Genomic DNA, 491,760 nt, shown 5'->3' on the forward strand with positions numbered 1-491,760 from the left:
TGCTCAAGATTTAGGAATCTTGACTAAACATTAAAAAAAGCTTGGTTATTATTTAAAATCTTTGCAAAATATTTAGATATCTTGATAAATATTTAGTCTTAGCTAAATAGAAATTAGAATGAAACTTAATTTTTAGAAACGTAGCTAAATATTTACATTTAGGACATTCCTTTAAAAAAATGTATAAATAACATTCAACATTTAGATGAAATATTCAACATTTAGATATATTTGACGAATATATTTCACAAGTATTTCTCTAAATCTGCAGAAGAAATCATGTTTTAGAGCTAAACGTGGAGAAATGTTATTTTCACAGTGTGCAACTTCACAATCGGGGCCCCATATTACATTGACAACGACCTCCTGTTGATACAAGATATATAATAGGAGCGTCATCAGTGTGTGAAACACTCAAGACTGTCATGAAAAGCCATTGAAATGAAGCCAAGCAAAAGAAATGAATATATTTTAATCACTACAAGTTTTTTGCATTCATAGTTCCTGTTTTAAGTTATTAATGTTTTTTTTGTTAATCTACACATTTTAGTTCAAGTTTGTTTACAGTATTTCCAGAAAGAAGGGTTAACATATAATTTTGATAAGTGTTTGTGTATACAGAGCCTGTTTGGGTGCGTCTCAAAGTGATAATCTGATGCCTCCTCTCTCCTATCTCCTCCGCACCAGAAGTGCTCTCTGAGTCATCATTTTGAAGACTGTCCCAAAGTGATAACTGCGCTTGGAGGATGGAGGAGACTGATCAGAGGAGCTTTGATCGAGGAAACACAAGAGCTGGCTTTGTGGAAGTCTTTTCACTGTCAGACACGCCCCCATATGGAATATCACTCTCTGATTGGACGCTGCAGCTTCCTTCTTTTACTAAACTAGGTTATATAAATAAGTTTCAGAGTTAATGATCAGATGGGCTCTAGATAAAGGCGAAATAGTTAATAAATAATCTAACAATGACACGTTTTACCGGCGAAGTGATCTGTGAGATTCTAAACAGCACACAGAATACGTGTTTGTGAAACAGGTTTAAACTGTTTATGTTTTATTAGAGTTACAGTGCACATGTGCAGACCCAAAAACAGCTGTTAGAGCTGAACAGGTTTATTCCAAGGTCATTATAGTTAACTAAAACAAAACTAAAAACTAAAATTTAAAATACATTGCAGTTAACTCAAACTAATAAAAAACTAGAAAAGAAAACAAAAACGATAAGTAAACTAAAACTGTATCTTGTGTTCACAAAACTAACTAATCAGAGCATCTGTAATAGTTTAATTGCATGTGAGTCTGACTTTAATTGTTACAGAGTCTAAGTTTCTCATTATTTAAGCTTATATTAAATTGTTTTATATATTTTTTTGTTTATATTATTTTATGTAATTTATATTAACATTATAATTATCTATTATAATTTATGTTTATATTTTTCATATTTAGTTAATATTATTTTCATGTGTTTAAGGCAGCAGCCAACAGTTCAGTATCAGCATTGACTGAGCAGTGAGCGCTATGTTGGACTGGAAAATAAAAAGTATTACAAAATGTTTACTCTGACCTTTTTGAATCCTGCACCTGGTTAATAAGGTATGAAAAAACTAAAACTTAACTTAAACTTAACCTTGTTGCAAAAATAAAAACTAAATAAAGACTAGAATGCCCACACTAAAACTAATTAAAACTAAACTGTAATGGAAAAAAATCAAAACGAACTCAAACTAAACTATAATGACAGATCCCAAACTTTTATAACCTTGGTTTATTCATAATACACAATTTAAAGAAAGAACTATAAGCATTTGTGATATTTTCTTTAATTGCAAAAATCAGAAAAACACACAGACCAAGCGGCGTTCATAAAGATTCCACTAGAGGGTGGCAGCAGCAATGCAAACAACCACATGCACAACAAATCAACAATTAAACAGGGATTTTTCCTCTGGAACCCCAAAAGATTCATAATTAAATAAATAAAAACAAAATTTTGAAATAAATACCATTTCAATAAATAACAGACGAATACATAAAACGGCCATTTGATTGTGAAATAAGGCAATGTTATTATGAAATATGTTTTATTATTCTTCAATATCGAATTATTATGATAAACTATTTCATAATGATTATTTTAACAATTTCATACTTTTTTTAAATATACTTACTTACTTTTTACTCATTTTCCAAGCTTTTATAAATTAAAGGATAATAAAACATATTTCATAATAACATTGCCTTATTTCACAATTTAATTGCCATATTATATGCTTGTTTGTTGTTTCATCAAAATGGTATTTATTTCAAAATGTTGTTTTTATTTATTCAATTATGAATCTTTTGGGGTTCCATATTTTACAGCAAAAATAAAATGCTTTATTTTCTTTTATCTTTATATAGATAGCTTTTCACTTGTCTTTTATTTATTTATTTATTTATTTTTTTTCATTCAAATTGGTTTCTTTGTCTTTTATTTTGAATTTGTTCTTAGGATGCTGTGTTTGTTGTGGTTTGTAAAAAATTATATAACTTTTTTGTCATAGAGAAGAAAAACATACAAACGGAATACATGATGGCAAAGATACGTGTGATATCAGGTCCAGCTGCTGTAACTTTTTTTTTTATTATTGAGAGAGGTTTTAGTTCCGTGCGGTCACTGAAGGGGCCATGCACGTGTGAGGAACGCGGAAATACGAGCTTACGGAAACACCCGAACGCACCACTTCTCCTCTGTGCGTTACTGACGAAACATTCCTGTCATCTGAATGTAAGAGGACACCTCTTCCTGGTGTGGAGCAATAATAATGGGCTGATGATAGAGACAGAGAGAAGGTAGAAGTGCTCCGGTCGGGTAAGTCATCGCTCTCATGTGTTGTTCTGATTTTTTAGGGGAGTTTGTGTAAATAGTGTCGACGCTGGCACATTGAGCCTTGAGGAGAGATGATGCTCACTCTGAGGTCTCACTAAACCGATATCAGACTCTGAAACTACCTGTAGGAAATGTGTTTCTGTGTTATTCTGGCTGCCATGCAGTGCTGCCTTCTCTGAGGAGTTTTCTCCTTCCTGCACTCTCGCTATCTTCTCATAATTCACAGTAATGAAAACTTCAGGTGACAGAAACTTCACAGGCACAGATTGACCTGCATTCACCAAGTGTTAAATGGTTTCATCCGCTCTGTAAAGTAGTTAAAGCTTCACATCATGTCTGTTTTAGCATTTTATGTGTGTCCTGTGGATGTGCAGCACTCATTTTAAGTAAAAGTGAATTTATTGGAGGTTTCATGGTTCACAAGACAGAGCATTTGGCTGCCCAGTTGCACCACACTGCAAAAACCTGAAATCTTATCAGGTTTTTATCTTCTTATTATTAGTAGAAAATGTAATTTCAGACTTAATAAGAGCCACATTCACCTAAATAGTCCATAAAATGTCTTGTTTCAAGTCGTTTAAAGACAAAAATAAGGTCTAGTTGATTGTAACAAGTTAAAAAAATCTGCTAATGTAACAAGAGAGAAGTTACTTGTGTGAAGACATTATTTTACTTTTAAACAAATTTCCTAGCATTTTTTTCTTGTTCCATTGGCAGATATTTTTTACTTGTTCCAAGTAATTCAGACCTCATTTTTGTCTTCAAATAACTTGAAACAGGACATTTTTCTGGACCGACCAGTTGAATGTGGCTCAAATCAAGTATAGTCAGACAATTTTTACTTAAAATAAGACAAAAACACTTGATAAGATTTTAGTTTTTGCAGTGCAGCCTAAATGCTTAACAATTGTCCACAAACTAGCAATTTATTAAAACTGATAAAAATCAAGTGAATAATTATCTAAAACAGAAGTTTTTTGTGTTTATAAATTTTTACATGTGATGTCTTAGTTTTTTTATTTTCAATAAATTTGGAAATATTTTTTTTTAATTGGAAAAAAATGTAATTTCAAAAAATTTAACAAATCTCCAAAATCTATGAAATTACAATAAATTGCTACATTTTTCAAAATTTTAAAGTTTCATAAACTAGCATACTTTTTCAAAAAAGTAATTAAAAAAATGCAAAAATTCCAAATATTTTAAAATGTCATACATTTGCAAAAAAAAAAAAAAAACTTTTAATAGCAAAAATGTATTAATTTTTCAAAAGATATCAAAATTTGCAAATTTAAATTATTTGCAAAAATTTGCTGTAATTTAAAAATTCAGAAATTTGCAAAAGTTTTAAAAAAGTGCAACATCTCTATAAAAATGTCTAAATTTGAAAAAAAAAAGTCAAAAAATTGAGATTCAAAAAATTTGCACCAAGTTAAAAAAAGGCAAAATTCTCAAAAAATTGGAAGTTTATCGCAAGAGGAGATGCATGTTTAGTTTAACAAAATGCTAACACATTATTTTATTTGACGTTAATTTTTTTAATCATTAACACCCTCTGTAGGAAAAACAAAAATTCTGTTTTTCGAGCATAAATCTACAAGGAGCCACTGCAAAGGAGTCAAAGAGCCACATGAGTCTCCAGAGCCACAGGTCGAAGACTCTTGCTTTAGTTGTTAGCCTAAGCTAACCGCCTAATGGTGAAAACAGTCCATAGAAGTTTATCACAAAAAGATGAAACATTTTGTGAACTAATGTGTTCACTAAGGTGAAGTATCAGTCGTGTTTGCCGCTGCTAGTTTATAACATACATACTGACCATGGACTGTATAATACATGGACGTAGTCTGGCCGATGTCACCCGTCTGTTTCTGAAACGGTTTCTGAAAGATAACACAGCTTCACATGACAAGCTATGGTTCAAGCTATTTCACAAGCACTGATAAAATAATGCCTCTGTTAAAATCTCATTTTTTCTTCTGTCTGAAACTGTTTGTGTTTTACTTACAGGAACAGCAGAGGCACCATATCCAGTCTGAGGAATGTCTCCCGTAAACAAACCTGCAGAGGATGACGGCTCTTTTTCGTCAAAGGTCATAAACGTTGTGTTTATCCTCCTGCTGCTCGACCTGCTGGGGTTTACGCTCATCCTACCGCTGCTGCCTTCAATCCTGGACCATTATGCACAAACACAGGTGACTGAACTTCACTGTTGATCACTTGATTTGGTTGGTGAATGTTGGTGCCAGATGTTTAAAGAGGGGGTACTCTGCTGTCTCATGTTTTAATCATGGATACAGAGTAAAAAAGCTGGATGTTTGTATGAAATGTGCAGATTTTTTGGATGGCTACATACTCATATGTTGTAGAAATCCATTAATCTGTCTGGAAACTACTACTCAAGAGGGCTGGCCAATCAGAGAGAAGGGGGTTTGTGGAGCAGGGGGGTCTTAAAGAGACAGCAGCGTTTCAGACAGAGGCTGAAAAGTAGGGATTAGGGAGCCACTTCAAGGGCAATAGAGGGGCAGAATAAAGACTGAAAATATCCCAAAGCCCCCTCTTTAAACTCTTTGTCCTTGTTCAAAATCATAAGTGGAACCAGCAGTGGAAAAGATGCTCTGCTTTAAAAAAATCGTGCAGCACGCTGGACTGAAGATGAGCAGGATTTGATAGCCTGCAGAACAAAGGGGGCCTTGTCAGTCCCATAAAAACCATAAGGAACTCATGCATGATGAGATTAGACTGTGTGTGTGTGTGTGTGTGTGTGTGTGAGAGAGAGAGAGAGACAGAGGGAGTGCTGAGTCATGCTGAACTGACCTCTTTACTCCACTTGTCCGCGTGTGGAGTTGTAACGTCTGTTTCCTTGTGGTGCAGGATGTGGTGTACGAGTCCCTGCAGGGGGTCGTGGACTGGTTCAGGGAGGCCGTGGGGATTCCTATGGACAAGAAATACAACACGGTCCTGTTTGGAGGTACATCAGGCTGATTGTTTATGTGGAGTTTCATCTTTTTGTCACATGACCAAGCCTCACTCATGCGTCTGTCGTTGTCTCTCAGGTCTGATCGGGTCTCTGTTTTCCCTGCTGCAGTTTCTGGCCTCGCCTGTGACTGGTGCTCTGTCAGACCAGCACGGCAGACGACCCTTACTCATTCTCACTACAGTAAAGAAAATGTTCATCCACATCTCTGGATTATTTTGAGGATTGAGGTTTTTTGAGGATATTATGTCATTTCAGTCCCTCTGCTCTGATTCCTTTTTTTCCAGTTAGGCCTGATGTCCTCCTACGCTGTCTGGGCAGTTTCCCAGAGTTTCACCATGTTCCTTTTGTTCCGAGTCATCGGGGGCATTTGTAAAGGAAACGTCAGTCTCTGCACCGCCATCGTGGCTGATTTACCCTGTCCTAAAGCACGCAACAGAGGGATGGTGAGCACACGGTGTTGTCTTTGTTTAAATCTCCCATAATTCCACTGATTATCCTTAAAGTGATACTCCGGGATGGAACAAGTTGGGTCCTATCACAAGGTTTAGGGCAGAAATTACCCCTACAGCAGTGTTTTTGTGCAGCAGAAGCCCAGAGTGCTCGCACCAAACACCCCCTCCCTGCTCCTCTGCCGGTTTCCTCTGCACTCAGATGGGGCCATATTTTACTTGACCAAAAACACAAATAAACGGACTCCCACCGAAAAACTCTGATAGCGGTCTGCATTCACGCTTTATCTTGAGAATTAGAGGACTGATACACTAAGCGGCGAGCGCCTCGTAGCCAGCTGTGGCTCTGCAGCGGAGGTAGCGCCGTTTTACGACACGATGAAAACTATGCCTTATTTAGCGGTGTTTTTGTGTGAAAGTAACGCGCTGAAAATTCTCTAAATAAAGCGTGAATGCAAACTGATATCAGATTTTTTCAGTGGGAGTCCGTTTATTTGTGTTTTTGGTCAAGTAAAATATGGCCCCATCTGAGTGCAGAGGAAACCAGCAGAGGAGCAGGGAGGGGGTGTTTGGTGCGAGCGCCCTGGGCTTCTGCTTCTTCTGCCCTAAACCTTGTGATAGGACCCAACTTGTTCCATCCCAGAGTATCACTTTAATGTAAAATAAAACCCTTTTGCCGTGTGCAGGCTATGATCGGCATCGCCTTCTCGCTGGGGTTCACCGTGGGACCGCTGATGGGCGCCTACTTCGCCCTCAGCTCCAGAACAACAGGAAGCGTCTTCTACCAAACGCCAGCTCTGCTCGCCTTGGCCTTCAGTGCAGCTGATCTGCTCTTTATTTGGCTGATGCTGCCAGAGACGCTCACCAAGGACGTCAAGGTTAGATATACAGACTTAAACAGTGAAAACAGATGTTTTTCCCCTTTACATGTGTCCCTACAATTTCAAGAGGCTCTAGGAAGAACTCTGACATTTTTTATGGTATTTCCTCTTCTTTCTTCCCCACTGGACAATTAATTTCAGCGAGTTTTACTCATAGACTTTACAGAATGTGGGCATACACTCAAGAAAAAAAAGAAACACAACACTTAGTTTTGGGAGTTTTGGGGGGGCAGAATAATTTTATTTTGGAGATCCGCCAGTTTTATACGAACCCTACATCCATTTCTAATCCTCAGGCCAACTCATTCAACGTTTACACATTTTCAAGTCCAATAACACAACTAAACAATAGAAAACCCCCAAACCAAAAGTGGCAGGTATTGCATTATACTGTCAATAGGTCACGTGACCTCCGTTGGCATCCTGGACAGCGTTTTTTGTCGCCTCATGGATCGGCAGTAGTGTCTCAGTTGATCCTGTGGAATTGCCGCCCATTCTCCCACCAGTGTCGCCCTCAGCTGCTGTTCACATTTGCGGACACGCAAACTGAGCAGATCCCAGACATTTTCAAAGGGATTTAAGTCTGGACTAATGGCTGGCCAAGGCACGATATGGACGTCATTCTCCTCCAGGAAGTTGGTGCACACACGGGCCCCACGAGGTCGTGCATTGTTGCACTGGAACAGAGCTCCCGCCCCAACTTGGTCAAGAAAAAGTAGCACCACAGGCCTCAGGATCTTATCCCAATAACGGGGACCATTCACATGGCCGCAGAGGCGATTACGGATGGTTCTGGCTGACCTTGGCCTGTGGTGTGTTCCAATAGTGTCTGCTGCAGACCTGGTAGCAGGCGGGAACCTGTTACGGAGATGTGCCAGCCGGTTGGCACGGTCTTGTGCAGCTGATGTTACACGGGGGCGACCAGTACGAGCGTGGTCATTAGAGGAACCAGTGGCGTGGTATCGCTCAGCAAGACGAGTAATGGTAGAGCAGTGGACTCAAATCACCCTGACGACAGCAATACAACCCAGTCCAGCTTGGAGCATGCCAATAGCTCGATCCCTCTCTGGTTGCAACAATCGTGGCATAGAATAGAAATAGAATAGAAAATACTTTATTTATCCCCGAGGGGAAATTCAGGAGTCACAGCAGCAATCAAGAAAACAAAAGTAAGAAAGTGCAAAAAGGTCCACAAGAAAATAGACGACGACAGCCAGTTCACCACTCTCCAGCCCAGCCAGCCTCCACCTCCACAGGGTCCAGGACTGAGCTTCTGGATCCTGTCTGCTCACAGCAGGTGAAGCTCTTCCAATGTGGCGCCGGTGTCCGATGTCAGCTCCGTCAGCCACATCCGTGAACAGCACGACGCCACTCAGCCCTCCGGCAGCCCCTCTGCCGCTGGGCTAGCTCGACTAGCTCGGCTAGCTCGTCCATCCCACCCGAGACAGATCCACAATAACGATGGATGGAAGGACAGGTCCACGTTGTCATCTCCCAGCTCACACCTGAGAACCAGCACATCGTCCTCACCTCCTTCTTCTCACCTTGTGGGAAACATCAGGCCTTGCACCAGTTAGCATTGACATGCTACAGGCTGCTAACAGCTGATTTCACATGTAAACAATGCAGCCATGGTTACATGTAGTTACATGTAGTTGGTGGGAACGTTGTGGTGAAGATGACTTCATATCTGGAACTGGTTTCCATTTTTGTAAACTTCCTTAGCCATCCATCCCTGACTGCTCGAGGTTTTCTCCAAAGAGCTCTGGAGCACTCTTTGACGATTTCTGACTCGACCAAGTCATGGACTAATGTAGTTTGGTCTTTGTTCTGGGCTCTTTAGAGTCCAGTTTGAAATCTTTATCCTCCTACCCCTGCAGACTTGGTCTGGACTGTGAGTCTCTTTGAATTTCTTGATGATACCTCTCATTCCCCGTCTTGTCTTTTGGGAAAAATGCTGTGATAACCCCGTAAATTTTTCTCCTGCTTTTGAAGCGTTACCAGTTTTTTAAAAGTCCCGTCCAAAGTGATTTATTAATTGACACTTAAAAGCTGTGAGCGTTACAAAGAAAACTGAGTTAGACTGAAGTTTGTTCCTTTTGTTTCTTCCTTTCTCCACAGGCTTCCTCCTCAGGGTTCGGGGACCCCGGCGACCTCCTGAGTCCGTTATCTCTCTTCCATTTCTCAGCTGTGTCTAAGACAGAAGATCCGCCTTCAAAAGAAAGTGAGTGCTGCACATGAACTCAGATTCCTGGAAGGAGATTACACCCATTTGACCCACTTATAGGGAGTGATTGAACTTTGGCTCGCTGATTGAAGGTGTGCACGTGCTTACAGGAATGCAGAAGCTTCGAGTGCTGGGCCTGGTTTATTTCTGCTACCTGTTCCTGTTCTCGGGTCTGGAGTTCACGCTGAGTTTCCTTACTCACCAGCGCTTCCAGTTCACCAGGTGTGACTCAGATAAAGCTGTGAGCTCCTTCACTTACAGTAAACTCACCTGAGAGCAGCTTTATGAGTGTTTTATCTCTACCCAGCATGCAGCAGGGGAAGATGTTCTTCTTCATTGGGGTCATCATGGCGTTAATCCAGGGGGGCTACGCTCGCAGGATCAAACCCGGGCACCACATTAAGGCGGTTCGTGTGGTAAGGGAACCTGATATTTACTGAAGGGTCAAGACTGTGTCATTTTCTCCTTTGCTGATCTGTGTTTCTCATCCTCAGGCGATCCTCATGTTGATCCCAGCGTTCATTCTCATCGGACTCTCCTGGAATATGCTGATGCTTTACGCCGGCTTGGCTTTGTACTCATTTGGTGAGCTCACAAGTTAAACCTTTTTGTGCTGGATCAATTTAAAGCAAAGGCTTGGATTATGAGTCAATGAAAAAAGAGTAAGAAAGACTTTTGGTGGATTTAGAGAAATGTTGAATGCTTTGCAAATGTATTACATTTTTCTTAATTTTTGTACATTTTTTAAATTTCAAAATTATTTGAAAATTTGAATTTTTTTTAAACTTCAATAACTTTTTGAATGTCACATTTTTTTTAAATGTTGCAATTTTTATATATATTTTTTTATTTAAATTCTTTTTAAAATGTTTGCAATTTTCGTTTATAATGTTTGCCAAATTTTTTCAATTTTATCAATTTGAAATTTTTCCTTTTTTCAAATTTTGAAAGTTTTGAAATGTTTGCAATTTATGTTCAAGATTTTTGCCAGTTTTTTCAATTTTTTAAATTTCAAAATTACTTGAAATTTTGCAAATTTTTGGAATTATTTTTTTTTTAAATTTCATTTTTTTGAAATTTAAAATTTTATTTTTTTCACATTTTTGAAATTTTGATTCTTTTTAAAATATTTGCATTTTTCGTTAAATTTTTCCAATCTTTTCCATTAATTAAAAGTAAAATTTTTCCTTTTTTCAAATTTCAAAAGTTTTAAAATTTTAGCAATTTTTGTTCAACATTTTTTCCTATAGTTTGCATTTTTAGTTTTCAAAATTACTTTAAATTTAGCAAATTTTTGGAATTTAAACATTTTTTTAGAATTAAAATTTTCTTTTTAGTGTTGCAAGTATTTGAAATTTAAAAAATTTAATTTGGTCTCAGACCAGTTTCTCCGCCAATTTTTTTGGAGGGCTAGATTGGGGTCAGATCAGCCTGAAATTCCTGTAGTGTGAGCCAGGCTTAAGGGGGAGAGCTAATAATAACACCAGAAAAGCTGCCAGATTTGTCACTGTCTTGTAAAAGAGTCCCTGGAGGGGTCGGAAAAGTCGTTGAATACAGCATAAAAGTCGGTAAGTTGGCAACACTGAGGAAAATGTAGATTCAGACATCATCGGGAAAACAGAAAGAATGACAACCATCTAAAAACGTGAAAAGAAGAGGACCGAGCATTGAACCCTGGGGGACGCCTTGTGACAGAGGAGCTGATAAATCTGATATTTAATTGAGTATTAGTCACCGGTTTTGCAGCCATAATGTATCGGGACACTTTCTGCTGTAATAAACATTACTTTATCATTGTTGACATGTAACATGAGACCCCTGCATCTACTGATTATCTTAAACGTTTGTATCTTCACACAGCTGCTGCCATCGTCGTTCCATGCCTGTCTACACTTGTTTCTGATCACGGTGAGCTCCTGTGTTGTTCTTGTCAATAAAGGCATGCAGACCTGATCAAAATCATCTGATCAAAAGTTGAAGACCACAGGCTGTTAAAGCCAAAATCTGCTCAAAATGTTCATTTCCTGTCAGGCATTCACACAGTCTTGCCCTCCTGATGACTAAAGCTAAGAAGCTGTCTCTTCTTGAATGTGGTCGGATCATTGAGCTGCATCAGCAAGGCCTCACTCATTTTTTAACTGGGCTTCAGATTTGGATCAAGTCTGTATTATTTGATCATCCTTCTGTTTCTGATCGTGTCTTATTGATACTCCTCCAGGCTCGGCCAATCAAAAGGGCACAGTGATGGGCATCCTGCGTAGTTTAGGAGCTCTGGCCCGAGCACTGGGACCGGTGGTGTCATCCTCCAGTAAGAAACACAGATGACAGTAGATTTTAGTCGAATATTTTGTATGTTTATCTTAATATAAAGTTCAGTTTGTCATCAACTGTTGTGCTTTCTTCACAGTTTACTGGATCGCCGGCGCTCAAACCTGTTTTCTCCTCACATCAGCCTCTTTCATCGTACCCCTGGCTCTCCTGAGAACAGCTGGAAGACTAAAAGAGGAGTGAGGGACACAAAGACTTGAAGCAACGGTTTAACTGTTTACACCTGTTGGGAGAGAAACGCACTGAGTCAGGTCTTTGACGCATTACAGAACAAATAATCGGATGTATACTGTCTGCGCTGTTTTTGCCGAGGATCAACACTTTGAGCAATATAACAGAAAAGAAAATGCCAAACAGAGCAGTTTTATTTTTTAAACAGAGATATGAGTGAACAAAATGCCTTTAATCATGGTGATCAGGACATGTTTAACCGTGAAAGGTTTTAAAGTTTTGAGTTTTTACGCTGCAAAAAATGAAATCCAAGCAAGTGTGTCCGCCTTATTTTAAGAAAAATATCTTTAAAAAGTTATTTTAACCAGTTTTCATGGAGACATTTTCTAGATTTGCTGGTGAAGTGGCTCATTTTAAGTCTAATCAGACAAATTTCACTAAAAATAAGACTTCAACGCTTTTTTGGTTCCTTTTTTTGCAGTGTAGAAACACAATTATGCTTGTGCAACATTGTTTTCCTTTTTGTTTTCCTTTTTATAATGCAGTATTTTATCATTCACTCCATTTTTTTATAAAGTAGCTTTTTATTTTACATCACTGTAAATGTATATAATATATTTTTGTTGTGGGGAAAAAAAGAATAAACAAAGAAATTTGTCAACTGTGTCTGGAAACTTTTTTTTTTCATGAGTGTAAAAAAATATTTTGGTAAAAAGAGAAAGGGAAATGAAGTCTATTTAAGTATATAAGATTGATTTTCTTTTTTTGAAACCATTTGAGAGTCAACTTTGCCGTGTGCTTTGGATCGTGAAGACTTTAAACCAGCTTCAACATGCCTTTTCTTGAGGAATGGAGTCTTGCAGGCTGAGTGTCCATCGAGGCCATGGCGGTGGAGTGCATTGCCTGTTGTTTTCTCTGTAACAATTGTACCTGCTGCCTCCAAGTCTTTCTGGAGCACTTTCAGGTCGGTCCTTGGCTCGTTGAGTCCTCTTCTGACTATCTTTCTGACTCCCTGGTCAGAAATCTTCAAGGAGCTCCTGTGCGTGGCCTGTTGATGGTAAGGTGGTGCTTCTTCCACTTGTGAATAATGGCCCCAACGGTGCTGACTGGAATATTCAGGTGCTTTGATATAAGTCTGTAACCAGTTCCATTCTGATGCTGAGCAACAATCAGGTTGTGAATGTCTTCAGAGAGCTCTTTGCCTTTACCCATCATGAGGAGTGTGGTATTTAACTGCTTGGTGAAAAAACACCTTTTTTATAGGACCATCAATTTGCTCTAGCCCAGCTGATGTTGGTTTGCACTAATTGGAAATTCAAGTAATAATTACTGACAGATTTCAGGTGGTATGGTGCATTTCCTCACCAAAGTATACAGCCTTTCCATGGTGTGTTTAATACTTTTTTCCTGTGTTATCGTACTTAATTCCACATAATCATTATTTATGGACCTGAACGTTGTGATTTCTTTTCATGTGTGGATTATACTATGAATACTATATTATACTATAACTTTATATTTATAATCTATACTTTTTATAGATTTATATATCTAATAGTTTTTTGTTTTTTTTTTTTGTTTGTTTTTTTTTTTTTTGGGGGGGGGGGGTGCATTCAGTGGTTTAGACTTCACCCTTCTCTCTTTGTAATTTAAAATATAGAAAATAAAAAATAAGACAATTTCAGCTTCTCTTACATTGAAACGGTGACTGGTATATTATAAATTAACTATTGATGTATTTAACAGTTACAATTTAAATGTAAAGTCCTTTTGTAGAAGAAGGAACTAAATATTTTTGTTCGTGTCTTTTAGTAAGTTTGACTCATTCCGTCTTTGACCGCAGGGTGTCGCTGTTTCTCCTTATCATTGTTGACATCACAGCTGTTAGCCTCCAACTCCTGCTATGCTATCAAACAGGTTGCTTAGCCGCAGCCAAGGCGCTGTTACCTTACATAAATGTGACGTTTCTGTCCGGAACAGCCATAAGACTGAGTGAACATGCGGAGACGTGACGGCAAATAGGAGAAAAACTACAAAATGGAAAAGGTAGATCACGAAATAATGAAGCAACGGTTGTTTTAGCCTGCTAGCACGTTAGCTCAGAAGGCTAACGAACGGTGTTTGCAGTCAAATGTAATCTCTCTTTAATCGAACTTCTGTTCCTGTTGACGTGTTTGTTGCACGTTATGAACACACAAACAAGCCGTTTGCTTTAGGTTTATGTTAGTTTGAAGTTTGACTCTTTTTTTCCAGAAGTTACGACGCTGTATGGGTGAACATTTGGAGCTAGCTGCTAACTTTACATCAGTTAGAGCCGTTAAATCAAAAGTTCACCTGTTTACTTTTTATTGGAGGGATTTAGAGTCTGAAACGCGGTTAAATCATTCAGACTCGAATAAACTAACTGTCACAGGACATGGATTTACTGAGTCAACACCGTGACAGTCAAAGGTCGTGTTGGTGACAGATTATCTTCACTCTTTCCAGGAGAGGAATCCTTCACCTGCTGTCCAAACCCAGCAGAGAGGACAGAGGAAGGAGCCTGCAGAGCCCCACACTGCCTCAGATACACGCGTGGTTCTGCCAAATCCTCATGGTCCTCCTCAGAGTCTGAAGGGGTAGGAGAGAAAAATCCCACAACTAACCAGATTATTGCTAAACTAACACACGGATCTTCACGAAATTCTCAGGAAATGTTCAAAATGGGATACGGAAGAAGTGATTAAATTTTGGAGGTGATCCTGATCACCATCTGGATCTAGGACTTTTTTAAAGGATTCTTTATCATTGTGAGATAGGACTGTTTTCACCACATGTGTATATAACTCCACCATAATTAGTCGGATGCTTTGCAAAACAATACAAGACAAGGTCACCATCATTTCTGACAGATGTGAAAGTACGATCCAGATCCTGGCAAAATTCTGGATACTAAGATCTAGAATAGTAAATATGTGCTGGGTCATCATAATTTTCAACAATGTAAGGAAACAAATTATCGTACAAACCTGCAGCTAACACCAAATTGTAGCAGACAGTCTGCTGAAAGGAAGTATAACATTAAAGTAGGACTAAAGTGTTGCGTCAGAATCACAATATGCCTGGTGGAAGTTTTCTAGTTACATGATGTGATCTGAGTCCTTGTAATCCATATTAGTTTGAGTTTGACCAAAGCTTCCAGTTAATGGTTTAAGACAAAACATTTATCATGTCAAGAGTAGTTAAATCGTAAAATATAAAAAGGAGATGGATGTTGTTTTAAGTAGTGGATTAAAACTGTGATGAATTGCATTTTAATCGCATATTAGTTTTAAGCACAAGAGCAACATTTTTTCACTGAATCAATTGAAATACAGTCACCGGCCACTTTATAAGGTAGACCTTGCTAGTACTGGGTTGGACCCCCTTTTGCCTTCAGATCTGCCTTAATCCTTGGTGGCATAGATTCAACAAGGTCCTGGAAACATTCCTCAGAGAGTTTGGTCCATATTGACATGATAGCATCACACAGTTGCTGCAGATTTGTCGTCTGAACATCCATGATGAGAATCTCCCGTTCCACCACATCCCAAAGGTGCTCTATTGGATTGAGATCTGGGGACTGTGGAGGATATTTGAGTACAGGGAACTCATTGTCATGTTGAAGAAACCAGTCTGAGATGATTCCAGCTTTAAGACATGGAGCGTTATCCTGCTGGAAGTAGCCATCAGAAGATGGGTACACTGTGCTCATAAAGGGATGGACATGGTCAGCAACAATACTCAGGTAGGCTGTGGACTTTAAACCATGCCCAGTTGGTACTAAGGGGCCCAAAGTGAGCCAAGAAAATATCCCCCACACCATTACACCAGCAGCAGCAGCCTGAACCGTTGATACAAGGCAGGATGGATCCATGCTTTCATGTTGTTGAGGCCAAATTCTGACCCTACCATCCGAATGTGGAGCAGAAATCCAGACTCATCAGACCAGGCAACGTTTTTCCAATCTTCTATTGTCCAGTTTTGGTGTTGCTGTGTGAATTGTAGCCTCAGTTTCCTGTTCTTAGCTGACAGGAGGGTCACCCGGTGTGGTCTTCTGCTGCTGTAGCCCATCTGCCTCAAGGTTGGACGTGTTGTGTGTTCAGAGATGCTCTTCTGCAGACCTCGGTTGTAACCAGTGGTTTCAAACCTGAGAACACGGTGCACTCTGACACACCTCTTTAAGACTTTTCATATGTGTGAATGTCTGATTTTTGTGCAGGAAGCAGTCAGGTGTGAGCCTGAAGCAGAGTCCATCAAACACAAACGGAGTGCCAAGAGGAGGAGACGTGTCGAGGAGTCACGGCTACAGCAGCAGCCGTCGTGTCAGGGAGAGCAGAGGGGATTTCCTGCAGAGAGACAGGCCGGTACGAGATCCACAAGTTCGGGTCTGTTTCTCAATGAGGATCGAATGATTACACCAATTAACTATGTATGAAAATTAAAGTTTTCGTCTACGTTTACAGACATCAAAAAGCAACAATGACTCTCACACTCAAGGGAGAGCTGCGGGCAATAACCAACTGGATGCTCATAAAAAAGGTATGTGACACATGATGTGGAGGTTTTTCCTTAAAGAGGGGGTATTCTGCGTGTCCATATTTTAAACATGAACAAAAAGTAACAATTCTGGCTGATGAAATCTCCAAAATCTGTCTGTAAACTGTTCAAACACCAAGATCTGCCCATTAGCTCCGCCCCTAACAGGCCTCCAGAGGGCTGGCCAATCAGAGTGAAGGGGGTTTGTGGAGAGGATACCCTTAAAGAGACAGCAGCTACGATGAACAATTCCAAAAGAGGCTGAAATGATGCTATTTGAGAGGGAGAGAGATTTTTTTTATATGAGCTACTACGGGGTCACCAGAGGGACAAAATAAAGACTAAAAAAAAAGCACAAAACCCCCTCTTTAAGCACCTCCTTTTTTCCTGTAGGTGTCCGAGGTGCCAGATCTGCTCCAAACTCAGCAGGGAAGCCCAGACCAGCACAAACCCCCCTGATTCCCTTTGAGGTGAAGATGACAGATTTCCCAGAGTTATCTGGCGTTACGCCGGACCGAGCAGGTCCTCCCCAAATTCAGAGAGAGTGTTGGGGTCCTCTTTCTCAAAGATCCACGCCTGCCTGGAAGGTGGGTGCACCAGGAATGCAGCACGTCGCCTCTTCTGTGAGATGAGGCTCTTATCAAATCATAACTCTCCTCTCCTCAGTTTGACAGGAGAGGATCCCCCACGCTGCCAGACCCCCAACGAACTGCCACGAGTGTCCTTCCAGAGTCCTCCTCTGCTCCACCAGGTAGAGGAAACTCCTCAGCGCTTCTTTAATGACTGTAACACAGTGTCAGGAGGTAATCATCATCGATTATTAATGTCTGCAGATCAGCCTGTGGTGACGTCCTGGGCTAACGTCGCGTCTCAGCCTCCGAAGAAACCTGTGGAGAAGATTATCAGCAGCAAAAACATGCAGGTCAGAGGGCAGCTTCGACTTTAGACTCTCAGCTTAGAAGATTGATTTTAAAAGTTTCCTCCAAATCTTACAAGTATTTACCGTAGACTGAGTACGGAGTGGACAGTGTGGCTCCACCACTTACCGTTGTTATATTTTGAAGCCAAAATTCCCCCGTCACTTGAAGCAGTTGTGCAGCCAGAGTCTGTGCATTAAAGACTGTGAGGGATTCTGGGAGAATCTGAGTGGAGCTGGGTGACAAAAAAATATATATATTTTTTTCTTTTGAGATTCTAATCACTTCTTGACTCTACCTCCTGACATATTTTACAATCCCTGAAAAAATACACAAGAACGGCAGCTGTCAGTTATCCTTAAACATGACATAAAACCTCATTTTTAACCTCTTTTAAGTAATGAAAATGAAACTACTCAGAAAAAAAGAACTTGAATACAAGACAGAAAAATGATGTCTTCAAATCACCACAACAATCAGACATGAGAAACATTTCTACTAATTTTCTAAAGTTTGACCACAGCCCATCTGGAAATAATTGGGCGATGGATTTTTTGACCTATACTGCAGCCAGCCACCAGGGGGAGTAGTTTTTGTGGAGACAGTCTGTGGTATTTACTCACAGAAGTCTTGAATAGTTTAAAAATCCATTAAAAATGTCTCATTTAAGAAATTAAAAGACAGAAGTGACACATGAAAAGCTTGTAAAAATAAAAAAAAACATTAGTTTCTGATAAAATGTGTTTTTGTTTTGATTTTTATCAGAGGGAGGAGACCTCTGCCGATCAGGAGGATGAAGCCCCGGGGAAGAAGAAGCGGAAGAAGAAGAAGAAAAAGCCCAAAGGTGGTGAAGACGCAGAAGCAGAGATAGAAGTGACCGCTGTGTATCAGGAGCCGCCAAAATTTGAGGTCATTTTTAATTTTTTTTACTCAAATCAGAAGATTTTAATGACAAAAACCTTGGATGAAGATGGTTTCATTGGTTTCCAGGATGAAGAGGAGTTTCCCGGCTTGAGCTCAACTGGGACCAGTAAAACGTTAACGGGCAGCAGCGCAGTGAAACTATGCAACGAGGTAAACATCACCGGTTAATAAATATTAACTGGACACGAGACTGCACAAAAAACAGAGGAGTTTTGAAAATGTGTTTGTTTCATCAGGAAAACCAAAGAGAAAGTTTTCAGCCTCCATTCACAGAACAAAACAAGGAAAAACCGCTCGCAGTGAAGAGTGCGCCCTCAGAGACGGTGAAGAAGACACAGGTTGGTGTTTTCAGACCCTGTGAAGAGTTTTTTACTTTGATATGTTTGCCTGTTTTTAAAAAAGAAGTCTGATTGTCTTTGTGTCTTGGTTTTCCAGAAAGCTGAAAAGGTTTCTGGGAAGAAGAGCAAAGCCCCCGTTCAGCTAGACATCGGAAACATGTTGGCCGCCCTGGAAAAGAAGCAGCAATCTCAGAAAGCCAAACAAGATGCCAAACCTGTCGTTCTTTCAGGTCGGGGCTTAAACTTTTCCCAAACGGCTTCTCTCAGAGACGTCGTGGCTGAAATGTTGACTTTGCTTCTTCTGTGGTTGAATCTTTCCTCTGTAGTTGGTGGAGGGTTACCGGTGGTTCAGAAGCAGCCAGCGGTCCAGAAGAAGGTACCGTGGCGTCAGGACAAGATCGCTCACAACCCTCTGGACTCCACCAGCCCTTTGGTGAAGAAGGGGAAGCAGAGAGAGGTGCCCAAAGCCAAGAAACCCACCCCTCTGAAGAAGGTACGTCAACCTGTCTGCTCAGGAACAGACACAGACAGATGATCCTCGTCGTGAACGCGTCACAGCCTCGTGATTTCATTCCAGATCATTCTGAAAGAAAGGGAGGAGAGGAAACAGAAGCGCCTGCTGGACGAGATGGGGATCCCGCCTGAAACTGAGGTCCAACCTGCCGAGGAAGAGCAGTGTGACGCAAACACAGCAGGTAACAGCAAAGAGCTGAGATGACTGAGTGAAAGGGTTTGCGACTGCATACGAGGTTTGATCTGTTCTGTGATTAAACACGACAGATGAGGCGGGGAGTCCAACAGAGGAGCTGGAAGAGGATCAGACAGACCTGAACGGCTCAAAGGAGGTAGAAAAAGAGGGTGAGGAGGTGGAGGAGGAAACTGCAGAACCAGACTCCACGCCGCCTGTGGCGCTCCCGGCCAGTCAGCCCAAAATCCACAGCAGGAAGTTCAGAGAGTAAGACTCGAATGATCCTCCTTTCCGCCTCATGAAGCTATGTCAGAGGATTTACTGCTCATGTTGTTTATGTCTGTACGTCAGCTACTGCAGCCAGATGCTCAGCAAAGACCTGGACAAGTGTGTGTCGGATCTGCTGAAGGAGCTAGTCCGCTTCCAGGACCGCCTGTACCAGAAGGACCCGATGAAGGCCCGCATGAAGAGACGCATCGTGATGGGGCTCCGAGAGGTTCTGAAGCACCTCAAGCTCAGGAAGGTCAAATGTGTGGTCATCTCACCCAACTGTGAGCGCATCCAGTCCAAAGGTACGGACCCAGAGCTCAGACCGCAGCCCAGAAGTTTATTCTGTGTTTCTTCTGAGCCTTTTCTTCATACTAAGAGTTTGGCCTGGGCGATAAAACGATAAAAACAAACATCATGAAAAACCTTTTCCTGGATAGAAATATCAAACGTTCTTGTTTTGACAGACGTTTGATGAGCCAATCATATCTGTGGGAAGATGTAAATATAATCATCTAGCGCTTGCAAAGTGATTTCTCAAACCTGAAACTGTTAGCAGTCGCTGTTTTAGCGTCTTTATTTAGCACAGTCAAAAAGGCAGGCGCAAACCGGCACAGTGCCACACATGAACGGCTGAGGTCATTGTTGCGCAGACCAAATCTGAAACTGTTAGCAGTCGCTGTTTTAGCGTTTATATTTCGCACATTCGAAAGGCAGGCGCAAACTGGCACAGTGCCACACATGAACCGCTGAGGTCATTGTTGCGCAGACCAAATCTGAAACTGTTAGCAGTCGCTGTTTTAGCGTTTATATTTCGCACATTCGAAAGGCAGGCGCAAACCGGCACAGTGTCACACACAATTGGCTGAGGTCATTGTGGCGCAGAGCAAACCTGAAACTGTTAGCAGACGCTGTTTTAGCGTCTATATTTAGCACATTTGAAAGGCAGGCGCAAACTGGCACAGTGTCACACACAAACGACTGAGGTCATTGTGGATCAGAGCAAATCTGAAACTGTTAGCAGTCGCTGTTTTAGCGTCTATATTTAGCTTATTCAAAAGGCAGGCGCAAACCGGCACAGTGTCACACACAAAAGGCTGACGTCGTTGTGGCGCAGAGCAAACCTGAAACTGTTAGCAGACGCTGTTTTAGCATCTATATTTAGCACATTCGAAAGGCAGGCGCAAACTGGCACAGTGTCACACACAAACGGCTTGAGTCATTGTGGCGCAGAGCAAACCTGAAACTGTTAGCAGTCGCTGTTTTGAGGGTCTATATTTATTACATTAAAAAGGCAGGCGCAAACCGGCACAGTGTCACAGGGTCTCCACCTGAAAAAATATCATGATAGGATTTTTCTCAAAGAACAAAGATATTCTTGGTGACACTGAAGGAAAGTGGTGTGAAAATCCCTCTGAATTCAGTGATGTAGAATTTTTTTCCATACATGAAGAACCCAGAACGTGATCTGGAAACTTTGACACTCACAGAGACACGTCCCTCTCCACAGGAGGTCTGGATGAAGCTCTGTACACCATTATCGACACGTGCCGGGAACAGGGAGTGCCATTCGTGTTCGCGCTCTCCAGGAAAGCTCTGGGTCGCTGCGTGAACAAAGTCGTGCCCGTGAGCCTCGTGGGGATCTTCAACTACGACGGCGCTCAGGTCAGACTCACATCCAGCAGGTTTCTTCCTCCAGCTTTTTTTGTACAATAAGTTAAAAACACGTCTTTCTGTCCCTGCAGGACTTCTACCACACCATGATAGAGCTGTCGTCGGAGGCCAGGAAGGCGTATGAAGTGATGGTGTCGAGCCTGGAGCACACAGAGGAGGAGGAGACGGTGAATGCTGAGGAAGATGGTCAGATCAGGGCTGTGAGTGAGGAGTCTGAGCCCGCACCGTCAGAGGAACCAGATTACAGTGAGTTTCACTCTGAAATTCATGACTTCAGCTGCTAAATAGAACAGAAAATACTTTATTTATCCCCAAGGGAAAATTCAGGAGGAGTCACAGCAGCAATCAAGAAAACAAAAGTAAGAAAGTGTATAGAAAGTGCAAAAAGATCCATAAGAAAATACATGATTACAGCTCTGTGAATAGCATGATGCTACTCTGCCCTCTGGTATTCCCTCTGTTGCTGGGTTAGCACAGCTAGCTCGTCCATCTTATTGGAGATAGATCTTATGTTCCCAATAACGATGGATGGAAGGACAGGTCCATGTCGTCACTTCTTAGCTCCTTCTCTTCACCTTGTGGGAAACATCTGGTCTAGCACCAGTTAGCATTGACACGCTACAGGCTGCAAACAGCTGATTTCCCAAGTAAACAATGCGGCCATGGTTACATGTAGGATCTCCAGACAAACACAGGAGAAAAAGTAGTAAAAATATCACTGAAGACAAAACTAGTTTGGAGCAAAAATGCTGAAAACGTGACAAAAAAATGACAAGAAACCGACAAAGAAGACAGAGCTGCACACTTTTCATGATCTCTTTCTCTTTTTTCAGTGAAAACCTGGAAGAAAATGCTGGAAAAGGATTACAACCACAAGTTTTTGAACTTTGAGGAGCAGCTGAGCTCCATGCACTTGGACAGTGACTGCACCGACATGTCGGACGAGTTGGACAAGAGTTGACAGCGACAGACCCTCTGTGCCTAAAAGAGCAACGACTTGTGATGATCACCAGCTTCGAGGATCATAGGACGGACTCCTCCTGGAGATTTTGTGAGGAAGTGAATCAAGTGAAATCCTTTCTTCTGTCTTTAGCTGATTTTTGTGTTGATAATCATCAGGAGAGGCTGATTGTGGATCTTAATCGGAGAGGTGAAGCACTGACTCGTTGGACCAAACCAGTCACTTGAAATGATCCCACAATATGAATCCAATCATGCCCAGGCCTGAAAGATGTAGTTTACAAGCTGAATGTGTGCAGCCAATCAGGTTTTGAGTTTACTCTTTGGTTTGAATGTGAATGATGCTGCTTTCCCTTCCTCTCCTCTCGCTGCTGAGTGATTCTGTTTATTCAACATCAGACCGATGTCAGGAAATGAAAGACAGGGTTTTGGGGCATTGTGACCACATGATCAGTGTCAAATAAGATTGTATTATTGTGAACATATGGGTTGTGTATCCTTTGTTTGTGAAAATGGAAAACATGAACAAAAACATTCTTTTATAGTCTCTTAGAGCAGAAAAAATGGGGTCGCAAAACTTAAAGCAGCTAGTTTTCTTCTTTTGATCTGTGAACATGCAAACGTTACTTTTTGTTTTCTTACCCAGATGTGTCTCAACATTTTCAAAAGCAGGTTAAACAATAAGAGATATAAATCATATCACTATCCTTTACTCTTACTCTACCATCATGGAAAAACAGTCCCACCTACTTTAGGCTCTAAAATGAAATAAAGCCACATCTTTAAGACATTAACTCTTTCATTGCTTAACTAGAAGTTTCTGCGGTCGGTAAATTATGACTGCCAAAGTGTCACAAGCAGAAAATATGTCAGCTCTTACTTCAACAGAGGACCGAACATAGAGCCTTGGGGAACTCCAGAAAATGCCCCAGCATGTTTTACATTCCTACACATCAATTACACTGCAAAAAATGAAACCTAAGCCAGTGTTTATGTTTTATTTTTGAATAAAAATGTCTTATTAGACTCGATACGAGCCACGTTGACCTGACAGGTCCAGGAAACGTCTTATTTCAGGGTATTAAAGGAAAAAATGACGCCTGAATTGCTCAAAAAATCTGCTTGGAAAGTCTCTTATAATAATTCAAGTGCAATTCAAGTGTCATTTTTGACTTAAAAAGCTGCTCGTACTGTGATTTAATTCATTCTTTTACTATCCGACTAATCTCACCCTCAGTTTATGGATGCAGAAACTGAAACAAGTGTTTAAAAATTGGCCAATGGGGTCTGAGAAAAGCGCTTGTTTTGTTTCTTAAACATGTCTTAAAGCAAGATACTTAACAGCCCCTTATTAACTGATTTATACTGCAGATAAAAAGAAAAAAGAAAGGGCCGAGCATACAGCCTTGGGGAGCTCCAAATACAGCAAATACACAACAGTTCTACAGGGGGGGTAGAATAATCAAGCCAACAAACCACAATTAATTGCTGCAACAGTATACTTCTATCTTCAATAACATTCAGTAGTTGTACTGAAAATTCACTAAGAGCTGAGTCTTAGACCCACTGACTCATTCTACCCCTGAGGACCAAGAGGAGAAGGCTCAGATTAAGGCCTAAGTGTTCCCTGAACAGATGAGTCTTCAGACATCTCTTAAAGTAGAAAGAAACTCTGTGGATTGTATAGAGTTAGGTAATATATTCACCATTTGGGAACAACAGAGGAGAAGAGTCTGGCTAGAGATTTGGAGCCACGCTGGGCTGGGAGCACCAGGCGTCTTTCACAAGCAGAGCGTACTGGGCCAGAAGAAGTGTAGACCTGGATGAAGGACCCCAGGTAGGCAGGGGCTGTTCTTGTCAGTGTTTTGTAAGCTAGAAGAAGAGATTTGAATTAGATTGCAGAGAGATTAACAGCTGGGTGATATGTGCTGTTTAGGGCTGGTTAAAGACCAGATGTGCTGCTGCATTCTGGGTAATCTGTAGAGGTTTAAATAGACACGCAGGGTGGGCAAGGGCCTGTACCAGAAGCTGCGTAGCCTGTTGTGTCAGGTGGGGTCTGATCCTCCTGATGTTGCAGAGGGCATATCCACAAGATCGAGCAATCGAGGCAACATGTAGCTTAAAGGTCAGTTGGTCATCAATCAGGACACCCAGATTTCTGGCAGAGTTTGTGGCACAAGTTGATTATAATCAAGCAGGACACTGATCTGAAGGTGGCGTTCCTTCATCCATGTGGAGATATCAGCCAAACACAAGACAGTTGTGTCGTCAGGAGGAAAAAACAGGAAAAACTGAGTGTCGTCGGCATAACAGTGGTAGGAGAAGCCATGAGAGTGGATCACAATGCCAAGTGAGGTGGTGTATGGAAAAGAGAAGGGGACCAAGAACCCTGGGGTACCCCTGTTGATAAGCCATGTGAGTTGGATACCTCTCCTCGCTATGACACTGAAGGATCTACCTGTGAGCTAACACTGCAATGTTTAAGTCTTATTTCTGGTACATATTGTTTTATTCGACGTAATATGAGCCAAATTCACCTGGCAAGTCCAGAAAAATATCTTATGTCAAGATACAAAAAGTAGAGCTGCACGATTTGGGGAAACGGTGCGATTTGCGATTAGGTGGAAAATATTGCGATAACGATTATGCTTGCGATTTAATAAAAAAGGTTGTGTCATGATGAGTCTACAGATTTGCTTGGTTATCATGGAGAAAAATCTGAATTGCATGTGCTGACATTGCGATTGCGATTGCGATAATCGTGCAGCCCTAACAAAAAGAAAAAAATTGTGTTTCCTGGAGTTCCCCAAGGCTCTATGTTTGGTCCTCGTATTTTTTTCCTGCTACATAAACCAGTGTCTACTAAAACACTGTGAAACTGCTGCTTTAACCACTTAGATCAGATCCACGAGTTATATTGTACGTTATAAGTTTCAGCGTTATTATGAGTGGCAACATTTCTCTGCTTATATCATCTTCACTGACAGATCTTGAGTATTTAGTAGTCGGAGCTTTTGATTAGCAGCAGTTTAATGTCAGCAAACATTTTCCTGCTCTTGACTGGTCTTGGTAAAATCTCTTAGTTTTAACAAATACATGAGATTGATTCTATAATTAGGGGAACATTTCAGGTTAGACAAAATTTAAAAGAATTATGGCTCAAAAATCACAGTAACACAGTCGACATTTCCTCCATTTTTTGTCTCTTGTGCTAACTGCAGACCTTGAACATGGCACCACCTGACCTCCATCAGCTCATATTTCTGCTCCTTTTCTTCACAGTTTGGTTTTTATAACATCTACAGTAAGAACAGCAGAAAATGTTGGTAACACAGTTGATGAACAGTTAATGCGCCCCATGTACAGACAATCATTCTGATGAAATATTGATGAGGAGGAGCTGAAACATGACACACTTTCTTCAAGGTTCACACCAAAAAGGATGGGACCTCAGCTGATTTGAGTCATGTGACTTTGGAGCAAACCATTGATGATTTATAGGGTTTTTTATAACAGGTAACACGGTTGAAGCAGATTTCTCAGACACACATAAAATGAATTATTTTATCCAAATAAATTATTAAAATCACCTTTGTCGTATTTTAATGATAATTTTAAACAAATAATACTGAAAATAATGAACAACATGTTTTCTGGTGTTAATTTTGAAGAGCAAACTTGACATTTGAGAAATCAGACCGCACAAAAACTGCAAATTCCAACACATGATTTGCATTTTTAGTCAAATAAATGATAGGACCTGTTAACTCATTGCTTGAAATTAATAGTTAGTAAATTGATGAGTATATCCCATGGACATGAAATGTACCCCTAGTTATAATAAACTTGTTAGTCACAGATGGTCATAACACATTAAAAAACAAAGTTTGTCAAATTAATTTTCTTTAAAGGACTAATTCTCTTAACGGCAATAAATTAATTAAAAAACAAAGTTTTTTACAGAATAAAATGAAAAATAATTTTATAATATGCAGTTAGTTAATTTGATCAATTAAAGCACAATAATCTAAATAAGACATGAGACAGTCTCTAAACTGAACGCTGGATTACAGGAACAAAATGACAGGATTGTTTTCATGATTTTCACCCATTAGATGTTATGGTTTTTTAAAGACAGAGGAATTTATCCCATTAAACACCAAACAGCTGTTAATAATAAACACATAACACACCCTGAGAGGAGCTCTGGGTTTTTCTTTCTGCTTATAAAATATTCACATTACAGAAGTTTGTGGGAAAGTTTCTACGTATCCGCTGACAAAAAGCTCTGTACAGACTTTATCAGGTGGAGTCACGTGGGGACTTTCCGTCTTCTTAAAGGGGAAGTCGATGTAACAGCCGCTCTTCTCCTGAGTGGACGTGCCAAGCTGTGTCTGCAGGATGAGCGTGCTGTTGCTGTCCACCTCTTTGACTCTGCTGTACCCCTCTGACGTGTCCGCCTGTCTCTGGACGTCCATGTAGCCGTTTCCCTTCTCCAGAATCAGGATCCTGTCCGCCTCTTTCACTCTGCTGTACTGCAGCTGTGTCTCATCCTCACGTCTCTGAACGTCCACGTAGTCAGAGTTTGTGAACGCAGCGTGATGTGAGAGGGTCTGACTCTGAGCCGGCTTCACGGTGGATAAATGTGCCTCCTCTTCCTCGTTTAGCTCGAGTATCGACTCTTTACACTGGATTTCAGAGTGTAAGCAGAAGCCGGAGGGGAAGCTGTTCTTTCTTCTTTTAGAGTTGAAGGGATCCGGCGGACGTCTGTTGTCATTTTCCGTCACAATCAGATAGTCCTCGGACTGATCCTTCGAGGCCACCATACGAGGGAAGTTCTGGTTCAGGGCTTTGATGAAATCCTCAGAAGGTCCACTCTGGAAACAACAGAAAGAGATTCAGTTTATTATTATCATTGTTTTACAAAAAAAAGGCTTTGACAACAGTCAGGACAAACAAGGAATATAATCTTCAGCAAACAGAAACTAAAACAGAAAGGCTTGGTTCAGACTGGGCTGTCTTAGGAATACTTAAGTTTCATCTGACAAATAAACCCAGACAATACAAGATATATTAGTATAATATTAAGAGAGTTACTAGAGTAATGAAATAATACAATGATAATAATGAAAGTGATGATAAAATAATATAGAGATAAAACAATAAAGACTTTTAAAGTGACCTAAAGGAAGCGACTGACTCCTCACGCCTTGTCTCCTCTGGAAGGTCGTTCCAAAGTCGAGGAGCTCTGATGGAGAAAGCTCCATCACCTTTGGTTTGAGCCTCGACTCTGGAAGGACCAGGAGGTCTTCACCAGAGGATCTGAGGCTGCGAGGTGGCTCATGGGAGCAAGTCCCACGAGTGCTTTAAAAGTAATCAACACAATCTGCAAACCATTAATGAGTGATGAAGATTTTGGCTTAAAGGGGCTGTGAGGAGTTTTAAAAGTGATCTTGAAAGAGTCTCACTTCTAGATATATGCCTGATCCTAATCCACACTTAAAAATGAGGTTATCAACACAAATATTGCAGGTTATTTTAAATTGCTACTTATTAGCTTCCAGTTCGGGATGTCTAGGTCTCTATGACAACACCACGCCAGCTGGTGAAGTTTTGCAGAGAGAAGAGAGATCTGTGTTTTTCTCTGCTGAAAATGATTTCTGTGATTAATTTTGTAGTGATGGTGGACACTGGAGCCTAACTGTCAGACAGAGAAAGGACAGAAGAGCAGAAAAGAGATAAACAAGAGAGTGATACAGCCGAGCTAAAGGCTAATTAGCCTAGACAGGATTGTTTCAAAAACAAGTTGAAAAAACTAAAAATATAAAAACGGAATTACAAAATTGAGTGAAAATTACAAAAAATACAAACATATGAACTTATAAAATCAAAGATGTAAGAAATCAAAAGTATAAGGAGTGGAGAAAATAGAAGCTTAAGTGCACATTAAATTGAATGTAAAAAAAAAACTAAGAAGTATAAGTATGATCATGTAATGAAATCTGATAATGCTGACTCCAACCCACAGTCAGCAGTTATTCTGCAGTGGTCTGTTCAAACTTGAGAGTCTATCAATAAAATGAAGAGTGAGGTTACGTTAGCTCTGATTGGTAGATGACTGGCAGGACATAACCAGGATTTACTAACGTTACACATTACAGACATGTCTAAAAGCATCGGGCTGTTAGCTTGCGCTACATGCAAACAGCTACTAAACTACTTACAAACTAACAGTGTTTACTTGCCAACAGATACGAAGGGGCACTGGGCTGCCGATAGCGCTACATATAGCCGGCTGCTACAATGTTAGCTTGAAGTCACGTTTCAAACCGTAGCACTACGTAACTGTACTGATAAATACCTTACCTTAGCACGTTATATTCAATAAAAAGTTGACTTAATCAAAGAAAATTTGTTTCGATCCGATCTCCATTTAATTCCAAAACAAACACACACTTTGCTAAAAGTAATTTACAACAGTGCGCGGAGACTCCGGGCAACAAGGTGGCGAGGGAGTGCAATCAAAACAGATCCTCCTCAAAACACAAATTCAGTATCTCATGAGTTAGAATATTATATAAGACAAATGAAACAGAAATGTTGGCTCTATGAAAAGTATGATCGTGTATATTCACTCATCACTTGGTTGGGACTCTTTTTGCATGATTTATGGAAGCTCCAGTTGCTTTCAGCTCGTCTCTGTCATTGGCTCTGGCGTCTATCATCCTCCTCCTGATTTACCTCATTATTATTCTGTCATTGGGGTCATTTAACCTGCCTATGGTTCTTTTGACGCTGTGGGCAGGAGCCAAGATGGAAAATGGAACAGACCACTGAGCAATGGCCCAGTTCTCTTCCTCCTCAGACCAGGTCAGACTCTTCTGACTGGATCTTTTTCTTCTTCTACTCCTCCTTGTAGTAATCTGCTTGGATCCAGCTCTCTGTGAACAGCTTCCTTAGCAGCAACATCAGCTGTCAGTCAGCAGTCTTTACCATGACTGTGTCGCTGACTGAACCAGACTCGGAGAACATTTAAAGTCTCAGGAAACCTTTGCAGGAAATTATTGTTCACTATCTGATCTGAGTGCAACGCTCATAGTTTTTTCACTTTATTCTAATTTTATGAACGGCTGAATTTGGTGTTTTCATGAACTATAAACTAAAATCATCACAATTGAAATAAAAAAATTTGAAATGGTTATTTTTCTTCATTGAGATGCACCTGTATTGAAAACGTAATCCCTGTGCAGTCTTACCTTAAGAAGCTGAAAGTCCACTCCTCTTATCCTCGGAGCGGGAACAGTTGGTAAAACACGATGCTTCAAGCTTCAGGAACAAAGTGAGTCAGGATTAGAAACATGTCTCTCATCTTTAACTTCATACAAAGAGTTTTAAACTTTGATGGTGATACTCACTTCTTCCTCTTCAGGACCAGGATGAGTGCTGCCGCCATGAATGGGACCACGAAGAGAGCGGACACCAGAATCCAAAGAGGCGTCTGGTTCTGGAGATCTTTGATACAAAGATGTTGAATTAAGATTTTTATTTTTACAGTTTCCACTTCAGCAGAAAGCCAAAGAGCCTCTGAGACTCACAGTTTGGGATCTCCACACAGGAGGTGTTGCTCCACTCGCTCCAGCTGCTGTGGTCCAAACTGCACCGCACCTGAACGGCGTACTCCACCCCCGGACTGAGGCTGTAGAGGCTGAAGTGAGTTTGTGTTCCTGATGTGTACTCCTGCAGCAGAGGAGGAAAATAACATGAGTCAAACTGTTAATGAGTAAACACACATGTGCATGTGTCAGGTTTGGTTCAAGCAGGTGACAGCCCTGGATGGAGACTCTTTGATGCCCTCTACTGGCTGGCTGCAGAACAACAAGGTGAGACTGACCTCAGTGCTGATTACAGATTTTATAATTCAACCAGTTTGACAGCTTCACTTGCTTAAACTTAGTTTCTGCAATCTGTTTCAAACTCTCCATTGAGCCTTACTTTGAAATTTGACCATTTTTCAGTTTTCTACAATAATTATGGCTGTAATATTTCTAAGACTGCCCAGGCTGTTGGTTGTGGTTGCCTCTTGCAGCAGCTCTGTCTTCTTTGTCCAATTCTTGTAATTTTTTAGTCTCTTTTTCGTAACCTTTGTATTTGGAGTGGATCATTACTTTTTATGGCTCATTTGTTGGTCATGGACACCAAGCTTTTTGTGTCTTCAGTGATATTTTTACATTTTTTTCTCCTGTGTTTGTCTGGAGATCCTACATTTAACCATGTAACCATTGTTTACATGTAAAATCAGCTGTTAGCAGCCTGTAGCGTGTAAGTGCTAACTGGTGCTAGACCAGATGTTTCCCCACAACGTGAGGAGAAGGAGGTGAGGGTGACATGATGGTTCTCAGGTGTGAGCTAAGAAGTGACGACATCGACCTGTCCTTCCATCCATCGTTATTGGGAACGTAAGATCTATCTCCAATAAGATGGACGAGCTAGCTTTGCTAACCCAGCAACAGAGGGAATACCAGAAGGCAGAATAGCATCATGCTGTTCACACAACCTAATAACACATTCAGTCATTATAATGTAAATCATTTTGAATGTGGTTTTCTCTTTCTCTGCCGGTCGTTCAGAGTGTTTATGAACAGAGTCTAACCTCACCTTCCACTTGTTGCTGTTTCCTTGTTTGACTCGGAGCTCATATTTCATGGTGACCCAGCCAGACGTGGTGTCTGTGTTATGGGGACGCTCCCAGCCGACATGGAGATGTGGACTGTCCTCTCTGTCCTCCAGCAGCAGCAGCGTCACATTTTCAGGAGGGTCTGGCTTCACTGAGGAGCACAGATAGAAAAAATAATTATTCAGTACTAACACTTCAGAATCACGATCCACTGTAAAAGTAAAGTTTCTGGTCATAATTTTTCTTAGGTCTGATGTATCAGCAACAAACTTCCCCTACAGCCCAACAGCAGATGAGAAATTTGATCCCAGAGTGTTTACAAAATTAAAACAGCTCAGAAACCGGTTCCTCCTCAATCTGTGAAGGATTTGATTTGTGCTTTTATTTTTGCCTTCAGTAGTTTTACATCAAGAACACACACAAGTAGTCGGTTCACACACTTTTCTAGTTTCTGTCGTAAAGAGTGAACACATCAGGTATTCATCAATAATCCAATGAACACCAAAGGGCTGCTCTTAATCATGTGATAAGAGGAAGACCTTTGTTTTAGTTTGTAAATGTTTGATTAGTCTTTATATTCAACTTGGTTTAAAGTCCACTGATCAGTGACTTAAAGAATTAAAGAGGGGGTATTCTGCTTCACCATGTCTGAAACATGGGTATAAAGTAACAATGCTGGATGTTTAGACTGAGCATGTGCAGAAACCTCTATGTGTTCATATGTTGTAAAAATACCTAGATCAAAACACTCTGTTCTTAAAAAACTAGGGATGCGCCATATATCCGTATCAATATTGGTATCAGCCGATATTTACTCATTAGCTGCCGGCATTTCCAGAGCATCTTGGACGATCTTACAAGACCCAAATAATCTTGTTTTCTCTGACTATGTAAACATCAAAACTACCTAAGAAGAGTGGACTCTCTTCTGTCAAGTCTCTCTCTCTAAGATCATGAGCTCATCCAATCAGAGGCGCCCTTTAGCTGTACGCGAAGCTCTTGCCACTACCAATATGGCTGCATAAGCCGATCTGCTTCAATTTCCGTTTCAGAAACAGACAGGTGACAGCAGGGAGACTACGTCCATGTATCATACAGTCTATGGGTCTGCCTTTGGAGAGCTGGCAAATCAGAAGGAAGGGGGCTTGTGGAGCGGGGAGTCTTAAAGGGACAGTGTTTCACTCAGAGGCTGAAACAAGAGTTTTCTGAAATAGGGATTCTTCTTTAGAGCTGTAAGTCATGTGAAGAAACTACAGGGATTCCAGATGAACATAATAAAGACTACAAAAAAAAGCACGATACCCCCTCTTTAATGTATCTTGGGTCAAAACTAGAGACCCTCCTCACAGACCACCAGGACTTGGTTTTTTGTTATTTTGACCTTGAAATCAGTTTCTGCTTTTGCCCTTTTTTTCTTTAGATAAACCAAAGCTCTCAATTTCTGGAAGCACTTGTGAAATTAGAGCAGCTTGCATCAGTTGGTGCCTGTGATTGGATCGTTGTTGCACTTGTATTAACAAGTATGGTCTTGACTCACAGATCTCCATCACGTCTATCTTCAGGACGTCTGAGGTGGAATTCCCAAGGGCGTTAGCAGCCGCCACTGTCAGGTAGTAGTCGACCCAGATGGAGGTGTGACTCTTGTCAAAGAAGCAGGAGTTGCTTCCCGCTGAGTGATAATCAGGACACTCGTGTTTGCCCTCCAATCTGTACACACATAAAACATTAAAGGAGCAAAGTCTGAAAGTGTTTCCTGTCTCTCTTTAGGTTGACTTGTTCATGAACGTAACGCCACACTGACCCTTCTCTCTCATAATAGAGGCGGTGTGTTGTCAGCAGACCTCCATCAGAGCCCGGCTCCCACCAGCAGCTGAAAGTCTCCTTCTCAGGGGACCTGCAGCTTAGCAGGACTGGTTTTCCTGGTGGAGACAAGCCTGGAAACACAGCATCAGCTCATGAAACAAAACCAAACAGACTCTAGCTGGTCTGATGAGAATGGTCCCAAAAAGAGAAAATATCCAGTGAGCAGCAGTTCTGTGGGTCAAAATGCCTTGTTGATGCCAGAGGTCAGAGGAGAATGGACAGACTGGTTGGAGCTGATAGAAAGGCAACAGTAACTCAAATAACCACTGGTTACAACCGAGGTCTGCAGAAGAGCATCTCTGAACACACAACACGTCCAACCTTGAGGCAGATGGGCTACAGCAGCAGAAGACCACACCGGGTGACCCTCCTGTCAGCTAAGATCAGGAAACTGAGGCTACAATTCACACAGCAACACCAAAACTGGACAATAGAAGATTGGAGAAACGTTGCCTGGTCTGATGAGTCTGGATTTCTGCTCCACATTCAGATGGTAGGGTCAGAATTTGGCCTCAACAACATGAAAGCATGGATCCATCCTGCCTTGTATCAACGGTTCAGGCTGCTGCTGCTGGTGTAATGGTGTGGGGGATATTTTCTTGGCTCACTTTGGGCCCCTTAGTACCAACTGAGCATGGTTTAAAGTCCACAGCCTACCTGAGTATTGTTGCTGACCATGTCCATCCCTTTATGAGCACAGTGTACCCATCTTCTGATGGCTACTTCCAGCAGGATAACGCTCCATGTCATAAAGCTGGAATCATCTCAGACTGCTTTCTTCAACATGACAATGAGTTCCCTGTACTCAAATGTCCTCCACAGTCCCCAGATCTCAATCCAATAGAGCACCTTTGGGATGTGGTGGAACGGGAGATTCTCATCATGGATGTTCAGCCGACAAATCTGCAGCAACTGTGTGATGCTATCATGTCAAATCAGCTTAGCTTAGCTTAGCAACTGAAGGATACAGTTTGCATTGATCTTTGCAACAGATTAAATTTGTAATCTGCATTTTACACTATGGTACCATTAAATACACATAAATGTCTTTTTAAAAATGTGGACATGTGCAGGACTTCATCTTCTTGTTCCTGTAACTTCTATAGAAGATTAACTTGAAATTGTCATGAAAGTTAAAAAAGGATGAATAAAAAAGACAAACAATGATGCACCACTTTGCTTTTCACTGCAAAAACTGAACTCCAAGCAAGTATTTGTGTTTTGATTAAGTAAAAAAATATCCTATTAAGACTTCATATGAATCACATTCATCTGAAAAGTCCAGAAAAAATATTTCAAGATATTAAAAAGCAAAAAGGACACCTGAGTTACTTAAAATAAGAATCTGCAAGTGGGAAAAAAAAGTGCTTGACAAATTTCTTGTCATTTTGGAAAACACCTCCTTGAATTTAAGTTTTCAGTGTATTTGAATGAAAACACATTTTCCGGAGTCCCCCAAGGCTCTATGTTTGGTCCTCTTGTCCTCTTGTTTTTTTTTTCTTTGTGTTGGTAAAATGCTGTTTTAATATAAGGTTCCTGGTTCAAATCCCTGGTGTCTTTCTGTTAGCATGTTCCCCTGTTTCCTCCCACGTGTCTGGTTGATATGTGACACTAAATTGCCCGAAGGTGATTACGTGCGCGAACAGTTGTCTGTCTCAACATGTTAGCCCTGTGATAGGCTGGAGGCCGTTAGGGTGTACCCTGCCTCTCCAATGAAAGCTGGGACAGCCTCCAGCCCACCAAGACCCCGAAAGCAGTAAAGGTCACAGGTAGATGGAATTTGAAAGTAGTAGAAATGTATAAACCAGAGCTAATATTAAAGTCTTCCCACTCACTGTTGGATTGTGAATCTGCAGACAGAAGCAGCAGAAGCAGGAGCAGAGCCAAACGAAGAGCCTTCATCCTCCAAACAAGCTGTGTGTGTCCTGAAAAAAGGAAACAAGGTTACACCAACTCATGACTTCGCCGTGTACCTTGCTTTTACCCAAAACACTGCGGGTATGAAGGGTAAACAACACAGCAACGGCTAAAAATATTTGCATGTTGTAGCTGACACATGCAGGAAATCTGCGGGCCTCTAAACCAGAAGAAACAGGTTTGTGAGAAAGAAAGAAAGAAAGAAAGAAAGATTGTTGGTTTAAGGAAAGAAACATGCTTTAAAACCATCCACAACCATCAGAGATTCATCAGCCTTTTTCTGATGTTCCAGTATTGTTTTATCTGTGACCACAGAGGAAAACAGGCCAAATCCGAAGTTGATTTTCTTGCTCAGACTAGTTTTAATCTGATTGTATCAGCATGGCAGGCTGTTATCTAAGTATTAAATCTCAAATCCAGACTACAGGTAGGAATAAAACAAAATTATGCTTCATAAACAACCCTACACTCACAAACATGATTAAAAAGTCTTGTTTCTGAACAAATCCTAAGAAATACCCAAATCTAAATTTCTTGTAACTTTCCTTGAAACATACAAGAAATGATTTGTCACTACAATCCAGTTTCATGTTAAATATGAATTAATAAGGGTCACTAAAGCAAGTCAAAAGCTATCTATAAAACCCACAACCTCACAACTTATCATAAAAAACTGCTAAATGCTCCTAATTTGAAATGAAAACCAAAAAACTGCACAAACAAAAACATTACAAACACATAATGCTGACATCTAAGCTAAACATTTATTTCATTCACTCACCAGTTTGTGGTATCTCCTGTGTTAATAATCGTTCATCTCACGAGGGCACAGTTGTAGAAACAGCCCTCTTCCATCATGATTTTACTCCAGGTAAGCTCCTCACACCTGAGCACCGGTGTGTCAGCTGGTTGGGACAGGTAAGGCTTAGAAGTTAAGGAGAAAGGTGGGCTCGAAGGAAGAGAAGGAGGAGTTATTACAGAGAGTAGAGGCAGAGCAAGATGTGTCACTGCTGTGTGTATGATGTCAATGAGTTTTTATTTTTAGAGCTTCAAACTCGCCTTTTGGGGACGTGAGTAACGTAGATATGATGACAGCCGAACCGTTAGGGAGTAACCGTTGCGATATGCTAGCATAAAGGAGGTTAGCAGCGTCGTAGAATTGGAAAAAATGCTCACTGCGAAATCAAAAATAACTCTCTATGATCATAGTAGATCTACTTTGAAATAAAGCGTGTAAATTAATGATTATTTGTAAATCAAAACCTACCGAAAATCTCTTATATCTCTTACTTGAGTGCACAGAAATCAAGCGTTTTTCGACGTATTAGCATTTTGAGTTTAGAATGCTCACTTAGCTGCTTAAGCAACAGCTTGGTACTATGGTACTTAAAAAAAAAAAAAACAACAACAACCATAAACCTTCTTAATTAAGAAGGTAAAATGAAATAAGGTTAAAAAAAACTAAAAAGAACATTTGAAGCTTTTTCAGTTAGAAAAGGTTCGATTTCTTACATCCAAACCGCTAGGGGGCTACTGCTGCTACATAGCTTAAAGATAGCAAACAGCTCTGTGGAAAAGGATATTATCTTTCTTATCAGAGTATATAACATTGTTAATGGCTCCCATTGTACATAATAATTATGGCAGATTTCTTACTATACATACTTTAAGTTCTTAAAAATTGGTTTAAAAAAAAGAAAAGGAAAAATGGTAAGTCGGTAAACCCAAAAAAAAAAAAAAAAAAAAAAAGGCGAAGGAATTGTTATTTATGGATTAATTATGATGTAGAAATAGAAATGAATAAGTTTTACAACTTTCTGCTCCTCTTTGGAAAATTGATAATTTAATTTGTGTTTAATGATTTTTTTTTCTTTTTTTGCATTGTTTGGTAAACTGTACAGTTTTCTCTGTTTTGACTTCCTTTTGTCTGCTAGTTGTTTTAGTTTATTCTTTTCTTTTGCATGTCTAAAATAAAAAATACAAATCAATAAAGTATTTAGGACTTAGCATGCCATTTTTCTGACTAGCCAACTTTTCGAAATTTTTATTTCCTTAACTTTTTTTTAATTTTATTTTATTAAAAAGGCCTGACGATATTGTAAACCATTTTCTGCTAGCAAGAAAAAGAAAAGTATCTCACATAATAAGAAAGTATCTTATTTTGAGGAAAAAGTATCTCATAATAATGTGACATAAAAAGAAAGGTGAATTATTGAAAAATGAATCAATAATTAATACGGAGAAGGAATGGTAATTAATATGTTTCACTGACTCTCTTTGTTGTTTTACTTAATTTTTCTGCATGTTAAAATTAATTTTTATTTTAAGGAAATAACACTTATGCTAGTTTAACTATTATCACATTTCATAATTCATTTACTAATTTCCACTTTTTTTTGAAAATAGAAATGGACTTCCGGTTCACTTTCGCGGGTAACTTACCGATAAGTGAAATGCCAAATCTTACAACCAAAACGTTTGCTTAGGTTAAACCAACCTGAAATAATTACATTTTTAATCTTTTTTTTTTAGAAAATACTCCCAAAACATCACTTTTTTGAATTTGTATCCAGTGATTTATTTAGTTGTTGTTGTCAAGATTTTTTTCTAGTTTCATGGATGTTAAAATAAAACTTGAATAAGAATAAAATAAATAACTCCTGTACTCGAGGAAACCACTTCCTGAAACGGTGAAACTTACAGTGACTAATCTTGTTGCACGAAATCTTCGGATCGGCAGCTGCGTGGGGGAAAACCACAGCCCAGCACAGCAGAGCAGAAGGTGTGTCTGTAAACTACTTATACGCTTCTTTCAGGAAGTTGACTGTTTTCTTTTTTTTCTTTTCTGTCTTGTAAAGTGATAGAAAAGCGTCTGCAGTCTGTCTGAAAACGTGTCGATGGTAAACTTTTCGTCGCCATGTCGGATTCTCTGGAGCGATCCACGAAGATCAACCTGTTGAGGGAGCAGGTCGTGAGGAGGCTGTGCGACGTTTTGGACAAATCTAACGAAAAGGGATGGCGAAAACTGGGAGAGATAGTCAGCAATGACAGACGGTTTAAAGTCAGGTAGGCTGTTTGTTTATGATCTTATATAGATTTAACTTAAAGTACACAGATTTCATTTTCTGCTATATCTTCTTCCTTTAAAAACTGTTTATCAATCAGGGGTTGTGTTTTGTGATTTATTATTATTTTAAATCAGGGCTTAACCTTAAATCTCCATCAAATAATCTGAAAATGTATCTCAATAACTAAAAATCTCCCCTCCAGCCCAGACGACATGGAGATGTGCTCCCTGAAGGTGCTGGATCTGGAGGGCAGTCCGAGCCGGATGCTGCTGAGGCTGATGGGAGAGCGCGGCTGCTCCACAGGTCACCTGGTGGACTACCTGCAGACCCTGGGAAACTCCGAAGCCCTGCAGTGCCTGAAACCAGCAGGTAGAGTGGAAAACAACTCCCCCTCAGATCTCACTGATCTTTTGTTTCTGTTTTTAGCTCGAAAAGGAATTTATGACTCAGTCAGAGGTGTTTGAGGTGACTTTCAACACTTGGCTTATCACTGCTGCTCATCTTTACAGGCCAGGCTGAGTTAAAAAAAAAAACACTTAAAAAAAAATCAAGATTTTGATATTTAATATATAAAAGTTATGTAGGGACATGCAATTTGTCTATGATACACTGTTAAATGTAACTTGTTGTTTCAGCGTAAATATGATGTAAAAACACATTTTGTTGTTCTAACACCAACAAAAGTCATCCTAAGTAAATAGCATTTCTTGTGTCAACCCTCGTCTTAATTTTGTTTATTTAGACTTGTTAGTTATCTCAACTTTCTCAGGTTGTTGTTTGACATTATAAATCTGTCTCACAGACAAATGGTTTGTAATGGACAGAAGACAGTACTTCCAAAACAAATGTCTCTTCGTCCTGTCAGACTACCTGCGTTTGTTTATATCTGGCACGCCGCGCACAGACTGATACACTAAGCGGCAAGCGCCTCGTAGCCAGCTGTGGCTCTGCAGCGGAGGTAGCGCCGTTTTACGACACGATGAGAACTAGAGCCTTATTTAGCTGTGTTTTTGTGTGAAAGTAACGTGCTGAAAATTCTCTAAATAAAGTGAGAATGCAGACCGATATCAGATTTTTTCAGTGGGAGTCCGTTTATTTGTGTTTTTGGTCAAGTAAAATACGGCCCCGTCTGAGTGCAGAGGAAACCGGCAGAGGAGCAGGGAAGGGGTGTTTGGTGTGAGCGCTCTGGGCTTCTGCTGCACAAAATCACTGCTGTAGGGGGAATTTCTGCCCTAAAACTTGTGATAGGACCCAACTTGTTCCATCCTGGAAAATCACTTTGAAGATAAAAAAATGCAAGTTTTTTTGAAGTCACTCATTACCACAATGCACCTTGGTAACAGTGGCAGAAACATGATGACGTAGGCGGTTTTAATCCCACGCCCACCTGAAGTTCTTCATTGTTAAGTGGACGTGGGAAATTAACAATCGGACGTGAGAAACATTTCTACCAGGTGTATTCATTTTTTAAAGCTGACCACAGCCCATCTGGAATGACTGGGGAGATGGATTTTTTGGCCTATACTGCAGCCAGCCACCAGGGGGAGCAGATTTTGTGGCAACCTCAATTCGAGCTGAGCAAGATGACATCCTTTTTTTTTTTTAACAGTCTGATGTTGACATAGAATAATGAGCCAGAATACTGTAGAGGTGTGTTTCAAGTCTCCATGTCTCCTCCATGTCTCCTGCAGCCCTGCAGATCCTCATCCAGCCCCAGTCGGTGGCTCTCATGTCTGGACACAACCTGCGTCTCTGCTGCAATGCTGTGGGCAAATCTCCAGTGCAGTACCAGTGGTTCAAAGGCAAAGAGGAGGTGAGCTGAGCCAGAGTCATACACACCTCAACACCACCGTCCAACTTTAAAAGAGACGTCTGTGTCTGGACTGTGCATGTTACACCCCTGGGTTTAGGAGTGATTCTTGGTGGTTTTCCTCAGTTTAAACTTTTACTTAATTAAGGAAAAAGCATAAACCGCCTCTTGTCCTGTGCAGAGCCAAAAGCAATCAATCCCAGATCAAAAAGATGAAGCCAACTTACAACAATGAAACGAGGTAAACAACATTTTAACAACAACAAAAAATAACTCTTTCACAGCCCTTTTTAGAAACCTTACAACAAAGTAAATTTAAAGTTTTTTAAATCACATTTCCATGAGTTCATGTCCATCAGTGTGTTAGATATTTCACCTCCACTTCTGATACGTTTGTATCGATGATACTCTGCTTCCTCGTTTTGTTTTCTATCAGATCTGCATTTCTGGATTGAGAAATGAGAAAATACCAGTTCTTTGTTTGGGGGATGAGTGGATGTACAATTTCGAGAAACTGTAGTTCCTCAAACGTCCACATGGGGCTGGCCGCAGAAGCACTGGAAGCACACACACACCCATTTAATAAAGGCTGATCCTCATAGTAGAGATAAATATGGACATAGCAGTGATTAAAGCAGCGTCCGGTTCGGTTCAGTCCGGTTTGGTGCAGTTAAGCTGATCCCGTTTGCGTTTCCACAGCAAACTGTGCCCTCTCTTGGTAGGTGGTGTGTAAGCCGGATGCCAAAAGCGGCAGCTGTCAAACTATAGCGTGACGCTGTAGCAGCGTGACACAGTTTACCCCACTAATAAATCCATCGAAGAAGAAAAACGCGACACAGTGAATAAAGAGCACAGATAGAGGACATGCAGCATTTCATCCTCTCTGTGATTGTCATGTAGCTCTTGGACACAAAGAACAATCAAGCTATGTTGTTGCGGTAGAAGTGACGATTCTTTTGATCAATCAATGATCGGTTCAGTCTGGCACCCATACGTAAGGGCCCCAAAAAAGTAGGCTGGCTCGTCTCAGTTTTTGGGGATCTGTCTCGGGATAAGTCAGTGGAAATGCCACAAAATGCGCCATACCAAGCCGAACAGAACCGGTCTGCTTGGTGGAAACGTTGCTTTAAGAGCCAAATCACCACTTAACTGCATTCATGGGAATTGGACACTCTGCATAGTGCTCTATTGGGAGCCAAATCACATGCTAAAGTGCCTCTTCAGAGCTAGACACACCCTAAAGTGCTCTTGTTGGTAGCCAAATCACACACTCAAGTTCCATCTTGAAAGTTGGACACACCATGAAGTGCTTTTTTTGGAGGTCACACGCCAAACTGCCCTCTTTGGTAGCCAAATCAATTACTTAGGTGCTCTTTTTGGGAGCCAAATCACCACTTAAGTTCCATCTTGGAAGTTAAAAGTAAAAAGTGCTTCTTTCAGAGGTCACACGCCAAACTGCCCTCTTTGGTAGCCAAATCACACTTAATGGCCCTTTTGGGAGCCAAATCAACACTGAACTGCCTTCTTGGAAGCTAAACACACCATAAGGTGCTCCTTTGGGAGCCAAATCACATGCTCTTGTGTTTTTTAAGAGCTAAACACACCCTTATGTGCCCCTTCGAAATGAAAGATCACATGCTTAAGGGCTTTTTGGGGAGTTGGACACACTGTAAAGTGCTCTTTTGGAAGTCAGATCAAGTACTAGAGTGCCTTCTCGGGCGCTAAACACATTCTCAAGTGCTCCTTTTGGGAGCCAATCGCTGCTTAAGTGCCTTCTTGAGAGATGGACACAACGTACAGTGCTATTTTGGGAGCCAAATCACATGTTAAAGTGCCTTCTTGAGAGCGAAACACATCCTAAAGTGCTCTATTTTTGGAGCCAAATCAACATTTAACTTCTATCTTGGAAGTTGCACCAACAGTGAAATGCTGTTTTCGGAGGTCACTCACCAAACGGCCCTCTTTGGTAGCCAAATCACACCCTTAAGTGCCCTTTTGAGAGGCATATCACATGGTTAAGCGCCTTTTGGGGAGTTGGAAACACCGTAAGGTGCGCTTTTGGGAGTCAAATCAACACCAAAGTGCTCTTATTTGAAGCCAAATCACATGCTAAAGTGCTCTTTTTAATAGCAAAATCACAGACTTAAGGGCCCTTTTGGGAGCCAAATCACTACCAAAGTGCCTCCTGGTTAGCAAACCCACTAAAGTGCCCCCTGGTCTGGATAAAATGTAATAAACTGTCTTCTTGGGAGGCAAAAAGCGCATTAAAGCCTGCTTGAAAACATGTGTATTTGGTGCCCTCTTCAGTGGAGACAGTGTGCTGTACCCACTTTTTAGAAATGTTTTGCCAAACTTCAAAAGTCTGCACACGCCATTGGTACACCGTGTGAATAAGGTCAAACCACGTCTCTTCAGTGAGTTTATTCCACGTCTTTCCTCCTCAGGTGCCGAACAGCTTCTCTCCAGACCTGGTGATCAGTCCGGTCCAGCTGAAGGACTCCGGCTTCTACATCTGCAGAGTGAACTGTGGGGAGGCGTTTGAGTTCAGTCAGTGGGCTCAGGTGGACGTCCTGAACGCTGCCGTGTCTTACGGTGAGACTGCTTCTTTTCTCCTGTCTGACTTCAGCTCTTAGCGTGATCTCTTCGTGACACGTCCTCCTCCTTCAGGGCAGAGTTATCAGTCTTTAGGAGGCCGATTGAAGCTGGTGATCCAGCCTCAGGCTCAGCGGCTCCACGTGGGAGAAAACCTGCAGCTGGAGTGTGGAGCTGTGGGCCGGCCCATCCCTCGCTACCAGTGGCACAGGAACGGCGTGCCGATCCCCAACGCCACGAAGAGAAGACTCATAGTGAGCCGGGAGAGGGGAGGATTCAGGATCTTAAGTATTTCTTCTTTCTGTCTCTAAACTGACGATCTGTCTGTGCTTTTTCAGATTCCTCATGTGATGCAGGATCAGCACGGCAGGTACCGCTGTGAGATCAGCAGCAGCGCTGAGAGAATGTGGACCAATGAGGTGGACGTGGTGATCGGTACGTCTCACTGTTCTCTAAATCACCTCATCAAACCAGATTTGTTGCGTTTATATCTGATGATTTGCTCTGTTCCCGACTGAAAGCGCCGAGGATATCGGTCCAGATTTCAGAGGCAATGGAGTGCTCTGAAGGTAGAGTAGGGAGGAGCGGTGCATGGGGATTCAGATCTGCACAAATCAATCCTAACATCTAACCACTAACCTGCATGAGGTTAACAGAGGTTTCTCCAGCTTCAAACTAACTTCGCTGAACATCTCACCTCCCCACCTCCTCTTATTTTCAGTATTAATCTCTCAGATAAACTAATCCTGCAGCTTAATCCCTGTGTCACAGGCAGATGCTGCTTTGTGACAAAGTTTCCTGTAAGATGCTGTTGAGTTTGAAAAAGAAGTTTCCAAAGTAGAGTTCAGAGATTTGGTAATTCATCCTGATACAGCTACAAAAACACGAACAAGAGTCTGGGATTCATCTTTTATTTACCGCATAGTTCCCACCGAGGAAAAAATTACAACCAAAATGAGTGGGCAGTGAAAGTTTGATGAGTGTCAGTCTTTAAAGAGGGGGTATAGTGTGTTTTTTTAGTCTTTATTTTGTCCCTCTGGTGCCCCCGTAGTATCTTTTCATGATCTACCGCTCAAACAAATCCTTATCTTTCGCTCCCTTTATTTCAGAACTTTATGTTTGAGCTGCTGTCTCTTTAAGGCCCCCCCTGCTCCACAAACCCCCTTCACTCTGATTGGCCCCGGCGTTTGAGGCCCTTCCCTTCTAATGTATCATTAAGTAACAGATCTTTATGTGATGATGTCATCATTTCCAGCAACAGTTTGCAGACAGATTCAAGGATTTCTTCAGGTTTGAAAATCTACCCCCTCTTTAACCTCAAAGTTTCTTTCCAGTTTTGCATGACAGTAAGACTTTCTTTCTCCTGGAAGTGAAGGGCTGACCTCTCTGTTGATTGATCCTCTTTTCCTGAATCAAAGTAACATTTTCCAAACATTAGCGTCAACAGACTGATCTGGTTTGATGCTAAATGTTTTTATTCTTGATCCCCAGATGATGTTTACGCCATTGGAGGAGGTAAGAGTCATCGCTCTGTCTATTTCTATTTCTATTTTACCCATGATTCTTTGCTGCATGTTTACTGTGTTTTGTTCTTTCTAGGCTCCAATGATTTTTTCCTGAACAGTCTTCCAGAGCAGCTTTATGGTGAGTCTCTTTAAACCCTACAGATTATAAAGACGTCTTCCTTTTGTTTGATCAGTCTTTATTCACGTAACGCCTCGTTATCTCAAGACGTCTTCCTCATTCCTGTGAAATCAGTCTCTACTGTAGGAGTACGATAACATCTTTCAGCAGCATAGAGATGGTTTAAATTAGCTGGTTGATACCTGACGTGATGTGTTTGGTTTCGTATCCATCACATCAAGCCACTTCCTTCCTGCCTGCTTCTCTTTCTGATTAAGCATCGCTACCTCAACGAGGTTTTATGATATCGGTCAAATATGTTCTTCATGACTACTTTGCAGTGGCTCCTTGTAGCTTTAAAAAATTATTATTAAAATAAAGATTTTTTAAATTTTTCCTACAGAGGGTATTGATGATTAAAAACATCAACACTGAATAAAATTATGCCTTAAAATTTTGTTAAACTAAATATGCATCACATTTGTCAACAAACCTTCATTTTTTTTTTTACTTTTACAAATTTTTTTTGTAAAATAATTAGAAAAAAAGTCAATTTTTTTTAACAGGAATTTTAAAAATGTTTTACATTTTTGCATATTTCAAAATTTTATGAATTTCTGCATATTTTTCAAATTATAAAAACTTTGGAAATGTTAACAATTTTTGAAAATTAAGTAAAGTTTTGAAATCATTTTTTTTTAATTTATGAAATTTAAAAATTTAAAAATTTTCTCCAAGTTTTGCAAATTTTGAAAAAAAAAATTCATAACAGATTTTTCTTTACTTTTCAATATAAGCAAATTTTATCAAAAAATAAAAAACTAAGACACCACATGTTCGTTTTTACAAACACAAAAAAATTTCAGTCTACATCAGGGATGTTAAACTTGTGCCATGGAGGGCCAAGAATCTGCAGGTTTTCTTCTTCAAGAAAGGATCCTCGTGTCGTCATGAAGGTCGAAATCTTGCGGCCAACTGGCAATGACCTATTTTCAGAGGCATCAAATCTTGTTCTAGCATATCAGAAAAAATACAATTTCTCATTTTTTTTAAATTCAGGGGGTGTAAGGTCTTGTTTTCAAAATTATTTTATTATCTGTAAGTATTAATTCAGGGATCAGCATGATATGTCCCCTTTAAGTTAAGTAATATCTTGACATTCATTGATCAGTAAAAAAAAGCAGGGGTTGTTGTGACATTCTTTGACCAGCAGGGGGCACTAAGCAACAAGTGTAACGTCCAGCTTTGAAGAGTCTTTAATGATCAGAAATCTTTCATAGATAAATTCATGGATCCTTATAAAAGGTTTTCTAGGGGTGATTCTGTGAGTGTTGAAAAATGTGTTTTCAGAATCTGAAAGTCTGAAGACTTTAATAAGCAGACCGAGGAAATCTGTTAAACTAGTTTTAGGACATTTTTTATTCAGGTCAGATTTAGTGAAATCCTCGTGTTTTTCTCTCCTTCAGCAACGGACAAAGTGGCGCTGCTGATCGGTAACCTGTCCTACCAGAACCACCCGCAGCTCAAAGCTCCCATGGTGGACGTGTACGACCTCACCAACCTGCTGAGGCAGCTGAACTTCCAGGTGGTGTCTCTGCTGGATCTCACCGAGTCAGAGATGAGAAACGCTGTGGACGAGTTCCTGCTGCTGCTCCACAAAGGAGTCTACGGTGTGACGGGGTTTATTATCAGGGGTTAGGCAGATTTTGGAGAGTTATGTTCCAGATTATGAACTAAAACGCACACCTCCTCGTTCAGGTCTGCTGTACTACGCCGGTCATGGATATGAGAACTACGGGAACAGTTTCATGGTGCCGGTGGACGCGCCCAACCCATACCGCTCAGCGAACTGTCTGTGTGTGCAGAGCATCCTGAAGCTGATGCAGGAGAAGGAGACGGGCCTCAACGTGTTCCTGCTGGACATGTGCAGGAAGAGGTGTGTCCATTCAACTTGTTGTTTACGTTTAACTCGTAATCCAGTTTTCAACATTAAAGCTGGGCCTCAAACACCAAGGTCTGATCATAGTTCCACCCTCTGACAGGCCTCCAGAGGGCTAGCCAATCAGAGCGCAGCGGGTTTGTGGAGCAGAGAGTCTTAGAGTAACAGCACTCTGTTTATGGGTTGCACTAACCGATAAGCCAAACTAGCTTCCTGAATTTTAATAATGCCCAAACAGTTACAGTGGGGAAAATAAATATTGAACGCATCACATTTATTTCCAAAGATGCAACTCAAACAAAATTTCTACCAGACATTGGTATCAACTCAAATAATCCACACATGAAAAGAAATCACAACGTTCAGGTCCATAAATAATGATTATGGTGAATTAAGTACGATAACACAGGAAAAAAGTATTGAACACGCTAACTGAGACTCATCTAATACTTAGTGGAGAAGCCTTTGTTTGCAATGACAGCTTCCAGAAGCTTCTTGTATGTTTGAACTAATGGCCCACACTGCTCAGGTGTGATTTTGGCCCATTCCTCTGCACAGATTGTCTTTAAATCTGGAATATTCTTTGGTGCCCTCTGGTGAACCCTTTTCTTTACTTCTTTCCACAAATGTTCAGTTGGATTGAAGTCAGGTGATGGACTAGGCCATCCTAACAGATTGATTTTCTTTTTTTGAAACCATTTGAGAGTCAACTTTGCCGTGTGCTTTGGATGGTTGTCCTGCTGGAAGGTCCAGCCACGTCTCATCTTCATCATCCTGGTGGATGGCAGCAGATTCAGATCAAGAATTTCCCCATACATGGCTCCATTCATTGCTCCGTCAGTTATATGAAGTCTGCCAACACCATGAGATGAGAAACAACCCCATGCCATGATGCTTCCACCTCCAAACTTCACTGTTGGTGTAGTGTTTTTTGGCTGATGTGCAGTGCCATTTCTCCTCCAAACATGGTCTGTAGTATGACAGCCCAAAAGTTCAGTTTTGGTCTCATCTGACCAGACAACATTCTCCCAGTATTCTACAGGCTTGTCAAGATGCTGTTTAACAAACTTTAAACCAGCTTCAACATGCCTTTTCTTGAGGAATGGAGTCTTGCGGGCTGAGCGTCCATAGAGGCCATGGCGGTGGAGTGCATTGTCTATTGTTTTCTCTGTAACAATTGTACCTGCTGCCTCCAAGTCTTTCTGGAGCACTTTCAGGGTGGTCCTTGGCTCGTTGAGTACTCTTCTGACTATCTTTCTGACTCCCTGGTCAGAAATCTTCAAGGAGCTCCTGTGCATGGCCTGTTGATGGTAAGGTGGTGCTTCTTCCACTTGTGAATAATGGCCCCAACGGTGCTGACTGGAATATTCAGGTGCTTTGATATAAGTCTGTAACCAGTTCCATTCTGATGCTGAGCAACAATCAGGTTGTGAATGTCTTCAGAGAGCTCTTTGCCTTTACCCATCATGAGGTGTGTGGTATTTAACTGCTTGGTGAAAAAACGACGAAAATACTTTTTTCCTGTGTTGTCACACCTTATTCACCATAATCATTATTTATGGACCTGAACGTTGTGATTTCTTTTCATGTGTGGATTATTTAAGTTTATACCCATGTCTGGTAGAAATTTTGTTTGAATTGCAGCTTTGGAAATAAATGTAATGAGAAAAAAGTTGATGCGTTGAATACTTATTTTCCCCACTGTATAATGTGAGCATTTCTGGTTTTCCATTTCCAGGAATATCCACGATGACAGCACTCCTAATGTCGTCCTGAGGGTCACAGCCAACATCGTCTTTGGATACGCAACGTAAGTTTGAGAAAAAAAATTGGTATTATTCAGTTCTATTTTCTGCTCTGAAACATAAAATGAGTTCTTGATTTGACCCCCAGGTGTCAGGACGCTGAGGCCTTTGAGCTGAGCTCCAGCGGCTTCACCAACGGGGTGTTCGTCAAGTTTTTAAAGAAGAGACTTCTTGATGATGAGAAGATCACTGTGGTGCTGGACAGAGTGGCCGAGGGTGAGAGACTTAAAAACATTAGACAAACATTATTTAAATTAAAACATTAAGGGAGGATTATCAGCCCAGTTTTCTTCTTTTTGCACTACATTAAAGCTACACGCAGGAATTTATTACCAAGAAGGTTCGAGGTCACCATGAAGGAAAAGTTTTTTAGACATTGTTTTATTTATTATTATTTTAATCCCCCTAAATTTTTAGTTCCCTTGACTAATTGAGACAGAAGAAAATATGTTCAGGCTCAATTCAAGAGTTTACCAAAAACATAAAGATTTTTTAAAAAAAGTAAAACACCTTTAAAACAATGTATTTTCAAAACTAAAGCATGAAAAAATATGAAACAACAACAAAAACAAAAGTTTGATGTTATCAGATTAAAATTGAAATGCTATAGGGTTAAAGTTGTACTGTCAGAGAAATAAAGTCATAAATTAGATGAAAAAGACGCCAGAATTTAAAGTATGTTTCACCCGTGTTTTATTTTGAAAGGACAGATTGGAAAAGCAGCCTGTAGCTGCTCTCAGCTGTTAAATTTGACTCCATAACATGATCCATTGTTCCTCATTTCAGAGCAGGAGGCCGTGTGCTGTTCTTATATCCTCTTATTTAATATTTGAGCATTCTCACAGATTAACCAGAGCCTGTGCAGCTTTTATATAATGTGGCCCTGACCGCAAATCCACAAATAAAGATGTTTATTTTATGATTCTATTAAACAAATTAAAGATGGCCTCTTTGAAATATTGATGAATTAACGTGTATCAGCTTGCATTGAGCTAATGAAGTTCCTTTAAGCTGAATTATTGATGAGGGATTAGGAGGTAAAGAGGCTCTAAGATGCACTTCCTGTTCTTCAAAATATAACGTCCTTGATAAGAGTTTAATTAATTAAACTTTAATGCTTTAAAGTTTAATCTTCTGTCCTGTTGTTCTGGATGTTTCCTCGGCTGTTTCCATCTTTTATTAAAAACTTAAAGAGTGATTTTTTCCCTCCTGTGTGCAGACATGGGTCAGTTTGATCCCACGAAGGGGAAACAGGCTCTGGAGATCCGCAGCAGCCTGTCAGAGAGGAGAGCCCTGACTGATCCTATTCTGCCCGGCGACAGCGCCGATCTCGCCCACACCCTCAGCCGCCAGTGGGCCAAGGCTCACGGTGAGTTTCAAACTCTCTCAGTTAAAGAAATGTATCTTTAACCCTTTTGAGTAACCTGACTTTATTTTAGGATCTGTTTTGGTTGCCTTTTTGTCCCATGCTGTGTCTGGATAATAAAGAAGTTATGTAGTCTTTAAGAAAACAGCGTTCTTTGGCTGATGACATATAAATACAGATTTTTCTTATTTTCTGTAAAAATGACTAAATCTTATCCACATTAACGTGACAAGTCCAGAAAAATGTCGCAATTCAAGGTATCAAAAGAGAAAAGTGATGCCTGTAGTGCTTAAAAATCTGCCATTAGGGTAAAAAATGTACTTGTCAAGTTTCCTAAAAGACAATCAGTAAAAATCAAATTACCGTAAATCCTCAACCGTTTGGGCAAGCAAGAAAATTCAAACAGTCCTTAAAGAAGAAAAGACAAGCTTCACAATAATATCTGGGGTATTACGGTACTGCATATCAATCCAACTGTGGTGATGTCTCAATTACAGGCAATGATTGATGCCAGCTGTACTCATTACCGTAACTATTCAACTATTTGGGCAAGAGAAAAAATTCAAACCATTCCTGAAAGAAGAGAAGATGAACTTCCTGGGCATGATCTCTGACTCTTTTCAGGCCAAAATAACAAAAAGTTCAGGTGGTATCTGGATGATTAAGGGTTAATACAACAAAAAAAATATAAATACATTTTATTACCCACATTGGCTAATTTTCAGACGTCATTTTTGTCGTTTAGTATCTTGTAATAAGAGATTTATCTGGACTTGTCCGGTGAATGTGGCTGATGTTAAGACTGATAGACAGTTTGTACAAATAACAAGATTTAAACACATTCTAGATTACTGCCTTCTGGTATTCCCTCTGTTGCTAGGTTAGCACAGCTAGCTCGTCCATCTTATTGGAGATAGATCTTATGTTCCCAATAACGATGGATGGAAGGACAGGTCCATGTCGTCACTTCTTAGCTCACACCTGAGAACCAGCACGTCGTCCTCGCCTCCTTCTCCTCACCTTGTGGGGAACATCTGGCCTTGCACCAGTTAGCATTGACAAGAAACAGACAAAGAAGAGATAGCTGCTGTAACAAGCAGCCAAAAGAGGGCGGCACCTAGCAACAAGGGTTGATACAACAAAAAAAATTATAACAAGTACATCTTATTACCCACATTAGCAGAGTTTCAGACGTCATTCTTGTTGTGTAATATCCTGAAATAAGATATTTATCTGGACTTGTCCGGTGAATGTGGCTTGTGTTAAGTCTAAAAAACAATTTGTGCTAATAAGAAGACAGAGACACTTGCCTGGATTACAGATTTTGCAGTGTATTTGATGTGGTAGAATGAAAAACATGCTGAAGCATTTTTAGGAGTTCCCCAAGGCTCTATGTGCGGTCCTCCTGTTTTTTTCTTTTGTATCAATCAGAGGCTGATAAAAGTGCTGTTAAAAAGCTGTGATAACTTTCTGTTTAGTTTCTGGTATTCAGACATTTTTTCTCCACATTAGCAGTTTTTTTAGTCTTTACAAAAATTCAGACGACATTTTTTATTTATTTTTTTAATGTGAGATTAATATGAGACGACATTTTTCTGGACTTTTCATGTGAATGTGGCTCATATTGAGCCTCAAGACATTGTTGTTAAAAATAAGATTTAAGGTTCATCGGTAATGTTGATAATCTGAAAGTTTACATGTTTTTATGTTTTCATGGTAAAAGGTAGTTTGAAACAGTTTTTTTCTACATCAGGTTAAGTCATTTTATTTTGAAATACAACAGGAAATGTGTGTGTTTTGGAGGGAACGAATAGAGCTTTTTCAGAGTGGAGTGGCAGTTTTTTGACCTCATAATTACAATTGTATTTTTTGTATCTTTTACCACTTTTAAGTGAAACTATTTGTGAAATCTGTTTTTTTTTTGTAATGTTGGTATTCAGCAGATAAATGGTTTAAACGAACTAGATTTGGGGGAAATGAGCGTCAAACTTCAGAACTATTAACCTACAATGTCTCCATACATGGGGGTCAGAATCCCCCAAGACCCTGACACAGACCGGAAAACTCACACGCAAAAAATGCCTCAGCTCTAAAATCGAACAAACACACAGAAAGTGACCTGAAACTCAGAAACGGAGCCTGAAAGCAGCTGCAGTTTTTGACATCAGTCTGTAAAAGTTTGTGTTTTTGTTGTTTCCTGCAGAGCTTCCTGAGAGCATGTGTCTGGACTTCGACTGCGGGGCTCAGATCAAGTTGGGCTTCGCCGCAGAGTTCTCCAACGTCCTCGTCATTTACACGCACATCGTGAAGAAGCCCGAGGACATGTCCTTCTGCCAGGCGCACGTCACCGACTTCTCGCAGGTCAGCGTCCTGAAAAATAACGAGTTTGTGCGCATGTTTTGGTGTTTCTGCGTATCAAACCACTTCCTGTTTTGATCCTCCTCCTGCAGGAGCTGGATGTGGATCCTAAAGAGATGAACAGAGAGACTCCAGAGGAGACGGGGATCTACTTCCTGTCCAGCAGCCTGCCGCAGCACTGCCTGTACACCAGAGTCAGCTCGCTGCAGAAGCTCAGGGTAAACACTCGACAGCTCCTCCACAGTGCTGCTGTGCTCACTTTAAGGTTAACAATCCTGTTTTTACCTCAACCCGCCACAGGAGGAGCTGGTGTTCACCGTCTGCCTTCAGGGCACCTTCCCCGCCCTGGACGACGACCCCGTCCACTGGACCAAAAGCATCAACATCGGGAAACCCCTCATTGCCCGCCTGGACCTGCACCGAGCCGTGAGGAGGAACAGCTGCCTGCACACCTGCCTCATGCCCCACAGCCCCTCCCACAGCCCGTGTCACAGCCCCGGGCCTGAACGCCACCTCCACCTCCACCACGGTTCACACCAGGCCCAGGACTACAGCCGGCTGTCCCCTCAGCAGCACTACCTGGGCGCCGTGGGGGGCGGCGGGGATTCTTTCTATGAGAATGTCTCTTACTCCCACTACGAGTGCGACTCAGCTGCTAGACTCTCAGGCTCATCGGGGCGGCTCAGCATCCCCATCGAGGCGTCGGACGACATCAACGAGCTGCAGACCGTCTTCATCAACAGCCTGCAGATGCAGCAGTAAGAGCTGAGGACAGGTTTTAGGGTCTGATGCTGGACCAGGACTCATGCTGCTCGTGGTTTAATGAGCTTTTTTTTTTTACATCTCATTCTTCAGTCATTTACCTCAACAAGCTGCACACTGACTTCAGTCGTTACACTTTAGAGAGTTTTTAAAGACTGTTTTCATACTTGACGTCATGCTCCTTTGAAACTTTTTTATTTAAAATTGAGCTGTGTTTTAAAAAACTTGTTTCATGTTTCTTCTCTTTTCTCCACGATGAACCAGGCGTTAATGTTCATCTCTCAGCTCCTTTTATTTCCTTATTCAGCTCTTCAGTCAACCATGAATCTTCCCCAGAGGCCTGACTCCTCCTCGGGGATTAAAGATCTGTCCTCCTCATTATCCCAGAGATGTTTACATTTCTACTTTTGGATCAGAGCTGTGGTGAGAGGTCACACACACTGCACTGTGGTCTGAGGTCTTAACACCTGAGAGTTACTGTCAGTTTGTACTGTAAGGAGTCTGTGGATGTATGTACGAGCGCTGTGGTCTGCACCTGTTATGTTAGTCAGGAGCCAAACAGAAACATGAGGGTGTTTAAGTTGGTGTTGTTATAAATATTGGTCCAGGGTGGAGAACCTAGGGGTGGAAAAAAAGACTGAAACTGAAATTCTGTCACACAAACGCTCTTTTTAGACGTAAAAAACCTGTAATAAATCACTTATAAAAAGATTTTTATTAGTATGTTTTAAGTAATTAATTAACCTTTAACAAAAAATTATGGACTTGTTGCAATAAAATAAATTAATCAATTAATTGATAATAATAATAATAACACGCCCCCATACCCCCACGACCTACTCACACCGAAAACCTCATCACGCCTTCACTCTGGTAATAACTGCCCCCCTTCACCCCCCAGGACTAAGCTCTGTGCCATGGTAGATCGGGCCTTCGGTTTAGCCACTCTTTGCCCGTGGAATACCATTCCTGACCACCTGGGGGCTCCACATACAGCTGATTCCTTTAAAAAGGGCCTACAAACCTTTCATTTAAACAAAGCTTTCCTTAAAAGCTTTTAAAATATTTTTTATTTTGTTTAACTCTGGAGCAATTTGACATCCTGTAATGAAAAGTGCTTAATAATATTTTTTTAATCATTTATTATTATTATAATTATTGTTGTTGTTATTATTATTATTATTATTATTATTATTATTATTATTATACAAATAATGTAATAATAATATTTTTTATTTGTAAAGCAGTTTTCATCAAAGTGCCACAGAGTAAAACAAAACAAAATAATAATAATAAAATAAGAAAAATTGAAATAATAATAATAATAATAGTAATAATAATAACAACAACAACAATAATAATATAATAACAATACATTTTTACTTGTAAAGCACTTTTCATCACAGGATGTCAAAGTACTACAAAGTAAAACAAAATAAAAAATGATTTAAAATAATTGAACTAATAATAATTATCATTTATGTTTATTTATTTTTTTATTATTATTATTACATTTTGTTTTAAAAAAAAAAACCTTTTCCATACTCAAAGACACTTTACAAAGTAAATTTAAAAATACACACACAAAAAAAAAACGTGTTAAGTCATTCATTAGCATGTGACAGGTCATTTATAAAACCTGAAATAAAGATTGATTGACCTGCTGTAAGCCATTTATAGACATGTAACGAGTCATTGAAAAGCCTCTAACTAATAATTAATAAACCTGTGATAAGATAAGAAGACCTGTAAGGGTTTATTAACCTGTAATAAGCCATTAATAGACCTTTAATAAGTCACTGACCAACTTGTAATTTGTCTTTATTAAACCTGTAATTATTCATTTATAAATGTGTCATAAGTCCTGTATGAATATGTAATTGGTTATTTTTAAACCTTTGACAAATCATTAATAGACCTTTAATAAGTCATAAAAAGAACTAATAAGCCTTTAAAAAAAACTCTAAATTTGTATAAACCTGTAATAAGACATTTATAGACCTATTATAAGTAATTACAGACTTATAATATGTCTTTATTGAACCTTTTATATGTCATTTATAAACTTGTTTTAGGCTGTCATCTATAAATATGTAATAGGTTATTTATAAGCCTTTGACAAATCATTGACAGCCCTGTAATTAGTCATAAATAGAACTACAATAAGTCTTACAGACCTTAAATAAGTCATTTATAAACTTGTTATAATTCTTTTGACGAGTCATTGATAGACCTGTAATCAGCCATAAATAGAACTATTTTAAGTCATTTAAAAACCTATTATTCATTATTTAAAGACCTGTTGTCTGAACCTGTTACAACTCTTGATTTTACAAAGAACAACTCCCACATTTCTTTTTTTCAGATTTCCTTTTCTGATGACTCTCCAGCTCTTTATTATGTCTGTGACTGTTTTTCACTTTCATCAAAGCTTGAAGACGCTTTGAAGAGACTTGTTTCCCCTCTTGGCTGTTTTCATGGGGGCAGGAGGGTCATGTGACCTTCAGCTGCCTGGTCCTGTACCAGGGGCAGGGTAGGGCACCTTGAGGAGACCTCCAACATGTCGGCCCAACAGCATGAGCGGTGTTTTTATTCTAGGAGGGTTTACGTATGCAGGCCACGACACTGCAGCACGGCATCGGCAAGGAGCTCTGTCTGTCCTTCCATCTGATTGAATTATGGATGGAGTCACACACACACACACACACACACACACACACACACACACACACACACATGGGCTGCAGGGTGATACCAGAGCTGCGTCACTTCTGCAGTGGGGGGGTGGATGGGAGGGAGAGGAGGGAGCTGCACGATGCAGCAAGCAGAGAGAGCAAAGAGAGAAGCAGTGAGAGACCTGCACGCAGAGAGGACACGGGGAGAATAACCATGTCAGCCGTCTGGAAGCAGCTTCCTTTTCACATCCTCCTGCTCCTCATCTCCTGCAGACACATCTATACAAGTAAAGTCTATGTTTGGGTTTGATTCTGGCTGTTTGTGCTGATGTTGATTCTGCCTTCTCATCAAATGATCTCTGAGGATTTGGAGGAAATGTCATAGATTTCTCTTTTTTTATTCAACACATGTAAATGTTCAATCTTCATTCTGATTTCAACGTTCACAGTCTGAGAAGACAGAGTTCAAACACGAGTTATCACTTCAAGACGGATCAAAAACTAACACCTACTTTAAAAAATACTAAAGGAAGACTCAGAATACTTCAAACGTGACTGCGACCAGGTTTATCACACAGATTATTCTCAGGACCAGGTCGTATTTCAGCTCTTTGGCGCTGGTGTAATCATTCTCGCTTAGCTCTGATGTAATATCACATGAGGAAGTTATTTTTCCTGTGAAGTATCAGCGCGATACAGAAGATTAACAAAAGGACAGGTTTATTATTTATGAGTTACTGTCTACAGGCATCAGGACAAAAATAGCTGCACCTTCTTATTGCTCCACTGAGACCAACAACAGAAATGCTCCATTCATTCTAGGTGTGAAAAATCTCCAAGTGTGGAAAAAAAACACATTTCCAAAGTCACAGTTTAATAAATTGTGGTACATTAAAAGTGAAATGAGCTAAAAGTGTAGTAACTTTTTAAAAATTAATCCAGAAAGTTAATTTTCAAAGTCCTTCTCCAGTTAAAACCAAACAGCCAATCATAGCACAGAATTCTTGATTGACATCTCAAGTGGCCAATCGGATCTCAAGGAGGCCTGTGCCACCCCTGACTCTGATCCACTCCTGTTGTTTTCCTCTAATAATCTTTAAAAATGAGAAATGCATACAATACTTATTATATAATTTTATAATCAGTGTTATTGTGATATTTTTCTAGGTTTGAATGTAACGAGTTATTTTAATGCTGCTCTACATGTAAAAATGTATTGAAATAATCAAATTACAACGAACTTTCATTGATTATCTTGAAAATAATTCATGTTTTCCTTTTATGGCAGCTGTATTGTGGAAAAAAATGGAATGTAAGGGTCGAAAAATAATAATAATGACAATAATGATAATAAAATTAATAATGATAATAATAATAAAAATAATTCATAATAAAAATGTATAATAAAAATAATAATTTTAATAATAATAACAATGTAAATGATAATAAAAAATAATACATATAATAAAAATACTAATAAATATAGTTTAAAAATAATGATTTTTATTGTATTATACATTGTTTTTATCTCTCTTAAGGTGGTGGATAAAACTTGTAAACTGTATTTAAAAGCTATCAGAAGGCACATTTTATTTATTTTTTCTATAGTGTCATTTTTTTTTCATTTGATGTATGTTTATGTTTTTTTTGTCAGAGACAACTGGTCCTACGTCCCCTCCTCTGGATCCCATCAGCCCTCTACCAACGATTGAAAGGAGTTATGTGCTGAAAGGTAAACACTCAACCATTCAGGCCTCTGCTGGTGGTGTGACCAACAAATAGTCACATTTACAGCCTTTGGAGTTGGCTGGATTCCTGCATGAGTTAGTAAAAACGCGTGTTCTGATCTTTATATGAGTCACAAAGATGGCCTAACACAATCTGCTTCCAGTAATATGAGATTCACAGCTCGCCTCCTTTAGCAGCAACAACCTCAACCAAACGTTCCTTTGATGTCTGGTGAGAATCGCTATACTGAGGTGATGCATCTCAATCAGGTTGAGGTCAGGACTCTGACTCCTGTTGGTCGTATAAGTCCCTGACGCTGACGGTGGCTGAGGGAGACTGTGAACACTTCATAAACAACAAGGCATTTTGTCCCACAGAACTGCTGCTCTCTGGATATTTTCTCTTTTTGGGACCATTCTCTGTAAACCCTAGAGATGGTTGTGGGTTAAAATCCCAGTAGATCAGCAGTTTCTGAAATACTCAGACCAACAACCATGCCACGTTCAAAGTCACTTAAATCACCTTTCTTCCCCCATTCTGATGCTCGCTTTGAGCTGCAACAGATCGTCTTCACCATGACTACATGCCTGAATGCATTGAGCTGCTGCCATGTGATTGGCTGATTAGAAATTTGTGTTAATGAGAAATAATCTTTCTTTCTGGATGATCAGATGTTAATTCATGTTCCTCTGTGTTTAAAACTCACAGGTAAAAATCACACTGAGAGAGTTGAGCTCTTGGATCCAGTCAACCTGGTTCTGACGTGTACCTGGGCAGGTGGTGAGAACAAAGCTCTGAATATCACCGGCTATTGGAAGAAAGATGAGAATGAGGTGGAGAACAGCAGAGTCACGGTGCAGCTGGAGAACAGGCAGTATAACCTCAATCGCAGGTATAAACCCAGTTATTCCATCTTTACGATCAGAAAATGCCTTTTTTAACTAGTTTATTCATCTGGTTGATGTTTCGTTTTCACACTTTGTTTCTGCAGCTTCAGCATCGTGGGAGAAAAAAACCTCGGGAACTACTCGTGTGTTTTTGGGAATGAAGCAGAAATAAAGTTTGTTTTAGCAGGTACAGACGACGAGTTATCATATTTTACTTCTTCGACGGGATTCGTAAACATATTGTGCTTCCTTATGAGTAAAAACAGCATTTCTATGGTCGAAAGAGGAAATTTAAAGTGTTATTTATCATTATTATGCTGTTTGCGTGTTGTCTGTCAGCTCCACAGATCGGAGAGGTGCGAGATAAACCCATAGTCAGCTACGTGGGCGACTCTGTGGTGATCACATGTAAGATGGAGGAAAACAAACCCAAACCAAAGACCTGGAACTGGTTCAAAGCCAATGGTACAGGAAAGGTGGGTGAACGGCTCAGACTTTAATTCAAAATAATGTTCCTAACTAATTTATCTGTTTTAAATCACTTCAGTAAAAATAGAATTGCTGTTTGAATCAATGTAGTCATGATGTACTGATGCAGTTTTTGACATAATAAGTCCCATATTCTGCTCCTTTTCTGCAGTTTAATATGGATCATTGATGTCTTCATGAAATGGTAGTAACATGTTTTGGTCCAAAAAGCCAATAAATCAAGCACAGCAGCATTGTTTCCAGGCTCTCATAGCCCCTCTGTTCAGAACGCTCTGATTTAGTGGGCGTGGCCTTCATATGTAAATGAGCCACCGCTGATACCGCCCCGCTCTTCCGCGTCACTGAGAGCGGCGCCACGAGCTCTGAGTGCACAATGTTAAGAAAACAGCAAAGCTCGTTTACCGTAACATTACAGGCTAAAACAACAGGCTAACTGCAGCTAAAGTTAGCATCCTGAAGCTAACACAGAGACAGGGGGACACTGAGGAAAAGCTCTTCCATCTGCTCTACAGCACACAGCATTTAAAACACTCACATTTCCAGGGTCCCAGGTTTGTTGGAGGATGGTTGGTAATGCGCCTGGATTCAGGACCAGTCTATTGGCTAGCCCTCTGTTGGACTGTCCAAAGTTGGAAAAGCAGTCGGCCGTGAAGTGACTGGCACACACATGCACAGTTTTACTGAGTGTAGCTGGCACATTTCCTGATAAATGAACTCTAGACACTTAGTCTGTCTTCGTCTGAGATGGGAAGCTTGTGCATGGAACTATGTGGCTGTTTACATCCAAAAACAGAGCAGTGATGGCTCTTCAACTTTGGCATTCGCCTTGCGGGAGAATGCCAAGGGGGTTCAGGGGTATCTGCTCCGGTAGACCAATCAGGTCAGACTTGCTCCTGATTGGTCCAAAAAGAGAATCGCTGACGTCAGCAAATCCCCAAAATCCAAACAGCTCGTTTTAGGTCAGGATTTTACATTCACAAGCTCTACTAAGAACAGGTTTTGTACTTTAATGTCACGTTTTGTGGGCTGGGAGGAAAGACAAAGACCCACAAATTTCACTTAAAGACTTAATAAAGTGATTTTTGCCAAATATGGGACCTTTAATGAGGGGCAGACCTGAAAAACAATAATGATGTTGATCCAAACAAACTGAACAATTCCTCAATAAAATGTAAACACATTTTTGACCTCTGACCTCTTGGATTTGTTTTCCCAAGGAGCAGATTGTCACTTCTGAAGAGCATCACAAGTACGGGATCAAAAACGAGGAGGGAAAAGCCAAACTGCTGATTCACAACCTGACGGAGGACGACTCTGGCTCGTATTACTGCGGAGCAGTCTACGCCATCGGTACCACGATGGGTCGCGTGGAGTTAAAGGTAAGTGGAGGAGTTTCAAACTTCTGTAGCTTTCGTTAGGTCTAGTTTGTCTTTATTTCTTATTCTTCGAACTAATAATGCAAGAAAAGAAAAAATAAATAAACAAAACAAACAAAAAACACAAGAGGACCAAACAAAGTGCCCTGGGGCACTCCAGATTTTTTTTTATTCCTACACATCAAAAACACTGCAAAATTAAAATCTTAGCCAGTGTTTATGTCTTTTTAGTAAAATTATCTTAGGATAGTAAACATGAGCCACATCCACCTGACAAGGGTGGAAAAATGTCACATTTTAAGATATTAAAAGACAAAAATGTCGCCTAAATTGCTTCTAAAAAAAATCTGCTGAAGTGTTCAGAAAAATTTCCTCATCAAGTTTCTTGAGCTTAAGTTTGTCTTTATATTTTCTGTGTTATTTTCTGTGATTTAATTTGAGTTCCTGCAGTGTGTTTGATGTGTAAGCAAGAAAAGCATTTTCTGGAGTTCCCCAAGGCTCTATGTTTGGTCCTTTTTGTTTTTACAGTTTTTGCAGTGTAGTTTCATGCTGAAAAATGCAATATTTTGAGGATGTAAAGAAAAAGAGGAGGTTGTTGAGACCTGTGAGTTATTGTCAAACATAGGTCAGCTGTATAGGGTTTTTTTTTAAAGATGAGCTACAGTTTGTCTGGACTTTGTCTTGCAAACAACTCTCGACTAGCTTTGAAAACACGAGTAACTCTAATATAAATGAAACTATGCAAAAGTTGATCTTGTATTTTCAAATGGAGACATGCTGAGCTTTTTTGAGATGCTAATGACTGAATATTTTCCCCAAAGGTCATCACTTTCTACGAGCCTCTGAAGCCCTTCATCGCTATTCTGGTTGAGGTGGTCATCCTGGTCGCTGCCATCCTGCTCTACGAGAAGACTCAGTCCAAGAAGGATTACACCGCAGCAGGTACTCACAGAGCTCACAGGAGGAGTGATTTCTGATGTTTACTGCGATGTTTTAACCTTTAAATCTTCTTATTCTCAGGAAACGGTGCGAGTGACCAGACGAACACACAGTGAGTGCCACCAGCGTCTTTTTTTTCTCCTGAGGTGATTTTCTTTAAGATGGAGTTTTAACGATGATGCTGTGATTTGTATCCTCTCTTCAGGTCGCCTGGGGAAAACAACGGATCAGAGGAAAGCTCTTCAATGAGACAACGGAAAGTTTAAAGACAAAAACTTGGATTGTGAACCTTTAAACTGTGTCAACAACTTCGAGCTTTAGAGCAATATCTCCTTTTATCAATGTTTAATCAACTTTTTCACCTTAGAGCAATAACCAGCACTTCAGTGTCCTTCCTTATGATATACACACTCACTTCACATCACAGGAAGATGTGGTTTTATGCTGTACCCTGTTAGTTTGCTCACTTCCTGTGGAAAACCCTGTCACCACACCTTTAACACCCTTTAGCAACACGTTTCCTGTCTCTGCAGCGTCACTAACCTCAACCGCTCATTCCTGTCACTTTGCATCATGATTTGTGAGCAGTGCCTTACACTTACACCCCGAGAGCCCTTAACGTACCAACAAACCAGCTTTACATCACTGTGCTGTTGTTTTTGTCGTAACGTGTGGCTAACATGCTGAATGTCTGTATAACCTTATTAAACATCAGGGTGTATCCTCATAGATTTAGACTCTTTGAGTTTCAGCTGTGAGTCTTTGGTTGTAAACTTGCACTGACCTAAAATATTTGTCACTGTGAGTGTAAACAAGTGCATTAAAAACACATGGCGTACAGTGTTCTGCAGGTTTTATTATTACATCGTATCATCTGGGGCCAGTTGTTCAAAGCTAATCTGGATCAAACCATCAGCTCGTGTTGTTTAAAACTTTTCAGGAGGATTCGGATTTTGATTTTGATAAATGAAACCAGGATTATCCTGATTCCAACAGGGGGCAGGATTCAAAGGTGGATTTCAGGGAGAAAATGTAGTAAAAAATACAACATTAGCATCATTTAGTGTTTATACTTTAATTTGTATAAAAGTAGATAAAGTAGCCAGAGGTTACTAATGAAACCTTTCAGTAGAGTAAGTAAAAATGAAATAAAAATGACTTTATCCCCATGAAATAATCCCTCAAACAGGTCTCAACAACAAACAAAATAATATATATATTTAAGTTTTTTCATTCACCTCTCCTGTGAGAAACTTTTGGTTTTGGTTAACACTGGCGCCCCCCTGTGGACGCCAAAGGTACAACTCCATAATTTAGAATATGGTATAAGTTTACTTATTTCTGTGGGTTAATTAAAAAAATGAAAATCATGTGAAATTTAGATTGGCTGGCTTCCGGTGGCAGCATAACCTGAATGTTAGTTTTGACTCCTTTTTGATCGATTGATCCATTGATATATCTTTGGTTGACGCTGACATGTGTTGACCATCAAAACGTTTGTTTTCTGTCTTTGTTTTCAGAAAATGCTACAGCATATTTTCTAAGTCACATCAAATACACTGCAAAAACTAAAGTCAAAGCAAGTGTGTATGTCTTATTTCTAGTTAAAGAAAGTCAAATAAGTCTTAATGTGAGCCACACTCGTCTGACAAGTCCACAAAATGGCTCATTTTGAGATTTTAAAAGATAGAAATGGCTTCTAAAAAAATCTGGGTAGGAACAAAAAATGCATTTCTTGAAATAAATGAAAGAATATCTTGTTTTTTTTCAGTTTAATGAATCAATTGATTCATGCAAATGCTCCTTTTGTCTGTTTTAAGATGCTCAGGTAACCATGAACTCTATCATAATACTATATAATAAAACTATAATACTTTTAGTGTTGCTGTGTGCCACCCTGTTGTGTCCACCTGTTGCGGAGCTCTCTCTTCTTTGTCCGTTTCTAGTGATTTTTTTCATCTTGTTCATCATCTTTGTATTTGGAGTGAATCTTTACTTTATATGATTCATTTGTTGGTCATGGACACTAAACTGGTTTTGTCTTCAGTTATATTTTTACTTGTCCTACATGTAACCATGGCTGCATTGTTTACATGTGAAATCAGCTGTTAGCAGCCTGTAGCATGTCAATGCTAACTGGTGCAAGGCCGGATGTTTCCCCACAAGGTGAGGAGAAGGAGGTGAGGACGACGTGCTGGTTCTCAGGTGTGAGCTAAGAAGTGACGACATGGACCTGTCCTTCCATCCATCATTATTGGGAACGTAAGATCTATCTCCAATAAGATGGACGAGCTAGCTGTGCCAACCCAGCAACAGAGGGAATACCAGAAGGCAGAGTAGCATCATGCTATTCACAGACATGGCTAACGGAGCTAACGCCACATTGGAAGAGCTTCACCTGCTGTGAGCAGACAGGATCCAGGAGACAGAGACTGAACAGACTGCTGAAGAAGCTCAGTCCTGGACCCTGTGGCGCTGGAGGCTGGCTGAACTGATTTCAAGATACACTGAATTTTATATTTTTATCAACTGTAAGCCAGTACCCTAAAGGATCAATCTGAGCACTATGGAATTGTGACAGAAAATGACAACAGACGTCTGCAGGATCCCTTCAACTCTTTAAGAAAAAACAGCTTCCTCTGCGGCGTCTGCTTACACTCTGAAATCCAGTTTAAGGAGCCAAAACTCAAGCTAAACGATGAAGAGGAGGCAAATTTATCCAACGGGAAGCCAAATCAGGCTCCTGCCCAAAGACTCAGAAGCTCGTTAAATGACCGTGAGACTCGCTAGAATCAATAGCAGTTACATGGATAAAATATTCACACACAAGGTCTTTTTGAAAAGCATGATTTTATTTATGCATAAATACGATCAGCACAGTAAACATACATATGTTTTCAGAATACTACAGTTCTTTGTTCAGTTTCAGACACCAGCGTTTTGATTTAACCCTCTTCATTTAAACAAAGTGTCTCCATCAGCCGCTCTTTCTCTTGATTTCTTGTATTCCTACGTCCCTTAAAGTTCACCCAGTCTAAGGAATCTCTCCTGAGGAAGATTTTTTTACGGCTGATTCAAGAAGAACTGAACCAGAAGCTTTAAGACGTCATCGTTCAGACCCACCACCTCTCCGTCCTGCACGCTCTCGTACAGCTGCAGGCTCTCGGTGCCCCACAGGAGGTTTTTCCTCGGGTTGTTGGCGTCAGCCTCCACAGAGAGAGCCAGAGTGTTCAGCTGGTAGCAGAAGAAGGAAAAGAACTTTCCGTCTGAAATCACAGCCTGGGACACGAAGGGTCTGGTGACGTCTTCTCTGTCCCAGAAACCTGAAGAGACGAGAGAAAGACTGAGGTGTTAGACAACATTAAAACATAAACATGATGATTAGAAAGGAGTAAAGGGTCTCACCCTGGTACATGGCCTGAGCTCCAGTCCAGGCGAAGAGGCTGGTGAGTGCGTTGGCTCTGAGGAAGACCTCAATCTGATCTGACTGCTGCCTCCGGACCATCCGGTCTCTGTGGTATCGGTCAGGAACCAGATGGAACTGGGTGTGGCCGTAGCATGCTGGGTCTGGTAGCTTAGCTCCTGTTATTCAAAAAACAAGAGGCATCCTCCTTGTCATATTATTAATATTTAAATTATATTTTTCTCTTATTTTTGTTTTATTTTTATTTTTTTAATTGCATTTTAATTTTATTTACTTTTTTTATTTCACTTTATCATTATTTATTTATTCTTATCTTTTTTATTTTTTATGTCTTTTCTTATTTTTTCTCCTTTCAAGTAAATGTATGTGCATATGTTCAGTTGTGTTGTGTGTGTATTGGTGAATCCATATATGTAAAGACATTTATATATGTGTGCAGATTTATGTGTATATGTGGATGTGCCTTTATATCAAACCGTGAATGTGTGAGCAGATGCATATATTTATATTTTTTTATTATTTTTGTACTTGTATGCAACAAAAGAAAAAACCCCAATAAAGAGAAGTTCAAAAAAAAAAACATGAGGATGGGATTAACTTCACAACAAAGTTAAGCACCTCAAATGTTAGGATTTCTTATTTCTGCTGCCTTCTTATGTGAAAAATGTGATGTTTTTTGCCTTTACAGTGTTTTTGTTCAAAACTAGAAATTTAAAGAGGGGTACGTTCTGTTTTTTCAACATTGTTAACATGGATTTAAAGTAACAACGCTGGATGTTCAGGAAATCCCTAAATCTGTCACATTAGGATCTCCTGGCTAATTCCTGACACATCGGAGGGATGGGGCCTCAAACACCAAGGGTTGCTCAAAGCTCCTCCCCCAACAAGCCTCTAGAGGGCTGACCAATCAACAAAAACTGGGATTTGTTTGTAATTATTTAAAGACTCTACGGAGGCAGCAGAGGGACAAAATAGAGCTCAAAACAGCACAACACTTATTAAAATTAAATAAAGCCAGGACAGAATAGAACAAACATGTTTCTTGTGTGTTGCTGTGTTACCTGTGAATATATTGTTGTCGTACTGCCTCCTGAACATGGGCATCACGTTAGGAGCTAATGTGATCTCTGGGACTTCAGCTGTGTACGAGGCCTCCAGAGGGACAAACTAAGAAAAAAAACCCACAATGACTCATACATGTGTATTTCCATAATCTTTAAAGTTAGTGATTTGATTTGAAATGCTACACCAACGATAACCCAGTGTGTTTCTCACCTGTGGGAGCTGCTGAGTTACTCTAATCTGACTGTTCGGTTGGTCGTCGATCTGGAACCGGGTCGGCTCCTGTCGTCCTCTCCGGTGTCCTTTTGGGATGATTCTCTGCCCTCTCCTCCAGTAGAAGTGTACTTTAGGATCAAAATCTGGTGGAAAAACACAGAAACTTTCTTGAATACTTCAGCAGAGGCAGGACAGTTGAATGTTTTTGATTAGTATTAATTATTTTCATTGACATGTATTTTTCTCTAAAAAAAGAGTCCATTTCATTTTGATTGTATTTTTTTTCTCTTGTTTGTTAAATTTATTATATTTTTTGTTTAATTTATTTTATTTAAAAGATCTTGACCTTTTAATTACAGTTAAATACTCTTAAGAAATTAAATTTTCTTGATTTTGATATGGTGTACTCACTTTATTATCCCATTTATCATAATTACATCAATGAAAAAATGAAAAAAAAAAATCATAATAATATATAATAATATAATAATAACAATAATATCGTTTATCGGCAATTATATTTTGGAAAATTATCGTCTAGCAAAATTTGTTATCGTGACAGGCCTAGCTAAAACTTGAATACATGTGACGGAAACAGTTATATTTTGCATACCTAGACTGGAAAGGGGGAACAGGGGGTTGTATTTAGCCAGACTATAGGTGAGTCCAGTCATCAGGTTCCTCAGAACAGGTCCAACCTTCTGTTCTTGCTCTCTGTACAGAAATGCTTTACGCTTATTCATGTGCCACTGCTCCTGCAAGATCACACGAGTAACCAAGGAGCGGATGTCCGTGAACGCATCATTCCCAATCCCCGACACTGTGCTCGACCTCTCCTCCCCCTGGGTCTCCTCCACACCCGGGGTGAATTTCTCCGGTAGACCCGGGATGTAAGCAGTCTTGGTGAAGTGTTGGTACCACTTGTCCGCGTTCTGTACAAAAGTCTGCGGGTAAACCACGAATTTCATTCGCTGGACCCGAGTGAGCAGAGAGAGTTTCTCCTCCGCTGAGGAGGCGCAGATCTTCTTCACATGTTCCTCCACCTGCCGCCGACGCGCCGCTTTGCTCTTCGCCGTCAGAGAGGGGACTATAGGGGGGTACGCTGGCTCTTTGACCGCAGCCTCGGTGTGGAGAAGCTGTTTGTTTCTTAAAGGAGGGAGATTTTTAGGGAACAGCAAGGGCAGGCGTGTGCGGGCCGCCATGTTTCCCCCTCTGACAAACGCCACTTCCTGCCTGTTGACATAGGAACTAACGGTCACCTTCAGCAGCGCCTCTTGCGGCAGAACCACTTTTAATAACTAAAAAAACTATATTAGACGACGTTCAGTCATCCAAAAATAAAATTCCTCACATTAAATTTAATATTGAGTCACTTCTTGAAAGATTTAAAACCTAATTTATTGCAAATCATCGCATGTTGCTAGCGTTAGCATCATCAGTAGCATTAGGGAACGTTGAGGCTCTTGAAGCGATCCTTGTAGACGTTGGTACGATGCCGCCTTTGGGTACACTTTAAGTGTCGTAAATTTTGAAACTGAAGGAAATAATTCGAAAATTTCAAGTTAATTTTTATTTCCCTTTGTGAAATTTTGAATATAATAGAAACTAAATTCATAACTAATGGGTTAAAAAAGAGCACACGATTAAAACCGCACCAAGTAGCTGGAATTGCTCTATTTCTGTCGTTGATTAAACGTTATAAATCGACGTGTCAATAAAATAAAGTCAAATTAATGTCATTTCTGGTACGATGAATACTTTATCCTCCCTTTAAGCTGTACTATTTCACTGTAGCTTACGAGAAATTTAGGGAAGTCGTCTTTTACAAATTTTAAGATGGAAAGTTTAGAAAAAACGAGTTACATGAAGGCAACACCAACATACAGAGCAGAGTTTACGTGACCCACCGCGGCGGCTGTGCTGCTGCTGCTTAAACTCTGAATAAAACAAATTTATTGATGTTTTAGAAAACAACAGCAGGTTTTTATCTTTAACGACATGTTTTTTCGTCAGATTTGTCGGATAAGTGGGACCAGAGTTGCTCATCTCAACCGAATACAACGCGTTTGTGGAGCTGAGGTATCTGGTCTAGTGCAACAACTGATTATTATAAACGTTTTATTTGTATTTACCACAGCAGATCACTTTGACAACTGTCCTACAAGACTTGGTGGTGGCTGTGGGAAACCTGCTACACCCCACCACCGAGAGGTTTGGTTCACTGTGTGCCTCTGAAGTTGTTTAGCTTGTGAGCTGAGAGCTTCTGTTTACATCTCTGCCATGTGTATGTATGACCTACAGAGACACCTGTGCACCAAAACAGACGAGGTGAAGCTGGCACAGGAGGCCAGCAAGAAGTATGGCTCTCCAGCTCCAACCATCTTCTCCAAAGTGATTGACAAAAGCATCCCTGCAGATATCATTTATGAAGATGACAAGGTAAACAAACAACTTTAAAACCTGGAGGGTTATCTTGTATTCCACGTGGAGTCTGGAGATAAATGAGCAAAGACATGTTAGGTTGTAGATACAGAGATTTAAAGTCAAGTTGTGCAATTAAAGAGTCATTCATAGATGTTGTTTTTGTGTTTTTATCAGTGTTTGGCATTCAGAGATATCAGCCCACAGGCCCCTGTTCACTTCCTGGTTATCCCGAGGGTCCCCATTCCCAGAATAAGTGAGGCCAAAGATGATGAGGCTGAGGTAAGTTTGTCCATCAACATCTACATTCAAAACAATCACCATGCACACTTTGATGAACTGTTTAAATCTAAAATCAAAGCAAGAGTTTTTACTTTTTATTGGACTTTAAATAAGCCACAATCACCTGAAAGGTTTAGAGACATGCCTAATACACCTAATAGCTTCATTTCAACTTCATTTTTAGAAAACACACTAACGGTGCACCAAGAACTAGAGGATCAGACGTAGAGCCTCAGGAGAATTCTCGAGTATGTTTTTTATTCTATCAAATTATATACACTGCAAAAACTGAAATCTATCCAAGTGTTTGTCTTACTTTGAATTAAAAATTGTCTTATTAAACATTGTTTATCAATATGTAAAAATAAGACATTTTTCTAGACTCGTCATTCTTTAGGACACATTTTTAATAAAAATACAACATACACTTCCCTATACTTCATATTTGGCAGTGTACTTGAATTGACAGAATAAAAAGCATTTTATGGAGTTCCCCAAGGCTCTGTGTTTGGTCCTCTTGTTTTCTTATTTTTTTCCACTTAAAATAGTGTTAAATAAAGTGTTGTATAAATGTTGCTACAACTTGTGGCAAAGTGATGCAACTTTTTAGCTTTGTGTTTATAAACACTTGCTCAGATTTCAGTTTTTGAAGTGTATTGAATGTTAAACAATGAAAAAGCATTTTATGGCATCCCCCAAGGCACTATGGTTGGGACTTTGTTTTTTCTTTGACAACATTTTCAGAAGTTTTTTTTTTTTTTTTAAGCTATTTTTTTGGCTTTTCATGTCTTTATTGTGATAGGAGAGAACAGTAAATAGAGTAGGAGATTTTCCATGCTGGACATGAACACAGCATTGCAAGGTTAAATATTGAAGAATAAATATGTTAAATTGAAAACTTTGAGATTTTACGATTAAAGAAATTCATATTTATTACCACATCAACACACAAAAGTACCAAAAATTGAGTACAGATACTGTAGTGATGGTGAGATGAAGCGTCATGAGGCATCAAACCACTTAAACCAAGTGGTTCAAGAAAGGGTTCATCTCCTTAAGCTTCATTTGCTCACGGAACCACCTGCTGGTCAGGCGTATAATCACAGGCAGTTGTGTATTAACTACAAAATGTTTGATTAATTGAACTTTTGTGTCTGTTTTTGCTCTTGGGAATGACTTGATTACAAAAATACATAAAAAAAATGTACAACCAAATAATTTCTCTTCATAAATGATAAATTATATTTTTAGTCCAAGTTTTAGTTGACTGATCCATTCTTTTTTGTATATTTGGTGTTTCACTGTTTAATTTCTATTTTTCATTCAGTGATAACTTTATATTCTGCTTCCAAATGTAATAAACTGAAGCCGTTTGAAAAAAAAAATCTACCCATGGGTTAGAAAAACATACTTGTGTAATTTCTTGTAATTTTTCTTATTCAAGAAAGAATTCAAGAAACATTTTTATGACCACGTTCGCATTTTTTTTCCGACATTGGTCAGGTCTGACATCAATTTTTTGTGATAACTACTGTAGTTTAAAGGTGATCAGTATGATATTGCTTGTGCCTCCTTTAGAAATGATTTCTTGTGATTGGGGATGGGTACCTTTCACATTTGAAACGATACGGTACCAATGCCCGGTACCTGGCAATCTGTATGGGGACTCATCCTTACCAATTTTTGGTACTTTTTTGTGTTTATGTGGTAAAAAGTATCAATTTGTTTGATAATAAAACATAAATTCTTTTCAATTAAGCATATTTATTCTTCATTATATAAACTTGCAATGCTGTGTTCATGTCCAGCATGGAAAATTTCCTACTCTTCCACTCCCTCACAGTCACAAGGATGCATTTAGGTACCTAAACATGGTACCTTTTAGCTGCATTTTCACCAAGCAGTCCGGTCCGGTTCGGTTCAGTACGGTTTGGCACAGTTTGGTATGGATAAGCCTGAGCGGTGTCCACAGCACCCTCTCTCCCTCTGATCTTTTTGGGAAAAGGTCCCACAAAGTAGATCGGCTTGTCTGTTATTTGTAAGTCTTTGTTTTTATTTCCTTCTTCATTTTTTTTTCTCTTTTTATCCCTTTTTTTCCTTTTTTGTTTTTCTTTTTTTCTTTTTTTTTTTCCCCCCTTTTTTTTCTTTCTATTTCTTCCTTCTTCTCCCCCCCCCTTTTTTCTTTCTTTTTCGTCCTTTTTTTTCCTTTTTTTTTCCTTTCCTTTTTTTTCTTTTTCCCCTTTTTTTCTTTCTTTTTCTTCCTTTTTTTTTTCCTTTTTTTCCCTTTTATCTTCCTTTTTTTTTCCTTTTTTTTCCTTTTTGTTCTTTTTTTTTCTCCTTTTTTCTCCTTTATTATTGTGGGTTATTTGGGGATCTGTCCCAGGATAAGTCTGTGAAAATGCCTCAAAAAGCGCGCTGTACAGAGACGAACCCAACCTGACTGCTTGGTGGAAATGCGGCTTTTGATTTTACGTGAATCTGTACCTGCTATTTTTGACAAAATTCGGCCTGTACGTATAAAAGTACCTAATTCGGCACCCATCCTTACTTATGATGGATGTGATTCCAAGAAAAATCTTTATAACCCTCCGAAAATGCTTTAAGAATACTTTAAAACATTCTTGGATTATGTTTTTATTCTTGAAGTTTATTTTGTCGTCTATGATTGAATCCTGTATCACAGAAGTCCCTGGAGTCCATGTCAGCGGTCTCCTGCTGGTGTCACATCGTATTAGAGAGTAAAGAGTTTGTGGCTTTAAGTGTCCCTGAATAAATTCCTGTAGTAACTAAAGAGGCCTTGTTCAGCCGTAAAGAATATAGCCTCAGACCAGACATGGACAAACATACAGTATGTGGACAGGTATGTCAACGTACTGCAGGCCATCATACAGTAATGTGTGAGCAAACTTCACAACCCTCAAACAAACACTGGTGGGACATGTACACTCCTCCCAGTGCCGCCCCAGGTCCAGACCCCCGCAGGACGCGTCGCTGTGTGTAGAGAGCGTGTTTGCTGTCACTGCGGCAGAGAGCAGCCCTCAGGACACGTTCACACTCAGAGATGAGCTCATTCAAAATTCAACCAGCTGGAGATGATGATGAAGATCACTCTCCTGAGGGGAAATAAATCAGTTTATAAAGCCCTTATGACATCATTCATTTAATCTCTCTTGTCCAGTATCACGTCATGTTTTGGTTACATCAGCATTGAGTAAACAAGTTCGTCCGATGTGATTGTTTTTGAGATTAAAAGTACTTTCAGGATAACGCTGCTTCACACATTTCAAAGTTTCATCCCCACCTCTGGTTCCATTTTCTTCCAGCTCTTGGGACATTTGTTGATCGTTGCCAAAAACGTAGCGAAACAGGAATCTCTGAGTGAAGGATACAGAGTGGGTAAGTTCTTCGTAGACGATGACAAAGGCTGTGTGTTGGTGTAATTGATATTTATATAAAAATACTGATAAGCTGAGCTCTGTGTGTGTTTCCGTTCTTTGCAGTGATCAATGATGGGAAGCACGGAGCTCAGTCGGTTTATCATCTTCACGTCCACGTGCTGGGAGGGAGACAGATGAAATGGCCACCAGGATAACGGTGGTTGACAATTATCCTTAAGATTCTCATTTTACGTTCACTGCTGAAAACTTCGTTACCACCGAGAAATCAAAACTTAAATATGTTGATTTATATCTTGACTGATGTACAAAGAAATGGGAAGAAATTATGTTGATACTGCTGCAAATAAATAAAAAAACAAACCTGAAACGCAGCTTAGTTTCTTACATAATGTTTGCTTTTCTACAAGTAAAAACAAAACAAACTGTCTTGTTCAGGATGTCAACAATCAGCTGGTGTTTGAGCTTCAAAAGGAGCTTGTCGACGGAGGACTTTGCATCTTTCTCAAACATTTTAAACCATCATTAAATCCTGATCTGATGAGCAGATTATGACACGTATAAAAAACTAAACCAGGAAGACTTCCCCAGGACTTCTCTGAGTATGAACAGCTGTTATAAACTGGATCTTGACTGACACGTTCAGCTGAAGGTCTCCACTTTACAGGGTCACTCTTTAAACTGGAACACTGGGACCGTCTTTATGCTTTAGACGGAGTCATACACCCCCTTGCACAGTCTCTTTCTCACGGAAAATTCCTCACCACGCACACTCAAAAAAGTCTAATCTACCAGACGGAGACGCGCCGACAAGATGGCTGAATGATCTCCTAGTGGTCGAAGTGCAGTAATACAAGCATCTGTTTGACTCTTCACACAGAGATCACCGTGCTAACTGAGTAGGGATGGGTACCTTTCACATTTGAATCGATACGGTACCAAGCCCCCTACCTGGCAATTGATATCAGTATTCAACGATACCAACTTTAAGTATGTTTTTGTGTTTCCGTGGTAATATATATATATATATTTTTTAAATAAAATAATCTCACAGTTTTTCACTTTGACATTTATTTCTCAGTACATAAACTTGTAATGCTGTGTTCATGTCCAGGATGGAAAATTGCCGACTCTTCCTCTCACTCCCAGTCACAAGTATGCGTTCAGGTACCATGACGTACCATGCGTCATGGTACCTTTTGATTTTGACTGAATTGATATCCGGTACCACAGATGGAATTCGGTCAGTACCTAAAAAAGTATCTAATTGGTTGGTACCCATCCCTATAACCAAGTGGTAAATAATTCATGGTGTGAATTTGTGGCAGAGAAGAGGAATTGGTTAAAAGAACTTGGAAAAACTCTGGGACAGTGTTTAGTACTCTGGTAGACGTATGTTTGTGATACAAATACTAATGGACGTCGTGCGGGATGTGGGGCAGCTGTGGCTCAGTGGTAGGGTAGTCGCCTCTCAGAAAGTCGGGGGTTCAATTCCAGCTGCAGTCGCATGCCAAAGTGTCCTTGAGCAAGACACTGAACCCCGAATTGCTCCCACTGTTGGTCAGTGGTGTGTAGGAAATAGGAAAATCTACCATCAGTGTGTGAACGTGGTGTGTATGGGTGAATGAAGACTATCAGTGTAAAGCGCTTTGAGTGGTCTGAGAGACTAGGAAAGCGCTAAATAAGTACTGGTCCATTTACCATGTGGACACCAATGGACATCGCGCGGGATGTACAAAAGCATAAAACCAACACGCGTTCTCTCGCACAAATCTCATGCGTCTCATTTTTGCACATCACGCTTGCGTGGAAAGCATAACAGCCTTTAGACGGCTTTGTCTTCTTTCAAGAGTCAACAAATCCATCTGCGGGGAAATCAAGCTGCATTAAAACCAGCACAGGCCTCTATGCTAACAGGCTAACAGGCTAACTGCAGTGCTACACGGGTTGTCTGTCTCCTCCTATGGTGTCATTATTGCTGAAAAGCCGTCATTGCTGTCTTACTGCCCTCTACTGGTGTGGCGGTGTACTACAACCACTTTTATTTTATTACCTCCACCAAGGAGGTTGTGTTTTTGGGGGAGTGTGTCTGTCTGTCTGAGAACAACATAACTCAAAAAGTAACAAATAGATCTTGATGAAATTTTCAGGAAATGTTCAAAATGTGATAAAGAAGAAGTGATTTAATTTTGGAGGTGATCCAGTTCACCATCTGGATCCAGGATTTTTTTTAAGGATTCTTTATCATTGTGAGATAGGGCCGTTTTCACCATATGTGTATATAACTCCACAATAAATGGTCGGATTGCTTTGCAAAACAACACAAGACAAGGTCACCATAATTTCTGACAGATGTAAAAGTACGATCCAGATCCTGGCAATATTCTGGAGACTAAGATCTGGAATATGAAATATGAACTGGGTCATTATAATTATCAACACCAAATTGTAGCAGACAGTCTGCTGAAAGGAAGTATAACATTAAAGTAGGACTAAAGTGTTGGTGACAATCACAATATGCTTGGTGGAGGTCAGTGCTCTCTGAGTGCTTTTCTAGTTCTCCATGCAACACTGACCTGACTTTAATAACCTACCACAGTCTTCAGCCTGTGATGGAAACACAGACAAACAAGGGGCCACAGGAACCATGTAGTTCCTGGGAATGTTTTACCAGGAACTAAAAGTCCATCGTTTAGGAGTTATTACACCAGGTATTGTGGACGGAGGGGAAAAAACACACTGTGGCTGCCTCTTAAAAGTTTCCAGGAGTAAATTTAGACCCTGGTTCCTGACGGTGATAACGGCATGTGCTCAGTGTTAGGCTGGAGTCTGGACAGCCGTGGTGTGATCGGGTTCAGGGATTCAGTGACCGTGGTGGCCGTGAGGAAGGTGACTGTGTGTCATTTGAGTAAAGGGAGGGGGCTGAACTTTCCCCTGATTCCACCTTAAAAAACCAGCTATGTGTGCAGCTGAACAGATGAAGACTTTTTTTAAAGATAAGAGATAAAACTAATTTTATTTCATCCCACATGTGGAGCTCAGGTTTGGATCAAACAGACTGAGAAGTAAAACTTCCCCAGAATCTATCATAGAAAATGTTCTTTGATTTTTCATTAACTTGAGTCTCTTCGTGCTCGTCTGTCTTGATGTAAAAATCTGGTTGAAAAGTCAAAGTTGCACAATTTTGTCCAACTATTGACTAACTTTTATGGGTCAAAGTATGAACTCCCCCTCATGAACTCAGGAAGACTTGTTATCATTATCTCACCCACAGGCCTCATCATGCATATCTGATAAAAAAGTGTCTTAAAAATCAGTTTTAGTCTTTATAATCCTGTTTTATCTCTCTGCTACGTTAGATAATCCCCTCTCTGGTCCTGTGAAGTCTTCTGGCCATCCACCAATCATAATATTGTCCATATAAACAAAGCAGCAGCGGCTGTTTGTGTGTCAGGTTCCAGGTCCTGTTCACCTCCAGGAGCCCTAACCTTTGGTCGGGTTTGGACCTTTAACTGCTCGCTGCAGCCTCAGCAGGAGGTCTCTGGAGGATTGTGTAAGTCTGTGGATGTGAACAAGGCGTGAGAGCAGAGGGGACGTTTTTTTCTGTTCATGTGAGTCTGATATCCTCTTTAAGGGGGCGACGGACGAGCACCTGCGCCGGGTAAAGGTTGGACCAGGATCATCCTGCACCTGTCTGCAGCTGCCAGGTGGATGCCAGAGAGGTCTCCAGCACAGAGAAGGTACCAACATGTCTTATTTTACTGTTTTCGATGAGAAGTGTTTTAAATTTAATTAATTATTAATATTAATTTATTGAATTAAGCTCTTATTACCAAGAAGCTCTGCAGATGTCGACATGTTGACTGAGGTAAACAGCCTCCAGGCCTGATGGTAAATATGTTCCAGACAAACATCATTTTCTGAGAGAAGTGTTTAGATGTTTGAGGTGAGCAGGCTCCTCGACTTTTATTGTTTAGTCAACAGGGATGATTCCTTTTTAAACCCCCCCCCCCTCTACCAGGATTGGCTGGAGTTAAAAACTAAACAAACAGCTGCGAGGAAGCAAGTTGTCTTCTCCTGGATCACATCTTAGACACAGTGAGGCCAAACATCTGTAAGCACTCCTGAGCTTCTCCTATGGGACTTTAAAAACTCACTTTTACAAGAAGATTCTTCTAAACAGAGTTTATCTCAAGGTAAACGCTTCTTGATTAAATATAAATCTTTAATAATGCTGGAATTCAACATTTGTTTTGCACTTCTGGACTGAAACTGGACTAATTTTGAGCTGAGATGTTGTCGTTTGAGCAAAGTTAAATTAACAACTTGACATCTGCTCTGCAAAATCTAAAAGGTCAGTAGGTTCAGTCAGGTTCAGTCTGTTAAATTTGGCTGCAGAGTAAAAATGTATCAATAAATCACAATAGAAAATAGAAATGAAACCTGCTGATGTGATCTCTGTGAAACAGGTGAGACACCAAATTATAAAAACATCCTGAATTAGGAAATTTAAACTTGTAAAACTTTCACAAAAGATTGAACATGCAAATAAACCCAGAAGTATTTGTGTGCTACTAGTTTTGAACAATATAATTTCAGCAAGCTAAATTTTCAAGCTAAAAATTTATGTATAAAAAAAAAAAAAAGAAAAAAAAAGAAAAAAACGAGAGGACCAAACATAGAGCCCTGGGGAACCCCAGTAAATGTTTTTACAATTTGATAAATTTCAAAAACTGCAACAGAAAAAATGTTTGTGTCTTATTTTAAGTAAACATATATATATATATATATATATATATATATATATATATATATATATATATATATATATATATATATATTTATCAAATATTCAAAAAATCACTCAAAAACTGAAATGTAAACCACTGTTTATGTTTCATTAAGTGAAAATTGTTTTATCAAATTTGAAATCAGCCACATTTACATTTATTTGACAAGTCCAGATAAATGTCTTTGTATTAAGATATTTTTAAAAATTGAATTGCTGCAAGAGTAAAAATTGCATTATTTTTGTCTTTGAATATCTTAAATTGAAATGTGTTCTCTCAGACTGGCACAAGGTTAGGTACCTAAATGCATCTTTGTGACTGTGAGGGAGTGGAAGAGTAGGCGACTTTCTATGCTGGACTTGAACACAGCATTGCAAGGTTATATATTGAAGAATAAAAATGTTAAATTGAAAAAAATTCTTACTTCATTACTAAACAAATTGATTTTTTTTTTACCACATAAAGACAAAAAAGTACCGAAAATTGATACTGTTGATTACTGGTAGAGATTGCCAGGTTTCAGGCATCGGTACCATATCGTTTCAAATGTGAAAGGTACCCATCCCTACAAGGTTGTATTTGAGCTGCTTCCCATGGAGTATTTGACGTTTTGGTCCAATGGGAAAACATGAACAGCTCATCATATATTGACTCTTTTTCTTGATTATGTTAGACCGAAAATATGTAATGTATTCTGGCAGATGCTTCCTAGACCAAAGAGTGTAAGCTTATAGCGAAGGAGAGGGTCAGTCATCTGAATCAATTCACTTCCTGTATGTATCTATGACAACTGTGAGTAAGTTTTGCCATGTTTATCTAGTCAATGACTTCAGACTGCTCTGTGCCCTGTATACAAGTTTAGGGGATAGTGTTGATTGGATGGGAGAATGTTAGAGAGTGAGTGTGTTTACTTTGTGTGTGGAGAAAAAAAGTTAACAGCAAAATCTATGTAATATCTGATTAAGATAAAGATGAGATGCTATATTGTTAACAAAAATTGGTCACCAAAAAAAGACGTTTCTGGACTTGCCAGGTTAATCTAGCTCAGGAATCTGCAACCTTTACTTTCATTAGAGCCATTTAGCCTCAGCTCACCTGGGTTAAAGTCATCCAAGAGCCACAAAATCTACTATCTTTACAATAAAGACAAAAAGGGTATATGTTTCCAAACACAGTGAAAATCTTGTGAATAACAATGTAGACTAAAAGATTTATGCGTTCATGAAAACGAACACGTGGTGTCTTAGCTTTTTATTTTTTGATACATTTGCAGATATTCAAAAGTAGAGAAAAATGTGTTATATAAATTTCATCAATTTAAAAAATCGAAGAAATGTCAATAGGTTGCAAAATTTTTCAATTTTTTTTCAAAAACTGAACATTTTGAATTTTATAAATTTGCCCAAAAAAAATGAAGATTATAATTTCAAAAATTTACTAAATTTTTGAAAATTAACATTCACAAAATTTGTATTAAAAAATAATTTTTACAATTTGCAAAACTTGTAGGAATTCAAAGAATTTTGAAATCAAAAATTAAAAAAAATAATAATAATTTATTTTTTTTTACTTTTTTTTCTAATTCAGAAAAAAAAATTGTAATTCAAAAAAATTGTAAAAAAGTAAAAAAGTAAAAAAAAAAAAAGGGAAGCTTTATTGACAGATGTGATGCATATTTAGTTCAACAAAATGTTAAGGCATAATTTTATTTAGTGTCAATGTTTTTAATCATCAATACCCTCTGTAAGAAAAATAAATAAAACTTTTCCATTATCTTTTTAAAGCTGCAAGGAGCCACTGCAAATTAGTCGAAGAGCCGCAGGTTGAAGACCCTTGATCTTGCTCAAATTAAGTGTAACAGACTATTTTTACTTCATCAAAGACGCATGCTTGATTAGATTTTATTTATTGCAGTGTATTTGATATGTAACAATGAAAAATATTTTGCCTGGAGCTCCACAAGGCTCAATACTCAGTCCTCTTGTATTTTTCTTGAACATAATTCAGTGGTTTATAAAGTGCTGCTAAAATGCTTTTCTAACTTTCTTAACCCTGGTGAGAACTGAAGGGACTGTGTTTTAGCTTTTAAACTTTATGTTTACACTTTTTGGGAGGATTTAAGTTAAAGCTTCAGCCAAAGTTGCCTTGATTTTCTTTTTTTCCATCACAATTCATCAATAACTATTAATTATGCCTCTAAATTCAACAAACTTAACCTTTTTTGCTAAAAATAAAACATCCAGTTTTTGCAGTGTGGCTGACCTTTAAATGCCAGTGTTTACAAACGTGTTTATAAAAGTTTTGCAAATGTAGTATTAGCTTTCAATGAAACACAGACAACTTCAGTTCATTCATTATTTGTAGTTTTATGATGCCACATCCTTTGATTGACAGTTACAGGTTGTGTCCACTAGGTGGCATCATTTCTTCATCTGCGGGTCAGACCCATGAGTAGAGCTGTGTGTTATAGTTTTACTGGCTGTACATTCATATTTTGATGAGCTAAAGCTGGTTTAATCACTTTATCCTGCTTCCTGTGTGACTGTCGGGCTGTGAAGTTTTACCAGTTTGAATCAAACAGGATCAGCTGACAGAGTCTCTGGCACAGCAGTCAAAGTTGTGACATTCAAACCTCTGCTGTGCATGCTGGCTGTGACGGCTGTGACCTGTCGCTGTGACCCTTGTGAATGTCAGTGTCGTATAAATGAGTCACTTCATCACAGATAAACTTATCAGTGAGAGGGGCCTCAGTGCAGGACTTCTTCACGTCCATTAAAGACTCTTTTCTGGGTTTTTCTTTCAGCTGAATCAAGATGAGCGTCTCAGAGAATTCAGTGAAGAGTAACGGAGCAATCATGAGTGAAATCCCTGAAAGGTGAGTAAACATTCAGCTTCTCTCGATCTACTTGAGACTCTTTGTTTTGAAACTTAAAAGAAAAAAACTTCTCTTCTGTCTCAGAATCCTGACTAAAAACACAAACTGCATCCTGAATGGAAACGCCACAAAGGTGGAAAACCTGGAGTCTCCTCCTCGGAGCAGCACTGAAGCCGAGCTGGATGAAGCTGTCGAGGAAATAACAAGTAAGCACAAAAGACAAACTTCAGAAGCAGAAGAATGGCCTCTAACTCTTCTTGTTTTATTTTCATAATCTGATATTTTTGACTGTAGCATCACTTTCTAGTTGGAATATGTTGAAGATACAACCTCAAGTGTCAGAAATAGCGCTGTCACAATATCAGAATTTGGTGAAACTGTTCAAGAAATAACAGGAAAGTGAATTATAAAGAGTGCAGAGGTAACAATGCAAAACAAAACTCTAATCAAGTGTTAATGTCTTATTTCAGAATATTTTTCTTTTTAGACTTAAAATGAGCCACATTCAGCTCACAATTCCAGAAAAATGTTTAATATCAAGATATTAAAAGAGCAAAATGACTCCTTAATGCCTCATGAAGCAGACATGTTGTTACCAAAGTCTGTTTTCACATGGCCCTCAACTTTCATCTTGAATTAAGTCTGTCTAGTAACACAACTAACTAAACTACATCCGGGCTGTGCATAGGCTACTTGTATTAAACGAAAGCTCTCTACCAAGGGGCAACATCCAGTTAGTAAAAATGAAGCCCACATGGAAGTGCTAAAACTTGCTGTTCATCGAGAATCATCGATGACCAGAAGTCACGTACACATCCAGCCATAAAAACTGACTTTTAGAATAAAATAGAACTTTATTGTCATTGTAACAAGTACAACAAAATTAAAGTCGCAGCAGCAATCAAGGAAACCAAAGCAAGAAAGTGTATAGAAAGTGTAAAAAGCTCCATAAGAAAACAGGTGCTGACAGCTTGTCCATCATTGTCCAGTTCAGCCAGTCTCCACCTCCACAGGGTCCAGGACTGAGCTTCTTCAGCAGTCTGTTCAGTCTCTGTCTCCTGGATCCTGTCTGCTCACAGCAGGTGAAGCTCTTCCAATGTGGCCTTGGTGTCTGCTGTTAGCTCTGTTAGCCATGTCTGTGAATAGCATGATGCTACTCTGCCCTCTGGTATTCCCTCTGTTGCTGGGTTAGCATGGCTAGCTCGTCCATCTTATTGGAGATAGATCTTACGTTCCCAATAACGATGGATGGAAGGACAGGTCCATGTCGTCACTTCTTAGCTCACACCTGAGAACCAGCACGTCGTCCTCACCTCCTTCTCCTCACCTTGTGGGAAAACATCTGGCCTTACACCAGTTAGCATTGACATGCTACAGGCTGCTAACAGCTGATTTCACATGTAAGCAATGCAGCTATGGTTACATGTACATGTGCAGGGACTCTGCTCTGCTGAGCAGCTCGGCTTTACATGGTGAATTAGCAGTTAAAACACTGTAGTTTTAGCAGACGTCGTAATACTTGTGAGACTGTGATATTTGCATGCTTGTTCTGACATGCACTGTGAACCTGGACCACAATAATGATGCGGTAATAACATAGTGACGAACTGACGGTAGAGGCGATCTTTAGACTACACTTTTAGCACGATGGATAAAACAGTCAGAGAAAAGTGAAGGAGCAGGATGGAGCCCTATTACAGAAATAGTTTATTGGTGAAGTCTGCCTATATTTCCACGTATAAACTATACATGTTACAGTACCGCTTTGACTCACCACAATGAAGCGTCCTGAGATGATCTGTGTCCAGGTGGATTTTCTTCCTCCTGAGCTGCAGAACCGTCCGGGTCTGACTCGGGGTTCAATACAAAAAGACGTATCCTACACTCTGCCATTTTATTAGTGCTATCAATGCCTTACGGTGAAGTTTTGGCAAACAGCAAACTCGCTCAGTCTGCTCCATCCAATATAGCGATTTTGTAAATACTGCCATGCTGCAAAAACCGCCCCCTGGCTCTACCCCCTCCGCCCCTCTGATAGAACTGACCAATCAGAGCACAAAGGGCTGTGACGTTGCGAGGTTACTGGAGGTCATTCTCCAAACGGAGCGTTTCAACGAGATCTTCAGAATGGCCTAAAATGAGGATATTGAGAACGCTATTGTGGGGCAATGAAGGAACTAAATGACTTGTACTGAGGGCAGAAATGCTTTACAGGCATCCTAGTCTGGCATAGTGAAAAGGAGACACATGCATGCTATGTCCCCCTTAAGCTAACTTTGCTGTTTACGTCATTAAAGTGATTGATTTATCATGAGAGAGTTTAAAAACTACATTAGAGCCTTTTTTGCGCCACAGACCGGTTTAATGCCTGCCTAAAGAAACTTTCAAAAGATGTTTGCTTTTTGTCCATTTTATAATAAATGTAAAATAAATAATGTAAGCTGAGTATTTCTTATGAGCAGCCCGGTACCAATTGACCCAAGGACCGGTATTCTGCCCCTGCTTTCCTAGAATAGCAGATAGGTAACGGCTTCTCCATGAAAACTCAGATTCAGATGCTTCTGGTTGAAGTTTTACTCAGAAAAACGCTGTAAAACTGCACAAACAGAGAAATGAATATCAGCCTGACAGAATAGATTTACATTTCAACACATTTAACCTATTTTAAGCGTCTTTTAAGTATCAAAAACGATAAAGAAAACATGGCGCTAGCTCGATGCTAACGTGCGAATTACGTAGATATGCTAACGGTTAGCATATATCGATCCCAGCTTACATCTAAATCCTTAACTTTCATCACAGAACTAAATCATAAAGACTTCAAAAACTAACAAAACTGATCTTCTTAAAGTAAAAATACTCACGGAAAAATGTTTTTTCCAACAGGAAGAAAAAAGGAAAATATGTAGAGTAATGGCTGACCAGAGCAAGTTTCTAAATAAACTCGAAACGTGCAGTTACCACTTTCAGACACCAGGTGTCTCACTTCTATCATCAACATTAAACAGGGACCCCTGCATCAGAGGACACAAGACTAGATTAAAGTGATGAAACTGAGCAGAAAATTGCTGAAAAATGAAACAGAATCAGAAATAATTTGGGCTAAAAATGTTGTTTTAAAGTCAAAATAGTCTTCAAAATAAAATCCAGATCATGATCCTGCCATAAAAACATCCTGACATATTTTCCACTTATGGCCTCCTCATGGAAAACATGTTCCTTGGTCAGAAGCAGAGTTTGCTGTTGTTTACGCAGCACGTAAAACTTCAGAAAACTGACCACTGATCATCCGGGATTAAGAAACACCTTTTTGCAGAACAGATGTTGTTTTTCAAAGAATTTTCCATCAAAAATGAGTGTTTAGATTTTTAGGTTTTACCTTCTTAGAGGAAGAGTTTCTGTTTTAATAAGTCTTCAGCCTAAAAGTAAATGTGATGCTTGTTGCAAACAGGGCGTGACTCCAGCACTGGAGGGGCTGAATAGATTAATTAGCACGAGCTCCTCCAGCAGGTTTGTCATCTTTATCTAGTTTTCCCTGAACTTCAGCCTGGATCGTGTCACAATACATCATCTTTGGGTATTTAAAGCTGTTTTAGAAAGTTTTCCCTCCTCATGCTGTGCTTAGATAATCTGCACACACGTGGAGAGGAAGAGCCTGACACTACAAGTCGTCATGTGAGAAAACAACACACATGTGGAGAACATAACCAGAGAGAATGGAGTTAAAGAGTCTGAGAAAAGCCTGAAGGGATCGTTTAGACGCAGTTGAAGAGCCTGTTTGGTAGAAATCACACGATTCAGTGTAACAAATGAAACAGTAAGCTCTAAAGGACGCTGTGCATCACAAATCCTTCTGACCTTTCTGAAAACAGTTGCTCATCTGTGAGTTTTTTTTTTACAGAAGTTACAGGAATGATTCACATCATGGAGAGAAAATGCAGAGGTTACACAGATGGAAGCAAAGATAGATTGTGTTAAGAGTTTCTCTGGATGCTGGAAACTATCATAAAGTTTTACAAGAGGCCCAACTTTGGCTCATCGCAGCACAAAGACGTTGTTATTTCTCCATGTTCTTGTTTTCCTTCCTGCTTTCATCGCAGTAACCCAACTCTGATGCTCTCTATCTAACCCATATTCTTTTCCCTCACCAAACCTGATTGGTAGGTAGGCATGAGCTCTATAGCTTCCTGCTCAGTCTCAGGTATCAGCGGCGCCTTCCCCCGTTCATGCACAACCTGCAAATCATGTTGCTCTGACAGCGCAGGTGTGACAGTCTCTAAAAGGTAGTCCAGAGATGACTGCAGCCCTCTCTTACACCTGACTCCTCTGCTGAAGGAGAAGCTCGCTGCCTCTCAGGGACTTTGTTTGTGGACTTCTCAGTGATGGCGGGTAGATGTGGCTGTTGTCAGGATGACACCCCTAAAATCCGCTTATGGCCTCTAGATGGGATCGCCAACCTGGCCCCAGCCGAGGAGCTGTGGAGCACCAGCAGGGATAAGGCGGTCAAGCTGAGGATGGAGAACTCGGGATCGGGATCAGAGAACCCCATCACCATCCACCAGATGTTCCAGAAGACGGTGGAGACGTTTGGGTACCACACGGCTCTGGCTTTCAAGAAGGACGGTCAGTGGGAGACGGTGACGTGGAAGGATTACTACGGGCAGTGCCGCGCGGCTGCAAAAAGCTTCCTCAAGGTTTGTTTTGGGCTTTTTCTGCATTTCATTCAAGAAACATTTGCACAGGTTCAACATGTTTACATCATGCACAAGAGAGGTTTTTAAAAGTTCAAGCTCTGAATCCAGGAAGTAAAAGAAATGATCATTCATCTGCTGCATTTTAACATCTGTTTTGATACAACTTGACTTGATTATCACACATTTGACTTCTTTTTTCAAAGAGGGCCACATTTGATTTTGTGAAAATGACCACTGAGCTGTTTCTTTTGAACATTTCTTCAAATTTACGGATTGATGAAATCAAACCTCACCTCGCCCCTACACTGCAGAAACTGAAATCTTAACAAGTGTTTTTGTCTTATTTTCAATAAAAAAATCCTTTTTAGACTCAATATGAGCCAAATTCACATGACCAATCCAGAAAAAATGTCTTCGTACTCTGATAACTTGAAACAAGACATTTTTCTGGATTGATAAGTTGAAAGTGGCTCATATCGAGTATAATAAGACAATTTTTACTTTAAAAAAGACAAAAACACTTGATAAGATTTCAGTTTTTTGCAGTGTAGGTGTCTCTTGATACCACATGATCAGTGCACTGCAAAGAAATGAAATCTTATCAAGTGTTTTTGTCTAATTTCAAGACTCTATTTTTACTCGACATGAGTCACATTTAACTGATGGGTCCAGAAAAATGTCTTGTTTCAAATTGTTTAAGACAAAATCAGGTCTGAATTGCTTGCTCACAAGTCAGAATTTTTTTTTTTTAGTTTTTTTTTTTAAACTTATTACATCTCCTCTTTGTCCTTGGGGGTAGAATAATCAGAAGGTCTCAGACTCAGCTCTTAGTGAATTTTCAGGACTAATTACTGAATGTTGTTGGAAATTAAAGTATATTGTTGCTGCAATTAATTGTGGTTTGTTGGCTTGATCATTCTACATTATGAAAAAAATAAATAAATAACTGCTTGTGTTGTACCATTTGGGAACAACAGAGGAGAAGAGTCTGGCTAGAGATTCAGAGCCGCTCTGGCCTGGGAGCACCAAAATGAGGTCTGAATTACTTGTAATAAGTTAAAAAAAAATCTACCAATGGAACAAGAGAAAAGTCACTTGTATTTAGACATTATTCTAGTTTCAAGCAAATTTTCGGGTAAATTTTTCTGACTTGTGAGCAAACAATTCAGAACTCATTTTTGTCATCAAATAACTTGAAACAAGACATTTTTCTGGACTGCTCAGGTGAATGTGGCTCATATTAAGGCTAAAAAGACATTTTCTACTGAAATTAAGACAAAAACACTTGATAAAAATTCAGTTTTCTGCAGCGTTACATTCTGCGTAAACATCAGCAAACTCTGCTTCTGAGCAATGAACATGTCCTCCACTCGGGGGCGATATAGGTGAAATATGTCAGGATGTTTTTAAAGCAGGATCAGGATCTGGATTTTGTTTTTTGACCTAAAACAACATTTTGACCCCAGTTATTTCTGATCCTTCACCATTTTTTGCTAGTTTTGTGCCCTCTGATGGGTTTTCGAACTCTCTCATTTTCACATCCTGATAAAAACATTTATTTAAAGCTGTTTTTAATTTCTTGCAAGTTAAAAGCTAGGGGCCAAAATATGAATTCATGGGAGGTCTAATAGGCCTAAAATAAAAATTAATTATGCTATCCCCGTCTATTGAGCTTTAGCTTCAGCTCCTCTACCTTAGACGTCAGAGGAGGTTAGGGTTAGCTTAGCTCGCCCAGCTGTCCGGGAACTTCCAGTAGCAGCTCCAATCAAATTCAAAGCTCTTCTTCTGGCTTACAAAACATTGACAAGAACGGGTCCCTCATCCAGGTCTACACTCCTTCTGACCCACTACGCTCTGCTTGTGAAAGACGCCTGGTGCTCCCAGCCCAGTGCGGCTCCAAATCACTAGCCAGACTCTTCTCCTCTGTTGGTCCCAAATGATGGAATGAATTACCTAACTCTATACGATCCACAGAGTCCCTTTCTACTTTAAGAGATGTCTGAAGACTCATCTGTTCAGGGAACACTTAGACCCTTAATCTGACCCTTCTCCTCTTTGCCCTCAGGGGTAGGATGAGCCGGAAGGTCTCAGACTCAGCTATTAGTTAATTTTCAGCATTATTACTGAATGATGTTGAAGGTTGAAGTATATTGTTGCAGCAATTAATTGTGGTTTGTTGGCCACATTATTCTGCATTATTTCAGCTGTTCTTAAACGTGCTTTATTATCAGAGCTATAACTGAAAAGTTAAAGTCACTTCTTCAAATCCTGAGTCCTGAATCTGAGCCTCGTCCTGCAGAAGTCTAAGAGCAGATCTGGAGGATTCCCTCTGACCCACACATATCCTTAAATCCCTGACACCTTTTTTTGTAAACACCGTCCCAGTATTTCCCCCCCAGTCTATCTGTAAACCTCACAGGCTGCTGAAAAGTAACACTCAGGTGTGTGAAATCCACAGCTAGTGTTACCTCTCCTGTTTCACGGACGTGTTCGTGTTGAAGCCAGATGTAGGTCAAGAGTAACAGAGGCACTGTGCGGCAGTGCCATCAATGATGCATGTTATTTGTCTAAATAACTCACACACTCACACACACGTCTTGTTGTCTTGTAGTTGGGGCTGGAGCGGTACCACGGCGTGGGGATTCTGGGATTCAACTCCCCTGAGTGGTTCATCGCAGACATCGGTTGCATCTTCGCCGGGTAAGGCTGCACAGAAATCCTGTCCCTGGATGTTTCACATACTTTAAGGCCCCTGTGAGTCTTTGGCCCTTCTTCTCACCCCTACATTTACAAACCGGATGCTGATAAGGCTAAACAAAGATTTTACATTCCCCCTCTCTGTACCTGAGCTCCTGCAGCCCTGTCTCACCTGATACTGTCACATTTATCTGCCCGTACTTATCTCACAGTCCATCTCAGTGTCTGCACACACCTGTTTGGGCTGTCTCACGAAACCTGATGTGGGTGTTTGTCCTGCCCGTTCTTCTCGGCTTTGCATTAAACTGTGACACAGCAGAAGAATGAGCAGAATGTTTGCATAGCCTGCAAAAAACAGCAGGAAGTAGCTTTGAACCTGTGTCTCTTTAGTCATATCTCCCTGTCGTTCTCTTTGATTAAATGAGGTCAGTCAGGTTAAGGTTAGTAAATTTGGAAGCATAATAGTTACCGAAAAAATCAAAATGGACTGCAGTGCATGAAAACATCACACATGATCTCTATTCAACAAATAAAACATGAAAAAGCAACATCTCCTGAATGAGGCAACTTTATTCAAAACAAGTGATAATGTCATTAAAAACCAAGAGGACCAAACATAGAGCCCTGGGGAACTCCAGAAAATGCCTTTTCATCTCATACATCAAATACACTGCAAAAACTGAAATCTAACCAAATATTTTTATCTAATTTTAGTAGAACTGTCTGATTTGACTTTATATGAGCCACAATGATCTGGCAAGTCAAGAAAATGTCTTATTTTCTGATATTGAAAAATGAATATGATGCATGTTTTGCCTTGCATTGGTACTAAAATGTACAAATGGGCTGAGAATTAATACATAAAAAATTTCGAAAGCAGCAGTTGCAGCAGCAACCTTGTAAACTATTTATTTGTTATGCTCTATGTTGTCAATCAACATCTGGCAAAGGGACTGCCAATAAAAATTAGCCATTTCGGCTAACTTGGGTACATTTACATTTGTTTAAATGCCAATTAATATATCTTTTCCCTTTTAAATTAAATAAAATTAAATTAAATTAAATTAAATTAAATTAAATTAAATTAAATTAAATTAAATTAAATTAAATTAAATTAAATTAAATTAAATTAAATTAAATTAAATCAAAAAATAATAGAGGACTGAACATAAAGCTAAATTGAACTTAATTAAAAAAAAACATAATTAAATTAAATTAGAATTAAATTGAAAAATAATAGAGGACTGAACATAAAGCTAAATTGAACTTAATTAAAAAAAAATAATTAAATTAAATTAGAATTAAATTAAAAAATAATAGAGGACTGAACATAAAATTAAATTAAATTAAATTAGATTAGATTAAATCAAAAATAAAATAGAGGACAGAACATTTAGTTTAATCAAATTAAATTAAATTAAATTAAATTAAATTAAATTAAATTAAATTAAATTAAATTAAATTAAATTAAATTAAATTAATAAAAAATAATGGAGGACTGAACATAGAGCCATGGGGAACTCCAGAAAATGCTTAACACATTTTTCCATTTGTAAACAACAAATATTCGCAAAAAAATTGAAATCTAAACATCTGTTTGTTTTTGTCATATTTGTCTTAACATAAGCCTCATTCACCTGACAAGTCCAGAAAAAAATCAGAATTCAAGACATTAAGAGACAAAATCAGGCCTAAATTTCTTTTAAGGAGTAAAACAAAATCTACCAATTCTGTCAGAAATTATGAAAATATGGATACAACTAAAACTTATGAGCCTCAAATAATTTTATGGCAGCTTTTTGATATTATTATTTAAAAATGAGAGGACCGAACATAGAGCCCTGTGGAACTCCAGAAACTTATCTGGCATGTTTTGTCATTGTTACACATCAAATACTCTGAAACTAAACTGTTTATGATATATCTTGAGTAAAAACTAACATTTAGACTTAATCTGAGTCACATTCACCTGGCAAGTCGTGAAAATCTTCTAATTCAAAGACATTAAAACACAGAAATGACGATAGTGGGACATAACTAAATGATCTGAAAGACTTTATTCATATTTCTGATCTGATCTGTGCTGCAGAGGTCTTGCAACTGGAATCTACACGACCAACTCCCCTGAAGCGTGTCAGTTCGTCGCCGCCAACAGTAAAGCCAACGTCCTGGTGGTGGAGAACCAGAAACAGCTGGACAAAATCCTGAAGGTCAGGAGCTTCATGGTGTCTGTGGAGTTATTATGTTCATTAGGATGGAGGAAATCTGAGCTCATTTGATTCAGTTTGATGCGTCTCTCCTGACAGGTTAAAGACCAACTACCTCACCTGAAAGCTATCGTCCAGTATAAAGGAGAGCTGCAGCAGAAAACCCCGTTCCTGTACACGGTGAGTTCACTCAGAAAACATGACGTATGATTAAAATAGCCCTGGCTGTTGTATTTAGACGGTTTTCTGAACACGGTCTCTGTGTTTCTGTAGTGGGAGGAATTCATGAAGCTGGGGGAGGATGTGCCTGAGAAAACACTGGACGACATGATCAACAGTCTGAGGCCCAACGAGTGCTGCTCTCTCATCTATACCTCTGGAACAACTGGAAACCCTAAAGGAGTCATGCTGAGTCATGATAACGTGAGTCAGCAAAACAAGACACTTCCATTTCTTAGCTTTTATTACTTTTATTAAACTCTCCACTACATGTCATTACAACATTAGTCTACAACGATGGATACACTGCAAAAAACTGGAATCTTATCGAGTAGTTTTGTCAAATTTTAAGTAAAATTATCTTGTTATACTTGAAATGAGCCTCATTCACTTGACCAGTCCAGGAAAATGTCTTGTTTCAAGTTATTTAAATACGCAAATGAGGTCCGAATTGCTGCAACAAGTAAAAATAATCTGCCAATGGATTAAAAAAAAATACTCGAAAATTTGCTTGAAACTAAAATAATGTCTTCATACAAGAAAATTTTTCTCTTTTTCCACCCGCAGATTTTTTTTTTAACTTATTACGTAAACGTTATCGCGCAATTTGGCCTCATTTTTTAAAAATAAATAACTCGAAACAACATTTTCTGGACTACCAAGTATAACAAGACAATTTTTACCCAAAATAAGACAAAAACACATCATAAGATTTCAGTTTTTTCCAGTGTACTTGATTTTTCAGCATGATAGGCTTCTTACTTCTCGTGTTTAGAGCCCAAACTGGGTAATACTCGGCATAGTTTTACTGTTTTCTGCTTTTAAAAAAAACAATTAAAACTGACAGTTATTGTGGTTTTAGTCTGTTTATGTATCTGTTTCTAGTTCTTCTTTTCTTCCTTTTTATTTAAAAGGTCAGATATATAAGAATAAAAAATTATTTGTCATCAAGATTTAAATAGATTATCCTGAAAGAGGCAAGCCAAAGCTACTATCACAGCTAAAACTTTTATAAAAAGCAAATCTAAACTAAGAGGTATGTGTGTGACACAGCAGAGTTAAGGAAATTATAGTAGCATTTTAAAGGTATTTATAAACTGCTGATTTATGTAAATAAAAAACACGAGGACCGAAGAAAGAGCCTTGGGGAACTCCAGAAAATACTTTTCCATACTTGCGCATCAATTACACTGCAAAACTGAAATCTAAGTATTTGTCTCTGTCTTATTTTTATTAAAAAGTGTCCATAAGACTTAATATGAGCTACATGCACCAGACAGGTCCAAAAAATGTCTTAAATCAAGATATCAAAACACAAAAATAAACTACACAAGCAAAATTTTCCTTCCCTATTGACGGCCTGTTTTTACTTATATATATATATATATATATATATATATATATATATATATATATATATATATATATATATATATATATATATATATATATATATATATATATATATATAATAAAAATATTAAACATCTAAGCAAATGATTAAAAGCACAAAAATAATGTGTGTACACCTAAATACACACATACAAACACTAAAATCTACTAATGCAATCAATATACATAAATAAATATATTTAAAAAATGAAAATGAATTAAATGATCAATAAAATAGATAAATAAATAGGTAAAAATACAATAAGGGTAAGATTTCTTAAAAGCAGGTCTGGAAAAGTGAGTTTAAAGAAGAGATTTAAAAGAGGTGACTGACTCTGCCCACCTTATTTCCTCGGGAAGGGGGCCCTAGCGGAAAAAGCTAAGTCACCCTTAGACTTTAAAATAAGAAAATCAGACATTTTTCTTGCCTTTTCTGGTGAATGTGGCTCTTATTTACTCTAATAAACACTTTTTAATAAATTCAAGACATAAACACACTTGGATTTCATTTTTTCCCCAGTGTATTAGATGCAAGACAATGGAAAGCCTTTTTTTGGAGTTCCCCAAGGCTCTATATTCGGTCCTCTTGATTTTTTCTCTTGCGTAAATCAGCACATTAAAAAGCTGCTCACGTGATTGTGGCTTATATTAGGTTTAATAAGACTGTTTTTGCCATGTGCTATCCAAATCAAACAGTGACGTTGTGTTAATGTGGACTCTGAGCCTCCATCTCCTCTTGTTGTGAGAAGTGTAACCGTACTATAACCTTAAAGGGTGCTGACATAAAGTTCATACCAACAACAGGTTTGACTCAGGCTTTATCATCGGGCATCAGTCAGATCAGAGGCTCCATCTCACCACCTGGTAGTTAGCTAATCTTGATTTTAGGAGGAAGAAGGGAGACGTTTTGAGCTGCAGTGTTGAAAAATACCATGAAAACACATGTGGTACAGTAACAGCTCTCAGAGGTCTCCACCATCTGTGGTTTTGTCCTCTGTTTCCTGGTGACTTATTCCCCTAACTTGGAAAAACCTGCACCAGGGGCTCCCATTTTCTGCCCCTGATTTTCTATTTTTATGCATATATTGGAAGTAAGATGCTAGAAATATTTCCTGATTTCTCAAGTTTCACTTCTTACTCTGCAGCTGACCTGGACGTGTAACGCTGCAGCTGAAAGATTGGCCATAAACTACGCTGAAGAAGTCATGGTCAGTTACCTGCCGCTCAGCCACGTGGCTGCTCAAGTCGTCGACATGTGGCTGGCTATCAGCTACGCCACCACCGTCTACTTCGCAGACCCAGATGCTCTCAAGGTACGAATGCTTCTGCTTTACAAACATCCAATCAGGGATAGAGATTTTCTGTAACTCACCGTGTTTAATCCACATTTATATCTTCAGGGCACGTTAGTCAACACAATGAAAGAAGCTCGTCCAACGTGTTTCCTCGGGGTTCCTCGTGTGTGGGAGAAGATGGAGGAGAAAATGAAAGCAGTGGGAGCAAAATCGTCCCCGATGAGGAAGAGAATAGCAGGCTGGGCCAAATCCATCGGACTACAGTACAACTACAGCGTCATGAATGGGTGAGACATGTTTGACTGTAGAGTTTCTCTCTTTATTGTAATATACACTCACCAGCCACTTTATCAGGTAGACCTTGCTAGTCCCGGGTTGGACCCCCTTTTGCCTTCAGAACTGCCTTAATCCTTGGTGGCATAGATTCAACAAGGTCCTGGAAACATTCCTCAGAGAGTTTGCTCCATATTGACATGATAGCATCACACAGTTGCTGCAGATTTGTCGTCTGAACATCCATGATGAGAATCTCCCGTTCCACCACATCCCAAAGGTGCTCTATTGGATTGAGATCTGGGGACTGTGGAGGACATTTGAGTACAGGGAACTCATTGTCATGTTGAAGAAAGCAGTCTGAGATGATTCCAGCTTTATGACATGGAGCGTTATCCTGCTGGAAGTAGCCATCAGAAGATGGGTACACTGTGCTCATAAAGGGATGGACATGGTCAGCAACAATACTCAGTGACTGAGTACTTTTTTTTCTTTTTTTTCTTTTTTTTCTTTTTTCGCTTTTTTTTCTTCTTTTTTCTTTTTGCCTTTTCTTTCTTTTTTTCCCCTTTTTTCTTTTTCTTTTTTTTCTGTTTTCTTTTTCCCTTTTTTCTCTTCTTTCTTTTTTCTTTTTTTCCTTTTCCTTTTTTTCCTTTTTCTTTCTTTTTTCTTTTTTCTCTTTTTTAGCTTTTTTTCTTTTTTCCGCTTTTTTCTTCTTTTTTCTTTTTCCTTTTTCTTTCCTTTTTCCCTTTTTTTCTCTTCTTTCTTTTTTCCTTTTTTCCTCTTTTTTTATTTTTCTTTCTTTTTTCTCTCCTTTTTTCTCTTTTTTTCTTTTTTCTCTCCTTTTTTCTCTTTTTTTCTTTTTTCTTCTTTTTTCCCTTTTTTTTCTTTTTTTCTTTTTTTCTTTTTTCCCTTTTTTTTTCTTTTTTTCTTTCTTTTTTTTCTTTTGTCCCCCCGTGTTTTTCTTTTTTTCTCTTTTTTTTCTGTTTTTTTTTTTCTTTTTTTCTGTAGACTTTAAACCATGCTCAGTTGGTACTTAGGGGCCCAAAGTGAGCCAAGAAAATCTCCCCCACACCATTACACCAGCAGCAGCAGCCTGAACCGTTGACACAAGGCAGGATGGATCCATGCTTTCATGTTGTTGAGGCCAAATTCTGACCCTACCATCTGAATGTGGAGCAGAAATCCAGACTCATCAGACCAGGCAACGTTTTTCCAATCTTCTATTGTCCAGTTTTGGTGTTGCTGTGTGAATTGTAGCCTCAGTTTCCTGTTCTTAGCTGACAGGAGGGTCACCCGGTGTGGTCTTCTGCTGCTGTAGCCCATCTGCCTCAAGGTTGGACGTGTTGTGTGTTCAGAGATGCTCTTCTGCAGACCTCGGTTGTAACCAGTGGTTATTTGAGTTACAGTTGCCTTTCTATCAGCTCCAACCAGTCTGTCCATTCTCCTCTGACCTCTGGCATCAACAAGGCATTTTGTCCCACAGAACTGCTGCTCACTGGATATTTTCTCTTTTTGGGACCATTCTCTGTAAACCCTAGAGATGGTTGTGGGTTAAAATCCCAGTAGATCAGCAGTTTCTGAAATACTCAGACCAACAACCATGCCACGTTCAAAGTCTCTTAAATCACCTTTCTTCCTCATTCTGATGCTCGCTTTGACCTGCAGCAGATCGTCTTCACCATGTCTACATGCCTAAATGCATTGAGTTGCTGCCATGTGATTGGCTGATTAGAAATTTGTCTTAACAAGCAGTTGGGCAGGTGGACGCTTATCCTCAGAAGTGTAATAATAATGTTTTGTTTCCCAGGGAGAATGAGGTGCCGTGGGGCTTCACGCTGGCCAACGCTTTGGTCTTCAAGAAGGTGCGTGCTGCGTTGGGTTTGGACCGCTGCAAACTGTGCATGACGGGTGCTGCGCCCATCACCAAAGACACCCTGGAGTTCTTCATGAGCCTGAACATCCCGCTGTTAGAGCTGTACGGGATGAGCGAGTGCAGCGGACCACAGACCTTGTCCCTGAACGACCAATACCGCATCACGAGGTCAGAAGAAAAGCAGAAATAAAACAGGAAATTACATTTTAAAGTTGATTTGTTTACATTGATGCGGTCGTAAAGAGACGTGCAAAAGTCACAACAGGTTTGAATGATTATCTTCTCTGTATCTCTCCAGCTGTGGAAAAGTGATGCCAGGCTGCAAGACGAAGCTGGATAACCCAGATGAGGACGGAAACGGAGAGATCTGCTTCTGGGGTCGACACGTCTTCATGGGCTACCTGGACCAGCCAGAGAAAACCACAGAGACCATCGACCAGGACGGCTGGCTGCACTCTGGAGACCTGGGAAGACACGATGTTAAAGATTACCTTTACATCACAGGACGGATCAAAGGTGAGCAGCAGTTGGAAGAAAAAATACTTAAATGTTGTTGCAATCATTGTGCAAAGCTAAAAGTTGTTTTTTTTTTCACAGAGTTGATCATCACAGCCGGCGGTGAGAACATCCCTCCCGTTCCCATCGAGAACGCCCTGAAGTCCGAGGTTCCCATCATCAGCAACGTCATGCTGCTAGGAGACAAGCTGAAGTTCCTCTCCATGCTCATCACACTCAAAGTGAGCCGACCTCTCCAGCAGACAGCAGCAGCTGCTCAACAAACAGCAGCAGACACATGAAAACTCCCTCTGTTTAATCCCCACAGTGTGTCGTGGACGAGAACGGCGAGCCCACAGACGAGCTGAGCCAGGAGGCTTTGGATTTCTGCAGCCAGCACAACGTCACCTCCACCAAGGTATCAGAGATCATCGCCAAGAAGGAGCCGGCTATCTACACCGCCATTCAGGAGGGCGTCGAGCGCGTCAACGCTGTGGCGACATCCAACGCCCAGCGGGTCCAGAAGTGGGTCATACTGGAGCGAGATTTCTCCATCTCTGGAGGAGAGCTGGGTGAGTCTGAGGCACTCTTACCTCACATTGGTTTTCTTAGTATGGCAGCTCTTTTATTCCCATTTTTCTACATTTTAAGACTGATATTACACTTTTATTTTAGCAACTTTGCAGCATAAGTTCTTAAAACAGTTTTACAACCAGGTATATAACCTGCTACAATAACAACAGTATCTAAAACTCAGTTCTTTGAAACACTCCTCCAGGGTCATTAAAGGCCTTCCAACATTAAAAAACTAATCACATTCGAATATTTCATCCATTATTTTAAGAATATAAACAAACATGCTAAATTAAGTATCTTTTATTCCGTTTTTGTTCATTTTTGTCTGTTTTCTATTGACCTATTAGCGTATTCAGTCAGTAGGAGGAGGCTGGTCTTTAGCCCAGATATGTTGGAGGTAAAACGTTTGGGAAACCTTTCATTAAAGCAGTAGGTTATAAAAGAAATTAGCAAAACATATCAATACATCACAATAATTTAATACTGTAAGATTTTTTATATCCAGGATTTCTTTGTCATATGATAATGCTAAAATTTTGTTTGTGTAGCACCTCTTAAAAACAGATAAATTCAAAGTGTTTTGACAAATGAAGTAAGGAATAAATTCTGGAGAATGAAAAAATACCAAATCCACATTGGGGAGTCAGAAAAAAGTACAAAACAGTAAAAATAGTGGCGTTATTCTATAATTAGGGGAACATTTCAGGTAACCCAAAAAAGTGGAAAAAATCTGTGCTTTTTTGTTTCATATTTTATTTGATTGCAAATGGTACACCTGTAATGTAATTAATTCATAAGTTAGCAAGCTTAGGCTCTAAAGAATTCTTAAATATTTAAGTAACAAAAAAAATTTGGAGTATATTTTTGTCAACTGTGTAATGGAGAAAAGTTGTGACTATTTTTTTAACATAATAGTCACATAAATCCATATCATACTTAATTTGGAGTTATTCCACATTTCTCTGTCAGACTACGCTCCCTAGAAATGTCCCTCATCATTTACATCACAGTTTAGACAAAATTTAAAGGTCCCATATTCTGCTTCTTCTCTGCTGTTTAATATGGATCATTGATGTCTTCATGAAATGGTAGTAACATGTTTTGGTCCAAAAAGCCAATAAATCAAGCACAGTAGCATTGTTTCCAGGCTCTCATAGCCCCTCTGTTCAGAACGCTCTGATTTAGTGGGCGTGGCCTTCATATGTAAATGAGCCACCGCTGATACCGCCCCGCGCTTCAGCGTCACTGAGAGCGGCACCACGAGCTCCGAGTGCACAATGTTTAGAAAACAGCAAAGCTCGTTCAACGTAACATTACAGGCTAAAACAACAGGCTAATCGCAGCTAAAGTTAGCATCCTGAAGCTAACTCAGAGTCAGGGGTGACACTGAGGAAAAGCTCTTACATCTGCTCCACAGCACACAGCATTTAAAATACTCACATTTCCAGGGTCCCAGGTTTGTTGGTGGATGGTTGGTAATGCGCCTGGATTCAGGACCAGTCTATTGGCTAGCCCTCTGTTGGACTGTCCAAAGTTGGAAAAGCAGCCGGCCGTGAAGTGACGAGCACACACAAGCACAGTTTTACTGAGTGTAGCTGGAACATTTCCTTGATAAATGAACTCTAGACACTTAGTCTGTCTTCTTCTGAGATGGGGAGCTTGTGCGTGGAACTATGTGGCTGTTTACAGCCAAAAACAGAGCAGTGATGGCTCTTCAACTTTGGCATTCTCACAAAATGAATTATTTTATCCAGATAAATTATTAAAATAGTTTTAAAAACACCTTTGTCACATTTTAATGATTATTTTGAACAAATAATACTGAAAATAATAAACACAAACATGTATCCTAGTGTTAAATTTGAAGAGAAAACTTGACATTTAAAAAATCAGACAGCACAAAAACTGCAAATTCCAACACAAGATTTGCATTTTTAGCTAAAGAAATGATGGAACCTGTTCACTTTATGTATTAAATGAAAGTGAAATATCACTTTAGAATATCATTATAGAATCACTCAGTTATATAAATGACACAAAGTATTTCTCAACCATGATATCGCTGCTTTTATTGCTTTATTTATTGTAATTGTTGATTAAATATGGTGATAAAAGAATACATGCTGTAAACGTTTCATATTTATTTACATTTTCCAGTAACAAATGCCCCCCACAAATGACAAATACAGACACCACAAACAGGAAATAAAGCATAATGACAGTAATAACCCTACTGATCCGAGTACTTCTCCTCAGCTGGTCCTATGACTCACTTTTTTGGCCTTAAAACTGGAGCAAAGGTCGACGCACAACACTGTGATTAAGAGTAGAGGAAGTATTCAACGAGCTGTCACTTTTCAACATGCTGTGAAGTATAAACACCTTTTTATCTTGGTCATGTCATCATCAACAGACGAGTCGCTTACATGCCAGACGACATTCCTGTCTGATTAAATCTCCACCTCTGACGTGTTCAAAGCCACACAGGATCAAAAGTGTGTTAATCTCTAGTTTTATCTTTGATTAAAATGTTTTTGTTTTGTTTTTGTTTTTTTCTGCAGGACCCACGATGAAACTGAGAAGGCCCATTGTTGTGAAGATGTACCAGGAGAAGATAGACGAAATGTACCAGGTGGCAAAACAGTAAACTGTGCTGCACTGAAGAGGATTTTGGAGTTGTCGGCAGGTTTATGAACACTGTTTTGAAAACTGTAAAGCTATTTTTCACCGGTATGTGCAAATTTACAAAATAATTGATTCTGATTGTGTTTTATTTAATGAGAGAAAGGTTTGTGCTGCTATATTTCAATGTCCAGTTTCTGTCGTCTGTCCTAAATCAATATTTAAGCTGTGAAATGTCCCACAGCAGCTCTGCAGATTCTGTAAATAAAATATCCAAATCAGAGTCAATATCTTGCCATTTTACATTATTACATTCACAGGTGAATTATCCACTACATGCAGGATGGATAACTCTGGATTGTGTAGTCAGATTTACAGAAGTACAGTTTTACAGCTTTGAAGGAAAATTCTGGGAATTTTAATTCATGTAGCTTTATTTAAACACTTTTTAATCACGTGTGTATTTTTCTTTTTAAAGAAGCAGAATGTGTGCGCTTTACTGCACATATCCTAAGTGCATGTGACAAATAGTTTAAATTTATTTTGTTTCAAAACATTTTTCATTGCCAGTTTCTTGCCTCATCTTGTGTTTCCAGTTTAATCTCCATTCAACAAATCTTCAGACATGGCTTTTTAAAATTTGGATGTATGTTTGAATATGTGTTTGTACAATGCAAAGTGAATATACTGTGATGGTAAAAATCAATGAAATCAATGTGCAAATTCTAAAGTACAAGTTGTGCTTCTCCATGTACAGTTAAAAATGTTTATTTTATTACAGATGTTTTGTGATTGTTAATAAAACAGAGGGATGAATGAACATTTTGTGTGACTTATTTCAATGATGTGTGGACAAGTAATGAGAGTTTCTTAAGGATTGGTACAGCATTACAATAAATGTGTGCAAAGACATCATTGCTCTGGATTACCAGCCTTGGCATCAAATGTTGGATTGAAATATCTGTTGTAACCTTGTTGTAATAATTCAATGTAATGTACTGAGTTCTATAATCTAGTGTCCTAGTTGTCTACTGAACTAATTCAGTCTGCATTTCAAAAATGACAGCCATCTCCTCGTTTTTTGTCAATAAACGTTTAGCCCATTAATAATGAACCTAGTACAAACAGAAGAACATTTACCTCTCAACGATACTTTGATTCGGATCGTATATCTGCTGAGAAATCATTCACATTTGCTTGAGCTGTGAACTGTAACCGTCTACTTGCGCTGTAGCATGCTAACGACGCTAAAAAAGACCGTAAACGCTTGCTAGATCGCTAGTTAGCATACGTTGTACGAGCAAGCTAGGCGGCTCGTTACCATGCCAACAACTGTAGCTAACGGTACCGCATAAGCTCACTGGGCCGCCAGTTAGCATGCTAGTACCGCTAACTAAAAGGTCCGTGTAAAGTTGCTAGGCCGCAAGTTAGCGTGCTAACATTAGCTGTTAGCTTACACAGCCTTACAGGGCTACTTGCACAGTTGTAGACGATCATTCGAGTTAGTTTTGACAAATAATAAAGAAAATAATATTCTAGGTGGGGTCTTTTTTTATGTTTTAGCACAATTGTGTTTAAGATTAAAACAGTGAGTGTCTCTCATCTGCTGAAACAAACTGGAATTAAAGAAACAATGAAATAATAATAAAAATCAAACTGTCTAAACACTCCATGCCAACATGAGTAACATTATTAATAGTCATTTTTGTCTGTGTATTGTATTAGTCTTTTTCTTTCTTTCTCACAATCTATTTTCCAAAAAAAAGTAAATAAATAAACGATTCTGTTGGATTATATCTCAAAAATTAAACTATGACTTGCCACAGTAAATGCGCTTGAAATGTTCTGATTTGCATGGAGCTTTCTCTGCTTTTCTCTGTGCTTTAAGAAAACTTGCATGAAGAGAAAAAGAGTCGCATTCAGTTTGATCCCTAGATTATGGACAACCTTTTTACCAGAAATGATACTACTGGACATGGACTACGTTTGAATGTTGATAGCTATCAGGACTTGGCATAATTTCACACAGTACATGCGTAACAAGTCAAGAGACAACAGATAAAAGCAAACACTCAAAGCAAATGTTTGCAAATGCACCCCAGATAGAGAAAGGTCTAACAGTTCTGATTTTGATTTCTGATTTATTTACTCTTAGTTTTTACCCACGATTACTGGAAAGTCTACCTTTCAATGCTGCATGTTTGTGCTTTTGTGTTGTTTTCAATATTTACCCACAGGGACATAAAATCAGATACATTTGGACAACTGGTTGTAATGCTTCTCATTTCAGAACACTTTTATCAGATAGAGTTAGGAGGGCATTTACTGCCAATACTACAAGTTCAACCTGAGGTAACAAAATACATCTACAACATCTTATCCGACCTACAGCATTTTTAGAGTAGTTAACATGTTTAAGCTGGGTTGGGCTACTTCTTGTACATTTACCACAAACCCTCTGACATCTGACAGAGTTTGATAATGAAAAAATCCAGCCTGAAACATCTGGGATATCAAGAACTGTCATCTCTAAAAAAATGTCTGACAGGTTTGCTTACAGCAAATCTTTTTCAGATTTGTCCGGAGTATTTTTCTCAAGTTCTTGTGCAGTTTTTTTTTTCACTTGAAATTACATTTCTTACACAAAAAAAAAAATCTGTTTATGTCTGGTTCCACACCAAGAAAAATGATCCAAGACAGTGACAACTTGACCTCCACAGGTGATGGGAAACTGTCTATTATGTCAAACTGACTCTCTTAACCCTTGACCTGCTTATTAAGTCTCCTGTAAATCCATCCAGCTTTGGGAGTGTCTCTAAGCGCTACAATCTTGAACTCATTAAACTCCTCAAAGTGTCAACATAACAACACAACAAAAATTAAAAACAACATCATTGAAAAAGCAGCTGTCAGTATTTCACGTCTTTTTAAGGAGGGAAATTCTAAATAATTTACCTGTCAGGATTAATTCATAGAAAAACAAAATTTTTAGTTTCATTAATGTAAGTTTAATTCACAGAGTTGATACAAAACAGAGTGGGGTACAAGGCTTTTAAAAGAAAACATGAAGCAACACTGATATTTCTTTGATCATCAATCCTTCACTCTTTGGCAGGTTAGTCAGATTATGTTGCTGACATGGAACAGCACTGCCACCATGTGGCTAAAGTTGGCATTACAATCATGTGAGAGTGCAATCAGATGGCATTGATTGACGGTTTTAAATAAAAAAAAAAAAAACATTAAAAACGTGATATAAGAGTAAATACAAAATATCAATAAGACAACAAACTATATAAGGCAGTTATTTCATTATATGACAGTGGGACAGTTAAAGGGCCAGTTCATCCAAATAAAAAAGTGCTTGATCTGTCTTGCCTCAGGTTGCATTTAACCATAAGTACATTTTTGCATTTTTTGGTTCAAAATAAAATCACATATGTAGCACCTGGTTCAGCTGTAAAATAAAAGAAAAAAGCTGCATTTTCCTCCTCTTTCTAAGCATTTGACCAAAAGCTGCTGAGACATGTAGAGCAGGAAAAACATCTTTAAGGCTATATACAACCACACCAATGAGTTAATGTAGTGTTTTTGTAATCTGAACTGGCCCTTCACCTCTTCTTTCTCATTTTGTAGTGATGGCAACTCCCCTCTTCACCCAGGCGTTGCTGTTGAGCAAAGAGAGCATGAAGCGAGCCACGTCTCCTCGCCCCACCATGCTGCCTGCGGGGTTTCCACTGCTGTCGGGCACAAAGTATCCCTCATGTGTCAGGAACTCTTGAGCTGCATGGGACATAAAGGGAGGGAGCATTAAAAGCATTGAAAATTCTATGAAAGAGGCAGCATTCGACAAAATTAGCTCATTCAGTCTTCGCTTGAAGTAATAAGGGCACATGCTCATCAGCCTGGACCATACTGAATCAGATCTCAAGGCAAAAGAAGCTCCACTGTTAATCTCATCTGGGGTATGTTTGGCTCTTCTCTTTTACCTGAGGCGGGCAGGTTCTTCAGACCAGGAGGACGAACCACAGTCCAGTTGATGTCGTCAGTCTTCTGCAGAAACTGCTCCATCTCGTACATGTTGGTGAGGACGCTTCGGATCATCGGCAGCAGGAGGAAGCGGATGAAATAAGACGACTGTGATCCGGAGTTAGCTGACAAGAAGAAAGGAGAAATCCCTCTTATTTTTTACAGTCATTAAAAAACAGAGTACAAAACTTTGCTTAAGCAGTTTGATAACAATCTAAAGCTGGGATAAATGCCTGTGGCTAAGTTTGCGTAACTGGAAACAGAGAACAGTGCTTACAATTTATTCTCAAAATGTTTCCGATCTGGATATTTTGTGAATGACAGTCTCTGAAATTTAGTGTCTGGTTCATTTAGTCACATCAGATACTAAGATAACATTCATGACTGCTGGGGGATTTATAGAGGGATTTTTTTTTTTTATCAAGAACGACGGATGCGCGCGCAACTTGTGTGCAGAAGCACTGCGGAGTGTAACGGTTTGTCAATGGAACGTGGAGGAATTAACCACCGAAAAACGCATTTTAAACTAAATATCATCACTTATATGGATGGTAAACGGCTCCCAGGTTTGTGAAATAGCAGTGAGTGGACAGAAAAGAGCTCAACACTGTCACTCAATGCTCATGACTGCATTATCCGTGGACACTTACCAGACTGTGATAGACCAGGACGTAAACATGTATCAATAAATCAGAAACACTCCCAGATCAAAAAAAGCACACAGACTGCTGAGTCTGAGACCTGGTTCATAATAAAAGAACCAGAAACTACGTCCAGAGTTAATTATGTAACCGCGAACGTCGCTGGTGTTTCTGTGTAAAATGTGACCCTGTTAACTGGTGCCTCTCGGCCGTTAATCGCTGATACTGTCCGCTGAGAGTTACCAGTTAGCATGGTCGCTATTAACTCCATAACACCGGTTGCTCTGTGACGGTCAAAACTTGATAGACGTTGCCTCTGTCATGTAGTATCGTTTCTAAAAACTGACCACAGAACAACCGTACATTTTTATGCTGATAACAGGTTGAAATAAGTGTATAAAAAACGCTAACTCGTCTGAATAAATGGAGATAAACGCTGCTTCTGCGGAGGCCGGGCGGGAAGCCTGGTCAAGATGCGTGCGCATCTTTATGATGACGTAGACTGATAGTCCCTCTTTTCTGTCAGATAAAGAACTAACAACTTTATTCTTATCCAGTTGAAAGACACAATTTTCTCAGGCTGTTTTCACAACATACCCAAATCATTCACCTCTGGTCTTTAGAGAATTTCACATTCACAAACTCGCCACTACTAGAGAAATATCACACAGACCCTGGACAAAAAAATAAGTTTTTTTTTTTTCTAAATATGTATGTATATGAATAATTTTTAATAAGCTTTTATCTAACCACTTATAAATCTTGGCACTGCAATGAATCATGTCCCAAATTATGTGGAAAAAAACACATCAGACGACACAAGACCAGATAAAAGTTGTGAAATGGTGCAGAAAAGCAGTTCAGAAAGCAGGGTCAGAAATAGTTGGGGTTAAAAATGTTTCCAGGTCAGAACAGTTTGAATATGAAAAACAATCCTGATCAAATCCTGACATTAAAACATACTGATATATTTTCCCCATGCTGGCCCCTTTATTGTTTACACAAAATCAAACACGACCCTCTTTAAAAATATCTCTGAAACTTTGCGGATAAACACTGCACGCAGAACTTACGGTCAGTGTACCAGGACGTCATGGTGATGAGCCTGCTGACTCGGGCCTCTCGCATGGCACCGATCATACACTTGATGGACTGGGTGTAACCGGTCACCGCCGAGAACAAGGAGGCCGGGAAGCCGAGGCAGGACATGATGACATCCTGACCCTTAAAGTGAGGCTTTAGGCTGTCCGCTGAAAAGATGTCAGCCTCCACAACCTGAAGAAACAAGACGAGGAGAAGCTGAGATACAAAATATCATCAAAGTGAGCTGTGATTTCTTTCATAAATAGATTTCCAAAGCATGACTGCAACTGGATGAGCCACTCCTGTCAGCTAAGAACAGAAAACTGAGGCTACAATTCACACAGCAACACCAAAACTGGACAATAGAAGATTGGAAAAACGTTGCCTGGTCTGATGAGTCTGGATTTCTGCTCCACATTCAGATGGTAGGGTCAGAATTTGGCCTCAACAACATGAAAGCATGGATCCATCCTGCCTTGTATCAACGGTTCAGGCTGCTGCTGCTGGTGTAATGGTGTGGGGGATATTTTCTTGGCTCACTTTGGGCCCCTTAGTACCAACTGAGCATGGTTTAAAGTCCACAGTCTACCTGAGTATTGTTGCTGACCATGTCCATCCCTTTATGAGCACAGTGTACCCATCTTCTGATGCTACTTCCAGCAGGATAACGCTCCATGTCATAAAGCTGGAATCATCTCAGACTGCTTTCTTCAACATGACAATGAGTTCCCTGTACTCAAATGTCCTCCACAGTCCCCAGATCTCAATCCAATAGAGCACCTTTGGGATGTGGTGGAACGGGAGATTCTCATCATGGATGTTCAGACGACAAATCTGCAGCAACTGTGTGATGCCATCATGTTAATATGGACCAAACTCTCTGAGGAATGTTTCCAGTACCTTGTTGAATCTATGCCACCAAGGATTAAGGCAGTTCTGAAGGCAAAAGGGGTCCAACCCGGTACTAGCAAGGTCTACCTAATAAAGTGGCCGGTGAATGTGTGTAAAAGACAGAAAAACAAGAGGACTGAATAAAGAGCCTTGGAGGACTCCAAACAATGCTTCTTCATTCTTAAAAAATCAAGTCCGAGCCTAGAAAAATGTCTTAATACAAGATATAAATGATGAAAATGTCGCCTGAATAGCTTGAAAGAGTAAAAAAAAAATCTCCCAAAGGAAAAAGAAATAATTCCTTGATCCTAAAAACTTTTATAACCCCACGGGTGGATTGTGAAAAAGCAAGTCAGGGGTCAGTTTCTCTGACTGCTGTAGAGCTCCACGGCAAAGATGAGCGAAGTAAATCAGATTCTTTCAGAAGCATAAATGTTTGTTTTGGGGGATTTTCTTTATGGGACCGGTCAACAAAAGACAAATACAGAACAACTCTGCAACTCTGGGTTAAAGTTTAACGTCGTGTAACCATCGTCTGAGCACAGTAAAAAGCTCCTCACGTAACATCTCACTGACTGGACTTTGAATGCGTCATGTGTTGAGTGTCGTGTAGTTTTACCTTCAGGTTGTCATGATGCACGGTGAGTTTCCCCGGGTTCCTGACGATGGCGGTGACCGTGTGACCCTGCTGCAGTGCCTGGTTGACCAGAAACTGTCCAGTCTGCCCAGTGGCTCCCAGCACGGCGATCTTCATCCCGAGACTCTGACACGCACATACACACACACCACACACACCCACAGAGAGCTCAGTGAGGGCTGATCAATGGACAGTGAGCTGAGTGAACGAACTAACCACCAGCTGGGAAGTTCCCTCTCTCTTACGCAAGTCTAAGCATGGAGAAATGATTGCCATGGTGCAATAAAGAAGCCTTCTCTGAGGTCTTTAAGTTAATCATCTGACTCTGACGGACTTCATGCTAAAGATGGAGATACAAGCTACACTGAAGCCTTGTTCAAGAGTTAGTCACACATTAAAGACGAGTACTTACAGAGATTTAACACTGCAAAAACTAAATAAAAGTAAGTGTTTATATTTTTTCTAGTACAAAAATGTCTTGTTTCAAGATATTGAAAGACAGAAATGTCAAAACTGAACAAGTACATTGACACCATTGGCTGATTCTTTACTCTTTTCAATCAACTCAAGCACTATTTCTCTCTTTTAATATTTTGAAATAAGACATTTTCTGGACTTCTCAGGTGAATGAGGCTCATATTGAGTCTGATAAAGCATTTTTCATTAAAAAATAAGATTGAAACTCTTGCCTAGATTTCACTTTTTGCAGTGTATTTGATGCGTAAGGATGAAAAAGTATTTTCTGGAGTCCCCCAAGGCTCTATGTTCGGTCCTCTTGTTTTTTTTATTTTATAATGCTTTACTATTTTTGCTCCTGTGTTTGTCTGGAGATCCTACATGTAACCATGGCTGCATTGTTTACATGTGAAATCAGCTGTTGGCAGCCTGTAGCATGTCAATGCTAACTGGTGCAAGGCCAGATGTTTCCCCACAAGGTGGGGAGAAGGAGGTGAGGATGACGTGCTGGTTCTCAGGTGTGAGCTAAGAAGTGACGACATGGACCTGTCCTTCCATCCATCGTTATTGGGACCGTAAGATCTATCTCCAATAAGATGGACGAGCTAGCAGTTAAGGCAGAGTAGCATCATGCTATTCTCAGACATGGCTAACAGAGCTAACACCAGACACCAACGCCACATTGGAAGAGCTTCACCTGCTGTGAGCAGACAGGATCCAGGAGACAGAGACTGAACAGACTGCTGAAGAAGCTCAGTCCTGGACCCTGTGGAGGTGGAGGCTGGCTGACTGGACAATGATGGACAAGCTGTCAGCATCTATTTTCTGAATTTCCCCTCGATAAATAAAGTATTTCCTATTATATTATATTAACCGTGGCACAAAAACTTAACTTTTTGTTCATACTTTCTATGTAAGTTTTAGTTGAAGCTTCCCTCTTAATATGAACTAAAACAACTACTTAGATTTCTTTTTCTTTTTCTTTTTTTTGTGCAGTGAACCATGAGCAATCAGGAGTAGATGCAGCAGCTTCAAGTTCTTTTTGATTTTTATTCATACCATAATTCTGTTTTCCCCTCATTAAACGGTCTCTCAGTGCTTGAAAAAACAGGAAAAAAGGCAGAAAATGAGTCATGTAACTTCAAGATGATATTCTCAGATCTGAAGGTTATTACAGTATGGATTAAATTACAAACAGAACAACAGAGCGCTTTGTCTTGCTGTTTTATATCCATTTTGAATTGACACCCTGTCATTTGTCAATACCTGCCTCTGTCACACTATCAATAATAGTCAATACAATACATCATTTGGCAAGAATCATCTGTGACTTTATGTTTTAAAACTGACTGAGAGCAAAGATGGATCACACTGCAGGTCTTTGTGGTGTCCAAAGTGCTCTGAATGGATTATTTCTGCTGAACTTGACGTTGAAAAGCTCGTTGATCAGATGTTCTTAGAAAAGTTAACAGCCTATAAGTCTGACTCTCAAAGAATGTTTGTCTGGAAACATTTTAGGGAAAATACATCATCAATTTATTTTTTTTCCTGGAAGAGGTTACAGTTTAAAAAAAAAAAAAAAAGAGGGAAAAAAAATCTGCTCAATTTCCTCCTTAAATGCTTCAACAGATGAAAATTTTCAGGTTAAGTTTTCAACAGATATTCAACAGGTTTTTCAAATATTTATTGTTGTTTTATTTTTTTGACCACACGAGGCTGGGGTGCGCCATTATCCTGCGTTTAAACAAATAACCATTCAAGGTTTCCCTTCTTTAAACACAAGCTACATAACGAATGTTGCATAATTCTTTCAGATACATTTTAAAAAGAAGGTGTTATGTTATTAGATGGACATCTTAATTACAAGCTCTGGCTAATTTACCTGTATGACGTGATGTCACACGATTTAAAGCCCGTCACCTGTATGTGAGCAGAACTTGTGAGTTTAAAAACAAGACAGAATTCACCGCCTGTACAATTTGTACTGATAGAGAATTTAAAACTCAGACCAAAAATGCTTTTTGAACCAGGCTGTTAGATTTCTGCTGTATTTAAATTGACATGTATGTGGTTTCTTCTGTTTCTGAAGTCAGCCTCTAGTGGACACTCCATGAACTGCAGCTTGTATCACTTCTGAATAGGCTTCATATATTAAGCTGGCTGTCTTATAAACTGATTTACAAGACAGACAAAAATAGGATTCTTGTGATCCTCCCCTGGTAAATTGGTATCTCTCATCCATTTGAACTCAAATTTTGTTAAGTATGATTATTAAATTTCCCTTGATGAAACTTTATGTAACCAAAAGTCAGAGGATTAAGCTTCATGTTTGCAGAGAAAATGAGGAACACATGCTTTTTGACCTTCATGTGATCAAGGAAATAATGCTATAAAGGTTTGACATCTGTTTTGATGATTCCACAGACTGTAATGACTGTAGATAATTTAAATACTCTGGTGGTTTAGGATCAAATGTTGTTTTGTTGCTAAACTGCCCATTATATCTTCAAAAAAGACAAGAACTTAAAGATAAAGACAGACTGCAGGTAATGATTCAACCGACGAGCTATATTTAACTGTCTGTTCATCATTTAACATCGTAACCTTCTTAAAATAGGATTCAAGTCCGGACTGTGACACTGGATGGGATTAGTTTAAGTAGGTAACCTATCAACCAGTCAGGTCAGTGGACAACTATGTTGAAGTTTAACAACCCTTACTGTGGTCTAACGAGGAAGAGTCTGTGTCATTAATATCAAACGTTTCAAACACATCCCAAATTTAGAGAATTTCAAGGTATGATGTTATTTAACGAGATTATGGAGTGAAGTGTTGCCTTATTAATAAAATATCACCAATATTTTACACATAAACAAACAGACGGGCAGCGTTGGGTAACTCACCTTCGCCATCTACATCCGCCATACGTTTGAACGGCTGCTGGAAGGAGTGTTCAAGAGCGCTACGGTTCTGGAGCGTTTGTTAAGCAACGGTTCGAATAAGTTGTGAGTTTAATACATTACGAATGTATCGAAATAACTTTTGATCATTGATTCACATTAGGAGCGTAAATAGCCCCCAAAACAAGTAACAGCCACGAAAACTGTAACTTAAAATGTGTGTTTAAACGTAGCTACGCTCTAAAGTAAACTAACTGTTGTTATCGGCCGTTCAAACAAGCTAGCTAAAAACTGTTTTTCATCGGTTTTTATTCGACTTTAACCGAAAGATAAGTTCACCTATGGAGAGTGATACTTAAAAAGGAATCATAATATGGGTACCAATGTGAAATATTTGCGTTAATTTCCTTTAATATTAATTCCTGGTGTAGTAGCCTACCCTGAATGTTGAACATGAGTTAGCATAAGTGATTAAATGTTCGGTTAGCTAACTAGCTTACTTTCTACAGTTCTGGAAACTCATGTTGTTATTCTCTAGCTTTTAGAACTAACTCCATTGATATAAAAATGTGAAAAAGTGAGTACTTTACTTAAAAAAAAAAAGTAAATAGGGTAGGTGAAACTTAAAGAGGCTGTATTGTGTTTTTTTAAGCTCTATTTTGACCCTCCTACCCCTTTAGCGGTACAGTATAGCTCAAATAAATCCACATTTTTTTCCTTTCAGTGCTGTTAAAAACTTGTTTCAGCCTACTTTTCTCTGCTCTATTTAAGGCTACCCACTCAACACATCCTCTCTGGTTGGCCAGCCCTCTGTAGGGTTGCCTGAGGCAGAGCTGTGGGCAGACCTTGGTGTTTGAGGCCCTCACTTTCAACGTCCCATGAACAGGAAAGGAGATCCTTATGTGATGACCTTATCGTTTCAGCAACTCTGGTGAGGATCTAATGAAGGAAAAAAAATATTACTAATCAGTGAACCATGCAAAATTTATTTTTATTATTTTCATTGCTTAGGAATTAGTGGACAAAAATTGAGAGGTCCACTGAAACGGATATATTCAGATGAACGACAGAAGGCTGGGTTGTACTTCCAGGTGTGTAACTTTATTGTTTTTTTAACATTGCACCAAGTAAGTTGGAGGTGCTAATGTTCAGCATTCATCATGTGGTCAAATGTCGGTGCAAAAGGGTCTTAATTTCCTGTTTGTTTTCCTGTTTCTTGGTTGCTTACAAACACTCCTGGTTGCACATTTGCTCCTAAACCCTGGACTCTAAAAAAAAGCTCCTATATTCAAAAATAACTCCTAAAACAAGACCCAGAACTGATGCCGTCCTCCCTCCTGCCAGCTACGTTTTACGTCTGCTCTTTGCCATCTCCCTATATAAAGACCAGTCTGGTCGCATCAAGTCATTAGCTCAAGTAATCCACTTGTGGCTTGGTGCCTTGATTATGCGATCACACAGAGGGACTAAAGGCTAAACCAGCTCCGGCACAGTCTGAAGGAGCCACACAGACGGTACATGAGGCCTGTGTGTTGAGCCACTGGGTACTGCTACCATTCATCTACCTTCAATGAAGAGTCTGATTGACATCCGGCAGCCTGTGACCTGATCCTGGAGGACTGCTGGAGGATGCAACAAAGCGAATGGCTGTCTGAAAACCTGCTGAGACTGAGAACTGACTGCCTGACAACTTGGGACGTGGTGATTGGGGAGAGGAGGTGACCACGTAAGTGAACTACTGGTTTTAAAAATTTCATCAGGATGTGTCAGGAACTGTTAAATAACTGCCTGTGAGACCTAATGAAACTGCAGCTACAGCTAATTTAAGCCTAATATTTACAGTTTTGTCTTGGTAACTGCACATCTTGGTGCTTTTTTCATGTCAGGTTAGCCTAGAGTCAATTTCTGTGTCATGCATATCAGGATTTTATGTACTCATCTTGCTGCTTCACCCATTAAACTCAAGTTTTTTAATTTGTTTTTTATTTAAAAGAGGAATTTACCCATCAGTTGTTTACCCTAATTATCAACAGATACTTCACACATGACTGTCTTTTTCTTATAAAGAGGAAGAAAAGATATTCATTTCTTTATTTAAGCCTTCGTAGAATACAGACCAAAAACAGTCTCCTCCCGCAGGATTGAGGCCAATCGCAGAGGTTAGTAGAGAACCAGCAGGTAACGAGATTAAAAGGGCACAAAGTCTAACGTCCTGTGGCTTCAGCCCTGCCGACACACGCTTAACTTTCCGGCCTGAGAACAACCGGGTGCTTTTGAGGTTAAGACTGTGGAAGAATTATGTAAAAACTGCAGGGAGAACAGTTAACATTAGCCCCAAATTTAGTCTTTTCGTGAATGTCCTGAAGCTGCTTGGAGTATTTTTTTTACAAGCAAAGTGGGATGCATGCATTTAATCCAGTTGGTTGATGTATTTTTTATGACGTTGGTGCTTTTTACACAGGAACAGTCATGGGATGTGGCGTCACAAAGTCTGACCTGTTCCACAAGCACTCCAGAAAAGGTATCAGTGACCCCTCAAACAAGTGCAAACACCCCAGGGTGCCTTCTTAACATTATTTCAGATTACATCAAGTATTTCTTGTCATCGTTTGCTTTGAAGCATTCATGTGTTGTTCTGTATTTTGCATCTTTGGATCTTATCTGTCGTTTGTTTCCTGCTGCATGCAGCCGTCACAAGTAAGCCACACCTGCTTCACTCTGTCATTGTGTTGTTGTTGTTGTTGTTGATGGTGTTTTTCATAGATGTAAAGGCTGAATCCAGTATCCAAATAGGCCCAGTGAAGCTTAAAGAGAGGGTATTTTGCCTTTTTATATCTTTTTTTCTGTCCACCGTAGTAGCTTAAATGATTTACTCGACTCAGCTCAACTCAAACTTTATTTATAGAACACATTGAAAACAACTGAAGTTGACCAGAGTGCTATGCAGATTAAAAGCAGCACAAATAAAAAGATTCACTACTAAGATACATAAAAACATAAACCAGAGCAAATATAAAATAAAATAAAATAAAAATAATTAAATAATAATAATATTGATTATTTACAGCTCTAAGAAAGTCCTTATTTCACTTACACTGCTATTTAAGAAAACCCTTATACCATTTTTTTATTTTTAGTTGCTGTCTCTTTAAGGCTCCCAGCCTCACAAACCCCCTGCATTCTGACTGGTTGGCCTTCTGGAGGCCTTTCAGGGGGGCAGAGCTAAAAGCAGACCTTGGTGATTGAGGTCCGTCTCTCTTAAGTAAGGGTCTGCAACCTGCGGCTCTGGAGCCTCATGTGGCTCTTTGAATCCTTGTAAGAAAAAAATTATATATTATTGAAAGAAAGAAAGAATTTTATTTTTTTCTTACAGAGGGTATTGGATTTTTAAAAAAATAGACACTCAATATAATGATGCATTAATATTTTGTTGAACTAAATATGCATCACATCTTGCAGTAAAGCTTTAAATTCTTCTGAAATTTTTTGAATCTCAATTTTTTGACATTTTCCCATTTAGTAAAAAAAATCCAATTTTTTTGAAGATTATGCATTATTTTTTAATTTTGCAAATTTCAAAACTTGTTAAAATTCTGCAAATTTTTGCAAAATATTTAAAATCCATTTTTTTGGGGGAAAAAAGTATTCTGCAAACTTCTTATATTTTTTTTCCAGTCTTTTTAAATTACAATTTTTTAAATAATTTTTCAAATGTATAAAATCTTTGCATTTTTTTGAAATTTCAAAAATTCCCCAAATTTATGAAATTAATGATATTATTTTTTTTTATTTTTTTTGTTTTAAATATTTGCAACTTTATTAGAAAAAAAAACATCAAATGTCAAATTTTATTAACACTTTTTTTTTTGTTTAGATAATTATTCACTAGATTTAATGGCTCTCAAATGACTTCAATCCAGGTGGGCTGAGGCAAAAAGGCTCTAATGAAAGTGAAGGTTGCAGACCCCTGCTTTAAAGAGTCATGAATGAAATCCTTAGGTGATGACATCATCATTTTGGCACATCTCATGAAAATCTCATGCAATTTTTAAAGGGTTTGAAAATCTGCACAGGTTTAGTCTAGACATCCTGCATAGTAAGTTTATATCCATGTTTGAAATTTGGGAAGCAGAATACCCCCTCTTTAAACTCACCTCTTCATTATCATTTATTTGTTGTTTTTTATACTTTACCCTTCTACGCTTGGTTTTTGCTTTGTGTCATTTGATGTAAAGTGAAACAAAATGCATCTTCTTAACTTGACTCTGGATTACTTCCCAGCTCATGAGTCCTCTCTTAACCTTTGTAAGCATACCTTAATATATTTGTTAATCAAATTATTGTCTACAAAGAGTTGAGTTTGTGTCTTGAATTGTGCTGCAGACGTGTTGGCAGAAAGTAGCTGAAAATAAAAATGTCCCTGTATGATTATGTGTGACATTTTTAGTTAAAGCTCCTGTGAGGATTATTTTAACCCATTAGAAACTGGACTTTAATTTATACTGATGACCTGATGTTGATTTACAGTCCCACAGGATGAGGTTACTTACACACGAGGGCGCCAAAATAGATGCAAATGGAAAGTTCCTCACAGGAGCTTTAAATGAAGCACCACAAAAAATAGTCAAAAAGGTTGATGTTTTTTGATATAGTCTTTGCTCTGGCTGAGATAACAGTAGTAAGACCTTCGACCACCTGCGCTGTGTTTCAGCTATAAGAGCTGCCGTCCTGATTCAGCGATGGTACCGTCAGTACGTGGCCCGTACAGAGATGAGACGGCGGTACACCTGGCACATCTTTCAGTCCATCGAATACTCCGGAGAGCAGGCTCAGATAAAGGTGAGGAATAACCTAAAGAAAAGACAAACAGACTTCAGGAAGTAGCTCTTGTCTGATCATAACTGTCACGTCTCCTCTCTGTGCAGCTTTATAATTTCCTCGGCTACCTTATGGACAATTTCACACCATCAAGCAACGAACGTAAGACCCCCTTCTATCTGACAAACTCTGGAGTTTCTTCTGTGAAAACACTCAAGCTCATTTTTATCATCGTCTCCGTCCAGGAAATCTGATCTCACACATCTTCAGAGAGAACGAGGTTTGTCTGGACGCAGAGTGGGAGAGATATTTCTGCTATAAGAACATCGAGGTGCCAGAGATTTACTCCGGACCTCACCTCACCTTCCCGTTGACGGTGGACCAGGCGGTGGGTCTGGTGGAGGCCTTCAGGAACAAAAAGGTGAGTGGACCGTGCTGATTTACAGCCCTGTGTCTTTAAACACTCGGGTGTTGGTTTAGCATATCGTTAGCCTCTCTCACAACATTCCTGTGTTAGTTATATTTCAAAGTTTTCAGAAGAAAAATCAAATTTATTTTTTTTCAACCATTTTATTCATATCACATTTATATTATCTATATTTATAGATTAATAGCACTGAAAAATTTAAATTCCATTTTAAAGAAATTATTTTGCAAACTTCTTACATTTTTACAATCTTTTTTATTTTAATTTTCAAATGTTTTTGCAAATTTATAAAATTTTGACAACTTTTTGAAATTTCATAAATTTTCCCAAATTTATGAAATTAATGATACTATTATTATTTTAACTTTTTTTTTTTTTTAAATATTTGAAAATGTATTAAAAATGAAAAAACTAAAACACACATGTTCAATTTTATTAATAAAGAAAACTTCTTGTTTAGTTAATTATTCACTAGATTCTGTAGCTTTGTGGTTTGTGGTTTTGTGGTTTTCAGAAGAAAAATCACATTTTAAATATTTTTTTATCCATTTTTATTTGTAATATTACATTTATACTATCTATATTGTTATTCCTAACTTATTTATTTTAATTTCTTTGACTCGGACAGTTATGCTGTGAAGCTAACGATATGCTAAATAACCTAATGGACTGTAAATAAATTCTACAGTGTTGCACATCCTTGAATCATTTCCTGATTTTGCTCACATTTTTAGCAAAAGACAAATGATGAATTTAAAAGCTGAGATTTTACAGGGACCATATTTTTAGACACAAATTCACCTCTATGGCTGATAGACCACTGACAGTTTCAAAAACCAGAAATCAAGATATTGAAGGACAGTGTTCACGTGTTCAATATTTAAAGGCCCTGCAAGGACTTTTTGAGTAGTCTTGAACAAGTATGACTTTCAAAATCTGCTATTTCTCCGTGGTCAAACATGACTTAATTGATGGCAAGTAGACAAAAGCCCCGTTCCCACCAAGTGGGGCAGTTTGGTTCGTCTGGGTACAGCACATATTTTGTGGTGTTTCTACTGACTAATCCAGGGACAGATCCCCAAATGACCGAGGCAAGCCGTCCCACTTTTTGGGACCCTTTTGTATGGGTGCCAAACTAAACCGAACCATCCCAGAAAGTGGAGCTACAACACTGCAGACTGTTGATTGGTCAAAAGAATCTTCTCTGAAACGAAGCTTGATTGTTCTTTGTAACAAAAGCTGCGTTTCCACCAAGTAGTTGTCGGTTCAGTACGGTTTGGCTCGGTTTGGCACAGTTAAGCCTGATCCTGTTTGCGTTTCCACAGCAAACTGTGCCCTCTCGTGGTAGGCGGTGTGTAAGCTGGATGTTGAAAGCCTCAGTTGTTAAACAACGGCGTGACACCGTTGCAGTGCGGCACAGTTTACCCCACTAATAAATCCAACAAAGAAGAAAAACACGACACAGTAAACAAAGAGCAACGATGGAAGACATGCAGCATTTCGTCCTCTCTGTGATTGTCATGTAGCTCTTTGATACAAAGAACAATCAAGCTTTGTTTCAGAGAAGTCTGTGTGCCGCCAGGAGAAATGCAGCCGCTGTCGTACAGGAAGTGACGATTCTTTTGACCAATCAACAGTCTGCAGTGTTGTTGCTCCGCCTTCTGAGAGTGGATCAGTTCAGTCTGGGTCCCAAAAAGTGGGACGGCTCGTCTTGGTTATTTGGGGATCTGTCCCAGGATAAGTCAGTGGAAACGCCACAAAATGCACACAAAACGCGAGGTACCGAGACGAACCGAATCGGTCTGCTTGGTGGAAACGCGGCTAAAGAGCCACATGTAAATCACAAAGAAGACAAATTGCTGCATGTCTTTCATCAGTGCTCTTTGTTTACTGTGTCCTGTTTTTCTTCTTCGTTGGATTTATTAGCGGGGTGAACTGTGTCGCGTTGCTATGGTGTCACGTTTTTCATGTTACTGATGTGGCAGGACAGGCTGCAGTGTAGGTCAAAAAATCCATCTCCCCAGTCATTCCAGATGGGCTTAATTTATCAACTTCTTTTTATTTCTGAAGATGTTTTCTTGCCACTTTAATTTTGACCTCCTCTTTGTGTGTGTTTGCTCTTCTTGCCGACTTGCTTCTCTCCCAGCAGCAGTTACACTCGCGCTACGTCCTCCAGCTCCTGCTCGAGATATGGAAACACTTCCGTTTGTTGCCGAACATCAACCGCATCGCCACCTGTCACAGCAAAGAAATCTGTATTTGTGGTGAGAAGAAAGAAATCTTTCATGTTTTAAGATTCAGAAAGTCTTTAAGACCATCTGACTTCAACGTTTTGTTCCCTCTGCTGTGATTAATTCGGGTTTGATTTCTCATTAAAGGGGATTTACATGGACAACTGGAGGATCTGCTGCTGATTTTCTACAAGGTTTGAGCTTCATTTTCCAAAAATCAAATAAACATGTTCCTCTGAGATCGTCAGAAGAAATCAATCAGCTTCTCTCGCCTCATTTTGCTCCTTTATTCTGATTTTGTTTTGCAGAACGGCATGCCGTCCTCAGAGAATCCGTACTTGTTTAACGGAGACTTCGTGGACCGAGGCAAAGACTCCATCGAGATCCTCATCATCCTGTTTGCATTCCTGCTCGTCTACCCCGGCGATGTCTTCCTGAACAGAGGAAACCATGAGGATCATATCGTCAACCTGAGGTGAATAACATCTAAAGGATCCTTCTTTGATCCTTCCTGTAAATTCATCTCTAACGGGCGTTTCTCTCTCGGCTGAAGGTACGGCTTCACGAAGGAGGTGTTGTCCAAATACAAGGTGAGCCCACGAGCCTCAGCTCTCTCTCCCTCTTTTTTCAGACCTCGCCTGTTAAACCAGAAAACAAGGACGAATGTGAATGAGGTGGAAATAGTAACAGTCCATCCACGCCCACACGTTTCCTGTGCAGCTTCATTTAGCTCGGCTTCCTTCGCAGTGAAACGCTGGTCACTCCCCCTCTCCGCTAAGAGGATTGGAGGTCATTAAGGCAGAGAGTGTGACGGCCTCTGAAGAGTCACAGAGGTTAGAGAGGGTCAAAGATCAACAGATGTAACGTCAGATGCCCCAAATGTTTCAAATCTGTCTCTGCGTCGTCCTAAAATTGGCAATTCACATTGAATCAAGTCAGAGTTTCCAGTTTTCTTTAAATCCAAGGTACATTACTGGAAAAAAGTTTTGGAATGGGCCAAATTTTCAAGTTTCATTGAATTTATGCCATTTAAGTCTTCAAATGGTAAAAACAAAAAGTACTGAACTGCCAGAAGTGGAGAAAAAACATTAGGTGAAAAATAAGGAGCATTTCAGAATGATACAGAATGGCCCTTTAACAACTTTAAGTTGCTGTTCTGCAGCAATGCAGGTTGACCAAGCCTTGAAAGTTGGTGCTTTTATTTTCTATAGTTGTCCCAAGTTTTCCTGATTCCAACATCTGTGTGTGTATAAAAGATGAACACACTGTGAGACCAGACCCTTATGGTGAGCGTTGGGGGTGCACCAGTCACAATTTTCTGGCCGATCACTGATCTTTAAAAAACCTGACCTGCCGATACCAATTTGCGCCAAGACCAATTTTTATTTTTTTATTTTATCACCACTCAGCAACATATAAGCTCAGTTTTTCCACTCCGTCGTCCATTGTAAGTTCACTTAGCACATTTAGATTCAGAGTATAAGTTCAGTAACTCATCATGCTATCTAACAAGTGTTCAAGTATCTAAGGACGCGGTCACACTGGCCATCCAAAACGTGCCGTGCCTCAGCACGATTGCTCCCCTGCAGAGCTGTTGAACCATGAACCATGAACCTGACTTTAGCGGCTATCACACACACGCATGGTCCGCCTCTGTCATCGTGAAGCGTCTGTTTACATGAAGCGTGATCTCATCCGAGTCAGCACAATGAGACACAGAGAGCACTGCTACAACTTTAGAGACTTTTGGACTTATGGTGAGTCATTTTCACCCAACACAGCCCTCTAACACCCCTGCTTTGTTTAAAATGATTGTCGAGAGATGCGCTCGCGGTGATCATACGTCAAGGATCACACACGCTGTCCGCGTGCTTGTGCTTGTGCATGAAGTAATCGTGCCGAAGCCCACCTCTTCGAAGCGTGCCGAAGCACAGTAGCGAATGGTGCTAAGGCACGGCACGGTTGGCCGTGAAGGTTAGAAGGTTCAGTCTAGAGCCGAGTGTCTCAGACTATCAACTGCGCCGTCTTATACCTACACTTCCTGATTCACGCTGAATCCAGGAACGTGATTGGACAAGCCACTTACTGCGAGATCTAATATAAAACGAGAATTAATACAGAATTTGAGAACAAACAAAGTAGAATCATAGAACTGGCAATATCTCAACTCAATGCACATTCACCTTTACAAAGTGTGCAAAATGGTGACCTGGGTCAAACCAAAAGCAAATGAATGATACTTATTCACGGTAAACTGCACTGACTACATCTTTAAATCTTAAGGTGCAAATTAAAACAAGACCACATCAACAAAGACATGAAATTATGAGTGCTTATGTTGAAAAGATATAGTGTAGTTAATAGTGGATGTGAGAGATTTAGTGTTGGTGAACGATAACCATGTGTGAATGATAAAGCATTCATTAACAGTCTGTGCTTCAGTGGAAGGGGGCCCCAAAGGAAATTCGCTCAGGGCCTCATAATGGCTTGAGCCGGCTCTGCATTGAACTGTGTCATTTTTCAATAAACAGCTGACTGTTGACAAAAATCTGCCCTGAATGATGAAGAAGAAGGTGTTGATGAAAGTCTTCCTCCTCTTTAGATGTACGGCAAACGCATCCTGAAGCTCCTGCAGAAGATTTTCAGCTGGCTGCCTTTAGCGACGGTGATCGATCAGAAGGTGTTGGTGCTCCACGGAGGGATCTCTGACACCACAGACCTCAACGTGATTGCCAGAGTCGACCGACACAACGTGAGAGAAAGACGCTTCTTCCTCTTTTATCTCAGTTTGGATCGGTTGTAGTAGAAGTCTGAATTCTGTGTTTTCTTCCAGTACATTTCAGCGCTGAGGCCTCCGAAGAAGAGAAGCACGAGCCACTCCGTGAGGTCCATCGACTCGGACTTAGAGGAGGACTTCTGGGCCTCCAACAGGCTCCTCCAGCGCCGCTGCTCCCTCACGTACCCCAAAGTCCTCGGAGAACGCGACAACTTCCACAACCGCTCCCTGCAGGACTTCTCAGACCGGCTTAAAGTGGAGGGAGTGGTGGGCGAGCTGGGAATCTGCCAGAGACGACCTGCGCCGTCGAGCCCGGGGATGAACCGAGCGGACAAAGATATGAGTCCGTCTGTGTCCACGGACTCGATTAACAGCGACACCGTCAACGATGAGTGGAGACAGGTCAGTGAGGAGAAACCTTTGCTCTTTTTTATCCTGTTTAACAAAAAGCAAATGAAAGTTGTCTTGATTTAAGAAAAATAACGAGGAGTAGAGTGTTTATTGGTGACACCATGGGAAGGTTAAGTCTTATTTTGTGCTCATTTGGACTCTACCGGTCCAGATGAACGCTCCAGCAGCGATCAATGCTCAGCGCAGAGGAGCTGCAGTAATCCAGTGTGTCATTAATCCCTCTGCCGTGAGTTCAAGCTGCTTTTCAAACATGCCGTCACCACCGTAAGCACAGGCTGTTGAAGTCTGTTATCTCATTCAGGGCCTGTGTCTGCTGACGTTGGTGAGGAAATCAGCTCAGTGATAGAGAAGAGGGTAGAGATGTTTTCAGGTGTTTTAAATCACTGAAACACAAGAAAGCCTGCCTCAACTTTTCACTGTCTGAATTATTTTCTTTTTGAAACTGCCTTTTTGTTAGGAAAAGCACAGTTTTTTTTCCATTACACATAGCTTTCAGTATCCGTCAGACTTACAGAAAGTCTGACTGACTTTTTCCATAATGCTTTCCTAGATTATTATTTTTTTCCCCCTTATACAGTGGGGAAAATAAGCATTAAACACGTCAACTTTTTTCTCATCACATTTATTTCCAAAGATGCGATTCAAACATAATTTCTCCCAGACATTGGTATTAACTCAAATAATCCACACATGAAAAGAAATTAGGTCCATAAATAATGATTTTGTGGAATTAAGTACGATAACACAGGAAAAAAGTATTGAACACACCATGGAAAGGCTGAATACTTTGGCAAGGAAATGCACCATACCACCTGAAATCTGTCAGTAATTATTACTTGAACTTCCAATTAGTGTAAACCAACATCAGCTGGGCTAGAGCAAATTGATGGTCCTATAAAAAAGGTTGTTTTTTTTCACCAAGCAGGTAAATACCACACACCTCATGATGGGTAAAGGCAAAGAGCTCTCTGAAGACATTCACAACCTGATTGTTGCTCAGCATCAGAATGGAGCTGGTTACAGACTTATATCAAAGCACCTGAATATTCCAGTCAGCACCGTTGGGGCCATTATTCCCAAGTGGAAGAAGCACCACCTTACCATCAACAGGCCACGCACAGGAGCTCCTTGAAGATTTCTGACCAGGGAGTCAGAAAGATAGTCAGAAGAGTACTCAACGAGCCAAAGACCACCCTGAAAGTGCTCCAGAAAGACTTGGAGGCAGCAGGTATAATTGTTACAGAGAAAACAATAGGCAATGCACTCCACCGCCATGGCCTCTATGGATGCTCAGCCCACAAGACTCCATTCCTCAAGAAAAGGCATGTTGAAGCTGGTTTAAAGTTTGCTAAACAGCATCTTGACAAGCCTGTAGAATACTGGGAGAATGTTGTCTGGTCAGATGAGACCAAAACTGAACTTTTGGGCTGTCATACTACAGACCATGTTTGGAGGAGAAATGGCTCTGCACATCAGCCAAAAAACACTACACCAACAGTGAAGTTTGGAGGTGGAAGCATCATGGCATGGGGTTGTTTCTCATCTCATGGTGTTGGCAAACTTCATATAATTGACGGAGCAATGAATGGAGCCATGTATGGGGAAATTCTTGATCTGAATCTGCTGCCATCCACCAGGATGATGAAGATGAGACGTGGCTGGACCTTCCAGCAGGACAACAATCCAAAGCACACGGCAAAGTTGACTCTCAAATGGTTTGAAAAAAAGAAAATCCATCCGTTAGAATGGCCTAGTCAATCACCTGACTTCAATCCAATTGAACATTTGTGGAAAGAAGTAAAGAAAAGGGTTATTAAATGTGTCTTCACTGATTGCAGAGGTGGAGCAACAGATGCACATTTTGTTGAAAGACAGTCAGCAGATTCAGCAGCACAAGCACAACATGGTAGTCCGCCATTGTTGTTGTTTTTGTCCTAATGCACAAAATAAAGTGTGGCGTCAACGTTTCCACTGAAAACTCTGAAGGTGACGTCAGACAATTTCCATTCTGGAGGCAGTTTCTGTGTAAACAATGGGCCAAAATACTTCTGTGTTTCATCCTAAAACCAATGTTGTGTAAACGACCCCTTAGCTGCTCTCTTCCCTCTGATTGGCCAGCCCTCAGGAGGCCTATCTGGGTGGAGCTTTGAGCACAGACCTTGGTGTTTGAGGCCCCTGCCCTGCCAACACTTCCTGAATCCCTGATTTTTACAGCATATGATTATGTAGAGGTTTGAAAATCTGCACACGCTCAGTCTGAACAGCCGGGATTGTGCCAAGAAGTTTTCACTTAAACCGAGTCAGACGTGGGGTTGGGTTTATACAACAGTAAGTCATCTGCATATAAGGAGACTTCACACTCCTCCAGGAGTCAGTCCGTGCTCGAGTGCTGCTGGTAAAGAGATTTTCAGAGGTTTGATTGCTAATGCAATAAGCAGAGATAGGAGACAGCCGGGCTGAGTTCATCACGGTGTATTAAAGTCCTCTGACCTCAGTTAATTTGTCTAGACTGAGGTTGTTGTGGAGGCACTAAGGGGATTGATCTATGAAGTGAGTTTAGAGTCAAAACGAAGCCTCGACGACAGCCTTTTTCTGCATCCAGGGTTATAAATATTTCAGACAGGAACTTCAGAGGGGTAAATATTTGCTCTTTGCTTAAATCAAAAACTCAGGATTACGGTGCCTGTTCGGCTGTTTTTGCTTGCTTTGGAAAGGTCTGACGATGTGGAGTTATACAGCAAATTGCAATGAAAAAGAATGCAATTTTCAAGTCACGAAGGCTGGGATTAGTTAATAAAAAAATAATTACTGATGAAAGATCAGTAAGATTTTATATTAAATTATATTATGTTTTTATTTTTATTTGATAGGGCTGGAGCGATATGCTATTCTCTCTATCCATTGTATTACAATTTTTATGGTGCCGATTTGATTTAAATAGCGATTTTTTGATATTTGCGATTTTTAGTTTGCTTTTTGAACACCAGAACACTTAAAAAAGTTAAATGAAGATAATAATGTCTACAGACTATATCAGGAGCCATATTTTTCCATAAAATGCACATCACGTGAGTCAGAGAGGAACATTTCGCCCTCTGCTGGAGGAAAGTGTTAATGTTTTTCTAATTTAGTTAATAAACAAAGACTGAAATGAAGAATTTCACTCTGAAAAAAATGTTTTTTTTGACATGAAATCCTGATTTTGATATTGCCAAATGAAAAACCTGACAGTTTTTTCTCCCTACCCTGATATTTATGTCCACACAGTGTTTCTTTTTCATTTTATAAAAAAAGTGAAATCCACATGTTGACATATTTCAGTGTCTGAGCCAGAGACTTGGCCTTATTTACATTTCTGCACTTAATTGTATGTGAGATTAATAAGAGAGGATTCATATTTATTTTGTTCCTTTTTCTGATTTTATTTAAGGTAATTAATGATTATTATATTTGTATCAATAAATGCATCAATTCAACTCATTTCATCATAATATGTGGGCGTGGCCAACAGGAAAGAATTGTTTATATGTTGACAGCAGTGGTGATTGCTCTAAGTACAAGGGAAGCTCAGCTTCATCTAAAATGTCCCCAAAACAAAGTGTTGATATGTTCTGCTGTGTGAACATTTCATTGATAAAATCTGTGCTAGACTTCCTTCATCTTTTGTTCAGAATCAGCTCCTATCACAGGTAACTGGCTCACCTCCTTCTCATTCATCCCCGCAGCGTCTCAGCGCTTTAACACAGTCGGACGCTGAGCGTCTTCTGACTTCAGCGGGGAAGCGTAGAGTGGGTTGTTCCACTGTGGAAACTGGACGGTCATTGGATAAACGCTGGGCTTTGTCCCGCCCATCAGACCCTCAGCGTCTCTGGGGGTCTATGGGGCAGTGGGCTGGCCTGGACGCTGGGCTTCTGCATGATGATTGGATGATCTGTCTGAGGCTGAATCCCTTTTTAATTGACAGTGAAATGAGCCAGTCAGAGATCTTGAAGTATAACCCTCCACCGGAGCATCTTCTGTTTAAAGTGGCTCAAGTCTTATACCTCAAAACAATGGGCCAAGGCCGTTTTAGCTGTCTAGCTCTGCTAGCCGTTGAGAGGACACTGGTAAAATCCCTGGAAAAAACACCTGGTTGGTACGACAGGGTCACAGATGATTTCTTGAAAAGGGATGGAGGGTAGAATTTACGTTTGAATAAATAAACAACTTTATGATGTAGGCGGGAAAAAAATGAGCTTCCCCTCCTTGACTGACCAGCAGCCGCCACTGATTGAAAGTAACCTTTGTCATGATGGTCAGACTAAATAATGATTAATAGTGAATAATGCAGAAGATAAACTTCCCCTTCAAAAAGCCACACTCTAAATTGCGATATAGGTTAAAAAAAATCACAATAAGATTATTTTCCAATATCACTCAGCCCTATTGGAGACACAACATTTTTCAGTTAACAGATGAGATAAGGAGCCAATCCAGGTCTCATATCAGCAAAACTCTCTGCCGTCAGTTTGACAAGTTTGTTTCGCTATTTGCTTTTGTACGTCTGGGTCCTTAAAGTTGTGTCTGGTGAAATGTTGGCGTTCATCAAACAGCTGTTTGTACAGTTATTCATGGAGACACTAGGACATTGTGGCAGTGTTTTTTCCTTAAAGCAGCTTTCATCTTCTCTCAGTCACAACGTTGGCGCTCGCCAGGTTTATCATTGTTTATGAGTGGTAGACGTGCAGTTCGAGTTTGTTTGATGGGGTTTTTCCAGGAGGTTCCCCTTAATTATGACGTAATCTGCATCTGCATCTCTTTCACGGTGTAATTAGTTAACTGGTTGATTATTTGAAGTCATGCAGGCGGCTAACGCTGCAGCTAAATGAGCCGTTCCATAACAGAACGTTAGGACTAATTGTCCCGTTTGTTTAATGACTGAACGTGATAAAATTGTTTAAAAAAAAGTCTGAATTTGTAACCTGAATTTTGTTTTTGTGTGACTTGAGTTTGACTGAAATTCTTAAACCTTCATGGCCGATATTAGAGGAGTTTAGCTGGTGTTATGTTTCTGTGTTCACAGTCGTCTTTTGAAGATTTTCAGCTCTTTTCCTTTAACTTAAATCTCTCTCCTCCAGATCCTGGACCTGCTGTGGAGCGACCCGATGAACACTGACGGCTGCATACCAAACGAAGTGCGAGGCGGAGGCTGCTACTGGGGCCCCGACGTCACCGAAGACTTCCTGAACAGACACAACCTGCAGCTCCTGATCCGCTCTCACGAGTGCAAACAGGAGGGTTACGAGTTCTGCCACAACCGGAGGGTGAGCTCTCAGACCGACGGACGCCTGGTCACTCCTAAACACGCTGAAAACAAATCACTAATCTCATTTCTCTCAGGTCCTCACTCTGTTCTCTGCCTCTAACTACTACGACGTGGGGAGCAACAGGGGCGCCTACGTGAAGCTGGGTCCAGACCTTGTGCCTTATGTGGTTCAGTATCAGGCGAGCAGCATGACCAGAGAGCTCACCGTGAGACAAAGGTACCAGAGACTGTTCAGAGACGTGTTTCTGAGCTGAACCACCGCCCTGCTCTTTGTCCTCTCTGTAAAGAAAGCTCTGTCAAATCTGCCATGTGAAAACTTTCTGCTCCCTTCTTTATTTTCCTCCGTCTCTCTTACACCTGTTGACATTTTGCTTTCAGTGTCGGACGGACAGAGCGCTCCGCCCTCAAAGTCCTGAGGGAGCAGCTGTTTTCGCACAAATCCGACCTCATCTGTGCCTTCAAGCAGTACGACCCCGAGAACACAGGTACGCGCTGTGACTCCCACGGAGTCCTGAACCCTCCAGGGACTGGGTGTCACTCTGTGTAATCTGATCCGCTGTAGACTTTGTGGTTCTGAGAGGATTATGTCTGGATGGTGAGAAACAGGAGCTCAGGGTTTGATGTTTTTATCCCTTTTCAGGGAAACAAACACATGGGCAGAGCCAAAGTTCAGGCCGGACGATTGAATAGTTTCACAGAAACTGAAGCTGAAACTGTTGTTCAGAGACTTACTGTACATAAGACAAAGATCTGTTCAGGCAGAGTCACTTTCTGTCCTTATGTCTCCTCACGATATTATTTTACAACAGAAATATTCATCATGCTTGAAACTGGACAAACTAAAAAAAAAAAAAGTTAATTTACGGTTTCGTGGAACAAAGTTGACACTTGCTGCTCGTCTGTATTCTCTAATATCTAACCATCTGTAAGGGCCTGTGTCCACTGACTGCTTCTTTCAGTCAAGGTTTGGAGCAGCTTTTTTTATAGAGCACTTCTCTCAGATCCTCTGTATGCTTTGTATTTTTTTCTCACTCTTATGAAGAAAACTTTAAAACACTTGACAAAAAGCTTTGTAGTCAGCTGTAGACCTGAGACAGAAATGAGACCCTTGAATAAATAAGTTTGTGGTTAGTTTCTTCTCTGTTCAAACCGAAAATGATGATTTAGAAGATATTAACAAAGTGTCTGTGATTTCACCAACATGTAACAAGTTGTTACATTTTAGGCTCTAACATCTCCACCTGTCAGTCAAACCAGGCTGTAAACATGTTTATTTTTCCTGTTGAAAACTTGTTTTGCTTGGTGTGTATGTGGTTTCTAGTGTTTCTGGAGCCAGCCTCTAGTGGTCGCTCAGTGAACTGCAGTTTTTTTTCTTTTTAAAAGGGGCTGTGAGGAGTTTGAAAGTGATCTTGAAAAAGTCTCCCTTCTAGATATATGCTTGATTATAATCCACACTTTAAAATGAGATTATCAGATCCAATATTACAGATTACAGGTTATGTCAAAATGATACTTCGTAGCTTCCTGAGCGGGTCGAACAGGACCAGATTGGTTACGGCTCGCCTAAGTCTCTATGACAACACTACATTGGCTGATGAAGTTTGGTAGAGAGATCTGTGTTTTTCTCTGCTGAAAATGTTTTCTGTGATCAATTTTGTCCTGCTCTTTGAAGCTAAACAGGAGAGAGATACAGCACGAGCTAATTAGCCTAATCTAAACATTAGCACTAAACTGTTTGTGCTAATGTTGACTCCGACCCACAGTCAGCAGTTATTCTGCAGTGGTCTGTTCAAACTTGAGAGTCTATCAATAAAATGAAGAGTGAGGTTACGTTAGCTCTGATTGGTAGATGACTGGCAGGACATAACCAGAATTCACTAACGTTACACATTACTGACACGTCTTAGAGCAGCGGGCTGTCAGCTGAGCTAAATATAAACAGCTACTAAACTACAAACAAACTGACAGTGTTTACTTGTTGTTACGTTAGCCTACAGATACATCAGAGCACTGGGCTGCCGATAGCACTACACATAGCCGGCTACTACAACTTGGTGTTTGCTTGATGTCACGTTTCAAATCGTAGTGCTACGTAACTGTACTGATAAATACCTTACCTCTGTGCGTTGTATTCAGTAAAAAGTTGTCTTGAACAAAGAAAATTTGTTTTGATCTAATCTTCTTTTAATTCCTAAACAAACACACACCTCACTAAAAGTAATTTACGACAGTTAGGGATGGGTACCGAATTAGGTACTTGTATCAGTACCGACAGACTTCTGTCAAAAGTACCAGGTACCGATTCATGTAAAACCAAAAGGTACCACATTTAGGTACCTAAATGCATCTTTGTGACTGTGAGGGAGTGGAAGAGTAGGTGCTTTTCCATGCTGGACACAAACACAGCATTGCAAGGTTATGTATTGTAGAATAATTATATTAAATTGAAAAATGAAATATTTTATTATTAAACAAATTAATATTTTTTACCACATAAACACAAAAAAGTACCAAAAAGTGGTACCATTGAGTACCGGGACCGATTGCCAGGTATCGGGAATCAGTACCGTATCGTTTCAAATGTGAAAGGTAACCATCCCTAACGACAGTGTGCGGAAACTCCGGGCCACAAGGTGGCGAGGGTGTGCAATCAAAACAGATCCTCCTCACAGCATCTTTGGAAAGTTGTGCTCTGATATGATTCTTTTACGACTGTTGGGGTGCTGGTTTGATGAAAATTGTGATTCTTTGATATTTTCATTTTAGCTATCTTTAGTTAGCCTTCTCAAAACCTGACCATGGGAAAAAGTGAAGAGTTATAATTTTCAGAAAATGCTCATCACATGCGAGTCCGTTTTTAGGATTTATTCAGGGGATCTGACATCGTGTAACTAGCTAGCTTTAGTAAAACATTTCGCCCCCTGCTAGGTTCACAGCACTCAGAGTCCTTTTAGGGCTTTTTTCTGGCTTTTTATGCCCTTTAGCAAAGCGGACAGGTTGGGCATACAAGTAAGATTGCAGCTTGGTACAGACTTTGTTGTTGTTGTTGTTGTTGTTGTTGTTGTTGTTGTTGTTGTTGTTGTTGTTGTTGTTGTTGTTGTTGTTGTTGTTGTTGTCCTGCCTCTCCTTGATTCTGATTGGTCAGCGATGGAGTTTTGAAATTGAACTGAGGACACTGAGTGCTGCTGGAGTGTCGAGTTGCAAAAGATGCTGTCAGTGGAGACAGGCCCTTATTCTGTAATCAACAAGTGAATAAAAGTTTTACTGGTTTCTTCACTCAGAGCTTCCCTTCAAAACATCTCACTCCGACAAATACAGGTTAATATGTTTCTAATCTTTCAATTAGAGGAAGTGCAAAGAAATTTAACAAGATGGCTTAAAAGAAACACGTGCTCTTTAGATACGAGTCTTCACATCTTTCCTGAAGCATTATTGTACCGACAAGATTAAAGAGAGAAGAAGAAAAAGCAGGAAAGGTTCATGTGACGTTTAACCGTTCCCGTCTCTCAGGTCTGGTCTCTCTGAACGACTGGGCGGCCGCCGTGGAGAGCGTGATGTTCCTCGGTCTGCCCTGGAGGATGCTGCGCAGTCAGCTCGTCACCGGCAAGTCTGTCGACGGCATGATCGACTACAACGAGTGGTTCAACGAGCTCGCCATCAAAGGACCCAACACGGACGTAAGGAAACCTCTCGTCCTGATCTAAAATCTGAAATTCTGCTTCAAACTATCAAACACTCTTCTCTCCTCGCAGCACATCGATCAGAGTCTGGTGGAGACTTTGTACCGCCACCGAGCCACGCTGGAGACCATCTTCAGGATCGTGGACACCGATAACTCCGGTGAGAGGAGAAACGCTGACTCACGTTGTTGTGTAACGTCTTGATTCATCGTTTGATGAAGAAGAGAAACTTAAAGATCTTTGCTCCTGGTTTTCATCCCTCCTCCGCCGCCTGAGCCAGAAATCTTTTGTGTAAACTCAGGGACAAACTGGCTTTTGTTCAGCGGCTTGATGAAGTTAGTGACTCATGGAGGAAATCCAGCCACAGACAGACAGTCAGCGGCGGCGGCGGAGGCGGCAGCGGAGGTGTGAAGTGTGTCAGAGATCTGTGGAGTGTGTTGTGCTGAGTTAATCCACCTGTAGCATGTAAAGAAGGCCACAACATGTCACTGGCTCCTGAATCCTCCCAGTTAAGACCAGGATTAACCCAGTGATCTACTGCTCGCTCCATCCCCCGCCTTACACACACACACACACACCTTTTCCACACCTGCCTCTAACGCTCTGATATGTCTCCTCTCAGGCTTCATCACCATCGAGGACTTCCATCAGACCTGGAAGCTCCTCAGCGTCTACCTGAAGATGGAGATCACAGACGAAGCCATCTCCGACCTCGCCGTCACCATCGACAGCAACAAAGACGGCAGCATCGACATCGACGAGTTCATGGAGGCCTTCCGCCTCACCGACAAGAAGAGCCGGCTGGAGCGCGGCCGCAGCATGTTCATGGGCACCGCCACCGACCTCACCAAGCTGGAGGGCGACCCCAGCGTCTGAGCGCGGAGAGAGTGAGCGGCGCGTGACCTCGGCTCAGACTCTCCTCCAGCGGGAGTGAAGGAGAGGACAGGGAGGTGCGGCCCACGCAAGCTGCTTTAATGACGCACATGAGGATGTGGGATGCTGCTGAGCTGCGTGGATCACAGGGATTAGAGAGGTTAGATATCAACGTGTACTACGGTTCACTCCGTCATCTCCAATAATCTGTGAGATAATCCACAACATACAAACTGTTTATTTACTTTTTCGGCAAGAAAAAATAATTAAACCTCATCAAAACTTTTCCACCAAAGAGGTGATGATGACACAAAGTCACCTGATGACCACTGTGAAAGTTTAAAGAGGGGGTATTGTGCTTCTCTTTAAGTCTTTATTTTGTCCCTCTGGTGCCCTCGTAGAAGCTTCACATGATTCACAGCTCAAAAATATCCTATTTTCCTCTCTGGGGTTTTTCAGAAAACCCTTGTCTCAAACCCCCTTCCCTCTGATTGGTCAGCCCTCTGGAGGCCTGTTTCAGGGTAGACCTTGGTGTTTGAGGCCCACCCCCCAGCTCCCAGAATATAACTGGAAATTTGCTAATGAGGTGAAAAAAACTATGTTAGTTTATTTACTAATTTTGAAATCAAATGAAACAGACGTCCTCTGAAAAGTATCTTGTGCCATAAAAGTTGGCTTATCTGTCTGTTCTTTTATTCACCAAAGTTTTTCTGCATCAACTTAAATGTCCTATATTCTGCTCCTTTTCTGCAGTTTAATCTGGATCATTGATGTCTTCATGAAGTGGTAGTAACATGTTTTGGTCCAAAAAGCCAATAAATCAAACACAGCAGCATTGTTTCCAGGCTCTCATAGCCCCTCTGTTCAGAACGCTCTGATTTAGTGGGCGTGGCCTTCATATGTAAATGAGCCACCGCTGATACCGCACCGCTCTTCTGCGTCACTGAGAGCGGCGCCACAAGCTCCGAGTGCACAATGTTTAGAAACCAGCGAAGCCTGTTTACCGTAACATTACAGGCTAAAACAACAGGCTAACTGCAGCTAAAGTTAGCATCCTGAAGCTAACACAGAGACAGGGGGGACACTGAGGAAAAGCTCTTCCATCTGCTCCACAGCACACAGCATTTGAAATACTCACATTTCCAGGGTCCCAGGTTTGTTGGAGGATGGTTGGTAATGCGCCTGGATTCAGGACCAGTCTATTGGCTAGCCCTCTGTTGGACTGTCCAAAGTTGGAAAAGCAGTCGGCCGTGAAGTGACTAGCACACACATGCACAGTTTTACTGAGTGTAGCTGGAACATTTCCTTGATAAATGAACTCTAGACACTTAGTCTGTCTTCTTCTGAGATGGGAAGCTTGAGCATGGAACTATGTGGCTGTTTACAGCCAAAAACAGAGCAGTGATGGCTCTTCAAATTTGGCATTCTGTACCAAAATCCAAACAGCTCGTTTTAAGTCAGGATTTTACATTCACAAGCACTACTAAATACAGGTTTTGTCATTAAATATCACATTTTGTGGGCTGGGAGGAAAGCCAAAAAAATTTCACTAAAAGACTTAAAGTGATTTTTGCGTAATATGGGACCTTTAATGTTATTAATTTCATGAGTGCATCTGGCCCTCACTGAGTCTGCAACATTTAGTCTGAACATCCAGCATTGTGACTTTAAGTCCATTTTTAAATATCTGAAAGCAGAATACCCCCTCTTTAAACTCTTAAAGGCGGTGTACAGCACGCATTCTACTTTAAGTGTTCGAGGAAATCCACAAATCAAAAGAAATTGTTTGATATAAACATTGGTTCGTATCATTTAGTTCACACAACATCAGAAAAATCAGTATTAGACCCTCATTTTATGTCATGACAACAGTTGAAATTACTGTAAATTTAAAAATTAAAGATTGTTTATATTTACAAAAAAAATTGAATGACTTTTTTAAAATAAAAAATAACATAAAAATGAATTTGTAATAAAAAATGACTTCAGAAATTTCACAGATGCCTCTTTAAATAACGTAAAAATAAACTCTGAGTATAAATACATGAATAAATTGTTTTAATGATTTAAAATCCTAATATTTTTTTATCCAAAACAGTTAAAGTGTTATCCTCTTTAATATGAAATAAACTCTTTATTATTTTATTTATTTTTATTTAAAATATTCTGTCTGGTGTGACCTCTCCTGTGCGCTCAGGTTTGTTTCTGAAGCACCAGCAGGGGGCAGCAGAGAGCTTTCAGTCCAGCTGCTGGAACCAGTAATGTCATATTGAAGCCTGAGTGTGTTCAGCAGTGTGTGTGGTTCATGGTGCAGGACTTCTTCTGTGTTTGTGTAACGTAGCCTCATGTGATCCTCCTGACGACTTCATAGAAACCAAATATCCAGAAAGGAACCAAAAAAAGAAACGTCTTTCTTAGAGAGTAAAATAACGGTGCAGCTCTGTGTCAGCTGCACAGAGTATCTTTGACTCATTGTTTTCTGGTGCCTTAGCATTAGAAGTGTTTTAACTTCTAGAGATGAAGTTAACGGAGTTCATGCACTGATCTTGTGTTCTGCCAACCACGCTCTGTGGTCCCTCCTCGTCTCAGGTGGGACTCTCACCTTGTCCAGAACGAGGAACTCATTTCAGGATGATGTCTACCTCCAGACTGTTGCTTTGAGGAATCATTACTGGTTGGTTTCAGACACGGGGACATCACGGAGGATGATTTTTTTAATGGATCAAACTCCCGAATCGTTAAATATCTAATTTCAACCTAAAGGGACATGGAGAAATCAGCCGTGTACATGTGAAATGTTTTTGTTGAACTCTGAATGTAAATATTGTATTTTTTTTAGCATGGTGGTCATGTAAAACAAACACAGTAAATACAAAAGTCTGAGAGAAAACTGGAGCGTCTGTTACTTTCTGTGTGAGAGAAGAAAGTGGAGATGAGCAGCACCCCCTAGTGGTGAGAAGCAGTACTGCACCAACAGAAAAAGACCTGATATGTTGATAAATTGTTTTCAGGAGCTTCAGATTGACGTTCCCTAAAGTTTGATGAATCTTTAATGATAGCTTATAAACAATAACGCCAGATGAAGCTCAAGGAAATTCATGTTTTTGTTTTTTCATCTATAAAAACTTGGACGACGTGACAGCATCCCAAAAGTGAGGAAAAGTAAGAAAATGTCAACTTATCACTCATGTAAAAACATCAAAACACTAACAGTGGAATACAGTCTGACTCTGACCTGAGGTCTTTTGTGTACATGAAAAGCCGAGGCAGGGAGAGCAGCAGCAAAGACTCCAAAGTGAAACTCAAACTGTGCCGCAGGAATCAAAAATGTAACCCCACCAGTTTCAGACTTTACTAGAAAAGCAGTCAGAGAGCGAGTCGAGATCTTAGTATCCAGAATATTGTCAGGATCTGGATCATACTTTTACATCTGTTAGAAATTATGGTGACCTTGTCTTGTAATCTTGCAATCCGACCATTTATGGTGGAGTTATATACACGAGGTGAAAACAGCCCTATTTCACAACGATAAAGAGTCCTTTAAAAAAATCCTGGATCCAGACGATAACAGATCACCTCCAAAATTTAACATCTTCTTCCTTATCCCGTTTTGAACATTTCCCGAAAATTTCATCAAGATCAGTTTGTTATTATTTGAGTTCTGTTGTTCACAGACAAACAAACTCTCCCAAAAACATAAACTCCTTGGTTGTGCTCCTGTAGTATCTTTACATGATCTAAAGCTCCAAAAAAGTTATTTTTTCTTCACACTGGTGCTTTTTATTTACTTTTTTAGCAAGGAAAAAATGTTTTAACCCCCCTCTAGTCTTTGAATTTTTTTGTTTTTAAAGATGCAAATGTTACAAACAAAACCCTGGATCCCACACATACAAAGCGGAGTTCTATGATATCTTAATAAACAAAGAAGTGTATTCTGATTAACTGGAGCCAACATAGACCCCCTTCATTGAACCTATTCATACAAACTTTGAATAAAAACCTTACTTCTTGAAAAACGCACATTTATCTTGAAAAACAAGGGAGACGTTTTACTAAGAATATGGACCACTGACTTCTGCCTAGCATGGCTGGGCATGCATGAATGCATGAGTGTAGAGGACAAAAAAAACTACTGAAAACCTGGCTTATTGATAAACTAATATTTTATTTATTATTGTAATTATTATTTTTTTATTCATTTTTTATTTATATTATATTCTGTCATATTATATTATTTAACATATTTATTATTAATATTTTTAGGATTTTTTAATTCATTTTTTAATTAATATTATATATCATGATATATTATAAAATATTTTTTAAAGATTTTTTAAGGGTTTTTTATTCAAATAGTTGTATATTATATTATATTACATCATATTATATTATATTACGTATAATTTTATATATTTATATATTTTTTATTTATTGTTTATATTTTTTAAAGATTTTTTTTTTTTAAATTTATATCATTTTATATCATATTATATTATATTATATTATATTATATTAAAATATATTTTATTTTCTGTTTTTTTTCTTACCCTCTTTGATTCTACTTCTGTCTCTCTTGGCTTTGTTCTTGTCTTGTATGAATATAAAATGTTAAAAAATAAAAGAAAAAAAATGAGAAAAAAATCTCACACATATAACTCAAGAAAACACATCAAAAATCACAAATTTTCTACCCACAAGGTCAACATCAGGTGATAATAAAAGAAGTGATGTAATACGGGCTGTTTAATTTTAAAGAGGGGGTACTTTCCTTTTAAAAAAAAAAAAAAAAAAAAGTTTTTATTTTGTCCCTCTGGTGTCACCGTAGTAGGTTACATGAAAACCCTTATTTCAGCCACTTTCTCTTTAAGGTGACCCCTTTTCCTCTGATTGGTCAGCCCTATAGAAGCCTGTTAAAGGGGGTGCTCTGAGCAGACCTTGGTGTTTGAGGCCCGCCATGATCTTTTAGTGATGACCTCATCGTTTCAGCAAGTTTTGTGAAGATGTGCTTTTCTTTCAGAACTGAGTGTTTTGATCAGTTTACAGACGGATTTAACGACATATGAACATGTAGATGGTTGAAAACCTGCACACGCTCAGTCTGATTGTCCGGCATTGTTACTTTACATCCTTGTTGGAGATACGGGAAAACAGGATACCCCCTCTTTAATCATCACCAACATGCAGGAACAATGTCCAGTGTTCCTCCCTGGAGATGGAGCCCGACATGCCACCGCCTGCTTTTCCCATCCATCCACCTCCACCCCCGGCACACAAACCCGCTCCGGACAAAAGGAGGAGGCAGTTAGGCCTATTTTTCCCCGGTGCAGCGGAGGATGGGGGGCAGCCATTGTTTGCTCTCAGCAGGTGGTCTTACAGTTGTAAAGCTGCTTAATGAAGACATGTGAATGGAGGATTCTCAGCCGAGTGGAGCGTCTCAGCGCCCTCGCTGTGACGATGACGCCTGGCGACACTTTGAGTAACGATAAATTGTTCCTGGTGACCTGAAGAGCTGAAGTCGACCTTAAAGAGGGACGCCTGCAGGCCGGGGCTCAAACGCTGGAGTTCACATGAGGAGAGCGTACAGTAACTTCCCCCGCGGCTACGTTTGATGAATAAAGTCAGGGCTGCTGCTTTGTGCTCAGTAATACCTCTGAGGATTTTGGGATTTCTGTCCATCACATCCTGAGGACTCTGAAAGGCTTTCAGAGCAACGTGTCTGAGCGTTCAGCGGTGGCCTGAACATGTGGCAGAAACTGTCAAAACAAAGAAGAGTCATTGCTCTTCCTCTTTGTTTTTCCAGCTTCATACCAAACAACGTGGCCCAGCAGGAAGGCCTGAAACGCTGAGTCATCGTTTGTTTTCAGGCGCCATGTGACGACTGCCTCGGGTCAGAGGAGCCCACACGGTGACCTGGATTCATTTTGATGAGTCTGTGTTCGGATCTCCGTCTCCCTGGTTTCCTACCTTCACCTCACCTGCTGCTGAGTCTTCCGCTCCCCGAGGAGGAGGAGGAGGCGTGTTGTTGGCTTTGGGTTTACCTGAGCCTCCAGCCTCTGATCTCCTGGATCGTCTCCTTCCTCTCATCATCCTGTTCACCCAGAACCACAGATCCACCGTTAAAACCAACGTCCAGATTAAAGCTTTTCCCCTCATTCAACCATCCACCCTTCATTCCTTCCTTCGTTTCCTTCCATTCCTTTCCTTTACCCCCTTCTTTCACTTCTTTTCTCAATTTCTTCCCTTTCTGTCTCCTTCTATCCCTCCTTCCTTTAATTTCTCATTTTCTTCCTTGTTCCCTTCCTTCCTCCCTTCCTCCATTTCAAACGTCCCTTCCTTCCTTCAATTCCCTTCCTTGCTTTCCTTCCTTCCTTTATTTCTTCCTACATAAATACCTTGTTTTCTTCCTTGCTTTTCTTCCGTGATTTCCTTCCTTTCCTTTTGTCATCTTTCCTTTTTCCTACCTTCTTCCTTGTTTTTCCTTTCTTTTTATTCCTTCCCTCCCTCCTTCCCTCTCCCCCTCCTTTCCTGTTTTCCTTCCTCCCTTCCTTCCTGTCTTTTTTTACTTCCCTCCTTCCTTGTTTTCTTTCTTTCCCTTCCTCTCTTCCTCTTTGTTTTTCCTTCCTTCCTCCCTTCTTTCTTTTCATCTTTTCTTCCTTCCTTTTTTTCTTTCTGTCTTGCCCTTTAATCCTTCCTCTCTCCATTTCCTTCCTTCCCTTCCCTGTCTACCTTACTTCTTTTCCCTTCCTTGCTTTGCTTCCTTCCTTAAATTCCTTGTTTTCTTCCTTCCCTTTTCTTTTCCTCCTTGATTTCCTTCCTTTCCTTTTGTCTTCTTTGCTTTTTCCTACCTTCGTCCTTGTCCTTCCTTTCTTTTCATTCCTTTCCTCCCTCTCTCTCTTCCTTCCTTTCTTCTTCCCATCCTTCCTTCTTTTACTTCCTTCCTTCCTTCTTCCTTTCCATCTTCCTTCCTGCCTTGTCTTCTTCTTTTCTTTCACTTCATTCCTTCCTCCCTTCCCTGTCTCCCTTCCTTCTTTTCCCTTTCTTACTTTCCTTCCTTTCTTTAATCCGTTGTTTTCCTCCTTCCCTTTTCCTTTCTTCCTTGCTTTCCTTTCTTTCTTTTTCTTTCTTTCCTTCCTTCCTTCCTTCCTTCCTTTCTTTTGCCTCTTCTTTTTCTTTGTTTCCTTCCTTTTAAATCCTTTCTTTCCTTTCTGTTCCTTCCCTTCCTTTTCAGGTCAGAATAGTCTGAATCTGAAAAACAGTCCTGATCAAATCCAGATCCTGATCCTGCCATAAAAACATCCTGACATATTCCCCTCATATTGCCCCCTAGTGGAGAACATTTTCCTGGGTCAGAAGCAGAGTTTTCTGATGTTTATGCAGCACGTAACTGCCCATTACGTCGGTTTGTTGTTGTAGTCAAGCATTTGGCGTTTTTTAAGCTTTACTGTTATTGAAAGCGGAGGATAAAGACGAGCTGAACTTCCACCTTCAGGAGTGAAAGAAAACGTTTGTTGGCTGTAAATGCGACACTTTCTGTCTCAGAGTCATGAAGAAAAACTAAGAGCGTACCAAAAACCCAACGATGACCTTTCATAGTTGCATGTTTCTCCTCTGTTTGTCTCTTTCCCCCTTTAATGTGAACTCTTCAGCTCCTCTAAGGTGATACTCCAGCTCGTCTCTTATCAGTGCTTGAAATTACAGAGCGTGGCATCAGAGGACAGAGGCCTCCGCAGCGAGGACGGCTGTGTTTTGACAGAGATTATGAGTGTCTAATAATAACTAGCTGCATCAATATGAGTGTTTTCAGGTGCTTTACGAGGAGTTTTCTGGGTCAGGTTGAGGAAAGTTCACGGCACAGGAAGGAACTTATCCAAAGTGTTATGAACTACTGTAAACTGTACAAGAAGAGTCACTTTAATGACATGTCACTTCAGGAGAATAAAAAGAAACAGTCTGCAAATCCACTAAAGTGAAAGTAGAAAGTCTTTTCTTTTAAATCTACTTAAAGTCCTGAGTTTTTCTTTTTGAATCGGGGAGCGTGGAGTGTAAAGATGTCGGTCACTTACAGTATGAGCTCCAGATTCAGTCAGATTGTCACTTCCTGTGCTGATAGTTTAAGTCTGACTGACAGGAGAACATTAATGTGACCACACCACATTTCCTACATCAAGAGTTCACCATGAAGTGCCCGGGTTGCAGGACGGCTTGTTCTGACTATGATAGGGTTTGGGTTCACATTTGAGTTAACTCTGGTTGGAAAGAAGAGTCAGATTTATCAAATCTCTGTTTCTCTGAGCAGTTACTGACCTGAAGGACCAACCTGTGAGAGGATTTGTTGTGATTTCAGAATGAACAGCGTGTTCTTCTTCTCGATCAACTGCAGGAACACTATTGATGGATGGCTCGGGTGCTTTTTACGGAGGCCCTGAAATGCAAAAACATGACAAAAAATGAAAAGAAAAAAGGAAGAAAAAGTGTAAAAAAAAAAGTGAACGCAAACATGACAGGAAACATTAAATTATTGTTTTAAAAAAAATAAAACAAAATCAAGAAAAAATGCCAACAAAAAAGAAAAGGCAAAAATAAGAGTGAGCAAGAAAAATGAGGACCCAAAAAGAGAAAATACAAACACGAAAACAGAAAGAGAAAAAAGACAAAAAAGAAAATGTTAAAACAAAAAAGAAAATACAAACATTTAAGAAAATCAAAAACAAAAGGGAAAATGTAAAACCAAAAAAGATTTTAAAAAGAAAAAAATCAAAACAAAAGATAATTGCAAACATGAAAAAAGAAGAAAATATTAAACCAAAAAAAGAGAAAAAATCATTTTTAAAAAAATCCAAAAAGGAAAATGCAAAAAAAAAAAAAAAAACATCAATTCAAAAGATAAGATGCAACTACAAAAAAAAGAAAATTTAAAAAAGAGAGAAAAAAAATCAACCATTAAAGAAAAAACTCAAACACATAAGACAAAAAAAATCACAAATGCGACTGTGTTTATGTTTTCTTTTTTTTGTGTTTGTGCTTTTTCTTTTTTTTTTGTATATTTGCTGTTTTTATTGTGCATTAATTTGTTTCGTTTATGCATTTTAAAGCCATTTTACTTTCTACCTATTTCTTACTCAGTAACTGATGCAATGCAAAATGTTATTAAGTAAAAAACTTACCACAAAAAAAACTTAAGTTTCAAGTTTTAGTACAAGTTTTGATAAAATACTCAAAAAGCTGCTCAATGAAAAAGTATCTGAGTAAATATAATGAGTGACTTTAACCTCTGCTTTGTGAATTTAAACATAAGAAATATATAGTGAACATTTGGTTTCAGCCAAACAGCAACCCAAGGTCTAAAAATATTATCTCATACTTCAACTTTTGCCCATATAAGGGCATGTCTGATTGACTTGATTGACAGGTGGACACCCTTACTAAACCCTGAAGTTGCTTGAATTAAGACTAAAATGAAACACATCAGTTAAAAACAGATTTAAAATAAGTTACTAAACTGATACTTCTCTTACACTGAGTCATTTTTTAAAGCTTTATTAGTTTGTGGTTTTATTGTCCCCCTGGCTTCATTATTTAAAATTAAGAACACAGACAGTAAGAAATCAAGACTCTTTGCTGATATTCAGTATATTTCACTAACTAAGAAAGTGTGTTTCAACTATTTTAATCTAAAATGAGGATTTTCTTCTTGCTTCATCATTTGGGAAAACTTAAAATTCTCATTTCACAGTTTCCTGTAAATGTATCTTTCTGCATGGACAGGTCATTGGACCAAATTTGAGAAATTTTGTCAAAACAGATTTTCAAATTTTTATCCAATTTAGTTGTATTCAGGCTCCCCCTTTTTGCAGCGTATATTCTCTTCACTGTCTGTGATCCTAACTGGAACAGAGCTAGGTTGATTCAGTGTTTTCAATATGTCCGCTGCCGACAACAGGCTTAAAAACTTAGTATTAGAAACAGATGGGTGATGTCACAACCCTACAAGGTGTTACACAGCCTTTGGGTCCCACTGAACTAAATTTTGTAAAGTCGACCTGCTGGATGGACTGGACTCTGTGGCAGGTAAATACTTCATAGGTCGCCCTCTTCAGTGACATCAGGACACGCCCCCTGGCTCATAGGGGGCGTGTCTTATTCTGTTAAAGCACATTCACAGACGACAACACACGACTTCATTTTCTTTGCACTTGACTGCAACTTTTATTTTTTTTTGCAAATACACTAGAAATGTTTACAAAAGCACTGTAGAAACATTTGTGCAGTGTAAATTATCAAAACTAAAAATGGATATTACTTTGAATTCATTTTGCACCTCACATGACAAGCAGGATTGTCATTTTCAGCAGCAAAACAAACGAGTATATCAGAAGAGGAAACGTCTGTTAGTGACTTCAGAACATCGAAACAGGGAGACGTGGTTGTTACACCGAAGAGCAAAATAAGGGGAAAAGAAGAAGAGGAGGAAGAGGAGGAGGAGGAGGAGGAGGAGGAGGAGGAGGAGGAGAAGGAGGAGGGGGATGGTATGGCACAAGTGCTCATCCCTGAAGGAGGGCTTCATTCATCTCGATCGAAGCTTTTTCTTTCCTCAGTCTTAAGATAATCAGCCTTCCTGAACGAATCACTCAGGTTTACTCACAAGTTCTCATTCTCTTCCATCACGAACAGGAAACACTCTTTACAGACACGTTACAGGCCCCACAGCGCCCAGCGTCACACACCGGACCGCTTTCTCTTTTCTCAAGTTTGAAATGATCAAAATGAAATGTGCTGAGTCGTAATCCAGGGCTGAGATTTGAGCCAGTGTAAACCAAAAGTGAGTCAGCGAATATTTCTCTTCCTCTACTTGAAAATTAAATTTCAGTTCCCACGTTTCGGATCCAGTTTCTCGTGGCACAAATCTCAGCCCGTACATATTTGAAAAACTAAATCACAAGAAAAAAAAAAAAGGAAATACTTCTACACAAAAGAAAACACAGGAACATAAATATTGTGTGGCCCCTTAATAAAATATTTCACACGAATCTGTATTGCTTTGTCTTACATAATACTGAGATCAGCTCGCAGAGAGCGGGGACAGCAATACTCATCACACAACCCACCATGAAATGCTTTGTTTTCCTCGCCTTGGTGTCAAAAGGCACATGCACACATAATTCTGTTCACGCTCACGCAACACTGCTGCAAATACTTCACGTAATCGGTGGCACGTTCATTAGAAAGACAAAAAAAAAAGGAGGTGGCGGTTTTGTGGCACAACCGTTATCGCAGAGGAGAGTAAACATGGCGCCGCAGGTGAGGGGGAGGCGGATCTATGCGGGTTATCTTTGGTCAAGCAGGGTCGAGCCGGCGCACTTCATAGATCGAGACTCAAAGGTCAGACGGAGATGGATCGGGTGTGTGTTTGAACAGACACTACGCAAACACACACACACACTCAGCTCTGGGGATTAAGGTCTCTCAGGTTCAAGTTTAAAAAGGTGGAGAGTGATGGCGTTTGCACAAGGTGGACTAAAAAGGCCTTTAGTGAGTAAATTTCAAAGAAACTTCCACCACAGTGTTTGTAATCCCACAAGCGCCGAAGCGGCTCGCCCCGGGGAAAAAATCGCCACCCTACCAGAAACCCCGACGATTCACGTGATATGGTCGCCCGCTAACGGAGGAATGAGTGATAACTTTCTGCTAAAGCCAGGAGACGGCAGCGCGCTTTGGGCTTCTTGTGCTCAGGTGTTGGAAAAACCGTTTCGTAGCCAGCGCACGTCACGGGCTCACAACCCAAACACGCGTCCGTAGAGTATGGCGTATTTCGTCGTTTAGCAGCAACAACAAATATAAAAGTTTATCAAAAAGAAGACACTCCATGTGCTGAGAAGCGAGTAACACAGAGGCGCGGATGTGCTCGACATCCTTCGTTACGAATACTCGAGGAGAAACCGTGAAATGTTTTGAACAGACGGACCACCTGCATTCAAACCACACAAACAAACAACAACAAAACAAACAATCGGCACAAGTTTCCAGGCAAAGTGCAGGAATTCTCTGACAGTATTATGGCCTTAAATTCACTTCCCATATTTTTTCTTTTTTTTTTTTCTCTGACATGTGGCGGACAAAGAGAAAGAAAACACCAAACATAAGACAAACAGTGATTCAAGTGCTGTGTGCTGCGGCGGCTCCTGGGCGAACCGAATGACCGCACAGCACGGCGAGCGGTGCGCACAAGGCTCCCTCAAAAAGCCCAATGATTCCACTTTTTCCCGCACGGCGTCTCTGTGAACGAGCCGTGTGTGAATGAACACGAGGACAAAGAAATGCTCGACCTTGTTGTGAGAAGGACTGCTGAACAATCCCGTTTGTGCTTTCGCTAAAAGGTAACAGTGTAGACGTGCAGGAGCCACGTTTCAGCACACCGAGAAGGACTGCTTGCTGGATTTTGGTCAGAGGTATCTCGACGTTTCCCCTTTACATATGTACAACGACGACAGAAGAGATTTTCCAGCTTATTCGACTCTGAACAGAAAGAACACGCTGAACCGTGGTAAGGCAGAAAGCAGGCTCAAGTCTCCCTTGTAAGTTCTTGTGGGTGTTTTTTTTTTTCCTTTTGTTTCGAAAGTGTGACTACAAAAAGGTGCGTCCTTAACCTCACACAGCTCTCGCAGATATTTTTTAACTAGTGTTGCAGAAAAACCCAGAGACAAGGGGGCGTTCAGGGTCACAAGTACTCCAGGAGTCAAGGTCTGTCCGTGAAAAGCGGACAGTGAAGTGTTATTAAAGGTGCACACACACTTTGACTTACTGATACTTGAAGTGCGTTGGGTGTGTGTCTGTGTGTGTGTGTGTGTGGGAGGGTGTTCAGGGGAAAAGGCAAACTTCTTTAAACAGTTTGGCTCAGTTTTTCTTTGCTAATAGAAACGTTTCTCCTCAGAGTTTTGTCCTAATCAGGTTGGAGTCGGGGATTCTTCGTCCGTCCCGGTGACAAACACTCGACAGCGGAGGAAAAGGCGAGTCCAGGCCGCCTCCAGAGTCTCTGCGTCTGCAGGCCGGACCAGGACAGAAGTGTGTGTGAGTGGATGAGTGTGGGGTGTGTTGCAGTACGGCAGGCAGTGAGGGCCATGCTCAGCAGGAGGAGGAGCAGGAGGAGGGCAGACAGTCACAGAGGGCTCAGTGAGCGGAGCGATGTCTTTGTTGACTAAACATTAACCCACCGTGTCCCCAAACCCCCCACCCGTGGAAATGTAACACCCATGTGCTGCTCCCCCAGCCCCCTTCCTGAGCTCCACACTACGGGAGGAGGAGGATCCTCCATCAACACTTCTGGGCCTCCACTGGAGACATGGCGATGTACGAGCCGTTCCTCATCGGCTGCGTGGCGGGCGTTTCTGACGGCTCGTCGGGTTTGTCGCTGACCTGAGTGTAGGCCGTGTCGTCTTTCACCGTCTGAGCGAGGGGGAGAGGACACAGGACGTTAGAGCAACCCAGCGAAGTGGCGTCAGAGCATGATCATGAAATGTTGAGTCTGAAATGTTTACGGTAAAACCACAGTGACCTACGGCCGCACCCGACAAAAACAACCACCACAGAAACAAATGAAACACTGTGAGGCGAGAACTTGACGGGGAGTATCATGACTCATGAAAATGATAACAACAAATGCAAAAAGAGGAATAGCAAACAAGGCAAAAATTAAGACTTACAGTAAAAGAATGAAAAGCTTCAGTAAAATCAATACGTTTTACTTCGCTCTAAAACAGAAAAGGAAAAAAGGAGGGTTACAGGAAATTAAAATTAGAACATGGTTAATACAACAACTTTTCACATTGCAATTAAGCATGTTTCAAACATTTCCTCAATGCTAAGCTAGCTGTCTACTTCACACACACACACACACACACACTCACAGGCTAAAGGAAAGTTTCAAACTTTGGGAAATATGCTCGAAGAGTTTAAAAAATGTTTGTAAAGCATTTCCTAAAAAGTTTTTTAATTCATAAGCGCACTTGGTACCTGGTGTCCAGGCTCGGCTAGTCCAACACTTTGTCAACAGCTCCACCTAGGCCACTTGGGTCTGTTTTTATTACCATTTTTCCCTTAAAAAGCTCATCTTTTCTTCTTTCAGGAACTGTTTATAGATTTTTACTCGCCCAAATGGTTAAAAAGTTATGGTGTTTTAAAGAGCACTTGTAAGATTTGAAATTACAAGAGGACCGAGCATAGAGCCTTGGGGAACGCCAGAAAATGTTTTAACATGTTTACTGCAAAAACTGAAATGTATGCAAGTGTTTGTGTCTTATTTTAGCAAAAACTGTCTGAATAGACAAAAAATTAGCCAAATTCACCTGAAAAAAAAAACAGAAAAATGCTTTCTTTTTACTCATTTTAGCAATTTAGCATCATTTTTTTCCTTTAATTTCTTAAAATAAGTAATTTTTCTGTATTTATCGAGGACCTGTGGCTCATATTTAGTATGATTACCTCTTTTGCATTAAATAAGACATAAAAACTCACTTTTGTTTGAGCTTCAGTGGTTAGCTTAGCTTAGCCTAAAGACTGAAAATGGTCAGGCTTGCTCCTTTCAAACATTACAAAATCAAATTTTTGCACCTTGAAAGCTTATAAACAAGTTTTGATGCAAGACTCCAGTCCGAAGCTAGGCTAACCTTTAGCTTCATTTTAGCACGCCCTGCAGAGTAGATTAAATGCTCTTCTTTAAAGCAGTTATTGAACTTTTTCTTCCTTATGTTGCAGAGAACTCATACAATACGTAAATTCAAAATGGAAAATTACAAGAGGACCAAGCTTAGAGCCGTGGGGAACTCCAGAAAATGCTTAAATGTGTTTTTTTTATTTTACGCATCAAATGTACTGCAAAAACTGAAAAATATGCAAGTGTTTGTGTCTTATTTAAGCAAACACTGTCGAAGTAGTCAAAATATGAGCAAAATTCACCTGATAAATCCAGAAAAATGCCTTTTTTTAAACTCACTTTTAGCAATTTGGCATCATTTTTGTCTTAATTTCTCAAAATGAGTCATTTCTCCAGATTCAACGGGACATGTGGCTCATATTGAGTCTTTTAACTATTTTTGCATAAAATAAGACGTAAAAACTCACTTTTGTTTCAGTTTTAGTGGTTAGGCTAGCTTAGCTTAGCATAGCATAAAGACTGAAAATGGTCAGGCTTGCTCCTGTAAAAGGTTATGAAATCCAATTTTTGATACAAGATTCTAATCTGAAGCTAGGCTAACCTTTAGCTTCATTTTAGCATGCCCTAAAGAGTAGATCTATCACTCTTCTTTAAAGCAGTTTTTTCCCAAAGTGCTGAACTTTTCCTTCCTCATGTTGCAGAGAACTCATCATACAGTACGTAACCTGAGCTAAAATCATGGCTGCGACTCTTTTGCAACGCAGGGTGTGAGGTCGACAACCTGCACGGTGAGATAAGAGGCTAACATGCTGCACATCAGTCTCAGGAAAACTCTAGTTCAGTGCACTTTGCTACTCTTGCTACAAAGAGAGGAACTAGCAGTGCTTTCCTCCTGCATCCAAAGATTCATCGACTGTTAGAAAACAAACATTTGATCCAGATTCATGGAAACTGCTCATGCTGGCTTCGCTGTGCAGCAAACATGCAACGTGTTAGTGAACGCAGCTTACTGTTAGTTCACCTGCAGCAGCTCAGGAAAGTGTTACACATGCACAAACCCTCACATTAACTGTGACACACGGCTAAAGTCTGCGTGTAGCTCTGTTTACTGGTGTCAGTGGGTAGCACACACGTCACACTGGGTCACTCTGTGGATTAATGCTACAGTTAAGAGCAGAGAAAACGGCGCCGCTCATACCTTCTTCTGGCGGTTTCGGCAGAACAAGATGACGAGCACCAGCAGCAGGATGATGCCCATGCCCACAATGAGCAACGGGAAGTTTGACACCAGAGTGACGATGAGGAGCATCGTCCGCATCTGGGATGCTGACTCATCGTCAATGGTCGCCGTCTGTGGAGAAACAGAGATAGAAAGAGATAGAGAGGGGTGGTTATTGATCCGTGGTTCGACTAAGGTCAGGAGGACCCGGTTGAGCTCAGGTCGCTCTGGATGAGACGCTCACCTCGTTGACGAACATGATTGGGAAAATGGTCTCGTTGATGAACTTGGTTTTCCTGCAGAGAGAAAGAGGGAGCACAGGTCAGGTAGGACATCTGGCTCAGCACGGGGCTGAAACTGGGTCGGTGTGATGACACATAACTGGGTCGGGGTTCAACAGAGCTGGACTTACGGGAAGCCTTGAACTCTCTTCAGGATGATATTGAGCTGGGCTCTCTTGCAGGCTCGGATGGGAACTCCTGTGGTCTGAAAACAAAACCACAGAGAGGTTTTGAGAGTGAGTTTTACTGCGGCTCAGAAACACTTTGACTCTCACATGATGGAGGAAAACGTCAAGCCTATATAGTTTCATGAAATGAGAAAAATGTCTGAATACAAGTAACTAAGCAAGCACATTTTTACCTCAGCATTAAGAGATGTTCTTACTCTTTTCAAGAAAGTCAGGTGTCCTTTTTTGACCATAAATATGTTACAACCACTTAGCTAGGTTTCATGTTTTGCAGAGAATTCAATGTTCAGGCATGCAAAAGCATTTTCTGGAGTTCCTCAAGGCTGTATGTTGGGTCCGCTATTTTTTCTGCCATATAAATCAGCAGTTGATAAAGTGCTTTTAAAAAGCTGCCAATACTACTAGTAATAAAGTTTTTATGTTTTTCACTGAAAAACAGCATTTTTTTAGCCTTTACAAGCCATTTTCAATGTCATTTTTGTCTTTTAATATCTTGAATTGCGATATTTTCGAGTTTATGTGGCTCAAAAAAGTCTAACAAAACAATTCATACCTAAAACAAGCCATTAACACTTGTTTAGATTTAAGTTTCAGCAGTGTATTGGATGTTAAGGCATAAAAAGCATTTTCTGGAGTTCCCCAAGGCTCTTTGTTTGGTCCTTTGATTTTTCTGTTATATAAATCAGCAGTTGATGAAGTGCTTTCAAAAAGCTGTTACTACTACTACTTAAGTTTTTATGTTTTTTTTTTACCCTTGGCATGCAATTAATGTGTCATTTTTGTCTTTGGATGTCTTGAAATGCAACATTTTCTGGTCTATGTGGCTCAAAAAGTCTAATAAGACAATATTTCCCTAAAATAAGGCATTAACACTTGTTTAGGTTTTGATTTCAATAGTGTATCCGATGTTCCAGGCATAAACGAGCATTTCCTGGAGTTCCTCAAGGCTCTATGTTCGGTCCTTTAATTTTTTTCTGTTATATAAATTAACAGTTGATAAAGTGCTTTCAAAATGGTGCTGCTACCACGAGTCATTAAGTTTTTATGTTTTTTACCCTTTGCAAGCAAATAAAGCAATGTATTTGTCTTTTTATATCTTGAAATGCGACATTTTCTGGTCTATGTGGCTCAAAAAAGTCTAGTAAGACAATTCTTCTCCATTTAAGGCATCACTTTTGTCTTTTATCGGACATTTTCTGGCTCAAAAAAGTCTAAACTAGTCTAATAAGACAATTCATCCCTAAAATAAAACATTTACACTCGTTAAGATTTCAATGTCAAGAGTATATTTGATGTTTAGGCATGAAAACGCATTTTCTGGAGTTCCCCAGGGCTCTATGTTTGGTCCTTATGTAGTTTTTTCTGAAGTAAGGAGTAAAAGCTTAAATTTTTATCCGTAAATCTCTGGTTGTTAACCCCCAAAATTAAAGGTGATTAAACGGTTAATGTTTAATTTTTTACACTTTAATGACCAAACTTTTTAGGGCAGAATGACAAGAGCCATATTTAGAACTATTTCTTTATTCTATATATATCTATTGTTCATTATTATTTATTTTACAGAGATAGTGTTTCTTTGAATAAGCCAGAGTTAACGACAGGCTAGTTTCCATCTGTAGTCCCAGGCTCCATGATTAGATGAGCCACATAGAACGCACTGAGATGTACTTACTGGTGAAGAAAGCAGAAAGTGTTGAAAATGACACTAAAATCTCAAAGAAGCTCAAGATTGAACTGCCCTTTATATCACAATCAACCTTTGACTTGACCTTTTTCACCTTAATAACAGAAATCAATCTAATAACACTTCCTGATATGATCAAAGACAAGCAGCACTGCTACCATGAATCCAAACACGCCTCATTCAGATAAGCCCGACCATAAACCACAGATCAAAGTCTGAAAACATGTCTCTAATCTGATGGAATAATAACGGCTGTCCTCCTACCGGCTGCAGGTCCAGGTACGTCTCGTGCTCCTCCTTGTTGGGGCTGAGCCCCTCCACGGCGTTGATGTACTTTGGGTCGGCTTGATAGAAGTGGGGGAAAGACACCACGATGGGAGCGCCTGTAGGGAAATAAGAGAGACAAACATGAGTCAGCTATCGTTCATATCCTGAGTCTGACTAAACAACCAGGGCTTCGAGAGAAACGTGAGATAAGATACGAGGAACTGCTCCGTCTGTGAGAGATAGGGGAACATATACAGGTAAATTTGGAGCTGATAGAGCGCTACAGATAGCTAAAGAATGTGTTTGAGGTTTTTCTAAATCTAAACATTGATTAGAAAAAACACAGTGCTGAAGCTATCTTTGGGGTAACTTCTGTTTCCTTTTTTGAATGGACTCTACGTACGTCTGATTAAAGTGTTCTTTAAATGAAATATAAATAAAGCTGAAGCTAAGGGATGATTTTACTCTTATTCATAGAGAGAAACCACCTTCACCACCATTTTTTTATATCATATTAGCATTTTCTTGATGTTTTATTTACACTGACAAAAGCCAAAAACTGCAATAACTGAAATCTGAGTAAGAGTTAAAAACTAAAATGAGCTACCTTTAACTGAACAAGGCTTATTTCATGATATACAAGCCATGAATGACACCGTAATTGCTTGAAGAGTATAAAAAAATGAAAATGGGAAAAATACTGCAAGAAAGTTTATTTTTTACTCTTTACAGGCAATGCAGGTGACATTTTTGTCTCTTAATATCTTGATTTGAGACATTTTCTGGATTTATCAGCTGGATATGGCTCATATTGAGACTAATACGATTGTTTTTTAATAAAAAAAAAAAAGACACAAACACTTGCTTAGATTTAAGTTTCCCTGAGAAAATATTCTCCACAACTGAAAATTACCTTAAATAAAATGAAAGAAATCTCATTACAAGCACTACAAATGCTGCTGTTGTTGTAGAAAATGTCTCACAGGAGGCTTTAAATGTGTTTTTCTTTCTTTAAAAACCATGAAACACATTTTCCCTCTGCTTTGGGCACATTTAAGTGTTCCTTCAGACTCTAAATCCCCCTCTGAGTCAGGGGCTTTCAGAATGACACCACTCAGCACATGACAACAGAACTGCCTCTTGATTGGCTCTCGATGGAGCATCACAAAAATCCGGCCAATCAGGCGAGTTTGCCTCATATGAGTCAGAAAAGCTGATGTTTGACAGCCAATCAGGTTGAAGCAGCAGCAGAGCAGCAGAAATGTGTCAGAAAATGATGAAATCCAGGTTTTTAGAGTTGTATCATGTGTTTTCTGGCTGAAACTGGAGATGAATTAAAAAGTTGTGATTTGAAATAAAGTGAATGAGTATTAAACAAACAGCAGAGTGATGTGCTTACAGTAGTCAGGCTATCACTGATACTACAGCGTGGTCAGAAGTGTAGATAGGCTTATCAGAGCAATCACACTGCACTCAATGAGCGCCATAAAACACTCCAACGGCCTCCCCACACTCAGCACAGTTAATCATTGAACCGAGGATCGAGCTGAATCTGGCATGCTCAAACAGAGGAATGTCAGATAGCAGACAGGGGACACCGTGTCTGCCTGAGAGGACTTTTTCAGGGGGTTGAAATCCGCAGAGGTAGTGATGGGGAAACTGTGTCATGGGGCCAGTTGGGAGAGGTTAGGGGAGAGATGGGTTGTGTTGGGTAAGTGGGTCAGGGCTTCCTCACCTTCTCGACAAACGCTGACTTTCAGCACCCCGGTGCCGAGGCAGTCCCCGGCCGGCACACAGAAGCCCTCGTTGGTGGGGTTGTCTTTGGGGCTCATGAGGACGTCGCTGGGAGGGGCGAAGCGGAACGCCTGGATGCCTTTCACCTCCACGTCTTTTACGTAGGCCAGATGGATCGACCTGTGACGAGGAAACGAGCTCAGATTAAGTGTCTAGAAGTCTAAATAAAGAGCACAGGACAACATCTTTAGCCCAGTTTAGACTAACTACTTTATGACTAATTCAGGCATCACTTTGTCTTTTATTCTCTTTAAGTTTGACATTTTTCTGAACTTATCAGGTGAACATAGTTCATATTGAGTCAGCTAAGACAGTTTCACTAAAAGTAAGACATAAACACTTAATTAAATTTCAGTTTTTGCAGTGTGTTTCATGTATATGAATGAAAACACGTTTTCTGGAGTTCCCTAAGGCTCTATATTCGGTCCCCTTTTTTTTAATCTTTCACATAAATCGGTGATTTGTAAAGTGCTACTATAACTGCTGGAGACTAGAGCCTCTGTTTTTAACCCTTTTATATTTCCGTTAATGCTAATAGTGAAAGTTTTAGCCAAAGCTTTCGTCTAATTTTCCTCTTTCAGAATGTTTTGTGAAACGGAGATTTCATCTTCTGTTCTCACGATCATCATTGAGTTACTAATTTCAATCTTGCTCAACTGATAAATATTTATTCTCATTGCACCTTTTAAAAAAAGAAGAAGTGAAGAAGACATGGAGATTTAAAGATAAAGAAGCATCATTTTGTCTTTTAATATCTTAAATGAGTCTAGGGGCCGCCCTTTTGGTTGCGCCAGCTCTCTTCTTTGTCATTCTTTTGTCTCTTTTTTGACATTTTTGCATTTGGAGTGAATATTCACTTTGTATGATTCATTTGCTGGTCATGGACACCAAACTGGTTTTGATTCTCAGCAGTCTGTAGCATGTCACTGCTAACTGGTGCAAGGCCGGATGTTTCCCCACAAGGTGAGGAGGAGGTGAGGACGACGTGCTGGTTCTCAGGTGTGAGCTAAGAAGTGACAACATCAACGTGTCCTTCCATCCATCGTTATTGGGAACGTAAGATCTATCTCCAATAAGATGGACAAGCTAGCCGTGCTAACCCAGCAACAGGGGGAATACCAGAAGTCAGAGTAGCATCATGCTATTCACAGACATGGCTAACAGAGCTAACACCAGACGCCAACGCCACATTGGAAGAGCTTCACCTGCTGTGAGCAGACAGGATCCAGGAGACAGAGACTGAACAGACTGCTGAAGAAGCTCAGTCCTGGACCCTGTGGAGGTGGAGACTGGCTGAACTGGACAATGATACTGCTGTGACTCCTGAATCCCCCCTCGGGATAAATAAAGTATTTTCTTTTCTATTCTAAAAAGACACATTTTAACTAAAATAAGACGTAAAAACTCATTTTCTTTTCAGTTTCAGTGGCCTGAGAGTGTCCGAGTCACGCTCTCCTCTCCCACGTGTGTTTCTTCCCAGCAGCCTTATCAGGAGTTGTAATGACCACAAACTCAGGCTCTTATCAGCGGATGTGAACGCACCTTGTGAATGACTTCGCTGACTTAACTCAAACCTGACTGGGAGTTTCAGTCCCCGCCCTGCTGAGGTGCTTTGACTGTAAACAAATGCTCAACCACACACACACACACACACACACACACACACACACACACACACACACACACACACACACACACACACACACACACAGCACGTGCTCACCTGCAGAGATCAGCAGCGAAGATGTAGAGCAGCTCGTTCCTGTTAATGAGAGGGTGGAAAACAGCTCCGTCCGTACCGTTAATCATGTTGCTCTGGTTGGACGACCACCATGACATCTCCCTGTGAGTTCAGAAAACAGAAGCATCTAGACTCAACGCTTCCTTAAAATTTCAAACATGTTTCAAGCTGTTGTGTCGAGAATACAGCTTCAGGGCGCAGGTATAGCCCGTGGCCTCCAAATAATCCCAGAAAGTCAGTAAATGTTTCAATTCTCCAGAAAAGGTGACTCAGAAAACCGTATCATTTAATACCCGTTTCATGCTGATATGCTTTATTTATTCAGTATCTTAAAGTGAAACATGCCTTCCAAAGTTCAAAACCTCAATAAAACCACTTCTTCCTGATTTCACTAAAACCAGGAGCATCTGGCTTTCCTCTGTGGGAGCTGAAAGCCGTTTCCGAGTAGAGCAGGAAAAAGGAACCAAACATGTTTTCTGTCACAGATACTCAAACGCTGTCAGCCTTCAGCCTCGATTCTTACCTCAGGCCGTTCCACGTGTCGATTTTTCCATAATCCAAATAGTTTTCCTCGCCTGTGTGGAACACAAACTCTCCTTCATGGGTGCCGTTTTTCTGCAGGGGAAGAAAAACACCAGGAGTCTCAAACGAGGAGTAACGGCAAACAAGGAAGAGAAGCTGCTTCGAGTTTGCGTTTAACTCTCACTCTCTAACTTAGGAATAAACACTTGGGCAACGTTTTGGTCTGAGGGCAGTTTTCAGGCCTCAGTGTGTGGGAGTTTAAGAGCCGTATAGTCTGACAACTTTAGTCTGACAAACTTGATGAGTCATGAAATAAAACGTCATTACAAAGCACAAAATGTCCTGTTTTCTTCTTCTCCTTTTTGCCACGACACACTGCACTGACGGGGCTGTTTTGCAGGACAAACTGTCCACAATTCAAGGGACAAGTTTGACATCATCGCTGCAAAAACGGAAATCTTATCAACTTTTTTTTTGCCTAACTTTTAGTAGAAATGTTATTTTGGACTCAAAACAAGCCAAATTCACCTGACCAGTCCAGAAAAATTAATTGTTTCAAGTTGTTTAAAGACTTAAATGAGGTTTGAAATGCTTGAAACAAGTAAAAAAATCTGCCAATGGAATAAGAGAAAAGTTTTGTCTTTAAATAACTTGAAAAAAGACATTTTTCTGGACTAGTCAAGTGAATTTGGCTTGTTTCAAGTCTAAAGAGATTTTTTCTACTGTAATTAGACCAAAAAACTTGATAAGATTTCTGTTTTTTTGCAGTGTTGTCTTACAAATAAAAGCCTCAAACTGTAACGTTTCAGACGCTCTTTGCTGGTCACAGTGAAAAAAAAAACTGAACTCTAATCAAGTTATTTTGTCTTTTTTCAGGAGGACATTTTTTTTAGACTCAAGCCCCGTTTACACAACAACGTTTCATCCAAGTGAAAAATCTGTGTTTACACGGAAACGCCGATGGACTGAAAACGCTGTAGTAAGCATGCCAGGCCTGTAGGTGGTGCTATAACTCTCATTTCCAGAAGCCGCTTTGGGAGAACTCCACCATAGCAGAGTTAAGCAAATCATCTGGGAGCAACAGATGCTCATTTTGTGTAAAGACAGTCACAGATTCAGCAGATTGAGCAGCACAAGCACAACACGGTAGTCCGTGACAATCACAACAACGGTTGTGTGCACTCGCGCAAAGTGGAGTGTGACGTCAGCGTTTCCACTTGCCCAAAAGTTTGCGTTTTAGGCAAGCGGCAACCTCCAGTCTAAGAATATGAGACAATGCAGAAGTGCTAAAATCTGCTGTGTCTTCTCCAGTGTCCACTTGAGGCTGGCTCCAGAAGTAGCAAAAGTCACAAACACCCCAAGCCAAAAAAAAAACAGTTTTCAAAGCAGAAATTAACCTATTTACAGCCTGTTTCAAAAAACATCTCCTGTCTGAGTCGCTATTTTACTATCTGCAATTTTTTTCTAACTCAGCCGTTAAGAAGACATTACGATCGTGAGCAATCAGAGGCACAGCTCAGGGTCACATGACTGACAGGCGCCCTATGGCTATACGCAAAGCCCTTGCCACTACCAATATGGCTGTGATAGCCGATCTGCTTCATTTTCCGTTTCAGAAACAGGCGGGTGACGTAGGGAGACTACGTCCATGTTTCTTACAGTCTATGGCAGAGATCTCCAACTCCTACCCTGGAGGGCCAAGAGGCCACAGGTTTTCTTTCCAACCAAAAACTCCACCGGCTGATTTCACTGATTACCTCACCTTCAAGCAGAGATGAGGGACTAATCAGTGAAATCAGCTGGTGGAGTTGGAGATCCCTGGTCTATGGAGTAAACACGAGGCTGAAACGCAACAAAATTTTTGCATTTTGGCCTAAAACCGTTGTAGTGTTAACGGCCCCTTAATATGAGCCAAATTCATCTGACCAGTCCAGAAAAATGTCTTATTTTATGTTATTAAAAAAAAGAGAAAAATTAGGTCTTAATTGGTTAGAACAAGCAAGAAAAAAACTCCAATGGAACAAGAGAAAAGTTACTGGTATTAAGACATTATTCTAGTTTCAAGCAAATTGTTACAAGCAATTCAGACCTCATTTTGTCTTTAAATAACTTGAAATAAGACATTTTTCTGGACTGGTCAGGTGAATGTGGCTCATGTTATGTCTAAAAAGACAATTGTTACTTAAAATGAGTCAAAAACACTTGATAAGATTTGAGTTTATTGCTGGTCACTTTCCTGTTGATGACTCAAACTTCTTTTTTTTAAACCCAAAGTGCTGCTCTAAGGATTACAAGGCTCGAGCCGTCACCGCCTGTGCCAAGTTGCCGACGTGGCTCCACAAACAGGAAGTAGAAGCATCTTCCGTCAGCTCGCGGTTAATCTCACTTCTCTTGTGAGACATCGTTCAGTAACCCCGGGAGCTTTCTCTTACCTTCCACATCAGCCCGAAATACTCGTCCACTTCGGGCTTCATGGAGTGGACTTTGGAGAGGAGGGGGTCTTTGAAGCCCCACAGCACCTCGTGGACGGTGCGGGTCATGAACACTTCGATCCCCAGGCTGTTCATGTACATGGACACCAAGGTCCTCAGGAAGAAGGAGTAAGAGTTCAGCTCGTTCATCACCGCCTGAGGGGGAAGGATCAGACAATGGAGAGATTGTCTCATCATACACACACACGCATCACTTCCTGTTTGGAAATCAGTGTCATTTAAGTTCAATGTGTGTTTAAGTTGGACTTTTGTTGTGACAGTTTGCCGTCTCGAACACACAAAGGAGACAATGGTGTGGAGAAAGGGAACGATGACTTCAGCTCAGGTCTGTGCTGATGAACGGGCAGCTGCAGGTCGTAATAACACACATTACCCCGAAATGACGCCGCCACTCACCACAAACGGGATGTTCACAGTCCTGACGATGTCCACCTCTGGGTCTCCGATGGATTTCTCAGGGACAAACACAAAGGTTTTGGGGTTGAGGGCGTAAACCTTGGTCCCGTTCTCCAGGAAAGTTACATTTTCCCGCGGCCTGTATTCCCTGGTGTGGAAAGAGGAACGTGAGCCAGTCAGTCCAGATGTTTTTCTACTGAAACATCATCCTCAAACAAGACTTCCACACACATTCACACACTTTTTGGTTTGAACTCACGCCTACCTGTAAGTATAAGGTCCAATCTGTTTCACAGCTGCCTTCCCGCCTGCAAGAAACACCTCTGGGTTGGTCACATTGAAGAAGTAATACTCCATGTAAACAGGAGGAGGAGGATTCTTCCAGCCCTCGAACATTTGGCTCTTCTCTGTCAGAGTTATTTCCTTTAAACAAAAAGCAGAAAACACACATTCAGATTGAGGAAACAGCTTTTATTAATGAGTTAGTGAAGGCCGTCTGAGTGCACACATGGAGCTGGAGCCACACCAAGCCTTGGAGAGCCCAGAAGGAGGCAGATTAAAGTCCCTCTTAGCCTAAAAAACTGTCAGGACAGGCAGAAAATCTTCAGCACAGAATCTGACCGCAGCAGGCGGAGACGGGACTGAGTGAGGCGACCTGTCAGCCCACAGGATGAGCTGTCGTGGAGCAAAACAAGCCGCACGGTAAACATGTGTGATGTAAGTCTGGCTGCCACATGTCTGAGCATGAGCGGCGCTAACCTTTAGCTTCACCATTCATCGCTACAGGAAAACAGTGTTCTGAAGGAGTTTGACTTCCAGGGGGAATAAACGCGCTCTGTCCACTCTCAGGGTGTATTTTTAACGTGTGGCATGAGGAGTGAGCTGCTTCCTTCAGCCTGTTTTCATCCTGAAAAGCTGCTCTGTCCCCTGAACGCAGCGAGGTGCACTTCAGACGGGCTTTACATTGTCTTCTGCAGCGACTGTTGCTGTGAAAATACAACTTAGGGTGTGTCTGCTGCAACTTCCTGTTTGGGTTTCAACATCCGACCCTCAAACGTCTGTTTTTGTCTATAGAATAACGCCGCTTTTCATGAGGTACATCTTCCTTTACGGCTTTACAAAAACAGCAGGTGGCTAATCTCAATCTGTGGTGATGTGTTTCATACTTCTTCCTTATTACAGCATCAGAGCAGAATGTTTTCAAGTAATACAATAACTTTCATTACCAGCCAAAAGTCTTTCACAATCAGCTCAGATCGGCTGTGGAGTTAAACCACTGGTTTCTACAGTTTGACAGTGGTACCAAACCAGGACAGCTATTCTGCGTGGATTGAAAATGGTTAATTATCGAGACAGGGAGCTAAAATAAAACAAAAATGCTACAGTTAACAGGGATCTTTAAAATCAGAGAAGCAGCAAACTCTTTCATGGTCGAGAAATAACTTAAATCCTGGCTGACTGACAAGTCAACAAGTAAGAAATCGCTCCAAAAAGTCTGAATTAAGCTCATTTTCTCCAAGACACAGCAGGTAAACAATGTTGCAGAGCTAGCACCTCCTTACAGGTTATGCTAGCTTGTGTGAGCAAAGTTGTTTGTTAGTTTTTGGTATGTGTATATCATAATAAATCAATAAAAATATTGTTAAGAAAAGGAAAAAAATCCTTCAAACAACCTTCTAACTTTTCACGCCTAAGTGGCATCCCGTTTATGAATAGAAGTCCGCAGTTTGAGACACAGCCATGGTCTAAAAACACGAGGCCTCTGCAGAAATGCTAAAAAACTGCAGTTCCTTGAGCGTCCACTAGAGGCTGGCTCCAGATAAATCATAAACCACATACACACCCATTAAAAAAAGCAGATTTTTACAGCAGAAATGATCATGTTTACAACTTGGTTAAAGGAAAAGTCTGGGTCTGAAAAGCTCATTTCAGGGTTGAAAATTTTCCCAACTCGTCATTTACAGAGTCGTTAAACTTGTGGCTGATTTAACCAACAGGAAGGAACAGTATAGCTGTAAAGCCCCGCCTCTTTACCCCATCCAAACCTCAAACAAAGCTAGGTTGAGATTTTGAATATGGACGCCACTGATGATAGGCTTCAAAACTCTACATAAGAAACAAATGGGTGATGTCACAGAAGCTATGTTCGTGTATTACACACTTCGATTAAAAGCAGAAAAATAACTCTAAAATGCTTCTGAACCCGGTTTTGCTTCCAGATGTTAGCTTAGAGCTCACAGCAGCACCACAGCTAGCGACGCGGTTGTGTTAGTGCCAACTTAACACCACACCTTGAGCCAATACAGTGCATTTTCAAGCTAGGTTGACGTTCAATAAATGTGAGACTGACATGACTTGGACAAAAGTAGCTCTTTGAACATCCTTTTCAGCTGAGCTGGTGTCAGAGCTGTGTTCCCACTCTCAGTGAAGAAATAGAGACTCTAAAAAAGACCTTGGAGTGTTTAAGAAGAGGGATTCTCCTGAGGCCTGTTCATTCGGACTCTTAGTTATGAAATGAGGGAAACCAGGTAACCCAAAAGAAGCGTGTGCTCCAGGACGGCTGTGACCCCATTTGTCTGTCCTTTAATAAACAAAATGCAATCAGTTTTGAAATAGGCTGCGTTCAGAGCACTGAAACACTGAAATCTCGGTGTTTGCCAACCTTGAGCAAAGGTCTGTGGAAAGGCCTTCACGAGAGGTATTTGAAAATCATTTATCTGTGAAGAAAACCTTGATCTTTCACAAACAGAAAGACAAGCAAGGGCCAAAGTGGAGCTGTTAGTCAGTCAGGGTGCAATCAAAAAAAAAAAAAAAAAAAAAAAACACCGGCTGGTGGAAAGAGCTGCAGGGTTTTGAAGGACTTGTAATCCAAACAACTGGGCCAACGTGCACTGCGCCTTCGCCAAACAACTCCAGGCACGGCTGAGGTGTGTTGGGACAAGATCCTGCTTTGATCTGCGCTCACAGAAAAGAGAAAATGCATCATTGAGGCGGTGATGTGTTACGATAAATGCCTCGTTTTGTTAAGTGTTTAAATGCCACATTCAGAAGAAACACTGCAGCACCAGCGCGGCCTTGCTCTTGAACGCTTCTCACTCAATCACTCGTCCTGCCTTGAAAGTGCTGAGAGGAGTGGCATGAGTGGGTGTTTGTCTTTAGTCAGGTTTCTTGTCGGGACAACAACAGAGCCCTGCAACTTTGCTCTCGGGCTGGAAAATCATGTCCTGGAGGCGCAGAACTCTGTCAGAGCGCCGCTGCGTGCCTTCCCTCCCTCCTTCCCTTCCTCCACGCCCAGCTCTCAGCAGAGTCTGTGCCCCGGAGGCAGCTTTGACTTTCCCCCAAAACAAACCGGGCAACCTCATTATCACAGAGAGTTGCATTCAAACATCAGATTAGGTGGATTTTTTTTTTTTTAGGAAGGGGGCTCAGCATGTCTGTGCCCGCCTGATTCAACGAGAGGGCTGCGACGGAAGAGGATTATCTACGCTGTCATTTCGTGTAATCGCCGGCCACATCAGAATTATGTCCCCTGATGGTGAACTTTTGGCTAACTCTTTTAATTTGGGATGCTGCTGTGACTCAGGGCTAAATTTAACTCCAGGAGGGGGGAAACCGTGCCAGGCGGAGAGCTGCTTGGCCGGGACGAGCGTGTGTTTGCTTCTTTAAGGAGCGTGTGTCTGGACTTTTCTGGGTTTGAAAGCACAGATAATGAGTTGCACAGAGCATCCAACACACTGACTCATGTCCAGAAGAGGAATGTGAGGTATTTTAAAGGGAAGCTGTGGGAGAGCAGGGAGGGGATAGGATGTCAGCTGCTTACACCCCCACCCTGATGGGACACCACCCCATGCCTCCTACATGCCTTGGACATTAACAAGCAGAAATTCATCTTAACTGACCACTAATGAGCCGCTGCGTTAGCCAACTTCCACGTAGGAACACAAACTCAGGAGATAATTGAGCTCATTTTGACGCTAAATTAAAGAGAAAGTCCTAATTTTGACGCACAAAATGAAACAATCAGTGAGTTTAGCAGCTGATATCTGCACATCAATCATATCCATTCATGATTTCTCAAGTCAATCAACTTCACGCTCGATTTCCACGCCTGACAAACTTGCAATATTTTCACTCCACTCTGCCTCCCTTCCCCCATTCCTGAAGCAAGACCTGGCTGAACACCTCCCCCCTTTTTACCCACCGTGTTCCTGCTGGCTGAGATTTCTACTATTACTACCACTAACCCTCCTCTGAATACCAAACACATCAAGGAGTCAGTGCGAGGAGCCCCCGACGCACAGAAATGTGTCAGCGGGTCATGCGCACAGGACAGGGAACATGTCATCCCCTTTCTGCATTTTACGGTTTAATCTAACGACCAAATCACGGGATGATGAACTAGATCATTTCATTCAACGCCACAGATGTGTGGAGGATGATCACAGGGTGTCGAAGGAGATAAGTCAGTATTCAGGGTAAGGTCATGATGAGACATTCACAGGACTTTCAGGGGATTTCTATTCGCAGCCGAGCGTTTCTTAGATCTTTTATGATACCACTCCAACACACTTCTCCTCTATAATGCAAGCCAGACCAAGACCCCTGAAGCTGCACAAGCATGTAATGGGACTTACACGCTGCACAACCTCAGATCATGCGGATTCATGAAGGGAAAAGGCTTTGGTTTCATCACGTTGAGGTGGAGATGCAGTAAAATATACAGTAAAACCAACACAGCAGGAGACCTTGTGACTGTGGTTCAGAAAGATGCTGAATGCGGGGATTGACCACTGCAGATATTTAACATTTAAACCCCCTCAGAGGTGTGACAGGCACACAAGGGGAAGTAGGTGGAATAAATAAGGTTGTTTTTGAGTGTAAAGAGGGTGTAACTCACCTTTTTTAACCGGCTGTGGATCATTGTTTGGAAGACTTGAGCCACGACCAGGGCGATCCCCACAATCAGGAGGTGAGCGCACACGATCCCGGTGGCGTAAATGGCACAGGATCTCCGAGTCATGATGCTTGTGTGGCAGATAGAACTTCACTGAAGTTGATGATAACCTCCACCGGGATGTGAAAACACACTGCTCGATGTGGAGAGGGTGGAATCCGGCGTCTTCTTGCGCAAGCAGCTGCGGGTTTAAACTTCTCGTTTCACCGCCCTTGGAGTGCTCTCCCCCGGCGAGGCTTTGGGTACAAAAAACACACAGAAAAAAAAAGGAGTATAAAAAAAAAATGTTGGCACTTTTTCTTGAAGATCCAAAGGTCACACCTAGAGAAAGACAGAGCAGTGACAGAGCTGCTCCGAGGCGGTGGTGAAGTGAGACAGCAGCTCTCAGCGGGTAGAAGAAGAGCAGTGTCCACCTCCTCCTCTTCCTTTACGCATTAATGAGCTCGGTCAGGCGAAAAGCAGCGTTTTGGGGCGGCTACATGGGCGGTGGGTGTGTGCTAACAGAAAGGCAGGGATGGGGGCTGGAGTCACCGTGTAAAACAACATTAAACTGACTTATCTTTCACTTTCATCCACTACCTTTTCATATTAACGCGTTAATTAACGCGCTTTATCGTTATTTAGAGTGCGTTTAAACTCATAGTGCATTTTTGGAGTATTACAGCATAAAAAACAGGATTATGAATGACTTAACGCGAGCACGCGCCGGTGGTAGTAATGCACCTGGCTGCTGTCTAATGAGCTTAGGGAGTGTGGTGGTGCACGTGCTCGTGTGAACGCTTTCGAACGTGATTTAAACCGTTAAACTACAGCCTCAAGCAGCTCTGTCTCTGAACACACACACACACATATGAAGACGCCGGAGTTCCGTTACCTTTTATAAGAATTCCGCTATCTCGCCTCATCGCGTCTCCTTAAATAAGCGCAGCGTGCACATGAATAATGCGCCATTCAAGCGACCAACGATCGTTGACGCGAGCGCTTTGTCTGACCGACTCGAGCTCTGATTGGCTACAGCCCTCCCGGACCACCGTCTCGAGACCACCCCTCCCGCGCGGTGATTGGCCGGAGCGTGGTGAGTGCGATGCCGAATTTGATCGACTGATTTCGGGGCGGGGCTTGTATAAAGGGGGAACCGGCGGCGTGTTGCTCCGGCTGACAGAAAGTGGATGCTCTGTGGCGGATGAGGAGCCCACACAGACCACAGGAGATGTTGGAAAACATAAAAAGAGAAGTGATTCACGGACTGCATTATGGTCATCACGAGGGAATATCGACACACATAAATCACATTCTGGGAAGCTTTCTTCATACGAGGAGAAATGACCCTGCAGAACAGCAATACTGCCTTAAAAGCCAGCATTCATCAATGTTTGACAACATAAAACAACCGTTTTGAGTACATATTTATCTGTAAAACATTTTTACAGCCCAGCAAAACTACATTTCAGTATCCCAGCTAGAGCAGCGTTTGAACAGTATTTCATTTACACCTTTTGAAATCATTAATTGTGACTTTATGTGGAAAAAGTTCTCTAAAACCTACCATTTTTGGCCTTTTCTGTGAAGATTAAAAGAATTTATGAACAAAAAAAATTAAAATTTGTCCTTTTTTAATATAAACTGTGGAAAAACAGAGGTAAAATGTCAGTAAAGGCCATAAAAATGCGGCTTTTATCAGTTTCTTCTTAACTATAATGATGTGAAATTTCCCCTCAAACTTTTGACCCTTTTATGTTAAATTTGTTGATCTTTTCATTAAACTCCACTTAGTGAATTTAGAAGAAATTTTAAGATATTTACAGTTTTTTTCACTCTAGGATTTAATAAACATACTCTCATGGTTAGGTGTCACATTAATAGATTCAGTTAGAAAAATACAACATATCTATTAAGAAAAATATGGACTGTACTTAATGATTGGGCTGCTACTGAACTTGCGCCCTGAGCAGTTGACGGTACATTAGCATGGCTCGGGAGATGTACCGCACCTTTCAAGGTACCGGCCCAATTTCCTGTACTTGGTTTGCGCTTTGTACTTTGTTTGAACAATATTAAATATTAAAAAATTGATATTCAAACCTTGATATTTACGCTTTTTCTGAATTTTTCTTATGCTTTTACTAGTTAAGTACTTAAACAGTTAAACTTGTGTCTCTGGCCTTCTTTGATGATCCTACCTGCAAAAATATCCCTGAGAGGGATTAAAGTACAAGTACAAACACCTTCCTGAGAAAAAGGGTTGGGCCTTAGCTTACCATAGCCCAGGGCCTTCATTTTTAATACTTAGCGATCACGCCACATGGACATGTACGAGCAGTTAATTCTGAGACCCGAATAGACCAAGCAAAGTTCATGACCAAGCAGTAGGCCTATGTGTTGTGTTGCCGTGGTGGCGAAGCAATTTATTTTTATGCAAACTGGAGATTTCCCCAGCAAAGGCAGTGGTGTAAATACAGACAAGCAGAAGTACAGAAGTGAAAACAAGTTTTTCTGCAACAGTGGAATAAATCCTCAGTTTCAGCACAGCGAACACGAGTCTGTGCTGTGCAGCTTTTTGGCCGGGGTTGGACATTTTTCTCAGAGCTTGGACATTGATTTCTGATCAGAGGAGATTTTTTCCTGTGTTGATTTATGGCTCTGACTGTAGCAGAACAATACTCACACTTGGAAATAGTGGTTTGTGGCTGTTTTACACCTTGAGTGAATGAATGTGTGACAGCAGGACTTTCTGATGCCCTGAGGACTGCGTGGCGTCCGAAGCATCCGAGTGTCGTGAAGCTGAAAGGCGACACTGGGAATTGTGAGCCACAAATGTCCTGTTCACAGACAACACCAGCTGCTTTTACCCTGAATTCCAGCGCACAGATACCACTTTAAATCTGCCCGCACTCCCTGAATAAACCAACCATTCACAGATTCACCTCTGCTCACTGACTGGACTTTATCTGGTGTTTGGTTGCATCCTGTTATAAAACGCTTTATGGCCAGTAATGGACGCTGCTCTGAGAGGTGAGCACGGTCATGCAGAGGCCTCTTTCATAACCCATTCATAAATAAAGCAGCACAAAAGACAGGTTTTCCCCAGGAAGTGATATACATCATGTCGTTTGATGTCTGTAACTGGAAGGAACTGACTGGGCTGGACTCTTAACATTAATGTAAGTGAGTGTTGCCTCATTGTGCTCAGCCTTGTGGCAACCTCAGAGGATGGGGGCGACAGGAGGGGGGCGGCATCTGTTCAAACAAGGGGAGTAAAAAATGCTAAAGAAAATCATCAGGGGGGAAGGATAACAGTCAAGTAATGCAGCAACATTGTTTCTGCCAAAAGAAAGGGAGGTTAGGGAGGGGTGACGAGGGGTAAAACAGTTCAACCTTTGTGATGCTTTCTTTTTATGTTTGCTCAGCAGAGCGACACTGATTTCTTTTTTCTGTTGTGTTGTTGTCCAACTTGTTGGACTCTGAAGACCCAGCTTTAAAGGCCAAACTATTCAAGCTCTAATATGACTGTCTTTACTAGGGCTGCAATGACGAATGGATAAAATTTGATTAGTAAAAGCATCGACACCATTTTTCCATAACCGATGCACTGTCTTCTTCCTTTCTGTCGGATTATTTAGCAGTTGGCAACTAACTGAAGGTGCATTACTGCCACCTACTGGACTGGAGTGTAGATTGCCTGGACTGCAAGGCTGTATCAAGGGGCAACATCGGGTTAGTAAAAAATGAGGTCTATGCGGAAGTGCTGAAAGTCGCTATTCGTCGAGAACTGACTTGAGGCTAGCTACAGAAAGACCGCAAGTCACGTACACACCCAGCCATAAAAACAGACTTTTACCACTCTAAAAAGCATATTTACAGACCGGTTAAAAAAACAGTCTAGGTCAAAAACGCTGAATTCACTATCCGCCTTCACTGTACGGTGAGTGATTTTTTCTATCTCTGTGGTTTAGACGTTATTAGGATTGTTTAATTGTCCAATCAGAGGCACATCCCAGGTCACGTGACTGCCCTGTAGCTGCTCGAAGAAAAACTGACAGCCCCTGCTAAAGCAAAAGTGGCTGCATCCGTGTATTGGCTTCATTTTATGGTTTCAGGAACAGACGGGTGTTGCCAGCAGGTGAGGGAAACAAGTAAACAAGGGGGGCTGTACTTTGAGCTGTGACAGGCATAAAGATATGTTCAGGATGACACAGTAAACAAGCGTGAACATTTTGGTCCTGATACAACATAATACAAGAGAGCTATTGAGGTTTTCCTGATGCTGAAGAAAAGATCAACTTTGGCGGTGTTTTATGGCCACGCCCATTGAGCTACAAAAATCTTTTAATAACTTTTCATCGTTAATGTGTGGAGCATAAACAAGCCAAGTTTGGAGTCAATTAGATAAAAAATCTGAGAGTAGTTGGTTAAAATACGTACCCTGTAACTGTAATTCTTTGTAAGAATGGACATAGTTGAAAAAATGCTGAACTTTTAGCCCTTGTCCTGGCCACGCCCACTGAGATTCTATAAATGTTTGAATAAGTTTTAATCATCAATGTGGCTAGTATACACAAGCCAAGTTTGGAGTTGATCTGATCTAAAACCTCAGACTAGTTCGTTCAAATACATACCCTATAAATCGTCAAAATCCGATGTTTAAGTCCAAATCAGGAACTTCCTGTTCAGAATTGACCATGGTCATAAGAGACTTTTTTGTAGGTCGAGGCATGATGGTTATGCCTGTGAAATTTAAGGACTCTAGCTCAAAGTAGCCTGAGGGGCTGAAGTTTTAGGCCACTAGGGGGCGCTATGGAGCATATTTTTTTGCGCTAATACTGGATTCATAAATTTCCCCAGCTGACTAAATTTTGCTGCTAGGTGCGTTAGCGTTTATCACAAGCAAAAGGCATGCCATTTGGGGTTAAAAAGGGGTGAGACTTATCTTGAATTACTAAAATAATTGTTAGTTGCAGCCCTAATCGCTATGTAACGTGTCAAACGAGGGGCTGACATTCACACGCAACAACAAGGAGACTTTTTTATCCAGAGGTGAAATTGTTTTGGACTAGTTCCCCAAACTCCCATAAATCACTCATTGTGTTCAAACATGTTTTGTCCCACTCTGAAAAAAATCACACCACCAGCTTTCACTTTGCTCTTTGAAGACACGGCTAAAGTGCAAATGTGGACCAAACAGCGAGGACTTTATTCGGACACAGATGTCCATTCATGGGTTTGGAGGGGAAAAAAGTATTCTCTGAATGTTTCAAACATTCTGCCCAGTCAGCCTTTCAAGGCGGACTGTGATAACCGTGCAGAATGGACTATGTGCTAACTCATGTGGGCTTTACTTCACATTGTGTTAAGGTCACCATCCTCACACACCCTGTAATTATAACGAAAGCCCAGCTCAGAGTCTGCTCGCCCCCTTTCCACTGGGTGAGGAGACGGTTTGTGATAGATTATCTGCACAGGGGACGTCCGAAGTCTAATGGGTGTAGTCAGACTGGAGAAAATCCTCCACCTTTAGTTTTGTATAAGCTATCAGCTAACACACGCAGTATGCAAACACTGATTCATCCTTTTAATATGTTTTTACTTTGCAAATAAGTTATCTGAGGTTAAACACACTTCTGCATTCACAAGGCCTTAAAGATACAAATGTGAGTGGAGATCATTATAAGCCCGGAGCTGAACGTCATGATCCAAATGTAAATATGCTCTTAATGGAGCCACATGACTTATGAAAACATGATCCTCAACATCGTGACAGGAACATACAAACAGCAGAGGAGCTCCAAGGACAGAGAAGAAAACAAGACACAGAAGATAGCGTGGTTATCTCAGTGATCAAGGTGAGGGCAGGCTATGACACGTGAGGCCAGGGATGAATGTTGAGGATTTCCACTTTGTTATCGACAGAAGTAAAAGAGACCATTAGGGGAAAGATTAACTGTTCTTAAATCGTCACATTAACTGCTTTTAATCACTGTGAGGGGGTGGATGTCAGACGAGATACTTAATGGCAAACTGAGCAAATTTTTTGCTTAAAGAAGGGGTACGCGGCTCTCTTAAAGTGACTTTAAAGAGAGGGTATCCTGCTTTCCTATATTTTAAAAATGGATATAAAATAATATTCCTTTATGTTCAGACTGAGCGTGTGCAGATTTTCAAACCTCTTCATACTCATATGATGTAGAAATCCTTAAATCTGTAAAGTAATTGAAACGCTCCGCTCTTAAAACAAAATATCTCAAAATTTTCACGAGATGATGATGATGACATCACCGCGTATGGATCGCCTTGCCAGATTACTTCATAACAGTCATAAGGAGAGGGCCTCAAACACCAAGGATCTGCCTGTAGCTCTGCCCTCTACAGGCCTCCAGAGAACTGGCCAATCAAAGGAAAGGGGGGTTTGTGGAGCTGAGAGCCTTAAAGAGACAGTAGCTAAAAAAAAAAGCACAGAAAAATGTTTTCTAAAAAGAATAGTGTGAGAAAAGTAAGGATTTTATTGAGCTGTGAAAAAGGGGGACAGGATAAAAACTTCTAAAAAAAAAGCACAATACCCCCTCTTTAACTTGCGAGTTTGGCCAAGCAGGACTGTGACACTTTGGGGCCATTTAATGCTCTAAATTCAGAAATAGTTTTATATTTCAAGCCTTAATTTGATGCTACATTGTCTTCCTATGAATGTGAAAGTTTAGTAGGATGGGATGAGAATATTGTGCTTTTTAATTTGGGTGTATTGGTGCTCGTAAAGCTAGATGTCAGACAGATAAGGCAGAAACTGCGATATATGAGCCTGAAACTGTTTGGGTAGAGATATAAAGAAGCTGAAATCTAAGTCCCAGGATTACAGATATTTGATCTGCTCTTTTATTCTTGTGGCACAGTTTTGTTATCTCACATTACCAAACATTTCTACAACCTGTGTGAACACAGAGCAAGTTCTTTCAGCCTCAGCGCTCCTCTCCAAGGAGAGTCAGGAATGAATTAATCCAGAAATAAATTCAGTGTAGTGTACTCTCTACAGCTCCCTTTGCATTAATCACCTCCAGTGAAAAGGTCCACCACTCCCCACGAGTCTCCACTCCCACAAACACGCCTGTATATCAGTCTGAGGCCTCACAAAGACTGTCTCAGCCCTCGACTGCACCGTGACTTAATGCTCAGTACCAGGCTCCACCGCGGTGCAGGCCTGTGAGGTGGAGGACTGGAGCAGTGTTTACAGAAAGAGTTAATCTGGTTTCTGCCGGGCTGATATGAGGAGGGAGCAGCTTATAGGGAGGACAGATGATGGAATGCGACTGCTGGACGGCGTGGTTGGTTTTCACGTGTCGTCTTACAGGCAGCAGGCTTTTGCGGTGGAGTAAAAATACTGCTCCTCCAAAATGTTGTGTTTAAATTAAGCTGCTTTGAAATGTTTAGGATTTCAGATGTGTACTCAGCTGGAGTCGGCTGTGAAAGATTGTAGATGTGAAGGAAGAGGAAGCTGAAGATTCTGCTCTTTAAATGTTTCAGAGTCAATCGGACCAAACACAACTCTGCAAAACTATGCTAAATACTAAACTAAAGCTGTGTTTCAATCAGAGGGTCCAGAAACTTTTAGTCCCCTTTAAAACAATCCCCTGATCTAAATGGTTCTTGTGGTCCACTGTTTCTCTATGATTCGCCTTTAGGGGCCTGGTAGGTAATGTACAGCAGCACAATGACAAATGGAGGAAAAATAAAATTAATTGTAACAAACCACCAGACCAGTGGAGGGCAGTATGACAACAACAAAAGCCTTTCACTGAAAATGACAGACGAGATAGTAAAAGGAGAACTGAACTTTTACCATGGCAACATTTCAAATTGAGGGATGCGCTTAAAGCAGGGGCACGATGCTTTCTTAAAGCGACTTCCTGGTTGCATCAACTTTAAAGAGGGGGTATCCTGCTTTCCTATATTTAAAAAAGGATATATATCATCATAACATTCATGAGGAGCAGGCCTCAAACACCAAGGATCTGCCTGTAGCGCTGCCCCCTGCAGGCCTCCAGAGAACTGGCTACTCAGAGGAAAGGGGGATTTGTGGAGCTGAGAGCCTTAAAGAGACAGCAGCTAAAAAAGAAGCACTGAAAAAAGTTTTCTAAAACATGATTGTGAGAAGAGTAGGTATTTTATTGAGCTGGGAAAATTTAAGGATGCTACAGGCGCACCAGAGGGACAGATTTTGAAAAAAAAGGACAATACCCCTTCTTTAACACCATAGAAGGAGACTGAAAGCAGCTTTATGCTACTTTTTGGTTACGTTGGAACGAGAAAGTGGGGAGTGGGAATAACGTCATCTCCGAGTTAAAAGCGTTGCAGTTTCCAAGTTGGAAAAACTTGCCTTATCAGCAATATTTCTGCACATAATCCTCGAGTAATACTATGTATATGCCTGATTTATTGTGACAAAAACTAGTCAGAAATTCTGAGCCTGTGTGAACTGTAGCCTCAGTTTCCTGTTCCTAGCTGACAGGAGGGTCACCCGGTGTGGTCTTCTGCTGCTGTAGCCCATCTGCCTCAAGGTTGGACGTGTTGTGTGTTCAGAGATGCTCTTCTGCAGACCTCGGTTGTAACCAGTGGTTATTTGAGTTACTGTTGCCTTTCTATCAGCTCCAACCAGTCTGTCCATTCTCCTCTGACCTCTGGCATCAACAAGGCATTTTGGCCCACAGAACTGCTGCTCACTGGATATTTTCTCTTTTTGGGACCATTCTCTGTAAACCCTAGAGATGGTTGTGGGTTAAAATCCCAGTAGATCAGCAGTTTCTGAAATACTCAGACCATGCCACGTTTAAAGTCCCTAAACCACCTTTCTTCACCTCTAGACCATGTCTACATGTCTAGATGCATTGAGTTGCTGCCATGTGATTGGCTGATTTTATGAACTCAGACTGGATTTTAGAAATTGTGTCTCTTGTCTTCAGTTAAACCAGATGTGTGTTTCATAAGGCCTGTGGCTTGGTGCGTTCATAGGCTGCAGGAAAAACGCCCTTTCCAGCAATTTGACTGATGACAGTCACACAGAGACTATGTGCAAACTCAGAATCACAAGGAGAAAAACCACAAATACCAATTTAGTGGGGTGTGAAGAAAAGTAATCTAATCAGTAGTGTAATAGATGACTTTTGGAGGAGTAATAAGTAATGTATTACTTTTTTTCAGTGACAGGCCTTTTGTCAAGCTCTTCAAGTTTCCATTTAAGTAGTTTTATCCTGGACATATCAGGATTGTCTGAAAATAAAAATGCACCAATGTTGAACTGAAACTTCTCATAAATGCAGATGATAAAGGAAGCATGTGTCACAGGAGAAGAATCCAGTTCACAGTATGAGCAGTTAAAGTGGAAGCAGCTGAAACTGAAGTGTTGAAAGTTAGTGGAGTCTCGGGAGCTGCGTTGGCAGAGATGTGCCGTCTCTGACTGACTTTCCGGTAAAATCATAATTTCAATCCCTGTTTCCTTCCACTAGAGGTTTGACTGTGTCAGATGTTTTATATCCATGTGTTGGGCTCTGCCTTTATCTGTGCAAAATATGGATGAATTTGTTTGAGTTGTTGACCATTAGATGGGATTATCTGAACAAATTCGAGGCTTGCAGAGGTGAATTAATCCCATTATTCAAAATAGAAACAAAGGCTGGAAAAAAGCCCAAAAAACAACCACAACTTAGTCTAGTGGAACACATTTCTAATCCCTAAACATTTACCTTAAGACTCTTTAACGGGGGCCTGGCTCAGGCCGGGGCTCTCAGGTCTACCTCAGTCCTCTGCAGCGTCTGTAAATGAACATGAACCACAACCTGAGGTGTTTCTTCTGTGTACCTTTTCTCATGGTATGACCCTCCAGTTTATTTACTCTACAGCGGTTAAGTGCTAAACTTACCATACAGTTCCTTTGTGCAGCGAGGTGTGGTTCACTTCCCACCATTCAACAATAACGCGCTTTGTAACAGGAGGCCGCGGCTCATTGTTCCTGCGAAGCAACAAAGTGTTAATTTAAGAAAGCCGCAGTCACACAGTTTGACAAACAGCAGAGCAAAATAAAACTCCTCACAACACATGAAAACATGCTCTCCATGGGTTTCTGTCTCACACAGTGACCCTGCTCGGCCCCGGCCTGTGAGAGGAGTTACACAACAGTCTATGCATTGTGTATAGGATGACAAAGCCAGCTCACAGTTTGGCTTCACTGGACGCGCTCTGGCTTTTTGAGGCCACATTACAGCAAACAATGACGGTAAAATAATGAGTAAAGTCATTAGGAGGAACAAAAAAGCTTAGAACTACAAAGTTTCTTCGCTGAGAAAAAGCGAGAGGGACAAAAGTCTTGAAATCTGCTCAGCTGTTTGTGTTTACTTGAATCTATTACTGTGCTAAACGTGCTCAAAAACTAACTTAAGTTGGCACACACCTCACATGCGTCAATTTTTTTTATAAAACACCAAACTTGACCCCCAGGATCCCATATTTTTCTCTCTAGCGCCATCTAGGCTCTAAAACAAGCACTAAAATGGCTATAACAGGGGGTAGGAATGTCGTAGAGAGACAAAACCAACGTCAGAATTTTTGAATCATTGAGTAGCGCAAATTCCCCTGGGGCTCAAAAGCCCTATCTCGCACAGCAAAATAACACTTTTTCACATTTTTGCCCGTTCTACAAAAATGATCTCCTCCAAAACCATAAGTGGCATCGGCTTGAAAATCGCCAAGATGACATATTAGACTCTGCTTTACAAAGTTTGTTAAGGAAATTAACATTTCAGACCCGGTTCTCAAATGACAAGCCCTCAGAGTCAGTGAACCCCAAAGCCCTCTCAGTTCCCTCCCATTAGAATAAATAGGAATACAGCCTCCAGCTCCACCCACGCTCCGGCATTTAGGCCTCTGCACAAAAAAGTAAAAGCGCTACAGCTTTGAAATTGACATTGATAGATTCCTGACAAAAGTTCCTACAAAAATAACATATTTTAAAAGACATTTTGGCTACATTTGTGGCATCTATGAGGAGTTGTTTCCAAAACTTTTGTGAATTTCACCCCTCACAGAGCAGCAGTGATGATGTCATACACTGTTTGGGAGTTCCGAGCAGCTGGTCATGTGACTCATTGAAGGCGGGAAAGTGCTATGTTTTCTTTACGCACATTATAGGGGGATGAAACCTTGACAGTGGAGGTGATACTGTCACAGAGGAGTTGAAAGAGCCATGACAGACGGGCAGAAGGGACAGCGGAGCAAACGCGTGGACCCATCCAATGCTGCTTGCAGCTTTAATTGTTTGGGATTTCACCTCTTCCTGTTGGCAAAAATGTTAGCTTTTAGTATAGAATCTCAAGAGGTGTATGTAATTTATTTGGAGAACACTCATCATAAAACTGGTGGTGAACAGCTGATCAGTTACCAGCAAAGAAAAGAATAGGAGAAGCTGGAAAACAGTGCAGATATTACACCAGATGCAACTTTTAGACATATAAGGCTGGATACCACACACCTGTGTCCATTAAAGTAAAGTTAAAAACATGTCACCTGAATTGAAGCAGACAGACTGTACAGCCACAAAACAGGCCCAAATAAAAGAGAAAAAGTGGCAAAAGAAAAAAAATAATTTTTAGATTTTACTGTGAGTGAAAATTAAGATTAAAGAGTGGTAATGTGCTCATTTTAAAGTCTTTATTCTGTCCCTCTGCTGCCACCGTAGTGTCTTTACATGATAGAAAAAACAATCAATTTTTCTCTCACGTGTTTTTGAAAACCCCAATTTCAGCGTCTGTTTTAGCTCTTAAAGGCTCCCCGCTCCACAAACCCTCTTCCTTCTGATTGGCCAGCCCTCTGGAGGCCTGTCAGGGGCGGAGCCATGTACAGACCTTGGTGTTTGAGGCCCAGCCCTCCCATGAGAAGATCCTTATGGGATGATGTCATCATTTCAGAGAGTCTCGTGAAGATCTCACGGAGATCATGTGGACATCTTATGACACAGTTTCAGAAAACGATAGCATGAAGCCAGCACATCTTCAGCAGCTGTTGATAAAAAATATTTCATGAATCAGACACTTATACTTCAGCGCTGGGTCTTACATCTTTTTTCCCATTTAATACGGCTTCGCACTTGTTAGGGGGTACTTGGCCGCCACCTTCTGGCCCGGAGTCTCCGCACACTGTCGTAAATTACTTTAGCAAGGTGTGTTTTTGTTTTGGAATTAAATGGAGATCGGATTGAAACAAATTTTCTTTGTTCAAGTCCATTTATACCGGATACAAGCCGCCGAGGTAAGGCTTTTATCAGTACAGTAACGTAGCGCTCAGGTTTGAAACGTGTCTGTAATGTTTAGCATTAGTGAATCCTGGTTTTGTCCTGCCAGTCATCTACCAATCAGAGCTAACGTAACCTCACTCTTCATTTTATTGATTGACTCTCAAGTTTGAACAGACCACTGCAGAATAACTGCTGACTGTGGGTTGGAGTCAACATTAGCACAAACAGTTTAGCCTTTTTTTAGCCTTTAGCTCGTGCTCTATCTCTCTCCTGTTTACCTTTCTTCTTCTCTTCTGTTCTTTTTCTGTCTGACAGTTAGGCTCCTGTGTCCACCATCACTACAAAATTAATCACAGAAATCCTTTTCAGCAGAGAAAAACTCTCTTATCTCTACTAAACTTTCTCAGCCGGTGTGGTGTTGTCATAGAGACCTGGACGTGCTGTAAATCAATCTGGTTCTGGTCGACCTGACCTGGAAGCTAAAAAGTAGCAATTTAGAATAACCTGTAACCAGCAATATTGGCGCTGATAATCTCATTTCAAAGTGTGGATTACAATCAGGCAATATATCTAGAAGGGAGAATTTTTCGAGATTGCTTTCAAACTCCTAACAGCTTCTTTAATGTATGGGAACAAATAATACCCGCTCTTTAATGGCCTCAAAAAGAATTCCTTTACCATGCAACCCCAAGTATAGCAAAAACTGCTATACTTACAAGCTCATTCGTAGATTGAGTCAGTGAATTCGACCTGACTTCATGAGCTGGAAGTGACTTCAAGATCTCCCCAGCAGCATCTTGGACGCCCGACACTTTGCTGAAAGACAAACAAGTATGAAATTACTGAAAACAACAACCTGTCTCATGTGCAGGGTCACAGTTAGACACAGGTGTAATGAAAATGAGGGGACAGCTGCAAAAAAGACAATAATAGGAAAGGGTGGACACAGCTATCATGTCTGAGTCACATTTTGTCGTCAAACTCTTGGGTAACATCTCGAGGAAACTGATCCTCATTAATATGGAAAAGGTCAACAAATCACCTTCACCACAACAGGACCTTGAGCACAGGACACTGAGGAGGAGGAGGAAACTCCTCATGCCACAGCTGCACGACATCCTGTACAGATACCATGTTAACCTGCACACCCTCTCCCCTGGATTGTTTTCTGATGTCCCCCCACATCCTAAAAGCTGCCTTAAAGTGGCCTTAAAGTCCTTTTCACTTGAAAGCCAGCGTGCTGCCAAACCCTCTGATTCTCACCATAAACAAAAACATTTCCTGTGTATCACACCAGTTTCCCCTGATTGTGCTGAACGTCTCCTCGAGAAGTAGAAAGTCTCTGGAGGAAAATTAATGTTGTACCGTTGCTTTGTTACCGCTTTGTGTTTTTGTAAATTTGATTGTGTATGTGTGGAATAAATAAATACAAGAACACACATCATGAAATAAATAGTCAGGAGGGACCTCCCTTTAAAGCTTTCGCAGGAGATTCATGCAAATGTAAAAAAGAATTTGAATATTTTCATATTTTGGGATTTGTTTTGCAAATTCGATTCTCGACTTCTGCATTGATCAAATTAGCCGTCTCTGCAAACACAACGCCCTCATGTTTGCACGTGTTAAACACACCGTAGATACAAGTCATCCACATCCCAATATTTGCTCTCACATTTTTTTTTTCTCCTCCGAAAAGGGGGCCGAGCTTTCCCAAGTCAGGCCATCTTAGGCAACCATTTAGAGAGCTGTTTGAAGACAATAACAAATCACCCTGGCGTCGTATTTCAATATTTATACATCAGGATGCATGAGAAGGAAATCCTCCTGGAGGAGCAGAAAAGTGAGGTATGTAAAGGTTGAAGTAAACACACTTTCAGGCGTTTCCTCGCAGCAATCAGGGACCCGGATAAGAAAATAAGAGCAGGGCCAAAAATTAAACCGTGATAAGAGATCTCCTTGTGAGCTCTATGTTAATGTAAACTCTGAAGGAGCAGGGAGACAGTCTTATTAATAACTTTCCCACCATGTGTGTTTGAGTTCATCCAGGGAGGAGTAAATCACTTTTATTAGAGGTAAGATGGTAGATCTTTCCAAGGCCCAAGGTGGCACTGTCAAGATCTCATGTCCTGGATTGGATGCACGTACCAGTTGTAAAAACAGGAACATCAGCCAACCAAAAAGGAGAAATAAAAAAGGCCTTACTCTGACATTTGGCCCCAGCAGGTCAATATATGTCCCCCCGTCTGACAAAGGTATGTAGGAGAAAGCTGCTAAAACACTTTCTGGGCTGCCACAGGGTCACGGGAGTGAAGCACCATCTTCAATCTGAAGCTGGAAATTCCTCGGAGAAGTGGTGCCACACTGACGCAGCACGGCCACGACTGCGTCCTCCAGTCAGAGAGCCGAGCTGCTGCTTGTGCTGCATCATGTCAGAGCGTCAGAGCGTCCTGTGACAGCACAAGAGAAGAAAACACAACATCACCCAACAGAGAATCTAAAGAATGATGCATATATCTAAATTTAACTGCACTTTAGTGAGAAAAATGTGTTTTTATCTTCTTAAGGAACCAACAAACTGGTGTCTTGTGACTTATTGTGCAAAAACTACTTCACTCTTTTATGTGTATGTGTTAAGTGCCGGCTGTGTCGCTGAAACGGTGCATTAGACAGTTCACTGGCTGCATTCAAACTGTTCACTAAGTTGGTTTGTTTCTATAAATAGGGCTCATCAGCGCTGAGAGGGGAAACAGAAGTCCCTCTGTCCCGCCGTGGTTTCCCTGTTGTCTAAACAGCAGGAGAGTTTGGGGAGTTGAACTCCGGCTAATTAGCTAATTTATCAGCCCTGAAGGGAACGACATGTGACTCCTTCCAGTCAACAACATCCACTTTTCTATAAAACAAACCCCTCTCAGGAGTCCTCTCACATGATAACAGTCAGCTCAGGAAACCAGTTTGGGAAAGTACCTGTAAGGACACAGGGGGATGGCAGAGGCAGGTAGAGTGACACCAGCTACAGGAAGCAGTCATGCATGATGAATTCAGCACACAAACTGCATAAAACTGCCTCTGTTTCAACCGCTTCTCTTCCATTTCGCTTTCACTGTACATCTTTGTCATAATATAACACATGCAGGACAGATTTAAATGCATCTCACCTCTGTCTGAGTAAGACTGAAGTTTTCCATCGAAACCGTTTACAGACAGCAGCTGCAAGGATGTTGTTAAGAACAATTAAGGACAAATAAACCCCTCACCCAAACATAGAAAAGTCTAGAAAGGAATAATGAAGGAGAAAACGAGCTCAATTACACATGATCCAACCAACATTTCACTGCAAAAACTGAAATATGAGCCAGTGTTTGTCTTATGTTAAGTAAAAATTGTCCTCTTTGACTTAATATGAGCTTCACTTAACTGCCAAATCCAGAAAAATTTCTCATTAAGATTTGAAAATAAAAATAGGGGGTCTGAAAGATGTGCGTGTTGAGTATCTTGTATTTAGAAATTATTTCAACAAACTTACATTTTTTTACTCTTTACAAGTAATTTGAGCCTCATTTTTGTTTCTTAAATATCCTATATGAGACTATAAATAAGTCTTAAAAGCTTTCTTAGGTTTCATTTTGAATGACTGATGCATGACTCCTAGATTGCTTGAGTAACAAGTTTTTAAAAATGGAGTAATGAAAAAATTTCCTTGTTTGGTCTCTTGATTTCAGTACCTGTATTGTAGAAACAGAGACGATATAAAAGGTAGGAAACATACCTTAAAAAGAGTTCCCCATTTAACTATTCTTCACATTATCTGACAAGGAGAGCCCCCTAGTGCTCAGATACGGGCACTGTTAGGGATCCAGATTGGATTTTTAACTCACCTTACATTTAATCACGTTGACAAATACTCTTTAACTATAGTTTTAGATACACTGCTGGCGAAACTACTCGCTTTAATACAAAGAGAACAACAGTTATCCTGACATTTAATGTAAAGTATGTGACTCAACGGCTGTAACCAGATAGTTGAACACTCCATAAATGCTCTTACAGGAAACTAAATATCACCACACACTGACAACTTATGTATAGAAGCCGTGGAGTCCATACATACACATCATAGCGGGTATAGATATCTGAATCCAGGCCTCCGCCGAGCCGCTCTGCTGTTGTCATAGTTACTAACTGCTCTGAGGGTCACGAGCCAGATCTTGTCGTTAGTCGAAAAGTCTTTTCCCGCTTTTTTCTTTGTACTTTTAAAACTGATTATCTGAATATAACTGATAAGAAAGGGCAGTAATTATAAATATATATAAAAAACTATCTTTTCCCCTTGGTTAATGACATTAAACGTCGTGTTTAATCGTTTAAATGCCGGCGGTTGTTAGCTAGCAACCCTGTTTATGGCTTACACTAGCTTACATTGTGAACTAGTATGTACGACGGTGGCCCTGAAGAGCAAAAAAAACACGACGATTAAACACAACAAGAAAAAAAAACACAAAAACAACTGTAAACACATACAAAAGAGAGAACACAGACACAATAAACTAGCTTACAAACTAAAACTGCTTGTGAGCAGTGAGCAATTTTTTTTCTGAGGCTTTAATTCTCTTAAATCCACTTTTATGTCAGTAAAATTTTAACTAATCTAAAAATTGCACTGAATAAGTGTAAAATAACATACAAAGCACTAACTTGACAATATGTATGTGTAATATATCCAATATCATTCCTGTCAGTCTTTAATTTATTTATTGTTTTGTTTACTTTGACTGAACTAATGTGAAGAAAGAGCATATCAGGCGTATGAGGGGAGGCGATTACTCAGAATCTAGGAGGAGGAAGAGGTCAAGGCAGGAATAGATAAGATAAAACACGTGGTATTTGATGTTGTATCTGATGTATGTTCTGGGAAATAATAATTATTTCCAGACTATCACTCAAAAGAAGGAGTTTTTCAGGGCACGACTTGGAGTAGTCTGACTTTAAAATTCTTTACAAAGCTATGAATTCATCTCATTCCTGGACCTGACCCCGCAGATATCTCAAACATCTAACAGTATCACAAGTTTTTGAATTTAAGTCTAAGAACAGTAAAAATACCAACTGATAAGAACCTGAACACCACAACATGGAAGAAAACTGACACAGAAGAATCACAGAGGCAACCAGTGGAGCTGAGCTTTGTGATATATCATGACAACCATCTGCTGAACCTCCAGACAATTCCTGTCCTCTTCCCTTCTAATCAACACGTTGTCCCGCTGACAGAATGAGGTCTTGAAGCAGCTGTTTGTAAGTATAGCGGCCAAGAGTTATGAAATCCTCAATGGACTGAAGGCGTGGAGAGAATAGATCTAAAGAGGGAAGAAGGGTTTCAAAAGACCTGATTCTTCACAATCAGACTGTAAAAATAGGGACAGAAGAAGCGTTTAGAAAAAAAATTAAATCATTTTTGAATGATTCAGCAGCGAAAAAGGGAACATTGATGATTCAGAGTGTGAGAGGAGAGGCAGGACTTACTGTCAGGGAAATGATGCCTAGATTTGATTATGACAAGAAGTCAATTTTTGTAATAGACAAACATTCAAACACCTTTCTTTTCCTTAAAACTTTATTTAAATAAATTACAGAAATACACCTGATTGCTGCGTTGTTTGGAACATCATTTCAGGAGCTTTTAAAATAAAAATGTGTTTTTTCTGAAAGACAAAAAGTGAAGAGATCAGTCAATAAAAATGTATTCAAACAAGCATGAAGCTACCTCAGTGCATCCTACCGACAACACCAGTATATTTCACTGTGAACTCACTGATAAGAGGAGCCAGCCTCAGGTCTGCTGTGTCTTCTTGTGTTGGTCACTGGTGGCAATGTGGGTCAGAGGTCAGAAGACAGTGGACGGGTGACCTCCGGCCCAGTGAGAGGATCTGTAAGGAGGAACTGTACTTCCCCACAGCCGGACTCCAAATAGCACGGCCTGGAGTTGGGATGTAAATGTCAGAGGAGCAAAAATAGCCACTGACAGGGCTTCACAATTTGGTGTCCTTTAACTGTGTGTTTTTGTTAATTTAAAAGCCCTTAAAAGAAACCAAACATTAATGCTCTGATGATGTTCTTTATTAAACAGGAAACTTAAGTCGACTCGCTCTTCATTCTGGACACTCACTGTCGCTGGAGAATTCGCCGTTGACTGTTTTTCCGTTGAGAACATGTGGCTTGCTGAAAGTGTTGACACAAGCAGAGGAGATGCATGACAGAGCACTTAGTCTGAGGCGCTTTGCATGTTGCATGAGGGGTAAAAGGGTCATGTGGGACGACGGTGTGATTATCTCACAGCCTCACAAAATGCAGGTCATTTTCAAAGCACGCAAACAAAAACAGCTTGAGGGGTTTTTGGGTTCATGTCCTACCTGCCGCAGGTTTTTCTTCTTAATCTTGAGGCAGCTTTGTCTTTATCACTTAAAAAAAACACAGTTAAATATTACTTAACATCAAAAAGGTCCGGTTAAAGGTGGATTCTTATGACCCAAAGTTCCCTAAAGGGTCTAAAGGGACTTCCTGCTCATTTTGCAGCATCACATGATTCTCAGATGTGACCTAAACCAGCCCGAGGTACGAACTAATCCCTGCGGTGTGTGGGAACGTACGCTGTGGTTACATGCTCTTTCTCCGGCGCAGACCTCCTCCTGAGGAAGCTGCAGCGTGCGGCGGTGTGTTCTGTGTGTGGTCTGTGGTCTCCTGAAATCATCCTGACGGGGGGGCTCTCCTTCTGAGGAGACACAGAGTTGATGCATATAAATCTGGAGACAGCAGCACCAGAGAACACAGAGAACGATCTGTGACAAAGAGCAAACACAACAGTTTGCTGCTACTGTTTGGAAATGATTTACAGTCAGGTTTCTCGTCTTGCCACAGGAATGTAACGGCGAGCGTGTTTTTGATTTGAAGGAGCAGCAGATCTGCTGAGCTCAGCCAAACAAACAATGGTTCACACATGTGGTTTATTGGCCCCGGGCTGCAGGAGATATACAGGAGTTATAGAGAAACGCTGACTTTACCGTTACGTGAGCGTTGGAGGCGTGCTGGGAGGAGGGTGGAGCAGGGAGGCCAGATGAGGACGGGGAGCCCGGGTCAGGTGGAGGGACTTTTGAAGCTATAACATTCTGACCTTGGAGCTCCTGAGGGTGAGATAAAAAGCTGATCATATGCACTCCGGTCTCTTTAAAGATAAAGACAGAATAACAAACAGCAATGTAGAGTCTGGATGTTAAACCTTTCTCCTCTGTCTTACACAAAATGTTCTCAGTTCTACCTTCAGGTCCAGGGCGTGTTGGAGTTTCAGTCGGAAGAAATCCTGCTCCTGCAGCTGGATGAAGTCCTGACAGTCTGCAAAGCTCTCTGACATCTTCCAGGAGACACATAAAACAAAAACAAATCTCATTTCAGTCATTTATCTTATCCAGGCTTCATTGAATGAAGGTGTGACTGGGCCTCACCTTGTGGAGGATGGCCTCCAGCTGGCTGATCCGCTCCCTCAGCTGTTTGTCTTTGGAGCGCAGAACCTCAAGCTCACAGCGCAGTTGTCTCTTCTCCTCTCTGATGAATGTCAGGTCCTGGAGCTGCTGCTGGTGCTGAAGGCTCTGCTGGCGCTTCTCCTGGATGGGACGCAGAGACGGTGGTGTCGATACGTGAAAATGCACAAGTTTAGACTATACGTTTGATTGCTTTGTTAAAAACAACTTAGATTAGAAATAAGACGATAAAAAACAGAAGAGGCATGAAAAAGCTAACAAGTAAACAGTGATGTTGTCAGGCCTGAGATCCACTTTCATATGACCCTAGGGATAGGTACCGAATTAGGTACTTTTATAGGTAGAGGAAGTGGAAGAGTAGGCATTTTTTCATGCTGGACATGATCACAGCATTGCAAGGTTATATATTGAAGAATGCATATGTTAAACTGGAAAAAATTAGACTTCATTACTAAACAAATTGATATTTTTTACCACATAAACACAAAAAAAGTACCAAAAATTGGTACCGTTGAGTACCGGTTACGATTGCCAGGTACTGGGCATCGTTACCATATTGTTTCAAATGTGAAAGGTACCCATCCCTATGTGACCCAGCTTTCATCTAATAAAATGTTAATTATGACACTGAACTACATCATGTTTTAAATGATGTGTAGTTTTACATTTTCAGTCAAGGTCACAACCCAAACCAAAGTCTATCTTGCACATCTTACTGAACTACATCTGGACTGTGCACAGACTACTTATATAAAGCTAAAGCTCTGTACTTTCTGCAGAAACTCAACAAATTTTATTGTACATTTTTATGCTGATAATCCCCCTATAGAGGGATTCTCAGTCTACATCAGTGGTCACCAACCTTTTTGAGCCCAAAAACTCTAAACTCAACCAGCGTGAATGAAAGATCTACCCATTGAAGGCTTGAGGAAAAATGGGTGATGCGGGGTGATTCATTTTTCTATAATTTTCAAGATGTATGGGGAAGCCTCAAAGATTGACCGGTCGATCGCGATCGATGGGTTGGCGACCTCTGGTCTACATCATGGTCACGTCAATGTTCGGTTGTTCTGTGGTCAGTTTTTAGAAACGATACTATACAACAGAGGCAACGTCTATCAAGTTCTGACCGTTACAGAGCAACCGGTGTTTTGGAGTTGATAGAGACCATGCTAACTGGTGACTCTCAGCGGACAGTATCAGTGATTAACGGCTGAGAGTCACCAGTTAACAGGGTCACACTTTACACTGAAACACCAGCGACGTCTGCAGGTGAATAATTAACTCTGGACGTAGTTTTCTGGTTCTTTTATTATGAACCTGGTCTCAGACTCAGCAGTCTGTTTGCTACTTTTTGGTCTGGGAGGGTTTCTGATTTATTGACACGTTTACATCCTGGTCTGCCACAGTCTGGTAAGTGTCCTCGGATAATGCAGTCATGAGCATCGACTGACAGTTGTGTGTTTAAACTCCTCTCTGGGTACACGCCGGATTTCTCCAGCTAATATCTGTCCACTTGCTGATCTCTTCTGTCCACTCACTGCTATTTCACAAACCTGGGAGCCGTTTGCTATCTGTATAGGTGGTTATATTTAGTTTAAAAATGCACCCAAGTTGCGCACACATCCGTAGTTGTTGATAAACAAATTATCCCTCTTTGAAAAGTAATGTGGAAAACAAACTGAGAGGATGTAAACTAAGGAAGACAGAAGGAGATTAAACGATCTCCAAGCTGCTAAAACAGGTTGGATCTACAGTTTCTGTACCTGCTGCAGCTTCTCAACCGTCTCCTCCAAATGTTGGATTTTGCCCTGCAGGGAGTCGATCTGCTCCCTCCTGGCTGTGATCTTCCTCTGCATCTCCATGGCTACTTGGAGGCCTGCAGCAGAAAGAGCCAAAGAAACTGACAAATGAAAGAAGGAACATCATGTTCATCATCTATCAAACTACAGAGCTTTAATTTTGGAGAGGCTTCCTCATATCAGTGACGGATAGTCTCACAGATTACATCTCAAAGACGGGAATGCAGAGGAGGAGGATTATTTTTGTAGAAGAGCTGTTACCGCTTCACACATTGGGCGTAAGTCAGAATATTTCTTTGTACTTCAGATCTTTTAATTAAAACCTGCGGTGAATCTAACCGTGTCCGTCGGCTCCTTCCAGCGTTCTCAGGACGCTCCTGACCCGGTCAAGCTCCTTATGGGTGTTCCTGAGCTGACTCTGAAGCTCCAGCGCCGCGCCCTCGTGCTCCTCGCTCGTACGGATGTGGAGCTGCTGCAGCTGCCGGTGCTCCTCTGAAATCATGCCCGAATAAACACATATATTACAACCTGCTGTAGGAAACACACTCTCAAACACACACTCTCTACAATAGGAGGGCTGGGTGGGCTGTGAAAACACACCGAACATGGTTCTTTGTTTTCTCAGCTCAGCGGGACAAAAAGATCATTTGGTTTGGCTGAAGATCGTGAGACCTGAACTCTTTCTAGAAACATCCCCGTGTCACCCCCGGTGAATGAGAGGGCCTGACTACACTCCAAGTCTTTGAGTTCATGGAGGATGAAAGATTTCATTGGGTAAAGACGAGGTGGTTTATTTGTCCGGTGGGTCCGGAGTGAAGCTGAACTCACCTGTGAGGGTGAGGAGCTGCTTGCTGAGCTGCTGCTTCTTGAGCGTTTCCTCCTGAACTCGCTGACTCTGTTCTTCCACTGCGGCCTTAAACCGCCGTCTCTCCTGATCAGCTGCAGCCAGCTCCGACTTCTTCTGCTCTAATTCGGCCTAAACAGGAGGAGAGGAAAGTTAGTGAGGGCGTAAACACACACCATGAGGTGAATAAGTCCTCGTCCTGACCCTGAGCTGCTCCATGTCCTGCTTGTGCTGGTTCAGCCGGTTGCTGAGGAGGCTGTTCTCCTGCTGCAGGTTGTTGATGGCACAGCTGTGCTGCGCTGACATCTGGATGCTGCTTTCCATCTCTAACCTCAAATCTTCCAGCTTCCTGTCTCGGTCATCCAGCTGCAGCCTCAGGGTCTCCTCCTCTGCCTGCAGGATCTGGTTCTGTGTCTGAGCCACTTCCAGCCTGACTAAAAACTTCAAAGATTGTCGTATTTCATTAAATCTGACGTTCAGGGATCTTGATAATCTGAGCGGTACGTTTCATGGGATCCTGAACACATGATCTCAGCTGTGGTTTAGTACCTGCTGGGTTTCTTGCAGCCTCTGCTGGAGCTCCCTGGTTTTCTCCTGCAGGAGTTCCTGGGATTTCCTCCCCTCCTGAGCCCTCTGCTCCAGCAGGACCTGCAGGCAGCTCCTCTCCTCCCCGCCTCTCTGAAGCTGCTCCCTGGCTGCCTCCAGCTGTCCTCTCAGGACCTTCACCTCCTCCTGAAGCTCACACTGCTGCTGCTCACCGCACCTCTGGAGGACGAAGCCGGCGGCACAGTGGGATGGTTAGATTCCCACAGACCAGTTAATAATAAACTTATGAAACATCATCTGCATCAGGAGAGAAGACGGCTCTGTGCTTTTTACATAAATCTGTATGAACACCTGATTCTACACACACAGAAACTGAGACAGCTGAGGCAGGGATAAAAAAGTCCACCTCAGGTCACTGCTCTCTTGACTGCAAACTGTCATGCTTCTTGTCCGTTAGCTGGCACAGGTTGGTTTCAGCTGACTTACCAAGGGTGATAAAAGAATACTTAAAGCACCTGGGAGAAACTTTGTGATCATGCTAATTTTGGCGCCCTCCTCAGGACAAAGCAATGCCTCCAACACCTTTGCTGATTTTGTCTTTTTACCTTCTTACCTTGGGTAAAAAAGGTTTAAACCAAAAAGTGTCACCTTTCCATCTTAAAGTGATACTCCAGGATGGAACAAGTTGGGTCCTATCACAAGGTTTAGGACAGAAATTACCCCTACAGCAGTGTTTTTGTGCAGCAGAAGCCCAGAGCGCACCCACCAAACACCCCCTCCCTGCTCCTCTGCCGGTTTCCTCTGCACTCGGACGGGGCCGTATTTTAATTGACCAAAAACACAAATAAATGGACTCCCACTGATAAAATCTGATATCTGCATTCACGCTTTATTTAGAGAATTTTCAGCGCGTTACTTTCACACAAAAACACCGCTTAATAAGGCTCTAGTTCTCATTGTGTCGTAAAACGGCGCTACCTCCGCTGCAGAGCCACAGCTGGCTACGAGGCCCTCACCGCTTAGTGTATCAGTCCTCGATGAACTATGCCGAACTAGAGCCTTATTTAGCGGTGTTTTTGTGTGAAAGTAACGCGCTGAAAGTTCTCTGAATAAAGCGTGAATGCAGACCGATATCTGATTTTTTCGGTGGGAGTCCGTTTATTTGTGTTTTTGGTCAAGTAAAATATGGCCCCGTCCGAGTGCAGAGGAAACCTGCAGAGGAGCAGGGAGGGGGTGTTTGGTGTGTGCACTCTGGGCTTCTGCTGCACAAAAACACTGCTGTAGGGGTAATTTCTGCCCTAAACCTTGTGATAGGACCCAACTTGTTCCATCCCAGAGTATCACTTTAAATAGGGAGTATTATTCTGTCCCTCTGGTGTCCCTGTAGTGTCTTTGCATGATTTTCAGGTAAAATAAAAGTCCCCATTCTCTCTCATAAGTGTTTTGAAAAACCCCCATCTCAGCCTCCGTTTTCAAATTTTCTTTGTTCGAGTCTTTCAACTTTTAACTGGATACAACATGACGAGGTAAGGTATTCATTAGTACAGTTGCGTAGCTTTGTTGTTTGAAACGTGACATCAAGCGAGCGTAAGTTTGTACCATACATCAGTAGCTGACTAAATGTAGGGCTACTAGTAGCCCCTGCTACAATGTATCAGTTGGTTAATGTTTCAACAAAGCCAACTACCATACGTAGAAGTCCATGCGTAGCTCTGACAGCCTGATCTGTGAGACGTGTCTGTAATTTGTAACGTTAGTGAATCCTGGTTATGTCCTGCCAGTCATCTACCAATCAGAGCTAACGTAACCTCACTCTTCATTTTATTGATAGAATCTCAAGTTTGAACAGATCACTGCAGAATAACTGCTGACTGTGAGTTCGAATGGACATTAGCACAAACAGTTTAGCCCGTGTTTTAGCCTTTAGCTTGTGTTCTATCTCTCTCCTGTTTATCTTTCTTTTGCTCTTCTGTCCTTTTTCTGTCTGACAGTTAGGCTCCAGTGTCCACCATCACTACAAAATTAATCACAGAAATGGTTTTCAGCAGAGAAAAATGCTGATCACTCCTCTCACTGCTAAACTTCATCAGCCGGCGTGGTGTTTGTCATAGAGACTTGGACATGCCGTACATCAATCCAGTGTTGCTCAACCCAATCAGGAAGCTACCAAGAGGCTAGCATTTCGAAAAACCTATATTGGCGCTGATACTCTCATTTTACAGTGTGGATTATGATCAGGCATATATCTGAAAGGGAGACTTTTTCAAGATTATTTCAACCCCCTTAAAGGTTTCCTGCTCCACAAACCCAAGAACAGACTGTTTTAATCAGTTCACGGACGGATTCAGCGCTTTCTCCAACACATGAACATATAGAGGTTTGAAAATCTGCATCATATCCATGTTTTACTTAAAGAAAAGAAGGAAAACCCCTGTTAAACAGAATTTTGGTGAAAAAAAAAACACCTTTGCCATGTAAAGCAGTGTGTTCTGTGTCAGAGTTTTTAAACAAAGCCTCCTTTTGAGCCTTGAAATCCTCTTTGTCTCCTACCGGCGTCGGAAGCTGTTTGACTAGAAGATTAAACATCTCCAGTTACCAATACATAATCATTTGGCCACACAAAACTGAAGCTACAGTTGACGCTTTAACATTTAGGTTACCTCTCCTGAACACAAGCGAGGGGATTTACGGGAAACAAACCAAAAAATAAAAACACTGTTTTCTCATTGTGGTTTTCTGCAGCACCTGAAGTTGGCAGACTCTGGACTGGAGCTCCTCTGCTTGGAGTAAAGATCTCTCTCTGTCTCTTTTGGCGTCCACCAGCTGGGACTGAGCCTGAAGGAGCTGCTGCTCCAGGCGACGCACCTGCAAGTGTCATAAATTACATTCACAAAGCCGAGAGTGAAAACCTGGTTTTGATTCTTGGAAGGTATCGAGACAGAGGTTACATCAGGAGTGTTTTCTACATTATCTTATACGTTATAAGATCTCAGTATCAGGTGAAGTGAGTAAACAGCAGTCGTTTTAATGCTAGAGTTCATTCTTCCTCACCTGATCTTTATGGCTGCAGATGGTTGACTCCAGGTCACGGACCTGACACTGCTGCAGTGATGTGTGTCTCTCTGCAAGTCCCCTGAACAGAGAGGTTTAAAACATTATTATCCAGAGATGAAAACTGTCTGATCTTTGAGTATGACTCACTTTAACATCTGCAGTTTCACACTCAAACTGGCGCTGTCGTTTTGTGATGAGCTCAGTTTGTCGGTCAACAGCACCATCTCCTGGCCGAGGCACGCAATCAGGTCTTCAATCCTGAAAGAGATCAGAAGAAAGTGCTCAAACAGCTCTGGACTGAGGTGCCAGGAGGGACGGAGCAAAGACTTAAAAAAAAGCACAATACCCCCTCTTTAACTTCAGCTGAGTGTTGCAACTTTTAAATAAATTACCTTTCTTTTGGCTTATTTGCTCCTCTGCTTTCTCCACTCCCTAGATGTTCTTGTGACTGCCATAAAACAGAAAAATATTAGTCATTAAGTGAGGAAAAGTATTGAAATTGATCTGTAACTTACTTACTAAAAATGGTCCCTCCTGTAGTTTGTTTGTTACGTTTCTTGAACCCTCGGTTAAATCAGCAGCCCGGTTCAGCTGATTTGAAAAACTGAAATCTTGTCCGTGTTGTTTCTCATCAGATAACATCCTGTTGTACATCTCCTCTAAATTTCTTTCCAGTGTTGCTACTTTCTGGTTAAGCGCCATCGTCTCTTCCTCCGTCTCCCGCAGCTTCTGGTCCCCCGCCCTCTTGATGCTTTGGAGCTCCTCCAGCATGCACAGCATCTTTTCCATCTGATGAACGTGCGTCCTTGAATCCTTCAATCTACAAATGAAATGATCTGTGGGTCAAAAGGATTGAACACTTTCTGTGTAAAGGTTTATTTTATTAGTGTGATCACCTGAGGTCTGACAGGGCGTCCCTCTCCAGCTGGACTTCTTGTAATCTAGTCTGCAGGTTCATGATGGCTCTGTCCACAGTGAAGGTCTGTTGTTCAGGGAGATCAGGAGTCTGTGTTTAAGAGGGTAAAATCATAAAAAAGAATTTCATCATCGGGCTGCATGAAACTGAAAATATCCCCGTCTTGTGTGGAAGCAGAACCTTGCTGAGCTGTAAGTCAGACAGCTGCTGCAAACAGTCGTCTATTACGCGCTCTAACGCCTCCTCTTGGGCTCCTGTTTGGCTCAGACTCTCCAGGTCACAGACCAGCGGCTGTGTTGATGCCTGCTGCTGCGGCGTTGAAAGAACGGAGGAATTCCCAGGTGAGTTGTCTGTCAAAACAGGACATGAACACAAATATTTTAAAGTAAGTTTGAACATATGTTGCAACAAGAAGGCTTATTTGTAAATCTTTCTGACATCTTATACAGAAGTAAATGAGTGGAAGCCGCTTGTACTTACAGACATCAGAGCTGTGGCTGTGGGAGCTTTTTCCAGGTGAGCTGTGGGTGCTGTAAGTGCAGCCGAACCTCTCCAGAGTAAGCTTGGTTGCATGTTCAACCTCATTTTGAAGCCGCTGTGTTTCTTTGGTGCGCCTATCGAGCTCTTCGCTGTAAGGACAGGATGGAGGAGTAAAGCAGAGTCATATTTGAAAGAAAGAAACATAATTTTACCACCCAACTGGCTGGTAAACGTAGAGATACATCATTAGTAGGCCTGTCACCAATTAACCGAACGATAAATAAAAACTTCCTTGGTAAGTTTGCCAGCCTCGATAAACGGACACGTGCATGCATGTTTGTTTTCCTCCTCTCTTTCCACCAAAGAGGCTGAATGAGAAGATGGCTCACTACGTCTATCTTTCCTAACATCGGGGTGCATAGGTTCTATAGCGGATATAGCGGAGTTATAGCAGAGTGAGCATCTGTCAAAAATGCGATCTTTGGGGTGAAGACGGGGCTGCTCACTCGTACACACGGAGAGAGCTGAAGGGAGCGTCCTGAGGGGTAAGGAGGAAATACACGCTAATATGTGTGATGGCACCAAAGATACGGTTCTTAAGCCGCCTGCCACAGTCCCAGTGTGGGAAAATTTTGTTTTTTATCAGAATGAACAAAGTGTGAGCTCATGAACACCAACGAGCTGATATGTCGCATTTGTTTGAAAATAGTGGCGACGAAGAAGAAGAAGGGGAGGTGCAGTGGAGCCTTGTTCTTTGACAATCCGCTCTTACTAAGGCTTTTGGTCGGCAAAGTAAATAGAAATAAAAGCGCCAAATGGTGGGCGCTCAAAGACAGCTACATTGCCACAGAAATGCAGCCCTTCAATACGGTTGAAAGCCAGAAATGTTCAAAATGTTTGACAGACAGTACGGATTGACTGGGAAAAAGTACATGTAACGAAAAATTCAGGAACTGTATAATCTCCCTTTTGTTTAGGCTATAGTCTTTATTGTTTTTTTTTTTTTGAGTTTTGTTTTTTCTTTAGAGACAGGTTCTATGTTTTATTGTTTTTTATTAGTATTAATTATTTTCATTGACACATATTTTTTTCTAAAAGAGAGTCCATTTCATTTTCATTGTATTTTTTTCTCTTTCTTGTTTGTTAAATTTATTATATTTTTTGTTTAACTTATTTTATTTAAAAGATCCTGACCTTTTAATTACAGTTAAAAACTCTTAAGAAATTAAAGTTTCTTGCTTTTGATATGGTGTACTCACTTTATTATCCCATTTATCATAATTACATCAATGAAAAAATGAAAAAAAAAATCGTTTATCGGTAATAATATTTTGGAATATTATCGTCTAGCAAAATTTGTTATCAGGCCTAATCATTAGCCTTTCATTTAGTAATTCAAGTAACTCATTACAATTTCTCAAGTCCCTGTACGTAATTAGAATTTTGTGCACTTTTCAAGTCCAGATCTTTGACCTGCACTTGAACATTTTTGCGAGAAGTTTTATACTTCACTACATTTTACTTTTAGTTGGTTACTGAGTAAACAAAGCGTAAACAGAAAGGATTTAGGTCAAAACTGATTTAATAAAGCTGTCAGCTCAAATGTAAACTACAACATGATTCTCATCGGAACAAACCGTCCTGCAGTCCGGACACTTCATGGTGAACTCTTGATGTGGGGATCTTCCACAAAGTGCAAAATAAAAACGAGGAAGCTTAAATATTCAGGAACTTCAACCTAAATATGTGTCTTTATCACATTTATTCTCTCCCATTGGATAGACTTTAACTATTAGCACAGGAAGTGATGTTCTGACATTTTTGCATCTCATTTCTTACTGACATCTTTTCACTTCACTCCCAAGTTCTCACTACTTTGAATAGATTTTAAAGAAAGATCTTTTACTTTCACTTCTACTTGAGTAAAATGTCATAGTCATAGTGCCTGTAGCAGTTTCATTCTGCATGCATCTGCGTGTTGTTTACATTGTGTGATTGTTTAAACAGATCAAGATACCTCAATTCATCCAGTGAAAGGGTGTGAAATCTCTGCTGACGGCAGACCTCACGAGTCCCTACAAGAAAAGAAAGCTAAAAAAGTTAATTGGGAGCTACATATGTCAATAAAGCCGGTTTTAAATATCACAGATTTGTTGTAACTCACTTGTTCCTGTTGTAGCTTCTGTTACGTTTGACTGCCTCAGCGGAGATTCATTTTGTAAAACGCTGGCACCATTATTTTTAAAAAGCCCAAAACTCTGGAGAACAGAGGGCTGAAGCTCTGCTGACATGTTTCTTCGGTTTCTTCACGCGTAGGACCAAATTGTGCGGCTAAAGAGCTAGCGGGAGCAGCTAAACGTTAAGTCTGGTCACCATGGAGACAGCATCCTGCGCGTGGCTTCGTAAGCCTAACGTCCAGCTATTAACGGTGTGTATTATTGCTAACATTAAGATAAAATACTTACTGATTGATTCTAGTGTTTTTTAGAGTCTAACTAGAAAAGAAATCGTTGAAAAAGTGACGATAGCGCCAATACTTTCAAACATCCGCCGTTTCTCCCAGTTTTGCATGACGTCGGACCAACGCTCCTCGCGTGGTGCATTGTGGGCCGTGTAGTTTATAAGCTGCTCAACGGTAATTTGTTTGTTCAGGGCGGACCCTCTTTTCTGTGGGGACCAAGGTTTCTGTTTTGGACATTTTCCGCCCTTGAGCTGTCCTCAAAATGGAAATATGAAGAAATAAGTGCTTTTAATAAGCCGTAAGAACTCTAAACCTGCAGGTCGGCAGCTTCAGGGTGAGGTAAGACCCATTTGTTGATACGATAGCATACTGTTAGCACAGTTAGCTTACATTGACGTAGATATTGTTTTTTCATTGCTGCTGTATGCATGTTTTAATGACACTTTTCGTCTTCTGAGGGGTGAAATGAAGTCAGCATTGACCGATTTATTCAACTCCTGCATTGCTGTTTAATTATGTTCCTATTTTTAAGCATTTGACCTACTTTTTTCCTCTTATCAGATGTAGACCTGCAGACTAAAGTAATATAAATATCATCTTGCATATTAAATTTTTATGTTACATTGTGTGCCATAAACTTAGTTTTCTTGTTTAATACACTACAATGTTGAAACTGCAATTAATTTATCAGGAATTTAAAGTATTTGAGGCGGTGTGGCTGTTTTCCAGTGATACCTGACACCCAGAAGGTGTGGTTTAGGAGGAGACATTAATAACCCCCCTTCTGTTTCCTCTGCAGGACAGTTGCTTCTGCTTTTCTTTGTTATACAGTCCTTTATCCTCTCTGAGTTTGCAATGGAGCATCATTGAATTATGCTGTTTTTCAGGATGAGGGATCTTTACATCATCGACAGTTTGCTCTTAAAGGAGCTGAAGTCATGTTGTGCGAAGGAGCACACATTTCTCCCCAGAGAAGCTGGCCTGAAGCTGATGGAGACGGCCTCCACAGAGGTAACCCACTGACCTACTTTCACATTTCTGGCTCTATGTTCAGATATATGTGCCGACAAACAATGAAATCTATTTCCAGTGATTCCTATCAAATATTTAATGGTGTGCTTTCAGAATCAGAGTGGAGTGTCGGCGAAGTGCAGAGACACAAGAGTGGAAGAACTTTGGGGCCTGACAAGTTTCTTTGGCTACACTACTCGGACTTTTGTTCAAGCTGTCAGTTTGCTGGACCGATTCCTGACTGTAATGAAGGTAGAAACTAGACAGAGTGTTTACATTTGTTATATTTTATGCATGTTTTTTTTTGTTTAATCTTACAAAACAATCCTTGAGTTGAAGCAGAACTTGTGAAACCACTTGTACAAGTAAAATCTCAACCTAGATCATGCTTTTTTAACATGTCTGATTACACTTTTCCATCACTAGAAAGAAGAAAACAAGACCCCAGTGACTTAGAATCATGGGATGTTGACTCACACTTATCACTTTGGTGTTATTTCATCAGGTGCAGCCCAAACACTTGCCCTGCATTGGCGTCTGCTGCCTTCACATCGCAGCCAAAATGGTGGAGGAAGAGAGCAATGTCTCACCCGCCCGTGAACTGATCCGCATCAGCCAAAGCAAGTTCACCGTGTCAGACGTGTGTCGCATGGAAAAGATCATCTCAGAGAAGCTGAGCGTGGAGCCTGAGGCAGTGACCGCCCTGACCTTCCTTCACCTCTACTACTCGGCCTTCACGTCCCAGTCTGCTGGCAGGTAAACACTTCACCTCCCTTTGCTCGGTTTTATTGTTAAAGCAGATGCTTTGCTCCACTTTGCATGGAGTTGGGTTGAATAGATTGTGCATTGTGAGGTTTGTACTGGCGGATCACTTTGGGATTCCCTCTATATTTTATCTAAGGGAGGAGATCCCAAGCATTGGGAGACTGGAAGCCCAGCTAAAAGCCTGCTTATGCCGGCTTGTTTTCTCTAAAGCAAAAGTAAGGATTGTGCCCAGGCGATAATATCACAGCATAGCACCTTGTGCTCCAGAACGGAGGATTAATTCAGGTGCTGATCTTCTCCTTTGCAGCCATCGGTGCTGGCACTGGCCCTCATTGCTCAGGAGTTTGAAGCCCTCCAGTGCAACGCCTTGTTGAAGATTGTACAACAACTCCAAAGACATCTGAAGGTAAAGATGTTGAATTTAGCGAATTTAAGTGAAGCTATGTCGCTTTGCATTTCCAGTTCCTGGATTACTTTAGATTCTTGTTACACAACAAAAACTTAAAACAAAGTGTGCGTTTTTGTCTGATCTCTGCTAAACCTGTCTAACTAGACTTAATATGTCACTCCTACTCAACAAGTCCCAGAAATGTCACATTTTAAGACATTAGGAGGAGTCAAAAATGTTTGGGTTGCCGGTATTGACTTTAAAATCTACCAATAAAAGATGAGGGTGTTACCCCAGTTCAAGAACCTCATTTTTTTACCACAATGGAAGATATTTTTCTACTCTTTACAATAAAATCAGGCATCGTTTTCAGCCTTTACTGTCTTGAAACACGATTTTTCTGTACATGCCAGGTGAAACTACCTAAAACAATGTGCTTTATGACTCCTTTTGTCTAGAATAAGACAAAAAACACTCTTAAATTCCTGTTTCTGCCGTGTAGAATTCAGCATTAAGCTGCGACTGCGTGCACATGATCACACCTCCTGACATGTTGATGACAGCACATATTAATACTCCCTCTGTCAGCCGTCTCTTAGCTACTTCCTGTTTCTCCTCCTCACAGATAAGTGACGGCGAGCTGCTCCACTGGAAGGAGCTTGTGGCAAAGTGCATGACTAAATACCGCTCAAAGGAATGTAACAAACCAGACAACAAAAAGCTGGTTTGGATCGTGTCCAGGAGGACCGCACAGAATCTGCAGGCCAACCACTTCAGCGTACCCGGCCTGCCGACCATTCCCGAGGGGAGCTGGGACGAGAGTGAGAGGTTAATGCTCCAGTTTTTACATCATTTACTCCTGGGCTTTCAGATCGGTCAGCACGATGGGTAGAAGTCAGATGGTTTACCAGAAACTTGTGCTCGTCTTGTCTGGAGCGCAACAGTAAATTGCAGTAACGTGTATTAATTCCTTTGGCACGTTACAGTCTGAGCCCAAATGTAAACATGGAAACAGATGTTTAGTTTATGTGTTGCAGAAGAGCAGCTGTTTTCTGATGTGCTAAGTCTTTAGCGCAATAAGTTGCAACCCAAAAGTGGGTCACGAGCTTTTGCCTGGGAAAAAAGTGCTGGAAAAAAATCTGGTGCTCTTACTTTGAAAGGTATTTCTTGAGCAGAGGATGCTGTCTGTTTACACTCCTTAACACTAGGTGGCAATATTGCTCAATATTGCCAACTGACACTTGTGATTTCACAGCATCACAGGTGACTCAAAGTTTGTTGTCAGACATGGCTTCACGCTGGTTTAAAGGTCCCATATCCTGCTCCTTTTCTGCAGTTTAATCTGGATCATTGGTGTCTTCATGAAATGGTAGTAACATGTTTTGGTCCAAAAAGCCAATAAATCAAGCACAGCAGCATTGTTTCCAGGCTCTCATAGCCCCTCTGTTCAGAACGCTCTGATTTAGTGGGCGTGACCTTCATATGTAAATGAGCCACCGCTGATACCGCCCCGCTCTTCCACATCACTGAGAGCGGCGCCACGAGCTCCGAGTGCACAATGTTTAGAAAACAGCTAAGCTCGATTACCGTAACATTACAGGCTACAACAACAGGCTAACCGCAACTACAGTTAGCATCCTGAAGCTAACACAGAGACAGGGGGGACACTGAGGAAAAGCTCTTACATCTGCTCCATAGCACACAGCATTTAAAATACTCACATTTCCAGGGTCCCAGGTTTGTTGGAGGATGGTTGGTAATGCACCTGGATTCAGGACCAGTCTATTGGCTAGCCCTCTGTTGGACTGTCCAAAGTTGGAAAAGCAGTCGGCTGTGAAGTGACTAGCACACACATGCACAGTTTTACTGAGTGTAGCTGGAACATTTCCTTGATAAATGAACTCTAGACACTCAGTCTGTCTTCTTCTGAGATGGGAAGCTTGAGCATGGAACTATGTGGCTGTTTACAGCCAAAAACAGAGCAGTGATGGCTCTTCAACTTTGGCATTCTCCTCCCTGGGGTGGGAGTTTGGGGGTATCTGTACCGGTGGACCAATCAGGTCAGACTTGCTCCTGATTGGTCAAAAAAGGAAATCGCTGACGTCAGCAAATCCCCAAAATCCAAACAGTTCGTTTTAGGTCAGGATTTTACATTCACAAGCTCTACTAAGTACAGGTTTGGTCATTAAATATCACATTTTGTGGGCTGGGAGGAAAGCCACAGACCCACAAATTTCACTAAAAGACTTAAACTGATTTTTGCATAACATGGGACCTTTAAACATGTTTATCTTTTTATCCAAAAAATTGAGAAGCTGAAAAGTTTCCTTGACTTGAGTTGTGGCTTGTCATTGAGGGGTAGTTGTGGGTCTTGGAGCCCAACCTGTTGTGAACCACAGCTGGATGAACCACCATACATTTAGAAACTGTAAATAATGGGCTCAGATGTGGACTGCCATCAGGTCTTAGCAGGAGTTAATCCTTTAAAATCCTGAATCCTTTCCTTTTCAACAATTTCAATTTGATAAATGCTTCCAAACCAAATCCTGTGAGCAACAGACTCATCAAACATCAGCAGAGCGCTGCATTAACCTCCCTCTCCTCCTGCAGTGAGGACTCCTGTGAGGACTCTGGAGAGGACAGCCCATGGGGCTCGCCAGGAAGCGACGGCGAAGGATCCTTCTTCCCCTCTGCCTTCCTGAGCAGCAGGAAGTGACCCGTCGTCATCGTGCCGTAGCGTACAGACGTGTGTCCCCCCTGAGTTCTTCGTGGTTAAAGGTGGTCGACTTGTTTCAGACCAAACCTGTGTTTCTCTTTTTGTACCATGTGCCGCACAGGTATGAGAGGTCATGAAGTGCCTGTGCTGATTCAGTTACTGTCTGTTTCTTTAAGAAAAACATATCCTAGTAATGCAAAACTGAGAATTGCAATATCTTGGCAGCTTGACGGCGATGCATCTGAATGTCTTTATGTTTGTGTCCTCGCTCGGCACATTCCAGGAAAAACAGTGAAGCACAAGAAAGAAGGCGAGGAGTCAGTCCTGAGGTACACTCACTGTTAGAACAGCTAACACACGAGCACAACGCCATCTTTTTTTGATACCTGTTTTTATACTCCAGCCATTCGTGATGACAGTATTCTGCAGACGTGTGTCATACGTTACTCTAACGGGACCTTATTAGTGTTAAACACCAGACTGTATATGCATGAAAACTATGAATGGATGTTTGTGTAAACCAAGATAAGCTTACTGTAAAAAACAAAAAGAAAAAATGTACATAACCTGTAAAAAAGACGAAAAAAATCTATGTTTTTGTGGAAGCAACCTGATGTTTGTGTTTGATATTATATGTTTTATGTTGGAGGGATCAGAGGAAATCCTTCCAAGTAAAGAAAAAAACTTTTTACCAAACTTTTCTCTTTGCTTTTCATTAAATGTGATGTCATTTAAATTTATAAGTTTGATTTGCATATAACAGGGTTAATTTTAGAACAGTGTGCGAGCAGTTCAGATGTGGTTCAGCTGAGCGCTGACCCCAAAGCTCTGCAAAAACAGCCATAAACCGTCTGGCTTGTTCTCGTGTTGACAACATTTCGGTGTTTTCATTAAACTAATGGTTTGTACCAAAGCTGAAGGTCTGCAATGCAGCTGCAACCGGAAGGCATAATTAACTTCTTCCTATCCAGAGAAAACAGACAGGAAGTAGGGAAAATGTTAGGTCACAAAGCTGGCTACAGTTTTTTAGAGGTGGAAAAAGTGCTGAAATTTTCTACTTTGATAAAAGAGAAGGATTTGTTGTGATTTCAACATGAGCAGCGTTCCTCTCCTCCTCCTCTATGTTGGTTCAAATGATCACCGGACCAGACATGTCAGCCAATCAGCTGCAGGCAGGAGTTTGATGGATGGCTTTGATACTTTTTTATGGAGACCCCAGAGTGCAAAACACAAAAAAGCAGAAAAAAGGAAGAAAATGCTAAAAAGTAAATGCTAACACAGTAAAAACCCCAATCAAACTAAAAACAAGTCAACACAGTCATAAAAAAAGAAAACAAAAAGCAAACACAAAAGTCAATACACAAAAAAGATGAAAAAACAGGAATATGCTAACTCAAAGGAGAAAACTCAATAAGAAATGTAAAAACAAAAGAAGAAAACTTGAAAATATAAGAGAAATAATTATTTTAAAAAAATAACAAGACAACTGTATTCTGAAATTCCTGAGGGAACCCACCTAAGGGGTTGATAAAGTTTTTATCTTTCTACACACTCAAGAAAAAAAGGAAAAAAAACACAAAAAGACAAAGGGGACGAAATGTTTACTTAAGAGTAAAACCAAAAAGGAAAATGCAAAGAAAAAAAGAGATAACACAAACATTAAATAACTTCAGAACACAAATGAGAAAATGAAAATACAAAAAACAACAAAAAAAAAGAAGCAAACATTAAAAATGTAAGTGCACAACAAAAAATAAAAAAAATGCCATTACTTCATGTTTGTGTTTATGTTTTTGGGGGTTTTTTTGTTCTTTTTTTCATGTTTTTTTTTTCTTCAATATTTTCACTTCTCCTTTTTTGTTTTTCGTATGGGGTTGTTTCATTCTTTTTTTGTTTTTCTGTGTCTTTTTTAATTATTTTGTGTTTATTTTTGTTACTTATTCTTTTTGACTGTTTTCACTTTTCCTTTTTTGTTTTTTTCCTTGGGGGTTCTTTATGTTTTTCCGGTCTCTATTTCTTATTTTTGTTGTGTTTATTTTTTTTTTTTACTTTTTATTTATTTATTTTTTTTTTGGTCATGCTTTGCACTTCAGGGCTACCATATTTACTTCTTACTTCTACTCAGTATCTAATGCTTGTAAAAGGTAGTGAATTACAAAACTTGTAACAAAACATAAAACAGTAGAATAATATTTTAAAAAGCTGCTCAGAGACAGAAACTCTCTGTATTTTCTGCTTTTACTGAAATAATCTGAATTAATCCTCCACCCCTGTCAAACAAGCCGCTGAATGAATGAATGAATGAATGAATGAACGTTTTTGAGATGAAATTTCTTCAGTAAAGCGGACATACTCTGATTTAATGTTGGGATGAAAGGCTGGAGGGCACATGTTAGAGGATCTGTCTGTCTATTCATCACATCTTTTCTCCCATCCCTCTATTTTTGTCCCGTTCACCTCATTCTGGCACAAGTCTTTCTTTATGCTGGGAGCTGCTGCAGCCTGGCTCAGTGTGTGTGTGTGAGTGTGTGTGTGTGTGTGTGTGTGTGTGTAACAGAGAGGGGGTGGTGGTGGTGGTGATGCTGCTGGTTGTGGTGGCGGTGCTTGCGGACGGGGGTTGTCTGTTAGCTGGCTCGGATGTGTTGACACGCATTTCTGCTCCATCTCCCTGATTAAACCGGCAGCCTGGAGGGGAGTCGCGGCGGAGTGTGAAGCAGAGTCAGACGGAGGAATGAGAGCGGACCGAGCCGGGGCACCTCCACCATGCAGCCGACCACCACCAGCCGTCCATTTTACGCGACTATATGAGCCGATGAGCTCCGGTTTGTCCGCGTCGAGCAGACGGGCAGCAGCAGTGAGCAGTCCCGGCGATGTCAACATAGGCCCACGCCTCGCTGCAGCTTCACGCAGGGAATGAAAACGCTCCCAAGATGGTCCGCATCGCCAAGGCCCTGGGTTTGGTTATTCTGTGCGTCGCCGTGCTCATCCTGTCCCTCATCAGCTACGTGTCCCTGAGGAAAGACAGCCTCACCTCCTCCAAGTACTACATGGGGGGCCCGAGGATCATGTTCCACGCAGGATTTCGGTGAGTAACACAGACCCTGTTTTGATGCAGCGGGTAGGTGGGGTAGGAAATGTCAACAGTGGGGCCCTGAGTGAAGATTCACACCTTAACTTCCTGTTGATTTGGGGCCAAACGGCTCCTGATGACCAGACTGAGAGCTGTCCAAGGTGCTGATGCTGTTCGTCAGGGCGGTGCTCCGTGTGCTGTCCCACCTAACGGCCTGATCCAGCCCACAGCCCTGTTGATTCATTCACCCACCCCATCATTCACCACCAGCTACTAAAGGAATTTAAAGAAGTGGAGATCTGTTTTTATAAGTATACCCTCAAATTCTGGGTGTTTCAAAGTAAGTGGGGTTATTTTTAAGTCTACTATATTGCTAACTCCAACTATGCATCATGGGCTACAACAGACAAGGGCCTCAACTGTATTTTCTTTCATGTTAATTTCATTAATGATTTATATTTATTATTTATTTTATAGGTTTTCTTTCATTTAAATTGTCTTTCATTTATTTAATTTTATTCAGTTTTAGATTAATTTTTATTTTTTTTATTTCACATAATTTGTTATAATAGTAATAATAATAATAATAATAATACTTATTATTATTATTATTATTATTATTATAAAATTATTATTATTATTTTACTATAATTATGCTCGTAGCTTTTATTAGTCTTTGAATTTCATTTAAGTTATTTGTTTTATTTTGATATTGTTTTTTACATAAATAAACATTCATTTTAACATTCATTTAATCAATACTAACTTCACTTAATTTTATTCAATTTTAGATTTATTTTTATTTATTAAATTTTTTCATAGTTTATTATTATTATTATTATTATTATTATTATTATTGTTATTATTGTTATCATGATCATTACTTTTATTAGTCTTTAAATTTCATTTGAGTTATTCTATTGATTTTTATTTTGATTTCTTTAAACATAAATTACCATTAATTTTAACATTCATTTAAACTATCTTAACTTTATTTAATTTTATTTAATTTTAGATTTATTTTTATTTATTTTATTATATATCATTCATTATTATTATTTTGATTTTGATTATTATTTACTTGTTAATTTTTACAATTACATTTGAGTTATTCTATTGATTTTTATTTTTATTTTTTTCAACATAAATTAAGCAATTTAATTTTTATTTACATTTTTTCATTTTAATTTACCGTATTTTTTGTAATTCCTGTTTAAAAAACCTTTAGTCTATTTTAAGTTACCTAAACTTTTTTTTTTTTTTTGCTTTTTTTTTTTTTTGCTTTCATCATATATCTATTTATTCTAATTTTTTGTTTTGTTTTATATGGCCCATTTTTTTATTCTATCTAGTTAGTTTTTTTATTTTATTCATATATTATTTTATTTTGTATTGACCACATTTAATCACAACAATTTGTACTGATTTTCATTTTAATTCTTTATTTTTACTGAATATATTTTATGACTATCCTGTCCTGCGTGTTTCAGTGTATGAAAGGAGCTACATAGATAAAGATGAGTTGGAGTCCAACAAATTTTGGGATATAACAAAACACTTATTCAGCAGCTGTGGCTCAGTCAGGATTGGATCCCAGCTCCTGGACTCACATGCCAAAGTGTCCAATAGCAAGAAACCGAACCTAAAATAGCTCCCCCTGTTGGTCAGATCTGAGGTCTAATGCTAACAAAACAAAATAAAGTGTTTAAATAATAGTTTTTTTTTCTGTTGGCAGGTCTCAGTTTGCCATGAACTTCCTGGATCCTTCCTTCATCCCATTAACGAACGCCCTGAATGAGGAGCTCCAAGGAAAACCGTCCAAGTGGAAGTTAAACAAGACGGCTTTTTATCAGCAGAGGTGAGAGATTTAAGATCAAAGATACTTTTTCTTTGGATTTCAAACTCCTGGGAAGTGTTTAAAAATCTGTTTTAGTTATGGCCTTAGAGTATGATTTAATACCTTTATATTAAAGCATTAATTTATTACAACTGTGGATTTATGTGACTGGTTATCTCAGATTTATTATCGTGATTTCTCAGCCCACAAAGTGATGGTTCTTCCACCCTAAAACACTGAATGATAAAATCAAAATGTAGGATGAATGGCTGTAATTTGTTTCACATTTTACACATAAAGAGAAATAAAAAAGTTGCTTGGAGGCGAAACAAATCAGATATCTTTAATCTGGTTTTTAAACTCTGTGAAAGCAGCTGCAGGCTGAGGCTTTGCTCTGCTCTCACGCTCCACGTCCGCGCTGCCTCACATGGTGCCGCCGTGAAATTAAAGGCTTCACATTTTCAGCCCATAAATATAAACTGACGTCTTTCGGTTTATGAGTAAAATGAGTGTTTCTGTCTTTTCAGGAAAGATATCTTCAACTACATCGACATTCCCAAGAACTTCTCCCTCACCAAGGACAGTGTGCGCGTGGGCCAGCTGATGCACTTCGACTACTCCAGCCACAAATACGTCTTCTCCATCAGCAACAACTTCAAATCCCTGCTTCCAGAAGTCTCTCCCATCCACAACAAGCATTACAGCATCTGCTCAGTGGTGGGGAACAGCGGCATCCTGACGGGCAGCCACTGTGGCCCCGAGATCGACCAGGCCGACTTCGTCTTCCGCTGCAACTTTGCCCCCACGGAGGTCTACTCCAAGGACGTGGGCAAGAAGACCAACCTGACCACCTTCAACCCCAGCATCCTGGAGAGGTACTACAACAACCTGCTGACCATCCAAGACCGGAATAACTTCTTCCTCAACCTGAAGAAGCTGGAGGGCGCCATCCTGTGGATCCCCGCCTTCTTCCTTCATACCTCAGCCACGGTGACCAGGACCCTGGTGGACTTCTTCGTGGAGCACAAGGGTCAACTGAAGGTGGAGCTGGCCTGGCCAGGGAACATCATGCATGATGTCAACAAGTAAGACAGTTCTTCTTATTATTAGCTTGAACAACAGCCTCTTAAAGACTTTAATCTGGGCTACATGAATGGGTAACCTTGGTGAACGTTGTAGTTTAGACTCAAAGAAACATACAAATATATTGAAAAAAGTGAAATCATAAAGTATTTTTCTTATCTTAAAGATGCTATGAGGAGGATCTGTTTTAATTGCACTCCCTCGCCACCTTGTGGCCCGGAGTCTCCACATACTGCCGTAAATTCCCTTTAGCGAGGCGTATGTTTGTTTGGGAATTAAATGGAGATCAGATCGAAACTTTGTTTGATGAAGTCAACTTTTTACTGGATACAACGCGCTGAGGTAAGGTATTTATCAGTTCAGTTACGTAGCGCTACGGTTTGAAACATGACAACAAGCTAATGTTGCAGTAGCCGGCTATATGTAGTGCTATTGGCAGCCCAATACTCCAACGAATCTGTAGGCTAACATGACAACAAGCTAACACTGTCAGTTTGTTTGTAGTTTAGCAGCTGTTTATATTTAGCGCAGCTGACAGCCCGGTGCTCTGAGACATGTCTGTAACGTGTAACGTTAGTGAATTCTGGTTATGTCCTGCCAGTCATCTACCAATCAGAGCTAACGTAACCTCACTCTTCATTTTATTGATAGACTCTCAAGTTTGAACAGACCACTGCAGAATAACTGCTGACTGTGGGTTGGAGTCAACATTAGCACAAACAGTTTAGCCCCTGTGTTATGGAGTGATACAGCCTGAGCTAAAGGCTAATTAGCATTTTTCTGTCTGACAGTTTGGCTCCAGTGTCCACCATCACTGCAAAAATAATCACAGAAATCGTTTTCATCAGAGAAAAACACAGATCTCTCTTCTCTCTACTAAACTTCATCGGCCGGTGTGGTGTTGTCATAGATACCTAGACGTGCCGTACATCAATCCGGCCCTGGTCAACCCGATTGGGAAGCTAAGAAGTAGCGATTTAAAATAACCTGTAACCAGCAATATTGGTGCTGATAATCTCTTTTTAACGTGTGGATTATGATCAGGCATATATCTAGAAGTTAGACTATCAAACTCCTCACAGCCCCTTTAAGTAAAGTTATTTTAAGTATGTAGTTTTTGTATTAGTCATATTAAAGAGTAGGTTTCTTGAAATAAGAATAATTTCTTGATACAAGAAAATTAACAGACACATTTTTTTTACAAGCAATTTAATTGTCACTTTCATCTTTTAAAACTACTACTGTTTACACGGCAACTGGGTCGGGAGCGTTTCAGAAAAATCCCACTCTGGAGGCAAAAGTTTGTGTTTTAGGTCAGCTGAAAGTTGTTTCCATGTAAACGCGAGGCTGAAACGGAAAAAAAACGTTTGCATTTCACCCTAAAACCGTTGTCTTGTAAACCGCCCCTAAGTCTACCAAGAAAATTTTCACTTAAATTAAGATATAAACACAGATTTGATTTCATTTTTTGCAGTGTATTCAATGTGCAAGAATGAAAAAGCATTTTCTGGAGTTCCCCAAGGCTCTATGCTCGGTCCTCTTATTTTTTCCAGCAGCATGTAAGGTGCTATTTAAATTATGCTATAACGGCTGGAAAGCAGTGACACTCAAACACCTCTTTAATTTAGCTCTGTGTTCATGCTTTGTGTCAAGGTTTTGTCGTAGTCGTGTTTAAGCTTTCCTCTTCAGGATGTTTTGTTTTCTTTGGTGTTTTATTTATCAGTTCATGTTGTTGCTACAATGAGGAGTGTTTGACCTCTTATGAAACAGCGTTATCTCAAAAACTGACGCCTCCACTCTTGCAGAAGCAAAACAGACTATCATCATGAGGATGTTGTGTTTGTAGTTATTTTTGTGTCAGTGTCAAAAAAGGATTATCCCCAATCGATCCGCAGCGAGCAAACCAAAAGAACTTGTTTTCATCTTATCTTTTCTGGCATATTCATAAAGTTAAATGTAATTTTGCCAGTTATTAAGCAACACAATAAAGCTTCTGTATAAACTTTGTATTTCCTGCTCACAATTTGCAACTTAAAAGTGGAGTCAGTTTTATCAAATCTTTGTTTTTCTGGCAAGTTTTTGACCTGAAGGACCAACGTGTGAAAGGATTTGTTGTGATTTCAACATGAGCAGCGTATTCTCCTCCTCTATGTTGGTTCAAATGATCACCAGACCAGACATTCAGCTGCAGGCACGCTTTTGATAGATGGCTTGGTTGCTTTTTTCTATGGAGGCCCTAAAGTGCAAAACACAAAACAGAGGGGGGGGGGGAGTGAATGCTATCACGCAAAAAAAAAAACAATTAAACTAAAAATAAGTCAAAGCAATCACAAAAAAAGAAAACAAAAAAAGTAAACACAGATGTCAATACACAAAAAAGACGCGAAAACAGAGGAAAATGCTAACTCAAAAGAGAAAACACAAAAAAAGAAAGCAAAGGCAAAATAAAAAAAAAGTAGGAAACAACAAAAAAATTATATATATATATATATATATATATATATATATATATATATATATATATATATATATATATATATATATATAAAACACAAGACAACTGAATTTTCAATTTCCTAAAGGGGAACCTTCCCAGAGGGTAAATAATGTTTTAATCATTTATCTACTACACCCTTAAAGAAAAAAAAATGCAAACAAAAAAAGACAAAGAAATACAAAAAGTGGAAAAAATGTTAACTTAACAGGAAAAGCAAAAAGGAAAACGCAAAGACAAAATAAAAACACAAACATTAAAGAAATTAAAACAAATGAAAAAATGCAAATACAAAAACAAAAGCAAAATCGAGCAAACATTAAAAAAATTAAGTGCATAACAAAAAATAAAGAAATGCTTTTACTTTTTTTTTTTTTTTTTTTTTTTTTTTTTTACCGTTGTCACTTCTTTTTTTTTAGTTTACCTTTGAGGTTGTTTAATTCTCTCTCTGTTTTTCCATTCTCTTGCTTTTTTTTGTATTTGTGTTGATTTTTGTTATCTTTTTAGTTTTGTCATGTTTTGTCAGTTTTTGATCATGTTTTGCACTTCAGGGCCACCGTACTTTCTGCTTCCTTCCAAATGCGATGTAAAAGATAGTGAATTACAAAACTTCTCTGAGACAGAAACTCTCTGTATTTCCTGCTTTTACTGAAATAATCTGAATTAATCCTCCACCCCTGTCAAACAAGCCGCTGAATGAATGAACGTTTTGGGGATGAAATTTGAAGTGACATTTCTCATACCTTTGCTGACGAGGCAAAGAAAGTGTAATTATTAATTAGAAACTTTAATAACGAAGCAGGATCTCCAGATGTTGGTCTGATGTCTCTGGAACTGACACATTCACTAACAGGAAGTGAAAGATGATTGGCTGTTTCCTTAAACGAGAAATGTTGGCTGTGCTTCGACTGATTCGACTTTATCCCTCACAGATATTGGAAAACTAAAAACCTCTCCCCCAAACGCCTCAGCACCGGAATCCTCATGTACACGCTGGCGTCCGCCATGTGCGATGAGATCCACCTCTACGGCTTCTGGCCCTTCGGCTGGGACCCCAACACGGGCAAGGACCTGCCTTACCACTACTATGACAAGAAGGGGACCAAATTCACCACCAAGTGGCAGGAGACCCACCAGCTGCCCAGCGAGTTCAAGCTGCTCTACAAGCTGCACCGGGAGGGCGTGATCAAACTCGGCCTGACGCACTGCTCTTAAAGAGACAGTGACGCTGGATGGCCGACTCAAGGGACGCTGACATCAGTACATTAGCTCTGCTTAAACTTCTGTTGTGGCCCACGATGCATGATTAGACTTAAGTAGTTTTTTGACATTTCACAAACACACTCTCACACATCTGGCTGTAATTTCATCTGAGGATGTCAGGCTCACGGGGGTTGCGAACCCCGCACGTATCGCTCCTCCTCATCCCGTGTGTCGTTTGTTATCTTCAGTATCACAGGTAGGATTTCGATGCTGCTCTGTTGCTCCCATTGACCTCCGTCACACCTAAACAGCTCAAACTGAACAAACATCTACTTTAGCTGGAGTCTGTAGAGGATACAGCTGTAGGAACACTTAAAGAGGGGGTATTATGCTTAAAGAGGGGGTATTATGAAATAACAATGCTGGATGTTCATACAAAAAAATGTGCAGATTTCAAACCTGAATCTCTAAATCTGGCTGTAAACTGCTCAAAACACTCAAAAAAATCTTTATGAGATTTGCTGATGATGTCACTTCATGAGGAGCCCCTAGCTTGTTTGTGCTATGTTTGGAATGAGGGCCTTAAACACCAAGGACTGCTCAAGGCTCCTCCAATCAAAAGAGGGAGACGCCTTAAACAGACAGTTTTTCTAAAAAGAAGAGGCATAATACCCCCTCTTTAATCTTCCAGTTCTGTCACTTTAATGCAGCATTGACTGATTAATCGCCTTCTTTAACAGTATACTGATTCTGTACACTGAAATCACTGCCTAATCTCAGGGAAGGAGTTAGATCAGTGTCTTTTTGTAATCAGATTCAATGCCTCAAGACAGGTTCCTGTCGTCAGGCCTTTTTCCCCCTGAGGTGTCAGACAATCTGCACTACTCTGTAAGACGGTATGTGTTTACAAGACTGTACTCTCTATCTATCTATATATATATCTATATATCAACATTAATACTTGTGTGTCTTTAAATATCTGTAGACAGCGTGTCTGTCCACTTCAAATTTTGCAGATTCTTCAGATTTTTGGAATAATTATCAACATTCCAACAATAAGCCATACATTCATAGACAAAGGATTGAGTGTTACGATATCAGAGCTGAATTTAAGAGAGTGTAACCAGCCTACATTAGGTTCAGAGGCTAAAGACATGAAACTATAAGTCTGTAGACATGCTGACGCCTTCGTTTATGTCACAATGCTGCAATGGTAAAAAAAAAAAAAATGCTGTTAACACTCTCAAACAACGCTTCTCAAAGCACTCAACAATCCAGATCAACCACATCCAATCTACTAAATGTTAAAAACAAAAGCCTTTAACTGCTTTTTACTGGCTCTAAGGTAAAAAATCAGAGAAAGAGATCTTACAAGGTAATGGGGTACAGGTAGAAACAGTGAGGGTGGGGACAACAATCACAAAGGATAGAATCACATCAGGGCAGGAAGTGATCTTTTTTTATGAGGGGAGACAGTACTACAAAATAAAACAGGACTAGACAAGCAGAAGACAAGGCCGTGCTAAGAAGTGTTAGCTTAACGTAAGTCTCTATGACATCACTCATTTGTTTCTGATGTAGAGTTTTGAAACCCATTGTTGTTGGGGGGCCAAATTTAAAATACTAAACTGAACCTAGCTTAATGCTAGTTTGCTTGAAAGAGGTGGGCCTTTAGAATAGAATAGAATAGAATAGAATAGAATAGAATAGAATAGAATAGAATAGAAAATACTTAATTAACCCCCGAGAAGAAATTCAGGAGGAGTCACAGCAGCAATCAAGAAAACAAAAGTAAGAAAGTGTATAGAAAGTGTAAAAAGCTCCATAAGAAAATAGATGCTGACAGCTTGTCCATCATTGTGCAGTCAGACAGCCTCCACCTCCACAGGGTCCAGGACTGAGCTTCTTCAGCAGTCTGTTCAGTCTCTGTCTCCTGGATCCTAAATAGCATGATGCTACTCTGCCTTCTGGTATTCCCTCTGTTGCTGGGTTAGCACGGCTAGCTCGTCCATCTTATTGGAGATAGATCTTACGTTCCCAATAACGATGGATGGAAGGACAGGTCCATGTCCTCACTTCTTAGCTCACACCTGAGAACCAGCACGTCGTCCTCACCTCCTTCTCCTCACCTTATGGGGAAACATCCGGCCTTGCACCAGTTAGTATTGACATGCTACAGGCTGCTAATAGCTGATTTCACATGTAAACAATGCAGCCATGGTTACATGAAGGATCACCAGACAAACACAGGAGAAAAAGTAGTAAAAATATCACTGAAGACACAAAAAGTTTGGTGTAATGACCCTGTCCAAATGCAAAAAAGATGAAAAAGAGACAAACAGATAGCCACAACAACAGGTCGGCCCCCAGCAACTTTAACCTCTTTTTTTTTTGAATGGGTTTGTATGTGGTTTGGTATCTCTGCAGCCAGCCTCTAGTGGGTATTTGAGGAAGTGCAGCTTTAAACACTTAAGCTTTAAATTTAAGACTGGGAGTTGCTGCTTAGTTCTGTGTCACGTTTGAAGTATTCATTGCACAGTTATTGGAGAATATCAGGTAATGCTAAGCTAAAAGTGACATAATTTGATAACTTACAGGTGTTTTATTTTTCTGAGGTGAAATTTGAATTGAAAAGTGGCTCCAATTTTACTCACTTCCAAAAGAGTTTTGCACATTGTGTCTTTACTCTTATATAAATAGCTACGCTAGCTTTTGCTAATGCTAACATTGGCTGTGATACAGTTTGACCTTGATTTTTTTTTAAAAAGTTCTGTCTTCAAGCTTTTTTATGCCACTATTCAGAGAGGATACAGCTGTGGACAGAGCAAAAAAACATGGCGAGAGTGGGGAGCGACATGCGGGGAAGAGGCCGCTCAAGGGCTAACCTCACGGGGCGCACGCCCTAACTGCTACGCCACAGTGGCGCCCAAGGATAGAATTTAGAAACTACATTTAAACTGAGGATTATTTTATTTATTCCTTTATTTTAAGCTTTTTTGGGGCATTTTTGGCTTTTGATTGAAGAGGATGGGACAGTGGATAGATGGGGCGCGACCTAGACCGCTTGGCCATCTGCGCTCAAAACTGGGAACTATTTTCTCGCTGATTTAATGTGGTGAGATGTCATTTTCAACCAAACACAACCAAAGTTTGAGCATTGTGACCCAAACGAAGCGTCAGCATGGCTAAAAACATCAGGAAATACAACATTTGGGTTGACACCAACAACTATTCTGAGGTTTATTTTAAAAACAGCTCAGAAGAAATACGATGTTTATCAAAGCTCTTTTTCTTGATGGGGGAAATTATTTTATCTGTAACCATATCAAATCCATCAAAGCGGGGAAATGAATGAGCATTACGAAACTTTCTGCATCTTGTATAAAGAGCATGACCCATTTTAACAGCATTGCATGTGAGACACTAACAAATCTTTTAGGCTAGTTTTTTACGACCTTTTTGATGATTGTTTTGAGGGACAAATTGAGTTCTTTGCTATTGTTTGTATTCCTGGTGGTGTTTTCCTTCAGAGTATCACCAGTGTCTTTGTACGAGAGACGTTTAAAGGCTCAAATCAAACTGACTTACTGCTATTCCACATGGGACCAAACCTCTAAGAGATCAACTTATAAATGAACAAGTGTTATTTTTTTGTAAATGTAAATAATGTTTAGTTTTAAGAACACGTTCCAGTGAGTCACGCCGGGAGGAGGGACGCTGAACGCTGGCCACATGACCGCTGGTCTCATGACCCTGAAACATGTGCCCCTTGCTGCGAACTCCGGCTCAGACTGAGTTTAACACACACAGCGATGCAGTCATCCACCCTCAGCAGACGTAGTTTGTGCTTCAGTGCTCACTCAGCGAGTGTGGCAGACATTTCTTTGCCGTCGTACAAAGCTTCGTGTCCCGTCCGTCTGCAGTCACCACAAGACGTCAGATTAGATTATCTTTAGGACATTTGGATGATGTCATAGATGTGTTGTTTATGGATTATTTCTATAGCCTCTTCATTAGGAATGTTTTTATGTACACCAAAGAGCAATTGTTGAACAGAGAGATGTTACTTTAGTTCATGTAGATTGATTTGTATGTTTACTAACGACAAATATAAAAGTAGATGAGATGTCTTATACTTTTTCTGATGCTCACTTGTCACGGTCAAAAGTTTAGCCCCAGTTTTTCCAGTTTTTTATTGGAAATGAAGCAGTTTAAAGTCTTGTTGTTCTCTGAAATGAAAGTAGAAACCTAAATGTTTCCTAAACCATCCTTTCCTTCGCATACGTGGAAATACTATGTGCGTCTTCCTGTCTTCTGGAGTCCGTTGGTGGGGTTTGATGGTCCAAGCTCTGGTTCTTCTTCCCCCTCTGTCTTAGTGATGGATGTCTTTCTTTCTGCAGTCTGAAAGCTGCAACTCAAAGTCTTCTCTTCACAGTAACTGAAACTGAGACTGGGACACTACCACCTCTTCTGTTGACTCTCAGAAACTGGTCTTCTGGTTCTGTTACGGCTTTGGACCTCCTGAGGGAGACCCTCCTCACTGAGCTCACCTTGACTCTCTTTGACGTCATTTCTCTTTCTGGAAAAGTTCTGATGCTCCGTCTCTCTGACATCATGAATAGTCTTTTCCTGAAAACTTGATAACGTGGCTTCACCATTTACCATTGTACGGTTTTGAAGCCAAAATACCCCCGTCACAGGCGCCGCCACTGGCAGCCAGAGTCTGCGCATGAAAGACTGTAAGGGACTCAGAGAGAAACTGAGTGGAGCCGGGTGACAGAAATAATAATATTTTTTTTCTTTTAAGAGTCTAATCTCTTTTTGACTCTAACTCCCAAATTACTTTACAATCCCTGAAAAAAACTACTCAAGAACGGCAGCTGTCAATCATCGTCAAACATGACATAAAACCTTGTTTTTAACCTCTTATAACTAATGAAAGCTAAACTTTTCAGGAAAAGGAGAACTAGAATAAAAGAAAGCCAAATGGTATCTTTAAATCACCACAACAATCAGACGTGAGAAACATTTCTACCAGGTGTATTAATTTTTTAAAGTTTGACCACAGCCCATCTGGAATGGCTGGGGAGATGGATTTTTTGACCTGTACTGCAGCCAGCCACCAGGGGGAGCAGTTTTTGTGTAGAACTCACTTCAACCTGAGCAAGATGAGTTCCATTTTTTTTTTTACAGTCCATGGTAGCACCATTGGCAGCAGTTGTGCAGCCAGAGTCTGTGCAGTAGAGACTGTGAGGGATTCTGGGAGAATCTGAGTGGAGCTGGGTGACAAAAAAAAAAAAAAAAAAATTCTTTCGAGAGTCTAATCACTTCCTGACTCTCCCTCCAGACATATTTTACAATCCCTGAAAAAAATACTCAAGACCGGCAGCTGTCAGTCATCATAAAACGTGACATAAAACCTCGTTTTTAACCTCTTATAACTAGCAAAAACGAACCTTTTCAGAAAAAAAGAGGACTTGAATACAAGACAGCCAAATGATATCTTCAAATCACCACAACAATCAGTCGTGAGAAACATTTCTACGAGGTGGATTAATTTTTTAAAATTTGACCACAGCCCATCTGGAATGACTGGAGAGATGGATTTTTTGAATTATACTGCAGCCAGCCACCAGGGGGAGCAGTTTTTGTGGCAACCTCACCTTGAGCTGAGCGAGATGAGGTCCATTTTTTTTTTTTACAGTCTATGTTAGCACCATAGACTGTATATAGAGTGAACAGCGTGGCTCCACCTTTTACTATTGTACCGTTTTGAAGCCAAAATTCCCCCGTCACAGGTGCAGAGTCATAGTAGAGGCTATGAGAGGATCTGAGTGGAGCCAGGTGACAAAAATAATAAATATTTTCCTCTTTTTAGATGTCTAATCACTTCTTGGTTCTTCCTCTAGACATATTTTACAATCCCCCCAAAAATACACAAGAACGGCAGCTGTCAATCATCGTTAAATGTAAAGTAAAACCTAATTTTTAACCTCTTATAACTAGTAAAAATGAAACTTTTTAGAAAAAAGAGAACTTGAATACAAGGCAGCCTTTTTAAAGTTTGGGCATACCCCATTAGGATAAATAGGTGGAGACAGATTTTTGACCAATTCTGCAGCCAGCCACCAGGGGGAGCAGTTTTTGTGGCGACCTCACTTCGAGCCAAGCGAGATGACGTCCATTTTTTTTTACAGCCTATGGTAGCACCAACTTTCAAGGCTTGATCAACCTCCATCAATGTAGAACAGCAACTTTGAGCCGTCAAAAACTGGAAAAACCGGGGTGTTCTCAAACTTTTGACCTGTAGTCTGCTTCACTTTTTCGCCTTTTTTCAGTTTCTGCCAAAGCATTTCGTCGGGATCATCTGTGACTCCATGAATGTTCTCCTGTGTTTGAATAACACACGTTGGACATCCTCTTCCCCTTGAAGCATCTTTTGATTTTTAAAAATAAAAGCGTAGAATGTGTGTAAACAGTTTAGCTTTTACGACAAAACAGCGACAGCGAAAAATCTCGACCATGAAGTGTTTTTATTCCAAACGCAGCACCATACAGGAGTCGTTCCAACAACCCTTTAACATTCTTGTACTTGTGTTCGATCTGCATGGCGACTATGTTCCATAAAGCATAAAAAAGCTTGGCTGCTTCTGTACATGTCGTATAAAAGTCATGAACCATGTAAGGGACTTTGCTATCTTGGTTGTTCTAACAAACACAATCATACAAAGAAGAAATGTAACCATGTCTTAATGTTTTTTGATTATACTTCATGATGAATATATGTTATGTGCCTGCATATTCCTTCCATCAATGCCTAATGTGTCAAATAAAAACAGTATTTTTCTCTGAGTTGACTCATTTGAAGATGATTTCGTCTTGTTTTACTGAAACAAAAACACTTTTCACCTGTTTTCAATGATTATGTACAGTCTTTAAAGTTTGCAGTCTGTCTCTCCCTCTTTTTTAAGACCCTAAGAATAAACAGGCGCTGAATAAATAACAGTACGGACAGTAAACATCAACACGACTAGGTGTGATAACTGAAGTGTTACTGAAGCAGGTCATAGGTGAGTTATTTTACAGTCTTCAGGTGAATCCAGGTCTCTGCTGAAGACACTAGCAGGCGCACCTCCTCCGAGGAGGCGCCTCCTCCACCTCGTGGCTGGTGGCAGGGCTGCCGTTGGGTTCAGAGCTCGTCGGGTCCCCGAAGCTGCTCTGCTCCATCCTCTTCATCACCAGGTCCAGGAGGGTGGTCACGGCCCGGTCCACGTCTACGCCGGTGACAGCGCTTGTCTCAAAGTAAGGAATCCTGACAGGAGAGGAGAAAGGAGAGCGGATAGAGATGAAAACACGCTGATACCTAAAGGGACTGGCTCCTGTCAGGCTTCATCTTTTATCATTATCTATTCATCTTCAGATTGATAAAAATAAAAAGTGGGTAAATAAAGTGCTTTGATAGACAAAAATAAACATAAAACAAAAAAGAAGCATTGACTGTTTACTAAATGGACGTAGTCTCTGTGATCCAGGCTGTAAACATGTTTACAGTTTTGGATCTGGGTTCCCACTTGAAAAGAAATAAAGAAAAAAATAAACTTAAACATAACTTGAGCAAAAAAGCCAAAATTTCGACATATTGACCAAACAATACAAAAAAAAAAAAAAACGAAACAAAACGAAACGAAACAAAACAAAACAAAACAAAACAAAACAAAAAAAAACATGACTGAGGAAATGAGGTAGCAGTGAAGTTAATCACACAGAAACGACATAAAAGAAATGAAAGAAAAGAAAATAAACACAGGAAATCAGTAAAATGCACCAAAACATTGATAAAAGGTTTAGATAAACAGGTAATAGATTAAACCTTCAAAATAAAAACAAATAAATAAGATTCGAAAAAATTATCAGTTGATGGATCAATTCATTTAAAATTGCATAAATACGCTGTTTTAAAAAAAGTGAAACAGTCAGTTTCTGCAAATGGATGTGAATGTAACGAGAAAAGTTTCAAGACGAACATTAAAAGATCTCTGGTTAGTATTTTAATATATACAGGCTTTATACACATAGGTACAGAAAGTTAAAGTGGAGATATGAGGTGGAGCAGTGATGACAACAGCTCACTAGCACCACCCTGTGGCAGACTGCTGTAAGGAGAAAAGTGTTTTAACAAAATATTGGACTTACTCAACAAGAGTTACTAAAGAGAATTTCAAAACTATTCTTTTTTCCCAGATAGTCATGAAAGAGTCTTTGAACCACATTAAAACAAAGAAAACTGGGTTTGAACTGATCAATTTTTAAAGTTTGAAGTAAATGATCATAAAATAAAATCAGCAAACATCTTTTTGATAAAGCAGCTTTGAACCAGGACATTGTGTTGAACCAGTGCAGTCATTAAGTTAATATCACCTCTGTGATGCCACATTGTTTGAGATCTGACAGACTTGATCTAATTTTACTATTTTATATCAATATTTTGTTTTCCTGAAGCACTTTGGTCAAAATTGGTTGTTTTAAAGTGTTTATTTTTTAGAGGGCCACATCTATATAGACCAAAAAATCTTAAACCTTATCAAGTCCTTTTGTCTTATTTTGGGATGGGTACCTTTCACATTTAAAACAATGCTGTACCGAGTCCTGGTACCTGGCAATCGATATCTGTACTCAACGGTACCAATTTTTGGTACTTTTGTGCGTACGTGGAAAAAAATATCAATTTGTTTAATATTAAAATGCAAATACTTTTTTATTTTATATATTTACTCATCAATATACAACCTTATAATGCTGTGTTCACGTCCAGCTTGTAAAATCACCTACTCTTCCACTCCCTCACAGTCACAAGGATGTGTTTAGGTGCTGAAACATGGCACCTTTTGATTTTACCTAATTCGGTACCCATCCCTAATTATACTTAATATGAGACACATCCACCTGACCAGCCCATAAAAATGTCTTATTTTAAGTTGTTTAACAACAAAAATGAGGTCTGAATTGCTGTAACACACAAAAAAACACCATGCTCAAAAATTTGCTTAAAACTAGAATAGTGTTTTAGTACGGGAAACTTTTCTCTTGTTCCATTTGCAGTTTTTTTTTTACTTGTTAAAAGCAATTCAGACCTCATTTTGTCTTTAAATAACTTGAAATAAGACATTTTTCTGGACTGATCAGGTGAATGTGGCTCATATTAAGTCTTAAAAACATTTTCTAACGAAAACAAGAGAAAATCACTTGGTAAGATTTCAGTTTTTTTGAAGTGTAAACATACGAACTCTCTATTAATTGATTATTTTCTATCCAAAATCTCCTTGTTCCATCATCACAGACTGATGAAATCAAAGCTCACCTGTCCCTCAGGTGTCTCTTTATACCAGATGATCAGTGGTCAGTTTTCTGTAGTGTTACATTCTGCATAAACATCAGCAAACTCTGCTTCTGACCAAGGAACATGTTCTCCATTAGGGGGCGATATGGGGAAAATATGTCAGGATGTTTTTATGGCAGGATCAGGATCTGGATTTGTTGTTTTTAAAACCTGCTGACAAATTATTAGCCCCAAATATTTCTGATTTTTTAATTTTATGCACCATTTTTTGTCTTTTATGCCCCATTTCATCACTTTAATTTTAAAGCCTTGTGTCCTCTGATGAGTTTTTTTGAACTCTCACATTTTCACATCCTGATAAATCTGTTCATTTAAAGACCTCAGCTATAAAAGATGTTGAGTTTCTGCTGAATGTACAGAGCTTTAGCTTCATACAAGTAGCCTATGCACAGTCCAGATGTATCTACTCAGAAACTAAGATTTCGGCTTAAATCAGAAAATCTTGCAGGTAAACCATCTATGTAGAGATTTACTCTTGTATAAAAATGTGTAAAATACTAGAAAACACCAGAAAAACTGAAGAATAGCTGCCTTAAACCTCTCTGTTTGACAAAGATGGTAACAGATGTTTGGATTAAATATGTAAAGAAATGATGAATAGTTTTGTTTTTGCCTCAAATCTAAAAATAAAAAAACAAAAAGTCTGAGAGCGTCTCGTTGGTCTTTAGAGCCTCACCCGTATCTGTCGGCCAAGTCTCTGGCCTGCCTGGCGTGAACGTCCCTCACATCTCGGAGGTCTGCTTTGGTGCCCACCAGCACAATGTCTGGACTTTCACAGTACGCGTTGGCCTGTAGCTGACCTGGACCCACACAGAGGAAGTCATTTCAACGTGTGAAATGCAGACAGACACGCATGAATGAACTTCAGACAGAGAGGAGGAGAGACTCCTTCAGTCACGGTGAACACAGGCTGAGAAAATAAGGCTCAGTCTCTCAGAGTTTGGAGGTAACAGGAGCGGAAACATTGATCTCAGAGAGTATCGATCTGAATCAGATGACACGTACTCATCCAGTTCCTGACGTTGAGGAAACTTTGCTGATTGGTCAGGTCGAACATCAGCAGGAAGCCCATGGCGTCCCTGAAGAAAGCTGTGGTGAGGCTGCGAAACCTGAAAACAGAAGAGAAACCATCTCAATGCAGCACCAAGTTCCCTTACATGTCTTTTGAGTCACCTAAGTTAAAGAGGGGGTGTTCAGCTGTTCCAGTATTCTAAACATGGATTTAAAGTAACAAGTCTGGATGTTCAGACTGAGCTTGTGCAGAGTTTCAAAGCACTTCATGTTGTCAAAATCTCTTTAAAGGGACGGACCTTAAACACCAAGGTCTGCCCACAGCTCCCCCTCCAGATGACTGGCCAATCAGAGAGAAGGGGGTTTGGGAGCAAGGAGTCTTAAAGTGTTATAAGGGGTTTTCTAAAACCCTAGTAAGAAAATATTTTTTTAAGCTGTAAATCATTTAAAGATACTATGGGGCACCAGAGGGACAGAATCTATGGATGTCGTCTCTGACGTGTTACTCATTAGTTTCTGACATTTGTATCCTCAGCTGCCATACTTGAAATGCTGAATTCAGGTAAAAGGGCCTTTTCAGTCCTTTATTTAGGAAAAACCCATGCAACAATCCCTGGTCTTAAAATACGAAGCCTATGCTAAAAACTGCAGTTCATCAAGTGTCCACTAGAGGCTGGCTGCAGAAACACCTGAAACCACATACACACCAAGGCAAACAAGATGATCATCAGAAACATCAAAATTGTTAGTAAAAATGTTTTTTAGTGTTTCTTTTTGTCTTGTAATAGTTGAAATATTATCTGAAGAAATAAAAAAATAAAAATAAATTATAGATATTTTGGGGTTTTTTTTTGCTTTGAGGCAACATTGTACCATAATGGTCAGTAATAAAAAAGAGATTTTATATATATATATATATATATATATATATATATATATATATATATATATATATATATATATATATATATATATATATATATATATATACTATCGCTAGTCCCTTCATGCAGGTCTGTCATACCTGTTTACCCTTGACTGTCAAGGTTTCATCCCTTTATAATATATGTGTGAGAAAAACATAGCATTTTCCCTCCTTTAGTGAGTCACATGACCATCTGCACTGAGCACCTAATGAGTGTATGACATCATCACCAACTGCTGCTCTCTGAGGAGTGAAATTCACAGAAACAACTGCTCATAGTTGTCACAATTTTCAGCAAATCTATGTAAAACTATAATATTATGGTCATAATTTTTGTCAGGGATCCTTCCATGTCATTTTTAAAGCTGTATGATTACTTATTTTGTCTAGACGCTCAAATAACACAGCTTGTGTGGAGCTGGAGGCTCCTCTCCCATTCACTCTAATAGGGGGGAGCTGAGAAGGCTTCTCTGGGGTTCACCAACTTTGAGAGCTCGTCATTCGAAAACCGTTTCCAAAACAACAAATTCACGCACAAATTTTGTAAAGCAGAGTCCACTCTGTCATCTGAGCAAATTTCAAGCCGATACCATTTATGGTGTCAGAGGAGATAATTTTCAAAAAAGGGGCAAAAATGTGGGCAAGTGTTATTTTGAAAGGCAAATAGCCGGCTTCCTGTTCGAGATAAGTCAGGGGTGTCAGTGTATGATTTGTGCGTCTCATTGAGACAAACATTTTGGCGTTGGTTTGATCTCATTACGATACTTCTACTGCTCATTAGAGCAGATTAAGTGTGGCTAGGTGGCGCTAAAGATGAAATTATGGGATATTGGGGGTCAAGTTTGGTTTTCTATTGAATTTTTTCCAGATTCTGAGGTGTGTGCCAAATTTGGTGAGTTTTGAAATAATAAGAAGAAAGAAACGCACCAAATACAATAGTGTCTAGAAGGGGACCTTTCTATACAGGCGAGGACCCTGATAGAGAAAAAACAACCTATTCAGACATAGAGTGTTTTTGAGACCCAGACTGTAAACATGTTTATTTCTGCTGAAAAGATCGTCTTTCTCTCTGTGTTTCTGAAGCCAGCATCTACTGGACACTTGATGAACTGCAGCTTCAAACACTTCCTCATTAGTTTACACATATTTAAAGACAGGAAGGTGCTGCTTTGTCCCAACATTTCAGTTTGTTGCAGAAGAGATGAGTATCTGTGTGCTAAAGAGCTCTGGGGGGGGTGGAAAATTTAAATCTGGAGCTGGCGCAGAAAATTTGAGTCTTCAACATCCCAAAGACAAAAATGTCTCATTTAAATACAAAGAGCTCTCAGTGATATGGCAGTGAGTACATTAACACCAATACCAAAAACTCACTCAGTATTTACCTCTCTTGTCCTGCCGTGTCCCACAGCTGAAGGTGGACTTTGAAGTTCTTCTCTGTCGTCCCGTCGATACCTGTCCCTGTGTACATCTGAACCAAACCACGAAGCGTCAGACGAAGAAGACAAACCTTTCAGCCTTTAAGGTTTTGAATGTTAGACTACTCACCACTCTCTTTTCCCTGAAGTCAATGCCCACTGTGGTTGTGAACTTGCGGTTGAACTTGTTGTCCGTGTACCTGTACAGGAACGTGGTCTTTCCCACGCCAGAGTCTCCCAGAGCCAGCAGCTTGATCAGATAGTCATAGTCCCAGTCAGCCATCGTGGAGCTGAGTGCTCAACCTGCCGCAGACGGGACCCCACGGTCAGTTTTAAGGTCATGAGAGTGGAGGAATAAGAACGGTGAGGGTGGAAAAAAGGTGAAATGCTTCGACCTAAGCTGTGTTTTCACTCTGAGGTGCAGGATGATTACGCAGGCTTTGCAGGGCTCATTAGGGCCTGATCAGAGAGGGACTAGCACATGACTCGAGCTGGCTTCCACATGAGCAGTCAAGAGTTTTATCAGACTTGAGTGAAAAAACAGCCTGTTTGGCAGACAGAACTCCTTTTATTGACTGCGAGGACTGCGGGTAGGCAGCTGAACACTGCATGATGTCTCTCAGGTCATCGCCATGCTTCAGTTTCACTTGGGCCGTCCAAATTAAAGGAGCGTGGAGAATCAGATTTAGTTATGAAAGCAGCGATTAAGAAACCAGATTTCTCAATAGTGCCATTTACTTTCTGTCCCATTAGCTTCTGCTTGCAGAGGGTTCGAGTTAATTATTCATCCGGCTCAGATTCGAGCAGCTCAGCAGTATCAGGACATGAGATACGATCAAATCTGGAGTCAGATCCCATGTGTGTTTAATGGTGTTCAATTCTTTGCATCAGTACATCGATGACATGCTGAGTAATCCTTCCTTTAACCTGCAGCAGCCTGACAAAATACATCCACACACCACGAAAAACATCACACAAAAGTCTCTGAACTTTCTCTTAAAGTTTCTAAAAGTCAAAACAAATCAAACATCTTACCTCCCTCCCTTCCTCTCCTCTCCTACCTACCGGTTTATCTGCAGGAGCTGCCAACGTCCATTCAGAGATAGCCCAAGTTGTCCCGATTAAATAAAAAAACCACTATCATGTTACGAGGGCCCATCCTGAACCTTTCCCTCCTTCTCACATGTGATCCAGGGAGGAGTTTCCCTTCACAGAGAACAAGCGGGGCTGTGCTTACAGACCTTCTGGTATTTCTCTAAAACTGGATTGTATCCACCGCCGTGGACGAATAATGTGTGCCTCTGTGGATTTGTGTGGAAATCGTCCAACCAGGCAACATGCTCCACTTCTTGAGGCTCAGAGGAATAATCCTGCTGCTCTAAACATTCTGAAAACAACATGAAAACAATGAACCTAAAGACTCATTTAGGTCTGCTTAAGGTTTTGGAATTTGTTTCACCCAATTTACTTTCTTTCTCAACGTACAAAAGGGCGACATAAAAAGGTCGGATAAGGTAAAGACTTCTTTCATCAGGCAATAAATCTCAAAGCAGAGGATGATCTGCTCTCACAGCTGTTTACCCCACAAAGGAAACCGACTCTGACAAAGAGGAGTGGATATAAAAAAATGATTTTAGCCACAACAAGCTTCTCACAACAGTTAGCAGGAGTTTTCAATAGGATTGAGACCAGAGCCACTCCAAAACACTGACTTTGTTATCCTTAAGCCACTTTGTAACCAGTTTGGCGGTATGCTTAGGGTCATTGTCCATTTGGATACACACTCACCGGCCACTTTATTAGGCACACCTGTCCAACACCTGTCCAACAAGACGATCTGTTGCAGTTCAAACTGAGCATCAGAATGGAGAAGACAGGTGATTTAAGGGACTTTGAACGTGGCATGGTTGTTGGTCTGAGTATTTCAGAAACTGCTGATCTACTGGGATTTTAACCCACAACCATCTCTAGGGTTTACAGAGAATGGTCCCAAAAAGAGAAAATATCCAGTGAGCGGCAGTTCTGTGGGACAAAATGCCTTGTTGATGCCAGAGGTCAGAGGAGAATGGACAGACTGGTTGGAGCTGATAGAAAGGCAACAGTAACTCAAATAACCACTGGTTACAACCGAGGTCTGCAGAAGAGCATCTCTGAACACACAACACGTCCAACCTTGAGGCAGATGGGCTACAGCAGCAGAAGACCACACCGGGTGACCCTCCTGTCAGCTAAGAACAGGAAACTGAGGCTACAATTCACACAGCAACACCAAAACTGGACAATAGAAGATTGGAGAAACGTTGCCTGGTCTGATGAGTCTGGATTTCTGCTCCACATTCAGATGGTAGGGTCAGAATTTGGCCTCAACAACATGAAAGCATGGATCTATCCTGCCTTGTATCAATGGTTCAGGCTGCTGCTGCTGGTGTAATGGTGTCGGGGATATTTTCTTGGCTCACTTTGGGCCCCTTAGTACCAACTGAGCATGGTTTAAAGTCCACAGGAAAAAAAGGAAAAAAAAAAAAGAGGAAAAAAGAAAAACACGGGGGGACAAAAGAAAAAAAAGAATGAAAAAAGAAAAAAAAGGGAAAAAAGAAGAAAAAAGAGAAAAAAGAGAGATTAAGGAAAAAAAGAAAGAAAAAGAAAAAAGAGGAAAAAAAGGGAAAAAGAAAAAAGAAAAAAGGCGAAAAAAGAAAAAAGAAGAAAAATGCTAAAAAAAAGAAAAAAAGCTTAAAAAAGAAAAAAAGAGAAAAAAGAAAAAAGAAAGAAAAAGAAAAAAGGGAAAAGTAAAAAAAGAAAAAAGAAAGAAGAGAAAAAAGGGAAAAAGAAAACGGAAAAAAAAGAAAAAAGGGGAAAAAGGGGAAAAAAGAAAGAAAAAGAAAAAAGGGAAAAGTAAAAAAAAGAAAAAAGAAAGAAGAGAAATAAAGGGAAAAAGAAAACGGAAAAAAAAAGAAAAAAGAAAAAAGGGGAAAAAAGAAAGAAAAAGGAAAAAGGAAAAAGAAGAAAAAAAGGGAAAAAAGAAAAAAGCGAAAAAAGAAAAAAGAAAAAAAAAAGAAGAAAAAAAAGGAAAAAAAAGGAAAAAAAGTATTGTTGCTGACCATGTCCATCCCTTTATGAGCACAGTGTACCCATCTTCTGATGGCTACTTCCAGCAGGATAACGCTCCATGTCATGAAGCTGGAATCATCTCAGACTGCTTTCTTCAACATGACAATGAGTTCCCTGTACTCAAATGTCCTCCACAGTCCCCAGATCTCAATCCAATAGAGCACCTTTGGGATGTGGTGGAACGGGAGATTCTCATCATGGATGTTCAGACGACAAATCTGCAGCAACTGTGTGATGCTATCATGTCAATATGGAGCAAACTCTCTGAGGAATGTTTCCAGGACCTTGTTGAATCCATGCCACCAAGGATTAAGGCAGTTCTGAAGGCTAAAGGGGGTCCAACCCGGTACTAGCAAGGTCTACCTGATAAAGTGGCTGGTATCATTCCGGAACACAGCACTATTGAACTCAGCATTCCGGAACCCTGTCACTGCGTGAAGGAGAGTTCCAGAATGCCAGGTTCCAGTTTGAGATTTACCAACCAGTGATGTCTGAAGTCTTAGCAAGTATTTGTGTCCAATTCAGACTTGATATGAACTACATTCACCCAACATGTCCAGAAAAATGTCCTTTTTTAAGATAGAGACAAAAAGACACCTGAATTGTTTGAAAAGACTTTAAAAAAAAAGGAGCTAAAGGGCTACAAAAAAGTGTAAGACAGTGACAGTGCCCCCACTGTTGTTCTGCAGTGTTCCTACCTAGCCACTAGGGGGCCCAAGCCTTGACAGTGCCAGGCCCAGTCCTGAGTAAATGGGGAGGGATGTGTCAGGAAAGGGCATCTGATGAAAAACTGTTTTGAATGAACATGGGAAACTAAAAAAAAGGAGTTATCAAAGATGGAAAAAATCTGATATTAAGTCATAATTCCTATTTCTTAAAGAAATGTAAAAAGTACATTTTTCTTTCCCCACAGGCAGTTTTTTACTTTTCTATTCCTCAGCAGATTTCTTCACTCTTTACAAACAATTAAGGTGTCACTTTTGTCTTTTAATATTTCAAAATAATGAATGTGGCTGTTTCAGGGTGGCTTGTCAGTTTAATAAGACATTTTTTTTCTGATAAAATAAAGCATCTGAGTGATGTGCTGCGCAGCAAAAACTGAAACCTGAAGCTGTACCCGTTTAGTCTCAACTATTAAGAAATAATTCTTACTTCAAGAGAGGAAACAAGTACATTTTTCTTGCACCATCGGCAGTTTTTTTTTCTTTTTTATGGCAACTTGAAAATATTTTACAATCCCTCTTGTCTTTTAATATCTTGAAATGAGAATTTTTCTAGACTTGTCTGGTGAATGTGGCTCATATTAAGTCTGATAAAACAAATTACTGAAAATCAGACATAAACGCTTGCACAGATTTCAGTCTTTGTAGTATTTTTGACATGTAAGAATGAAAAAGCATCTCTCGGAGTTCCCCCTGGCTCCATACTCGGTCCTCTTTTTTTTTTCCTTTTACACAAAAAGCATTTGATAAAGTGCTGCTAAAATGCTGCTATAAATCTTTTCTATTTGCTGCAAATCAGTGCTACGAAAGTACTTTTTAATTTAGCCCTGTGGTCATACTCTGACCTTTCCAAAGAGCAAGATAATTCGGCACAGCTACAGTGATATTAAATGACTCTGATTGTAATTAGATATGACTTGTGTATAGTCAGTTATTCTGAGTTATGTAGTCTCAGATGAAATAAGATTTAGTATTTCTGCGACCTGCAAAGCCTGAGGACAAATTGAATTTCATGCTGAAACGTAACAATAATAAATAGACGTTATCCTCTGAGTCTGTTTCTCATCAGGTCAGACAGGCCTTCACAATAAAAGACTCGGTCTTAATGTAACAGATGATAAACTTTACAGATTTTTTAATCACCTGCTTATTGAAATTATTTGACACCCTCTCGTTCATTTGAAACGTCCATCCTTTTATTCTGTGGAACATTAGAGCTAAAACAGCTCTAACAAAACCAAAACCAGAACAAAATGTTTATCGTCACTTCCTGTTTGAATCTCGGAGGAACTCAGAGATGAGAAATGAAAGACCTTCTTTGAGATAAACACTGAAACAGAATAAAGAGTCTAACTGGGTTTGAAATACTTGAACAGATTGTTCGTCTGACTGCTTTTTCCTGCTGCTTTTCTGTCTCTGGTCATCGAGCTTTTCCCTTCTTTCCTGGGCAGCGGTGTCTTCAGGACAGGCCTCTGTTGCTTCCACTCAGCCAGCAGCTCCTTCTGGACGTCCCCAGGAAGCTCAGAAAACACCTTGGGGTCTACATTTCCCGGGAACTGGTAGTCAGAAGACTCTTCTTCCATGACGTGCTCTCCTGAAAATAAGCTCTGGCCTGCGGGACTCGCAGGGTGATTCACTGATGGAGTCAATTTGTCCTCAGCCTCCGTTACATCCTTAATATTTTGTGTGCCTCTGAGTAAAAGTGAAGTCTTGTTTTCTGTTGAGTGGGAGGCTTCAGAGACTGTTGTTGGAGCGTTTTTGAGAGAGTCAGAAGATAGCAGCTCCTTCTGGATGTCCTCAGGAAGAAGCCTGAAGACTTCAGGGTCAACATTTGGGGGCAGTCGCCCTGACATGGTGTCATTGGTTTGGTCGCAGTCTAAACTCACCGTGCTGCAGGAAACCTTCAAAGGAAGAGGATCCTCTGCACCAACAACAGAGCTCTGTTTCCTTTTACAGCTGTGAAATGCTGCCCTGGAGCTTTCCACAGTCTCTGTCCACGGTGACGTCTCCTGATTGGCACAGAGACGATCTCTGGTTTGAGAGGAGTCATCCTGTCGGGGGAGCAGAAATGATTTCTCAGAAAGGCAAAGTGCTCTATGTAAAAGTGTTCAAACAAGTTTGTTTCTTAGAACAATGAAAAATGAAGCAGCTTTTCTGCAGCCTCCATCAACTAGACACACGTAAAGTCATCCTGACGGGATGTAAATATTTCATATGTTTGAGTATTTTGACAGACCATGTCCCAGAATGATCTCCACCTTCAAGATGTTTTTTTTTAAGTTGCTTTTACTTGGATAAAGGAGGACAGCGGACAGAGTAGGCAACAGGGTAAGAGTGGAGAGTGACATGCGGGAAGAGGCCTGTGAACCTCATGGAGCGCGACCTAGACCACTAAGCCGTCTGTGCTTCTACCTTCAAGATGTTTTATGACCTAAGGGAATAAGTTGAATAATATGATATGATGACGCAAAAATCTGATTCCTGTAACGCTAATTTAAAGAAAAGGAAAAAGTAAGAGGACCAAACACAGAACCATGGGGAACTCTGGAAGATGCTTTTTCATTCTTACACATCAAAAACACAGAAGAGTGAAATCTTAGCAATGGTTTTATGTCTGATTTTATGCCTACTGGAGATTCGAGCTAAGCGTGTTTTAATTGTTGAAATGCTGCTTTTATTTTTTTTTATTTTATTCTATTTTACCTTTCACTTTTTTCTTTCACAGTACATGGACAGGATCTTAAATTAATATATTTTGTAGTTTTAATCTGTTTAAATGGTTTTTATTGTTTTTATTTATTTTATTTTTCTGATGTCTTCCTTTCCATTATTTGGTGGTGGTTTTTATCATGTTTTTATCATATATATATATAAATAAATAAATAAATAAATAAATAAATAAATATATATATATATATATATATATATATATATATATATATATATATATATATATATATATATATATATATATATATATATATATATATATATATATATATATATATATATATATATATATATATATATATGCCCGTTGCAGTGGCTCTGTCTTCTTTGTTTCTTGTAATTTTTCGTCTCTTTTTCGTCATCTTTGTATTTGGAGTGGATCATTACTTTGTATGGCTCATTTGTTGGTCATGGACTCCAAAATGGTTTTGTTTTCAGATAATATTTTTCTGTTTTTTCTCCTGTGTTTGTCTGGAGATCCTACATGTAACCATAGCTGCATTGTTTACATGTGAACTCAGCTGTTAGCAGCCTTTAGCATGTCAATGCTAACTGGTGAAGGAGAATGAGGACGACGTGCTGGTTCTCAGGTGTGAGCTAAGAAGTGACGACATGGACCTGTCCTTCCATCCATCGTTATTGGGAACGTAAGATCTATCTCCAATAAGATGGACGAGCTAGCTGTGCTAACCCAGCAACAGAGGGAAAACCAGAAGGCAGAGTAGCATCATGCTACTCACAGACATGGCTAACAGAGCTAACAGCAGACACCAACGCCACATTGAAAGAGCTTCACCTGCTGTGAGCAGACAGGATCCAGGAGACAGAGACTGAACAGACTGCTGAAGAAGCTCAGTCCTGGACCCTGTGGAGGTGGAGGCTGGCTGACTGGACAATGATGGACAAGCTGTCAGCATCTATTTTCTTATGGAGCTTTTTACACTTTCTATACACTTTCTTACTTTTGTTTTCTTGATTGCTGCTGTGACTCCTCCTGAATTTCACCTTAGGGATAAATAAAACATTTTCTATTCTATTCTAAAAAAATCTGCCGATGGGACAAGAAAAATTTGCTCGAAAATTTGCTTGAAACTAGAACAATGTCTAAATACACATAACTTTTCTCTTGTTCTATTGGCAGGTTTTTTAAACTTGTTACAGCAATTCAGACCTCATTTTTGTCTTTTAATAACTTAAAATAAAACATTTTTTTGGACTGGTCAGGTGAACATGGCTCATATTAAACCTAAAAGGACATTTTCTACTGCAAACAAGACAAAAACACTTGCTAAGTCTTCAGTTTTTTCCATTGTATAATGGATGTAAAACGCACTTTTCAATACTTTTTGATTTTCCTTGACTCGTCTACCTGGCTCTGTGATGAGGAGATCTGTGTCTTCTTAGGAGACGTGCTGTTACTGAAGAAAGACGTGATGGAGCCTCTCCCGCCGGCGGCAGCTCCTCTGGTCTGCAGGTTGCTGAAGCAGACGTTGATGAGGGTGAGGTGGAAGGCGGCGCTGCTGTCGATCATTTTGTGGAAGAGCTTCATGGCCAAAGGGACCAGCTGGAGGACGGCATCTTCAACACAGCCTGCAGGAAGATAAAAGAAATACGACGTGGTTTGACTGAGCCAGACACACTGAACATGATTTTGAAGATCCTCTCTCTACATATCTCAAAGCTGAGTTTGAGCAGGTTCGGTTTATGTCCTTCTCTCTGGACTCACCTGAGCTGATCTTCTGTCCGATGTGGTTTGGGATTGGACACTGCCGACTCTCCCGACTAAACCACCTGTTGGTCGCTGAGTATTTTCGAATAGTGAGCCTGAAGGTTTGTGGCTGCCGTCCATCTATGTGCATCCTACATTTTCAAACAGGTTTAGTCCAGTTAATGAAGTTTAAAAAACACCATGATGAAGATATTAACAGATAGGAGGAGCTCACCTCTCCAGCAGACTGCTCAGAAGTTCCTGTATCTTCTCCAAAACTTCTTTGGTTGACGACATTTTCTTAAAGGAGTCTTCATCGCTTAGAGACTGAACACATGGAGGGACATGAAGATGACGAAACGCTTCAGCTGAAGTGCGAATTTGTTTTTTAAGGATATTCTCGTGTACCTGAGGAGCTCCAGTTGGAGTGACGGGTGAGTCGTCAACACCCAGGGACAGATTCTTCAACCGCTGAGCAGTGGGAGCTCCAAACTCTCCCACCAGGTCATTCAAAGGGAAGAGCTGCAGGTCCTCCACGCTGACCAACCCCAGGGCTTGGAGTCTCTTTGCAGTTTGGTGTCCCACTCCTAAGCACACAGAAAGATGCTTGAATTTTGACTCTAATGTGGTGTTAAATGTTCTTCCTCTCACCCAAAACCCTATAACTGAGAAAAGATCCACACCTGGTACTTTACGGAGACCGCTCAGGCGGCCCATGATGTCGCTGACGTTCTCAGGCAGTAAGGTGGTTTGCTGATTAGGCTTGAAGGCACCAGACACCAGTTTGGCCAGTAGCTTGTTAGTGGCGATACCTGCACAGCCAGTCAGGCCCAGTTTGCTGTGAATGACCTCTCTTAGCTCGGCTGCAATCTCTGAGCCTAGAGCCAGACGTGGATGATCTCTGGCGTCAAAATCTGCACCTGAGAAAGAAAGAACAGACTGGAGTTAGACTTTTAATAGCTCTGATGTGAGATAAACGTACAGATAGGGATGGGAATCGAAAACTGGTTCCTGTTGAGAATGGTTCAATCCATCGATATCGTTAGCCTTTATGCTTAACGATTCCCTTATCAATTCTCTACATTGTGCCGGAGCCGCCGGGCCTTACGACGACTAGTCTGCTGTAGCTGTCTTAGCTTAGCAGTAAGATAACGTTTCCCAAGAAAACTCTGATCCAGGATTTTCAGCTTGAAGTTTTACTGTGGAACTGACTTCATAAAGAAACGAACATTACTCTCTCTCAGGAGATTCATATTCAGTAAATTCAAAATGGAATAAATCACCTTATTTACCAAAATAACAAAATAGCGCAAGCCTGATGCTAACGTATATGGGAAACTGCATTGATATGCTAGCAGTTAGCATAAATCAGTATAACTTCAGCTTCAGAATAGAATTTCAACTTTCATCACAGAAACATATCACATCAACTCTTTGTAAAAATACTGAGAATTTCAAATGTCAAAAGCTAACAGGCTAATGAAAGGCTCATAGCTGACTTTATAACTACAGAAAGGTTCCAAACAACTTAAACTATTGCTATAACCACTCTGAGACACTAGATGGCCTACTTGAATTATTAATATATTACAACACAGTACATCAACGTCACATTATGTGCAATTTTTACCTGTTTCTGTATAATTATGCCCAGTAATATCCAGACTCAGGAACCAATTACATTTTATTCACTTACAGTATAAACTCAATTAAATGTTGTTGACACAAAAAACCTGTAAAGCCACTTTTTGTACGAAGAAAATTCACAACAGGAATTGATAAAGGAATCGATAAAGAATCAGATCGATAAGCAGCATCGATAAGGACATCAGCATTGACAAAATCTTATCAATTTCCATCCCTATGTACAGATCATTCAGGCACACAGTATTCAGAATATTTCACATTAATCCTAAAGAAGTTAACCCCACAAATTCTTTCACAGGATCTGAGAAACCAAACGTCCCATCTTCTACAGAACTGAAAGTGAAATGCAAATGCAAAAGTTTTAGCTTCTAAGTTTCCATGAGCCAGCTGCAGAAGCACAAACGTAACTCACTCGAGTGGTTGTAGACGTGTCCTTTGAATGAAATCTGATCAGGGTCTGAGATCTGTGCGAGCCTCCTCTCAACCATCGATGTAACGTCCATGAAGTTTTCATCAAACCCCAGCCTCTCCACCAGCGGGCAGTAGGACATCAGCAGCTCTGCAGGAAGGAGACGTGAAGGTAAAGAGGACTCAAACAACAAATTAGTGAGACTGGCATTAGCTAAACTATGACAATAAGCAGAAAAAGCCAAATTTTCCATCCCACCTGTCATTTTGTAGGACATTTCTCTGTAGTGAGTGAGGTCCTCTCCTTTAACCAGCACCAGCTGAGGACACTTCTCTTTAGCAGCAGTCACAGACATCAGCTTGGTGACACCCAGCTCTCTTGCCACATAGTTACAGGTGACTATGATGTACTTCTGCTGAATACCTGATGACGCAGAAACGTAAAGGTATTATGGTACAGAGACAGTTAACAGTTCCTGTCAGAGAGGACATATCATAGTGAATTTACCTAAAGGGACTTCTCTCAGTGCTGGGTTTCTTATCATCTCCACCTGAGCGTAGAAGCAGTCCAGGTCAAAATGCAGAATGACTCTGTGGGCAGATGTTGGTCCTGGGGTTTTACTGTAGCTTGAGCCTGAAACTGAGATTTTACATGCAATGAAAACACCTTAAAATTAAACGATTCTCTTGTTTGTCAAAACCTGAATGCAAAAGTAAACTTTGTGTAACTTATAGTGAGCTTCCCAGCCTACGCCCCCCTGTTTTCATACTTTACCTGCAGCAGGAGCGGGGCTTCGTGGGAACGAATCCACGTAACTAGTCTTCCACTCGTTTTCATCCTCCTCTATTTCATCCTCGCTCGTATCCATTTTTCTTTTTAATTGTTTTTACGTTGAATACCAAAGCAAAAGGTTTTGTTTTTAAAGTTAAGGAAGGTAAAGTGGCCTGCATGGGACAATCTTCTTCGTTGTACTAAGGGATAAGATTGCGCAGCAGCGCCATCTATCGACTCGGAGGTAGTACTGTCACATGAATCTCAATGGTCTGAAACATTTTTTCAAACATTTTAATTATTTTCATCCATCTTATTATGGGAATTAACCATTATTTCAAATAATAAAATACATTTGATGAAATAATAATGAAAAAATACTGACGAACGTTTGAGGAGTGTTTTCGCGCCATTGACAGAGTCTATTTAAAGCCTCTGATTCAACCGCAGCTGACGTCACATGATTGTCAGTTGGACCTGATCCCACACACCTGGTGGTCGGTAGCTCGTTAAAACGCCGCAGTGAAAATACGTTTCTCTTTTTTTCTTCACCGATGTTTCCGTCCTCTGGTCTGTTCGCCGACACAGCCTGTCCTTCAACGAAACGTGGAGTTTGTGAGCGGCCTCACTGCTTCTACAAACATGGCGTTGAGATGCGGTGCACACGTAAATCGTCGATATTCAGCTTTTCAGGTTGGTGTTAAAAAGGCAATTTAATGCACTTTTCTGTGAATTAATTTTTTTTTACTAATGTGTGAATTTGAATTGCTCTGAAACAGGAAGCTCATATTTTAAACTTGACTGACTTTTACATTATTTTGCTGTTTTTAAGACAAGGTTTGAATAATGAGGTAAAAACTTTCAAAGTGAATTGTCCAAGCCGCACCAGGTTCAGTCTGTTAATCAAAGAAGATTCATAGCTGAGTGAAATTAACTCAAACTCAAATTTTTCTTTATTTAAATATCACTTTTCACACATTTTAACATACAGCCCTGAGTGCTATACAAGGAACAGAGGACAGGACGAAAGACTAGTTGTAGCAGCAATATGCAAGGAGAGTTGTAAAACACTAAAATAAGTAAATAGAATAAAGTCAGTGCAATAAAATAAAAAAGATAAGATCTAATGAAACTTGTAAAATCTGTGATATAAATAAAGTTTAAACGAACTGACTTGATTAATAATAAAATTAAATAGGCCTACTTTAAATGAAATGAACAGGGCTTAAATTCCAACGAAAAAGGGGAAGTATAGAATATGAAAAAAAAATGAATTAAGATAAAGATTTGAAAAAAACACAAAGAATTGAAATGATTAATTTTTTTTTTTAAAATACATTAAATAAGTTACTATGAAAAAGTGATAAATAAAAAGAATAAGAAAAGAAAATGAAATAAACTAAAACAATTTAAAGAAAATAATTAAAAGTATTTAAAGAAATATAAAGTTCATAGTAAAATAATAAAAACAATAACATTGGGTTAAGATAGAATGATTTAAGAAAAAGACCAAAATAATTTTAAATTAAATGAGTTCATTTAAAACACCAAAATATTATTATTTATATATATTTAATATTCAAATTATTTTTTTAATATAAAGTTTGTTGAATCAAATTTAAAAAAAGAATTTAAATGAATTAAAATGAAAAAAAAAAAAGATTAAAAAAAATTCTAATAAAGCAAAGTAACAAAATGAAATATGTTAGAATAAAACTAAAACAACCAAAATGATGTTAATAATGTCGTGGTAAAAGTAATGGTCATAATGACAATACAGTCCAGGTCTCGAATGAAATTTTTCCAAATCAAAAATTTAATCAAAAGATAATTTAGTCTGAAGTTTCCAATTAAAAACACACCAAGCTCATTATTTGATGTTACAGGCAGTGAACTCAAGCAGGTTGTGTAGAGCTTTAAAAACAAGTAAAGATTCTAACACCCACTGTTTTCATATTGAAATATTTTTTTTATTCCCTTCTCAAAAGAAAATTTAAAATAAGTTGTATTTTTCTAGAAATGAGAGAAAATTATGCTCGGTTTTAAAATAGTTTAATCTTATGGACATCATCACTCGGCTTCAAGCAATCACATCAGGATTTTTCACAGATTATTCATTTGAAGTTTTACACCATACAACAGATACTGAGTCTGTTTTAAATCTTCTTCCCGACAGCCGTCCAAAATGACAATCTCTTCGATGTTTGTGGAGCACCCGTAGGTGACGTCTCCAACGATGACTGCCTCCAACAGATAGAGAGAATCAACAAGGAGATTGAAACCGTCAGACACGAGGTGGAGCAGGAGCGAAGGAGATTGTCTCACTACCAGACTGCACCAAGTTTATCTGTGTCCAGGTCTGAGACGGAGGGTAAAAACGCCAACAGGAGTTCTTCTGGTCTGTATTCACGCACAGAGGCAAAAGAAAATAGCTCCAGAACAAAAAAGTACGTGGTTGACAACTCAAAACCAAGGACTGATTTAGAGTATGACCCTCTGTCTAACTTTTCTGCTGACCCACGGTCCTTCAGCACGTCAGGGAAAGAGCAGAAAGTGAAAGACGAGAGAGGTTTAAAAAGAGCAAGAAACGCTCTTTGTTGCAACCAAAAGAGAGCAAACAACTATCAGGCGTCTCCACATCTTCTCAGTGACTCTCAGAAAAGCAGCGAACTGGTTATTATTTCTTCATCTCCTGAAAAAAAGAAGAGGAAAGCAGCTGTTGATCTTGATTCTGACAAATCCTCGTCTCAGGAAGAAATAGAAATTAATGAGACGATCGTTTTGGATTCTCTGCCGCTGGAACTTGCAAAAACTGGAGCTGCAGAGAAGCTTCAAGAAAATATAGTTTTTCGTAGCTGCAACGCTGAAAAGAGTCATAAGACTGGTGTGAATGAGAAAGGAGCAGGAGAGAAAATCAGTCTTAGTCGGGATGCTGAGGCACTAGATGAGAAAAGTCCTGAAACCCCAGACCAGCAAGATAAAAACCAGAGCAGCCTCTGGAAAATGAATCCTCTGCAGCCGTTGGATAATCAGCCAAAGAATTCACTTCTTCATAAAACTCTCGAAGCCGGCTTAAGTTTGAAAAACAGACAGCGTACTGACCAAACCCAGAGAGCAGATCAGCCCGCTCCCAACACAAGCCGTTTACCTTCGCTGCTGCCGCTGGGACAGATATCAGACACAGTGATCAGACGGGCTCATCCTCCTCCGAAAAGACACCGAGTAGAGACGGCTTCCTGCAGCAGCCAGGCTCAGACTGAGCTCAGTCCTCCAGTATCAGCTGAGCACTCCTGTGAGAAAGCAGACGCTGAAGCCATTATCATCATCGATTCCAGCTCTGATGAGAAAGATGAGTTTGTCTTCTCAGAAATCGAGCTGTCGGACAGCGACCCCATGGAGGAGTGCTACAGGATCTTCATGGAGGCCAAGAACGAGGGAAGAGAGGAGCAGCCTGATGTCTCTGTGAGTACGGTGCGCACACGTTATATTCAGAGTGGAGGAAACTGTTAACAGGACTTTTCATTTCCAGGCTGGAGTCATCGATGGGGAGAAGCTGGATGTTAACCCTCAACCGCTGGCTGGAAGGAAGAGGATAGCGCATGATGCTAAAAACACAGAGGTAAGAGGTCCTATACAAGACTTATCCTCTATCCTGAACTAGTGAAGGGAAACTCGATTCTTTTTACTGAGTCAAGTTTAAATGAGTCACTCACCAAAGTGAATCGGGTTTATTAGTCATTTGAGTCACTCTAGTCAGTTACCCAGAAAGTGCATAGAAATCTATATTTCAGAGAGATTCATACCAGCGAAATGACTGAAAAGGACCAAATAATACACTCCAAAGTGAAAAAAGAGTGAAAGATCAACATATATTAAAGAAACTTCTATTTTTCTAACTCACAATTAAAATAGCATTAAATTCGATAAATATAACTGAGAAAAATTACAAAGTTCAAACAGTGCAACATTAGAAAAAATAATTATGTACAATAAATCTAAAGTAAAGTAAAGCCTCTTGACAAATATGAAAATAAATGGAAACAGCTTAAACAATAGTGAAATAGAAATAAAGTGTCAGCAGTTATTAAAAAGTCACCCCTCCTTTGAAATGAATTATCCTCATAACAAATTGGCATTCAGGAAAATGATCTCATGAACCTTTACCAGGACTGAGACAGTAATGCTACGTATGTTCAAGCTGGCGAGTGACTCGTATGTGCTTTGAGTCATACTGTGGGTGAGTTAATGACCCATATACACTGAGTTGAGCCATTCTACTTACCAGCCATTCTCCCGTGATGTGAGTGAGGGGCTGGGCTACCGTGAGCTTTGTACTGAGTCAGTAAATGAGTCATTTGGGGCGAAGAACCATGATTCTCGAGTCAGTAAGTGATTCTCGGTATTGAACGATCCGTTCATGATTCGCACAACACTACCCTGAACAGCAGGGGGTAGAAAATATGCAACCAAAGATGATGTTTTGCTCTTGAATTGGCCCTTATTAACATTGCACTCACCTGCCACTTTATTAGGTACACCTTGCTAGCACTGTCACTGTCTTACACTTTTTTCAGCTAATTAGCTTTTTTGTTTTTACTCTTTTCAAGCAATTCAGGTATTTTTTGTCTCTTTCTGTCTCTTTCTAACTTGGAAAAAAAGGCATTTTTCTGAACTTTTTGAGTGAATATGATTTACATTAAGTCTAAATTGGACACAGATACTTGCTAAGTCTTCAGACATCACTGGTTGGTGAATCTCAAACTGGAACCTGGCATTCCGGAACTCTCCTTCATGCCTAGCAGTGACAGAGGGTTCCGGAATGCTGAGTTCCATAGTGCTGTGTTCTGGAATGATACCGGCCACTTTATTATGCCGCGGCCACACCAAACGCGAACACGCGAATTTACTCGCGCGAATGGCCTGTCACGCGCCGCGTGAACGCCCGAGTCTCGCCGCTGGACTTTTTTGACAAGCTGAGGCGCGAACACACGAATGCGCGGTACTGCGCATGCGGAGTAGAGAGCTCGTTCATTTAAAGACCGAAAGTCCAAAAGAGCAGCTGAAAAACAATGAGCTGTGGTTTCCAAAGCATGACAGGAGAGTGTGTGAAAGCTTTGACGATCACAATCAATGCCTCTGCCTCTCCCTGGCAATCCACCAGCCCTGCTTGGCTGTTCCCTGCGATCTCATCCCCGATCCCCCGAACTTCCGACCCCCGTACCCCCGACCACCCGAACCCCCGACCCATGTTCCCGGAGGTCTCCCTGGGGATAATGAAGGGGTGGAGGAAAGAGAGAAGAACAGAGAACTTCCATCTTTTCCCTGGCTCTGCCCCTGCTCCACTCTTTCCTCCTCTCTATCAGGCTCAAAACTCCGCTGAGGAAAACACAGTCAGACTCAGTGATAGCCCGTGCAGGCAAATCCAGCGGGGAACAAATGTTTTCAGAACTTACATTCAAAACCTGTCTCCTCAGAGACTTTCAACCAAGCCTGCTCTTGTTTTTCCGGTCTCTGTAGAGTACACACGTCGTATCATATAACTCTGGATGATGACACACCACACAGATTGTTTTCTCCTCCATCCTCCGGCGGAGTTGGAGCCGGAGCAGGCAGCGGTTGCCCCCCAACGTCGTCAAAACAATGACGTCGTGGGGGAATATTTTGAACTGGCGCGAATTCGCGTCTACCGCCCAAACGCGTGAACGCTTCAAACTCGCCGCGCCAAACGCGCGAATCGCGCCGCCCGAGGCGAATCGGCGGCTAAACGCGTCTTTGCATTGACTTTGTATGTAATCGCGCCGCAAATTCGCGTTGGGTGTGGCTGCACCATTAGGCACACCTTGCTAGTACTGGGTTGGACCCCCTTCTTGCTTTCAGAACTGCCTTAATCCTTGGTGGCATGGATTCAACAAGGTCCTGGAAACATTCCTCAGAGAGTTTGGTTCATATTGACATGATAGCATCACACAGTTGCTGCAGATTTGTGGTCTGAACATCCATGATGAGAATCTCCCGTTCCACCACATCCCAAAGGTGCTCTATTGGATTGAGATCTGGGGACTGTGGAGGACATTTGAGTACAGGGAACTCATTGTCATGTTGAAGAAAGCAGTCTGAGATGATTCCAGCTTTATGACATGGAGCGTTATCCTGCTGGAAGTAGCCATCAGAAGATGGGTACACTGTGCTCATAAAGGGATGGACATGGTCAGCAGCAATACTCAGGTAGGCTGTGGACTTTAAAACATGCTCAGTTGGTACTAAGGGGCCCAAAGTGAGCCAAGAAAATATCCCCCACACCATTACACCAGCAGCAGCAGCCTGAAGCGTTGATACAAGGCAGGATGGATCCATGCTTTCATGTTGTTGAGGCCAAATTCTGACCCTACCATCTGAATGTGGAGCAGAAATCCAGACTCATCAGACCAGGCAACGTTTCTCCAATCTTCTATTGTCCAGTTTTGGTGTTGCTGTGTGAATTGTAGCCTCAGTTTCCTGTTCTTAGCTGACAGGAGGGTCACCCGGTGTGGTCTTCTGCTGCTGTAGCCCATCTGCCTCAAGGTTGGACGTGTTGTGTGTTCAGAGATGCTCTTCTGCAGACCTCGGTTGTAACCAGTGGTTATTTGAGTTACTGTTGCCTTTCTATCAGCTCCAACCAGTCTGTCCATTCTCCTCTGACCTCTGGCATCAACAAGGCATTTTGTCCCACAGAACTGCTGCTCACTGGATATTTTCTCTTTTTGGGACCATTCTCTGTAAACCCTAGAGATGGTTGTGGGTTAAAATCCCAGTAGATCAGCAGTTTCTGAAATACTCAGACCAACAACCATGCCACGTTCAAAGTCCCTTAAATCACCTTTCTTCTCCATTCTGATGCTCGGTTTGATGCAGCAGATCGTCTTGACCATGTCTACATGCCTAAATGCATTGAGTTGCCAAGCAGTTGGACAGGTGTGCCTAATAAAGTGGCCGATGAGCCGTTGGTGTTTACAGTATTTGGTGCATCATCTTCAAATGAACTTTTAATTCTTATTAAAAGTGAAACCCTGACTAACTAATCCAGTGATATGACAAAAAGAAGCATGATAATTTAAGGACCTGTAATCTTTATAAACTTGTATCCTTCAGCAGTCTGTTGTAAAGAGCAGACCTCAGCCTCAGGTGTTGGTCCCCCTGCGCGGCCCTGCAGTGTCAGGACTTCCGTCCCAGCCCGCCATCGCCGTCAAGATCCAGCAGAGAGCCTCGATTCTGACCGCTTCAGTCAAAGGTGGTCAGGCTTTTGTTGCCTCCACGTGTCAGAGGAGGCAAGAAATGCAGAGTGCACCTCCTTCTTCTTCTTTAACGCCAAACCCTGGAAACCTGCAGCCGGCCCCCCAACAAAACGGTCAGTGGTTAGCAAACATCGGGATAACTTCATTTTTACTACAGACATGTCTAGTTTAAAGCATATTTTTACCGCCCTATGCGTCTCATTTGTCTCAGCTTACGTGAGCTGCATTCCTCTGGAAACAGCCGTGATAAACGTGGGCAACAACCTGCGCTTCATCCTCCCCGAAGGCGCCGTCGCCCTACCTGTGACCTCCACCCCCAGCCAAGTGTTGACTCCTGTGACTCGAGTGCTTACAACCCCCATCTCCGTGACACAAACCTCCAACTCACCTGTGCTCACTCCTGTGCAAAGATACCGCACGACGGCGCCCGTGATCATCCCTGCACAGGCACGCAGACGCTTCTCACACTCGGCTTCTGTGGCGGCACTTTCAGCTCCTGCTGCTCCTGCTCCTCAAGCAGTCGTTCAGTCCTATACAAAGGTGAGACGTGGAAAGTGTAGCAGTCCATTCACTGAAAGGTAACTCGTCTTTTTTAATCCACAGATAATGATTTTATTCTTCTCAGCCTGCTCCGATGAAACGAAAATCAAAGCAGCAGCGTGACGCCTCCAAAGACAAAGTGCCCCATGACGTCCGACAGCGCTACGTCAACATGTTCACAGAAGAGTTCCTCAAAACTTCAGCAAACGTCCACGAAGCTTTCGAAAAGGTAAAACTGTGAAACTCAGCTGTTTCCTCACTGATGAACAGTTTTTATGTCACTTCCTGCTCTCTGTATCATCCACAGGCGCTTGTTGAAGAGAAGACCGTGTACAACCGGAGTGTGAACAAACTCAAATACCTCAGTGTTGCTGTGAATGCTCTGAAGAAGCTGAAGAATCAAAATGCTGCTGCCTCTAAAGGTGAGCATCTACTCTGATCTGAATGAAACACTCAAATGATGCTGACGAAACAGAAAACTGAGGTTTAAATGTTGTTTTTCAGATCAAAATAAAACAAACAACCAGAAACTTAAAGGCAGGATTCCTCTCAACCTGCAGGAGACCGTAGGAAACGGTACGAGTCTTCTCCTCTTTTGTGTTTGTGTAGCTTTAATCGACAGCTCTTAGTGACTTTACGTCTTCCTGCAGATGATGCAGCGTTGTACGAAATCTTGAAGGATTATCTCATGACGGAAGAGAAACTGGTAGAGAACAACTATCCCCTCCAGCACCCAGAGAAACGTGACTGTGCTGTCCTTTATACTGAACCCAAGAAAGGAGTCAAAGACCGTGAGTGTCCTCGTGTTCTGCCACCAGAGGGCGCACTTTGTTTTGTCATGTCTCAGCTCAGCTCAGCCTTGACTTGTTCTCTTCTTTTTAAAGCTTTGAAGAGACTGTGCTGTCGATGTGGGGCCACCTACTCTGTGAACCAGGCTGGAAAACACGTCCGTACGGAGGAGTGTAACTATCACTACGGAAAAGGCGTCAGGAATAGAGGTAAGGGTTAAACAATGACAGATTATTCAGAGTTTCTTCAACAGCTGCCTCTTCTTTTAGATGTTTCTAAACATTATTAAAATCCTGACAGTGCCAGGAGGAGTGGAGACGCGCTACAGCTGCTGTGAGGGAGTCATGGGAGCGCCTGGATGTCAGGTGTTTAAGGTTAGAAAAGAGACATTTTCATCCAATCTTAAAGGAGCTGTGAGGAGTTTAAATAGAATAGAAAATACTTTATTTATCCTTGAGGGGAAATTCAGGAGGAGTCACAGCAGCTAACAAGAAAACAAAAGTAAGAAAGTGTATAGAAAGTGCAAAAAGCTCCATAAGAAAATAGATGCTGACAGCTTGTCCATCATTGTCCAGTCAGCCAGCCTCCACCTCCACAGGGTCCAGGACTGAGCTTCTTCAGCAGTCTGTTCAGTCTCTGTCTCCTGGATCCTGTCTGGTCACAGCAGATGAAGCTCTTCCAATGTAGCGTTGGTGTCTGGTGTTAGCTCTGTTAGCTATGTCTGTGAATAGCATGATGCTACTCTGCCTTCTGGTATTCCCTCTGTTGCTGGGTTAGCACAGCTAGCTCGTCCATCTTATTGGAGATAGATCTTACGTTCCCAGTAACGATGGATGGAAGGACAGGTCCATGTTATCACTTCTTAGCTCACACCTGAGAACCAGCACGTCGTCCTCACCTCCTTCTCCTCACCTTGTGGGGAGACATCTGGCCTTGCACCAGTTAGCATTGACACGCAAAAGGCTTCTAACAGCTGATCTCACATGTAAACATGCAGCCATGGTTACATGTAGGATCTCGAGACAAACACAGGAGCAAAAATAGTAAAAATATCACTGAAGATGGCACGTTAAAGTCTCCATGACAACACCACGTCGGCTGATAAAGTTTAGTAGAGAGAAGAGGGATCTGTGTTTTTTTCTGCTGAAAACAATTTCTGTGATTAATTTTGTAGTGATGGTGGACACTGGAGCCTAATTGTTGGACAGAAAAAGGACAGAAGAGCAGAAGAAAGATAAACAGGAGAGAGATAGAGCACTAGCTAAAGGCTAACACAGGAGCTAAACTGTTTGTGCTAATGTTCATTCCAACCCTCAGTCAGCAGTTATTCTGCAGTGGTCTGTTCAAACTTGAGAGTCTATCAATAAAATGAAGAGTGAGGTTACGTTAGCTCTGATTGGTAGATGACTGGCAGGACATGACCAGGATTCACTAACGTCACAGACACGTTTCAGAGCACCAGGCTGTGAGCAACGATAAACAGATAGTCTACCTGGAAAATATTGTCTTGAACTGATCCTGATCCTGGAATACCAGGTAGTCCTCACAGCGCCTTTCAATCTCTCCTCAGACCACCAAAAATGTGTTTTATTGATAATGTTTTCTTTTGTCCAACAGCTGCACGTCCATGATTTGCTCAGCCTGGATGGATTCGTATCAACCGCTGAGAAAAATTCCTCAAACAGGAGCTGTCCCGGAGTCTACTCCTTGGATTGTGAAATGGTTTCAGCTTTTTTTTCTTGTTCCTAAATCTATCCTCCGGGCACTTAAAGGGCAACTCAGTTTTTTTGACACCTGGACCTTATTTATAGGTGTGTGCATGCTCATATACTCACTCAGACAAACATCGTCTGAGTCCTTCAGAAGTTATTTAGATCCAGCTGATTTTAGCTGCACTGAAGCAAGGGAGCTTCAGCGCGGGACATAATCTCTGCTAAATCGCTCATTTCAGCTATATTTTTTCATCCATCGCCAGTGTTGTCATAAAGTCAGCTCGTCGACCGTCTTCAGACTACGACTTCGAGTTTGACGGTTGTCCTTACCTGTTTGAGCCTGAGAACACGGACGAGGAGCTCCATGAAAGAAGGATGCAGAGGGAGAGAGACGAAGAGCTGGCTCGAGAACAACAAACAGGAGCACGTCCACGACTCAATGCAAACTGGTGGTGCGTTTGTGGACAGTGTTCACCTATGGCAACAGAAGAGGAGTGTGTTTGTGATAACGATGGATAGCGATGGATGAAAAAATATAGCTGAAATGAGCGATTTTGCAGAGATTATGTCCCGCGCTGAAGCTCCCTTGCCGTGGCCCCCGCTAAGTGCAGCTAAAATCAGCTGGATCTAAATAACTTCTGAAGGACTCCGAGCTGCACGATGTTTGTCTGAGTGAGTATATGAGCATGCACACACCTATAAATAAGGTCCAGGTGTCAAAAACCGGAGTTGCCCTTTAAACTTTCGTGAGCTGTGCGTTTTTAATCCAAAATTTGAACACAGGCGCCACCATTGAAGCAGTTGTACAGCCAGAGTCTGTACAGTAGAGACTGTGAGGGATTCTGGGAGAATCTGAGTGTAGCCTGGCAACAAAAAAAGATATATATTTTTTTTTCAATAGTCTAATCTTTTCTTGACTCTAGCTCCCAACATATTTTACAATCCCTAGAAAATATGCAAGAACGTCAGTTGTCAATCATTGTTAAATGCGACGTAAAACCTCATTTTTAATCTCTTAATTTAACTAATAAAAGATGAAACTTTTCAGAAAAAAAGAGGACTTGAATACAAGGAAGCCAAATAATATCTTCAAATCACCACAACAATTGGACGTGAGAAACATTTCTACCAGGTGTATTAATTTTTTAAAGTTTGACCACAGCCCATCTGGAATGACTGGGGAGATGTTTTTTTTACCTATACTGCAGCCAGCCACCAGGGGGAGCAGTTTTCGACCTGAGCAAGATGACGTCCATTTCTTTTACAGTCTATGATATTAACTTGTGTCTTCTCAGTGTTACACCATCCGTGGTTTGGAGCTCTCCAGAGTGACCGTGGTGAACTCCAGACTGCAGGTGATTTACGACGCCTTCGTCAAACCCGAGACTGAAGTCATCGACTTCAACACCAGGTATGTGGTAACCCTGAAACACATGATAACAGCCCTCTCTTAACACTAAACCGATAATTTATCACCGCTGTATCTCATGTATTTACGATCCACAAAGCAGCCTCTGTAACGTTCCCTTTCCAAGGTTTTCAGGCATCAGCGAGGACGACGTGAAGGACACGCACACTTCTCTCAGAGAGGTGCAGGCGACTTTATTGAGCTTCATAAACGCCGACACTATTTTGATTGGACACAGCCTGGAAACAGACCTCTGTGCCCTGAAGGTGATTGCTTTTCTAAAATTACTCTTAGAGTCATTAATCTGGGGTGAACCTGGTTTGTTTATGTTTTTGAAAACAAGGTCAGGAGGGTTAGGATGCAAATTAACAGAGGTTAATCCCACTACAAACAATAAAGCTTTTCAGTAGCTTTAAGCAAATTTTATCATCTAGCTGTTGTATTTTCTTTTCTTACGACAAAAGAAGACAATGGGCTTTTTATTTTTATACTCGCAATTTTCTTGAAGCACAAACTCAGGGACAAATCATGACTGAGACATGTCTGTTGATCAATCCTGAGATTTTATTGAGCAAGAGGAAATGAACACCCAGTGATCGAAGTCTTAGACATCTCTCCGTTCGCTGTAGTTGCTTCATGGGACGGTGGTGGACACATCGGTGGTCTTCCCCCACCGTCTGGGCCCCCCTAACAAGCTCAGCCTCAACAAGCTCACTGCAGACCACCTCAGGAGGATCATCCAAGACAGCGGTGGGTCATCGAAGACAACAACAGCCATCAAACTCTTCCCGTTCAAACAATCAAGAATAATCAGCCCTCAAACGTGTGTGTGTGCATAATATTTTAAACCTGTTCTGTGCGTTTCCTAAAACATGCCCTGTTGATGTTTCTCTCAGTGTGCGGCCACGACACTGCAGAAGACGCCGCAGCCTGCATGGAGCTCATGCTGTGGAGGCTCAAAGAAGACGGGAAACTGAAAAAATGATATAAAAAAAGACATAAAAACCCTCACCCTGCTCATAAAGGAAGGAAAAAAGTGTTGTTGATGTCACTCTGTTTGCTTTAACGACTAAAAAGGGCTGCTATTCTTTAAGTTTGAAGTTCTGTTTGAGAGTTTTCTTTGTTTGATCTTTATTTGAAGCCCGTTTGTTCACATCTGTTCTATGATTTGTGCGTCATCACTGTATTATGAGCCCATGAGGGTGGGATGTCCGCTGAATAAAGCAATGAATGACTGCACTGTTTGTTTTTTCTTCCTGACTCTGAAACTCCAATCAACCAATGAGACTCAGGATTTAATTCCTGATTTGGTGCAGGTGTGACTATGCAAATCAGCACACACACCTGAAACCAATCAGACTAATTGCTGCTTGTCAAGTCAAGTGTCCACTCAAGAAATCACACAAAACAATTTGAAATATTTCTGTTATTTTTCTTGTTGTAGTCCTCAGTCATTCACTCATTCTTCCTCTTTGTGGTTTTCCTGCCACAGCACCTCCTGAAGCAGAAGCTGCAGCTCTTTATGAAAACAAACACCAGGACCAGGACGATGGAGAGGAGGAACAGCAGGACATCCAGGCTGTGGTACTGATACCAGGTGAGCTCGTGGGCCGCCACCCTCAGGTGCTTGGCTCCTTTGTTCCTCATGGTGTACTCGATCCAGAACACAGCTTCATCCAGAGCTTTCATGGGTCTGTCGTGGTGGATGCTGGACAGTCTCATGGCGCTCTCCTTGTACCTGTGGATGAAATCATACAGCAGTTAAAATGGGCCTCAGATATACATCGACTTTTTCTGAATATTAACTCTTAAACAATAAAAACTGTGAATAAATATGTACAAAACGCTTTATTCAAGTCTTGGATCAAAGTATTTTCATTTTTACAAGCTCTAAACACACAAACTGTTGCTCATTGGTGCAGAGCAGCCCCAAGCTAAAACCTAACACCAGGAAGATGAAAGGCAATTTTTTAAAAAATAATTCTTTAAATTTAAATACAGGAAACATATCAATCATTTATGCCTTGTTTGAAGCAGTAAAAAGTGTAAAATTATTTGTTTTTTACAGAATTGAGCTAGAGCAAACAGTTAATTTTCTGTATATTTTCAAAGAGGACGTGTGAATAAGTCAAAAGTCATGCTTCTCCTGGCGACGTCACGTGTGATGCATTCAGGGACCGTCGGAAATTCGAGAATCTGACGATAACATCACTTTTACAGCTTTCGAATAGGACAAACGGTTTGTAAATGCCAGCCATTTGAAAATAAGTTTGTTTTAAACCCGCCCACAGGTTTGGGATCTTTCTTTTAAAAACCACACAACTAGAAAACATTTAATCAGTTTTTCACATTTCTTTGTTGAAGAAACCAGAGTTGACTGCACCAGGATAAGAATAGGTGTCAGAGGAGAAAGATTGATTTAGGTGTGTAAATCTTTGACCGTTGGACTCAGATAAGATGGATAACTCATGAAGTACTTCCATGTGGTGGAAAAAATCACAAGTTAAATTTTCTTATTCCGTCTCTTAATCTACCATGAATAAATTTGTTTTGCTCATTATCATACGACCTTTATAAGATTTTATAACCACCATTATATTATGATAGTGTCACAGTGACTTAGTGTTATGTCTTTTCTTTGGGGTATTTTTTGAATACTCTGTTGCATGCATGGACACATAAAAACGTCTTTACTCCAGCTCTCTGTAAGTACAGGAACACAAGCATGTCACCTCAAAGCTACATAATATAGCTTATGAATACCATAACATTGGCTTTTCATGGTTTAGCTTACTCATTACTTATGTGATGCAGTACATCGTAGTGAAGTCTGTGAATTTGTTGCCCTAATCTAACATCGTTTTATCATCAGCTTGTAAAAATGACTGTTTTCCAAACCGCCTTCTACATACTAATTGTGAATGTAGTATGTAGAAGGCACTGCATACTACCTACTGCTTTAGCTTGTAATTTGTCGAAGTAAACACCTCTTTTATAACTAGAAGTGATGAGGTTTACCAGTGTTTCTTTAGCATGACTTCACTTCTATCTCACAGACTGTTTAACGTTAGTGTTGTTGTGTTGTAGTTGTAATGCTGACTCATTTCCAGTAGATGGTTGTAATTCACCAAAACCTGCCACCCACAAAGACATACAGCGTTCGTGTCGTGCATTGTGGGAAACATACTGCAAGTATACTGAGAAATTTTCCTGGATCAGTATGACATCTTGGGATTTTTGGGGTACTGCAGATTTTGCAAGTTTCCGCATACTGACTACTACAGTCTGAATTTCAGCCAGCGCTACTGTTGTAGTAGGCGGTTTGGAAATCAGCCACTGTGTTGGTTTGGAAGTGAATGAACAGTCGCTCTGCCTGTGACAGCCAGCGAGTGGTCATGGAGAACACATGACTCAGCGTTTCATCTTTTCTTTCCCTCAGTTGAGAACGAATTATACGGTTACATGTGGACGTACGATTTCTTGTTGATCACAGCGTTGAGTGCGTCTCTCAAGTCCTCCGTCTTCATGAAGTTTATGTTTAAAACGATGGCAGCTCCTTTGGCCTCCACGTGGACCAGGTTGTCCGGCTGGTCGGCGAACATGGGGAGGCCCACCATGGGAACGCCGTGGTAGATGGCTTCATAAATCCCATTAGTGCCTCCGTGGGTGATGAAAGCTCTGGCTTTTGGGTGACCTTATTAAGTTACAAAAAAGGGGAAGAAATTATCACTCCTCTTTAAAATGAAGGACAACATGTTTCAGACTGGTTTACTGACAGCCAGAACACAAAATCTACTTTACCTTTACAATAAAGTTAATATAGTTTATGAAATTCTATACATGGATATATTTATCTATACAAGTGTAAATATTCTTTTAATTTATAAAATTGTACATGTAATGTCTAAGTTTTTTAATTCTTAATAAATTTCCAAAAATTAATAAAATGTTGACATTAAAAAATTAAGAAAAAAATTCAAACATGAAATTTCAAAAAATTTGATTTCTTAAAAAAATGAAATTTCAAAAAATTTGATTTCTTAAAAAAATTAAATTTTGAAAAAATTAAATTTTTTTTTTTTTTTTAAAGATGAAGTTTCAAAAATTTTAAAGTTTGCAGAATTTCAGACATTTTTGAAAAGCTAGAAAATATGGCAAAATTTCAAATATTTTAAAAGTTTTAAACTTTGCAAACACTTTAAAAAATGAATATCTGTTTGTTGTCTTGCCACATTGATTAAATTGACAATTGATAAAACATTGACATTTTTAAATAAAATATTGACATTCAAAAAACTAAGAAAAATATAAAAAAACCCATAAAATTTACAAAAATTGTATTTCTTAAAAAAATGAAATTAAAAAAATGTTTTTTTTTAATTAAAAATTTAGAATCATTTTTTTTTTAATATGAAGTTTCAAAAAGTTCAAATGTTGCAAAAATGACAGACATTTTTGAAATGGTAGAAAAAAATAGCATAATTTTAATCATTTATAAAAGTTTCAAACTTTACAAACACTTAAAAAATAAATTTCTGTTAGTTGTCTTGCCACATTGATAAAATTGACAATTTATAAAATATTGACATTCATAAAATTAAGAAAAATTTCAAAAACATAAAATTTTATTTTATTTTAATTTTTTTAAATTAGATTTCAAAAGTTTTAAGTTTTTTTTTTAAATGATATCAAGTTTCAAAAAGTTGCAAAGTTTACAAAATTTTCAGACATTTTTGAAATGGTAGAAAATTTAGAAAAATTTTAAACATTTTTAAAAGTGTAAAACTTTGCAAACACTTTAAAAAATTGAAATTCTGTTTATTGCCTTGCCACATGTCAAGCATGTATATTAAGCAGGCACGTTGGCAGTTAAATCAATTCCTCGGTATAACCACTATTACTAAGAGGAGGGAGAAAACCTCATCAAACATGATCCTACTCGTTTCTATGTGTGATTAAACTTGATAGCAGATGAATGTCAGGTGCCACCCATAGGGTTGTATAGGGTTCTGTGCAGCGTGGGCTAAGCCGTCGATTCAGGACAGGAATATAAAACAGGCTATCATAAGAATCTGAAATACTACCTGGGAAGTTTATCTCTTTTTCTTTCAGGAACCTTACGAATTACTTTTTGCTCAAATAGTTGAAGAGTTACAGTAATGAGAACAGCTTGCATCAATTATTGCCTGTGACTGGAACATCACGGCAGTACGGTAATATCCCAGAGATCTATGTGAAGCTTGTCTGTTCCTGTAGCCCAAATGGTTGAGGAGTTACAGTATTTTTAAAGAGCAGTTGTAAAAAAAAGAAGCACCAGCACTCCGATGGGTTTTAAGGAGAAAGTATACCTACGCTGCACTGTCAAACTTGGTCTCACTTGTAAGGCAAACCAGTTTTTGTATGGCCTTGTGCCTCCTCTCTTTTCCTCTATTTCCTGTTCTTTCCAAGATCATACTCACCCAGTAAGTCGTTCTGAGGGATCCAGTCATAAAGTCTTGTGTTGGCGCCCAGGGTGGCTGGTTTGGCTCCACTGTATCTCCATAAAACCTAAAAACACCAGAAGAGACAATTAACAACCAATACAGATCTTATTTTATACATTTTTATACATCTTTTGTTGGGCTGGGACGGTATGCTATTCTTGTGATTTGATTCTGTAATGTTTTTTGGGGTGCCGATTCAATTTAAATTGTGATTCCTTGACATTTATGATTTTTTTTAAACACCAAACTATGTGAAAAAATAGAATGATGATAATAATGTCTACAGACTACATCAGGAGCCATATTTTCCCATAAAACGCACATCACGTTAGTCAGAGAGAAACATTTCGCCCTCTGCTGGAGAAAAGTGGTAATTTTTTTCCAATCCAGTTTATAAACAAAGACTGATATGAAGAATTTGAATCTGAAAAAGAATTGATTTTTTTTTTTTTTACAAAGAATCACGATTTTGATTTTGTCAAACAAATAGAGGACTTAGAGTTTTTAATAAGACTGGAGATTTCAGGTAGAGCGAGGCGATGGAAACTGGAAAAACAATGAGAGTGGTGGCCTGTTCGAGTATAGGTGCTGGTGGATATTGTTGATTGTGTCATTGAAAAAATTCGTAATGGAGGTACAAGTGTCCATGGAGTGGAGAAGGGGGGCAGGGGGTTAGGTGGCTGGTTGATTTTATGAAGCAGGGTGAAGAGGGTCTTGGAATTGCCAGTGTTTGAAACGATGAGACTTGAATAGTAGTAGATTTGGTGTGGGTGATTGTGTCCTTTGGTAGATGACTGGCAGGACATAACCAGGATTCACTAACGTTACACATTACAGACACGTCTTAGAGCACCGAACTGCCAGCTGAGCTAAATATTAACAGCTACTAACTACATACAAACTTGTCTCGTTAGCTTACAGATACATCGGAGCACTGGGCTGCCAATAGCACTACACGTAGCCAGCTACTACAATGTTTGTTTGATGAGATGTTTCAAACCGTAGTGCCATGCAACTGTTCTAATACATATTCAACCTTGGCTTGTTGTCTTGAACTAAGAAAATTTGTTTCCATCGGGGCCCTGTTCTACGAAGCAGGATTACTGCCTAGCGAGGTAGCTTTGAGGATAGGTTCCGGATTCCCTGTTCTACGACACGGGATCACTCCTCAGCGAGGCGAGTCTCCATGGCAACGTACGCTGAACGGCTAACCTGCTCCGGGGCAGGTTAGGTTCCAAATTGAACTCGCGGACTATAAAAACCCCGCCCACTGACCAACGAGCCCTCACGAAAAAATGGGTTGTCCGTTCTTAGAGGATCCCGTGGACATCGGATACCAAACCACTCTCTTTTTCGGATGACCACCTTTATGAAAGTTACCGGTTTTCCAGGGAGGGGTTGGTAGTATATGACACTTTCTACAGGTAGTTAAAGGGAATGAAGAACTCTCATTGCCGTAATAAGATCTTCAATGCCAACACTTCTGTTCCAGGACAATATTTTATTGCCCGTATTAAAATTGTGACAGGAATTCATGTAGGGCTCATGTGGGCTACATATCACACAAAAAATGTAAACACAATAGGAATGAACACATTAATAAATTCATCTAAGAAATAAATTAGGTATGGTGCATGTTACAGTAAAAGTGCATGTTGAACAGTGCTATTTCAGGATGATAATGGCACAAAAGATTTTTTTTTGCACTACACTTACGCATTTAGACTGTCAGCATTTTTCTGCCAGCACTCCTTCTGTGCTTTAGCAGCGGCGACGGTGCTGCTTTTAACGTTAATTACATGTTTCACCTCGTCATACTTCCTCATGATCACCTCCTGCTCCTCCTGTGTGAAGTATGCGCTCCTTCTCTCTCCGGCCTGCTCTGACGCTCCAGACTGCTCCATGTTCGCGATTGGTCAGATGCAGCGGGCTCCGCCTTATATGCATGCATGCGCTCATTGCCTAGCTGGATCCTCTTATGAGGTTGATAACCAGCGTTGTAAAACCGTGTAGCGAGACCGCCGACTACCGCGCTCGGTTCAGTGAGGTAGCCCCAAGGCTATCTCGCTAGACTGAACTTGCTTCGTAGAACAGGGCCCTGATCTCCTTTTAATTCCAAAACAAACACCTCGCTAAAGTTAGTTTCTTTTAACAGGTCTCAAAAAATGTTCAATCAACTTCCCATCCTACAGGGAGGTGCAGATTTCACTGAAAGCAGACGTGGGGATGCAAACATTTCTTAAACTTCCCAAAAATTATTGCATGCAAGGATATTTGATAGCCACCACTGACCTTCTGAGGGATCTGAGCCAGAGCTGATGCTATCATGTTTCCCTTCTCCTCTGTGATGTTCCTGATGAAGGATCCCAAAGTGAAAACCACGATGCCGTCGTCTCCAGAGCTTTGCACAAACTCCTCGATATCCTGCACAACAAAAACACCTCAGAGTCAGCAGCTTGTTCTCTCTATCGTTTCACACAGGGGTTACTCTGGCCCTACCTTTGGCAAAGGTTTGGCTGGTCTGCAGTGGATCCCACCAACAAATTTGAAATTTGGGAGGAAAGGACGAGGGAAATCGAAATCCCAGTACGTCCTTATCAGCCAAATATCGGCTCTACCCAACATCTCACAGGCGTCTGTTGGTGTTCCTGTCCAAAAAACACAACAAAGTGCAAAGTCATTTAGCTGGTAATACTCGTTATTTGTGTTTTGGTAATCAGTAAGTCACTCACCTTTGATTTCAGAGTAATATCTGTTGACTTCTTTCCAGTAAACGTCATAGATGACATAGTCCTGCAAAGCGTAGAAAAGGAAGTTCCACATGCGCTCAGAGAAGCTCATCTTGTCGGTCAGTTTGCTCATAGCGCCGGGGACGAATGAAGGAGGAGACGGCAACTGAGCACAATACCTCTCCCAGTTATGAGCCAGAGAAAACCGCAGAGAGAGGACCAGAGGGAGCCCTAAAATCTCAGCTAAGAGGTCACTTCCTGGGTAGATGGGGTCAGAGAGGATGAGGTCGTACTTCCCCTCCTTCAGCTTCTTCATGACCTTCTCTGATTTCATCACTCCGTCCAAGTACTTCAGAGAATACTGCATATCATATCTCATAAAATCGATGTATTTGATGTACATCTGAAGGTAGTTCATGTGATCGATCTCGTACATGGAGAAGTGAAGGAACTCTTCAAAAAACTGCTCCATCTCCTCAAGTGAGAAGGAGACGTCGAACGGCTCGTAGCCGAAGCTCAAAGGTTCGCTTGCATTCATGAACATTGAAGTACTCGGCACCAGAACCGTCACTTTGTGTCCTCTGTTAACCAGCTCCTCCAGCACAGGCTTCAGGTTGATCCAGTGGCTTCCTTCTGTGTACCACACCAGGATGTTCTCTCCATGTGAGCCCCATGCTGCGAAGAGTAGCAGCAGCACGGAAACGGAGAGATGCTGCCCTGGCTTCATGATGCTTGTGCTGAGTGGCGAGCACGCTGTACCTTGGTCATTTATAAAAGTTGCTCCTGGGAAATTATTAACTTACAAAGCTGAACTCTGGTTTGTGGCTCCTCTTTGTGCTGCATGAGATAACGAGCTTTCACTCACAGGAGGTCACAGGTGAAAGATAATTGTTACAGTCAGCATGAAATACTATTACAGAGGTTACGCTTACCTGTAATGGAAATCTATATACAGTTGGAAAAAAAAGAAATCACAAAATTCAGGTCCATAAATAATGATTATGTGGAATTAAGTACGATAACACAGGATAAAAGTATTGAAGACGCTAACTGAGACTCATCTAATACTTAGTGGAGAAGCCTTTGTTTGCAATGACAGCTTCCAGAAGCTTCTTGTATGTTTGAACTAATGGCCCACACTGCTCAGGTGTGATTTTGGCCCATTCCTCTGCACAGATTGTCTTTAAATCTGGAATATTCTTTGGTGCCCTCTGGTGAACCCTTTTCTTTACTTCTTTCCACAAATGTTCAGTTGGATTGAAGTCAGGTGATGGACTAGGCCATTCTAACAGATTGATTTTCTTTTTTTGAAACCATTTGAGAGTCAACTTTGCCGTGTGCTTTGGATCGTTGTCCTGCTGGAAGGTCCAGCCACGTCTCATCTTCATCATCCTGGTGGATGGCAGCAGATTCAGATCAAGAATTTCCCCATACATGGCTCCATTCATTGCTCCGTCAATTATATGAAGTTTGCCAACACCATGAGATGAGAAACAACCCCATGCCATGATGCTTCCACCTCCAAACTTCACTGTTGGTGTAGTGTTTTTTGGCTGATGTGCAGAGTCATTTCTGCTCCAAACATGGTCTGTAGTATGACAGCCCAAAAGTTCAGTTTTGGTCTCATCTGACCAGACAACATTCTCCCAGTATTCTACAGGCTTGTCAAGATGCTGTTTAGCAAACTTTAAACCAGCTTCAACATGCCTTTTCTTGAGGAATGGAGTGTTGCGGGCTGAGCGTTCATAGAGGCCATGGTGGTGGAGTGCATTGCCTATTGTTTTCTCTGTAACAATTGTACCTGCTGCCTCCAAGTCTTTCTGGAGCACTTTCAGGGTGGTCCTTGGCTCGTTGAGTACTCTTCTGACTATCTTTCTGACTCCCTGGTCAGAAATCTTCAAGGAGCTCCTGTGCGTGGCCTGTTGATGGTAAGGTGGTGCTTCTTCCACTTGGGAATAATGGCCCCAACGGTGCTGACTGGAATATTCAGGTGCTTTGATATAAGTCTGTAACCAGTTCCATTCTGATGCTGAGCAACAATCAGGTTGTGAATGTCTTCAGAGAGCTCTTTGCCTTTACCCATCATGAGGTGTGTGGTATTTAACTGCTTGGTGAAAAAACACCTTTTTTATAGGACCATCAATTTGCTCTAGCCCAGCTGATGTTGGTTTGCACTAATTGGAAGTTGAAGTAATAATTACTGACAGATTTCAGGTGGTATGGTGCATTTCCTTGCCAAAGTATACAGCCTTTCAATGGTGTGTTCAATACTTTTTTCCTGTGTTATCGTACTTAATTCCACATAATCATTATTTATGGACCTGAACGTTGTGATTTCTTTTCATGTGTGGATTATTCGAGTTAATACCAATGTCTGGTAAAAATTTTGTTTGAATTGCATCTTTGGAAATACATGTACAATGCTGGATGTTCAGACTGAGCGTGTGCAGATTTTCAAACCTCTACTTATTCATCTTTAGTTGAAGTCCCTAAATCTGTCTATAAACTGATCAAAACACACTATCCAAAAAATAATAGCAGGAGATCTTAACAAGATTGTCACAAAACTTGATGATATGATGACATAGGCCTCAAACACCAAGGTCTGCCCTCAGCTCCGCCCCCTTCAGGCTGGTGAGTCAGTGGGAAGGGAAGCTCTAGCGAGCCAGCAGCTGAACATGGTGTTTCAGACAGAGGCTGAAATAACAGTTTTTCCAAAGCTCTGCTGGAAGAAGAGCTCTGTTAATCAGTAAAGTTTTATTTGAATGTGTGATTTTTACAGAACTTATTTCCAACTTCCAAAATATTGTGTAAGAGTTGCATCAGGTTTAAGATTTTGAAAGGTTGTACAAATGTCCAGGAGTGTAAATAAGCAAGCATCTTCTATCGGTCAAAACAGCATATTGGAGTTTATGTACATGGTATTGTTCACAGAGGTAATGCTTAACTTCCAACACAGACACAATGAACCTGAGTAGCTGGCAGAACCAAAATACAGTAGAAGAACAAACCATCGCACACATCACAGCTTCAGCAAAAAGAACAAAAATGATTTCCCTCCTCAGTCATTCACTCATTCTTCCTCTTTGTGGTTTTCCTGCCACAGCACCTCCTGAAGCAGAAGCTGCAGCTCTTTATGAAAACAAACATCAGGCCCAGGACGATGGAGAGGAGGAACAAGAGGACATCCAGGCTGTGGTACTGATACCAGGTGAGCTCGTGGGCCGCCACCCTCAGGTGCTTGGCTCCTTTGTTCCTCATGGTGTACTCGATCCAGAACACAGCTTCATCCAGAGCTTTCATGGGTCTGTCGTGGTGGATGCTGGACAGTCTCATGGCGTTCTCCTTGTACCTGTTGTTGTGACAAATAGGAAGTTAAGCTCCGTCCTTTCGAAGGACATCAACAGATTTACTCCAGATTGGTTTGTAAACTTACGATTTATCGTTGATGACAGCGTTCAGGGCTTTTCTAAACTCCTCAGGGGTCAAGGAGTTCAGGTCTACCATGAGTGCAGCTCCTTTGGCCTTCATGTGGACCATGTTGTCAGGCTGGTCTCCAAACAGTGGGATGCCCAGCATGGGGATGCCGTGGTAGATGGCCTCATATAGTCCGTTTGTACCTCCATGGGTGATGAACGCTTTGGTCTTGGGATGACCTGATGGGGCACCAAAATCAGTCATCATTGGTCTCAGAAAATGTTTGATGGGGTATTCTGTGTTCTTACATTTTCATTGCTTGATGTTAATACTTCACTTTGATTTAGTTAAACTCCAGTTAACTCAGTTTCTACAGACTTTGCTCACCTAAAAGGTCGTTCTGAGGGATCCAGTCATAAATTCCAGTGTTGGCACCAACGGTCTTTGGTTTTTCCCCACTGTATCTCCACAGCACCTTTTATACACAAAGAAAAGATTTTCAGATCCTCTACATATTCATATTCATATAATATTGAAATCAGGGATAGGAACAATTAATTGCTGATTGATTGATTGGTTGTTAAGATTTTGGTTGATCACTGAGAATTTTGCCGATCTGATGCTAGCATTTAATAAAAAGACTAAACAAGTTTTTCTTTCTTTTTTCTTTTTCTGTTCCTTTTTTTCTGTTTTCTTTTTTTCTATTTCTTTTTTTTCTTTTTTTTCCATTACTTTTCTTTTTTCCTTTTTGTCTATTTTTCTCTTTCTTTTTCTTTTCTTTTTTCTTTCTTCTTTTTTCTTTCTTCTTTTTTCTTTTTTCTATTTCTTGCCTTGTCTTTTCTTTTTTCTTCTTTTTTCTTTTTTTTCTTTTTTCTTTTCTTTTTCATCTTTTTTCTGTTTCTTTTTTTCTATTCATTTTTCTCTGTCCTTTTTTTTCTTTTCTTTTTCTTTTCTGTTTTCTTTTTTCCTAATTTTCCTTTTTTCATTTCTTCTTTTCTTTTTTCTTTTTCTTTCTTCTTTTCTTTTTTCTTTTTCTTTTTTCCTAATTTTCTTTTCCCTTTCCTTTTCTTTTTTCTTTTTTTTCTTCTTCTTTTTTTCTTTTTTTTTCAGCACAATGCATAATCTCAACAAGTCCAAAATAAAAAATGAAAAGGGCGAACTGAAGCAATCTGTGGGACTATTTCAATTGAGAGAACAACCTTTATTTTCATGGAAACACTGCAATGCCGTGTAGAAGTACAACACAACACCTACTACAATTATGTACCAAACGCAAAATGTACCACAAGCCAAATGTACACCACACCCTCTTGGTCCATGAACCGCCCTCTCTGTCTCAACCTACTATCACAACAGTGTTAGCACAGAAAAACTGTGATGGGCTAACAGTGGAGAAAATTACGCAAGGTCTACTGGCGTCTGCCATACCAGCATACAGTGGATATACTCACAGAAAAATAACAAACAAAACTGTAGAGCAGTGGGGACTGACGGGCAGAGTTATTGCATATGTCCACAATGATGCAGCCAACGTCATTGCCGTTAACAGCCTGACCAGTGTACTGGGTCTCCTGCAGCTACCCATCTCTAAAGAATTTGAAATACACTAGTATTGGGTGACATCTACGGCTGACAGGCTGGTTAGTCACTTCAACCATAGCGCCAGAGCAAACATCAGCAAATGGGACTTGCAAAACACCGACTTATCAAATCCTGTAAAACGCAATGGAACTCGGTTTGCAACAGCAGCAATGGGCTGTTTTTGCTGGGCTCTCTGACTGATCAGTGAGCAAGCTTCAGGATGCCAGGGCCCTAGACCTGAAGGAGGGCACCTTGCTCCTCACACTTCACCAAAGCAGAGGTATGCTGATGTAGTGTTTTTCCAAGGAAATGACAAAAGCGTAAAAAATTTGAGTTCATCCTTGCAGTGTTTTATTGGATAAGGCTTCCCCTGGCAAGGAATACTGAAGTTACTGGAACACTGGCATCAAAATAGAGGTTCCCAACTTTCTGAGGGAAAAACGCCTATCCCTGGGTTGCCATCCTATGCACTGGTGAAAAGTAAATGGTGGGAGGTTTCCCAGGCGGTCCAATTTGGTGGGACAGTACCTCTGCAATCCCGAAACCTCAGTCCCTTGGACTTACTATTACAGGGTTGCAAAGTTGCACCACCTGATGGGCTTCCAGAAGATTTGCCAATCAGGGGAAGGGGATTTGTGAAACGGGGACCCCTAAAGAGACGGCAGCTCAAAAAAAATACCACCAGGGCACCAAAGGGACAGAATAAAGACTACAAAAACTAAATACCTGCTCTTAAAAGGATTAAGCACCACTGACCTTTTGTGGGATCTCAGCAAGGACCGAGGCGATCATGTTTGCCTTCTCTGCAGTGATGTTCTTGATCATTGATCCCAAAGTGAAGACAACGATGCCAGCATCTCCAGAAGTTTGCACAAACTCCTCCATATCCTACAAAACAGGAGAACAATCAAGCTTTTTCTTGTCAACCAAACACCAAGTGGCCTGGGAGAGTTTTCCATCCCTACCTTTGGCAGCGGTTTGGCCGGTCTGCAGTGGACCCCACCAATATACTTGAAGTTTGGGAGGAAAGGACGAGGGAAATCAAAATCCCAGTATGTTCTCATCAACCAGAACTCTGCTCTGCTCAGCAGCTCACAGTCAGTGGTGGGGGTTCCTGTCGTGATCAAGGGGCAACAAGAAGCTTATGTGTAAGTGCTAAAATTTGGAGTTGTAACCCAGGTAAAGATCCACCTTTGTATATAAAAGGCATATTTAGGAAGAGGGCACCTTCTAGCAAGAGCAAGACCTCCAAAACGCTTATTTGACCCCCTAAACATGCTCAAAAACTCACCAAAATTAGCACACACCACAGGATCCCAGAAAAATTTGATTGAATACCAAACTTGACCCCCCAACATCCCATAATATGCTCTCTCGCGCTACTATTCACTCAAAATCACACTAAAATGGCTCTAACAGGGGCTAGGAATGTGGTACAGAGTTAAAACCACATTAAAATGTTTGTCGCATTGAGACGCACATAAAAGGTAGGAATCACCATGGCCCTGTCTTGCACAGGAAGCCGCCAAATTGCCTTTCAAAATAAGACTTTGCTGCGTTTTTACCCTTTCTGCAAAAATTATCTCCTCCTAAACCATAAGAGGTATTGGCTTAAAATTTGCTTACATAACAGACTAGACCTTGCTCTACAAAAGAGGTGCAGGACTTTAACGTTTCGGACCCGGTTTTTGAATGGCAAGCCCTCAAACTTGGTGAACCCTCCCAGCTCCCTCCATGTAAATAGATGGGAAAACACATTTCAGCTCATGCAGGCTGCCGCATTTGGGCCTCTGGACAAAAAAGTGAAACTCGTACAGCTTTAAAAATAACATCATTGGATTCCTGACAAAATTTCAGACAAAAATGTCATATTTTTACTTAGGTTAGGTCAACTTTCTGGCCTCTATGACGAGTTGTTTCTTAACTTTTGTGGATTTGAATCCTCCCTCTGCTGCTGCAGTTCTGTGATGATGTCACACACTCATTGGGAGTTCCATCTAATGCTGCTTGCAGCTTTGATTATATATTCATTCCCTGCCCTTTGCTTGCTCTGGTGTGAATTCCTCACCTTTGTATTCAGTGTAATAATCATTAACTTGCTTCATGGAGGCTACCATGGCGTCCTGCATTAGGTAGAAGATAAAGTTCCACACTCGCTCGGAAAAGGTCATCTTGTCCGTCAGTTTGCTCATAGCGCCTGGAACAAATGAAGGTGGAGCTGGGATCTGACCACAGTGTCTCTCCCAGGTATTCCCCAGGGAGAAGCGCAGAGACAGGACCAGAGGGACGCCGAGTATCTCTGCAACCAACTCACTTCCTGGGTAGATGGGGTCAGAGAAGAGGAGGTCGTATTTCGCCTCCTTCAGCTTCTTCATGACAGTGTCTGACTTCACCACTCCATCCAGTAACTTCAAAGTAGTTTCCAGATTATGCGTGATCAGCTCTGTGAATCTGTTGTAAATCTGCAAGTAGCTCATGTGTTCAGCGTCGTAGATCGTAAACTGGAAGAAATCTTCCATTAACTGCTCCAACTGCTGCTTTGTGACGGAGACGTTGAACAGTTCATAGCTGAAGCGGGAAGGCTCGTTCACGTCCATGAACATTGAAGAACTCGGCACCAGAACCGTCACATTGTGTCCTCTGTTAACCAGCTCCTCCAGCACAGGCTTCAGGTTGATCCAGTGGCTGCCTTCTGTGTACCACACCAGGATGTTCCCACCGTGTGCGCTCCATGCTGCACAGAGGATCAGCAGAGCAGAAACACAGAGACGCTGCTCAGGCTTCATCGTGTCTGTCTGTGAGAGGACAACTCTGATCTGTTGGACACACTACTCCTCGAAACGTAATCACTCACCTATCAAAACTGAACTCTGACTCACTGGGGCAATCTGCAGTTGACCCAACCCTCTGAACTTAAAGATAACAGCTGCAAACATAGAAAACAAGAATAATCTGACCTCTGCCATGAATCCACAAACAGGCTGTGGAGCCAGATTCAGCTTCATTCTATTAAAATAAAACAAAACAAAAGAATTCACAGCTGACCTCAGTGGACTCGGAAACACTTACGCAATCAGAGGAAGTGCTAATGTGAAAACAAACAAACATGAAATTGTTCAAGTTCAGATGCCAAATTTATTCATAAAAAGCTCTGCTGTAAGAGAAATTTCTTTAAGTGTTTCTGTTGCCTGATTTTTACAGTACTTTGATTTTTATTAATGCAATAATCCACAATCACATTGTGTCAGTGTTGCATCAGCTTTTAGATAACAAAGACAGATTGTTCAAAGGTACAGAAGTGCAAATGAGCAAGCGTTTTCTATCAGTCAAAACAGCATATTAGAGTTCATAAACATGGTATTGTTCACATGGAGGTTAGCTTATGAATTCCAATCCAGGCTCACTGAACCTGAGTTTCTGGCAAAACCAAAATACAGTAAACTAACAAACCATAGTGCACATAACAGCTAAAGCAAAGAAAAGTTTCCCCATGAAATGATTAAAAGCATATTGTTCTTGTCCAAAATCAAAAAGGATCCAAGGTTACGTTCATCCTTGAGACCAGCCTCAGGAGCAGTTTAAACTGTTTGATTTCCCTCCTCAGTCATTCACTCATTCTTCCTCTTTGTGCTTTTCCTGCCACAGCACCTCCTGAAGCAGAAGCTGCAGCTCTTTATGAAAACAAACACCAGGAGCAGGACGATGGAGAGGAGGAACAGCAGGACATCCAGGCTGTGGTACTGATACCAGGTGAGCTCGTGGGCCGCCACCCTCAGGTGCTTGGCTCCTTTGTTCCTCATGGTGTACTCGAGCCAGAACACAGCTTCATCCAGAGCTTTCATGGGTCTGTCGTGGTGGATGCTGGACAGTCTCATGGCGCTCTCCTTGTACCTGTGATTGTGAAGAACGGGAAGTTAAGCTCCGTCTTTCTGAGGGATGGGAACAGTTTACTTCAGATCGGTTTGTGAACTTACGATTTATCGTTGATGACAGCGTTAAGGGCTTTTCTAAACTCCTCAGGAGTCAAGGAGTTCAGGTCTACTTTGAGTGCAGCTCCTTTGGCCGTCATGTGGACCATGTTGTCAGGCTGGTCTCCAAACAGTGGGATGCCCAGCATGGGGATGCCGTGGTAGATGGCCTCATAGAGTCCGTTTGTACCTCCATGGGTGATGAACGCTTTGGTCTTGGGATGACCTGATGGGGCCAAAACCAGTCATCATAAGTCTAGATTAGAAAATGTTTCCCCACAACAACTGGACCAGCTAGGTCTTCTTTACCCAAAGCACTGTCATGCTAATTTGACTTTCTCACAGTTACAACGCTTGATGTTCAGACTGAACGGGCGCTGATTGTAGAAATCCTTGAATCTGTAAACTGATCACAACAGTCCCACATCTCCGAAGACTTTAATGAGACTCGAGTATTTCCCAACTGCTTCAGTTAGGCCATGGACAGTCCTTGTTGGGCCTCAAACACCAAGGCTGTGACCCAAATCGCATACTTCTGTACTTAGACTCATTATTTCTAGTGCATAGGTGTGTTCGCACTGACAGCTTGCGAAAACACAGAGCACTTTGAATTCCCAGCATTCCACACTCAAAATAGTCAAAAAGTTAATTGTGGACCGCTGGACACTTGTTACCCTCAACGGTCGCCATATTGGCTACATAGAAGAAGAGGCAGAATCAAACAATGGTTGATTGTTGCAATTAGTGAATAACAGATGAATTGTAATTTCTGGTAAGTGCGGTAAGTTCCGGTCTGTGGTTTAGTGTTACTCCAGTGTATCATTTATTTATTTTTTCCTTGCAAAGATCTACAGATACTTCTTAGACTTAGTTTATATTGTTACAAGGTTTTTGCAGTTAAAATCTTAAAATGGATATCTTATGTCATTTAAAAGCCTGAATATAAATGTCAGAAGACTTCAACTCACCCAAAAGATCATTCTGAGGAATCCAGTCGTATAATCTGGTGTTGGCACCCAGAGTCTCTGGTTTTTGTCCGCTGTATCTCCACAACACCTTTTTAAGACACAAATTATTATTATTATTATTCTATTAAAAAATAGAGCTCGTTTAGTGACACATCAACATTTACTGATAAACACTGAGACAGTAGAAGCACAAAGCTGCACTTCCTTCCATATCTTCACACCTCTTGGTATTTATTCAGGTAAACGGACAACAATCCCCGGCACCAGAATAATATGATAACCTATTTAAAATGACACTAACTTTGGAGTTTTTTTTCTTTGCTATGTGCTAATTTCTACAGAAACATAATGCTGCCAAATCCAAAAAATATCAGTATTGTGTTTAATGTTATTACATGATACTGATTTGATGTTCTTCTATTATACTAAGGTATAGGTTATTGCATACTCCTTGATAATGACATTATTTCATGATACTGAATTATGACCGTAGCTCATGGGACTAGATAACAACATATTTGGTATTACTGACTTATAATCTTATTTAGTGACACTGAATTATGAAATTCTTTCATGGCACGGCACTACAACACTTTTCCCTTTTTTGGCCTTATTAAAAGTATAAAAATGAACCATGGGTAAATCTTGACATTTCGGTCATTAATAGGCAAATCAAACATATATATACACACATTTGCACATTTGGATCTTAATGCAGTTTTAAGTAGAGCTACAATATGTAAAAGCAAGAAGGGGGAGTGTGACAAAAAGCACTTTGAAAAACAAAAAGTATTTTGAAATAGACTGTTTATCAGCTGATCAAAAGTTTAATGGTACGGCCACACCAAATGCGGATTTGCGGTGAGATTACATACAGAGTCAACGCAAAGACGCATTTAGATGCTGATACGCCCCGTCGTAGGGATGGGTACCTTCTACATCTGAAACGATACGGTAGCGATGCCCGGTACCTGGCAATCGGTATCAGAACTCTACGGTACTGATTTTCGGTACTTTTTTGTGTTTGTGTGGTAAAAATCTCAATCTTTTTTGTGATGAAATGTTTTTTTTTTTCAATTTAGCATATTTATTCTTCAATATATAACCTTGTAATGCTGTGTTCATGTCCAGCATGGAAATCACCCACTCTTCCACCCCCTAATAGTCACAAGGATGCATTTGGGTACCTAAACATGGTACCTTTTGATTTTTCGTAAATCGGTACCCGGTACTTTTGACAGAATTCGGTCAGTGCTAGGGCTGTCATTTTAACGCGTTAACTAGATTAATTAATTAATTTCACAGCAAATTAACGCGTTATAAAATTTAACGCAGATTAATCTGGATCCCAAACCCGCGGGGCGTTCAAAGACGCACTTATTTTAAAATGTCTGGCATTTACAAACCGTTTGTCCTACATGGAAAAAGAGGTGTTCTGGTTAGATTTTCAAATTTCCGACAGTCCCTGAATGTATCACACTTGACGTCAGCAACATGCTTTAAACCGGAGGGAGGGAAGTGAGAGTGATTTGTGACTGCCGTCCACATCTCGTTTATTCACACGTCCTTTTTGAAAATCTGCAGAAAATCAACCGTTTGCTCTAGCTCAATTCTGTAAAAAACAGATAATTCTACACTCTTTACTGCATCAAACAAGCCCTGAATGATCGATATATATCCTGTATTTCAATCTAAAGAATTCTTTGATAATTTGCTTCCATCTTCCTGGTGTCATGTTTCAGCTTAGAGCTGCTCTGCACCAATCAGCAACAGTTTGTGTGTTCAGAGCATGTTAAACTGAAAATACTTCACTTTTCTTTGATCCAAGACTTGAATTAAGTGTTTTGTACATAGTTCCTCACAGTTTTTAGTCTTTAGCCCTGGTTCTCCTGACCTCATAGAAGTAAAGAAGTTCATATTGCAGTGAAAATCGAGTCCACATCGAGTAAAAATGTGACAGAAGCAAAAAACTTCCTAAAAATCAAATCAGCTCTTAGGTGCAGGAATGTGTAGATTTTGTAAAGATAGAACCATAAAACATTTTTCATTTGTTCCTTATTCATCAGGGTACCTCAAAATGTGTTGTATATATTCCCACCTTATTTTTAAATGTTTTTTTTTTAGTGTGTTTTAATGTAATTTTAATGTCCTGGAATTCAAATTCTTTATTTTGGGACCTTAAGCAGATATGAGATTAAAATGTGATTAATTAGATTAATTAATTACAAATCCTGTGATTAATTTGATTAATTTTTTTAATCGCCTGACAGCACTAGCCGGTACCTATAAAAGTACCTAATTCGGTACCCACCCCTACCCGGATGGCGCGTTGGACAACCTATTTCAGTTTTCTGTTGTTCCAGTTGTTTTTGTCACACTCCCCTTGCTTGCTTTTGCATATTGTAGCTCTACTTAAAACCTCATTGAGATCTAAATGTGCAAAAGGTCAATTCCAGCAATTTAATCAACTGATCTTAAGATTTTGATCAGGTCTGTATATGTATACATGTTGTAATGCTGACTCATTCCAGTAGGTGGTGGTATTTCACCTAAACCTGGGTGCCACCTGCAGTATACAGAAATTGAGGACAAACAGCAGTGGTGCTGTGTGTTGTGGGAAACTCCACGTAAGGTTAACTGGCCTGTTGCATACAGAGAAACTTTCATGGACTGGAAATTTTGCTGTTTTTCACAAACTACATGAACAAATCCCATCAAATGAGTTGCAGAAGGTTGGAAAACAGCCTCTGTCATGACAACTTTGTTATCCTTATCTCTGTAGCTTATGTTACCACTAACCTCTCACCTCATAAGCTGATCCCTTTCACCCTAAGGAAACAAGACTTTCAGCCTCACATCTAATAGATATCATATCTTGTTGCATTAATTTGTGAGTTTTGACATTTCCAGAATTACAGCAGCAAACAAGAAAGTGCAAAAATGGGCAAAAATTGGAGCAAGCACCACCTCTGACCTTTTGTGGGATCTCAGCAAGGACCGAGGCGATCATGTTCGCCTTCCCTGCAGTGATGTTCTTGATCATTGATCCCAAACTGAAGACAACGATGCCAGCATCTCCAGAAGTTTGCACAAACTTCTCCATATCCTGCAAAAAAGGAAAACAATCAAGTTTTTCTTGTTAACCAAACTCCAAGAGGCCTGGGAGAGTTTTCCATCCCTACCTTTGGCAAAGGTTTGGCCGGTCTGCAGTGGACTCCACCAATATACTTGAAGTTTGGGAGGAAAGGACGAGGGAAATCATAATCCCAGTATGTTCTCATCAACCAGAACTCTGCTTTGCTCAGCAGCTCACAGGCAGTGGTGGGGGTTCCTGTGGTAAGGCAAAAGAAATCACTTTAAATTACAAAGCTAACAGAAGATTTGTCTGAATCTGGTGTGAACTCCTCACCTTTGTATTCAGTGTAATAATTATTGACGATTTTCCATGAAGCTAGCATGGCGTCCTGCGTCAAGTAGAACATAAAGTTCCACACTCGCTCAAAGAAAGTCATCTTGTCCGTCAGTTTGCTCACAGTAGCGGGAACAAATGAAGGTGGAGCCGGGATCTGACCACAGTGTCTCTCCCAGTTATTAGCAAGGGAGGCACGGAGAGAAATGACCAGAGGGACGCCGAGTATCTCTGCAACCAACTCACTTCCTGGGTAGATGGGATCGGAGAAGAGGAGGTCGTATTTCGCCTCCTTCAGCTTCTTCATGACAGTGTCTGACTTCACCACTCCATCCAGTAACTTCAAAGTATTCTCCAGATTGAGCCCGAAGAGCTCTTTGAATCTGTTGTAAATCTGCAAGTAGCTCATATGTTCAGCGTCGTAGATCATAAATTGGAATAAGTCTTCCATTACCTGCTCCAACTCCTGCTTTGTGACAGACACGTTGAACGGTTCGTAGCTGAAACGCGAAGGTTCGTTCACGTCCATGAACAATGAAGAACTCGGCACCAGAACCGTCACTTTGTGTCCTCTGTTAACCAGCTCCTCCAGCACAGGCTTCAGGTTGATCCAGTGGCTGCCTTCTGTGTACCACACCAGGATGTTCCCACCGTGTGCGCTCCATGCTGCACAGAGGATCAGCAGAGCAGAAACACAGAGACGCTGCTCAGGCTTCATCGTGTCTGTCTGTGAGAGGACGAGTGATCTGTTGTTTAAAATACTCCTGGAAATGTAATCATTAACCAATCAAAGCTGAACTCTGACACAGTGGCAACTTCAACAAACCCAACCCCTCTACAAACTTGTAAAACAAGAATAATCTGACCTCTGCCATGAATCCACAAGCGGGCTGTGCAGCCAGACTGTAGCTTCATGCTTTTAAGATGAGAAGAGGTGGAGTTAAAGATAACAAAAGCTTTCACAGCTGACCTCAGGCGACTTGGAAACGGTTGCGCAATCAAAGGAAGTAGTCATGCAAGAGGCATTATGCAAGTTTTTCTATCAGCTTTATTCATATGAAGCTCTGCTGTGAGAGAACTGGTTATCATTTTAGCTTCTTTTGTCTGAGAGCTACTGTAGTTGATATTTGTTAATACAGTTATCTGCATCTGAGTTGCATCAGCTTTCAGGTTTCATGACAGATTGTGCAAACGTCCAGGAGTGCAAATGAGCAAGAGTTTTCTATCATTCATAACAAAAGATTGTAGTTTATTTACAACATCAACTTTTTTGTCATTACATTTATTTTCAAAGCTAACGTTACTCAAATAATCCACACATGTAAAGAAATCACAACGTTCAGGTCCATAAATGATTATGGTGAATTAAGTACGATAACACAGGAAAAAAGTATTGAACACACCATGGAAAGGCTGTATACTTTGGCAAGGAAATGCACCACACCACCTGAAATCTGTCAGTAATTATTACTTGAACTTCCAATTAGTGCAAACCAACATCAGCTGGGCTAGAGCAAATTGATGGTCCTATAAAAAAGGTGTTTTTTTCACCAAGCAGTTAAATAGCACACACCTCATGATGGGTAAAGGCAAAGAGCTCTCTGAAGACATTCACAACCTGATTGTTGCTCAGTATCAGAATGGAACTGGTTACAGACTTATATCAAAGCACCTGAATATTCCAGTCAGCACCGTTGGGGCCATTATTCACAAGTGGAAGAAGCACCACCTTACCATCAACAGGCCACGCACAGGAGCTCCTTGAAGATTTCTGACCAGGGAGTCAGAAAGATAGTCAGAAGAGTACTCAACCAGCCAAGGACCACCCTGAAAGTGCTCCAGAAAGACTTGGAGGCAGCAGGTACAATTGTTACAGAGAAAACAATAGGCAATGCACTCCACCGCCATGGCCTCTATGGACGCTCAGCCCGCAAGACTCCACTCCTCAAGAAAAGGCATGTTGAAGCTGGTTTAAAGTTTCTTAAACAGCATCTTGACAAGCCTGTAGAATGATGGGAGAATGTTGTCTGGTCAGATGAGACCAAAACTGAACTTTTGGGCTGTCATACTACATACCATGTTTGGAGGAGAAATGGCTCTGCACATCAGCCAAAAAACACTACACCAACAGTGAAGTTTGGAGGTGGAAGCATCATGGCATGGGGTTGTTTCTCATCTCATGGTGTTGGCAAACTTAATATAATTGACGGAGCAATGAATGGAGCCATGTATGGGGAAATTCTTGATCTGAATCTGCTGCCATCCACCAGGATGATGAAGATGAGATGTGGCTGGACCTTCCAGCAGGACAACGATCCAAAGCACACGGCAAAGTTGACTCTCAAATGGTTTCAAAAAAAGAAAATCGATCTGTTAGAACGGCCTAGTTAATCACCTGACTTCAATCCAACTGAACATTTGTGGAAAGAAGTAAAGAAAAGGGTTCACCAGAGGGCACCAAAGAATATTCCAGATTTAAAGACAATCTGTGCAGAGGAATGGGCCAAAATCACACCTGAGCAGTGTGGGCCATTAGTTCAAACATACAAGAAGCTTCTGGAAGCTGTCATTGCAAACAAAGGCTTCTCCACTAAGTATTAGATGAGTCTCAGTTAGCGTGTTCAATACTTTTTTCCTGTGTTATCGTACTTAATTCCACATAATCATTATTTATGGACCTGGACGCTGTGATTTCTTTTCATGTGTGGATTATTTGAGTTAATACCTATGTCTGGTAAAAATTTTGTTTGAATTGCAGCTTTGGAAATAAATGTGATGAGAAAAAAGTTGATGCTTTCAATACTTATTTTTCACACTGTAAATGGTATCGTTTACATACACTACTGAGTTTCTGGCAGCCAAAATACAGTAGACTAACAAACCATAGTGCACATAACAGCTAAAGCAAAGAAAAACAAAGTTGCACCACGACAATGATCAAAATCATACTGTTTTCATTTTCAAGTCCAGAACTCCTTCACTCAGAACAAACTGATTTCCCTCCTCAGTCATTCACTCATTCTTCCTCTTTGTGGTTTTCCTGCCACAGCACCTCCTGAAGCAGAAGCTGCAGCTCTTTATGAAAACAAACATCAGGACCAGGACGATGGAGAGGAGGAACAGCAGGACATCCAGGCTGTGGTACTGATACCAGGTGAGCTCGTGGGCTGCCACCCTCAGGTGCTTGGCTCCTTTGTTCCTCATGGTGTACTCGAGCCAGAACACAGCTTCATCCAGAGCTTTCATGGGTCTGTTGTGGTGGATTCTGGACAGTCTCATGGCGCTCTCCTTGTACCTTGTGACAAACAGGAAGTTCAGCTCTGAGGAATGTAAACACACTGAAAAATCCACCACATCAAGTACTTCCAACAACTGGCCCTGGAATTTGTTGATTTGACAAGATTTTGACAGGATTTGACTTTTTTTTTCACCAGCATTCAAACCTGAACAACTCTCAGGACCAAAAATCACACGTGTATTGTCACAACCTGAGTAGATCTATATGCCTTTTTTTAAACCTTGAACTACTGCTCCCCCTACTTTCAACAGAGAGATTTTTTTGCTAAATCATTCCCTTTTAGAACATATTGTTTCAGTTGTGCACATTAATGTCGTTCAGGCCTTATAATCCATCACTGATCAGGTCATGTCTTGTAGTTACATGGTGTGTCTATGGCACATCATCAAACTCTGATATCTTGCCCTGAACCAGGAAGTCACTGTTGCTCCTTCATATAAGATCCAATCTGCTTCAAATTTCACACACATGATCAAAGTCCACCTCTAAACACATCTCTTCACTCAATTCTCTGCATACATTGTCCCATCTTAAAGGTAGGGTATGCAGGAATTTTGTTACTTGTTAGTAAACGCAAATTCAAACTGGGCTCCTACCTTAAATCAGTGTGAAAGCTACGTAAACACACTTACTAGCCCAGCAACCAACTTAGCATCACATTTCAGCATGGGAGAGACCCGAGAGCCGTGCACCTGACTTAGCATGTTAGCACAAGTTAATGATGGGTATTTGAAGCCCACAAGCGAGTGAAAGTCCAGTCGAGCTTAACCATTGTTTAGTAAAAAGCTTTATTAGTTTGGCGTCTAATTTCACTTAGGTTGTGTTTTTCCTTCTCCGTGCTACGACTGCTATCATAGCTGCTCAGGATAGCTTCTTCCACTCGCTGTTATCAACACCAAGAGTCACTTGTGCACTGGGCGCGCTGTGTTTGGCTGAGGTAGCCACACATACTCTGCACCCAAAAACATCCCCAAACAACCAAAACATCAACATCCAGGCAGAGGAGAGGGTTTGAGACAGACATAGACACTGACACACATGTATAGAGGCCCATAGGAGATGATTGAGCAGGATTACTCCGGTAAAAGTTAACTTTCTCTTTGTTAGGGGAATCCTGCAGACCCCACCTTTAACCAAATTTGTTTAAATGTGTTTAAAAACATTTAAAATTACCCTTTTAAGTCTGCTGTGGGAGCCAGATCTTCCTCACCTACATACAAAGCTTTTTGCTAAGGAAGATCTTGCTGCACAGTAGGCAGCACAACATACCCCAACCAGCCTCCGCTTTCAGCTATAATTCAGATTGTGAACTTACGATTTATCATTGATGACAGCGTTGAGTGCTCCTCTAAACTCCTTAGGCGTCAAGGAGTTCAGGTCCACCATGAGTGCAGCTCCTTTGGCCTTCATGTGGACCATGTTGTCTGACTGGTCTCCAAACAGTGGGATGCCCAGCATGGGGATGCCGTGGTAGATGGCTTCATACACTCCGTTTGTACCCCCATGGGTGATGAATGCTTTGGTCTTGGGATGACCTGATGGGGCACCAAAATCAATCATCAGAAGTCTAGAGGTATTTTAGTTCCATTTCTACTAAACAGTCCGGTTTGGATCAGTACAGTTTGGTACAGGTCAGATGAGCAAGTCTGATCCTGCTTGTGTTTCCATAGCTAACAGTGCTCTTCTAGGTAGGGGGTGTAATAGCCGCAACGACTACATAACAGCACGACAGCATAGCAGCACGACACAGTGTACCCTGCTTATAAATCCAATGATGAAGGAGAAAAATGTGACACAGTAAACAAAGAGTGACACCATATTCCAAACAAAAAGAAAGTTTTCTCCAGGAAGTTGACTGGAGATTTAAACATGGCAGGGTTATGTGTTGTTCTTTAATACCACTGTTGCACGGGAAGTGATGATACTTTCGACCAGTCAGTGGACTGTAGTGTTTCTAGCTCCACTTTGTGGGGTCAGATGGGTACATCTGGCAGGGTCCCAAAAAGTGGGACAGTAACGAGCAATAATTTGGGGATCTGCCTCGGTTTTCTAAATGAAATGTCACAAAATGCATTCAACACCAAGACGAACCAAACTGAACTGTTTGGTGGAAGTTGTGCCCAAGCACGCTACAACCCCAAAGTCCAGTTCGTTTGGCCAGTTTGACTGCAAGTTTACCATGCTTAGGCACGGTATATGGCTAATAATACATGACGTATAATCACTGCGACAGCTCCTCTCGACAATCTTTTCAAACAATAGCAAGAGTGTTATGGAGCTGTGTCGGGCCAAAACGGCTTAAGATAACCCAAAAAGTCACTAAAGTTCTATCAATGCTCTCTGTGTCTCATTGTGCTGGATCTGATCAGAATGCACTTTGTGTAAAGAGACACTTCATGATAACGTAGGCAGACCGTGCATGTGCCTCAGGTCTGGGTCCGTACCATATCAACAAAAACTTCTGCAATTTTGTTTTTTCTTGTAAGAGTTTTGCAATATATAAGTTAAAGGGCAACTCCGTTTTTTTGACACCTGGACCTTATTTATAGGTGTGTGCATGCTCATATACTCACTCAGACAAACATGGTGCAGCTTGGAGTCCTTCAGAAGTTATTTAGATCCAGCTGATTTTAGCCGCACTTAGCGGGGGCCACGGCAAGGGAGCTTCAGCGCGGGACATAATCTTTGCAAAATCGCTCGTTTCGGCTATATTTTTTATCCATCGTTATCCATCGTTATCACAAACTCACTCCTCTTCTGTTGCCATAGGTGAACACTGTCCACAAACGCACCACCAGTTTGCATTGAGTCGTGGACGTGCTCCTGTTTGTTGTTCTCGAGCCAGCTCTTCGTCTCTCTCCCTCTGCATCCTTCTTTCATGGAGCTCCTCGTCCGTGTTCTCAGGCTCAAACCGGTAAGGACAACCGTCAAACTCGAAGTTGTAGTCTGCAGACGGTAGACGAGCTGACTTTATGATAACACTGGCGATGGATGAAAAAATATAGCCTAAATGAGCGATTTAGCAGAGATCATGTCCCGAGCTGAAGCTCCCTTGCTGTGGCCCCCGCTAAGTGCGGCTAAAATCGGTTGGATCTAAATAACTTCTGAAGGACTCCGAGCTGCATGATGTTTGTCTGAGTGAGTATATGAGCATGCGCACACCTATAAATAAGGTCCAGGTGTCAAAAAACCGGAGTTGCCCTTTAAGTCAAGTCAAAGTTTATTTGTAGAGCACGTTTAAAAACAACCTTGTTTGACCAAAGTGCTGTACAGAGGTACAAAAAATCTCTCATACACTTTATATAAAAAACCCCAGTAATGATAATAAAACAGTCATAGAAAATAGAAACGGTAAAAAAATAAAATGGCCAAACATTGAATTTGCATAAAAACAGAAATAGAATAAGAATAAAAACATAAAAAAATGAGTAAAGGAGAGGATAGGGATTAAAAGACAAGGGATAAAAGATACAAAGATAAAGAGATAAAAGCCAAGAAAACCTGTTTAGCTGGGACTGAACGCCAAAAAACAAAGATGAATATCTTTAAGAAAATAACTGTCAGATAATATCGCTCACCTAAAAGATCGTTCTGAGGGATCCAGTCGTATAATCTGGTGTTGGCACCCAGAGTATCTGTTTTTTTGTCCGCTGTATCTCCACAACACCTTTTAGACACAAGTGAAAGATTTTCAAACCTCTCTTCTATTAATTTGTTGTAGAAATCCCTGAATCTGTTTGTCAAATAGTCAGAACAATCCATTCTAAAAAAGAAATAGCCCAAGATCCTCATGAGACTTCCCTGAGATCCTCACAAGGTTTACTAAAGCTGCGTTTCCACCAAGCAGTACGGGTCGGTTTGGGACGGTTTGGGACAGTTAAGTCTCATCCCGTTTGCGTTTCCACAGCAAACTGTGCCCTCTCATGGTGGGCGGCGTGTAAGCCGGATGCCGAAAGCCACAGCTGGTAAACAATAGCGCGACGCCGTAGCAGCTTACCCCGCGATTAAATCCAACAAAGAAGAAAACACGACACAGTAAACAAAGAGCACGGATGGAAGACATGCAGAATTTCATCCTCTCTGTGATTTTCATGTAACGCTCTGTTAAAAAGTGCAATCAAGCTTCGTTTCAGAGAAGTCTGTGTGCTGACAGGAAAAATGCAGCTGCTGTCGGGGTAAGTGACGATTCTTTTGACCAATCAACCGTCTGCAGTGTGTTGCTCCACCTCCCGAGAGCGTATCGGTTCAGTCTGGCACCCATACGAAAGGGTCCCAAAAAAGTGGGATGGCTCGTCTCGGTTTTTAGGGATCCGTCCCGGGATGAGTCAGTGGAAACGCCGCTAAAAGCGCACCGTACCGAGACGAACCGACCCGGACTGCTTGGTGGAAACGCGGCTTAAAAGGTCTGACCATAGCTCCCCCCCTGACAGACCTCTGTAGGACTGGCCACTCAGAGGGAAGGGGGTTTGTACACTGACCTTTTGCGGGATCTCAGCAAGGACCGAGGCGATCATGTTCGCCTTCCCTGCAGTGATGTTCTTGATCATTGATCCCAAACTGAAGACTACGATGCCAGCATCTCCAGAAGTTTGCACAAACTCCTCCATATCCTGCAAGAAAAGGAAGATAATCAATTGTCAATCAAACACCAAGAGACGATTTATCATCCCTACCTTCGGCAAAGGTTCGGCTGGTCTGCAGTGGACTCCACCAATATACTTGAAGTTTGGGAGGAAAGGACGAGGGAAATCATAATCCCAGTATGTTCTCATCAACCAGAACTCTGCTTTGCTCAGCAGCTCACAGGCAGTGGTGGGAGTTCCTGTTGTCATGCAGAAGAAATCACTTTATATTACAAAGCTAACAGAAAATTTGTCCTTACTTCAGTCACTTCCTCTGGTGTGAACTCCTCACCTTTGTATTCAGTGTAATAATTGTCGATATTCTTCCATGAAGCCAGCATGGCGTCCTGCATCAGGTAGAACAGAAAGTTCAACATTCGCTCGAAGAAGGTCATCTTGTCCGTCAGTTTGCTCATAGCGCCTGGAACAAATGAAGGAGGAGCCGGGATCTGACCACAATGTCTCTCCCAGTTATTCCCCATTGAGAGGCGGAGAGAAATGACCAGAGGGACGCCGAGTATCTCTGCAACCAACTCACTTCCTGGGTAGATGGGGTCAGAAAAGAGGAGGTCGTATTTTGCTTCCTTTAGCTTCTTCATGACAGTGTCTGACTTCACCACTCCGTCTAAAAACTTCAGAAAGTAATCCAGGTTAAGCGTGTAAAGCTCTTTGAATTTGGTGTAAATCTGCAAGTAGCTCATATGTTCAGCGTCATAGATCGCAAATTGGAATAAGTCTTCCACTAACTGCTCCATCTGCTGTTTAGAGACAGAGACGTTGAACGGTTTGTAGCTGAAACGTGAAGGTTCGTTCACGTCCATGAACAATGAAGAACTCGGCACCAGAACCGTCACATTGTGTCCTCTGTTAACCAGCTCCTCCAGCACAGGCTTCAGGTTGATCCAGTGGCTGCCTTCTGTGTACCACACCAGGATGTTCCCACCGTGTGCGCTCCATGCTGCACAGAGGATCAGCAGAGCAGAAACACAGAGACGCTGCTCAGGCTTCATCGTGTCTGTCTGTGAGAGGACGAGTGATCTGTTGGACACACTACTCCTCAAAACGTAATCATTAACCAATCAAAGGTGAAGTCTGACACTGGCACAAGGTGTAACTGCCCCAGCCCTTAAAAGTGGTGGAGGTGAAAGGTAATAGCTGTAAATGCATAAAACAAGAATAATCTGACCTCTGCTGTAAATCCACAAACAGACTGTGGAGCCAAACTTCAGGTTCATGCTTTTAAAATAACGGTTCTCAATGGTCTTGAAAACACTTGTGCAATCAGAGGAAGTGATCATTAGTGATGTGAAGTTTGGCTCTTTCCAGAGAACCAGTTATTTTGGTCCAGCTCCTAAAGAATCAAACTGACTGAGTGTCCCCCTCTGTACCAGCCTGCTATCCAGCTAAGCACTCACTTCACTCTCTTCCTTGTCCGTTTCTTGTGATTTTTTCATCTCTTTTTCGTCATCTTTGCGTTTGTAGTGGGTCATTACTTTGTATGGCTCATTTGTTGGTCGTGGACACCAAACTGGTTTTGTCTTCAGTGATATTTTTACTATTTTTGCTCCTGTATTCTTCTGGAGATCCGTCATGTAACCATGGCTGCATTGTTTACATGTGAAATCAGCTGTTAGCAGCCTGTAGCATGTTAATGCTAACTGGTGCAAGACCGGATGTTTACCACAAAGTAAGCTAAGAAGTGACAACATTGACCTGTTCTTCCATCCATCGATGTTGGGAACGTAAGATCTACCTCCAATAAGATGGACAAGCTAGCTGTGCTAACCCAGCGACAGAGGGAACACCAGAAGCAGAGTAGCATCATGGTATTCACAGACATAGCTAACAGAGCTAACACCAGACACCAAGGCCACATTGGAAGAGCTTCACCTGCTGTGAGCAGACAGGATCCAGGAGACAGAGACTGAACAGACTGCTGAAGAAGCTCAGTCCTGGACCCTGTGGAGGTGGAGGCTGGCTGACTGGACAATGATGGACAAGCTGTCAGCATCTATTTTCTTATAGAGCTTTTTACACTTTCTATACACTTTCTTACTTTGGTTTTCTTGATTGCTGCTGTGACTCCTCCTGAATTTCCACTCAGGGATAAATAAAGTATTTTCTATTCTTTTCTATCACATAATGGGAACAATCTTCTGCTGTGAGCAGAGCAAAAGGATCAAGTGAGAGCTGAGCAATGAAAGGGAAAAAGTTTTGAGCATGACACATCACTAGTGATCACGCAAGAAACAAAAGAAGACATTAAGTTTAAATGTCAAGTTTATTCATATGAAGCTCTGCTGTAGGGAAAGGAGCATTTATGATTTTAGTTATTCATACTCTGTGATTTTTGTGAATTCAATAAACCAACATCATATTGTATCAGAGTTGCATCAACTTTCAGATTTTGATGACAGATTGTGCAATAGTGCAGAAATGTAAATGAGGAAGCATTTCCTATCAATCAAAACAGCATATTGGAGATTGTATACATGGCATAGTGCACATCACAGCTTAAGCAAAGAAAAGAAGAATTCAAGTCGAAAGCCCAGAAGGATCCAGGGTTCTGTTCATCCTTGAGACCAGCCTCAGGAGCACCTTTAAGTGTTTGATTTCCCTCCTCAGTCATTCACTCATTCTTCCTCTTTGTGGTTTTCCTGCCACAGCACCTCCTGAAGCAGAAGCTGCAGCTCTTTATGAAAACAAACATCAGGACCAGGAGGATGGAGAGGAGGAACAGCAGGACATCCAGGCTGTGGTACTGATACCAGGTGAGCTCGTGGGCTGCCACCCTCAGGTGCTTGGCTCCTTTGTTCCTCATGGTGTACTCGATCCAGAACACAGCTTCATCCAGAGCTTTCATGGGTCTGTCGTGGTGGATGCTGGACAGTCTCATGGCGCTCTCCTTGTACCTGTGGTTGTGACAAACAGGAAGTTAAGCTCCGTCCTTCTGAAGGACATAAACAGACGCACTTCAGATTGGTTCGTGAACTTACGATTTATCATTGATGACAGCGTTCAGAGCTTCTCTAAAAGTCTCAGGGGTCAAGGAGTTCAGCTCCACCATGAGTGCAACTCCTTTGGCCTTCATGTGGACCAGGTTTCCTGCCTGGTCTCCAAACAGTGGGATGCCCAGCATGGGGATGCCGTGGTAGGTGGCCTCATAGAGTCCGTTTGAACCTCCGTGGGTGATGAACGCTTTGGTCTTGGGATGACCTGATGGGGCACCAAAATCAGTCATCATGATTCTAGATTAGAAAATGTTTGATGGGGTATTCTGTGTTCTTACATTTTCATACGCTGTAGAAATCCCTGAATCTGTCTGTAAACTCTGTTCACCAGATCTTCACAAGATTGCTAAAATGTTAAGATCGTCACATGAGGATCTACAATCTGGTTCATGACAGGTTAGAGGAGCGGGCCTCAATCACAAAGGTAGGTCCACCCCTTAAAAGAGCTGGCCAATAAGAGTGAAGGAGGTTTGCGAGCCAGGGAGTCTAAAAGGCTGAAATAAGGTTTCATACACACCAGAGTGAGAAAAAAGGATTTTTTTTAGCTCTTAAATCTGCAAAACTAGTGCAGGGGCAGCAGGGGAACAGAATTAAGCCTTTAAAAGCCCATCTTAAATACATAAAAAAAGAAAGAAAACTGCTTCATTGAGTAAAGAAAAAAATGATACTTAAATTTTTTTGGTAGATAAACAATTTTCTTTGTCTTGTCGCAGACATTTTTGTGGTGGCTTATTGCTTTCACCCAAAATTTTTAAAAAACTCTTGTTTTTACGACATAAGTTTTTAATAAAACGAGATTTTTTTATGTAGTTTTAAATTTCTTGTTTTTATGAGATACTAACTAGTAAAAACAGAAAAAAATATTTGTTTATTTTCCTGTTTTTAAAAAATACTGTCTCTGAAAATCAGAAAATATATATATATTTTTTTGTTTTTATGAGATACTATCTTGTAAAATTAGAACATTAGAAACTACTTATTTTTATTTTCCTGTTTCATGAAATACTATTTTGTAAAATCAGAAAATATTATTTTTTATTTTCTTGTTTCGCAAGATACTATTTTTTAAAATTAGAAAACCAGAAAATACAAACCTTATTTTTTTTTCTGTTTTTATGAAATACTATCTTGTAAATTAGAAAATCAGAAAATTCTTATTTTTATTTTCCTGTTTTTAGGAGATACTAATTGTAAAATTAGAAATTCAGAAAATATTTATTTTTTATTTTTTTTGTTTTGTGAAATATTATTTTGGAAAATCAGAAAATATTCATTTTTTATTTCCTGTTTTTATGAAATACTATTTTGTAAAATTAGAAAATCAGAAATTTTTTTTCCTGTTTTTACATGATATCTTGTAAATCAGAAAATCTTAATTTCTTTACACTATCTAGTAAAAACAGATTTTTTTTTTTTTATTTTCCTGTCTTTATGAGATACTACTTCATAACAACAGGAATCTGAAAAGTAAAAGAATTCCTGAAAATCTTAACTGGTCATCTCAATGAAGAAACATGAAACATGTAACTGTAAATTAAAACACATTAAAAAGCCTACCTTACTTGTATTGACCCCACACCCCTGATTAGCGAAAAAACAGCATAGTCATGCAGCTGAGCATCATGGGAAATCCTGTTTTACAAGATAGTATCTTATAAAACAGGAAAATCAAAAATAACTTAATTCCTGTTTTACGAGATAGATATGTCGATAAAACAGGAGTTTTTTTCCCCAAGCGAATGCAATACACCACCTGACATTTTTCCATTAAAGCCTCTACATGGATTAATTATATCATTTAAAGTCCTGAATATAAATGTCAGAAGACTTCAACTCACCCAAAAGATCGTTCTGAGGGATCCAGTCGTATAATCTGGTGTTGGCACCCAGAGTCTCTGGTTTTTGTCCGCTGTATCTCCACAGCACCTTTTATACACAAGTGAAAACACATAAAAACACATTTGGTGTCACTAAAACATTTACTGATTGACACTGAGACAGCAGAAGCACAAAGCTGCACTTCATTCTGTATCTTGTCACCTGTTGTTATTTATCCTGGTTTACAGAAAACACTAACCAGCACTAGAACGATATGTTAACCTATCATTAATGAGAGTCTCTCTTGTTATTGCTCATTTCTACGGCTGCCTATCACTGCCAGGTCAGGAAAAAAAACAGTTTCACTTTATTTAAGTAAACTGCATTATTACATCAATTGGTGATACTGAATCACGGCGTTATTTCATGACGTAAATATGGGGCTTATCACAGGACACTGAATTATGATGTTTCTTGATACTGAATTATAATGTTATTTCATCAAACTACATAATGACATTATTACGAGACATTGAATGGTGATGTTATTTCATTACATTGAATTATGTTGTGTCACATTATGAATTATGACATTAAATGTCATGACACTAAAAAAATGATGTTTCTAGATAATGAATTATGACATTAGTTTATGTTTCTGAATAATAATGAAATAACATGGTACTGAATTATGATGTTTTTTCTTCATTCTGAGTTATGATATTTTTCCATGGAGTTGAATTTTGACGTAGTGTCATCATTGAATGATGAAATTATTTCATGATACAGATTTATGACATTATCTTGAGATACTGAATTGTGATGGCTTATGTGTGCCTTAGTTATTTTTTGATTTTTTTTCTTTCTGTTTCTCACTAACTTTATCACAGATGTACAAAATAAACTGTGGGTACATCTCAACATTTCAGTTATGTATGTGCAAAGACATTGTCAGCTGGAGTATTTAATATTAATCAATCATGGTTAAGATGCAGGGACAACAGAAAAACAGATTAAATTAATTTGAATTATTTTGAATTTGGAAAACGTGGATTTGGGATAAATCTTTTTGAAATCAAATTTATCTGCTTTAAAACTGCATTTAACGTCTTAAAAATTCAACTTCAATTTCAAATTTGGATTAAATTTGAAATTAAAATGTGCTATTTCAGTTTGCAAGAATTCAGATTCAGTTTTACAATTTCAATTTCAATTGAGTCATCGACATCATCACGCAGACAGTTTTAAAGCAAATAAATTCAATTTCAAAACATTCAATTTCAGATCATGCCGTTCAAACTTGATGTTATAATTTAAATTCAGTTCCTAGTGGCACAAATATCAGCCTATAGATCAATTTTGATTTTTGAAGTTTATGGGAAGACTGCTTTTGTATTAAAAAAATGTTAATAAGTGGTTTTATATTTTTTGGAAATAGTCTTCTAATTATCAAACAATGAGACAATCCTTAATCATTATGCAAAAAGGAAATTTAGAGGATTACAGCAGCAAACAAGAATGTATATAGAGGAGACATTACAATACCCATACATCAAATAGAATAATACAGTAAGTGTAATCACGGAAAAATAATTGAAGGACTAATTACAGGACAAGGACGGCAGAGGGACAGAACAGAGACTAAAGAAAGAACAAAACTTGCTCTTTAAAGGATTAAGGACTCTGACCTTTTGTGGGATCTCAGCGAGGACTGAGGCGATCATGTTTGCCTTCTCCATGGGCATGTTCTTTATCATTGATCCCAAACTGAAGACCACGATGCCAGCATCTCCAGAGGTTTGCACAAACTCCTCCATATCCTGTTATAAAAGGAAAAACAATCAATAGTCAATCAAACACCAAGAGACCTGTGAGAGTTTTCCATTCCTACCTTTGGCAAAGGTTTGGCCGGTCTGCAGTGGACTCCACCGATATATTTGAAATTTGGGAGGAAAGGACGAGGGAAATCATGATCCCAGTATGTTCTCATCAACCAGAACGCTGTTTTACTCAACAGCTCACAGCTACTGGTTGGAGTTCCTGTGAAAAGGCAGAAGAAATCACTTTAAATGACAAAGCGAACAGAAGATCTGACTCTTTTTCAATCACTTTCTCCTCACCTCTGTATTCAGTGTAATAATTATCAAATTTCTTCTGAGAAGCCAGCATGGCGTCCTGCCACGCTTGTAACAGAAAGTTCCACACTCGCTCCAAGAAGGTCATCTTATCGGTCAGTTTGGTCATAACGCCTGGAACAAACGAAGGTGGAGCTGGGATCTGACCACAGTGTCTCTCTGAGTAACTCCCCAGGGAAAGGCGCAGAGTGAGGACCAGAGGGACGCTGAGTATCTCTGCAACCAACTCACTTCCTGGGTAGAGGGGGTCTGAGAAGAGGAGGTTGTATTTCCCCTCCTTCAGCTTCTTCATGACAGTGTCTGACTTCACCACTCCATCTAAAAACTTCAAATGATATTCCCCATTGAGCGCGACCAACTTTGTGAATTTGGAATAAATCTGCAAGTAGCTCATACGTTCAAACTCGTAGATCATGAATTGAAGAAACTCATCCATGTGTTTCTTGATCTCCTGCTTTGAGAAGGAGACGTTGAACAGTTCGTAGCTGAAACGTGAAGGTTCGTTCACGTCCATGAACAATGAAGAACTCGGCACCAGAACCGTCACTTTGTGTCCTCTGTTAACCAGCTCCTCCAGCACAGGCTTCAGGTTGATCCAGTGGCTGCCTTCTGTGTACCACACCAGGATGTTCCCACCGTGTGCGCTCCATGCTGCACAGAGTAACAGCAGAGCAGAAACACAGAGACGCTGCTCAGGCTTCATCGTGTCTGTCTGTGAGAGGACGAGTGATCTGTTGTTTAAAATACTCCTGGAAATTTAATCATTCACTGATCAAAGATGAACTCTGACACAGTGGCATAAGGCATGACTGACCCAACCCTTTATGAACGTGTAAAACTAGAATAACCTGACCTCTGCCATGAATACACAAACAGGCTGTGGAGCTAGGGATACACACAATAACTTTTTTTAAATCGATAACTGATTACTGATAACACACACACACACACACACACACACACACACACACACACACACACACACACACACACACACATTTATGTTTTTACCTAAGATCATGACATTAATTCTATGAACAAAACCAAAACACTATATACTTAACAATTCTTGAATTACCTTAGCCTGTGGGTCATGTCTGGCATATTTCTTGGATTTTGTGTGTGTCAGTAAGTGGCTTCGTGGCGGTTGGCTTTACGTCACTAGCGTCCTTAGCAGCCCCGGTGTCCTCGTGCCTTCCAAACTCCGTCGAAGCGACGGTTACGTTTCAGGTGACTGATTAGGTTGGAAGTATTGAGGCTGCTTCCTTTTCCTCCTCATGAAATTTTCATAAAATAACTTTCTTCTTCAGAAACTTTGAAGAAGTCCCACACAGTCGACTCCATGTTTCCTGTTTTGAAGCGTAAACATCCTGTGCTGTGTGCACGTTGTGATGCATTTAGGGTGTGACGGAAATTCTCTTCACATTCGTTTGCTTGTCCTTCTTTCAGCCTTTTTGAGTTTATATTTTTATTGTTTATGCGTAACATGTGAAAAAATACTGTAGATTCTGTCAATTCAAGTCAGTGACTACCACAATATGACCGAGATAACGATTTTTTTCCAACATGAGAGGAAACTCTTACATTTTCCCAGTCAGGATGCGGGGTTTTCTAATGCCGACGGTGCTTGAATGCAGCATTCACTGCACGCAGCTCAGGTCATGCTGCGTTCCATTTGTGGAACTTGGAAGGCGGGATTGAGAATGACGTCATCGAAGAGTTTAGCGTTCTAGTTGCCAAGGCGGAAAACTAGCCATATTGGCAGTATTTCTGTACATAAACATGGAACAATACTATTTATACAGCTGATTTATTGGGACAAACACTAGTAAGAAATTCTCCAATAAATAGAATATAACAGGAGTTTAATTACTGTTTACCCCTGAACTCGGAATTTCCTACTGGGAACTCAGGGGTAGTGTGGGTGCTCCGACTCTGGAAACTCTGACTACTGAGTACAAAAGGAACACAGCATTAGGCCCTTCTAACACAAAAAAGTTACAACTGAAAACATTAAAACGCAGTGAAAAACAATGTGTGTTCAAATAGAAATGTTGGGGGACAGAAAACGCTTTAGTAAGCATGCCAGGCCTGTAGTTGGCGCTGTAACTGTCTTGTCCAGAAGCTGCCACCGAAGTAGACTTGAGCCGATCATCTGGTGTATTAGGGAATACTAAGGGTCGAAGTGGAACAGATGCTCATTTTATTAAAGGCAGTCAGCAGATTGAGCAGCACAAGCAACAACAACATGCTAGTCCGTGTCGATTGTAACTACCCTACTGTTATACTTTTATTTGCGGCTGCACGAAGCAGAGCGTGACATCAACGTTTCCACTGACAACGCTGGCTTACTATTTACACGGCAGCATTTCAGAAAAACTCCACTCTGGAGGTCATTTTCAAAAGTTTGCATTTTAGGTCGGCAAAAGCACAGTTTCCGTGTAAATGCGAGGCCGAAACGCAACAAAACTTATGCGTTTCACCCTAAAACCGTTGTCTTGTAAATGGCCCCTAGATTTGTACCCTAGTTCCAACAGTTTAAATGCAGCTTTAGTTTAAGCTGCTGTCTCTTTAAGGCTTCCCACTTGACAAACCCCCTTCCCTCTGATTGGCCAACACCCTAAAGGCTTGTAGGGGCCAGACTTTTGGACAGTTCTTGGTGTTTGAGGCCCGCCCCTCTAATTTGTCATGTGGAAATCTGGTGCTGTTTTTAAGACAGAGTGTTTTGATCAGTTTAGAGACAGATTCACAACACATCAGTAGAAGTTTTAAAATCAGCACGTTTGGGCCTCTTGGTGTTTGATTGACGATTGATTGTCTTCCTTTTTTGCAGGATATGGAGGATTTTGTGCATTTTCAGTCTGGGATCTTTAATCAAAACTATCACCATGGAGATCCATGCTAAGATCCCGCAAAAGGTCAGAGGTCCCATTAAAGAGCAGGTATTGTGCTTTTTTCAGTCTTTGCTCTGTCCATATTTTTCTCTCACTGGTGGTTTGAAACCCCTTGTTTCAGTCTTTTTGTTTGGTGGAGCTCTTCAAATCTGCTGTCTCTTTAAGACGCCTGCGCCACTAAGCTATGGGCAGACCTTGGTGTTTGAGGCCAGTGTGGAGTTTTTTTTATGTTATTTCAGTTATATTTGTTCCATATTTTTAGATCTGAGTGCTCAGTTTGAACATCCAGCATTGTTATTTTATATCTATTTTTCATACATGGGAAAGCAGAATACCCCCTCTTTAAGCAGAATACCCCTCTTTAAGCCATAATCTATCTGGAGTTTGACAGCTGGGGTGAAAGCATCTGAAACCAACACATTGTCTTTGTTTCTTGACCAACTTTAAAAAAAAAATTTCATGTCATTTTGAGAAAGATGTGTTGGAACATTATGGTCGCTAAGCTAAAGCATGCTAACAGCGTCTTTGTGGGACTGTCTGTGGCTGATGTTGGCAGAGCGAGAGCAGCAGCTGATTTCAGAAGCTGTCTGGGGCCAGAGGGGTCACCTTGGAGTGAACACTGTGGAGGCGTGGTTTGTCCAAATCTTACCTCTGGGTTTCTTTGGCGCCCTCATTAACATTGTAGATTCCTTTTGACGCTGGATTCAGGAGCGTGTGGAAAAACAAAAAGCATTTGAATACTGAGTTCAATGGCCTGTTGAGGGAGGCTATTCAGCGTGTGTGGGTGGATCAGAGAAACTACAAACATGCAAAATGTGCAGAATCATCGAACTAATTCTGCATCTTCCCTGCTGCTTCCTCTCCTCGCGCTCGTCTTCCTCGCTCTGTCTCCGTGTCTTCCCACCACGGGCTAAGGGTTACAGCGTTTTGCTTTTTGAAGTAGATATTTGCATAATCAGATTAGGATGCGTGATTGTCAGTGCACTCCCCCATCAGAGGGTGCTCCAGAGCAGAGAGGGTGCTGTCCAGCCAGACAATGCACGACTCCCCTCCTTTCTCTGAGTCTCACCCTTCAGCTCGCCTGCACCTGCATCCCACCCTTCATCCATCCACCCATCCATCCGCTGGGGCTGCAGGTCGGCCGCGATGCAGGGGTGAGACTGAGAGGAAGGCAGAGGAGGAGGAGGAGGAGGAGGGGGTCTGGAGTGCATGACGGGAGTGGGAGGGCAGGGGTTGAGCTGAGATATTTAAACATGCAGAGTGTGAATTGGCTTTAAGGGGATAAAGAGCTCAGGGCCTATCGGTTGGCACCCAACTCCAGAAATTCTTTTTCATGGGCGCCTCAGCCGCGAGAGCGAGGGGCTGCCTGCACTGATCTGGCCCATTGTGATAACAGATTCAGACAGTGTGCGAGACGCTGATAAGGAAATGTGCTCTCAATAGACGATTACCCACATACTTGGTGGAGAATAGTCAATCAGGCAAATATACTTGGTGGAGGCAGAGAGAAGATTTGTTTTTATTTCAGTGCAGGGTTTGGTAATCCTGCAGGAAAGTTCAGGTTGGAGTGACGCTCGTTTGGAGATTTTTGTAAACAAGTATCAGCAGAAAATGTCCACGGCCTCAAAGGGAGCAGGAGCTGTCACAGGATGGAGAAATACAGTGAGGCAAATAGGTATTGAATGCATCAACTTTTTTCTCATCACATTTATTTACAAAGCTGCAATTCAAACAAAATTTCAACCAGACATTGGTATTAACTCAAATAATCCACACATGAAAAGAAATCACAACGTTCAGGTCCATAGATAATAATTATGTGGAATTAAGTACTATAACACAGGAAAAAAGTATTGAACACACCATGGAAAGGCTGTAAACTTTGGCAAGGAAATGCACCATACCACCTGAAATCTGTCAGTAATTATTACTTGAACTTCCAATTAGTGAAAACCAACATCAGCTGGGCTAATTGATGGTCTCTGAAGACATTCACAACCTGATTGTTGCTCAGCATCAGAATGGAACTGGTTACAGACTTATATCAAAGCAACTGAATATTCCAGTCAGCACCGTTGGGGCCATTATTCACAAGTGGAAGAAGCACCACCTTACCATCAACAGGCCACGCACAGGAGCTCCTTGAAGATTTCTGACCAGGGAGTCAGAAAGATAGTCAGAAGAGTACTCAACCAGCCAAGGACCACCCTGAAAGTGCTCCAGAAAGACTTGGAGGCAGCAGGTACAATTGTTACAGAGAAAACAATAAGCAATGCACTCCACCGCCATGGCCTCTATGGACGCTCAGCCTGCAAGACTCCATTCCTCAAGAAAAGGCATGTTGAAGCTGGTTTAAAGTTTGCTAAACAGCATCTTGACAAGCCTGTAGAATACTGGGAGAATGTTGTCTGGTCAGATGAGACCAAAACTGAACTTTTGGGCTGTCATACTACAGACCATGTTTGGAGGAGAAATGGCTCTGCACATCAGCCAAAAAACACTACACCAACAGTGAAGTTTGGAGGTGAAGCATCATGGCATGGGGTTGTTTCTCATCTCATGGTGTTGGCAAACTTCATATAACTGACGGAGCAATGAATGGAGCCATGTATGGGGAAATTCTTGATCTGAATCTGCTGCCATCCACCAGGATGATGAAGATGAGACGTGGCTTGACCTTCCAGCAGCACAACCATCCAAAGCACACGGCAAAGTTGACTCTCAAATGGTTTCAAAAAAAGAAAATCGATCTGTTAGAATGGCCTAGTCAATCACCTGACTTCAATCCAACTGAACATTTGTGAAGCTTCTGGAAGCTGTCATTGCAAACAAAGGCTTCTCCACTAAGTATTAGATGAGTCTCAGTTAGCGTGTTCAATACTTTTTTCCTGTGTTATTGCACTTAATTCCACATAAAAAGAAAAAAGTTGATGCGTTCAATACTCGTTTTCCCCACTGTAACTCTGAATCTCCTCCTGTGAGATGAAGCACCAACATCCAGATTTGGCTTCATTTTGTTATTTTTCATCAGGACCACAAAGAGTCAGCTGTCAGTTTCCCACAGGCCTCCAGTCAGTGTGTCCAGCTGCCCTCTGCTCCGTTTACACACCATTAGCTCCACTTTAACAGCCGGGGTGAAAGCGCCTGTAACCAGCGCTGTGTTTACTCTTCAGCTCAGTTTGTTGCCTGAAAACAGGGGGGGAAAGGCGATTAGGCGTGTAGATGTCTGACCTCGGTTTAAATCACAAACAGAGAAAAAAATAAACAGATTTTATTTGAAGGAGAGCTGAAATATTCTAAAGTTTATTGTCAGGATATTCACTTTTGCTGATATTCAATGTCAATATCGGATTGGGACACTCCTGGTCTGGTCTTTTAATAAATCTAGCATAAAAAAATACGACAGAATTCGCTGTTTGCATTGGTAGTCAAGATTATGCAAATTTCTCTTGAATGAAACCCACAAACTCAGTTCTCCTGCTCATCCCACAAATAAACATTTCTGACGAATGCGTCTCCATTAAAAAGAGAAATTAACAGAAGCTACATCTGTATAAGATGTGGAAAAATAATTCACCAAACATGTTGACTCCATCCTCGGCTTTCAGAAACCGCGTGCAGCAACAAAATGACGTCTTCCTGCAGAAAAACCCTCCAAGTGTCGGTCATCTGCTCGTGTTTGACTCCCCGCTGACCTCCGACCTCTGGGTCACAAGTTAAGCTTTGGTTTTCATCGCTGCTCTGGTCAGTGGACGGAGAGCAGAGGTCAGCGCGGCCGTCACAGGAGCGAGGGACGGACGTGTTTCTGGGCTTGTTGAGCACGGACAAAGAAACAGCGCGCTCACACTGAGTGAAATAATTTCATTAGAGTCTGCTTCGATTTTGACAGATGAATATTTTTATGTTTATTTTTCAACACTGTCAGTGGTTTCTTGGATTGTTGCTGTGGCAGGACGTTTGGACCAGATCTTGAGCTGAGTGTCTGCAGGTTGCAGCAAGTCAAATTTAAGACTTTTTCAGACTTTCTAATGCCAACTTTAATGAAGTTCAAGGCTGAAAACGCTCTGAATATAGAGGAGATGATCGGGGGATTCTGCTGTATCACAACCCAAAATGACATGGTCCAGCCAACACTCAATAAATTTGTACTTAACCATTGTCCCAGACTGGCTAGGTAGCATGCTGACCATTTATATCACAGGGATTAAAGCAAGAAAAAAAGACTGAAAACTGTATTCCCAGAGAAAGAAAAATGACATGAGGGTTTCTTTAAATTAATTTTAGGAATCACACTGACACATTTTTCTTTTTTTTTTTGAATCTTAAGATCTGGGCTGTCAGAGATGAGCTTGCCTGTATTCTAATAAATAAATAATAATAAGATATGTAAAATACAAATATGAAATATAAAAAATTAAACTACAAAACATAAAAAATATAAACATTAAAACTATATGAAATATAAAATATTTAAACTTAATACAGAAAAATAGAAATATAAAAAATAAATATAAAAGACAATAAATGTAAGATAAATAAAATATAAATATATAATATTGAAATATAAATATAAAAATAATAAAAAATAGAAAAAATAGAAAAAACAAAATATTTAAAAAAAAAATTACATTTACCAGTCCTTATCCCCAAATATAAGACCTTTGGGTAATGTACCAGTATATGATATTTTTAATAAGTTAGACCATAAAAAGGCCTTAATTCAAGATACATGAATTTAAGACTTTTAAAAACTTTTCAAGGATATGAGCTTGTCTCCATTGTAATGAAGTGATAAAATGAAATATATAAAATATAAATATTTAAATTAAAAATATATAAAATATTTATTTAAAATATTCAAATATAAAATATATGAAAAATTATTTAAGATTTAAAAAATATACATTTAAATTTTACAAAATAAAAAAATATATAAATATGAAAATATATAAAATATTAATTTAAAATATATAACTGTAAAATATATGAAATATATTATAAAATTAAAAATATATATAAATTGAAATTTTTCAAAATAAAAAAAATTAAACATGAAAAATATAAAATGGACAAAAATATGAAAAAAAAAAACATTTACTAGTCCTGCCCCTCCAAATTTAAGACTTTTGGTAATGTATTTAAGACCAAGACCAGCATATGAAATTTAAGACATCTTAAGGCCTTAATTTTAGACACATGAAGACTTATCAAGACTTTTCAAGGATGTGCGGACACCCTCTTGAGGACCTTGAAAGATTTGCTAAGGAAGAATAATCTGGACTGGGTTTCCTCAGGAGGGCTGAAGATTTTGACCTCAGCTGTGTTAAAGTCAGTGTTTATTTGATCTTTAAAGGCCTCATCTGATCAAAAAATGACATAAAAAAGAGAAAGAAGTGTGTAATTTAATAAGAAATCATTTATTAAATAAATAGATGAAATAAATAACATACTGTATTTTCACAAACAGACCAAAATAAGTTACAAAAGAGGTATCAGGAGAAACACACACACTCTTCACATCGGACAATCAACGCGTAATCTTTGGCTGAACCACATGCTTCTTTTAAAAACCTCAAACTAAGACCACGTCTGTGACCACGGGTTTGTTAAAGTCGAACTGAGCGCTGTCGGCTGGTTCTGTCGTCTGATGCTTTGAAGTCTCCTGACCTTCATCGTGGATTAGAGGTCACAGTCAGTCCTGCAGCGCGTCGATTCAGAGTCAAAGTGCCCTTGGCTTTTCGGAGACGATTGGCTGAGCCATTATCTATTCAAATGCTTTCCTGAATCTATCGCTTCAAATGAGAAATTCCTTAATCCCTCCGTTTTTCCTCATCGGCAAAAACAGCCGGCGCCGCCAAAACGAATTAGTTCCAGGCGGCCGGCAACAAGAATTAACATGAAGATACGAGGGAATGCTCTACATCCAGGTTTTTACACATCCATGCAAAATACAAATGAGTATTCTAACAGTGATCGGCGCGGAGGCCTCGCACGCGTCCAGCAGCGTCTGGGCTCCACGCTTCGACCTGCTGACGTCAGAGACACACACAGTCCCAGGATCAGTTTTTGGGAAGAGTTCACCAGGCCTCTGAGCTGTCGCAGCTGGACCCGGGCGAGGGCACCTCGGTGTCGCTGGTCCCGGCCCAGGCGTGAGGAGGCGACTGCAGCTGCTCCATGTTCCCTCTCAGGAAGGTGAGCAGGGCGGCGGGCGAGTGGCCGGCGGGCTGCCCGCTCTGGCTCTCCAGCAGCTGCACCAGGAAGTTGATGTAGCGCATGGCGAGGCGCAGGATCTCGTTCTTGCTCAGCTTCTTCTCCGGGGGGTGGGTGGGGATGAGTTTTCGCAGCTCGGCGAAGGCTGTGTTGACGTTGTGCTGGCGCCAGCGCTCTCTGGTGTTGGTGAAAACCTTTCTGGTCATGATGTCGAGAATCTGCAACGATAGGTACATCAGAAACTCTTCAATTTTACAAAAACTGACTGAATTTTTCATTTTGGGGACTTTGTCAGGAGCAGACTTGGTCTAAGATCCTCTACACTCAGTACAACAGTTTTGCATAATTCCATTTGCACAACAACGTTTTATTTTTTCTTTTGCAAATTGCACAGTTATTGACATCCTTTTCAGTGCACTATATTTTATATTTCAATTTATTTTATTTTATTTGATTTAAACTTGTGTGTATTTCTTTTTTATTATAACTTATGTTTTTTTTTTACCTTATGTGTATTTTTTTATTTTAACTTATGTGTATATTTTTTCTTCTCTGTAGAAAGCTTTTATTTTTATTATTATTATTTTTTATTATTAATATTATTTTTTGTTTTGTTTTTTAATTAATATTTTTTCAGTTATTTCTTATTATTTCTTTTTATTATTTATATAAATATAAATATATATATATATATATATATATATATATATATATATATATATATATATATATATATATATATATATATATATATATATATATATATATTTCCTACAATTTTTTTTATTTATATTAAACTATAATTATTGTTTTTTTTTAACTAGTTTAGCTCTATTTTTTACGATTTATGTATGATTTTGTGTGTGTTTATAATAATTGTACAAAGAGATTGTAGTTAACTGGATTTAAATTCCTTTTATTCTTGAGATACTTGGTGAATAAAGCTGATTCTGATTCTTATGCCTCATCAAATTTGTTTTGCATGTTCTCAAAAGGAGGAAATACCCCAAAACATCACATTTATCTTTTAAAACCTGGTTAATTTTCATTTTTGAAACCTCATGCACCCAAAATGAAAATCTTTTGTCAAGGAATAGAACAAGGCATGTTTTTATTTTCCTAAAATTTCAATTTCCTAAAAAAAAAAGAGGAAAATTCTGACAAGATCAGTTAAGATCAGTTAAACACTAATCCTTTGCAAAATTATCTTTAAAATCCTGCAAAAATGAAGAGATTTTCTCCCTTTCTAGTTCTTAAAAAACAGACTGTTTTTGCACAAATTATTTCCTGAATCCTCTCCTTTTTATACTTGATTGATTACCATTAATTAGCCAATATTTCGATGATTTACGCTGCTGTTGGGTGCAGAAATTTCATTTTTAGGCGTTAGCTTGTGCACAAACATGTAGACATCTTCACTAAAACCCCAGGTTTATGTTACATTTTATATTTTGACTTGCTAAATCAGACAGTTTTATACAAAATGCAAAACCAACGATTGAAAATGAAGAGTTAACAAACTCTTAATTTGACATTTTCTGCAAACTCAATCACTTCATTGAAATAATTGAGGATTTAACAAATCAGATGAAAAACACAAGCCTCAAAGAATTAAAGAAAAATATTTAACTTGTGTTGATTTCTCACCTGTTTGTGTGAAAACGTGCAGAAAGTCTGAGGCGTCCTCGCTGTGATCAGCTGTCCAGGAGTCTGGTGTGGATGTCCTCTCAGCTCTGTCTCCTCATGCTTCGCTTTAAGATCCTTCTGAGAGGAGGAGAGAGGAGGAGAGAGGAGGAGGAGAGAGTCTGAAGGGGGAGGGATGGGGTGAGACGACTGCATGCTCGCATCCCACATTTTATAGCAGGGTGAACCTTTTGTGTGACGTGCAGCGCGGGCGTCATTGTGTGAGGATTGTTAAAACACATCCCTCCCCTCTGAGCGCGTGCACGGGTGCAGGTGGCGTTAGAGCGCACCGTCCACACATCTTCACCTTCAGATCCTCACCAACGGGCTTTTAAGTGCTGCTTTTATGATTCATTGCTGCTTTAATCCCTGAAGGTGACACACACACACGCACACACACACACACACACAGTCCCTCTGAGGTGAAACTGAGACGTCTGGACACGTCCTCCTTCCTGTCTCCAGCTCCTCGTCCCCTCCACCGTTGGAGTTCAGCCTGATTGGGCTACAAAAGGTAAAAACAGCATATCCAGATTGACAGTTGAACAATCCCCGTTTTGTTGGGACTATGGTAATCTCGTTGAGGCCACACATAAATTACAGAGGAAGGAGGGCACCGCAGCGTCCTGCTCACCTCTCCTCTCTGCCTCCCACTTTCAAGCCAAAAAACACCAAGTCCAGTTTAACCAATTGTGACTGTTTCTCTTTTTACACCCTTCAAGTGTTGTTTCAAAGACGCAGCCTTCCATAAAAGTCTCTGTGTGGAGTAGGAATTTACATAATCCGATTAGGGGCTGGGATTAGCTGGAGAACGGGCCCCGGTGGGGGCCGGTTTTCTGAATCGGCCATTCATGGGCCCGGCTGCACGGCCAAGAGGCTGCACCTGCAGGCCGGGCGCCCCTGAGCCTCTCTGCAGCTCTGCAGACTCGCTCTCAGCAGGATGTCAGCGTGCTTCAGGTGAAGAATACACCTGGCTGCTTCTCACCCACCTGTTGGACAGGTGGAGGGTGGAGTGTGGAGTGAATCAGGTTTTAATAAAGTGTTGAACTCTAGAGGATTTATAAAGACAGACTGATGGACTGACAGTGAACGGCTCCATTCACAGAGGAAACTTCTCATTTACGTCCCGTTTAATTAAACCAAGATGTGTGTGGATTACACTAATCAGGGATTACAAAGCCAATAGAAAACTTCATAAGTCTATAATTTAAATTTTCTTCAATCATTTTAACGTTTTGTCTCTTTTAGTCTCAACCTTTTTTAATAGTTTAAGCTGCTAAGGCTAAACTGGTCTGGAAATTTTGTTATGATGGTTGTAAAATGTTGTGAAAATGCCCTTTGTCCGAGTGCTTTAGCCGCTTTTTCAAGTCATACGTGAACGTTAATGTTTAGCATCTGGTAAAGGATTAAGTTTTGACCGTTACAGAGCAACCAGTGTTCAGGAGTGAATAGTGACCATACTAACTGGTGACTCTCACTTGAACGTGTCAGTGTTTTTCAGCGAGGGTCGTCACTAGTTAACAGGGTCAAACTTTACACTGTAACACCAGGGACTTCTGCAGCTGTGTTATTAAATGTGTCTCCTTAATCTAATCTCAGGTAAAAAGGTTTGACCATGAAGAAATAATTTTAAAAGCCATTGTTATTTTTCTGATTGGGCAAAAACTCATTTTAACACTTTTTTGTGATATTTCCACTAATTTGCTTCACCAGTTTGCTTTGTATTCTAAAACACCAGTGGAAAAAAAATAGAGATTTTCTTGAGCTGTAAATCATTTAAAGCTACTACGGTGATGTTTTTGTTTTTTTAAAAAAAACTTGCAAATATTAAAAAAATATGTAATCAATTTGGAAAATTTGGAAAATTTTAAAATTTTGGAAAAAATTTCAAAACAAAAAAAAGTTTAAATAATGTGCAATAAATTGCAAAATTTTCCCAAAAATTGAAATTTCAAGAATTTGCTAAAATTCTATAATTTGAAAAAAAAATCAAAAAGGTGCTCAATAAAAAAAGATTCTAAAATGTGCTTTTTTTTCAAAAACTGAATTTTAATAATTTGCAAAAATTTGCAAATTAAAAAAAATTGAATCTTTTTCCTAAATTTGGGAAAGAGCTAAAAAATTAACATTAAAAATAATTGCAAGATTTAAAAAAAAAAAGCAAAATAATGCAAAGATTCTGAAAAAATTTAATTGCCTTCATTCAAAAAATTAATACATAAATTTTTAAAATTAAAAAGTATTTTAATAAAAAAAATATATACTTAAAAATTCAAAAAAAAAATTAATTTGAATAATCAGCAAAAATTTAAAATCTTTTTCTTAATTTGGGAAAATGCTAAAAAGTTGAAATTCAAAAAATTGCAAAAATTCCAGAAAAAAAAAACAGAAAAAAAAATCAAACAATTTGAAAGCTTATCTGCAAGATGTGACGCATATTTAGTTCAATGAAATGTTAACATATGATTTACTGAGTGTCAGTGTCTCTAATCATCAATACCCTCTGTAAGAAAACTAAAACCTTTTTTTTCAATAACTTTTTTTTAAAACAACAAGGAGCCACTGCAAAGGAGTCAAAGAGCTGCATGAGGCCCGAGAACCAAAGGTTGCAGACCCTTGTTCTAGAGGGCTAAAAAACGAAGTACCCCCTCTTTAAAACCAAGACTTCATGGCTGCTGTGACTGTATCATGTGACTTTATTTTCTTCATCTTGCCGGTTGATTTTAACTCTTAATGTCAGTGTTTGTCTCTGTGACTCAGCAGCAACTCATGTCACTTATTGATTGATTTTATACGCTGTGTGCGTGTGTCTGAGTTAAAGCAGCTCAGGTTTACGAGAACAAATCACCTTTGGTCAGAGAAAAAACTGAGCTGTGTTGTTTGCAGAGCGGAGGAAGCTCACAGGTGAAACAGTAAACGTCTGCAGTGATCTCTGATAACAGCTGTGTGACCTTTTGAGCTGAAGCTAAAAGATGGTTTTGGGTTTAAACAGCCTGTTAATTCCCACAGTATCTCTCCTCTTCCTTTCAGTCAGGGGGTAATTACTGCTCCGTCACTCTGCTGTTTACCTAACCTTCATTCAGGAGCTCCTTTCACCATCCTGCTAGCACAGCTTCTGTTCCCCGGCCGTAAAAAACAAAACATTTAGTCTGAGTCTTTGTTTGTCCACTGCTGGTGGAGGCCAGAGAGGGAAAGATGGAGGGGTTTAAAACCAGAGAGGAGCTGGCGGGGTATTGATGGAGGCCAGGCAGTGCTGGATGTGTCCGCGCAGAGACTGGGGGAGGCTTGGAGTCGATGTCCCCGGGGGTCGTCTTTGTCTGGGGATCACTCCTGGGGGAGCTGGCTTCACTCTGCTGGCTCGTGAAGATAAGCACTCTCTCCACACGCTGAGAGACGATGATAAGGGGATTGCTTCACTAAATGAAAAAAGAGAAAGAAATGGCCCCACCACTGGAGCTGCTGAAATGAGAGGTGTTATCAGTTCGGCTGGGAGAAGACCCTCAATCCCGACTCCTCCGGCCATAAATCACAGCTCGTTTTCCAGCACTGAGCATGCTCCATGTGGGAGGGGGGGACCAAAACAAAGGCTAAATGTGCACATGGTGTCGTCTGGGAGCTTTTTATTACTCACAGAGGCAGAACATAAACACAGGAAGCTCTTTAAAACACATTTTTCAGCAGAAACAACAAATTTAACATGAGGTGGAGGATGGGTTAAATCAACTTTTACTGAATAAATAGATTTAAAATTAATAAATATCAAACTCTTAAACTGTATCAAACATGTTTTAAATATCACAAACAACAGTAAGATGATGAGTCTATGCTAATTTATCTGAAGCTAATGTTTTGCTGCCACACTTAAATATTTATTTCATCTGAATTAAAACTGGGAAGTAAAACTTACCTTTAAATAACAACAAATAGTTTAAATACAACAAACTTGGAGCTTTCTCCAAACACAGGAACAAAATACTCCGACTAAAATAACCTCAGCCTCGTCTGTCCGTCGCGTCGGCCGGGGACTTTCTCGTAGCTCAAACGTCCTTTCTTCAGTGGAGTCAACACTGCAGGAAATAAACATAAACACACACAGATGAGTCACAGCAGAGTTAAAAACAGGCTGATTCAGGTGGTTCAGCATGAAAACGTCCAGAAGATCAAGACTTTTCTCCTCATTTAATCAATACCTCAACCGATTTTCTGCTAAAGAATTTTAAAGATGGGGTATCCTGATTTTTTTACAGTCTTTTTCCTCAGCTCACCTGGATTAAAATCATTCAGGAGCCACAAAATCTACTTTATCCACACAAAAAAACTATTGAGTGCATAAATTCTATTCATTGTTAAAATCTCGGTAATTTATCTAAATGAGAAGTTTTTTAAACTAATAAAGTTTTACATGTGATGTCTCATTTTTTAATAAACAAAAATAATTTTGCAAAATTTAAGAAAGATTTGAAATCTAAAAACTTGCAAAATATTTAAAAATATTTGAAAAAAGGGAAAAAATATTTTTGGAAAAAATGTAAAAAAAAAAAAAAAAAAAAAAAGGAAAAATATTTTAAAAATCTGTAGAAATATTTCAAAAATTCTTGGAAATTTTAGACTTTTAAAAAAAATAAAAATAAAAACAATCTGCAATTTAAAAAATTAGCAAATTTTTTAAAATTTTTCTTGAAATTTCTGAAATTTACAGGTAATGTCTTATTTTATTTGTTGTACAAAAATAAGTTCACAAAATTTTAGAAGGTTTTGAAATGTTAGAATTTTGCAAAATATTTGAAAATATTTGGAAAAACATAAAAATATGGAAAAAATATTGAAAAAAAGGAAAAAATATTTTTGGAAAAAATGGAAAAAAAAGGGAAAAATATTTTTAAAATCTGTAGAAATATTTTAAAAATTCTTGGAAATTTTAGACTTTTAAAAATAATAAAAATAAAAACAATCTTCAATTAAAAAAGTTAGCAAAAATTTTTAAAATTTTCTTGAAATTTCTGAAATTTACAGGTAATGTCTTATTTTATTTGTTGTACAAAAATAAGTTCACAAAATTTTAGAAGGTTTTGAAATGTTAGAATTTTGCAAAATATTCAACTTAAAAAACATAAAAATATGGAAAAAATAGTAATACCCCCTCTTTAAAGTGCAGTTACCTGTTGCATCTTGAAAAAGTCATTTGTTGCAAACTTTTATGTTCATATATTCATCACTGTAAAGCTTGTCTTTTCTTCTTTAAGGAGCCATTTTATTTTTTTTCTTGCCTAAATAGTTGAGGAGCAACAGGGCACTCTGATGGGTTTTGAAGCGTTGAAGGATTCTTGAGTTAAAACTTGAAAATTATAAACGAATTTTACAGTAAAATATGGTAAAAAAACATGGTTGTTTGAGAAAGTAGAGACCTGTTTTCACCCTCTCTTCTCTAAATCTTCCAAACTATAAATCCAAAAAGGAAACAGGAAGATAAATGGACTCACCTGTCCCCATCAAGCCCGCCTCCTCCCTGCTCCTCTTCCTCTCCTGTCCTAACCAGCATCTGGATCCGTACTGAGCGGACGCTGCGGTCGTCTCTCTGCTGCTTTGACCCTGACTCCACATCATGGCGTCTGCGTGAGGGCTCAGACCGTACACCGCGCCGTGGCCGCCTGGATTCTGGAGGCCGCTGTAGGCTGCTGTGATCATGTGACCAGCAGCTGGTTGCTCCTGGAGCGGACTGAAGCCCAGCACAGAGTCCAGTCTGAAAGGCCTGTCCGGCTTTGTCGGAGTCCACTCGGTGTTTCTCCTTTCCACGGCTCTCCCTGAGGCTCCAGCTCGGCCTGTCCAGCCACAAAACTCCACCTCCTTCCCCACCCTGTCCTCCTCCTCCCTCCACAGGTCTCTGCTGGTCCAGCTCCTCATGGGTTCACCTTCTGGGCTGCTGAAGGAGGAGCTCAGGTCCAGTCTGAAATCTGTGCTCTGATCCTGAATCACTAAGTCTGGCTCACAGAAGCCGGGATCTGCTCCGAACATGAAACTGGGGGCGCTGCAGGAAAGCTCAAAGCGAGGAGTTTCAGACGTCACCACCTCTGAGTCTCTACCAGAAACTCCCCAGTGAGGACTCATGGTGGTCCAGGGGCTGTTTGGGGGGACCCTCTGAGACTCTGAGTGGTCTGAGTCTGTGGTTGTGTACAGGAGGGAGGTGTCGCTGAACAGCTGGGAGCAGGAGAGGAGGAGGAGTCATTCTGTGATTGTCACCTGAGGAAATTCTTGATTCTGATTGGTCGAAACCACCTAACAACACTAATTAACCAAACTCCACAAGTTAATGACCTCAGCAACCCATGGTGTGATGAGTATCTGATGGAGTGTGGTTTCTGGTCTCACCTTGAGCACTTTATGAGGAACCTCAGGGAGCAGCTCCTGCAGCTGGGACAGGGAGGCCCTCAGGAGCCACTGGAGGGACGGCACTCGGCTCAGCATCAGCTGACCAACCAGAGGGTTCACGCTCGGGAACTGACACACACACTTCTCCTCCTGCAGGGACAGAAAGGTCGGAGTCAGAGCCAGAGCGGGAAGATCGATCCCTGTGAGTGGACCATTAATCACCTCTGAGGGGATCACAGCCAGCCAGTCCTTGTCCAGGTACTCCACGGGGTCCCTGTCACTGGACATCAGGCTGTGGAGGCAGATCTGGCTGATCCATTTAGCCACCTCCAGAACCTCGGGCACAATCAGCACCTGGCAAACAGAAGCTGAACTTGAGGACAGAGCTGGAGTCATTTCCTGTTTGGATGAGATCATGTGATCATCACCTTCACGTCCAGACTCTCTGACTTCACGCTGAACAACACCAGAGACGAGTACACCAGCACCAGGCTGTTGAAGGCGTCGCTGGGGAAACTACGCAGACAGAAACGTGTACGGTGAGTCTGTGTGTATGAAACATGTCACTTTACTTCACCCGTGTGTGTGTGTGTGAGTGTGTGTGTGTTTCCTGACCCTCCTCCCTGGAAGCCGGGGCAGTGCAGGATGAGCCAGCAGCTGTCGTACTGCAGAGACAGAGCCGTCAGCCTCATGACCAGCCGCTCGCTGGCGTGCTCCTGACACAGCTCATCCTCCTCCTGCACACACACACAACACATAACACACACCAAAGGGAGGTAAAACAGTGTGTGTGTTCATGTGATGATGCTTCTGTGTCCTTTAAGAGAAGCATCAGGTGCTTCTGTCTCATGTTACCTGGATGACGATGGCGGTGCTTTCGTTCACGGTGATCACGGCGTACTGATGGGTTCCTCCGAGCATCTGCAAGGAGGGGGAGTGGCTCCTCTCCAGCACCGTTATATTAAACCTACACACACACACACACACACAGACTTTTGAAACACCATCTGGTATTTTAACGATAGCTTATCAACACGGGCATGTTGTGGAAACACATTTTTATAAAGCTGGACTGATTTACGCTTAAAATGCTGAACAAATAAAAAAGATGGATTCTTTTTTTTCTGTCAAACTTGATGTTTTTGGATACTGAACTCAAAGTTTCAGATAATTTTATTTTAGTTTTAAGTCTGAGGACTCAGCAAGAAGCATTAAAGAGGAGTTAAAGCTTTTTTTTCCATAAATAAATCCTTCATTTTAGTCTTTTTTCTATGATGGTTGGAAAAAAGTTGAGGTGTCAGATCCCCCGAATAAATCTTGAGAGGAATTTTTTTTTCGGAAAGTATGGCTTCTGATAAAGTCTGTAGACGTCATCATCACCATTTAACTTTTTTACATCATCTGGTGCCCTCTGGGGTTCAAAAACACTTATTTTCAAATGCCTGGTAATTACAAACCGTTTGTCCTATTCAAAAGTAAAATGTGCACGTAGCATATCATGTTTTTGTCCAGAGTCGTGAAGACGTGGACTCGTACCTTGACTCCAGCGTCTGCAGCAGCAGGGGACAGTTGAGCAGCCCGTCTGTCACAAACAACACATACGGCACGTTCTCCTCCAGGCTCCACGAGTCTTCTCCCGTCTCTGTTTGGAAAACACACGTAGAGGAACACACCCCGTACACAGCTCGGCACAAAAACCTGAGTGTGTGTTGGCAGCGTACCAGTGTGTGAGATGATTGCGTTGAAAGTGAGGTGGTTGACCCCCCTCTCTCTGCACACGGCGGCCCACGGCGAGTGACCCGGGTGGTCGTACTCCACCACCAGAGAGAAACACCTCCAGGGGAAGTCAGGGCCCACGTGCTGCTCACACACCAACACACACACGCTGTCGCACATGCTGGCAGGACAGAATGGGAGGGTGAAAATAACTGTGTTAAACACTGAACAGCAGCTAGAACAGGGGTCTACAACCTGTACTTTAAAAGGAGCTGTTTTTCCTCAGCTCACAAAATCTACTTTATCTCCACAATAAAGACTACTGTGGACAAAAGTCTGTGCGTAGTTAAAATCTAGTAAATAGTTATCTAGAATTTTTAAAGATTTTTTTTTTAAACTCAGAAAATTGTACATGTGACATCTTTTTTTAAATTATTTTTCAAAAATTTGCAAAAAGTGAAAAAAAAAAATCTAAAATAAAAGAAATAGCTGCTTTTTTTTGAATTAAAAAAAGTGCAAAAATAAAAAGAGGAATTTTAAAAAATAGAAAATAATTCACAAGTTTTGAATTTAAAAAAATGAAGAAAAAAAATTAAAAAGGAAAAAAAAATTCCAAATGTTTGCAAAAATTTCAAAAATCTTGTAAAACTTCAAAAATTTGCAAAAATTCCAAACAATTGTGAAATTTTAAAAATCTGGCTCATGACACCTTTAAACCACCCAAGACAGGCCTCCAGAGAGCTGGCCAATCAGAGAGAAGGGGTTTGGTGAAACAGGGGGCCTTAAAGAGACAGCAGCTTAAAGGAAGTGTTTCAGACAGAGGCTAAAGTAAGGGTTTTTAAAACACTGATGTGAGAAAAAAAGAGTTTTTTTTTTAACTGTAACCATGTAAAAATGAACTTCAAAGAAAATGCAAAATCTTTCATAAAAGAAACAAATTTTTTCAAGAATTTGCAAACATTTCAAAAATCTTGTAAAACTTCAAAAATTTGCAAAAATTCCGAACAATTAGGAAATTTAAAAAATCTGCCGAAATTGCTTGAAATTTTTGGAATTTCAAAAGTTTGCAAAAGTTTCTTACAACTTAAAAGATCCAAAAATTTTGCAAAAATTTTAAAAGTATATTGACAGAGTTGATGAAGATTTAGTTCAACAAATTGTTAACACGTGATTTATTTAGTGTCATTGTCTGTAATTATAAATAACTTCTGTAAGAAAAAAAATAAAAATAAAAATTCAACATTTTTTTTTAAAGCTACAAGGGACCAATGCAAAGGAGTCAAAGACCCTTGAGCAAGAACAAAAAAATCTTCCAGGACTCTCTGGAGAAGAACTAACAGACGTTTTTCTCTTCACAAACAATTCAGCTCTCATCTGTAACATTTTTTTCTGGATGTTTCAGCTGAATGTCACTCAGACTGAGTCTAATAAGAATTTTTTTTTCAAATGTGAAACAGAAACACTTGCTCAGAGTCCAGTTTTTGCAGCAGTGATTGACTCCAGTCTCACCTGCTGATGACGCTGGCACCGTTGAGTTTCTTCCTGTCCTCCTCTGGACAAACTGCAGTCACAGCTCCACCTGAGACGAAACAGAACACCTGAAGCTGCGTGATAAGAGCGTGATCGGGCATTTGTTTCCACGATTAGATTAAACTTATTTGAAAGTCATGCAGGTAAACGAATCAAACAATTAACAAGCAAACTTTGTCAGTTTGTTTCGTAGTTTAGTAGCCTGCTGTATTTAGTTCTGTTCATAGCCCGGTGCTGTGAGACGTATTTATCAGTCCGTAGCACTGTTGTTTGAAACGTGACAAAAAGCAAACTTAAGTTTGTACGTCAGCAGCCGGCTATATGTAAGGTATTAGCACAAACAGATTAACCTGTGTTAGCCTTCAGCTACTGTTTAAGCCTTTGGTCCATGATTTAGCCTTTTGTCCATGTTTTAGCCTTTAGCCCATGTTTTGGCCTTGAGTTGATATTTTAGCCTGTGAGGCCTGAATTGCTCCAAATGCGGCAATAAAAAATCACTTATGAGCTTCTTGTTCAAAGACATCACTCCTAATCCATAAACTCAACAAGATAATCCTCTGACTCAATTGTTTTCAGATCTTTTCATTTATTTTTGCACTTCAGGCTTTATTTTTGTCCTTAAATTTTTGAAATAAGATACTGTTCTGTACTTGCCAGCTGAATGAGGTTCATATTCGGTCTAATTAGACCTTTTTACTAAAAATAAAACAAGAACATTTCCTTTGATTTTAGTTTTTGTTCAGTGTTGATCTTTCTTCTTGGTTATACACTCAAAAAATGGAAAACACCTTTGATATTTTGGTATTTGGGTGTTTGTACAGTGTGTTACATAAACTCACATTAAAGAGGAAGAATCTCATTCTGATGAGCAGCGCTGTTGATTATTATTTGTGTGGCTCACCTGTAACTTGGCTCAAGCTGGTGATGAGTACAGATCTGTTCTCATCAGAGTCGACTGATATCATGACGAGAACCTACAGGAACAAATCAAACAGAAACAGAGACACACAGAGGAAGCTGAAATAAAAAAAATTGAGGTAACGAAAGGAGGAAAGGAAGCTTTTGTTCCCCTGACACCGACTTTCTCCATGATTTTCTGCCCCGTCCTGCTCTGCATCCACTCAGCCACCAGCTGCTGCAGCTCCAGCAGTTTGAAGTTGGGCTCCTGGTTTTTGTGGCTGAGGTAGAAGAGGATCTGGAGCCTTCTAACCAGCTGCTGCAGACTCGGCTCAGTGCACACCTCCGCCGCCTGCATCAGGTAGGCTTTAGAGCAAACAGAGAGGCCTTACGTCAGACAGTGGCTCAGTTATTTAAAGACACATGAAGGAAAGTTAAAGTCAGCTGTACCCAGAGCCGTGCTCAGGTCACACTTCAGCAGCAGCTCCTTGAACGTCACCAGCGCGTGAATCAGAGCCGCCCGGTTGAAGAGCAGCTCCTGATCTACAAACACCAAACTTCATGAAGTTAAAGGCTTTAAATCCACGTTTTTGCATTTTCTGAGACTTCCTGTACCTCTGACCAGCTCTGCGCCCTGTGCCTGCGTCCTGCAGAGCGCCTTCTCCTGCTGCCGGAGGAGGAAGAGTGTTTGATCGGGGGCCAGGCAGCTGAAGTCTCCCCACGCTGGGATGTTGAGCCCGAGCTGCCTGGCTGAGCTCAAAAACGGCTGAGCGAAGGCCAGCAGCTGGAAGAAGGCTCGCTGCTGACTGTCTGTACACCACAAAGAGAAACAGCCTTTATTTTTAGTTTGGAAAACCTAAAGCAGTCTGAAAGAAAACGCTGTCAGAGTGTGAGACCTGCGGCCTGGACTTGAACGACCCGGCTCTCCTGACTGAGCAGCGAGCTCGTCAGCTGAGAGGCTGCTTTCTGCTCTCTGGTGGCGTTTCCTGTCACAGCGTGGCTCATGTAGACCGGTGTCCTCTCTGAGGTCTCATCTGGATCATCTGGAGGAGTCTGGAGCTCAGGTGGGGTTTGTTTCTCCACCTTTTCTGCTGATGGATGAAAGAGGAAACAGGCACAACGAAAAAATAATAAAAAAATATCAACGTTTTGAAAAGTGCAAACATTCAAAGTCATAAAAACAAAGACGGGGAGGTCAGTTTGGGCTTCTCCTCTGAAGATTGTTTCCATAAACAACTTACATATTTCAGTCTTTCCCAACAAAAACTTAAGTCTAAGCATTTCTACACAAGTGTGTGGTTGTTGAGCACAATGGCAGATTTTTTAATCTACTTCAAACAATTCAGGCTTCATTTTTTTCCTTTTAATATCTTTTAATTTCTTAAGTCTTATGTCAAAGTTTTCAGAAAAGAAGAAAAAAACAGTTTTTAATGTGCATTTATAATTCTTTATCACATTCAAAAAGTTATATTTGGATTATCAATATTATTTTTTTACTTGTTTTATTTTTAATTCTTCAGCTTAGGCAACCAAGCTATGAGGCTAACAGTTTGTGTCCATTACACTGTTTCTAACATGATAACTACTTTCTTTAATTATTCCTTAATTATCTCGCATTATTTTAGTTTTTTTTGTTCAATAAAAAAAGAAATGGTCATGTGGATTGTGCTGTTGTTAGACACTCCATAGAAAAAAACACAGATCAGGTACTACACTATAAAAATTAGAAACAAAAGGACTCTTTTATTAGACTGAAGATGTCTCATATCTGTCTGACAGGTCACAAAAAAACTAACAATGAGGCCTCGTTCATGGTATAAAGTAAAGAAATCTGCCAATGGAGAAAGAAAAATGTATCTGTTAGTTTTTTTTTATTTTTATCACCTCACTAGCAGATTGTTTCTTATGTTTTAAGCATTTTTAGTGAAATGTAATATCTTTAAATAAGACATTTATGTGGACTTCTCAGATAAGTGACTTGTCCTTAAATTTTATTTTTTATCTTTATTTAAGTTCTTAATTAGTGGTGACTGTTAAGGCTCCATGTTCATCATTTTCATTAGAATAATGAATCACAACACCAAAATATGACAAAGTAGAAAAACACTCAGAGAGCGCAGACCTCCTCCAAGCATATTGTGATTGTCACAACACTTTAGTCCGACTTTAATGTTATACTCCCTTTCAGCAGACTGTCTGCTACAATTTGGTGTTAGTTGCAGGTTTGTACGATAATTTGTTTCCTGACTGTGTTGGTGATTATCATGACCTAGTTCATATTTCATATTCCAGATTTTAGTATCCAGAATATTGTCAGGATCTGGATCGTACTTTTACATCTGTCAGAAATTATGATGACTTTGTCCTGTAAGCAATCTGACCATTTATGGTTAAGTTATAAACACAAATGGTGAAAACAGCCCCATCTCACAATGATAAAGAATCATTTAGAGAAAATACTGGTCCAAAAATGTTATCACTTCTCCCTTTTCCCATTTTGAACTGAAAATTTCATCAAGATCTGTTTGTAATTTTTCGAGTTATGTTCACAGACAAACTCTCCCAAAAACACACAACCCCCTTGGCGGGGATAACTGCTGTGGGTTTGCATTTTGCACCCAGATTTCTGTGACTTCCACAAGGTGGCGCCAGTGTTTCAAATGTAAATCAAACCCTTTAAAGCTCTGACTTCATGGTGAGTCAATATTTCTGTTCTTAGAGAAAAACAATACATTTAGACAAAAAAAAAATATTTCAGCTGTATGAGATAAATTTGAATGATAAAAATTTTAATTTGAATAAATAAACCATGAAATGATCTTTAAGTTTTAGCAGCTTCAGTTTACCTGGAGATCTGGGTGAGGTCTGAGCTTCAGCAGCTGATGAAGTTTTCAGCTGAGATCTCAGCATCATGAAGGTGGACAGGGGGTCCAGGTCCTTCTCTGGAGGGCGCCTCGGACCCGGCAGACCTCTGTGATTCTCTCCGGAGGATGCAGCCCGCTGAGGAGTGAGGGCTTTCTGCTCGGTCCAACCACCTCTGATACTTCTTTTATCGGATGGAGATCCTGACGCTGCTGCAGACTTCTCAGGTGAGACTCTGTCTGTGTTGATCTCAGGTGAGACTCTGTCTGTGTTGTTCTCAGGTGAGACTCTGTCTGTGTTGATCTCAGGTGAGACTCTGTCTGTGTTGTTCAAAGCTGCTGGTTTGATGTTTTTGGGGTTGAAAGGGTTCATCAGGAAGACGTTCTGAAATGCGGTGGCCTTTCTTTTCAGAGAGGAGCTGTCTGCAGTAACTTTAGGGACATGAGGGGTGGTTTCTGGTCCCTCCAGGTGAGGGGGCTGAGTCCTTTTAGTGGGACTCATCAAGACGTGTTTGTCTGTGACTGAAATCAGAGGAGGTGGGATTAGACTCTGATGTGAATGCTCTGAAACAGTGAAGCAGGTTTACAAACATGTTCATTGTTGATCCCCCAGTTATTGGGGTCAATAAAAATCACTTTAAATATGACAAACTCTCAGATTACTGTTGGATTTTTCAGTTTTTATCTCAGGCCAGGAGCGGTGAAAACAATAGGGATTGATTTAATTCAGTGACCTTTTATTTTTCATGCATTTGTACTTTTCTGTCGTCGGATGAAGTCAGCCAAAACTTTACAAGTTATTACTCACGCTTCACGGGTTGAGGTGTCAGTTTTCTGAAGTCTTCAGCCTCCTCCTGCTCTTTGGAGGAGAGCACGGACCTCATTTTCTCTGTAAACTCAAAGCTGCTGCAGATTTTGAAGTGTCCGTCTCCTGTTTTCTTCCCAAAGCCAACGACATTCAGACTTTCTAACTCGACCGCTTTCAAGGCTTCAGACAGAGGCTGGAAGTCCACGGGTGTTTCATTGTCTCGGGGCTCTGCAGGAAAACAAAGCAGAAGAGGTTTATAGACTGAACTGATTACAGTGTTTGTCTTTAAAACAGATTATTAATAACCAAAAGTTACTGTAAGCATTTTAAAGTATGTAACACTGATCTCAGAAATTATAAAGAAATTATTAAAGATTATAAACCTGCAAAGAGTCAAGGATCATCTTAAACAATGAGTCAAAAAAAATTGAATTTGGCTCCACACACAAATAATTAAATTAAGATTGACAAAATCTGAGTTTTTGTTGCATCAATATCTAAAACGTCTCCATCAAACTTTTACATCATAACAGTTGAAAACTCATCTTTCTGTTTTTGCTTTGGTAGAACTGACAGTTCATTAGTTTAAACTCAGGATCACAGCGACATCTGGTGGCTGTGTGGAGTATTGTTTTTCTTTTCTTGTGCCTTTGTAGTTTGAAAACTCTTAGGTCAACCTCAGTTGCTTCAAGGTCTGTGTATGTTTTGGTCATTAGATTTTCCAATCAGATAACAATATTAAAAAACAAAAAAAAAGTGGCTCTTTGATTTTTTGTTTTAAAATTCAAAAATGAAAATTGAAAAACTGGTTAGTTTTCCATTTCTGTTTCTAAAAACAGAAAGTAAAATACCAGAAGACAGAAACAGGTTTACATATGAGGGGGTGGGAGGGACGGGCTTTAATTTTCTAATGTTTTCTGTTTCGTTATTTTACTTGCTTTTGTAAAGCACTTTGAGTTGCATTTTAATATGTTGAAAATATACTATATAAATAAAGTTTGATTTGATTTGATTGGCGCTCTTACTTTGGAAAGGCAACGTCTGGTTGCACGATCTGAAAAACAGGTGTTATTTTGTTTCCAATTTTCATTTCCTAATTTGAAAATGAAAATCAAACAATCACTAGTTTTTTGATATTATTTTCAAAATGGAAAATCCAACTACCAAACATACACGGACCCTTCAAATGTAAATGTCTTATCTTACAGTTTTGCAGGACCAGATTTATTTCACTGATTTCTTTCACTTGTGTCAGTTTTCTGTGAAATCCTTGAGGAGGAAGATCTGGGTAAGGATCAGCTTCTAGTCTCTGATTTCAGATCTTCTGACACAATCTCAGATTTTCTCTCTCAGTCAGAGAATAATTAGCTAATACACACATGTGAATGCTCCAAAATGAACAGTTTCTGTCAGTTCGGGGAAAAAAAACAATAAACAACAGTAATAATGAATGTTGAGCTTGTAGTCACCTGCCAACAGAAAACCAACCACAGAGGTCAGATGTTTCTCTGCCTTCCAAAGAGCCGTCTCCATCCCTCTACGAGTCCTCTCTGACACCAAAGAGCTGGAAAACAATCCTAAATGTGACCTCAGTGTTTTTTATCTGATAAGGATTCATGCAATAACTACCAACTTTCATATTTAGCCACTTTGAAATGTGTGAAAATAAACTAAATCTCAACCTGAAAAATTCTTTCTTTGCAGTTTACAGTTTCTACAGTTTCATTTAGCAGACACTTTTGTCCAAAACGACATATTTATTTATTTATTTATTTATTTAATAATATGGAATAATCAAGCCAGTTAACCACAAATAATTGCTGCAACAATATACTTCAACCTTCAACAACATTCAGTAATTAATGCTGAAAATTCACTAAGAGCTGAGTCTTAGACCTCCAGACTCATTCTCCCCCTGAGGACAAAGAGGAGAAGGCTCAGATTAAGGACCTAAGTGTTCCCTGAACAGATGAGTCTTCAGACATCTCTTAAAGTAGAAAGGGACTCTGTGGATCGTATAGAGTTAGGTAATTTATTCCACCATTTGGAAACAACAGAGGAGAAGAGTCTGGCTAGAGATTTGGAGCCGTGCTGGGCTGGGAGCACCAGGCGTCTTTCACAAGCAGAGCATAGAGGACCAGAAGGAGCGTAGACCTGGATGAGGGACCCCAGGTAGGAAGGCAGTTTGATCTAATGTCGACCTGCATGACTCACCATCTGCAGAGCGGAGACAGCTCTTCCTTTAAGAGTCCACGTGTGGACAGACAGATCTGGGTTCGACTGGTTCGGTCTGGAGTCGAGGTCAGAGTCACGTCCAGTTCAAGCTCAGTGGGAAGCATCAAACGTACTGGAAGGAAGATGATGTTTAAACTTCAAAATGACAAAGAAGTGGAAGAGTCAAACACTTTGACTAACATCAGAGTTCAAACAGGAAACACATCTTAAAATAAGTAAACCTGAGAATGCAATGGCTGTCATTTTTGTCTTTGGATATCTTGAAATGAGACATTTCTCTGGTCTTGTCAGGTGAATGTGGATCATATTAAGCCTAATAGATCATTTTTGCAAAGAATTAGACAAAAACACTTGACTAGATTTCAGCGTTTGCACTGTGGGGACTGCTGATACGCCTCATGAACATTGGCAGGTACATTTCTGTGACACTTAAACTTTCACTGCAGCTAAATTGGGAATCCATTTCGCCCAAATGATGGATTTATGAAACAGTTTTTATACTTTCTGTCCGCAACTTCACCTCCAAACTCTGACTCCATCAGGCCTCCGATCATCCTGGCTTCAATGCTGGACTCCTCCGGTATTTCATATCTGGAAATATCCATCGATACTGAAGCATCCGATGGGAAAACTACAAGAAAAAAATGAGACTTACATTTATAAAGTTCTTTTTTTATGTATTTTTTAATCTAATGGCCTAAAATGTATCACTTCACCTTTATGAAGCAGCCCCAGGATTGAGGGTTGCTCATCCAGCTGTTCAGGGCAAACATTCATACGATCACAAACACTGGAAAAGCTGATGCAGTGATCTCGACTCAGACTTAACGTGTCAACCACAGCTGGCAACAGCAGACACTAAAAAGATGTAGAAGAAACAATATTATCAATCACAACAAAAAAAACATTTAAACCATCTCATACACCTGCTGTTCTCAGTTACCTCTTCCTGCATCTGTGCCTCTTTACTGAACTCCTCGTGAATGTCTGTGCACACCTGAGTGTCACTTTGGTTCACGTCAAGAGGTTTTTCATAGGATGCACAGCGTCTGTAAGAGATGATTTGAAAGGTTGAAACAGAAAACCAACCGCTTTGACCCCACAGCTCTGAAACCTGCTCCAACATGAACAGAATCACCTGAACAAGGTGTCCTCAGAGACTGAACTCAGCAGAGGGTCAGCAACAGGAAGTGTCCTCAGTCGGGACAGTTTGGCTCTCAGTGTGGGTAGATGTCTCCTAAAGTGTGACAGGTAATCCACAACCAGGAGGTCCTCAGGCAGGAGAAGACCTTTGTCACAACGAGAAACAAAACCACAGTTGGAATCAGTTTGAGGGTATAATGTTGACATCAGCAGGATACTCTTTTGTGATGTTACCTTTGTCATGTTCAGGTTTCATCTGGTCTGTTGCACACTTGTTAAAGGACTCCTGGCACAAATCTATGGCCTGTAACTCTTTTAAAAGGGAAAAATCCTCCTGATCTAGATCTGTCGGGGACTCAGGATTGGAGCTGGGAATCACCTCCACATCCGCTCTCACCTCACTCAGAGTCGAACAAAATCTAGAGGATTGTAGAAGTGTGAACTTACTGTTTTATGATAACAATCAGGGTTTAAAAATCATAACACAAAACCTTTCTAGAGGAATCACTGGGTGCATTTTGTCTCTCAGGTCATCCAGCACAGAGCCACTGATGAAGAGCTTGCAGGTAGAGATCACCTTTCCTATGAATGAGTACAAAAACAGAGGACAGAGAACTTTAGCTTTTTGCAAATGAATAAGTTTTTATACACAGTCCATGTTGACCCACTTAATGCAGTGGTTGTTACCTCTGATCCACGGTGTCCTATACATGACTTCAGGCAGCGCGCCGCTGTGAGGATACACATCACTGCTACTGGTGAAGTAAGGAGTCGGTAACGCCAGGAAGTTCATCATGACTTTATGAGTGGTGCTGATCTGAAATAAAGACACAGAAGACAGAGAAAAAGGACAGATCAATGTGGTTCAATGACAGTTTTCTGAGACTGAATTAAGAAGACGAAGAAAAAATTACCTCAAAATTATAGTCCAGAGCTTTGTATCTGTTTGCAGCAAATGTTTTACCAGAGAAATAGATGTAGTTTTCTGACCTGTAAATGAGTTAACTTCAGTAAATTATTCATTTTAAGAGCCAGGAATCTTAGACTGAAAGAAACCAGTGGTGGAAAAAAGTAATTTAATCCATCACCACAAAAAAAATCTAGCTAAGCAAGTCTGATTTCTAGTAAAAAAAAAAAATTCCTTACTAGACTTATTATACTTAATACTCACTTAAAAAGTCCAGAAAAGGTACATATTTTAGGATGTAAGATGCCAAAATAGTTGGAAAAGTAGGATTTAACTACTAATAGAAAAAAACTGACATGTTTACAGTTTCTTAAAATAAGGATAATGTCCCAGTTAAAAAAATATTTAAAAAAAAGTATTCTTTAATTACTCCCTTATTCCAAAGGGAAATTTCTTTAATTCATTACAAGCAATTTATGCACCACTTTGGGTTTATGTCTGCGATTAAGGTGTATCTAGTTTAAATAAACCCTTTAAAGACTTTTTTTAAAACCTAAAATAAACAAAATGACATACTTAGTTTTGATTTATTTTAAGTGTAGAGTTCCAGCAATATTCTAGTATATAATGCCCCCTTAAATAATAAAATATCCCATTTCTTGTCTTTAATAGATCAGCATCTGTACTGCAAAAATAAAAATTGTATGTATGCAGAAAAAAAGCGTTTTACAGCTGAAATATTGACGCATAAAGGTCAAAACTAATGGACAGCCTACTATTAAAGTTATATCTCAGTCATGTATTTCAAAAATACACGCTAATTCATCAGTAAATTTAGTTTACTAAAATCTTAAACAGACTTTAGCTTGTAGCCAACGAGCCAAACTAAAGCAAATGTAGCCTCACTAAAATGAAGAATGGTGGATTTACCTATGTCAGGATTAAGTAAAGCAACCCTAAAACTGTAAATAAATATATTTCACTACTTTCTATATGTCGAAGATCGATATAAATCGCAAAATAATCTGTTATGGACATTGTTAGCTTGTTTATTTATTAATGGCGCGACTTAGCAAGGACGCTAATAAACAGTTCGTCACAACCTATTTTGGTTTAACTTATATCACCTTAATGTTAAGTCTGTGATGGTTAGAATCAAACTTACATTATGATAGTGTATAACTTTGTTTTCCTGACCGGCGAAGTTTTACAGAGTGTAGTAAATACGTTTTTATCAGAATTTATCAAGGTTTGCTAACGTAAGCAATGAACTACAACCGTGAGGTACGCATGCGCTGTTGAGCATTCCGTTTTCGAACGCTGGCGAGCGCTCAGATCACGCGCATGCGCTGCTCAGGGTTTGTTCAAGAAGCGGTCTTATCGAAATACTTCATATTTTAACACAATTCCCTTGTGAAAACAGTATGTTTTACTTTTTTTTAGTACCGTGTTGATAAAAACACGATAGCAAAGCAAGACAAGTATTTTATATAACATATTTCAGCATTAAGCTGATTCAATGTGCTTCACATAAGAAAAAAAGGCGTATTAAAAATGTAAACAAAACACATGAAGGATAAAATAATAATAAAATGGCAAAAACAGATGCTTATAACACAGTAAGACTCATTCTAAAATGCACAATTAAACAGATATTTAAATAATTTGTTAAAATATTCAATACAAAGAGACTGTTAAAGGTGAGTTTTTATGTAAAGTACTTCAGAAAGCAGACCTTTAAGAAAAATATGCAGAGAAAAGAAGTTAACAGCGTCATTTAGGATATATTTACCAGACTGTTGTCTGTAAGGAAAGACAGGACAGAGACTTTGAGAAAGCATCTTAACTTCAGCTAAATACAGGGTTTTTCACTTTATTGAATAATGCTTTTTTTGCCACAGAGTGGCGCCATTCCCTACATCATCAGAACTTGATGCAGAGCTGCAACAGGCTGCAGCTTTTGCCCTTTTTTATTTGCAGAATATCAGAAATAAAATGACCAAATCCAGATATAGATACTTTTACCAGAGTGGAGGTTTTTCTGTCCAGCATCTATCAAGCTGGAGGAGCTGGTACAGCGTGTCTTCTCTTTGTGCTGGTAAATCTTGTGCATGCCCCATGAGACATCTAAAGTTAACAAACTCTTGAAGGTCAGTCTACATGTGGGTTTTGCAAGTTTCTCACAGAGATGACAGATAGAATATAAATCTTTCTTGACGTTTGAGCACTGACAAAGCTGCAGTTTCAGGCTTAGACGTCATCTGTGACATTTCCATGTGTGTGTTTCCAAGTTTGGCACTACTACTACTACTACACAAACTTTTCACACAGAGGTGACAACCTGTAAAATATTCACACTGACGGGAAACTAAGAGCTGAGCACAGTGAGTCACAGGCGCAGAGAACCTAAACTACTGCAAGGATATCTTGGAAAAAAAGAAAAACAGAACAAAACAAAAAGACTGTGAAGGGAATCTGCATGTGACACCTTTGAATTTAAAATAAAGTGGAATAAAATAAGATTCCTTGACGTCTTCAGCTTAGATCTGTAGCTAGTTTCAGGTGGAGAAGATAAGCCTGACACTCTTGATTTCTTGGCTTTAGACTGACTCTGTCTTCATGAAATCTGACCTGGTCTTTTATCACAGTGACCCATTTCTGAACAGCTTAATTGACTTTTATTTTCTCACCCCCTGGATGTGTTTTTTTTTTTTGCTGCTGTTTGTGACACGTGCACACAGATTCTCAGATAATGACACTAAAACACGAGACCTACAAACACAAAAGCCTGTCACCTGATGCCTCTGAAAGGAGGTGTTTCAGTTTCTGCCCTCTTGGTGCAGAATTGAGGGTTTCTTTGTTTCCTCTCAACAATTATATTCCTCCAGTATCAGTCCCAGTTTCTGTTTAAAATACCACAGATACCTTATTTAAAACACATTTCTTTATTGACACTGTACATGTGCTTTGGTTGAGATTATTCCTTCAGCAAAACAACATCCAGATACAGTAGATACCACTGCATGATCAAACATTTCTAACAAAAAAAAGTACAGTTTAGGAAATTATCACTACCCTGCAAAATAATCCCAATAATCCTTTCTTTAAAATATAAGTATGCAACCAATTGCAGCTCAAGTAATCTAATGTAGCCAGTTGCAAGTAATTGTGGCCAGTTACAGCCAGTAACAGCCAGTTACAACCAGTTGTGGCAAGTAAGAGCCAGTTGCAGGCAGTGGCAGCCAGTTGCAGCTAGTTAAAACCAGATGCAGGCAGATACAACTAGTGGCAGCCAGTTACAGCAAGTTACAGCCAGTTGAAGCCAGTTGAAGCCAGTTACAGGCCGTTGAAGCCAGTTACAGGAAGCTGCAGCAAGTGGTAGCTAGTTTCAGCCAGTTGTAGCCAGTGCTAGCAAGTTGCAGCCAGTTGCATGCAATTGTAGCCAGTTGCAGCCAGTGGTAGCCAGCTGCAGCCAGTGGTAGCCAGCTGCAGGCAGTTGTAGCCAGTGGTAGCCAGTGGTAGCCAGCTGCAGCCAGTGGTAGCCAGCTGCAGGCAGTTGTAGCCAGTGGTAGCCAGTCAAAGCTATTTGTAGCCAGTTACAGACAGTTGCAGCCAGTTACAGGCAGTTGCAGCCAGTTACAGGCAGTTACAGCCAGTTGTAGCCAGCCGCAACCAGTTGTAGCCAGTGGTAGCCGTTAAAGCCAGTGGCAGCCAGTAACAGCAAGTTACAGCCAGTTGAAGCCAGTTACAGGCCGTTGAAGCCAGTTACAGGAAGCTGCAGCAAGTGGTAGCTAGTTTCAGCCAGTTGTAGCCAGTTTAAGCTTGTTCCAGACAGTTACAGCCAGTTGCAGCCAGCTGCAGCCAGTTACAGCTAGTTGTAGCCAGTTTCAGCCAGTTTAAGCAAGTTGCAGCCAGTTGCATGCAATTGTAGCCAGTTGCAGCCAGTGGTAGCCAGCTGCAGCCAGTGGTAGCCAGCTGCAGGCAGTTGTAGCCAGCGGTAGCCAGTCAAAGCTATTTGTAGCCAGTTACAGACAGTTGCAGCCAGTTACAGGCAGTTGCAGCCAGTTGTAGCCAGCTGCAATCAGTTGTAGCCAGTGGTAGCCGTTAAAGCCAGTGGTAGCTAGTTTCAGCCAGTTGCAGCCAGTTTAAGCTTGTTCCAGACAGTTACAGCCAGTTGTAGCCAGTTTCAGCCAGTTTAAGCCAGTTACAGCCAGTTACAGCCACTTGTTGCCATTTACAGCTAGTTACAGACAGTTGCAGACTAGTGTGGTCAGTTTAGCCAGTTGTTTCATATTTACAATTACAGTTAACACATTGCATCGACACCCAACAGTTGAAAACCATTTGGACAAAAACTTATTTTCAAAGGGTCCTGAATCAGGTCAAGCCCCCCCCGTCATGGGAGGTAAATACGGCCCTTAATCTGGATTAACAAAGTCTTGAGGGTTAAATTTAAGCTGAGTTTTTTTTGTCCACACTGTGAAAAGTTGTATCATACTTTAAAAACCTTTCAGAGAAAATGTTCCTATAGAACTGTATCACTTTACTAAAATATAAAAAATCAGTTTAACACCATTAGTGTTATATTTTTGGCAAGTGTAAAAACATCTTATAAAACTACATTCAAAAACTAGTTCTGTGCTGATATCTGATCTGAAACACAGCTGGCACTTTTATCTTAGATAGGTCACTCTTTGGCTCATTTCTTGCGCTCCTCGATCTGCTCCACCTCACTGGACTCGTCCACCACCTTCCCGTTGATCATGGTCTGGGTGACCACTTTGACAATCTTCCTGGTTCTTACTTCTGGGTCTTCTGCAACATGAAGTTAGAACAGGCTCGGTCAAAAAAGAGACTGAATGAGACAGGAAAATATAAAACCTCTGACTTACTTTTAGGAGGTGGAGGTATTTCTTTCACCCTGTGGGAGAGAAGAGTATCACTTATCAGTTTGTTCTCCTGAAGCTGCAAAAAGTAATCCTAGCAATTGCAGAGGTTTGATAGAGTTCAGCAAAATTTCGATTAAGATATGATTTTTTGCACTGCTGAACATAAAATTAAAAAAACAGAAATTTACGTTTCCTCGCCCTCCAGCAGCCTCCTGTATGTGGCGATCTCCATCTCCAGGCTCTGTTTGATGCGCAGCAGCTGTTCGTACTCGGTCTTGTTGCGTTGCATGTCCAAACGCAGCTGAGACAGCTCGTCCTCCAGTTGGGTCAGTGTGGCCTGAAGACGATCCATCTCCACTGAGTACTTGTGTCCTGTTTCTCCCAGGTTACCCTCCAAGACGCTGACCTGTGAATGGGATGCACGCGTATGGATCAGAGAAGAATTATTTATTCGTGCATTATTTACATTTTTTTTTTTAGACATTTTGGGCACAAGTGTTAATTTTCAACTATTACAAATCTCTCATCCTTGTACAATAAAGCTTTAAAAATAATGGACACTAATGGCCAGTCTGTCATACCTGTTTCCCCTCCACTGTTAGGGTTTCATCCCTTTCTGGCCCTCTTAGTGCTATAACAGTTGATACTATGTATTATTTCCTCTGCTGAGTCACATGACCAGCTGCACGGAACTGTGTGTGACATCATCACAGAACTCCTAATCAATGTGTGACATCATCACGGAACTGCTGCAGCAGAGGGAGGATTCAAATTCACAAATGTTTAGAAACAACTCGTCATATAGGCCAGAATATTGACCTACTCTGTGTAAAAAAATGTGCCATTTTTGTAGGAAATTTTGTCAGGAATCCATACACGTCATTTTTAAAGCTGTAAAAGTTTTACTTTTTTGTCCAGAGGCCCAAATGCGGCAGCCTGCACAATGTGGAGGCTCCAACGTATTGATTCTAATGGAGGGAGCTGAGAGGGCTTCTGTGGGGTTCATTGACTGTGAGGGCTCGCCATTCGAAAACTGGTTGCTTCTATAAGAACTTTTGTAAAGCAGGGTCTAGTCTGTCATGTGAGCGAATTTCAAGCTGATACCATTTATGGTTTCCGAGGAGATTAATTTTGCAGAAGGGGTGTAAATGTGGCAAAATCTTATTTTGAAGGCAAATTTCCGGCTTCCTGTGTGAGATAGGGAAGTGGTGCCCCTACGTTTTTTGTGCGTCTCAATGAGACAAACATTCTGGCGTTGGTTTTATCTCTCTACGATATTCCTACTGGCTGCTAGAGCCGTTTTAGTGTGCCTAGGTGGCGCTAGAGAGCAAATTATGGGATGATGGGGGTCAAGTTTGGTGTCATATTGAATTTTTGGTGATCACAAGATGTGTGCCAATTTTGGTAAGTTTTTGAGCACATTTAGGGGGTCAAATTAGAGCTGAAAGATCGGATGGTATAATAAAGAAATGGACAAAAAACAATAATGCTATAAACTCTCTGTGCAGCACATTCATGCTTTGTTGTGAACTATGTTAACTGCATCATTCCTATCAAATAAATTCAAATTCAAAAGGTTTTTACCCATCTGTGAACCACATTATTTTGATCTTGTTACAAATGATTTAATGATAGAAAACCTTTTTCAATATTTCTTAAATAGACAAAACTGAACAGCCAGAGGAGAAAAACCCAACAAGATATTCGCTGCGCAAATGAGGATCTTTGTCTTTAGATAAATGAGATGTGACATATGATCCAGGGATGAATTTCTATTTGATCTGCTCGTATAACTGCAGCTGGGAAATAGCGTAACATCTTTTAAAAGCTCAGTGAACCACACAATCAACAGAAAGCTGCAAAGCTCAAATGTCCCTCTTATAGTTTGAACCCCTAAATGTTGCTTTGTGCAGTTTGTTTACCTGTTGAGTTCATCCATTCACAACTCCTTACAAACCCCACAGAGACACTACACACTGTCAACACAATAATATCTCAGCATTCAACGCTGTGTGCTCACTGTAAAGCAAACATCAATGAGCTATTACCCGCTACGAGCACAGCGTCCACGTGCTGTTTGATCTGTATGAAACGGAAATACAAAACACTCCCTGTGCGGCTCCGTGTCTTGTCACTCTGATTGATTATTGGAGCGGAGAGAAATTGCTGTGTACACTGTGACAGCGGTGGCTCTTTGTTGACAAAGTGAAAGCAGCTGTTAGCTCTAGAAAGGTCTGACATGTGAGCTGTAAAGACACAGAGGAGAGAAACAGGTGATTACAGATCTGTACCTGCTTCCTCAGACTGTCCAGCTCCACCTCCAGAGCCTGCAGGAAGCGTCTCCTCTCGCTGAGCTCACCTTGGGCACAGCGCAGAGCCTCGTTACTCTCTTTGACCTCAGACTGCACCGCCTCCAGCTGCAAACACGCAAGAAAACAACATTTAGTTTAATAAAGCAAAAGGTGGACCAGACTTCAACAAACCTGGGTGCAGGGTCTGACCTTCTTGAGGTACCAGGCCTCAGCTTCCTCCTTGTTCTTACGAGCGATTCCCTCGTACTGGACCCTGAGCTCCGCCATGATGGCCCCCAGATCTGGACCCTGAGCAGCATCCACCTCCACGTTCACCTGCTCGTTGACCAGACGGGCTTTCAGGGAGTTCATTTCCTGTGTTAGTACAAAGAGATCAGAAGTTAAGAAAACATTTAAAGCTACAAAATCGTATCCCCTTATCCACAGAAACAACTGCTGTTGACTCAATCCTCTCACTGAACCCATTTCGAAAAAGACTTATCTCAGTGCTGTATAGCATGCTGACAGACTTACAGCAGGAATCTACTGACATACTTAAAAGATCATGGGAGGAAGACCTGGGCTCGTCTATTTCTGAAGATACTTGGAGCTCTATACTCAAGCGTGTTAACACAACTTCTCTCTGTGCTCGCCACTGCCTAATCCAGTTCAAAGTGGTTCACAGAGCTCACATTTCTAAAGCTAAACTGTCTCGTTTCTACCCCGACATTGACCCGCACTGTGAAAAATGTAAGATTGCTGAAGCATCACTTGTACATATGTACTGGCAATGCCCTAGTCTCTGTAAATTTTCAACAGAGGTATTTCACACATTGTCCAAGATTATCAACGTTACATTGAATCCCAACCCTCTTGTTGCAATATTTGGGGTCACTGGAGGAGCAGTACAGATGTCAGCACAAAAACAACGGACCCTGGCCTTTGCTTCCCTTTTAGCCAGGTGTGTAGTGCTCCTTAGATGGAGAGACGCTACCCCTCCTACACATGCACAATGGTTGGCAGAAGTTATGTCTTGCTTAAAGATAGAGAAAATAAGATTCTCCCTTCAACATTCAACTTCACAGTTTTCTGACATTTGGGGACCCTTTCTGAACTCTGTACACCTAAATCCATGAACCAGAAGCAGCTTGACTATCTCTCTCTTTTTTTTTTCTCAGATATATAACTAGTTCTCAAATAGGACTGGGAAATTTATTATGTATCATTAATGGCAGTGACAGGGTAGGGATTGCTTTATTATGGTTATTTGTTCTACGATGTTTGTTTTTTTTGTTTTTTTGTTAGTTTTGTTAACTTGTTTGTTTTAATTTACCTAAAAAGTAAAATGGTAATATGGCCCGTTATTGAAGGTCCATGCCTCACTTATTTACTGTGTGCAGTTGATAAAACTCTTTTCTTTTCCCTCTCTCTCCCTTTTTCTCTCTTCTTTTAATACACATTTTTCACCTTTCTTTATGTCGATGTAACTGCTAACTGCACTTTGTGTTTATTCATACAATTTTTTTGTAAACTCTGTTTGTACCTCAATAAAAAGATTTTGACAAAAAAAAGCTACAAAATCGAAGAGGTAGAGTCTTGGTCACTTTCAGATTTTAGTATTTACCTATGATAAAGAGAAAACATATCAAACTAAAATCAAACTTCGTTACCAGTTTACAGTGGCATGCAGAAACTTTTTGAAGGGCAGGGGTAACAAGAAAAAAAGGACACGAAAGAGGGCGCTAAGTCCTTCATTCGACAGCACTTAGGTGTGCGTTTTGGCTCCTGGGAGAACACTTTAGCAAGTGTTTTTTAAAAATTGGGTCATGAGGATTTAACTGCAAGTTTAAGTCCTTGCAGGTGGCATGCTTTAATGTGTGCTCTGTATCATAAAGCTGCACAGTTTGCGTTCATTTAAAGAGATAAACTGAGTTTGCTGCATTAGACAAATGGTGCTTTTCCACCAGAAGGTACAGGAACTTTTAGTTCCTAGTTAAACACTCCTAGATACTAAATGGTTCCTGTGGCACAATGTTTGCATTTCAAACACGGGCCAAAGACTGGGTTATGCAAAACAGGCTAGTGATGTTTGCAGTGTAAAAAACTGAAATCCAATAAAGTGTTTTTGTCTTATTTTAAATAAAAATTGTCTAGTTATACTTAATATGAGCAACATTCAACTGATCAGTCCAGAAAAATGTCTTATTTCAAGTTATTTAAAGACAAAATGAAGTCTGAATTGCTTGAAATAAGTACAATTTTGCCAAAAAATTGCTCAAAACTAGACTAATGTCGTAATAAAAGTAACTTTTTTCTTGTTTCATTGGCAGATTTTTCTTTTTTTTTGTTACAAGCAATTCAGACGTCTTTTTATTGTGGTGAATGTGGCTCAGATTAGTCTAAAAATACATTTTCTACTGAAAATAAGACAAAAAAACGCTCAATAAGATTTCAATTTCTTGCAGTGTGGAGAAAGAGTTTTCAGATTTCAGACTACTTTATTTGGGGCAATTGCATTTCAGTTTCATCCTTTCCAGAAACACACAATGATGGTGACATATACATGGGGAGGCAGGGATGGGAGAATAAAATAGAGGATAAAAAGAATAAAAGATCCACTATCAGGCTCAAAGAAGACCATTGGTTAGGAGGTAATAAACTAATTCCATCACAGCTGGGGGTCAGCTTACCGTTAGCGTTTCTCCTGCCCACACTTTCCATCCTCTTTTGTTTTCCCTGCAGTGTTTACAGACTTGGTGATGTTTGTCTTTTTTTATTGTCGTAATGTAAACCCGGGAACAAATCTAGGCCGCCTCATTAGACAACATAAACTTACATCAGTGCACCCTCAGTAAAAACACTGATCCTGTTTGTTTCATGGAGCTCTGTTTGTGTCACTTATTCCTCCTCTTAAATGTTCACCGCCTCAGCCTGTGCCAGAAAAAGCTTCAGATGAAAACAGTCTGCAGGGAGCGTAGGGAGCGCAGGGCTCAGTCTACATCCTGGACACACCTCACTGTCTAAACACACACAATACCTGAGACTGAGCTCCTTTTATTGGACGTGCACAATGAGTGTTGTCTCGGAGCACCATGGTGACAAAGAAAGAAGGCGTGTTTGTGACTTTATATCATCATGTTTCAGATACTGGATACTGTAAAACTTGTGTTGCTGATAGAATGATCACACTGGGATGTGATTAGTCATATCCCGGTGAAAGAAAAAGGCCTTCATGAAGCTCAGAGAGCCCACTGTGCTTAAAAGACTCCATATGTTTAAACAAGACTCCACTTGACAACTTGCAAAGCGATTATCTTGACGAGCAAACACTCGTCGATCACGTCTGATGTGACCTTCACCGCGGCGGAGATCTCACCTCGTCGTGATTCTTCTTGAGGAAGTAGAGCTCCTCCTTCAGGCTGTCCAGGTCTCCTCGCAGGGTGGCGATGATCTGATCGTGGTCGGACTTGGCTCTCCTCAGAGCCTGGCAGTCCCTCTCCACTGACTGACACAAGGTGGCCTCGGCCTCCCACCTGCAGGACGGAAACCAGTCAGATTAAATACCTGGTTTAGATCATTTTTGCAGATTTAACACAAGAGGTTAAAGATTAGTTTAGTCCAGAATTTAGGCGCCAAGTTCTCAAATATTTCATCAAAATAAACCCAAGAAAGATGGTAAAAGTAACAGACTGGGTAGACGCTCTGAAAAAAAAAAAAGCTCATAGATCATAACTTAAAGAGGGGGTACTTTTTTTAGTCCTTTATTTTGCCCCTCCTGTGCTCCTGCAGTAGTTTTGCATTATTTTAAACCTCAAAAAAAAAGAAAAATCTTATTATCTTTGTCACTATCATTATTTATGTATTTATTTTTTGTTTATTAATTTATTTATTATTTTCTGTTTATTATGTTTTATATCATGAATATTATTAATATTATTACTCTAATGTTTAATGTAACTGGTACTATTATCAATGTAATCATTGTTATTATTAATAATAACAATAATAATAACAAAATAATAATAATAATAATAATAATAAATTATTATTGTTATTATTATTATCTTTTTATTTTCATCTAAAATATATAATGTAGTATGTAGCCATTGTTGTTATTGTAACCATAACTATCTGTGCAATCAACACTTTGTTCCCAATTTGTATGTTTGTCAATGTCACTGTCTTGTCTTGTTGCACAATAAAAAAAAAATCTGGAAAATAATTAAATTTAAAACAAAACAAAACAAAAAAACAAAAAAGAGTTTAAAAAAAGGGAAAGTTTTTTTTCACACCAGTGTTTTTTTAAACCCTTTTCTCAGCCTCTGACTGAAACACATCTTTTTGGTCGCTGTCTCTTTAAGGCTCCGTGTTCCACAAACCTCCTTCACTCTGATTGGCCAGGCCTCTATAGAGGCGGAGCTATGCCCACAAAAAGCAATCTTAACAATCTTAAGCTGTGTTGAATTGAGAAAGTTTGTCTGAAAAGATTGTGTTTACATCATTAGCTGTTACTGTCTGAACTCTAGCGCCACATAGTGCCCATCCTGTTGCCAAGCAACTGCTAACTCCCTGACATTGCTGGCGTCACGTAAACAATACAATCAGCAACAGCTGATTGTCCAAAACAATGTTAAAGTTATACGAGTTTAATTTTATAACTATGTACAGCTTGTTACTGAAACTAAATACTGTCCTCTGGCCGTATGTTTGCATTTTGTTTCAACTGGCACAGAGGGAATTATGGGATATGTCTGGACAGGAAGGATGCCCCTGTTGGATGCACACATGTGAAAAGTAGCGATCCTGCACAGATCTGCATGTAAGGCCTCCAAGCACCCTGCTGTTAATTCCATTAATCACCGTCGTATGATGTCCGACTCCCTCACACCGACCTCAGGACAAACCGTCAGCGTGCTGTGAAAAACACCAGCACCGTGCTCGCCGATGGCCCCGTTTCTTCGACTCACATGAGTCCCTGAGCAGCGTGGGAACCAGGCTCTTATTTCACAGCCTGACATAAAGGTCATTTATTCACACAGCCCTGCAGTCTGGCGCTCCCATGTGAACACCCACAGGCCGGGAGAGAGAAAGAAACCTCTGTGTGACACTCACTTGACCCTGAAGTCGTCGGCCGCCAGCTTGGCGTTATCGATCTCCAGCATGATGCGGGCGTTCTCCAGCGTCTTCTTCCTCACCTGAGCAGGGAGCAGGATGGGAAGTTAAAACAGGATTAGGAAGACCAGAAACAGTCCATGGTTACATCGTTAGAGCTGCTGTTTTATAATCAAGCACGCTGTGTAGACTTTTACAGAAACACTTCATCCTGGAAATCTAAATCTAAAACTTTCCGCAACTTCTGACTGACTTAAAGCAAAATTTCAGGTTTGGTAAATTTTTTTATCTTACATAGTCTTAGACTGACTTCTAAGTTAACAGTGTTCTCAAAAACAAATGTTGTTAAGCAGGAAGTGTTTCCTACAAGGGTATTTTGCAAAACGCACAGGTAGTGTTGTGAGATTTTCAGACACTTTTGCAAAATTCTACCTTAAACCAATGCCAAAAAACATTTTGGGGGACCCCTGGAAACTTTTGGAGGATCCCAAGTGACTTTTCCAAATTCCTAAGAAACTTGAGTGAGATCTGAAAAATCCTTACATGACTTTGAGAAATCATAACAAGATACTGTGATACTTCCGTGACATCATGAGAAAATTGTGGGAGATCCTGGGATACTTGTGAGAGATCACTACAAATTTTTGTGAGCTACTGAGAAAAACTCGCAAAATCCAGATATATTTTATTTATCCAGTAACATTGTTGGGAACCCTAGAAACTTTAGCATTATTCCAAGACACTCTTGCAAGATCTAGAGTTTTTTTTTTTTTTTGCAAGAATCAAATACTAAGAACCAGGTTTTGTATAAATCAGAAAAACATTTCGCTGGATCTGTTAAAACTTTTGCATAACCTAAACTCTTTGCAAGAAACAGACTCTTGCAAGATCTAAATACGTTTTTTTTGCAAAACCCAAGGTCAATTTGGTGACACCTAGAAAATCTGCATGATGATGAGTGACTTTTGTCAAATCCTTAGAAACAGCAAGATCCCATAAGTGCAAGTTACAAGGACATTTTTGCAAGACCTCAGGAATTTAAGCAAGATCTAGATTTTCCTCACAAACTAAAGAACACTTTGGGAGATCCTTTTCTGAAATCTTTGTAGGACATTGGTAAAGCTCTAAAAAATACAAAGACAATTTTGCAAGATATTAATTTATTCAGCAAATCCCAAGAAAATTTTTGGGGGTCCCAAGTGACTTTTCTAAAATCCTAATAAAACTTTAGCAAGATCTAAAAAATCCTTTCAGAACTCCGACATGGCAAGAAACTGAGATACTGCTGTGAGATCATGAGTAAATTGTGCAAGATTCTGATACCTTTGGCCAATCCTGGAATACTTTTGAGAGAGCCCCAAAATCTTTTGCAAGATACTGAGAATAATTTGCAAGATCCTCAGATTTTTCGTAAGATCCTGAGACCCTATTGCAAAATTTTTGTATTTTTACTTATCCAGTAACATTTTTGAAAACCCTAGAAACTTTAGCGTTATTTCAAGATGCTCTTGCAAGATCCAATGAAAGCCTCGCAGGATCCTAATGTCATGTATAAAACTGAAAAGCATTTTGGGGGCTCCTTTAAAACTTTTGCATGACCTGAGAAAATTTTTGAAGATGATGAGAACCCTTAGCAAAGTACGGACATACTGTTGCAAGATTTTGAGACACTTTTGCAAGATCTAAAAAAATGTTTTGCAACTCCCAAGATCATTTTGGGAGATTCTTAGAAAATCTGCATGATGATGAGTGACTTTTGTCAAACCTCAAGAAACAGCAAGATCTCATAAAACTTTTGCAAGATACAAGGATATTTTGGCAAGACCTCTGGGAATTTTTCCTCACAAACTGAAGAACACTTTGGGAGATCCCTTGAAACCCTACCAAGGGATTCTGAAATCTTTGCAGGGCATTGGGAAAGCTCTACAAGATACAAAGGCACTTTTGCAAGATCTTGATATATTTTGCAGATCCCAAGAAAATTTTGTGAGATCCCTGGAAACTTTTGGGGGGTCTTAAGTGACTTTGCTAAAGTCCTAAGAAACTTTAGCAAGGTCTCAAAAATTCTCTGACATGGCAAGATACTGAGATACTTCAGTGAGATCATGAGAAAATTGTGCAAGATCCTAATACCTTTGGCAAGATTATGGGATACCTTTGAGAGATCTCTAAAAACTTTTGCTTAATACCAGGAAAAATTCGCAAGATCCAGAGATACTTTTGAAAAATCTTTCTCCTTTTACTTATCCAGTAACATTTTTGAAAACTGTCAAAACTTTAGCATTATTCCAAGACACTCTTGCAAGATTCAGTGAAAGTTTTGCAAGATCTGGAGACATTTTCTTGTTGCAAGATCTAGAACCAAGAACCAGGTCTTGTATAAATCTGAAGAATATTTTGCAAGATCCCTTGAAACTTTCGCATGACCTGAACTCTTTGCAAAAAAACAGACTGTTGCAAGATCTTAATAAGTATTTTGCAAATGTCGAGATCATTTGGGGAGATAGCTAGAAAATCTGCAAGATAATGAGTGACTTTTGTCAAATCCTAGGGATCCAGGGATATTTTTTGCAAGACCTTGGGGCATTCTTGTAAGATTGTAATTTTCAGAAACTGAAGAACATTTTAGGAGATCCCTTGAAACCTTCCCCAGATATTTTTAATTCTTTGCAGGACACTGGGTAAGCTTCACAAAATACAAAGACAATTTTGCAAGATCTTAATTTAGTTTTAAAATCCCAAGAACATTATGGGAGATCCCAGGAAACTTTTGCATTTTTTTTGCGAGATACTGAAGTCTGTTCAGAACCTTGAGAGACTCTAATGGTTCAAAGATGGTTTTTACGTGTGTAAAGATGAATCCAGACACTGAGACTAAAGTCATGATTTGGGGGGGGGGTTTCACCTCAGATTTCTATGACAGAAAATTATTCACAAATGATTTTGCACGGCAAGCTGACATGGGGTCACAGCCGATCTGAGAAGACGTTCATCGACAGTTATGTTTCTGTTGATAAAAGAAAAAGAATCGGTCTGATCCAGTCTCTACTGACCTCCTGTCCGATGGCGTGTGCCTGCGCCATCATCCCCTCGATGTCGTGTCCTTTGGGCGCCCTCTCTATCATCAGCTGCTTGATCTTCAACTCCAGCTCGGCATTGGACCTCTCCAGCGAGCGCACCTTGTCCAGGTAGTTGGCCAGCCGGTCGTTCAGGCCCTGCATGGTCTCCTTATCGCTGGCGGCCATACTGAGCCCGTTGAAGGAGAGACTGGAGCCCAGCAGGTTCAGGCCGTTCCCCATGGAGACGGAGCGGGACAGAGGCAGCGTGCTGACGGAGACCTGAGGCTTGGAGCGGATGCTGCGTCCGCTGTCCCTCACGGAGACGCTGGAGAAGGACGGCTGACGGACCGAGTAGCTGCGCACGGAGAGGGTGGAGGCCATGGTGTCCTCTGTGGAGGAGTCAAAGATTTATCAGCGAGCTTAAAAAATAACCAAATAAACTTTTAAGAAACTCTGAGAAACATTAGCAAGATACCATAAACTTAAGCAAGATACTGAAGTTCCTTCGGGTATTTCTATTTTGCCACAGTCTTAGCAACTGTTGAATGATCCAGAAAATTTTGCAAGAGTCAGAGATATCTTTGCAAGACTTTGGGTATTTTGCAAGATCCTTAGAAACTTTTGCATGAAAAGTTTGTGAGATCTTGAGGTCTTTCATGAGTTCAAGACATTTTTCTGATGCCTCAAACCAATCTTTGCAAGATCCATAAAAACTTTGGTGAGACAAAGTTTAGCAAAGTCTGACAATTTGTCAAGAGGAAGGATGAATTTTCACTCATTTTCAACAAAACCTCTTCCAACAGCTCTGTGCTCTGCAGCAAATCTGTATCGTGTAGCTGTGTCCTGTCTGTGTTTTGCTTCAGCTGTTTCTCCCCTCCCTGCTTTGACATCTGAAAACTTCACCACTACTCCAGCGACTTTAAGTTGTTACAGTCCGGTAAAAACAAATCAGAAAGAATCACACTGTACTTACATCTGTCTCTGTTGTTCTGCAGGTCTTCTCTCGTGCTGCACAGACCGCTTTGGACCCTGATGGTACGACTGAGATCTTTCAGGTGAGTCTGGCTGCAGGAGGAGCTCTGCCTCGTCGTCAGGGTGGAGCCTGAGCTGTTCTGTCCAATCTCTCAGCGACAAACAGGAGGATGCAACACGACACCTCAGAGGAGAGAAAAAAAGGAGCAAATAGAGTGAACCAGTCTGAGTCTGAACTTTAATGACAGCCTGAAGTCTGCAGAGTGAAAGGTTTGCAAACAAAAGCTGGAAGCAGAGACTCGTCATTAAACTTAAGTCTATTAATAGGAGAGGTTATTATCTGAAGGAGGAGGGCGCTTTACAAGAGGGAACCGTTTATTTCAACACATTTAGACCTCAGCGTGTAAAAGTGTGTCCAAACAGACCTGAGGGGGTCTACAGAGCTTTAAAGGAAATGGCGACAATAATTAGAGTCTATCCAGAAACATTTTTGAACGATACAGAGAAACTTAAACCAGAATCTTTCACAAGCTTCTGCAAAATGGCAAAGCAGGCATAAAGAAATTATTTTCTGAGAAACTTCTGTCAGACCATGAAAAACTTTTGCAAGATCCAAAAGAATCTCTGAACTAAAAAAGACTTTGTAGTGTCTCACAAAAATATTCTATGATTGTGCAAAAAGTTGCTTCATATCTCAAAAGTTTCCCCAGAATAAAGTTTTAGGAGCCAAAATTATGTCAAAATTCGAGTTTCTCTGTAGCTTGTAGAAGTTTTTTGTATTTCAGAAACTTTCAGATGTTTCTCAGGATCTTGGGATATCACCAAATTTTGCATAACCCCCAAGAAGCTTTCATCCAAATCCTGTGAAAATGTTGCAAGTTACATAGAATTCCTTTCACAATCCAGAGATAAATCAACAAGACCATGAGGCATTTTTGCAAAATCTAAATATCTTTTAGAAATTCCCAAATCATTTTGGAAAATCCCTTGAGACCCCTATGAAACTCAGACATCTTAAAGTATGCTCACATGCAACTTTTGCAAGATACTATGAAAATGTTGCAAGATAAAGAAATTTTTGCAATACCCTCGTAACATTTTGAGAGATCTTTGAGATACCAACAGATTTTTGCAAAACTTTTTGCAAAACACTGAAAAATCCTTGCAAGATCGAGAGATACTTTTCAAAGATCCTTAGATATTTTTGCAAATTCTTAAAACAGGACAAGCAGGCACCAGGAACTTTTTTCTTAGAATCTTTTGCAAAAAGACTGAAGACTTTTGCAAGATCCAAAGGAATCATAGAACTAAAGAAAGACTTCATAGCATCTCACAAGTATCTCCGGGAACTTGCAAAAAGTTCAAAAGTTTCCTCAGAATACAAGTTTTAAGTGCCAAAATGATGTTGAGATTTCAGGATCTTGCAAAAGTTTCTCTGTAACTTGTAGAAACGTTTTGTATTGCACTGAATATTTTGTAAGATACTGAGAAATCCTCAGAGATAAATCAACAAGGCCATGAGGCATTTTTGCAAGATCCTGATATCTTTTATAAAACCCAATATTGACTTGGGAAAATTCCCTAAAAGTTTGTGAAATCTAGAAAACCTAAAGCATTACCTCATTAAACTCTTGCAAGATACTGTGAAAATGTTTCGAGCTACAGAGATACTTTTTGCAAGGTCACCACTAAAATTTTGATAGATCCCTGTGGTACCAACAGTTTTTGTTTTTGCATAACTCTTTGCAAAACACTGAGCAATCACTGAGAAATTTTAAAGATCCTTAGATATTTTTTCAAACTTTTGTGAGACCCTGAAAAACTTTTGCAAGATCAAAAAGAATTTATAAACTAATAAAGACTTTATAGTGTCTCACAGAAATGTCTCAGGGATCTTGCAAAAGTTAAAAAGTTTCTCCAGAAAAAAAGCTTTAGGGGCCAAAATAATGTTGAGATTTCAGGATCTTGCAAAAGTTTCTCTGTAGCTTTTAAAAGTTTTTTTGTACTTTATTGATTTTTTTTTTTGCAAGATACTCAGAAAGAAAAAAGAAAGAAAAGAAAAATCAATAAGACCATGTGGCATTTTTGCAAGATCCTAATACCTCTTTTAAATCCCAATATTATTTTGAAAAATACCCTAAAACTTTTGTCAAATCGAAAAAAACCTAAATCATGCTCTCTTGAAACTTTTGCAAGATACTGGGAAAATGTTGCAAGATACAGAGATATTTTTTGCAAGACCCTACTAACATTTTGAGAGATTCTTGTGATACCAACTTTTTTTTTTTTTTTTTTGCATAACTCTTTGCAAAACACTGAGAAATTCTTGCAAGATCAAGAGAAACTTTTGCAAAATCCTGATTTGTTTCTTACACATTGTGAAAAGATTTTGGGAGATCCCTTAAAAAGTTTGCATGATCCCACAAATTGTTTGTGACATATAGAGGCATTTGCAGTATCTTCACAAAATTACATGATTCCACAACTTTTTTACTTTGTCCCAAGCCAATTTTTGCAAGATCCAGAGGAATTTTGGTGGGGACTGTACAAAAACGTTAGAAAGATCTGACAAAGTTTTACTTTTTAGGCAAATTCCTACTTCAGGTCAACAGACGTAAGTGACGATTGATTAGTTTTGTAAGATCGAGGGAAATATTTGCTTGATTAAGAGAAACTAAAGTAAGATTGTGTGTAATTTTATTCTCTCATAATCTGACACATTGATCTGCGTTTGGCCTCCGATCTGCGCTGAGTGACATCAGACTTCCTCTGACCTGTTTGCTGAAACTGGGAGGGCAAACCGGTGAGTCTAACTGGGACTCTGCAGCCTCCACAGTGATCCCATTGAGCGCGCTCACAATGCGCACAATGTGAGACGCCAGCTTCACCTGAGGACAGCCTGGAGGACGAGGGGAGAGACGGGAGGACCGGGGAACAATACGGGGACAGAAAGAAAAGAAAGAGAAGACCCCTGAGAAATGGAGGGCGTGGGTCCTGCTGAACTAGAAACCTGGCAGACCGAAACAGGCACACACACACACACTCACACACACGCACACCTATTTTTTAACATGTAAAAGTGTCGCCTATCCTCAGCTCTCTCTGACTGTTAAACTGAATCTAATCCTCTCGGAGGTGGTGTAAAATTCCTCTGCTCAGCTTTATCCTCTGCTGGATCAGATCACACAGGGACACTGGCCTGGTTTAGTGACTTACATGCCTTCAACTCCACCCAACATCACACACACCTACACCTACACCTACACACACACAACTACACACAGGGTCCCTGAACAGCCAGAAAATGTCTTATTTCAAGTTATTTTAAGGCAAAAAATAACTTGAAATAAGACATTTTTCTGGACTGGTCAGGTGAACGTGGCTCATACCAAGTATAACAAGACCATTTTTACTTAAAAATAAGACTAAAACACTTAATAAGATTTCAGTTTGTTGCAGTGTGACGTCTGAAATTCTAGGATAAAAAAAGGCCTGACAACAGGGTACGACAAGTTTACTCTTTTCAAGCAATTCCAGCCTCTTTTTTGTCTTTCAAAACCTTGAAATAAGACATTTTCTGGACTTTTCAGGTGAATGTGGCTCAGATTGAGGCCAAAAGATGTTTTTTTATTAAAATGAAACAAAAATTTGCTTACATTTGGGATTTTGTAAAGTAGGTAAGCACATATTCAAAGTTGCACCATACATAAAAATGCATGGGTACACTGCCCCCTTGTGGACAAAATAACATACTACACAAAAAAGCTGAACAAGAAACACAAACAGCTGGTTATTAAAGAAACTTGTAATTTTAAGATTGAAGTATTTTATCAGAGACTGTGAAAATTATAAATAAAAGGGAAAATATAAAGAGTGCCATAAAAAACAACACGTATGAAAACAATCCAAGCTCAGAGAAAGACACTCCATCCTTTTTTGATTAAAAGCCCTGTGAGGACTTTCTCAGTGATCTTGAAATACTCCTACTTTGATACAGTTCAGGATTTTAAAAAAGTTATTCAGCGTTGAAATCAGTTATTTCCAAATTGTATTTCTTAGTTTCTGTGGTCAGGTTGAATTTCACCGTGTGAGCAGAAATCCTTTTACAACAAGTACACCATATAACACACCATATTAACATGCAAATATCAAGATATTAGAGTTGTTTTCTGTTTTTTTTTAAGGTATAACCATAGACTGTATAAAACATGGACGTAGTCTCCTGACGTCACCGGCCTTTTTCTGAAATTGAAAATGAAGCAAATTGGGAATCACAGCCCTATTGGTAGCGGCAAAGGGCTGAGCGTACAGCTATAGGGCACCTGTCAGTCACATGACCCTGAGCTGTGCCACTGATTGGGCAAGCTCACGATCCTAATATCCCCAACAAATCAAGCACAGCAGCATTGTTTCCAGGCTCTCATAAACCCTCTGTTCAGAACGCTCTGATTTAGTGGGCGTGGCCTTCATATGTAAATGAGCCACCGCTGATACCGCCCCGCTCTTCAGCGTCACTGAGAGCGGCGCCACAAGCTCCGAGTGCACAATGTTTAGAAAACAGCGAAGCTCGTTTACCGTAACATCACAGGCTAAAACAGGCTAACCGCAGCTACAGTTAGCATCCTGAAGCTAACACAGAGACAGGGGGGGCACTGAGGAAAAGCTCTTCCATCTGCTCCACAGCACACAGCATTTAAAATACTCACATTTCCAGGGTCCCAGGTTTGTTGGAGGATGGTTGGTAATGCGCCTGGATTCAGGACCAGTCTATTGGCTAGCCCTCTGTTGGACTGTCCAAAGTTGTAAAAGCAGTCGGCCGTGAAGTGACTAGCACACACATGCACAGTTTTACTGAGTGTAGCTGGAACATTTCCTTGATAAATGAACTCTAGACACTTAGTCTGTCTTCTTCTGAGATGGGAAGCTTGAGCATGGAACTATGTGGCTGTTTACAGCCAAAAACAGAGCAGTGATGGCTCTACAGCTTTGGCATTCTCCTCCCGGGGAGAGGAGTGGGTGGGGAGGGGGTTCGAGGGTATCTGCTCTGGTGGACCAATCAGATCAAACTTGCTTCTGATTGGTCAAAAAAGGGAATCGCTGACGTCGGCAAATCCCGGAAATTCCAAACAGCTTGTTTTAGGTCTGGATTTTACATTCACCAGCACTACCAAGGACAGGTTTTGTCATTAAATATCACATTTTGTGGGCTGGGAGGAAAGACAAAGACCCACAAATTTTACTAAAAGACTTACTAAAGAGATTTTTGCATAATATGGGACCTTTAAAGCTTTAGCTCTTGTGTTTGTTTAAAATTCAAACGTTATAAGTAGTTTGGGAACAGTTAACTGCTGACTTGTAGCATCACCATCTGTTCCTAACGTGCAGCAGCAGATTTTCCTCTGGAAACACTGATTCTCCTCCAGCTTCTCCCAAATCAAACTGAAGTGCGGTGATGCTTCAAAAGCTGTTGCCCTCCCCCCAAAATAAACTGAGAACCTGCCGCGGGTCCTGTGTTTATTTTTGCACCGTGCACGTTTGGCGGTATGCCCGGCTGAACTGAATCATCAGTTTCCTCCTGTCGTTCCTCCTCCAGCTCTCGTGTGCTACCGTACCGTCAGTTTACATACGGACAAAGTTTCTCTGTTTATCCTCTGAATTTGTATCGAACACTGTGTACCAGCAGTCGGAAAGACTCGGGTTGCTTTGTGTTCTTGTTTAGAAACTCGATGCTGAATTTAGCTGTGCTGAGCTTTTTCTGCTTTCAGGCCTGTGCAACATCTACATTTAAACAAACCGACCGAAGCCACAAAGTAAACCCGCTGTGACTAAAAAAAGGACATCTGACCTAAAAATGTTTGCTCCTGCGTTGTTGACCTTCTCACTGCTCTGATTCGGAGGCATCAGGCTTTAAATGATAACTTTAGACTCCTTCAGTCTGAGATGAGCTCAAACTGATGATTTTCTCCTGCGTTGCCTCAAAGCTCCTGGGAAACATGAAATTTAAATATAATGCTTGAAATGCTTCAGGAAATGTTGGAGAACTCTGAAAGAATTTGGAAACTGAAGGGGATGTTTATTGTGCTGTGAAAAGCTGAAACTTATATCAGACAACAGCTCTATGTCAGGGTTTTTATGAAGATTAAAAATAATGAATTTAAAGAGGGGGTATTCTGCTTAAAGAGGGGGTATCCTGCTTTCTCACATCTCTAATATTAATACAAAATAACAATGCTGGATGTTCAGACTGAGCATGTGCAGATTACTCAACCTCTATATATCCACATGTTGTAGAAATCCATGAATCTGTCTGTGAACAGCATCAGATTTTTCTGGATCTTTAATGACTTGTTAAAATGATGAAATCATCACATAACACATCTCCTAACGAGGTCATGGCCATAGTCCGAAAAAAAAAGAAAAAGAAAAGCCCTCATCCCGCTTAGCCTGAAGTCAGGTCACCACTAAAACTGCTCCCTCTAGTGGCTGGCTGCAGCATAGGTAAAAAAAAAACTCTGTCTCCCTATTCATTCAAAATGGGCTGTGGTCAAACTTTAAAAAATTAACATCAGAAATGTTTCTCACACCTGGTCTGGGAGGTATGCTGTGGTAAAATTATAAAACTTTAGGGCTGTGCTGTGTTCAAGTCCTCTTTTTTTTTTTTTGAAAAGTTTTATTTCAGGCGTTAAAATCAGGGTTTTATGTCATGTTTCACGATGATACTTGACAGCTGCTGTTGTGACTTTTTTTTTTTTTCAGGGCAAGAGTTGTTTCAACAGATTGAAGGAACAGGCTTCAAACACCAAAGTCTCTTCCAGGAGAGCTGTCCAATCAGAGTGAAGGGGGTTTGTTGAGTGGGAAGCCTTAAAGCTGAAATAAGGGTTTTCTAAAACAGTAGTTTTTAAAGTTGGGGCCACCTGTCAGAATATTTGAGGGAGGGCAAAAATATGATTTTCTTATTATTATTACTTTTTAATTTTAATTTAATTTTTTATTTTTATAACCATTTCTCTAGTATTTTCTTTAGTATTTTAGTGCACATGAATATAAATAAAGAGCCACAACGTTATTAGATCACGCGAAAAAACGTACAATTGTTTGTTAAGGATTACAAATCAATTAAAATTAGGGATGCACCAATATGATATATGATATATTGTTGTTATGGTCTATAACCTATATTCACAGATATCAATATTGGTGAAAAAAAAAAAAAAAAAAAAAAACATTTGAGATGATGTGTCCAGGTAGCTTAGAGAGAAAGAGCAGCGCGATCGTGAGAAAAGACGACCAAGGAGAGGATCAAAGGATGGAGCACCCGAGACAAACGTGATTAAAAAAGTATGTTTTGTCTGTTTTTTGGATCAAAAACAGGAAGAGATACCTAAAAGAAGAGAGTCCATTCTTCTTTGGTAGTTTTGGTGTTTACCGATAACATAACAGCAAATACCAATACCAATATTGATACCGATATATCGTGCATCCCTACTCAAAAGGAGGGCAGATTTAAGCAGAGTTGAGAGTTGAGTTATGTTCATGTAACGAGTAAGAATGATGATAAAAATTGGAAAAATAATAATAAATCAATCCCAGACTAAACTGTGAACCATCTTTCTTCATTAAACAGCACATATGAAGTGATCTAAGTGACAGATACTCTTATAGAAACTGTTTTTGAATTTATTAAGCGACCTCTTTCACTGAAGAAAGAAAGCCGAGATATTATCAGGCTCATCAACCATTCAGATACTTTGCATAGCAGCATCAGTTCAGTCAGATAATATCCTCAAGTAAAAAAACAGAGACACTGCCAGCATATGGCAGCTTCTGAAATAAACTCAAGGAGGAGGAGGAGGGGGGTGCTGATGAAGACGGGCCACATTGCAATCTTCCACAGAGGTTTTGTTGACTGTTGTGCAGGGGGAGAGCTCATCAGCGTGAAGGAGGTGAACGTGAATACGCAGAGACGAGGGGGCACTGCAGTGTATCTGCTCATTAGACGTCCGACGCTGTAATTCAGAGAGCCAGGGACTCTGCAATCAGGGGCCTATTCATTAGCATGGGGGGCCCGCTTTCATCTGCAACCACTTGAAGCTGCCAATCAGCGAGGCAGACGCATGACATGATGACAAAACGGGGCGGCTTAAACGCTCAGGGATGCTTGTGCATGGGGAGAGACATGCCTGAGCGCTGCCTCGTATCTGAGCGGGGCTTTAATGGGGAAGAAATGTGGGTTTGTACAGTGTAGTGCTGGCAGGTGGCCCAAACTGTGTCAGTCTGATAATCATCTCTCTGCTCAGCATGAACCCAGCTTTTGTTCTCAGATTTCACGAGGAGGAAACATCGCTTTACGGAGCGGGCTTTCTCCTCCTAAAGCGAATTGATTGGAAGTGATTGATTGGAGGAGGAAAAAAAGATTGATTCAGAAGTAAAGTTTGGGGATAATTAGCATACTCCCTGCTGCAGAGATAAACAATATGCTTCACACACTCGCGTTAAAGGTACAAACACTCTACAAACACCTGTTCCAGTCAGCGTTTGGGGCATCTTTAATTAAATCTCAGAGCGGTAAAATGAAACCATTGTGTGTTTTTATCTAAAGGAAGGCAACGCCGGGTCAGACTGTTGTGTTTTTGACTTTTCTGCTCCTCTGCAAGCAACAAGAGACACGCTGCCGTCACCTGAAACTAGAGCGTGCAAATGTGATGTCTGAATGTTTGCACCAAACTCTTTCAGCTCCAGACACAACCACGCCGAAAAAACTGAAATCTAACAAAGTTTTTATGTCTTATCTTATTTTAAGTTGTATTATCTGCCTGTGAAAAAAATGCCACCGACATATTTTTTACTGTTCACCAGCAATTCAGGTGTCATTATTGCTTATTTTAATATCTTGAAAAAAGACATTTTTCTGGACTTGTCAGGTGAATGTGTCTCAGATTGAGGCTAATAAGAGATTTTTTTGCTAGAACAAAAACATAAACACTTGCTTGGATTTCACTTTTTACAGGGAAGTTGAAGGAAATCACTTTGTAGAGGGTTAGATGAGAACACTTGAATAAGAAGAGTTGGGTCATGTTTGAAAAATGACTCTTTCAGCACCTCAGAAAGGTCACTCGCCGATCTCCGAAACCCATCGCCTATTGTCTGACGTCAATGCAGCCTCTGGGAGCAGTGCTCAGCGTTTCTGGGCTCCTGGTGCAGACAGCGGTTGGAAATAAAAGGACTTCAAGCCAAGGCTGACATTACGGTGCAGGCTGCTGTTTGCACCTAAGAGGAGAGAAGAGTTCGAGTTAAGGCAAGAGAAGATTGTTAGTTTCCCTTACATGTAGGTTTGTGATGGCAGAGACCAGTTGAGGCTAAATCTTCGTCAGGGTTCTGCAGATGGACTGGGCTGCATCACAAGTGTCCACATAAATATTTAAGTAGCTACAGTTACATATAGTATGCAGTCAGCAAATTCAAAAACAGCCTCTGTGATGTCATCCATTTGTTTGTAATACAAAGTCTTGAAGCCTATAGATTGTGAGGCCATATAACTTAACTTCAACCTCCTTCAAACCCATCAGATAAGTTTCCATTTAAGAGAGTGAGTCAACTCCAAGCAGCAACCTCCATGCTAAAAATATGAGACAATGCTCAAGTGCTAAAATCTTCAGTTCCTCAAGTGTCCACTTGAAGCTAGCTCTGGAAGTACCGGAAGTCACATACACACCAAGCTAAAAAAAAAAAAACAGTTTTTACAGCAGAAATTAGCCTACAGTCTGGTTCATCAAACATCTCCTGTCTGAATCGCTTATTTCATTAGGCTGGTGTCACTTCAAAGCCTGTGTCGCTTCCAATATGGCCGCACCAGCTGATATGCTTAGAAAAACTGATTCTGAAACAGACAGGTGACGTTGGGGAGACTACGCCCATTAATTGTACAGTCTGTGGCTGTGATGTGTCAATTTGCACAAAGTAGATCGAGTGAGACAGGAAGTCTGGCTCTGAAATCGCATTACAACATCCTGTGACTTTCAAAATAAAACAAATCATATGACAAGTTTGTCCAATAAGGTGCTCAGCTCATGTGACTGACAGGTCTGTTAGTGAGGGGGCTAAAAGCCCACCTCTTGAGTCAGCATTTCCAATATGGCCCCCGCTGTCGAGTAGCTTCATTGCTCTGTATCAGGAACACACGGGTGACGTAACCATGCACTTTGATTTCTTAGCTTTCAGACACAAAACAGTGAAAAATTTTAGAGTGGGATGGTGCACTATGGCTGAGGCAATACGCTTTTCTCCTGATTCAATTCTTTTACAATTTTTGGGGGTGCTGATTTCATTTAAATTGAGATTCTTTGATATTTCTGCTTTTTGTGATTTTTAATTTGCTTTTTAAATGCCAGACCACGTGAAAAAGTTGAATGATGATGATGATGATGTCTATAGACTAAATCAGGAGCCATACTTCCCAAAAAATGTACACCACATGCGTGTTAGTTGTAAAGATAATTCAGGGGATCTGAAATCTCAACTTTTTTCCAAACAAGCTTGTAAACAAAGACTAAAATTGAGGACTTAGGTTTGAAAAAATAAAAATACTTTTTTGCCCCCCCCCCCAAAATATCATAAGTTAATTGAAAAAAAAAAATCACAATCTCACAATAAACTGTTTTTTTTTCTCTCACCCCTAGTGGACACTTCTTAAACTCTCTGTTTGCTATTTTGGCAAAGACGGGGAAAGGGCGGGAATAGATCAAATGTTGGTTGCAACTAATGAATAGCAGAAGAAATGTGATCCAGTTCCAGTAAATGCATAGCAGCATTGTTTGATTTGAGACAAGTCTACCCTGTGAGATTTGGAAATATCTGCTTTTATGAATGGTGTGTCAGTGGTTTCTGGTGTATTCGCAGTCAGCCTCAAGCGGAGACTCAAAGAAATGCAGTTCTCAGCACTTCCGCATAGGCTTTGTATCATTTTAAAGCGGAGTTAGCAGCTTGCAAATAACTGAGGAGTGAGACATCTTTTATACTTACTATCTCTGATGAGTGTCGCACAGGAAAAGCAGCGACCAGGAAACGGCAGGTAAACAAAGCATGATAGCCACCGATACAAAACTTAACCGTCATAAAATATCCAAAAAGTCTGGGAACACTTTGGAGAAACGGGCGAAACACAGCTAAAAATGGAGCAAGATGGCGGAACCGGTACTTAGGAGCGCGCGAGCGTTCGAGGAGAAGAAGGCGGTTGACGTTCAACGTAACGGTCGAAACGTAACGGCTACAGGGTAGGTATCATATTTTTAGCCTCTCAGTTTAATAATCGCCTGATTTATGTCTAATTCCAGTCGTATAAAAACATTATTAATCTTTTTTATTATCTTTTTTCCTCCTCGACTCCTTTCTCATCCTCAACTTCGAAATGGAGCAGGTTTTTAAATAAATCACACGTAGCAGCTCGTTTAACTGACAGGAGATAGGATTTAGGTAATAGGAAATAGAAACTGTCAAATTATTGAGCAATATAATGTTTATTTCTGTTTTTAAAAAAATCCTAACATGTAACTATTCATATATTTCCTTGTAAGATTTGCTCTAAGGGTGAAATTCATGTCTTCTTGCTTTGCTTTTGAAACCAGTACATGGGTGTGGTCCACTCACAGATTAACCACAGTGGTCAGAAAAACCTCTCATTGATCCAGTTTGACAAACCCAGATGTAATGATATCCTTTAACTTAAAGTATCTTGCTCGTTTTTTCAATTCCGGCCTCTTAAGTGCTGTCAGTCAATGTGAGGACTGTAGGTAATCTGTGTTAAAGGGCCTCATAAGAGGCAACAAACTGCCCGATCAATGGCAGTGCTGTGAGGGAATAGACCTCCACACAGCACCATTGATCACATTTCCTGTTAAGTACAGAAAAGTAAATTGGAGATGATGTGCAGGTTTGTCGCAGGATATTGCTTTCAATAACAGGTTACAGCAGACACTTAACATAGGAGGGGCGACCTTTTGATTCTAGCAGCTTCTGGGATTAAAACAGTGTCCTGATATTTGGATATTCTAGTCTGTATAAACCTGAAATGTATGTTTGTTCAAACATTTTTAGCCACAAAGGCATCAAAACCTCCTCAATGATAAATCAACTTCAAATATGAGCATCCTCACGTCAGCTCTAATACATTTTTATTAAACCGTAGCAGTATTTACAATGTACAATCACTGAATGATTCCATGACACATTTAAAAGTGCTTTTTTTAAAAGTGAATTATTAGTTCTGAATAAATAAGAGTTTCCATTTTCTGACAACAACACCACAACAAACAACAGTTAAGCTACAGATGTGCTTATCACGACACATAAAAAATGCTGAGGTTTTACTGTAACACTGCCACAAACACTCTGTTTTTCTTCATCGTTCAAAGCTCGTTTTGCAGCAGCACATTTAAGATACCATGCATGGGCGGGTAAACAAAAGGAAAGACAATCCTGACCTGATGCAATGTTTTGTGTCCCATCAAAAGAGGAAAATTAAATAAGTGGTTGTCTTCTCTGCATCAGAAAAACAAAACTCGTCCCATCACGTCCCGGGTAAATTCCTCCAGCCGCCACAGTCTGCTGTCTTTAAAGAGGAGTCCAGTGAAGAAATCCAACTTTGATTTGAAACAGAGACATCCAGGCCGCCGCCGCCTGCCGAGGATTAAACTCCCACTCACAGCAGATTACTGCCAGGGCGTCCCACGGGATTTTAATTTCACAACATCACAGAGCGGTGACCAGGGGAAGAGACGATGCAGGGGGGTCAGCGGCTGATGGGGAGCTGGGGTAACGAGAGGGACGGATGGGTCAGGTGGCTCGGAGCGGCGAGCACAGAGAAGGGATGAGCTGAGGGACAGCAAGAAAAGGAGTAATTAAGATAAAAAAATGAATTAAATAAATTGGAGAAGCAACAGAGGAGGAGTTCGAAGTGTTTTGGTAGAAAATTTTCTTGATATGAGCCACATTCACCAGGCAAGTCCCTAGAAATTTCTTCTTCAGATGTTAGAGAAAGAGAAAAATGGCTCTTGAATTTCTTGATAAGAGGAAAAAATTCTCTTTTTTTTTAGTTTTTACATTTTTCCTACCTTGATAGCACATTGTTTTTATATTTACAGGCAAATGAGGTGTCATTTTTTGTCTTTTGATAATCTTGACTAACCAAAAAAAGACAGATTTCAGTTTTTGCATCCCTCAGAGTTTCAAAGAAGCAAAAGGTATAAAACTGAGGTCAACCAACATAACAGATTTTCCCTGCAATAGTTTATTCTTATGTTTGGACCATTTTTATATTTATACTCAAGTGCTTACATTTTATATTGTGTTATTTTTCTAATATCACCTTAAAAAATTCTTCTAGTATTTATTTATCTTTTTATTTTCATTTTTATTTATTTATTTATTCATTCATTTTTTTCATTTATTATTTTTTAAAATTATTATTATTTTTTAAATAATCCATTTTAAAAAATAATTAATTTTTATTTATTTATCTATGTGTTTATTTATTTATTTTTATATTTTTTTTATTTCTTTATTTAGACTAGATAAAATTTGCAGCCTATTGTAACAGTTAGTCTTACTTGACCTACATACACAGGGTGCAGGCAGTTTTCAGATTAATGACATAATGAAACAAGGTTAAAAAAAAATAATTAAAAAAATGAATATTGGAAATTGGAATTATTCTTTTTCAATATATCTTATTCACAGTGTTAAGGAGGTCAAAGTACCAAAGTCTAACTGATGCAGTATTTCAAACACTAAATAAAGAGTATCAAGATGATTTAGGTTATCATAGAAATGATAACTTTGATTGTAATTTTACCTTATTCACCATATATTTTGACAAACAGTTTATCATAGCATATCTTAAATGTTTGTAAATGAATTCATGTTGAAAATAATTGAATTGTGAAGCATCATGACTTGAAGGATGTCCCTGACACTCACTGTCCAGGTATCCGTGCAGAGCGAGGAGATGGGGTCTGTCTGGGCTGCTGAACGGCGAGTAGTGGATGTCGTCTGGCAGCGATGGCGGCATCCTGGAGAGCGGAGCGCTGTGAGGGAAGCCGCTCGGAGGAGGCTGCTTTTTGTGCCGCGCTCGGCAGTTCTGAAACCAAACCTGCGGGAGACGCCACAGAGGAGGTGAGCAGGCAGGAGACAACAAACGCTTCAGACATCACAGTCTGGGCGTTATCTGAACACCAAACCTTTTCTGTTTGTCTTTAAGCTGAGTGACTCTGGCTGTGCTGATCTTCTTATTCCAGCTCTGTGACTTTCAGAGATTCAGATATGGATGCTTAACATCTCTGAGATCATTTCTGTGTCAGAATAACTCAAACAATTTCAGGGGCAGATATCATATTTAAACTACTTTTTTTTTTTACACCTTTTTAACTTGTTAGTTTACGAATCCAAGATTTTTGTGCACCAAGTGTAACATTTGTATGAAACATTTTTAAGATATGTGCTTTCATGAAGCACATGATGAACACAACTGGAAAAATTTGGCCATAAATCTACAAAACTGATGACTATACAAATATTTAATGTGAAACATTTCATTTCTGAAATTGGGGAAACGTGAAACATTCTGAAAATGTAAGTACATTTTCCTTATTACACATGCGGTGCTTTACAGTTTTAAATCCTTAGAGAGTAATCTGAATCTTTGCTTTCTGTATCCTCATTTTTTATCTGTCAGGGAGCTCTTAATTCTGTATGACTTTGGTTTGTTTGTTGTCAACACTTTGTCAGGTCTCCTTTGGAAAATAGGTCACTGATCACAAAAAGATTAAACTGGGTAAATAAAGGGATACAAGAAAATAAGAGGATTAAAATGCAGGAACTTAACTTATTTGATGATTTACAAAGATTTAAGGAAAACACAATGGGTATAAAATAAGAAGAAAAATGCAGATTCCTAGACTTGTGTGATACTACTTTTCTCTTTTTCACTCAATCAAATTATATTTTTTTAATCTCATTTCAGGTGGTTTCATCGCTCCAATCCAACACCATATAGATTCTGCTAAACACAGACACTGAGGTCAGAGTTCAGGTCAGGGGTCCTCAGACCCCCTGCTATGGGAGTTAACGAACAGGCCAATCAAAAGAAAAACCAGACAAAAACGAACGGATAAAAGGCCGCAGATACTTAATTTAGCTCATTGGGGGATACTTACACCACCTGCACTGCAAAAAACTAAAACTTTATCAAGTGTTTTTGTCTTATTTTCAGTAGAAAATGTCTTTTTAGACTTAATATGAGACACATTCACCTGACCAGTCCAGAAAAATCTCTTATTTCAATTTATTTAAAGGAAAAATGAGGTCTGAATTGCTTTTAACAAGTAAAAAGAAAAACTAGAGTTACGTCTAGATATAAGTACTTTTTCTTGTTCTATTGGCAGATTTTTTTTTTACCTGTTACAAGCAATTCAGACCTCATTTTAGTCTTTAAATAACTTGAAACAAGACATTTTTCTGGACTGGTCAGGTGAATGTGGCTCATATTCAGTCTAAAAAGACATTTTCAATCAAAAATAAAACAAAAACACTTGATAAGATTTCAGTTTTTTGCAGTGTGTGTGCACATATTGCAGTGCTCCCTCTGGTACCAAAGGTAGCCCCTGTTATAGCGCACTTTGCCTAGTGGTCTGGGTCAGGGGTTCTGAAACATTTTTAGACCATGGATACTTTTCAGGTCAGACATTTTTCCAACCACCCCCTCTTTATTGGAACAATGCAGCCAAAGCAGCAGAAGCATAAGGCGAGATCTTTCAGCTTTAAAGTCTGACGTTTGGGTTGTTTTATTTCACCTAAAGGTGAGGTGACATACCACATATGTTTACACGGGGCATGAAAATCAATCAAAGCATTTTAATAAATATTAAATCGAATCAAATTGCAACCTAAAGAATTGAAATAGAATCGAATCAAACCGTGAGGTTCTTAGAAATACCCAGCCCTAATTGTTAGCTTAATTCTTTGTAATAACGTACTATGTAGTATGTTGCAACGATAGAATTAGGCTAAATTTATACTTTCCAAGTAATTCATTTTGTAAACTTTGAGGAAATGTTACCTCCGAGGCAGTGGTGTGAACAGTTGTTGAAAAGCACTCTGAAGTGACCTCTCAGGAGCCAAAACGTGTGTGAAAGTGCCCTCCTGGATGGCAAAACCCACATTATACATACCTTTTTTCCTTCTTTTTGCCCCTGCCCTTTAAAAAGTCTGTGCACGCCACTTCACCAAGGGTTTTTTTGTTTTTAGGGTGTTTTTTTTCCTTGTGAGAATTGATCTCATGGTGAAAAACTAAATTGAACAGAAGCATCAGAAAACAATCTGATTTTATTGGTGTAAGAGATTCCAGTTTGTTGATATACTTTTACAAGCATTTCTGAAATTATTCTGCAGACCCCCTGGCTTTGGTTCGTAGACCCCTGGGGGTCCTACACTGTAAAAACTGACATAGTATTGAGTGTTTTTGTCTTATTTTCAGTAGAAAATGTCTTTTTAGACTTTGTATGAGCTACATTCACCTGACCAGTCCAGGAAACGTCTTGTTTCCAGTTATTTAAAGACAAAAATGAGGTCTGAATTGCTTGTAACTAGTAAAAACAATTGCCAATGGAACAAGAGAAAACTTTCTTGTATTGAGACTTTTTTCTAGTTTCAAGTATTTTTTTTTGTTTTATCAGCAGTTTTTTTTTACTTGTTACAAGCATTTTATACCTCATTTTGTCTTTAAATAACTTGAAATAAGAGATTTTTCTGGACTGACCAATTGAATGTGGCCAACTTTTAGTATAGAAAGACAATTTTCACTTACAGTAAGACAAAAACACTTGATAAGTTTTAAGTTTTTTTTGCGGTGTGTGACCCCACTTTGAGAAACACTGCTCCAGGTTGCACTGCATGAGGTTTGCTCATGCAGTGCATGGTTTGAATTCAGCCTGTGGCCTCTATCCCACATATCAGTCCCTACTCTCAACTAGAAAAAACATTTATTGGTTATATTTTTACAATCATGGATAAAAAATAAAATTTTAAAAATATTTTTATGTTTGAGGCATTTCACAACCCTCAGGGAGTCCCGAATCTTTACTTTGGGAGAGAAAAGGACCAAGCTCGTTGATGTGACAGAGAGATACTCTGATCACTTTAACGCTGCCTCACTGAGTCTGATGTTTGTGTGTGAAACCTACAATCAAACTGTCCAGCTCTGAGCACAAAACAGCTGACATGTCAGAGTTTCATTACAGAGTTCAAGTTAAAATCGATCAAAGCCGTTCATCAGAGAATTAGGTCTCAGGAATTTAAAAAAATCCTCTAAATCAGGCAGTTTTAGGGAGAAAATGTGGCCGATAACATTTAATTTCAAAGGGAAAGATGCACGAACGCAACATGTGTTCTTCATGGATTATTCTAATGAACCCTGGAAGAAATTATCCAGATTTAGATCCAAATTTTCCCTCAGGAATCAGGCTCCAAAAACTAAAAATAAAGCTGACTCTGTTTTTGGAAGCTTAAGAGATCCTTAAATCAAATCAGTATGTCTGTTTCTGCAAACCCTAATCAGCTCATCCTGAAAGTGATCATCCACTTTCAGATTGTTAAATTAAAAACGATGGCTGAACTTTAAAATTGAAGGTGTGATGTCCTTCCTCCTCCTCCTCCTCCTCCTCCTCCTCCTCCTCATACCTGTATGACTCTCCTGCTCAGTCCCGTCATCTCCGCCAGCTTCTGCAGCGTCTGAGCGTCAGGGTTGTTGTCTTGAGCGAACTGATTCTGCATCACCTGAACACACACACCAACAGAAGCTGTGAAGTTAACAGGTAACACACACACACACACACACACACACACACACACACACACACACACACACACACACACACACACACACACACGACAGAACTGTGTTTACCTGCAGCTGCTCAGCGGTGAAAGACGTCCGTGCCCTCTTTGCAGGTTTTGGTTGGCAGTCCTGGTCGGAGGGCAGCGCCCCCTCCAGAGTGAGTCCTGTCCCTTTAAGAGAGAGCACGATAACAGCCGTTATTACACTGTGAAGCTTCTGGTTCGGTCTGTGTCAGAAAATTGAACATTTATCCAAACAATCCCTGCAGCAAGATTAAAACGTTTTCTTGCCAACAACCGCAGAGTATTTTTTATCTCAGTGGGCAAAGTTTCCTCAGTGACAGCGCTGCAGAAAATCAGACTCCTGCTGATACGATCAAAATCACAACACAGGAAATAAGTTTAGTTTGAATTTGGAGAGAAATAAACCATAGCAGGCCTCTGCTTCTGTTTCTAGCAAAGGATTCTGGCACAACTTCACTGTCTTCCAGGAGGAAGACGGAGTCCAAAAAGGGTCAAAACTCCTCCAGTGTTGTGCTAAAACCCTGATGAAGGCTACAAGGACAAACCTGTTGGTGTGAAAAAGTTGCTTTCTTTGCTGCAAGAGTTGCTGGAGTTTGGACCCGAAGCACAAACACTTTAACTTTGTATTTAAGTAAAGTTTAAGTATCTGTGCTTCATCCGAGAATCTAGTTTTAGTTTAACCTCCTAAATTTAAATGCAAATCATAGTTGTAACACAATTTATGGATTATTTATCCATTTTTTTCCATTGTGCATTCATCGCTTTCCCAACATTAGCTCATTTACAGCATGAATGGATGGATTTTTTTCAAAGGATAGAAGTTTACACTGTAAAATACTGTAATCTTATCAAGTTTTTTTGTCTTGTTTTCAGTAGAAAATTTATTTTTGGACTTAATATGAGCCACATTCACCTGACCAGTCCTGAAAATGTCTTATTTCAAGTTATTTACAGACTAAAATGAGGTCTGAATTGCTCGTAACAGGAAAAAAAGTCTGCCAAAAAGTTACTTGAATTAAGACAGTATTCTAGTTTCAAGTAAATTTTTTCTTGTTCCACTCATTACAAGCAACTCAGACCTCATTTTTGTCTTTAAATAACTTGGAAAAAAGACATTTTTCTGGGCTGATGAGTTGAATGTGGCTCATATCAAGTATAAAAAGACGATTTTTACTCAAATTGAGACAAAATTATATGATAAGATTTCAGTTTTTGCAGTGTAGGAGCATCCCTGATATGATAGGAGTAGGATAAAGCACAGAAACAGACTGAGGAAATCACTTTCTATCACTGTATATGAGCTAATAGTGTTACACGTGGATTAGGATCGAATTCTGTAAGTTTTGCTATTAATAACAGAATCCATTGTATAAAGTAAGTGTGAATAAATGCACTCAGCTTTTATAAGTAGCTTTTAAAAATCATCGCTCGCAGCACTTTAGCATCCGTTAGCCTCATCATACCCACCTATAAAAGCTCTTAAGATCCAGTATTTAACAACTGTGTCAAAACTAAAATCCTCCAGAACTCAAGACTCAAGTGTTTGATGTTTTACTGCATCCAAAATCTGACAAAATGTTCCTTTTAGAGACAGACCGATATGGATTTTTCCAGGGCAATACTGATACCGATTATTTGTAGTCAAGGAGGCCGATAACCGATATTTGAAGTCGATATTAATTTTCAGTCAAAGTGAAAATATTGGTGTGAAAATTTTGAACAATACAAACTCCAACACTTAACTTCATTCAAAAAGCTTTAAGCATGAGTTTATCAAACAGCTCCCAGGCTTAGCAGCATGTTTTATTAAGTTAAATGGAAATGTAAAAAAATAAACAGCTAAAGTTTTCTACAGTAAATAAAGTTTTTCAAAGTTTAAATGTAACTGCAATAACTGTAATAACTGCACTGCTGATTGGCTGTTCCCCAAGCCATGGCTCTGCTTGTAACCAATCACATGGTGCTGTGGGTGGGACAGTGCTGGGGACTGAGTAGTGACTGCATCAGAGCTGCAACAACGCAGTTTTAAATTTGTTTCTTATCGGCCGTCAGATTTTTAAAAAGGCTGACGCCGATATGCCTCAAAATGCCAAATATCGGCCCCGATAATCAGCCTGCCCTATAATCAGTCTATCCCTAGTTCCTTTGATTTTATATTTAACTGGAATGCTTCAATCTGACTGTTTAAGCCCTTAACTGATATAGGTTTTAATTCAACATTGTCTATTCCTTTATATTTAAATATGAGAGTGAGAATTATGTTTCTGTAACAAACTTTCCTCCTTTTGTTTAACCAAAAATAAATGAAAATTTGATTTAAAGTGACTGTATTATTAATATTTCATGGGATTATTTTATAAATGTGTGGTGAGTTAATCTCCAAACAAACTCCAAACCTCATCAGTGTCAGAGTTGTTCTTGAAACAAGTCCTCCTTCACTATGTTTTAACGCTGCGGAGCAAAAATTCAAAGTAGGACTGACGTTGATGGAGCAGGAGGGCAGAAACAGATCGTGTCTTTGTCACTGATGTCCAGTCAAACTTTTGCCTATCTCAGCTGTCATTGGGGTTCAAACCTGAACAGGACACCAGCCTATCACAGAGCTAACATGAAGACGCACTCACACCTGTTTTCAGACTGTGGGAGTAAACTGAAGTGCCCTCATGCACAGGGAGAACATGCAGACTTCACACAGAAAGACTCCTGCAGCCCTTAACATGAAATATCTCTCATTTTCTCCTCCAGGTTGGAATAAAAACTCCTTTGGATGCACCACAGTGAGAAAACTCTAAACCTCAGAGTTACCGTTCTCCGCAGCTCGCCGCAGGTTGTCCAGCATGATGTCGTAGTGGCTGCGGCAGAGCACCCTGCCCTCCACCAGGCCGAACTCCTCCCCGGTGGACAGCTGCCTCTTACAGGAGAAACAGGCGAAGCACGCCAGGTGGTACACGCTGCCCCGAGCCCGCCTCACCCAGTCGCTGGCGAACACCTGCCGTCCGCACTGAGCGCACTTAGTGCCGAACCTACTGTGAGGATGAGAAAACAGGAGGGTGATGTCCAGATCCTGTGAAGAATACTCGTGGAGCCTTCACCTAAACCTGCTTAAATTTATTTATCCTAACACATTATGGCAACAGAGCATCTCTCAAAACTTTTAAACAGCAGAAAATGTCATATTTGTGTATTTTTGTATGAAAACAGAGCACATGGTTGTTATTTTGAGTCGAGTTTTCTCTCTGCAGAAGGAAACTGCAGATTTTGAACACCTTAGATATCTACAAAGCCTGAAAATGTCACTATTTCTGCTTTATTTAAACCCTTTATCTTTTATTCTCAATCCTTGGTGTGTATTTATCAATATTGTCTCTTTTGAGAATATTTAATTACACATGACATGAGAATAACAACTGTCCCCTTGGTAGTCTGCAGCCTGTTAGGACAAACCCAGGGCACATCACACTAATGTCCTCATGTTAGCTGTAGTGTGCCCTGATCGTTGACTGACAGAGACTTACTTTTCATATCTGTTTTTTTTTCTCAGTCAGAGCATCTTCCAACTGTCTGCTACATCAGAAAGTTCTCTAGTTTAGTTTGTAAACCCTAAAATGTGATTGTATAAAACTTAAATTTGAGAAAATTAGCTTTAGATGTAGCTATTTTAATGAAGGCAGCTTATTCACTCACGATTTTTTTCTGTATTTAAACATGACAGACTAGACAAAAATAACCTTGGATATTGTGTCTCTCTGAAGAATTAAAAAATATTACAATAAAGTAGGCCTAATTTTAAAAATTAAACGAAGCGGACCATGATGTACCTGTGAACCAATCGCTGACGCACAGCGTGACGTACACGGAAGTAATCATGTGTTCTTAACTGATGGGATCTTGCTAACATGTCGCTTTTCTGACAGTCTGGTCGGTTTAAACTCAAAGAAAAACACTAGATGAACTTGCTTTGTCGGATTCTAATGGAGATATCTTGTTCCGTCAAAACCCACCATGGTCTCAGAAAAAAAGCGAAAATCATCGAGCAGGTACGACACAGAGAAAGATTAATTTAAATGTATTTTAAATCATGTTAGACGACATACAGTACGCTTAAATGTAACAAAAGTCATCCAGAATTTGTTTTAGTTTTTATTTCAGTCGATTAACTGTGAATCATCCGGTTTGTGGAGAATAAGGAGGCCTTCTGTTTGGAGTGATGCAGATTTCCTGCTTGACTTCTCATAATTATTTGTAAAAAAGATTACAAAAAAATAATTTTGTAGGAAAAGGGAAAAGTGAACACCAGATTTTATTGCTAGATAAATTAAAGAATAAAAAATATTAAATTGGGTTTTCAAGGACCATATAGAATCTGTCATTTTAGTTGCGCAGGCGCAGATCGACGTGCATGTTTTCTAAGACTTATTTTCTATTTTCCTGTTTGTTTGTTTTTTCACAAAGTTATAACTCCCGTCACATTTTAAGAAAATAATTTCATTGAATGACTAAATGTCGAAATAAAAAGGATATTGTGACAGTTTGGTTGCAGTTTTGTTCGAGAACAAAATAGATTTTAACAAAATAAAAGACACAATATGAGAGCTATAGGCTATTTGAATAATTAAAAGAAGCATATGATAATACAATTAATTCAATTTTTTCGTTATTTTTTTTCGGGAATCGAAATTTTAAAACTCAAACCACAGCCTCATTCAGGCCTGACCTGCGAGACACATATTTTATTTTGAAATGATCATGTTTTCAATGGCCTACATTCGCTGCAGTAAAGATAAAATATAAACAAGTTAAATAAAACTACTTTCTCATGTCGATCAAATTATCCCAGGGAATAAAAGAACAAAAAAATTAGATAAATAAATCTCGTGCTCTTACCTGAAATAATCCAGTTTGCAGAAGATTTCTTTGTTTTTGACGTAGCAGCTGTTGTGTTGACGCAGAGACGCTCTGCACACTGAACACTCCAAACAGCCCAGGTGCCAGTTCAGGTTGTTCACCTGCACATGGAAATAAATCCACTGATTAATGCCCGTCTTCAAGTGATCGTGACTATCACATGGGTTCCTTTTTGTATTTTTTTTCTTTATAATAAAAAAGCTACAATGAAATAAAAAAAATCCGTGCGTCACAAAATCCTCATATTTATTTTGCGTTTTTCTCTCCAAACTCTTTTGTGGACTAATGCACAATTAAACGTCCAGAAAATAAAGATTAAATTTAAAACATAAAGATAATACCTGTAAAAGCTCGATCTGATTCTTTTGAGATGGTAAGCGTGTCTCATGTTTCCTCACCTTGAGCAGGTAGCGGTCGTGGATCTCCAGGCCGCAGCTCGCACACTGGTTCTTGGCCGCCGGAGGAGAGCAGAGGCAGGCGGCCTCCGACGGACTGCACTCCCCGGACTCCTTCTTCACCTCCGACTTAGACTGGGTCAGAGAAGACGGATTAATATCAGAGGAGGAAGTGAGTGTAGCCGCTTTTTATGGATTTATTCTGTTTGGTTTTAAAGATTTGAGCTGTGAAAAATATAATCCGTGAACGATGGTGAACACATGTGGATCAGATCCTGGAAAAAGGAGGCTACGAAAATCTTAAATAGAATAAAAGATACATTTTCCTGCATTTTATTGCATGAAGTTTTTACCTTTTTTTTAGATATTTTTGAAACGTTTGTGTTTATTTTGAACACACGGGATACTCTGAGTTAACAAAGTCTAAGAGATCTGCTTTAATCTGCGTTTTAAAGGACGATTAATTAGATTTTAAAGCTTTCGCCCTCGACAGCATCCCCGATCATGACCGCACAGCCTTTAGGTGCAGTCCGACCAAACTTGCGCCAAATCCAGAGCCCTGCGATGCGTCATTACGCTCGAACAAAGTTTACGAAAAGAGCAACAGGAGTCAAAAACGAAACCTTAAAAAGATTAAAAATAAAAGAAATCAGAAGGTTGCAGAACAAACTGGTCCAGATGTTAGTGACTCACCATTTTCGGCTCTTGAACGCTGCCTATTTGGAGAGAAGATGGAGCTCGCGCTGTGCATTACGCATCTCTGCCCCAGCCCACACTATATCCGGTCCAAAACAACGAAGAACAGTTTCTCCTGCATTTAAACCCTGGCAACAAAAGACATTTTGATGCAATTAGAAGAAAAAAACCCTATATGTGATCGATCATCCTCCTTGCGCGCACCGGGAGGCTGTATTCCCATGCAATCAAACGCAGTGAAAAGAAAGGATGGCACTATATCTGCAATTAGCGCTGGATTGAAACGCTGCGCCTGATAAGTGGCAACACGAGTGTCAATTTCATCTGGCAATCAAAAATAAGAAAAAAGAGAGGGGGAAAAAAACTCAGAATCGAGCCACCAAGCTAAGAGAGAAAAGGCGGCGCATCCTAATTTCAATAGCTGTATAATCGAAAATCGAAAAATCTCCAAAGTGAAGAGGCTCAATTGGAGATCGCTCTATTCACAACAGACAATGCGCAGAAACTGCAGCTGATCTCGAGGCATAAAGGAGCTTGATTGTCTCGTGCTCATGATGGACCCATTTAAGCACTTGAGGCTCCCCTGTGTGATTACAGCTGCATTCACAAAGTGCCAAAAAATCTGCGTTTGGGTGGCAATCCGGAGTCCGTGTTGTCCTTCAGCGCGTCGAAATTAACAGGAATGCAGCATTATGTTAATTACCAGCTACGGGATAAATATTGGAAGCTGAGAGGTGTCCTATAAGAATGAAAAACATATACTTCATACATGGAGACCCTCCCCAAAGCTGCCAAACCATCGTCCAGGAAAAGTTGTCCCAAAACATCACCGGAGAAAAATCCAAACAATCCCGTCAAACATGGTTCAGTACGCAAGATGTCTTCTTCCTCTTCACCCAGATAATCCAACTTTATTAACTTTCTGTGATCAAATGTGGTGGCACCTCCCAGACCCGGGGCTGCTGTGTGCTGCTTCTCTCCGCCTCAACTCAGAGTTTACTCCCAGTTCAGTCAGACAGGATGTGATGCTGCAGAGACCTGCACCAGGTCAGGAGGCGCACAGGGATAATGCATGGTGGCACTTTATGCACAGAAGAAAAATAATCACTTTTCTGTGTCTGATTTGGTGTTAGTTGCAGGTTTGAACGATAATTTGTTTCCTGACAGTGTTGAAAATGATGATGATCCAGTTCATATTTCATATTCCAGATCTTAGTATCCAGAATATCACTAGGATCTGGATCGTACTTTAACATCTGTCAGAAATTATGGAGACCTTGTCTTGTATTGTTTTGCAAAGCAATCCGACCATTTATGGTGGAGTTATAAACACATATGGTGAAAACCTTTTATTGAAGATCTATTTTTAATTCACTCCATCATTTCATTAAAATCATCTTCATTGTCAATAGAGGTCGACCGATATGGGTTTTTTGGGGGCCGATGCTGATGCCGATGCTTTCCAAATTTGGGCAGCCGATGCCGATATGCATAGCCGATTTTTCCAATTTGATATTCAGGCCGATTGTTAAATAAATATATATTTATCACATTTTTGTGAAACGCAGCAATTTCTGAGCAACTAAAAGAAATCTATTACAACAAGTCGTGTCCAGTCCTCTGAACATTTATTCAGCTTTCAAAACAATGAAATATTTTGTCTGAGTAAACACACAATGTAACAAGCAGTAGTAAACATTCACACTCTTCTTAAAATGTCAAAAAAGAAATTTAAACTTATTAATATAATTTGAACAAAAGTATGTAATGTATCCAAGTGGTTCCACAAGTTTGAGGTGCTCATCTTTTTTGTGCCTGATCAAAAATTGCGTCATTTGATACAACGGATCAAAAATCTGCTTTTTAAAAGAAAATACAGCCGATGGCCGATAGAGACAAATGTCCAAATATCGATATATCGGCCGGCCGATATATCGGTCTACCTCTAATTGTCAACTAGGGATGCATCATATATCGGTAACAATATCAGTATCGGCCGATATTTACTCATTGGCTGCCAGCATTTTCAGAGCATCTTGTCTAAACACCAAAACTACACTGCAAAAACTGAAATCTTAACAAGTGTTTTTGTCTTATTTTCAGTAGAAAATTCCTTTTCAGACTCAATATGAGCCAAATTCACATGACCAATCCAGAAAAATGTCTTGTTTAAAGTTATTCAAGGACAGAAATGAGGTCTGAATTGCTCGTAACCAGTAAAAAAATCTGCCAATGGAACAAGAGAAAAGTTACTTGTATTCACACATTGTTCTAGTCTCAAGGAAATTTTCAAGCAATTTTTTTCTTGTTCCATTGGCAGATTTTTTTTACTGGTTACAAGCGATTCAAACCTCATTTTTGTACTCTGATAACTTGAAACAAGACATTTTTCTGGATTGATAAGTTGAAAGTGGCTCATATTGAGTCTAATAAGACAATTTTTACTTTAAAAAAGACAAAAACACTTGATAAGATTTCAGTTTTTTGCAGTGTATCGAAGAAGAGTGGAATCTCTTCTTTTATGTCTCTCTTCCTGTTTTTGATCCAAAAACAGACAAAACATACTTTTTTTAATCACGCTCATCTCAGGTGCTCCATCTTTTCGTCCTTTCCATGATCTCCGTCATCTTTTCGCACGATCACACCACTTTTTCTCTCTGAACTACCGCTACACATCATCTGTGTCGAGATTGTTTTTATTTATTTTTTTTTACCAATGTTGATATCAGTGAACATTGGTTATAGGACATAACAGCAATATTGATACTAGATATTGTTTTTCATGCATCCCTATTGTCAACTTAATTTGAATAATTTTTAAGATTAACAATCAGATACTTCTGGGCAACTAAACTGCAAAAAAATGAAATCTTATCAAGTCGTTTTGTCTTAATTTAGGTAAAAATGGTCTTGCCACATTCAACTTATCAGTTCAGGAAAATGTCTTGTTTCAAGTTATTTAAAGACAAAAATGAGGTCTGAATTGCTTGTAACAAGTAAAAAAAATCTACCAATGGAACAAAGAAATTTGCTCAAAAATTTCGTTAAAACTAGAATAATATTTTCAACACAATTTTCTCTTGTTCCATTGGCAGATTTTTTTTTTAACTTGTTACAAGCAATTCAGACCTCATTTTGTTTTTAAATATCTTGAAGTAAGACATTTTTCTAGACTGGTCAGATGAATGTGGCTCAAATTTTTTCAGTGTAAGTACACTGTAAACAACTGAAATCAAAGCAAGTGTTGGTGTCTTATTTTTAGTAAAAAAAAAAAAGATAGTCTTTTAGATTTAATATGAGCCATATTAAATTTTTATCTGACTGGCCCATAAAAACGTGTTATTGTACGATACGAAAAGATACAAATGATGCCTGAACCTAAATCAAAGGGCAGGTCAGACAGATACTGAAGCTATGCTGGATTTGATTCCTACCGACAACGCCAAAATAACCAAAAGCTGCTTAAATGACATTGATATTGTTGTGCTTGCTTGGCCTGCAAACTTGTCAAGTTTCACATATGGTGAGAACAGTCCTATCTCACAATGACAAAGAATCATTTTAAAAAAAATCCCGGATCCAGACGGTGATCCGGATCACCTCCAAAATTTAATCACTTCTTCGTTATCCCATTTTGAAGATTTCCTGAAAATTTCATCAAGATCCTTTTGTTAGTTTTTGAGTTATGTTGTTCACAGACAAACAAACTCTCCCAAAACGTAACTTCCAAGGCAGAGGTCATTAAAAATAGATATTCAATAAAAGGTTTTTTTTTTACAAACTGGGAAGTAAATGCTCTGTAAAGTGATTGTAGTTCATAAAAGAGGATAAAATCAACCGTCTTTGGTCCGTCTGATTGAACACGAGAAGTTTAAAAGTGAATCAAATGTGTAAAAAATGACAATATCTCAGATAATGTTTATGTACAGAACGTGGAGTGACACAAAGTAGGTTTAATCTTAAGCTTTACATCCCCTTTACTGGGATCCTTTAACTCACAGAGGGAGCAAAGTGACTCAAAGTGACTCAAAGTGAAGGTTTCCATGAAATCAATGACACTCTAATCCTCATTGATCACTTAAAAAGCGTCTCTCACAGCAGACTAACGTCGTCCCAGCCTCTTCGTATTGTGGGAGTGTAACACACTTCAGCAGCTCTGTGCATTAACGGTGATTACTGAATGCTGAGAGGTCAGCTGAGAGTGAGCTGGGCATGAAGTGGGACGACTTACAGGAGGGAAGAGTGTTATTTTACCTCCATTATCATTTTTCACTGAAGCTGTGGCAAAGAAAATGCTCTAGACTGAACTGCTGGGGCTTTTTTTTTGACCAGTGACAGCTTGGTGTGGTGAAGCTGGAGGTGAATTTTGTTTTTTGATCCAAAAACTGTTTTTATGAAACCAAACCTCACCTGTCCCTCAGGTGTCTCTTGATACCAGATGATCAGTGGTCAGTTTTCTGCAGTGTTACATGCTGCGTAAACATCAGCAAACTCTGCTTCTGACCAAGGAACATGTTCTCCATTAGGGGGCGATATGAGGAAACCATGTGAGGATGTTTTATGGCAGGATCAAGATCAGGATTTTGACCTGAAAACAACATTTCTAGCCCCAAACATTTCTTATTTTGCTCCATTTCATAGCTTAAATCCGGTTTTGTGTCCTCTAATGTGATTTTTAAACTCTCACATTTTCACATCCCAATAAATCCGTTCATATAAAGACATCAACTGTAAGAGTTTGGTTTGCTCACCAGATAAAAAATGTAAATGTACACATAATTTAGAACATGATTGATTTCAGTGCCATCATTAATATAGTGTAGGATGAAAGCTGCAGGATACATTAAAATGGACCAACAATGCAAAATGATAAAATGAAATCTTATCAAGTGTTTTTGTCTTATATTCAGCAGGAAATGTCTTTTTAGACTTAATATGAGCCACATTCATTTACATTTTTTTTACATTCTTTTTACTTTTTACAAGAAATTCAGACCTCATTTTTGTCTTTGAATAACTTGAAATAAGACATTTTTCTGGACTAGTCAGTTAGATGTGGCTCATATCGAGTATAATAAGACAATTTTTACCTCAAATAAGACAAAAACACTTGATAAGATTTCAGTTTTCTGCAGTATAGTGACTTTGGACATGCTTGTATATCACACTTGACAGCTCCACAACCATCTTCCAAATTGGTTTGGACTTGAGATGTATTGAGAGTTTAGCGGCCCTTGGCCTCAGTGACACAGCGAGAGTTCGACTGGTGCCAAATCTTCTTTATTTTTTTCCACCGTGAAACTAAAAACACACAAACATCATTTTACATATTTAGAATAAATATTTAAAATTATCATTTATTATTACAGAGTTTAAAAAATCAATCCAACAGTCTCACAATCCTGAATAAATCTGCAAAAAAAAAAAAAAAAAAGGTGTACATTTACGTGACTAAGGCAGGACTCATTCCTTTGGTTATCACTGCGTGTTGATTATGATATACAAACAAATAAGAACAAAAAATAAAGTTGAAACAAATACCGTTAAACAAGACAAAAACAAACCAAGAACAAGAGATTTAATACTACATACTCTTTTCTGAAGATTTCTCATACACAGACACAGGACCAACGCGCTCCTGGCTTCTAATAAAAGTTGGTGTGTGACGACACACCCAGTTTTTATACATGTTCTGGGGCGTGCCACCCACCATGGAGCATGAAAGGCAGAAAAAAAATCATCTTTATTGTCAACTTAATTTAAAACATTTTCAAAATGAATAATCAGAAGCTTCAGGGCGACTACACAGCAAAAAACTCAAATCTTAAGTATTTTTGTCTAAATTTTAGTAAAATTTGTCTTTTTATGATGAGCCACATTCACCTGACCAGTCGAGAAGAATGTCTGGTTTCAACTTATTTGTAGACAAAAATGATAGAAAAAAAATCTGCCAATGGAACAAGAAAAATTTGCTCAAAAATTTGCTTGAAACCAGAATAATGTCTTAATACAATAAACTTTTCTCTTCCTCCATTGGCAACTTTTGTTTACTTGCTACAAGCAATTCAGACCTCATTTTTATCTTTTGGTATCTTGATATAAGACACTTTACCAGACTGGTCAGGTGAAGGTGGCTCATATTGAGTCTAAAAAGACATTTTCTACTGAAAATAAAACAAAAACACTTGATAAGATTTCAGTTTTTGTAGTGTTCACCGTAAAAACTGAAATCAAAGTGTTCGTGTCTAATTTTTAGTTAAAAAAATAGTCTTTTAGATTTAATATGAGCCATTTTCAGCCGAAAAGTCCTAAAAAAGGTCTTAATTCAAGATACTAAAAGATAAAAATGAGGTCTGAACCTAAATCAAAGGGCAGGGCAGACAGATACTGAAGTTTTGCTGGATTTGATTCCTGCCGACAACGCCAGAATAACCAAAAGCTGCTTAAATGACAGTCATACTGCTGTGCTTGCTTGGCCTGCAAACTTGTCGAGTTTCTTGACATAAAAATAATTTCTTAACACATAAACTGAAGAAATATGTCAGAAATGACTTTTTTTTAACCTCTTTTCGAATAATTCAGATTTTTGATGTCTTGAAATAAGACTTGAATTTTGAATTTTCTCGACTTGTCAGGTGAAAGTGGGTTAAATTAAGTTTAATAGGCAATTTCACTTAATATAAGACATTAACACTTGCAGTGTAACAGCTTTTTCAGAGTCAAAAATAAAAGCAGGTATATTTATTCATTTATAAAAAGAACAATTGCTATGGAGAAAATTACAGCAAAGCTACAGGGGAAAACAGAAAGGTTTTATGATAAATGGTCTTCAGTAATTCAAACAATATATGGATTCTAGATACCTCTATAACTTTTTTTTTTTGTCTCTCTCCCTTTTTTTTTTTCTTTTTTTCCCCTTAATTTTAGTTTATGTATGTATTTATTTCCAGGTATTATCTCTTTCATCTTCATTTACTGACATTAGTCTTAAATACACTTGTCCAGAATGGGATGACTACTTAGGTTCATCATGTAATGAAATGAACATTAAGCAGGTTAAACTGAGAACTGTAAGATGAACTTCTCGAAAAAAAAAACAAAAAAAAAACTAAGGAATAATATGGAAAATGTAGAAATGATATTGATTGTCTGTATTATTGCTGTTAAATGTGAAAGCATCTCCTAAATGATATTTGTGTATGTAAATATAGGTGTCAAATAAAAATTAAGTTCCAAAAAAAAAAAAAAAAAAAAAGAACAATTGCAGAATTTCCTCTGTGATTATCTGGCGGCACGAAACGCACCAGATCCTCCTGACAATGCTAATATCTGAGGATGGATCACCTGTTACATCCTGAGCTGCTCTGCCAATGTGTGAATGTCAAAACACCCCGAGTGAGAGTGTGTGTGTGTGTGTGTGTGTGTGTGTGTGTGTGTGTAGCCACTCCGTCCTGTGTCCCTGCCCTTCCTTCAGCTGTCGGTGATACACACAAACAATGAGCCACCAGCACAATAAAAACGGAGCGGACCACATGTTAAAGCCATTAAGACTCATCGAATGAGCCCCAGTGGACAGTTTGATGGCTGGGACGTCAACAGCGTGTGACGTCTGCTCGCTATGGAGGAGCAGAGGGGTTCACACGAGGGCACATCTTATTCAGGCAGCGTCAAGGTGGAGTCCTTCTGTAGGAACTGAGGAACAATACTTGGATAACATACCGGCCTTTATGCATGTGCAACATAAGGAACTTCTGTGACTAACTGTTCGTACAGGAAACATATCCTGACTGAGATTCTGCAGAAATTATTCAGAATAAATCGACTCTATGTTTTTCTGGAGCAGTTCCAGGAGCCCTTGGCCAGATTATCACCTCTTCTGCAACTCATGATAAATCTACTTTAAAGAGGGGGTATTCTGCTTTCCCATATTCAAAGATGTACTTAAAGTAACAATGCTGGATGTTCAGACTGAGCATGTGCAGATTTTCAAACCTCTACATATTTATAATTAAAACACTGTTCTTAAAAATAGCACAAGATCTTCACCAGACTTGCTGAAATGATGTCTATAGCTCCGCCTCTGACAGGCCTCCAGAGGGCTGGCCAATCAGAGGGAAGGGGGTTTGTCTTAAAGAGACAGCAGCTTAAACAAAACATTCCGACAGAGGCTGAAATAAGGTTTTTTTTTTTTGGTTTTTTTTTACTTTAAATCCTTTGAAGATACTACGTAGACACTGGTGGGACAGAATAGAGAAAAAAAACAACACAATACCCCTTCTTTAATACAAAGTATTGCTTCTAAATACAGAATTTTCCTTTCTTTCTTCTGGATCTTGTCGGTGTCCAAAAACACAAGACTATAAATCAAACCAGCCATGGATTTATTTGATCATACACAGGATCCAGGACAAAAAAAATCTTAATACAAGTCATAATTTAGTACCAAAGTTGATCCTACGTCCACCTTAAACAAAGTAATTAATTTGATATATAGAAAAAATGTGACTTTAATGAACTTCTTACCCTTTCATCCTTTTTTTTGGTTCCTCACTCCTCCAACAAATTGTCACAGATTTTCACCGTTCAAATTGTTAAATGTTGAGCATATTCAGGAGAAGCGTACATGTATTTTTCACATTTCTAACCTTTGTACTTTTAAAATCATTTAGCGTTTTTGAGTCCATTAAAATGAATGGAGATGACCCATCCCAATGGAAACCACACAGCTGATGATGTCATAAGGGTTTTCAAACATAGACTTTGAAAAGAATGGACGTCAACTTGCTCGGCTTGAGGTGAATAAGCCCCAAAAACTGCTCCCCCTGGTGGCTGGCTGCAGTATAAGTCAAAAAATCCATCTCTCCAGTCATTCCAGATGGGCTGTGGTCAAACTTTAAAAAGTTAATACACCTGGTAGAAACATTTCTCACGTCTGATTGTTGTGGTGATTTGAAGATATCATTTGGCTGTCTTGTATTACAGTCCTCTTTTTTTCTGAAAAGTTTCCTTTTCATTAGTATAACCATAGACTGTTTATAGAGTGGACAGCGTGGCTTCGCCATTTATCATTGTACGGTTTTGAATCCAAAATTCCCCCGTCACAGGTGCAGCCATTGTAGCAGTTGTGCAGACAGAGTCTGTGCAGTAGAGACTGAGAGGGATTCTGGGAGAATCTGAGTGGGGCGGGGTGACAAAAATAATATATATTTTTTTTCTTTCAAGAGTCTCATTACCTCTTGACTCGACCTTCCAACATATTTTACAATCCCTGAGAAAAATACACAAGAACAGCAGCTGTCGATCATCATCAAACATGACGTTAAGCCTCGTTTTTAACCTCGTATAACTAATGAAAACAAAACTTTTCAGAAAAAAAGAGGACTTGAATACAAGGCAGCCAAACGATATCTTCAATTCACCACAACAATCAGACGTGAGAAACATTTCTACCAGGTGAATTAATTTTTTAAAGTTTGACCACAGCCCATCTGGAATGACTGGGGAGATGGATTTTTTGACTTATACTGCAGCCAGCCACCAGGGGGAGCAGTTTTTATGGCGACCTCACTTAGAGCCGAGCAAATTGACATCCATTTTTTTTACAGTCATGTTTAACGGTGATTGATTTCTTTAAGAGTTTATATATTATTATTATTATTTCCGTCACCCGGCTCCACTCAGATTCTCTCATAGTCATTACTGCGCAGACTCTGGCGGTGCCTGTGACGGGGGTATTTTGGCTTCGAATAGGATTGGTTTGTTTAGGGTTAGGGCTCATCATTTCAGCATCCAGCATTTGCTACAAAAACTTTTCCCTCTAGTAAATGATTGAAGTAAAACATTTGTTGTTTTTTTTGGGTAACAGTAGCTGTCGTTGCATCACTGGCCCCTCACACCTGCTAAAAACCGACCCCCTCACCTTTCATCAGCTCCTTTAATCAGCACCCCCCCTGGTGTCTGGGTGTCATTAAGAGTCTGCGGCTGCATTTCAATGAGGAGTGGAAAAAGTCAAGAGCCCCTGTGGTGAATTTTATCTCTGTCTGGAGAAATAATGCTTTATTTTTCTCAAGAGTAATACCTTAAATAAATCTGCATAATCCAACGCTGAAATGCTTTTTATTGATTGTTTTTTGTGATGTAGGCTTAAAAACCAAGTAGCTTTCAGAGGGACTAACTCCACAGGCTCCTGCTCGTGTATGTTTGCCCACAGGAGCTTGTTGTAGACTCATTTCGAGGACTCACCATCCGGCAGAATCCAACAGGCTGCATCCACTCTGACATCAAGCCCGTCTGGATTACAGTCCTGCAGCCAAGCTTTCAACAAACAAAGGAAACGGCACATTACACCATTCCTTTCTCTGAAAAAGTTGCACAAGAGAAGAAAAAAAAAAGCCTCTCCAGTTATTTAACAAATACAAGTTTATTTGAAGTACAGACAAGGAAAAATGAAGGGCTTTTTTCTGGGCTTGCACTCCATATGACAGCAATTTGGGGGTATTGTGTATTTTGGCCCGCGCTTGTGCTCCGTGATAGATGACAGGAGAGAAAATCACGAGCCGCTGGCTTCGGCACAGACATGCAAATTGCTTTCAGCTGATTGCAGCATTCTGCTTGATATTTATCAAGTGGATTACAGTATGCCTCTTTATTTACAGCCAGGAAGCAGCTGATCGATTCCTCCAAAGGAAGGAAGACAGACCTGATGTTTTCTCCCTCTGCTGGGTGAAAGTAAAGCCTCACAGCGGCCGGCGTGCCGTCAGATATCAGGCAAACACTCAGATTTATCTTGTTTTATTGTCTGGATTACTCCAAATCTACACGCTCATTTAAAACTTCAGAGTTTACAAATGGTTTCCTAATTCTGCAATAACTCAGTTTTTGGCTGCATGTGTACGAAACATCGCAGCCTCACAGTTTCTAACATAAGATCTGTTTGTTTTTGTTTTTAGAGATTAAAGAAGGGGCTTTGTCGTGCTTTTAATGAGAGATAGGGCAGAGTCGGAAACTCAGGGAGTGGGGAAAGACTGGGCCGGGGGCCAAGGGTGGGAATTGAACCGAGGGGCCGGCACTTTGAGAACTGGAGCCTCCACATGGAGCACGTATTTTGACTTCAGAGCTGAACCAACGACCCATCAAGATTCATTTTGGAGAAAGAGGAGGAGCAAGTTGCATAATCTTAAAGAGTGGTTACTACATTCATATTAACAATGTGGAGAAATGTAACTCAGGGGTTCCCAAAGTGGGCTCATGAAATACCTTCCAAAATCAAAAGCTATGATCTACAACTGCACATTTCATCCATTATTGTAGAATGAAATATAAGCAAGTTAAAATATAAGTATAATAAAAATATAAATAATATTAAAAAGTATTTAAAGAATGTAAAGTGTGTTGGATCAAGGCCCATTTATGCTCAACGTTACGTACAGATATGGATACGGATACGGAAACAGAGTCTTCTGCTCATGCTCTGCGTTCTGTATTTCTGCATGTTTCCATGAAGCTTACGGATATGTGCCAAACGGAGCAGTACCACTGAAAACCATGGGGGCAGTGTTGCTGTTACTACTCGATACAAAGCTTTAGTGAGACACGAAGAAGAAATAACTATGGAGGAAATTTTGCGATGTATTTAACTGCCTCAGCAACCACCGCCTCCTACAACGCTGCCTCTGTTTTTGTCTTTTATGCGAGTGGTACGTTATTAATACCTCCACCAACAGTCGCCATGTTTGTTTTTGAGTTTCGTTGTCATAAATTTTTGACTCTGGGCTGACCCCCCCGGTGGATGTATAGACGGGTTTCTGTGCAACGTCATCACCGATGTGCGCGCGCAGCCAGGGGGCAGAAAGTGAGGCACTTCGTCGACAGTAGCATTAGAGGAGCAAACATGACAAAGAGTTGCTGCGAGGTTAACTGCACCAACTGGCAAAAGGATGGGTGGAAGTTGTTCAATATTCCAAGAGGATCTCATCCTTTTGCGAAGAACGGTTTTACCTTTAGTCCCAGCCTCTGACTGGGCAGGACACCTGCTCTCAATGCGCAAAAACCGGACCCAGTATCATAAATCTTGAGGTTTTGTACGTGACCACAAAGCACATAATTATACGCGTCCAAAGATTTATAGGCACGCAGATTTTCTTTTGTGTACACACTGGGTTTCTCTATAAGGTAATTATATGTCGGGCCAAGTAATAACAGGCGGTTTGGACATATCAGAGATCCACTCGTCGCTGGGGATACCATAAGGGTCTGGTAATTTCCCACCATTACTGAGAAAGAGTTTGTTATGATAATCTATAAAGTCCGATCTGTTTAAGCTATTGATGTAAGTTGCCTGAGCCATGTCTGTGCTAATCATAGATGTGCTGTGCTAACAAGTTCGCACACATAACTGTCGTAGTCATCCTAATAATAATAATTTTATTTTTTCGGCAGGCCGTGAAGTATAGCATTGCCGTTAACATCTTACTTTGATTAGCTGTTAACTTTGTCAGCTGTCACTGACGTTTCCAGTAAAAATAACCATCACAATCTGGTAAATTTCGTGATATTTATGGACCTTTCAGAACGTGTTTTTTCTACTTTGTGCTACAATGAAAGAGAGCGAGAATTTCAATTAAATGACATTTATTGCGTCAGGGGAAACTTACGATCAATAGAGCATCTACAATACATCTCAGTTTATATCGAAGCAGTGTTTTGCCCCCTGGCTGCGCGCGCAGCTCCTATTGTTTGTACACAAGAAACCAGTCTATTGGTGAACTGCAATGCCATCGTAAAGGGCGTACGCAAGTAAGTGAGCAGTGGCGTTACCATCGTTTGAAATATACGGAGACATTTTCTTACGTAAAGGGAGGAGAAATGGGCCTCAAGGGTTTTCCAGGAAGTTCCCCAAACATGTGATGTTCTGCACCTGGCTCAATTTAATGGTGTTATAGTCGTTATGCACAGGTGAGCATGACATATATCCAGTAAAAAATGGGTAGCATGTAAACTTCCAGTTATCGTAGAGTGCCGTGCTACCATATGATATTTAAAGTTTGTGAAAGATGATATTCTGCTGGAAAAACAAAGTCTTATCGATATATGCTAACCACTAGCACATTAATGCAATTTTCCTTTGTACGTCAGCGTAGCCCAAGGTTTTAATATCAGAGCTTCTAAAGTACCAAAACTATATAAAACCTCCATCTAGTAATCTTTTCAGAGATTTATGTATCAGTGGGCTCTCAAGGAGATCTCTTGCTTTAATAAAAGGACAAACACATGGAGTCCGAGGTATATACACATGATTAATCTGACTTTAAAGAATGACTGACTTGAAGCTCTCAGCTTTCAACACGAAAGTAAGTCTTCTAGCTCAGGCTAGCTACTGTTAGCAAATTACCTTCAAAGCTCCAAACAAATAAAAACATGCACATTTTAAAGCCTTTATACGACTTGCTACATGGTGTTGTACTAGATACCTGGAACAGAAACTTAAGGAAACTCCGGCAAATGCCGTATTTATTTAATCTCTGGCATCATAACACCTCACACCAATATGGATGTGATTTGCACATAGAGCCCACTGGTTAACTAGCCGATTATTGGCAGTTGTGTATGAGGCTAACGCTACCGCCAAATGGGCCGTTTCAAAACGGTATGTTACGACTAAAGCCCTGTTTCCATCAAGTGGTTCGGTTTGGTTCATCTCAGTACGGCGCACATTTTGTTGCGTTTCCTTTGACTAAAACCAGGACCAGTCCCCAAATCACCGACCTGTACTGACCCACTTTTTGGTACTCTTCTGATCTGATCCTAGAAGGTGGAGCTAGAAACACTGCGGTCCATTGATTGGTGGAAATTGATTGGTCTTCTGTGCAACAGCAGTAATAAAGAACAACAAATAACCCTGCCGTGGTTAAATCTCCAGTTGACCCTCTGACGAATTGCTGGATGCCTTCCATCGTTGCTCTTTGTTTACTGTGTTGCCGCCTTTCAAGAAGAGCACAAATGGCTGTGGAAACGCAAACAGGATCAGGCTTTACTGATCCAACCCTCACCAAACTGTACTGATCCACGTCGGACCACTTGGTGGAAACTGGGCTTTAATGGTCCCATCTGTGTAATCAGCTCTTTTAAATGAGTGTGAATGTAGTTTCTGGTGTCTACAGCCAGCCTCTAGTGGACACTCAATGAACTGCAGTTTTGATTGCACACTGCTCAACAGAAGCAGGTTGTTACTATGTTTTGATGCCATAATAAAGGTGTTTGTATCTTTGCAAAGAAATTTGAGAGACAGCTCCTTCATTTGTTGCTCTGAAAGTGTAAAACGAAACGAGCTATGGCAGAGAAAAGATGAGGAAAGTTGTGAGGTAGTTTGAGGAGGCCAAGTTCTTACAAATCCACATCCCAGAGTATAAAAATGAAACACACGGTTCAGTTTAATGAGCAGAAGAGGTTTTTTCAGCTCCGTGTGATTTAATCTCGCCTCAGATCAGGATCCAGATCTGTTTGAAGACTCGGATCGTGCTCTCTTAATCAGGTAACCAGCTCCAGGAGGAAAATTACCTCCTTCCGACCGCTCGCGCTCACCTGCAGTGACCCGGAGCAATCAGAGGTGAACGGGGCTCCTAATCACGGAAAACCCTTCAGGTCAGCACACGCGCGCCCTCGTCCCGGCCCACCCAGCCTCCACCGCCGGGGCCAGCTCGAAGTTCAAGTGTTTAACCTGTCACATCAAATAGTCTCAGCGAGGGGATTACTGAGCAGGAAGCATCGTGTGTTTAGTGCGATGCCGGCTGCAATATCCTGCCGCTCTGCTGATCCCGGCAGCTGCGGGTGGAGAGCCATGACGAAGCCGCGTACGCTTTGGTCAGCGAGGGAAAGTGTGGAAGGTCAGTCAGGAAACAAGTCCTGGAATAGACCTGTAACCTGGAGCAGAACCAGGACTCCCTCTGTTTGTTTTCATAAAGCCAGCTCAGGAGAGTGCAGAGGGTGGACGGAAACACCAGTGGCATGTTGTGAATTGATCAATCCTCAGACGATTGATGAAAGCGAGGACCGTTTGTGTAGCCTGCACTCTAAACTCTGCACGTTGGCTCTGTGAGTGCTGGAAAAAGCTGCAGCACGGCGAGGCCGCTCTGTTTTTCTACTCCACACTGTGCCAGCCCTCTGACAGCTGATGAATGAGCTCAAACCTTCCTCCTCCCACAGATCCTTGATGGTGTGCAGCGTGCGGTCCAGGGAAAGAGCCTGAGGACTGGGAAACCTTAACCCATCCAGGGGTGAATGTAGAGGATTTATGATCTGGAGTTTAGGAACAAATTAATCTCACTCTGCAGAAAACACTCTATTAAAGGTTGAGGAGAAACTGGGGAAAGCTTTTCCTGCTCTAAGGAGTAAAGTCGTTAAGCTGCGGTTATTTTTGACCACTTGGTGGCAGCAGAAGAAACATCGGCTATTCCCTCAATTACACATATTTATGCATAACTTCTATCCTTTATTTTACCTCAACAGATGTGTTATGAAGAAATCACCCCCATCTTTAGCTCTATGAATGAATAAATGAGCCACAGAGGTTGAACCTGTTTGTGAAACCAAACTGTGAATGTTTTTAAATTCTGCCGTAAAAAATGAGAATAATAAACAGGTGGACACTTGAGAAGCTGCATTATTTGCACTTAGCAAGCATTGCTTCTATAACACAAAGCCATTTAAACACAGTGTCGTATAATGTGCATGCTGATATTAGCAGTTAGGTGAGTGCACTGCCCTGTTTAAAGAGGGGGTATCCTGCTTAAAGAGGGGGTATTCTGCTTTTCAGATTTTTAAACATGGGTGTAAAGTAACAATCCTGGATGTTCAGACTGAGCATGTGCAGATTTTCAAACCTCTACATATTCACATGTCCCAGGAATCCCTGAATTTGATCAAAACACTATGGTCTGAAAATTAAAGACCCGAGGTGATCGAGCCTTTTCGGTGGTGGCTTCCAAATTGTAGAATGATCTGCCACTCAAAATAAAAACATACCCCACCCTAACGACTTTTAAATCGCGTCTTAAAACTCACTTTTATTCTTTGGCTTTTTACTCAACATGAGAGTTGTGTGATCCGTGTCCTTTTTTATGACTCTTATTTGTTTCTATGTGTTATTTAAATTGATTTTATTTCTTTTATTGATATTCTCATATATTATTTTAACTGTGCAGCACTTTGGTGAACTTGAATGTTTTTTAAAATGTGCTATATAAATAAAGTGGATTGGATTGGATTGGATATTTTACTGAGATTTGCTGGAATAATGAGGTCGTCACATGAGGATTCTCTAATATGACTTGTTTAAGGGGTGGGTCTTAAAACACCAAGCTCTGCCCCCAAATAGGCCGGGCCAGTCAGGCAGGTTTGTGGAGCTGGGAGCCTCAAAGATGCTGTGAGATGGATCTGTTTTAATTGCTCTCCCTCGCCACCTTGTGGCCCAGAGTCTCTGTACACTGGCGTGAATTACTTTTAGTGAGACGTGTTTGTTTTGGAATTCAGTAGAGATCGAATCAAGACAAATTTTCTTTATTCAAGACAACTTTTTACTGGTTACGTAGCGCTACGGTTTAAAACATGACAACAAGCAAATGTTGTAGCAGCCAGTTATATGTAGCGCTATCGGCAGCCCGGTGCTCCAACATATCTGTAGGCTAACGTGAGAACCAGTAAACACTGTCAGTTTGTACAGTAGTTTAGTAGCTGTTTATATTTAGCTCAGCTGACAGCCCGGTGCTCCAAGAGTGTATTCAGACCTGGACTGTTTGGTCCACTTTAAATGGACCAGGGTTCGTTTCGCACACTGTTGCAGACTTTTCATGCAGGTGTGAATAGACACAAACAAACCCTGGTGTGGAACAAACAACTGGACCAAGACCCACTTTTTGAGGTGGTCTCGGTCCGCTTCCAAACAAACTCTAGTGCGGTGCGTGGTTCTCCAGTGCAGGTCTGAATACAAACCAAGGTCCATCCGAACTAACTACAGAATACATGCGCCTTTTGGGCCTATAAAGCCACCGTAACCTAACCGTCTTTGGTTCATACCTGATCCTCCATCTAATGTTTAGCCACGCTGTTGCTGGCATGTTGTGGGTCAGGACACGCAGAGCATAGCGCCTCCTTGCTGCGATCATTCGTCTTCGCTGTTCTAAAATTGTTAACGGTGTTGTTAAGCCTTCTTTGAAGGAGCTGCTCTTGAAACTGAAAATGATTTTGCAGCTCTAATAAGAGCACAAACACGTGTTTACCTCCATTTCTGGGTCTGTACTCTGTGTACTCTGTACGCCCTTTGTCAGTGCTGTCCAATGAGAGCACTGATCGTCACACACCTGGATGTGTTTACAGAATATAGTCCACTTGCAAAAAGTACAATCTGAATACGAACCGCACCAAACAAAAAAATAAAGTCTGCTTTTGGTCCGGACCAAACAAGTGGACCAAAGGACTTTTCTGGTCTGAATACAGCCTAGGAATCCTGGTTATGTCCTGCCAGTCATCTACCAATCAGAGCTAACGTAACCTCACTCTTCATTTTATTGATAGACTCTCAAATTTGAACAGACCACTGCAGAATAACTGCTGACTGTGGGTTGGAGTCAACATTAGCACTAACAGATTAGCCCTTTTAGCCTTTAGCTTGTGCTCTATCTCTCCCCTGTTTCTCTTTCTTCTGCTCTTCTGTCCTTTTTCTGTCTGACAGTTGGACTCCAGTGTCCACCATCACTACAAAATTAATCACAGAAATCATTTTTAGCAGAGAAAAACACAGGTTAGGGTTTTCTGAAACAAATTTCTTGAGCTGTCAATCATGAAAGGATACTAAGGGGGCACCAGAGGGACAGAATAAAAAGTGAAAAAAGCACAACAGCCCCTTTTTAAATACATGCCCACAGACTTTGGTATAATTTCTCCTTAAACATGCAATAAAACCATCTTTTCAGAGTCTGGAAATGAAGATTCAGTCTTCTGCTCTTAAAATTTAACGCTTTATGAAAAGTTGGGCTATTGCAACAAATGCTCTGCATGAAGTCTTGGTGACTTAAGGAGTTGATGACTGTCTGTTTAATACCTGAACTTTTAACCCTTTATCAAACAAACATAGGATCCTCAGCCCTCCTGAAACAGACCTACAGAAAGATTTTTTTCACATTTTAGTCATTAAAAAACGTCATTTCGTCCTGGCGTGAGTCGACATTACTCTCCTGAAGTCGGACCAGCAGCCAGCTGAGGTCAGCCGTCCTCTTCAATCAGCATCTTCTTCCTCTAACAGCTTTATAACAAACGATAAAGACCCTCCGCTCTGATAGAAACCCACCCATGATGCCCCTCTTCTGTGCGCCTGTTCCCGCTCCGTCAGTCGTACCGGCCTCTTCCACGAGCGGACAGGAAGTGTGCTAATCTGTAACCCGATCCAGGGGAAGGAAGAAGTCAGGAACCAGCCTTCAGTGCTTTCACCAATCGTATTCATCACAGCGCCGGGCCGCGCTGGCTTTGGAGCGGGAGCACGGCTTAACTAAACATCTCCTCCATAAAATAAATGCTTCCAGGTTACTCCCAGTCCAGGTTCCTCTCCCAGGAGCATCTGATCTCAATTACCAGGAATGCTGAAGGAAGCGGCGAGCCCCAGCCAGCAGCGCCATGGAAACCCCGAGCAGATAGGAGTCGCTTTCAGGCACTTGTGAGGCGGGAAACAATGATTTGATAATTAGTTCCTGATGCTCCTCATTCTCCTTCGTATCAATCACGTGGAGGAGAGTGGATCAAGTTCAGATACAGTCTGGAGCTGCAGAGATGTATGGGTGCCTGCACGTCCAAACAACCTCCAGGACTAAACAATAAAAACTGCACAGTGCTGAAAAGGAAAGGAGAGAAGGCAGCACAGAGGATTGATAGTTAGGAGACATAAGACTTTACCTCCGTTTAAAATCAAAAGATCAAACATGAGCACAGTATGTCTAAATTATGTCTAAAACTTCTGTAATGAAGCCTCTGAAGTTCTGTTTAGTTCTTTCAACTGCTTCTTAAAACTTTTATTTACTTTAAATTTTGTTTTTTGTTTTATCATGTTGTTGTATTTATATTTATCATCATTATTTATAATTTTTACTGTTTAAAGTTTCATCAAATCATCAAATAAAACTGTAAAATTACCCCAAAAAATAAATAATGATAAATATAGATTTCTTACCTCCTTCTTTCCTCCTACCTTTAACCTTGCCTCCTTTCTACCATCTTGCCTCTTTCCTTCTCCTTGCCTCCTTCTTCTTCATTTCTTATACCTTGCTTCTTCTTTTCTTCTTGTCTCCTTCCTTCCTTTTTTTCTCCTCCTGTCTTTCTTTGTCTCCTTCTTTCTTGCCTCCTTCCTTTTTGTCTCCTTCCGTCTTTCTTTTCTCTCTTTCCCTCCTATCTTGTCACCTTCCTTCATGTTTGTCTCCTTATTTTTTTCATCCTTTCTTTCCTCCTTCTTTCTTTTTTCTTTCCTCTTTTCCCCGTCTTTCTTGCCACCTTCCTTCCTTTTCCTCTTTCCTTCTTTCTTCTCCCTCTTTCCCTCCTTTCTTGCCATCTTCTTTCCTTTTATGTATCCTTTCTTCTTTTTTCCTCCTTTCTTTTCTCCTTTTTTCCTCTTTTTTCCTCCTTTCTTTCCTCCTTCCTCCCTTTTTTGTCTCCTTTCTTCTTTTTTCCTCCTTTCTTTCCTCCTTCTTTCCTTTTTTGTCTCTTTTCTTCTTTTTTCCTCCTTTCTTTCCTCCTTCATTCCTTTTTGTCTCTTTTCTTCTTTCTCTCCCCCCTCCCTGCATTGCCTCCTTCCTTTTCCTTAGTTTATTTCTTTCCTCCTTCTTTCCTCCTTCCTTCCTTTTTCTCTCCTTCCTTCTTTCTTTTCTCTCTTTCCCTCCTTTCTTGTCACCTTCCTTGATTTTTGTCTCCGTTCTTCTTTTTTCCTCCTTTCTTCCCCCTTCTTTCCCTTTTGTCTCATTTTCTCCTTTTTCCTGTCTTTATTCCCCCCCATCCTTTATTGCCTCCTTTCTTCTTTCTTTCTCTCCTTTGGTTTGCCTCTTCCTGCCTTTATTCTCTCTCTCCTTCTTTCTACTTTTATTCCTTTTTTGTCTCCTTTCCTTCTTTCTTTCCCTCCTCCTATCTTGCCTTCTCCCTCCTTCTTTCTTCCCCTTCTCTCTTTTCTCTTTCTTTCTTTTTTGCCTTCTTTCTTTCACCTTACCTACCTTCTTCCTTTTCCTTACCTCCTCCCTTCTTCTTGTCTCCTTATTATTTTATTTTTGAGGTTGTTTCCTTGTCCAAGTTTTAGTATTTTACTGTTTGATTGCCGTTTTTTTATTTCATTTCATTAAATTTGTTTCAGTTCTTCATTTGTTAAACACTTTGTGAACTGATGTTTTTAAAGGTGCTGCATCAATAAAGATAGTACTGTTATAAATTATCAGGGCTCAGGTTGTGTAAACTCTCTGACCACATCCAATGAACCAATCAGAAACATCACTTTTTTTTATTTATTTTATTTTTTTATCCTGATGACCTCAGAGCTTTGACTGGTCTCTCTCGTGCTCTAATGTAAACCTGTTGAAACCAGAGAAATCCAATTGAAGACTCTGTGAGGATCGTCTGTTTAACCTTCACTGCAGCGCCCCCTGTGGCTGGAGTTGGTAGTGATTTCTGGGATTTCCCATGAGCTCCATCACCCTCTGTTGTAAAGACGTGACTCTTGTTTGTTTTGCAGAGCAGATTAAAAATCTTTTGAGTGATATTTTCTCTGAATCTAAAGAAGAGTCTGTTTAAGGATCGATGTAAACTGCTCAGAAACACACCCCACCAGCTTAGAGGAGGACAGGACGGAGGAGAGAAACCTTATCACTGCTCTTCTGTTTTCCTGTTGTGCTCAGACGGATCAGCTGCTGATAAATTACGCGAACATGTCGGGGTCAGGGTTTGACTTATCTCTGGGAGGATATTTCAGACGGGCTTTGGTCTTTAAATTGCTGCAGCATGCAGGAAATTACCGCCGAGTTACTTCAGCTCTGAAGCATCTCACACAGGTTTGGCTGGGTCTGATATCTGTGCGGGAAGAAACCAGAGATCAGAAACTGGCAGCTCAGACGCAGAGTTCAGATCATTTTCCTGACAGACAGAAGAAAGACGCTTTGTGTCTTTCCTTCACATATCTAAAAGAAGTTTAATCAACAGACAGAAAAAGATCTCCAACTTTCCATCAGAGTGAGGAGCTTTGCTCTGGGATGGACTGCTGGCCATCGCCTCAGGTTTCCTGATCACAGGAAGGAATCATCCAGAGAGTACGAGGGATCAGATACGGGCCTGGTTCAAAGCTGTCAGATTTTGACGATTCCTCCACATGCAGATCATAAAACTGAAGAAAATGTTGTTTCCCACCTGAAAAGTGCAGAAACATCACAACAATTAGACAAAATTTTAATATCTTAATCAATAATTCTAATGTTAACTTTTAATTTATTTCATATTTTTAATGGATAATTTTGATGTTTATTTTTTAATTAATTATAATATTTTGAACTTTATTTTCTTCTTGAGTTGTTAGACTACTCTTGACTTCTCTCTTGCTGTTCAATGTTTATTTGGTTGTCTTCCTGAAGCTGTTATACTTTTGTCTAAAGCTGTCATTTTGTTTTTTTTGTTTAAAGGTGCCATAAAAAAGTGCTTTTTTTAAATCATTTATCTATTTATTTATTTATTTTATGCAATAATAACGTTTCATTCTCTTTATGAATGTCAATCTTTTTATGAGAAAAAAGTTATAAATGCTCATCAGATAACTCTCTCAGGAGTAAATTCCTCCACATATAACTTAGTTTGCAAATATTCAAACCACACAAAAACAAAGGAGTGGCAAAAACCAGATTTGCATTTTACTTGAAATACTTAAAGCATCGCGCAGGACGAAACTTGAATACAGCTGAGGTTTAAAAGTTATACCAGCTCACCAGCAGGTGGAGCTGGAGAGCTTTAAAATTCTTCTTTAACACCCCTCTGTTTCCTGTGTTTCCTTTTAGTGTTATCATTTCACACACACACGCACACAAAAATATTCATCATCTGCTTGTTTGTTTTCTTTTTTCTTCTTTTTACTTTATTTCCATTGTAGGTCTGAATATTTTCCTCACAGTGAAGCGTGGACAGGTGTTAATCAAATGAGTTTGGTGTAAGATGCAGAAAGCTTCCTTTGGATTATCAAAGACCAAATAGAAAACCAACAGAGGAAGTCGAGGAAACCGTCTCACCGCCCCCTCAGCCGCGCTGCCTCCTGTCAGAAAGACGGATGAGGCTCAGAGAGTTCAGCAGTTCAGTCAAACTCTGTCTGCTCATCAGGATTCAGCAGCTCTGAGACCTCACTGAGGATCCACCTGAGGGAGTCATGAAAGGTGAGTCCTAAAACCATCTGCAGGAAAGCTGTCTGATTAAATCTGACGGTCTGAAGTTGAGATTTGACCTGTTTTTATTATTTGGTGCAGAGTTTGGCCTCTTCTCCATCTGGGCGTTTGTCCACCTGTTGCTGCTGCAGACCTCATCGTGTGCCGGGGACTCGGGAGTCGGTGAGATTGTTTTTTAGTCCACCTGAACAGCTCTTTCCATGTTTGTAAGAGTTTTCTACAAGTTATGAAACACCCTGAACAAAATAATCAAACCTAAGGTCATTTAGAGCCTGTCATACCTGTAACAGTGACGGGAGATGTCAGATAAAAACTTTTTTTGAAGGCATACAATAAAAAGATTCACACTGGGTGAAAAGTTTGAGTGATATGGAAAAAACTTTAAAAAGTATGATGGATTTAGCTGATTATTTATCCAGCTTTTGGTTCTTTTGGCGCTGTGGGCAGGAGCCACGTCCTGATGAGAGCTGAATTCAGCATCTCCATAAAGCTTGTCGGCAGGAGGAGGCATGAAGTGCTCTAGTTCTGTGCTACTATAGGAACGCCGTGGTACCAAATGTCCACAAGGGGGCGCTAATTTTTAAAGCTACGAGCTGTCAAACAATAAATAAATAACATGACTGACTGTTGTTAACTCATCGGCAGAGTTTTGGCAGTGTGAGCAGGAGCCAACTTCTGCTGGAGGAGACCAGCTCCTATGAAGATGTAATTCACTGAAAAATTAAAAGGTCCCATATTCTGCTCCTTTTCTGTAGTTAAATATGGATCATTGATGTCTTCATGAAATGGTAGTAACATGTTTTAGTCCAAAAAGCCAATAAATCAAGCACAGCAGCATTTTTTCCAGGCTCTCATAGCCCCTCTGTTCAGAACGCTCTGATTTAGTGGGCGTGGCCTTCATATGTAAATGAGCCACCACTGATACCGCCCTGCTCTTCCACGTCACTGAGAGCGGCGCCACGAGCTCCGAGTGCAGAATGTTTAGAAAACAGCGAAGCTCGTTTACTGTAACATTACAGGCTAAAACAACAGGCTAACCACAGCTAAAGTTAGCATCCTGAAGCTAACACAGAGACAGGGGGGACACTGAGGAAAAGCTCTTACATCTGCTCCACAGCACACAGCATTTAAAATACTCACATTTCCAGGGTCCCAGGTTTGTTGGAGGATGGTTGGTAATGCGCCTGGATTCAGGACCAGTCTATTGGCTAGCCCTCTGTTGGACTGTCCAAAGTTGGAAAAGCAGTCGGCCGTGAAGTGACTAGCACACACATGCACAGTTTTACTGAGTGTAGCTGGCACATTTCCTTGATAAATGAACTCTAGACACTTAGTCTGTCTTCTTCTGAGATGGGAAGCTTGTGTATGGAACTATGTGGCTGTTTACAGCCAAAAACAAAGCAGTGATGGCTCTTCAACTTCGGCATTCTCCTGCCAGGGAGGGGGTTTGGGGGTATCTGCTCCGGTGGACCAATCAGGTCAAGCTTGCTCCTGATTGGTCAAAAAAGGGAATCGCTGACGTCAGCAAATCCCCAAATTCCAAACAGCTCTTTTTAAGTGAGGATTTTACATTCACAAGCTCTACTAAGTACAGGTTTTGTCATTAAATATCACATTTTGTGGGCTGGAAGGAAAGACAAAGACCCACAAATTTCAATAAAAGACTTAATAAAGTGGTTTTTGCATAATGTGGGACCTTAAACTTAAGTTGTGTTGTGGCTTTTGCAAATCGTATGACACATACAGGCCACCATAAAAACCTGCTAATTACTTCTGTAAAGAAATGATTTCTCCTATTGCTGATTGTCTCTTTTGAAGCTTATAAAATGGGAATAAAACAGCGAGAACAGCTGTTTCTATTGAGGAGTATTTCGTTCTGCGACGATGAAGCTAACTGAGGATCCACCGACACGTTAACACGTCTGTCCAGCTCACATCAAATCCTCAGAAACCTGAAATGCAAATATTGTTCTGTCCTCTTTCCTCTAATTCACAACCAATGAGGAAGCGATGCTGCATGGTCTCATTATCTCAGTGAGCGTCTGTAAGTGTGAAGGGCGTGAAGGGGGGGCAGGAAGCCGTGGCACCACGACCCTGAGTGTTGGAGATACGAGCAGTGGGTGGGGAGGGTGGGGTGGGTGTGAGGCTGCAGAAACAGCTCCCTTCCTTGTAGAAATAAAGTCTGAATGAATAAATATAGTCTAATGGTTGTGTTGAACTTATCTGTATTTATCCTGAGTGGTTTCACTTCCCACACACACACACACACACAGCTACAAACACTGGAGACCTGGTTTAACCCGAAGCACGACTGGTGCACATCGACTCCTGTTGGGCTCTTATGATAAAGACTAAAGACCTCCCTCCTCACATACACACTAACATGACTCTTCTCCTCGCTTGCAGTGAATCCCTGCTGTTTCTACCCGTGTCAGAACTCAGGAGTGTGTGTGAGATTTGGCACAGACGGCTATCAGTGTGACTGCACTCGAACCGGCTTCAGTGGAGGAAACTGCACAGTTCGTAAGTTCAGGAAAACTTGTTCCCACAAACTTCACAGTGACATGAACACACATATCTACCTGACAGGGCAAGACATTTAAATATTAAAGACTCAAAATGAGCAATTAAGCACTGATATGAAATCTATTTTTAAAGGTTTTTTTTTGTTTTGAGTTTAATTAAACTACACTGCAAAAATTTAAAATCTTATCAAGTGTTTTTGTCTTATTTTCAGTAAAAAAATGTCTTTTCAGACGTAATATGAGCCACATTCACCTGACAAGTGAGGAAAAAAATAAAGCTTGTACAATCTTTCTCTTCTGAAAATAAGCTAAAATCGCTTAATCAGATTTCAGGTTTTTGCAGTATCGATTTCGCCAAAAGTCTTCTCAAAATAAAACTTGTTCAAGATTCAGTAAACCACATTTTAACCAACTGAGCGCCTCAGAAACATCTCCCTTATAGAAACACTGTAGAGGAGATGAAGGCCACATCCACACCAGTGGCGGCTGCTGGTCAGTCAAGGAAGAGAAGCTCATTGTTTTCCAGCCTACATCATAAATTTGTTTATTTATTTAAACATAAATTTTACTCGATGTTCCTTTTGCAAGAAAATGATCTGTGACCCTGTCGTACCAACCAGGTGTTTTTTCCAGGGATTTTAACAGTGTTCTCTCAACGCTCGTTGGTTTTAAGAAAGGTAAACTCGCTGTGGATCGATAAAGCCTCCGGATCAGTCTAGAACATCTGACTGTAAAACTCAGAAGATGCTCCGGTGGAGAGTTATACTTCAAGATCGCTGACTGGCTCATTTCACTGTCAATCAAAAAGGGATTTGGCTTCAGACAGATCATCCAATCATCATGCAGAAGCCCAGCGTCCAGGCCAGCCCACTGCCTCATAGACCCCCAGAGACACTGAGCGTCCGATGGGGGGGACAAAGCCCAGCGTTTATCCAATGACCGTCCAGTTTCCACAGTGGAACAACCCACTCTACGCTTCCCCGCTGAAGTCAGAAGACGCTCAGCGTCCGACTGTGTTAAAGCGCTGAGACGCTGCGGGGATGAATAGGAGCCTGTGATAGGAGCTGATTCTGAACCAAAGATGGAGGAATTCTAGCTCAGATTTTGTCAATGAAATGTTCACACAGCAGAACATAGGTATTTGGGAACCGTATATATATCTTTATATGTTTACGCCTGTTGTCGACACGAAACCGCAGCTTTGTGTCACTAAAAATGATGTTTTCTAAAAAACTCCAGCCAAAGTGAAGATTTTGGAAAACTCCGGTTTCATGGTTTCGTGTGGACGCAGAGTTTTTTACAGCTGAATGATGGGGGCTCATTTTGATTGGCTGGCATGGATTTCACGTCAGGAAAACACTGCCCATTAAGGGTTTGGCATGCATGGAGCTGCACTCACTGGCAGATTTACCTGCTCCGTGTGGATGAAAGTATTTTTTTAAACAAATGAGGGGGATACTCGTTTTTGAAAATACCCGGCTGTGGACATGGCCAAAATATTCTAATAAATTTCATTGCACTTGTTGCAATGATATATGAACCAAATCACAACTTCTCACACAGTTAAAAACTCCAAGGCCCATTTTTATTCACAAAAAAAAAGCAAAAAAAAATGTCTGTTTTTAGACAAAAACACACGTTTAATGTATTTCTCTTATCATTGTGCTTCACGACTTTTAATTCAAGTCCTTTTTTTAAAAAAGAGCTTTTTTTTCCTGTTTTGAGACTCAGAAATACCTCTAAAGGCTCACTTTTTCAAAGATTTTTTGTCAAGTAGAATAAACTTGCTGCAAGGACTGATAACGTCACTAGTTTTAAGATGTTTTCTTATTTACCAAAGTTTTTTTATCTTGTATTTAGGTTACATTTTTTGCAGAAAGCATAGATCACATTTCCTCTCTGTCTGTCTGTGCAGCTGATCTCTGGACCAGACTCCTTCTCCTGCTGAAGCCCAGTCCCAGCACCGTGCACACCTTCCTCACACACTTCCCGTGGTTCTGGAGCATCGTCAACAACTCCTTCCTGAGAGACACCATCATGAGATTAGTGCTGACAGGTCGGTGAAATGGTTTCGAAGCTGCAGAAAAGAGATTCAGTAGAGTCTGCCTCGATGTAGCAGAAGTTGATTTGCTGAAAATATTTTAACCCACAAGAGGAAGTGATGAGATACTAGAATACAACAGGCGGCCTCAGTTTCCAAGGTGCACACTTTTGGCTTTGTACGTCTTGGTGGTGAACTCAGAATGAACCCAGACTCAAAGCTGGAGTCTGTGGTTATCCCATGAGGAGGGAAGTCTGACCCACTCTGAGCATTTGTTTCCACAAGCAGTGAATGTTCATTTATATGCTCTCAATACTCTGTTGTGGCTCCTTAAGCATGAATTACTGCATCAACGCCGTGTGTCATGAGGCCTTCAGCTTGTCTGGTGTCTCTCAACTTCCTTCCAAACAATACCTCTTAGACCCTCAATGGGGTTCAGGTCTGCTGGCATATCAGTGATATCCAAGTCATTTAACCAGCTTTTGGTTCTTTTGGCATCGTGGGCAGGAGCCAAGTCCTGCTGGGAAATTAAATCAGCATCCAACCTGTGGCTCGTTGCGTTTTGGTGTGTGGCTCTTGGTTACTTAAGAAGAGTGGACTCTCTTCTTTTATGTCTCTCTTCCTGTTTTTGGTCCAAAAAATAGCCAAATCAGACTTTTTTAATCGTGTTCATCTTGGGCGCTCCATCCTTTGATCCTCTCCATGATCTCCGTCGTCTTTTCTCACGATGGCGCCGCTCCTCCTCTCTGAACTACTGAGACACATCTTTGTGTCAGCATGAGCTGCCTGAACTTTCCTGACTCACAGCGTCTCTCTATGTCTCTGTCATCTCACATCTTCTCCTCATATCCATGCTGAGCTCTCGTCCAAAGAGCGCACCGCTTTCACCCACAGTAGTTTAGTTATAGTAGTAGTTATAGAGGCAGTAAACAGTAATTGGATGTCAATGGCAGGGAACACGGACATTTTAATTAATATTGACCAGTTGGAAAAAAATAAAAAGGATTTACAAATCTTCTCTTTTTTGTGTATTCATTTGATTAGTCATGCTCTATAATTCATTTTATGTCATTTCGTTTATGTGTAAGAGGAAGTGCGTTTGTGCGACCGCATGTGTGATGAGGCTTTTTGTAATACCACAGTCATTTTTGTGGCTCTTGGTCTCTGACTGTTTGGACACCCTGCTTTAAAGTTTGCCAGCAGAGAGACTCATAGAAATCCTCTCGTTTGCTGGTACTGTGCTACTTTACAAACATGGTGCTACAGTCAAAATACACCAGATGCGTCTCCGGTCCGGCTTTGCTCCTTCACAGAACTGGCTAGGAGCATTTTCTAATCAGGTCAATGTGTCAACTCACACTGGATCCGCTCCTTTGTGGTACGGATGCTTCCCTGCTCCGGCAGGTCACAGCAGATACACAAAAGTCCTGATTTTGCCTGATTGGGGCGCTGTGACGTGTTAGCAGAGCCGGGCCAAGAGTCAACACAGGGATCCTCAGTCTCTTGATTTCAGATGTCTGGTATCCAGCAAGGTATCTGACTGAACACAGCTGGTCTGAGCCAACGTGAGCAATGGAGTGAAGTCAGTCCAGTGATAATACACTGCAAAAACTGCAACCTACGCTAGTGTTTTGTCTTAGTTCTGATAATAAATAAAAATATGAGCCAAGTTCACCTGTAAAGTCTCATTTTAAGATATTAAAAGACAAAAATGACGCTTGAATTGCTTGAAAAAAGGTCTGTCAACCAGCTTTTCATTCTTTTGACTTTGTGTCCTGCAAAAAAAACAGTATCCTATAAACTTCGAATACTTTCAACTAATGCAACTTGATCTGCTGATTAAGTAGTTTCCAGAAGAGTTCACTCTGTTGCGGGGGATGTTTTTATTATTTACGGTAAAGTTTGGGTGTAGATTTTTCTTAGATTGATGCTACGTAATAGGAAGACGTAGCTAACTGGTTTTTGAAAGTCATTTTGAACGACCTCCTCCTTCTCTTCCGACAGTGAGGAGCGACCTTATCCCGAGCCCCCCGACCTACAACACCAAATACGGATACCTCAGCTGGGAGTCTTACTACAACATCTCCTACTACACCCGGCTCCTCCCGCCTGTACCTGAAGACTGCCCGTTACCCATGGGAGCCAAAGGTGGGACTTACCTGTGTACAAAGACCACTGTCCATCAGAGGAGCTGTATTCTGACCTGTTCCTACCCCTCCAGGTAAATCTGTTCTTCCTGAACCCAAACTCCTGGCTGAGAGGTTTTTCAGGAGAAAGAAGTTCAGACCCGACCCTCAGGGGACCAACCTGATGTTTGCCTTCATGGCTCAACACTTCACGCACCAGTTCTTCAAGACCAACCATGACGTACACGGGGGCTTCACCAAGGCTTTGGGACACGGGGTGAGAAACACACAAACAGGTATCCAACTCTGAAAGAAGAATAAAACTATAAATTCTTTGGCTCAACTTTTTTTAACGTCTCCTTCAGGTGGATGCGAGTAATATCTACGGCGATAACCTCGAGCGACAGTTTCAACTCCGCCTCCACAAAGACGGAAAGCTCAAATATCAGGTAATGAAACAGAAGCTAACAGAAGCTAACATGAATGTTTTAGAGATCTGCTCTTTTTGATCAAAACTTCCCTCATCCTCTCTGACTGTTTGGAAGCTTAGCCTCTCATGAGAGCTGGAAACAGGCTAAAATAGTTAGCATAGCTTTGCCAGAAGCTTCTCCACATGATGCAAGATGAATATTCTCAACATTTGCATCATGAAACTTTATTTTGAAGAAGCTAAGCCAGAGATTCCCAAAGTGTGGTGCACGAGCTGCCACTAGGGGGTGCAGGATGTAAGTGTAATAGCAGCTGAGCACCATTATTTAATGATAGTGTATCAATAAATAAATTAATCACTTTTTGATGGGGGGTTAACAGTTTAAATATTTAAATGCTGAATTTTTGTTACAAAGAAATGACTGCTTTTCATCTCTCGGCGACCATACTTAACTTTCAGATATTATTATTGTTATTATTGTTATTATCATACTGTTACTTAGTGTTATTCTCCACACTGTTTCTAATACTAGAGATCATTAGGCCCATTATTGTACATTCTTGATATTGATATTGAATAGAAAATACTTTATTTATCCCTGAGGGGAAATTCTGGAGGAGTCACAGCAGCAATCAAGAAAACAAAAGTAAGAAAGTGCAAAAAGCTCCATAAGAAAATAGATGATGACAGCTTGTCCATCATTGTCCAGTTCAGCCAGCCTCCACCTCCACAGGGTCCAGGACTGAGCTTCTTCAGCAGTCTGTTCAGTCTCTGTCTCCTGGATCCTGTCTGCTCACAGCAGGTGAAGCTCTTCCAATGTGGCGTTGGTGTCTGGTGTTAGCTCTGTTAGCCATGTCTGTGAATAGCATGATGCTACTCTGCCCTCTGGTACTCCCTTTGTTGCTGGGTTAGCACAGCTAGCTCGTCCATCTTATTGGAGATAGATCTTACGTTCCCAATAACGATGGATGGAAGGACAGGTCCATGTCATCCTCACCTCCTTCTCCTCACCTTGTGGGGAAACATCCGGCCTTGCACCAGTTAGCATTGACATGCTACAGGCTGCTAACAGCTGGTTTCACATGTAAAAAAATGCAGCCATGGTTACATGTAGGATCTCCAGACAAACACAGGAGAAAAAATAGTAAAAATATCACTGAAGACAAAACCAGTTTGGTGTCCACGACCAACAAATGAGCCATACAAAGTAATGATCCAATCCAAATGCAAAGATTACGAAAAAAGACATGAAAAAATTACAAGAAACAGACAAAGACGAGAGAACAGCTGCAAAAGGGTGGCACCTAGCAACTTGTTCATATGGCTTTAAAGACTATGCCTATTTCTGAAAAGTTTGAAAACCGCTAAGCTAAGCTAACTCTCTGCAAAACAAAACTATTGAGAAGCCAAATATTTAAAAATTTGACTTGGATTTACTGCTACAGCATATTTCTATTTGGATGTTTTTTAATACTTCAATATCACCCAACTAAAAGTAAAATGATCTTTAAGCTCCAGGAACTTGATGTGAACTAACTAGGTAGTTCCTGCACCCAGGGGTGTCCAAACTTTACCAAAGAGGGCCACATTAAAAGTCTGTGATAATGACCAAGAAACTGCAGGTCTTACAGACTTATTAACTGTGACAGTAAAATATAAATGCTCTATTTGTTTGATTGATTGCTTGATTTATTGATTGATTGATTGAAAGTGTTTATTTTGAAAAATGTAAAAGAAAATAATAAGCAAGAAAAAACTGGTCAAACAGAAGTTGGAACATAGAAACTTTAAATTTTTCAAACAATGTAAGATGTTGACAGAATCAAATTGTTAAATCATGATCTTACTTCTTTTACATTTTCAAAAAGGAGCTGAAGGAAGTAAAACTTATTGTTTTCCATCTCTTTTTTTCAATCCTACACCATTTTTTGTCTTTTCTGCTCCATTTCATAACTTTAATCTGGTCTTGTGTCCTCTGATGTGGTCTTTGAACTCTCACATTTCACATCCTGATAAATTTGTTCATTTAAAGACGTCAGCTGAAGGAGTTGATGAGTTTCTGCAGAATGTACAGACCTTTAGCTTTATACAAGTAGCCAGACATAGTTTAGTGATTTATTACTGGATATCCTTTGGTTTGGTTTGTGCACTTGACTAAAAATGTCAAGAAACATGGTTCATTTCAAAAGTAAACGTCTGTATCTGCTCTTGTGAATTTGTCAAGTATCCCAAAGTAAAGTCTAAAAACCTCTTTGTTAGATAAATTATCTGTAGCACAGCTGTGGTTTCCAGAGTGACTCTTGTCGTGATAACTCACCAAACTGCTGAAGCTGACATCTTAAAACTCAGCGATAGTGGTGTAATCGTTCTCGCTGATCTGAAGACCTTAATTAACCTTCACTTCCTGTGTCAAAGAACTCTGTGGTTGAGCCGTCATGGTGTCTGAACAGAGACAAACCTTTCACTCAGTTCACGCTTCACTGGTAGCTGTCATCCTACCAGAAAGTTCCTCAATTTGTCTTTATCTGACGCCACTTTCTTTGAGGTTATAAGACTCAAACTCAGGCTTTGTTTCTGTTTGTTCTCAGTCGCTGAAAGGTGAGATCTACCCTCCCACAGTGGCCCAGGTTCCTGTACACATGCTGTACCCTGAAGGTTTCCCTCCAGAGCAGCGTCTGGCCATCGGTCAGGAGGTGTTCGGCATCCTCCCGGGCCTCACCATGTACGCCACCTTATGGCTGAGGGAGCACAACAGAGTCTGTGATGTCCTGAAGGCCGAGCATCCTACCTGGGACGACGAGCAGCTCTTCCAGACCAGCAGACTCATCATCATTGGTGAGAGGAGCCTGCTGGTCCAGGTTCACACACCTTCAGTCTCATTGTACTTTTCCAGACGTTGGGAAAAGTCACAGGAACGGCTCAGAATAAGCAATCAGAGAAAAAGGGGAAACAGATGCTAAAGGGTACCTTAAAACAGACAAAACCATGCATGTGAAAGAAAGAGAACTACAGAATACTTGACCAGATTTTCAACAGAGTAAATGTAGTCAAAGAAACATTTTTTCAGTTCTTAAGCAATTGCCAATAAAAATGAAAAAACAAGAGGACCGGGCACGGAGCCATGGGGAACTCCAGAAAATTATTTTTCAATCTCACACAACAAACACGCTGCAAAAACTGAAATCTAAGAAAGTGTTTGTGTCTTTATTCAGTAAAAATTTTCTTATTAGATCAAACATGAGCCACATTCAGCTGAACAGTCCAGAAAAATGTCTTCAAGATTAGAGATAACCCGACATCTTTTTCATTCCGATACCGATTATTAGTAGTCAAAGAGGCCAATAAAGAATATTTGAATTTTAATCATGTGTTTTTTTTAAACAGTTTCCAGGCTCAGCAGCTTGTCAAATAAAGCTAAATGAAAACCTAAAAAACTGAGACTGGGATTTTTATTACAATTTCAGGAGAGCCACTGTGCATCCACAGCTTTCACTGCTGATTGGCTGCTACCAGAGCCATGGCTCTGCACGTAACCAATCAGATGATACAGTGGGTGGGACAATGCTGGAGCCAGCGTAATGATTGCAAAATAAAACTGTTTTAATTTATTTTAATTTTATGAACCATTAGATTAAAAAAAAGCAGATGTCGATGTGTCTAAAATTGCCAAATATAGGCGTAGATAATGGCTTGGCAGATAATGGGTCTCTCCCTATTCAAAATATTAAAAGACAAAATTACTCCTAAATTGCCTGAATTTTTTTAAAATATTTATGTAGTTTCTGGTATTTTAATATAATTCTATCACTTTTACGAAGTCAAGAAAAAATGTCTTATTTCAAGATATTATAGGACAAAAATAACTCCTGAAACAGTGACAAGTTGCTTTTTGGGAATAAGAATACATGTTTAAAACAGTGTAATATGCAGATGCACATGGTATTACAAAGGTTAAAAGGTCATCTCTCGGATCGAGCTATGTCTGTTTCAGGGTTACTGGCTCTAGATTGGATTTACCTTAAGAAACTAGAATAAATTCCTTTATTTGATTTAGATACTCATAGTTGTATCTGTTTTTAAGGTACCTCTGCATTACACCTGGTGTTCATAGGGCTGTCCTAACAGCAATTTATCAACCACTGATTTATATTAAGGAAAAAAGACAAGAGGACCGAACATAGAGCCTTGGGGAACTCCCGAAAACACGTCAGCCTGTTTTTTCATTAATCTACAGTTCTATAGTTTCATTTAGCAGACGACACAAGCAAGAATTTAGACAGAAAGAAAAACCTGGTTGGTGTGACAACAATGTTACAAGTTATTTGACTGCAGCTGCTGCCAGTAAGTGCAGGATTTTTTTTAATAATGTAGAATATTCAAGCCAACTTACCACAATTAATTGCTCTTACAATATTCTTCAACCTTCAACAACATTCAGTAATTAGTGCTGAAAATTCACTAAGAGCTGAGTCTGAGACCTTCTGACTCATTCTCCCCCTGAGGACAAAGAGGAGAAGGCTCAGATTAAGGGTCTAAGTGTTCCCTGAACAGATGAGTCTTCAGACATCTCTTAAAGTAGAAAGGGACTCTGTGGATCGTATAGAGTTAGGTAATTCATTCACCATTTGGGAACAACAGAGGAGAAGAGTCTGGCTAGAGATTTGGAGCCGTGCTGGGCTGGGAGCACCAGGCGTCTTTCACAAGCAGAGGAGTGTAGACCTGGATGAGGGACCCCAGGAAGGCTGGAGCCGTTCTTGTCAGTGTTTTGTAAGCCAGAAGAAGAGCTTTGAATTTGATTGGAGCTGCCACTGGAAGCCAGTGAAGAGAGATTAAAGACCAGGCGTGCTGCTGCATTCTGGGTAATCTGCAGAAGTTTAAATATACACACACACAGGGAGGCCTGCGAGGAGGGTATTTATGTCTTAATTTTTTTAACTGTCTATTCACCTGACAAGTTTATGATTATGATTATGATCTTTTGATCCTCCAGGTGAAATAATCAACATCATCATTGAAGAGTACGTGCAGCAGCTGAGCGGCTACCGTCTGAAAATGAAGTTCGACCCCTCGCTGCTTTTCAACGAGCGGTTCCAGTACAGCAACCGCATCGCTCTGGAGTTCTGCCAGCTCTACCACTGGCACCCGCTGATGCCCGACAGCTTCCTGATCGACGGGGACCAGATCCCGTACTCCCAGTTCATTTACAACACCTCCCTCCTCATGCACTACGGGGTGGAGAAGCTGGTGGATGCTTTCTCCAGACAGCCTGCAGGACAGGTAGATAAAGACTTTAACTTTCTCCATTGCCTGCCTCATGACTGTCGCTTGTTTCCCGCTCTCTGCTCGCTGATATCTCACAGATCAAATAAGGATCTCTCAAACAGACCACAGCAATGTCGCAACATCTGAGTCGACACGTACTCACAACCACCAAACCACCGCGTCTGAAAGGCGTCCACATCAGCACAGACTTCCCCTCCCAATCACTTCCTCAAATCAAATGAACCTCACACATCACTCTGCAGCATCATCACTTGCATGAGAGGCGGTTTCTCTGTTTGCTGAGAATTTAGATGTTGATCATGTTGCCTACCACTTTTTATCGGTTGTTTGTGTTGATTAACTGTGCTTACAAAGACGCTTTCCGACCTGGTTACAGGGAGTTTAGGTTCAGATCAGGTCAGTGACGTGTGGAGGAAAATAAAAGTAAAAGCACTACATGGCCAGACCAGTAGAGGGCAGAGAAACGAGGAAGAAGGGACTTCCAAAAAGGGTCCAAAAAGCCGATAAATCAAGCACAGCAGCATTGTTTCCAGGCACTCATAGCCCCTCTGTTCAGAACGCTCTGATTTAGTGGGCGTGGCCTTCATATGTAAATGAGCCACCGCTGATACCGCCCCGCTCTTCAGCGTCACTGAGAGCGGCGCCATGAGCTCCGAGTGCACAATGTTTAGAAAACAGCGAAGCTCGTTTACCGTAACATTACAGGCTAAAACAACAGGCTAACCGCAGCTAAAGTTAGCATCCTGAAGCTAACACAGAGACAGGGGGGACACTGAGGAAAAGCTCTTCCATCTGCTCCACAGCACACAGCATTTAAAATACTCACATTTCCAGGGTCCCAGGTTTGTTGGAGGATGGTTGGTAATGCGCCTGGATTCAGGACCAGTCTGTTGGCTAGCCCTCTGTTGTACTGTCCAAAGTGGAAAAGCAGTCGGCCATGAAGTGACCAGCACACACATGCACAGTTTTACTGAGTGTAGCTGGAACATTTCCTTGATAAATGAACTCTAGACACTTAGTCTGTCTTCTTCAGAGATGGGAAGCTTGAGCATGGAACTATGTGGCTGTTTACAGCCAAAAACAGAGCAGTGATGGCTCTTCAACTTCGGCATTCTCCTCCCCGCTGCAGCAGGGAGGGGAGTGGGAAGGGAGGGGGTTCAGGGGTATCTGCTCCGGGGGACCAATCAGGTCAGACTTGCTCCTGATTGGTCAAAAAAGGGAATTGCTGACCTTAGCAAATCCCCAAAATCCAAAAAGCTTGTTTTAGGGCAGGTTTTTGTGTTCACAAGCTCTACTAAATACAGGTTTTGTCATTAAATATCACAATTTATGGGCTAGGAGGAAAGCCAAAGACCCACAAATTTCACTAAAGGACTTAATAAAGTGATTTTTGCATAATTTGGGACCTTTAAAATATACAGTCATCAAATAACGTGAACACACGTTCAATCATGAAAATCAGAGTGAAATTTTCATGAATGATGATGTTGCTTATGCACCTGTTTTTGAAGCAGGGAGGGTTTCTCTCAAAGTTTTATTCAAAATACAAACAAGTTTTTTCAAATGCCTTGGCATTCAGGGGATTCCATTATTTGGAGCAGGTTCCTCAGCTTCAGATCAAGCAGAAACTAAGACATAAAAACACCTGATTTGCTCTCCGTATACACACAATACAATACACAATACACAATACAAACAAAAAAGGGGGAATAAAAACACTGTGGCTGCTCCACCAACCAGAAACGTTTTGAGAGGTAGAGTCATTATCCTAGAACTAAATTAAGACCTCAGTTCCTTCAGTCAAAAAGCACATAGTTCCTAAAAAGTCCCTAGTTCCTGTGGTTGAAAAGTGTCTTGAGAACGTAATTTTTTTGTTCTTGCTTCAGATCGGTGGAGGTCAAAACTCCCATGAAGTTGTGCTTAAAGTGGCAGAAATGGTCATCAGAGAGTCTCGCGCGGCACGTGTTCGGCCTTTCAATGAATACAGGAAGAGGTTTAAACTAAAGCCGTACACCTCCTTCTATGAACTGACAGGTGAGTGTGTTTGATATTTTAGCTACAACGTTCCACTTCCTGTTTGTCACTGATAACCGTCTGATTTCCTTCCCTCAGGCGAAACAGAGCTGGCCAGAGGTTTAGAGGAACTTTACGGGGACATAGATGCTCTGGAGCTCTACATCGGTGTCCTCCTGGAGAAAACCCGCCCTGGTGGTATTTTCGGCGAGAGTATGGTAGAGATGGGCGCCCCCTTCTCCCTGAAAGGCCTCATGGGAAACCCCATCTGCTCCCCTGAGTACTGGAAGCCCAGCACGTTCGGAGGAGGGACGGGCTTCAACATCGTGAAAACGGCCACGCTGAAGAAGCTGGTGTGCCTCAACACCAAGTGGTGTCCGTACGTGGACTTCCACGTTCCCAGGAATGAGAAGGAGGCAACACCGAGGACGCCGTCGACTGAACTTTAACGATTATTTCAGACCGCTTTTTACGACTACATTAGATCAGAGATTAAACCCCAACGTGGGTCTACCTCCAGAAAGAGCTGACAGATCACATCGTTTACAGAAAACACCAATAAATACCCATCTTCTTCCAAAACTGTTTGTTCTGTTTCCTATTACTCTATATTTTTTCGATGACCACATGTTGTGTGGTTTTTACTTTGGTCCAAACTGAAGTATTTCGAAACATTTCAAGCCTGTTCTTAATCAAATGACCCTAGGAGATAATCCAAGAAACTTTTCAAGTTGTGGGTAAAACTCTTTATTTATTAATAACTTCCATTTTTTCTTTACATCGTCATGTTTAATAAGACTGAACTTTGCATGGACTCAGAGGCTTAGGCTAACCGCAGCTAAAGTTAGCATCCTGAAGCTAACACAGAGACAGGGGGACACTGAGGAAAAGCTCTTCCATCTGCTCCACAGCACACAGCATTTAAAATACTCACATTTCCAGGGTCCCAGGTTTGTTGGAGGATGGTTGGTAATGCGCCTGGATTCAGGACCAGTCTATTGGCTAGCCCTCTGTTGGACTGTCCAAAGTTGGAAGAGCAGTCGGCCATGAAGTGATTAGCACACACATGCACAGTTTTGCTGAGTGTAGCTGGAACATTTCCTTGATAAATGAACTCTAGACACTTAGTCTGTCTTCTTCCGAGATGGGAAGCTTGAGCATGGAACTATGTGGCTGTTTACAGCCAAAAACAGAGCAGTGATGGCTCTTCAACTTTGGCATTCTCAACTTTGGAGGGGAGTGGGCGGGGAGGGGGTTTGGGAGTATCTGCCCCGGTGGACCAGTCAGGTCAGACTTTCTCCTGATTGGTCAAAAAAGGGAATCGCTGACGTCAGCAAAACCCCAACAGCTCGTTTTAGGTCAGGATTTTACATCCACAAGCTCTACTAAGTACAGGTTTTGTCATTAAATATCACATTTTGTGGGCTGGGAGGAAAGCCAAAGACCCACAAATTTCACTAAAAGACTTAATAAAATGATTTTTGCACAATATGGGACCTTGAAGTCAGATTCCTGACATTTATCTTAAGATGTTGACTCCTAAATCTTAAAACATCAGGATTCAAACTTTTATTTTAGGATCCAATGCAGACTAAATTTGGATTTTAATCTCAGATTTCTAAAGATGGTGGAATTCTGAATATGAAACCAGAACTCTGGGATTAACCCTTCAACTGTCACCTGACACTCCTTTTAACCTTTTACCTGTTTTCAGGTTTTTTAAATGAATGGGATTTGAAGCCGGTAATCATTTTTATGTTACATCCAAAAAAATTGTAAAAATATATACGTATATTTTTTTTAAATAAATAAAATATAAATAATAATGTTGTTGGAGCACAAAAAAAAACTATAAATCTAAAGCTGTTTAACTCAGTTCAACATATTTTCAATGAGATATAAGGACTTGTAGAAATGCTCTACCGAACACTTAAGCAGCAAGTTAAAGGGTTGAAGCAATAATTCAGACTTTATTTCTTGATCTTAGTATTCATAAAAAAAGAAGAAAAGAAAAGGTTTTTAAGTTTAAAGCCAGCATTCAGTAATTGGAGTCAAAATCTTAACACACAAAAGTCCCAAATCTATCAAATCAAAATTTAGACTTTGATCTTAGAATACTTAAAAAAAACAAAGTCAGAATTTTGGATTTAAATCTGAAAACTCTGACTGTAATTTCATAATATTTAAATAAATAAATAAATAAGAAAAGAAATGAAATTCTAATCCTAATTTGAGAATTATTTGAGGAAGAAAAACAAAGAAGTCTGTCTGCGATTAGAATGATGATTTAGCAATTAAAGTCAGAATTCTGAGGAAAAAATTAAGAATTCTTTCTTTATTTAGGATAAAATGTTGTTAAAAACATTTTCAGTCCTCACCTTCAAATAATAAATTCAGAGGCCTTCATTCAATCCTCTCATTCTCATCAGACTCAGGAGAAAATCATTTGTCTCTTTGTAGCTAACGTTAGCATGCTAACTAGCTAAACCAACATGGCCAACAAGCCAAACCCTGTGAGTATATTAGCATATTAGCATGTAGCAGAGCTTTAGCGGAACATGATGTGCAGTTTCTTTGTGGCTGAGAAATTGACACCAAATGGCTAAAAAAAAATGTCTGTTTATGTTTTCACAGACTGACAGGATGCAGATGTTGGTGCGTCGCTGTGTGTGTGTGAGAAAAGTGTTCACACATTGTTGTGGTTTGTGAGTGTCTCAAAATATTAGTCCACATGCTGCGAAACATCTGAACTGTGTATTATGAGTAAATTTAGTGAGGAAATGTGCGCAGCAAGTAGAGTGACACAAAAACTGCAAGTCATGCTAACGTTAGCATGCTGCTACAGGCAGTGTTTAGCATGGTATGTTCTTTTTTACTGCTGTTTTTTGTGAGTTTCTTGAAGTAGAAGTTGAAACTGTGAAATTATGAACAGTTGGCTTCAGTTTGGCAGTTTTTTGGTCTCATCATTTATGATTTCTCCTCCCTAACTCGTCACGATGTCTGCTGTGAAAAAGCCTTTTATTCCTCAGAGTGTCTGAAAACGGAGACTTTGATGCTAATCACACATTATAAAGAATCACACGCTGCAGTCGAGCTAAACAAGCTCCAAGAATTGAGATCTGATTGTGCATTTCTTGTTGCTATAAAGTAAAAGCTGTCATTATCCTTCATTGTCCTTGAACAAAGACAGAAAATTTAGTCTGGTGTGAACAGTAAAGTGTCTCCAGAAACTCAACGATGAAGAGGTTTAATCATGACTCGGCAGCAAGCGCCTGAGACAAATTTTGACTGTTAGGAAACTGTCAGAGTTTCAACTTCTTCTCAACTCTTTTCATTCTTCATCATGTTTAAGACAGAGAGTAAACTTTATTAAAAAAGAAAAACACATGAAAAGACTTCAGCTGTGTGTATGGTGTAAATGTTTATTGATTCAGCCCGTCGTAGCCTCTTTTGGTATCAAAAACATCTGTTAACAGTCAAGTAGCTTCAAATAAAAGAATGAACCGGTCACTGTTACTCGAACAAAAATGCAATATTTAGTGAAAAAGTAAAATATCCTTGGCCGTTTGACTGAAAACTCTCTACAGGAACAAAATCAACCCAGAAACAGATACACAGAATTAATGAAGCACGTGTTTGGAGCTTTATATTGTAGCAGAGCTATTTTTAGCTGTGGAAAGTGATCCATAAATATGAACAAAGCAAGATGAGTGTCACAACATGAAGGCAGCCAATCAAGGTCTACTTCAGCTGTAAACAAGGATTTGTGTATTTTTAGGCTGTGCAGCAAAAACACTGAAAGTTTTAAGACGTTTTAACTGGCTGAACCATTTGCAGATTTGTGTGAATGTTGGTTAATTTCTGAAGAAGTCTGTGGATATATGGGGACTATAGAAGGATTATCTGTTTGAAGTAGACTGCAGCGCCACCTTTTGGCTAAGAGTCTCACACACACTCTGTCATAAAGATGTCACTCAGATTTTCTTTTTAACTATTTTTTTTGTTTAAGACAACTTTTTACCAGATACAACACCACAAGGTAAGGTATTTAATAACAGGTAGAGCCACAGTTTGAAACTTGACAAGAAGCTAACTTTGTCAGTTTGTACCGTAGTACAAACTGACAAACGTTGACGTTGTTATTGGGAACGTAGCTAGCTATACTTAGCTCTACTCACAGCCTGGTGCTCTAAAACACGTCTGTAATGTGTAACGTTAGTGAATCCTGGTTATGTCCTGTCAGTCATCTACCAATCAGAGCTAACGTAACCACACTCTTCATTTTATTGATAGACTCTCAAGTTTGAACAGACCACTGCAGAATAACTGCTGACTGTGGGTTGGAATGAACGTTAGCACAAACAGATTAGCTCCTGTGTTAGCATTTAGCTCGGGCTGTATCTCTCTCCTGTTTCTCTTTCTTCTGCTCTTCTGTCTTTTTTCTGTCTGACAGTTAGGCTCCAGTGTCCACAATCACTACAAAATCCTTAAAGCTCTTCTCACTTGTAAACTTGGTCAGCTGGCGTGATGTTGTCATAGCTACTTCAATGTGCTGTGAACCAATACGTTCCTGACCGACACAATCAGGAAGCTAAGAAATAGCATTTAGGAATAACCTAAATTGGTGCTGATAACCTCATTTTAAGTTGTGGATTATGACCAGGCATATAGAAGTTAGACTTTTAAGATCACTTAGAAACTCCTCACAGCTCCTTTATTATATGTGTTTTTAATGCTTTTTCATTTCTTTTTACTTATTTATGGATATTTGGAAAAATTAGAACATAAATCAATTAAATCATGCATCTTTAAATAAATTCACATTGAATTTATTTTGTGGACAATTTATGAATATTGTGGATTTCAATCACATATGATTCCATTTGGACACTTGTGGATTAGTTCGTGCTTAAAAGCTTACAAGCTTAGGTTTATTGGTAAATCAGTTTGTGCATTTGTAAATCAGTTTAAGTACTTGTCTATAAATTCACACATCGTCGTGGATCAAGTGATGCATTTAATTTCTTTAAATCACTTCTTTTTATAAATCAATTCAAATATTTGTGGATCAATTTGGAGTTTTTGTGGATCTAGCACAGTCATACATCAATTTACACCTTTTTTTGTTTAAATTCACATATTTTTTAGATCAGTTAATGCCTTTTGTGTGGATCAATTTATCCATTTGTGGATTATTTTACACTTTATTTTTGACCAGTTTACTCCATTGTAGATCATTTAATGCTAATCTGTGGACTTATTAACAAGTTTGAGGAACAATTTTTGCATTTGTTGAATAATTTTCACATTTGTAGATCAATTGACAGATTTTTGAAGGGCATTTTTATATCAATTTGCAAACACTGTGAATTTGGCACATTCATGAATCAATTTACTTTTTTTTTTAAAAATTAATTTACATTTTTCAGATCAATTAATGACCTTTGGTGGACCAGTTTACACATCTTTTTAAATCATTTTACAGATTTTTAGATCAATCCGCTCATTTATGGATGAACTATGGAAGCAATGCAAACATATCTTTGGACTATTTTACGCATTTGTGGATTATTTACACCCATATATAGATTGATTTATGCTTTTGAAGGTCAGTTTACACATTTGGGGATCGCTTCCCACGTATCTGTGGATAATCAGTTTTGGACGTTCTGGATCAATTAACATGTCTGTAAGTTTGCGGTTTTAAATCTCTGTCTGCTTTCATGGACCATTTTGCACAGCTACAAACAGTTGAGCTTCATTAAAAGCCCCGTACAGGTGACTCCTTAATGAGTAATTACTAAATTAAAGCTACATATGTACATTTACTCTCTTATACTTTAATAGCTGGAAAACTTTAAACAAACTTTAAACAAAGAAACTGAAGCAAAGAAAGTGCCGTGCTAAAGCTATAGGGTCTGTACAGAAAAATAAATGTGTTAATATACATGGTCAGCTCCACACGCTTTGATTTCATGTGTTAAAGTTTAGAGAAGAGCTTGATCTGAGCTCTGAGAGTGTTTGGAAACTCCAGCCTGAAACCAGGAGCTGTTTAGCTTAGCACAAAGACGCTGATGTCTGAATCTAAAGCTCAGAGTTTAAGTTTAGTTTGTTATTCATCAAACTTCACGTTCTGACATGTTTCTACTTAAACCTGGCGGTGGATTGCTCACTCTCCTGCCCGTTCGCTAACGTCGCTGCAGCCACCGAAGCCGAATTAGAGGCTGAATTAACCTGAGTGCCTACTGCCATCGAAGCAGTGGCTGCTGGGAAAAAATGGACGTCCACTGCGACTGTCGTGAGGCCGAGTGAGACGTGGTGGGAGAGGAGCAGAGGAGGGTTCCCGTTGGAGATGCTGAGGCTGTGGTGGATTGGCGCTCCGTGGGACTCGGAGCTCTGCAGGGTCAGCGAGGAGCGCAGGCCCGCCTCAGGTCTGGACGGGGGAGAGGGGGAAGGTGAGCGCGAGGGGAAGGATGATGGAGGGGGTAAGGCGTCCTGACACGGGCTGTGGTTGTCTCTGTTGCTGGTCCAGTCCTCGGCACACTGCAGCTGGATGCTGGGCTGGGACAGACCGCAGCCTTTCTCCTCCTCCAGGAACGGATCCACCTGACAGAGAGAGGACGCAGCTCTGAGACAAATCCTGAGACGACTGATCAGATTTCCTTACCAAGTTTCTTTCCTGCATGTTGTCAAACCTTTGTGTCGTGAACCGGCTCTGGATAGGTTTCCACGGTGACCGAGTGGTTGTCCAGAGCAGGGGGTGTGTCCTCCTGAATATCCTCAAACGGGGGCTCCATCTGCACCGTGACCAGGCTGGGTCCTGGGGGCTGGGCTCGGGTGTCGGATGTGTTCGGGCTCTGCTCGATCACAGCGACGCAGTCATCGTCTTCAAAAGCTCTGTGAAAGAAACGTCATTTTGTTCGTCATCTTTGGGGAAATGAAGAAGCCTCGTCCAGTTTTATTCCCATATCAAAGATTTCATACCGGTTTTCATACGTTCGTCCTGCTGCTCGGCGCTCAGTGTGTCGTACGGGGACGCCAAGATTCCTCTGAGCTGTCGACGAAATATGATGGTTATAAAAGGAACAGGTTGACTTTTCATCAAACAAACGTCATGGACACCAAACTGGTTTTGTCTTCAGTGATATTTTTACTATTTCTGCTCCTGTGTTTGTCTGGAGATCCTACATGTAACCATGAATGCATTGTTTACATGTGAAATCAGCTGTTAGCAGCCTGCAGCATGTCAATGCTAACTGGTGCAAGGCCAGATGTTTCCCCACAAGGTGAGGACGACTTGCTGGTTCTCAGGTGTGAGCTAAGAAGTGTCGACATGGACCTGTCCTTCCATCCATCGTTATTGGGAACGTAAGATCTATCTCCAATAAGATGGACGAGCTAGGCCTGCTAACCCAGCAACAGAGGGAATACCAGAAGGCAGAGTAGCATCATGCTATTCACAGACATGGCTAACAGAGCTAACAGCAGACACCAACACCACATTGGAAGAGCTTCACCTGCTGTGAGCAGACAGGATCCAGGAGACAGAGACTGAACAGACTGCTGAAGAAGCTCAGTCCTGGACCCTGTGGAGGTGGAGGCTGGCTGACTGGACCATGATGGACAAGCTGTCAGCATCTATTTTCTTATTGAGCTTTTGCACTTTCACTTAACTTGAAGAAAAAAACAGAAATTCTTCGAGAGGGAGGGATTCCCTCAGTCAGACTGACTCACACTGCGAGGTGAAGCTGGTTGTGATAGCAGAGTTAGCTTGCTGTAACAACAGCTGGACTCAAGTGACAGACAAAAGTTTACATGTCTTATCAGATAATAATCAGCAGTGTTGAGCAAATTACTTATTTTTATTTTATTTATATTTTTATTTATATTTTTAATAATCTTTCTGTAGATCAATCTTGATTCCTTTTTTTACCGATGGATGTGAAAGACTTGCATTTGTCCTCTACAGGAAATAGTTTGACATCCTGAGAAATGACCTCTGACCTGCTCGGCTCGTTGGCACCGGCTCGTTCTTGTGGACCACTGAGTAGAAGGTCACAGTGATGAAGATGAAGGCTAGAGATACTCCCACTCCCACCACGATGGGGATGTCGTGTTTCTCCAGCACGGGCAGCCATGACGGCTCTTGCTGTGTGACTCTGAGGAGAGAAACACAGAAGTCAAAACTCTTAAAATCCTTTTTCATCACTTTGTTAGTTTCTGTTACCAACCTGGGGTCGTTGCTGGTCATCGGGGACTGGGAGGTGTTTCTCTTCAGCCACTCGTTCAGTGTCGTCTCATTTTCACCTCGTCTGCTCGTGTTTATTTGATGAGACGTGTTGACCTGATGAATAGGAGTCTCAGAATCCAGAGGGGGCGGCTCAGAGGTCTGATCTGGAGCCCGGACGGTTGAGATCGTAGGCCGTGTTTGAAAATGATTCCTCTCCTGGACTGGAGTTTCTGTACGAGGCTGCGAGTGGAGCTCTGGACTCTGAGAAACCGTAGAGGCAGATGAAGTTGGTTTGAGACCTTCAGGTGAAGGTTTAATGTGAAAGAGAGATTCCTGAGGCTGCGTTGTTGATTCTGCGTTTGTTAGAGAAGGCTCTGTTTGTGCTAAAGTTAGCTCCTGGTGTGTTTGGAAAAACCGGCTTTTAGTGACCGACTCGTACGGCTGAGTGGGAGTCCAGTGAAAGTCGGCATATGCTGCAAAAGACGGAGTGACTGAACCAACACTAAGCTCCTCAGCTCGCTTCAGAAGACTCTGTGTCGGCTTTGAATCCAGACTGAAGAAAGGCCTTGTGGGTAAATCCGAAGCCTGTGTTGTGCCCAAAACTTTCCAGGAAGTCGCTGACGCCTGGTGTTCTCTGATTGGTGGGTAAGTCGCGGGTGGATGATGAGACTGAAAGCTTGGGTGTGGAGGAGGAGGTAACAGAGGCGGCTGTATCTGATGGGTCGTTGGTTTGCTCCGCTGTCGCTGTAAATAACGTTCGAGTGACGGAGACATTTTGAGCTCAGCCACAGCTCCTCTTGGAAAGGAAGAAAAGGTGGAGGCTCGGTTTGAGGAAGCGTCGCAGTTTGATGAAGAGCCTGTAACAGAAATAAAGGTCATTAATTTTATCTTCAGACTTAATTTATATGTTTTATCATAAAAATAATGTTTACTGATCGTTACTGATCACTATCACTTCACCTGAAAAAAAAAATCCTACCTCAGTTAACTCTTTAAAACCCATCAGAGCTGCGGTGCTCCCATTTTACAACTGCTCTTTGAATTACCGTAACTCCTCAACTATTTGAGCAAGAGAAAAGTTCAAATGTCTCATTAACCCTGAAAAACCTGAAGCATCAAAAACTAGACTAAAAATGTTGATTTTTTTTAAACTTATATTTTTATTAAGCCTTTAAAAAAATTACAAAAAAAAGGTTTATCATTTTGTTTATGGCATATTTTTTGAATTACATTTAAATTGGGCAGTTTTGGCGATCGTTTTAGTAAAGTTTTTAGTAAATGTGCATTCTTTCAATGCAGAAAACACTTATTTTAAAAACGAGAAACAAATGAGATGTTATTTTTACTGCGACTTCTTGAAAATTAGAGATGATTTTCCTAAAAAAAAGTGTGTGAATGATTTAACGAGAGCAGCCATATTGAAATGGGCCAAAATACAACTTCAGCTTCCCATGGTGGCAATGATAATCCTCAAGAAAGTACAATACATTTGTAATCAGGCCTTTTAGGAAAATATTTATTGTGTTGATGAGTTAGAGGTCAATCCAGAGGCACTGACCCGGGTGGTGGTGGTCTCTCTTTTTAAGAAGGGGGACCAGAGGGTGTGTTCCAGCTACAGGGGGATCACACTCCTCAGCCTTGGTCCTGGTAAGGTCTATTCGGGGATACTGGAGAGGAGGGTCCGTAGGATAGTTGAGCCTCGGATTCAGGAGGAGCAATGTGGTTTTCGTGGACCAGATCTATACCCTCAGCAGGGTCCTTGAGGGAGTTTGCCCAACCTGTCCACATGTGTTCTCCAGGAGTATGGGTAATCGGACTGCTTGTTACGAGCTGCCAGTTTCCTGTACGACCGGTGCCAGAGCTTGGTCTGCATTGCTGGCAGTAAGTCGGACTTGTTTCCAGTGAGGGTTGGACTCCGCCAGGGCTGCCCTTTGTCACCGATTCTGTTCATAACTTTTATGGACAGAATTTCTAGGCGCAGCCAGGGTGTCGAGGGGGTCCGGTTTGGTGACCTCAGGATTGGATCGCTGCTTTTTGCAGATGATGTGGTCCTGTTGGCTTCATCAAGCCATGACCTTCAACTCTCTCTGGATCGGTTCGCAGCCCAGTGTGAAGCGGCTGGGATGAGAATCAGCGCCTCCAAATCCAAGTCCATGGTCCTCAGCCGGAAAAGGGTGGAGTGCCCTGTCCGGGTCGAGGAGGAGATCCTACCCCAAGTGGAGGAGTTTAAGCGAGAGATCGACAGGTGGATCGGCAGGCGTCCGCAGTAATGTGGACTCTGCACAGGTCTGTCGTGGTGAAGAGGGAGCTGAGCCGGAAGGCAAAGCTCTCTGTTTACCAGTTGATCTTCGTTCCCACCCTCACCTATGGTCATGAGCTTTGGGTAGTGACCGAAAGAACAAGATCGTTGGTACAAGCTGCCGAAATGAGCTTCCTCCGTAGGGTGGCCGGGCTCTCCCTTAGAGATAGGGTGAGAAGCTCGGCTATCCAGGAGGAGCTCGGAGTAGAGCCGCTACTCCTCCGCGTTGAGAGGAGCCAGATGAGGTGGCTCGGGCATCTGATGAGGATGCCTCCCGGACGCCTCCCTGGTGAGGTGTTCAGGGCACGTCCCACCAGGGAAGAGACCCCGGGGCAGACCCAGGACACGCTGAGGAGACTACATCACTGGGCTGGCCTGGGAACGTCTTGGGATCCCCCGGAAAGAGCAGGACGAAGTGGCTAGGGAGAGGGAAGCCTGGGCTTCCCTGCTTAGGCTGCTGCCCCCGAGACCCGACCCCGGATAAGCGGCAGAAAATGGATGGATGGAGTTAGAGGTCTTTGAAATGCACGTATCAAATATAGTATGTTTAGCAATAAAGGGTTAAAGAAGAAAAGACAAGCTATTGAGGGAAGTCCAGTGTATTATGGTACTACATAAGACTCCATATGTAACAATGCTCCAATCACAGGCAATAACTGGTACAAGCAGTTCTCATTACCGTAACTTTTCAACTATTTGGGCAAAAGAAAAAAATTGAAGCTTCCTAGAAGAAGAGAAAATGAGCTTTCCAGTCATGATCTCTGACTCTTTTTTAAGTTTATTTTTTCTGATTACATTACCACATTATTACCTCATTATTAAAAAACAACAATCATTACATAATCATTATTTTTTAATTGTTTTTGCTGTCTGGGCTGTTGCAGGATTCTGTTTTCCATCCTGTCTCAACTTTAAAGAGGGGGTACTCTGCTTTCCCATATTTCACACATGGATATAACAGATGTTCAGACTGAGCATGTGCAGATTTTCAAACCTCTATATATATGTTGAAGAAATCCCTGAATCTGTAAACTGATCAAAGCAACCTCTAAAAAAATATCTAGATCTTCATCACACCTTCATTATATTTGCTGAAATTGTGACATAAGAATCTCCATATTAAATGTGTGACATGTTGGAGGAGGGGGCCTCAAACACCAAGGTCTGCCCAAAGCTCTGCCCTCTGAAAGGCCTCCAGAGAGCTGGCCAATCAGAGGGAAGGGGGTTTGTAGAGACAGAAGCCTTAAAGAATCAGAAGGGTTTCAGAAAGAGGCTGTAATGAGGTTTTTTTTTTAAAAAACACCACAGAGAAAAATAGGGATTTTTTTGAGCTGTAAGTCATATGAGGCTACTGAGGGATTACTTCAGGGACAAAATAAAGACTGAAAAAGCACAATACCCTCTCTTTGAGGAAAAACTGGAGTGACAGAAGTAGCAGTAAGTAAAGGACAGAAACTCACATGTTGCTTCCTCATTCTGTGCTGAAACATGTGGATGTTGTGTTTTATTATCGTCTTTCTGAGCCACAGGGTCCGTGGGTTGTGAGGTCGATGGTTCTTTGCTGGAGTTGACGCTCTAGAAAACAGGAACACAGAGACTCTTAGATTCAGACTCCTGCATGAATCAGGAATGAAGCCACGAAGCAGGCGCACTAATACGAGAGCAGAGCTGTTACACGCTGATATAAGAACGCCACCACACGCCACACGCTTAGAAACAACATGTTCCACAGAGGAAACAGCTTTTACGTCTGTCTGAAAGCCACATGAGCCACAGCAGAGATTTCAACAACTTTGTTACTCACAGCAGACAAAACCAGCCCTGTCTGCTCTCCTCTACCCGCTGGACGGGGCTCAGCTTTGGACAGGGGACAGTATGAGATACAGTCAGCAGGGAGGAGGCACGGTGTCACTCTGCTGTCAGAGAGGACGCAAACACGTACCTGTGACGCTGAGGACGAAGCGTCTCTGGTGGCGTCCTGCTCGGTTCTCAGCTGTGCAGAAATAATCTCCTGCATCGGTGATCTGCACGTTGGAAATATGAAGAGCTCCTTCTTCTGTGGAGGAAACGAGTTTACAAAGAGGGAGAAAGTGAGTATTTACAGATACATGAAGAGGCCTCAGTCACATTAAATACTCACCATCAATGCGTCTGTCTTCAGTGTTGACGACGACTGACTGTGCGTCCACTCGGCCTCTGCTCCAGCTGTACGTCATGGGCAGGATTCCTACAGCTCTACAGGGTAAGACCACAGGATCCCCGACCCTGCAGCTCACCTGGGTCACAGTCGTCACGATGATGGGACTCACTGAGGAGAGGAAACCCATCATAAAACTTATAAGCATGCTTTTGTTGTGTGTTTTCTACAAAGTCACACATTTCTGCAGCTTTTTGGTAGTTTTGTACCCATAATGCATAGATCATTAATTTCACAGGGTTCAGTTTTGGGGCCGAAGATATTCATACTTTATTTGAATGATATTTGTAAAGTATTTAATAAGTTGACTTTTATAATTTTTGCAGATGACACTGTTTTATTTTGCTCAGGACCAGAAATTGAAGAACTGTTGGCAACAGTAAAAAAAGGAGTAGATCATTTTAAAATAATGGTTTGATATGAATAAGTTATCATCAAATTAAAATAAATTAAAATTTATGGTGTGTGATGGTGAAAGAGAATGTGAAACTAAATTCTTGGGAGTTATTTGGCAGATCGCAGATCATACACTTAGTTGGAAGCCGCATATAGAATATATAAAAAGAAAACCTAATTAGTGAGACTAAAGTGCCACGAGTTATTCGGCTGCAGCTGCTTCCATTAAGTGCCAGATTTATTTTTTTTAAATAATGTAGAATAATCTAAACACAACCAACTAAACACAATTAATTGCTGCAACAATATACTTCGACCTTCAACAACATTTAGTGATTAGTGCTGAAAATTCCCTAAGACCTGAGTCTGAGACCTTCTGACTCATTCTCCCCCTGAGGACAAAGAGGAGAAGGCTCAGATTAAGGCCTAAGTGTTTCCTGAACAGATGAGTCTTCAGACATCTCTTAAAGTAGAAAGGGACTCTGTGGATCATATAGAGTTTGGTAATTCATTCACCATTTGGGCACAACAGAGAAGAAGAGTCTGGCTAGAGATTTGGAGCCGCGCTGGGCTGGGAGCACCAGGCGTCTTTCACAAGCAGAGTGTAGAGGACCAGAAGGAGCGTAGACCTGGATGAGGGACCCCAGGTAGGCAGGAGCTGTTCTTGTCAATGTTTTGTAAGCCAGAAGAAGAGATTTGAATTTGATTGGAGCTGCTACTGGAAGTTTGGGGGCTGGTTTAAGACCAGACGTGCTGTTGCATTCTGGGTCATCTGCAGAGGTTTGAATGTACACGCAGGGAGGCCTGCTGGGAGGCAGTAGTCGATGCATGATATCACAAAGGCCTGTACCAGAAGCTGTGTGGCCTGTTGTGTCAGGTAGGGTCTGATCCTCCTGATGTTATAGAGGGCAAATCCACATTCAAACTCCAGAAACGAGTTATAAAATAATAAATAAGGTTTCCTATTGTGAAACTACAAATATTATATACTTATATTATATACTATTTACACAGTCTCGCACTTAAAAAATCTTAGATATTGTAAACTTGAAAACATTAAAAATAAAAGTTTTGCCAACTTTAATTTTTTTCAATTAAGAGAAAAAATGTATAATTTAAGCAGGTTTATTGTCTTTGAAATAGGTAGGTGACAATCAGGGTTGAATACAGATGGGTTACTTTTTTAGGAGTTAAATTATGGAACAGACCTAATAATGACTTAAAATTAAGTAAATCACTTTTGAGTTCAAGTTTAGTAGTTTAAACATTTTTTATTTTGTCAATTTATTTTTTATCTATTCATTTTTAAAGTAATTAAACATAAATTCCCATTTTTATTTATGTATTTAATTATTTATTTAATTGCTCTTCTTCATTAATTTTAATAGTGTTTTAATTATCTTTAACATTTTTTTTTTTTTTTTTTTTTTTATTTTGCACAAAGTGTTTTTCTTCTCTCATGAAAGTCACTTATTTTTTTTTCATTAAGAGACAAAATGTATAATTTAAGCAGGTTTGTTGTCTTTGAAATAGGTAGGAGTTAATAGTGTTTATTTATTTTTATTTATTTATTTTTAAAGTAATTGCACATAAATTCCCAATTTTATTATATAATTTATTTGATTATTTATTTAATTGCTCTTCTTCATGTATTTCAATTGTGTTTTAATTATCTTTTACATTTTTTATTTTTTTATTTTACACAAAGTGTTTCTCTTGTCTTATGTTTGCTACTTTTTTTATTTTCTTTTACTTTTAATTATTTAATTTCTCTGTACAGCACTTTGGTCAACAGTGTCTGTTTCTCAAGTGCTTAACAAATAAAGTTGGATTGGATAATTCACATTCTATACAGCAGACTGTAACCAAAATAAAATCCTCTCATCAGATCTGTGATTAGCTGTGACGTACCAGCAACTCTGAGCGTGGCTGCACCCTGGCTTCTACCCAGCATGTTCGAGGCCTCACACACATACACGCCCTCATCGTAGCTCCGCGCAGACTGGATGAAGAGCGTAGCGTTCCTCAGTCTGCATTTTATAAACAATATAAAAAAAACAAAAGAGGTTAGAAGCTGGATAAAACATCAACTTCCTGTCTTAACAAACCAAATATGAGCTCACCCTGAAGAAATCCTGCCCCCTGTCTGTTTGGAGTGACCTCTCTTCACCCAGCTGATGGAGGGTGGAGGCTGACCCTGCACCTGACACTCCAGCACCACGCGAGCACCCACGGGTACCGTCAGCACCTGGGGGAACACTTTCACTGATGGAGCGGCTGCAAGGAGGCGACAAAACCAAACAGTTGAGGAATTCAGGGATTAAACCGGGTAATGATGGGTCTGCTGAGGGCTCGTACCCAGAACGGTGAGGGCCGCTCTCCTGGAGGTGAGGAATCTTTGGAGGTGGATGTTGGAGGCTCTGCAGAAGTAGCTCCCGCTGTCGTGCTCCTGGACACTGAAAAGTTAAAAACCACTGACTTCATCTTTATTTAAAACATCATCCTCCTTCTTCCTCACTCCCAGCTCCTGTGAGGAACTTGCTGCTTGGGTGCCCTCTTGTGGACCAAGTGATACTACATGCAGACCTTCAGATACACACACCTTTGGATGAAGAGGTCTCCAGTGGGCAGCACGGTCACACGGTTCATTGGAGAAAGAAGTTTGTTGTTCCTGAACCAGGACACCTGAGCTGCTGGTCGGCTGTACGGTGGCCTGCAGGTGACAGTTACATTATCCCCTCTTTTCACCGTCTGGTTTGTCGGCTGCTGGACGAAACTCCAGTCCATCTCTGGAAGAAAAGAGCTACCTTTCATGGCTGAACTCTTCACAGATTTCTGATTTCAGCCTCTGATGGAGTTAAAATAGTTTTAAAAATCAAAGCGTCCTGCAGAAGTTTGCGCACATTACCTGCAGGAAGGAGAAACCCCGTTCGTGACCTGATCGATTCTTTCTGGTTGAATGCTTCACAGTGATACGAGCCTTCATCCTCTCTGGTCACGTTTCTGAAAACAGGAAAATGATTTTTATGGAGCACACTTTAACAAACAATCCAGAATTAATATTCCTCCTGCTGCTGCACGCTGCGCTGCACCTGAATGTGAGCAGCTGTCCATTGTTCTGGAGGTTGAACGAGGACGAACGGTTGGTCAGGAGGATGCTGTCTTTGAACCAGTGCACCATGGGAACAGGAAAGCCACGGACGGCGCAGTGCATGGACGCCTCTGTTCCTGTAGCAACAGTGATGTTGTCAGGGCCCCGAATGATCTGCAGGCTCTGAGGGACCCCTGTAAGGAGGAGCGCCCGGGTCAGACCGAGACCTGTGGTGTGGTTTAAAAAGCGTTTCCATGAACTCACCCTGCACTGTGAGCTTAGCCGGCCTGCTCTTCCTGCTGATGTTCAGTGAAGGATTGTGGGTGATGCAGACGTACATCCCATCATCCTCTAATGTGACGTTGAAGATATGAAGAGTGCCGGAAGTCTTCCTCTCGTTCCCGCCTCCGTATTCACCCTGAACATGTAAACACAGCGCAAACATTAAGATTTATCTGAGACGGGAGCATCTGGAACATTTTACTTTTTTACATGACTTTCAGTTTCTTGTGTCTCATGTCTCGTCACTTCCTTCCTTGTTTCTACTTCTGCTTGCCCGCTAAGCTGTAAGTTTTCATTAGTTTTTTTTTCTTGTGATTTTATTTTGAAGTTTTGGTACTTCTGTTAATAAATCATCTTTTTTTTTTTGTCCAAAGTTAAGCGACTGGATCTTTTCTTGTCACTCCCTGCCATTTATAAGCTTTTGTGAAGTGAAACAGTATTTTTTTATACACTTTTTAGTCTTTTTTTAGAGCATTCCTGCTTTTCCATATGTTCTTTTTTTTTTCAGAGGCTGCATTTACGCCTGGTTCATCGCTGCAGAGCTACACCACTGCAAAGTTTAAAATAAAGGCAAGTTTTTACAACTTTTTTCGAATATAAATTGTCTTATTAGACTTAATTTGAGTCACATTCACCAGACAAGTGACAGAAAATGTCTTATTTTAAGATACTGGAGGACTAATGTGTTGTCTAAATTGTATGGAAGCCTGTTTCTGCCGGTAGATAACTTTAAAAAATCCTTGACAAAGTCAAATTATGAAATAAAAAGATGAAACTATGAGATAAAAAGTCAAAACTCTAAGTAAAAAAAAAAATTAAAAAAATGAAAAAAAGTCAAAATTAAAAAATTAAAAGTTGAAATTATGAGATGAAAAGAAGAAAATATGAGATAAAAAGTTGAAATTTTAAGAAAAAAAAAGTCAAAATTATAAAATAAAAAGTTGAAATAACAAGATGTAAAGTCCAAATTCTAAGATAAAAAGGAGAAATTGCGAGATAATAGGTCAAAATTATGAGATAAAAAGATGAAACTATGAGATAAAAATGTAAAATTAGGAGATGATGAAGTCATAGTTATAAGATGATAAATAGTCATAATTATAAGATAAATAGTCAAAATTATGAGATTAAAAGGTGAAACTGAAATATACATGTGAAATGATGATAAAGTCAAAATTATGAGATATAAAGTAGAAACTTTGATATAAAAAGTCGAAATTAGAGAATAAAAAGTTGAAAATATGAGATAAAAAGATTAAACTGAGATAAAAAGGTGAAATTATGACATAAAAAAATCAAAATTATGAGATATTAAGGTCAAATTATGAGATAAAAGAATTGAAATTGTAAGATAAAAAGACAAAATTATGACATAAAGAGGTGAAACTATAAAATAGAAAGTCGTGATTACGATAGAGAATCGAAATTCCCAGATAAAAAGTCCAAACTATGAAGTTTCATGAAACTATCGAATAAAAAGTTTAAATTTTGAGATTGAAAGATGACACTGAGATAGAAATGTGAAATTATAAAATAAAAAGTCAAAAATATGAGATGAAAAGTTGAAGTATTGAGTTTTGAAATCTAAATTATGAGATTCATGTGCTCTGTTAGCATTGTTGTCTCAGCATCACCTCACTCGTAGTGTATTAGTGGATTACAGTAGTAAAGTAATGTGTTAAGCTCTAATGACACCAGATTAAAAGACATAACGATTAATCACGCCAATATTATCTGTCTATCGATTGAATTGGTGGAATAAATTTCCTTGATTAAGGACTGCATATTTTTCAAACAGCTGGGCTTGTGAGGTGATTCGCTAAGTTAGTTAAAAAAATCTGCAGGGGAATAAAAAAAAATGAACTTGTCATATTTCTTGCTTGGATTTCAGTTTTTGCAGTGAACCCAGCAGCTAGATGTTATTGTTTTCAGATCAGTGACAGAGTTTGGTAATCTTTCATCTTGTTGGCAGTGGGTTGACACTATCAGATAGCTCAACAAATCTTAAACTATCCTGATGAGAAAATGGTCTCTAATGTGTACAGGGGGAACCCAGGACGACCCTGTGGTGAAGTCTACAGTCTGTGATTTGTTGCAGTTGCTGACTCACCTGAATCTGTCTCCCTCTGGTGACCAGTGTCTCATCTTTGAGCCAGGTGATGCTCGCAGGAGCTGAACTTTCCCCGGACACACACTGGAAGAAAACTCCCTCGCCTACTCTGACTGTCTGGTCCTCAGGACTGAAGAAAACCTCCTCCAAACCTGCTACACCCAACACGAACACAGGAAAAAGGTCCTCTTTAGATGGTTTCTCGTTTTTAAAGACAAGAGTTGCTTCGTGGACTCACCCAGTGGGGATGAGACTGCCGGGCCTGACAGGATGATGAAGCAGAGGAGGAGAGTCATCTGTGTGAGCATCCAGACAGAGACATGCATCCTACTGCAGAGCTCCCTGAGGGTCCAGGAGAATCCTCCGTACGGCTTCATCCATGCTGTCGGCTGGGAGACAGCGGCAGCACACATAAAACATTTAAACAGCACACATTTAATCAAGTGTCTGGTTTTCAGGATTTCTGTTTTACTGCTTAAAAGAAGGGGGAATGTGTTTTTTTAAGTCTTTATTCTGTCCCTCTAGGGCCCCCATAGTATCTTTAAAAAATAAAAATCCTCATCTTTTATCTCACTAGTGTTAAAAGTCTTACGTCAGTCTCTGTCTGAAACACTTTGCTTTAGTTGCTTTCTCTTTAAGGCTTTCCACTCCACAAACCCCCTTCACGCTTATTGGCCAGACCTTGCAGTTTTGTTTTGTCTTAATTATATTATTTATACTTTTTTTTTTACCAATACAGACATACAAGAAACACAAAAACACTCAGTAGTGTCACACAAACTTATAGAAGAGAAAAACAAAACAAAACAGAGAGACAAGGTGCACACATTAGCTGTGTTTTCGTTACACCTAGAATTGCGTAATACATAAAAATCACAATAAAAAAATGGTGATGGAAACGCCACTTTTTCGAAAAACCTCTCAAATTTTGATAAAAAGTTTTTATGCTCTCATGAGGTGGTTTTCAGAAGTTTCAATATTGAAGTTTCTCGCAAAAGTTTGAGCAGTGAATAAAACACTAATGTTCAAGAATGGGTATCATCATGAGTGCAGCGTCCGGACAGACATTATGTTTTACTGTACTAAAGTTGAGTGCATTTCTGGTGGTAATGGAAACACCAGCAAGGCACAATTGTTCTTTATCCAAACTTCAGAAATATCCCTTTTGTTTGGGGGAAAAGTGTAATGGAAACGCAGCTGTTGACTGTATAATTAATGGATGTAGTCTCCTTGATGTCACCCATCTGTTTGTGAAACAGACTTTTGAAGCAGATCGGCTGTCATGGCCATATTGTAAGTGGCACAGGCTTTGTGTACAGCTATAGGGCGCCTGTCAGTCACATGACCTAAGCTGTGCCTCTGATAGGGCGAGTTCTCGGTCTTAATATTCTCTAAACTGCTGAGTAAGAAAAAAATTCACCCTCTGTATCGTGTGTGCAGTGAAAGTAGTGATTCAGACAGGAGACGTTTTCTGAACCAGGCTGTAAAAATGTTAATTTCTGCTTTGAAAACGGCTTTTTTTGGCTTGGTGTGTTTGTGACTAACCATCAAAAAACGCATTTTTTAAACTAAATATCATCATCACTTATATGGATGGTAAACAGCTGTACCCAAAGAGCAATTCAAACACACAACTGTCACTCGATGCTCATGACTGCATTATCCGTGGACACTTACCAGACTGTGACAGACCACGATGTAAAATTGTGTCAATAAATCAGAAACCCTCTCATACCAAAAAAAGCACACAGACTGCTGAGTCTGAGACCTGGTTCATAATAAAAGAACCAGAAAACTACGTCCAGAGTTAATTATTTACCCGGAGAGGTCGCTGGTGTTTCAGTGTAAAGTGTGACCCTGTTAACTGATGACTCTCGGCTGTTAATCACTGATAGTGTCCGCTGAGAGTCACTAGTTAGCATGGTCGCTATTAACTCCAAAACACCGGTTGCTCTGTGACCGTCCAAACTTGATAGACGTTGCCTCTGTTGAATAGTATTGTTTCTAAAAACTGACCACAGAACAACCAAACATTTTTGTGCTGATAACAGATTGAATTTGGTGTTTAAAAAACGCTAACTCGTCTGGATGAATGGAGTTAAACGCTGCTTCTGTGGGCAAGATGCGTGCGCAGCTTTATGATGATGTAGACTGATAATCCCTCTATACAAATTAAATATTTGAGACCTTGGTGTTTAAGGCTCGTGCCCTCTGTCGTGTCATTAACCAGTTATCAGATCATTTTGTGATGAGCTCTCATCATTTCAGCAAGTCTTGTGAAGATCTCATGAAAATCTCGTGCTATTTCTTAAACAGTGTTTTGATCAGTCTACAGATAGTTTCAGGGATTTCTACAACATATAAATCTGTCGCGGTTTGAAAATCTGCACACGCTCAGTGGATGAAGGGACAGCGTTATCGTACCTTAACTACCAGCGTCATCAATTAGATGTAAAAACTCCCTAAAGCTTGGTCAAAATAAAACTGTCTTAGGTTTTAAACTCATTTATTTCAGAAAGAATAAAACCCGGTACTGCTGCTGACAGCAGTTTGCCCTGGTTTCACTTTCCTTCCCTTTCTATTAAACATTTTCTGTTGTATAATTCAGAATCAGTCCGTCTCTCCCTCTCCTAACGCCCTCCCCTCCCTCGTCTCTTCTGCTTCATTCCTATTTTGGTTGCGAGTCCGCGGCAGCCAGCTCTGCTTTGTCCTTTTTAGTCCCTTGAATGGGCTGGACCACTTTATAGAGCTCGCACTGTGGCCCTCCACTCAATGAAAGTGACATGAAAAGAGGCTGCGGAGCTTTGTACTGTGAAGATCAGTTATTGGTCCTCTGCAAGGAAAGCTGCTCGTCTGATTACACGGGCTTTCATGATCCTCCGTATGTCCATGCTTTATTGTTTCTATGGGCCACAAATTTCTGCTCAATCAACGCTGAATGTGCACAAACAGGGCATGTTGAAGGGGAACATGCCAAAGACATAGTTTTGATCTTGATTAAAGGAGATGATGAAGGTGAAAGAGCTCACTGTGCTTTGCAAGACTGCGACTGAATTAATCGACAACCTAAAGTCATCTGATACCTGAAGATACATGAAAAAATAAACCAGAAACAGAAGATGATGGTTTCAGTGACTTTCTTCACTGCACGATTTTATGTGTCTAAGAAATCAATGTCAACGGTTTGTTCCAAAGTCACATGACTTAAACCAGCTGAGGTCCCATCCTTTTTGGTGTGAACCTTGAAGAAAGTGTGTCATGTTTCAGCTCCTCCTCATCAATATTTCATCAGAATGATTGTCTGTACATGGGGCGCATTAACTGTTCATCAACTGTGTTACCAACATTTTCTGCTCTTCTTACTATGGATGTTATAAAAACCAAACTGTGAAGAAAATGAGCAGAAATATGAGCTGATGGAGGTCAGGTGGTGCCCTGTTCAAGGTCTGCAGTTAGCACAAGACACAAAAAATGGAGGAAATGTCGACTGTGTTACTGTGATTTTTGTGCCATAATTCTTTTAAATTTTGTCTAAACTGTGAAATAAATGATGAGGGACATTTCTAGGGAGCGTAGTCTGATGTAGAAATGTTGAATAACTCTAAATTCAATGGCTGTATTATTTGCAATCAAACAGAATATGAAGCAAAAAATAATCAACATTAAACCTCATGTAGTTTTACACTAGCCTCTAACACTGAGGGCAATGAATGTCAGAAACAACCACAGACTGGTTTCATGCAGAGACTCACTCGTTGTCCTCTCTTGTTCAGGTGAATCTGGGTTAATAACTCCTCTTTCATGACAGTGTTGAGGTTTCAAAGTAGACATGTTTCTCGGACTGTTCAGGATCTGACTCCCTGAAGCTTGGATGCTTTTTTGTGGTGATGCCTCAGATTATTTTCTTTAGCAGCAGAAACAGTTCGGTTTCAAATGAGGCACACAGGTCCAGCACTTTGAAAAGTTGGCTCTATAAATGGAGACCAGTGACTGTAAAAAAAAAAAACTGCTCCCAGTTGACTAAGAATAAATTAAGCAAAAGATCTCTAAAATATAAAAAATGACAACATAGACCACCATGTTGATTATGATCTTGCTTTTCTACCATGTTTATAATCAAACTTCTTCCAGGAGCTTTAAAACTATCCACGATTAAAAATCTCTCTCCACTCCTCTCTAAGTAATTTAGCATCGTATAAGCAGTGTTTGTATTTGTCTTTCAGACACCAGAGCATTAATCCTCTGGGTTAAATGACTCAATGAATCACTTGATTGGCTTGTGGCTGGTAATACTCACATAAAGCTGAGAGCCTGTGGGTGTGAATTTGTCTGACTCACATCATTTACACTGTTTAGCATTTCATTAAGAGGGTTTTAGCCCACACGGTGACTAGTGTAATCTTTGCTTCATGCAAATGTCCAAAAGCATCACAGGCATCATTTAATTCAGAAATTGAATTAACAGAAGATTTAACAGAGGTTTTTTGTGTAGTTTTAAGTCTCTTTTTTCTTTGTCTGTTTTTGTTGTCAGTCTTTCCTTCTTGTTGTGCAGCAGCTCTTAAAAACTAGGTGAGAGTTTGCATTAGCATAAGAAAGCTCCAAATGATGAGTGGAGCTAAAGGAAGAGACAAAATTTGCACTTAAAGATTCAAAACTTCAATATTATGAAAGCAAAATTTTCATGATTCAACACATTTTATCCACTTTATCACACTGAAAGAGCACAGAGAGTCATGGTACTTACTGTGCACCTGTCCAAAGGCTGTTTCTGGTTAGTTTTCCAATCAGTCCATCCGTCGCCCTCTTCCTCTGATGCATTCACCGAGCTTCCAGCTGCAACAAGCTACAGCCACACGCATGTGCTAGATGTCCTCCATCCCCCTACAAAACACACAACACACACACACACACATAAACACACACTGTGCATTCTCAATCAAAGCCAACAGCTGTAATGAAGCACAAAACCCTTAATTGTGTTCCCTTTATTCAGACACTAAACAGATGCAGAACTGCTTACACACCACACGCCCGGCATGAAGCAATAAATTAGAGATGTGAAGCCATTCGTCTGCTGATTGTAGGGAAGGAAGAGGAAGAATTTTTACGGCTGCAAAACATTTAATTCATGGGGCACATTAACGATATGGACACTGAAATCTAACCAAGTGTTTATGTCTTAGTCTATAAAAATGTCTTATTTAAAGATGCGCAAAAACAAAAATGACACCTGATTTTAAAAAAACAATACTGATTTCAAGACAACAACCAATAAATAGTTCCTGTCCCCAGTGGAAGATACTGTTTATAAGCAATTCATGCATCTTTTTTGTCTTCAAATGTCTTGAAAGAAGACATATTTTTCTAAACTTGTCAGGTAACGGTAGCTCATATTAAGTTTTGATAAGGCAATTTTTCTAAAACAAGACATAGACACTTGCTAAGATTTTAGTTTCTGCAATTAATAAACAAGACAATGCTGCTCTGATTTGATGTTGGAATTTATCAAGATTTGAGAATGCATATCTGCACAACTGCATGCGGATGTTGATTATTACCCATTTTTTGCATATGCAGTACAATTTTTTCTTCCATATCTTAAGTTTAAATGTGTCTTTATGCCAAAAAAGTGCAGTTCTAATCATTTTAACAGTATTATTGCAGAAAAGGGTTAACAATAGGGACATCTATCTAATATGAAAAGCAATATGATAGTAAAAGCAGCATTTCAACTAATCGTAAAATATTTCAACTGTTGAAACTTTTCAGCCTACAACCCCCCCCCCCCCAAATATCTGTGCTTAAGACTGGCAACCCTCTAATAATAATAATAATAAATTAAAAATAATAATAATAAATTAAAAATTAAAGAAGGAAAAGGCCTGAGATACTTAATGTAGAGGATGTGTATAAAATGAGACTACCTATGTGTACATAGTCTGCCTCTGATGTTACTGTTGCTATCCTGCTTTAGTCACCCCAGTGTCATCAACAAAGAAATGTGAAAAACAGATTTAAAAAAATTCTGTTTGTGTGGTTTTGAATAAAATCAAACCCTTATTTTTCTTAACATTCTAACAAAAATGGACAAAATATGCAGTTTTAAAATGTTTTTTGATTTTAAACGGCATTTGAAAGGCATTTCAGGATCCTGGTCTAAGTTATCAGTTGAATAAATAAGGGTCACCTCTATGTTTCCACATTGTTAAGCACAAATACACACATGTTCAATTTATCTAGACTTTTGCTAAATTTGGCATTTCAATGGAAAAGTCTCTAATGAACTGTTTCCTCTTGAATGTAGGCTAATGGGGGCTAATAGACTGCTGCACAGCTACATAATTGATCTTCAGAGTGTTAATGGACAATTTGATAAAGTGACACTACTCTGGGGCAGTATTTGAAGGTTTTACAGCTTGAATGTGTAAAATTTAGTGTCTAAAGTCCTAAAACTTATATAAAAAATACAATGTACCGAGGTCAGTTAAAAAGTTTAAAGTTGAACAAAGTTATCCACTTAACGGCTCCCAAGAAGACTAATATCAGCCGTAGGTTTCCTAGCTTGTCAAGTTTTCACACTTTCTCCGCCCAGCTTCATCATAAAGTAACATTCATAAATAATATTTATTTTTTATTTTGCCATTTCACTCACTATATACCAATTCAACCCGTGTCATTTTGTGTTTTGACTGTTCAGTGCTTGCTACTTAGCATGCTAAATACCGAACGCAGACGTTAGCATTCTCAGTAGCAACCGTTAGCACATTCGGTGGCAGGCATTATCCGCGTGCGTAGTAGCTAACGTTAGCATGCTAACACTCACTCCACTTACATCTTAAAAACGTTTAATTTGGGAACGCTAGCAAGCTTCAAATAACCAGTTCGTAAAGTCTAACTTTATCTTCCACTTTTCACCGGGCTGTTAGCATGATTCAGGCTTGTTTCAACCATACAGTGATTTTTTTTAAGTAAAACTGGACAAGATGCTCAGAGCTGCACACACAAAGTGTCTCCTGTCTCACCTCTTCTCATGCGTGTTTGCAGCTAAAGTAGTGTACTCCATCCACATGTGTACTGGGGCCAGATGAAGTCCTTGCAAATGTAAATTGAGCATCCATTCAGCATAATCAAATGGAAATTAAAGTACAAATGCACCGATTTATAATCTATGCAGGAAGGGTCATTTTAATTAAGCAGACAAAGATGAAATGTAACATTGCTGGATTCAGGGAAACATCAAACACAAATCCAGCAGAAGAGGAGAAGCATCCCAGTTCTCACCAATAACCTGTTTAAGAGTTACAGGTATTTAAGAGGTTTTTTTCTTCATTAGTACAGAAATTAAGTACAGTTTATTTGTCTTTCTTAAAATTGTTAAGATTTTAATTGTTGATATATCAAAGATTTCAACTCTCTTTTACATTTCAGGGTCATTTTAGTCCCAAAAATGATGTAAATTACTGTTTCTTCATGATTTTCATAGAATCAAAGGACATGCGACAAGAATAAATAATAAGACTATGTACAATTATTGTTGACAATAAGTTCAGCAATAGCAAAGGGAATACAGAGGAGTCTTTTTGACTTCACATGCATATAAAAATATTTTAAAAATCATTGACAGAGAAAACACTTTTTCATCTTCTGTAACAATACATTTGACACCAATGTAGAAAAAGTTAATTTACAGGCAATATAATTCAAACATACTTTTAAAGTTCTTTGAAACTTCTGCAGATTTGTTGTTGCTTACCAAAATAATGTTCTAACGATGTCGAGAGCAATATCTTAAAGTCCTTATTTTGAATGAATGAAGGAAACATAATGAATATACTTTTCGTCTCTATGAGCTGAGAGATGATAGGAGAATTATGGAGAGTAAAGACGAGATGAGGAGGAGAGGAAAACCAGGAGTGATGGAGACAGGCTGAGCAGCGCTGTGCGGCTCGCTCAAACAGAGAGTCTGCTGCAGCATCTGATGAGCCTCAGTGCTGATGCCTGCAAAACCCAAGACAAAGACTCACGTATTGAAACAGAATCTGTGTCAATATGTCAAACTTCAGTGAAGGCCCTTACCGTGTTGAGACCATTCCCTCCACACCTTCAGAAACTGAGCTTCATGTCCCCTCCCAGAAGCTGTGTTAAATTAATAAATGAACGCTCAGTAAATGCCAACAAAAAGGTAAATACAAACAAATGTGTGAGTGAAATCTGCTTTTACCTCTGGAGTGCTCTATCAGCAGATGTTTCAGTTCTCTGAGAGCCCGAGTGAGGTTCTCCAGTCGGTGCTGCAGGTGCAGGTTTTCCTGTGTTAGCGTGTGGATGGTGTCATGGAGCTCATATGCCAAGCTTCTAGGTGTTGGCAGAGAAATCAAAAGTAAAACTGATGTGATTTGAAAGCTGGAGAACATTTTAGTCAAATCTGCAGCTGGTCACCCTCCTGTTAATCCCTCTGCAGCTCCAACATGTTTCAAACTAAGGTAGAGTTGGTTGTGTTTGTGAAGCGGTGGCCTACTTCTGTGTGCAAATTGATTCACTGATGGGCAACTAAATGCTCTTGGCTGGATGACTGCTCTGAGGAATCAATTGTTCTGTTCGGTTCCCTGAGCCCAAATTAGACAGACACACACTCCAAAAAAGCTTCATCCTTGCAAACAGGTTTTGAGTAAAGCTTGTGCTGTGGAAATGCTGCTCTTTGTGACATTAAATAAAGTCAAAACTTGTGCAAGCCTAGGGTTGATGCATTGGGAAAAAACTTTGTTCATTCAAACAGAAGTGTACGATGCATTTACACAAAATTCAGTGTGACAGCAAAAAAGGCTTTACACCTTTTAAGAAGAAGACTGAGAGTGAATCTTTTCCTCAGAATTGATGTGCTATATGCAGGAAAATATACAAGAGTAAGTACATAAGTGACCTTAACAAAAGCCATGTGCCTGGGTCAGGACATCTCTGAGGCTGCAGCTCCTGTGCATGGGTCAGAATCTGCAAAAGAGGCCCAAGGAAAGAAAATCAATAAACTGACTATTTGGTCTTAGGTAGCAAAGGCTCAATTTTTTGCATGAGGAGTAAAGCTGAGTTCTCAAACTGCTACAAAGCATAGTGCTGACAGAGAAAGGTCACACATGGTGCATTGCAACTTATGTTTTGGGCTTCTTCCATGAAGCAATAGAACAAGGCTGCATCGAAAATCACTGCAACCAAATCCCCAGTTTTTAAACTAACCAAGTATGTGTGGGATGTGCTGGACAAGCAAGTCTGGACCATGGAGGCCCCACGTCACAATTTACAGGACTCAAGGGATCTGCTGCTAATGTTGTGACACCACGGCAGACCCCCAGAGTTCTAGTGTAGTCCATTGGTGTCTCCAAATACAGCTCTTAAAGTTAAGAAGTTGTTAACATGACCCCCCATGATATAATATAATATAATATAATATAATATAATATAATATAATATAATATAATATAATATAATATAATATAATATAATATAATTTAATATGAAGAATCAATGTCTTGCTGTCACGGAAGACTGAAAAAAAAATATTTTTTAATATTTTGATGCAGTTTTTTTCTTTTGCATTGTTTTAATAAATGCTAGTAGTTTTAATGTACCAGAGTGATACCAGGTACCCTGGACTGGACAGTGAACTTAACCTGTAATTAAAAATGTCCATCACTTTTTTTAAACATAAATCAACATTACTTCATAAATATAGATTTTTTTTTAATCATTTTTTTTCTTTTTTTCAAATTTTGATTTAAAAAAATACATATATTAATTTTTTTGGTGTTTTACTGCGGCGGAAGTTCTTCGGAAACCTTTCATCATCATCCGGGTTGTTTGCTGGTCACACAGGATCCAAGATGGCGACTCACATGTCGAGGTGCAGAACCTGGAATCGTGTCCAAAGGTAGAAAACTATTAGAAATAACTCCTCGTTACTAATAGGAAGAGTCAACTTAAAGACATAAAATCTTCACAAACCATTTGTTTGTCTTCCTTCATGGTGTAAATTTGCGTGACATTTTCAGCTTCGTCATTTTTTTACGTTCTCATCAACAATATTAGCAATTAGCATGATGCTAACTACCAACCGTTATACAAGGAACAGTTCTGCTGTTAGGATAGCATTATTAACGCAACATCATTGATAAATACGGAGTGAACTTCAAAAAACTGAGAGTAATTTTGTAGTTGACTGTAAAGATGAACTCGTTAGTTGTGTTTTTGAGCTTTAGTGGTGGTTTATTAGAGCTCTTCCTGTTTTGAAGACCTCAGTTGACACCTTGAGCTTCTTATTATTGTACGTATCGCTTATTTCTAACCTAAGTTTGAAAATTGTTGTAGGAGGGTCTACTGTCTTAACTTGATGAAGAGAAAAAACGGTTTGTAAGTTAGCTTGATGATTTTGTAGTCTTCAGATTGCTAATATGAGTCCACTCCAGGGAAAGACAGCTGTATTCTCATGATGTGATTCGCATGGAGCAGGTGCTAAGCAGACCTTAAAGATCAGGAATGTTGTTTTGTTTTATTAATTTTTTTATTGATTTGTTAATTTGTGGCTCAGTGGGAGCATCACTTTCTCTAATTTAGCTCGGCATGGATGAGTATGATGGTGTTATGTGAAATTGATGGTCCCTTACCATGGCAGTCTTTGGCCATCATGGTGTAAATGTGGTGTGGATGGGTGAAAGCACTTTAAATGGTCAGAAAGTAAGCAAACTATGCTGTTGCGATATAAACTGCACAGAAAGAGAAACAGAAAAACAAAAGAAAACAAAAGAAATATGGCCGAAAGCGTCTACTCTTGAATACATAAAAGACAGACTCAGATTTTCCACCCCAGGCCTAATGTTGACCTTATGTTGTTGTTCTTACAGGTTTGGGATCGCAGCTTACAGGAAATACAGCAGCGGAGGTGGATACCCAAATATCTCCCTCTCTTCACCGCTGCCTGGGATCCCAAAGCCAGTGTTTGCATCAGTTGATGGTCAAGAAAAATACGAAACAAAGATCACTACGCTAGAAAACGGCCTCAAAGTCGCTTCCCAAAACAAGTTTGGCCAATTCTGCACAGTTGGAAGTAAGTTCAACCATATTTACCAACTGTTATAAGAATCTGTCTTGATTAATAACCTGGAGCAGATGGTGATGTTCGTTTTCTTTCCTGTTAACAGTTTTAATCAATTCTGGATCCAGACATGAAGCAAAGTATCCCAGTGGAATCGCACACTTTGTAGAGAAACTCGCCTTTTCTGTAAGTGTTAAAAGGTCCTGAATTTTAAAGCTCAAGGGAGTTTGTTTGTGTGAATTAATGTTAACAGAAGTCTCTCTCAATATGAAGTCCACAGCTCAGTACGGGAGCAGGGATGAAATTCTACTCACGTTGGAAAAACATGGAGGTATATGTGACTGTCAAACATCACGGTATGTCACCTCTTTTGTTTAAAAATGTGATCTTTATGTGTTAATTCTTCCCATATATGTCTTAAATATACGTTTTTATGTTGCTGTGCAGAGACACCACTATGTACGCCGTGTCTGCCGAGGTGAAGGGTCTGGACACGGTGGTCAATCTTCTCTCTGATGCTGTTTTTCAACCTCGCCTGCTAGGTCAGTCCATTTTTATTTTGATTTTATAACAAGTGCATCTCTATTGTTTTATCACTAAAGAGATTAATCTTTTTTTATTATTTTTAATCTATAGATGATGAGATAGAGATGACCAAAATGGCTGTGCGCTTTGAGTTAGAAGATCTAAACATGCGGCCGGATCCTGAACCCTTACTCACTGAGATGATCCACGCTGTAAGTCAAGTCATTTTTTACAACTTAAAACAACAGCTATGTTTTTTTAAAGGCACTGTGAGGACTTCATAAGGATCTTGATAAAAGATCTGTACGTTATACACACACCTTTCAAACAATATCTCTACATAACTACAAATTAATACATTACATAGTCCCTTTGCATCCTGGGAAGAGTTGTCTTGAAGAAAAGTCTCCATCGTGATCCTTATCGTGTTTGTTTCCAGGCTGCATATCAGAACAACACAGTCGGTCTGCCTCGTTTCTGTCCGGTTCAAAGCGTGGATAAGATCGACAAGAACGTTCTCCACAGTTACCTTCGTAACTACTTCAGTCCTGAGCGGATGGTGCTGGCTGGAGTGGGCATTGAACACGAGCAGCTGGTAGAATGTGCCAGGAAATACCTGCTGGATGTGAAGCCGGTGTGGGGAACAAGTGCAGCCGCTAATGTAGACCGCTCTGTCGCTCAGTACACCGGAGGCATCGTCAAGGTGAGTCATTCAAAACCCAAACTCTTTAAGTTTCTCTTAAAGAGAGACAGTGTCACATCGCTGCAGTAATTTTAAACATCTGATGATAACGTCTTTTTTAAAATCTGTTAGATGGAGAAGGACATGTCAGATGTGAGCCTCGGCCCCACTCCAATCCCAGAGCTCACCCACATCATGATCGGCCTGGAGAGCTGCTCGTTCCTGGTGAGTGATCGCTTTCCCTGGTCATCTTTGATAACAACATGCATCCAGTTAAAATGAATGTTTTTCATTTTCAGGAGGATGACTTCATCCCGTTTGCAGTCCTGAACATGATGATGGGTGGAGGTGGATCCTTCTCTGCAGGAGGACCAGGGAAAGGCATGTTCACCCGCTTGTACCTGAATGTGCTCAACAGGTGAGTGTTTGCAGATCCTGTGGAAGAAGGGGTCTCCAACCCTAACATTTATAGGAGCCAGTTTGCCTCAGTTCAACCAGATTAAAGTCATTCCAGAGACACGAAATCTGCTTGATCTTTACAAAAAAGACTATAAAGAGGATAATTTGTATACATATAAATTAATTAAATTAAATTAAATTTAATAAAACAGCCGAAATTCTCAAAGAATTTAAGTTTGAAAAATTTGGAAAAAACTATTGAAATTTCAAAAATGTGTAATAATTTCAAAAAAATTAAATTTCATTAAGTAGTCCAATTATTTTTTTAAGTTTATAAAGTTGCAAAAACATAAAAAAGATATTTAGATTTTAAAATTTTAAAACATTTTGAAATGTTAAAAATAGGCAAAAAAAAAAAATTAAACTTTTTCAAAATTTCAAAAATTTGCAATAATTGCCAAAAAATTTAATTTCATAATTTTGTTCAATTATTTTTTGGGGGGATTCATAAAGTTGCCAAAAAAAAGAAATTTGAATGTAAAAATTAGAAAAACATTTTAAAATGTTAAAAATAGGCAAAAAATGAAACTTTTAGAAATTTCAAAAATTTGCAAAAAAAAAAAAAAAAAAAAGTAAAAAATTGAAATTTAGAAAACTTTAACTTTAAAAAACTTTAAATACTGGAAAGAATTTGGAAACGTATTTAATAAATATTGCTCAACTCTTCATTTTTTGTTTTTTAATTTCTTGCCACATATCAGTCATGTATATAAAGCCGGCACATTGACAGTTAAATGAATCCATCCACACAGAATTAAAATCTGTATTTTCTTCCAGATTTGTCTTTTTGTAGATGCAGTTATCTTCCCAGGGCTGTAAAACTTGAGGTTAGCCACAGGTGGATTGAAAGTTGGTGGGCTGTTGATGTAGTAAAGTAGAGCAGCAGGCTTTCATTCCTTCAATCCTCTCATTTCAGTCTCTTGAATAATATTATAACCTGTTATGGGTCTCTGTGTCTGTTGTAGACATCACTGGATGTACAACGCCACCTCCTACCATCACAGCTATGAGGACAGCGGTCTGCTGTGTATCCACGCCAGTGCAGACCCAAGACAGGTCGGTACAGACGCTGAACTGCAAATTTAAACATGGGGCACCATGTCAACCAAATACTCTTATCAGAGAATGTTAACATTGTCTTATCACTGCTTACATTCACATCCAGGTGAGAGAAATGGTGGAAATAATAACCAGAGAGTTCATTCAGATGTCCGGCAGTGCAGGAGAGGTGAGGCATTGTTTCACTATCAGGGTTCTTGAACATGACTTAAAAAGTTCACATACCATTCTGAAAACACGTCTCTGTCTGCCTGTGGTTGTTCAGATGGAGCTGGAGAGAGCAAAGACTCAGCTCAAGTCCATGTTGATGATGAACCTGGAGTCTCGGCCGGTCATTTTTGAAGATGTGGGTCGTCAGGTTCTCTCTACGGGGATGAGAAAGCTGCCGCATGAGCTCTGTAATCTCATCAGTGAGTATTAAACTTAACAGTCAGTACATTTACATTCATGCAGTGGTCCCACTAAGGTTATAGCCCGATGGTAAAGTCACAGCGGTAAAGTCACTGCTTTCATAGGTGGCGCTGAATCCTTTTTTTATAAGCAGAAGTTGTGTGTATGTGTCAAACTAGTTAATTTTCACCGCCCAGTCCATTCCCGGCCTGATTAAGCTGTTTACATGCATCTTAATAGTCTGATCTCATACTGACGAAGCTCATAGTCCAATTTCTGAAGCTCCATATAAAAATGCTGACTGTTAGTGTTTCTAAGTCATTCATACAGAAAATGGGACTGGAAATATATTTTAATACCTGAGTAAATAAAAAAGGAACAGCCAAAGTAAAAAAAAAAATCACCCGTTATCACAAAGACGCTATTATTGTTAAGAACATAAACTAATTTAGGGGTCAAATCTGTACAACACTGTTCAAACTGGAAGATGTTTTCATGTTAACGTGTTGTTTTGTTGGGAAGCCCATGACGTTGAATTTCAGAACACCTTAGGAGGAATATTATCCAATGATTTCTATTATTTGTTGTATAAATGTTAAGTTCCCTCTGTGACTGTCTGTTGTTCTGTTTCCCAGGTAAGGTGACTGCCAGTGACATAAAGAAAGCAACCGCCAAGATGCTGCGCAGTAAGCCTGCAGTCGCCGCTTTAGGAGATCTGACAGAAATGCCCTCATACGAACACATCCAGACCGCCCTATCCAGCAAAGACGGTCGTCTGCCCCGCATGTACCGCCTCTTCAGATAGACCCCCTGAGCCTGGCCCTCGAGCCGGGCTTCAGCAACAAGCATCACTGTAAATAAGCTGGACTGAAAGATTTCACTAGTGTTCCCTCCCACCAACACAGAACTCGACACAGCTCACTCTGGGAGGGGACTAATACCCGGGCTCTCTCCTGATCCTCTGAGAGTGGATTTTAAAGCAAAGTTACATTTTACTCCACAGTCCTGTAGTCTACATGCAGTTAGAGTATCTGTATTTACTGTAAGTGGGCTGGAAGCCATACTTCTTTATTTACCTGGGTGCTTTGCAGGAGTTTGCTTGAAAATGGACAATGCCCCTAAAAAACAGAACAAAAGGGTCAATTCCCCCTTTTAACTGCCTCATAAAGATCAACGATCTGTAAAAGTTTATAAATGTTTGACATTTTATTTTGAATGTGTCTTGGAAATATTGGCAAAAAGTGGTTTGCTTTCATCCCCAGCAGTTCTTCTCAAATCTTGTCTTTTTTCATGGATGGAACAGAAAAGCTGATGAACATCAAGTATTTATACAAATGCAAAATTATCTCAATCATATGAAAGATTAAAAAGGGAAAAGGAAAGGAGAAAGATATTGTTTTTCCAGTTTTCTTTTTCAAGAATGTCCTTTATTTTGTTGTATTTAAGATTTCAGTTTTAGTGGAAATAAAAAGATAATATTAAAATTTAGTTGAAAACATGTGAAACTGACGATAAATGTTGACTACATGTTAAAAAAATCTCTGATTTTCTACCCTCTCAGTTCGGCACAAACGCTAAAACTTAACTTGAAACTTTCAACTTACCTCTTTCGTCTTCCCTCTCCCAGTTTCTTTGTGCCTGACTGTTATTGTTTGGATTTACAGGAACAGGAGACTCTAACACCGCCGTAATAAAACAATAAATGTTTTCAAGGTTGTTTGACAAGCTATACATAAATATTAAAAACTCAAACTGGAGCATTTTTTTCTAAAATCTTTCAAAATTGTTGTATTCAATGTTTAGAAAATGTAAAAATCGATGCCAATTTTGTGATGTAGAAGGGGAGGTTTCCAAGATGTGCGTCACTTTAAAGGTAAGAGATTGGTGTGAGGAAAACTTGTTAGGAGAAAGATGAGTATCTTATTTGAATTTCTTGAATTTTGAGCTAATATTCAGAAATCACTTCCTAACCTTGCTCTGAAAATCAGGATTAAATACTTTTTTTTTTTCCAGTTTTCTTGAGACTTAATCCCGGTTGTCTACTTGGCACTAGAAAAAAAATCATATGTTTTTAAAATTATGGGTCAGTTTATCGCTCATCTTCTGGCTAATGCTAGCAATCAAACTACTGATTTGTTTTCTAGATCGCCTGGAAATGATCTCACTATCAAAAAAATGGACTTGTTTTCTCATTGGTGCCATCAATTGTACCATTATTTCAAGGAAATAAGAGATAATGAGAAAAATAATGACATCTTGTGGAGAAAAAAATTCACTTGCAATCTTAAGAAAACAGAATTTAAAAACATAACTGATTGAAACCTTTTAGAACTTCCACAGATAGATAACAATTTTACTATCATATTTGAATTTATTAAATGTGAAACTAATTTTCCAACACTTGTTTGTTTAACTAATTTACCACAAAGACTAGCAAACACCACAAGCAATCGCTCACTAACCACGTTGAACTAGTTATCCTATAATCTTGAAATCAAAATGAAATTGAACTGTAATCTTGAGAAAACAGGAAATTAAATGTTGTAAATTAGTAGCTAGTTCGCCTGAATCAGACGTTTGTACATTTTGTGTCGAGTTTAGCAACAACGCAACTAACAAAGGAAGTAGTTCAAACCGCACTCAATTAATCTTTATTTCTTTATTAAACGGCTGCTAACGGTTTATTGATGACCTCTGAGGCTCCCGCAGATAGATTCGTCCATAATTTTCACATAGTTGCTCGTTTATGTTGCTAAAATGTCTAAAAACGCATAAATTCATCACCAACCGCTATTTAACTCATTAACCAATAGAGCTAAATTTAACAACGGCTAGTTAGCCTTCATTCGACGGTTAGCTCTCTTGTGCTACAACAGTTGTCTTATATTATTAATACACATCAAATGTTGAAACGTCTTTTTTACTTTTTGATTGACTTGTAACAAACTAAGTGACCCACAAATTTGGAGAGACTTAGAAAAGCTGTTTTTAGTCTTTATTCTTTGTTAGACGGCGGCTAACGGCTATGCTAACCGCCATGCTAATCATCCAATTCGCAGTTATGCACAACCGGAAGTCTCGTAAATGCGCTTTTGCTAATTAGCCCTCACACAGAGTTGTTTCTTTCTTATTTAAGTAAATATGACTCACGACATCTGTACAACAACAGGTAAATAAATAAATTATCTCCACAAGTAAAACTGTTTATTTGAAGACATTTGCTTTCCAGTGCAATGAACATTAAACCGACAAAAACTTGTGTTGTAAACATTTATTAATGGATGTAAATCGACATATAAAAAGACTTGGAGGCCCTGAACCAACAAAGACTCACAGGCACTTCTTTTTAAGAGTAATCTCAACTCTTCATGCTGGGAATGTAGGATCTATTAATGTGGAACATACAGTACATGGTTTACAGTTAAGTATGAGGTTACACAGCACTGAAATGAGAGGTAAGGCATTGAGTTACAGTCTGTTGGAAAGGATTACTTGGCCTAATAAGAGAAAAGTAGTGTCATGAATTAACAGTTTATCTTGTTATTTAAAAATACATTTGATCTCCCTGAAAGTCTCCAGTCTCTGGTGTGCTCATGATTCGGTATTTGATCTTCACTCCTGGATCTCCTCTACACAACGTTAAGCTTCAAGTTAAAAATCACTCAAAGTGCATTTTAGTAACGTTCAGTGAGTTGATCGATGAGAAGAGTAACAAGGCATTTGAACATCTAAGAAAGTCAGAAAATGAATGCAGTAACTCAGAGGCTTTAAAGGTTAGATCAGTGCACACAGGAGCATGTAACTGCAGAGTAAGCCACAACCAACGCCCCCTCATTCCCCTGTTTGAGTAGAGGGGGCTGAATAAATAAAGATCAGACCGCTGTGTGTGCAAACCTTTAGTCTGCCTGACCTCAAGGTCCCTGCCCTCAAGTACAGCCAGCCACTTCCACAGACACTCACACATACAAAGTTCCCAATAATGCCCAACAGAGGGCGCACCCTGCTCACCTACTGCAACCAGTACCAGGCTCTGAGGAGTCAAGATAATCTGGCTTTACATTCCACTTTCTGGCACATTTCACCCGGTCCAGTCTGGACCAGAGTTCAAATGAAAGGAGTCAGGAGATGGTACAGATGGTGCTGCTACTTTGGTTCTTCATGGCCTCCCTCCTCTTCAGCTCCCTGGTGATCCTCCTCCTGATGCCCTCCAAATACAAGCCTCGATCAAACTGGCCTGCACCTAAAGGGATACTGAGCAGGAAAACATAAATGTTGCACAAAAAGACTCAAAGGGTTCATTATCTAAATCCTGATCCTGCCATAAATACATAATGACATATTTTCCACATATCGCCCCCTAAAGGAGAACATGTTCCTTGGTCAGAAGCAGTTTGCTGATGTTTACGCAGTATGTAACTGCAGAAAACTGACCACTGATCATCTGGTAGTGAGTGAAGGAAATACTTCTCACAGTGTTCTTTAACAGACCACTTACTTATCTCTGCCTGGCCTGAGTTTGACCTGGAAGACGCCGATGACGGGCCGATGGTCTGAAGTCTTGATGCTGGAGCAGCTGGTGTACTTCACCACTTTAATGTCATCGGTCTGTCTGTTCCTGAACAAGATCCTGTCCTGTGAACCCAAACAGAGCAGTTTGTGTCTTATTTATTTCACAGACATCTTCATCTTTTAGGGACACATCATCTCTACCCCTTACTGTATATGAAGGTGTTCTCTGTTTGGAGGTCGTGTCATAGATATCACAGCCGACGTCGAACTTGTACGTCGGGCGGAAGTGAATCGGAGCTTCTTGGAAACCTTTAAAGATGGAACCTGACGAAGGAAAGCGGCTCATTCGCTAAGTCTCGCAATGAACTTTGTTATGAAAACCTCTCTGTTGAACTCTGTGCAAACATACCATCTTTGATTTCCTTGGAGAGCTGGTCGTGCTCCAACAGGGGGCCCATGTCTCCTCCTACTGTGCGGTTTATGATGGTCTCCACGTCAACACGGTCTTTGCTTATCCGGAAGTTGAAATCTCCGAACCAGAAGACCTGGTCGAATCTTGTGGTGACGTCGGCTGTAATTATAAGAGACAATCAACAATTAGCTGAGCCTTTTATTTAAAAATATTACCTGAAGATATTGTTTGTACAGTTTTTCTAACAGCTGCGATAACTTCTGCTTTTATTTTAACGCCGGTACGTTCAAACCCTGACTACATGTCCATCATTGTTTGTAGATGAGCATAAATCCTGGTCTGGAATATCTTCTTCCTCTGATACTTTCATCTGTCATGGCCTGAACTCCAAGTCTCAAAAATGACCCACATTCCTGTTATTTTTCCACAAAGTGACTCACACGGTGTGGAGCGGTATGGGTTTGTGTCCGGAAGGCCTTTTGGAAGAGAAAGAGCCTCGACGATCTTGTTGTAGTCGAGTATTCTCTCGTAAACTTTGGCATCTCCAGCTGTGGAAGAAACAGAATGATACATCAGGACCATGAACCATAAAAAAAGAACATTTGAGAAGAAATAATATTTTAATTTAACCTTCTATTTTCCTATTTTTAGTCTGTGTAGTTGAGTGTATTTATTTAGCTTGGATACTTTTTTGCGTTTTACTGAACAGTGAAGCTTCTCCTTGTTGCCATTTGTATCTTTTGTTTTTCACCTCTATCCTTCACATAAAAAAGGAGCCTCGTAACCCTGGCATGACTGAAAACATGTTCCTTTTCTGTCCTGAATAAACTTAAATAAAAAAAGAAACATAAGAGACTTCCTTTCAACACAGAAAAGGTTAAATACAAACAGTTTGTAGTTATAAGAGCAGATTTTAAACCTGCGTTGTGTTTAATTTAACTGATTCATATCTCCCTCAAAACTAGTTTTATCTTCTTGCCCATGGAGACTTATATGTCAGTCTAACTCCCCACAGTGACTCACAGGTAAAATGAGAGGTGATGAAGAGGAAAGAAGTGCCGAAAAAGGTGAAAGCCAGCCCCACAGCCCCTTTGGTCTTGATCTGGGAGATGATCCTGGTTGTGACTGTAGCGTGTTCCACCTCTGTGCAAACCAACAGAACAGAAGTTAAAGGGAACCCAGAGTGTTCATACTTAAGTTTCTGTTTCCTTTTTCTGATAAACTTCATTGTTAGTGACACATGAAATGCCCCAGTTACTTTAAAACAATTTAACTTCACTTCCTTTTTAGGCCTTCAGAGGCCGCCATTTCTTTGCCTGTGCAGTGTGTTCTGAGACGATAATGTGTAAAGGTGCATGGGAGATAGTCAGTGTTACCAACTTAGCAACTTTGTCGCTATATTTAGCAAAGTTCCAGACCCCCCTAGACTTTCTTCAATTTTTTTTTTTTTAAAAGCCACTGGTGACAAATCAAGCAACTTTTCTGGAGTTTGGACTATGGCGCTATTGCTGCAGTAAAATTATTTGTGTGTGCATAAATTGATTTGTAAATAAATTTCTAGTCTTCAATGGCTGAAAACTCTAAGTGTTTTTTCTATAAGACCTGAAAACACACACAAATCATTGTTCAAACTGAGGCAGGCCTCCAAATTGGCCATCTGTGTACACAGATTTTTTTTTAGAAAAAAAAATCTGTCTGTAAGTGGCGGGTTAGTTTACCCTGAGCTTAGACTTTCAGGTGGAGCTGCTATAGCAGCACTGAGCCACAGACACTATACTGTATATTTCATAACCTCTGTGGCTGCAGCCAGAGCAGGCGACTACATGCAAATAAATCCCATGTGTGCACATCTCGTTTGGGTCACTTTTGCCGATCCCAAGCCTGGATGAAGGTGGAGGCTTGATTTTTTGATCATTATAGAAACAAGAATCAATGTATTTCTGTCTCCTTATGTCACACTCTACTCTCTTCCTGGTTATCACGTCTGTTTTGTTTGATTTTTTCTGTATTATTTTCTGCGTCAGTGCGATCGAAGAACATTAGTCCCATTTCCATCAAGCAGTCTGGTTTGGATCAGTACGATTTGGTACAGATTGGCTCGGTTAAGCCTGGTCCTGTTTGTGTTTCCACAGCCAACCGTGCCCCCTCGTGGTAGGGGGTGTGTAAGCTGGATGCCGACAGCCGCATCAGTAACACAACAGCGTGACGCCATAGCAGCACAACACAGTGTACTCTACTAATAAAACTAATGAAGAAGAAAAATGTGACACAGTAAACAAAGAGCAATTATGGAAGACATGCAGCATTTCACCTTCTCTGTGATTGGCATGTAGCTCTTTGATACAAAGAACAATCAAGCTTTGTTTCAGAGAAGTCTGTGTGCTGCCACGAGAAATGCAGCGCTGCTGTTGCACAGGAAGTGACGATTCTTTTGACCAATCAACAGTCTGCAGTGTTTTAGCTTCACTTTCTGAAATTGGATCGGTTCAGTTTGGTACCCCTACAGAAGGGTCCCAGAAAGTGGGATGACTCGTATCGGTTATTTGGGGATCTCTCCCAGGTTTAGTCAGTGGGAAAGCCATAAAATGCATAGAGGCAAGCACCATTTGACATTACCCAGAATGCATTGCAACAAAACAACAATGGCGGGCTATGAGAGAAATTAACTTATTGAAATCTATAAAAACGTAAGCGTCTGTAGCATTTTTACAACAGCGATGTCAAAACAGACATGAACACAAAATGTTACACAAGCTTCTCCTCCGGATCGTGCGTCTTACCTGAGCAGAACCAGATGAGGTCTCTTCTCACAAACACGTTGAGATACAAAACACCGTGAGCTGCTGCGTACAGCATGACGTAGTAAGGTCCCAGAGTCTCCTGAAGACGGGTCTCCCACTCCCTCCTTCACACACACACACACACACACACACACACAGTCACACAAAGAGGGAATGAGAAAGTGATGGGTCAAAGCTGTGTTTACTGATCCACAAGAGAATCACACCAACCTGTCAGGACATCCCTCCTGAACACCGATAACATAGAAATCTTGTGCAAATTCTGAATCTGTTGGGAGGAGGAGATCGTCTAGGTTGGAGGGAAGACCCTGGAAAAGAGGCGGGAAATAACAAAACTCAGTTTTTACGTTTTTATTTTCACTAAAGAGAAGAAAGAACTTCCTGTTCTCCTCCTACCTTCTCTCCCTGCATGTTCCACGTGGCGATATAGATGCCAATCCTCCTGTCAGGGAAGTAGCGGTCCAGCTCCTCGGCTCCCAGTAGAGCTCCGCTGCCCAGCACGCTGCCCTCCAGGAAGCTCCTGAAAAACACATATTTGAGATTAAGTAGGAAACGCAAAGAACAAATGAGATACGATATCCTTCTTCCTTTGTTTTCATGTTTTAAATTTGTATCTTGAATGTTTTTTAATTTATAGACAGGACGGATGAAGAGGGACAGAAACGTAGGAGAGTGATTCTATCAGGGGGACATTGCAGATAAACAAAAAAGTAAAAAAAGTGCATTTTGTTTCATATTCTATTTGATTGCAAATGATACACTTGGAATGTACTTAATTCATTAGTTAGCAAGCTTAAGCTTAAATGAGTTTTTAGATTTTTACGTTTAAAAAAAATTGGCGCATAATTTTGTCAACCATGTCTAAATTGAATTTAGAGTTATCAACATTTCTGTGTCAGACTACGCTCCCTAGAAATGTCCCACATCACAGTTTAGACAAAATTTAAAAGAATTATGGCACAAAAATCTCAGTAACACAGTCGACATTTCCTCCATGTTTTGTCCCTTGTGCTAACTGCAGACCTTGAACATGCCACCACCTGACCTCCATCAGCTCATATTTCTGCTCATTTTCTTCACAGTTTGGTCTGTTTAACATCTACAGTAAGAAGAGCAGAAAATGTTGGTAACACAGTTGATGAACAGTTAATGCGCCCCATGTACAGACAATCATTCTGATGAAATATTGATGAGGAGGAGCTGAAACATGACACACTTTCTTCAAGGTTCACACCAAAAAGGATGGGACCTCAGCTGATCTGGGTCATGTGACTTTGGAGCAAACCATTGATGATTTATAGTAGGGCTGAATGATTTTGGAAAATAATCTAATTGCAATTTTTTTTTAACAATATTGCGATTGCGATTTAGCATACGATTTTAGGGGAGGACGTGTATCTTCTGCATTGTTCACTTAACACAAGTTTTTAAGTCATTTTATAGAATGACTAACTAACAAAAGATACTGGTAGCATTTAAACAAGTCTTTTTGCATTTCTTCATTGAAAAAGAAAAAGGAACGCTGTGAAATTTTAATGACCTCCAGTTGTCAGTAAGAGTTACAAACCATACAGAAAAAAAAGATCAAGGGGTATGGCTCTACGATCTACTGGATGGATCTTTGTAGCCCACAGGGGGTTTTTTTTCCTGGAAAAAAATCAGCATTTTGACTTTTGCTGGTTTTAAGGGAGAACAGGTACAAGTTAATACATTCCCTCCAGGTCTGCGTACATGAAACTTTTTGTTTTCTATTTGCAGCCTTTGCGATTTGAAAATTGGTTTCTATTACATTGCGATGTCGATTTAAAATCGATTAATTGTTCAGCCCTAATTTATAGGGTTTTTTTAGTGGGTAACACGGTTGATGCTGATTTCTCAGACACACACAAAGTGAATAATTTCATCCAAATAAATTATTAAAATAGTTTTAAAAACAGCTTTGTCATATCTTAATGATTATTTTAAACAAATAACACTGAAAATAATATTCTGGTGTTCATTTTGAAGAGCAAACCTGACATTTGAGAAATCAGACAGCACAAAAACTGCAAATTCCAACACGTGATTTGCATTTTTAGCTAAATAAATGACGGAACCTGTTTACTTTCTGTAAAAGAAAGTGAAAGGTCACCCAAATAACCCACTGTAAAATTGGTCATTGCTTGAAATGAATACTTAGTGAAATTGATAAGTTTATCACATGGACAGGAAATGTACCCCTAATTATAGAATCAGTCAGGAGTAGCAAGAGGTTGTGGCTTAGAGCAGAACTGCAGCAAGGATTTTATCCATTCACATTTTATTCTGAATAAAGTGCAACCAAAACCTCAGGTTTAATCAACAAAAAACCCACATTCACATACAGTTTGAAGACAGAGGGTGTGTCGTCTTTGAGTCCAATGTGTTATTTAATGTTTGATTTCTTACAGTAAACAAACACCCTGAGTCTTACGCTGATCAGCTCCAAGTAGAAGACACAATCAGTACTAGAAAGCTTATTCAGGATGGAAGGAGCTGTCTCTAAATCAGGTGAGGCGTCTGAGCTGAGTCACTTTCTTTTGTCACAGAATACTGACGGTTAAAGTCTGTTCACAGCTCACACTGATGTTTTTTTTTACTGAGAAAACCATAAGAACAATACAAAGACTGCATTTTAAGTGCAAAGCAGACAAATATTCAAATCCTGGTCTACATAAGTTTAATTTTGTCACTGGCCCACGTCCAAACGAGGAGCTCAGGCCCATTAAAAGAGACCGGCTTCCCCCTAATAGACTTCTGACACCTCACACAGAGCCTGAGGGTGACTTAAGTCCAAACACATCAGATCTAGGCTTACAGTACCTGTTCCTCACATCCTGCGGTCGGATGGGGCTGAGCACGCTGTACGTGGACCTCATGGAGTTGACAGAGGCGCTGTCTGACCCCATGTTCTCCAGAAGCCGGCTGTCGCTCAGGTTTCTGTGGAGCCTCTCCCCGTGCTTCTCCCTGGACAGCACTGCATAATCCAAACAATCTCGGTCAATCCTATTAGCTGCCCTCAAAGTGGCCGAAGCAAAGCTCTTCTCCAGAGCCGGCAGGGGCCCCGTGGGGTGCACTGGAGACAGGCGCACCTTGGCGGACCTCACTCGGGGGTCTGTGTGGTCGCTCTGCTGGCTCGTGGGTCTCCGTTCATACTCGGAGAGGCTGCTTCCTCTGTCTCTGAAGACTGGGGACCCTCTCTTCAGAGCAGAGACCGGTCTCACGCTGGGGTTCTGGTTATCCCTGATAGCTGCAGCATCTCTGAGGAGTAACCCAGGTGGAGCAGGAGCTGCTTGGTCCTCTCTGAGTGAGTCTGTGGAGGAACCAGTCTCAGTCGGGTCACTCAGGCTCTCTTGGCTGTTTTTAAGCCTCCTGGCTCTCACAGTCTCCTCCACTGAGCCGCTTTTGCTGGACAGGCGAGGGCGTTGTGGTGGTCGAGGCTGGTATGGACTGATCTCTCTCTCTGTGTCTGTGGCACCGAGTTTGAGGGCATCCTTGTGTTCTCTGCTGGGTTTGGCCGCTATAAGTGGGGTCTTGAGAGCCTGGCTGTCATTGACAACTGTGTCTCCTTTACCGGTGGCCTCTTGGGACTCATGGAGGCTGTCCTCTCCATTCTCAGCCATCCTCTTCTCCTGTGTGACACCAGCTGTGGTCAGGTGGATGAAGTCTTCTCATAGTTAAATGTCATACACCTGAACACAGAGGAAGGAAACGATTAATTAAAGAAATGAAGATTGAAACGAGTTTATTTGGTCATGAAGAATGGTTATTTTTGTTGTCTGTCAATCTGATTGACTCGTCTTTTCACACCAGAAGCTAAAGACTGTTAAATTAACCATCATCAAACGTATTTACGTACACAGAGAAAGTATAAACAGCAGCAGCATGAGGTCATCGTTAGCTTCAGATAGCTGTTTATGCTGAAATCTCAGAGAAATTTCACTTATTTCGTGTTTAAAACTCATTCAACATCAAAATTATGCTTCTGCCCACATCATCTGACCTCCAAGTTTTATTTCACCGGTTTATTTATCTCAAAGCGGTTAGCTACCTAGCAGCTAGCAACACAAACGTCTGAAACAACCCTTTTCGAAGACGTAACTACGTAACAGATGACGTTTGAAGCGCCTGTTTTATTCAGTTATTCTCGGTTAATCAAGCTGGAGTGAAGTTACCTTTCGTTTCAAGCTGTTTTGTATCAGAGTGGCTGTTTTAAAAGTACCGTTAGCTCCACTACTTCCTTAGCAACGTTTGACAACACGCTCCGTTACTAAGACAAGAGGGAACCACAGAGAGCACTGCGCATGTCAGAGCGCCTCTGTGTGCTGAGGAGGAGGCACTACATGTGACCAAACTACCTGTTTACAGCGGAGGGAGTTATATATCAGTTATCTTTAATTACATGAATTCACGTCTGCGTTTTGTGGCTCTGTTTTATCTTACTCTATGTATGTTTATCATCCTTAATTCAAAAAAGATATTTATTTTACAAAATTTATTATCATTTCTTTTCATTTATTTTTTTATTTTTTAAATGTGGCTTTTACTTTTATTATCAGAATTTTTAATGTCATTTTATCTATGTTGTACTTTTACCTACTTGTTCTAACCTCTGGTCCTTGTTGTCTTAGTCTGTGTGGTTCGGTTTTTCTATATATATATATATATATATATATATATATATATATATATATATATATATATATATATATATATATATATATATATATTTATACATTTTGAGGCTGATAAGGTTGCACCCTTGCTAGCTTTTTATTTCTTTTAATTTATTTTGACTTTATAAACTAATGTGTTCAAAGCTGCAATATAAATAAATAAATAAATAAATATAATAAAGTTATTTTTATTATCTGTCTGACTTTTTTCTATTCTAATTATTTTTAAATTTATCTTTATTTTTTCAATTAATGTTGCAGTACTTTTCTTTGCTGACTAAAAATCCTAAAATATAATAAAATAATACGATTTTTTTTTCCATTTTTTATTTATTTATTTCATTTTTATTACTATTTAATATCTTACAATGAGACATTTCTCAGGACTTTTTAGCTTAATTATGCTTATATTAGTCCTCATAGACAATTTTTACTGAAAAAAAAGTGTATAAGTCAAGGAAGTGATCCTAAATAAGATGATTACAGCAACAGAATAAAAAAAGTTGAATATATATTTTTAGAACCCCAAAAACTCGACAAAAAGATTTTTTAAATTATTATTTTTCTTTTTATCCAAATGTCTCATATTTTTGTAATACACACATTTTAGTGGATAATAAAGATATTTAACTTAAAGGGATGGTAACCTTTAAGATGACTCATGTGCAGAATACTTAAGTCATAAAGGTATCTGCTGATATGTGCTGGAGTGATTCTTTAAACAACAAAAACATAAGAAACAAGAGGAAAAAATGTGGCTGATGACAATAGAGTTTACGTCACACTACTAAAACAAAGTCAAGGTGTGACCTCTGACCCCTAACCCTTTCACCCACTCTCTGACCCCCACACAGTGACAGAGAAAGACTCTGACCCCACCGGCCCCTGAAAAAGTGAACCATATTCTGTGCATTTCTATGACTCTGCTGCTGGCTCAGGGCTTTGGACAAAAGGACCGGTCTTTGGAGCAGGTATAAAAGGAAAGGGTTAAACCAGGAAAGGTACAGTTCAGACCAAGACCAGCAGCAGCAACAGCAGCAGCAGCAGCCACTGATTGACAAAATGACTTCTCCTGGAATGAACATGAACAGGGTGAGCTACACAAGGAAATCTGTGAAATGTTGGGAGATTAGCCTCCTCATTTACACAGGTCTCACTTTCTCTCAACATTTTCTTTTTCTGTGAATTCATTTCAAACATGAATATCTCTGATCAACCGCGTTAACCAAAGTCTTTCTCCCTTCTCTGTCTCAGATCGTCTTCTACGAGGACAGGAACTTCCAGGGTCGCTCCTACGAGTGCATGAGCGACTGCTCGGACATGTCCTCCTACCTGAACAGGTGCCAATCCTGCAGGGTGGAGAGAGGCTGCTTCATCGTGTACGACCGCAGCAACTTCATGGGTAACCAGCACTTCATGAGGAGGGGCGAGTACGCCGACTGCATGAACATGATGGGCATGAACGACTCCATCAGGTCCTGCCGTGTGGTCCCCATGGTGAGCTCCCTGACACCTCTGATAGAGGACTGGCTGATAGTGTGAAATATTCAGAGTTTAACTGACGTCTCTTTCCAAAAACAGCACAGAGGACCCTTCAGGATGATGATCTACGAGAGGGAGAACTTCAACGGCCAGATGCACGAGCTGACGGACGACTGCGACAACGTCATGGACCGTTACCGCATGTCCCAGTGCATGTCCTGCAACGTGATGGATGGTCACTGGCTGATGTACGAGCAGCCCAACTTCAGAGGCAGGATGATGTACATGAGGCCCGGCGAGTACAGGAACTTCATGAACATGGGCAACAACCCCACCAGGTTCATGAGCTTTAGACGCATCAGCGACTCCTGTCAGTAGACTCTGTGCTGTGAATAAAAGAGTTGAAACCTACACTGACGCTGTGTTTGAGTCTTTTCTAGAGTCTGTTGGGTCAGACTCCTGATGTCTTCTTTTAATCTAAGCTTTCAGCAGCAGTCTAAGCTCACAGAGTAATGAAGAGCTGCTCTAAGTCTGGGGTGGTGTATCAAATAGTCAAGTTTTAAGCCTGCTTTAAAAGTAGAGAGGGTGTCTGACTCCCATATCAATAAAGTGACTGACTGAAAGTCCTCCGAAATGTAACTAGGCCTTAAAACCATCTGTTTACATATTCACCTGTAAAGAAAAACAAAAAAAACATACAAATTAACTTTTAAAAGCAGGAAATTTGCATTAATCTGAAAGATTTCTTTTCATATGCTCACAAGACGCAGTGGTCAGTTTGGCTACAATTTTGGAAAGACAGATCTTCTGTTTCCTATCATCTTTCTTATCATCAACTTATCAGATATCTCTGGAAAGCCCAGGATGTCCTCAACACAAATCGAAAAGTTTGATTCTTGTAGATTGTTTTGTTTATGAATAAAGCTGGTGATTTTTATCAGTCAGTCACTGACACGTTCAGCTGGAGGTCATCACTTAGCATGGTCACACTTTACTCTGAAACACCGGTTGTTCTTGAACGCCTGAATCTGGTCAAAACTCATAAGAAACTAAAGCCCAGTTTCCACCAAGCAGTCCGGTTTAGATCAGTAGGGTTTGGTACGGGTTGGGTCGGTTAAGCCTGGTACTGTTTGCGTTTCAACAGCCAACCGTGAGATTTCTAAATATGAAGTCAAGATTTCTAAATATTTTGCTTCAACTTCTAAATATTTAGCCAATATACAAATTCACACTCCCACCTGCCGATAGCACCAAAATTAAAGTTTGAGGAAGCCATTTTGAGAAAGTCAAGCTCTGCTTCTTTGATGTTGACCACAGGATCTTCAACAGCATCATCACAGCACTTGGTACGTTTATTTTCTAATGGCTGATTCAGTCGACTGTGTTTGACTTTCAAAAAATCTGCTTGGCTGGATTGCTTCCTCAAACCTTTATTTTGGTGCTTCCAGCAAGCAGGAGTGTGAATTTGCATGTTAGCTGAATATTAAGAAATCTTAGCTAAAATTTTTAAGAATAAAAAGCAAATGTGAAGAAATGTAGCAAAATATTTAGAATCAGGACATTTAATCAGAACATTTATATATAACATTCAACATTTAGATACAGAGGTGTAAAGTAACGAAGTAAAAACACTTTGTTACCTCACTTAAGGAGAAATTTGGGGTATTTTTACTTTACTGGAGTAGTTATTTTTTGGACAACTTTTACTTCTACTCTTCACATTTTAAGACAAATATCTGCACTTTTTACTCCCTACATTTTAAAAAATAGTCTTGTTACTTCTGTTTCATTTCGGCTTGGAAAAAAAAGTACACACATGCACACAAAGGCACACACAAAAAATAAAAGGTGAACACACTGTGCGCCATGACAGCTGTTTAACATGAAGAAGACCCAGTGCTGCACTCTGCTGGCACAAAACAGGAAACAGCACATACTAAGTACAGTAGCTGTTATAGAAAAAAGTTAATTATTCAGAAAATCATCCACAGTAACCTTAAATTACTCATGCTTTGGTCTGGCTCTATGTGGAAAATGAAGTTAATCTGACTTACATGGGGGGCTGGGTGCTGCCATTAGGGGGCGGAGTGCTCCCAAATATAATCACAGGGGGAACACTGCGGGTGTTGTGGTAGTGTATATAAAGTAATCAAACATTTTGGCTAGCCTGGATCAGTTTGAAGCGCTCTAGCCTTCCTGTTCCCATTTGTCAACACCAGCTGCTCCAAATTTTTCAACATTAACATTTTAACGAAAACAAAACTTAAGTGATTATGGCCTTTAGAGTGCACTTAAGGTAATTAGAGGCATTTTTTCCCCCTTATATCACTTTTACTTTTATACTTAAAGTAGTTTAGAAATCAATACTTTGACACTTATACTTAAGTAAAAGGTCAAGTCGATACTGCAACTTCTACAAAAGTCTTTTCAAACCCTACTATCTACACTTCTACTTGAGTAATGGATGTAAATACTTTGATACCTCTGTGTATATATAATATTCAACGACTATATCTCACAAACATTTCTCTAAATCTCCATTAAAAAGTGATGTCTTAGAGCTAAATTTGGAGAAATGTTATTTGTAGTGTGTGCAACTTTCCAATCGGCGCCCCCTAGCAGTGTAGTATTGTTTCTGTAAACCAGAATAGTAAGACATTTTAATGCTTCTTACACTTCTTAATTAGTGTTTAAAGAATGATAGCTTGTCTCAATGAATGGAGCTAAGAAACAGAAACAGGCAGTCTGACAATCCTACAGATGGCACTGCCCTCATGTGTTTTGGAGGGGTATTACATGTTATGTTAGTTTTGTCCAATGTAAAGTAAGTGAATGCCTTTAACTAAAAACAAACTCATGGTAGCACTAGAGAAAAATAAAGGTCAGAAAATCGCTTAAGAATTTCCGTATTCATCGTCTTTTTTTCTTTTTAAACACATGAATGAAATGTGTTTGTGTTCGTCAGTCAGCAACCAGAAAAAATAACCCAGAGAACAACTCATTCATGAGAGACAGCAGCTTGTGTGTGTGTTGTCAAAGACCAGAGTTATGTTGCCCATCTGATAACCATACACCCCCCTCAACCATCACACGGTCAGAGGTCAGAGGTCAACGTCTGACCACGCTGCAGCTGACCTGAGCTGGGAAAGAGCAGGCCTGTCTGTGTGTTCAGAGCACAATAGGTCCTGCTCTCCCCCATTAACACCACATCCACCCTGCCTTCACCGCTTCCTGGGTATCTGGTGTTACGAGCGGCTCGTACTCCGCTGTTTGTTTTCTCTTAAGGTTTCCAAACGCAACAAACACGAGGAGGAAATTGGCAGAAAGAAACACACACAGAGGGAAACACACCAGAGCACACATTCCTCTCACAGAGCTGAGGAGGAGATAATTCAGAGAAACACAGGAAGCAGGAGGAGGAGGAAAAATATCAAAGTTCTACTTCATACTAATGATTTTTCTGCTTGTCTGATAAAAATAAAATAAAATAAAAAAAAGATTGCTAAATGTAAGCAAAATTTTATCTCTGTTAGTTGTCAAACAACAGGATCATTCCTCCTAACTGATGGAATTACTTCAATACAAGACTGTATTTGCAGTTACCCCTTAAAAACCAGGTGCTCTTTAAATTACCGTAACTCTTCAACTATTAGGGCAAGCAAAAAAATTAAACTGCTCCTGAAAGAAATAAAAAAGACAAGTTTGGGGATAACCAGGGTATTACAGTGCTGTATAAAAATCCATGTGTAAGTACATTCTGATCACATGCAATAATTTAAGCAGGCTGTCGTCATTACCATAATTCTTCAACTATTTGGGCAAGCAGAAATTATTCAAACTGCTCCTTAAAGAAGAAAGGACAACTTTTCAATGACATCCGGGGTATTACGGTTCTGTTCAGGAATCCACGTGTTAAGACATTTTGATCACATACAATAATTGATTCAAGCTGTTGTCATCACCGTAACTCTTCAACTATTTGGGCAAGCAAAAAATATTAAACGGCCCCTTAAAAGAGAAAAACGAGCTTTAGCAATAACCAGGGTATTTGGGTACTATATAGGAATCCATGTGTAACGACATTATTATCACATGCAATCATTGAAGCAAGTTGTTGTCATTACCATAATTATTCAACTATTTGGGCAAGCAAAAATAATTAAATTGTTCCTTAAAGAAGAAAGACAAGCTTTAACGATTACCAGGGTATTATGGTACTGTATAGGAATCCAAGTGTAAGGATGTTTTGATCACATGCAATTATTGAAGCAAGCTGTTGTCATTACCGTAACTCTTCAACTATTTGGGCAAGCAAAAAAAAAAATTAAACTGCCCCTTAAAGAAGAAGAAATTAGCTTAAACAATAACCAGGGTAGTACGGTACAGCATCAGAATCCAAGTGTAAGGCTGTTTGATCACACGCAAAATTTGATGCAAGCTGTTGTGATTACCGTAATTCTTCAACTAATAGGGCAAGAGAAAATTTCCAATTGGAGAGATTAGCTTTCTAGGCATGATTGCTTCTGACTCTTTTATTGAAGGCCAGAAATTATGTTCTGAAATTGGTGTAGCCTTTTTTTTTGGTTTTGTTTTCTCTGAATCACATGCTGTTTTGTCCCTTATGGCACACTGTAGTTAAGCTGCTGAACTGTCTTCCTGCTTCCTTCTGCTAGTATGATGGAAAGTAACAACACTACTGCACTTCAAAGGCACTTTTTCATTTTAAAACTCACAGATGACTTAGTTTAAAAGTGAAACACTATTGAAAAAAAATAGTGCTCCTATAAGTATCGAAGGTGCCTTGAACTCTTGGATCCACAAACTCTTGGACAAAAACAGAGAATCAGTCTGAATATTGTGTTATTTGATGTTAATATAAGTAAATGTTTGTTGACCAGCTGCTGGAGCGCCTGAGGCCTCTAACGTGTGCCGGCAGTCTGTTAACTGCAGATGCTCCTGTGTGTGATCAGGGCAGAGTGTTTGTTAGCACACGTCTCAGTCTCTGATATCAGTTAGCGCTCGTCCCAGCTGTGAGCTGCCCCGAGGTGAAAATCTCCTGCACCTGCTTCTGTTTCAGCCACATGTAAACAAAGAGAGGGTGAAAAAAAATCACTTTCTGTGTTTGAGAAGGAGGGAACAGCGGGATGTAAATGGAGCAATTTGCAGAGAGGAGATCAAGCTGTCAGGGAGCGTTGGGGCTTTTTATTCCTGAGGAGATATATTAGACGTGTAAGATCAGAGGGGTCAAGGATGCAAATGCGTGTGAAATGAGGCAGCAGATTGTTGTGGATTACAACCAGGATGTCAGAGCGTAGCATCACTTCTTCAGGGAATCAGCTGCTAAATTATTAAAGAGGAGGTACTGTGCTTTTTTTACTAATTTTGGTAAAAAAAAAAAAGAATCCAAAATGAAAAATCCTTAATCCCTCCAATCCTATTGCCCTTTTATAAGAAGTCACGACCCCAAATTGAGGAAAAAATCTACAACTTTCTGAAAACAAATTAGTTAAATGGTAAAACGAACTGCAGTTGTTGTTTTTTTTTTGCTGCATTTGAATTAAAAACTAAAAGTGCATCTTCTAGAGACAAGGTCTAATTTAATACACGAACAAGAAATTATTTGTCCAACTTCTCAATAATTAGGCTAATATAACGATCAGAGCTTTCCCAGCTGACTCTGTTTGTTGCTTGGCAACCTGACACTTTCAGTGTTGACTCAAAAGGGGGCGCTCCAATCATCATCCCTCTGTTCCTCGGGTAGACATTAAACTGCTCCAGAGTTTTATTCAGTTGTGATGTGATCGTTTTTTTGATTCAACTTCTGCTGTTGTGTCCAGTTGCTTAGCATTAAAGCAACTAATCACTTCACGGCCGACTGCTTTTCCAACTTTGGACAGTCCAACAGAGAGCTAGCCAATAGACTGGTCCTGAATCCAGGCGCATTACCAATCATCCACCAACAAACCTGGGACCCTAGAAATGTATTTTAAATGCTGTGTGCTGTGGAGCAGATGGAAGAGCTTTTCCTCAGTGTCCCCCCTGTCTCTGTGTTAGCTTCAGGATGCTAACTTTAGCTGCAGTTAGCCTGTTGTTTTAGCCTGTAATGTTACGGTAAACGAGCTTCGCTGTTTTCTAAACATTGTGCACTCGGAGCTCGTGGCGCCGCTTTCAGTGATGCTGAAGAGCGGGGCGGTATCAGCGGTGGCTCATTTACATATGAAGGCCACGCCCACTAAATCAGAGCGTTCTGAACAGAGGGGCTATGAGAGCCTGGAAACAATGCTGCTGTGCTTGATTTATTGGCTTTTTGGACCAAAACATGTTACTACCATTTCATGAAGACATCAATGATCCATATTAAACTGCAGAAAAGAAGCAGAATATGGGACCTTTAGATAAAGGCAAAATTCTTCAACTCTCATTTTGTACTCTGGTAATCGTTTGTGAAACACCGCCCCCTGCAGTTTGGGAATGGACACAAATAGATGCCACACATGAAAAAAAAAGGATCAAAGCCTCACATTTTCTCTCACGTGGATCTCGTGTGACTCATTTCCACGTGTCATGATCACACTTAAAGCATAGCACAGCCTTTACAGGGCGTTACTGCCACCTACTGTTTTGGAGTGTAAATAGATGGTACTCTTCAGAACAAAAGCACAGAAATGTCTTTTCTTATTTTTTTTTTTTCCAGATTTTTGACTGAAAATAGGTCCTAACGACAGATTTTGTATTAAAAAATGGACGTAGCCTCCCTAACATCACCTGTCTGTTTCTAAAACATATTTTTGTAGCAAAACAGCTAGGGCAGCCATGTTTACATCTCCATACTAACGTCTAGAGCGCCTGCTAGTCACGTGAGCTGAGCCGAGCCTCTGATTGGGCGAACTTGTGACCTTAATATCTTCTTAACCCCAGAGTTAGAAGAAAAATCTAGAAAAATTAATGATTCAGACAAGAGATGTTTTTGGACCAGGCTGTAAATATATTAATTTTGGCTGTGAAAACGTCTTTTTTGGCTTGGTGTGTACGTGACTCCTGTTTTTTTCTGGACACAGTCTCAAGCAGACGCTCAACAAACTGCAAATTTTAGCGCCTCCACATTGTCTCATATTTTAAGACCAGAGGCTGCTGCTTGGTTTTAACCCTCATTTCAAAAACTAGACGCTGTCTCTTTAAAGCTTCCCCCTCTACAAACCCCCTTCCTTCTAATTGGGCAGCCCACTGAGAGGCCTACTCGGGGCGGAGCTCTAGTGAGGATCTTGTGCTATTTGGGGATTTCTGCCACAAATGCGTATAAAGTAGTTTGAAAATTTACACGTTTAGTCAGAATATCCTGAACATTCATGTTTACAATATGCTAACCAGAATACCCCCTCTTTAAGCAGATACCCCCTCTTTAACTTAACTGAAACCAAGCTGTATCAAAACAATGTGGGAAAAATCTGTCCTCTTGATCCAGTTATTGTCATCGCATGTGAATCTTTCCTTTAGGATTTAGCAAACTCCTTTTGCAGAACTACAAAGGAACCCTTATTGCTTTCGGAGCATCAAACATTAACTCCATTTCTCATAAGGAGAAAACGCCACAGGAGCATATTTGTGGAAATCATTAAGACTTTTCCATCCTAAGATTTGCTCTCGGTATGTAGAGTGATTTTCTAGGTCTTCCTCGGCAGAGTTCAGGGAGGAAAATGGAAACCTGCCAACAGACGGAGCTGTGATTTGAAGAATCCTGCCTCAGGTTAAAGAAAGTGAACTACAGCGGCTTTGATCTGCGTTCATATCCAGGCAGAATAATGATAGCTCCTCTGACCGCGGCTAATGATGTCTGTGGAGCATTAGCATACTGCAGGGGGGATTTGTAGCCACATGGGTGCCTTTAATGAGTTTTATTTGTTTTGTTTTATCCCCCTCCACCTCCTACTCACCTCAGTACACAGAATAACGCCGAGGGAGGGGTGGAGTGGGTTAACAATCAGCCGTCTTCATACCTACACGAGGCTAATTATCAACCCTCAGGAGGATGCTCTCTCAGTTTCAGCTCAAGGAGGAAAGATTTCTCTCCTTCTCTGAACACAGGAGCTAACCTCTTTTGTTAGTCTTACTTAGAGAGCGCCTTGATGAAAATCATTTTAGTTGGACTTTTTTTTTTGTCTTACTAACAGAGATTCAGATTGAGAAAGTTGGAAAGCAGCAGAATGATGCAACATTAACAACAGATCTGGAAGAGGTGGACTTAAGCTGGTGTGAAAACTGTTTCAGATAATTGGAGCCGGCTGCAGACTCAGGGGGGCGCTGTCAGTGCACAGTTAGATCTCTGTTAATGTTTCATTTAAGGATGTTAATGTCACTTCAAGTTGAAATAAAGTGAAAAAAAAAATGGACGTCATCTTGCTCGGCTTGAAGTGAAGTCGCCTGACAAACTGCTCCCCCTGGTGGCTGGCTGCAGTATAGGTCAAAAAATCTATCTCTCCAGTCATTCCAGATGAGCTGTGGTCAAACTTTAACTTTAAGAAATTAATACACCGTAGAAATGTTTCTCACGTCCGATTGTTGTGGTGATTTGAAGATATCATTTGGTTATCTTGTATTCAAGTCCACTGTGTTCTGAAAAGTTTAGTTTTCGTAAGTTATATGAAGTTAAAAACGAGGTTTTATGTCACGTTTAACGATGATTGACAGCTTCTTGTGTGTTTTTTTCGAATTGTAAAAAATGACTCCCAGAATCCCTCACAGTCGCAGACTCTGGCTGCCAATGACGGGGGTATTTTAGCTTCAAAACTGTACAATTAAATAGTGAACCCACTTATGTGTGGGTGCTGTGCACTTATGTTTTGTCACGGTGTCAACAGGCAGAGGGGGAATGTGCTTTTGTTTGGTTTGATACGACATTAACGACCGTTTGCTTTACATTACAGAAAAAGATCTGTTTTGGGTTTTAACCAATCAGTACCGATAAACCAGGTGATAAGAGCTTTCTTAAACTCTAAGCAAGGATGCATCCCTCCTCTTATATCTGTGGAGTAGGAGGAGGTTTATATCTCATGTAGTCTGAGCTCAGCATGGGTCTAGAGCAGGGGTCTGCAACCTTTACTTTCATAGGATCCATTTGGCCTCAGCGCACCTGGATTAAAGTCACCAAGGAGCCACAAAATCTACTTTATCTTCACAATAAAGACGATACAGTGAATAAAATTCTAAAAATAGTTCAAAGAGTTTCAAAAAAGCGTTTAAATAAAAAAAATCAAAAATTAGTAAAATTTTCAAGAAAAAATCCAAAATTTTATTTTTTAAATTTCAATAATTTGCTAGAATTAAAAAAAAAATAATAGTTTTTTATTTAAAAAATTGCATAATTAAACCATTGCTAAAATTTTACCAAAATATAATCTCCCAAATTTCTTTTTTTTATTTCAAAAAATTTGCTTAAATTAAAAAAACTAGTGAAATTTTATTAATAGCAAAAATTTCAGCATCTCTGAAAGAATACTCAAATTTGATTACATATATTGATTATATTATAATATTGCTAAACTCACCTTTTTTGATGTTTGCTAATGTTTTGCCACTTAACAATCATGTTTATTAAGCTGTCGTATTGGCAGTCAAATGAATCCATCCACACAGAATTTAAATCTGTATTTTCTTCCAGATGAGTCTTTTTGTAGATGTAGTTATCTTACCAGGGCTGTAAAACTTGAGGTTAGCCACAGGTGCATGGAAAGTTGGTGGGCTGTTGATGTTGTAGGAGGTGAAGTAGAGCGGTGGCAGGCTTTATTGACAGATGGGATGAAGATTTAGTTCAACTACATGTTAATGCAGGATTTTATTTAGTGTCAGTGTCTTTAATCATAAATACCCTCTGTAAGAAAAATAAAAAATCTTTATTTCAATAATGTATTTTTAAAGCTACAAAGCTCCAATGAGGCTCCAGAGCTGCATGTTGCAGACCCTTGGTCCAGAGGAAATTAAAAGACGCTGTAAAGAAAGGGGGAAGAGTGAGCTGTTGATTCTCAGAGGGATCAACTGTACTTTGAGAGTACAGACATTTTTCAGGGAGTGAGGAGATTTTTCTTCTGTGTCAGAGCGATATGACAGAAAGATGGTTGAGTAATGTCTGGAAAGAATAAGCGTTGCACCAGGAATACTTCTACTTTTTTTAACTTGGGTAAAACTTCCCAAACTTTTGTGCACACGCTGCTCTAAACTCAGCCTCTCCAGGGCTCAGCACTAAACTTTAATCCATCTGTCCCACTTCAGAGTAATTTCCAGGCCCTCAGAAGTCGTAATCACCGACACAGACGTCAACTTGGAAGCGTGTCCTCTGACGGTATCGGTCACAGCTCCACACAATGCGGCCTCCTATCTGTGTGCGGGACCCCAGGTCCCAGTCCGTCTCCCCCTCATTAAGCATATGTCCCATTTTCCATTTCAGACGGCAGATAGCGCAGAAGTGCACACAAAAGCACTATTTTTCCAGCCCTTCCGCTGATCTCGTCTGAAAGTCTAATGAGAGCGGATCAAATATAACTGACACCGAGGGGAGACAAAGGGAGACGCGGCCCTGGGTGAGGGATGAGGCGAGGCAGAACAATGGACCTGGATGTGCCGTCACTGCGGCGGTATGGAGCAGGACCGGTGAATGCAGATGATTCTGTAATGAGGGATTAAGTGGTGGATTAAGGGTCTTTATTAAGATGTTTCTGATCCTCATTAGGCTGAATCTCGTACCAGGGCATCGATTCCCCGCTCGCTGGCTGGATTGGCCGATCTCTGGAGGAAGAAGAGAGGAAAGAGAAAGAAGAAGTGAGGAAGGAAGACAGAGAGGCTTCCATAATCTCCCTTTAAGGCCTCTACGAAAATGAGGCAAAGGAAATAAATTCATATCTCTTGCAAAAAGCAGTCGTTGAACAATTTCATTGTGTTTTAATCTGATTTTATTTCCATTTCTGTCTGCTGTGTTCATTTTCAGCACCAGAGTCAGGATGAAAAAAAGTTCCTCTTCAGCAAACAAAGTATAAACATTGTTCTATGTATAGTCGTGTTTCGGGCTGTTGGATTAATGAGGAAGTGCATCCCGGTGGCCATCAGCCTTAACCCACCATCAAAGGTTTGTAGACTCCCATCACTTGTCCCACTCTGAGCCAGACCACTAAAACGCACCAAAACAACAGACAACAGTAGGTGGCCAAACCTGCCCGAGCAGGCTTTTTGAAACTAGTCAAAAAATGAACAAGAGCTGATCAAAACCAGCACAGGCTCAATATCATTCATGCTAACATGCTAACTGCAGCTCTTCTATGGTGTCATTTTTTGCTGGATGGCCTATGTCGTTTCACTGTCCTCTACTGGTCTTGTGGTGCATTACAACTACCTTTATTTTTCTTTCTGAGCATCACTGGCCTGATTTGCATAATCTAAGCAGATCTCTGGCCCCACACTCGGTATGAGGACAAACAATTAGCCACAAAAAGCATTTAGTCTCATTTCTGGTTGGTTTTGTTAAGTTTTCACTTTTTACTTCGGCCTCATCTTTCGGGTTGGTCATGTCAAGTTTTAATTTTGGAAGCCACCCGTATTGTTAGGAGGCCCATTAGTCAGATGCTCATTAGCCAGAAGGCCTGTTAGTCCAAAAGTAAGAAAAACTGACCAACAGGCCTCTGACTTTCTGACTGAAGGCTTCCTAATTGACCTTCTTATTTTGTAACTAATAAGCCTTCTGATATCCTGACAAATGGGCCTTCTTATTTTCCAACTAACAGGCCTTCTGATATTCTGTCTAATGGGCCTTCTTGTTTTCTAACAGGCCCTCTGATTTTCTGTGTAATGGGCTTTCTTGTTTTCAAACTAACAGCCCTTCTGATAATCTGACTAATGGGCCTTCTAATATTCTGACTAATGTGCCTTTTTGTTTTCTAACTAACAAGGCCTTCTAACTAACAAGCCTTTTGATACTCTGACTAAAGAGCCTTCTTTATCATAACTAGCAGGCCTTCTGACATTCTGAGTAATGGGCCTCCTAAATTTCTAACTAACAAGCCTTCTGATATTCTGACTAATGGGCTTTCTTGTTTTCAAACTAACAGACCTTCTGTTATTCTGACTAATGGGCTTTCTGAATTACTAGCTTACAGGCCTTCTGATAATCTGACTAATGGGCCTTCTAATATTCTGACTAATGTGCCTTTTTGTTTTCTAACTAACAAGCCTTTTGATACTCTGACTAAAGAGCCTTCTTTATCATAACTAGCAGGCCTTCTGACATTCTGAGTAATGGGCCTCCTAAATTTCTAACTAACAGGCCTTCTGATATTTTGACTCATGGGCTTTCTTGTTTTCTAACAAGCCTTCTGATATTCTGACTACAGAGCCTTCCTTATTTATAGCTAAAGGGCCTACTTAGTAATGGGCCTCCTAAATTTCTAACTAACAGGCCTTTTGATATTCTGACTAATGAGCCTTCTCATTTTCCAACTTACAGGCTTTATGACAATCCAACTAAGGGGCCTTCTTGTTTACTAACTAACAGGCCTTCTTCTGATATTCTGACCAATAGGCCCTCTTTTGTTTTTTTAACTAACAGGCCTTCTAATAATTGAGATTAGTGGGCCTTCTTGTTTTCTAACTAACAGGTTGTTTGATATTCTGACTAATGGGCCTTCTGATAATAGGGACGATCCCACATCTCCCCTCTCAATTCAGGTCACTTTACTTCCTGCCTTTGTGATTGTGATCCTCAGCCCTCATTGTTTCTACCTGTGGACCTTTTACTTCCCAGCTGTTGTGTCCTGGTTCCCTCACATGAACATCAAGTATGGAGAGAAAACTGGATGTTTTTATTTAAGCCAATCAAAGCCTCCGCCTTGTCAAAGACAGTTCATAGTTTCAACAATGTTTCTTGAAATTTCATTACAGTTCAGTTTTCCACTTACTGTCTTTTTTTAGTTTCAACTTTCTGTCACTTTTTGGGCATGGAGGGGTAGAGCTAGTGGGTTAGGGCTAGAAGGAAGTGATTTGCATATTGTCCACTTAATTTTTTTTTAAATACACATTTTTCAATGCCAGGGTTTCAGCGTTTTGCAGCTCAAATAGACGCCAGCCTAAGCTGATGCTTTGTCAGAAAATACAGCTCAAACTGGCCCGTGGCGCTCCATTCCTTCGTTTTATTGATGCCATGACTCTGCATAATTGGAAGGAAAATATTTACATAAAGAAAGCTCAGATTCCTGCTGAGTGTTTACCGGTGTCACTGCTCTGTTATCGTGTCCCTGTAAAGACGAACACCGAAGGAAACAGACGTCAAAGCAGAAACAAACCCAGACGCTCCAAAGCCAATATTTACACCTCCTCACCACTCCAAGGCCAAATAGGATCAGTGTTAATGTAATCAGAAAATCTCAGCCCCTTCAATATTTATGTGATGATATCTGGGTGTGTTATGTAAGACTGCAGACACAACTGTTTGAATTCCTCGCAGAATCAGACTAAACTTCCCCTGATTAATAAAACAAGATCAGTTTACTCAAGTCTTGTCCAGATCCAGGACCCAGCCTCGCCTTGGGTTTGAGGTTACATTTCATGACCTTTTGCTGCTTCACTCCCGTCTATATTTCACTAAATGATGTGAAACTGTGCAACGAGCTTTAAGGTTTCACTCAACGACATACACAGAGGAGTTCATAACAGACCGGCCTTCCTGCTTTAATCTCACGGGGGAGTTTTCAGCTGGTTGTGAAATACGCTGAAATCAATATTGATGCTTTTTTATGAGCTGTAAAAGAATCCAGACCATCAGCTCAGAGATGGATTATTTCTATGAAGTTAATGCTTGAATGATCTTTCGAGACCCAAATATTGTTTTCTCTGGCTACTTAAACTCCATAACTACCTAAGAAAAGTAGACTCTCTTTTTTATGTCTTTCTTCTTGTTTTTAATCCAAAAAACAGACAAAACGTACATTTTTTGATCTCCGTCTTTTCTCACAAAGGCGCCACTCTTTCTCTCTGAACTACCGCGACTCATCTTCAGTTCAAACATGAGCTGCCCAAACTTTTCTGACTTGCAGCGTCTCTTCTCCTCATATCCATGCTGAGCTCTCGTCCAAAGAGCGCACCGCTCTCACCCACAGTAGTTTACCAGCAGGATTTTGATTGACTAGCTCCTCCAGACCCCGCCCCCCCCTGCTGAAAAACACAATTTACTTCTTATTTATTATCCATGCACAGATAGCTCCAGCATTGGCGTGCGGTGGCATGAGCATTTCCGAAAAGAAGCAGTAGAAAGTGACAGTAGACGGTGTTATGATGGCCGAGGTTAAATAAATACGGTGTTTGATGGAGTTTCCTAGAGTTTCTGTTCCAGGTATCTAGTACAACACCATGTAGCAAGTCGTATAAAGGCTTTAAAATGTCCTTTTTTTAATTTGTTTGGAGCTTTGCAGGTAATTTGCTAATAGTAGCTAGCCTGAGCTAGAAGACTTAATTTCTTGTGTAAAGTTGAGAGCATCAGGTCAATAAAACTTTAAACTAAGATAAAGCATCGGGGTCAAAACGGGGCTACAAGAGACACATAACTCTCTGAAAAGATATATGCTAGTGGAAGTGCAAGTGGAATACGTCAATAAAGCTTCGTTTTTCCAGCAAAATAACATTTTTCATCAATTAACACACAAACAAGTGTAACAGTCTCACACAAGAGAGTCATTTTAAATCAATTCATCATGTTATATAGCTCTTAATCTATCAAAAATTATATTTTATATTATATTAGAGCACTTGGCGCTAGCTTGGCACTAATGTACGTCGGGAATTCTATTAATATGCTAGCGGTTAGCATACATTGATAAAACATTTTCCAGCAGAATATCAACTTTCATCACTGAACACACCAACAAATATTTATAATTTCCTCACAAGAAATTCATTTTCAGTCCATTCAGCATGTTATATCTCTGCTACAGCACACAGCAGTGGTTTGGAGATGGTTTGTTATCCCGTCTTGAAAAGGACACCTATGTACAATCACACGTAATCTCCTTTAGCGTGTAACAAATCAGGCCACAATTAAAAACATAACTATCAATATTAACCACGCAGCAACGACAATAATGCACCGTTTTGGATAATCCAATGACAAACATTTGATATATACAATCTGTAGCACAGCGCTCTACAGTGACCGGAAGTTTACATGCCACCCGGTATTTTAACGGGATATGCGTCATGCTAGATTGTGCATAAGGCCTATGAGAGTTTTAAAATTACTTAGAAAAAAAGCCTTTAAGACTAGTTAAACTAATGTACAAATGAATGAGAGAGAAGGTTTTTAATGTTATTTCGGTAAATTTCGATTTAATAAAAAATATTCACGTGCAGTTATGAAGATATATAAACAAATAAACGAGGGCTTTAGATATTATTGATCACCTCATGCTGTTAAGTAGGGGAGAAAGCGAGTATTTAACATAATAAACCGATAAATAATCAGCATCTTTCGTCTCTTAAAAGCGTAGATTTACTTCCGGTAGGGTTTGACCTACTTTCACATACGTACCTGAAGCAGCAGGTGAGGGTCCTGCGTCTGACAAACAGCGTGATCCCTAAAAAACTCATGACTCAAAAAGAAGTGGAGCTGTGGAGACATCATTAACTGCAGAAATCAAAGAGGCAGCCGGTAAGACTCTCCAGCTTATTAACCGTCGTAGTTTGGTAGATGTTGTCCTGACGACGCTGGCACGTGCGCGCAGGGCCTGTGCTCTGCACGTGCGCCTGTGCCCCTTCGTTCTCTGTGTTCTCATTGTTTGTCTACGTCACAAAGAAACGCGATGAAATACTTACAGTATGTAAAGGAACTTTTTTATACAGTCTATGTAAAGGAATCATAAATGAATAAATATCTGATCTTTTTGAAATTATCCCTTCAGTTAAAGCAAAGCAAAACCTAATTTAGTGTTAAACTCAGGATTTCTAAAGATTAAAGAAAATAGTTTCAGTTATTTGCAAGCAAAACATAATATATAATAACATTTAAGCTATAAACAGAACAAAAAGACAAATATAAGAAGGATCTGTCTTATGCTTCACAAGTAAAATCCAGTCTACTTTGGGCAGTTTACTCTTCCTTTTCAAGCTGGGATCACTGCACAGCTGAAAAGACTCATGCGTCGCTAATCAAACCAAACATAGTCCTTATAACAGGAATGGAGATGACAATTGCGAGTCAGGCCAGGAAAATTTTCCAAGGGCCTTTGAATGGCAAATTCATTCACAAAAAAAAATGAAGACGGGACAGCCAGCAAAAACAAAATACAGAATTTTTTGGACAAGATGCCCTGACTTGGGTTTTATTCTATCACTGATAAAATGTTGATTAACAAATCTTCTCTTCTTCATGTTTTCATTCGATTAGTCATGCACTAAAATTCTGTAATGTCCTAGAATTCAGATTCTTTATTTAGGGACCTTAAACAGATATAAGACTAAAATATGATTAATCATATTAATTAATTACAAATCCTGTAATTAATTAAATTGATTTTTTTTAATCTTGTGAGAGCACTAGTCTGAAGGTGTAGTGGCAGAGTGGGTGTCAGAAAAAGTGAGTAATTTAATCACCAACCTTTGCTCTTAGATTATGAAGCCAAAATAAAAGTGGTCTTAAAACTACAGTTCCACAAGTGTCCACTAGAGCCTGGCTGTAGAAACAGTAGAAGCCACATACACACTCATTCAAAGAGGCTGAGCTGTACAGCAGCATGTTAACAGCCTGGTTTTGAGTAGCTAATTCCTCTTCTGGCAGTACACTGTACAAGTTAATGAACTTTCAGGTTTTTCCAATAAAAGTCATGGCTGATTTGGCTGAGAGGTGAATTAGCGACCCGCCTCTTAACCTAACTGGAGAAAAAGACTCAAACACAGCGTCAGTGTAGGTTTAAACTCTTTTATTCACAGCAAAGAGTCTACTGACAGGAGTCAGTGATACGCCTGAAGCTCATGAACCTGGTGGGGTTGTTGCCCATGTTCATGAAGTTCCTGTACTCGCCGGGCCTCATGTACATCATCCTGCCTCTGAAGTTGGGCTGCTCGTACATCAGCCAGTGACCGTCCATCACGTTGCAGGACATGCACTGGGACATGCGGTAACGGTCCATGACGTTGTCGCAGTCGTCCGTCAGCTCGTGCATCTGACCGTTGCAGTTCTCCCTCTCGTAGATCATCATCCTGAAGGGTCCTCTGTGCTGTTTTTGAAAAGAGACGTCAGTTAAACTCTGAATATTTCACACTATCAGCCAGTCCTCTATCAGAGGTGTCAGGGAGCTCACCATGGGGACCATACGGCAGGACCTGATGGAGTCGTTCATGCCCATCATGTTCATGCAGTCGGCGTACTCGCCCCTCCTCATGAAGTGCTGGTTACCCATGAAGTTGCTGCGGTCGTACACGATGAAGCAGCCTCTCTCCACCCTGCAGGACTGGCACCTGTTCAGGTAGGAGGACATGTCCGAGCAGTCGCTCATGCACTCGTAGGAGCGACCCTGGAAGTTCCTGTCCTCGTAGAAGACGATCTGAGACAGAGAAGGGAGAAAGACTTTGGTTATATCTGTGCACTTAGGCCTGTTCACACATGTCCCCTTATTCTGAGTAGTTTTGTTTCCTCTCAGCCCCTTCCACGTGCTTCTCCATGAATCCACAGCTGTTATTGTGTGATTCCAATAAACTACAAGAAAAGGTGGACACATTCACACATGCTGCTTACCCAGAAATTTTGTGAATAAAGCTCAGTAGAGCAGCTAGGATGAAACTACCATAAGAAGATTTATACATGAACTAAAAACATAGATGCTCACCCTGCCCATGTTCATTCCAGGAGAAGTCATTTTGTCGATCAGTGGCTGCTGCTGCTGCTGCTGCTGTTGATGCTGCTGGTCTTGGTCTGAACTGTACCTTTCCTGGTTTAACCCTTTCCTTTTATACCTGCTCCAAAGACCGGTCCTTTTGTCCAAAGCCCTGAGCCAGCAGCAGAGTCATAGAAATGCACAGAATATGGTTCACTTTTTCAGGGGCCGGTGGGGTCAGAGTCTTTCTCTGTCTCTCTCTGTGCGGGGGTTGCACTCACATTTTTACCTTTTCATATCTTCAAATAAGACATTTATCTGGACTTGTCAAAAGAATGTGACTCATTTTTTATCTTATGAGTTTTTTTTTGTCTTCCTTTTTTTTTTTAACAAGAAATGTAAGAAAACAACTTGTATAGGATTCAGTTTTTGTCATGTAGGGTATTAAAACAGCATGACTCTTCACTGTGAACTATCAAAACTAATGCTCTCAGGCTTAAACTGTCTTATTCTAAGATAACAATTTTCAAATTCAGTCATACTAAATATAAATCTGTGTTTTAAAAGTTTGTTCATTTTTTTTTCTTTGAGTGTACCATAAAATCTTAAATTCAGCCTGGACATGTTATCTCTGAATCAATAAGTCATGGGATTTTAAAAACTAGTAAAAATAATATTAAAAAAACTTAAATTCATGAATTTCTAAAACAGGTTTCAAGATTCAGTAGATTTTGAATGACTCGGAAACATGTAAACACTATGTGGAACAAACTATGTATATATATATAAATATATATTTATTTACACAAATATATATATATATATATATATATATATATATATATATATATATATATATATATATATATATATATATATATATATATATATATATATATATATATATATGTAAATATATAAAACAAAAATTAATCACTTTGAATTAAAGTGTAATGAGACTTACAGGAACTGCAGTAACATATATATATATATATATATATATATACATATATATATATATATATATATATATATATATATATATATATATATATATATATATATATATATACATACATAGCTTTTTTGGGGTTCAGGACAATTGTTTTCAAGTATTTTGATTTAAAAGTACATCTTTCTCTTGTTTTAACACTTGGGAGTACTTCTCAAGGCATAAAATTGTCTTAAATATGTACAATATATCTATTTTATGATTAAAAAAATCTTTATGTAATTTTTTTTTCATGAAATATGTTTTCTTTTTTGTTATATATTTGATATTCTGAAACTCCCAGGAGGTTATGTGTCTCAATCAATAAACAAATCAATAGTCATGTTCACAAACTCATAGAGAATTTAATACAGTGAGTTTGACTTTTTGTCTTGTGTCAGCATCAAGAATGTCAAACCAAAATTTTCTTCTGATAATTTAAAACACTTTAAAGTGTATTTTATTTAAATCTCCAACTTTCTTTATTTTGGTGTCAGTGGAAACAATCATAAAACTAACACCAGATGGTCAAAATTTTCATTCTAAATTAAATTTACCGGACTAACTCCCTCATTAAATTTCCAATAAGTGTGTATCTGCTGCCTCTGTTAGAAAGTATTTTCAGTTTAAAGGTGGGAAAGTGTTGTGTAACAGTCATTGTGGTCTTTTTTCTTCTAGATCTGTATCACTTTTGTCCAGGAGTTTTAAAAAAAGTGCCAAATCAGCTGAGGTAACTCTTTATGACCTGAGAGTCAGCCTCATTGAGTTAACCTCTGACCTTTGGCACGTTATCCTCTCGGTGAGCCGAGAAGATGAACAGAAGAAGAGCAGTAGCTCAGATCACCTGCTGATAGAGTAACTCTATTCAAAGATATGGTTTACTCAGCAGAAAATAAATCTTTATCTGCATGATCCATCAAAGAGACATCTATTCTATAACAGTAAACCTCAGCAAAAAGATGTGAAATCACTTTAAAAATGTAAATAATCACTGCTGTTTCACTTTAATACCACAACCAAATAAAGTCAGCATATGTGTGTGAAGGATTTGAATAATAAGTAAAAAGATTTGCCCTGACCAATAAATCCTAAGACGACAATAGCTGCTGCTGATTCATGACTCTCAGTTGTGGTGTGGTGACGTCGGTGAGGCCCTGGCGGCCTGCAGTAACCTTTGACCTCTGTCCTTAGCCCTGTAACCCTCAGCAGGTCAGATCCATATGGTGTCTGGAGAGCAGAGCCTACAGAGGCCACTTAAGAGCGCTTTAATTGACTGGATCTGGATTAGAGTGAAATACCGGACTCGATGCAGATGATGAAACAGATACAGCTCATGTGTGTGAAGTAGTGACATGTTTTTCACCTTTAGAGCTCAATTCCAATCATAGAGGTTATAAAGGGAAGCTAAAAATAAAAAATATTGGAATTGAAGTTAGTGTATGTGTATAAATCTAGGTGATCTAAAGAATTGTTACTGTTCTAGTGCTTTCCCTATGAGCAGGAACTTATAAGACTACAAATAGTAAAACAAATAAGTAACAACAGCTAGCATTAGCATTACATTACTTCTAGCTATCTAACATCAAGCTAGCAATGTAAGTTTTTTTGTATTTATACAAGCAAAGGATAGATAAAACTTGTAATCACCTACCACAGCTAACTCACATTAGCATACTTTAGCATTTTGCCATTCCCATGCTAACATTCCCATGCTAACATTACTTAAATTGAACTAACTTGTTAGCTAGCTCTTGTTGTGCCATGTAACACTATCAAAAGATATTTGAATCATGAGTGAATGAGTTATTTGATTATTTATTAGCTACTAACTTCATTTAGCATTAGCATCTTGCGATTTTTGTGCTTGTTTATTTGCAAAAAAATATTTCAAACAACACAAAGTCTTCATTTAACTGTTTCTCTATTCATCCTGATGATTACTTCTAGCTTTATTCAACAGCTGCCAAAACTACACCTACTGCTAATATTAGCATTTTTTTGCTATATCCTTGCTAATTTTATTCTAGCTAGCTAGCTAGGTAGTCTTAGCTTTTAAAATGTATCCTGTAACATTAATACTGCTAACTAAAAATTCTGTAACAATTCAACAAGTATCAGTGAAGACATCAAAACTGCTCACATTAGCATTCAGGCACTTTTTTTTTTGCTAACATAAGGTTAATTTGTCGAAGAATTTCAAACAAGAGCTCTGTCCAAATGCTAATTTTATTAATTTTTTCTTTTTTTATAAAAGTGACTAGTATTTTAGCCCTATCATATTACAAAACCAAACAAAATGTTGGCTTTTAAAGTATTTAACAGCTACCAAATGCTACACCTACAGCTAACATTATTTTTCTTCTATTTTTTTGCTAACATTACTCATAGCTCGTTGGTCCAAGCCCAAAACTTTTGAGATTGTGTCATATTACATTCACAAAGCTAGCAACGAAAAATCAAAATAATTTAATAAAAGCTAGCCAAGCCACAACAGACACATATTAGCATCTAGCTTTTTCCTTGCTAATCTAAGTTTATGTTAGCAAAGAATTTCAAACACTAAATCCCAGCACTTACATTTTACTGTTCCTGTCTTTACCTTTAAGCAAACAAAATGTTAGCTAAAAACAAGATATTTCAGTATGTAAAAGCTACACCTACAGCTAACATTAGCTTTTAGCCATTTTATTCGTAACATAACTTTAAGCTGGTTGTTTTATGCAACCAGCTTTTTGAATTGTATTCTGTAACACAAATTAAGCTAGCTAAAGATTCATCAGATATTAGCAACTAAGTCACAACATCTCAGATTAGCACTGAGCTAAAAAGTATTTGCTTGTATGTTAGCAAATAAATTCAAATGACGGCTAAATTGCACAAGGAACATTCATCTGTTTCTTACTTCTTGCAGTTGATGACAATGCCGCAACAAAATGTTAGCTAACAAAGCTGCCAAAAGCTACACCTATAGCTAACATAAGCTTTTAGCTTTTTCCTTACTAATACCTTTAGCTTTGAGCATATTTGTTTTAAAATATGATTGTCATATTTTTCACGTTTGTCAGATTCACTGTTTTTCTACAATATGCAGAAACAAAGCGTTGTAATAACTGTGTTTAACTCTTTGTCTTGAGCCTGATTTCAGAGGAAGATGATATTTATGTGAACAGTCTGTAGGCTCTGTTATCTTGTAGGAAACAGTGTAAATAATACCTGCTGATAAAAACAGCCGCAGCAGCTCAATCTGCTGAGGATCAGTTGATTGTCAGAGTTTGTGGCCATTAAAACGTGTTATCCACTTTATCTCTGCCCTCAGTTTAACACCCTCAGATTATCAGTATCAGTTCGCTCTGCGCTGTGGGCCGTGCTGTTGACACAGCTGCAGGCTGGGTGTGAGCTAACGTGCTCAGGATGCCCTTCGCTGCTTTCTGCCAGGGACTGGAAAGAGTTTCTCCCTCCCAGTAACGTGTGAAACCAGTCGGAGGAATGTTCTTTGACCTGAGGAGGAACACGTCTCTATGAAGGGTGATAATAAAACTTTGTTTGACTTGAAAACAGCTTTGTACCATGGTCATAAATCATTATAATTTCATTTTAAAACTGACATGTTATTGTCTGATTTCAGACGTTGTGCTTAGGATTGTACAAATTTGAAGAGACATATTCTAACATTTTCACATACTGTAGTGCAATTTTTGGAGTAACTTTATTTGCTTTACATCAATATACCCCACACTTAAATAATATTTATTGTCTTATTTCATAACTATTACAATAAACTGTTTAAAAGTTCAATAAACCTTTTAAAAAAGTTTTTATTCACATATCTTTCAAAATACAGAAATTGCATAGCTGTATCCCTCAGATTTAGAAATGTTAAAAATTGCACAATATCCTTTGAAACCACAACAAAATTACTTGGAGTCTCCATAACTTCCTTTTTGAGATAAAGTCATTTAAGAAATTAAGAGTGCAAAATTTGCAGAAAGCATAAACATCAAAACAAACTGTGCAATAGTGCAATCAGATTTATTAGACACTCCCAAATACTCATGAACACACATATTTTATGTAGAAAACCATAAAGAGTGCATTTAGAAATAAAGGTAAATGTGTTTTTCTGAGTTGAAACTTGGGAACAGAGGAACATGAATGACAACGGGATGGTGTTTATTTCTTGTTGTCCTGTTGGCGATGGCTGCCTTTTGCAGCAGCTCTCTCTTCTTTGTCCGTTTCTTGTAATTTTTTTTCACCTCTTTTTTGTCATTTTTGTATTTGGAGTGGATCATTACTTTGTGTGGCTCATTTGTTGGTCATGGACACCAAACTTTTTGTGTCTTCAGTGATATTTTTACTACTTTTCTCCTGTGTTTGTCTGGAGATCCTACATGAAACCATGGTTGCATTGTTTACATGTGAAATCAGCGGTTAGCAGCCTGTAGCATGTCGATGCTAACTGGTGCAAGGCCGGATGTTTCCCCACAAGGTGAGAAGAAGGAGGTGAGGACGACGTGCTGGTTCTCAGGTGTGAGCTAAGAAGTGACGGCATCGACCTGTCCTTCCATCCATCGTTATTGGGAACATAAGATCTATCTCCAATAAGATGGACGAGCTAGCTGTGCTAACCCAGCAACAGAGGGAATACCAGAGGGCAGAGTAGCATCATGCTATTTACAGACATGGCTAACAGAGCTAACACCAGACACCAACACCACATTGGAAGAGCTTCACCTGCTGTGAGCAGACAGGATCCAGGAGACAGAGACTGAACAGACTGCTGAAGAAGCTCAGTCCTGGACCCTGTGGAGGTGGAGACTGGCTGACTGGACAATGATGGACAAGCTGTCAGCATCTATTTTCTTATGGAGCTTTTTACACTTTCTAAACACTTTCTTACTTTTGTTTTTCTTGATTGCTGCTGTGACTTCAATTTTGTTGTACTTGTTACAATGACAATAAAGTTCTATTCTATTCTTTAAATACCAATATTTTTGTTTCTGAAGAATTGTTTTTTGCTAAGTGTGTTTTATTGTGTTTTTACAAATCCATCACTTTAATGAAAAAGGTGCAGTGAGACACAATGGATGTGTGAACTCCCCAGATTTTACATGCAAAAAAAAAGAGATCAATCTACTTTATATGGTGTCAAATCTACTTCTATACCAAAAATGCATTCGTCAATCAACGGGTTAAAAGACAAAGACAAGATTTCTATTTTCTTTTGCTTTTTTCGTAGTGCAGAGTATCACTTTATCTTGACTTTTCAGTGTGGACAGTTGAAACTACTGCCGTCAGAATTAAATCGACCCATACCTTACCTGGAAAATTACCTTATATATTGTATTTGGACTTTTTCTTGGGATTTGGGTGCAAACCAATTAGATAATTTTCTCAGACTTTTTTTCTTGTTTTTTTTTCTTTTTAAATGCGTTGTTTTTGTGAATCAACCACATACCTCAGCATAAACCAGTTTACTTTGCTTTAGGTTTAAAACAACTGGAGGTACTTCTGTCAATCAGTAGCAAAGACGGTTTTGTTATTAGTTTGTCATCTTTGTGGAGGCACCTAGAACTTTGTGGTTGTTTGGATGTAAAGCAGCATTTCACTAGGATTAGTTGAGCATTTCTTTCCCTGAAATTCTGAGATGATTGACTCTAAATTCAGAAAAACAAAATGGATTTCTTTTCTCATGTCAATGCAGTTTATTTCCATACATACTAGAGGTTTACTTTACCTCAGATCTGTCAATGGGAGATCTTTGCAACTTCCTGCCTTCAAGTTTTGCACAATGTGAGCTTTTTCCTTTATTAGGGATCTCTACAGCAGCACTGTTATTCCTTCTCACTCCAGTACCCGTCACCACCAGAAGGGGGCAGTGATGCTTCAACCCTCCCTGGCTCCTCCATCCTCTGCAGCTCTCCTCCTCAAAGCCAAACATCTGAAACAAAACCTGATAATGAAGCCAGACTCTGACCCTTTGTCACCAGCAGATCTGAGCCGCCGCTGAGGTCTGTGTCTGCGCTCTGATATCAGAGTTTCAGCGCGGGCTAAGCCCTGCCCTGTAGGCTGATAGCTCATCCTCCGCCTGGGCTCAGCTTTGTGTGTGTGTGTGATGGTGATAACTCACCAAAGCACAATGGTATCAGGTGAGCGCTCCACAGGGACAGGTCTTCACAGGATCTATATTTAACATCTCTAGGTGTGTGTGTGTGTGTGTGTGTGTCAGAGGAGTGTAGGTTTCTGTATTGTTGTGTGCAGGTCAGGGGGCTGCTGGGTGCGGGGTCATCCCAGAGGAGCAATATGGAGGGGCTCGCTTTGCATGGTGCAGTTTACACGCCTGTGAATGGAGAATCTGAGAGGATGCTTTGTGACACTGCAAGGTGTTTCAGAGTAAGATAAAACAAAAGGTTATTGTCTTAAACGGCTCCCTGATGAGTTTTAAAAGAAGCTTTATCTGTTTCTGGAAACTTTGTGCAGATCTTGTCTTTTTCAGTTACTCCTCAGTTTACAGTCGTAACAGTTCAAGAGTTGAGCCTGAACTTTTATATAAAGAGATAAATTAACCTTGAAGGTGCTGTGTGCAGTGACACCTGTGGCTGGAGTGGGTAGTGTTTCTCCAGGTTAAAGACTCTGTTTCCCATGAGCACCATCACCCACTGTCATGGAGCGTTATCCTGCTGGAAGTAGCCATCAGAAGATGGGTACACTGTGCTCATAAAGGGATGGACATGGTCAGCAACAATACTCAGTGACTGAGTACTTTTTTTTTCTTTTTTTCTTTTTTTTTCTTCTTTTTTTTTTTCTTTTTTCGCTTTTTTTCTTCTTTTTTCTTTTTGCCTTTTCTTTCTTTTTTTCCCCCTTTTTTCTTTTTGCCTTTTCTTTCTTTTTTTCCCCTTTTTTCTTTTTCTTTTTTTTCTGTTTTCTTTTTCCCTTTTTTCCTCTTCTTTCTTTTTTTCCTTTTCCTTTTTTTTTCTTTTTCTTTCTTTTTTCTTTTTTTCCTTTTCCTTTTTTTTTCTTTTTCTTTCTTTTTTCTTTTTTCTCTTTTTAAGCTTTTTTTTCTTTTTTTGCTTTTTACTTCTTTTTTCTTTTTCCTTTTTCTTTCCTTTTTCCCTTTTTTCTCTTCTTTCTTTTTTTCCTTTTTTTCCTCTTTTTTATTTTTCTTTCTTTTTTCTCTCCTTTTTTCTCTTTTTTTCTTTTTTCTTCTTTTTTCCCTTTTTTTTCTTTTTTTCTCTTTTGTCCCCCCGTGTTTTTCTTTTTTTCTCTTTTTTTTTCTGTTTTTTTTTCCTTTTTTTCTGTGGACTTTAAACCAAGCTCAGTTGGTACTAAGGGGCCCAAAGTGAGCCAAGAAAATATCCCCCACACCATCACACCAGCAGCAGCAGCCTGAACCGTTGATACAAGGCAGGATGGATCCATGCTTTCATGTTGTTGACGCCAAATTCTGACCCTACCATCTGAATGTGGAGCAGAAATCCAGACTCATCAGACCAGGCAACGTTTCTCCAATCTTCTATTGTCCAGTTTTGGTGTTGCTGTGTGAATTGTAGCCTCAGTTTCCTGTTCTTAGCTGACAGGAGGGTCACCCGGTGTGGTCTTCTGCTGCTGTAGCCCATCTGCCTCAAGGTTGGACGTGTTGTGTGTTCAGAGATGCTCTTCTGCAGACCTCGGTTGTAACCAGTGGTTATTTGAGTTACTGTTGCCTTTCTATCAGCTCCAACCAGTCTGTCCATTCTCCTCTGACCTCTGGCATCAACAAGGCATTTTGTCCCACAGAACTGCTGCTCACTGGATATTTTCTCTTTTTGGGACCATTCTCTGTAAACCCTAGAGATGGTTGTTGGTTAAAATCCCAGTAGATCAGCAGTTTCTGAAATACTCAGACCAGCAACCATGCCACCTTCAAAGTCCCTTAAATCACTTTTCTTCCTCATTCTGATGCTCGCTTTGAATTGCAGCAGCTCGTCTTCACCATGTCTACATGAATAAATGCATCAAGTTGCTGCCATGTGATTGGCTATTTTAGCTGTGACCATATACTGTAAAAAACATTGACATTGTCTCCAGGATGTTTGTTCCTGAAACACTGAAATGAAGCCGGGGCTGTACTGAATATGACGTGGGCTTTGAGTTTCCTTTCTAACAGCTATAGGGCACCCTCTGAGTCACATGAGCTGCGTCTCTGATTGGACAACAGTGTGTGCTGACTGTGAAATAAGCTTTTCGGACCAAAACCATTTTTTGAACCAGGCTGTAAATATGCTTTTATTGCTGTAAACGTCAGACTTTTTTTCTGTCTTTGTGAGTACATGGTTTCTGGTCTTTCTGCAGCCAGACTCAAGCAGATCCTTGATGAACAACAACTTTAGCTCTGCCAGTTACCATTGTACGGTTTTGAAGCCAAATACCCCCATCACAGGCGCCGTCATTGGCAGCCGTTGTGCAGCCATAGTCTTCGCAATAGAGAATCTAATGGAGCTGGGTGATAAAAATAATAACAATATTTTTTTTCAAGAGTCTTATCTCAATTTTACAATTCCTGAAAAAAAAATACACAAGAACAGCAGCTGTCAGCCATCGTTAAACGTGAAAAAATGAAACTTTTGAAAAAAAGAGGACTTGAATACAAGGCAGCCAAATGATATCTTCAAATCACCACAGTAATTGGACGTGAGAAACATTTCTGTGAAGTGTATTAGTTTTTTAAAGTTTGACCACAGCCCATCTGAAATGACTGGGGAGATGGATTTTTGACCTATACTGCAGCCAGCCACCAGGGGGAGCAGTTTTTGTGGCGATTTCACTGAACTGAGCAAGATGACGTCCATTTCTTTACAGTCTTAGGTCAAATCCTCCTCAACTGTGGGTGGCTGCTAGCACATGCAGGCCTGCAAAAAGACGTTTTATTTGTAGATCTTAGCATATTTAGTGTTTTTATTTTTTTTTAACTTGTTTTTTCCCTCTCCAATGATGTTATTCCTCCCTCCTACAGCATGCATGACAATTAAATGCTTTTATTTTGATGTAGTTTAGTTGAAGTAACCTCTGATCTGAGGCCTTCCGTAACCATGGCGACAGGAATCTGTGATTAAAGAATGGGGTCAAACATTCCCACTCATCTATTCTTATCCAGGGATTAAAAACAGAAACCTCTAAATATCCTAGAAGGAGGATTCTCTCTCAGGACGTGTCTGTTAACTCGTCTGCTGTTCTTCACAGAGGAACTGAGGTCACTTCCTGTTTGTTATCCCCAACGCTATCATCCTGAACGCCTCAGCAGCTGTTTCCAACCATCCAGGAAGTCCTCTCTTAATTTGTTATGCCTCCATCACCTCCTCTCTCCTCGTGTCTAATTCCCACAGAGGAGCGAGCGGGCACTTATCAGTCGGGCCTTTAAACGTGTTTGTTTACAGATCATCAGGGAGCTTGGGAAGAGGCCTCAAAGAGCGCTGCCTGCTGCTCTTCAGAACCACAGATCTGGTCCCTCGATGCGGCGGCGGTGGCGGCGGCAGAGGCCTCGCTCTTGTAACCGAGCTTGATGGCGTCAACAGGCACTCTTTGGGCTTCAAAGAGGAGCGCGGCGGCTGCAGATGTGTGACTCCTCACAGGGTCCTAATCTGCTCAGAGGAGGAGGGATCCAATCCGGATCTTTTTCATCCCACCGCACAGAGGCAGGGCTTCTTTTTCCAAGAGGCCTGCTGTAAGACGCCGCATTAGAGAGATAAAGGCCGCTCCTCACAGCTGCCTCACGCTGACAGACTCTTGGAAAAACCAGCTCAGGGTGGATCTGGGAGGATCCTTTCTGGTTTCTCTTCCACAGGTTTCTTTCTGACTTCGCAGCCTCACACCCACCTTCAAACCCCCGAGCTTGGCCTTCTTTTTACCCACAAATCTCTTTTTATCGTGGTGATGATGAGGTGTCTTCATGGTTCTGTGCTCTTCACTACAAAGCTGACATTTTTCCACTTTTCTCACCAAATCATAGTCTGTTAAAACACGACTAACACCTCAACCTGTGACAGGTTTTGAAATGGGAGGCTGAGGTTTTCTAACGTGTCAGACCTTAATTTTGAAAGTCCTTCATAAACTAGTTTAGAAAATGTAATTTAAAGAGGAGGTATTTTACCTTTTCATATTCAAAACATGGATATGAAATAAGAAAGCTGGATGTTCAGACTGAACACGTGCAGGTTTCAATCTGTCTGTAAACTGATCTAATTCACCTATGACAAGTTAGAGGGTGTGGGCCTCAAACACCAAAGTCTACCCTTAGCTTCTTCCCCAGACAGGCTTCCAGAGGGCTGGCCAATCAGAGAGAAGGGGGTTTGTGAAGCAGAGAGCCTTAAAGAGACAGCAGCTAAGGCCATGTTTACACGATATGTTTTATCTGAGAACGATAAAACAGCAGTGAAAAAAATCATGGAAACGCTGTAGTAAGCATGCCAGGCCTATAGGTGGCGCCATAACTGTCTTGTCCAGAAGCTGCTTTCGGTAGATCTCCACTGAAGTAGAGTTGAGCCGATCATCTGGTGTTTTGGTGAATGCTAAGAGCAGTAGTGGAGCAACAGATGCAGACAGTCAGCGTTTCCACTGAAAATGCTGGATTACTGCTAACACAACAGCGGTGTCAGTGTTTCCGAAAAAATTCTACTCTTAAAGGACGTTTTCAAAAATTTGCGTTGTATGTCGGCTGAGACGCTGTTTCTGTGTAAACACAAGGCTGAAACGCAACAAAACTCTTGCGTTTCACCCTAAGACCGTTGTAGTGTAAACAGCCTCTAAAACTGAGGCCACATTTATACAACACAAAAAACTGTCAACTCCGATAACATTTTGTTGCGTTTTGGCCTTGCGTTTCGATGAGACCGTGCTGCGTTTTGTCTGAAAATGGAAACTTTTGAAAACTCTCTAGAGTGGGGAGTTTTTCAAATGCTCCTCCATCCAGTCTCGTATAAACACAGAGTAGAGTTTCAGGGTGAAACGCTCACGTCACCGCATGCGCACTCGCAGTTTCAGGTGAAGGTTGCGCACACAGCCACAACTTCCAGTTAAGCCATTCCGGTCCAGTTGGTGGCGGTAATGCGCCTCAAGGTTAGATTGCCAAACGTCTCACACAATAAAACAGCAGAAAAAAAATTAAGTAAAGTAATTAAATCTAAAAAAAGTAATTAAAGTAATTATGGCTATATTTTATTTCTTATAAACCTTAAGGTGGACTCTCCCTCCCGCACCGGGATCTCTCCCACCAACCCTGCTACATCTCAGAGCCGTAGTGCGCTGAACAGGTGAACAAAGGGGCAAAAACTTAGTTTTGTCATCTGTTCTGATGTTCGTAGTTTATCTGGGGGCAGATGAGACAGGAGCAGATGGAGCTCTGACTCACGCTGTCTCGTAGGAAAATACAGCAGCGTGCAAATACACACGGATGAGATGGACAGCAGTGGATCATCGGTGTCTCTGCATCCTGTAAACTTTTACTTTAGCCTGATTAATCCATTCAAAAAGTCGGTGCAGTGTTAATAATCTAAGTTTGTTAGATATCAGAATACAAACGTATGATTCATTCACCTTTCTCCTTTATTGTGTGTGTAATGGAGACGCCAGTCGATGTTCCATCGCTCTCTTACTTTTTCTCATCACTCGTCCTTTTATGCATTTTTTAATCAAGCTTGTAGCTGGATAAATAAGTAAAACTCTTTATTTAAAAGAAAAAGCATACACTTTTTAATAATCATGTCTATATTAACCTCTAATTATGTTCTGTCCGTGAAGTGACTTTGAAAACATTTGCCCTGAGGTAAACTGCTGCTGTAGAATGACGTCAAAGTCGCATTAAATGCGACCTGGCTGTTCAGACCACGGTCGCATTTAAGAAAATCGGATATATATCTGATTTAGTTCCACATTTGAAAGTGGCCTGAATCTGATTTGAAAAGGTCAGATTCAACGCGACTTGTGCTGTTCACACTGTCAAAAACAAATCAGATACAGGTCACAATTGAGCCAAAAAGTCAGATTCAGGTCACTTTTGACTGCAGTGTGAACGTAGCCTTAAAGTCGTATGAACACGGAGCGTTTTCATGCCGTCCTCATGTAAACGTGGTTGGCTTTTGGAAACGCAAAGGAAGAATCTTTGTGGGAGTCTCCGTGTAAACGTGGCCTGAGGCCTTTCCTTTTGGTTTTAAATTATGTAAAGATACTACAGGGGCACCTGAGGGACAATATAAAGCTTAAAAAGAAAAAATCACAGTACCCCTCTTCAAGTATCCTGGCGGGTAGGGTTGCTTAACACATACTCTTCAGCGTCCAAGTCCAAATGAAGTCTGAGGGATCACTGTTGAAATTCTTGTCCTCAAATTGCTGACCCCTGAGCTGATCTTTCCAGGGTTATGGTTTTAAATACTGTATCATAAATTAAAATCTTAAACTGAAAGATGAGAAAAAGTGTTAAGGTCTTTGCACACTTAGTCCGAAACTGATACTAGTTAAAAAAAAAATTTGATTCCACGTTATGTCAGTCAGGTTTGATTTTTGTGCTTCCAGGGTAGTTTGACTATTCAGGGACACCGTATGCTACTTGCAACATCACATTTTCACATCATCCGACACATTTTCTGTAATCAAGGCAATGTTTTGATGATGAATGTGTGTCTGTGTGTGCACCCACCTCAAACTTACTGACAGACGCTGCTCAGAATCAATTGCTTTATGACTCCATCTTTCTTATACAGCAAATTTGGGGAATTAATAGAGAAATAAACACATTGGATACAGTGTGTAATGTATATTTTTGTGAAGTTATTTTTTCTGACAATGGATTTAAAAAAAGCATGTGAAATTAACAGACTCAGTGTGAAAAGACTTTGACACTTGCATTAAAATTTTACTCCAGAGCCAGAATCTGCTCTGATTGGACTCGAGGTGACTTTTGTTCCAGTCCAATGAGGACCAGCCTCGGCCTCTGTTTGTATTTTTAGAGATGGGAGGGCAGAGTGATGGATTTGAGTCCGTAGACCGGCAGCAGAGGAAGACATGAGACCAGAGAGGAAAGGAAGTGGAGCTGAGATGAAGGGACGGAGGGAGGCCCGGCCCAGACGTCACATCTGCCACCACAACTCCCCAGAGGCCTCCAGGGCATGGGAACCTTACTCGTCTCCACCCAACCCCCCCACTCCTCCTTCTCCTCCTCCTCCTCACTCCCCCTAGTCAACTGGTGTGGGACCAAACCCTACATCTCACTCAGACTCTGACACACTCCTGCTTCTTCTTCTCCTCAGACTGTCTCTTAGTAAGAGCAGTTCTGACCTGACTCCAAACCGACCTCTACTTGGTGTAAAACTGAGCACTGGCCCTTTAAATGAATGCTGCAAATGCCCTGTTCAAGCCCTGTTTCTACCAAGTAGTTCAATTCAGTTTGTCTTGGTACAGCACGAATTTAGTGGAGTTTCCTTGGACTAAAACCAGGACAGGTCCCCAAATTACCCACCTGTACCATCCCACTTTTTGGTACCTTTCTTTTTGGGGGTCAGACAAACCAATCCAACTCAAGAAGGTGGAGCTAGAAACACTGCAGTCTGTTCATTGGTCAAAAGAATTGCCACTTCCTGTGCGACAGCAGTAATAAAGAACAACACATAACCCTTCAGCCGACTTCATGAAGATGACTTTCTTTCTGTTTGGAAAATGGCGTTGAAATAAAAGCGTGTTGCATTTTTCTTTTGTTGGATTAATTAGTTGTGGGGTTTACTGTGTTGTCACCATAGACTGTAAAAAAAAATGGACGTCATCTTGCTCGGCTAGAAGTGAGGTCGTCACAAAAGCTGCTCCCCCTGGTGGCTGGCTGCAGTATAGGTCAAAGAATCCGGCTCCCCAGTCATTTCAGATGGGCTGTGGTCAAACTTTAAAAAGTTAACACACCTGGTAGAAATATTTCTCACGTCCGATTGTTGTGGTGATTTGAAGATAAAATTTTGCTGACCTTTATTCAAGTCCTCTTTTTTCAGAAAAGCTTCATTTTCATTAGTTATAAGAGGTTAAAAACAAGGTTTTGCGTCACATTTAACGACGATTGACAGCTGACGTTCTCATGTATTTTTTCAGGGATTGTGAAATATGTCGGAAGGTAGAGTCACACCACACAAAATGAAGCCTATGCGTAAAAGCTAAAAGTTGTTGTTCATCAAGGATCCGCTTGAGTCTAGCTGCAAAAAGACCAGAAACCATGTACCCATCAAGCCAAAAAAACAGACTTTTACAGCGTTAAAAACATATTTACAGCCTGGTTCAAAAAACGGCATGAGTCAGAAATGCTGATTTCGCTATTGGCCCTTTTTTTTTTCCTAGCTCGGGGTTTAGAAGATATTTAGGATCATTTGATTGTCCAATCAGAGACACAGCTCGGCTCACGGGACTGACAGGTGTCCTGTAGCTGTTAGAAAGGAAGCTCAAAGCCAGCGTCATATCAAATGTGGCTGCATCCACGGGTTGGCTTCATTTCACGGTTTCAGGAACCAACGGGTGACCTTGCAGAGACTACGTTCATGTCTACCTACACACCTGTTTGTGATACTGTATAAATCAGAATATAACCTTATTTTATAGTTCTCCAGCAGCTTCTAAATCCTTAAAACTGTGATTCAAATTTTGTTTGCTTTTCCTAAACTTTGTTTTGTAACTTAAAGCTCCTGTGAGGAATTTTGAGTTGATTTTGGCGCCCTCTGTGGGCAAAATGGTACCTCTTCTCTCACTGGTTAACTGCTGGATATGTGTAAAAAAAAATATATCCTCTGCTTTTTTCTCTAAGAGTCAAATGTGTCAAAAGCACAGGACGACTTTGATAGCTGCTTCACCTCTTGCTCGGCTGCAAGCGGAAATTTTAATTTGCTATAAAAAAATCTATAAGGTTTGTTTTTTGTAACTAGGATAGGCAATAAATAACTTTCTTTTTTTTTTTTTTACACAGATTTATTTGCTACAAAGTTCAAAGAGCTTCTATCCAAACAAATCAAATTAGACAGAAAACAAAAACATACCATGTGCTCTATTACACGGCCTCACAAGATTTATATCTCACTTGTTAGCTAAAAGGCTATTTGTGTCACATTGTTGCACTTACGCCCCACTTTTGACAGTCAAGGTTACCACGCCACATTATCTCCTCTCCCTGTGCGTGTCTAGAGTAACACAGCAGTTAAACCCCTGCCAGCTGTTAACAATGGCACGCTGTGTGTGTAAAGACCTCTGGGAAGGCTTCATGTAAGTGTGTGCGCACATGTATGTGCAGCAGCTGTCGGCGGCGTGTTCATCCTCCCGGCTCGAGCCCCAAAACACAGAGACCGGCTGCTCCCAGAGCTCAAAGAAGTCTTCTCACATTTGGAGCCAACTGCTGTCGGTGTGTTAGATCGAGTCAATATTATCACAACAATGCACACAGCAGACTTTACACTGAGTCCAAAAATATATCAGGAGCTGGTTTGGGGAACAGTTTAAAACATATACTTATCAGTGGAAGGAAAATGTTCAATCAAATTCAAAAAGGTAAGAGACAACAGCCAAGCTAATGTTATTATAACACTGTACAAAGGCAGATCTGTGTGCTACATTCAAATGATAACAAGCTAATGTGATCACAGCAACCTAGCTAATATGCTAACATCAGGATAGCAGCAAGGATAAAACAATTAAAGTGCAGACAAAGGCAAATCAAAACTTCCAAGAAAGCTGAAATTTTTGACCAACAGGCTCCTTGAGTTTCAGTCTAATACGCCTTCTGACTAATTGGCCTTCTGATTTTCTGGCTAATGTGCCTTTTGGCTAACTGCCCTTCTAAATTTTCTGACTACTGGCCATTTTGACAAACCAGCCTTCCAACTTACTGGCCTTCTGACTAAAGAGCCCTCTGATTTGCTGCCTCATAGGTTGTCTCACAAATGGGCTCAATGGTTTCCTGACTAACAGGCCTTTTGACTAACAGATCTGTCAACAGAAGGGTCTATTAACATTCTGATTAACAAACCTTCTGATTTTCTGGATAGCAAGCCTTCTTACTAAAAGGCCTTTGAATTATTTGACAAACAGGCCCCCTTGATTTTCTGACCAGTGGCCCTCTGATTTTCTGGCTAATGCACCTTTTGACAAACAGCCTTTTTAATTTTCTGACCAACTAGCCTTTTTGACTAACAAGCCTTCCAACTTACTGGCCTTCTGCCTAAAGAACCCTCTGATTTGGCCCCACAAATGGGCCTTCTGATTTTCTGACTAACAAGCTTTCTGACTGACAGGTCTGTCGACAGAAGGGTTGATTGATATTCTGATTAACAAACCTGCTTTTTTTTTTTTTTTTTTGCTGGCAAGCCTTTTTACTAAAAAGCCTTCAGATTATTTGTCAAACAGGCCCTCTGATCTTTTACTAGTAGGCTTTCTGATTTTCTGGCTAGTGTGCTTTTTGACTAATCAGCCTTCCAACTTACTGGCCTTCTGACCAAAGAGCCTTCTGATTTGCCGACTAACAGGTTGTCTTACAAATGGGCCTAATGATTTTCTGACTTACAAGCCTTCTGACTAATAGATCTGTCAATACAAGGGTCTAGTGATATTCTGATGAACAGGTCTTCCGATTTTCTGGCCAACAGGCCTCTCTAAAACGGCCTCAGAATATTTGACAAACAGGCCGTTTTATTTTCTGATCAGTGGGCCTTTAGAAAATTTTGACTAACAGGCCTTCTGACTTACAGGCCCTCTAAATTTCTGCCTAACAGGCTGTCTCACAAATGGGCCTAATATTTTTCTTACTAACAAGCCTTGTGACTAATAGATATGTTGATGGAAGGGTCTATTGATATATTTTGATTAACAGACCTTCTGATTTTCTGGCTAGCAGGCTGTCTCACAAACGGGCCTTAGAATTATTTGACAAACAAGCCCCCATGATTTTCTGACCAGTGGGCCTTCTGATTTTTTGGCAAATGTGCCTTTTGACTAACAGCCTTCCTAATTTTCTGACTAGGCCTTCATGCTAAGAGGCCTTCAGATTATTTGTCTAACAGGCCCTCTGATTTTCGGACCAGTGGGCCTTCTGATTTTCTGGCTAATGTGCCTTTGATGAAAGGCCTTTCTAATTTTCTAACTAACTGGCCTTTTTGACTAACCAGCCTTCCAACTTACAACCCTTCTGACTTAAGAGCCCTCTGCTTTGCAGACAAACAGGTCGTCTCACAAATGGGCCTAATGATTTTCTGATTAACAACCTTTCTGACTAATAGATCTGTCAATACAAGGGTGTGTTGATATTCTGATTAACAGGCTTTTTGTTTTTCTGGCTAATAGGCCTTCCTAACCCTAACAAGCCTACAGATTCTTTGACTACTAGGCTTCCTGGTTTTCTGACCAATTGGCCTTCTGAATATTTTGACTATTGGGTCTCCTGATTCTGACTAACAGGCCTTCTGAGAATAGTGTAGGCACTGTTTACACACAAGATTGATAAATGAGACAGAAAGCCTAATTAGACCAATTTTGACCAATATAAGGTCCAGCTTAGGTTTCAGTTTTTGCTTTTTGATGTTAAAATGAAAAACAAACTGGAGAATTTTCTGGAGTTTTCCAAGGCTCTATGTTTGCATCTTCTTTTCTTTTACTCTTTTCAAGCAATTAAGGCACCATTTTCTCTTTTGATATCATAAAAGATCATCTGTGGCTCGTGTTTAGTCTCAAAAGATGTTTTTCTAACATTAAAACTCAAAACAAAATCTTTTAGTTATTGCAGCGCAGGAGCATGGAGACCAAAAACTCCATTTCCTAATTGAAAAAATATAACGATGTTTAACAAATGAGAAACTAGAAAATGAAAGATACCTGTCAACATGCGCTCCTTGCTACAGTAAGTGATAGTATTATTATTATATCTCAATAAAAGTGAGCAGGAGAACTCTCAACCCATCTCACAAGCTACTTCTAAATGTCATACAGTCATAAGAGCCCCATACAAAAAGCTCTTTGTTTACAAAATCCCAATGATTCAATGTAGAAAACTTAATCCATCCATCCATTAACATCAGCCACTTATCCTCAAGGGTCACTTGGAGAGGCTTTAACGGAAAATACTTGATGAGCAAACTTTCTGTTCCCTGTGCACGAGGCCAAAGCACAGCCTGTTCTGCCGGGAGTGGGAACATTGAATTCCTCCTTAAGAAATAACGTTAAACCCTGTTTCTCTCTGTCTATCACCACCTGTCCGCCGAGGATCGGCTGCTTTTAAAAACTCTCTGCACAAACCGTCATAAAACTCTCAATTGTCTCATAATGGATCCAACACCTTGTTAAAGTCGGGTACTTTCCTGATGTGCTTCCATGGCGTTGAGACGCTGAGTGACGTTTCACAAGCGAGGACTTAAAGGGATAGTTCAGTTTTATTGAAGTGGGGCTGTATGAGCTCTATGTGACCACTAAGGACATTAGATACAGTAGAAAGTTGTCTCCTCTCCCTCAGTAAGACACAAACTTTAATCGATGGTGACGAGGAAATAGACGCTAACAGGGAGAGACCGTACCAAATTCAAAGGCTATTTTCTCTGCCTACAAGAACTAAAATCAAAAAGTAATACCACAGTTTAAGAGTACGCTACATAAAATATTTTTTAAGTGCATTAAGTCTTTGGAAATATAAACATTTATCTGGACCTAACTAACTGGTCATGTGTCCTTCCGCGCAGCGCTAGTGCGCTCCGTCCCCCCTCCTCCTTTCAGCTGTAGGGAATGTAAACAAGCTATGCTTCGGACGCTGGTTGTAGCCTCGTGTAAGTTTCATCAAGTATCGCAATTCTTTTGTTTGTACCCTAAGGATTGTGAGGCAGCATAGGAAATTCAAAATGAGTGACTATGACAGCGACGATGAAGTTTCATTCACTTTGGAACCAAAGGGATACCTGTATGAACCGGAGTACACAGAAGAAGAGCTGCTACAGATGGCGACTGAAAGGAATACAGAGGAAACATCCACACTGGACGTGCAAGCCTAGATTAATTAGCTCTGTAATTGCATGATGGCATAGCAGCGTGGCACAGTGTACCCCATTAATACAATAACAACATTCAGTAATTAGTGCTGAAAATTCACTAAGAGCTGGGTCTGAGGTGTTCTGACTCATTCTACCCCTGAGGACAAAGAGGAGAAGAGTAGAAAGGGACTCTGTGGATTGTATAGAGTTAGGTGATTCTTTCACCATTTGGGAACAACAGAGGAGAAGAGTCTGGCTAGTGATTTAGAGCCGCACTGGGCATCTTTCACAAGCAGAGCATATTGAACTCTCTTTCTCATGATAACATGTTCAAGAAAAAACGAACTCACTCGCCCAACAAAGAAGAAAAACGTGACAGTTTTATTTTGACAGCAGTTGCACCGTTTGGTGATGCCATTTTCCAAGCAAAATGAAATTTCAGCAGGGTTATGTGTTGTTCTCTATTACCGCTGTGACAGGAAGTGATGATTCCTTTGACCAATCAATGGACTGCGGTGTTTCTAGCTCCACCTCCTGGGGTTGGATCAGTGTAGCCCCCGTTTTTGCCAAGCAGTCTGGTTTAGATCTGTACGGTTTGGTACTAGTTGACTGGGCTTAGACTGTGTTTCCAAAGCCAACCACGCCCCCTTGTGGAAGGTGCCATGTAAGCCGGATGCTGATAGCTGCACCAGTTGAAAGCAGCATGACGCCATAGCAGCACGACACAGTGTACCCTGCTAATAAATCCAACCAAGAAGAAAAACATAACACAGTAAACAAAGAGCAACAATGGATGACATCCAGCAATTCGTCTTTTTTGTGATTTACATGTGGCTCTTTGTGACAATGAACAATCAAGTTTTATTTCAGAGAAGGTTGTGTGCCGCCAGGAAAAATACAGCAGCTGCTGTCGCACAGGAAGTGACGATTCTTTCCACCAATCAACAGTCTGCAGTTCTTGTAGCTCCACCTTACGGGATCAGATTGGTTTAGTCTCACACCCCAACAGAAGGGGCCCAAAAAGTGGGACAGCTCGTTTTGGTAATTTGGGGATCTGTCCCGGGATAAGTCAAAATGTGTACCGTACTGAGACAAAACAAAATGAACCACTTGGTGGAAACAGGGATTTACTCAGTCTGTCACAAATCTCCATCTGTTTCATTCACGAACAGAGCTTCAATAAGTTTTAAAACAAAAACAGAAGCTGTGAGATGGACAAAATAGTTTGATGGGGTTTCTTTACCAAAAGCAGTTGTGAGCATGAGCGACAGACGTACTCATTTCCTCACCACTCGCTGACGCTTTGATATACTGATTCAGCAGAATCTCCACGGACATTCGTCCACTCCTGATGAAGGATTTCTGGACCAGATGATTTCTTTTGTGTTTTGTGGTGACTGAAAACTCTTGATCTAAGGTTTGCCTGATGTTTTATAGAACTCTGTCACCCCCGGGTGTCTCTGTGCTCAGCCTCTAAATGACTCTGCAGACTCGCAAAGGCCAGTCCTTCTCTTGTTTGGGTGTTCTGGTCATCGCCTCTCTCTGTCTGCCCTCCAATGGGAACAAAGGCTCTCACTGTGCAGAAAGACCATGTTGAGAACAACAAGTCGTCCGGCTGTAACACAGTCAAGGCCACACAGGCTCTCGTCCTTTCATCGCAATTATGTTCGGTTCTTCTGCTAATTGCTGAGAGCTGGCTGGAGTGAGGCGAGGAGAGGGAAGGCTGGAGGTCTGGACTGAGGGGGTTTATTGAACCGAGAGAGGACATGAGGAGCAAGGCGGGGTCAGACTGGCGGTCGCTCATTAGGGGTTGAACAGCTGCCAATCTTCCAGCTGCTGCCAGTCAGCACGAGGAACAGACACCCTCCTTACCTCATCTTACCTCAGTTTTCACTCGTCCTTGTTGTTTTCTCCTCATCCTGTTTTGTTTTGTTCTCATCATTTGTGACATGGAGGATGGGTACACTGTGCTCCAGCAGCCCGAGGAGTTGATCCAAGGCAAGATGGATCCATGTTTTCATGTTTTTGACTCTAAATCCTGGGCCTACAATCTGAATGTGGAGCAGGAATCTAGACTTATTAGACCAGGAGAGGTTTTTCAGTCTTCTGTGGTCCAGTTCTGGTGATCCCATGTGGATCAAAATCTCAGTTTTAGTTAGTATGTACAATCAATCAGCGCCTTTTTTTTTTAAAGCATACTGTCAGACTTCGGAAAGTTGACATTTGCTTTTCATTTTCTCTGTGTGTCTGTTTAACAAGTGAAGTTATGATTGATATGAAATGAATGAAAGATACTTACTTGACCAACCCTCCGCTCTGTCTGTATGCGTTTGTTTGTGTGCGTGTGTGTGCGCAGCTGCAGCGGGAGAAATAGATTGGATCAAACCACTGCGAGGATCGCACGGGGAGGGGTGTGTGTGTGATCTTTCAATAGTTAAACTCGTCAATCATTGTGTTTTAAGTAGCATGACTTGTACTACACCATTGAAAAAAAAACGTTACTATTAGAAAATTAATTACAACTGGATTTTTTAGGGGGGACAACTTGATGGAAGGGGGGGACATGACCCCTGCGTCCCCCCCGGGATTTGCGCCTATGGTAGGACATCCACAGATTTTGCAAGTTTTTGCATACTACAGACTGAATCTCGCCCAAAATAGTAGGCACTGCTAGTGTAGTAGGCGGTTTGGGAAACAACCTGTGTGTCAGCCTCATGTCTTCATGCCTAAGTCCTGCAGAGATGCTGCTGCCATGTGATTGGCTGATAAAACCTGACCTTATCAAGTGTCCGGTAAGATGTTGGTTAATGAATAAAAGTATTGGTGCATCGTGTTGGTCCTCAGCAGGTGTGAACCATAAATGTCAGATCTGGTTTGGGCTTTGAGGATGATCTCCTCCATGTTGGACGTTTCATATCCAGCTCAGTGACTCTGAAAGGACGGGCAGAGAGGCTACAGGGACGACGAGCCGCTCATCACGACCAGAAATAGCTCCTTTTGTCTCTGAATTTGTTTGTTGGCTGCAGAACTGAACGTCTGAGTTATGACTGAGAGGATGGGACTGACTTTTCTTCTCTGCTGCTTCACAAACACCAAACAAAGAAACGTTCTCACAGCTGAGTTTCTCATTAGAGTCAGTTATGCAAACTGATGCTGGATTATTAAAGGATTAGCATACGACACAAACTGCTCGATAAAATCTTCAACTGTCTCTTTAACTTGTTGAAGCCTTGATATGATCTTTTTCAGGGCCCTCCAGGGAGGTTTCAAAAAAGCTGTAACCATAACACAGGGGAACCAAACCTCTGAGCAGTTGTAGGCAAATAACTGTGTGAATACAAACAACCGTACAGTTTCCTTATTTTGGGCTGTTTCCCAGGCTCTAAAGGAATTTTGTTCCTGCTTGAAAAAAAAGGAAAATCTCACCGATGATTGTGTGCAGGCAGAGAAAGAGATATGAAGTTGGTGGGTAAACAATAGGCAGTAACCCCCAGGCCTTTTCCTTTGTGCTGCAGGAACGAAGAGGGGAAACAAACCGTTGACGGAGTCGAAACAGGACGACAGGTGTCAGATGATGGAAACCGGAGTCTGATGGTCTCAGAGATACCGGGGTACCTGGAGCAGGAGAAAGTAAGCAGAACTCCAGGTCTCATGCGGGCTGTGAAAACTTGAGGATCAGCGTTTTCACAACAATCACAGACACAGAGTGGAGGAACACAGTGTGGGAAAAGGTGTGGGATTCTCAACTAGGTATTTCCATGAGCTGGGAGTCTGAGGTTTGGTTGGACAGGTTTTTGTTTTTCACCGAGAACAGTGACTGTTGAAAAGATTTACCCAGATTAGAGCAAACTGCTGAGGAATTGCTCTCACTGACACATTCATTGACCATTTTACCTTTTAGAGAAAGCTTTCAGTGAAAACGCAAACTTTTGAAAACGCTCCCCAGAGTGGAAAGATCTGAATCCGCTCCTCCATACAGCTTCGTGTAAACACAGAGCGGAGCGTCTCAGGGTGAAACGCTGACGTCACCGCATGCACACTCGCAGTTTCAGGTGAAGGCTCCGCGCTCAGCCACATTTCCAGTTGAGCCAGTAGGTGGCGGTAATGAGCGTTATGGTTGGATTGCCGACCGTCTCATGCAACAAAACGGCAGAAAAAGAAAGAAGAGAAGAGGAGACTTGTCCTCCTGGAGTCGTATGAACGGGGATCGTTTTCACGCCGTCCTCATGTAAACGCGGGCGGCTTTTGAAAACGCAAAGGAAGAATCGTTACGGGAGTCTCCGTGTAAACGGGGCCTTAGTCAGAAGGCCCTTTTGCCAGGAATCAGAAGGCCTATTAGTCAGAAATTCAGAGGGCCTGTTAGTCAGACTATCAGAAGGCCAGTAAGGCAGGAAATGAGAAGACTTAATAGCCATAAATTCAGAAGGGCTGATAGTGAGAAGACCTACTGGTCAGAAGGCTTGTTAGTCAGAATTTCAGAAGGCCTCTAAGTCAGAAGGCCCTTGAGTCAGAAGGCCCTGTAGTCGAAATATCAGTAGGCCCTTTAGTCAGATAATAAGAAGGTCTTAACAGTCAGATTTTCAGAAGGCCTCTTAATCAGAAGGCCCTTTAGTCAGAAGACCTGTTGGTCAGGAGGCCCTTTAGTCAGAATGCCTTTTAGTCAGAAGGCCTGTAATTTAGAAGACTTGTTAGTCAGAAGACCCCTTAATCAGACTATCAGACTATTAGCCGGTAAGTCAGGAAGTCAGGAAATCAGGGTGTATTCACACCTGTGGCTCGTTTGCTTTGTTCCAATTCAGGGGCAAAACTGACACAATTGTAGCGGCTGTCACTTGGTTCGTTTGTGTTCACAAGGCAAAAGTCTCTTGCGGTCCAAAGTTGTAAACAAATGCCAAGTGCGATCAATTTTTTTCTCTCATTGGTCAGAAATCATACCTGGAAGATGATGAGTTTCCGTATCTGCGTTCATTCATTCATTCATTCATGTTCTCACCTGCCATGGAGCATCAACAACGTGTGTGGCTAGTTTGCATTACAGCGTTTATCTGGCTAATGTACCAGTGTGTGCTTTATGAACAACATGTGCACTTTTACCTGAGGTCCCGACTGCGTCTGGAAAATAATATCCTATTGCATGTCTTGAGACGGAAACGTGCCGGCTCACGTCACCGCAGACAAAAACGGGCTCTGATGGGTGCACAACAACACATTCTACTCTCACAACTATACAGACAGCGCCTATTTTTGGCGATCTCGACCCGCTTGTTTTGTCCCGCATCCGAGCGCAATTGCTGTTATCATATATGCCAAAACGAACCAGACTTTCGGGGGGGCTTTCCACTGTTTCGGCACAACTGTCCCAAACGATCCAGGTGTGAATACACCCTTAGGAGGCCTAATAGTCAGATTTTCAGAAGGCCCTTTAGTCACAATGCCTGTTAGTCAAAAGACCCTTTAATCAGAATATCAGAAGGCCGGTAAGTCAGAAAATAACAAGGCCTATTAGTCAGAAAATTGGAAGGCCTGTTAGGCCTAACCCAGTCAGAAAATTATTTCAGATTTAAGAATATCTACATTCAAACAAATTTCTGGCCCATTAGTCAGGGGGCCCATTAGTCCGAGGGGTCCGTTAGACAGGGGGCCTATTGGTCAGAATATTAGGAGGCCTGTTAGTCAGAAAATCAGAAGGCCTTTGAGACCTAACACAGTCAGAAAATTATTTGGAATTGCAGAATATCTAAATCCAAATAAATTTTCTGACCAGTGGGCCTTTTGATTTTCTAACAAACAGGCCTTAGCACTTCTGGGCCGTAGGACCATCAAGCCTTCTGAGAAAAGGGCAGATCCCCATTGCATCCAGTGTAGCATGGAACAGTATCATCTGTCATGAAAGCTGTCCTGCTGACGTTGTTCTTGAAAATCACAGACGTTGTTGTCTTTGATCTGTAGAGCACCAGTCTTTGGTTTGTTTGCCTGAAAGTCATTTTGCATTTCCTTCAGTCTATTTTTTGTTATGGGATCACTTTATTCTCACCTGGCTGGACAGATTTCAGAGAGCCCATCTTCAGCAGTCTGCAGAAACATGAACTGAGTCAATGTGCCTTTGTTTCAGACCAGGAAATGCTCGTTCCTTTTCAAAGCTGCATTATTTTGTTTACAAGTGTTATTCAATTCACAGTTATTGTCCGTCAAAAGGTGCAATCAAGCTCCTGCAGAACTTTCTCACAGCTGCTCTTCAGGGATTAAAGCGTCTGAACTGTGTGAACCAGCTGCGTTAAACATTTCCCACTGTTGTTGGATTGTCTTGTCATGAGAACAAGAAAGCAAAGGGACAAACAGGTCTATTTATATAAACTACTGTACTCGTCTGTGTTGGGACAGAGCGGGATATCCAAGTACCCTGTGAACTGTTCAGGAGACTCAAATAGCTGTTTTTCTTTAAGAGCAGGATTAAGCACATGAGTAAATAGTTAGCAGACCTATAATTCATGTGACTGAGAGTGAGTGAAAGGGGAATTCTGCAGAGGAGACGGTGGTACATGTGATCCAGTAGACCTGGAGGTGAGACCTGGAGTTAAGAGAAGTTAAGGAGCTCATTTGTAGGAAACAAAACATGCTCTTCCTGTCGGACTGTGTACGTGCTGCTGGAAAAGCAGCTCAGTAGGTGATTCTGTCGGCTGAGTGAGGCCGAGGAGGAAGTATGCACTTTATATTCCTGCACAGGTCCATTGTTGTAGCTTTAGGTTCCCATGCTGTGTCAGCAGGACACTGAGCTCTGCATGGCGATTTTTTCACATGATCAGATTCATTTTGATGCAGAAAATCAGCCTGATCATGTGACCTTGACACAACTGTGAGCTGTCTCTGAACATGAAAACACTTTTTTTAATTCCTTCTTCTTAGATTTTTTCTTTTTTCACAGAAGCAATGACCATTTTTCAGTCTTTATTTTGTCCCATTGGTGTCCCCGTAGTAATCCCTATTTTTTTCTCACTGGTGTTTTAGAAAACCCATATTTCAACATTTCATTTTGGCTTCTGTCTCGTTAAAGGTCCCATATTGTGCTTCTTCTTGCAGTTTAATATAGATCATTGATGTCTTCATGAAATGGTAGTAACATGTTTTGGTCCAAAAAGCCAATAAATCAAGCACAGCAGCATTGTTTCCAGGCTCTCATAGCCCCTCTGTTCAGAACGCTCTGATTTAGTGGGCGTGGCCTTCATATGTAAATGAGCCAGCGCTGATACCGCCCCGCTCTTCAGCGTCACTGAGAGCGGCGCCACGAGCTCCAAGTGGACAATGTTTAGAAAACAGCGAAGCTAGTTTACCGTAACATTACAGGCTAAAACAACAGGCTAACAGCAGATAAAGTTAGCATCCTGAAGCTAACACAGAGACAGGGGGGACACTGAGGAAAAGCTCTTCCATCTGCTCCACAGCACACAGCATTTAAAATACTCACATTTCCAGGGTCCCAGGTTTGTTGGAGGATGGTTGGTAATGCGCCTGGATTCAGGACCAGTCTATTCGCTAGCCCTCTGTTGGACTGTCCAAAGTTGGAAAAGCAGTCGGCCGTGAAGTGACTAGCACACACATGCACAGTTTTACTGAGTGTAGCTGGAACATTTCCTTCATAAATGAACTCTAGCCACTTAGTCTGTCTTCTTCTGAGATGGGAAGCTTGAGCATGGAACTATGTGGCTGTTTACAGCCAAAAACAGAGCAGTGATGGCTCTTCAACTTTGGCATTCTCCTCCCCGGGGAGGGGAGTGGGCGGGGAGGGGGTTCAGGTGTATCTGCTCCGGTGGACCAATCAGGTCAGACTTTGTCCTGATTGGTCAAAAAAGGGACTCGCTGACTTCGGCAAATCCCCAAAATCCAAACAGCTCGTTTTGGGTCAGGATTTTACGTTCGCAAGCACTACTAAGTACAGGTTTTGTCACTAAATAGCACATTTTGTGGGCTGGGAGGAAAGACAAAGACTTAATAGAGTGATTTTTGCATAATATGGGACCTTTCAGGCTCCTCTCTGAAGGCCTGTCAAGGAGCCGAGCTATGGGCAGACCTTGGTGTTTGAGGCCCACTCCTCTGACAACAGGTAGAACATCCTTATGTGATGCCCTCATCATTTTATGTCTATTTATCATTCTATGTCTTATGAATATGTAGAGGTTTGAGAATCTGCGTATGCTCAGTCTGAACATCCAGCAACTTTTTCTTCTTTCCTTTTTTTTTTTTTTTTTGTGGGGAAAACATTTTTATTTCCAATAAAGTGAAACACGAGACAAAAGAAATGTCTATCCTGATACAATATTAGTGATGAGATGACTTGTACAGTTTTTCTTTTTAACCCACATCCCTGCCCCCACCCCAAGAAAAAATAAAGAATGAAAAATAAAAAACAAATTTAAAAAAAGAGAGAAAAATGAAAAAAAGACAGAGAAGAAAAAGGTAAGAAAAAAAGAAGTATAAAATGCAAAACGGTGCTACCTCCGCTGCAGAGCCACAGCTGGCTTCGAGGCGCTCGCCGCTTGGTGTATCAGTCTGCGCGCACGGCGTGCCAGATATTAACAAACGCTGGTAGTCTGCCAGGACAAAGAGACACGATGAGAACTAGAGCCTTATTTAGTGGTGTTTTTGTGTGAAAGTAACGTGCTGAAAATTCTCTAAATAAAGCGTGAATGCAGACAGATATCAGATTTTTTCGGTGGGAGTCCGTTCATTTGTGTTTTTGGTCAAGTTAAATATGGCCCCATCAGAGTGCAGAGGAAACCTGCAGAGGAGCAGGGAGGGGGTGTTTGGTGTGAGCGCTCTGGGCTTCTGCTGCACAAAAACACTGCTGTAGGGGTAATTTCTGCCCTAAACCTTGTGATGGGACCCAACTTGTTCCATCCCGGAGTATCACTTTAAAGCTGTGAGAGAAGGATGCGTTTGGCTAAAAGATGTCAATTGAACAGGGCCGTTCTTTAAGCCAAAACACCAGTCAATCTTTGCAGTCTTCATGCTTTTAAGACAGCAGACATCAATCGGTGTTTTACTGGTCAAAGTTGTTCAGAAATCTCGACACAAGCTTCTTGTTACAGCCTCGCCATTAAAGCCTGTCTACATTCAAGTGTTGATTTAAAAAAATACATCTGTAGCCCAAAGCATGATCAAAACCAGTAAAGACTAACTTGTTAACTGTGGGGTCTTGCTGTCTCCCTCTATGGTTTTATCATTTTTGAGTTTTTTTAGGTGAAATGATGCAAAAAAAAAAAAAAGTTTGATGGCTTCAGGATCATCTAAATTGTTTGTGACATATTGGAGGATTGAGCCTCAAACACCAAGGTCTTCCCATAGCTCTGCCTCCAGTTTTCTAAAACATCAGGTAAAGACTAAATAAAGGGCAATACCCCCAATTTCCCAAAGGTTTTGTTCCTTGTTTTTTGGTAATTCACATTTTAAATGATAAAAACTAGGCATAACATAGAAATTGCACTTATTTTACTCCAGAAGTTCCAGGTTTTTTATCTTGAAAAGTTTCAGAATGTACTTTTTTTGTACTGAAACAAACGGAAAAGGTGGAGTTGTTATTATTAAAATGTTGTTTTGAGCTTCACGAGGCTCCTGAACTGTAATAAAATGACACCCCTGCTTTAAAACAGCCTCGTTATGTCATCAGTCACACTTTGAGTACTTTTCTCTGCAGTGACAGGTTATTTCAATGCTGTTTAATAGGTTTAAAGACAGAAGTTAGAATGCATTTGTGAAGCATACCTGAAACACTGGTTATGATTTTATCTTTTTAATATGCTTTAAGGATGAAATGTGCTTGTGGACTAGCACCACCGTAAGACAATGAAGCTTTTAATTTATCGTGTAGGATAACAAGAATTCCTCTGAAACAAAAAGTCCGAACAAAAAAGTGTGAGAATTTTCTCCTCCCGTCACTTCCTCCTCGGTGTCGAGCGTCAAAACCGGCCCCTCAGGTGCTTCATTGTCCCACAAAAACCCCGGGCTTCCTCGCTCTTTGTGTGGCAGCGTGTCAGGAGCTCCCACGCTGTTCTCGCGCAGACATTACACAGCAGCACACACACAAGAACGCTAATCCTCACCCTTCCTTCCCTCGCCCAAACTACAATTATCAGATTACTCCCACAAACAAGCCACACACACGCACTTTACGGTAGCTTACAGCCATATTGTCCAAACTCAAATCATTAAATCTTAGAGTAATAAACCGGGGAGCATCAAAGGCTGGAGTAAACAGTGATTTTCCAGATTTTCTCCCCCTGCAGAGATGTTCAGTGGGAAAAGAGGGCAGAGGAAGACGCGCGGGTGTTTGTGTGTGTTTGTCAGAAACAGGAGAGAGGAGATAAAGTCCCTCATGAGAGAAACACGGAGAGTCAGCCGTGACCTCGCTCTGGTTAAGTCCGTATCAGTAACCCCGGCTCACAGGCCTGACACCGAGATATTTCATTCCCATGACTGGGCTGCAGATATTTACCCACAATCCCACAGGGTCAGGGAGCCAGTCTGTCCCAGCTGTGCAGAGAAACTTCTGCGTTTCACATGGAGTCTTTCTGAGCGTTTCAGCGTTAGAGGAGAGAAATCACATCGGGCATCGTTCAGGGTACAACCTGCAGGCGCTGAGAGCTCCCTGTGCGTCTCCTTTGACTTCCTGTCCCAAACCAGCTCCAGAGGGTCTAAGTCTGCAGACTGAGACTGTGCTGGCAGTGCCCTCCATGTCTCCAAGCTGACTATCCTCTTCTTTAGTCTTAAAGAGGTTCTGGCAGAGCTCGGACTGATGTTTGATGATGTTGGGTTTGGTAATGACGTTGTTTTAACATGATGTGCAAAATCGTTGAAACTGCAAGATTGTTTTTTGTAAACTCAATCTAATTGGTTTGGGTAGGAACCCCATCTGCAATACCTCTCCAGAGCAGGAGGTGGCAGTAATGTGCAGTAGACCCTATTCATCAGAGAGCAGAGTCAGAGGATAACCTGGGGGTTAATCTCAAAGCAATAAACTGCAGTCTCGTCTCACCTCTCTCCTCCGTGGCACCAGAAGTACTTTCTAGCCCGGTTTCCACCAAGCAGTTCAGTTTGGTTCGTCTCGGTACGCATTTTACGGCGTTTGCACTGACTGATTCTAGGACAGGACCCAAAATAACCGAGGCCAGCAGACAAGCCACTTTTTGGGACCCTTTCACAGGGGTGCCAGACTGAACCGATCAGATCTCAGAAGGTGGCGTCTGTATTTCTCCCGGTGGCACGCAGTCTTCTCTGAAAAAAAACTTGATTGATTGATTGCCACATGGAAATCACAAAGAAGACAAATTTCTGGATGTCTTCCATCGTTGCTTTTTGTTTACTTTGTCGCATTCTTCTTCTTTGTTGGATTCATTAGTGGGGTACACTCTGTCGTGCTGCTATGGCATCAAACAGTTATGTTACTGATGCGGCTGTCAACATCTGGCTTACAGGACGCCTACCACGAGGAAGCACGGTTGGCTGTGGAAACACAAACAGGACCAGGCTTAACCGAGCCAACCCGTACCAAACTGTCCTGATCTGAACCGGACTGCTTGGTGGAAACGGAGCTTCTGAGTCCCCATAATGAAGGTTGTCCCAAAGTGATGATTGTGCTCAGAGGAGACAGGAGAGAGGAGGGAGGAGACTGATCGGAGGAGCTATGATCTAGGAAAGACAAGAACTGGCTTAGTGGGAGTCTTTTCATTGTCAGACATTCTCCCATATGGGTTATCACTCCCTGATTGGACGCTGCAGTGGCTCCAACTTTTCTACATGAATTTATTTAATTGTCTTTTTATTGTCTCTTTTTCTTATGCAATATTTGTAACTATTTTTACATTATAGTCATATCTATCACTGTTATTACCACTTTGTTCACAGCCCGTTTGTCTATCTATGTCACTGTCTTGTCAAGTTCCCTCTTGGGAGACAAACTGTGCTAAAGTGTTCACGAAAAACACTGGATGGAGCGCCCTCTTTTAAAGGGAGAACATGCTGCATGTGCCTTTCTCTTTTTCTTTCTGTGCTTGCCCTCCGGGTCAGGGTGCTTCCCCCTCTGTTTAAGTCCCAGACCTGGATCCAGAAAAACAGGCCCAGACCATCCAGCTTTTGGTTTTGAAGCCAAAATTCACCCGTCACAGGCACAGCCATTGTAGCAGTTGCGCAGCCAGATTCTGCGCTTTAGAGAATGTGAGGGATTCTGGGAGAATCTGAGTGGAGGTGACAAAAACAGTATTTTTTTTTTTTCTTGACAGTCTAATCACTTCTTGATTCTACCTCCCGACATATTTTACAATCCCCCCAAAAATACACAAGAACGTCAGCTGTCAACCATCGTTCAACATGACGTAAAACCTTGTTTTAAACCTTGTATAACTAATGAAAATGCAACTCTTCAGAAAAAAAGAGGACTTGAATGAAAGACAGCCAAATGATATCTTCAAATCACCACAACAATCGGACGTGAGAAACATTTCTACCAGGTGTATTTAGTTTTTAAAGTTTGACCACAGCCCATCTGGAATGACTGGGGAGATGGATTTTTTGACCTATACTGCAGCCAGCCACCAGGGGGAGCAGTTTTTGGGGCGACTTCACGTCAAGCTGAGCAAGATGATATCAATTTTTTTTACTGTCTATCCTCACCCTCACAATGGAACCATCCTTTCCTTGATCCTGATGATGATGCAAAGAGTTCAGACTTTGATTTATCAGTCCATAGCTCCGTCTTCCTGTCTCCAGTAGTCCGTTGGTGGTGTCTGATGGTCCAGCCTCTGGTTCTTCTTCTGCCTCTGTCTTAGTGATGGCTGTCTTTCTTTCTGCAGTCTGACCTGGTCTTCTGGTTTGGCTTTGGATGCTGAAGGAAACTCTCCTCCCTGAGCTCACCTTGACTTTCTTTGACTTCATTTCTCTGGAGCAAAAACCTCTTTCTGGAAATGTTCTGATGCTCTGTCTCTTTTTCTGAATGAATTGCATTTTCCTGCTCATTTTCTGAGTGGTACTTGACTTTCTGCAGAACAATACGGTTCATTAACGGTCACCACGAGGGTCTGGACCACGGTGGGTTCCAGCACCAACTTTCAAGGCTTGATCAGTCTCCATTTTTCAGCTTTCCAGCTTTTCACTGAACCTGAGCTGCTTGAGTTTGTTTCTAAGTCTCGGTGAAGCACCACACCCTGCTCATGTTTTGCCGTCACTCTCTCTGCTCGGTTTCCTGTCCAAAGTGTCGTACCTTTTTGAGGAGCTGGACTCTGACTGACTGTACATTGAAGTAAAGCATGACCGCCAAAAGTGGAGTGAAATGGGCAGCGGCTGGGAAAAGGTGACGCGCCTGAAGGTCTAATGTTAGGTGGTGGCTCTCAGTCTGCAGGAAGTGATTTAATGCGGCAGAGATTCGTGCCCTGCAGTGACATCATGGTGCAGAAAGCGGCATCACTGGATGTGTTTCTGTGCCGTTACACGCTGCAGACTTCTGTGCTCTTTGTTTCAGCTCTGACATTCGCTTTTAAAAGAGTTTATTGAAACAAACATCTGGGATGCTTTTCAACATGACAAGAGAGAGAGAGAGAGAGAAGTCTATTTTTACATTTTGGTGAAAGTTTCCTGTGCAAGTTTGGGGGAAAGTGGATTAAAGTTGTTAAAACTGCCCCTGGGAAATAAAAACGAGCCGGGACCTCTGACACATGGCAGGAGGAGGGGAACGCTCCAGCCAGGTTATGAAAGTGAAAAACGGAGGGTGACGGCTTAAAAGAGGAGAATGGGTGTGTGTTAGGAGGGAATAGAGAGAAATATAAGTCAAACACATCTTAACGGAGCAGTAAACCCTGTTTAAAGGACGGAGGAGTAGCCCCACGGGAAATCCTAATAAGGGAAAGGCTGCATAGTTCCCAAACTCACAAGCACACCCTATTTTTTCCTGGCTGTCCCTCAGGCAAACAGCCTCAGTGTAACGTTGGGAAGCTCACATATTAAGAAACACATAATCCCCCTGAGAAGCTTCTGCATCCTTCTGATGATAACTTTTTCCATGAAACCATCGGGCTGCTCGTTCTCACAGACGTACCTGTCCCATGCTGCAGTCAGAGAGACGTTTTCACAGTAGACAGAGCACAGAAAGGGTGGTATGTCGAGCTCACTGTGTGCAGCAATTATCAAATATTTAAAGGAACAAAGGAACGGTGTTCTCTGCATGCATGGGAACAGCAGCTCAGAGGTGTGTCACACTCACATCTTCAGACGCAGCGAGCTGAGTGCATTCCTCTGAGAGGAAATCAGCGCTGAGCTGATTACGTTTGGTGAACCGAGTCATCCTTTAAAACTTCGTTGCATCATTCAATCAACAAAGGCAACTCTTGCCTCGACTAAATCCTGATTTTGAAATGACAAAGTTTAATTTTACTGCTTACACAACTTTACCCCTGAACTTAAAGAGGGGGCATTCTGATTAAAGAGGGGGTATTATCCCATACCATACACTGCAAAAAACTAAAATCCTTTCAAGTGTTTTTGTCTTATTTTGAGTAAAATTTGTCTTGTATCTGAAAAACGTCTTCAATCTCTGAAGTGACGACTGAAGTTGGAAGAGGTTGGTCTTAAGTTGTCACTGCTTACCTCCTGTCTCTCTTCACACAAAATGGCACAAATTCCCCAGGCAGTGCTGGATACAAGAGTCCAACTCCAAAACGGCGAAGGAAAAGAAGGATACAGAGTCTGATGCGTGGACTTTTAAGCTGCGTTTCCACCAAGCAGTCCGGTTCGGTTCAGTACGGGTTGGCACAGTTAAGCTTGATTTGACCTGTTTGTGTTTCCACAGCAAACTGTGCCCTCTCGTGGTAGGGGGTGTGTAAGCCGAATGCCAAAAGCCGCAGCTGTTAAATAATAGCGTGACGCCATAGCAGCGCGACACAGTTTACCCCGCTAATAAATCCAACGAAGAAGAAAAACGAGACACAGTAAACAAAGAGCATAGGTGGAAGACATGCAGCATTTCGTCCTCTCTGTGATTGGCATGTAGCTCTTTGATACAAAGAACAATCAAGCTTTGTTTCAGAGAAGTCTGTGTGCCACCAGGAGAAATGCAGCTGCTGTCGCACAGGAAGTGACGATTCTTTGACCAATCAACAGTTTGAAGAGTTGTAGCTCCACCTTCCGAGAGCGGATCGGTTCAGTCTGGCACCTATACGGAAGGGTCCCAAAAAGTGGGATGGCTCGTCTCAGGACGCGGTCACACTGGCCATCCAAAATGTGCCGTGCCTAAGCACGATTGCCCCCCTGCAGCGCCGATCCCCAGCTGGAGAGTACGACCGGCGGTCACACTACTCCTATATGAACCAGACTTTAGCGGGTATCAGACACGCGCACAGCCCGCCTACGTCATCGTGAAGTGTCTGTTTACATGAAGCGCGATCTCATCAGTCAGCACAATGAGGCACAGAGAGCACTGCTACAACTTTAGAGACTTTTGGACTTATAGTAAAATCGTTTTCGACCGACACAGCCCTCTAACACCCCGCTTTGTTTAAAATGATTGTCGAGAGATGCGCTCGCGGTGATTATACGTAATGGATCGCACACGCTGTCAGTGTGCTTGTGCTCGTACATGAAGTAAACCGTGCCGAAGCCCACCTCTTCGAAGCGTGCCGAGGCACAGAAGGGAATTGTGCTAGGCACGGCACGATTGGCCAGTGTGACCGCGTCCTCAGTTATTTGTGGATCTGTCCCAGGATAAGTCAGTGGAAACGCCACAAAATGCACGCTTTACCGAGACGAACCGAACCGGTCTGCTTGGTGGAAACGCAGCTTTAGTGTGAATAGTGAAGTCATATCAGAGCATTGGGTCGTATAGAGTGTAAACATGATTTGTGAGTTGCGAACTTTTGAACTTAGCGATCAGTTGTGCAGTTTGAGATAGAGACAAGTCAAACTATCTAAAATATCAAACAGTGCATGCTCGGCTTAACATGACTCGGCCTAAAAAGCCAAGGTCTGCCCCCCCCCAGCAGGCCTCAAAAGGGCTGACCACACAGAGGAGGTAGCCTTAAAGAGACAGCATCCAAAACTCTTATATCAGACATTGGCTTTCATACAAGTTTTCTAAAACACCTGAGGGAGACAAATAATTGTTTTTAAGCTGTAAATTAAACACACATACTATGGAGGTACCAGAGGGACAGACTAAAGACTAAAAGAAGAGCGCAATACCCCCTCTTTAAAAATTCAGCATTCATATTGGCTTTCCTATTTCATCTTTTTTTTCTTGAATGCTTCAAATCATACCTAATTTTTTTGGTATCTTATAAAAATAAAAAAGAATTTTGTGTGATTGTGTGAAGATTAAGACTGAAATGTGACAATTTTAAATGCTCAAAACCCTCTGTTCTAAAAAATAGCACAAGATCCTCACGTGGTTTTCACAAAATCTTCACAAGACCGAATGAAATAATAAGGTCATCACATAAGGATCTCCTAACTGGTTTATGATGAGTTAGAGGGGCAGGGACCTCAAACACAAAGGTCTGCCCATTGCTCTGCCCACTGACAGGCCTCCAAAGGGCTGGCCAATCAGAGAGAAGGGGATTTTTGGGGCGGGGAGCCTTAAAGAGCCAGCATGAAATAATAGTATTCTAAAACACCAGTATGAGGAAAAAAAGGGATTATTTTAAATCATGGAAAGATAAAACAGGGGTATAAGAGAAACAAGGTAAAGACTAAAATAAATATATAAATAAATAACCCCTTCTTTTAAATTTAGGACTCATTTTAAAAGACAAAAGTTCAATGGGAAACATACAATCAGCCGTAGCTGGTATGTAAAAACAGTCTTTGTGTGCTCTTCAGTAGGAGGGAAATTTTCCTCAAACGTCAGGAGTTTTAGGGTCCTGCTGTACCTGCAGGTCAAATCTGCCTCTAATAAAACCTTCATTCTGTGTTTTTCTTAAAATGGTACAATAAACAACACTTAAAGATCCTTAAAGAATGGGATTGTGGAAACTGACAGTGAGACAAAGAGAGCAGACTGAGAAGCAGACGGAGTCAGATAACGGGGGAACACGTTGATGCTGCAGCAGTAAGCACTGGCACATCTTTGTCAACTTCATCTTTGGGAGTTTAATTCACCCCCAGTAAACAAAAGGAGGAAGTGGCCCTGTGTGACTGGCTAGCAGGGACTTCCTGTTTGTGATTATGTGTCCAAAAACAGAACCAGGGTCTGTGGACCTCCCACGACTCTGCTTCACTCCGGGTTAGAGAACCAGAGACCCGCTGCGTCTGGCTGTCCACACATTGTGCTTACGTCGCTGGGGAGCCACAATACTGGGAAGCAGCTGCCGTGGACATAAAAGTGACAAATGTACGCTGTTGATAGCATAAAACACAGCCGCTATCATTAGTGCAATTAGCGTCATGGTTAGCAGCCCAGGAAACTGTCCTAATGGGTCTGTAGAGCTGACATGCTAACACGCTAACATGCTGACCTTATTCCATCAGGTGGAAAAACCTTGGTCATATATTTTTGTCTCACTTCAGGAAGCCACAGAATAAGATCTCAACAAATCAGCAGAAAAGAATAAAGGCCAAGGACAAGATGAAATAATTAGAGAAGGAAGATTTCATCTAAATTCTGAGTTAAAGAGGGGTATTATGTTCTTCTTTTTTGGCTGTACATTGTCTCTCTGTTTCCACAGTAGTATCTTATCATGATTTACAGCCAAAGAAATATTTCTTATTTTTCTCTAAGTGATGTTTCAGGAAACCCTTATCCAGCCTGTTTTAGCTGCTGTCTCTTTAAGGCTCCATGCTTTGTATCATTTCATCCTTTTCTGCACATTCATTCCTTCCCACCTGTTTCCCATCAACTAACTAATATCATACTTAGCTTATTTTCTGCAGCAGCCAAATATAATAGAAACATTTATTACACATTATTTTTTAAATAAATAAACCTTATATTTGCACAGAACTTGTGCTGTGTTTGAGAATTACAAGGTCTTTTGCGACAGCTCTCTCTTCTTTGTCTGTTTCTTGTCATTTTTTCGTCATCTTTGTATTTGGAGTGGATCATTACTTTGTATGGCTCATTTGTTGGTCATGGACACCAAACTTTTTGTGGATTCAGCGATATTTTTTTTTACTATTTTTGCTCCTGTGTTTGTCTGGAGATCCTACATGTAACCATGGCTGCATTGTTCACATGTGAAATCAGCTGTTAGCAGCCTGTAGCATGTCAATGCTAACTGGTGCAAGGCCGGATGTTTCCCAACAAGGTGAGGAGAAGGAGGTGAGGTTTTGGGCTGCCTCTCATGTATTGAACCCTGCCTGGACTGAATAGACCCTTTTGCCTTCTGATCTCTGGTTGTGTGTATGTATACTGCATTTGTGTCCTTGTTACTGTGCCTCAGTTTATGGCATCCACAAAGCCCCTTCCCTCTGATTGGCCGGCCCTATGGAGGCCTACCATGGGGCAGACCTTGGTGTTTTAGGCCCGCTTCTCCAACATGTCATGAAGCAGTTAGGAGATCCTTATGTGATGATCTCATCAGCAAGTCTTTCAGTTAGTCAAAAATCTGCACATGAGCATCTAAAAGTGTTGTTTTATATCCATGTTTTAAATATGGGAAAGTAGAATACCCCCTCTTTAAGCAGAATACACCCTCTTTAAAGCCAATGTTTTTCTTTCTTTTTTTTTATGAAAGACTTTTAAAGGGAAAAAAGACAAATTTCTTCCAGGACACTTCCACATTAGGCATTTCATGGTCAAAGAAGACTCAGACGATGTCAAGCTAAAGATATCAAAGTAATTGGTTTTACGAGGTTTCACACATCACCTCTCCATCCCTGCACCAGCCATTGATTTTGATTTATTTGGCACATTATCATCCTGAATAAAGTGAGGAACAGAGTTTTCCTAGCATCACATTTGCCGGTAAAGACTCGGAGCAGCCACCTCCTTCCTTCTCCCCGTTACTGCAGGAAAGCAGGAGCCAGTGACCCTCGCCTGCATTTCCTCGCTTTGGGCAACATAACCTACATCTCAACAATCAACTCAGCAAACCCTCCTCCCTGATAAGAACAATACAGCAACGCCAGGATACATTAATCCGAGTCTGAAGCACTAAGGAAATAATACCACTGCAATACAATGGCCCATGTTCCTTCCCTCAGGGATGCTTTGTGTGTCACAGTGGACACCCCACACTGGAAACTGAGACCACTCTGGTCTCCACAGTGGAGGTGATGTCCATTCTGAGCCACACATACTCCCACTCTAATACTACTCTGTTATTATGGGACAAATTAATCTGCAGTTCAGATGAATCTGCATCTACAGTTTCCGACCCTCACATCAATGGAAAGTCTTCAAATTCCAGCATCATCCTTTATTCTGAGTGGGCATAGAACCCACAATTCATAATACTGTAAATTGAAACCATAGACCAGGGGTCTGCAACCTTTACTTTCACCTGGATTAATGTCATTCCAGAGCCAAAAAATCTACTTTATCACAATTACTCACACAATTCACAGTTAAGACGATACAGTGTCTAAAAATCTTAAGTTTTTTTTTTAAAAATTGTAAAACTGTACGTGATGTCTTAGTTTTTTGTCAAATAAAAAATGGAATTAAATAAAAAAATTTATTTAAAAAATGATACTCAATTATTCAAAACATTTCCAGAGAAAATTTTGAAATAAAAAAAAGGAAAAATCTCAAAGAATTAAAGTTTAATAAATTTGAAAATATCAAAATTTTGCTAAATTAAAAAAAATGAAATGTAAACATAATGCAAAAAAAATCTTTAAAATATATTTTGAAATATCCCAAATTTTGCAAAATTAAAAAAAATGAAATTATGCAAAAATAAAAAATAAAAAAATTAAAAAAAAAACGTATTCTCTGAAATAATACTTGAATTGGTATCAAATATTTTAAAAAAAATATTGCTTAACTCATCATTTTTTGTTGTTTGACAATGTCATGCCTTATTGAGATGAATTTATGAATAGCACAGATCGCTTCTGCGTCAGCGTGCAGTGGCATGGGCATTTCCGGTTACCGAAAGAAGGAGTAGAAAGTGAGTTGAGTAAAGTTTCTGTTAAAGATATACAGAGAATCTTCCAGGTATCTAAAACAACACCATGTAGCAAGTCGTATAAAGGCTTTAAAATGTACGTGCTTTTATTTGTTTGGAGCTTTGAAGGTAATTTGTTAACAGTAGCTAGCCTGAGCTAGAAGACTTACTTTCGTGTTAAAAGTTGAGAGCTTCAGGTCAATCATACTTTAAAGTCAGTTCAATCATGTGTACATACTTCTCACTTCATGTGTTTGTACTTTTATAAAAGCATACAGTAAAAACGAGGCTACAAGAGATCTCCCTAAGAGCCCACTGATACATAACTCTCTGAAAAGATATATGCTAGCGGTTAGCATACATCGATAAAACTTAGTTTTTCCAGCAAAATATCAACTTTCATCTCTGAACAAACAAACAAGTGTAATGGTCTTGCACAAGAGAGTCATTTCTAATCCATTCAACATGTTACATAGCTCTTAATCTTCCAAAAATGGTATAGAGCACTTGGCGCTAGCTTGATGCTAATGTACATCAGGAATTCTATCAATATGCTAGCGGTTAGCATACACCAATAAAACTTTTTTCAGCAGAAAGAGCTGTCATCCCGTCTTGGAAAGGACACCTATGTACTATCACACGTAATCATCCTTTAACGCATAGAAAAATCAGGCCATATTTAAAAACATGAATGTAACTTTTAATATTAACCGTACAGCAGGACTGCTGAAAATGTTTTGGATGATGCACGGCACTCTACAGTAACCTGAAGTTTATATGCCACCGGATTTAAAACTTCTGAAAAAACAAAAACAAACAAACACAGAGAGATAGTTCGTTCTAAGTCATACTGTTTTTGTGTTTTACAGACCTCCAGCCAAACCTCTTCAATCTTGTCCAGCTAATGAGAGTCCCTCAGGGGGTTTGCAGGGTCACTTCTTTCCCGACACGCTGCTCGTTACAGCCTGTAAGCAGTAAACAAGAGCGTGTAATTAGAACTGTATTGGCTGTAATGATTCCCTGGAAAGGAAACACGACTACTGAGTTAAGCATCTCGAGGGGGGAACATCTGCAGCAGCATCTCAGACATTTGAAGATGTCAACACAGCAGTTGTAGTGAATGAATCGGCACTCGGGGGCGAACAGAGGAGGCCTGTCTGAGAGGATTAGGGCGGCTCGGTTTTCAGGGGTCATTTATCCTGAGTGTCGGTGGGAAATCTGCCACGCTCTCTCAGGATGAAGTGTAAAGAAAACAAACACATCTTACTGAGCGGGTGACGGCTCTTAATGAGTGTGTTAATGAGTTTATGATCTGCTGGAGTCACAGTAAAGATCTGATGTCATCATTTTTTGAAGCGTTTAACAGAAATGAGCTTTTTTAGATGGGATTTTAGATGGGAGTTCAAGTCAAGCTGACGTTGAGCTGGCGTTCGGAGCAGCTGATGTGCTGAGCAGAGCTTGACTGACTTGGCTTTGATTCCACGTTTTTTATCGCCACTTTCTACGACACGTTTACAATCTCTACCATCAGTTAGTCATAACCGTCTCTTCAGTCTGTCACTCAAGATGCTCAGATACAAGCCAAGCGTGTGCATGGCATTGCGTTGCTCGAACACGTCCAGACTTGTCCCTTACTCGCCACATCTGCCGCTGCAGGCCGCCCGGCGCCCACCCACACACACACACTCACACTCTCTCACACACACTCTCACACACACACTCTGTGCCTCCCAGAGGAGCAAACAGAGGATCTTTTATGCAAAGTGATATTAATATCTTACACTCTTGGCAGGAAGCTCATTCATAAACAGTGAGTGCAGCAGTTCAACAATTTTATCTTATGTCACCAACACGAGAAGCAGCCAAGAGTTAACAGAATGACTGTGGAGGGAAAACTGCAGATATGCAGCATTATTAACATTTACAGTATGAATGTGATGATAAACATTTTAAATACCCTGGATGTTTTATAATTTTATTTCATTTTATTGCTTTTATTCTTGTTATAGTTATCATTTGTACTTATTGGTTTTTATTGTTTTTACATACTGTAAAGCACTACGGTTCACCCGTGGGTGCTGGTAAAAGGCTGTATAAAAAAATGTATAAAGCACATTTACATTTTGAATTGACATAATCCAAGAGATATTATCATTATATGTAATCAATTTTGAGTTTAAGTTAAAAAAAAAAAAAGAAAATTTTCAAAATTGCAATTTTTTTGTCATTTGAAAAAGTGCTTAATTTTTATTGTAAATTTTTAATGTTTCAAATATTATTGCATTTTTTTATTTCAAAAAGTTTTGAGATTTTTTTTATTTATTTTTTTAATTCAATTGAAAAAAAAAATCCAAGTTTTTGAAATTGCTATTTTTTATTTAATTATTTATATCATTTATTATTTATTTATTTATCTATTCATTTTTAAATAACCTTTTGCAAAGTTTTTAAGTCACAACAATTTTGTGAAACCTTTTTTTAATTTTTGAAACTTTAATTTTTTTAATGTTTTTTTTTCTTAATTTTTATTGCATATTTTTAATGTTTTAAAATATTATTGCATTTTTTTAATTTCAAAATGTTTTGAGATTTTTTTTTTTTAATTTAATTAAAAAAAAAATCCAAGTTTTTGAAATCGCTATTTTCTATTTAATTATTTATATCATTTATTATTTATTTATTTATTTATTTATCTTTAAATAAACTTATGCAAAGTTTTGAAGTTATGACAATTTTGTGAAAACTTTTTAAATTTTTGAAACATCAATGTTTTTAATGTTTTTTTTTTTTGCTTAATTTTAAAACATTGTGAATTAATTGCATTTTTTTTTAATAGAGAATTTACATATTTGTTGAAGGAGGAATCAAATTTATAACTCAGATTTTGGATTATTGGGGAGCTCTCTTATTTTACTGGTTTCAGTGAGACTGATCTGGACACTGTTTGTGAATCGATGCGGCTGATTAAAGACATAAGCACTGAACAGAAAGACATTTTCCGATAAGAAAAAAATATGTGCAATTTTATAAATTTGAGAAACTTCTCGGTTAGCTAATTATTCACTAGATTTTAACCATGTTTAACACTTAATACTTTTTAGTCTAGTCTTTATTGTGAAGATAAAGTAGATTTTGTGGCTCCTTAGTGACTTTAATCCTGGTGAGCTGAGGAAAAACGGCTCCTATGAAAGTAAAGGTTGCAGACCCCTGCTCTATTCAGTCAAACATTAGGACAATAAAAGGTGAAGAGTTGTGATTTACCAGACCATCCGTGGTATTCAGAGCACTGCTGGATTTATTTCATATGAGACACTCAGTAACACATAATGCCTTCATTGTTGGGTGTATCTTAATTCCTCGTCAGCTCAAACCAGCATGTCTAACCTGATTATCTGTATAATGTCACCTTTCCACGAGGATGGAGGTTCGTTCTGGTCTGATCTGATTCTGAGCAGCTGTCCGTGTTTTTCTCCAACAGGCTGGTCGAAAAAGTAGAACAGGTCTCTCCATCTGTGCTGAACCAGTCCAGGGGACAGACCGCGACCCCCAGGTCACACAATGAGAAGGAAATCAACACAAATCCTGTTTACCCGCCACCTCACAATGTGACACAATAAACACATTTCCCCCCTTTCCCAACAATGAACGGCGGCACAATGGGGAGCTTTTAAATGACACTTAGATTTTAAAGTCACATGTTTCATAATCTCTGTTTGAAGGAGGGAAGTTAAAGTGTTGAAATAGTTTACTTTTTGTTCATCAACTTCCTGTTTCGATTAAATCTGCTTTGGAACAATATAAATGAACATGACAATTTAACTTTTGAGTGTATGAGATATTAGTTTAGAGTGTAATCTGGTTGATATGAGTCTCAATGGTCATTTTGAGGCACTTCATGTTCAATTTCTGTTGTTAATTCTTAACATTTTAAAGAGGGGTATCCTGCTTAAAGAGGGGGTATTCTGCTTTCCATTATTTTAAATATGGAAAGCAAGGAACAATGCTGGATGTTAAAACTAAACATGCGCCAATTTTCAAATCTCTACATGTTCATATGTCAAAAAAAATCTCAAATCTGTCTAGAAAATAGAACAAGATCTTTGAGATATCTTCATGGGACTTGCTGAAATGATGATGTCATTGCTCAAGCAAGATCTACCTATCCAGAAGGCTGGGCTTTTAGAGAGAAGCTGTAAATAGTGTGAAGCTACTACGGGGACACCAGAGGGACAATATAGAGCTTAAAAAAAAAAGACAATACCCTCTCTTTAAGAAGCTACCATAATTTTGGCGTCACTTACAGGCATTCAGTCTTTTTCCCACCACTAGCAGCTCTACTACTCAATGTAGTAAGTATGTCGTGTGATTTTGTGAAGATTAAGACTGAAATCAGGCAATCCATTTGGAATAATTAATCTCAGTGGGTTAATAGCCAAACAGCCAAAGCTGATTAAGAGATAATGTGACTGAGACATTAACATGACAAAACTTGTTTAGTCTGACTACAAACATTTGAATAATGTGAATGTAAACAGACTGATTTAGGTTACACACACTCAGACACCACCTTTCCCTCCTCCTCCTAACATTTCTCCCCATCGCCGCCTCTCTCAGCACTCCTACGCCGTCTGCCCTCAGGGTTTCAACGTCTGCCTCGTGTTTGTTTCTCTTTCTCTCCGGCAGCTGCTCTACCTGTAACGTTTCTGGTGGAGTTTCTAGGTGTCACTCTGCGGTTGCTGAGAATAATGGGAGTCTGATGATGTTGAAAGAGACGGTTCCCACCTACATACGGTTCACATGATAACATCATTTGTTTGGCAGTTGGCTTACACTATAATCTGAAAGTATTTTATGAAGCTGTGGTTTGAAAGTTGCTCAGTCAGCGCTGCAGTGGTCTGACAGCTGTTTACCTCGTCACTTCTCTGAGAAGTATCCTCCATGTTTGAGAGTTTTCAAACAAATATCAATAAAGTTTCATCAAAAGAAAAAAAATTACTTCATGGTAAGATGTTTGAGTGATGTGTTTGACTTTTTGAGAAGGAAAGATGAGAGGTTTTGTATGGAAACACATCGTAGAGATGGAGATGTTATGTGTCTCTTTGTCCAGAGGGGGCACAAAAATGCACAAAATGAGGAACCAGGAGCTTATAGTTACTGTTCAAACATTTCCCAGAACTAAAAAGTTCCCAGGTTAATGGGATCTTAACTTGGGATTGAACAATGGGGGCTAAAAGCTTTATTATATGCCTTGAGGTTTGGTGACTCAGCTACAGTGTTGGGCAATTACTTTAAAAAAGTATTTAGTTTTAGTTACTCATTACTTTCCCAAAAAAGGAATGAATGACTAAATTACTCCTTCATGATGTAATTAGTAACCGAAAAAGTAATTATTGCATCACTTAAAAAAAAAAAAAAAAAAAATTCAGAATTAAAGAATTCAATTTTGAGCAGGTTTTGCTCTTGGACATAATGTCCACATGGCCATTCTTGATTTTTACTTCTATGACATTTTAGTGGTTTTCTGTTTACTTCCATCCTGAAAACAATTTTAATGATTTTTTGTGATTTCTTGAAATTTTTTGTCTTTTTTTTTTTTTTTTTTGCCAAATTTCAAAACGTCAATTATTTGCATTTTTTTTTTTAAATAGAGAGTTCACATATCTGTTGAGGGACTCATCTGGACCATAGACTATAAAACATGGACGTAGTCTCGCCGACGTCACCCGTCTGTTTCTGAAACGGAAAATGAAGCACATCAGCTATAGCGGCCATATTGGTAGTGGCAAGGGCTTCCCCTACAGCCATAGTGCGCCGGCCGTCACGTGACCCTCAGCTGTGTCTCTTATTGGGGGAGCTTGCGATCTTAATATCCTCTGAACAGCCGCGTTAGAAAAAAAATCACCCCCCGTTCAGTGGGTGCCGGTAGTAGAATAAGCGATCCAGACAGGAGACCTTTTTTGAACCAGGCTGTAAATAGGTTAATTTCTGCTTTGAAAATGGCTTTTATTTTGGCTTGGTGTGTTTGTGACTTTCGGTACTTCCGGAGCCAGCCTCAAGCTGACACTCAAGGAACATGAAATTTTAGCACTTCCGCATTGTCTCATATTCTTAGA

General features: G+C 40.3%; 32 protein-coding genes and 1 pseudogene across 47 annotated transcripts; 13 read left to right on the forward strand and 20 right to left on the reverse strand.

The window, feature by feature from the left end:
* The first annotated feature begins 2,570 nt into the window (after positions 1-2,570).
* Positions 2,571-12,494, forward strand: LOC141790526 (major facilitator superfamily domain-containing protein 10-like). 3 transcript variants are annotated; one of them, XM_074670449.1, is made up of 13 exons: positions 2,571-2,854; positions 4,880-5,064; positions 5,744-5,840; positions 5,958-6,029; positions 6,138-6,292; positions 6,985-7,176; positions 9,301-9,403; positions 9,517-9,628; positions 9,714-9,822; positions 9,901-9,991; positions 11,267-11,314; positions 11,625-11,714; positions 11,814-12,494. In XM_074670449.1, exons 2-13 carry the CDS (start codon positions 4,912-4,914, stop codon positions 11,915-11,917), a joined length of 1,326 nt encoding a protein of 441 aa, XP_074526550.1. In that variant the 5' UTR covers positions 2,571-2,854; positions 4,880-4,911; the 3' UTR covers positions 11,918-12,494. The 3 variants fall into 3 exon arrangements, with proteins under 3 accessions (XP_074526550.1, XP_074526549.1, XP_074526551.1); XM_074670448.1 differs by having other exon boundaries at positions 2,575-2,854; positions 5,926-6,029; positions 6,134-6,292; XM_074670450.1 differs by lacking the exon at positions 2,571-2,854 and having other exon boundaries at positions 4,920-5,064; positions 6,134-6,292.
* A 1,269-nt stretch (positions 12,495-13,763) lies between these two features.
* LOC141790989 (selenocysteine insertion sequence-binding protein 2-like) lies at positions 13,764-24,566 on the forward strand. 2 transcript variants are annotated; one of them, XM_074671166.1, is made up of 18 exons: positions 13,764-13,951; positions 14,393-14,523; positions 16,146-16,311; positions 16,390-16,465; positions 16,856-17,049; positions 17,129-17,213; positions 17,296-17,384; positions 18,145-18,288; positions 18,370-18,453; positions 18,540-18,641; positions 18,739-18,871; positions 18,968-19,134; positions 19,219-19,336; positions 19,422-19,596; positions 19,681-19,901; positions 21,107-21,261; positions 21,342-21,516; positions 22,104-24,566. In XM_074671166.1, exons 1-18 carry the CDS (start codon positions 13,943-13,945, stop codon positions 22,229-22,231), a joined length of 2,352 nt encoding a protein of 783 aa, XP_074527267.1. In that variant the 5' UTR covers positions 13,764-13,942; the 3' UTR covers positions 22,232-24,566. The 2 variants fall into 2 exon arrangements, with proteins under 2 accessions (XP_074527267.1, XP_074527268.1); XM_074671167.1 differs by having other exon boundaries at positions 16,146-16,290.
* A 1,661-nt stretch (positions 24,567-26,227) lies between these two features.
* prlrb (prolactin receptor b) lies at positions 26,228-37,603 on the reverse strand. Its single transcript, XM_074669662.1, has 9 exons — positions 37,591-37,603; positions 34,603-34,692; positions 32,706-32,838; positions 32,442-32,611; positions 30,886-31,055; positions 29,826-29,967; positions 29,646-29,742; positions 29,487-29,556; positions 26,228-27,107 (listed from the first exon to the last, which is right to left on the reverse strand). The coding sequence occupies exons 1-9, from the start codon at positions 37,601-37,603 to the stop codon at positions 26,466-26,468; spliced, it is 1,527 nt and encodes a 508-aa protein (XP_074525763.1). The 3' UTR covers positions 26,228-26,465.
* Positions 37,387-52,007, forward strand: malt1 (MALT paracaspase 1). The gene is made up of 17 exons (XM_074669337.1): positions 37,387-37,750; positions 37,955-38,121; positions 39,444-39,565; positions 42,007-42,154; positions 42,230-42,408; positions 42,493-42,589; positions 42,676-42,723; positions 43,646-43,669; positions 43,754-43,798; positions 45,244-45,447; positions 45,536-45,713; positions 47,455-47,526; positions 47,610-47,737; positions 48,741-48,890; positions 51,091-51,248; positions 51,338-51,463; positions 51,546-52,007. The coding sequence occupies exons 1-17, from the start codon at positions 37,602-37,604 to the stop codon at positions 52,005-52,007; spliced, it is 2,457 nt and encodes an 818-aa protein (XP_074525438.1). The 5' UTR covers positions 37,387-37,601.
* Positions 52,008-54,743: 2,736 nt separating this feature from the next.
* Positions 54,744-61,098, forward strand: emb (embigin). Its single transcript, XM_074669663.1, has 9 exons — positions 54,744-54,969; positions 56,337-56,414; positions 57,119-57,302; positions 57,402-57,484; positions 57,637-57,773; positions 59,004-59,165; positions 59,984-60,104; positions 60,183-60,213; positions 60,307-61,098. The coding sequence occupies exons 1-9, from the start codon at positions 54,744-54,746 to the stop codon at positions 60,365-60,367; spliced, it is 1,083 nt and encodes a 360-aa protein (XP_074525764.1). The 3' UTR covers positions 60,368-61,098.
* A 1,864-nt stretch (positions 61,099-62,962) lies between these two features.
* Positions 62,963-66,063, reverse strand: mrps30 (mitochondrial ribosomal protein S30). Its single transcript, XM_074671254.1, has 5 exons — positions 65,417-66,063; positions 64,801-64,946; positions 64,587-64,692; positions 63,507-63,683; positions 62,963-63,424 (listed from the first exon to the last, which is right to left on the reverse strand). Exons 1-5 carry the CDS (start codon positions 66,003-66,005, stop codon positions 63,165-63,167), a joined length of 1,278 nt encoding a protein of 425 aa, XP_074527355.1. The 5' UTR covers positions 66,006-66,063; the 3' UTR covers positions 62,963-63,164.
* Positions 66,064-66,659: 596 nt separating this feature from the next.
* On the forward strand, positions 66,660-71,775 carry hint2 (histidine triad nucleotide binding protein 2). The gene is made up of 5 exons (XM_074671256.1): positions 66,660-66,882; positions 67,105-67,242; positions 67,402-67,506; positions 70,830-70,902; positions 71,007-71,775. The coding sequence occupies exons 1-5, from the start codon at positions 66,802-66,804 to the stop codon at positions 71,096-71,098; spliced, it is 489 nt and encodes a 162-aa protein (XP_074527357.1). The 5' UTR covers positions 66,660-66,801; the 3' UTR covers positions 71,099-71,775.
* A 2,509-nt stretch (positions 71,776-74,284) lies between these two features.
* On the forward strand, positions 74,285-97,720 carry LOC141790475 (long-chain-fatty-acid--CoA ligase ACSBG2-like). 2 transcript variants are annotated; one of them, XM_074670360.1, is made up of 16 exons: positions 74,285-74,454; positions 74,536-74,641; positions 78,495-78,566; positions 78,651-78,772; positions 83,010-83,260; positions 85,872-85,960; positions 88,047-88,167; positions 88,264-88,344; positions 88,438-88,587; positions 90,921-91,088; positions 91,176-91,357; positions 93,151-93,384; positions 93,515-93,732; positions 93,814-93,953; positions 94,040-94,283; positions 96,849-97,720. In XM_074670360.1, the coding sequence occupies exons 3-16, from the start codon at positions 78,505-78,507 to the stop codon at positions 96,932-96,934; spliced, it is 2,148 nt and encodes a 715-aa protein (XP_074526461.1). In that variant the 5' UTR covers positions 74,285-74,454; positions 74,536-74,641; positions 78,495-78,504; the 3' UTR covers positions 96,935-97,720. The 2 variants fall into 2 exon arrangements, with proteins under 2 accessions (XP_074526461.1, XP_074526462.1); XM_074670361.1 differs by lacking the exons at positions 74,285-74,454; positions 74,536-74,641 and adding an exon at positions 74,988-75,097.
* Positions 97,721-99,906: 2,186 nt separating this feature from the next.
* Positions 99,907-107,679, reverse strand: LOC141790617 (flavin reductase (NADPH)-like). The gene is made up of 5 exons (XM_074670621.1): positions 107,550-107,679; positions 104,173-104,316; positions 102,653-102,854; positions 100,899-101,063; positions 99,907-100,692 (listed from the first exon to the last, which is right to left on the reverse strand). Exons 1-5 carry the CDS (start codon positions 107,556-107,558, stop codon positions 100,535-100,537), a joined length of 678 nt encoding a protein of 225 aa, XP_074526722.1. The 5' UTR covers positions 107,559-107,679; the 3' UTR covers positions 99,907-100,534.
* A 2,336-nt stretch (positions 107,680-110,015) lies between these two features.
* Positions 110,016-128,219, forward strand: ppef2a (protein phosphatase with EF-hand domain 2a). The gene is made up of 17 exons (XM_074670757.1): positions 110,016-110,067; positions 110,235-110,243; positions 112,258-112,385; positions 112,472-112,526; positions 112,610-112,785; positions 114,941-115,055; positions 115,170-115,216; positions 115,331-115,497; positions 115,576-115,612; positions 117,625-117,774; positions 117,856-118,200; positions 123,327-123,512; positions 123,589-123,731; positions 123,893-123,999; positions 127,025-127,191; positions 127,267-127,354; positions 127,817-128,219. Exons 1-17 carry the CDS (start codon positions 110,016-110,018, stop codon positions 128,068-128,070), a joined length of 2,226 nt encoding a protein of 741 aa, XP_074526858.1. The 3' UTR covers positions 128,071-128,219.
* Positions 128,220-138,966: 10,747 nt separating this feature from the next.
* Positions 138,967-159,221, reverse strand: scarb2a (scavenger receptor class B, member 2a). 4 transcript variants are annotated; one of them, XM_074670062.1, is made up of 14 exons: positions 159,127-159,221; positions 158,196-158,488; positions 153,564-153,721; positions 153,299-153,446; positions 152,843-153,037; positions 150,412-150,503; positions 149,871-149,990; positions 148,089-148,267; positions 146,351-146,469; positions 144,346-144,419; positions 144,178-144,229; positions 143,913-144,065; positions 141,765-141,812; positions 138,967-141,507 (listed from the first exon to the last, which is right to left on the reverse strand). In XM_074670062.1, the coding sequence occupies exons 2-14, from the start codon at positions 158,316-158,318 to the stop codon at positions 141,376-141,378; spliced, it is 1,593 nt and encodes a 530-aa protein (XP_074526163.1). In that variant the 5' UTR covers positions 158,319-158,488; positions 159,127-159,221; the 3' UTR covers positions 138,967-141,375. The 4 variants fall into 4 exon arrangements, with proteins under 4 accessions (XP_074526163.1, XP_074526165.1, XP_074526164.1 ...); XM_074670064.1 differs by lacking the exon at positions 141,765-141,812; XM_074670063.1 differs by lacking the exon at positions 159,127-159,221 and having other exon boundaries at positions 158,196-159,075.
* A 17,108-nt stretch (positions 159,222-176,329) lies between these two features.
* Positions 176,330-188,283, reverse strand: LOC141790638 (coiled-coil domain-containing protein 158-like). 2 transcript variants are annotated; one of them, XM_074670652.1, is made up of 23 exons: positions 188,157-188,283; positions 187,856-188,030; positions 187,709-187,766; positions 185,692-185,840; positions 185,392-185,561; positions 185,192-185,301; positions 184,815-185,115; positions 184,688-184,743; positions 184,443-184,553; positions 184,293-184,374; positions 183,987-184,106; positions 181,245-181,460; positions 180,900-181,136; positions 180,680-180,827; positions 180,191-180,343; positions 179,816-179,928; positions 178,014-178,172; positions 177,830-177,922; positions 177,576-177,695; positions 177,165-177,286; positions 176,928-176,975; positions 176,684-176,736; positions 176,330-176,494 (listed from the first exon to the last, which is right to left on the reverse strand). In XM_074670652.1, the coding sequence occupies exons 2-23, from the start codon at positions 187,980-187,982 to the stop codon at positions 176,376-176,378; spliced, it is 2,865 nt and encodes a 954-aa protein (XP_074526753.1). In that variant the 5' UTR covers positions 187,983-188,030; positions 188,157-188,283; the 3' UTR covers positions 176,330-176,375. The 2 variants fall into 2 exon arrangements, with proteins under 2 accessions (XP_074526753.1, XP_074526752.1); XM_074670651.1 differs by having other exon boundaries at positions 187,856-188,283.
* Positions 188,284-188,290: 7 nt separating this feature from the next.
* LOC141790639 (cyclin-G2-like) lies at positions 188,291-193,695 on the forward strand. The gene is made up of 8 exons (XM_074670653.1): positions 188,291-188,491; positions 189,040-189,163; positions 189,278-189,415; positions 189,669-189,919; positions 190,065-190,143; positions 190,236-190,334; positions 190,942-191,144; positions 192,927-193,695. Exons 2-8 carry the CDS (start codon positions 189,041-189,043, stop codon positions 193,030-193,032), a joined length of 999 nt encoding a protein of 332 aa, XP_074526754.1. The 5' UTR covers positions 188,291-188,491; position 189,040; the 3' UTR covers positions 193,033-193,695.
* Positions 193,696-195,577: 1,882 nt separating this feature from the next.
* LOC141790318 (alpha-N-acetylneuraminate alpha-2,8-sialyltransferase ST8SIA3-like) lies at positions 195,578-209,338 on the forward strand. Its single transcript, XM_074670118.1, has 4 exons — positions 195,578-196,117; positions 197,838-197,960; positions 198,467-199,024; positions 202,449-209,338. Exons 1-4 carry the CDS (start codon positions 195,963-195,965, stop codon positions 202,729-202,731), a joined length of 1,119 nt encoding a protein of 372 aa, XP_074526219.1. The 5' UTR covers positions 195,578-195,962; the 3' UTR covers positions 202,732-209,338.
* Positions 209,253-216,981, reverse strand: LOC141790319 (ras-related protein Rab-27B-like). Of its 3 annotated transcripts, none has more exons than XM_074670121.1 (6): positions 216,533-216,981; positions 215,598-215,770; positions 215,435-215,520; positions 213,122-213,225; positions 212,793-212,916; positions 209,253-210,031 (listed from the first exon to the last, which is right to left on the reverse strand). In XM_074670121.1, exons 2-6 carry the CDS (start codon positions 215,748-215,750, stop codon positions 209,839-209,841), a joined length of 660 nt encoding a protein of 219 aa, XP_074526222.1. In that variant the 5' UTR covers positions 215,751-215,770; positions 216,533-216,981; the 3' UTR covers positions 209,253-209,838. The 3 variants fall into 3 exon arrangements, with proteins under 3 accessions (XP_074526222.1, XP_074526223.1, XP_074526221.1); XM_074670122.1 differs by having other exon boundaries at positions 216,503-216,981; XM_074670120.1 differs by having other exon boundaries at positions 215,598-216,981.
* A 3,466-nt stretch (positions 216,982-220,447) lies between these two features.
* Positions 220,448-226,826, reverse strand: poli (polymerase (DNA directed) iota). The gene is made up of 10 exons (XM_074669307.1): positions 226,566-226,826; positions 226,299-226,430; positions 226,050-226,214; positions 225,795-225,941; positions 224,419-224,655; positions 224,144-224,322; positions 223,971-224,062; positions 223,754-223,887; positions 223,397-223,617; positions 220,448-221,348 (listed from the first exon to the last, which is right to left on the reverse strand). The coding sequence occupies exons 1-10, from the start codon at positions 226,657-226,659 to the stop codon at positions 220,647-220,649; spliced, it is 2,103 nt and encodes a 700-aa protein (XP_074525408.1). The 5' UTR covers positions 226,660-226,826; the 3' UTR covers positions 220,448-220,646.
* A 201-nt stretch (positions 226,827-227,027) lies between these two features.
* LOC141790140 (uncharacterized) lies at positions 227,028-239,534 on the forward strand. The gene is made up of 16 exons (XM_074669808.1): positions 227,028-227,255; positions 228,739-230,024; positions 230,092-230,181; positions 233,691-233,946; positions 234,045-234,373; positions 234,459-234,602; positions 234,681-234,795; positions 234,878-234,949; positions 235,024-235,164; positions 235,258-235,371; positions 235,463-235,536; positions 236,780-236,884; positions 238,170-238,285; positions 238,410-238,548; positions 238,912-239,032; positions 239,179-239,534. Exons 1-16 carry the CDS (start codon positions 227,117-227,119, stop codon positions 239,265-239,267), a joined length of 3,330 nt encoding a protein of 1,109 aa, XP_074525909.1. The 5' UTR covers positions 227,028-227,116; the 3' UTR covers positions 239,268-239,534.
* Positions 239,535-239,660: 126 nt separating this feature from the next.
* LOC141790139 (UDP-glucuronosyltransferase 2A1-like) lies at positions 239,661-247,053 on the reverse strand. Its single transcript, XM_074669807.1, has 6 exons — positions 246,498-247,053; positions 246,265-246,413; positions 246,058-246,189; positions 243,742-243,829; positions 241,757-241,976; positions 239,661-240,020 (listed from the first exon to the last, which is right to left on the reverse strand). The coding sequence occupies exons 1-6, from the start codon at positions 247,036-247,038 to the stop codon at positions 239,738-239,740; spliced, it is 1,413 nt and encodes a 470-aa protein (XP_074525908.1). The 5' UTR covers positions 247,039-247,053; the 3' UTR covers positions 239,661-239,737.
* A 2,510-nt stretch (positions 247,054-249,563) lies between these two features.
* Positions 249,564-254,307, reverse strand: LOC141790138 (UDP-glucuronosyltransferase 2A1-like). The gene is made up of 6 exons (XM_074669806.1): positions 253,561-254,307; positions 252,458-252,606; positions 252,249-252,380; positions 250,299-250,386; positions 249,931-250,150; positions 249,564-249,846 (listed from the first exon to the last, which is right to left on the reverse strand). Exons 1-6 carry the CDS (start codon positions 254,276-254,278, stop codon positions 249,564-249,566), a joined length of 1,590 nt encoding a protein of 529 aa, XP_074525907.1. The 5' UTR covers positions 254,279-254,307.
* Positions 254,308-254,650: 343 nt separating this feature from the next.
* Positions 254,651-260,739, reverse strand: LOC141790136 (UDP-glucuronosyltransferase 2A1-like). Its single transcript, XM_074669804.1, has 6 exons — positions 259,838-260,739; positions 259,611-259,759; positions 259,403-259,534; positions 256,429-256,516; positions 255,467-255,686; positions 254,651-255,383 (listed from the first exon to the last, which is right to left on the reverse strand). Exons 1-6 carry the CDS (start codon positions 260,553-260,555, stop codon positions 255,101-255,103), a joined length of 1,590 nt encoding a protein of 529 aa, XP_074525905.1. The 5' UTR covers positions 260,556-260,739; the 3' UTR covers positions 254,651-255,100.
* Positions 260,740-262,846: 2,107 nt separating this feature from the next.
* Positions 262,847-275,895, reverse strand: LOC141790137 (UDP-glucuronosyltransferase 2A1-like; annotated as a pseudogene).
* LOC141790135 (UDP-glucuronosyltransferase 2A1-like) lies at positions 270,058-275,940 on the reverse strand. 3 transcript variants are annotated; one of them, XM_074669802.1, is made up of 7 exons: positions 275,800-275,940; positions 274,707-275,433; positions 274,478-274,626; positions 274,275-274,406; positions 272,607-272,694; positions 270,754-270,973; positions 270,058-270,669 (listed from the first exon to the last, which is right to left on the reverse strand). In XM_074669802.1, exons 2-7 carry the CDS (start codon positions 275,422-275,424, stop codon positions 270,387-270,389), a joined length of 1,590 nt encoding a protein of 529 aa, XP_074525903.1. In that variant the 5' UTR covers positions 275,425-275,433; positions 275,800-275,940; the 3' UTR covers positions 270,058-270,386. The 3 variants fall into 3 exon arrangements, with proteins under 3 accessions (XP_074525903.1, XP_074525904.1, XP_074525902.1); XM_074669803.1 differs by having other exon boundaries at positions 274,707-275,372; positions 275,800-275,906; XM_074669801.1 differs by having other exon boundaries at positions 274,707-275,470; positions 275,800-275,835.
* Positions 275,941-283,066: 7,126 nt separating this feature from the next.
* Positions 283,067-286,155, reverse strand: tal2 (T-cell acute lymphocytic leukemia 2). Its single transcript, XM_074670880.1, has 2 exons — positions 285,473-286,155; positions 283,067-284,043 (listed from the first exon to the last, which is right to left on the reverse strand). The coding sequence occupies exons 1-2, from the start codon at positions 285,677-285,679 to the stop codon at positions 283,693-283,695; spliced, it is 558 nt and encodes a 185-aa protein (XP_074526981.1). The 5' UTR covers positions 285,680-286,155; the 3' UTR covers positions 283,067-283,692.
* Positions 286,156-288,713: 2,558 nt separating this feature from the next.
* shoc1 (shortage in chiasmata 1) lies at positions 288,714-304,048 on the reverse strand. The gene is made up of 27 exons (XM_074669664.1): positions 303,979-304,048; positions 303,752-303,881; positions 303,556-303,646; positions 303,299-303,483; positions 303,060-303,210; positions 302,865-302,970; positions 302,638-302,779; positions 302,442-302,552; positions 301,901-302,033; positions 301,156-301,250; positions 299,687-299,914; positions 298,864-299,400; positions 296,914-297,108; positions 296,633-296,827; positions 296,468-296,560; positions 296,202-296,383; positions 296,022-296,094; positions 295,100-295,169; positions 293,596-293,771; positions 293,411-293,516; positions 292,730-292,841; positions 292,490-292,611; positions 292,303-292,390; positions 291,875-292,228; positions 290,989-291,703; positions 289,500-289,575; positions 288,714-288,894 (listed from the first exon to the last, which is right to left on the reverse strand). The coding sequence occupies exons 2-27, from the start codon at positions 303,858-303,860 to the stop codon at positions 288,714-288,716; spliced, it is 4,626 nt and encodes a 1,541-aa protein (XP_074525765.1). The 5' UTR covers positions 303,861-303,881; positions 303,979-304,048.
* A 4,043-nt stretch (positions 304,049-308,091) lies between these two features.
* On the reverse strand, positions 308,092-331,504 carry krt1-c5 (keratin, type 1, gene c5). Its single transcript, XM_074670036.1, has 11 exons — positions 331,314-331,504; positions 329,394-329,561; positions 320,296-320,478; positions 319,317-319,711; positions 316,264-316,346; positions 314,528-314,684; positions 311,362-311,526; positions 311,152-311,277; positions 309,049-309,266; positions 308,864-308,892; positions 308,092-308,786 (listed from the first exon to the last, which is right to left on the reverse strand). The coding sequence occupies exons 4-11, from the start codon at positions 319,701-319,703 to the stop codon at positions 308,671-308,673; spliced, it is 1,281 nt and encodes a 426-aa protein (XP_074526137.1). The 5' UTR covers positions 319,704-319,711; positions 320,296-320,478; positions 329,394-329,561; positions 331,314-331,504; the 3' UTR covers positions 308,092-308,670.
* A 1,029-nt stretch (positions 331,505-332,533) lies between these two features.
* lhx6b (LIM homeobox 6b) lies at positions 332,534-345,080 on the reverse strand. Of its 2 annotated transcripts, none has more exons than XM_074670038.1 (9): positions 344,967-345,080; positions 344,195-344,325; positions 343,505-343,636; positions 343,086-343,207; positions 341,007-341,224; positions 338,248-338,348; positions 338,022-338,117; positions 334,266-334,437; positions 332,534-333,161 (listed from the first exon to the last, which is right to left on the reverse strand). In XM_074670038.1, exons 2-9 carry the CDS (start codon positions 344,195-344,197, stop codon positions 333,079-333,081), a joined length of 927 nt encoding a protein of 308 aa, XP_074526139.1. In that variant the 5' UTR covers positions 344,198-344,325; positions 344,967-345,080; the 3' UTR covers positions 332,534-333,078. The 2 variants fall into 2 exon arrangements, with proteins under 2 accessions (XP_074526139.1, XP_074526138.1); XM_074670037.1 differs by having other exon boundaries at positions 341,007-341,227.
* ptgs1 (prostaglandin-endoperoxide synthase 1) lies at positions 343,539-381,612 on the forward strand. The gene is made up of 12 exons (XM_074670035.1): positions 343,539-343,673; positions 366,348-366,624; positions 366,715-366,795; positions 369,040-369,156; positions 371,074-371,214; positions 373,204-373,347; positions 373,421-373,602; positions 373,691-373,774; positions 376,344-376,590; positions 378,746-379,032; positions 380,925-381,072; positions 381,151-381,612. The coding sequence occupies exons 2-12, from the start codon at positions 366,618-366,620 to the stop codon at positions 381,498-381,500; spliced, it is 1,788 nt and encodes a 595-aa protein (XP_074526136.1). The 5' UTR covers positions 343,539-343,673; positions 366,348-366,617; the 3' UTR covers positions 381,501-381,612.
* A 4,407-nt stretch (positions 381,613-386,019) lies between these two features.
* Positions 386,020-390,131, reverse strand: LOC141790781 (uncharacterized). The gene is made up of 5 exons (XM_074670860.1): positions 389,283-390,131; positions 389,056-389,210; positions 388,036-388,105; positions 387,747-387,948; positions 386,020-387,657 (listed from the first exon to the last, which is right to left on the reverse strand). The coding sequence occupies exons 1-5, from the start codon at positions 390,053-390,055 to the stop codon at positions 387,196-387,198; spliced, it is 1,662 nt and encodes a 553-aa protein (XP_074526961.1). The 5' UTR covers positions 390,056-390,131; the 3' UTR covers positions 386,020-387,195.
* A 2,797-nt stretch (positions 390,132-392,928) lies between these two features.
* Positions 392,929-404,499, reverse strand: LOC141790034 (peroxidasin homolog). The gene is made up of 15 exons (XM_074669665.1): positions 404,401-404,499; positions 399,895-400,045; positions 399,657-399,811; positions 397,529-397,682; positions 397,266-397,458; positions 397,082-397,176; positions 396,776-396,962; positions 396,532-396,629; positions 396,297-396,450; positions 396,085-396,203; positions 393,721-393,888; positions 393,523-393,636; positions 393,385-393,437; positions 393,041-393,155; positions 392,929-392,942 (listed from the first exon to the last, which is right to left on the reverse strand). The coding sequence occupies exons 2-15, from the start codon at positions 400,031-400,033 to the stop codon at positions 392,929-392,931; spliced, it is 1,758 nt and encodes a 585-aa protein (XP_074525766.1). The 5' UTR covers positions 400,034-400,045; positions 404,401-404,499.
* A 4,988-nt stretch (positions 404,500-409,487) lies between these two features.
* Positions 409,488-415,622, forward strand: pmpca (peptidase, mitochondrial processing subunit alpha). Its single transcript, XM_074669311.1, has 13 exons — positions 409,488-409,572; positions 410,543-410,745; positions 410,840-410,919; positions 411,007-411,089; positions 411,181-411,275; positions 411,370-411,470; positions 411,698-411,961; positions 412,073-412,165; positions 412,240-412,358; positions 413,365-413,455; positions 413,565-413,627; positions 413,724-413,868; positions 414,484-415,622. The coding sequence occupies exons 1-13, from the start codon at positions 409,526-409,528 to the stop codon at positions 414,651-414,653; spliced, it is 1,554 nt and encodes a 517-aa protein (XP_074525412.1). The 5' UTR covers positions 409,488-409,525; the 3' UTR covers positions 414,654-415,622.
* Positions 415,623-417,087: 1,465 nt separating this feature from the next.
* inpp5e (inositol polyphosphate-5-phosphatase E) lies at positions 417,088-425,917 on the reverse strand. Of its 3 annotated transcripts, none has more exons than XM_074669308.1 (11): positions 425,764-425,916; positions 424,412-425,280; positions 421,967-422,090; positions 421,781-421,878; positions 421,550-421,674; positions 419,793-419,912; positions 419,210-419,317; positions 418,767-418,928; positions 418,566-418,681; positions 418,344-418,480; positions 417,088-418,099 (listed from the first exon to the last, which is right to left on the reverse strand). In XM_074669308.1, exons 2-11 carry the CDS (start codon positions 425,209-425,211, stop codon positions 417,967-417,969), a joined length of 1,923 nt encoding a protein of 640 aa, XP_074525409.1. In that variant the 5' UTR covers positions 425,212-425,280; positions 425,764-425,916; the 3' UTR covers positions 417,088-417,966. The 3 variants fall into 3 exon arrangements, with proteins under 3 accessions (XP_074525409.1, XP_074525410.1, XP_074525411.1); XM_074669309.1 differs by lacking the exon at positions 425,764-425,916 and adding an exon at positions 425,448-425,600; XM_074669310.1 differs by lacking the exon at positions 419,793-419,912 and having other exon boundaries at positions 425,764-425,917.
* Positions 425,918-427,326: 1,409 nt separating this feature from the next.
* On the forward strand, positions 427,327-428,124 carry LOC141790035 (gamma-crystallin M3-like). Its single transcript, XM_074669666.1, has 3 exons — positions 427,327-427,356; positions 427,519-427,761; positions 427,846-428,124. The coding sequence occupies exons 1-3, from the start codon at positions 427,327-427,329 to the stop codon at positions 428,122-428,124; spliced, it is 552 nt and encodes a 183-aa protein (XP_074525767.1).
* Positions 428,125-444,707: 16,583 nt separating this feature from the next.
* On the reverse strand, positions 444,708-445,625 carry LOC141790036 (gamma-crystallin M3-like). The gene is made up of 3 exons (XM_074669667.1): positions 445,596-445,625; positions 445,071-445,313; positions 444,708-444,986 (listed from the first exon to the last, which is right to left on the reverse strand). The coding sequence occupies exons 1-3, from the start codon at positions 445,623-445,625 to the stop codon at positions 444,708-444,710; spliced, it is 552 nt and encodes a 183-aa protein (XP_074525768.1).
* Positions 445,626-491,760: the final 46,135 nt, after the last annotated feature.

This window comes from Halichoeres trimaculatus, unplaced genomic scaffold, assembly GCF_033239565.1.
Source record: "Halichoeres trimaculatus isolate MK-OKI-2021-1 unplaced genomic scaffold, fHalTri1.1 fHalTri1_scaffold_5, whole genome shotgun sequence".
NCBI classification, from domain to species: Eukaryota; Metazoa; Chordata; class Actinopteri; order Labriformes; family Labridae; genus Halichoeres; species Halichoeres trimaculatus.

Bases quoted from the DNA above. Each gene is read 5' to 3' on its own strand.
- LOC141790526 (XM_074670448.1), top strand. From the start codon at position 4,912: ATGTCTCCCGTAAACAAACCTGCAGAGGATGACGGCTCTTTTTCGTCA. The intron at 5,065-5,743 runs GTGACTGAACTT...CTTGTGGTGCAG, and splicing joins ACCATTATGCACAAACACAG to GATGTGGTGTACGAGTCCCT. The intron at 5,841-5,925 runs GTACATCAGGCT...GTTGTCTCTCAG, and splicing joins CAACACGGTCCTGTTTGGAG to GTCTGATCGGGTCTCTGTTT.
- LOC141790989 (XM_074671166.1), top strand. The intron at 17,050-17,128 runs GTGGGTGCACCA...TCCTCTCCTCAG, and splicing joins GATCCACGCCTGCCTGGAAG to TTTGACAGGAGAGGATCCCC. The intron at 18,872-18,967 runs GTCGGGGCTTAA...TTTCCTCTGTAG, and splicing joins CAAACCTGTCGTTCTTTCAG to TTGGTGGAGGGTTACCGGTG.
- malt1 (XM_074669337.1), top strand. From the start codon at position 37,602: ATGTCGGATTCTCTGGAGCGATCCACGAAGATCAACCTGTTGAGGGAG. The intron at 38,122-39,443 runs GTAGAGTGGAAA...TGTCTCCTGCAG, and splicing joins GCAGTGCCTGAAACCAGCAG to CCCTGCAGATCCTCATCCAG. The intron at 42,590-42,675 runs GTACGTCTCACT...CCCGACTGAAAG, and splicing joins TGAGGTGGACGTGGTGATCG to CGCCGAGGATATCGGTCCAG.
- prlrb (XM_074669662.1), bottom strand. The intron at 32,612-32,705 runs GTCAGTGTGGCG...ATGTGTGTACAG, and splicing joins CTCTATTATGAGAGAGAAGG to ATTGGAGGGCAAACACGAGT. The intron at 27,108-29,486 runs GTAAGACTGCAC...TGTTGTTTCCAG, and splicing joins TGGACTTTCAGCTTCTTAAG to AGTGGACCTTCTGAGGATTT.
- emb (XM_074669663.1), top strand. From the start codon at position 54,744: ATGGGCTGCAGGGTGATACCAGAGCTGCGTCACTTCTGCAGTGGGGGG. The intron at 57,303-57,401 runs GTATAAACCCAG...TTGTTTCTGCAG, and splicing joins CAGTATAACCTCAATCGCAG to CTTCAGCATCGTGGGAGAAA. The intron at 60,214-60,306 runs GTGAGTGCCACC...TCCTCTCTTCAG, and splicing joins AGTGACCAGACGAACACACA to GTCGCCTGGGGAAAACAACG.
- mrps30 (XM_074671254.1), bottom strand. From the start codon at position 66,005: ATGGCGGCCCGCACACGCCTGCCCTTGCTGTTCCCTAAAAATCTCCCT. The intron at 64,693-64,800 runs GTGAGAAACACA...TTTTTTTCTTAG, and splicing joins TAACTCAGCAGCTCCCACAG to TTTGTCCCTCTGGAGGCCTC. The intron at 63,425-63,506 runs GTGAGACCCTTT...TCGTCTCTTCAG, and splicing joins AGCTCAGGCCATGTACCAGG to GTTTCTGGGACAGAGAAGAC.
- hint2 (XM_074671256.1), top strand. From the start codon at position 66,802: ATGTTTTTTCGTCAGATTTGTCGGATAAGTGGGACCAGAGTTGCTCAT. The intron at 66,883-67,104 runs GTATCTGGTCTA...TATGACCTACAG, and splicing joins AACGCGTTTGTGGAGCTGAG to AGACACCTGTGCACCAAAAC. The intron at 70,903-71,006 runs GTAAGTTCTTCG...CGTTCTTTGCAG, and splicing joins GAGTGAAGGATACAGAGTGG to TGATCAATGATGGGAAGCAC.
- LOC141790475 (XM_074670360.1), top strand. From the start codon at position 78,505: ATGAGCGTCTCAGAGAATTCAGTGAAGAGTAACGGAGCAATCATGAGT. The intron at 88,588-90,920 runs GTGAGTCAGCAA...CTTACTCTGCAG, and splicing joins TCATGCTGAGTCATGATAAC to CTGACCTGGACGTGTAACGC. The intron at 93,733-93,813 runs GTGAGCAGCAGT...TTTTTTTCACAG, and splicing joins CATCACAGGACGGATCAAAG to AGTTGATCATCACAGCCGGC.
- LOC141790617 (XM_074670621.1), bottom strand. The intron at 102,855-104,172 runs GTAAAACTACAC...TTGTTTCTTCAG, and splicing joins TGCATCATGACAACCTGAAG to GTTGTGGAGGCTGACATCTT. The intron at 100,693-100,898 runs GTAAAAGAGAAG...TGTCCCATGCAG, and splicing joins GAAGAACCTGCCCGCCTCAG to CTCAAGAGTTCCTGACACAT.
- ppef2a (XM_074670757.1), top strand. From the start codon at position 110,016: ATGGGATGTGGCGTCACAAAGTCTGACCTGTTCCACAAGCACTCCAGA. The intron at 115,613-117,624 runs GTGAGCCCACGA...CCTCCTCTTTAG, and splicing joins AGGTGTTGTCCAAATACAAG to ATGTACGGCAAACGCATCCT. The intron at 123,513-123,588 runs GTGAGCTCTCAG...CATTTCTCTCAG, and splicing joins AGTTCTGCCACAACCGGAGG to GTCCTCACTCTGTTCTCTGC.
- scarb2a (XM_074670062.1), bottom strand. From the start codon at position 158,318: ATGACTCGGAGATCCTGTGCCATTTACGCCACCGGGATCGTGTGCGCT. The intron at 153,722-158,195 runs GTGAGTTACACC...TTTTGTTTAAAG, and splicing joins TCCACAGCCGGTTAAAAAAG to GAAATAACTCTGACAGAGAA. The intron at 141,813-143,912 runs GTATGAGCGGCG...TTTCTGTTTTAG, and splicing joins GCCGAAACCGCCAGAAGAAG to AGCGAAGTAAAACGTATTGA.
- LOC141790638 (XM_074670652.1), bottom strand. From the start codon at position 187,982: ATGTCAGCAGAGCTTCAGCCCTCTGTTCTCCAGAGTTTTGGGCTTTTT. The intron at 184,554-184,687 runs GTAATTTATTTA...GATCTCTTTCAG, and splicing joins GCAAATAAGCCAAAAGAAAG to GATTGAAGACCTGATTGCGT. The intron at 176,495-176,683 runs GTGAGTGTCCAG...TCCCAACTCCAG, and splicing joins CGGCGAATTCTCCAGCGACA to GCCGTGCTATTTGGAGTCCG.
- LOC141790639 (XM_074670653.1), top strand. From the start codon at position 189,041: ATGAGGGATCTTTACATCATCGACAGTTTGCTCTTAAAGGAGCTGAAG. The intron at 189,416-189,668 runs GTAGAAACTAGA...TTATTTCATCAG, and splicing joins GATTCCTGACTGTAATGAAG to GTGCAGCCCAAACACTTGCC. The intron at 190,144-190,235 runs GTAAGGATTGTG...TCTCCTTTGCAG, and splicing joins TTGTTTTCTCTAAAGCAAAA to CCATCGGTGCTGGCACTGGC.
- LOC141790318 (XM_074670118.1), top strand. From the start codon at position 195,963: ATGGTCCGCATCGCCAAGGCCCTGGGTTTGGTTATTCTGTGCGTCGCC. The intron at 196,118-197,837 runs GTGAGTAACACA...TTCTGTTGGCAG, and splicing joins ATGTTCCACGCAGGATTTCG to GTCTCAGTTTGCCATGAACT. The intron at 197,961-198,466 runs GTGAGAGATTTA...CTGTCTTTTCAG, and splicing joins ACGGCTTTTTATCAGCAGAG to GAAAGATATCTTCAACTACA.
- LOC141790319 (XM_074670121.1), bottom strand. From the start codon at position 215,750: ATGGCTGACTGGGACTATGACTATCTGATCAAGCTGCTGGCTCTGGGA. The intron at 212,917-213,121 runs GTACGTGTCATC...GTGTGGGTCCAG, and splicing joins CAACGTCAGGAACTGGATGA to GTCAGCTACAGGCCAACGCG. The intron at 210,032-212,792 runs GTGAGGCTCTAA...CTCTCCTGTCAG, and splicing joins GACTTGGCCGACAGATACGG to GATTCCTTACTTTGAGACAA.
- poli (XM_074669307.1), bottom strand. From the start codon at position 226,659: ATGGATACGAGCGAGGATGAAATAGAGGAGGATGAAAACGAGTGGAAG. The intron at 224,656-225,794 runs GTGAGTTACGTT...TTTCTTTCTCAG, and splicing joins ACACGTCTACAACCACTCGA to GTGCAGATTTTGACGCCAGA. The intron at 221,349-223,396 runs GTAGACGAGTCA...CTCCCCCGACAG, and splicing joins TCTCCTCATCACAGAGCCAG to GATGACTCCTCTCAAACCAG.
- LOC141790140 (XM_074669808.1), top strand. From the start codon at position 227,117: ATGTTTCCGTCCTCTGGTCTGTTCGCCGACACAGCCTGTCCTTCAACG. The intron at 227,256-228,738 runs GTTGGTGTTAAA...TCTTCCCGACAG, and splicing joins GTCGATATTCAGCTTTTCAG to CCGTCCAAAATGACAATCTC. The intron at 234,796-234,877 runs GTGAGCATCTAC...GTTGTTTTTCAG, and splicing joins AAATGCTGCTGCCTCTAAAG to ATCAAAATAAAACAAACAAC.
- LOC141790139 (XM_074669807.1), bottom strand. From the start codon at position 247,038: ATGTTCATGAATGCAAGCGAACCTTTGAGCTTCGGCTACGAGCCGTTC. The intron at 246,414-246,497 runs GTGAGTGACTTA...TTTTTTGGACAG, and splicing joins ATATTACTCTGAAATCAAAG to GAACACCAACAGACGCCTGT. The intron at 246,190-246,264 runs GTAGGGCCAGAG...TTTGTTGTGCAG, and splicing joins CAGCCAAACCTTTGCCAAAG to GATATCGAGGAGTTTGTGCA.
- LOC141790138 (XM_074669806.1), bottom strand. From the start codon at position 254,278: ATGAAGCCTGAGCAGCGTCTCTGTGTTTCTGCTCTGCTGATCCTCTGT. The intron at 250,151-250,298 runs GTGAGCAAAGTC...GTGCCCCATCAG, and splicing joins CCCTCAGAACGACCTTTTAG to GTCATCCCAAGACCAAAGCG. The intron at 249,847-249,930 runs GTAAGTTTACAA...TCACAACAACAG, and splicing joins GCTGTCATCAACGATAAATC to GTACAAGGAGAACGCCATGA.
- LOC141790136 (XM_074669804.1), bottom strand. From the start codon at position 260,555: ATGAAGCCTGAGCAGCGTCTCTGTGTTTCTGCTCTGCTGATCCTCTGT. The intron at 259,535-259,610 runs GTAGGGATGGAA...CCTTTTTTGCAG, and splicing joins CGGCCAAACCTTTGCCAAAG to GATATGGAGAAGTTTGTGCA. The intron at 256,517-259,402 runs GTCAGAGGTGGT...TGTCTTAAAAAG, and splicing joins TTGCTGAGATCCCACAAAAG to GTGTTGTGGAGATACAGCGG.
- LOC141790135 (XM_074669801.1), bottom strand. From the start codon at position 275,825: ATGCCAGACATGACCCACAGGCTAAG. The intron at 272,695-274,274 runs GTCAGAGTCCTT...TGTGTATAAAAG, and splicing joins TCGCTGAGATCCCACAAAAG to GTGCTGTGGAGATACAGCGG. The intron at 270,670-270,753 runs GTAAGTTCACGA...TCACAACCACAG, and splicing joins GCTGTCATCAATGATAAATC to GTACAAGGAGAGCGCCATGA.
- tal2 (XM_074670880.1), bottom strand. From the start codon at position 285,679: ATGTGGGATGCGAGCATGCAGTCGTCTCACCCCATCCCTCCCCCTTCA. The intron at 284,044-285,472 runs GTGAGAAATCAA...CTATCGTTGCAG, and splicing joins GCACGTTTTCACACAAACAG to ATTCTCGACATCATGACCAG.
- shoc1 (XM_074669664.1), bottom strand. From the start codon at position 303,860: ATGATGAACTTCCTGGCGTTACCGACTCCTTACTTCACCAGTAGCAGT. The intron at 299,401-299,686 runs GTGAGTAATAAC...CTCTGATTTCAG, and splicing joins GACACCTCAACCCGTGAAGC to TCACAGACAAACACGTCTTG. The intron at 292,612-292,729 runs GTAACATGAGAC...GTGTGTGTGCAG, and splicing joins GCACCGCCATCGTCATCCAG to GAGGAGGATGAGCTGTGTCA.
- krt1-c5 (XM_074670036.1), bottom strand. From the start codon at position 319,703: ATGGCCTCCACCCTCTCCGTGCGCAGCTACTCGGTCCGTCAGCCGTCC. The intron at 311,527-314,527 runs GTGAGATCTCCG...GTACTAACACAG, and splicing joins TCAAGAAGAATCACGACGAG to GAAATGAACTCCCTGAAAGC. The intron at 308,787-308,863 runs GTAAGTCAGAGG...TTCATGTTGCAG, and splicing joins AATACCTCCACCTCCTAAAA to AAGACCCAGAAGTAAGAACC.
- lhx6b (XM_074670037.1), bottom strand. The intron at 343,208-343,504 runs GTGAGGAAACAT...TTCCATGTGCAG, and splicing joins ACGACCGCTACCTGCTCAAG to GTGAACAACCTGAACTGGCA. The intron at 338,118-338,247 runs GTAAACACAGTT...GTGTGTGTTCAG, and splicing joins TCACCGCTGAGCAGCTGCAG to GTGATGCAGAATCAGTTCGC.
- ptgs1 (XM_074670035.1), top strand. The intron at 366,796-369,039 runs GTGAGATTGTTT...CCTCGCTTGCAG, and splicing joins TGCCGGGGACTCGGGAGTCG to TGAATCCCTGCTGTTTCTAC. The intron at 369,157-371,073 runs GTAAGTTCAGGA...CTGTCTGTGCAG, and splicing joins TGGAGGAAACTGCACAGTTC to CTGATCTCTGGACCAGACTC.
- LOC141790781 (XM_074670860.1), bottom strand. From the start codon at position 390,055: ATGTCTCCGTCACTCGAACGTTATTTACAGCGACAGCGGAGCAAACCA. The intron at 388,106-389,055 runs GTCAGAGGTCAT...TTTCGTCGACAG, and splicing joins GGTGCCAACGAGCCGAGCAG to CTCAGAGGAATCTTGGCGTC. The intron at 387,949-388,035 runs GTATGAAATCTT...TTTCTTTCACAG, and splicing joins GGACGAACGTATGAAAACCG to AGCTTTTGAAGACGATGACT.
- LOC141790034 (XM_074669665.1), bottom strand. From the start codon at position 400,033: ATGAAGCCGTACGGAGGATTCTCCTGGACCCTCAGGGAGCTCTGCAGT. The intron at 397,683-399,656 runs GTGAGTCAGCAA...TTACATGTTCAG, and splicing joins CCAGAGGGAGACAGATTCAG to GGTGAATACGGAGGCGGGAA. The intron at 397,177-397,265 runs GTGCAGCGCAGC...TCCTGTTTTCAG, and splicing joins GGACAGCTGCTCACATTCAG to AAACGTGACCAGAGAGGATG.
- pmpca (XM_074669311.1), top strand. From the start codon at position 409,526: ATGGCGACTCACATGTCGAGGTGCAGAACCTGGAATCGTGTCCAAAG. The intron at 410,746-410,839 runs GTAAGTTCAACC...TCCTGTTAACAG, and splicing joins CCAATTCTGCACAGTTGGAA to TTTTAATCAATTCTGGATCC. The intron at 412,359-413,364 runs GTGAGTGTTTGC...TGTCTGTTGTAG, and splicing joins TACCTGAATGTGCTCAACAG to ACATCACTGGATGTACAACG.
- inpp5e (XM_074669308.1), bottom strand. From the start codon at position 425,211: ATGGCTGAGAATGGAGAGGACAGCCTCCATGAGTCCCAAGAGGCCACC. The intron at 422,091-424,411 runs GTACTGTAAGCC...TGTGTTTTTCAG, and splicing joins CCGCAGGATGTGAGGAACAG to GAGCTTCCTGGAGGGCAGCG. The intron at 418,481-418,565 runs GTAAGGGGTAGA...TTGGGTTCACAG, and splicing joins AGAGAACACCTTCATATACA to GACAGGATCTTGTTCAGGAA.
- LOC141790035 (XM_074669666.1), top strand. From the start codon at position 427,327: ATGACTTCTCCTGGAATGAACATGAACAGG. The intron at 427,357-427,518 runs GTGAGCTACACA...TCTCTGTCTCAG, and splicing joins CTGGAATGAACATGAACAGG to ATCGTCTTCTACGAGGACAG. The intron at 427,762-427,845 runs GTGAGCTCCCTG...TTCCAAAAACAG, and splicing joins CCTGCCGTGTGGTCCCCATG to CACAGAGGACCCTTCAGGAT.
- LOC141790036 (XM_074669667.1), bottom strand. From the start codon at position 445,625: ATGACTTCTCCTGGAATGAACATGGGCAGG. The intron at 445,314-445,595 runs GTGAGCATCTAT...TCTCTGTCTCAG, and splicing joins CTGGAATGAACATGGGCAGG to ATCGTCTTCTACGAGGACAG. The intron at 444,987-445,070 runs GTGAGCTCCCTG...TTTCAAAAACAG, and splicing joins CCTGCCGTATGGTCCCCATG to CACAGAGGACCCTTCAGGAT.